The sequence below is a fragment of the Gasterosteus aculeatus genome, chromosome 9, assembly GCF_964276395.1.
Source record: "Gasterosteus aculeatus chromosome 9, fGasAcu3.hap1.1, whole genome shotgun sequence".
Lineage (NCBI taxonomy): Eukaryota > Metazoa > Chordata > Actinopteri > Perciformes > Gasterosteidae > Gasterosteus > Gasterosteus aculeatus.
The window spans coordinates 17,381,236-17,915,004 of record NC_135696.1 but is presented as its reverse complement, the minus strand read 5'-3'; the positions used below and the strand labels follow the sequence as shown (position 1 = coordinate 17,915,004).

The 533,769-nt window shown below is 44.1% G+C and overlaps 26 protein-coding genes and 4 long non-coding RNA genes across 130 annotated transcripts; 17 read left to right on the top strand and 13 right to left on the bottom strand.

The window, feature by feature from the left end:
• The first annotated feature begins 131,737 nt into the window (after positions 1 to 131,737).
• frg1 (FSHD region gene 1) lies at positions 131,738 to 139,482 on the top strand. Its single transcript, XM_040186181.2, has 9 exons — positions 131,738 to 131,896; positions 132,927 to 132,994; positions 133,163 to 133,285; positions 135,346 to 135,403; positions 135,723 to 135,837; positions 136,674 to 136,778; positions 136,956 to 137,047; positions 138,915 to 139,025; positions 139,329 to 139,482. Exons 1-9 carry the CDS (start codon positions 131,838 to 131,840, stop codon positions 139,363 to 139,365), a joined length of 768 nt encoding a protein of 255 aa, XP_040042115.2. The 5' UTR covers positions 131,738 to 131,837; the 3' UTR covers positions 139,366 to 139,482.
• Positions 139,483 to 141,513: 2,031 nt separating this feature from the next.
• On the top strand, positions 141,514 to 145,433 carry asah1b (N-acylsphingosine amidohydrolase (acid ceramidase) 1b). Its single transcript, XM_040186179.2, has 14 exons — positions 141,514 to 141,673; positions 141,793 to 141,839; positions 142,578 to 142,668; positions 142,768 to 142,854; positions 142,963 to 143,041; positions 143,129 to 143,203; positions 143,286 to 143,331; positions 143,418 to 143,562; positions 143,661 to 143,715; positions 143,801 to 143,882; positions 144,206 to 144,337; positions 144,613 to 144,736; positions 144,912 to 144,968; positions 145,058 to 145,433. The coding sequence occupies exons 1-14, from the start codon at positions 141,605 to 141,607 to the stop codon at positions 145,145 to 145,147; spliced, it is 1,179 nt and encodes a 392-aa protein (XP_040042113.1). The 5' UTR covers positions 141,514 to 141,604; the 3' UTR covers positions 145,148 to 145,433.
• A 326-nt stretch (positions 145,434 to 145,759) lies between these two features.
• pcm1 (pericentriolar material 1) lies at positions 145,760 to 167,545 on the bottom strand. 25 transcript variants are annotated; one of them, XM_078109205.1, is made up of 40 exons: positions 167,405 to 167,545; positions 161,896 to 162,006; positions 161,383 to 161,631; positions 160,101 to 160,427; positions 159,132 to 159,302; positions 158,450 to 158,569; positions 158,092 to 158,278; positions 157,680 to 157,789; positions 157,235 to 157,508; positions 156,992 to 157,142; positions 156,595 to 156,810; positions 156,149 to 156,315; positions 155,576 to 155,799; positions 155,192 to 155,334; positions 154,964 to 155,093; positions 154,602 to 154,772; positions 154,329 to 154,510; positions 153,697 to 153,906; positions 153,313 to 153,595; positions 152,997 to 153,142; positions 152,707 to 152,909; positions 152,073 to 152,250; positions 151,670 to 151,977; positions 151,425 to 151,586; positions 151,157 to 151,213; positions 150,819 to 150,991; positions 150,489 to 150,620; positions 149,656 to 149,803; positions 149,166 to 149,333; positions 148,969 to 149,066; positions 148,609 to 148,743; positions 148,322 to 148,522; positions 148,130 to 148,189; positions 147,889 to 148,024; positions 147,271 to 147,422; positions 147,074 to 147,164; positions 146,733 to 146,923; positions 146,510 to 146,602; positions 146,304 to 146,427; positions 145,760 to 146,183 (listed from the first exon to the last, which is right to left on the bottom strand). In XM_078109205.1, the coding sequence occupies exons 2-40, from the start codon at positions 161,989 to 161,991 to the stop codon at positions 146,158 to 146,160; spliced, it is 6,393 nt and encodes a 2,130-aa protein (XP_077965331.1). In that variant the 5' UTR covers positions 161,992 to 162,006; positions 167,405 to 167,545; the 3' UTR covers positions 145,760 to 146,157. The 25 variants fall into 25 exon arrangements, with proteins under 25 accessions (XP_077965331.1, XP_077965335.1, XP_040042086.2 ...); XM_078109209.1 differs by having other exon boundaries at positions 154,329 to 154,507; XM_040186152.2 differs by lacking the exon at positions 167,405 to 167,545 and adding an exon at positions 163,271 to 163,494.
• sart1 (spliceosome associated factor 1, recruiter of U4/U6.U5 tri-snRNP) lies at positions 163,537 to 166,308 on the top strand. Its single transcript, XM_040186178.2, has one exon. The coding sequence runs from the start codon at positions 163,849 to 163,851 to the stop codon at positions 166,162 to 166,164; it is 2,316 nt and encodes a 771-aa protein (XP_040042112.1). The 5' UTR covers positions 163,537 to 163,848; the 3' UTR covers positions 166,165 to 166,308.
• Positions 167,398 to 176,917, top strand: LOC120824956 (oxysterol-binding protein 1). 32 transcript variants are annotated; one of them, XM_078109238.1, is made up of 20 exons: positions 167,398 to 167,539; positions 168,503 to 168,676; positions 168,902 to 169,110; positions 169,275 to 169,437; positions 169,530 to 169,641; positions 169,734 to 169,932; positions 170,069 to 170,183; positions 170,312 to 170,372; positions 170,478 to 170,645; positions 170,744 to 170,989; positions 171,065 to 171,185; positions 171,291 to 171,394; positions 171,511 to 171,606; positions 171,969 to 172,153; positions 172,249 to 172,478; positions 172,590 to 172,628; positions 172,797 to 172,844; positions 173,188 to 173,226; positions 173,343 to 173,366; positions 173,978 to 176,917. In XM_078109238.1, the coding sequence occupies exons 2-20, from the start codon at positions 168,540 to 168,542 to the stop codon at positions 174,118 to 174,120; spliced, it is 2,439 nt and encodes an 812-aa protein (XP_077965364.1). In that variant the 5' UTR covers positions 167,398 to 167,539; positions 168,503 to 168,539; the 3' UTR covers positions 174,121 to 176,917. The 32 variants fall into 32 exon arrangements, with proteins under 32 accessions (XP_077965364.1, XP_077965360.1, XP_077965356.1 ...); XM_078109234.1 differs by having other exon boundaries at positions 170,309 to 170,372; XM_078109230.1 differs by having other exon boundaries at positions 170,288 to 170,372.
• Positions 176,918 to 177,321: 404 nt separating this feature from the next.
• casp3a (caspase 3, apoptosis-related cysteine peptidase a) lies at positions 177,322 to 182,000 on the top strand. Of its 2 annotated transcripts, none has more exons than XM_040186180.2 (6): positions 177,322 to 177,687; positions 178,028 to 178,167; positions 180,081 to 180,209; positions 180,285 to 180,460; positions 180,549 to 180,660; positions 180,752 to 182,000. In XM_040186180.2, the coding sequence occupies exons 1-6, from the start codon at positions 177,638 to 177,640 to the stop codon at positions 180,979 to 180,981; spliced, it is 837 nt and encodes a 278-aa protein (XP_040042114.2). In that variant the 5' UTR covers positions 177,322 to 177,637; the 3' UTR covers positions 180,982 to 182,000. The 2 variants fall into 2 exon arrangements, with proteins under 2 accessions (XP_040042114.2, XP_077965378.1); XM_078109252.1 differs by lacking the exon at positions 177,322 to 177,687 and adding an exon at positions 177,796 to 177,871.
• A 116-nt stretch (positions 182,001 to 182,116) lies between these two features.
• Positions 182,117 to 198,570, top strand: stox2a (storkhead box 2a). Of its 3 annotated transcripts, none has more exons than XM_040186158.2 (4): positions 182,117 to 185,177; positions 191,547 to 191,699; positions 194,128 to 196,726; positions 197,735 to 198,570. In XM_040186158.2, exons 1-4 carry the CDS (start codon positions 184,823 to 184,825, stop codon positions 197,934 to 197,936), a joined length of 3,309 nt encoding a protein of 1,102 aa, XP_040042092.2. In that variant the 5' UTR covers positions 182,117 to 184,822; the 3' UTR covers positions 197,937 to 198,570. The 3 variants fall into 3 exon arrangements, with proteins under 3 accessions (XP_040042092.2, XP_040042093.2, XP_040042094.2); XM_040186159.2 differs by lacking the exon at positions 182,117 to 185,177 and adding an exon at positions 190,065 to 190,314; XM_040186160.2 differs by lacking the exon at positions 182,117 to 185,177 and adding an exon at positions 190,068 to 190,224.
• Positions 198,571 to 200,935: 2,365 nt separating this feature from the next.
• On the bottom strand, positions 200,936 to 231,537 carry tll1 (tolloid-like 1). Of its 2 annotated transcripts, none has more exons than XM_040186161.2 (22): positions 231,303 to 231,537; positions 229,416 to 229,894; positions 219,465 to 219,587; positions 219,228 to 219,308; positions 218,665 to 218,838; positions 218,451 to 218,568; positions 217,113 to 217,291; positions 216,553 to 216,658; positions 216,012 to 216,136; positions 214,706 to 214,821; positions 214,378 to 214,480; positions 213,271 to 213,387; positions 212,968 to 213,113; positions 212,353 to 212,548; positions 212,098 to 212,223; positions 211,170 to 211,330; positions 210,901 to 211,081; positions 208,424 to 208,549; positions 205,984 to 206,111; positions 203,617 to 203,830; positions 203,095 to 203,345; positions 200,936 to 202,843 (listed from the first exon to the last, which is right to left on the bottom strand). In XM_040186161.2, the coding sequence occupies exons 2-22, from the start codon at positions 229,594 to 229,596 to the stop codon at positions 202,709 to 202,711; spliced, it is 3,087 nt and encodes a 1,028-aa protein (XP_040042095.1). In that variant the 5' UTR covers positions 229,597 to 229,894; positions 231,303 to 231,537; the 3' UTR covers positions 200,936 to 202,708. The 2 variants fall into 2 exon arrangements, with proteins under 2 accessions (XP_040042095.1, XP_077965352.1); XM_078109226.1 differs by having other exon boundaries at positions 231,316 to 231,527.
• Positions 231,538 to 236,409: 4,872 nt separating this feature from the next.
• cpe (carboxypeptidase E) lies at positions 236,410 to 248,688 on the bottom strand. Its single transcript, XM_040186250.2, has 9 exons — positions 248,249 to 248,688; positions 240,713 to 240,909; positions 240,427 to 240,594; positions 239,378 to 239,495; positions 238,891 to 239,073; positions 238,586 to 238,725; positions 238,330 to 238,429; positions 237,942 to 238,060; positions 236,410 to 237,549 (listed from the first exon to the last, which is right to left on the bottom strand). Exons 1-9 carry the CDS (start codon positions 248,490 to 248,492, stop codon positions 237,451 to 237,453), a joined length of 1,368 nt encoding a protein of 455 aa, XP_040042184.1. The 5' UTR covers positions 248,493 to 248,688; the 3' UTR covers positions 236,410 to 237,450.
• A 945-nt stretch (positions 248,689 to 249,633) lies between these two features.
• Positions 249,634 to 254,204, bottom strand: msmo1 (methylsterol monooxygenase 1). Its single transcript, XM_040186248.2, has 6 exons — positions 253,785 to 254,204; positions 252,204 to 252,497; positions 251,967 to 252,115; positions 251,461 to 251,587; positions 251,203 to 251,357; positions 249,634 to 250,336 (listed from the first exon to the last, which is right to left on the bottom strand). Exons 2-6 carry the CDS (start codon positions 252,456 to 252,458, stop codon positions 250,147 to 250,149), a joined length of 876 nt encoding a protein of 291 aa, XP_040042182.2. The 5' UTR covers positions 252,459 to 252,497; positions 253,785 to 254,204; the 3' UTR covers positions 249,634 to 250,146.
• Positions 254,205 to 254,581: 377 nt separating this feature from the next.
• klhl2 (kelch-like family member 2) lies at positions 254,582 to 262,906 on the bottom strand. Of its 2 annotated transcripts, none has more exons than XM_040186247.2 (15): positions 262,384 to 262,906; positions 261,076 to 261,195; positions 260,838 to 260,944; positions 260,619 to 260,740; positions 260,125 to 260,287; positions 259,881 to 259,990; positions 259,665 to 259,781; positions 258,551 to 258,700; positions 258,332 to 258,449; positions 257,561 to 257,758; positions 257,371 to 257,472; positions 257,017 to 257,145; positions 256,787 to 256,927; positions 256,551 to 256,694; positions 254,582 to 256,253 (listed from the first exon to the last, which is right to left on the bottom strand). In XM_040186247.2, exons 1-15 carry the CDS (start codon positions 262,449 to 262,451, stop codon positions 256,225 to 256,227), a joined length of 1,818 nt encoding a protein of 605 aa, XP_040042181.2. In that variant the 5' UTR covers positions 262,452 to 262,906; the 3' UTR covers positions 254,582 to 256,224. The 2 variants fall into 2 exon arrangements, with proteins under 2 accessions (XP_040042181.2, XP_077965327.1); XM_078109201.1 differs by lacking the exon at positions 262,384 to 262,906 and adding an exon at positions 261,871 to 261,890.
• Positions 262,907 to 264,365: 1,459 nt separating this feature from the next.
• On the bottom strand, positions 264,366 to 267,127 carry med28 (mediator complex subunit 28). The gene is made up of 4 exons (XM_040187180.2): positions 265,870 to 267,127; positions 265,196 to 265,262; positions 264,988 to 265,100; positions 264,366 to 264,890 (listed from the first exon to the last, which is right to left on the bottom strand). Exons 1-4 carry the CDS (start codon positions 266,026 to 266,028, stop codon positions 264,687 to 264,689), a joined length of 543 nt encoding a protein of 180 aa, XP_040043114.1. The 5' UTR covers positions 266,029 to 267,127; the 3' UTR covers positions 264,366 to 264,686.
• lap3 (leucine aminopeptidase 3) lies at positions 266,637 to 272,466 on the bottom strand. The gene is made up of 13 exons (XM_040187178.2): positions 272,253 to 272,466; positions 271,288 to 271,403; positions 270,717 to 270,771; positions 270,531 to 270,636; positions 270,264 to 270,423; positions 269,770 to 269,934; positions 269,406 to 269,564; positions 268,681 to 268,805; positions 268,475 to 268,563; positions 268,284 to 268,386; positions 267,484 to 267,563; positions 267,291 to 267,403; positions 266,637 to 267,127 (listed from the first exon to the last, which is right to left on the bottom strand). The coding sequence occupies exons 1-13, from the start codon at positions 272,364 to 272,366 to the stop codon at positions 266,941 to 266,943; spliced, it is 1,572 nt and encodes a 523-aa protein (XP_040043112.1). The 5' UTR covers positions 272,367 to 272,466; the 3' UTR covers positions 266,637 to 266,940.
• LOC144411609 (uncharacterized) lies at positions 268,917 to 269,385 on the bottom strand. Its single transcript, XR_013468826.1, has 2 exons — positions 269,351 to 269,385; positions 268,917 to 268,968 (listed from the first exon to the last, which is right to left on the bottom strand). It is a non-coding gene; the product is annotated as an uncharacterized LOC144411609 (long non-coding RNA).
• A 114-nt stretch (positions 272,467 to 272,580) lies between the features above and the next one.
• clrn2 (clarin 2) lies at positions 272,581 to 274,786 on the bottom strand. The gene is made up of 3 exons (XM_040187179.2): positions 274,114 to 274,786; positions 273,395 to 273,574; positions 272,581 to 273,294 (listed from the first exon to the last, which is right to left on the bottom strand). The coding sequence occupies exons 1-3, from the start codon at positions 274,364 to 274,366 to the stop codon at positions 273,026 to 273,028; spliced, it is 702 nt and encodes a 233-aa protein (XP_040043113.1). The 5' UTR covers positions 274,367 to 274,786; the 3' UTR covers positions 272,581 to 273,025.
• Positions 274,787 to 277,456: 2,670 nt separating this feature from the next.
• On the top strand, positions 277,457 to 285,674 carry tapt1b (transmembrane anterior posterior transformation 1b). Its single transcript, XM_040187170.2, has 14 exons — positions 277,457 to 277,720; positions 278,676 to 278,806; positions 278,876 to 278,994; positions 279,551 to 279,713; positions 279,817 to 279,952; positions 280,251 to 280,348; positions 280,432 to 280,501; positions 280,687 to 280,767; positions 280,932 to 281,041; positions 281,551 to 281,610; positions 282,335 to 282,403; positions 282,520 to 282,596; positions 282,696 to 282,868; positions 283,227 to 285,674. The coding sequence occupies exons 1-14, from the start codon at positions 277,543 to 277,545 to the stop codon at positions 283,478 to 283,480; spliced, it is 1,719 nt and encodes a 572-aa protein (XP_040043104.1). The 5' UTR covers positions 277,457 to 277,542; the 3' UTR covers positions 283,481 to 285,674.
• Positions 285,675 to 286,599: 925 nt separating this feature from the next.
• Positions 286,600 to 304,601, top strand: prom1b (prominin 1 b). 16 transcript variants are annotated; one of them, XR_013468814.1, is made up of 29 exons: positions 286,650 to 287,309; positions 291,794 to 291,855; positions 292,398 to 292,424; positions 292,526 to 292,731; positions 294,043 to 294,163; positions 294,237 to 294,300; positions 294,425 to 294,514; positions 294,866 to 294,889; positions 295,078 to 295,295; positions 295,392 to 295,466; positions 295,586 to 295,649; positions 295,809 to 295,817; positions 295,922 to 296,081; positions 296,292 to 296,444; positions 296,559 to 296,682; positions 296,799 to 296,902; positions 297,199 to 297,283; positions 297,442 to 297,588; positions 297,830 to 297,901; positions 298,307 to 298,399; positions 298,646 to 298,663; positions 298,803 to 298,856; positions 299,097 to 299,177; positions 299,558 to 299,626; positions 300,680 to 300,769; positions 301,563 to 301,678; positions 302,395 to 302,504; positions 302,995 to 303,029; positions 303,111 to 304,601. XR_013468814.1 is itself a non-coding variant. In XM_078109194.1 (28 exons), exons 1-27 carry the CDS (start codon positions 287,036 to 287,038, stop codon positions 303,014 to 303,016), a joined length of 2,622 nt encoding a protein of 873 aa, XP_077965320.1. In that variant the 5' UTR covers positions 286,650 to 287,035; the 3' UTR covers positions 303,017 to 303,029; positions 303,111 to 304,601. The 16 variants fall into 16 exon arrangements, 8 of the variants coding, with proteins under 8 accessions (XP_077965325.1, XP_077965326.1, XP_077965322.1 ...); XR_013468817.1 differs by lacking the exon at positions 294,866 to 294,889; XR_013468815.1 differs by lacking the exon at positions 295,809 to 295,817.
• Positions 304,602 to 305,767: 1,166 nt separating this feature from the next.
• Positions 305,768 to 307,188, top strand: fgfbp2b (fibroblast growth factor binding protein 2b). Its single transcript, XM_040187496.2, has 2 exons — positions 305,768 to 306,625; positions 306,828 to 307,188. The coding sequence occupies exon 1, from the start codon at positions 305,884 to 305,886 to the stop codon at positions 306,604 to 306,606; it is 723 nt and encodes a 240-aa protein (XP_040043430.2). The 5' UTR covers positions 305,768 to 305,883; the 3' UTR covers positions 306,607 to 306,625; positions 306,828 to 307,188.
• Positions 307,189 to 309,530: 2,342 nt separating this feature from the next.
• Positions 309,531 to 311,438, top strand: LOC120825838 (fibroblast growth factor-binding protein 1). Its single transcript, XM_040187683.2, has 2 exons — positions 309,531 to 309,897; positions 310,094 to 311,438. The coding sequence occupies exons 1-2, from the start codon at positions 309,826 to 309,828 to the stop codon at positions 310,760 to 310,762; spliced, it is 741 nt and encodes a 246-aa protein (XP_040043617.1). The 5' UTR covers positions 309,531 to 309,825; the 3' UTR covers positions 310,763 to 311,438.
• A 4,446-nt stretch (positions 311,439 to 315,884) lies between these two features.
• anxa5b (annexin A5b) lies at positions 315,885 to 322,928 on the bottom strand. 3 transcript variants are annotated; one of them, XM_040186764.2, is made up of 13 exons: positions 322,720 to 322,928; positions 322,427 to 322,469; positions 319,466 to 319,550; positions 319,056 to 319,150; positions 318,819 to 318,932; positions 318,617 to 318,707; positions 318,104 to 318,183; positions 317,875 to 317,925; positions 317,259 to 317,352; positions 317,072 to 317,167; positions 316,929 to 316,987; positions 316,401 to 316,523; positions 315,885 to 316,297 (listed from the first exon to the last, which is right to left on the bottom strand). In XM_040186764.2, the coding sequence occupies exons 2-13, from the start codon at positions 322,427 to 322,429 to the stop codon at positions 316,235 to 316,237; spliced, it is 954 nt and encodes a 317-aa protein (XP_040042698.1). In that variant the 5' UTR covers positions 322,430 to 322,469; positions 322,720 to 322,928; the 3' UTR covers positions 315,885 to 316,234. The 3 variants fall into 3 exon arrangements, with proteins under 3 accessions (XP_040042698.1, XP_077965318.1, XP_040042697.1); XM_078109192.1 differs by having other exon boundaries at positions 318,819 to 319,150; positions 322,720 to 322,868; XM_040186763.2 differs by lacking the exons at positions 322,427 to 322,469; positions 322,720 to 322,928 and having other exon boundaries at positions 319,466 to 319,574.
• A 2,388-nt stretch (positions 322,929 to 325,316) lies between these two features.
• Positions 325,317 to 329,887, top strand: uchl1 (ubiquitin carboxyl-terminal esterase L1 (ubiquitin thiolesterase)). Of its 3 annotated transcripts, none has more exons than XM_040186766.2 (9): positions 325,386 to 325,528; positions 325,620 to 325,631; positions 326,094 to 326,222; positions 326,714 to 326,855; positions 327,135 to 327,220; positions 327,687 to 327,734; positions 328,020 to 328,089; positions 328,163 to 328,221; positions 328,901 to 329,887. In XM_040186766.2, exons 1-9 carry the CDS (start codon positions 325,496 to 325,498, stop codon positions 328,982 to 328,984), a joined length of 663 nt encoding a protein of 220 aa, XP_040042700.1. In that variant the 5' UTR covers positions 325,386 to 325,495; the 3' UTR covers positions 328,985 to 329,887. The 3 variants fall into 3 exon arrangements, with proteins under 3 accessions (XP_077965316.1, XP_040042700.1, XP_077965317.1); XM_078109191.1 differs by having other exon boundaries at positions 325,434 to 325,528; positions 325,620 to 325,702; XM_078109190.1 differs by lacking the exon at positions 325,620 to 325,631 and having other exon boundaries at positions 325,317 to 325,528.
• Positions 329,888 to 331,024: 1,137 nt separating this feature from the next.
• On the top strand, positions 331,025 to 354,428 carry LOC120825416 (LIM and calponin homology domains-containing protein 1-like). Of its 15 annotated transcripts, none has more exons than XM_040187023.2 (31): positions 331,025 to 331,468; positions 337,472 to 337,542; positions 337,656 to 337,725; positions 337,830 to 337,936; positions 338,026 to 338,056; positions 338,158 to 338,268; positions 338,584 to 338,711; positions 338,900 to 338,970; positions 340,099 to 340,300; positions 340,443 to 340,649; positions 341,084 to 341,389; positions 341,595 to 341,864; positions 342,996 to 343,253; positions 343,948 to 344,304; positions 344,432 to 344,752; positions 345,682 to 345,990; positions 346,122 to 346,160; positions 346,842 to 346,971; positions 347,083 to 347,240; positions 347,386 to 347,986; positions 348,190 to 349,197; positions 350,093 to 350,195; positions 350,449 to 350,480; positions 350,691 to 350,804; positions 351,041 to 351,133; positions 351,245 to 351,437; positions 351,551 to 351,650; positions 352,188 to 352,262; positions 352,384 to 352,492; positions 352,772 to 352,874; positions 353,057 to 354,428. In XM_040187023.2, the coding sequence occupies exons 1-31, from the start codon at positions 331,358 to 331,360 to the stop codon at positions 353,080 to 353,082; spliced, it is 5,814 nt and encodes a 1,937-aa protein (XP_040042957.2). In that variant the 5' UTR covers positions 331,025 to 331,357; the 3' UTR covers positions 353,083 to 354,428. The 15 variants fall into 15 exon arrangements, with proteins under 15 accessions (XP_040042957.2, XP_077965301.1, XP_077965306.1 ...); XM_078109175.1 differs by having other exon boundaries at positions 344,417 to 344,752; XM_078109180.1 differs by lacking the exon at positions 340,443 to 340,649 and having other exon boundaries at positions 344,417 to 344,752.
• Positions 354,429 to 355,030: 602 nt separating this feature from the next.
• Positions 355,031 to 362,921, top strand: tmem192 (transmembrane protein 192). Its single transcript, XM_040187368.2, has 6 exons — positions 355,031 to 355,216; positions 355,838 to 355,993; positions 356,337 to 356,598; positions 356,717 to 356,839; positions 361,900 to 362,005; positions 362,181 to 362,921. Exons 1-6 carry the CDS (start codon positions 355,169 to 355,171, stop codon positions 362,293 to 362,295), a joined length of 810 nt encoding a protein of 269 aa, XP_040043302.1. The 5' UTR covers positions 355,031 to 355,168; the 3' UTR covers positions 362,296 to 362,921.
• Positions 362,922 to 370,468: 7,547 nt separating this feature from the next.
• On the top strand, positions 370,469 to 373,771 carry LOC120824695 (uncharacterized). Its single transcript, XR_005713035.2, has 3 exons — positions 370,469 to 370,621; positions 372,249 to 372,308; positions 373,410 to 373,771. It is a non-coding gene; the product is annotated as an uncharacterized LOC120824695 (long non-coding RNA).
• On the bottom strand, positions 372,191 to 373,745 carry LOC120824694 (uncharacterized). Its single transcript, XR_005713034.2, has 3 exons — positions 373,621 to 373,745; positions 373,416 to 373,541; positions 372,191 to 372,518 (listed from the first exon to the last, which is right to left on the bottom strand). It is a non-coding gene; the product is annotated as an uncharacterized LOC120824694 (long non-coding RNA).
• Positions 373,772 to 374,802: 1,031 nt separating the features above from the next.
• Positions 374,803 to 386,936, top strand: marchf1 (membrane-associated ring finger (C3HC4) 1). Of its 4 annotated transcripts, none has more exons than XM_040185615.2 (8): positions 374,834 to 375,407; positions 379,952 to 379,999; positions 380,552 to 380,625; positions 382,250 to 383,062; positions 383,201 to 383,381; positions 383,502 to 383,646; positions 385,145 to 385,189; positions 385,282 to 386,936. In XM_040185615.2, the coding sequence occupies exons 1-8, from the start codon at positions 375,321 to 375,323 to the stop codon at positions 385,605 to 385,607; spliced, it is 1,719 nt and encodes a 572-aa protein (XP_040041549.2). In that variant the 5' UTR covers positions 374,834 to 375,320; the 3' UTR covers positions 385,608 to 386,936. The 4 variants fall into 4 exon arrangements, with proteins under 4 accessions (XP_040041551.2, XP_040041549.2, XP_040041552.2 ...); XM_040185616.2 differs by having other exon boundaries at positions 375,035 to 375,407; positions 385,291 to 386,936; XM_040185617.2 differs by lacking the exon at positions 385,145 to 385,189 and having other exon boundaries at positions 374,803 to 375,407.
• tma16 (translation machinery associated 16 homolog) lies at positions 386,527 to 388,979 on the bottom strand. Its single transcript, XM_040185619.2, has 7 exons — positions 388,866 to 388,979; positions 388,649 to 388,758; positions 388,209 to 388,246; positions 388,026 to 388,110; positions 387,786 to 387,934; positions 387,643 to 387,685; positions 386,527 to 387,344 (listed from the first exon to the last, which is right to left on the bottom strand). The coding sequence occupies exons 1-7, from the start codon at positions 388,866 to 388,868 to the stop codon at positions 387,152 to 387,154; spliced, it is 621 nt and encodes a 206-aa protein (XP_040041553.2). The 5' UTR covers positions 388,869 to 388,979; the 3' UTR covers positions 386,527 to 387,151.
• A 1,879-nt stretch (positions 388,980 to 390,858) lies between these two features.
• tmem154 (transmembrane protein 154) lies at positions 390,859 to 396,589 on the top strand. Of its 4 annotated transcripts, none has more exons than XM_040185613.2 (8): positions 390,859 to 391,199; positions 392,331 to 392,390; positions 392,511 to 392,564; positions 392,652 to 392,873; positions 393,121 to 393,175; positions 393,823 to 393,899; positions 394,388 to 394,430; positions 395,445 to 396,589. In XM_040185613.2, exons 1-7 carry the CDS (start codon positions 391,109 to 391,111, stop codon positions 394,417 to 394,419), a joined length of 591 nt encoding a protein of 196 aa, XP_040041547.2. In that variant the 5' UTR covers positions 390,859 to 391,108; the 3' UTR covers positions 394,420 to 394,430; positions 395,445 to 396,589. The 4 variants fall into 4 exon arrangements, with proteins under 4 accessions (XP_040041547.2, XP_040041548.2, XP_077965299.1 ...); XM_040185614.2 differs by having other exon boundaries at positions 390,860 to 391,199; positions 392,334 to 392,390; XM_078109173.1 differs by lacking the exon at positions 392,511 to 392,564 and having other exon boundaries at positions 390,868 to 391,199; positions 392,334 to 392,390.
• A 2,603-nt stretch (positions 396,590 to 399,192) lies between these two features.
• fbxw7 (F-box and WD repeat domain containing 7) lies at positions 399,193 to 477,684 on the top strand. 2 transcript variants are annotated; one of them, XM_078109169.1, is made up of 14 exons: positions 399,193 to 399,693; positions 410,819 to 410,895; positions 422,025 to 422,273; positions 422,524 to 423,105; positions 459,935 to 460,017; positions 461,360 to 461,495; positions 464,417 to 464,551; positions 466,006 to 466,129; positions 466,316 to 466,452; positions 466,947 to 467,060; positions 471,316 to 471,497; positions 472,674 to 472,899; positions 473,719 to 473,929; positions 475,236 to 477,684. In XM_078109169.1, the coding sequence occupies exons 3-14, from the start codon at positions 422,094 to 422,096 to the stop codon at positions 475,502 to 475,504; spliced, it is 2,379 nt and encodes a 792-aa protein (XP_077965295.1). In that variant the 5' UTR covers positions 399,193 to 399,693; positions 410,819 to 410,895; positions 422,025 to 422,093; the 3' UTR covers positions 475,505 to 477,684. The 2 variants fall into 2 exon arrangements, with proteins under 2 accessions (XP_077965295.1, XP_077965296.1); XM_078109170.1 differs by lacking the exon at positions 410,819 to 410,895 and having other exon boundaries at positions 399,553 to 399,693.
• On the bottom strand, positions 453,625 to 455,606 carry LOC120824690 (uncharacterized). The gene is made up of 2 exons (XR_005713033.2): positions 455,442 to 455,606; positions 453,625 to 454,319 (listed from the first exon to the last, which is right to left on the bottom strand). It is a non-coding gene; the product is annotated as an uncharacterized LOC120824690 (long non-coding RNA).
• Positions 477,685 to 533,769: the final 56,085 nt, after the last annotated feature.

Below are 533,769 nucleotides of genomic sequence, written 5' to 3'. Positions count from 1 at the left end.
ATTTTGCTTCAACAGTTACTAAAAAAAACAATAATTTATTCATACTCAATTATCAGCTGCAGCAAACATAATTGTGTGCTCTGTTCAGGACTATAGTTTAGATTATAAATTCTACATTCATGCACAACACTGGAGGCAAAGGCACCGTGTAAAGTACGGTAATTATTAATGCTTCGGCAACGGGCATTTGTATGCTCTGAATAACTTAAACAGGCGTTTGATGCCTCAGATTCAAGCAGACACATTAGTTGTTTGCTGGAACATTTACCCCCTGAAAGACCTCCTCAAAACTACCCATGCAATATTCGTCACATCCTCCTAAATGGCTCTGTGGGATGTGCTAGTTTCATGTCCAGACACGGGGATCATGCAAATAATGGCGCAGGGACCTCATTAAGGTCCCACTATATTTCAGTCTGAACCGATCAATGCAGTGGAGCTGCCTTCAGCGGTTCCGACACACTATACCTCCCGTGCTCTGGCTGAGAAAGAGAACAAACAAGGAAGGAGACCCCCGGTGTGGGTGATGAATGGAAGTTGCTGAACTTCTTATTGACTCACCCTCCGGTTTTTCACAGCAGGTTTGTTCGCGGTGTTCCTGTGGTTTTCAGGTGAGTGAGTTTAACAGTTCTTCCCCTGTTCGAGCAAACCGGAGCCCCTCTTTACTTCAATGTGAAACTGTGTAGATCCAGTAATCACAACCCAAGAGGTCATGGAGGTTTCACCCTCCTGCTTTGTGAAGGCTTATTATCCACATATTGATTGTTTGAAAAGCAGTAGCCATCTTTTTTCTGGAAGAGCTCTGGAAAGGAAATGCTAGCTATGGAAGACATTTTCATTCAAACAGTAACGTCAGTTAAAAAGGGCAGACTTTTTTTAGGTGGAAGTATCAATACGATGGCGTAAACATACTTAATTTGCTTTGAGGAGGCTGCAAAATGTTTTGCCCGAGATGCACCTTTCCCATTAGCATTGTCATGTTTAGTTATTGATAAAATGGGTTGAGTAGTCAAACCAATGAAACTGGTTTTAATTTGCTCCAATCACTGAAATAAACGTAATTTTGCTATGAAATAACAAAACCAAATATTGAATTGCTTCTGGCTCCGAGACTGTTAACCCGGGAAACTTTATGGCACCCGGCACTGAAAAGGAAAAAATAAGAAGAAGATAAACGATTGTTTGTCTGTTAGCGTACAATCTTCACTTGAACTGGAACTGAACTGGACAAATACCAACTTTTATAAACAAGCATGTTTCTTCTACGTCATTTGATGAAATGTCGGAAATTTGTCAAACTAAAGATCAGTGTCTAGAAATAACATGTTGATAAAGATAATTAAAATGAAAACATGCGATTGATCAGCGGAGCGCTGTGTACTTTCTGTGAGACGTGTTTAATGGAAGAATTGAACGGAAGGGAAAAACTGATTGTGTCGCCGTTTTCTAGGTCGGCCATATTTCAGCGGCGGCCAATATCTGATTTTCCCACCGACAATTAAGAACACAGCGTCTACGTAATAGACGAACGTGTGACTCCATCCGCAGCGAGTATTTGCACAGGTGACACACAGTCATGGATTGCAGACCAGCTTGTTGGTGATGAGTGATGATGATGAGACCATCTCAGCAACATGCTTCACCTCCGCTGAGCGTGAATAGATCACCGCAGCCCCTCGACAGTTTACCAGGAAGAGATGTTCGGGTCACAAAAGTTCCGTCCCACCAAGAACCATTGGATCACCATCACCCTGCACGGAGCTCAGGGACACAACCTTGTTTGAACTTCTTCTTATAATAGAACCATTTGTATTATAGTCCAAACTGCCAGCTGATCTTCCTTTTTGGTCCATTATGAAATGTCCCAACAACTATTGGATGTGATGCAGTGAAATGTCGTGTGAGACTTAAAGTTCATGTTTCTGAGTGAACTATTGAATGTCGCCTGAACTTTTTCTTGCACAAAGTGAGATTGATTAGAAAACAATTTTTTTTTAACATTGTTGAATACATTTATGCATGAAAATTTCATTAACCCACGTATGGGCACAGATTTCCCTTCACGTCTATTCAGATTGAGAATAATCCCACCCTGAGGTAAAGGTAAGCCTACTTGACACTTAAATATTAAACGTGAAATGATGGGCTTGAAAGTTCACTCATTGCCGGAAACAGCAGTTGACCGAACAACCTCACCGGAAACAGTTAAAAAACAAAGTTGTGTTAGTTTGTTCCTCTGCTGAGAGGAGCGTTTGCTACGATCAGTTTCAGTTGCACGTTTGCTGCTTTCAAGAGAGTGATTAATAGTTTACTGTGTAAAGCTTGAAAAACAGTACAGTGGTCATTTTTGTGCAGCATAATAGAATACAGGATTTGAAAAAACACAGTCATTAACATTGATGTTGCAGTTGCTGCAGTTGTCTTAATCAATTCAACATTATTTTTTTAACCAATTTTCATGCTGCATAATGAAGCTCCCTCGTGTTTGTCAAATTACAGGTGAATGGCTTTAGAAATCCATCTGAATGGTTTAATTCATCTGAATGCAGATGGTGGGAAATACAGAGAGAGACACAGATTTTATCTTTCCCTGCAAAACCTCCTTCTTGAATTTCTCTATTTAAGCTCTTGGCCACGGCTCAGTGTGAAGAGAAAAGCACAGCATCCAGCCGTGGAACAGGCCCAGGGCCTCGCACCAGGGGAGGCGAAAAGGAACAACAATGCTTGTCTTTCTCCATCTAAAGCGCAGGAGGCAATTTGGCTCCGTGTCCATTTGGCTTCTGCACTGCCGGTCCTCCGTCCCTTCCAGAGTACACGGTCCCCATCTAAGGAGGGTATAATGGGGAACATAACGGTTCAGATGCAGAGCCCCTGGAGAAGGAGTTCAGCATTCTGGTTCCTCGTTTGTGTGCGGGCAGCCGGCCAAACCAGGTGCGCGGCGCGGCTGCGATCGAAAGTCGAAATGCGGGGCGATTTGTGTTTTCCATTGTGACGTCTGACAAAAGGGAAAGAAGAATGTGAACAATGATGATCAATTGAAGCCGCTCTCCGCTCGTGCTGCTCGGTTCCAGGTTTACTCAGAGCTGCGCGAGACCTCTGAACCGACAGTTTGCAATCGAAATAATTTCCTTATTAATTTCATACTGTGGCACGTACCTCATGCTAGGGTCTAAGATTCTACCGATGAACTCTTCAAAAATCTATTGGCAGGCTTTCATGATTTTTGCATTCATTTGCTAAATGTCACCTCTTTTCTAAGGTTATGTGAGAAGAACTTAAAGTTCTGGAGCGGTTTTATTTCCTCTGAACGAGACCTTATCGTCCTTTTGAGGAGATGTGTAAGAAGTGGTTTATGGTGCAATAAAGCCTGTGAATGTCATCATCTCCGTCCCACGCAAAAGGTAGAAGCCCTCGCATCACGGGGGCCGTAAACCCAAAGGGAGTCTGGAAAACATTCCTGGGTGGCGTAAGGTCAGACAGACAGACAGACAGACAGACAGACAGACAGACAGAGGTTTCATTATAACTGAAAGATTCATCCTCATACAGCGAATGCTGTCATCGCTGTTCACTTCAAACTGATACGAACTGTCCGTAGTTAGAAAATGAAAATAATTCGGAATAATTGAACCAAACTTTTTGACAAAAAACATTCTTGGAACATAAAATACTGATCAGTAACTCACTTTATAAACATGTCTATTCTGTCAGAATTAAATGAATACTTCAAAAGTTCTTGTTCTACTTTTATTCTTAAGTTAGATCAGATCAGCGGTTACATCATTCCGAGAGCATGAATGGCAACCGGATGAACCGAACCGTAACCTGCCTGCAAACCGTAAATGTAAGGTAATAGGAACTTTGCCTTCAGCGACGAAAACGTCTCTCGCCAGCAGCCCATCAAATGTCCTCGTCTTCCCGACACCCTGGTGGGTGGTTGTTACGTCGTTAGAAAGAAAAACCATTGTCCCCAAAAGCTGCGGCTCCACCGTCCTCAGCTGCATTAGCTGCAGGGATTCAGTGTGTCCTCCTCCTCTTTTGTCCCACCTGGATCATGTTCCGTCTGCAGGGAAACACCGGAGCTCATCGCCAGTAAACGATCTGAAAAGGTAACAGGACTCAGGAAATAACAGGTTTTGTGTATAAATGTATACGAGACATCCAACCGTTTAACCTTAGGACATGTTTATGGGATTATTGAATATCAGCATCTAGCTTTGAAATAGAAATAATAGAACATCTTACCACAAAAGAAGTATCTTAAAAAGGTTCTAGCATCTATCAAGCTACAAAACTACCACAATGTCGTATAGAAAAAGTTATCCTACAATATATAGACACACAGAGAGCCATAACCCAGAATTACAAACAAAGCAAATCTTGAATGAAGCAATTTGGTTTTATGTCCTAAACATATAAATAATAGAGATTCTTTTTTTCCTCAGATTTGCATTTCATGTCTAAATGACAACAGTGTTGAAAGTTATTCTCAAACACGACGGCACATAACCTCAGGGAGTTCCTGTCCTTGAGTGCGTTGACATCTGAAGGATTTATTCAGTGCCGGTGAAGATGCGGCTCCGGACATCCATCTCTAAAATGTTGGTTTGAAGAGGTGAGTCTAACAGTCTCTGACACATTTAAACACCGTGTTCCTGTTGGCGTGATGATGTTTTGGAGTCGTTGATGAGCTGTAGGGGTCATTCTGTTTCTCCTGGGAAGGTTCACCGTTGTTCCTAATCGTCTCCATTTGTGGATAATGGCTCTTAAACGCCTTAGAAACGGCGTTGTAACCCTTTGCAGGCTGATGAGTGTCAATTACGGTTTCACCTCTGCTCTTAAAATTCTTTATTATCAACCAATGGCTTGATGTCTTTCTTTCTGATATGTTCACTTGCTCACACAGCTTCTATTTAAGTGACGTCTTTGTGGGGCTTGTGAAATTAAACCCAGCTTTCCAGAAAATGTGGCAATTACTCTTTTTTGAATAGCTTTTGTTGTCTTGATAATTAAATAATTTAAAAACTGTATTTTCTATTTACTGGGGGTTATCTTTCTCTTTTAAACATTACACTTTGTCTGATGATCTGACACAAATAGAAGAAACCAGGAAGTGTGGGGGGGGGGGTGTACTTTTTCACAGCACTGCACACACACACACACACGGCCCATTGGGTCCATTGGGCAGACGTGAGGGGAAAATGAAGTTGAAGGAGAGTTTGCCAGCTGAGAGCGGGCCGACTATAATGAGGAGGACGAGGAGGCCGAGGAGGCCGAGCGGCTCTGAACCGCAGAGAGGAGCCGCATCCATCCAACTGCTCCTCGCCGACGAGACACATGCACTGCAGTTTTATGGCTTATCCTGCTAAGCCGGAACATCAGAATGTGCTGGAGGTTTTTCAGAGAGCCAATTGATAGGAATCATGGTGAGGGGGAATGGCTTGTAGGGAACTAATAAAAAAAACAACTAAAACCCAAAGAAACTTGGAACTAAATGGACGATTAAAAGGTCTCTTGATTAGAAAATAGTCAATTCTTTCACTGAGATGTTCGATCGTCACAGATAATATTCAGTAGGTTATTGACTCAAAGTCAGCTAACAAAGTTAACATTAACTTCACAACAAAATGAATTACTGGAGGTTTGCAATGAAACTCCAAAACCTTCCTGCCTTTAATATCATTGTTTTCCTCCCACATTAGGACATCTCCATAACAATAACTCTGTAATAATCTGTAGTAATCTGAGTTAATTTTTGAAATGGTCTCAAAAGAAAATGAAATCTTGCTTGCTGCTGTCTGTTTGGTTTATTTCAAGCAACAAGCAGAGGGTCCCCTACAATGCAAACATCGTTCACATATCATTTATTGGCTTGTGGTATAAAAAGTTCCATAACTTCATAATTCTTTGATGGAACTTTTAATCGCGACAAACTCCCGAAGCAATTTCTGGAATGTGTTTGAGTGTGTGTGTGTGTGTCCACGGTGCGATAACACCGGATGAGTGCCGAGGGTAAATGTTTGTAGAGGTGCTGCTAAATGCACACCTGCAGAGTGCAGATTAGAGCTGAATTATCTGAGGAGCGAGCCTCCGCTGCCGCCTCTGCTTCCTCAATCTCGCTTTTCATCCGAGGCTTTTTTATTGCTGTTTTTCCTCCAATTGAAGGACGACTTCAGGACTCGCAGTCCTCCCCGAACACTTGCATCTAGATAGCGTGTTAACCGTACGAACGTTCCTATTACAACCTGAGCGACTGCATGTCACTTGAATGCTACATTCATGACCGTGCACATCCAGATAATACGCTGTTTTTCCAATTGGGGGCTCTGGAAATACACGGATATCATGAATTCTACGTTATACGCTGAATTCCTGTGTGTAAAAAAATAAAATAAAAATCCATCATATCCAGGTGCATGCATTACACATGACAATAGTAAAAAACTCAAAGCAAAAAGCTAACAAAAATGTAAATTGATTGAGGACAATGCGTTTCCATGGTATCCGGTCGCCTGTTCTGGTCCACAATCCCCGCAATTTATCTTCTCTGCACAAAGATGTTGCACTGCTGAAATTTCAATTGTGTGTGAAAGAAACATCCGTTTGCCGCCATGCAGCTTGTTTACGGCCGGCGCCGCGTACCTGCACCTGTTGGGAGGTCGGAGGTTATGTCAAGTGGTAAAAAAGTTTTTTCTCGAAAGCAGCATGAAATGTTTCCTACAGAATCTAAATCAGAGAACACATTTAGGAAAAGTACCACCTTAAATGTTTTTAACCATCAAAAATCCAACTTGCTGGCTGTACATAATTTTTGGGGTTTGACCGTGAAACACACACACACACACACACACACATGACGTTTGCCTCAGTTTTTTTGCAGCGTTTCGACATTTTAATGAGGAGTGACGGTTGTGGCAGTGTCCTCTGTCTGCTGCAAGACCTGAAACCCCCAATGACCCCCCAGGAGAGAACACAAAATGTATGGAAAACTCCAGGCCTGCACAGACTTGGGTTCCGCGTGTGGAAGGCAGTGCGGTTTGGGATGCGTCTTTGAACTGCTAGTGTGCAATCTACCGGATCCCCGCGCTGTTTACCAGGTGGAGCCGAAGAAACCCCAAAAAAAAAAAAAAACCCCACAACAATCACATCTTGTTTCAGAACGCCGCCGTAATTGGACCCGCAGGTGGACTTTCGGACTCGGGCCGGGCAGGTGTGCCGCTGGTACAAAGTTCAGGGCCTTCAGCTGGCAACCGGCGGGGGCAGGTCGAAATCAAGCAAATGCCGACTCAGCTGTCAGGCGGTAGAGTAAAACTGAGCAATGGGAATTCGAGGCAGAGAAAGAAAAAAAGCAAGAAGAAAGCAAAGAAACAGGCAGGTGGAGGCAAACCTTGAGCACCACACGGCGCACCGGCGCTCGCGGCTAATTGGGAGCAGCCGGGCCGGTCGGCGGAGGACGGGGTCAGGTGGTGCAGAGGAGCAGCGGACAGGTGTGGGGAAAGAGGAGGGCGGCGCTCTCCCCTGTCCCGGTGGAGCAACCGGTGAAGGCGAGGCCGCGTGGAAGGACCCAAGGACGGTGCGATTCGTCACTCGTATCCCCCGGCCTCTCACACAGTCTCCTGTGACAATTCTCTGCTCTTTGGTCACTTCGTTTTCTCCCGCAGAAGATCCGATGTCGTTCAAAAACCCGTCAATCCGGAATTTTGAAAAATGAGTTTGCACGGCGCGTCGCGAGCGCACGCGGTCGGTTTCTCCAACGCCCCGAGACGATGTCGCCGTTGTCTACAAAGACGGCTGATTGCATTCTGCGAATAACCCACCACGCGCGCGTGCGTGCGTGCGTGTGCGTGTGCGTGCGTGTGCGTGTGCGTGCGTGTGCGTGCATGTGTGTGTGTGTGTTTTGAAGTCATTTAACCGCATCAGCATTGATTGATCGAAGGCGCGCGGCCCGGTGAAACCACGTGTTTCACTGAAGCGCTGCCACTCGCTCCGGTGGGCTGGGAAATAAAATCAACAGATGGAAACATGGGGGAAAAAAAATGGAGCCGAGGTGGGAAAGGTGGGCCGACTGGACACGTGGTCAGATTAAAGCGAGAGCCATGATTATTATTGCTCTTAACGGTTATTTGTGTTGTCTTTTTTTCCCACGTATGCTTTTCCGCATCACGCAGTGGGATTAAGAACGGAGGCCCGTGAGATGCTAAAGAGGCCATCTGGCCTGATAATCGGACTGAGTAGAATTTAGTTGTCTATGTTTGTTGTTTCCTCTTCGTTCTCATCGTGTGCCTTCAACTCAGATCCGGTTTCTGCGAGAAATCCTAGCAGCTGCTTTGCACATCTAACGTGATAAATGTTTGATTGTGACAAGAGTTGGAACAGTGAAACAAATTAACTAACGTGCTTTTGATGTGGTTTGTTTTGTTCCCTTGATCTTTATTAAGAGAGAGAAGGAGAAGTGTTTCACAAAATGAAGTATGAAATGCCGAATGGATACGGGCATCACTAGATACGGTCTGATATCCAGTTTTTCATCCTCCACAAATGCTACACGGCATTAAATGGAGCTCGGAAATGTTGCTCATGGTTTATTACGAGTTTACAGCACTGCATTCCATGATGGATATTTCATCTGTTTAAGACGCGGCACATCGCCTTCCCTACATTTGACATTCAGAAGGAAGAAATCACCTTCCTCGAGGGTCATGCATGACGCAAGTTGGGTTTTGACAACAATAGCCCCCTGCAGGTTTACCCAGAACCAGTCTAGTCTTCTTCTTATTTAAGCCCCCCCCCGGGGGGCATTAGGAGGCACAGCAGGGAGCCGCCGGCCGTTTTACGGGGATTTCAGCGCAGCAGTCAGGTGTGATGTTCACGCTGGACTGAGGGGTCATATGAAACTGCCGGGAACCAATGTCCCTCCTCAGAGGTCCACTAACCACCACAGACCACAGGGGGCACAGCTGCAAACCAACGGAGGGGGGCAAAGCCGGGGTGATTTGGGAAATGAAGTTCAAGATAAACAGATATAACGGATTTTATTTTTGCTATCCAGCAGCATCAATAGTAGAACGGAATTTATTGTGTATTCGTGCAAACTGTAAATATAAGAAGAAGAGAGGAGAACATGCATAGTGCAGGATATTCTGCTTCGTTTCATCATCTAAATATTGCCCAGAGTTCTATTGCAATAAACACACTCATTAAATCTCTTCAACCCATAACCCCCCCCCCCCCTTCCCCCGCCCCACTCTTGGCTCACCACAGCTGGTATCAACGTTTGCAGCAATATATATATATTCACTGCATTGTGTATATTCAATACCTGCGGAGATCTTTGAAGTCAGTGTGTCACAACATGGACAGTGTGAACAGCGGGTATGAAGCGCAGGGTGTGTTTGTGAAGTAGAGGCACTAATGAGTGCAACGCATTTGAAAAGGAGGAGTCTTGACTCCTCAGACAATGATGTGATTTCGGGGGCCCCGCCGACACAAACGGCTCCTCGCAGACTTTTCTCTGCACGGCGAGACGAAGCTCAGCCTCTGTTCTCTGCTCCTCTTTTCACACAGGAAGTGGAGGGCTTGTATTCTCCTCCTAATTAGAAGGCAGAGAGGATGAGATGGATGGCAGACACAGCATCTTTCCCCCCAACGGTTAACAAGCTTCAGAATCAACCATGTTCACCCGAAGCTGTGAGCATAGAATGGGAGGACGAATATTTTTGTTTTGGAGAGAGAGTATTCAATGTTTGTACTGAAATTATGATTGGATTTTAATGTATTTAATTCAAATGCAAGGCAGCAAAAGGTTTTGGTGTAATTTGTGCAGGTGGTATTTCAGTCCCGCCCTCCTTGTGAGACATCGTGTCTTTTGCTTTGACGATGCTGGTAAACGTAATTAGTTGAAGCGACGGATCCTTGATTTCAGACTTCCGAGCTGCAGCGGACTTTGTGTCCAAACCAAAAGTTCCGTGAGTTCTTTGAAAACGTGTTGATGGCTTTTGCGTTTGCATTTTTCTCAAAACCCTATTTAAAAACAGAGGAGCTGAAATATGCGCGCGGATGAGTTCTACATCGACATCGTGCTAATGGGCTTCTTGCTGTGCAGGTCCCAGGCAGCATGATAACCAGGTAATGATCCCTGTAGAAGATGGCAATAAAGGAGCTGCATTGTTCTCCAATCGCAGCGCACAGCCAATTAGTCCTTGTCTCACGAGTACGATCCTACAGAGAGAGACAAAAAAGTAGGTTTGTGCGGCATTGTTTGCTTTTTCAGAATAGCTTTTGTTTCACCAAGTTACACAATAGGCTGAGGGCTAAACAATGTGTTTGGAGAATGTAACTGTTTCTCAGATCCACAACTAAATGTGGCACAAAAAGGTGCACGTTGTACCACAAAGCACACGGTGTGAAAAGGGAAGCGTGTGCATATTTAGTATACAGCTTTATTATTCTGTATCATTTTGTCGGCCAATATTGATACACTTAAAATTAAATGATGAAAGAAGTCAGATTGGGACATTTAAAAAAAAAGAGGAACATCGTAACTCGTTGGGTTGACATCCTCCAGCTACACACAAAGACACAAACACACACAAAGACCAAGCAGAAAGGACTTTGTCGCCAAAGCTGATTTTTAGTTACTTCTTTACCGGCTGGAACAAAGTAGTCGGGAGGACAGAAAGAAATTGCTGATACTGACTCAAACTTTATGAACTTTACTCAGTAATATTTATTTTATTAACATTTGACAAAAACAAGGATTGGGTGAAGACAAATCATCTAGAACAGGGGTCTCAAACTCAAATCAGCTGCGGGCCAGATGCAGCCCACTTCAACCGAACGCGGGCCAGACTAGCGTCCGAACGGCATGGTCGACAATAACACAACTTAACACTCACTTTCAAAAGCAGTCATTGAACCCCACCCTGGGGGATCGGTCCGAATGAGACTACAACACTAGTCCTCCTTTAACTCAGCGGGGGAGACCTAAGGTCATGTGACCGTGGAATTCCTTTATAGCCAAACGTGAAGTTACGTGAATCGAAGCTGCGTAGTAATGGACGGAGACGCTCGTCGGTGACGTCAGATGCTTCATGTGTTGTTAGTGTGAGTCGTAAAGGAAAACTTTATTAAACGAGCGATGCTAACGGTTAGTCACATGATCACCTGCGCGAAAGAGGGCAGGAAACTGAATTTCACCCTCCTGCTCTCTGCACCTCGGCCGACACACACGACCCGCCCCCCATGTCAGTCACATGCATGCCACGTTCACTGGACAAGCACACAGTAGGAAACCAGAACATCATAACATGTCCCACACAGCAGCTGACAGTGGGGTTACAGTATAAAACTTGCGGGCCGCACTAACATTACACTTTCATATTAAGTATGGGGCCACAAAATATCGTCCCGAGGGCCGCAATTGGCCCACGGGCCGCGAGTTTGAGACCCCTGATCTAGAATATCCTGCAAGGTCTTTGGTCCTGGAGCAACCATTGTTATCATCTCAGCTTCCATCTTCTTCCCAACATTTGAGAATACCCGGATATCGTTTGCACCCTTTAGGGTGTCCCTCCTTTGGGGAAACATGCTGATCTCATTCTCACCTCTGTGTACAATTTGAGAATTTTCCAAACGCATGAAAGTCACTCTTCAGAGTTCAAAAAGTAGGGAGGACTTTGAAAAGCAAGGTTGTTCACCCTGAGGATATGCAACAGAATCATCTGCTCCTCTGGTGTAAACTTGCGTTCATCTCTGACATGAACTCATGTTCAAAAATCCATATTAATTCAGTAAGTTCATTCATGCTTTATCTCGTTCTGTGCTCGGGTTTTTCCTCCTCTTTGTGCTTTCCTTTTCCTCCCTCTGCCTCTCGCTCCCTGAAAGGCCTTTCACGACGCCCACCGCTTGCCTCCGAAACTCATCACCTCCAACGTCTCGCTCGGCTTCGTGGCCACTTTCCACCGCGTCGGCCGGTGAGCGCCGGGCGCAGCTCCCCCACTGCGTTTGCTTGTAATCAAATCGATCAAAATGGAAAATGTAAATGAATACAAAGACCCCCCACCCCCTTTACAAAGATATGTAGTGATTCATGAAGGCTGCGATTGGAGGATCTTGAGCCGGAGAGAGCTGCTCTCTTGGATTTGGAGAGACGAGTCAGTTGAAGTTGAATATTATTAAGAGGCCGTTATCTGATGATTAAGTCTTTGGCGCTTGTGTAGATTTTGCAGAGAGATTTGTAGATCCAGGTCCCGTCTGCCGGTGGTGGATGAAGAGGCGGATGAAGCAGCGATACACGTGAGCTGTAAAAGTTCTGATAAATACCGAGGACAACAGGATTGGCCCAAAATACTCCGGAGCTCTTCCCGCAGTGTTTCAGCTCTAATCCGATCTCGTATTTTTCTTCCTGTGACCGCGTTGGGGATCAAACTCCCGACAGGGTGGGGGGGGGGAGGACGCCGTGACCCCTGCTGTATTGGACGCTGTCCCACTTCTCTGAGGAGCAGCTCCAGCACAGCGTGACCTTTCTAGTAATAGTTTTATGCTCCGCCAGGCAGATTTAAATCACAAACTGACTTTTTTTTTTCACACCAGATGCGAGTTTTTGCAAATGTCATGAAATGCGCTGTAGTTGAGCCGCCGCGCGGTTTGTTTCATGAGGCTTCACGGTGCTGCTGTGCATGTCAGAGGCTGCTTCGGTTGAGCCGTGGACCACTTCCCCAATTAAATAAACCTCGCTTTGTGGATGCTTTTCTAAAGTCAACGTCAGGGATTCATTGAGGATGGCCTTGAAATAAGAACGGATCCAGTTATTCAGTGCATTTCTGAAGTACACATGAATGTTGACCTGCAGATCCACTCCTTTAATTATTTCAACGATATGCTCGGGACGAATCCACCGCTCGCTGACAGGTGATCGGCTAATGTCTTTGACGTACCTGTGACTAGATTAACCCAAACGAAAGCCTAATAAATCCTCTTTGTACCCCCCACTTTGTGGATTTGCCCATGAAGAACAGCGGAAATGTGCCTCGGAGGCATCAGCTGATCGGGCTTATTGGAGGTAATCAGGGCTGAGCCCACCACTGAGCTCCCAATCCATTTGATTAGCCGTGTTTGCACCTGTTGCCCCGTCGTCTATTACGGCGTGGAGACAAACGGCGTTCAAACGAATGCTCCTACTACTACTACCACTACTAAAAATGCATTTGGAGGGTTGAATTCGGATGGATCCCCCCAAAAGAATCCCAATCAAAAGATTTGTTAAAGTCGTAGCCACAATGTTTGGTTATAAATATTTTCATTCTGATGTGCTGGAAAATGGAAAGTAAAAACGGATTTAGAGGGGAGGGGAATTGTTACATGAAGGCAAAGCAAACAAAAAGATGTGATAGTAGGAGGCACGACAAGCTAGGAAACAAGGTGATAAGCAAGGTGATGAGGGTAATTGATTTCCTAACTGCTAAAGTTGCTCTCAAAAGATGGAAGTGATGCTCATTACCAATATAAAATCCAGAAACGGTAAGAAGCAGTGAGGAGGGAAAGAATTTTGTGAACCTCTTGTTTTAAACAAAGAAATGAATGTCGACTGTCCATTTTTGCAGCTGCATTGGAAACGCACTCCATCACGCTGCCCCTTGTTGTTATTTGAGCGTGTTGACAGCCACCGCCTTCATGCAGGGCGGCTTCAATCAGCGTCTCCATCTGTGCGTGAGACTGAACCGCCAGCATTTAGCCAAACATTCATTGTTGGCCTGTTTGTGGTGGAAAACTGACTTTACACTCATTGCTCTCAGTTCCTCTGGGTGCTTCCAACAGTGGGTCCGTTTGCATTAATTGTCCTTTAAAAAAAAAGTAGTCTGCCGTTTTAGTAAATCCACCATGACTAACGTGTTTTATTGAGAATGAAATGCTTCCCTAAGCTAAAGTAAGCACTTATTTCAATGCAAACATACCTAAAGCATATTTGGAAGCCACTGACGAAGTACATTTTGTGTTATTCTGGAGGGTAATTAAATGTACTTATATTTTTATCGGGAGGACTTCTCCATTCATTATAAATTAGGCCTAAACTTTTTATGTGTCACCCACTCTTATAAAGATATCTCTTTTTAGTAAACTTTCATGAATCATCTTTTTCTTTTGTATACTCACAGTAAAGATCTCGAGCTTTGCAGTGAAAAACACATTTTTTCAGTGGGCGAGGGTTTTAAAATGTTTTTTTTTTGTTATTGTTGTACAATGAAATCTATTTCCCTAATTCACTTTGTCAGTTCAGAGGGATTTAACAGTCGGTTGCTGTTATGATTCCGTTGGCAAGTCAATTTAAATGTCTGAATAATTAGCACTGTTTTGACAATTGTACTTCTTTAAGTAACACAAAAGACCTTTTAATTTACCCAGCAGGTACATTCGGCGGATTAATTGGAGTCTTTTTGTCCATTTTGCTGTAGACTTCTGGCCTCAGCTAAGGAGTATTTCATCGAGTCACAGAAGGAGAGATAATTACCTTTCTTAAAATTGTGATATGACAAAATGAACTGGGGGATCGAGACTAAATGGGAGTTTGGTGCCAATAATGAGATGACCACTAGCTGTGAAAATATAGAGCTTATTAAAGCCTACGCGTCTTCAATACTTAAGGCGGTGTTCGTGACACTTTTGAGGACGCTTCAATGAGCCTTAGAAGACAAAAGAATGAAAAGAAACGACTGATTAGAAGAAAAGACCCAAGACTTTTTCTCCGTGGATCCTCTTTTGATCGCTGTGCTGATAATAAGTTCACTAATGCAAAGACTGCTGGAGAAAAATATAAATGAACCTCTCTGTGACGCCCTGCTGCTTTCTCCGTGATTGGATGGTCTCTGTTCGGCGCTGAGAACACTTCTAAAGCCCGATTATCTATTGACAGGCCCGGGGAGTCACTGATTGGCTTGAATGGGATTGTAGTCGTCGGGGATGTACGAAAACATCGAAACACGCAGACTTGAATGATAAAAAGAAAACATTTGTGAAAACAGAAAGGTGGTTTAGCAATTAGACTACTAGCTCCACACATACATAAAGACCTAAACAGCCCTGAACTCTAAATATTGACGAGTGTACCGAAAAGGAACAATGTTTTCGCCTGGCGTATTGACTCAAACAGAAATTGATCATCTGCCTAAAGTCCTGTTCCCCTTTAGGAAACTTTCTAGATAAATTGCAGGTATATTTCCCTTCAAAATGCTGTGGTTCGAACACGCCTCGGTTTGATGCTTTCACCAACACAGTTTTGTTCAGGAGGAAAAACGGAGACGACTCAGTTCGACGGTGCTTAAAGACCTTGGATTACCAGAGCGCTAGTATGTCAAAAGGACCAGTAAAGTACTGGACACAGTCAGAAATAAGCATTGAAAGCCACTAAGCCACACGGCGAGCTCCCGGAGGCCAAGATTAGTCACATAATCACAGGCTAATGATGCCGCGATCTACAAGATTAGCCTCGCCATGATCTGTTCACCAGCAACGCCTCTTTGCTTTGCCTTTTTTCGGTGTTAAGACGTCAGCCGAAGTGTCATATTTACTCCCGCCTTAATGACTTTGGAAGCACTCGCCAAGAGAAAGTTTCGCAGCCGCTTTAATCTAATTTGTAAACTACCTCCGGCAGAGTGACGGGATGATAAAACGAGGATAGAGATCAGCGGTCTTTCTCTTTAAGACGGCTCGACGATTCTCACTGACATTCCATCTCCAAGTGAGAGATGAACAGATTAAAAAACAATCATCGCTCAAAAGTATTGATGTTTTTGCAATTATTATTTTTTCATCTGAGTTTCAGTTTTTATTTGTTTTGCCAATAAAAGATAAATTATCAGAGCTTTCATCGACTTTCTTTGGGGGCGGAATCAACACACATATCACCATTAGCGGCCCGATTTATATCAACGCAGTCATCACTTGGGGACTAAACAGTCCTTTTAACACCACACAAGTATCGATTTCAATCAGCTGCCGCACCGCCAGCGTTAATTAATGATTATCCTTTGACTCTATTCTTCTTAAGCTGTGGTTGTTGTGCTCTCCTTGGAGTGCGAATACACTCCAGTTTACAAGAAACAGCGGTGGATTAATACGACCACTGACGAGGAGCTGAAGTCGCTTCTTGCACCACGTGCATCTTGTTTTGTCAAACATGTCCTTGAACTTTTTTGAATGCCAAAGACCCCAAATACAGTGATAGCTCAGCTCGATGTGTAATCAAGTCAGCACCACGCCAGTAAATAATGGTAGCGGCCTTGTGCCCTTATACAACGCATGCATTATCTACCTGTGTGTGTGTGTGTGCAGGAAAAAGAAAGTGACACGGAGACGTTGCTTTGCTCCCTTTTCAGCTCCTTTTGTAACTATTTTTTTTATTCCTGTGCACGTTTAACCTCGTCGATGATGCAAAAATCAGTTAGCTGTGATTCTTGAAGCTAAACACACATTTGTTACCATGGAGGGGGAGGAATCGACTGGAAGTGTTAAACCCCTGCATTCCTTTTGATTTATTATTATAGGCATGAATTAATATCCGACACATTCATCCTCCAGGGTGTAAAAGCTAATTATTATTTGAGTAACTAATGTGTGAATGAACTCTTGCAGTGGTTAAGTCGAGATGAGCGGCGTGTGCGTCTGAATGTGGGGGAGGGTCGCTAGAGTTTGTCTAGAGACTAGAACTGCAAACCAGGGAGGTGGACGAGTCCAACATACAGCCATACATGTTGGACATGATACATACATTGTTGGCTACCCTTGATCGCTGTTTATTTGTGCAATCATTCTCTTTTATTAGACAGACGAATTGCACCTAATTGCTGATATGGTTTATTACGCGTTGGTTCTGTCTCTTCCGTTCCACAAATGTGTGACGGCGTTTGCACATGCAAATGCAACTTCTATTCTATCTAATTCAACCACTGATACTCAAACAAATAAAAGATGCATTCCCTCAGAAATAAAAGAGCTGTGGAAAAGGTGGTGCTGGTTTTTGGAGTGAATTGAACAATGTGTGAGATGGAACAGACGACAGTAGGATTAAATCAAGAACTATTTTAAGGGGATTTGTGAACAGCTCACTTTGGACTCGAATGAGGAATGAATAAATATTGGTCCTAAGTGGAGACCTCATGAGTGTTCCAGGATCAAATACGCTAAAGAGTTTTACTTCAAAGTGTCAAAATCTGGCAAAAGCTCAAACACATTTCTAAATGAATTAAACAGCGATGGAGCTAGAATCGATAACCCGGGAGAGACGCGGGAACTAACCAGCCGCATAAATATTAATGACAACTTAGCTGTTTTATAATTAATGGAAAAGCCCATGAATCAGAAACACCTATAAACTGCCGGGACATTAAACATATAATTGCCATTATAAAGAGTGACAATTTGATTGAAATGAGCTATTAGCATTATCAAAAACCTAATTGACTATGCAAATGAGCCGCATATGTGAAAGGATACTTGGGAGCATTAATAAAAGTCTTTAATCTAATTTTCTTAAAATGCAAAAGGCATGGGGCCCCACTTCATGGTTAATTAAACACTGCAGGTTTGGAGGACCAGCCCACACATGGCTTCTGCCACCGAACGGGGATTTTAATGCGGATTACCAAAGTTACACTAGTGAGTTAATGCATGAAATCCTCAAACATTACTCTTCCGTAACTAACAAGTCCCTGGTTGTTTCTTTTCTGTGTTTTGATTTTGAGGCAGTTAAGGTCCATCACACAACCATCAACGTGTTCATCAGTGTTCTGATGCTGTCAATGTATATGTTCTCCCGCAGCTGTGTTCACTGTGTCATACATACACAAGCATATTGTGATTATTTATTTATTTTGACCTCTATTGTGGTACGAATTGTTCATCTTCATCTGAGAATTTGGGTAAACGTGTCAGTTGGATCTTTAGAAACAACAGAGGAATCATCTGTACGGGACAAACCACAGCAGCGCAGCTTCTCCACCTGCAGAGAGACTCCACGGTGGGTCATCCATCACTCCGTAGACGACAAGCTGCCAGAAGACTTTTGGGAACCACGTGTCCCTCTGTGTTTTGAGTGTTTACTGGCTGCTGCAGGTGATCTGTTCTGCTTTCATTGAACTGGACGTGTGGTACCCAGACGCATCGGGGAGGAGTACCAGCATCCCTAATGAGTCTTGTAAAAGTTAAAAATGTCAAATGCAAACCCAATTGGAAGAGATGGGGTTTATGTGTAGCAGAATTAATAATATGGTTTTGGACCAGATCTTGCATGAAACATAAGCAGACGTGTAACGTTTGTACTGAAGCTGCTTTGAGCTAAAAGCTAAAAAACGTGAGGATCATCTGAGCTCAGCTCGCCCTCTGGGGGACTACCCATAGAAATGTTATATTCATAGGTTTAAGTCAGGATCAAAGATGTGCACACATTCTCAAACTATGTTCTAGGATACCTCAGTAGTTAATGGGTTTTGGACTATTTAAACTCTTGCAGGAAAGCCTCAGGGCCCTTTTAATGAAGCAGAAGATTGAATGCTAGTAGTTGTATCAGCCCGGGAAACAGCCTATTGGACTCTTCTACAATCCATTTCAGCCCGATGGACAATCCCATGAACTGAATATGCTAATCGAGAACACGGTTTCCTAATATAATGAGAAATAAAGGAATCATGTAGGATGGAGAGTATATGGATTAGTCTTGTGTCTCCATTTTCATTAGAGACAATTGAGACAATGGAAGCAAACTAAACCGTAATGTGCGTCAATGGCCGGGCTGATTCTTCCATCTTCATTTAGATCATTACTCAGTTCCATTAGGAAGTAAATGCCACATTGATCCCCGACAAACTCCCCGAATAACACAACGCAAATCAGTGTGGAGAGGGAGGAAACTCCCTGATTACAGACAAAGCTGCATTGATCCCCTTCCCCCCCCGCAAACGGAAAGTTGGTTTTATACTTTACTGTGTAAATAAATTGATGGGGAAATCATGGGTGTGGTTGACAACTTCCGGATGCTCTTTGATGTAACTTTAAAAAGTGTGGTTATGCTCCCAACTAACTGTAAAGAGCCTCATTATCATATGAGACGCGATAATTGTTGATACGGGGGTAATGGTGCGCACTTTCAAAGCCGTCCATAGCACCGAAAGTTGTTAAAGTATAAAATTATGCGAAGAATAAAGCGTGCTAATTTCCACACAACTGCCAAGCAAATCTTTGTGGGGTTTGTGGGTAGAACAACATTCACTTAAATAATGTAAAGTTTAAAAACCACGTGTTTGAAACGGCAAAGCTGGGAGAAAAATACCTTCGCTTGGCAACAGTGGTCTCATGTGTCAGATCTCCTGTTTCTTGTGTTTCACTGTCCCCTGTGGCTCCGGCGCCTCCCTGTCCTCCTCTACCTTTTGTGTGCCTGTTGCTCTCATCCGGGCTCCTCGTTCTACACTCGGCCGCCTCGATCAATCAGCTCATCTGCTCTTCGTTATTTCAAACTGGAGTGGTAAATTCTTGCCTTCCGGCACATACGTAGAATCATTCCTGGAGAAATGTATCCGTGCCTTTTTTATCCCACTGCTGTGCCAGGGGGATCAGCACATCTGCCTCGCTCCAATCCCTCCAGCATCATCACCCCTCCGCCGGTACCTCCAGGACATCCCCCCCCGTCCCCACTGACCCATTAGATTGAAACCCATTCCATTAAAAACATGTGTGTGTTCCCACTGGTCACAACAGTATGGCAACATGGATTCAGAGGAAAGAGGGTTGGATGTTTTGTTCATTTTTAACAGTTAATCCGTTTGTTTTTTGGGTTCTTGGATTTGTATTACACCCCCCCCACCCCCATGTGGTAAAGAGATTATTATTGATCTAATTTGAAACAGACAAAGGGGTTAGACTGGAGCTATGTATCAATGCACAGGCAGCTATCGTGAGGGGGCACAGATTCAAGTCTTTGCTCTGGATAATAGGACCATCTAAATTAAAGTGTGAATACTAAAGTATAAACAGCCCACTTAGCTTCTAGATCAAATAACTGGAAAAAATGTTAAATACTGTAGACTGCCCTCACTGAGCAGTTTAAAGGATTTTTTTTTGAATAATTTAAAAATATTACCCTGTTTGATGTTCATAGTCGACAATAATTAACTGTAAGGTGTGAGTACACATCATAATTTGAAATGGAGTCTTCAGTAGAGGAAAAGTTACATGTACATTTTAGAAAGTGCCAAAATCCATCAACAAAGCGTCTCACTTATAAGACTCGCTTCTCCCCTTCCTCTCCCTCGTGGCTTTAAGATGCCAAAAAAATGTAGCAAATTCATCACTATGAATAAGCCTAGCGCTGGTTGGAAGTGGTTCGTGCATTAAGGGGAAAATCCGACCTACTGTGTGACGATACTTTAAAGAAATCGGTGTGCCTGGAGCGAATCAAGTGGAGTAATTACAATCACATGCTTCTCATACATCCTGAGGATTACGCTGCGTCTGGCAGATTCCTCTTGGAGGGGGAAAGGTCACAGTCTCAAGGTGAATATTTATCCTGTGCTGAAACATCCATGTGTGGCATACTGTACATACATATACCTCAACATTGTGCACGGGGGTTGCAGTAAAGCTTTTTTAACACATGGTGTTCATTGTGAATGATCAAATTAATGCAACAATTTTTCAATCAACCGGTAACTAACATACAATTATTTCATTACCAATGATTGGCCTCACTTTGATTAGTTAAGAGTCTTTGGTTGCAACTTCTTTTTCATTTCTTTTTTAAGAGTTATAGAACAGGTTCTCATTGAAAATTAAAAATGATTGTTTATGCATTATTAAATGTGTTCCGTTTATCATCTTTGTAAAATGCTCTTCTGCTTTATCTAGCTTGTAGTATAAACTCAGCTTGGAAGTGACATCTCTCTCTATGCTGATGACACTCTGCTTTGCCTCCCTTCAACCCCAAACAACTTCAACAACAAAAAATACAATAAAATGTGTTTCTGTCATTATCCCCCATTTCCTCTTCTATATTTAGTTGTATTTAAAATGCAGAACTACAACTTGTTTTGTCAGTGTGAGAAATCACACCTCATAAATTCATTTTTCAGTCCTCTCTGTCCCCATCTGTGGGGACAGTATGAATCTTTACTAAAGAAACTAACCATAAAACTTTTAAAACTACATGTCTGCTCGCCATTTAAGATTGACACGTTGTCACATGGCTGCACTTCATATGAGTGACATGAACTTACTTAGTATTCCTGCTTCTATTCAATGGAACATACCTATGGGCTGAGACTCACACAATAGAGGGACGTGACATTGTCCTGAACATTAAGTCACAGTTTTTCCAGTCATTATAATAATTGGTGGCAGGTCCATTACTCCTAATTATATCAATCATCTCCTGAAGATCTGGAATGGCCGATAACGCCCTGCTGGGAGCATTTATGGCCCTGGATTCATCAGAGGAATTGAAATTCGAATCACACCTGCCGCATCACTTTGGAATGTCTTTCATTTTGCAGTGTGTCTGTCTGTCTCACTCGGTGACGACGGCGTGAGTCCGCACTGAAGGAACGAATCAGGAAACTTCACAGTCTGCTGAAATGTGTCAGCCGACTATATGAGTTTGACATGGTTGTTATCATATTCCCCTGCCCACACATGTCCTTTTACACCACCTATTTTTGTAAGTCATTTCGTCATCATTGGCAGCGTGAAATTTATCCAAGAGCCTTTTGGGAAATATGTGGTTGAAGATTAGTAATGTTGGGAGAATTTCCAACGAATTTCCACCGTTCCACCAAGATAATAGTCACATTAGCATTAAGCCTATTGTCCGATAACAGAAATCTCCTCATACATATTCACATTTATTATTTCTTTAAACAAGTTGTGATTATATCCTTGCACCGTTACATTTGGGCTATGCATACTCTTTAGCAGTGCTCTAAGACTAATAATATTCCAAATTTATTCTTTCTGTAAATCAGAAGGCACTGTGTATATTTCATTCTCTATTAGATGAATGTCTTTTACTCCGCCGTGTAATCACAGCATTTAGATAGAGGCTTTAACACTCTCTGTTTAAGGTTCTGTGCTGTAACATTGTGCTCACATTCCACATTTCACTTCATATTACGGAATAGAGAAAATAAAATATATCGACAGCAAATAGCATCATTTTTTCTCAGTCATCCAACTGAACTCTGCCATCTGCTGAACTCTGCCTCTGCTTCCGCCCACTGGCAGTCCTCAAACACACTGACACACCGTGACGCACACACCGCGTTCCTACGCGACCCACGTCTGCCTTCTGATTATTCCCTCTTATTGTGGTTCATATGCAACTTTTGGTGTGTAATTCTGTGTATTCCTTTCTCAACACTGGCTCAGGTTATTGTGTTGGCTGTTCTCAGTTCACCAAATAGTGACTTTCAAAATGATGGAGAGCAAACTATAATTAAAAATAGTATCGGACATCTTACTACTGATGGACCTGAAATGCCTCCAGTCGCATTTCAGAGTCAACATGACTTCTGCTTAGGAAACGGCATCAAAATCAAAATAATGTCTTCCTATGCTACCTTTACTCTAGGGTTGTGATTCAGTGTTAAGCTCTATGTTTGAAGTCACAAAGTTGAACTGAAATGGGAATTAATAGGGAATTAACAGGTAATGATGATGCATGTGACTCTTCTAATATTTTGCATATAATGGATCTGGCTAGAATTAACTGAAAACCATCTAATGTTGGGCTGCTGAGTGTCTTTAATTGTCTTTAACCCGCCCAACTCACACACACACACACACACACACACACACACACACATCCACGTTGGCTTAAGTACATGCATGCCTGTGTGTGCCGCCACTTCCATCCCTCGGTTTCGGGTTACCAGAGCTCCCTCTCTGGTCTCTCTTGTATTTCAGTCCGTCTTATTCTCTGCCGGCTCCTGGAGTCTGACTGTCTGCGCTCTAAATAGCGTTGACCTCAGTGCAGACTTGCTGCTGCTGCTGCTGCTGCTGTCTTGAACGCTGCATAAAAGGCGACGCATGAGTATTTCTTCTGCGTGTGAAGTGTTATCTGTTTCATTATATTTATTGCACTTGTTCAATATGTGTAGAGTGAAATAGGCGCAAAACTCTTTGCCTTAGTTGTGAAATGTGATCTGCCGAGGTTTTTTGAGTTTTTTTCAGCGACGACCTCTCCTTAAATCGTACATCCTTCCTGCTATTCACATCAAGTTAATCCGGAGAAGCAGCCAGAGGTTCTTAAACCAAAAGACAAAATACATACAAATCCTATTTGGCAGTATTTGAACAGGAAGGGTTGATACAGAACACAATGGAGGACGACACAGAGAGACGATTCGGTCTTAATAACGCGATGGTGTGAACAACCTTCAATGGCTCAAGGGATTTTCTGACTCATAAGAGGAAGACGATGCACTTTTCTTGCCGGAGGAAATGGCAGAAGGAGACAGGAGGACCAAACCATTAAGGGATCTACACGGACACAAGCTTTTCTTCAACGCTTCAATGAACTCACAAGCCGTTCTGTGCGGCGGAACAAGGAGTATGACCATATGACGCGGGATGAAAAGCTTCCTCAGTTTTCTAAAGCTAACAGACGTTTGTTGAGGTTACAGGTCTAATATAAAAAAAGACGGAACTTATGGCGCTTATAAGGTAACTGTGCATCCACGATTGCAGCCTTTGTGTCCCTGGACCTCCGATCGTGATTACAGGCCACACTATAAACTCAAATGCAGTTTTCAGAGCATAAAATGGACCCAAGCCTCCACCATTATCACCATGGTGATGCTTGATCATCCAAGGCTTTCCTCTAATCTTCACAGCTGAGGTTTGTAGGGCAAATGAAACAAGAAAGCTTTGCCAACGCAAGTTCAGGGAAAAAAGGGTCAATTAGGTTTGCGTGAGCGTGTTATTCACTTGGTACCTCTGGAGGTCCTTATTCAGCAAAACAAAAGAATAGAGGTGACTTTAGAACAGTACCTTGAAGGTGGCGGCTTTAACTACTGAAGGCTGACAACGGATCGGCTTCCTTTGGATCAGACTACATGACTTTTAGAAGACAGACAGACGCGCGTATGGAGCAGACATGAAAGAGGGCGTCCGTCTGGGAAGATCCGTCCGTGGATTTCCAGGTGTAGTGACTCTTTTGGAAGTGTGCCACGTTTACCAAGTGTCCCTGTGCCATTTAGTCCATCCAACCTGTCAAAATGCCCTGGGCTGGGAAAGAATGACACGCCGTCAAAAAATCAATATTACCCGACACGCTTTGCTATATACAGTAGGGACCCTGACCCCTACAAAAGGGCTGCACAGGAACAACAGCTGGTGCGGCGAAGAGGTCACGGAAAGAGATCGGCCTCCCGGGGCTCGTGGACTTCATAATTAACACGTTCCTCCATCCTTTGGAAGCTCTGCGGAGCTTTGGCAGATCAAAGCTGGGGAAACGGGCTCCCTCACACTGGAAGGTATTGACCCAATTACGTTTTAAGACGTTAACTTTGCTCCAGGTGAATTAATTAAGGAAACGGAGGATGTTAAAACTCTCTATATTAGTGGATGCTTACATAGAGCTTATACGATGTACATGTCTTTTATGATGAGTCATTCAGTCAAAGCTAGTAAGCGCGTTTCCTCAAAACGTTGCATTCATTCCTCAAAACGTTGCATTCATTTAAGTCGCATAGTTTGATTTGTTCTAATACGCATATTAGCAAAGATAACAGATTGGACTAAATTAGTATTGTAGAAAAGATAGAGAGTTAATATTTCACCATGACTAAAGAACGTCTGCACTTTTGTGTTTTTTCCGTCATCCAACAGTTTTCCATCTCCACATCCGCCCAAAGAACCACACGCCACAAATGACAATGTATGTGTGGGTGTATGAATGTTAACAAAGAGCGAAGCAGCTAAAGACGACGGGGAGACACAGACAACTCGGTGGAAAGTATTGCTGCCGTTGCATGTTTGACACTCTGTCTCTGATGGTGGATGATTCGCGGGAATCTGTCCCCCGGGGAGCTGAACCCACATAAAGCCCGTCTCCCTCACTCCTCCCTCCTGCACAGAGCCTCTCGGGCAGCAGAAGCCACTCGGTGTGCCAGAGACGTGCCAGCGTGCGATCGCTGTGTGAGAAATGGATTTGGAATATTTGGAATCAGAAGAGGCTTCTAGGCGGAGTAATGCCCGATAACACTGTCACTAAAAGGTAATCACCCGTGACAAATTCTCCCTCAGCAGAGGAGGCTACAGCCGCGGTGACGGAGGAAAAGAAACGTTCTCTCTGGCTGATTCTGGGAAAACCTGTCAAACCGGTTGTTACTGGTGGTGAGTTCGGATGCAGTGAGACGCAGAGCGAGCAGACAGGCTGTCTCCGGAACCTTCTGCTGCCAATTGGTCAATGTCAAAGCAGAAAACAAAGCCGTGTCCGTGTCTTCCTCTTGGTTGTTCTTTGCCTTATTCAGGCATTTACTGTTCTTTTCTATTGTCCCCAAAATGCACATGAAGCTTTGATTGATACCTTTATTTCCTGCAGATTCATAGTGATTCGTTTACCTTAAATTCAACGATTAAGAGAGCCTACTGGTGGCTTTGTGAGGCTGTAGTCCCACAATGCACACATCTGAGGCAAATACCATTTGTTTTGCAGGTATCGTACTTAAATGAAACACAGGGATGCTCACGACGCTGTATCTCCAAAATGTCATGTGCTTATTCAAGCATTTACTACCTGATTTTCTATTCCTCTCAAAAAAGATGCACCTTTTTAAAGTAATTATCCCGCGGGGGAAGAGATGATTCACAGCATTTCATATCATTTAATTTAACGGGTTTCTCTTCAGAGCGTGAATAGAACAGCAAAGAAATATATTTTCCATGCAAAATATGATATTGGAACAGAAGCTACCTGAGCAGAAAACGACGTCCCTCTCCATCTGTGCGTGATATCACCCGAGCATCTGTGCGCTTTGTTTACGTGGCGGCGCCGACCCCGCACGCCTGTTAGTGACTGTTGGAGCATGTGAGCGCGATGTGACAACGCGGATGGTTTCTGCTCACAGCCGCCGCGAAGCTAAAAGCAGACGGGCAAAGGATTTGAAATTAGCGGTTAGTCTTGTAATACTCATCAAGGAGACCTTTGTTAAGCTTTTCGCGTTGTACACGGCCCTCGACCCTCGACGGAGGAGTAACATTCTTTAGATTCACGATTCGATGAGTGAAAGCTGGCATTTGATTCGAAACCGTCTTTCACAGGCGGCTGAGACATGTAATCTGTGGAGTATTTGGGTTATCGTGCTATTCGAGACCCGCCTACATCACTGTTTGTCAGCGAGTGAAGCTATTGGTATCACATAAATCCACTTGACCACAGGAATATTAGTATTGACCTTGTCATGCTATAGCTTTAGTGGGAAGGGGCACTGAAAAAAAAAAAAAAAAACGCTACAAAAAAGGTTTCAGAGGGAAAAATCCCATCAACCAATCACTTTTTTCCTCAGACAGCAACTCCAGGCGGGTCATGCCAAGAAATGCAGCGGAGTTCATGATTACACGCTGTTCATACTGAGACACTTTGCCCGCCAGCCGTCTGTGGTTTGCCGGGCTCCGAGTGCAGCCGGGATATCAGATTCGAACAAAGGGGGGGAAAAAAATCAAAACGTTGAGTCTTTCTGTGTTTCTCAAAAGAAAAATGAAACTCTGCATCCGGCTTTGTTGACGCGGGTTCTAACTGCTCACTGTTTGAAGGCACGATTTCTTTTTGGACAAGAGAAAAAACAACTTCCCTAGATGTCAGACCTGCTGTCAAGGTCGGAGCAACGTGTAGATATAAAAACTTCAGTCGTAGTGGAAAATGTCAGGTCATTCAGAGCATCCCAGATGAGAGAAACTCTTCGTGCTCAAACCATTACTTCAACTCCAATATCCTCACTTTTCACTGGGCGGTTTGAAAACCGAACAGCTGTTGTTTCTTTACGCAACTCTCTATTCTCAAGCGACATGAAAAGGTCTCTGACCTTCTTAAATAAACTGGAAATTGCAAAGCAGTTAGTCACAGAAGGAAGACTATTGGGGTACGTGTCACGAACCTTGAATTCACAGCGAGTAATATTTGGTTAATCCTCCGGTTGGTGAATAGATGCTTTGCCCACACGGTCATGAAGTCACCCTCTAAAGCCAAATACAGTATGTGCAAAATAATACGGCACTAATTACTCCAGAAGCTAGAGACACGTGCAAATGGGAAGGAACTGATTGGGAAAACAGTACTTAGAGTTAATCACAGCAGCAGAGCAATATCTGATTGCACAAGACATTATGCAGGTTTGAAAGAAACTCGTTGGGTAGATGACATGATAAATAAAATTCAAATAAGTGCTTAGTTTAGGTCTAATCAACCAAACTACCACTTGTGTTTATTCAATAAACGTTAACAGCAGTTGCAGAGGGGAAAATGTGGTGTTTTACGACCCGAAATATTCTCCAAATGCATTTCCATGGTTTATTTTGTGCGGGAAGATTTTAACTTGATTGACGCAGAATGAGTCTTCTCTCATCATCTCTCAGGTGTTTTCAGACACATTGTACCCTCTGGTTTACCATGAGATAATATTCTGTTTTCTTCCAACGCTGCACCTTCCATCCAGTGAAGAAAATAACCATCTATTGGGCAGGAAGAGCCTCCATTTCATTAACTGACACTCTTCCATTACTTTTAGATCTTTTCCAGTCACATTGCTCACTTTTACCACAAACCTCCTTCTTTACTTTTTCAAGCAGGTAAAATTAGACATTTATATTTGTGTTATAGCAAATACTTCACTCTGTGACTGTAGATAATATAGTTGATGACTACAGGAATATATTATATATTTTCTAATACGGCTAATTTAAATTTTGCAATTGGAAAAGTAACAATCAATCTATGTTATTGGGCAGTGGAGCAGAGCTGTCACCGACATGGAATATGATAAATATTAGTCATGACCCAAGTTCATTTTGGCTGTTCAATCAGGAATTTACATGATGTGAAAATACAGCAAAAAATGTTAATTTGCTTGTGATAAAACGCTAGTAAACGATCAGCGAACCCGTTGTCTTCTGCAGTCCCTCTCCACTCCGTCGAGTCTCCTCCTCGCTGCTGCAGGTGTATTAACTCAAGGTCACTTACTTCAACCCCCCCGAGTCAACTCATTTATCCATTTCAAGCTCGCTGTTACACCTCCTTTGGGCCACAGAATCCCATCGAGCAAACTGGCAGCACCTCCCTTTCTAATTTTGTTCAATTTGAACTGGTATGTTGCCCTGGAAAATGTGTTCAATTTAAGGATATTGCACTTTTATTAGAGATGCTGGGAGCATACAGAATTGAGAGATGGTGAGATAGTGGCGGTCCAGAGGGAACTCTAGTGCGGTGATTTCTTTTCAGCAAACACTTTCATTTATCGGGATCTTTTGCCCTTGAAAAGATGTTTAACATCATGCAGCTTCGACTTGAACATGTTGAGCTTCCACTTAATGCTGTCATGCAAGGATTCTTTAAATATCCCAGAACAACCTTTTAAATTGAAGTCACGAGAAACACTTGCTCTGGTAATGATCCTCACTTTGCAACACTTTACCGGAGTAAATTGAAACATTTTTTTGATGTTTTTGTATTAAGAAAAAAAAGCCTTCTTCACTCTTGTACAGAGTTGGATTAGAAGATCAAAACCACTCTCCTATTAAAAAACAAGCGCTGCCTTTCTCTACTAACTCGCTTCAAGCATAAACATCATTCTTTCTTGATTCAAGAACATATCATCTTTGTGGCGTTGCACCAGAACACTGACCCAGTGTGCAGCATCACGCTCACGCGTACATGAGCTCACCATGGAACCGCACATTCGCGGACTCGTTTTTGGTGCATTCGCGATGGAACTGAGCACAAGGGAGAACTGCGGATTGCGCCGCAGGAACGGTTTTGAGAAGTTCCTATCAATACTTTTTCCCATCACGACAGTCAACCTTTCAAGTCCTGTTGGTGTGAGTGACGAGAGGTTCCGGATGGAGTAGGCTGCCACTTCAAACGCGCCATGTGCAGCCCATATTTCACTGGCTTTGTGCAGCCACCAAGGCAATTAAAAAAAAAAAAAAGAGCGATAAAAAGAGCTTTGCTGGCAAGTGGAGATAAGCTTTCATATCACTGCTATCGTACACTCATACATGTTTTTTACTTTCTTGTGTGATACCAGCCAGCTTTCTAAGATTCAGTGTTGAAAGATCCAAAAAAGGTTTGAAGATGTGATTTTCTTTGCCACGCTGAGTTTGGAGAAGCATCACTAAATTCATATTCTCTTTATATCGTCTCCTATATAATACAAATAACAAGAAACCAAGAAAAATGATTCCAAAACCGTCACACAATGTGAAAAATATTGGTGACAATTAAAGGAAATGTAGTTTTTTTTTCCATCTGAGAACACTGACTTCAGCCAAATTATCCTCCCAATATGCACATTTTTTGGCAATGTCTCTCAATGGGGCAAATCATTATCATTCTCGGTGGCGAATGAATGAATGTTAATCAGTGAGGAGCAGGTGTGTACGGGAGCTCCTGTCATCACCGTGTGAACGATGACACGGACACAATTGGCCTGCACCCCGTTTCCATGCGATTCACTGGTCAGGCTGCAAACATACACTTCCACGGTCCCTTTGCACAGGATATTTATCTCCCACGTGGTTTCATTTGTTTTTCAAAGTCCGTACACTTGCTCAGTGCTGTCAGCTCCCTGCAGCTTTGCTCCTTTGTGGGTGAAGCACGTATAGCAGCACTCTGCTGCAGCACGGCGATCAAACAAGTTATTAGTAATGGAAGGCAGCAGGACACAGAAAGGGCTGAAAAAACGAAACAACCTGGGTACAATGGAGATGTTTTTGCCACCAACACTGTGGATACGAGAATTGTCTCTAAAAGGAAAAACCATGTTTGTGATGTTCCACTATTCTCAGTGGGAGAGACTTTCACAAACACCCTGAGGTGCACGTGGCTGATCTGACTTTAACGTCTGGGTTAGAAGGCACGTTTATTAAAAGGTGGATTCAAGGAGAATGTGAGAAACAGTTTTTGGAGATAATTGAAGTTTTGCATGATTGTGTAGCAAACATTTTGCATATTTAGTTGAATGCTGGTGTTGGAACCTTTTATCATTTCCCGTGCAACGAAGGCTATTAGATGAATAGCCCACTAGGCCCACAGGGGGACAGCACATAAACCATCAAATAACTGTGCCTTGAGCAGTGTTTATCTAGACTGATTTGGCCAGAGGCTCAATCGAGGAGGCCGTTTGCTCCGTGTTCATTAGCATTTTATGAACGTCAATGTAATTACTAATCAATCCAGCGTGTTCAAAGATTAGAGTGAGGAAATGATAGATTTCTCCATGGTTTCTTGTTCGTTAAATCATTGCTTAAGCATCACATTAGGAGAATTACAGCCTGGTGTTTGGACTGCAGCTCGATTTATTAGCTAACATTCCCCAAAATTCACAATTGCATTGCTTTCAGGCATGATCAGTCGGTTGCACCATTTATGTAGTGATGCTTTAAACAAGCATCAAGGTGTCCCACAGCCCACAAGGCCTCTGCGTGTTATAGGTGACAACTAATCATCCTCGGGGGCATTATTGTCTGCATAATAACAACATGTTTATCTCTCCTCTGAGATCGGGATTAAACACCCCCCCTCTTCCCCCCCTCCATATAAACTCTTATTGTTATTCTGTCAGAGCCCTGGGACAATGATGCCTTGACGAGAAGCCCTAAAGATAATAATTCAGTTCTATTGTAACTCCAGGTAACAGGGATCAGGGGAAAGGATTGACATTTTAAAGAACACACATAAATAAAAAGGTTGTTTTGATGATTACTGCTGCACCTGGCAACCAGTGTTTGAACATGTTGCATAAAAGGTCAGAACTGCAGAAGGAGTTTGCTCTTAGCTTGTGTCTAGGAGTAATACGTTTATAAGGAAAATATCAAGAGAATTTGTAATATTTGATCAGATCATTATTATGAACAGTTGAGGCATTGACTCCGTCGGGCTCGTGTCGGGTTCGGACAAAATAGTTTAAAGGCTGTCGGACGCGGGCCGGGCTCGGACAGAAAACGTCGGCCCGATCCATGCTCTAGTACGAGGGACACTTCAGCGGTCAGGTTGTTGTTCTGTTATGATCATTATGGCTGCTTGCATTGTATCTGTCGTGTTCAGATCTCTTGCATGGCGACCGGACCGGGGGGCGATAAGGCCGAAATTTCAGAAGGAACGTGGCTCCGGCCCCCCAACCTGCACTACCTCTGGTTGGTTGCAGGTGTGAGAAGCCCTTTATTGTGCGTCTTGTCTTCACTTTTGTATCTCTTAGAGAATCACGGATTATGACACACACACACACACACACACACACACACACACTAGCTTTACGTAGAAAATCATTTTTGCTGCGAAATCGATCACTCCAAATTTTGAATTCAGCACCTGTCAATCAGAGGAGCAGCATCGGCTCAATGAACGCTCTGACTCAGCTGCTCAGCTGTGGTATGGTGAAGTAAATATGCAGGTTACTACCAGCGTGTGTCTCCTCAGACGGAAATACAGCCAAATAACACAACTAAAAATATCCATGCACTGAGGTCAAAGGTGTGCCTGAGGTCAAGGCTTCTGTTTTTTTCCACTACAGAACAGCCTGCGTCCCTTTAGGACATTTTATGATCCCAATCGTGTCTGGGAATTGTCCTTAAGGCAATTGTGGCTGTGACAGATAATGCAACGTAATAGAGGTACGTTTCTGATTTCCTGGCAAGCTTCATCAATATTATTTAAGAATTACAGTTTGTATTTTATCAACATTTTCTCGTTCAATGTTAAGACTGACTTGGCTTAAAAAAAGTAATTAAACTGTAATTAATTAAGCTGGTTTAACTGAAGCAAAGCCATACATCACTTTTCAAACTGCAAGGTATTCAACATATATGCGGATATTCACACCATACTCAACAAAAATATATAAATATTTATTAAAAGGTTTAGCTCACTATGTAGGTGGTCTGTTTTCCACCTGGATCTCCGATCCCAATATTAAATTCTCTATTAATTTAGAAAAGGCAACATTGTCTCTTCAGACAAAGGCTGATATTCCGCTCTCTTTTTCTCTCTTTCTTTCAGCCGACACAACTCACTTACAAATTAGGTTAAACGGGGAGCCATGGGACAGAACTTAATAAGAATTGGGTTTGTTTTGTTCTGCCAGTAATTAGTTTGCCAAAGCAGAACAAAGTGAGCGCATCTGAGGAAATGTGAGATTGAATGTTATTTAAATCACAAATGGCAACACTGCCTGAATGCTAAGCGCAGCCATCAGACTGTCACTCATCTGTTGACATGTTTTTAAATGGAAACCGTCTTATTTGTGGTTGCGCAGAGATACGCCGGTTCTCTTTTCTCATTTTGTTCATTTTTTTAACCGGTAAGTAGCTGCACATTGCGCCCATGTTGCTTATATTCAGGCCCTCCACACCAAATCCAAGCCCCCGCGTGTTTCCGCCCCCAGCTGGCGGGCACCTCTGAAGCGACGGCACGCCGCATTAACGTCGACCAGCCGTCAATCAACAGGAGGTGGAAGCGTTGAGACAGAGTCCGGGCAGAACGCGAGGGCGGGAGGGTAACTGGAAAGCTGGGGGGGGGAAAAAAAAAAATATCAACCAAAATAAACACAGGCACTGAAACACTGACCGCAAAGGAGAGGTTGAAAGAGCATCACGCAGAAGTGTAGTGAAATGTGTGCGTAGTCAAAGCGTGTGAACTGTGGTTGCTGCTGATACGTGTGGACAGGAAGTCAGTATTGTGTAATCAGAGAGCGGCAGAGGATGAATAATTCAGTATCCTCACTCCGTGGTCTCCTCTGTCCAACATGGGCCACCTGTTGCATTGCAGTGTGTGTGTGTGTGTGTGTGTTTGTGCTGCAGGGAAAACCAACTTCATGCTTTAATTGCTACATATGTGAAATAGGATACAACACAAAAAGGCAGCATAACAATAAAAGTACATGTTAGCCCTTCAGATGTATTCTTGTTCAAACTTTTTCCACAGTCGAAAATGTCCCGCTGGGGGAGAAGCTGATCTCCTGTGTGGAGGGTACGAGATGGCGTCGCTTCAGGAGTTCTCCGCACGGGAAAATATCCTCTTGCCTTTTTCCAAGTGGTGCACAGCGCGTGGACGGGAACCTCTGGGTGTGTATCGTAGCGTCGCTCTATGATCACACAAGGAGCCCTGTGGAACTGTACCTCCTCGCTCCCTCACAGTGAGATGGTGCTGGGTTTGATCCCACCAGCCTGTTGGGAGATACACTATATGAATGTGCATATACAATAAGCTCTGTACACCAGATACTCCACTTTGAACACGTGTGGATTAACACTTCTGTTTTCACTGCTCGGACAGTGTTTGCACATCAAATGTTTTATGAAAAGTGCATGTGTGCTGTGGAATATAAGAACATATCAATAGTGTAGCAGCAGTGTAGAAACCTATGCCCCCCCCCCCCCCCCCCTGCCCCCCGTCCTCCTCCAGGAGATTACTGTTCCTGTCCTGTATTGCACTAATAACTGAAGTCATTTGTCGGTCACATCAAACAATCTTTTGCTGGACCAGATAAATGTTTTATTGGCTTCAAGACATTTATTTTGAAAAGACAAGATATGTGTAACAGGTGGACACGGTGGTGCACCTAACCACCGGGAGGTGCAAGGTCGGCGGTTTGCTCCCCGGCTGCTCCACGTCCCATGTTGAAGTGTCCCTGAGCAAGACACCTAACGCCTAATTGTCCCCCGGGAAAAAATGTAAAAAGCCATGGATTAAAAATGCAATATTGGATAAAAGCGTCAGCTAAATGACCTGTAGTATAATGGACACAGGCTGCGTGACTGCAATGTACCTGAAAGGGTTCACTTTAGATGCAAAGTTGGAGATCACGCTTCAGCTTTTAATTGGGCTGGATAAGTGCAACTCCCTGCAGCGATACAGACTGTACTGAATAATGGGTCAGACCAGAAGAAAGCGCTGCACACCCCTGGCTTAAAGGTGGGCTGAACCCCACTCTGGGACAAAAAGACCCAGCGGGTCCTGCTGTTTGGCTCAGCAGAGAATTACAGAACCGCTATGGAGAATGTTCACAAATAAATGCTAATTAGGTCTGTGCCCAAAATGAAAAGGTTGAAAATAAAGCTGGGAGAAGAGTGGGGAACAGGGGAATAAATCGTCCATCCGGGCAGCTGAGCAGAAGTTGGGTCCACAGTGGTGTCCCACACCAGCAGATGCCAAGGGGAGACGTATAGAGAGACCAAGAGAGTCTGGGCACAGAAAACACTTTTGTATCATCAAATCACACACAAGGCATTCCTTTTCCTTTTATATCCATTTTTGTGTTTTTCTTTACTTTTTGCGCCAAAAATAAAAAAGTCCAAAAAGCTAAAAATTGATACTTATTGAATTATTTACGCAGCCTTTATTGAAACTTGATTTTTTATTTATTTGCCCTTTAAAAATCTTAATGTGAAAATAAAAAACAAGGATCATAATACAGAATTTGTTGGCTTACCGGATGGGCGCGAGAACAATGGAGCTGCAAGAAGACGTCCCGGTATGACGAAGAGCAGAACGTAGAGATGCTGAGGCCCACTTCCCACGCTGCGGTAACGATATGGACAGGAAGTATATTTCTGTGTACTAGTGCTATGAATGCAGGTTACATGTGGCACGTCATTGCCTCTATTCCAGAACGGAAGTGGAAACTCAAATCTTCATGCAGCTCAATAAATACACTTTATATAATAAAGTGTATCTCTTGTCAGTGAGACTAACCCTATACGGGCTGTTGTTTCTGACATCTTTGTTCCACATGTGTCCTCAGGACTGCATATTCCACCGGGCATCTCTCTGTTCACGCTGAAAAACAGACCAAACATTGTTGAGAGATGTGTGTGTGCATTGATTCGGCTCTAACCTGCTCCGTCTTCCCAGCAGGCTTCTTAGAAGCTACACACGATAGCTGCAGCTTTATATTATAGAGAGATTCATCGGGCGATTCCTCAGCGAGCAACAGGAACGCCAGCTGAACCACGAGAGAAATCGCACACTAAAACTTGTTTTGTTTTAGTTGTTTGTTTTTCTCAACACTACAATTTTGTTTTGTTCAGCAAAGCTCTTGGAAAAAGTTGCTACATATAAAGCGATCAACGCAATATCACCGACAAAAGCTCTTGTTTTGATGTCATGTGTTCTCAAAAGAAAAAAATAATATAAAAATATATATATAGAAAAACACTATGTATATATATATATATATATATATATATATATATATATATATATATTTTTTAGGAATCACTTTGGGCTTCTATGCATCGGGCTAACGGACTCTAGAACAAATCAGCTGACCAGAACGTCATTCTGCAGCTACAAAGGGGCTCCGATGGGCCTTCGTGGCTGGAACGGACAAGGTGAGGTTATATATATATATATATATATATATATATATATTTGGACAGAGTGAAGTGGAGACGCCGCGATGAGCCACATTCTCGGCCTTCTCAGCGTCTAATTGATGATCAGTTTCAATCGCGCAGAGAGATTCAGGGTTTTCAGGAAAATAATCACCAGGGTCCACGGCAAAGATGTCATTTCAGAGGTTTTCTCAAATATTGGTACATAAACTGGACTATCTTTAAAACAGTGTGGATCCATTCGGTTATTCCACTGCAGCACAATCATATCGGAGGATAAAAGATAAGACAAAAAAACAATAAAAATAAAGAAATAAGTTCTTTCTTTTTTTCAGAGACGGGAAATATTGCACAACAAAAGGGGTCGCAGGGAGGTGTCCCTTGTGAGGTTTTGTGATGCGAGCTAGATGCCATCTGAGGGAGGGAGATAATTCCAGAAGTGAGGTGACGGTAGCAGAGTGACCACGCGGGGACAGATGACTTCAGTGCATTTTGAAGAGCAGCAGACCGGTAGCAGTGAGATTAAGGCTACATGCACGCTCATACAACGACAATCTACGTCCACGCGCACGTTTTCAGCGTCGTATTAGGCCTGAAAACAAATATGACGTGACTCTTAACGTAATCTGGGCATGCAGGAGCTGGGCGAACATCAAGTAGAGGCTTTGTTTGTTACAGAAAATCAAATGTTTTGCAGCTTGCTTTAATAATAAGAGGTTGTGCATCCCAGCTTGATCTCACTGACCCTTTTCCAATTTGCAGGCCAATGTATGATGTTGACGTGAGTCACACTTGTATAACAAGAGTAAGACGCAAATAACAATCACACCCTGGGGGGCTTTTCAGAGTTTTTTCCTCTTCTGGATGATTTTTCAGGGATTCTGAGCGCTTTTGCTGTTCAATGCGCTTCACATTCGAAGCCCTCAGAGCAGAAGAAAACCCCAAGTTGATTAGTTCTATTTTCTTATGACATTACCAACCAGGGAGACACCAGCAGCAGGAGGCAAACTGGTACTTGATATTTTGTGCAATTTGTTTTCTTTAAATGAAACCCTGCTATTAAAATATTAGATACAGCTCATGGATTCTGTTAAGCTAAAGTGAACATTAATCTAAGTGGTTGTCTAGCAACTATTTAAAAAAAAGAGGAAGCAAACTGCAAGGAAATGTTCATTGAGACTTTTGTACTTTCAATGTTTTTTCTTCTATTATATTACACACTATATTATATATACTATACTATTCAGAAAGCGCAGTACATCCACACATTCGTATTTGTCAGCAGCCAGTTATCCCGTATCTAATATATGTTTTCACAATAGCAGCCGCAGCCTGAACACCCGCAAATATCCATCAGTGTCAATATCTTTAATTGGTTTGCAGACTGATTCAATTGTCTGGACGTCTGTCTGAGCGGATATGGCTCTAACTCTGGTTACTGCATCTCCTGCTCGCTGGAATATATTCGCATCACCACAATATTTCACTGGAATTTCATCAGTTCATCCGCATTCACCCTTGTTTTTATACTATTTAATTGGATATCATCCATCCCATCCTCCGTAGTGAGGCTTCATGATGGAACATACACCTCAAGACTCACTGCCAATTTAATTTACCGGTAACTTAGTGTGAAAGAGAGTGAAAGTTAAGTTTCTCATTAACAAGTTCCCAATGGAATCTCCCACTAATGATTTAATGTGGACTTTGATGTACCTCCTCCCTGGCATGTTTATACAGGAAATGATGTAGAGAATGAAGGTTACATGTGCAGTGTTACTGTACACTAATGTGTTAATGTGCTTTAATAAACTTATTTGGCCTAGATTTGTAAGATTAGAGGTGGGATGCATTGTAACAAGAGAATGGAGGTAGAGGAATGAATTCACAAATTATTGAAGGTTGATGGACACACATTACATTTTTATTTTCATTTAACAGTCAATCAGTAATACAATACCAATCGTTTACAATTTGAAACGCGACCCTTTTGCATCAATATGAGGTGTAGGGAAGAAGCCATGTTGTCTGTTCGGCTCTCAAGTACAGTGTTATTAACCAAACACCCGATATTTAGTAGCTCCTAATCCATCCGTCCATTCAGCAATTTCCATTTTCTCGTCCCTTAGAGGTCCATTGCAGCTCACATTAAGGCAGGAGACTCAACACGTGGAGAAACATTCACCCTCACGTGCACATCTACGGGAAAGTAAATCCCACGACACACAAGGGGAACATGCAAAGGTCCACATCAGACGAGGATGAAGGTACAACAACCACAGCTAAACGTTTGTATTAACACACAAAGCGTGTTGCTATTATTTGTGCTGCTGCAGATGTACCACACGATGTACGGCACTGCCAACATTAGACACTGGGAGTTCTCTGTCGTAAATGTATTCAGTATTCAATGTGCAACCACGGGGCCTTATCGTTCCCTGCAGAGTCGCTGCAACAAAAGAATGTCACTGCATATTTATTCCAGATGAGAATAGCGTCTGTGCCCCGGCGATATCAACCCTTGTGCAATGTACTGGAAGTCATGCAGCAATCACAACTGATGATACACTAAAGTTCACGTGTAAATGTTACCTTATTGAAAGGAAGTGAAAAATATTAATCAATCCACAGAATTTAAAATGTGAAAGAAATTGATATGAGAGCGCTGGCATCATCAACTGAACGAATGTGACACAAGAAACAATGTGAATGTTTTGTTTAATTTAATTAATATTTTATCAGGCCATATTGATTCTATACTTTTGACAAAGGCCTAACTAGCCAAATTAACAAAAGAAAAGGCTTTGCTAAAGTATTAAATACTTCTGAAAGCATGTTTTGTGTTTTTTATTTGAACTAAATCACGAGTCACTTTGTGCCGGATAACAAGGTTTTTGTTTGCGGCAATTGTTGTTTTTCAAGAAAATAAATGAAAAAAATAACTTTCCGCTGCATATCAAGCACACAGATAAGGTAAACGCGCCCCACGATGTATTGGAGTGAGAAATCATTTTTTCATGTGCTTTGACAGCTACAGAAACATTGAGCTTCACTTTTTAATTCACCACGGCGAGGAGGCGCTGATGCTTGCATCGGTAATGGGAAGGAGACACGCAGATGTGGAAACAAGATTGAAATCTAAAATCCAAAAAGGCTTTGGTGTCGGCTTATTGCAGAATGGGACCAGAGGAACTGCAAAAGACAGCAATCCATCAGGTTTGTCAGCCGTGAAATGTAATGTTAGAGAAAAGCTCCATGAGCACGCACGCACGCTCACAGAGGTATCCCTGTTTGCATCAACGGAAACATTCGCTCAGCGATACGCTTCCAGATCAGAGGTAATGTGGAAAGAACCTTTTTAAATTTCCTAAAACAAATCCGCTTCTGCGGTGGCACACGAGTGAGATGTGCTGCGCCCACGTTCTTGTGTTACGCCGATGTTTCACCGTGAGGAACATATGATGCGATGCAAAATCCCACAGACTTGGAGTCTTTAGTTTATTTTCATTTACAGACAATTAGAAATACAGTAGATTCATTTTGAAATTCGGAGTAAACATAACAAAATTCATTTCAGATGAAACAAAAAGTAAAAGTGGCTCATTAGTTCAAGGCTCAATGATAAGCTTTTCTTTGCTTTGTTGGGAAATGGAAGCCTCGGCCAAATAAGCGTCGCGGACGCTGACCATTGACCAGCTGTCGGTGTCTTCTGAAAGATTCTCATAGAGTGCAAATACTTGAAAAAAACATATTCCTGAAGCACTTTTGTCTCTTTGGGTTTGATGCCTTTAGATGAAATTGAAACCGGACGTCTCTTCCACTCTCTTCTGTTCTGAGTTCACGAAACGTTACCCAGCTTTTCCTTCGACATTGAAATAGTGCACTAAACACTGTAAGCTGCACGGCCAAAGCCACTGATCTGGAGTCCCCTTTGAAGTTAAAAGTAAATGTACTTCCACATGATGCACATCCTTCTTCTTGCATCAACTGCCGGAGCAAATTAACCCACAGTTAATTAGAAATGTTCCTCTCCTGTAATTCAGTGGGATGAGACTTGGGCGCAGGGTGGTACAGTGAGTGATTCACGGCTCACTGGTAATCACACGAGAGCAGGAACCAGGATACTTGAATTAATCACGTCTTTGTTTACTTCACAAAAATGGCCCATCACGGCTTCATGATTTAACTGTGTTTACCCCCCGAATACATATATATATATCTTCCAAACACATCCTTCCACAGCTATTCAGTATGCTTGCAGAGTCTTATAGTTTAAACAGCTGTGGAGCACTTTTCTTTTTAATGCCGTGTTCAGAGGCTCTGCAGAGTGGGACATGCGTTGCAATGACCAAAGTTCTCTAATCCTTTTTCTTCAACGAGGGAATTTGGGCTTTTAACTGCTGTTTGAAGAAATGTTAACAAACAAAAAAAAGAGACCTTCCCCCTCACTTGTCCTTGCGATCTGGTACTGAAACATGGACCCATCTTAAGGCCGTTGTCATGACGCCCGGTCGGTGCTTTTGGCAACTTCAAAACACAAATTTAAATCCAATTACTGAACAGAATTTTTTTAGTTTTAGTTTTTTTTAGTTTTTGGGCATTGAGGTTAAAACGATGCACGGCTCTGCTTGTTGTGCGTGTTGTGTTGTGGCTGCAGTTTTAAAACTAGTAACCTTTGCCTGCAGAGACGATTCTATTTACATATTTAAGCCTACCCAGCTGGTCACGCCAGGGATGCGTTTGAACCGGCAACTCTAAAACTGGCATCAGCTCAATGCTCCCAAGTGGTGGAGATGTTAAAGTAAAGTAAATACTGCGGTAAAAAAGGTTCTTGCACTTAAGCCACAAGCGGAACTATAAAACACACCTTCCTCACGTCACCAGCGATTGCAGTGAGGACTCACAATGGACCTGAAGGCTTTTGAGATGTTTCTCTCTCTCTTTTTTTTGAGTTGGATGTCTGTTGGCAGCTCGCTCACCACACAACCACGCGGACGGTGTTTGAGCGACTCATCGGCCAATTATCTATTTCAATAACCACAAAAAACCTGCCCCAGTATGACACCAGGGAACATGTAATGGATAGAAATGATTAATTTGCCCTTTCTCAACATACAGGGGGGGGGACTTACGATACAGAAAAAGAGGCAACAATGGATTTATTAATGCTTTTAATGAGTATTTTTAATATGTGCTGGTGGTGTTGCGAGGATAAGGCTAGCGTGGAGTAACTTTGGGATGAAGCTTGTCCCCTTTGATGACAAGAGGCAATGGTGTATCATATCAGCGCCCTATATAAGCACTTTGGTGTTATTTTTAGGACTCGTATTGCTTAAATCCTCTCTTCCGTATCACGGGATTAAAGGATTCCCAAGGTGTGAGTGAAGTCGGATTTCTACCAATATCCTCAAGGAAATACTTGACATGCATTCAACACTTGTGTTTTTGAAGGTATCAGCATCTACTCAGAGTTAAACACGATCAGCATTGACAGCATTTGGTATTTAGCCAGTGACTCGGATGCAGCACATGGTTCTCTCCATGACTCCTCAATTGAGAAACGCTGACTCACATGAATAATGTAATGTCTTTGGTTAAAAAGATCAATTAGAACCATCACTAACGCACAGTGTGAATTTATTTAAATACTGTATGTTGATTTACTTTTTCATTATACGATGGACATTATGTAGCGAACCTCAAAGTAACCACTGCTTCTCTTTTACTTTTTTAAGGGGATAACTGATCTCCCAACACACACACAGAACAGTTGACAGCTTCCTTCCAGTTGCACGGAGGTGACCCGCTTGTCCTCCAGAGAAAACCACAACACAGCAGTGCTCAGCTGGGTGCTCATGTGCATCCCCCACGGGGGAACAACTCAGTCCGTGCTTTGGACTGGCTGACTGCAAATCTGCAATCTGCATTCGATTTATTATATAAATACCATCAAAGTGGTCTGTTTATTTAATGCACATTGTAAGGATGTTATTCCAAGACGGAGAGCCTTCACAATTTATCACTTAGTTGATAAAATAGCCACAAAGGATTTGATGACAGGACAGGCTTGACTTCCACATGATCAAGGCTCCAAACACAATGTCTTCTCAGCGCGTTTAAATCAACTCTGCTATGCCGTCCGCTTTAATGACCCACAACAAACATAAACATAGGGGTGCAAATCTTCAGCTACGTTGCATAACATCCGATTGCTCGGACCGCTGTCCTAATTATTCACAGCCCAATGAACAATGTGTTAAGCTCTCGTTATTGTATAAACAGAATCTGTGTTGATTATTAAAAGTAACTATTGGCTGACGTATATCTCTTTTAAATGAATGTCCAATATATGTGAATTCATATAGATTTAATTCAAAAGTTGACCTGCATGCTTCGGTCACAATTTATTACTTGAGCTTGTACTTGACTATAGTAAAAACAATAGGTCCTTGGAATCATCAAATAAAGACACACATCGTGTCAAAATCTTCTTTTATAGGACTTTGAATATTCATTATTTAATGAGCAGTAATCAAAGTTAAGTAGCTAAGTTAAGAAAAACATAAGATTCGCAAGAACAGTGCGGCTGTCAAAATAAGATGTTTCTAAATTAAACAAATTGCTGATAAAAGAATAAGAAGCTGATGACAGCTTACAGAAATAAAGCTTTAAGAAATGATACATTTTCAAGCTTCATCCGTGGTGCAGATGGATTATTGAGAGATACTTTAGTGTCATGACTGTAAATTGCCTCTGAGTGCTGCTTTGCCACTGAACACAAGCGAAAACAACGTCTAATGTCTTGCAGGTGGTTATTCCTTTTTTTTTGTAACAATTCAATTCACATAAACCAAGATCTAATTGTAAGTGGAGCTTATTTGCCACACGATGAAGGTATTTTCAATATTGATATTACATTACAATTGCTGGTGGTACAATGTTTGCCTTTTGTTGAAGGCGTATTACAAAATAAGCAGGTCTAATATAGATATATGAACAGCAGGGGGGGAAAAAGGATGATTAGAGATTACAAACTTCTCTGAAGCCAGTCGGAGGACGTGATTTGTGTGCTTCAGATGATAGAGGGCAGTTGAACGCAGCCCACTGATTGACATGTGGAGTTCAAACAAACACGATGCAAGCCTTCAATAAATTGGTCGAGATTTGGGTTCAGATTGGATGTGGATGAATTAATAAATAAATAAAGGCTTCTTAGGTGAATGGAAATGTAATTATTTCTCATGCTACTGTTGCAGATGTAATGTATTGAAGAGAGCAAAACCATTTGGGTCAGCTGGTAGCTTTAATCGGATAAGAAGAAATCACCATTATGTTTCAAAGCAGGTCAATCCTAATCTGGCAAACGGCATGTATTCTTCTTCTTCATCATTCCGCCCGCCCGTTTTCAGTTGTTTCCAAAGTAGCGGTCAAAAGGAAAGTGCTCCAAGGTGGGTCACCTTGCAAAGTCTAAACAGGAAATTTATTTTACTTCCACAACCAGCGGCATCTTAAATAGATACTCCTACTTTTTAGTAGCTGCGCTATTTCGAATTGTTTGAAAGGTTTGGAAATGTCGGTGATTTATTTTGCCGTTTCTATTTCCGTTCCAATTTGATTCCTGTGTTCCGCTTCCAAAGCCTGTTAGAATAATAATACTTATTTTTTCCTTGCCGTTGTTCCAAAGCTGAAAATAAATAATGAAATAGTTTACTGTGAACAGATGAGGCCCATGACTTCACGCTCACTCTGCAATCTGGGATCTTTCTCCACACCGTAGATCCCGTGGGAACCTCGAATCTCAGGTAAACGTGGTCTGAAGGAAAACTGCAAAAAAGGTTTCAGTTGTCCAAAACCAGGAACTCATTGGTCACATCGCAGATGTGAGGGGAAGAGCGCCAAATAGCTGCAGAGGGGAAGTAGATTATACAGACTCAATTTCAAACCCATCCAATAAGGATGTTTGTGACACATGCGGCTGCCAACGCAGGTGTTTCACAGCTTCATCTGATGCTTTGAGCCTCTTTAGAAAGTGAGCGTTTGAGTACATGTTTTTTTTCATTTTCAGATAATGTTGAAAATCTATTATTTTCATAAATTGATCATTTGAAGGGACGGCTTGAATATATTCAAAGATACCTAACGGGTCGTTAATTTTCCAACAACAAATCCCTTTCACATATATTTATTATTGGAGGGATAAAGGGACACATCTGGGAAAAACATTGTATTTATATTAGATAATCAAAGAAATGAAGTTGTGTGTACAACTTGTATACGCGCATTCATTACTTGCCATGGGATATGGTTTACTACTGTAGCCAGTATGTAATCTGTCAATAATAATAGAAAACCTAAATGTTGACGTAGTCAATAAGAGTATTTTCAGGATGTGAAAGAAAGTCTGACCATCGTCAGCAGTCATTTAACACCGATTTGTTTCATATTGTGCACATTTTGGAAGCAAATTGATCAAGAGGAATTCTAATTTGAATATGTCTAATTTACAATATTCCTGCAGCTGGTCACTATTTAAGATATTTTTGTCATCACACATTTGGCATCACGCACGGTGTAAATGAAACATGTGTTGGAACCCGGGTCGATATGCTGCACTTCCACCAAGGATTTGAATGGAGGAGAAGAGGATAATCCCTTTCTCTTGGAATCCAGAGGTCCTTGCACATATCCAAAATGATGTAATTCTCTTTCACTGGGCTCCCATGCAAAACGGAGCACAGCCAGGGAGAGCCCGACGTAAGAGCCCATGAAAGCATGAATATAAATCACTTCAAATGGTTCGTAAAAGGCTTGCATCACATTTATAACCTTTATCTCTGTGAGACGCTGCAACAGATCAGGGAGAACAGAGGGGCTCTTTCACAAATGGCGGACAAACAGTAAAAATGGCAGAAATGTTTAATAATGATACGTCGGAATATAGCAGTTTTTGTCAGAGTGACTGAGAGGAAGCCCGGAGGACATGAATGAGAAAAACAGGGTACAGATCAGTCCGTCAATCCATTTGAAAAAAACATGAAACTAAGACCTTTCACTGCTGTTGGTTGTAAAAGCTAAATTGGTATGTTTCAAAAAAGTTTAAGGATTTTCTATTGGAACTTCCAGCAGTAACTTTTCTTTCAGCATTTAATTCCGCAAACAACAAATAAAACACATATGTAATTAATCTGAAACAAAATCATTTTACTCTACCAGGATTTCAAGTGTATTGGATAATGTATTGTAAGGGGGGAGTTGTTACAGCCGATGTCCGAAGTGCTGCACCCCACGACGGGCACTTTTAAATGAACCTTGAAAATACATCCCAATTTTTATGCTCACAGTTTAAACTTTCGAAGGGAAAACCAATGGAAAAATGATTGCAAAAGATTGTAAATGCCAGCTGTGACTGTCTACATGCTCACACATGTTACTTTAAGGAACGTGTCATCTTTTTTTAAGTGACACATATTACTTTCTAATGGAATATTTAAATTTTACAGCAAAAAGACGTGACGGAGATGGAAAATAAGTCCCGGGTAGGTCCATAATGAGATTATCTAGTTGTGATGGCATAACAGCACATAGATATATTTGAATCAGATTTAATCTGATGCATTCTAAGTAAAGATAGAAGCCAGAATTACAGCTGCCATTATCATTTATTAACACACTATTCCGGTCAGGAGACTGTGTTAATTGCCTTACAGGATTACATTTAGGTATTAGGCACAAAGCGCAAAAGCTCAATTTAAAGCTAAATAAATAAAGGAAGTAACTTTGTATTCTATCCACCTGTCTGACCGTTCAAAACACATCTTTACTTTGTATTTTATGAGTGGAGTGTCTCCTTTCATACGGAGATAGATGTGTGAAAGGGAAGTGACACGACGTTAGAATTGTACATGGTTCTTTAATCCACCCACAAGGATTAACGTCAATCATACTTTTTCCGTCGTGGTCAACCTTCCCTTCAAATCTTCAGAATGTGCCTTTGATTAGCCGTCCTGGTCGTGTTGGATAATCCCTCCATCATCCTTGCTATCTTGAGGTTTATAACATGACCCATTTGAACTTGACTTAATCTCCGCTTCTTTCTTCCTCAACATCACATCTGCTCGATCTCCTCGCGCTGCGTCACGTGCTGCAACAGCAAAAAAACATCCTTCATCAAACTAATCAATTTGATTGATATGTTGTTGCTACTCGTTCCTGGAGAAAGTCTGAGAGTTAATTCATTCATTGTGTTCGCATTGCATTGTGCTGCGTGCTGAAAGGTCAGATCCAGACAGTAATTGCCAGCACAAAATAACATGCCTGCATGCATGTAGACCTCCCACGATTCATTACCTTTCACTGGCATCCCCCGCTGGCACTTTATAAACACCGAAATATGCAAATACAGTACAGCTAAAATCTTGTTTCACTAAAAGGCGAAAAGACAAAGCGTCCACTAACCACGGAAACAAAAAAAAGAAACTCAGTTCGCCATGTTTCTGCTTCTCCTCACTAATGTAGAAATTAATGACTGCGTTTTAGATCAATCATGAAATGCAGGTGAGCATGCAGCTGGGATGGAAACGGTCATAGAATCCACACAAACAGCCACGCTGCTCTCGACTTTTGTTTCCTACGTGACGGAGCCAAAGCAATTACTGCCTTTCTGCTTTAATCCCACCTCGTGACATCTGTGCGCGGGTTTCGTGAGGTTTATTTAGCAAAGCACTGAAATTGTGGCCGTGCTTCCTTCTTGTCTTTTCTTGAGACACGCAGGAGGACAAGGAGAGAATGCCATTTGGATCGGGTGGCCTGCAGGTGTGTAATTAATGATTGGAGCGATGCTACGACCTGCACTCTCACACGCAGTGTTTGGGAATCTACTTGGAACGGATAGCTTGCAGAGCAGCTAATTACTTCCCACTGAAAAAAAGTTAATTTTTTTCTTAGAGTTGCTTGGCTCTTCAAGAGTACGTCCAACTTTAAATTAAAAAGAAACAATTGAAAGATGGTTGTTTTACTCTCCGCTTGCAAAGCTCACATTTAAAAAGTGTGGGTGTTGTCAGTGGAGTTATTCGTAGTCTTGCTTAACAACACGAGCCTGTTCAGTCTCCTCAGGCTGAGATTCGGGAGGTTTATACATGATGACCCTTTGCACATGCAGGCACGAGATGTAGGTGAAAGGTCAAGTGTGCACCAGCACAGATGAATTAATTGAAAGAAAAAGGAGGATACGGCTGATAAAAAGGGGGCTCACTTACGGGCAATTGTACAATTTAAATAAAAAGTAACTATTTTACTTTCACATCCTCTTTTCTTTATTTTCTGTGATCTTAGACGGTGGATCTCTTTGGAAAGCCCTTAAGCGTGATTAATAGCAACTTTACTGCATGATCATGCTCAATCAAGGAATACGTTTGCATGCCATTTTTAAAAAAGTAAAGTGCACGCCATGGCTGTTCACTGTTAGACCTCAATCAAGGTCACGGACTAAACGCGCAGTCGCAGCTACGAAGTCCTCTCTGACCAGCAGGCGGCTCCCATCAGATTGATCGTGTCAAGACCTCTAATGGGCTGAAAATGACGATTCTTATCTCAACGCTGGCAGATGTGGATAAGGAACACTGATAAGGAAGAGATCATCAACACAACGCTGCTTCTGGATTTGGTGTTAAAAAAAATATATTTTTTATATTCTTTTTATTTATTTTTTAGTCTTTTTTTTAGTCTTTAGTCTTTTACAGTAACACAAATTAAAGAAGCTGCAACCTGGGATTTTTGTATTTCAAATCAAAAACATTACTTTATTGCTCAATGGATGGAATTATTAATCTAAATTGTACACGTTCAACTTCATAATTCAATCCTTTCTTGTTTAATTGCTGAAAAATGCGAAAAGGAGATCCATTTAAAAACATTTACACATTTCTTGGCTTGTTTCTCCTCCCAGTCGTGATGAAAAAAGGTCTGCAGAGCACATGCTGCAGGCTTCCTTCGGAGGTGGAGGAGATGGTGTCTGTGGTGCAGAGTTTGGGTGGCAGAGAACTTTTGTGGGACATGAGCTGCTTTTCATTCGGTTCTTCTAGATTAAAGAGTGTTAATGTTTCAACAGGAAAGAGAGACGTTAGATGTGGGGAGCAGGTTGAGATTAATGACCCAACGCTTGTAAAACTTTCCTTTCAGGCGCGTTTCTCACCCTCTCATTTTGCTCTCTGCTCGTTGTTTCAGCCTGGCATAATGAGAGTGATAAATCAACGCTGTCTGTTATGTACACGCTGTTGTGTGAGATACTGTGTCAGAGGATTGGTTCACTTTGGTTGGTGCAGAGAAGAACTTCAAGCGCACGGCTACAATACAGACTGTTGTTGTAAATGCACAATCTAAAAATAAAAGCCTGTTAGCAATGAAGACGTGTGCAAAATGAAATAATCTGATGCTGATAAAGCGGATCTATCTTTTGAGTGGGAGTCTGTATTTGAGCAACATCTCAGCACGAGGGCGAACCTCCATCAACAGTAAAGAGGAAGTACATCATTTCCACGCTTGTCATTAAAAAGGGTGCAATGTGCCAGATTTGTTGGCATCTAGCAGCTAGTTTGAAGATTGAAAGGAGTCGTGTGGGAGTAGTGCCACACACACACACACACAAACACACACACACAAAAAGACGTGTTGTCCCATTTGCAGCACGGCTTTCATTTTTGTTGGAGTGGAAAGTAATGAATGCGTATGGAAGTGGTCCATGTGCCACACGGGTTTTTCAAAATTGCAGCCCACTCACGACCAGCACTCTGTGCCCTTTGAGTTACAGCGGCCTGTAATTTACACAAACTCACATTCGAGTAAACTATTTCATTAAAGTCCAGATCCGGCTTTTCAACGGCGCCATTAAAACAGATGCTCTTACACAGAGTGACTCGTAATGAGTAATCAGTGGAGGCGGGCTCCTACATACAGTCAACAAGTAGCCACATGACAGAAATGTATATTTTGCTTCAGTCCAGCCTCTTCTAACTTCCCTCACGTCCCACTTCTGGAGAAATTTCCAGATTTATTTTCCACCGGTAGACCAGATTCCCCCCCCACCAATTCCGCTCACCTGACTCCCACAACATCCTCATCCGGACGCGTCTTGCATTCTCTCCTCAGGTCTTCAGCGTCTGCAACCAGCTCACCAGTTCCCCCCTTTTTTTTTTTTTTTTAAGCATTTGCACTGCACCTCTGCGCCTGGTTTTCCACCTGACACGGCTCCTTGTGTTCTCACCTGCTGTCTATTTATCACCTGCCTACCTTACTCGCCCCTGTGGATTCTTGACTGTCGGCCTGTTCATTTCATCGCTGATTTAGAAAAAGTCCATTTTATTCTCCCTCCGTTGCCTCGGGGTCTACATTTGGGTCCTCCATCCCGTAGCGAGGCGCACACATCCAAGACAAACAGTCTAGCGACAGACTCGACTAATGGAGGAAAAAGATAAATAAATCGCCCCTCGGCCACAAGAGGCCTGTTCTGCCAAGTAAATTTGGGGTTAGGAAAGAAACTGCTGGTTTCTCCACCACGATTCACAGTGGAACTCTGTCTGAAGAGCACAATTGTAACAAGAACCAAACTAGACGCTTCGTTGCTACATAATTAGGGCTCAGACAACAACGCGTTTGCGTTGAAGTGATTTTCACCATCAACATCTTGGCCCTTTCATTGCTTTAAAAAGTGCCTCTAATGAAATAATGCTGCACTTCAAGTACCGTGATACAACGTAATAAACGCCGTGTGAGACAAAATTCACAGCTTTTTCTTTGTTGTGTTGTCAAGATCCAGTGATCCTCGAGCTGCAGAGTAGAACACAGAAACAAGCCCCTCAGGTGTTTTTGCATACGGGTCAATGTGCTCATGCATCCTGGGACTGAGAGAGAGAGTTTCTCTGTTTGTTTGACAGACATTGGGGTATTCCTCATTCCCTATGAGTAAAAGAGTAAAAATAGATTTACGGTTGTCTCCCCTCCACTTGCTCTGCCTATGAATAATACATGTCCAGCTAACACCAACCTGACTTCCAGTGTTGCGTCATGTGGATTGTTTCGACTGGGGGGGGGGGGGGGTGCGGCCTTTCCTTTGAACGCTGCTGCTCTCTGATTTCACGTGGCGGCTGGGGAAGCGTCGGAGAGGCAAAGCCTCTCAAAGCGGGACGCGTCGAGGGACGAGCGCGCAGGTTGTCATTTCCAACCAACACTTCTGCGGATGATAAAAAAACAAAAAAGCATCAACCACGGTGGAGATCTGCTGAAACGATTGGTTGGAGAAATTTAAACGACATGTTGGGCCATGACGTACAGGGCAACTAACAAAATGTGCATTTATTTTGCCAAATTACTAAAAGATATGGTGGAATTAAATTTTGCAAAATGTTTTATTCTTAGGCATACTGTAAATACATGAGTTGTATTATTATTATTATTATTATTATGTACTGAAATACCAATCTTGATGTTATGTTTTCCATTTGCAATGAAAACAGCATCATTCAGCTTTTTTCATGGAAATGTCGAGGCACTGGAAGGTCTTTGGTTAAGATTGGAGAACGATCACAGTCTCGGTTCATGAGAAGAAGTCCACATTAACTGAAATCACAAACACACAATGTGATTAATATTTCCCAAATATTATGCTTTGGATGCCATAACCTAAGCACCGGCAACCCACAGTGCTGTTCTGGTAAATTGAGTGTAATTCAGGCCGTAATTACATTTGTCTGGACAGCATAATTCGGAAAACCATTTGGTGGTAAAAAACATAATTACTAGGAGACATGGTCGGTTGTGGTTTTTGCTGGATTGACCACAATAAGGAGATCAAAAATCACAGTTTGAAGCAACCCGCATATGACGGACATAAACATTCCTTAAGGGATTGCATGTATGATTCATTTACGGGGGTGACACGGCCCACTAAATGTATATTGATTTGGCCATCAAATCCAGATGAGGGGCGGCCTCGCCAGCAGCAGAGTTGACATTCATGCAGTTTGGATGAAAATCACATCGGGAGCATTTTCTGTTGTGCTTCCAAACTATGATATCAGGGAATGGGACGTATTGATTTGCACGCTGAGCAACTTCAACTTGAACGTGCCCCAACTTCAAGCCACACTGCACATCGTATCCATTCGAGCCCTTGGTGGATTGGAGCGACTGCACCACCACATTTACTCAGATTTCACCTTTTTGTTTCATACTTTTCTTACACTTTCCATGTACCTCAGTTAAACCACTCGAGCTTATTCTGGATTCCCACCTGTCGGCAAAGTGAACACCTGCAATCCTTGTGCAATAAAGGAGAACGCAATCACACAAGGGTAACACGAGCTAATGAAATTCAGTTTTTCTGTAATTTTCAAGTCTCGATGAATGTGAGGTCATGTCATTAGGGGTTAGGGTTACGTGCCTACTGTTGTACACCTATGTTTGTGTTTGACATGCCATGTGCACCAACAGTCTTTTTCATAAAATGCTATTTTGCGGAATGCAAGTTGGTACTTTTTTGATCAATCTGAACAAACTCATCTAAGTGACCTACTAGTTGAATGTACATCAATAGAGACCCGGCCCCAATTCTGCCTGTAGGTCTTCACATATACAGTATTTGCAGTCTGAGGCCCTGAACAAGTTTGAAATTATATACTGACTAATTACTAATTGCCCAGATTGTTATTGAGAATACGCTAAAGACTATCTGGACAGTCCCCATGGGGAGGAATCTCATTTAAAACCCCTCATATATATATATATATATATATATATATATATATATATATTCTTAAATGCAGTGCTAAATGCAACACTGAACTCATGGAGGCTGAAATAGTTCAGCCTCCATGAGTGTTCAGATCTCACAGAGATGAGCTCATTTAATAATAAAAATAAAATCTCCATTTTAAGGGCTTACCAACGAAGGGAGACGGGTAGGGGATCATTATCAGGAGTTAGATTAAAGAGATGTAAGAAAATAGGAAAAAAAGATCCAAAAGCTCTTTTTTTAATCTTCCTTTGCGAGTCATTTGAGGATGTATTACTATAAATGATCCTACGGAATCAGGCTACGTGCTGGAATGCCAGACTTCACAGTCTGGATAGTTGGCATACCCATAGTAATATTTTCATCTGAGAAATATTATATCCTATTATTCAAAAATATTATACAGCAAGGGCCTCTGGGCCTGCAAAAGGTTGTTTTTCTTCAAATCTTCATACGTCCATCATAATTTCAGTGCTTGGGGATGTGGAGATGAGGGGCCTTCAGAGAGTGTGAAACCTGCGTAAAATAAAAGAGTAAAGGTCAACCTCGAGGTCAAATCTTCATCAAGAGCTTTTAAATGCTTTGCTCAAGGGCATTTGTTGGCACGCTGTCTGCTTCCTTCATCCCTTCACAGGTGATTTGAAACAACAGCATTCTCACGATGTCTTACATGCAGCTTAGTGTGCGGCTGTTGATACGGGATCCACATGCAAATCAGTCCTCGCGCAGAATGTTTCTATTTCTTGAGGGTGGAGGACCAGAGAGAACACTGACGCACCGTAGCAACTGTTTATGCCTTCTGTACACGTACCTCTGCATGAACATCAGGCTTCATTAAAAGTTACAGTAATGGGGAGAAAGTTGGAGGAAAAAGGCGGTCAATTCATTTGAATGAGCTGCAATCTTATTATAGTAAATTAGATAAACAACACGTTCAGTGAAGAGCCTTTTCATATATAATAAGACATCTTCAGGTAAATTACTGTAAACAGATGGGGATGCTTGGCTGAAATCAAACACCGGGCAGAAATCGCATAATTGAATAACTGTTTGAACTGCAGGACAAACAAGTCCCGGCTGCCAAAAGCTCCGAGGAGGCATTTTCGCGGCAGCTAACTTTTTCCGCTGGCGCCGGCCTGTGACGCGGCCACCTCGCACAAACGCCAATGACACGGCGAAAGGCAAGGTCAAGTGCTTCTCAAACAAATCCATCGCCTGACGTAAACTCAGAGAGGTCGGCGTGGCCTGTGTGAGCATTCATTATTCATGAGTGGGTGGCAGGAAGCACGTACACGTCTCACCGAGTAGAGGACAAACGAACACAAACACCCCTGTCTCCGCTGCTCTTCTTACCTCTGCCCCGGGGGGATTTTACCCTTGGATCAGTCTCAAACATGCATCAATATATTGACTGGAACAATGCATCGAACTCCCGGAGGAACCCGGTTCCCTCCGTCCCTCTCTTGGCGGCGCGTGGAAGATTGAAGCCCATCGTCTTTCTCGTTCGTGGGAAACGGCGGCGGCATTAAGACGCCTCAATCAGCTCGCTTTGCAGACGAGTGGCGCGCGGAGAGAGCGTGCAGTTAATGATGATTGGCTGAAAGATCAAAACCGACACTCTTTAAAAAGTATTATGAATCAAATGAATACACTCTCTGAGAATAAATAGGTTTGCATGGACCAAAATGTGCCTCGTGCACGCTGGGGCCCAAACCCGAAGGGAATTGAGACGCAGTGTGTGAATTCTGCTTCCCATTCTTTATCTCGACTCCCAGTGTGGCTTTTTCCATTACCAAGAGGAAGTGGGGGCAGTCAACCCCAAACAGCCTCCCAATGGCTCGGCTCACTTGACTAGACAGATTTTGGCGTCCCGCACTTCTTCCAGTAAAAACACGGGAACAAACAGCGCCTCTGCTTCATTTGGGTCTCACCAAGCCACAAGATGTGACTGATGTCGAGTTGGAGGGAAGGTGGTGATCTCACTGGGGATTTCTAAATAGATAAATCTTCAATTTTGCTTTTATTTTTAAATGACGGGTTTATTTAATTTTTCCACTTTTCACTTATTGTCGTTTCTTCTCAAAGAATTATGAGGATGTTTTGGGAAAATGTTTTTTTTTTTGCGAAAGGTTAGTGGAAGAGATCAATACATAAGATCAATACAACAACGTTGTCAGTATTCACTGTCTAGCACACTTCACTAACGAGTCAGTGTGTAGATCTTTGTCTCACACCATGCCTCTAGCCTCTAGACGTTCAGGTGTTTTTTCCACCTGCTTGGTTGTTTGCAGAGGCTTTCAATTATATATTTATTAATTCTGCCTTCGATGGAAGTGGTTTTACTTCAAGCGACGTACAACAAGCTTTCAAAAACGGTAAAGTACTGTTTTTTACATTAGAATAAAGCTGAGCATAGAGGCATAAAAATGATTGAAGATGTCTACGTAGTAAAATAACGATTATTTTAATAACTAGCAACCAATTGAAACAAGTGGATATAATATGTTTATCATGGTTGAATTTTAAAGTGCAAAGTCAAACCAAAGCTCGTACGTTTTTTTACAGATGATGAGCTGACGACACAAATGGGAGGTTCGTATTCTGTTTGATTTACCTGAAGCTGTGAGAAGAGCATACTTGTTTTGTTCGTAATTTGCCAGGTGTCAAGAACGACAGTGTGAGACAAGTGGACGGGCCCACTTGCTGAAGATGACAATGAGTTGTCGTTAAAAGTTTCTAATTATCTAGATTTAGATTTTTTTATTTCACATACTGTGCTGTTCTAAAAGATAGAATATGAACGTCCACGCTCACATTTGAACAATCACTCATTTTAACGCCATCCTAAATGAGAGAACGGAAAAAGCCCTGCAGGTAACCATAGCAACAATACCCCGGTTACACATTCAAAATCAGACTTTGTGAACATTGTCTATTAAAACCATTCCACACCGTGTCCTGATAGCAACGTCCATTTCAAAGATATATGCAAATGACTACTTAGACAAGGTTGAGGTTAGCAATTAAAGAATGTTAAAAAGACAACTTTCTGTGGGAATGAAACAAACTGGATCTAACATGTTAAATCAAATAGCTTAAAATGTGCAGTTAGTGATATTATTAGTTTCAATTTTGATGCAAAGCGAAACTAAACTATTTTAAATGGTGGCTGCTGCCTCATATCAACTGTACAGGTTTGAGGTATCAATCTTCTCATGTTGCCCTCGGGGAAGGGGGGAGGGGGGGGTTATTTCCAGATGTACATTTTGGCTGAAAAGGGAAGGTCAACTGTAGGCCCTTTACAGGTGGTGAGCGATAATTTGCTTCCTTTACTGCATATAATAACTTACTTTCAAAAGAAGAGTAAGATAAGTAAGCTAAAGAATTATTCAGGAAACCAACCCGAAAGAATGACACTGTCCTCCGAAGGAAGACAACATAATTTGGTTCAGCAAATTACCTCTAGTTCATATTTTAAAGTGGAGTGACTATTCCAACCCATTGCGCAGGGTCTGTAAATGGGAAACCAACAAAGATCCACTCAATACTATTTTAGCAAGTCAGCAACAAGTGTCGTCCATGCTCGTACACAGGACGGGGAAAGGCCATTTCCTAATTTCCCTAACAATGTCTGTGGTCATTTGAAGAATTCCTTCTGCTCGAGCTAATTGTTTACAAGTGCTGGTTCCACAAAGCCCCTGAGAAACCTACAGAGGACGTGACCTTCCCAACTGATAACCTCATATAAAAGAGAAAGCCTCTAATCCGTCACTAATCCAGTTGTATTTCCTCGTACAGTTGAGGATGAAATGGTCTTTAGCGAGTGTCATTTCAGTGTCTAGAGTACTTTTAAAAGATATAGTAGAGTGATGTACATCTGAGCGGAGCACAGAGCGACGGCGCCTGCTTTGCAATGATCTAATATGGCAGGAACCGTTACATTATACGCCTGGTTCCCCCTCAGGTAAACACTGTTACCTCTCCCAGGACCGTTGACGCGGATCGCTCTGCATTGATGGCTCTGTTGGCCGCGAGACGCCGGCCATGTTGAGCGGTAACTGGAACGCTGCCAATCTTGGATCCAGCACCATCGGCTTCACGGGTACCAATCTTGGATCTAGCACCTTCAGCTTCACGGGGGAGAGTTGAGAGTAGATTGGTGGCAGTAGAATAATCAGCTAGGAACTGTGAAAGAGTCCCACAGAACCCGAGCGGTTGTGACGGTGATGCTGAACTGTAATCAGTTGAGCCTGTCAAGTGGCCACTGTTACATTAATGTCTTAAGTCGAGTAGGATGTGTGAACACTTGGTGTAAATGAGCAGGCACTTGATAAGGATACAGTGGAGGGTGTCATTTAAAGTTTTGAGTAAACTTGATTTATGCATGAAGAGGAAAATGCTTCCAAGAGTATGAATGTTTTATTCTTAATAGGCATGAGGGGCCCAAAACATTACTGCAGTTCTAATAACATCCCAGTTATCTGGTCTATTAGGATTCATTCACAAGTTTTGTAAGATTGGTCTACATTTACACGCATTAATATTAATCGGTTAGACCTTTTTACCTCTTCTGTGCAACATTTGTGAGCTTCAGCATTTGTACAGGCCACATTTCATTTATTGATTGCTTTTGCAAGAAGGTAACAATCGTTAATAAGTTAATAAGACAGTAAAAAAGGATGATGATTTCACTGTGTGCTGTGTGTTAATTTCATCTTAAGTCTTTCACATAAATATTTTAGTAGTATTCTTTGGTATAGATCGTCAAAATAAAAGTTTCTACCTAAACACCCTCTTAAGCAATATCCAAGCCTGCCCGAGATTTCCTAAAATGAAATGAATGAAAATGCCAACAAAGACCAAAGACTTTGTAAGACTGTTTAAAATCCCAAATACTCTTTTTGTAAAGCATGATAAAAGTGCTGTTGAAAAGAGAAAGAATGTGAGTCACACCAAAGGAATATAAACTAATGCCCAGTTGGCCGTTTATCTCCCGGACACGTGGATATAATTCATGTGACATTTCTTATCTTTGCCTGATTTACTGCTGGTGGAAAGAAATAGTGTAACTTACATTGACTTCCTTGGAAATTGTGTGTATTTTGTAAACAATTTGTGGTGTTATTTGTATTTAAGAAAGGGCCTCGTTCTGTTCAGTATGTATACAGCATCACACCTCACCATCTCCAAAATAATCAGCTGCACCAGGATCAAGATTGTTAATCAGAATTGAGGATTTTATGTTGCTGACAGATTACTGCAGTCATCCTTTTAATTGGACCCCCAGATGAACCGAGATTTAATCCCAAACCAGTTCCGCCGGATTAATTAATATCACTTTTGGACCCTAAAACCAGTGTGGTTCACCGGCACGCTGAACGCCCCGTGTCCGTCTGAGCTCGGGCTCATTTCACGAGTTCAGGATGGAAGACGGCTACAATTCACAAGGCAGGAAAACAAGCCAGCATATCTCCCAAAGTGACAAGCGTCTTTTATTCATTCAGCATCACTAATCGTCTGATTGACAATCACAGATGAAGCTGGTATTTGTGGTTACATCTAATTTAGGACAATCAATCCAGCCGTGTGTGTTGACAAGGAAGACACGCGACCTGTTTAATCAGAGTTTATTAGCAAGAGGCTCTGAACGGTTTCTCTCCACATAATGACTGGATATGCCAGCGTGTGTAGTTCAGGGTCCACAGTGGAGTCTGTGTGTGTGTGTGTGTGAGACGTGATGGTGATCCGACCTCCTGGAGCCCTCCCTGCCGTTCATCTGCAGCGCCGGCTTCTGCTTCACTGCCAGAGAAAAAAAATAGCGTGATGAGGTGGTGTGACAGAGACTAGAGCCGAAGAATTTCTCATATGGGGGGAGAAGCAGATCATGAAGTGGATTGATATAGAGAGACAGAAGGTTAACAATTCTAGGTTAAGGGAAGAACAGAGAGGACCAGATTCTCTAACCCCACCTCACGCCGTAGCAGATGGATTCTGCACCTAGAATCTCACTTATCAAATGATAGAAACAATCTGAGTGGCGGTTAATCTGATGTGCACCTTGCATCAGGGTATTGAAGTGTATCTCTTTACTCTCTGCATTTAAGACAAATTGGTGCAAGAAATATTAGTGTATTAGGGAGTGTTGGGAGCACATTTATCCCTTTAATGTTCTTCTTACACCTTGTTTGGAATCCACCTGTTAAGTGTTCAATTGGCTGGAGATGATTTGGAAAAGCGAAAGCTGAATGCACATCAGAGCAGAAACCAAACCAACAGGGAGAAGAAACATAGAAATGGGAATATATTGAGCCACAAATCGGAGGGGGGGGGGGGGGGGGGGGATTAAAGTTGCTGCATTGAAGCTCCCGAGATTGAAGTTGATCTTAAATTTGGACAAAACAGGACTATAAAAAGATGTTTGCTCTTCTGGCCAGCAGTTTTTCTTTTTTCTTTAATGTGCATTGAAAAAGCAGCTTAAATGCACAAAATATTGACCCAGACTTGAGTCCTCAGAGGCTTCAGGCTTCGTTACCAAAGCAGAAAAATCTGGTCAGGTCACTGTGGACACGATTATAGTCACTGACTCCTGCACTAATGGAGCGTCAGTGATGTTGGTTTAAATAGGACTGGTTTGACCTGCGGTAATGACATTGGACATATTACAGACCATGACAGAGACGACCACATTTTTACCAGCTTAAATACACACTGGCTACTTTTTGGTTAGAGAGGCGAGTAATATTTCTTAATTCGTTTTAACTGGAGTAGTTCGGAGACTCTGTCCAAAAACCTACTGCGAATACGTCTGGGTGAGTAAAAATCCTTCTACAGTAATGCAGACTCTATCAATGTTAATGCTTAAGATATATTTTGCTAAGTTATTCATTGTTCTTTCCAGTCTGTCCGATTATAAAGCCAGCGTGATTCATCCTCTGCTGTGCCTTATTAGCTCTGGTCCTCTCCATTGAGAGGTGTGTTATAATTAACATGAGGTTAATTGCACTGAGTCTATGGGTGATATATTGTGGTCTGAGTCACATGACCGCCTACCAGCCCCTGAGAACATGTGTTTGTACAACAATTAATGAGAGGAGAAAATACATTACAAAAATTAATGAGTTATTAACTAGTGTCATGTCATTTAATTAATCACGTACCAATTAAAAATAGTTTACCAAAGTTTGGCTCTGCCTGTTGAGCAATAGATGTTGTGTTAATTAATGCGGTGCTTATTTTGTTCACCAAGGCCTGTGGAGGATCACTTGTCGCAATTTGGAGGCCAGAAGGCAAAATACAGGCCTGTCCGACCCTTCACGCCAACAGGACCAATATTAACGGTTTGTGTGGGCGGCGACCTGCATCTCGTTAAGTGAAACGTTTCCAACTCAAACAGGCAAAAACAAATGAGTAAAAACCAGCGATATCAAATATTCACAGCCGCTAAACTAACTAACTTCCCTGGGACAAGTCAATAAATACACATCATTTATTTTCATCTGTGCCTCGTGATTTTGATAGGCTGTCCAGGCTGCTTATATGATCCATAAAGAATAAACTGAGGTCATATTACACATGCAGCATTAAGGGTTACAGATGAAGATATCATACATTCCGTTATTATCTGGCCAACTAGTGATGACAGCATTGTTTTATTTTTTATGTGTGTGGGTGTACGATCATATTACATTATTATGAAATACATCAAATCAGATTATTCCATAATTGTATGGTTCTGGCTTGGGCCCTTTTTTAATTGCCGGACACAATAAGACACCTTGAGATTTAGCTTTAAATCTTTTATGCTGATTTATGCTGTTTTTTACACATTTTTAAAATCTTGCACTTCCAAATCTATTTACAGCCTGCAAATGTGTCACTTATCGCTTCCAAGGCGATAATGGCTTTCTAAGCAAAGTGTTCACTTTACTTGATAATCATTATTTGTTAGTCACTGCCTCATTTTACTTTTTCCTAATTCATTTGCATCTTGTTTTTTGAATGAATGAGAATCTCCCAATGGCCAGTTTTATGACATCTATCACACAAGATCGCACAAAAGTTTTTTTTATTTCCTCCATTTTACATCAAATTGATGCTTTCTTCATTTCCTTCCATATTTTATTTCTTTGCTTTTCTCCTCTGTTCCTGACTCTTGACTGGGTAATAAATCATTCAGTCCAGTTGAAGCACACTCGCATGGTGTCTGTGACCTAGAAATGCTGGAAGCCTTCTGCTCCGCGCTTCGCTCTCTGACGGAGCGCCTTCACGTCAGCTCCGGCCCTGTGAGGGCCGTCCTTATCTTCAAGGCACACTCGCGCTGTCCTGTCTACTTGGGTCCTCAGCAGAAACAGTTTGCATGCTGAGGGCTTTGTGTCTCCGGCTATGATAAGAGTTGATTTCTGAAACAATGGTCTTCACGAGGGCTTCGAATACAATCTTTACAAAAAATAATAAATAGGTTTACATTTTGTCTTTAGGTCATCATACATCATGCTTTTTACTCACACAGAGATGACATTTTAAAAATTTAAAGCCACAAACATGCAGTGTTTCCAACATATGGACTTTATTTGTCATTACTTTAATTTCACCTGGGATTGAGATACTGGAGTGGAGTACTGAGGGAAGGGTGTCGCCTCGGCGCCTACGCCGTCTGTGCTGGACCCTTCGGCGAGGAATATCTTTGATGCTTTACAGTATCAATATTGCAGCAGAGTTATTACGCCCATGTGTCTAGCTGATGCTCAACTCCGTCGTGTACATAAAATACTCTGACCACAGCCCTAATGAAGGTAAAAATAAATGACTACAGCACGCCGGCTATAGCAAGTTTAATGAAGCAAATAAAAGATGATTTGAATTATAGAACTCGTTCCCAAACTATGGGGGTTTGGTCATAAATTCATGAGCGCCCGGGCTGTACTTTGCAGAGTTCTCTTGGGGTGGTGTAAGCGTAGAAGAGGGGGGGCCTTCGTATCAGAGAGTAACACCAGCAGGTGGACTGAGCCAGACGGACGGAGGAGGGTTTCGCTCTGATTGGGGCACCGAGTTGCTCATGCAGGCACCCTGGAACGTTGAGGAAGTAACAACGGCTTGCTGGTGCATTGTCTACCAGCTGCGTGTTAGCTTTATTAACGTGTTAATGTCTCCTAATGTGTTTACTTGCTACTTGGTAGCGGTTGCGTTGTCTTCAGCGTAACTGGCTGAAAGGACACGATAACAGCAGAGGTTTAAAATGAGCCAATCGATGTTTCCGCTGAGATAAACAGCAGACGCACAGTGTTTGTCGGGTGTTGGTGAAATGATCTCTTGATATAATGCGTTTTCTGAGATAGCAGATGTTTTTAGTCTATTGCTGTTCAGGGGTGTAGTTTTGGAATGCGGGAACACGCTCTTCTGAACTCGATCAATGCATGTGTGTAGGTGCACAGCTATGCAGCTAAGACGTTCCCAAAAAGATGCTTTTCCCAAAAAGGTTTTTGCTGGAGGAAATGGTTGAACAGTTGAAACACAGTCGGACACCCGCGACCGTGAGAGTTAAGCCAACGATATGAAAAATAAATATCAGCTGAGCGACATGCAAAACTGTACGGCAATCCAGGCAGGACATTTCTGTCTGGTCTGCAGTGATGCTGGCCACGGCTAGGATCAAATGAATTACTACAATGAGGGAAGTGAATTCCACATTCGGTCTACAGCAAATGTGAATTCATCTACATTGTCCCTCGTAGCTGTGAAGATTAACAAGTCCCCACATTTCAAAAAAATAATGCATCTGGTGCAGATGCACTAGACTATGTCACAACTAGTAGTTTTGTTAATTAGACAGCAAACAGCTAGTTTACCCTAATAAGTTGATCCTGCAATTAACCATGTTACATTCTAGGGATAGCACGAGCGGCATCAGAATCCAGTGGTGACTAATAATGCAAATATATAGCACTGTGTAGTAGATGTTATAGTGTACAATATGACTATAGTTTTACACAAAAGTTGTCGATCTGGTATTTCTCAAAATTCACCAATAATTTAAGTTTCAGAAATTACAATGATGGTATTTTGTAATTATGCTTTGTGTCAGTAAATAGTGAATCCCCCTTATTTTCAGCTCAAGGTTTCAGTTTGTGAAAGTCATTTATATAAAGCTATCAATGAATTAGAAGGTACCTTTTCATTTTGAAAATAAGAAAGCTGCTCAACACAGGTAATTATAAAAAAGAAGAACCTTGGTTTAAATCCGTACACCTGCTGTGAAATCCTTTTTTATTACTTGTGTATTGATTTAGTTTACATTATAATCTTGAAACACATGGTTACCTTAATCTGCACTCATTTCAAACTTTCTGTGGCTTGTGGACAGAAACAAAGGGTATTGCGGTATATTGTGAGAGAAAGTAAGACATGTAGCTGTACATCAGTACAGAAAGCTACATTTTGTATGTTTAATTTCACCAGTGTCGTGTTCACTGCAGCTTGTCAAGTGTTGTCATGTAACCACATTTTTTTTTATAAGGTCACATGAGTAAGCCTGACCAAATAAATCGAGTAGCCGCATGTTGCGAACACGGATTCTCTTATTGTGTGTGTTTGCTTTGCGTTCAGCATGAAACACACTAAAGAAAATGGGTAAGCAGCTATCTGCATGCTTCTGTGAACCTTCAAAGTCGCTGTTTACTATTCACGGATTTGTAAACCGAGCAACAAGGCGCCGAGCTGTCATTCTGAAACCAAAGCGCCCACGGAGGAACACAGCGGATGACAACGTGATCCCACAAAAACATCCCGAGGGGAGACAAGCGGAGAGCAAGAAAGACTTTTGTGGTGTTATAGCTACCATGATGCCACTTTTCTTTGCAATTAAATTGTAAGCAGACACGAATGGGGAGTAAACTGACTCCAACGGTAACAAGAGCACAGTAGCAACAATCCAACAAAAAAAGCGGTGAGAGAATGTGCAGCATCTGTATAAAAAATGAGAGAGCTGTTAAAAAGGACTCGGCCTCTCTGAGAGGCAGCGTCCACATTGGTTTTGGTCAACATGTGCAATTATGGCCCAGTCAAACAGGACACAGGATGAATGGCGGCATTAAGTGCCAGTGCACGAGTAGTGTGACATTAACGTAATGTGGTGAACGTTTCGTTTGCAAGCGAACCCGAAGTGGATGAGTTTTTATTATTGATTCCTCCATTTCCCTGCATGTGATTTTTTCTATTTATGGATTAAAACATTTCAGCCAGATTGAATGTTTTCTACAGATGGTCACTACCTCTATTGATGAAGTGTTTCCCCTGTCATTATATAGCGTGGGGGGGCGGTCAGAAAGTTAAACAAATTACTTTTTTTTCTTTCTTCAAATGTATCTAATCTAATAACTTTTTGTCTGGTCATTGATCTGACAATGCGTTTCACGACTAGTATAGAACCATGGGATCTCTAACATGAAGTGATCATAATAATTAAGTTACTGTGCCTCCCTTTTAGTTCCAGTGGGAAACTACCCATGAAATAGACAAGTGATCTCCAGAGACTGTCTGCACCGTGGAGAAGATTAACACATTATCTGGATGGAGATGTACATGACTGGGGGCAAATTGCAGACAGGGTGTGATGGAAACTGCAAACTGTGAAATGATTTTTAGCGAAGTCTCATCAATGTTTATGGTTGCTGGGAGATGTGAGCGATGACATTCAGACACGTTGCTTTGTTCAAAAAAGGGACGTAATACGTATGCATTTTCCTTCATTGTTGGAACAACAAATACATTTGAACTTTCGGTCACGTTGCTTCTCGCCTTCACACTTTTCCTGTTCGCACGCTGTCTAGTGAGCAGATGGATCAGGGCTTGTTCTCTTTTAGTCATCAGAAGCTTATATATGATACATTACAATGAGCACAAAGAGTCTGGAATCTGATATTGGAGTATCATCACGGTCACACTGACAACAATGTGACAATATGCCGAATAGTCACTAATTGCCTTTTGTCTGAATCTGAATGTATCGTTGTGTCATGAACCGTGTGAACGTTACTTCAAATCATATCGTGAACACTCAAAAGGAGAAAACGATTTGTTGGCCTGAACCGGCACCCAGGCAACGTCTACTAAATGTCGGCCTTTTTAAATTACATTTTCTTTTCCTGCACATGTGTTATTTGCCTTGTTGTCCATTGTCTCATTGTCCTACTGTCCAATGTTATGCACCAACCGACATGTCAAATTCTTTGAATGTCTAAATGTCTAATGGCTGGTTGCTTGGTTCCAATGCCGTCGCTGGGAAAGGAGGCGTTTTTGGTGGAAGGAGGATTGTTTTGGTGGGAGGACGGCCGTCACACAACACTGTTAAAGTTAATGCAGCAGCCGTTCCTCCGTCCACGAAGGCTTTCTGGAGCAAATCAGTCTTTTGTCACCGTCTGATGAAAACGTCCTTGCAGCGGGCCGGGGGCACACATCACCGGGTGTTAAGTCTCCCACCCCCCCCCCCCTCCGCAGTGGGGACCGCCATTAGTGCCTGAGGCCTGGGTGAAAAAGGTTCCCTTCGAGCCGCTGGAGCGCTCCTCGCTGAGTGGCGTCGTCAGTTTTAAGCCAGCTTTGGACTCGCTTAGCCGCACACTGAGCTCGGCTCGTTGCTTTGCAGAGACCGTAGCGGCACCGCGGACGCTAAAATCCCTCCCATGTTGCCAAGAACTCGAGGAGTTCCTTTTTTTCAGATGAAGAGTTTTAAAGCCGGCTGCCGGCGAGAGGCAGGGTGGTAAAGTGACGTCTGCTTCGCCCAGTGGGTGCAGCATGTTATGTTGAAGTTTGGTGCAGAAGCTGTATTCATTCGTCACAGGGGCATTAACTATTCTGCTCTTTGGAGACGCCTAAATCCCCTTTTTAGAGCTGAGAATGGCAATTACTTTTTTTTTTTTCCTTCGTCTTTGGCTTTACTGCCTATATTTTCCCTGGAAGGCAGGATAAGGAATTCCCTGGACGAACGTGCAGTCCGCAGGCACTTTGCGATTTTGTGATGAATCTTTTGCACGGCCACTAAAAAAAATGGACGTTAGAGAAAAGGCAGGAAATATTTCTTTGGATGGAAAATGGAATGACATGTCGGACTTACAGACAGACAGAACAAAATGCCCCCCCCCCGGTGACAACGGGGAAGCATTTTTTTGGAGAGAGTGAGGTGTTTAATAAATCCGCCCTTCCATTCATCCATTTTCAGCCGGTTATCTGGCTGGTACTAAATAGAGTCGTCCAGATGAGCTACTCCCCTATTTGAGAGACAAAAGGTGGAAAATACAAAGTGTATGATGTGAATTGAGAGGCTGACAAATTCTCTGTATAACTGAATTCACGTGGAAGAATGTGACATTTGTAACACTGTCATTGAATGCAGCACCTGAATGCGGCACGGCGATTAGACAGGATTATTAGTTTTGCTTATCATTATTCTGGCAATCCTCTCTGGAAGTGACGTTTAGAGTAAAACACTGCGTCCAAGCTGTTGCACCATCATAGAGTCAAGAGTCAGCCAATGTGTCATAACTTCATCTTCTAACCCTTGTGTCCAGGCCTCAGACGTAATGCAATCGGGATCAACACACACATGACTCGGGTGTTCGGGGGAGTTGCGAAAAAAAAAAAAAAAGTAACATGGCCGGAATTTTTCCAAACATCTGCTGGGATATTATTAGCCACCGTTTAAACCCAAAAGCAATGCAAATATAGACATTTTCTTCTGCACTCCACCACCATGGAGGTCCTCAGGAGAATAGCAAATGCCAGCCTGTTACTAACGCTTTTTTATTCGGCTCTAATAACACGGCTGACAACTAAAAGTGGCACCAAAATATACCCTGCAGATTCACAGAGGAATCTTTTTAGACCGGCGTACGTGTGTGTGCTGCCAAGGATACGGGCATCTAGCGCGTGAGCAATTCCCACAGGTCCTGTCCCATTAACCTCCCCCATCATGGCCGAGTCTGCAGCACTGTTAATGTGTATTTAGCTCCGGGCTGTTTGAAATAAACATATGCTACTGCTATATTTGTATTTTTCTCCCCGAGAAGGGGGGAGAGAAAAAAAAGTAATTAAGTAAAGGAAATAGTTGACATATGTACATTGAGCTGAGATGATGCAGCGCAGCTGCTTGTGGTAACTACCAGGAACGTGAGTACAGGCTGCACAGCATACCTGTCTTCATCATTTTGATTCTCAGGATTTTATAAATGAGGGACATTAGCAGAAGTATCCGGTGGAGCACCCGTTCAGCTGCACTATAATTACCAAATGTGACTTTTCTACATCTCATTTATGTAACCAAAAAGAGCTGGTAGTGAATAACGAAGGCTTCGCTCAACACATCCAGCCATGACGATGGCTCCTATCCTCTGTTCAGATCTGACCAATTAGTTGCTTTTTAATAATCAAAGGGGACGCCATTCTGCATCGTTATTGCATGGCTTTACATCAGACAGTGATTTGGAGCACTTGATAGCATCCAGGGATACTTTGTGGGATTGCTTTCGATGGCTCATTCAAAAAAAAAGGAAAGGCCGTCACTGCGCTCATTATGGAGTCAATGGATGAGTTCATAATTAACATTATCATTACATGAAATGGATCTGGAGTAACACAAAGTAAATCAATAACACATGTAGCACTGACGCAATAAAAACCCTGCATTACAAAAACATTCTGATGGACTTAAAGATGTGCGTCTCTCTCTAACTGTACCATTGAATAAAAGTTGATGTGGTCAATGGTCTTGTAGTGTAGATATATTTAGTTTGATTCTGGATGGAAGTTGTTCAATCCGCTTTTTTCACAAGTGGATGTACAGAGAGAACACAGAGATCAAATAGGTTTCATCTAATGTAGTTTACTCCTGCATTGGCTTTATGAAGAAAACACCCCAGTCAAATCCCTGCCAGGAATTAGGAAAACACCTTTTAATTGCCTCTCATCAGCATACAGGAAATTGGCCCCGGCTGATCCCTGTCGATGGCCCCCGGCCCCCCGCCGGTAAACTCTCCTATCCCAGAATGAGCCCCCACCCTCCTGGCGTAACAGCCAATAAATCGCTCCCCGCGGACCAGCAGCTCAGTGCTTTTCACACTGCGGCTCTCAGGGTCACGGGGTCACCGGGATAAGATGGCAATTTCAGGTCGAAGGGTTATATCATTTTTATTTATTTTTTGTAAATCCCTTGAATTTTTCTGCCCTTCATGTGGAAAAAGGGGGTTGAGCTGAAGCGGGGGAAGCTGTTGGAGATCCAAATCTTGTTTTCTTGGTGATTTTATATAACCTGGTTTGACCCGGATCAGGGGAATATGATGATGTAAGAAAGGTGCTCTGTTTGCTCAGGAAGGGTGACTGGAGTAAAACTAAAATTATTTTGACTTTGAAAACTTCCTAAAACCTCTTTAAACCAAAGATATTCTACCATTGTGTGTACTGTGGAACCAATATCTTAAATTATTCTACCTGGTATGTGGATGTGCAACCCAGCACCCTGTAAGTGATCCTCTTATAATCAAATCTATTTAATAAACAAATTATATGATAATGATATAAAAAGCTAGTTATTTATTTACCTCCAAGGTAGAAAACACTTCCGTATAATCATGCAAATATGGGAATTCACCAACAAGACAGAAGAGTGCTTTGAGGAAATACATAACATTAAAGTTGACATATTTTTCTCCTCTGACTGCACATCAAATTGGTCAAAATGTGCTGACAAGCAGTTTAATTTTGACTCAACGTCTCTTTTCACACTTGTGCAAGAATGAATGAAGTCCTGTGTTTGGGAGGTTGAGAGATTAGAGATTTCCTCTCATTGCAAAAGTTGCCTCTGATCCTGTTAACGCCCCCCCCCGCAATTTGCCCACACCACTGCCAGAAGAAGTGGGTCAAAGAGCCGATGAGACAATGACAACGGGTCCTACTAAAAGAAGACTAACCACCCTGCTCTCCTCACCTGTGAACCTAAACGTGCTGCAACGAAAATTTACAAAGGTTCTGTTTTGGTGGACCAATCCGCATCGTCTGTATCCGTGTTCATTCCCCGTGTTGTTTGACTGTGAAGGTTAACAGCTCCGAAATCGCACCGAAGCTGAGCGTGAAACAAAAACCGCCTGGATAACACAACGCTTGGTTTCCAGCGCCACTGCTGTGTAGTAAATACAGCCTTAACCCCCAATGGGATCTACGTGATGCAAGACAATGTTATCAGTACACAGTGCATGGCTGACATCATAGGCACTTTACTTCATGTATTTGCTGATTGTAGCCATGCATTTCCTGCACTCTTACGCTTTCAAAATGTCCTTTTAATAACTGAGGTGTTAATCAAGAATATAGAGCAAATGACTCGGTATGTGATGTTCAAAACATCGGTGGCATTCATCCTGTGGAAACATACACATACAACCTTAATTCCTAGGTCTCATTATTTAATTCTTCTAACTTTTGATGCCTGCAATTACACCGTAAGGGAATGATAACCAATCTAATGTGGTACAGTTTCAATAAGGTTGGTAATGGCACTATGATAAATAAAATCCAAAGTAATTACTGACCCTGCGCATTCAGTAAGTTATCGAACCGCATTGGGCATTACAAGGCATTTTTGGGATGTTATAATGGATTATATTATATTAAATTACCATACACACAGTGCACATGCTGCACTATATTAGAGGGGAAAAGAGAAATAACTGGGATCCACAAAACCTTTCAAAAAGGAAATACCCACAACATATGGCTTCAGCATATTCTTTACAGTTGGCTGTCAATTGTGAAATTGTTGAAGCAGATGCCTGTGTTAAACACAGCGTCCTCCATTGTTATCAGTGGCAAGTCTTTTCTGCATTGATTCTACCGTTAATTAATATGAATTCAAAAAAGAAAGAAGTTACGGAGCGTACATGTAATCTATAGTGACTGTTAAATAGTGACAATCACCAGTCTGTGTTTTCGACCTTATTCCCTCCCCAGGTATGTGACCCACCTAGACCCTGAGCATCCAGTGCCCCCCGCATAGACCCCCAGCCACTCAACTGACATCACCTGGTGGAGTGTGAGAGGCTGAAAACTTGAAATGGTGTAAATATGAATGAAACAGCCCTTTGCTGCCACATGTCCTGTCACCGTGACAACGTCAAAAATGATCATTTACAGTCCTGTGTATTTTTTTCATAATTTTCTCTCTCTGATTTGAACAATGCTTGAAATGAAATGTTTGCATGAATAAATTAGTACACATTTTTTAACGTCACATTGCGATGACTCGTGGGTAATTCCTTTGGGTAACGTCAGCGTTGGCTGCAGAAATGTTTCATAAAAGGGCTCAAAATGTCTGCCAGAGAGCCTCAAACGCTCGGCAGAGCGACAGGACTAAACCCTGGTGGAGTTAGAGGACTCAAAGTGTGTGAGTCAACAAGAGATGACAATGGGACCGGGCCTAACAGGCTGGCTGCAGGACTGAGGACCAAAACAGACAAAGTACTGCAGACATAAAAAGATCTTCTGTCTCTCCTCTGATAAACTTTGCATCGAAACTCTGCATTTTAACACATAATGTATAACGGCCACATTCTGATTCATGTATTTCCAAAATGGCTTAATCAGACATTTCAGGTTATTGGTGGTTATTAGTGCAGCAATCCAAGAGGGAGACAGAGAGATAGACAGGGTGACCAGATGCAACCAGGCGGGCTGTGCGATCGCACGTCTAATTGGTATTTCAGGAAGGACTCGCTTGACAGTGTGTGCCGAGTGCAAGAAGAGAGCGTCAGCGTATCGTACGGCTGCTGTCAATAGTCTCAAGACGAGGAGAGAAGAGGAGACAGCAACGATTAAGCAATATTTTAAAATGATGACTTTCTGTGATTTTGAAAAGGTTTCTGCCCAACTGCATAATGTGTGCAGAGGCAATCAGGAGGTTTTCTGTTAGTGAATTACACTTAACGCTAATTAAATGTGTTCGAGCATCGGCAGTAAAGTGCTGATGGAATCACAGCATCTTTTTGTCACGGTGATGCAAAAAAGGATACAAGGGATGGGCTGTAAAGCACGATGGGGATTTTATTAATAAATACACTAAACAAAAATCATTAAATTAAAAATTCAACAAGCAGCCAGTATGCACATGAAAAAACAGGATCAGGTAATTCAAAAATGTGCACAAGGGTTACTAACAAAGCAAGTGGGCCAACAACCAGCAGACAGAGTAAATAAACAAGAAACCAATAACTCACCCAGACACAAGGGCAGCCTGAAGGCTGATTGGTGGAAGACGAGACGAGACGAACGCAACACAACACGGGGGATCACAGAAAGAAGGGAGGAAAAAACCACAAACACAAGTCAAACAACCAGGAGAAGAAAGAAAGGAATCTCAGATATAAAACAAGACACAAAATCCAAACCGAGATTTGTGACGGTTTTAATTCTTGTTTAGGATTAACGAGAACAATGAAGTAATATTTGTCGTGCTTTAAGTGCCATCTCTAGTGTTAAAACGCCCTCATGTAGTTGCTACTTTGTCATTCTAAACACAGCGGGCGAGTTGGAGCAGGGTGGCTGATCTCAGAGCTGCAGCGTACAAACCCTTTTGTTGTAATTTTCTTCCTAACTTGTTTTGATCCTCAACTACCGCTTCCTCTTTTTTGAAGTCTCATATCAGAGTGTGTGAAATACTGGAATTACACATACAACATTAAAAAAAAAGAAGGTTTAGGAGATTTGAGCTCAACGGTAAACAGATGTTGTTTTTGGAACTCGATTAAATAATTAATTGTCTGGGTAAACTTGTGGCTGCCAACGGTATTGTTGCTGCAGGAAATGAGGTTCCAAAATGTTTTCTACATCCAATTTAAACCAAACACTCAACGCAAGTGTTTTCTCCCTGAAGGGTAATAGAAATAGATGCATTCTCTTTTGTGCCGTTTCTTTCCTTAGTTGGCCTCCACTCCTGCAAAATAAAACATCCTTTGAATAAAAAATAATGAATGCACACAAACACACCCACACAGGCCTCACCAAACGGTTGCGAATATTACCTCTTCTGTGATTACTGGGACAAATTTTAGTGAAATACTGACTGAATAATCCCCCCAACCTGCCAGCCCGTATGTATGTCAAAATGTAACGGAATCACGACTTCGGCAGTGTCTCCTTGTTTCCTCCGAGGACGACTCATCACTTTGTACTTTGCTCTCAGAATCTGAGGCGGAAGGCTGCAACAGTAAAAACGCATCGTCAAAGGTTGTGTGAACAGGTAAAGAAATAGCCCGCTTTGGGTCTTGCTTATTGAAGGGGATGGTTACTGCTTTAGGCTTCACTTCCCAATTATCCCTATTAACGAGTCATCGTTTTTCTTTTAAACTGTTTGGTGTAAAATAGTACAACAGTCCAGAATCCAAAGTTAATCATAAAACAGAGAAAACAGTAAATCCTCCTATTGAAAAAAAAAAGCTTCAATAGATCTTTTAATTAAATGACTAATAGATTAAAGCTCAAATCTTCACTACCATGTTGTGACAAAGGTAAGATAATAGAAAAAATGAACTTGATTTCAGATATACGACACCCAACTCTTGCTCCACATCTATCAATAAGTCCCGGGAACAAACTCTCCTCAATGAAATTTCTCCAACAAGCGTGTGCTGTTGAGATGTTATGATGGATGCGCGTGCTCATGTGGTTTTATCTACACCCTCTGTCTTATCAGCCTCAAACAGCAGGAACTGCAGGGGCGAGAGCCGCCATGTTCCATCATCCTGGTATTCCTGCTCTCCATTCCGATGCAAACTGAATTTCTTTTGCTCGTATTTCTCCTGGAAAGTGACGGTGTGAGGTCATTGCCAGGAGAACAACACGTTGTGTCTTTTTATAATGATGCAGCATTGTCAATTAAATGTGTGTATCTGTATCTGGGGCACCTTGGAACACCGGACTGCTGAAACCTTTCCGCAAATCCTGACCCACGCAAACCTTTCACGTGCGCTTTAAAGCTGCTGTCTGTAACCTTAAGTGGTCGTGTTGATGCAGCGACAGGGAGCGATTTTAATATCGCACCTCGTCCTGTGAACCTGCAGACGTATAGTCAAGAGTGCTGATGAGTACTTTTCGGTGCTCAAACATCTGCTTTTTTTCTCACAACCAAGTAGTTGTGAGAAAAGTGTGCATGAAATCAAATGGACTGAAATTAAGAGTGAAACCGATCTAAAGTAAATCCCAATGTGTAATAACCTAAACGCAATATGTGAACGGTTGGGTCAATTGAGCTGTGTTAATTATTGACAGCTCAGATTGTGGGCAGAAGGGGAGATGGATGCATTCTGGTCAAACAGGTGCTGTTCTGTATTGGTGAACTGGAAATGTCTCCACTGGGTTCTTGTTTCATATTATGAACTCAAACGAACCTCACAGCAGCAAAGGAAAGCTTCTAGAAATGATCCCTGAGAGGATTAGATAGACGTGTCCTTCTAGTTGTGCGAGTACTTTCCCATGATTTCTTTTAGAGGAGCAACTCTTTTTCATCATTAAATCATTTTGTGTATCAAATTTAAAAAGGAAGGAGCAGCTTGCCTTGACACAGTTTCTTGGAGGTGCGTGTAGGTGTTTTTTCTCTACCGTTTAGAGAGAAACAGGCAAAAAAAGTGAAGAATGATATTTTATTCGGTTAGATCAGCTGCGTGTAGAGTGCAATTGGTCAGTAAATGAAATGTGGAGATTTTTTTGGGTCCATTTTAGGGATTTACCAACAACAAGCAGCTTTGCTTCAAAGGCATTTCTAAGACTTACAGGAAATCAGTGAAAGGGCTTCAGTAACGTTTGATTATTCTCTGTGTAAAAGCTTATGGCTCAGGAAGTCTTCATATCTCAGCTGATTAAGAAGTAGGTTATACAACAGAGAGCTTCTGGGTTTGGATAAGGTTTAAATTTCATTTCTCTATGAGCTTTGAAGTTTAACAGTGCAGAGAGTCGGTGCTGGACTCAAAGAGAATGGCGCAAATATAAAAATTCATGCCATGAAATCCATGGAAGAGAAATGCGTTGCTCATTTGATAAAATAGCAAAATATGTAAAGCAAGACAATCTTTTTTTGTCCAGGATCAACTTTAGAAATATGATACAAGAAGTTAACTGACCCACCTTTTAAATTGAGCCCTATCATATGATTACTGTAAAGTGTGTGTGTGTGCTCGTCGTAGAGTTGAGCATGTTAGCAGTTTGCTAAGAGCACAAACAAAAACTGGGAATGTTATTAGTTTTTAATTTATTTATAGCGCTGGGAAAATGTACTCATGATGAACATCAGCAAAGTTACAATTCATCTTGAGAAGAACTGTTTTATGAGACACTTCACTCAAACAACAAATAATTACTTTCAGTGGGACTCGAGGAAACAGCGCTGCACCACTGAAGCCACGGCAACATTATCTGCGGACCTTTAATACGTAAACCAGATTTCATGGCCCATCTTCTGATCTTGGTTCTAAAATGCTGTGGCAGAAGATTACCTCGTCACAGCAGCTCTCGCTTTTATTTTTACACTATTACATGTAATTTAGCCGACGCTTTTATCCAAAGTGACTTACATTAAGTGCATTTCAACCATAACAATACAAACCCAAGAAGAACCAGAAATAAGAAAGTGCAATTTCATCAAATGGGCAGATTTACAACTTGCTATAGATAAGAACCATTATAAGACCAATTTAAGTGCTACAATTCGTTTAGTGCTTTCACGCCTTTGTACCGATACGAACGATATTTGGCTGTTCTGACTTTCTTCTGGTGTCAGCGCTTTATTTTAGTCCTAAGTTTCGTTAATTCTGAACCAAAGTGTTGCCTTGCCGACCACACAATGGATGGCAGCCATCCACACAGCTTTGTCTGTGGCGCGGCTGAGAAAAAGAATATTGTATGGTGGCGACGGCCCAAAACACAAATTACTTTACCAGTAAGTCGCTTTGGTCGCATGTTTAGAGGCAATTACGCAAATTGCAGCCGGCTGGCAGTTTGTGTCACAATGGCTTCTGATAATAACTTCACCTGCTCCTTCGCATTAACATCAGCTTTGGTGTTCTAAAAAGACTTTACTCTTATCCGTTTCAGACTTTCAGCATTCCAAGGCTCCGTAGCTTGTTGGGAATCCAACACATACTGTAGGAAACGTCCCGTATACTCTTCCTATTTCAGCACCCAGAAATAGAAACACCCGTCAACCCGATGCACAATGTAACCTTGTCTCTCCCTGCAGGTCAGGTAACGCATTTCTAGTTTGTGTGTTGGTACATCCCACAAAAATGTCAGTGTAAAAAAAAAAAAAAAAAAGCGAAAGAGAGAGCACATGAATTATTTATCATCTCCTTCCTGCTACATTCTGATTGCACACCGCTGAACTCCTATTTCCAGCCATTTACAGGAGCCCACAGTTCACGGGCTCTGACCAAAGCGTTTGGTGAGCATTTACCTGGCTCATTACCCGTCGCCCCGCCGATCCTGTTCTCTGGCTCTCCGTGTCCCGAACAGAGAGGCTTTTTTTTTTTTTACATTCTTTTCATTCATTTCCACCTCTGAGATGAATAAAACAGAAGACGGATGTGGGACACTGTTGTACTACGACGGGGTGCATTCAAATCTGGGATGTAATTGTGAATCTCGGACATTCCCTGCCGTAAATTTGGGTGCATCTTCAAATGCACAACTTTTTCTCAGCATCCTGAAGAGCTTGCATGAAGATGTAAGGGTGCAAAATGTAATTACTGCGTCTTCCTGCATTTGTATCCCATGTGGGACAAAAGGTGCTGTGGTGGAGGCGATGAGATTCTTCTGGGTGATCGCTTTGAATTCAAGAGGCATTTAGCAGATAAAGCTATTTAATACGTGGCTATAGATAATTATGTAATTGTATCAGGAAATAGGTTGACATGTGATAGTATAGAAATATGGAGGAGAAACTGGTGTTTTAGGCAGCATGGTGGAGCATAGAAAAGGAAAGTTTGATGCAGGCCATCGACATGAAACATAAAGGCCATAAAGTTGGCATAGCAAGGCATTAATAATTCATCGACCCGCACAGCCGTATTCTACGGTTTCTTGCTCTGTGGCTGAACCGACTTTGTGTCAATACCGGATGCCAGTACACACTATTCATTCATGCATAGTGCATTTCCTGCTTTGTTAAGGAATAATGAACACACAAAAACCTGCAGCAACCTTATAACAGGTATTTGCATTAGGTATGTGCATTAGTTCAACATCATTTATTGATTATTCTTTAAAAAGAACAAATCAGATAAGAATCCAGTAAGTCAAAAACAACTATTTCCTTTAGAATCTAGAAATATAATTAAGCAACAATCTTAACATAAAGAGGCCCATCAACATTTTTGGCAAAACTGACCTACTTTTTATCTTTCTTTTTTTTCCCCAAGAGTCCCACCCTGTTGCAAATGTTCTTGTTTCACACCTCGCTGGGAAAACAGTTTTTCACACCTCGATAAAGGTGCCGGTGTACTTCATCCAAAGTACTCGACAGATGATTTGAACACTGGCTGGCACCTGTCTGTTTTTTTTTTTTTTTTCAGAAATAGCTTTTTTAAAATAATTTCTCAAGGAAATCTTCAAAAGTTTCACATACAACTAAACTGCATTCTAAAGTACTTTAAAGAAAGTAAGGTCATTCCAGGATTACAGTCTTCATTTTAGACACATATGTACCTAATGTTGTAAGTTTAAACAGAAGACGAACCCAACAGAAATAGCACGGTTCACTAAAACTGTTGTGGTTATGGACGTAAATTAAACCATTGACTCCAAAAGCGAGTCCCACTGGACCAAACTTTAACTGTGGCCATTTGAAATACCTTCAAACCTTTAGTTATTCTCCCCATCCATCATCCTCAGAAATAACAAAATATAACTTTGTTGGAGTATTCTACTAGTATTTCATGATTGACAGCCAATGAATTGCTTAAATTCTTAGTGCTTGTCATTCAAGACTGTGATTTTTGATCAAAACAATCACGACAAAATTAAAGTTGCAGGATGGAATAATCAGCCTAAATTGTACACTTAGACTGTTTGATTACAAAGGTTTGCACTACTCACCAGGATGTGAGGTGGCTGATGGTGTTTTCATTAGCTTTTATGCACGTGGGGGTTTGTTATTACTTGTCTTAGTTGGAGAGAAGATCATTGCCAGAAATTAAATTACTTTTGCCATCAGCGACGGCCGCAGGTTTGAGGGATTATGGAAATAACTTTCTCTCGGAAACCCAAAATATTAGAAGTCATTTAGGCCTCTTTCAAGATGAATGGCTGTGCAGAGAAAAGAGCATCCGCTCGTACCACGCGGGGCCATTCAGATTTAGTAGATGGAAGCGTGTGTGGGATCAGCAACACCGCACAGCACATTAAACTGGCTTTAATCATTTCAGCAACAATCTGTAAACACAACACTGCTAAATCCTTCCCCCATACAGATTTCTGGCAAAGTAAACAGTCTACACTATTTAGGATCCACATCAAGCAGACTGGTGCTTTGGGCCACCTCATTAATGCGAGGCCCAAAATTCCCCTTTAGCTCGGTTTTTAGCTCCGCCGGCTCCTGGGAAAACTCAGTGACCTTTATTCACCAGTTTGGCACAATGTGGATCTTTTTTTAAAGTTGATCCTCAGTAATTTGTCCAAAACAGTGTGTGTTCAACAAACAAGTGTTCAATACAAAACAGTTAAAAGGAAATAACGGGCTAATGTTTCTAAAATGTTTCTAAATAAGTGTGGAAGTAATGGAGTAATGGTGGAAAGAAACTTAGCTCAACAAACAGACTGGGAGTAGGCTGAAGCTAATCCAACCATCTCCAAATAACCATCTTGATACCAGTGGTTATTGATCTTTAATGAAAACCCTCAGCAATAAAACACGTTTTCTGAAATATCAAGCTATTAATCTCCAGCGCGGCCAACGAAGGTAAAGCGTGTTTCTCAAGTGAAGCCACAGACCCAAATTGTAACGCAGCCGTTCTTAAGATCAGAGATCTTTGCATGGTTATTCGACATTAAGCTCCTGATCAGCTAAAAGTCCAATGTTGTATTTTCCGAGCCGGTGTCGGAGAGAAGCGGTAATTCAGTGTGATGAAGTCGCCGTCCCCCAACCAAAAGGAGCAGATTCTCTGGAATGAATATTATATCTCCATTGACATTATGCACAAGATGAATCGTGTCTTTGTCCTGAGAAAATGAAAAGGATGCAGCATGCAAGACGTCCGATGTATTTGTTTATGTAAAATGTCAAATTTCCTTCATCTGCTCGCAGTCTCACAGCAGGAAGCAACGGATTGTAGTTTCCTTTCATGAATTTAAGTGTGCTTCATCTCAGAGATGCGATAACTATTTTTTATTAAAAGGACATTTTGACCTGACAAGTGCATTTCAAAAGGCTGAGGACAGGATCATTCATTGTATTCATCTCGCTGCATCTCGAGTCTGGGTGTTAAACCATCATGCTGATGCTATGATATTGATGTACTGATTGATTGTGTTTCTGTGAGAAAATGTTGGTTTCAATGTGTGTTCTCTTTAAATTAAAGCAAATTTAAGATTGGCAGCACATTTGTCTGCTATCAATATGATTATGCATATTGATCAAATGGATTTGCTGTGATTGGTTGCTGCCAATCTTCTCTTCTCCACGCTGTTTTATTTCACCGTCACTTCCCAATGTCACCTATTTTGAATGTTTTGAGTGCTTTTCACCTCCTTTACTTGTTTAATTGGACAGTATAAGTCTTCCATTTATATTATTAAGTAAAAACACTGTTAATGGTCTCTGAAGGTGTGCTGTTTAATTCATTAATTTGCTAAATGTTAAATATTTATGGTAAAATCCTTGAGAGGACATGGCTAATTTCTTGTTATGGTGCTGCCTGCATTCTACTTCGCTGTACTCACACAAATACATTATTGTGATCATTACCATTGTCAATACAAAAGAATATTGATTATCGTTGATTCAAGTGGATGTTAAGTACCTGTTCAAATAGAATGTAAATGTTACCGTTTTTTGTGCAATGTAAACATAGCAGGGAGAAAACCCAAAGTGGATCTCTTCTTTCCCCAAATGAAAAGGTTAAAACTGTTTATACGCCACTACGTCACTAACTAAGATGAGCTGAGCCAGTGAGCGGCAGATTGGAGTTCAGTTGGACGCGGCCTCGTCGCCCTCCCTTTTTCTCTTCTTCAATCATCACTTGCACATTGGCTTCATCATTTCACTCATGAATACCTGATCTCCGATGTATCAGCCCTCATGGCTTAATCATGGCCGACATTAAGCTCTTCTGTCGGTGCCGAAGGTTAATATTGCCATTAAGAAGCTGTTATTCACCAGCAGGACCCTGAGCTCCTCCCAGTTCGCGCAGAAATCAACAAGTCTCCCCTGCTCTTCAAGGATAATTAGTCAAAGTTGTCTTTTATGCAGTAACCAGACCTTTTCATGGTGCAGAATGCTGGAAACAAGGTGGAGGACAGCAGGGAAAACAGTGAAGTTGCATGTGGAAACAACGAGCTGATGGAGGCTTGGAAGCTCCGGATTGAAAGATAAACCGTGCACATCGGGCCTTCTTTCTCCAGTAAAACTTCTCCAGCTTGGTGGGGTTTAGTGGCTCAGCTGTATGTTTGTAAAAGGTCACCCACAGGGAAAAAGAAGAGAGGCACAAATTACACAGTTAGTGCAAAATATAGTGAGTGGTTTAGCTTGAAATCCTCATATGAAAATGCTTTTGGTTCTGATTCCAATTAAATGAGTGAAGATTAATAATTGACAACTATATGCCATTTAAGTGTCTGCTAAACACCAGGCCTGTATGAGCTGTGTATTTATTCTTGCCATTGTAAATAAACAACCTTACATTGTTTGGTTGCATCTTTATTTTGTTGCTGATAAACATGGAACGAGTAATTGGTAAGAGCTCAACCGTAGAAACGGATGCTTCCTTTTAATCCCCTTGTGATTGGTAATTTCCTCAAGGCTTGCAGCAAGAACTATATAATTACAGTTAGGCAAAGTTATTCAGTTTAATATATTGAGTTAATATTCTTTATATATAATATCACATTTTCTTAAAAAGAGGAGTTCCATTCGAAGCCAATTTAATAATAAAAACTCCAATAATGTATTATTGGATATTGCCTCATTTTCAAATATTCAATTTACTTTACTCACATAAAGTATAAGTTACACCTGGTCAGGAACCGACTCATGGTTTTCAGCACTTGAATGCATAATGTCACTTTTGTCATATCTTATTAGTGTAATTGCTTTGTGCACGAGTTCCCTCCTCCTCACACGTTGAAGATCTTTGGCTCGATGACAACTTGTTAATTTGGCCGTCCTCTCAGCCTTCAGAGATGTCTCTCCCAGTGTAAATTACCAAAAGGAGCAGATGTTCTTTGTTAGCACTCATTTCAGCACCTTGTCCTTGAAACAAATCCCATCTGAATAAAGGGATTTAATCTGCTCAACCGCTGGCACTCGGCTTGTTGCCACACCACTGCCTATATGGGTCATTACGTTGCACACGTTCATTGTGATTATATAGAACATTGTGCCGGGTCAAAGAAGAAAAAAAAAGATGATGATACTTCAAGCTGTGATCAAGAAGCATTTTAGTCACCTTGAAACCTGCATTCACATGTGAAACTAATGTTGAAACTACTGAGAGTAGTTTACATCTCTTTCCGTTTCCTCAGTGGTTTAATCTGTTGTCCCCCCCAAAACGCAGTCTAAATTTCGGAAGATATCTTTAAGGATCCCCACGGAGGACAGAAAGAAGGAACCCGTCAAATGAAACATTTAAGCCTCCCAGTGATTTTAAGTTGCACACAAACAAACAAGAACGAGATCGAGCAGCGACTTCAGCCTCGCAGCTGCTCTGTGTGCCCGTACAAGTCACAGCACTACAGTGAGGGAGAAATCCAGACGGGGCTCCGCATGCCTCAAATCCTAAAGGGTTTCCATCACGGTTGATGCTGTTTTTGATCAAATACAAACTAGTCTAAAAGGCAGCTGAGGGATGTCAGCTTTTAAACTCTGCAGGCCGTCTGTGTCCTGCAGCGCTGCCGGCACTGCAGGTCCTGTGGTGTGTAAAAACTGTCAATAGTTACTGCGTTGTACTATTTGAGATATTAATGGTCAGTTTCACACAAATTTAATTGGAACGAGTAAGAAAGGATCACGTTCAGTGTTATTTTTGTCAACAACTGCATTAATGCATAAAAATAAAAAATCTTGCACTATTTTCATTGCAGTATTTGTGTAATCATATTTACATTCATATCAGTGACAAAAATGAAATTTTCTGCAGATATACATTATGAATGTGAATTTATTAAAATGTTTAAGTCAATTGTGTGGCTTGGATGGGATTGCATGACATCATAAGCACAATTCATGTAGCTCATAATGTCACAGAAAGACGCAAGTATTCATATTAAAATGACAACAAAACAAAATGCAGAGGCCTCAGTCACAATCGTAAAAGAAGATGAAAAGATCTGCCCTGATGAAGAGAAACTGTCTCGGTTTTATATTTTACGCCTCGTAGATCCTAAATCACACCCAGTGTTCCTAGTCAAGCCATTGACTCCACAATGAAACAACTTCTACCCTGCATGCTGGCAATGTCAGTGGGCTGACAGAGGCGCACAAACATCGAGTGGCCGCTGCTTTTAGAAGTCCTTCGGCCGCCACTGGCAGCTCAGAGCTGGCCTCTCACGGGAGCTCTGCAGCCGCTGTGGCCGACGTGTGAAATTCTCCCACTTCAAGAGCAATCATACCGAAGACACCGCGTGGCCGACGGACACAGCAGCAACGCGTCATTCGATGGCCCTTACTGCTAATGTTTTTTTCAAAAATGTCGAGTAAAACCGCCGATCGGAGAGTAATGCAACGCTTTTCATTTGTGCACCATTATTCTTGCTTGCTGACAAACGAGCGCAGGCGCATTGCATGAACACGAGGCGTCGACGTTGGCTGGCGGGCACAGTCTCGCTCACTGGTGGCGTGCGCCGCTGACAGCGTCAGGAGTGAGAGCTGGTTACTCGGGTTCCATTACCACCTTGCCGTTCCTGTTCTCACTCCCCCTGACAAGGAGGAGGGAAAGCTCCAGCACTCGGCGCTGCAGGGCCGGGCGGGGAAGGAGAGTGACAGCGGGGCCCTCTGAGCACCGCAGGAGATATGGAGCTGGGAGGAAGGTGTGGGTGTGTGTGTGTGTGTGAGTGCTTGTGGCACCAAAGTAGCACCAAGACTATATGTGCCACCTTTATAGCACACCAGAGGTGGTGTTTTGACAATGGGAGGGGAGGGGAGGGGGGAGAGAGCACCATTGTTTGCAGATTTGTGTAATAATCAGAAACATGCGTCTGTCAACTTTCTTCATTTCTGTATTACATGCTGCACATTATGGATAAATTGTCACAATTTAAATACAATATCAACAGTCAGTGCAGAAAGTAATGTTGATTTCATGTTGCAGGGCAGGTAGTAAGTGTGTGGCGGTTACTGGAGGATGCAGCTCGTCCCACTTTGATGCATGAGATTATGCATGTAACTAAAACAAAATGAAGTTGGATTTTGAGTTGACTTTGAATTACTTGAGTGTATGTGATGGTGTGGATAAAATCTATGTACTGAGAGTGTGAATTATCAGGATCCTATATCATATTGTCAAAGTAATAAACAAAGCTTTGTCCCCTGAAGGCTAACATTAGGTTAAGATAAAAAAAAACATCATCATAATTGTTGTTAGAATCATATAAACCAAGGAACAACATAAATGATATTGCTCTTTTATACTAACACAAACTCCACAAATTCTTCCATTGGTTCGACTCCGGCCTTGGATCTAAACCTGGATGACTGCACTGAATAATCTACGGGAGGGACACACGGTGTCTTTGGTGGCTAAATTAAAAACACACCTCGCTTCACTGGAGGCACAAATGGATCGAGAGTCGAGAATGCCAACGCTGACCCTGCAATCTCCTTAAATCAAGCGCAGAGAGCACCGGTCAGGGCCGAGGAATCCACTCTAACTGTTTTAACCAACGCCACCACCGAGCTTGAACCTAGACGTGCGGAGCAATAAAGTACGATATCAAATCTGCAGCGTCAGTGGAAATCCTTTCAGTTTGTGTGGGTACGAGTTGAGGATCAGTGACCTCGGGCTGACGGTGCAAAGGTCTTTTTACAAGTCATTCAATGTGTGATTGGGTTCAACGTTGTTACAATAGGAAAAGGCGATACCAATCATCACTGAACAGCTGTAGATATTTCAGAGTTACCTCCGGTTTCGGGCCCCCGGTGTCGTGTGAGAACACGTGTGCTGCTCACATCAACCTCATCTGTTGGAGAAAGGTTATCTGCGCCCCTGTTCAGCAGACACGGGTGACGTGCGATGGGCTCGGGGAGCCCCGACGCCGGCGTGTGGTCAAGTCAGTCAACCCGTTTCCATCAACAGGATGATTAAACGTGTCAGAGGCGGGCCCAACAGCGCTGTCGACCGGTGTGTTCCGCTAATCAGCCGCCGTGAGCTCGAAGCAGTGACGCGGGAAAGGTCACAACATCACTGCGAACCACACGCAGTCAGGTGCTTCTTCGAAAAGTGTCGGTCGGGAGCACAACGTGGTCGCGTGTACGAATTAAATTAAATGCAATGTGGAGATGATTCCCTCTGCGACTGAATTTGACGCCTTGTTTTCTGAGTCCCGACCTCGTTGAAAGAGTTCACTCCTTCTTCTAGTTTGTTGTAGAAAGACCTTACAATAGGGTTTATATTCAAAAAACCTTCAGCAAAGATGTGATAAACAGAAATGTTATTATGTACGAAATTGTCCCTTTCAACACACGCTTGCATAGACATTTTATTTATTATGTGCTGTCCCAACTTACTGATATGCGTATGGCAGATAAATTCTTGCATGAGTAAGATGGATTTCATTACAATTCCTCTTACCTGTACAATATAATTGGGATATTTGTGCAGCCAAATGTTGCCTAAACAGCCTGTGTGAACATTTCCATCTGTTGTCTGTTAAAACACCTGCACTTGTTAAAGGAGATACGGTTGTTTGTGTTGCGGAAATAGAAGATGAATAAATCGCAATATACATTTTAATTAGAGAGCTGCCTGTGAACACCATATGTTCCTGGGTTATTGACATTACGGTGGTGGATGTGGATTATACGCACCTCTGTGACTCAAATCAGTGCAATGGAGTTGGTGGTGGTCTGTTCATACTTAATTAGCTGACCGTTTCATGATGGTATGAATGCGAGGGTGACAATGAGTCTGCCTCCTTCCCTGTGTGCGTGGGGGTCAGGCAGGGCTGTGTACTAACTCTTTAACATCTTCCTCCTATGCGTCACCCAGCTCCTCCGGTAGTCTGTCTGTGGAGCACCAACATCCCACCCACTCCACCCATCTTCAGCATCTCCGCTAAGCATCTGTCTCTAGCACCATCTTTTAAATACCTGAGGACAATAGCATCGACAGCGAGGTCCAAAACAGAATCCAAGCAAGCATCAGTTGCCTTTAGGAGACTCAGACGCCGATGATGACGTCCACATCTGGTGACTGTATGCTTTGGCCTTTCCAAACAAAAACTTCTATCTCCACATAAAAATCTCGGTCTGCATCACCACCCTCCTCTACAGCCGTGAAGCCGGGGTCACTTACAGCCGTCACGTGAAATCTCTGGAGCATTTTCACATCCGCTGTCTCCAGCGCACGCTGGGAATCACCCGGCGTGACCAAGTGCCACACACTGAGATCCTCGGGGGAGCAGGTTGCAAGAGCATGGGGGGGCACCATCACCAGCTACGATGGCGGGGGCACCTTTATAAGGATGCCCCTAAAATCGGCTGCCTCACAAAGTGCTGTATGGCCAGCTCGCCCAAGGCCAACGCCACGAAGGCCAAATCAAAGCAGCGCTAAAAATAAGACTTCTTAAGCGTCTTGGTTTTCTGACCGTGACACCTGGCGTCAGATTTGTGGGACAAAGGCAGGAAAAAATGAAGGAAAAAAAAGGAAAATAACCAAGATTGCCAGTACCACCACTATGGCATAGCCGTGTCGCCCCTGTGGATCCAGGATAGGAGCACACAGTCACCAGATGTGGACGTCATCATCGGCTTCGATGGACAACTGAAAGCGAAGCAATTACACGTTTTTTTCATGCTATTTAGTGGAGAGGACTTGATTGAAGAAACAATATTCAGAGCATTCACATTTGAAATCTCATGAATAATCCATGTTGATGTTACGTAGAAAAGTCTGCATGTCATGTGATGTGTTTGGGAGGTTGTTTCAAATGTCATAGACCCGGCAGGTCTATTAAGAACAAAGACAAACTCAATAAAAAACTGCTCAGTAGCAGAGTCGGTGGTTGCCATGGACACTAAGGTGTAAGCCAACACGACACACCCTCAGGCATCAAAGGATCAAATAGAAACTTGATATTGAACAATATTAAAATACATATTAGCCATCAATTTAAATGTATTACATTGTGCTTTGTGTAAAATAGGCATTGAGAGAAAGAATTAAAGTTTTTTGGGGGCTTTCCAGGGAATTTTTACAAATGACCTGAATAATGTGAATTCGCCTTTCAGCGGTATTTTCCAGCACGTATTTGGCTAAAAAATTGCTGTCTTGTATAAATAGGACCCGACAGTGTTTTTATAATCAAGTCAAAAATGATTTGCAAAAACGATCCAGATTCCAACCCGAAGTGAAACGGGCGAGCACACAGCTCTAACTCTCTCTGGAGGGGCCGAGCCGTATCGCTGGGCCCGCCGGAGGGGCCGGAGAACCAGAACCAGGACGGTTCTTCTTTGTCTCTCTCCTCCTCTCTCCTCTCTCCTCCTCTGAGGGTGCAAAGGGAGAGGCAGGGGTGAGACAGAGTCAACAGCATCTGCAGCTTGCGTTACTGTGGCGCTGCTAATTAGTTGATGCGGACGGTTGTCATTAATCTGCTACTGGTATCGTTTACAGTCAGCATGCCGCATTGCTGCAGACGGGCAGTGACTGCTGGCTGCACCACACACCCGACACTCTAAATGTAAATTTCCCAAAGGAATGCTGCGCCGGGAGCCACAGCATAACTGAGCGTGTTTGTGTGCAGGGCTTTGCTTTCCTGTTTGGCTCTGAGGGTCATTGTATTTTTCCTTTTTACGGCCGTGCGGTGCAGTCAGGAAATATGAGAACAGTGACACATTTTTTTATGTTTTTGCTCTGTACTTTCAAGCAAAGCAACTACCGTGGAGGTTAAAGTGCTGACTCCCCATTTGAGTTTGAGGGTGTTTACAGCCAAGATGATATAAGTGGGTGAATTGTAGGGGGGGCTGTTTTATCCACGGTAACTTCATTTTAGTTGACTTTTAGTGTGACACCTGGGAGGCACATTAAAACATGACAAGTACAATACGGCCATTTTCATTTGTTTGACTTAATAAAGACATCCACATACTTAATTAACATAGCATGAGATTATATTATGTGTTGTCAATCAAACCGCAATCTTTAAACGGCAAAAGCAACTTCATAACCACAGATGCCTTTCTAAATGTGTGCTACTTATTTTTTTTCTTCTCTCTGAAGCTGTCTCATTTGAAATTTATTCAACATTTAATAAGTGAATATTAATTATTGACCTTTCAAACAGCACTTCACTTTCCCCACCAGATCCAATTAGTAGCTGTTTTGAGGCTTTGATCCTGTCATATATTATCTGCAGGAGAGGAAAGCACATAGACGGACGGACAGCGTAAATAGAGTTGATTGAGTTTTTCGTTTAGTTTATCATGCTTCATTACGTAAAAGGCTAACGTTCTGTATCTCATCCTAGCTGAACACCTTCGGAGTTTTTATGTGCAATATCCTACTTGCTTTGCTTAAAGTTTCATCACACTTTTGTCCCTTTCAGCCGATTGTGCTTTGCAAGGATTACATTTTCAAAACTTATACATTTTAATTTGCAACATGTCCTCATTATGTTAGTAAAACCCATAATCCGGTTGGCATTACTGCAGAATTCATTTTATTTAGCAAATTAGTTGTCATTTCTTGGAGTCACGGTTTGTAAATCAGATCCAAATATATGTATACAGATACAAAATGTTTAAAGCTGAATTGTCAACGGTTTTATTTCAAATACAAGGCAGCAAATCCTCTGAAACGTTTGCAGATGCAACTTTGCCGTTGACTATTCGGTAGCAGCTGGTGGAGACGCGATGCCTGTGTCGACCTTGTCAACACTGACGACGGTTAAGGTTGACAAGGTCCCAGAATCAGCCTGAAAGAGTAACAGCATCCGTGACTCCCCGTGTCTGTGGAGAGTTGTTCATGGGACTGACTTAGTGGCAGCATTAACAGACATCAATGCACCTTCGATGCAAATATTCACTGCCAAGGTAAAAGGGAAAAATCCAGTTTCCTCTCTCACGCGCTCCCCATACTGACATATCCTAAAAACCTGCAGAGACGCGCTCCTCCCAGGAGACAGACGTGACCTTCTTCTTCGGCTTCACTTTGCCGAAGCCCCGAGATCCTGTCAACGTGAAATATAGAGAACATAATGGAAGCTTCAATCCCACGGCTTTTTGTTCCTACACTGAAAAATATGCACATCACATGGGGACGGTTCAAGTGAAACGGCCGTGAATGTAGATTCTGTGTTTTCATTAATCATAAATCCTTCTGGACGTTGATCTCTTAGTGGTGACTGGAGCTGTCAAGAAATTACCCCAAGAGAAAACAGAAACACACAAGCAAATGTTGCGTGGCATTTTAGATTTAACTCACTTGTCGGATTGGCTTTTAGAGCAGCTCTGTGGAAGAACAACGTTCACAGCAGCCGTTTTTAAAAAGTGTCACAAGAATGGCTCAAGGCCCAAAACATGATTAAAATGTTTCTTGTTAGCTGACTTCAACATTAAATCAATTCATATTCGACGTCGACATGAAAACAAATGTTTAACATTTTGAGTAATATGCTTCTGATTGATACCACCTTCATACCTTTTATACCCCCCACTGGATATTTCTGTATTCAAACTGATTTACTCTTTATTACACCATCTATTTATTCAATATCCCATTCGATATTACTTTTCCTCTTATTTTGTTGTCAAAGTAACAAGGATGTTGAATGTAATTCATGTAAACAACCAGCTACCAGTCAGCTTGGCTTGGTTTAGTTTAATATCATTTATTGTAAATATCTATCTCAATTAACTTTACTCAAAAACCAGGAGTAATCTTCCTGAGGCGACTGCCTCTTGATAAAGATGCAACTTCCACAAAGTGCCTTCGTGTTTTACTTAGAATTGGGGACATGGAAGACAACAAGTTACATTTCCGCAGTGTGACAGGAAAAAGGGAGCAGGAGATGCTGACTTTAATTGTTTCCCATGAGTTGGAAGGGCTTCTGCACACAGATTCTGGGCTCCTGGGGCCAGATGCGTAAAGCTGCATGTACACATGGCTGGTGTTTTTTCATCAAATGTCAATCATTGTGCACAAAGCCTTGTTTCACCTCCAAGAGTTACACACACGTCGCTGCTCATTAGGACAATCGGAGAAAAGAACAGAAAAGAAGTGCAGCCGTCATTACAAATGACCCTTACACTCGACTGTGGCTATTTGTAGCAGCTGTGCAATTATTTTATCTGGTGTCATAGTAAACCTTTATCAACGCTAGTATCTCATTAGCCACATTAACAGTAGATTTTATTGCTCATAAGAGACAACATTAAAAAAAAAAAATTTAAAAAAAGAGCAACTACCACGACGTTAACAAATGAGAATCAAAGAATGTGATGCGGACTGAACTTCTACTATAGAAGTCGCACACTGTGCGTTACAGAAGGTGTCACCAGCACCACATTTTTATTTGCCACCCAAAGACTAACATGAAAATAATACAGTATTGCTGCGATGACTGCACAATATAACCGCTTTTTTTGTGTGTAGTTAAAGGTTTAAGCTTTCTTGCCAACAACAAAAAACCTCAATCATGTATTTTGGCGCCATTTTCAGACAATGCAGTAAAGCAAGAAGATGATTATAATTAGGCTACAGTCTACTGGATTTCCCTGTTGTTTCAGTTTCAGTTCGTTGAGTTTATTGTCACCTAAAAAATGTGCAAACCGCTCCTTTTGAACCCGCGAGAACCCCCTTTCTTCATTTAAAAACACAACCGCTCGCGGTTCATAAAGCCCCCTCGGATGCCCTTGAGCTTCATCGGTACCTTTTGATAGCTCCACTGGTTTGAGGACATCGCGATCACACAAATCACACGCAGCCATGTGGTGAGACAAAGCCCGACGCCATTTCATTTCAGCGGCTTCGCTAATGCTACCTTTCAGGGCCCGTGTTCCATCTCAGAGCGCCGCCTGCGCTCGGGGGGGGGTGGGGGGGACGCAAAGTCACCTCTGCTTGCGGTTTCCACAGAGCGAACGTCTCCCCGGATGGCGAGCAACACCGTGGAAACTTAATTAGCCATCAAGAAGACTGAACGGGAAATTACTCGTGAGAACTCTGCTGTCGGCTCGATTGCGTGAGTGCAAATCCTGAATTTTTAATTAATTCCACACTGTGAAAGCTATGGGAAGTGAAAGTGAATGCATTGTGAACTCCAATACACTTTGGAGGAAACTTCCGAATCGCTGCCAAGATTCCACGTTCACCGGCGACATGTTCTTGTTCTCGTTTTCCAGGGGCCGCTTCAGGCGTTGGTAGTTCTCCCCTCACTGTGCTTAACCGAGAAGCACATTTTTCTGAAAAGTTACAGGTGTTCACTGCTAACACCTGAGGGTGTGGTGGGAATAGGGGGGCAGGGGCGGTCGGGGGGGCCTGAGGGTTGGAGCTACACTTCCCAGAGACGCCGCGGGTCGGAGCAGCTCAATCAGCGGTAACAGGACGTGTGAGCGCCATCAAGAGGAATGCTTGTTCAGCCAGTGGACTCGCGTGCATTAACATGCACAGCTGCATGAACAAAACGGCGCAAACTCTATATTCTTACATTACAAATAGTACTTTACTGCTATGTTGATGATTAAAATGAATATAGCACTTTGAACAAAAGTGCTTTTTAAGCTCTAGAGAGTTTTATTTGACATGAGCAGATATGGTAGTGAAAACAAATGAGATGTGAGTCAGTGAATGTTTTCACAGACGGATTAAGTATGAACCCACTCAGCAGATAAAGAAAACAACTCATCCAAAAACGAGGTCTCTGGTTCATATACTGCTGGAGGCCTTTTTGCATATTGTTTCAATATTGATCTCTGGCTGTCCAAACAAATCGGTGTAATCGTTTTATTGAAGAAACTGTTTGCTTCTTCTTTGGAAAACGGTTTTCCTGTTAGAAATCAATATTTAGGAGCAGCAACAAAGTACAGTATATTTACTAAAATGAACATTTGACACTTTTACTCTACATATTTGCCACAGATTTATACAATGGAGTTTGTGAAGTGGTTAAATATAGCAACACCATTAACTGTTCTAAAATGCTGCCAGTAAAAACATGAATCCTAAACTATCCCAGTGTTCGTTTCATATACTGCATAGTTTTTCTAACAATATTTCTTATTTACTTATTCTTCAAAAAAAACATAAAGCCAGGATTTGACTTAACTTGCAATGGAGTCATTTTATTTTGAAACATTTTCTACTTTTACTCAAATGAATTATCTAAATGAACTTTTATACACAAGTCTCATTCGGAGGGTAATTTGCTCCAATATTCAAGAATCTGTCTGAACTACCACAATTATCTGCAGAAACTTGTGAGCTTTATGTTACGGCCTCACTATCTGACACATACATATTTTATTACGCCTCATTATTATACAGTGCAATCACTCAGCTCCTCCTCGGCCGCCGGGTTCGGCTCAAGAGCTTTGTTCTGCCTCATTTTTAATGGTAGTCCTGGACTGCAGTCCTCCTTTTTTTTTTTTCTTTTCTCCACCCGGACCGCTGCTCTCTCCTGAGGTTTTAGTTTTCTCTCCACTGCTCGCACCCTCCGCCTTATCAATGGGACACAGCCGAAGTAAACATTGCGTCTTGCATATAATTCCGTGGCAATCCCCCGCAGCAGTGAAAAGCTTAGGGAGCAGATGTAGCTCATGAGCTAACTTGCTGATTCACTTCAGTGGAGGATGCCTAACGGGATACGTCTCAGCCAAGCTTTGCTGTCTGTCCGGTTATTTTCGAAGCATTCATAATTCATCAAGTAAACACGTTTTATTTCAACATTTGCCGCTCCGTCCCATGCGTCTAGCTGCCTGGTTCGCCTCGCAAAATGAAAAAAAATCAGAGTTTAGCTGTAATGCATTTGAGGAAAGAGGAGGGGGGGAGGGGGGGGGGGCGAAAGAGCTCCGTGTTGTTGTTGTTGTCTGTGCAAACTTATTTACCTTGCAAACTAAAAGTGGGCGGAGGGGGAAGGTAAAACAGTCCCTGCAGGTGGGACTTTTTGCTCTTTCCTGGCTTTGTTTGAGTTAAAAGTAACGATTAGACGTTAGAAAGGTAATTCGTTCCTGCTTATTTGGCCTAAGTTATTTTTTATTCGTTAGGCCTACTCCACAAAAGAGACCACTTGGTGTCTGTTTCCTCCGCGGTCTCATGTAATGTGTGTGTGTGTGTGTGTGTGTGTGTGTGTGTGTGTGTGTGTGTGTGTGTGTGTGTGTGTGTGTGTGTGTGGATGTGCTGCAGCAAATTTAGTTGACAATAGGAAAAGAATCGCCTCAAGTATGATCTAATCTGACACCGGACATTGCAGTGCTCAAATTTCTCTTTTCAAGATGAACAACAGCCCTGGCAGCGGGTACGTTGTCGCCGATAACGTTCCTGTTGGAGGGTTGTTCAGTAAATAACAAGATCAGCCGGGAAAAAGACGGGATCTTGGAGTTGGACATGGCAAAGTTATCATGCTTAAGTTAATGAGTTGGCTATTTGCATTACTGCTGAATGTAAGTAGCTATACCTCCGTCACAAGTGACGTGTGACTTTAGACACTTTATTTGTGACTATTGTAGATGTATTTCCCCTTCATTGATTTCAGGGCTTCAGAAATAAGTCTAAAAAGTCTTTTGAAGTTTTCAGTCAGCAATATAAATCTGGCTGACGGCTTGTGAATAAAACTTTGTTATTGAGTTGGACTAAAGGTCAGGCTTTTTTTATATGTTTCATTTTATTTCTCCATCATACTTTGTCTGGATGCTGATGTCCACCTCAGTGCAAGCTCCATCATCAACACATTTATAGCACATGTATTGTAAAGGGTTATTATTCTATTATCGCTTTTTTCATTGATGGCAATTTTGGTCTGCCAGGCTAAAAAAAAGTTTGCTTTGCCCAATACTTTAGTTGTGCAGAAGATGATGGCCCTCAAACCTTTAAACAGGAATGCTTTGCTGTGCACTGTGCAGTGGTGAGATTATTATCCTTTAAAAACAGGCACATAAAAACAGCTTGAGTGGAGGATTGTTACGTATTGAATGAGCTGTATAAATTATTCATTCCACGCACAACCGAGCCACTATCCTTCCTAACAGATGTGTGTCTTTACATACTGATCATACCCTGTGTAGCATACCATGGGGTATTACTGCTTGTAATGAAGAATCAGCAATTGCAGTCAAGGACCAGTCCCTGATTTCTTATCACGGTTTGTTTATTATTATTCATGTGTTGTTTTTTTATTCCCGTCTTATTTAATTTTCCCCGGGCTGCGATGTTAGAGTGATTTGTTGTCGAGCGGGCCTGGTCTGGTCTCTGAACTCGGGATTGAACGCTACAGGATCACTTACGCATGGAGAAAGAACGGATTTGAAATTTGTAAAAAAAAGTAAGGAGGCATTAAAGATCAACGCGGCCAGGACGTGTGGCTCCGGGCAGAGACGCCTGCGAGCGAACCCAACGCCCCCACTCAACCGCTCACCAAATGTAAACGGAGAAGCATGTGCGCAGTCAAAGACTGAAGCAGCCCCACAGGCTGAACTGAGGTCAGGCCTATTTAAAGAGCAGACAGCCTGACTCCTGCAGAGGAAACACGCGCTGCAAGGATCCCAGGAGTTGGTTTGAGGAGAACTCTTCTTCACCCCCCCCAACCAGACCCTCTGTGAACACGGGTGTCCACGCCGTCTTCCTGAGTACACGCACACGCATCTGGATGTGAGCACAGATGTCAGCATGTGTCTGGGGGTCTGAGTGAGAGACAGCGGGTGCAAAATTGGAGTGAAGGCGAACTGCGTGTGAGTCATAGTTTACGCAGGTCAAACCTAAAGTCAGTAGTAATTTGTTCCCAGACATTGGAGTGCCCCTTGTTGCATTTCTCTCGAGGAAAATACGAGCAATGCTACTACCAGACCAGCCCGAGATAACGCAGGGTTAAACAGCGGCGGTGACTTTTGCTGGATTTGGCGTGGATGCAGTCTAACGAGCTGACAAACTATCCAACAAGCGCGCCGGCTTTCACACAAAATAAACCCAAGAGCACCGAGAGGCAATCTGCCCAAAAAGGTCATCCATCATCAGCAGGGACGCTTCACGAATACGTTATGAAATTTGCCAGCGGAAGTCATTTTTACCTTGAACTCTTCCACAGCCCGGATGGGAGAAGCATCGAGTTCCTTTTGCAGGATGAACCTGATTTTTACAGCAATGTCAAATCCCGTCCTTAGAGGGTTGGAGCCAATCCCACTGGTCATGGGGTTGACAGACATACGGATAATCATTCACTATATCCCCCCCCCACACACACACACACACCTACTAGAAAATTTACTTGAACAATTAACCTAACATGCATGTCTTTGAGGGAGGAAGACAGAAGGTATACGGGGAGAACATGCAAACTCCATAAAATGACATAAAAGGGCATTTCAATTGCAGCTCTTATTTTGGAATTGCATGGTTTTCTATTTCATTTTTCTTTGCATTTTCGTCAGAAGACAGTGTATTAATGCAGTGCCACGTGTAAGTGCATCAGCATGGAACCCAACTGACAGTGAGAGGACATGAATAGTGAGGGACTAATGGGCGAAATGAGGGACAAGTCCGTTAAAGAACAGGTAGAGAGGATGACAAACTGCAGTATGCTGAAGTGGAAGCTTTCATCCTACTATTGCATTTTCTTTGTCGTTTTGATCCATTAGATTTAAGACATTTTACGCTGTCAAGTTTCCAAAAGCATTAACACTGTGTGACAGCTAAAACGCTGTTAGTTGTTTCTTTGGGAAGGACCTCTGCTGTGATTTATAGTCTGTCAAAACCAAGCAGGTCTGCAGGAATCCATGCAAGTCGTTTTTGGGGCAATTTGCATTTGAGAAAAGAAAAAAAAAGATATAGTATTTGACGTCAGCAGCCAGACAGCAATGAAGACTTTGGCTCTTCCGCTCCTTTGAGAGATCACCAGTATAGAAACAAGGGGGGCTGATGTGTAAAAAAAAATTCAAGTCTTCCATCTGTAACACTTTACTCACAGCTGTTTGCGTTTCTCAGGAGGTTTGAAGGTGCGGAAAACAGACACTTTCTAAGATGAAGTTTTGAAATTCCTCTGAAGCGCCTGCTGTACTTTGGTGCTCGCAGCCAGTTGACACCTCTGCTTGCAGAGGAGAGGAACACTGACAAAAGTACAGATGAAAACGGTGAGCAGAGAAACACATCATTCGCCCTGCTGTGTTTATTCAATGGTTATATGGTTTATCCAACCCTTAAAATATCTGGTGAAATCTATTGCACGGACATATGTGGATTTGTTTTTCTACTTTAAAGCACAATAATCATTTTTTTGTCGCCTTAACTCTTTTTTAACTGCAGGGATGTTAAAAAAAGTGTTTTATTTGTATTTCATGAATATTTTTTTGAATCAGTAGTTTATTTTACATATTAGCTATAAAAAGTAAAAAGGTTTCCAATAATAATAATAAAACCACAATAAAATAATTTTTATTCATTGTATTGATTGTAAATCACTGAATAAGGCCCAGCAAATAAGAGAAATGTTGGTTTGTGATCCTCATTCCTTCTTTCACTCGTTAGTGCCACAACGACCCTCCAGCTTCGAGCCCCAATAAGCATTAAAAAGCTCTGCGGATTCACTCTGGCTTCAAACGTGGACTCCTGTGTACGACAGTGAATTATGTGGGAGCATCGTTGTTCGGTGAGCTCTCCCCTTTTCTCTGAAGTATCATGGAGAGCTGTGGAAACGAAAGCGGAGACGTGGAGTCTTCTTGTCGGAGAGGCCTTGCTCACTAACGCAGTTTGAAGCCCGGATGAGTAAAGCTCCAGTAAATTGCAGCCTTCATTCCTCTCCGAAATAATAAACGCCATTTCCATCAATGTCTACAATATTTTGCATTCCTCTCTGTGGAGGCTGTTGTTAAAGATCATTGTGACTCCTAATGGAGTTTCACAGGAATCACAGCGTGTAATATATGCGCATTATATTTGTTGTTCAGATAAGTGGCCCATGTGGCTTAAACAAAAGCACTTCTGTCTTCCTGCCGGTTCAGCACAAAGTGGCGAACTGTGTATTTATTTTTCCAATGTGATATTGTTAAAGATAGCTATTGCGTAAATGAATCTCCTGCATGTCTTTATTTTCAAGCCTCTATTATGATGACAAAGGGGGGGTTTAAATGCTCTTTGCCCATTGTGTCTCTGCCTGGATTCCTCTTGCAACCAAAACTCCACTTTAAAGCAAAACCTAAAACACACATTGAGGCAGAATCGTGTCTACACGCCGAACCAAACATCTTACTCAACCACCGGGCAGGCGACCATTTAAGTTCATCTCACTTAACCCCCTCTAAAGCACTGAGACTACTACTTCAAAGTTTTAGCTTTCATTCAAACAAATAAAAGAGCTGCGGCAACGGTTAAATCTGCGACAGGAAGTATATTTACAGTTGAAATAATTCAAGTTGGAAAGATTTGCTCATGTGAAAATTTTGCTGATTGAGATTTTCTGTTTAATGGACATTTTCCGCCCTCGCGTATCAGACGAATGGTCTCGTCGCCAAAAGTTAACCATTTGCACTGAGGGAGAAACGTTTTGTACTGCTCGGTGTGTAAATAGGAGACACTTAGTGCCGTCTCTGCGATAAAGCCGCGCAATCAATTCCGTTTCTGATCACTTTTCCCTCGGCCTATCACGCAGTCTCTCACGAGCACATACAAACCGAAGCACTTGGCGTGTAAAACGATAATCAATTCCTAATACATCAACTTAAATGAGCCTCAGTGCTGATAATTGTGACAATCCAAGTAATGCATCCTGACCGGCGGTCCGCTGCTTTAATCAAAGCATATTTTTGTGTGGATTGCCTCGTATAACAGGGTGCGATATCAAGGAGCCCTGACTGGAGCATCACTACCTGTCAGGCTTTCGGAATTAGCAGCTCTGGAGGCTTGTTCCATTTTGGTTGAAATCACATAACAAAAAAGGCAGGTGTGCACTGGTCTGCTTTGAGCCTCTCATCATTTTAAGTATGAATATAATGTAATATCAGGCTGCAGGCTCTTTATGTTCAGTCATTTAGGCTACCTGCTTGTGCCCTGCCATTTCCCGCTCATGCAATGGAAAACAATGCAAAAAAGGACACTTAGAATAATGCCTATTCCCTGAAGTTGGGTGTAGTTTGCTTCGCTCTTCTCCACAGCCTCCGGCTGCTTGGTTCTCCAAAGCGTCGGATAAAGACCGATGTTAGAGGGCCGAGCGTTCCCCCTGCGGACAGAAAGCCACGCGTTTAGTGCAGAGCAGCTCCTCCTGGGATGCCTACTTCTTATTTGACCCAGAGGCATGGCATCTCAGGGGTCTGTGAAGGAGATCAAGGCAATACCGTCAGTCTTCGCAGGGAGTAAATGGAGGCAGCACATTAGGCCGTTAGGCCTTAAAAAGGTTCAGACCGTGAGCTCGGACCACTGCATCTGCTGCCCAGCGTCGCTGGTGCTCTGCATTCACCACGGGCAGCAGCAGGGCACAGGTCTGCCACGATTAATGGCTTCATAGTGTGATCCAACAGCCAGCGATACCAGGATATTTATCAACCTATAGATATAAATTAGATTTATTGTCATCCGTCAGTGGTGCGTTTTTAATTTCAAGTGTGATCAATATATTTATTAATATAGTGCTTTTTTTTTGCCGCTTTAGTTTTCATGCTCACTTTCTGCTTTGTCTGTGCCGGTTCAGAGAGGTTCATCTAATGATTTTGGCTTTAAAACAGGTGAAATAATTGGCAATACTGCATGATTGCTACTGTCATAGCTGGATAGGTTAAATAATATGAATGTTGTTTATTGATCCACAATGGCTTATCAACCGTTGACGCTTATGCTGCTCCAGAGCGTCTATTTCCAATAATATTGTTGTTCAAAGCTGTTGTCGGCTATAATTAAGAACTAAATTGGCTCCTGCATCATCTCCCCTGGTTCTGTTGTTGCCAAGGTAACACCATAGTCCGTATATAGAGTTTATGATTTTTTTTCATCATCCTCTTGACTTTTTGCCATCAGAAGTGACAAATGGAACTAAGAACAACTCAACTCGCCACAAAAAAAAAGGCTCCAATTAAAGCGCTTAACGGAAAAGAAAATGATTGTGTTGTATCAACGAATACTCAAAACCTAGAGAGATTGAGACCATAAACATGTTTACAATGCTGACACACGTTACAAACTAAGTGAGAAGTAGTCCCCTATCAGCCAATAGAAGAAATGCAAACGTTTAAAGCACTTCCACGCAGGCGCCCCTCTTCAGGCCCTATGATGCCTCGACCACAGAGCGTGAGAAGGTTCAACCAGTCAGACAACATTGAGGGCATTTCATCTCTAGCCTTTATTAGGTACAGGTATTTCTCTCCTCCATCACGAGCCCGGCACACAGAACCGACACACTTCTGGTTTGACGGTGTGAGACCCACTGTCCCCCGACCCCCTGCTCTTTTATTCGCTACAACTCTATTTTTGTTGTGTCTGTCGCGCTCAGTGAGGCATAAGCTCCACAAACGGCTAAATCTCTCGCTGTCCGTATACGGATGTTTGTATCATCACCGTACATGCACATTTTTCGTGCCGGTGGAATAGATGCACACAGTTTGGGGATCCGCACAATATAGAGCCTTGCACTGAAGCGCCGCAAGTAGTCCCAAGAATCCACCCGGTTAGGGTCACAATTGTCATCGGAAAATACGAGTTGCACAAAATGTTTTCCTGACAGCGATTGAAGTTGAAGGTATTAATTGGGTTAAATTCCAATTGCAAAAGAGTCAATTGTGAAGCTGATTCAGTTCAGAGTAAACTTTTTTTTCCTGTCCCTCAAGAGGCATAAAGCAGTGTCAAGCCTCTACATTTCACTCTGCCGGGATTTGGCGGTTGGCCATCTGGCGTGAGCGTTACGACATTCCCTCCCTCATTTTAACTAACAACCAAAAAATGATTTCTGTCACATAAACTGCAAAACTGTGAAGTCAGGGAAAAGTAGCACGTCCTCCTCGGGCTGACTGACAGTGCGGCTCGTCATTCTGGTCCTGCACGTCAGATAAATTATGGAAGAAGGGATTACAATCCGAGTCAGAGCTCGTCATGAACATAAGCGGTCTTCGCCATTTCTTCCTCTGTGTAAATATGCTTAAGCAGAAACCACACAAAGATGGTGAAAATGAGCAGAGAACAGGAAGCAGAGCAAATACATCTTACTGCCAAACAGATTTGCTTTGTCCGCTTTGTCTGACAGAACGCTGTCCTCCTTTTTTCCTCCCCAACGTGCTTAAATGCTGAGTGCAGTAATATTAACCTGCTATTATGCGGCCTAATTAGGGCTGAGCAAACCAAGTAGTTTGTAGGTTAATAGAAAACAGCAGGTTGCTTTTATGTTTACAGATTATTATTTCCTCCGTTTTCTACTTTATTATCTTTGATCATAATCGGTGCCAACAAGAGCAGCTTTGTTGTCATGTAGCTTTAAAGGATTTAAAGATTTTTCTCATTTTGTACATTAAAGAGCTATAGTTTATCATTTTGGACAAATGCTTCTGATTCGAAGAGCAATGCTGGAAATATTAAGCTATTCCTGTCTCTTAGGACATTTTGAAAGACGTCGGCTTCTACTTCAACTGATCAACTGATTAACAAATAATGAAGATTCTGATTATTTTCGGCACGTCCTCAGTCAATGCCTTCTCATGCGTGAGTATGAAACGTTAGCGTCGCTTGTGTGTTCCCATACGGATGCGGAGCCCGTGCGAGCCCCCGCAGTGGACAACGTGCTCGGGGCAACAACGTCGCTTGCTTAGGAGTAAATAGGGCTGTATGCGATTTACAGCGCAGGGCGTTTCCATGGGTTGAAGAACAAACCATGAATGAGAACAGGTACGATGTCTGTTTTCGAACGTGTTCACTACACCTGGAGACACTTAGAATAAAAAAATAAAAAAAAGAGTCTGCTGCGTGAGATAGCTCCCCGAATGCTCCAGGGGTGAAAATACTTCCGAGCAAGCCGTTTTGCAATCATGGACTGGCTCACGCAGCCGAGGGCAAAGAGTGGGGAGAGATTAGGGACTTGACGGGTCAAAAAAAATCTTTTTCATTCCTCTAAAAAGCGCTGACACAACACACCCAGAATAATACGCGTAGACTGATTTGGACACGAGGACCTAACGTACACAATGACAGCGCTAAAGCCAAACTAATATTAGGTATGATCTTGTGGCAACTGTATGTTGTTGGGATCAAACCCAATTACTTTCCTCTTTGTCTCACACTGATGAGACGCAGTACAAAAAAGGAAATATCATAAAGTGTGGTGTTTAGTACTCTTGATTTACCACAACTGCTGAAATATCTTGCTGCAGCACGACAGAGCACAATGACATCTTCTCGTGCCTTTCTCCCCGTTTGTTGATCCACTGAGCGAAATTCAACCAATTTTCCCTCAATAAATAGCATAAGACAGATGGAGTGCTTTCATGCGGTCAGCAAATCATGTTGGGAGGAAGATTGATGTTCCCTCGCTTTCTTTCTCTCACACACACACATTCCCTCTTAGATTGTGTGTGTTCTTGTGGGGAGCAGCAGGTGCTTCAAAAATTGGTAATCCCGTGAGAACTGCCCGAGTCCACTCGCGTCTTTTAATCACAACGTTAAAGACGTAAGAAAGGATCACATTTTGTCATGTTGGTTGTGGCGCCGGACCCAGAGAGAAGAACACAGAGCAGAAACGGTTCAACGGTCTTTATTAGCAAGCCGAGTCCACAACGCAGGTTGCGGCGAACCCGGAAGGGCCGAGAACCTGAGGCAGACAAACAGCGTTATCGAGGCGGAAACAGTTCCTGAGCGTTTTTAGCCGCAGCAGTAGTTCCTGGTTTGCGAACCGACGGTCTGGCACAGAGTGCGTGGAGTGCTGGAGATATGAAGCCTGGAGCTTGATTGGGGAATGAATTAGTGGGAGGAGCACGGCCCAGATCCAGACTAATTTAGGGCGTAATGTCGTGGAAAACGAAATTGAAAATATATTTGGTTTACGAATATTATAGATAGAAAGTCGAAAAAATGATTTGAATTTAAAGTCAAAATATGTTGCGTTGATAAATATATAAAAAGTCAATTGGATTCAATCACTAGGAGGAGTTTGTTAGTTAGGAGTACGGCGCTTTGGAGCGGTCGAAAAACGACATAAAACACCAAACAGCTGCCTTCCTGTTGGGTTTAGATCTTTTCTCCAAGAGGAGTTTCTGGCATGTCCCATCATGTTACATAAACATACCAAACTGCCCAACACTGACGCTAAGCATTAGGGGTTCGCTGACGAGCCGATTTTTCATTCCGCAACTCGACATCCATCGTACGCTACAATTTTTCCAGAGACATCCTCGCATGCCAAATTTCACGACCTTGCTCGTATCTCAAGAACCGTGTTTTCGTGAAGAATGACGCATTGAGAATTAGAATAAAATATCTAACACTAGAAAGCCAACCGGTCCTCCGTTCCGACTACGTCAACGCTCGGGCCCTAAATTCCGCAGCATGTTTCTGGTTCATTGGTTCACAGGTTCTCTGGTAATTGGTGTAAAATCCTTCTTCTTCTGTTGTATTTTGGCGACAGCTTGTCGATGATCCCCGAGCCTTCCTCGTTTAGCTGCAGGCCCTTGGGATCCACGTTGGTCTTCCACAACGTGGGTTCGGCAGTGAATTCCGTACAGGTCAAAAAAAAAACCTTCAGCTGTCGGTTGTGGACTCGCAGTATTTTTACAGTCATCATAAGACTTCATTCCCTACAGAGAGCTTTGGACTCAACGCGGGAACATCCGCAGACGGAGGAAAAGAGCGGCGGTTCTGCGGTGAGCGTCGATGTAAAACGTGTGCGCCGTTTCTTCCTTTGATCTGAACGGGCCTCAGATGCCTTCGGATAAGGATTAGTGAAGAGGGGGATTTCATGTCATTTCAATACACTAGCCTGTAAAAACACAAAAGTGTTGTTGTTGTTGTTGTTGTGTTGTACTGTCTCCCACAACTTCTCCCGCAGCTGAATCTAAATAATTAAGCCAGCTATTTACTGACCACTGTTAAGATTCTGGGTCCATTACAGGGTCCCTAGATGGTAGATAGCTGGTCATTATAATTTAAATGGGACAAGAGGTGTTGTTTTCTAGATATGTGCAATAGAATGTTTTATATCAATATGGCGTCATTAGCAAAACTAAAGTTTGAGCGACAAAGTGAAGCGATTTGTTATTTGGCAAGACATCATCCGTCACTTTCAAATACAAACAGAGAGTGACACGAATTCTACCATTTAAAAACAAGAAGAAAACTGAATCTTTCCCTGAGGGAGACAATTAGCAGAAGCACGATCCTCGGTTTTATCTCAGAAGAATCTTCACTTAATCTCTGCAGTGTTTTCCACTAGATCCTCTGCTCGGGTTTAATTCACATTCTGAGCAGTGCAGCTATATCGCTGGCTGGCTTTCTTGTGAAAACTTCAATATGGATCTGGGTTTTTGACTGACTTTGTACTTTGGAAGGTCACCTGCAGGTTGAGACCCACCGTAAGTAACCCGTGGTTAACTTACTTTCATTATTGCACTGCCTTGCCCTCAATTGAAATCCCTCTGGGAGTTTTAACATGAGGGCATTTTTAAGTACACAAAAAGGACTGTGAGACTAGAATTTGGTGGAGCGTCGTTTTAACGTGTAACTGCAGAGTTACGATGGACCTTTTAAAATTAAGTTAAGCACATTTTGTCTCCCTTTGGTCACTGGGAACCGGATGATAAATGTATTTGGTGCAAATGAATCAAAGCTACGTAACCAAATTTAGAAATGTAACCATTCTAAACAGGGAGTAAACAAATGGATTATGAGGTCATCCATGAGAACTTTCAATAATCCAATGAAACATCAACCCTAACACTTGTATCTAACTGTTTTATACCAATTTAGATGATCCAAAGGGGCTTTGCCTAGAATTTGGTCTTGATTCAGGCAAATCTACGGGCAGAAAAGCCAATACGTCTTTGATGCGAATCTCTGAGGAGAGAGATTGCAAATAGGGGCAACACAGGATATACTCCCAAATTAGAACAACCAAAGAAAAGTGCTGCAACCACACAAATGATACTAGTGCCACGCTGGGAATAGCACCAGTGCTCAATTCCCCCAAGCTTAGGGGAAACGGATAAAGCCGGCGAAAAAGGCTTTGTGTCAAGCTCTATTAATCCATGGCTGCGCTTTAAAGAGCCGGCGGTTAAATCATCTGTGAGTGTGCAGTAAGGTGGCTTAGTGCTGATGTTGCACCTCATCCCACTGATGGGAAAACTCCAAAACACTGCAAGTGAAGCATCACTTCCCAAACAGAAACTCCTCAGCTCTTTACGCCGTAGAGTTGACAGAATCTCAGCCGTTACAGTGAGATTCCAGCGTGCGCAGCACCAGCACCTCCCCTCAGTCTGGCCAATTCACAGCTACCGTTAGTTTTCTTAAAGGATTTGTTAAAATCTTTGTTTATATGATATGTCAAAATAGCTATTCTAATAGAACTTTTATAAACAAATCAATGACTAACACCGTTTTAACTATTCTAACTATACTATTCCCAATTTCGGGGTACTTGTGCTTTAGTTAAGTATACTTAAGTCTGTCTTTACTGTTATACTACAGATTGGTGCGCACAGGCAGTTCCCCGGGACTCAGTTTAATTTAATGGCATGCGGTGTAAATCATATCAAATGATTATAAGTTATTTGACCTTTATTTCGCATGCTCTTAAAGGAGAAAAGTGCACAGCGAGACCAGAGCCGTTAAATAAGAACAGACGGGCTTGTGTTAGTGTTCATTCTGCCCAGTTCAAAACCAGTAATATAAGTACTGTAAATAAATTTAATTTTTTTTATTTGATGTGACAGTCGGTTTTTGACCGCATACAGATGTTAGTACAGCTGCTAGACAAAATCAATATATATGGCACTAAATCAAGTTTGGGATTCATCTGTGTTTGTAGATTTAGGATTTTCAATGTTATAACCTTAATTCTGTCATGGTCATGAACATAGACACTGTAAGTACCACACAAAGCCATATTTTAAAGTTTAAACAGTTTTAAGATTTTAAGATTTTGTCGAAACCAATGGGATCGAGGATAAGAACCACTGACCAAACACGCCAAAATAGTCTCTAAAGGTATAATAACAAGAATATTAGCACATTCCCAGCCATACACAGATTAGCATAATTGCTTTCACACCTTAACTGGATGATGCATGATTTCTATGTCAGAGAACATAGGATTGAACGGGAAAGTTCCTGTCCGGATTTTGTCCTTGCTGACGTTCCAGATGTCAAAAGGGAATTCTCCATCTGAGGAACCCTCAGGGCTGATAAATTACTCCAGTGAGAGTTTTGCATCTTAATGGTCAAGGTACATTGCGATTGTTAAGAGATAGACTTGCCTCCAGGCACAACAGAGAGGCCTTATTTGAAGGTGAAGAATGCTGATTAGAATGTGTAACCACCCGTCCTTCAACAGAGAACTCACGTTCCGCTCCAAATGATGCTAAATGAATAAATTTCAAAATCAATACAAAATTCTCTCAGGTTCCAATATTCTGCTCTATGAATCTATGAATATGTGCTTGGACAAGTTATGAGACGAATGGTTGTATTACAATTATTGTATCAAGTTTGTGTGGTTAGAGAAAAGAAACTGTCGATATTTTTCTGTCAGAAAAAAGACAATTTATGTCTCTAGTAAAAGCTCTGTGGGCCGCTATGAATAATTCATGGCTACAAACAATACATTTTTGGCCCAAATGACAACATGCTCATTCTCTGGCAGTTACCATCTCACAGTGTCAGGATCCGGGTCTCTCTCTCTCTCTTCCCCTCTGCCATATACATTCAGTGACACACTCATTTGCCCATTAGTCTCACCTCTGCACACACACCCACTTCTCACATAGCCTTCCCATCCACCTGCCGCTCATTTCAATCAGTGGCCGCGCCGTTTGCTGTTACACCTGTTTCTCGTCATGTCTAATCACCCTGTCTATATCTTGCATGTGTTCCCTTTGTGTCTTGTCGGATTATTCTTGTGAGTCAACCCTTCCCCTGTCCAGCAGCCTCAAGACCTTCTCTCTTTGCGCACAGCCAAGTCTTGCTCGTCCGGCCTCCAGCGTCGTGCCTCAGGGGCTGCATCCTGCGGGCTCCTGTCGAGCTTCGTTCTCCAAGGAGGAGATTCCCCTGTCCCGAGGATTACCTTTCGTTTTTCCTTTTGCCTAGCTGGTCTCCTAGAGAATACATTTTTGTTCTATGTTTTGCCGTCGAGCTCGGCTCGCTGTTTCTGTTGAACATTAAAACCCTTATTTTGTGACCTCCCTCTGCGCGTGGATCTTTGCCGCCCGTTACCGTGACCGAACGTGACAGAATAATCCGACCACACACTATGGATCCAGCGAGGGAGGAATCCTTTGCCACTGCCGTTGAGTTCCAGGGAGCTATGCTGGGTCGACACCAAGAGGAATTGTCGGCAGCCAGGCAGGCCGTTGAGAGCCTGGCCGCTCAGGTGAACGACCTCTCTATGCGCCTCACCCAGACCCGTTCCGAGTCTCCATTAACACTCTCTCACTCGTCGTCTTCGGAGCCTCGCATCAATAACCCCCCGTGTTACGCTGGAGAGCCGGCGGAATGCAGAGCATTCCTGACGCAGTGTGAGGTGGCCTTCTCTCTGCAACCGCGAACATATGCTGAAGACCAAGCCCGCATTGCCTACGTGATTTCCTTACTAACTGGGCGCGCCCGTGAATGGGGAACCTCAGTTTGGGAGGCTGGAGGTCCCTGCTGCAGACGCTTCCCCCTCTTCAAGGAGGAGATGATAAAGGTATTTGACCAGTCAGTCTTTGGACGCGAGGCATCGCGTCTCTTGACCACCATTCGTCAGGGGAAGAGGTCCGTTGCAGACTTCGCTATCGAGTTCCGAACTCTTTCCACTACCAGCGAATGGAACGAACCCGCCTTGGTGGCCCGTTTTTTAGAGGGGTTGAACATCGAACTCAAGGAGGAGATTTACGCTCGTGGGTCACCAGCCGACCTCGACACGCTGATCGAGCTGGCAATCCGCCTCGATCGGTGCTTTCAACAACGGCGACGAGCCCGCACTGCTGCCCCGACACCTCGAGAGTCATTTCCCCCTTTTGCTCCCGAACCTGAGCCCATGCAGCTGGGTGGCATCCACCTCCGGCCGGAGGAGAAACAACGCCGCCTCTCTAACAGACTCTGCCTTTACTGCGGTGCGGCGGGCCACTTTGCCGCTTCCTGTCCGGCAAAAGACAGAGCTCGCCAGTAGACAGAGGAGTACTGGCGAGCGCGGCGGTGTCTTCATCCTCACCCAGATCCCGCACCACTCTCCCCGCTGTTCTTCGGTGGGCTGGCTCATCTGCCTCCTGTCCGGCGCTGATTGACTCGGGGGCGGAGGGAAACTTCCTAGACGAGAGATGGGCGCAGGAACACAACATTCCCCTGGTGGATTTAGAAGAACGCACCACCATATTTTCTCTGGATGGTGGAACTCTAGCTGAGGTCCATCAGGTCACCAGTCCGGTGAGTCTGACTGTCTCCGGGAACCACCAAGAGACTATTTCTTTTTTTGTTTTTTGTTCCCCCTCTTCCCCCATGGTCTTAGGGCACCCCTGGCTTGTCCAGCACAATCCCCATATTAACTGGGTCAGGAGTACTATTTTGTCTTGGAGTCTTTCGTGTCATGGTAACTGCCTAGTGTCTGCCATCCCTGCCGTGTCTTCTGTCTCTGTGTTTCAGGAGGAGCCCGGTGATCTGACTGGCGTACCGGAGGAGTACCATGACTTGCGGGCGGTTTTCAGCCGTTCCCGGGCCGTCTCCCTGCCGCCTCACCGCCCTTATGACTGTAGTATTGACCTCCTCCCTGGCACCACGCCTCCCCGCGGTAGGCTATACTCCCTCTCACCACCCGAACGAGAAGCGTTAGAGAAATATCTCTCCGAGTCGCTGGAGGCTGGGATTATTGTTCCATCCTCTTCTCCTGCCGGTGCGGGGTTCTTCTTCGTGGAGAAGAAGGACGGGTCGTTGCGTCCTTGTATTGATTATCGGGGGTTAAACGACATAACGGTCAAGAATCGCTACCCCTTGCCCCTTATGTCATCAGGGTTCGAGATCCTACAGGGCGCTAGATTCTTCACTAAATTGGATCTGCGTAATGCGTACCATCTAGTTCGTATCAAACCGGGGGATGAGTGGAAGACCGCGTTCAATACCCATATTGGTCACTTTGAATACCGGGTCCTTCCCTTCGGATTGGCCAACGCCCCCGCCGTGTTTCAGGCACTGGTGAATGACGTCCTGCGCGACATGTTAAACATCTTCGTATTTGTTTATCTGGATGACATTCTAATCTTCTCACCCTCTCTCGAGTTACACGTCCAACACGTCCGTCGAGTCTTACAACGCCTACTCGAGAACCGCCTTTTCGTTAAGTCCGAGAAATGTGTCTTTCACTCGCGCTCGGTTACTTTCCTTGGGTCCGTGATCTCCGCTGGGGGAATCAGCATGGACCCCCAGAAGGTACGGGCGGTTCTCAATTGGCCAGCCCCGGAGTCTCGCGTTGCTCTCCAGCGGTTTTTAGGATTCGCTAATTTCTACAGGCGATTCATTCGCAATTTTAGTCAGGTGGCTGCCCCCCTGTCCGCACTCACGTCGACCAAGTCAAGGTTTTGTTGGTCAGAACCGGCACAGGAGGCTTTCAACCGTCTTAAAGGTTTATTCACCTCCGCGCCCATTTTAGTCACTCCGGACCCCGCAAGACAGTTTATTGTTGAGGTTGACGCCTCTGACGTAGGGGTTGGGGCTATTTTGTCGCAACGCTCCTCCCGTGACGATAAGATTCACCCGTGCGCCTTTTTTTCGCACCGGCTCTCACCCGCGGAGCGAAACTATGACGTCGGCAACCGGGAGCTCCTGGCTATCCGGTTGGCTCTGGGGGAGTGGCGGCATTGGCTAGAGGGGGCCAGCGTGCCATTCATTGTTTGGACCGACCACCGGAACCTCGAATACATTCGCTCCGCTAAAAGACTGAATGCACGGCAGGCCCGCTGGGCTTTATTTTTTGGCCGCTTCGACTTCTCCATCTCGTTTAGACCAGGTTCAAAGAATGTTAAGCCTGATGCCCTCTCCCGTCAGTTCGGCTCCACGGAGGATGCCTCAATCCAGGAGGGAATTGTTCCCCAACACTGTGTGGTCGGAGCGGTGGTCTGGGGAGTTGAACAGACCGTTAAGAGGGCCCTTGCGCACGCCATCAGACCTCCTACTGCCCCCGAGGGGAGGTTGTTCGTTCCCGAGAGCGCGCGAAAGTCCGTACTCGAGTGGGGCCATGCCTCTAAACTATTCGCGCACCCCGGCGTAAAGGGCACTTTAGCCGCTATCCGTCAAAGATTCTGGTGGCCCACCAGAGAGCGTGACATACGTAGTTTCGTTGCCTCTTGCCCTGTCTGCGCGCAAACTAAATCAAGCAACGCTCCGCCGGCGGGTCTCCTCAGACCCCTTCCCATCCCATCGCGCCCGTGGTCACACATCGCGTTAGACTTCGTTACCGGTCTCCCTCCATCCGCCGGCAACACAGTTATCCTGACGGTTGTCGATCGTTTTTCTAAGGCGGCCCATTTTATTCCACTTCCCAAATTACCGTCCGCCCGTGAGACCGCGCAGCTTATGGTCGATCATGTGTTTAAGATTCACGGCCTTCCCTCGGACATTGTGTCTGACAGAGGTCCCCAATTTGCCTCACTGTTTTGGAGGGAGTTCTGTCGACTGATTGGGGCTTCCCCCAGTCTGTCGTCCGGATTCCACCCGCAGACCAATGGGCAAGCCGAGCGGACCAACCAGATTCTCGGGCGCATGTTACGCAGTTTGATCTCTCAGACCCCGGCGTCCTGGGTAGATCAGATCTCCTGGGCCGAGTTCGCCCATAATTCTTTACCCTCCTCCGCAACCGGTCTGTCTCCTTTTGAGAGTTGCCTCGGCTATCAACCTCCACTCTTTTCGTCACAGGAGTCTGAGACTTCTGTCCCCTCCGTTCAAGCTTTTATTCAGAGATGCAAGCGCACTTGGAGGAGAGTGAGATCCGCTTTATGTCGCACCAGAACGCGCACTTGTAAGGCTGCCAACCGCCGCCGTGTAAAGGCACCCAGATACGTTTGTGGGCAGAAGGTGTGGCTCTCCACTCGCAATCTGCCCACACGCGAAGGCTCTCGGAAACTCATGTCTCGCTTTGTCGGTCCTTTTTCCATTGTTAAGGTTTTTAACCCGGTAACCGTCAAATTAAAGATGCTCGGTTCGTTACGTCGGATACACCCAGTATTTCACGTTTCGTGTCTCAAACCTGTCATTCGTGCACCCACCCGCCCCGCTCCCCCCCCCCCACCCATTGACGAGGTGGACTCTATTTATAGGGTTCGCAAACTTCTGGATGTTCGTCCCCGAGGGCGGGGCCGCCAGTTCTTGGTGGATTGGGAGGGGTACGGTCCTGAGGAGCGGCAGTGGATTCCGGCCCGGGACGTCCTGGACCGCTCGCTCATTGAGGACTTCTACCGGTCTCGCCAGACTCCTTCCTCGGAAGCGCCTGGGGGCGCTCGTTGAGGGAGGGGTACTGTCAGGATCCGGGTCTCTCTCTCTCTCTTCCCCTCTGCCATATACATTCAGTGACACACTCATTTGCCCATTAGTCTCACCTCTGCACACACACCCACTTCTCACATAGCCTTCCCATCCACCTGCCGCTCATTTCAATCAGTGGCCGCGCCGTTTGCTGTTACACCTGTTTCTCGTCATGTCTAATCACCCTGTCTATATCTTGCATGTGTTCCCTTTGTGTCTTGTCGGATTATTCTTGTGAGTCAACCCTTCCCCTGTCCAGCAGCCTCAAGACCTTCTCTCTTTGCGCACAGCCAAGTCTTGCTCGTCCGGCCTCCAGCGTCGTGCCTCAGGGGCTGCATCCTGCGGGCTCCTGTCGAGCTTCGTTCTCCAAGGAGGAGATTCCCCTGTCCCGAGGATTACCTTTCGTTTTTCCTTTTGCCTAGCTGGTCTCCTAGAGAATACATTTTTGTTCTATGTTTTGCCGTCGAGCTCGGCTCGCTGTTTCTGTTGAACATTAAAACCCTTATTTTGTGACCTCCCTCTGCGCGTGGATCTTTGCCGCCCGTTACCGTGACCGAACGTGACACACAGGGCTTTATAGTGTGCTAAGTGAAAAGAAGATCATTATTGTACTGATGCATATAATACACAAATGAATTTCACCTACATAGGCAGCATGTATGTGTGTTTATATATATATATATAAATAATCAGGGCTGTCAAGATAAACGCATTAATCTATGCGATTAATGTGGCCAAATTAATGCAACAAAATATTTTAACGTACGTTTGTTTATTTACCTCACTTACTTGCTTGTTAAGTTACCTGTCATCTCAATCCATACATGATAGGTCATTGCCTTTCTGATCTCAGACATGTGCAGTTTGATATTTTCTCGAGAGAAATGATCAGCGTTTTTGTCTTTTACAGCCTTAAGTAGCCTTTCGAAAGATTCATCATCATTTTTCCTAGACTACAGCGAGTCGTTATTATGCCAAAAACCAGCTTTTTTTAAGGCTTTTAGCCCCTTTCAAGGCTTTCCAAAAGTGTTATTCACCACGTACCGCGGGAACAACCAGAGAGCCGGACCTAGGGCTTCACAGCTCCATCTCTGAAGCTCACCAAAACCACAGAACAACTTTCGGTCAAAAGTGCTGAACTCACGGTCAACAACGAGACCTGGCAGCAGAACTATCACGATCTGGAGGAAAAGACATTTAAAGAACTGGATTACAAAAAACAGTCCTTGGAGTCTAAAGTAACAAGGTTACTTGATACCAAAATGTGAGACGGAAAGGATGTATTTAGCAGACCAATCGCAGCCTTGCTGGCTGTGTGAGGCTTGCGTAGCTTTAAGTGTCTCACTAGTGTGCGCGAGAGCTTTTCAATAGTGAACGTAAGAGTGTTTCATTAGTGCGTGTGATGCTTAATTAATGCTTCCCGAGTGTCTCAGTAGTTAAGTCCTAAATGGCCCCTCAAACATTCCTTTAATACTTAGACAAACTATAGAAGGGGACATGTGTGTCTACGGCGCACGCTGTATAACTTGAAAAATGTAACTTGAGAACCCATTTTCCGGTGACGGTTTAATGAAACTGACGCATTACGTTCACATGTTGTAACCGTTGATTCGTCTGTGGTAGGTTAGCCGAACATCGGCCAAATGGCCGGCTTCAGGGTAAATGTGCAATCACAGAAATCCCTTTGTCTTCATTTTTCAAAGCCTTGCATTTCGCCAGAGAAGGAAATGGATGAGATGAACAAGATACATTCCCAAGACGCTGTGTTGTGCTACTCTCCAGATGCCAATTTTTCAATAACGATAGGGGAAAAAAAAACACTTTTGCCTCCAAGATGATAAAATGTTTGTTTGTTAATCTATTGACAGCCCCAATTATCATTTGTACGAAGGAACAGCAATTTATTGTGAGCTACAAAGGCAGAAGGAATTGATATGAAGGCTCTGTGGTCCGTCTCTCGGTGAGTCACTTAAGACTGGTCTCATGATATTGGATCCTTTCTCTCAGTGCGTAAGCAATGTCCTGTTTCTTTTTTTAGTTCGAGACAACGAGCAGCGTAGCCCATTCTGGTTAATATCCAGCCACAGTCAGTGCCGTGCTGCATCAGCTCGGATGCAGGCTCCCTGTGGTTGACATCCTGTTCTCAGTCCTCCGGGAGGGCATCAACAGCCGAGGGCAGATCACCTCTAAACTAGACTCAATACTTATCAAATATTCACAAGAGGCTGGATACATAATGCAACTAACACGCCTTACGCACAGTCGGATGGAAATATCATGCATGAGAGCAAATGAATGTCTATGAATGGCCCACAGGTGACTGCAGAGCAAGTGCAGGAAAAACCTCATGCTAATGACTGAGCATTGGTCGTCGCTGTGTGGAAAAAACTAGCTTTAAATACACGTGTCGTTCAGGTGTCCTTTAAGGTGTTTTTTTTTCCCTTCTCTTCATTTCTTGCCTCCTGTCACTCGTCACAGACCTCCACCCGTAGTATGTGGACATGAACTAAGAAGCTGAGGCTTAGAGAGTCCGGCGCGGTCGGATTCAGTTCGTTATGCACGTTACCTCCGCCATAAGCACATGTGGCATTAGAAAAAAAAAACAGTTCAAAAACACAGCAGAGAAAAAAAAAGACTAGTATTGTTTTTATGGGGGTGATAAAAAACAGCACGCTTGTCAAGATAGTTCGAAACGTATCAACTTCACCAACTAAAGCTACTTGCCGATACATTCATGAAATCTGGTCCCTGGTGTCAAATCTCATAAGATATTTGTAGTTCATTATGTCAGCTGTGAAAAACAGTAGAATGAGGTGCCAATCAAACAGGCGAGGATGTGGAACGGTGGCCACTGATGCTATAGCTCTGGTGAGCAGCATAAAAGCTCCGTAATGAACAATTTCTACATCCTCTAACTCCAAAATATCTTTAGGACATATCCAGTTTGTCGTTTTTTAGACATGATTTAGACTTATTGCGTTAGGAATAAGTAAACAAAGCCCCCCCCCCCCCCCCCCCCCATCTGTAGTCACATTTCTGCCGGTGAGAAGAGGCTTAGAAACGACAATTAGACATTCATGCGGGATGTAAAAACTTGTGGAAAGTTTAAATCTTAATTACCTGAGTAAATACGCAGAAACCTCAATGTTTTCTGTGCCAATAGAATTGGGACTCATGACCTCACTAATTACCAAAATCCCAGCTATGGCCCTGTTTATTTTCCTGTGTACAAAGCGCACATGGATGAGACTGATGCGGCTGCTTAGGAATGTGGAATTCAACGTCCACTCACAACGTTTGGGGAGAAATTCATAGGTTACCTACACACACCCAATAAAATAATCTGTTGATAACGCTGATGTCATTTTTAAGTTTTTAACTTTAAGTCATTTTAAAATAGCGAGTCATTATGGGTCCAACGTTTTTTAACTATCTTCCTTCCGAAACTTAAAATGTCAAAATTTTGAATCCTGGTTGAATTCATTTGCCATAAAACACTGGATTTATTTTAATCACTAGTTTTACCAGTAGGAAAAAAACACACGTGTGACTAAAATCACTACAAATTAAATCAACGAAAAAATAGGAAAATACATAATTAAATTAGAAGAGCATGTCATTGTAATTATGCACCAAATTTACACCACTTTCTTAGCCTGAAAGGATCACAATTTTCTCATTGTGCAGTTAAAAAAAAAAAATATATATATATATATATATATATATATATATATATATATATATATATATATATATACAGACATCCCTTTTAGAACCACCTTTAGATATCTGCAATTCCCAAGTCAAAATGTCATGCAGACGGCAGAGAGTGGCTATGAGGTTCATATTCTTTCACAAATAAAATCACATTCTCACGGTGAGTCCTGTGATAGCTCAGCTGCAGATATGGAAACCTCCACGAGGGTCAAACTACAATTCAATGAATAAGCAAAAGAGTACAACGGCTGACATCCGTTGAGTGAGAGACGAATCTCAGGTGTCCAGGGAAACGCGGTGGACTGCCGCAGCTCCTTTTCTACAGAGTGAAAACAGCAATAACCGCCAAGAGATGAACCCGTGTGATTGAGGGGGAGCCAGCAGCAGGAAGTCCCTACGCCGATAATTCAAGTTTAATCTGCGCTCTGCAGGAGCGCACGCAAAGAGCGAGACGTGCACCACCACGGATTTATTCCCAGTACACTGTAATGTTATCAAACCAACACACACACACACACACGCGCGGCTATGAGAGACATCTGGATACAACCCGAATTACCCTGATGGTCGAAGAAGTTGTCCGTGATACGGAAGGAATTGCAAGAAAATTGTGTTTACATGCTGGGAGCTGATAGAGGGGCCTCCTGCAACAGCGAGCACGATAGGAATCGCGATGGGCTGTATAGCGGCGTGTTTGAAAGACCTTCCGTGGTCCTAAAAAAACGTCCACACGTTATCACGGAAACATTGAAAGAACTGACTGCAAACTGAGCGACATGTCCAGGCGCCACCAGAGAGATAAAAACTACAGATGAGAGGTTTGGGAAAAGGCTTTTAAATAATGCCAGTTAGGAAGTTTGATGACAACTGTTGTTTTATTTAATGTATTTTATATCAAGATCTTGTCCTTGTCATCTAACAGCAACAGCTTTTATAATTGGCAGAAAAGTAACCTCTTCTGGGAGGCACTTCTACAAATTTAAAGAGCTCTTAATTAGGTTTTAATGAAAATATATTCTACAAAATGGAAACAAAACAAGCATGAAACCAAAATAATTGAAAGCTGGAGACCCGTCAATCAGTAAAACTATATTTATGCTCAGTCCATTAATTTACGTTTTCTGTCACTGAGGTCGTTCACCATCCAACAGATTAGATTTAGCCGTGACCTCTGTGGGCCGATCACCTCCTGCTGTCAAACCATAAAAGTGCTCCTTTCCCTGCAGCGATCGGCTGTCATGTCAGCGTCAGATCGATAAGACCTGCCCGCACTCCTTTCACCTTCACTTTTCCTCAAAATCGACGCCTATTAGGTATTCTTCAACTGAGCTCAGCCGAAGTCCCCGAGCTTTGAGAAAGTGAGACGTGTTTGCGACGGCCTTTTAAATGTCATCCCCGCCGTCAGAATAAAAGGCACTGAGCCGCAATGTCTCCCGTTTGCTTTCAGCTTTCACGTCTTAATTGGATGGATGGGTTTGCTCTCAGACCTGATGTCGCTCTGTTTTGGCACTCGGGTCTTTCGGCCAACGCCAGTTGATGCACCTTGAGTTATGCTCTGTTGTGCTGATGTGTCACATTTGGCAAGATGAATGATCACAGCAATATATTCATCCTCACTGTAGCGATCCATCAGGTGTCAACGGGCAGCAGCTTGCTTCTGGCAGTAAATCTAAGAAAGAAAACAGCATATGGACGAGGCGTCAACAGGAGGAATTAAAAGCAATGCAGACAAGACGTCAACAGCACATGACAACTGAAAAACTGGCGTTCAATGTCCAGTGAGTTTTTGTCTTTTGCTTTGAAAAATAAATCGGTATAAACAAATAATATTAAAATGTGCTCATAATATCTATGTGAAAAAATATAATAGAATTACTGTAAATAATAATCAGCGCAACAATTCGCAAAAATTATTTAATTTGGCTGGCTACAATATTTTAAAAAACCACCAGAATTGGAAAACAGAGCCCTCATCAGCCTGCGTAACTTTGGCTCCAGAAAGCTAAACTCTTGGAAAAAAATTTCTCCATCAAATGCCAATGTTGCCAGACGGTCTTTTTTACAAGTCTGTCTTTGATTTTCTTTGATGCAGAGGCAGCTGTCGGCAGTGCTGGAAATAGCAGCGATAATTGTTTCCTCTCGGACCACTTACATTAAGATTTAATGAGATTTCGGCCAATGATGTGGCATGTAAAACACCGCGGCTGTAAGGTTCGCTCATCACGCGGCTGAAGGGAAGATTCATCCCTTCTTCTCCTCTTAAGGTACACAAGGCCACATAATTCAATCAGCCATGTTGTGTGGAAACTCCCCGTCAAGCCACTCAAGTTTCTCTGCTGGTTCTACCCGAAAGTGCTCCGCTTTTATTACTATTTATTTCACAAAAGGTGTCTGCAAGTATTGGGGAGAGTGCTGAAACTAACAAGTGGCATATTTTCTGCGTTGAAGGAAAACAGTGGGAGGCGGCACGGTGTTTTTCACTGGAATCAAACACGCGGCTTCTGGGTCATGACGGAGCCTGAAGTCGGCTGCTGATTATATGTAGTGTGATATATATTAGGTTGCTTTGGAAGGGATTTTGCTTAAAAAATAAACCCTTTATTAAAAGATGCTTATGTTGGAATAGAAATGTGCTGCTTTTTAACTGCTATATTCTGCAAAATATCAAAGAGGCCCAAGTTATTAGTGGATCGAGTCACTCAGACTGACTAATGTTGCAAATATTGGGGTGTTTCACACGTAAACAATGTCTAGACACACTATTTGTTGGTGGTACGCATGTATTTCCTAAAAAGAGAGGGCGGAATGAAGGCTGTTTATTTTATTGCATTCAAATGGAAATGTCGATCAATCCACCAAATCCCCCACTTAATTAGATTGATTTGAGCTAAATTGCACTTTTCTTTTTAATGAGCAGAAATTAAACAAATAGACACTCAATCCATCTCATCTTCCCCAACAGATGGGGGTCCTGGAGACTTTTACACCACCTTAACTACACTGCAGTAACTTCTGAAATTTGGGTTGTATTTTAGTTCAGTTACCTGTCTGTTCTTAGACCATGTTAAATGTCTACATTAAGAGTTCTGACTTCAGTCCCATTAAGCCTTGAGTTCCATTTATTTGCTAACAATCCAGAGTATTAGTATCTTAAATATTTAGATATTCACAGCTCCTCCGATTACCTCCCAATCCATCTGCCAAAATTACATTTCAAAGTTATTTAAATCGTCATTCTATCTTCAGGTTAACATCATTTGGAGTGTGAAAAGATGCATTTGTGTTTTTAGGTTATTGTGTATTTTGTCATCTGCATCTGTAAATGACGGATTTACCAACCACAAACTGGACATTCGCATCTCCGCGGCACATACTGCACAGAGCACGGGACTTAATGGACAAGTAGTTCCAGGCAAATAAACGTTCCTAGGCAACATTCATTATCTCTGCCACCTACACAGGAGGACTGTAGCCTTTCTGAAGTGCAGGGAACACGAGGAGGTCAAGATGACCTGCACCGGCAACGAGTCAAAATGGACCAAACTCTAAAGAAACACGTTGAGTTTTAACAAAATGAGTGAGTGTTATACAAGGATGTCCTTTGAGAACTTCTATGACAGGGTATTAGTCTAAAACTTCTTAAATCCCATGACAGGCAGCCCTGTGAGCACTCTAATAGGCGGCATACTTCACACAATGTCGGGCTTACTCTGTTCCAAAGTGTAGCTGATCACTTCACAGCTCCAACTGCGAAGCCGAAAAGTGTTACTTTACTTCAGAGAGATGGTTTTTTTTAAAGACATATTAAGAACTACACATCATTTTGATGTGTTTAATTTGATGTCAGCGCCTGGTAATGTTCCTCAAATAAATGCTGTGTTATTGTTATTATGATTATTATCTTCACACAGTGGCTTTTTCTCAGTTGTTTAATCCTTTACTCAATCCAACAGTGGGGAGGTGTGAATGATTTGCATGCATGTGGCTCACAGCTCCAATTAATTTAAGCAACAGACAACTGTATAAAAAAAGTGCACAGGGAATAAGATGATCTGTAGCCGTTTACTTCTGGAAAACAATGTAATTAGACAGCTGACACTCACCTTTTAGACTGTGGGCAACGCGGCACGTCGTCAATTTAAGATGTGGCAGATGCTTAGTTGTGTATCGTGTCGTCATGGCGACAAAGGGGAGTTTGTCCTTGTCCGCGAATCGAGGTTCTGAAGACGGTGGCATCATTTGCAAAGCAGTGTCTGGATCACGGGGGGCGGACGCCCCTCGATTTCAACCCTCTCTGTAGTCGTCATGACGTATCTGTCTGTCAGTAATAAACTGCTATCTTTGCTTTATCCGACTTGCCTCTCCTCACTAAGATATATTCAAGGGACCCAAAGCACAGCGGGAGTCATTCAACTGTATTCTCTGATACAGACGACTGAAGCTCACTTCTCTGAAACTCTTTGGTTTGACTTTGGTGGCAGTTTAGGGACAATAAGCGTCGCTCCTCACCCGTTTTGCAAAAAACTGCCGCAGTCACGGAGCTCACTGAAGAATAAAGAATTTTAGATCTTGAGGATCATCATTTTTTGAGCTTACGTCAGCAGTCGCCTACACCAGGCCAAAGGTGCAAAACATCGTCATATCTTGCTGTGTGGTATCAGTTTTAGGTGTATATTTTGGCTAATTGCATTCAATGCCTTTTAAAAAAGCCAAATACCAAACAGTGTTACTCTCTGATTAATGAAGGTCCGACTGATGGATGTTCACATGGCAGTTCTGTACATACAAGGACATCCGACTCCCCTCTAGACTCATTTATGAGGCACAATCAGAACTGCTTTTTAGTTAAGTACTTTGGATTTTATAGGGAGGAGAAAGCTTTGATTTCATTGGTAACAACTTGCGTAAAAGGAGGCGGTTTTGGCGTTTCTCCTAATCCATCCGTCCAGCAATGACGACCAACATCGCACAAGGACACTGGGAAGAATAAACTGAGTGGTGACTTAATCACTTTCACAAACACCTTCGGACTTTTGCTCTGCCAAATATTTAGAGAGAGATTTCAGTATTTTTATCTGAATTTGTGACACAGCGCATTATACCTTCAAGTAGACACATTTTGTTTTTGTCTTTTCAGAATCACTTTCTGTTCCAACCTTCATGAAAATAAATGAAATAAATGATTGAAATAAAATTGTTTTAGGACAGACTGCAAGGTTGCTATTCATGGGATGAGTGCAGTGAGGTTGGTGGCTGGGAGGCACTGACTCTTTCAAAGTCACATTCACAAATATATGAATTAAACAAAGTAGCACAAATTCACCATTAAACTGGCTGCTTGCATAGTATATTATTTTATAATACGGGGCAGATGAAATCCAGCGTTCTGATTGGTTCACGGGGTGTACTGAATTGAGCCATAATATAATGTTACCTGGGCGTTCACATCAGTGCGGTGATCAAAATAACGGTTAGATTTTCCGTGACCGTTGGCTTCATTCATTTCAGTCTTTAGCTCGGTGGCGCATAAAAACAGGCCGGAAACGGTGCAACTGAGCAGTTTGGGGAAATGCGACTTTTCGCAACCGATTTAGGGCACTTTTTAGCCAAAGAGGAACATTCAGGTGGACTCATGAGCGAAGTGAATGAATGAGACGCACAAATTAACGTCGGTCTCCTTGCTAATCATCAACCAACTTCTGGTGCTAAGCTAACAAACGTTTCCCAATGTTGTTTGTCTGTTGCTAATTACTAATAATGTCACGTACAACCCAAAGCAATATGAACAGTGCATTATTGACGATAAAGTACAGCCTCTCTAATTACACGTGCTCAAATGGAGCATGTGCAATTAATGCCCGTATTTGAACAGGAAAATACACAAATCATCGGATTGATTGGAATCTAATAATTACACTTATTACAGATCAGTGGACATATATATATATATATATATATATATATATATATAATTTTTTTTTTTTTTTTTTTTTCTTCACATTTCATGATAACACAAGGCCTCCCCTAACACTCAGAGAGTCACTCGCCTCCTTGAAGTTATTATAATTCCAGTCTCCAGTTGTAAAAAAAGAAATACGGAACATTTAACAGCCTATAAAATAAATCTCCCTTAAGGAAAATCTGCTGATTTTTCTTCCATCCAATCATGACTGGTTTTGGACATCAAAGCAAAATCCAATTAAAACTGTTGGGTGAATTAAATACCACTGCTCTCCTCCTGTGCCCCCCCACCCCCCATACCTAAATTCACACCTCCTGAGCGCCGTTATTGGAGCCTGACGTCTCCTATGACGTACCGAACTTATCAACGCCATTTGTACGCCTGACTTTAAGAGACTGACTTTGAAAGCACTTTAATTATTACCTTTTCCTAGAAACTGCAACAAACTCTATGAAAAAGCACACTTAACACTAACATCCATACTTAAATAATTGAGTTTTGGGATTTGTCATTTTTAAATAAATAAGAAATAAACGTAAGTATATTTTTGCTTTTTGGAGTTGTCTCTTTGAAATTGAAACTACCACCGGCGCTTTGGAAAATATGTCTAAAAGACACCAAGAAGGCGTGACGCACAAGCCTCGCCGTTTCGTTCCGTTTTCTGACCTTGGCGTCTAGTTAGTACCCTGTTACTCTTCTCTGAGAGCTTTACAGCCTTAATAATGGGAAAGAATGACATTATCAAAGCTTTCTTTCGCCATAAACAGCCCCCGGTTTCCAGCTCATCTGCCCCTGGTTAACGGCACAAGAGACAGGTTTATAAAGATGGGATTAAGAAATGCATACAGCTGCTCCAGCATTTTTATCCACTAAGGGATCTTACAAAAACAAATCCATATCCGACAACGATTTCTTGTGCAGAAATCACTTTTTTACAGTTTTATTCCATGTACATTTTAAATGTATAAAATACTGGTTGACATTGACTCAAAGAGTTGCATATTCACTCGAATATTCATGTTGAAGTATTTGTTTTGCCGGGCCTAACTTAGAGAATGAACATGGCAATGATATTGCATCTGATATCCATATAAACAATGTTTAAATCTTAACTTCATGTATAACATGAGCTTATGCACTCAGCTGACGGATTCTGTCTTCGGGTTTCACACACTGAAAGTCATATTTATTTGTGGAGACGGTGGGTTTCCACATTGACGGGTCTGCACGACTCTCCTGGGAATCTCGTGAATATATTTGAGACTATTAAAGCATTTTTAAAGAGCTATTTTGCATGCATACAGTCTAATCATTACAATGCAAATGAGATTGGTGGGATGGCAAATCAGGTGTGAATGAGAAAATGGAAAATGGATGAGTAAAACCACTTGGATGCACATCTGTGAGGGCAGCCATATTAGTTTGGATGCCCATTACAGTCAAGTTTTATTACGCTATTGTTATTTTAATATGAAGCAGCATATACAAAGGCCCTTATCTCAAGGAATAGTAGTAATGTATAATAATCCAACTTAGTTTTGAATATATTTCTGTCACACACAGGGCAGTGTGGCCTGCCGTTCTCTGCATTAACTCTATTTGAGTATGTCACTTAGATATATTCCAGTGATTTCATCTACAAAAATCAACAACTGTGGAAATGAGTAGCAATCTTTTAGACATCCGTGCCGTAGCGGTCTGTGACAGCTCCCCACTGGGAGATAAGACGAGTCTGTGAAGCGACACCTGAACTTGTCATCCTTATAAACCATCAGCGGTCCTGCCACACGACCAAGACTCAGACATGACGCGGAGCTTTGAGCTAATCTCCTAATCCATCAGATTTCAACAAGCACGACACACGTTGTGCCGGAGAGCTGTGGGAATATGCAGTGAAGTCTATGCTAATACATTTGAATTATAGACCTATAAAACTCACGAGAAAACATCCCGCAAAATATGTTTGCCATTAAAACTCAAGGGCTTTGGTATAAATTTAATGATTGCAGCGTCCCGGCGGCACAGCTGGCTGAGAGACGAGTAACTGAGATGTACGGCGTGCGGCTCAAATCCAACAGCCAACACATGCGCTCATCACCGGACACGTCCTCTGTGTTTGTTCAGGGAATCAGGGAGAGGTTTCATTTCTAAATTTAAAAACGGGCCATGTGGTATTTCACAGGCTCTAATCTTTATTCTTATGGTCACAATAGATTGCGACCAACCATCACGCAATTGTGCAGCTGCCTCAGTTTAATGGAACTTTTCATCATGTTTTTCGTTTGAAGATTTTTTTGGTTCACGTTTACTCTTCTCACGAGTGATGTTCACAGATTTGTAACCTAACTAAGTATTTCAAAAAATTATTATTAAACCTAACCAATAATTTTGTTCTCTAAGCTGTTGTTTGCTGTTAAAATGGAAGTTTAGTTAGAAAAGACAAGAACATTTATTGAATTAAGCTTGACAGGCTTTCATGAAAAAAGCACTTTTTAGATGCAAACCGTTGTATTTGGATACATTGCACTGTTCAGAATGTTCAATTTCAGAATATATATTACCTTTAACATACCAAACTCTTTGCATCCAAATCCAGAAATATTTAATCAACTAACGACAAACTATAACTAACCCACATAAACTTTTTATACATTTAGTTCAACACTCATTGCTATGAATTGCTTTTCCTGCTTGCTTGGGAGAAGTTAAGTTTCCAATTCAAAGAAGTTCTTGAAACAACAGCATTTAGTGTAACAATGTGTCTCTGTTGCGCAGGTTTTAATCAAACAGCGAAGCCATCAAAATAATCTGATGACTAAATACCGTCAACTAGATACTCAACAGAATGGGTGGATGCGTGTTAATCAATTTACATCCATACAGAACGCATTTCTGTTAAATCTATTATGTATTGTGTCCAGAGTGCACACAGATTCTGGTGATAAATCAAAGTGGCTCCACACACCCAGAACATCTTTAATCAACACTCGTTTGCATTACATCCCGCCCATAAATGATTTCTTTCCCTTCCGTCTACATCCACAGGATTCTGCATTGGCGTTGAATTGAATTGAAGTTTGGTTGGATGAGCAGGTGCAACAGATGGGACTTTCAGTCAGGAGACCGCTGATTGTGTCCTTTGAGAAACCACACGTCAATGTTCATTTATTCTAATGAATCCTCGGTGAATTAAATTAGGTAACACAATTTGACTAAGTAGATGTTTAGCCAGAATATGACAAAGGATGGAAGAAGGCTACTTTTTTGCATGTTTTATTGGGGAGGAAGGAGTTAGCTTCAGCCTGATTTCTTGAGTGCTTGCCCTGTTAGCCAATCTCAACACACCACGCTATGGAGAAAATACAAATTGGACATTTGCACGCTCCTCCACAGACAGCACGTGCCCAAACTCAGAGATGATTCTTTGTCCTTTTCCTTAAGATTTGGCCCCACTGAGCATCCTCAGGCCTGACAGGCCGTCAGATGAATCAGCCTGATCGAAGACTCTCAATTATTCACTTGAGATTCTTCTGCATTATACGCAACCTGATTGAATTCTCCGTCTGCACACTTCACTAAAGCAACACTGTCATAGTCTATTAGCCCGCTCAATATTCCACTATTGGCTTTTTCTTTTCTGTCTGGATCAGGAGTTTGAAAAAAAAAAAAAAAAACAAGACTATGGGAATAATCTCCTTGTTGTTTTCAGCCAGCCGGGAGGTAAAACAACAAAGAAGGGTTTTGCCTTGTTTTGTTGACAGAAGTAGTGGCTGGCCTTTCTCAGCAGGGAGTCGACTCTCGTAGCATTTTGACACAGGTGGAGTCGCATTACAGAGCACCACAAAGAGCTGTTAGCAATCATCAATTATGTTGCATCTCTCAACAACACCAGAGGCCCGTTCGCTCCCCTGGGAACACTCCGAAGTGCTTGTTCATTTGGTGCTTTTCCCTAATGGCTTTACCTGCAACTCTCCGACTGTGGAGTGTGTTAAAGTGTGTGTGTGTCTGTGTTTGTCTGCGTGGGAGGGGGTAAGTCAAGCTAAACGTTGTCAAAAGATTAAAGTTCACGTAATTTATTTCACTTTCTGCTTTTGCACCGTATTCATCGGGCGGGGGCGAGCTGAGGGGGAAGCAAAGCTTTCAAAACGTAATAATCTATATGAACTCTTAAAAAAAAGAAGCGTGCACATGGCAGGTTTTTGTTTGCAGAATTCTTTTGGTATTCAACATGATGCAGCTGGATCTTTTGAATAAAAGATTGCCATGTGACTTGAATTGGCCTCACCAGCTTGTGACATTTTGATAATGATGTTGGCCTGCTTGACTTACAGAGAGCACGGGGTTCTCTAAAAAGCTTTTAGAGCCTGTTTGGGTCACTGTTTTGGGTTTTTTGCAATCTGATTTTTGCAATCTGTTCAGGTCTATATTAATAATGACATACATCGTTTACATTGCATTTTAATAGCAATTATATCATTTGTCATTTTTTTGTAGATTTTTTTTTTACCATAATTTTTGCATGGAGCAATTAATTAATTTAATTAAAAGAGGATGTAGATGCAATGCTTCCCTTGTCTACAGGGCTGGACCTAAATCTGGACCTTGTCATGACCGGTGAGGGAAGCCTTTGCAGATCTCAAGGGGCAAGGCGAGACCCGGTGCAGGAGCTAATAATTCCCCAAAAGGCCTTTTTCGTAGAAGCTATTTTCAGATACCAATATTTGTCAAATGCGGGTATAATCAACAACATTCTCAACAGATTCCCCTCAGAGGGCTTTTACAAACTGTCCAGAATGATTCCGGCCCTGTTCCGTTGAGGTGGGCCAAGTACACGCTCACAGCAATGACTGTAACCCTCTTGTGGTAAGTCAAAATGACAGCTTTGAACGCGCCTATGAAGCTCGGTGCCGGGCTCACGCCGCGCGGCACACCGGTCAAACATCCCGACAAACACAGGCGTTTGTTTGCTGATCATCAAGACGAAGACAGAGTTGAGGATGTTCTGCCACACACCAAAAGGTATACGCGCAAATAAGCAACCTGCTTGTTAGAGAAGTAAAATACATACAAAGGAAAGCTAAAGGAACCATGTGTGTGCTATTGTTATTATTATTTCTGTTTTAATGAACAAGCACTTTGGTGCAGCTTGAATCTGTGGAGAAGCGTAGAACCTCAGTAGTTCAGTAGACATCTCCCCTTTAGAGGTTTTCCAGTAGCATACACAGGAGACCTGAAGACGGCCGCAGAACATGCCGGAGGGATTACATGTCCCATCTGGCCTATAAACACCTTGAGCCCCCCCCCCAGGAGTAGCTGGAAGGCTTGCATAGGGAGAAGGAGGACTTTTCTTCCTCTGCTGCCACCGCAATAGGCACCCATGATATTTTATTTTGGAGTGCCGGGGGGCCGAATCAATCGTCAAAAACAAATCTGTGTTAGGACATTTTTTTTAATAAGATGGGGCTTCAGCAAATGGTTAGAAATCAGAGCCTCCTTTAGGCCCAAAGAGTGGACTCAGTGTTATCGTTGACCTAAAGCGTGGCCGTTGGGCTTTGCACCTGCACGTTCATCACACCTTCAAGAGGAAGGTGCAGCGCTGCCTTGCGCTGATAAAATACCGGCTCGAGTCAAACGGGCTCTTGGAGGGATAATGCCAAGTGAAGGGGAAGGCAGAGGAGATATTTCTTCCACACACGAGTGCCCATGCACTTACTCTTTCAGTTACCTGCGAAAACGTACTTTTTTCTACGACTCTCCGCCCTCTCTCCGTCCTCGACCGTCCGCCTGGTGCTTCAGTACAAACACATTTATACTTTATCTCTGTCCTCTTTACTTACTCTCACTGTCACGGTATGTTCTTCTCCCTCTCTCATCCGTGTCCGTCTTAATGCGCTTGCAATCAGCGCGGCGCCGTCGGCACACCGAGAGCCCTTTCGGGAGGGACGGGAAGGAGACAAGAGAAGACAGGTCCGGGGAGACGCGAAGAAGACACGAGAAGGCAGAGGACATCTGGTGGCTGGTTGCTAATTCATCCACGGATGATAAATGAGTCATTTTGTGACTGCTAATGGATGAGAGAAGTGGAGGCAAACAATAAATGGGTTTGCTGAAATACATTTCTCCCCCATTCGAGCACTTTAAAACATCGGTAAGTGATTGAGGTGAATCGGAGGGAAGTTATGGGTTGGATATAACAATTTGGGAACTTCACTCAGTGAGTGTGTTGTATTGGCCAAGTGCATTTATCAAGACCAATTACATTTTTGCTTGTTAGGTGTCTTTCACTCCAAAGACAGGAGAGTGGATCTTCATATCTAAATGTCAGAAAGGCTCATTTAATTTTTCATAAAATTACAGCACCTGGCTTCCTGTTAAATGCTCCTCTGTTCATAACGTTTCGATTGTGTCTCAGCTCTCCAGCACAACCGTCTTTTTTTTATTGTTCTTCATTTGAATGCACCGCCTCGCTACGTTCCTCCACATGGTGAAATCTTCCACTTGCAAGTGCAAGAAACTGTAAGGAACGAGCGACCGACCTGCGGCCCCGCGTCACGCTGCCTCGCCCCAGCGGATGGTAATGAAAAATATGCCCTGCATCGTAATCACCGGTGACCCTCGTGAAAAAAAAGGGCTTGATTGGCTCCTCTCCGGCCCCACGGGTGTCCTCTGAGCGAGGTCCTGACCGGCCACCGGTCCGCACGCCTGATGAGAATATTCATGACCCTGTGTGTCTGAATGCAGGGCGGCCTCGCATCGATCCGTCTAAAACAAGCCAGCGGCCTGCCGCGGTCGGGCGTAGAAGACGAGACGTCTGATGAATGAGACAGAGAGTGCAAATTACGTTTCATTTCGACCTGTTTTCAGGCTGTAAATCTGCGATGATGTGTGAACTACAGCTTTGGTGTAAGCTATTTTGACAGGGATAACATTCGAAGCCTCCTGATTCTGATAATATCAGGAGACAACGCTTTCTGACAGTATGTCGATCCCCCCGCTAACCATTTCATAAGTTTCCCATTGTTCTGTTAGTTGGCCGTGCCGGCATGGCAACGTCCCACCACTTGTGTGATGGAAAGGTTAATTGTGTGAAGGAAACGCACTCTGAGCTCATTTCATTCCCTTTGTTAGCATTGTGTTCATTGGATAATTTGAATGTGGTCGTGCTGTTTATGTGTGCTAATAGGATTTATGCTGAAAATATCAGTGCGTGCGCATGTGTGTCTGAAAATAGTGAGCGATAATATTCACACTTTCCAGAGGTAAGATGGAACTTCTGCTCTGTGTCCTTGTTGTCAATATCACATTTAAGTTCACTCCAACTGTATTTTTAAATTGGAAATCTCGATGGCTCAGCCTCACCCTCAGGGTTCCGTCACCTACGGTGGAAATTAAGAACCAGCAGTTATGTGTTGATTAGTGTGAAAAAGACAAATACCGGATTTTGTTTTCTGCTTTTTTTGGTCGAGCAACAGGGTTCGTGCCTAGTTGAAGCATTCAGCAACTAATGAGCCCTATTTTTGTTTTTCCAGGCGTTACAGGGACTGTATTTGTGGGACAGCAAAAGTCCAAATCTCAGGAGAACAGAGTGATTCACACAACATTTTAAATTATGGCTGATTATCACTTTCTCATATAATCCTGTAAAATTGTGTAGGAGCTTTTATTAAAAGCTGGTTTGGTGTTGCTAAGGGGTATGGACACATCAAATACTATCCTCTGGACGCCTCTGGAGCAAACGAGTGTATATGATCCAGCGGCTGTTGTTCAGATGGCATTCGAGAGGCGAGGACGTCGCCTTCTGAGTTTGAGCTACACAACAAATTGAGCTGGCAGACAGACGGATGAGTGATGTTTGGTAGTTAAAAGGGAATGAAGCCATGCTTCGGGTTCAATGTGGTGGCTGTCTGCAAGCCTCCATTACAGGGCTTTACTAATCCAAACATGCAAATCAGTGTCTGAAAAGTGTCCTTTGTGCATAATCCTAACACAATGGGGGCTAAAAGAAAAGGACCGGTTGCCAATACGGTATCAGTAACATTCTGTAGCACAAAGCTAAGCACGCTTTAACAGATTACAATTCATCTTTTAAGTGTGCGATGTTGATATTAACTCAAAAATATGACCGGAGAAAACATTTTCTTAAACTCTGCCAAACCGATACTAATTCAAAAGACACAGAGCAATTTGTCATGTTTTTATTTTCACAAGGTTTGCACCCATTAGCATAGTAAGTCCCTCGTTTGCAGGGATGCGAAATGGCGGTTAATAAGTTCAGGAATTCGCCGAGGCCATTTGCATCGATTTTCCACTTGAACTGTGTCAGTGATGCTGACTGTTTTCCCACAGCGGTGCATCTGATTCCTGGCAACTGAAAAACGGTCAGTTTTTAATGTTCAACCGTAACCACAAACTCAAGCCACAAGGTTTTCACTCGCCCAAGCAACCGTGAACCAAGCGTCTGTGGCGTTCAAACACCCGGCCGCTGTCTCGCCGCGTCATTCACTTCTGATTGGGATATACAGGTCCAGTCTTTCGAAGGTTGTTAGCAAATCATGCTTCGTTTATAACAATCTTTGGCTTCCAGAAGAGACTATGAACAATCGGGGAAAATGTGTCGGCTAAAATGATTGCTTGGTCAACATGTTGAGGAAACGAGATAAGCTGTACAACACGTTTTCCATTATTTAATATTCTTTGTCATTGACAAATGTGTTTAATACCACAGGCGTTTCTAAAGAGAAACGTAACGACAACAAACAACACTCCTGTGGGCGTTGTAGAAAAGGTGTGTGTGTGTCTGTGTGTATTTCTGCGTGCATGTGTCGGAGAGAGGGCCAATGCCACAGCGGTGTGAACAGACATATTGCAATATGTTCGGGAGAACACCTTGCAGAGAGCGCAGCAGACAACGGTTCATTATTGCATGATTACCATATGCTTGTGAGACTGTGGGTTCAAACCTGGTTCACATCCAGCTGGTTGATTCACGTCCCACCTCGTTCCCTCTTCACTCCACTGTGTGCCGTGTACAGTACGCCGCCTGTTAATCAGAGGCGTCTTCAAAGCCTCTCGGCTGTTGGGAGGGTGTGGGGGGGAGGGGGGGGGTTGAATGATGATGAGAAACGTCTTTTCTCTCCGCTGGTCAAGATTCAGGGCGGCGATCGGCTCGTATTAGGTGACGTCAGATGGATTGACGCCATTCTTGCAGAACGGGGAGAGGAAAACGAGAGGCCATCTGTGCTCAGAAGGGAGAGAACACGAGTTTACAATTCTGACTTATGTATGTGTGCGTGGGGGGGTTGTGTGTGTGTGTGTGTGTGTGTGTGCATCTTGTGCATTTTGCTAACTGCCAGTGATTCGCAGATAAAAGCCTGCACAAATGTGCGGCTCCTAAAAGATTAACGGTGTGTCAGTGTCATACGGTTCAATTTTTCTGCATTATGAATGCAAGGATGAGTTTAAAAATATACAAGATTGTGAATTATTCAGCCACTCCCTTCACATTGAGAGGCTTTTTGACGTGACGCGCTGCCAAAGTGAGTAACGTGGCAAATGCGCAAAGAGACCATCAGTGACGGTGGATGTTGAGGGTGAAATGTCGAATGTAAAACTGCATCTACGTTTGAAAAAATAAAAGGTTGCCATTTATTGGTTAGGAGAGGAGGCATAGTTAGAGGGAAGGGGGGGATACAACACCCTTGGAGTGTGTAAATAGGCAATTAATTTGTCTCCATGTAGTCAAACTCGCTCTTGTGTGCTGCTCTCCCAAATCCCCTTTCAAAATTGAGAATGTCTCTTGGAATGTTCCAAGTCTCCTATATATAAAACTGAATGAAATACCATTGTATATTCATCTGTTTTGAGGATTAGATGCACTTCTTCACCAAGGAATGTCTCCTCCGTTCATCCGAATCATACATATATGCATGACCCAAAGATATCTAATCTCAATTCATTATAGGATGCTGTCGAAAAATTCACAGTGCCAAATGACATACTGAGCTTTAGGTGGCCTGTGCGCGGCGGACGGAGCCGTGCGTGTATACTCCCACCCAGTGGAAACGTGCAAAACTATTCGCCTGGGTGAGTCATTCTTGCAGCCCGACTGCCTTCCCTGGCCCTTCTGCAGAGGGACCCGCACTGGTTAATAAATTAGTCTCTTTTAACATTCACAGCTGATGGAAGGCAATCTCCAGGTCTGTGAAGATGGGGTTGAAAGGGCCGTGTAGGATGGAGTGGCAGGAGGGTGACAGGAGGAGTGCAGCCGCCATTTGGGGTTTTCTAAAGCAAGAACTAGACTGCGTGAGCTCAGAGAGCCAAAGACAGCAAGCACATACCGTTCAGAGCAAAAACGCTCAGCGCTTCACAATTGAAGAGGGAGGGAGGGAGAGCGAGAGGTCATTTATAACTTGGACAAACAACAATCTTCCACGAATGGAAAAATTGTACCAAAATAAGTTATTTTTAAACAATCTCACAAAAGGACTGGGTTCGCAAAGTCTATAATTAGACCGAAGTCAGTGCACTTTTTTTTTATAAAACCTGGCATTTGAACATGGTTCTCAAGGGCAGCGGGCAGCTTGCAGGCTGTGAAAGTTTTCAACAACTCTCATTTCCTCCGTCTAACCTTGACTTCTGTTCTGTCCAAGGTCAGCGGTAGAATCACAGACTACATGTTTAAATTACTACAGGAAGCCTATACGAAGCCAATGTCAAAAAACAACATGTGATTTGTGGATCCCCCAAAAAATATCCAGTGTGTGGTTTTTCGCCGCAAAGAGGCATTACAAATATAGCCGGAGGGAAAAAAAATAAAAGTGGTGTGCAAATTGTTACCTTGAGCAGAGTCCTGAAAGGAAATGCCGCAGGTGTTTATCCAATCTCTGATTTCCTCTCTTCCACAACACGGGGCAGAATTGCCATGTGACCTCTAAATGACTGTAGACTTTAGTCAATTTGCAAACCCAAAGATCCATGAAGTAACAACGCGGTCCCGTCCACCATGAAAGGTATTAACGTAGCACTCTATTCATCCGGGGATAAATAGCTCTCCTTGCATCTCTCAAGTTAATCTTACTTTATGCTTTTTTGTTGAGAAATGGGGGGTTTTTGGTGCTCTTCATTTAATAACACAAGAATATAAATGCATATTGGGCCCTTTCTTTGCCAAAGAGCCTTCCTTTTCACTCTGCGGCCAATCACAACCTGAGATTTGATTCCCACGTGACAGGTAATTCTACACAAGTGAATCCTGAATACATTGCAGAAATTGTAACAGTGTTATTAAATTAACTGTCATTAAGATGTAATAAATAAGAAGTAACAGCTTTTACATGGATCTTTATGAACTGGGATTTATTTGCCGCAATACCGAAATATTCAATCAATTCACGCAAAATCTAAATAAACACATTAGGAATAGTAAAAAGCCTTGAATAGGCCATCAATTAAAATTTTCCAGCTGTCATCTCACTCTCCTCCCTCGTGTCTCTCTCAGGAAACGACATCATTACGCCATTTTTAACCGAGCGTCCCTCAGGTCACCGTGTAGCTTCATCCGTCTGCCTGTCCCGGATGCAGTCCACATCATAAACGCTGTCAGTCCGCAACAACGCACGCCGCACAGAGCCGCGGTGAACCCACCGAGGAGGAGCGGTGACATTGACAAAGTGAGAGTGTGGCCAAAGTGCAATGTAACAGCACGCCGCCACTTATGAAAACACCTGCTCCACACTGTCAGCGACTTAACCTTCCATCCCCCAAATCCCCAGCGGAGGATTATATGTGACAGATGTAGGACAGGTGGGGGTCAGGTGGGGGGGACATGGTGAAGTGGAGGATGACAGGAGCGACTTCCCAAAGCAAAAGTTTGTTTGGAGAGAGATGGGGTAAAAAAACAGCCGAAAGGGGGAGGAAGGAAGGAGGTGAAAAGGCACAACGAACAAGTCCGAGGGAGAAGCTATTAGAAAAGGTACGAGGAGGAGAGGGTGGAAATGCGCTACTAATATAACGACGTGTCGGAGCTGTTTCTTGTCCATCCATTCGTTGTCAGAAGGTTTTCTGGGGCCATGTAGTCCAGACGTACCTTTTGAGAGCACATTTTTAAGGGAACCACCAAGTTCTTTGCTGAATATGCGCTGTCGACCACGAATGTCGATATTGCATTTGGAGCAAATGTTTCCAGAAGATATTGGTGTTCATTGTGCTGGATGATTGGAAGTGTGGACCTGCAAGGTGCACAAGATTAAAAAAAAGGCAAGGAATCACAGAAATCATTTGAATTAGAGATTGAAAGATAAATCGTTGTGGTCGGTCAATAGGAAAAAACCGATGATACGCTTTGAGCATAATGAGAAACCGTATTTTTCATGTTTTGTCCCCTGAAAGTCTTGAAAGTTTTCACCTGTAAAATGCCTTATTCAGTATACAGTTGTTTTCTGTTTTTTTTACCAAATAACAAACGTAATGTATGTTTATGTTTTACGTTACAGCATTGCCTCGGATTGTTTCTTTATCTGAGCGGATCAGTCGAGCGATCGAATGTCTGTACACATATTTCACGTCAAAACATTTCAGTTTAGGTCAACGTGGTGCAGATGTTCGTCTCGCCTCACAGTTCAGGCGTTACCGAGTTCATTCCTTGTCAGCGCTACTGTGTTTTTTTACCGTTTATGTCGAGGATGAAAAATGCTTTTTCGCCGCTAATGGAGCAGACAGACCTGTTAGACCAAACGGCCCTTTAAGAAAGGGCACGAAAGGCACGAAGGACATTGTGAGACGCTGAATTAACTCATCCTTTCCAAAATGGCAGTTTAGCCCGTGAGAGTGTGGTACTGTTACATTACCTTCCTACATGTTGCCTTTGTCTTTGTTAAAATTATGACCACTGACATTGTGATATTCAGTGAAGACACGAATATTCAGATGGCAGAAGGTTGAGGTTATAGTTGTAGATTATGTTGTTGTTTTGTTCCCAATTTTGGCTGGATTTGATACAAGTATAGTACTTCACATGATTGTCATTCCTCCATTTGCCCCACAACGTAAATGCCCCCTCTTCCTGTGGGTCTTAGTATCCGTTATAATTATAATGTTTGGGTATAGTAAAATGGCTACACGCTAAGAAATGGCTTTCCTTTTTCAGGATTATGGCAACACTGTGTTTGGACAGTTGAATGTGCTGCTGTTAACTACCACCAAAGGGCTATAAGGCGTTATTAATAAGGCATTCATGTATGAACAATAAACAGTGAGGTGGAAATTGATGAGGAATAAAAAAAATAGTACTACTGATTTACATGTCTCCTGTGGCTGCTGGCAAAAAACAGTAACAATGAAAACAGCTAGAATATGCAGAGTTAATCACAGAATATAAATACACAATGCTATTCCTGAAAGTATATGATAATAATGTTTGATGGTGATTATAGGATTTATAGGATTACAACTTTATGCATAACTACAGATTTTATGGCTTATTGTAAAGTAAAGTATAAATATATATCATTTAAGAAATGGGATGAAAATTAACTGTCAAAATTAATTTTTCATAACCTAACAACCCATATGTTGTGTATATTGAGAACCCAATAACTAATGAGCGCTGAATTGATTATTCATTAAGTATTCAGGCAGTAGTTAAGGTACTTGAGTGATAGAGGGCGGCACCTCTGCATCACCCTGCAGAGGCAGGTGGTGTAGCATCGTGTCACCATGTTTTGCTTGACACTGTCTTCTGTCAGCTCGTTTTAAGTACTTTTGGGCTTAACCACTCAACTCTAGTACAAGTTATGACTGTTTAATCCCATCAATAACAGGGATTGCAGTCAAAGTATCATTGAATTTGACAAATGACAGAGTGAGCACAAATGGGATTCAGTTGAGGCCGGGTAAAATGTTGATTCATTACTTCTGAAAACCCCACTGGCTGACTTTCTCAAAGCTTACAAGAGTTTCCTGACCAAATTAATCTTCTGTACTTTGAACCAACTTTTCCTGAGGCAAAGCAAGGCAAGGAGTCTCACTAGGCATTACAGCTTCTCCCCTGCATTCATTCACGTGTATTTTGAGTTAGTATGGTTAGTCTGGCTGTGTTTTGGGCAGCTGTGATCTGTTCCACTGAGCAGAGAGCCAAAGCCACTGTCTAATTTCTGTCTAATTTTCTTTCACATATATATGTGTATATATACATATATATATATATATATATATATATATATATATATATATATATATATATATATATATATATATGTGAAAGAAAATTAGACAGAAATTAGACATGTGTGTGTGTGTGTGTGTGTGTGTATATATATATATATATATATATATATATATATATATATATATATATATATATATGTGTGTGTGTATATATATATACACGCATATATATACGCCTCCGGATTGAGGCTAGTTGATGCATAGACTGATGATTGAGTGATATTTGGATAAGACTCTAAATGTGCCTCCGCGGCCGCCGTAATTGTGCCTGAAAGTACTCGCTAGTAGCCGTGCTAACGACAAGCTAGCTCAAACAATGGCTGAATACTCTCACGTAAAATCAACCAAACTGGTTTTGAAAGGTCTTAACAAAGGGTAAGTGTCTATTCTGCGTATTACCACTTATATATAACGTTACGGTATTTTCTTTTATGTACCACAACTATACCGAGGTTTTGTAGCCTATGCTACAGCTAGCTGAAGCTAAAACGCAGCGTTAGCTTGGTGAAACACGAACGTAATTAACTGTAACTTAGCTAAGTTGTTCTTAAACGTTTTATCAGTGTAGTGACGAATTCTGTTTTTGGCAAACACCTTGAACTAGCTAAGTGACATTAACTTCTCGTTAGCTCAACACCAACTGTGGGTCAGTAACCATTGAACGCTTAAAAGGTTGACGTGAAGATGCCTGAGTACAGGCACAAAAACAATACTTTACGTTGCGTTAATCTGTTTGTATCATGCTGACTGGAGCAAACAAACATAAATTTGCATTTCCGAAGAAAAATCCATCCCTAGTAAAGCCTCGATGTGACTTCACGTTCTGTCACCTGCAGCCTTGCATCAAACTCCCACCTAAAAGCCCTGACATGGATCATCCAAAAACTCTCAACAACAGTCCAATTAATGTGGCATCCACAATTATTTAAATGCAGTTAGGCTACGGCAAACCTTTGATTTCAAGTAGACCATAGTAGACGTATTGGAGCTTAAAATGATGCATAAAAAAGAGGGCTACTTTCTTTCCTGAGCAACCTGAGAATAAAAACCTGATAGTCAGGGTGAGGAAATCCAACCAGTCAAACAGAGAACATACGTCTTAACGTTAGACATTTCTGTGTCTTAGTTATGAGAACCAGATAGAAAGCATGTTCACGTTGAATACTTAAATAGGGTCCTGCAGCTCATGTACTACGAATGCATTTTTAAAGCAATGGTGACTCAATGACGTGTTATTGACTTTTAAGAGTCTTTTTTTTGCATTTTCCAAATGTGATAACTTTGACAAACGAATATGTCAGCTGACGAGTTCAAATGTTATGGAATGCTGGCGAGGAAATCAGACATTTGGCCGGCTAAACACTGATGAAGACATTTTTTATTTTGTAATATGTTTTGTTTACAGGAAAAAGAGGAAGCACAAAGATAACAAGAAGAAAGCAGGAGATGATGCAGAAAAAGCTGATATTGTTGGTATGCTCATGTTCTTTTTTAATAATAGTTTCTCTTTCTTTTTGTCTAGTATGTTTTTTTTTTACTAAAGTTCATAAATTGTACTCTGGATGCTGCACCTTAAGGCTGTTGTGTCCGTGTGTGCCGTGTATTCTTACACTGTGTGGCGCGCGTCTTTATGCTCTCCAGATGGTTGGTGGGCCATCAGCAACTTTGGAGAAATATCTGGAAGTGTTGCCATAGAGATGCAGAACAACGCTTACATCCATGCCATGGATAGTGGCCTATTCACACTCGGTGCACCACACAAAGGTGAGAACACGCAGTGGAGGGCTTCAGAATTTCTTTTTTTGAGAGATAGGACATTCGTACTTCTGGTCATTTAAAGTATTTGCTAAAGAATCATTGATAACAGTCCAGGTAGTTCTTTCTAAACGTGAGCAGAATGAGAATGTTACAGTGTGGAACATTGAATAATGCTCTAAAGTTCCAAGGTGTATGGCTGCTCAATAATCCACTATATTATGGTGTTTTACGTTGAATTGGATACTGAGGATAGGATTTCAATAATCCATTAATAATGTTGATTATTTATTATCTCCCCGCTTCCCAAATGTAAGGATTTGATATTATCTTAGTCAATTTTAGAAGGTTGGATGAATAAATCATCTATGCTGCTGTGGCAGGGATCACATTTGATTTGAAAAATGGGCTCTGCTTATAAAACTCATTGATTTTGATGATTTATTATTAAGTTGCTTGGATCTAGAGTGGGGAAGTTAAACGGGTCATAGCTCCATGTCCAATATCCATTTCATATGGCCATCTTAAAAAACGATTTATTTATTCAAGTTTCTTGCCAGCAACAACATTTGACAATAACGTTTTTCTTTTTCCATAATTACATTTGAACATCATGGAAACACTACAATATACATTTTGCTCAATACTCATTTCCAAAGAATAAAGCTTGAATGCATTTTGTATAATTTGGATCCGTATCACCTGGCCGTACCCAGGAGTGTATATTGATGTAGCGCAGAAGAAGCCAGTGGGACTTTACTTGAGGATTACAATAGAAAAACAGCACCATGTGGAGCGTAAGCTGTTATGTAATTCATTTTGTGTGCAGTTTAGAGTGAGATGCCAATTATACATCTGCTTGCTTAGACCACAGTTGTACCAACTTCCAAGTACTCGTAACTAAATTTTCAGGTTACATTGACTGTAGGCTGCAGGTGCTGTGGGGATGACGGGGGTCTTTCCTTCAAACCACAAAGCAGCAGCCTAAGTATTTAAGTAGTAAATCCAGACACCAGACTCCGGAAGGCTGAACCAGGGTTGAGTTCAGGGTAAGGGCTTAGCTAGCTCTGAGTTCTCCCTCACTTCTGCCTCCACGCTCCTCTTAGGGAATGTCTCCCTTTGAAAAAGTCGGCTCGGAAAGAGACACCGCCAACACTGAAGTCAGCCCACGTTTTGTGAGAGCCAGTGAATGTGGCGGGTAGATTGAAAGATCCCTAATCCACGAGTGGTCCCTCATCCTCTGCATGCACATAAGCTCATTTCTAGGAGATGAAAGAGGAGACGTGAGCCCGCAGTATAGAAAGAGACGTTTCCCCCCCTCTCTTACTTTATTTTCTGCAGAAGCGCCACTGTCTGGATGACACAGCGTTTTAGAGGACCGCGAAATGAGTGTTCACATTCACCCTCAGGTCAGAGGAAACACGTCGATGTTCCCTTCGCCGACTCCGAAGGTCACCATCTGACATATTCCAGAGATAATCAGCCTTTTGAAAGAGGCAGCTTGTGTCACATTTTGTACCTCTTCCTTTATAAACGCGTTCCTCATTAATGTCCCGCAGGGCTCCGCTCTCCCTCGACCTGATGCACAAGAAATTGTTTGAAACTTTTCATTAATTGTAAAGCTCAAGAAGAGACCCAATGGCGAGCGGGTCACTTAATGAAATCACGGAGAACCCAGGAGACCTCAGTTGAGAATGAAAGATTTAAAATCCAACACAACGGTTTCCTTTTCCATCTTATTTCTAATGGCTCAGTGGTGGTAAAAGGGATCCAGATGAGCACAGCGCTGCAGAGCCGCAGGGTTTGCAATATTAAACACAAAGCAGGTCTCAAGTATAAAATTGCCATAAGAAAATAACTAAACATTTTAATGATAAACATATTTTTTTTCTAAATGGTTGCTTTTGTTTGGCAAAACCCTCTTCAGACTAAACCATACATTTCTTTAGGTGTATAGAAGGCCTGTTATCTGGGGGGGGGGAAATCCAGTTTATAGATCCATTTAAATAATAGAATACCACTCGACGTGTAAGATCTGTTAAAGGGTAAATGTTTTGTGTGTGTTCCAGCCGATGAAGGACCCGACCCCCCAGAACAGTTCACTGCCGTCAAGCTCTCAGACACAAGGTGAGTAAACAAAGACAAACTACGACAGTACAACAGTAGTGCCTTTCTTCTGCACTTTTCACACAATTTTATAGTCTTAACAGTAATTTGATCCTTTCCGCGTGGAGGTGCAGCCTATTCTAGAATATCTTTTTAAATTGCGAATCTTCGATTAACTCTTAACTAATATCGTCAAGCGTTTCCTTTTAGGAATACCGGATACTCTGTAATTCATTTGTTTTGGGAATTAACATCAGACCAGCCTGTCCTGCATTTTTGAGGCATTGAAAGTGTCCATTTCAGCGTTCTGTCACCGTAGAAACTTACCCCCTCTTTGCAGGATAGCTTTGAAGTCCGGATATGGAAAGTACCTGGGCATCACCTCGGAGGGTTTGGTAGTCGGCCGCTCTGATGCCATCGGCTCCAGGGAACAATGGGAAACCGTCTTTGAGAATGTGAGTGTGTCTTCTATTGTCTTTGGTTCTACAACATGTCTCTAGGAATCATTGTAAAATACATTATTCTAACTGGGGAATACTGTGTGGCCATCTTCGCTCCCATTTATTGATAAATAACTTGATTAATAGAATTATTCAACAGAAGTAATCACTAATGATTAACTAAAAGTCCAAAAATATTTAGCACCCAACTCATTTTTGTGACCATATGAGGCTATTGTCGGTTTTGTATCAAAGTAAACAAATAATTTGATTTTTGGTTGAATAAATCAAGAAAACGCATTTTAATACAACACAATTGTCAGTTGAGAAATAATTTCCAGATTGATTGATAATGAAAATAGTCATTTGGTTCAGCTGTATAAACACATTTTGCAACACTGCATGAATGCTATAATGCACTTTGTATTAATGATGTATGTCATTTCTATTCATGCGCCTTTGAACACCATTTAGTATTTGAAATAAAAACACAGTCTTTCCTGTGGCGGCACATCATGTAAAAAGGGACATGTTTCGTATCTCCGCCTTCCGCCGTCTCGCCTCATGGCTGATTGCAGTTAAGCACACGAGAGCACTCGGCTGTAAGTAACTGTGTAAAAAAACAAAACACCAAATCATCATGCGGAATGCGTCCTCCTTATCGCTGTGGCACACTGCTCGCCCCGATGCTCTGTCGAACCCGTAAACAACCTGCCCGGCACAACCTTGAGACTCTTTCACGTCAAACGTGAGCCAACCTTTTCATGTCTGTTGCAACAACCAGTCCCGCTCCAAATCTATCTAATCAACTGCCCCTTCCTCTGTGTTTTTTTCTTCCTGTTCCGCCTCAGGGCAAAATGGCTCTCATGGCAGCGAATAGTTGTTTCATCTCCTACAGTGAAAGTGGGGACATCGTGGCCAAGAGCAAGACAGCAGGGGAGGGCGAGATGGTGAAGGTGATGTATAAATTGTGTTCTTGCACAAGGTCGCATGTTAATCCTCTCACTTTCACTCCGTGGGGTCCTGACTGTTGAGTTGGGAGGGGAAAGTGTTTGTGACCTCACCGCAGGGGGTTCACGGTATTGATATTTAATGATTTAGATTCTCTATTTTTTTGTATTTTCTTTGTACAGATCAGATCGAGTGTGGAACAAGAGGTGAAGCATAAAGACGACATCGCAGAAGAAGACCGGGGCAACGTGAAGTCCTGTGAGGTCAATTATGTGTACGTAACCTCCGTTCCGTGTGCGCACAAGCGTTCCAGTCAACAACAAATCGAGGCTTCTCTCTGCATTTTACTTTCAATTTTACGGCCTACCATTTTCTGCAAGGTTCAGTTGCCCCTTTTGTGCTTCATTTAATATGAAATTCCAGTCAGTCAGAAGGCGGGGTTTGATTAGGTTTGATAGGAAAGCACAAAACAGACATTTCTGCTTCATGAATACATTTTTTTGCAAATTCACATCTTCAGACCTCTAAAAAATAGTCCGTACAGTCAAATATTGAAGGTGGTTTACAAGCAAAATAAAGGTTCACAACGACACGGCCTCACAGATGATCTGCGTGTAATCACCTCCTCTGAGGGAGAGCCAACCGGCTCTTGTGAGACTTGTGTGCTACCTGCTCTATCATACACTGCGTTGAATACATGCAGATAGAAACAATCACACATGCAAACAACAGTAATAAAACTGAAATGAATGAAGTCTGAATTGAATTGTGACCTGACCCACATGACTAATTATGGTCAGTAGATAATTATATGGATAAATGGGCTAAAATAGACTAAATTGAACCCATGCCCATGGTCTTGTGACCATTTAATACACAAAGTACTTTTAGTTAATGTCTTGAAGAAGAATGACACAGAATGATTTCAGTGTCGCTTTAGCTTAAACTCTTCCCTCTTGCTGTTGTTGGAAGTGACTCCCGGAAGTCTCTTCTTTTAAAGTGGTATTTGTCTTTAAGCCGTTGTCACTTTGTATCAATAACTATACTTGTATTTCCCAGCAGCCTGAAGTTGTGTGGTTTACCTTTCAGCCTCCTTGGAAATGAGCGCTGAAGCACTTTATCTTGATTGAGGGGTACTTAGAGTGATTCCCTTCCCATTATCTTCACATTCTGTCAGTCTGCGCCGACAGGATTTTGACAACAAAATCACCGGATGTGAGACGAGGCGTTTGAGTGACCGTCTCCTCGGTCCGCCGCCTTTTTAGAGACGCGATTGATGGTCTGCCGCTGGAGTTGGAAGAGAAAGCGAGTAGGGGCACACACGAGCATCCGATGCTGCGAGGGTTTTTATATACGGCGCTCGTCCGCAGCTTATTAAGTTCGGGGCAATATGTCTGAAACCGTTTTCTTGCTCGGCGTGCTTTGGCTGCCGTTGCAGCTCTGTTATTTGTTTTAGATGAATGCTGGGGAAATGGAGCCATCACGTTGACGTGTTGATAATGGCTGCCCTTGAGCCTGTGTCTTGATGTAGTGTTTAGCGTCTAAAATGCCTCTCAGGATGGAGTGCAGCTCGGGCTTCATAAAACACGGGCAGAGCAAAGAGAGACTAAACGTCAGGCGAGTTTCTGACCAGATGCACTGGTAGCTGTTTGAACTACTTATTTTCTGTCATTACTGACTAATGTTACCGTGTGGACAGTTAGTTGTCGTATTTAGCCACTTGTTAGCAACCGCAAGATAACAAAAAGCGTAGATATTTACAAGGGGGATATTGGTCTTTTGAGGCATTAAACCAAAAAGCGTTTTAAAACCCCACCAATTTCATGGTTTTTGGTCTCATTGTTGCTTCAGATTTACATACGAACTGATGTCTCACTGTGATTAATAAATTCCACTTCAAGCCTTAGCTGATTATTTAACCGCATTAGTATATGTTGGTTTGACTGTCAGCCTTTTGATGTACTGCTTTAGTTAATACTCGGCCTCATTGTTTGGAATTCTTCCCTTGAGATTTAGCTTCTCAGCAGCTCGGTGCCAAGTTCTCCAAAGAAGAGGATTGTGAAAATGTGAAATGCGGGGATTGGATGGTGTGTCATTTTCCTTTCGTGAGAGTCTGATCAACTCTTCTTTGTGAATCACAGGAAGAAGTTTCAGAGTTTTCAGGACCGTCGGCTGCGGGTGAATGAGGGAGACTCGTCCTCGCTAAAGAGAGCCAGGACGGACGGGAAGTTTCACGAAACTTTGCTGGACAGGTTTGGAAATAAGCTCATTGGATATTTATTTGAAAACGCCTCATGTATTTATTTTGCCTCTCTCCCTTTATTGTTCCTTCATAAATAAAGGAAATGTACATGATTTATATAAGTGTAAACAAAGTATCTGCCTTCTACTGTCATCATAACACAGTGACAGAGATTAAAAGAGAGACTAAAATATATTTCTATTTAAGAAAGCCCATTGTTCATAATGGATTTTTAATTCAAAGTCATTTGATTTTGGGTGTAGACATTTCATTAATAAAAACTGAATATGTCTCTGTCTGTTTTTTATTACAGGAGAAGCAAAATGAAAGCAGACCGGTACTGCAAGTGAAGAATCAACCTTTTAGGCGACTGTGATATCATTGTAAATGTCTTTTATTTTAAAGATTTGGCCATTTGATCTGACATTGTTTTTAATCTTTTTAATAAAATGACACGGTCAAATCTGTTTTATGGTCTACGTGTATTTTTAGCAGCCAGTTGAAATAATATTAATTGGAACATCTATAGTATTCAGAAGTCTTATCTTATTTTGTGTAAATAATTACATACATGCACTTTGCTTTATGATACACAAATCCTTTAGTAAAGAATAGTGATACTGAACTCTAATATAGAAAGTAGAAATCTAGAATTATCTCCTAGACTTGCAGAACATTTGGGTGTAAAATAGGGTTTTGTTCATCAAACAAACTGACAAAATTAAAGTGGATGTTATGTTACCATCCGGCTCAAAGGCTGCAATATTAATGAATCAAATGAATATTAAAATAATACAAGCATTTATTTAAACAAAACAAACATGGAGATGTCTGAAACAAACTAAACAGCAGGCGAGGAACGAGTCTGGAAGACGTTCAAATCAGAGAGTAGAAATAATAACACTCATTTGTAAGTCATATCGTTTGTCATTGTCATGGTGACACGTGGCAGCAAAGAACTCCCATTCATATTTCCTTTCAAGCGCTCAACGAATGTCGCACTCAACCACACAGCAGGCGTCAGCCAGTTACGTCCCTGAGGGTTTGCGGTTAAGGGGGAGGGGTCATTGGGATTGGGGCCTAGTTGGGTTGAGTTTGTGTGTAACCGAGAGACGCACCGATCCGACACAACAGGTCATCAGACCGGCTTGCTGGTCCGCCTGAAGCAGCGCTGGAAGCCGCAGTCATCCAGGCGCGCCTCCTGGAGGAGTCGCTGAAGTTCAACCCGTGTGCGGCGACGGATGATGTCATGAACCCGAACACAACGCCGTTTGCGGTTCCGACGTTTGTGTAATTCACACAACAAAGACCAGAAATAGTGTTTTTTTATTGCCACGGTGGATAGCGTAAATTATTATAACCGTCTTTAGGGAGGCAAGAAACGCCCCCTTCCAGGTGCGATCGAGGCGAAATAACCCGCAGGCAGGAAACACCACCTCAGGCTCATCAGCTCATGATCATCATCCTGAAGGATAGAAAAGAGATACCAGACGGGACACTGACCCCCCCCCCCAGTGGAAGGGAGGGGTTGTAACAATCCGATGAAATAAACCAGTCAGGTGGTCGACAAAATAATTATATATACTCATGATGAATTGTGCTGTATCATTAGAAAGTGTAGACGTACAAATGGGGGACATTGTGTTTATTACTCTCACCAACCTATGCAATGGAACATCTCATGTGACTGTGACGCACAGCAATAAAAAAGTTCCTCTTTTTTAAGTTGAAGAATTGAATGAATGTCAGCTTGGCTGGTACATTTTATTGCAAACATTTTGTATTGTTGGATTTATGAGGGCTGTGCCAGCCTTGCTGCTGATCATGTCCTAACATATTTTTGAAGTTCAATAACAAACTACAAATGCTGTCAAGTCCATTCCATTTAATAAAACACGGGACATCCCCTCACATGAGAGGGCTCCCTAGCTCTATAACGTATATATCTGTATGCTCATAAACCCAACATTTTGGTCGTGACTTATTTGAAATTGTTTTCAAGACTGCATTTAATTGTATTACTATGTTGTTTAATAAATGCATGGGAATAAAAGGTCAATGTTTTCCTCTGTCTGAAATGTAGTGCAGTAGTTAAATGAAGCACACATGAAAATAAGCAGACTGCCACACAATTGTACAGCTCTTCATTAAATGTACTTGGTTTGCACGTTGTTCATGTATAGACATAATCCAACTTGCTTTCTTCATAGGTCACATGGTTGACTTTATGGGCTCCCTTTACATCACAGTTTGTCACGCTATTTATTTTCACTTCCGCATGGAAACTACCACTAGTGATCTTTTTGGAGGGGTGTTTTGGATCACTTCCTTAATTTTTTATCCGATGTTCCCGCTTTTAAAGCAAATACAAAAATATGATTTTCAAACATTTTCTTTATTTTATAACAAATTTAAATTATCAGTTACGTTTATAGTCCCCTTTGTTTGTTTTTCTATTTTTACAAAGACATTTTATGTCGCGTAAGAACTTCCGGTTCCCCCCGCGGTATATTAAGCGGGTCGGTGTCACGCTGTAAACAACGACAGCAGCTTCTCGGACCAACAACACTTTGACTGCGAGCCTCCGAAATGGGGCTCTGTGATTTAATAGTTGTAGCGGCTTTAATTTCTGTTACATCGACGCAGTTCATCCCTCCGGTAACGTTTCTGCGTTTAACACGTTTATACGCGCAGACCCGCGACGCTGAGCCGTGGTGCGCTGTATCACTCCGACGACACAAACCGGTCATGTAACGTTACTTTTTTTCTGTTCACAGTACACAGAAGAATGTCGGACGGAGATGTATCCTCCGGCGGGCCCCACGTAAGTATAAAGTGTTTTCCGTCTTTAGATTAATATTATTTAAGTCTTTGGTGGGTTTTGTAACTGCTGCCTTCACTTGCTGCTCGTTAATTTTTACCTGATGGAGGAAGGTGCGCAGCTAATGAGAATATTTGTGTAATATAATGTGGGCTGTGATCACTTAATGTTTGGTTTTTAAATGTTGAATGGTTCCATGTGGCCTTTTTTCCCCTAATATTAAAAAAAATGGTTTGGGCCAGTTCTGCAAAAAGAGAAGCAATTGTTTTGTGATCAACAAAATCAAATCAATTTGCTTGGTCTTAAAGAAGGTTCTGGAAGTGTCAAATAAGCTCAAACAGACTAGATCTCTGCAAACGTTCTGCAGAGAGAACGTTCGGATATAAACCAATTTAAACCTGCTTGGCACATTTCTCCTTGTTAACATAATTTACAGATTAATGGTAGTTTTAGTTACATTGCACTTCAAGACGACAGATCTGCAACCGAAACATTTCAAACCGTTTGCCTGGAACTTCAAAGCTTTTTGCGCTGTAAAGTTTACTAAGAATTTGCTTAAACTAGGATTTAATTTGTGGAATCAGCCAGTGTGGCCTCCGCTGTTGCATTGTGGTAAAACCTCAGGGGAATTCAATCTGAAAGTGATTTTCAAAGCGCTGCATTAAAAATAAGTGACTTTTTTTTCAAACCGGATGCTCTAATTTGCGTAGTTGAGTTCTGAAGGATTTCCTTTATGGTCAGGTTCAGAAGCGCGGTCAGCTGGTACACTGTGGACCTGGACTCGCCGCCTAGCGACAGATGGACGGCTCTGATCACTGACAAGAAAAATGATGTATGGATGAACAAGCACTTGTAACTAGTCAAACAGAAATATACTTTTTTCTTTTTTTACTTGTAATTACTAAATATCATTTTTTGTTGTTGTTTAAAGCTGCTCGTCGTGATCAAGGCCATTCGAGACTTTGCCAACGCTTTAGTTCCAAGTGGAAGGCTGGTTGAGCTCGTTGACATTTCACTGGTGACTTATTCACTTTTCTCTCAAACATGTCCTCCTCGGAGCAACTACTAGATAGTTGGATTATCAATGACGGCATCTTGCTTGCGTTTGTTTTTGAATGTCCTGCAGCCGTTGATGGTGGAAACTCTCCCAAAGCCTTACGGGGAGGAAATCAAAGCGATTGCGGCCGTTGCAGGACTTCCTCTTGGTGAGAGAACGCTCTTTGGTAACTGTTTTTTATTTAAAAAAAATGTGACCTTGATTTACATTGTCCGCTGTCGTTTTTATAATTTAGGTGAAGTCGTCCTGTACAACATCTTCTACGAGGTGTTCACTGTGTGCACATCAGTTGTTGCAGAGGACGATGAGGGTGAGTCTCTGTCCGGCGCCACATGGTTAATTCACTTTAAAATAATGCTACAGTTATATTGAACCGCTTTGTTTTCTTACAGGTAATCTATTCCATGCTAGAAATCTGGATTTTGGAATATTTATGGGGTAAAATCTTGGCAAAACTTCTTTTAAAAAATATATATTTCTTAAAATGGGAGTATTTCGGCCTAACTATTCTGAATTTTTCTTAGCTGGGATGTAAAAAACAAATCCTGGATCATTAGTGAGAAGCTGAAGCCTCTGGTGATAAACCTCAACTTCAAGAGAAATAACCAGACTCTGTTCAAGTCTACTAACTTCGCTGGCTATGTCGGCCTGCTGACGGGCGTCAAGCCGGTGAGTCGACGTTGTTAAAATCCACATCAGCCGTGGACTTGTCCGTATCGCTCGTGCAGTTCTGGATACAAGAGACTTTTCCCTTTTTTATTTCCTAGAACCTGTTCACTCTGACTATGAATGAGCGTTTCAACCTTGATGGCGGATTCGTTGGTGAGTGAATTGCAGTTTTTCTCGCAGCCATTTGAGAGGTCTGCTTTATTTTTTTTTTAAACCACTCTAATTATTTCACTTGCAGGAATCCTGGAGTGGATCTTTGGGAAGAGGGATGGGATGTGGATGGGCTTCCTCATGCGCTCCGTTCTAGAAAACGCAAACAGGTACTCGTTCCTTTTGAGAGAAAGTCCTTTAATCTGTGTCTTGCGGTTTGGCACCCATGTGCTGTAAAATGTTACTGCGGTGGATGGCTCTCTACCCTCTTATGTTGTGCAATACTGATTCAAAAAAGGCTTAACTTGTTTTGACTGCTCCCAAAGGCATTCATTTAATTTTGGATGACTCAAAGGTACCATTTGAGGAAAAATGCTAGTCGTATATTTAAAGGCTTGTTATCTGGATTGTGAAGCGTTTAATGCTTAACTTAAGCTGCCGCTGTCAAGCGACCACGTCTCCGTACCACTAACTCTTCTCCCCTTGTCACCAGCTACAAGGAGGCCCAGACTCTCCTGGTTCAGACCAAGCTGCTGGCTCCAGCCTACTTCATCCTCGGAGGAAACCAGACGGGCCAAGGCTGCATCATCACCAGGTCCAGACTGCACAGTATTGATGTCTTGGAGTAAGTACTGGAGCTTGTGCTTCTATAGAGTTTTAGATTAGCGAAAATTACACCAACTTGCGAAAAGACTGTGGTTGTGCCCGACTGGCTCAGAGCCACGGCCGGCTCTTCAGTGCTGACTTCGCAGTGACTCTGCTTATCTCGTGGTCTTTCTTGTGAAACAATACTGTGTGCACTTGTGACTGCTTTTGGTTTCCCATCACCTGATTAAACTATTTATCCATGTTTGCATAGTGTAGAAGCAAAGTCACGTTTTGTTTTCCTGTCCTTTTTAGGCTTGACTTGAAATTGGGCCGGTGGTACGTCCTGGAGACCAACTACGATCACTGGAATGAGCCTTTGTTCCTGGATGACCGCAGAACCAGTGCCATGAAGTGCATGAACCAGACCACCCAGACGGTGAGTGCTAATCACTGTGCATTCAGACATTTACTCAACGTGACTGCGCCCTATACTTGTTATGCAGAACAGGCCATTTTAGAACAATGTATATTAGTGGTATTGTATATTAGTGGTGTATTGTCCTAGAATATGTAACCAGGTGCTGAGTAGTAAATTTCCTTTATTTTAATAGAACATTACTCCAAAGACCATGTATGATGTCCTTTCAACCAAACCAGTGCTAAACAAGGTGAGCCTTTCCATGTCTCATTGTATTCGATCATTTAAACTTGAACGTTGTTTGTGTCTAAATCACTTTATTGATTTACCCCCCCACAGTTGACTGTATACACGACACTGATGCAAGTGTCAGGGGGAAAACTGGAGTCGTTTATCCGCGACTGCCCGAACCCCTGCATGCCGTGGTAACGCCTCAGCGCCTGGCCAGCTTGTAAATGTCTGTGTGATGGAGACCTCACGCCACAGAAGTGAGGGCGTTGCCTTTAATTGTTTGCACAGCGACCAAATCCCCTGAGCCAGTTTGTCTTGACATGTTCAGATTTCTTTTGTTAATTCCTACTTTCTCACATGAACTGGCACAGGAGTCCATTCAACTGTAAATAAAAAAATGTTTATTCTACTGGAATGTTTGCGTGTCTGTTCAAATGTCCCTGAGAAATGCTTTACTGACTCCATTAAATCTTCCCACTCACCATTTTGTGCCTCCAGTTTTTTTTTCTTTTTTTTTCCCCCATCCAGGTGGCATTAACTGAACCACTACCAGGTTCCATCACTTTATCTGCCTCACAGCGACCACTTCCTCTTTGAACATTGACTGAAATTCCCAAGCTACTGAATTGTTTTACTTAAACCTGTGGAGGGTAGTGGTCGCCAAGGTTAAACTTTAAGTGTATAGCCAGTATAACAAACCCAACAGACTTCTCTTCCAGCAATGTACATGTTTAGTAAATATTTTAGTCCTTAGCTATGACATCTTATCTGAAATTTCTGACAAAGTATTAACCACATGACACTAAACCATAAAGTTCAAGCATTTCATTTATTAAACATTTTAATTACATGAGAATCAATGGAAACTAAACATTAACCGAATAGTGTAGAAAGTGTCTGGATAAAAGCTAAATCTCAGCTTTGAGCTCAAAACATTAGCCAAAGTCTGAGGCTGCACTGAACATACTGCTGCATAACAAGGCCAACACAAATAAAACAATCAGAACTCTTGTTTAACCGTCGATCAGCACAAGGACAAAACTTTCACATTAAACAATCAGGAATAAAATTAACGTTTAATTGTATTGTTTCGAGTCACAGCTAACTTGTGACCAATGAGAGCCTTTAAACTAGCAGATTGAAGGTGCAGTTATGTGTTGCTATAAACTTGTCCAGACATTGTTTAAAAAAAAAAAAAAAAAAAATCTTTATACGTTCTGTGCACCAACAGTGTCTGGAAAAACAAAAGGAAAAACCATAAATGACTAAAGGGGGATTGAATAGTAGTTAATGTACAGGCAAATGATAAACAAGGGGCCACCTATTTGGCAACCACACAAAGTGTCTCCCATACCTGGTTCCTTCAGGTCCTCTGCATCTCCCACCAGCCCGGTCAGCGATTCAGTGTTTCCATTGAGGATCTCTACAGACAGGTTGTTGTTCTGCTGCTCCTCCACTATTCTCATCTGTAGTTCCTCCTAATGTCAAAACACAGGATATTTTTAAACCCTCTACTTCTGATTAACGGTTTATAAAAAGAGCGTTGTAACTGTTACACACCTCACACATGACTGTTAGCTGCAATGGCAAATCTTCCACCTTCACAAAGTCTTCCTCGTCAGATTTCTGGCTAGTGTTACCTGAGCCAATCTCCTGCATCAATAATATCGATAGAATCAGTTAACGGTCAAAAAAACAAACGTAAATGGCAACGTTGGTAGTTTGATAAAATAGTGAGTGATGCGGCATCCTTCCATCTGAGCATCTTCAGCCTCAAACTTACATCTACATTGATCATGACGGGGGAGTCTGTGTCCGGGCTGCTGGTGGTGGTCGGCTCCTTCAGGACGTCCTGATCATGGGAGCTTCCGTCTGAGGCAGCACCTGCCCCCACGTTCCGGTCCTCTTCCGGGCTCTGCGTCACATCGCGGTCTTCTGCTGTGGAGCACACGCTCACAACTTGCTGGTGGAATTCTAAAAACATGAGAAAAGAAAAGCAATTTACACGTTATAAAATATAACAAATGTTATGAGATTTAATTGTTCTAATCCAATTACAAAATTTCTATAAAACAGAAGCCTGCTTTAAAGAAAATCCACACTGGAAATATCGGAAAGCCTCACCTCCACACTGGAAATATCGGAAAGCCTCACCGCCATGATCTGAGCTCCTCTTTTCGCCTTGGGTCTCCTGGGCGTCGCCGTGTGTCGTCTCCTGAAGCACGAAACAATTCCACGTGTCAGACTAGGAACAGTGTCTTGACAAATACGAACTAGGTTTGTTTAGCAAAATAATATCTCTGCGAGACAATAAGGCCGACCTCCTGCTCCACCGGTCTATCAGCAGAAACCGGCTGCAAGGATGTTTGGACATCAACAGGTCCAGCTTCAAACTCCATTTCCTCCTCCTCATCATTCTCATCTTCTCCACTGCCGTAGTTTGTCAGGGACGGAGTCTCGGCTTTAGACAGACCTGAGAGAAGGAAAACACACGAGGAGGACATGAACCAGGACATGTGCTACATTATTTATATACACACACATGAAATTGCCTTCAGGCAGAAAAAAATTAAAGCTTTTAGCGTGAATTGTTGACAATTTCCTACAGAACTGTTTTATTGCCCTGCTAATATTACATCCAGATGCATCTTTGAAAAGAAAGAAAAAACTTTATTGTTAACTTCTCATTGACAGTGATGGATTACCACATAATCAAAAGTGCCAATTTTATTATGGCATTTAAAATGCAGGCCGTAAATTAGCTTACAGTAGTTTTTCAGGCAGTTTTGGCACAACTAATATTGCAATGTTGTCCCTACTTATACACAAGAGAAATGTTGAATTTAATGTAAAAAGATATACATTGCAATTGGCATTTCTTTTGCGGGTAGATTCCTACTAAATGATACATAGGGACCCCTTTAAATATTTGAACGTACTGATTGCCAGAGGGATTCCCTGTCCATCTTCTTCAGGCTTGTCTTCCTCCTGCACCTCTGAAGCTTCACTGCTCCTGCTGTTCTTCATCGCGGTTTGCTCCTGGAGAACATCTTCCTGCTCAGCTTCATCTTGGTCCTGGAAGAAGAAGAAGAAGAGGGAGATTATGGTGACTGATTACTTGTGATCTAAGAGGTATTGACCATTTCATTAGGGTTATGGGTTAGTGTTCAAACGACTGACCTTGTCTTCATCTGTGTAGGCTGGAGAAGTGGATTTATCACCACCCACTCCTGTATCTTCCTAATTGGGGAAATTAATTAACGTGAAGGGTTAAATTAGTCTCGATCAAACAACCTTATGTGGCACAGTCTTAATTCATAACACAAAAAAATGTGAATAGAATTTAAAAAAAAAAAAAAAAAAAAAACTTACCGTAGGACCGTGTGTCGAGCTACTGGGCTGCTCAGACTTCTTATTTTTGTTTTTGGCTGCCAAGGCGATGCTGTTTGTGTTGTCCAAATCTTGCATGAGCCTGAAGAAGGCGAGTTCATTGAAGAGGATCTCGGAGATCTCCACCAGAAGATCCTCCCCGCAGTCCTTCAGAGTACGGCCCATGAATTTACTAAGAGAGTCCTGGAGAGGCGAAAGGCATCATCATTCTCCATTTCAAACAATTCAACTTGTGTCACCCGCCCAAGCTGGTGTTGCCACCGTCATACCTGCAGCATGCCTCCCAACTGTCGGTGGAAAAAGCGCACAAACTCCTTGCTTTCGTCATTCTGTTGGGTGAGAGTGAGCACCATGCGCCGCACAGAGGTCAACAGCTGGAGGGAGCACACCTCATCCATGTTCTCCTAATAGAAGAAACAGTCAACATTATGGAGGGATTTACCTCATAAACACCTGTTCCTACTCAGTGGTAAACCCAGTGTCGATGATATTCAATTTGAGCTTTTAATTGTTCAGTGACTAATGAATAAAAGGCCCCATTTTTGCATTTAATAGGTCAGTTCAGCGATAGAATATTCATACATTTTAATTTCTAATCCATTTTCTGCAGCTGGCTGTGCGGTACCTACCTTCAGGAAAGGAATGACTTTGGTCATTATGGCTTTAATCTGGCGGTCCAACTGATGGGTGTCAATCTGAGGACAGTGCACATAAGCAGCGGCACCTCCTGCACACAGACACGAATAATTGTATTCAAACAGCAACGAGAAAGACAAACGTAGCGTTGCCACATGGCGCACTCGGGCGAGCGTATCGGATTGGGTACCTTGCATTGGGTCAGCGGGGTTAGCAGAAGGCTGTTCAGCAAAAGAAACTTCAGAGCCACCAGCAGCTGCAGAGCCGGCGTTGCAGGGGTTAAACTCGGCTTTAAGCTTCATGCGCTCGTACTCCCTAATCCTGGCCAGAGCCTTGTCTAAATGAATCACCGTGTTGCCTACCGGAGCAGCAAAGAAAGGAGAACGAAGAAAAGTGGAAAGATCAAAAAAGTGTAATGGATATTAATGCCTTTATAACCAAGTTGACACTACAGGTCCAAACTAAGTAGGCCTGCTAATAGTCTTTAGCTTGACCGTGTAGTGTGGATCAGTACAGAAGCCCTGAAGAAGTACAGAAGTTGACATGTATAAAGATTTCAATAAAGGTAATAAGCAAAGCACTTCAGCTGAATACCAGGAGGGGAAAACGGTTTCAGATAAACAGTTTAACAAGCTTCAGTCTCCCTGGAAATAGTTTCCCCATGCACACAGTGACTGTACCCAGGTCATCGTTTGCAAACGGCTCCAGGTTGGAGGAGGTTGACATGCTGCTGTCGTTTCCCACAGATTCTGCATCCTCCCTCTTCTTCATCATCATCATCATCATCGTCGTGCCCTGTGTGAGTCTCAGGTTTTTCTCCACGACTTCCTGAAAAAGGGTCAAGATCCCGTTACTAGGCACCGTGTCTGTGCACACATCTGATATTTCATGAATTAAAAAAGGGTTTTACCCCCGATGGAAGTATTGATAATTCCTCAAAAGATCCACTTTAAAAATACCCCAACATCCAGCAAGAATTTCAAACATTTAGAATTAGTGCTTGCTTCTTTCCTAGTTTGGAGAATTATACATTTCATCCATCATTCGTGAACAAAGGCATTATTTAGACAGAAAAAAAGCCTGGCATCCAATTAGTGGAACTCTGGGGACCTTGGCTCAGAACAAAGAACACATGTCTGATCTGGCAAAAGAGACGAGGACAGATGATGGTCTTTTTTTTTTTTTTTTTTACAGAATGGTTTCTGAGGTCTTGCTGTCAAGTTGAATTCAAAGACAATGAAGATGGTTGGAGGGGAAATTAAAGTCATAAAAGAAAGACAGACATGGAAGAATGAAAGGAGACAAGGCAGGGAAGGATGAAAGGAGACGAGGCTGAAAGAGAAACTAATGAAAGATGTATTGAAATGAAGAGCAAGCAAGTGAAAGATTTAAAAGAAGAGTAGGGGGAAGTTTGACAAAGATTGAGATAAATACTTCAGCACAGGCAGACACCTCACTATGGAGGGACACAAATGCAGAGAAGATAACAAACATTAGAAAAACTGTCTCTTACTGCATCACTGGTTGCCAAACTCTCGCTGGGAGTGAGCTCAGACTGGGAGCCAGCAGCCCAAACCGCAGGGCCGAGGGGGGGCAACTGGTCCTCAGCCGCACTCTTCTCTATCAGGTGTCTGGTCACTATATCCTGAAAGAAACACGGGGGGGGGGGACAGAACTAATTATATCTAAAAATAGCAACCGGTCACATGATCAGATAATCTGCCAAACAAATATCCTGATCTCAAGACAAGACAAGAACTTCCGCTTGAATATCTTGTAATCGGAGCGGCAGACGATGGATCTGTACACGCCTCATGCAGCAGTTACACGTCTCCTTACATACCTGCAGGGAATACAGTGCCCTTTGCCGCAAGTAGTCCGTGTTGAGCAATTGCAGCTCATGGAAGACCTCAATTAGAAAGTGGGGGCGGGACTCATTCTGGGATATCAAAGTAGCCACCTCAGAGTAGATGGTCTCCCTCAGTGCCTCGAACAGTGAGAAGTCGCTGCTCGCATCTACAGGTTCAAGATATGCCAGCGTGAGACTTGAGCGGAATACTTGCATAACGTTATTGATAATAGTCTGCTCTCAAACGGGAGAACATTTGGTATAGGTTAAGCCAAAGAAAGATGGAATGATTTATTAACCACGTGATGCTTTGGGTCGCATTGTGAGTTTACCTGGTGCTTCTGTGCATGCAATTCTGTTAGAGAGGAAGGGTGTTCTCCAAGCATATGCTGTGAGTAAGATAAATTAAAGTGACACATAGTAAATTAAGCCAAACAACAAATGTGCAAAGAAATAGTGAAGAACAAAATGTACTGAGAAAACAAATAAAATGACGTAAAAGAAGCCTAATTAATATGAATAACTCAAACCCCAAAACACAGACAAAAAAAAGAGGTGAAGTGGGTGTAAAAAAGTCATGGCAACCAGCTCGACCCGCACCAGAAGAGATGTCGTTCCGTTTGCTTCCGAGCTTAGTTTTGCTGTCAAGTTTCTCTCGAGTCAGCTTGTCCAACAGACTCTTGTTCTGGTCCTTCTGATGAGGCACGGCTGCCCTCTTCAGGACAAAGTCTGCAGTGCTGCTAACACTGTCGCTCTCATGGCCTGAAAGAAAATACATTCATTCAACATTAAGTGCTAATTTGGTCGCAGCGGGTAATACGGAAGATGTAGCTCCATTTAAATACCGTCGGCGCTCTTGTTGTGCCCTTTGCTCCTCCTGCGCCGACTCTTGGAGGTGGGTGCCTTGCTTCGTGAGGCCAGGTTGGCTTGTGCGGAGGCCTTGCGCCCGGCCTTGAAGGTCTTTGTGATGGTGGCGGGATCAACAGGATCGGGCATGCTGCTGAAGCTGTCCTGCGATGCCCTGTCAAATTCTTGAGGTCTCTGGTGGCGGCTGGCGCAAGCGGAGGAAGAGGGAGGCTCCTGGGGCTCCGTTTTGGAACGGACATGCTGGACGGAGTTGTCGGTATAGGAGGCTTTAAGCCAGTCAGATGGCCTACAGGGGTCAGGTGGGAAATAAATACATGTACATACAATAACGTCTACATGAATAAATACGAATGCCCCGTCAGGCAAAGATGATGGACGTACCCTCGGCCTGTGGTGGTGTTAAGTGGAGAGCGTTGCAGTGGAGGAGGGAAACTCATGTACTCGGTTTTAATAGACATGTTGGGGTCCAACTGCTTCGGGTGGTCGGGGGTTGCCTGACTTGCTGCACCCTGAGGGAACTCGCCCATAGCAGCAGGAAAGAGTGGATATAAATTAAAGCCTGCGGAGGGGAAAAAAGGGAAGAAAGCATATTTTTCAATGTTAATGGTCATAAGAATCAATTAAATTATGACAGCGGGACCTTTGGCCTTTCAGGTCTGCACAAATGAATCGAGTAATCAAGTAAGCTAAAATTGAAATGTACTAACTAAAAAAATATGTCACACCCTACCAGTAACGAGAACAAACAATTTTAAGATATATCTCAATTTGATTTGTTGAAAATTCTGATTTTAAGATTTATAACATAATGCAATAACCTGTTGAAGTTCAAACCTTTATTGATTATAAAACAGCAAATGTGCTTTTTTAAGCACATAAGAAGTTGGTCTCGAAGACAATCACTACAAACCCTTTAGTTTGATTCTCATGAAGATGATTTACAGTTCATTTTGAAATGTTTTGTGGGAGAAATAAGAATTTAAAACTCAAGAGATAATAAATATCCATTTTGTACCAGGAGGGAATTGGGATAAGGCAGCAGTTGACATGTTGTTGGTTGAGGGATGCAGGGTAGAAGAGAAGGGGAGGAAAACACCAGGGGAGGGTGAGGTGCCGGATCCGGATTCCTGGGATGAGCCGTGCTTCTGTGTCTGCCACGCAGCCGCTGAAGAGGAAGCCTGCTGCTGGCGAAGGAGGTCATTGAGGACCTGTTTGAGTCTGAAGGAAAAGCACAACAGATTTTAGAAAACATAAACATTTGATTGAAATCAAGAGGGGCACAGTTGTATACTTTTTTTTGTTCACCTTTGTACGTTGTTTTGCTGCCAAGCCAGCTGGGTGTAACACTGGTTGAGCTGGTGCATGACCAGGTGGACCTGTGGTGATGACAGGTTGTTGGGTAACGCACTGTACTGACCGGTCAGCAGGGTTTGCAACATATAAGAGAGTGTCTGTGGAAGGAGGCGGGAGAACGTTTTGTTTGTGTGGGTTTCATCATGTTCAAAAAGATAAATCACAAAGATAGTAATGAATGCTACGAGTCTAAGTCCCTGTACTTAACAGAGGCGACCAATGCAGTGCAAGCTTGTGTCCATCATTAATGTCGGTGCACGTAACAAACCTGCTGGTCCTGCAGGAGTGTCTGACACATGCTGGTGCTGAAGTCCAGCTGTTTCTGCAGCTGGCTGACCTGTTCCGGCCACTGACCGGAGCCCTCGGCGAAGGAGAGCTCGGAGGCCCAGCGCAGGTTCTCTTGTCGCCGTGTCGCTCCGTGCTGGCTCGTCGCGGTGTGGTCCAAACCTCTGGACTGATGCTGCTGCTGCTGCTGCTTGGCCTGAGTTTTGTTATGATGAGATTGATCCCCGCTGCTTTCACCGGAGAAGGCTGGTGGAGGCTTCAGGTTGCTAAAAACATAAGAATGAAGTGTTTAATATATATATATATATATATATTTTTTTTTTTAAATCAGCGCAATAGAATGAATTTAGTTTCCACTTTGTCGGACCTTCCTTGATTCTTCCTGTTACTGTAGGAGCACTGGTTCCTGTTTGAGGCGTAGATGGGAATGTCGTCCTCAGAGCTGCTTTCTACACAGTCATCCTGCTCCTCTTCCTCCTCTGCACCAGTCTCTGATTGGTATTCCTCATCATCATCGTCGTCGTCGTCATCTTCATCGTCAAGGTGGCAGGGAGTGGAACCCCAGGTAGCCATTGTCCTAAAGACACATTGGCAAAGTGGTATATGCTGAATTGTCTATGAAATAAATCAACCATTTTAATCCCTCAAAAAAACCCACAGTAATCTCATTTTTCATTGAATTATTTTTATGACTACGCGTGTCACAATTTCTCTTTTGCCGGACCTGCAATGCTCCCTCTCGTTTTTTCTCCTTCTGCTGCCTACTTAAGTGTATCCGAAGGAAAGAAAAGGTAGAACACCTCAAAAACAACAGTGCAGTAGTCGGTAGCCTGCCCTGCATTTGCACTTTGTGAGACGCCATCGCAGGGGCATGAAAACCAATGATCTGGTCTTTGCAAATGGCACAGCAGTCAGTGCTGAGAACAAAGATCAAATGGAACCGCGACCATACATTCAAAAGTCCCGTTCCCGTCCCCCTGAGAGCAGCATGCGTCTTACCTTTCATCCCTACTGACTGGCTGTGAGGGTGTAGCAAGGCCTTCTGGGTCATCAGCCCGCCTCGGAGAGTCACCGAGACCACTACGCCTCTGGTGTTCAGCCATCAGGGACTCGAGGTGCTTTCTGCGCTGACGCAGTTCTTCCCGACAGATCTGGTGGCGACGCATCTCCGACCACAGCTGCTGACAGGACAGGAACAGAGGCCAACAGTCAACTGTACGGGTCTCCATGGTTGTAGTTGTGGGTCTTGGTATGCAGGGTGGAGTCTGGTACCTCGTTGTCAGCGACGGAAGGAGAAGCTGGTTCTGGAGCAGTGGGCTTCAACCCAGTGGAGTTAATTTGGGGTCCAGAGGACGAGGAGGCCAGGACAGGAGCCGGAGTGGAAACTGCAACCGGAACCTTTCTCAGCAAGCCCTGCTGACTCACTGTGCTGGACACGGATGACTAGAAAGGAGAAAGCAAAAAGAAATATGTAACTAGTTACAAGGTGCCAAATAATTAATTTGTTCAACCCTTATTTGTTCTGTATAGGGTGGATCATATATGGAACACTTTTTATTTTCCAAAATCGGATTTCAAGTCTACCTGCTGATATCACTTCATAGCAAAACATAGTGAATACGTGTGTAAAATACCTGGAGGTCAGGGCAAGCCCACTGCAGATCCTGAATCTTGCCCTGGATGTCAATGAGCCTCTGGCGCTCCTCGTGGAGCTGCATGAGCTCCTGCTTCTGCTGACGCAGCTTCTCCTCATACAACTTCTCCCTGGGTCCAGAATAGTTTGGATGCAATGAAAATGACTTTCAAAATCAATATTTTTGTAAACATCTGCAATCCCGTCTTCTCAAGACGTTGTACTGTACCTGGCCTTGCTGGAGAGTGCGAGTTCTCTGGAATTCTGTTTGGAGTCGGCCCCCAACGCCCCCAGCACAGGAGCTCTGGTATTATTCGGCTGTTGGTGTAGAGCTTCGTCCTCATTGGCTGTCGTGCCATCAGTGTCGTCACTCTAGGTGCAGACAGAAGAGCACAATTTACACTGTGCTCAGCTTAAGATAACGGAGACCTGAGGAGAACTGGCCTTCCATTTGAGGTCCTATTAAATGTGTGATGTGAATACATTTGCTAAACTCGGGGGTCATATCAAACGCTAATGTATTATTTGACCGCCCAAATGCAAAGGGAGGCCATCGAGAAATATATACTTCCTTCCTATGGAATCCGTGACATCGTACCATCGCCTGCCTCACCTGAACCATGGCCACCAGCTCCTGGAGCTGCCGGAGTTTCTGCTTCGCTGTTTGCCGGTGAACCTTCTGGGAAAAGCCGCCGTTGTTTCCCAGACTGCTCCTTCGGCTGGATCCGGATGCGTCACTGTCTGCAGCCGCGGCCTGTGCCCCTTCCTCGTTATCCAGGCCGTCTTCATCCTCATCTTTCACCTGATTAAAGGACGTGTCCCGGTTGTACTGGCACTCTAAATGAAAGCAAATATTCAATCAAATGGAGTGAGTTTTTAAAAATGATGTCATTTGAAAGTGTCCAAAATCCATGCAGTTAATTCTAGTTACATTTTAGAGTTTTAATCTTGCAAAGTTTGAAAAGCATGTTTATCAATGATAATGACTTAGCAACACACTATTCTATAATATGATACAACATATCGTTGCATATATTCCATTTTATAATTGTATTATATATATGCCATCAAATCTGTATGCCAGCGTCATATCTTTCAATTAATTTTTTTTTATGAATATTACAATGAATACAGAAAAGGAAGATTTCCATCAGCTGGAGCTGCGTACGCATGTGCGTGAATGTACCTATGGCTGAGGGGATGTTGAGGCTGCGGACGTTGGCTCCAGACCGGTTGTTGATTTCACACTGCGTGTTGAGTCTCCCATCACGGTTGTTAGTGGCGCTGCTCCTCACACTGTGCCGGTTAGTCAGGCTGTTCAAATCGGTCCAGTTCCCACTGTGATGTGGGTTTCTAAAGACAATAGTGCAGCAACCGTTATAGAGATACATCCTCCCATTGGCGGCGTTTAAGTATAATTTAACTATTTTGATACAGGTAAACCTGTGAAATAATGTGACAATAATTCAATTCAATAATAATTCAATTCAAAACAATCAATAAAACTGTTTTTACAGAAGATGAAAAAAAGTATTTTTCCAAAATCCAAACCAAAAGTATTTGGCACATAACGAGGGTTTGACATTAATTGACATTAGGTACACAGGACAGTGGATGTTTAAACAAACACACCGGATGTTGGTTACAGGCTGGCGGTTCTCCTGCTCAGAGTCAAACATGGCCTCAAACATGGAACCGTCCTCAGTCTCATCTTCCTCATCCTCTTCCTCGTCATCCTCCTCTTTCACATTCTCATTGACCGCATCCACCATCATATCGGAGGTCTGCTCGTAGTACTGAACCAATTCCCGTAGCTCATTCAAACGCTTGTGGACCTCTTTCAGCTTTCTGTAGGGAGTAAAAAATAATAATAATGTGCGAATTAAATGTAACTGTATACGAGGCTAAATAATTAAATAATAATAATTAGAGACACGGTCAGAAAAGCACCACTATAAAAGGGGACGGGGGCGGAGTCTCTTGGCCCTGTTGCTGATATCTAACGTCCCTATTCAGCACCTATGCGCACCTGAGCTTGTCCGTGGAATTGGAGCTGTTCTGGTGTTGAGTGCGTGAAGGATGAAAGGGAGTGGAAGCTGATGCCGCATTAGAGCAGAGAACAGATGCGCATTCAGGAGAATCTAGCGCACTCACACTGCACCGTGTTGACAAGCCACGACCTGAGGGGAACCAGATACAGTTCATCACCATTTTTATAGCGGGGGATAAGCCACAGAATTACTGCAAAAAAAGGCTTCGCAAATACTCTTACACGAGTTGTTGTTAAGGGTTTGGTCTCTGAGGGAATGCAGCTCCCGCAGGATCTTGTCCATGGTTTGCTTTTTGTCCTGGAGCTCCTGAAGCTTTGTGAGTTTGACATTGGCAGCTGTGGCCCCCGTGTCTAGGCCAGTGTGGGGCCCGGATGCAGAATGAAGGAGAGGCCGGTGTTGAGGTGGACCAACAGCATGGGGAGCCCTAGACCAGCACACTTCTCTAGAGAGGGAAAGGCTCTCTGCCTGGCGACGGTTGTCTGGCACCGCTTTGGTCTACAAGGCAGAAGTAACAGAACAATTGAAAAATATTGATTAGAAATATGGTTCTTGATGATGGACATGCCAACATTACAGATTATGATTATTACAACTTTCATAAAGGAATTATTCCCACAAGACAGTTCCGTATAGTAAGCTTTTCTAAATGGAATACCTCTACTGTACCTGAGAATCATGCAGCTGGTTGTGAAACCGCTGGATCAAATCATTCAACTCATCATTCAGTTCGGATGTGATGCTCAAGCCTGAAACACTGCCTGTGGTTTCTGTGACAACTAAACACAACAAAATGCAAAGATTAATTCTACATGGGGATATATTTGTTGTAAACTGTGACCTCAAGTCATAGAAACTGTTAAAATAGGTTCATTTGAATAATGATATACAAATATGGCAAAATGTGGTTAGTTCAGGCATTTGCATGATTACAAAGGTTTACAAAAGGTGTTTAATTGCTATTGACACATCAGAGTCTGGACGAAAGGTAACATATACATATTTTTGGGGGGAAACAAAAAAACGATGGGTCTGCTATTGAATGCGAATGGGCCCGTGACTGCGTTAGTGTAAATCTAACCAGTGTCTTCAATCACAGCAAGCGTCTGCTCCGCGCTGTCCTGCATGGCCATTAGTGCTTCCTGTCGACCCTGCAGCGCTCGGAGCTGCTCCTGCTGCTCCAGCATCTTCTTCAGCAGCTCGTGCTGCTTACGCAGATTCTCCAGCTCTTCCTTCTGGTCAGCTCGCACCGTTTCTGGTCTGCTGCCCTACAAAAGTCAACAGGAAGCATTACTGACAACAACTTTACTGTAAGAACAGTGCGGCAGGTCTCATTTTCACGTCTGAATTTAAGGACCAAACACAATGACCTCCCAATAATTGTAATGGCTAAATGTAATGCAACGAAGACCTGCTTCCATTTTGGGGAAAGTACACACCGTTGCAGTCGAGGCATCGGAGGAACGGACCTCAACGTTGAGAGAAGTGCTCTCAGCCAGTGAACCTGAGCCCATTGCAGAATCCAGGGTCCTCACATCATCCTCGTCGTCCTCCCGCGTCTATAGAGATGGTGGAAGGAGCGGCGAGAGAATCTTACGTCTCAATCATTGAAAAGTTAAAAAAAAAGAAAAGGGTGCACTGCTATCTTTTGTCCAAAAATTGCACATCATTGTTTAAGTAAGCCACTTAGAATTTGGGCAACAACTAAAACCTGCTGTGAATAGAATTGTACTGTGCATTAGAAATTGTATTGTTTCTTTGCAAATACTACTTTACAGCTTAGAACATGTCTCCATTGAATTCAAAAGTGAGATGAAACACAAAACAAGCCATCCTGCAATAGAAAGTAGAAAACTACCTAATGCCCTAATTTTATCCCCACATGAGACATGGCGGTTTGCAACATAGGAAGACAGGAATTAAAATGAGTAACAAGCTGCCAAGATAACAACAAAAGGGAATTCCATTTCAACCGCATTTTAGCTAAAAAAAAAACAAGCTTTCAACTAAAGACAACTGTTCTTGTAACGACATACCTTGGTCAGGCAGCCTGAGAAAAACAAAGAGCGAGGCTATCTCTGAAAATGACCCAAAGGAAGAAAAAAAAAATGACAAACTAACCAGCATTTTCTGCAGGAACCGTAGATAGGACCTCTCCTGCTCCTTGAGGTGGTCAATGAGATTGGAGAGACGTTCCACGTTGGCCGGCACATCATTCTTCTCCACCAGGTCGTCCCTCATAGAGCTGGCCTTACTGATGTACTCGCGGATCTGTACCAGTTTACTCACCACCTGACACCGTGCAGAGAGAGGAGGGTGGTGTGTGGGTGTGGATTTCAGACGAGTAAATGAAAGCAAGTCGGAGGAAAAAAGAAAAAAGTAAAGAAAGGTTAGCGAGCGTTCTCAGCTGCGCTTCAGATGTGGCTAAATAAGGCCAGAAGGGGGTTGGGCACAAAACTCACTGGGCACCAGTGGTGGCATATTTATAAAGTGCCCTAAATACAGCTTTGTTTCAGCTGCACTTGCTCTCCCTCATTTTAACCTAGTTCTGGTTTCACAGACGTTACGTTCAAACGGGGACAGATTGAAATGAAATCTTTCTAACCAGGATTAGTACAATTAAACTTAAAAAAAAAAAAAAGATATGGACAAGATAACAAAGCAATATACTGAAACTGACTACAGCGCTTCCTTTAGTCAAGGGGAGCAGCAGAATCAAGTAGTAAGCATTCCTTGTTAGTTCATCGCTCCCTTTCACATTGTCCCAGGGTTTAAGCATCATTTGATATACTGCTACAGCATCAAGCATCAATTACAGCCGCTCTCACTAAAACGCTACACCACTCCATCATCAGGCACTTGCTTTAGAAACTCCGAAACTGAAACCAACGCAAACATCAGCGTAGCACTGAAAGGTGAAGAGAGCGTGTGGAGATATTTATGCTCCCCGGAGAATGTCAACAATCTTGGCGATCACGGGACTTTTCCCCACACTTCATCCCATTCCCTCAGACTACAAAGTTATAAAGTGGCAGCCAGACGAGAGTAAGAGCAGAGCAAAACCCCGGCATCAACGAAACCAAACGTTACCTGGCTGCTGTCGATCCTCTGTTCTCCTCTGCCATATTCTCTGTGTCCTAAAGGTCCTCTCTCAGGGCCGCCGCGGCCGGGCCTCGGAGTCCCCTTGGCAGGAGCAACAGGGGTTAGCATATCCCTGCGTCCGGGGCTCTGTTTCTTCGTTTCCTTGGTGATCGCAGGTGTCGCTGGTGCAGATGAGGAGGGAGGGAGCAGCGCCTTGCTTTTGTTAGTGTTCACATGCAGGGGTAGGAAGTTGTAGGGCTTTTTGTTCTCTCCAGCCAACTGCCGCTGGTTGTTGGCCGCAGTGGCCCGGCCCTGGGAGTCACTGCCGATGCTCCTCTGTGTAGGAAAAGGAGATACAAGTCAGACAAATCCACAGTGAAGCCTCTGGGGTTGTATTTTACAATATCATGCACTGTAGGTGTTAAACAATGGTGTACGTAATTGTTTTCTGTCAGTGAGCAGAGACAGTGCATTGATACAGAATTCTCTATCTGACTTCGTCCACTATGGAAGAGCATGACAAAAGATCTATGTTGGCACGTAGTGCTCTGCCATTCTGCGACCTTCAACTGCAAAGCAGAACACGGTCAACTAAACAACCTTGTATCAAAATATGAGAAATACCCTAGAATCCTTTCGTCTGCATCAAGGCCAAAAATTGGCCCTTTGTCACTGAATAGGGGCTGCAACTTTTTAATATAGTTTGCCAGTGTGATAAGCTGTAAGATTTAAATTCCATATTGTAGAGTCACTAACAGGCATGTATAAAAAAACCTAAGACCAGAAATGATTAGTAACTTATAATCACTGGAAATCAGCCCTAAATGACCTGTATGCATTTGCCATGCATGCTTTTGTTGGACCAAGACATCAATCAGTTCAATGACCTGTTCCCCAACCATCTGGCGCGCGGACCGGTACCGGTCCGTGTGCCATTTGGTACCGGGCCGCACCACAGAAAGATTTTTTTTTTTCTTTTCTGCAAAATGTTTTTTATTCTGAAAAATGACCGGATTCTCTCCTGATTATGTGCGCTCGTGCCTCTTGACATATTTCCCAAGCGCCACAGAGCGTTTTTCTTCACGTTTACAATCGTCCTCTTACCGTGCACGGCAGTTTCGACAACTAGCGAACAGAGAGCGCACAACTACTAACCGTGAGGTAAAAAAAGGTTGGGGACTACTGATCTACAGCACAAGTTAGTCCTCATGTGAAAAAAAATGTGTGTATTAACAATAACATGTGGACCCACTGAACAGAAACAAGTAATGACGGTAGAGAAGCTCCTCACCTCATCCAAGTCTGTGAAATTGATTCTTTGACGCAGCTTCTCCAGCTCGGCCTGGTCGGGGACAGACATCTGGGTAGTGTATTTGATGTGTGGAAAGGAATGAGGAGTCCGTGCTCTCCTGCGACCGGCCCCGGGGGTCGACTCAGGCGAAATATCATTAGTCAGGCGGCTCTCCACCACTGAAGTGGACAGCTTCTTCTTGTTCTTCTCTGAAGATCGGTTGGCTTTCTTCTGCTGAACACCCCAATCCTAAGCGGCAAATATATATTTTTAATGATTATACATGTTTACTTTAATACGGTGTGATATACATTATCTAAAAGATCCATATGACATGGCATTAATAAACAGGAAGGTATGATGCATATAACAAATCATATTGTGTTTAAGAGTTAAAGATTTTCAGTTGATTATTGGCTGCACAACAACGGCAGAAAGTGTTAAACGTAGCACAATGTGCAGATGAAACAACTAGTCAATCTTCTTCTAGAAAAGGTCCTGATGAGCACATACCAGATTGTTGAGTCTGTCCTCCAGGCTGCCATTGGTTACAGTCCAGTTGTGCAGCTCTTCTGCGCCGTCATCAAAAGGAGTCCCTCCGGTTGCCATGTCTCCCAGTTACAGCTGGAGGAAACGCACAAACAATGCACACAAGTCACAATGCAGAATTAACAATGAAGGTAATTCAAGCCTACATTCAAAATAGTGAACGAAAGGGGCAGATCATATTCAAGCAAACGGCTTGCTGGAACTCACAAAAAATGAGACACTGATCCCGGACCTGGACCACAGAGGAACAAGCTCGCTTACACTTACTTATTTAGAATAATACCTAACTGTAATTAACTGTATGAAAAAGCGGATTCTGATCTGAAATGGGTTACTTAGCTAACCCTAGTCAGCTAGCTAGCCTAGTTAAAATAAGCTATTACTCGCCATAACTTAACAGTTATATAACGTTACATGTCTGTTAATGATACGGTTGGTAACGACAAGAGCTCACATTTATATTAAAGCATAACATGCGTCATGTCTTACCAACAGCCGTTAACTTGAACCACCCGAGCCTTACGAACACATTTTAAATCGTTTATTTGTACGTTGACGATAAAACGTTAGCTGTTTTGTGACCCGTCCGTTGTCGTTAGCAGCCGTTGGTGGGGGTCAGTGCGTGCGCTCGTGCGTGCGGCCCGCTCGGATTCCCGGGGAACAACAATGAGCGAGTTTGCGCGATGTTGCCGTTACTGCTCCGCAGAGGAACACACGCAACCGTTAGCGTAACGGGCAGCGATCACCGATGTCGCGCTTGTAGTTGGCTTAAACACATGATGGTATAGCTAGCGCAGTTAACGTTAACTTATTTTAGGTAGAAACTTTACTAGCTTAACATATGCGACCCGATTAGGTCCTACAATCGCCATGGCAACACGCAATACCACCGCACATCTAACGCCAACCCGCTGTTTGATGCTTCTTAGATGATCTAACGTTACCCAACAACACAACTCTAACGCTATCCGTGTCAACAAACAATGCCTCGTGCTAATGAGCGGCGAAAGTTGCCCCCAAAATGGCTAAGGTGACGTTAGCTTGCTAATGCTAACAATACCTAGCTTGCGAACAGCTGCTCACCACGGAGCTAACTTTAAACGTCACGATTAAAGTTTAAGCAAACAGGCGCCTCAACATTGAATCTGACCTGCAGCCTCTGACTCACCTGCAGTGATCAGGCTATTCTCGGGGTTGAAAAGTGTCGTGACAAACATTAGCTAACGACGAACGCAGCGGGTTTAACGTTAACGTCACCTCAAATGCAGTCTTCCATGTTATTTAAAAAATCCACTTGCTAACTTAGCTTAGGATGTAAGATAGGGAACGTGGGTATTACCATGCAGAGGGAAAGGAAATCTCGTTCCCTATCCCAGTTTACTTCATACGCTGCGGGAGAGGTTTCAGAAATGTTCTCCGAGTCTGGTTAAAGCCATTTGATAACAAATAACGTCTTATAAATGCTCCAAGACGCAGTAACTCTCGGACGGGATCCCGGGCCGTCATAAACACTCCCATCCAGCGGGGGGCAGCACACGTCGGCTCGTATTCCACGGAAAGGAAGCGTCTCTCTGCAGGAAACTGCACTATTGTCGTTCGGTGTTCGTCCGACGACGTCGAAAGTAGGAACGTTTGTATACCTGCGCGTGGAGTCCGGTTGCGACCCGGGTGGGAAGAAAAACAAATAACGTTAGCTAAGTATTTCTTTTTGACATCCTCGCTCGTCGTCGTCGTATAACATCGGACTGTGGCCGCGAGGTTCCATTTTGCCTTCGCACCTAGTGAGCTGTGTCGTCGGTTAGCCGCTTAGCATCTAGAGCTAACGTGCGCTAGGCAACGAAGGACATTTTTGTTTTGCCCCCGTCAACAAACATTTCAATTACAGTTGTAAAACTGTTCTAACCGGCCGAGGAAATAATGGGGTCGTCCAAGAAACACAAGGAAAAAACTCGCGAAAAGGACGCAGAAGACCGCCGCCGCGAGCATAAGAAACATCGCCACAAGGACCGCGAGAGAGACGCTTCGGACCGCGATGCGACGCGCGATAAAGACAAACGAAAACGCTCCAGGTCCCGGGACAGAAGCGCGCGGGACCGCGGCAAAGGCGAGCGCAGCGCCGGCGAGCCGCGGGTGAAGAAGGAGAAAGTCGACGTCGGCTATGAAGAAGGCAAAAGCGACGTGGCGCCCCAGTCCGCGAGCGGAGACGCGTCCCTCAGCGTCGAGGAGACGAACAAACTCCGGGCCAAGCTGGGCCTGAAGCCCCTGGAGGTAAACGAGACCAAGAAGGAGCTTGGCACCAAGGAGGACCCGCTGGTGGCGGAGACCATCAACCCCGTTCTTATCAAAAAGCAGAAGGATATGAGGGAGAAGCTCGCGGCTATGAAGGAAAAACGCATCCAGAACCAGAAGCTGGGAAAAGTCAAGACCATAGCCGAGGAAGACTGGCTGGATGATACGGCCGCTTGGGTCGAGAGGAGCAGAAAGATGGCCAAGGAAAAGGAAATGGCGGATAAACGAGCCAAACTTCTGGAGGAGATGGATGAGGAATTTGGCGTGAGCAGTCTGGTAGAGGAGGAGTTTGCCCATAAGAAAAAGGAGTCGTACACGGCTCAAGATCTAAAGGGACTCAAAGTGCAGCACAAGGTGGCCTCCTTCAACGAGGGCCAGACTGTCATCCTGACCCTCCAAGACAAAGGGGTTCTTGAGGAGGAGGAAGACGTGCTCGTGAACGTGGGACTGGTGGACAAGGAGAAGGCCGATAAGAACGTCGAGTTAAAGAAGAAAAAGCCTGACTACAAGCCCTACGACGAGGAGGAGAACGTGGACGACATGGTTACCGTGAAGCCCCACGGTGTACTCTCAAAGTACGACGAGGAAATCGAGGGAGAAAAGAAAAAGAGCTTCCGGTTGAACACGGGAGGCTTCGCCGACGGCGAGCGAGAGCGAGAGATTCAAGCCATGAGGGAGGCGCTGCGAAACCAGGCGCAGTCCCTGGAAATGCCCGCTCTCGCCATCGCCTCGGAGTACTACACGTCTCAGGAGATGGTGGGCTTTAAAAAGACCAAACACCGCGTGAGGAAAATCAGGAAGAAGGAGAAGCAGACCGCCGTGGACGAGCTCAAGATCGACGACACCCGCAGCACGGATTTCGGCTCCAGGACACGCGGTCGAGGCCGCAAGCGGTTGGAGGAGGAAGGCGAGGCCGTGCAGGTGGACAGCGCCACGCCCAGCGATGCCCCCCAAACGTCCGATGATGTGCGGATGGCCGAAATGGAGATGAGCGACGAGGAGGACTTTACTCCCCCTGAGCCAACTGTGTTGGAGGAGGACGAGGCCGAGCAGGAGCTGCAGAAACAGCTGGAGAAGCAGAGGAAGCTGAGGCAAAAGCAGCTGCTCAAGGACTCCGGGGAGAAGGTGGCGGAGAAGATTAAAGAGCTCGATCAAAGCGCCAATGAAAATGATCCCGACCGGAAGAACAACATTGTTTTCAACGCCACCTCTGAGTTTTGCAGAACCCTGGGTGACATCCCGACGTACGGGCTGTCGGGCAACAGAGAGGACCAAGAAGACATTATGGACTTTGAGGAGAAGGCAGAGAAGGACGACGCCGGGGATTCCGACTCGGAAATGGACGAGAATGTCGGATGGAGCACAGTCAACCTGGATGAAGAGGTGAAACCGCCGGATTTTGCTACGGCCTGCGCCACCATTTTGGACGAAGAGCCCATCGTCAAGTCCGGCCTCGCTGCCGCTTTGCTGCTGTGCAAAAACAAAGGTCTGTTGGACACTGAAATGCAAAAGATATCCCGCGTGAGAGCAACTAAAGGCGCCCTGCCCAACGACAACTACTGCATCGAGGACAAGATGGGCTTCGATGACAAGTACAGTCGCAGAGAAGAGTACAGGGGCTTCACTCAAGATTTCAAGGACAAGGAAAGCTACAAGCCCGAGGTCAAGATCGAGTACGTGGATGAATCCGGACGAAGGCTCACCCCCAAAGAAGCTTTCCGCCAGCTTTCCCATCGATTCCACGGCAAAGGTTCTGGAAAGATGAAGACTGAGAGGAGGATGAAGAAGCTGGAGGAAGAGGCGCTGCTGAAGAAGATGAGCAGCAGTGACACTCCTCTGGGGACGGTGGCGTTGCTTCAAGAAAAACAGAAATCTCAGAAAACCCCATATATCGTGCTTAGTGGGAGTGGGAAAAGTATGAATGCAAATACCATTACCAAATAAGTCTGCAGCAAGAGTGAATTATCTTGAACACATACACTGACACAATAATTGATATACACACAGGATGTTTTAAGTAAAGTAAATGCCTACTTCATACAAGTTCTGTTGTAGTAAAGAATTGCCTATTAAAACTTACAGAAATCAGTCGAATGTTTTATAGTTTTCTGTGTTGCTAATGGAGACGTTGAAGGGAAACTTTTCAGGATTAAAATGTTCTGAATGTGCTATTGTAACAAATTGAAATGACTGTGGTCAGTTTAATGGCAGCGTTGCACATTCTGTGGCATGACTTAAATAACATAAGGCATTTGGGTTATTTATACCAAAAGTATAGTCAATATATTCAGCTGTTTCAAGTAAATAAAATGGAAATACTCACAATGCTCTGTAGGACAGCATTGTATAATTGTTTTAAAACCCAGGAGAGTAATAATTACACTGCCGTAGTCGCTCAATGTTAAAATTATACGTTGTACAGAATGTGTAAATAATTTACCACAGAAACTGGGCTGATGGCCGTGCAGTCGGGGTGGGGTAGATTTTTCCAATTTGAATAAGCCTAGTTAGTCACATGGGAGGGCTGGGTGATAAAGTAAACATGGTCCCTCCAGTCCTACCAGACGTCTTTAACTATGACACGGCCTATTGGGACGTGTCCTGGTATTCCTACTTTAATGTATAGATCTGGACCCGCTAAAGATCAAGGAACATAATAAAACCACCATTGGTGAATACCACAATAGGGACTTTAAGTTGGACTCAAAACGTGTTGATACAGAGGAATCCACAGATGTGACGGGGTCTTCGTTTGTGGATTCCTGGTCACGCGGTGGGTGCAGCCAGGATCTGATTTTTTAAGTATTGTTCACAACAAAACTAGTTAGTCAAAGAAGAAAATTTTCATTCGAGTCCCACGCATTCAGGAGACACATTGTGAGAAGATGGCAAGTTGTTTTTTTGTAATTCGCATGGGAAAACTAAATCTGTTGTGGCAGCAGTGCTGGGGTAATTAAGCATAGTAGGTGATAAAGTAGAATTAATTAAATAAGCAACTTGATAAACATGAAAAAGATACATATAGAAACATGCAGAAATATTAAATATATTATACTTTATAGTATAAATGCTATTTTGGGTTTATGAGAGTAAGTTAACTGTTAAAAAACGGGCACCAATGAAGACTACAACCAGAGGGAGGCAGTAATGCAAAGTCATGGCCGCCAAATAGAAGAAGAAGAACCTGTAGCCGAGTAGCCGTTGACCGACGTCCTTAATAACACGTCCATGAAAGTGGATAGCCAAGCTAACATCGGCGAGCTAACATCGCCTTCGCCCCACACGACATGCCCGGCCTTAACAGCTGAAGTCTCGCACGGTAAGGACCCGCCGCCGCTGAATCACGTCTCGGTGTCCCAAAGACAAGGACAGGCGGGGACAGTAGAAGGGACCTGTTTGCGGGACGTGTCGTGGGGGCTGTTTTGACAGCTTCCTGTTGTGTGGCTACTAGCTAGCTAGCTAGCAGCGCGTTTAGTGACGGACATTCTTTTTTTTCTTTTTTTTCTCTCAAATATCCCGGAAGTGGGGGTTTGTCTCCTTCCTCGAACCCGCTCGCCGTGTTTACCGGACTGTCCTACGCCACCTTGGCGAGGATCCGGTGGGTATCACTTGACTGTTGTCGGTAGGAACGCCTCAGCGAGATGACAGACGTGTGCTAACGGCTAATCCCGAGCCATATTTCGAGGGATTCCATGGATTTACCCGACGTTCGTTGTTGTAGCTCTTGTGACTTTTAACCTTGTCAAGATCAGCCGGCGTCCGTCGGTATCAACGTTACGCCGTGACGTGGGTGTGCAGCAGGAGGCTTACAGGTTTAGGATCTACGTGTCGATTTAATGCTTGCTCAAGGTTTAATATTCAGGAAACTTGAGCAGCAGGCTGGCGTGTAATGGTAAGGTAGGGAGGGATAAGTGGCCTATTTGTCAACTTCCAACAAGCTGTCCTCATAATTACTCCTTTCGTATCACTAATGACAACTATTATTGAGCTGTCACACTACGATGACTCGGTGAACAAACACCTCTTCAGTTGTTTACATTAACAAGCTAAATTACACTGATGTGTGTTGATTTTGTCTTGATATTTCGATATGAGACTGGATATTTTTTTTATATTCACATTACCACATTTTAGTATTTTGTGAATGCAATACAATCCCAAAAGTATTGAGCCGAAATAGAGTGATATTAGCTTTTCTCCATAGAGCCCAGCCATACTTATATGATTAGTAGCACTGTCAGACCATTATTAGCAATATTGATCTTTTTTTTTGCCTTAACAGGCCAGATCTTCGCCCAGTGAAACTACAGTCTGTCGTGATGTCGGAGTCTAAGCCCCCCACTCCAACTCCCCCTGGAGACATGTACAAGGGTTGGCTCTTCAAATGGACCAACTACATCAAAGGTTACCAGAGACGCTGGTTTGTTCTCAGCAATGGACTGTTGTCTTACTACAGGTGAGTTACACATGTACGTGACTAAAGATTGAATTTTAGAGTTTTCCCTAGCTTAAAAGCATCCAGAGAGGGGGTGGGAAACACAAATGAAGTGTATTGAGTATTGCATACTGTATGCGCCGTTTTAAACACGTGCAGTTGCTTTAAAATACATCTAAAAAAAATGTATCTTAAAAAAAAAAAATTGATCTTTTTTTTGACCTCTCTTAATTGGGTTGTCTGCAGGACTCAGGCAGAGATGGGGCACACATGTCGCGGCACCATCAACTTGGCCACCGCCAACATTGCTGTGGAGGACTCGTGCAATTTTGTCATTTCCAACGGCGGCGCGCAGACCTACCACCTGAAAGCCAGCTCGGAAGTAGAGCGGCAGCGATGGATCACTGCTCTGGAGCTCGCCAAGGCAAAGGCCGTCCACATGCAGGCAGAATCTGGTGAGAGGGGAAAACTAATACGTTGGAGAATATGAAAATGCGTTGCAGTCCATGACAGGCAGAACTGTGCAGGGGGGGTTTGTTTGTTTTTGTGTGTAAAGCATTTCCCCCCCATGTATTAATTTGGTTTTGGTCATATTCTCTAACCCATTCTCTTCCCCCAGACGACTCTGGGGACGACTGTCCCGCAGTGCCCCCCTCCTCTGGACAGGGTGGAGGCTGCCGTAACTTAGAAATCCAGTCCACACTTCGCACACTTGGCAGTAAGGTGGAGGACCTCAACACCTGCAATGATCTCATTGTAAAGCATGGGTCTGCCCTCCAGAGGTATTGATTATCAGACGATATACGCCCCATTCCTTTTGTTTGGCTATTCCTTTTCTTCTTCGTTCATCCATTCCTTGATTCCAAACACACAGGTCTTTGTCAGAACTGGAGGGGATTCGTGTTGTAGGAGACATGGGGGAAAAGATGAGACAAGTTACAGAAAGAGCCACACTGTTCAGAATCACCTCTAATGCCATGATCAACGTAAGCTAACCAAGTGTTTGTTTGCTGCTAAACATTGTCGTTGATTCCTTGGGTCGAAACGTTGCTCTTGTTTTTGTGTGTCTCTCCCAAAGGCATGTAGGGACTTCCTCTCACTGGCCCAGAACCACAGTAAGCGTTGGCAGAAGGCCTTACAGGCGGAAAGAGACCAGAGGATACGGCTGGAGGAGACTCTGGAGCAGCTGGCCAAACAGCACAATCACTTGGAAAGAGCTTTCAGGGGAGCTACAGTTCTGCCCTCTTCATTCAGCAACCCCGCCTTAGCTAACAAAGGTATGGCTCTTGTCTCCAACTGCACTTTTTACTTGGCGCCCTCAATGTCACTCAAAGTGGGCTCGCTATGCTGCTTAATCCACGCCAATCATGGGAGGCCAGTTCATCCATTGAGGCATTTATTTCTTCAACTCAGGTGGTGCTTCAGTAAAAGGGGATGCCAGCGACGAGGATGACGACAACGAGTTCTTTGACGCTATGGAAGACCCAGCAGGGTTCATCACGGTCCCCGCTGACCCCAAGTATCACAGGTCATTAACCGTCGGCCCTTTCTCAAATGTCGCAGACTTTATTTATCCATATATCCACCTTGATTTTATTATTCTGCTTCCCTTTGCACTGCTTTTGTTTTTAGTGTTGCTTGTCTGTCCATCAGGAGGTCGGGCAGCAACGTCAGTGGGCTCAGCAGTGAGATCGGAATGGACGAGCAGTCAGTAAACGTGTGTTGAGTTACTAGCAAGTTTGGATTCGTGTGGTCTCCCCTTGCCTGTCGACACGCCACAGTCGCTTGACACACGAAAAATATTTTCCTCCTCTTCTCCCAGTTTGATGAACAGTCTATGGTGTCCAACCCAGAGTCCCCACCGCCCCTTGAGCTAGAGCCTGTTCGACAGAGACGGACTCGCATCCCGGACAAGCCCAACTATTACCTCAATCTGTGGAGCATCATGAAGAATTGTATCGGAAAGGAGCTCTCAAAGATACCAATGCCTGTAAGAAACATGTACCCCTGTTGGCGTCCAAGTGGCCCTTTGCTTGTGAGAGTACTCCGAGGTAATCTGACTTCTCTCTGCGACCATGTGCCCACTAGGTGAATTTCAATGAGCCCCTCTCAATGCTGCAACGTCTGTCCGAAGACCTGGAGTACTACGAGCTGCTGGACAAGGCTGCCAAATGCCAGAGCTCTCTAGAGCAGATGTGCTATGTGGCCGCTTTCACCGTCTCCTCCTACTCCACCACTGTCCACCGCACAGGGAAACCCTTCAATCCTCTGCTGGGAGAAACCTTTGAGCTTGATCGGCTAAAAGATTGTGGCTACCGCTCTCTCTGTGAACAGGTATGTCGAAGGATGCTTCTGCAAGCATCTCTTAATTGTAGTGGTGTAAACGTGATTTGCAACCCCTCTTCTTAGGTGAGTCACCACCCACCTGCTGCAGCTCACCACGCCAGCTCTGAAAAGGGCTGGACCCTCAGACAAGAAATTACCCTGGCAAGCAAGTTTAGAGGAAAATATCTCTCAATCATGCCTCTGGGTGAGTGTGTTTAGTGTAAAGAACAAAAATGCCATTTCTATTCTTGGTGTGGGGGGTAAAAACGGACACTGGCAGGTTTTAAGACGAAGCTCTTTCCGTCCTCAGGTTCTATCCAGTGTTTATTTGACAAGAGCGACAATCACTACTCTTGGAAGAAAGTGACTACAACCGTACACAACATCATTGTTGGAAAGTTGTGGATTGACCAGGTAAATTTAAATCCTAACAAACTATTAACTGCATTACGTACCGCTTGTGTAAGGGACGTGCATGTTTTATGTCCTCGGGAGCAGAACATTTGCCTTTTTTACTTGTTTCCTTCTAGTCAGGGGAGATAGATGTTGTGAACCACAAGACGGGAGATCGCTGCCACCTCAAGTTTGCCCCCTACAGTTACTTCTCCAGAGATGTACCAAGAAAGGTGAGCTCTTCTTTAAACGGCTGTTTTGATTCTTCTTCACAGAATGATGTATCTTAAAAGAAGTTAATTATAATTCCCTTTATGAGGTGTTGTGATATATTTTAGCATTGAAAACTATTTGCTGTCCTTCTCCCTCTTTAATGGGAAATGGGACGGACAAATTATTTGGAATGTCTTTTATGTGATGCAGTCCAGCACACTAGACGTCCTTTTAGCTCCGGGATATATAACGTAATTAACACACTTCAGCAACATTATAAACTCAGTAGAACGGAATGAATGGCAGAGCTGTAGTGTTTAATCGCGTCCCATGTGAGTCTCTGGGAGGACATTCTTGCATGTGATCCGTGTTTGTTCCTCAGGTAACTGGAGTGGTAACGGACAAGGAAGGGAAGGCCCACTACGTGCTCTCGGGAACCTGGGATGAGAAGATGGAGTTCTCCAGGATAATGCAGAGCAGCAAAGGCGAGAACGGCACCGAAGGCAAACAGAGGACCGTCTATCAGACCCTCAAAGCCAAAGAGATCTGGAGGAAGAACCCGTTACCGTGAGTGGAAGGTCAACGTGCTCGTAAAACTGAACGCCGCGGCGTAAGAATGGTCGCGCCTCTGACCTTTTTGGTTTATGTTGACGACTTGCCAGGGAGGGAGCAGAAAACATGTATTTCTTCTCCTCGCTGGCCTTGACGCTCAACGACCCCGAGGAGGGAGTGGCGCCGACGGACTGTCGCCGGCGTCCCGACCAAAGGCTAATGGAGGACGGCCGCTGGGACGAGGCCAACGCCGAGAAGCAGCGGCTAGAAGAGAAGCAGCGCACCGTCCGCCGGGAACGGGAGAGGGAGGCTGTTAAAGCAGCCTCTTCACCCGAGGAAGGTAATAAAAAAAAAAAAAGGACATATTTCAGTTTTGGGGTTTATCTACTTGTCTTGCCTCTTTTTGTCCACTTTGTGTCTTGAAAAACTTTGTATTTGTCTTAACCCTAAGCTGTCACTGAGGATTCAATCACTGATTCACCCTCAAAAAGCAAGTACTCTTCTTTCGCTCTTTTCCCACCCTTGATCATCACTATATTTTAGCGCAGCCACTTGTGGTCTCGATGTCTGCGCATGTAACGAGTACGTGCTTAATTCCTTCTTCTTCTTCACCGTCTTTCAAATACTTTCCCTGTTCATCCATTTCTGTTCCATTTAGCCGATGCAGTGGAGACTGGCACAGAAGCAAATGAGGTTTTTGATGAAAGCAAGTACCACTTCATTGCTTAACCTAAAATGTACTCTTAAGGTGCTTTGTGTAGCATCTGAAGGGATAGTGGGGGTGTTTTCAAAGTGGGGGTTTATGGGTGATGTGCTGCTGAGGATGGAGGCAGCAGTGATGGGTGTTTGTCACCTAAAAGAAAGATCCACTAAAATAACATTTATATGTGTTTAAAAATACATATACATATTTAGCCCTCAGGGTTTTCTTTTTGTTGCTTGAAGTCCTACACACAGCACCTAAAGTAATGAACACAGTATTTGTGTGGATTTGGATGCTGACTTGAGTTGTAGATTCACATCTTTCTTGTTTTTGTGCTGGTGTTAAGCTGACACAGAGGACTCTCCTCCCCTTACACCTGTTGCATGCAAGTAGCCTCTTTCATTTAATTTTATTTTTATTTTTTATCCGTCATCTTCACATTACACCCGACCTTTCATGTCTGAACTCTCGAAGATTCATCCTTAATTCTTTTATTTTCAGCCCCTTATGGACCATCACCTCTAAGCAAGTATTCTGATGATAACATAACACATACTTATGCAAATATCTCACAATTCCTAGCAACTTGATTAGATCTAGATTCAGACGCCTTCTGTTAATCGTATCCCCTTTACATCCACCTTGGTCTCTCTTAGTCGAAGGCAATGAAGGTCCTTATGGAGCTCAAATCAAATGCAAGTAACATCAGTTTGCTCTCCATTATGCCTGGTTCTATTTCATTTAGATGTGTGTTGGTAGCTTTTAGAACCCCGTAGAAGACTGTAGCTTAGTGTAGAATGGACACAAACCTAGTTTGTCGATATTTTAAAAATCGCATTCTGTCCGTGATTGCTCAGTTTACTGTGGTCGCGGGCCTTCGGGGCATTAGTGGTGAGCCTGGTCCTCTGCGGATGTAGTAGCGTCGGAGGAAATGAGTGATTTCATCGAGTAGAGCGCTCGTCATCTTTTGTTTCTGGCGGCGGTCGACCATCTTGAGGGCGCGTCGGCTTGCTTTTAAGCACGGTGTTTTCGTCATGGCTCAGTGGCTCCAACACCCTCACCTCAGGTCCAGTCAAAGCTTCCTCTTTGTGAAAGATTGTGTCTTTTTTTTATTTTATTTTTTTATTTTTTCTTAGGCACCCATCCAGACAGCTACCAAGCCTTGTGGTTCGAGAAGTTGGACGACCCCGTGTCCGGAGAGACCTTGCACGTGTACAAGGGCGGCTACTGGGAGGCTAAGGAGCAAGGCAGCTGGGACATGTGCCCGGAAATCTTCTGATCAGCTGAGTCTCCCTCCGTGGTGTACAAACCTTACATCCGCTGAAACGGGGGATTCAAGCCTGACGTCGAGCCGTCTTCGATCGCCGTAGCTTCAACTGATCGCCCCACTTGGTTTCCCCCCCCCCCCGCTCCTTGTCCAGCAGTGATTTGCTCAGGGTTAAAGGGCAAAATCAGACAAGGTGACTAATTGTAGCATTCCGAATTCCCTCTCACTGCCTCTCAAACGCTGGTGTTTATCTTGATCCATGGCTTTTTTTTTCCTCAGTCCTTTCTTCTTTGGTACAGCCTTTGATTTGCTATTGGCCTCAAGTTGTTCTACTAATGTCATCATGCATTTTCTTTAAACGCACTACTATCAAAAGCATAATTCATACAGATGACCTCTTACAACATACAGAGTTTGTTTGGATAGAGCAACTACAGGATATGTCACTTATGTTTGTGTGTGTTGTGCACTCTTGAGTATGGATACTTTTGCAATGAATGAGTTTGATCCTGGCCTAATATTTAAAAAAAATCTCTACCAGGTTCAGACAGCATCAAATTAATAAATGCATCGGTTTAGTGTGTCTTGACACGAGAGAGAGAAATGTTGTTTCTTAAAGTAATTAATGATGTACTGTTATTGTCTAAATGGTTTGGCTTGAAGTGTCACCAACACAAAACCATGATACAACATTTGCCTTTGAATTAATGGTATTTTGTGGCTTTACTTACCTGGGGTATGCTATACACACACATATTAGCCTTTATAAGTTCTACAATTAATTAATCCATTCAAAAATTTGTTTGATTTTGTTTTTCGACATCATCCCAAATCCCCTGTAAAGAACTTGGTAGATGTGAAAGTAGCTCCTTTATGATTATTCCTGTCTTAATAAGGCTGCGTTAAATCCGGTTTGGTCATTTAAAAAAAAAAAAGTTTGTTGGTGATATCTCTCTATGTTTATAGAGATGTGTGTGTGTGTGCGTGTGTGTATATATCTATCTATATATATATATATATAAAGATACTTATATACGCAAAGTTTTTTTAACCTTTCTTTTCACTATATAAGAATCAATTCTAATGTTTTTTTATTCAGAAAGAATAATTACCATTTTCTATGTAGCACATTAAGTTGAATAAAATATATGTTCTTTATTTTATATGATACAATTTTGAACACTATATTAATTAAAATAGTGGTAGAAATGTATAAGTACCAATGAAAATATGAAGTAAAAAATTACCGATGGCACTATTTATTTCTTGTACTTTGTCTTTCATCCATTATTTTAAAGAGTTACTAAATCTTGTTTTTGAGTTTGTAAATTATTCCATCACTACATTACACTAAAAGTAGACTTTGTTCCCATTCTAAAGTCTTCATTCCAACAAAAATTATTTCCATTTCTTACAGATACAAAATCCGATAATTATGTCCTGTAAACCTCACGAGACGGTGAAAAAGCTCGAGGTCGCGTTGACCTGTTGGATAGACGACAGATAAAATGCTGGAAACTTGTAAAGGATAAAAAAGGGATTTTAAATCTATGTTGAACAGATTATTGAGAGTATGGGCGTCGTACAATTGCATTATAAGGTTTGTGAGATTTACTAATCGTTGTGTTTAAGATAAAAGTATTTTGATTCTCCACCAAGTACAGACGTGTATTTTCATACCTAAACTTTGTGCCCTCACTTCAATCATCAAAATTCTGCTCTTAAAGTTAATGCTTTACATCTGATTTCTACTTTCCTGATGATTAGTGAAGTAAAGGGACACATGAGGCAAGTTTGTATTTGTTTTTCCGGTTTCCCTCAAACATTTAAATAACAGCTTTAATCGTGGTGTTTTGCGAGTAGTTTTTTTTAACAGACAGCAATAACAGTGCCTCAAAATGAAATGTGTGAAGAGAGATTGCTAAAATGGCAAAAACTGAAATGTATCATTGTACTAGTCAGTGTTTGTCATATGAATGGAAGGACTGTGTGGTTGTTGCAAAATCTAAATTTCATTTTCTATTCAAGTGTACTTAAAACACTTAAAATGAGGATCTTAATACATGTTGTATTTCTGCAAACATATTAAACAGTAATGTAATCGTGATATTAACTGGTTGTATTGATAGATAATTTAATGGCTTTATGTTTTGTTGCTTTGTTCATTCATTCAGTCACCGTCTAGATGTCTTTATTTGAATATTCATTTGTTTGGTTCTGAATCATTCCCTCGTTTGATTTACGCTTTCTTCATACAACATTTAAGTAGATGCTGAAGACTGTGTTTGAGGAATGTACTGCTCGATACAACTCCATGTCTCTCAGATTTCAGATTTGACAGCTTTCCGGCTCTTCTGTCCCTTTCATTTGTATAATCTGGATTTTTAATCATGGCTCGTAATTTCTGAAGTTTCCTCCCTCGTTGTTCCCAGCTGTGTTTGCCTTGCAAAGTGGAGACGATCCCGATCCCACAACTCACCAAAATTGACTCACGGTGTACGAACGTACTATACATTATTCATCGTGCCCTAGTCGATGTTTGCTACCTGAGCCGTGTTACGTAATTGCAAACATACATACGTGTTAGAATTTACATATTGACTCACTGTTCTACAAAGTACTTTTGTATGCTTTAATGCAGTTTATTTTAGCAGGATGGGAGGGGTTAGTAACATTAAAGTATGAATTAAAATGCATATTGGTGTTTTTTGATTTTCCAAAATAATGCTCCACAAAGATGCTTACACTTGTTTGGAAGTGTTTTGAAAAGCTTTTGTGAACAAAAATAAAATAATTTTCTTCTATTGTACTTATGTGGTATTGGTGATACTTTACGTAGTTGAGAGGTAGTTGTTAAATTGTTAAATCTCTAAAGATGTATTATATTTATCTGTTACTAAATTAGCGTAAATTGGAGAACCTTAGAGGTACCATTTTAAATTAAAACCTTTTTCAAATTTTAAGCATTTTTAAGTGCTATATAAATACTGTGAAAGTATCGAAAACAATCACTGGGTGATTTTGTGGGAGAGCGTAACTATAAAAGTCCATTTTGTCCTCCAGAATATTTATGAGAAGAAATAACTACTGACTTCTACTGAAATCTACACATAAAGAAAGAAGACGTATCAGCCTCAGAAAGAGTGACTGGGTGACTTTTTACTGGGAATTTGGGGGATTTAGTCACCATGGTGAATTTAGTCTGAATTCGACACAGTAGAAATTTCACAAATTCCTGTGTTTTGGAAAAAAAGATGTTGGTGCCGGAAATACAGTCATACAAGACGTTAAGTTTCTGTATAGTTCTATGGAACATGGCTCCGCCCCTCCCTTGGAGAACCCACAGTAAGAACCCGCCCCTCCCTCAGGGGGGGCGTTAGGTATTAAAAGGAGCGCATCTCCGCCGCTGCGCGTCACGTCAACATCTGCTGGTCTCCACCGTTAGCTAACTCGCGTTAGCATCTATCCGTCTGCCGGGTTTCACAGGGTGTGTACTTTAGCTGTGAGGTTACTTCTCCGAATCCGAAACATGTCGGTAAACGGACCCGGAGAAGACCGCACGGACGCGAAGAGTGAGCAGTGAGTACCGGTTTATGTGTTTTATCTGTTAGCTAGTCGGCGATGTTTAACGTTGGTTACCAGCGCGCTCATTGTTGTACTCCGCTAGACGACGGACATGCGCAGATGAGCGAGCTGTTCTTCCGTAACATTTTAAAGCCCGTTAGCAGCACATTACCCGCTTATTGTTAAATGTTGTGTTCAGGTGTGTACAGCCGGACTGTTAATAGCTTTGAATCACGCGCGATGCATTCGGCACTGAGGCCTTTGGCCCTAATAAAGGATCCCTCCTTCCTTTCTGTCGAGCACTGCGTATAACGTGTTGTCTTACTGGTGTTCATGTGTTTTCGTTCTCCCTCAGGTCGGAGGTGTCTTCGTCAGCTTCTGCCCCAGAGGAAGTGGACGCTAAACCCAACGTCCACAGCTTCAGATACAGCCTGAGTTTCCCCAGCATCGGCCAGTGCATCATCATCAACAACAAGAACTTTGACCGAGGAACAGGTGTTTATATTTTACCTTTTTTTTCTGGTCAAAGCAGTTGTAAATTAATGTGAATAAAACCGCTGCGAGTTTTTAAAAAGCATCTGGAGGTAATATTTACGTACTTTTTGTCAAATTAATCTTTTAACACAATAACTAATAATTATCCCAACAGGCACTTTTATACACAGATGTACAGCTAAAGAATTTCAGAATGTTTTATTATGACTGGCTCCGTAGATGTAAACCAAAGCAGCCGGCGGATCCAATGTTTAATAAGCGTTGTTAGATATTTCATTGGGCGCAGGGGGAGCGCTAGCTGTGGTCGGGGAGGCTGATGGATCCTTCATTGTTTACAGCAGTTTACCGTCCAAACTTCACTGTGGCCAGACCGCAGGTCTGACGATAATGTGGCCTGGTGTTGACAGCACCATGACGGGGGTTAATCACCTCGCAGACACACCTCGTGAGAAGACACGAGTGTGCTCAGGGGACCCAATTTCCTCTTGTTGCTGTGGATCCCATTTAACCGCATCCCAAGCCAGTTTGTTGGGCAAAGAAAGCTGTCCAGCTGTTTGCTTTGGTGAAAATGAGAACAAGCAGGCGGTTGTACTATTCCCGGTGTGTATCATCATTTAATTTCATTAGACCGTTCATGCAGCAAACTGTCAGCGGCTATTCAGGAAGTTCAGGTATGCACATGATTCGCAGCGACTCGGCGTGCGTCTCATGCAAGCTCATGCTTCGATTAGTTCCTCTTTTCGCTTGGGTGGTTGTCGTGTGAGACTTTGCGTGTGTTCATCACCTTCTGCCCGTAAGGCACTAAAATGAATTTGACTTCCTTTTGGATAGAAATGCCCGATGTCCACAGTAGTTGGAGAATCAGATGTGTGAAAACTTTTATTCATTGTGAATAAAAAGCTGAATTGTACAAAATGTTTCTTAGAAGACTGCATATCAGTGAATACAGTTTGATCTGCATCAGAGTTACTGATCTCTTTTCCCGTCAGAATTGTGTTTCACAAACCCGTCTAGCAGGATTAAGTACACATGACATCTGAGACAACAATGTACACATGACATCTGAGACAACAATGTTCCAAGCGCACATCATATATTACACGGGTCAAACAAATATTCCTGTTGTGGTGAATGCGTGTTTACTGTAAATCCCCAGGCACTTTTCTGACTTGGGGCATTCTGTCAAAGAGCCAGATTTGCGTAACCGCTGTTTGTGAAACAAAGCCGGTGACACGTTTTACTAGCTAACAAACTACAGCCGTGTTCAATCCAGTGAGCGACTGTTGGCCTGGGGGCTGGACGAGGTCGTCTAATGGCACGCAACATGGCTGTCTGCTCTATACTTAGTTTAACTCTGTATAGTTCTATTAATACTCTCACGATCCACCAAACACCGTAGGAAAGCACCAAACCTCACTGGGTAAAGAAGGTCGGAGTTGAACACAAAGTGTTTCTACATCTGTGAACGGCAAGAGATTCCAAAACAATGTTTAAAATTGAATTAAAGCTTAACCGCAATGGTTTTATTAATTATTCATTTAAGGCATCTTTTGTATTTAACTACCTGTTGCATAACACAGGCGTTAATAACAACGTTAACAACGGTTCTGTTTTGTGTCCCACTCGTCCATGACTGCACGACGTTGAATGGTATTCAGCCAGCAGTCAGTGTGTCATCAGCTGTGCACGTGTTCCTTTTCTGGCTGATTAAGTTGCCGATATGTTTTAGCAAATGTGAGGTCACCAGATGTCGATACCAATAAGAAAAGGTGCACCGTACAAGTTTGTGCAGGTTGAGTCAAACAAAAAAGTCCTCCAGCGTCCCTGGCTCTGAACAACAAACAGAAGGTGCTACCAAATAGTAAAAAATAATGCTTAACACATCAATGAACTGGATTCTTTTGTTTTTGTAGGGATGAATCAACGAAACGGCACCGATGTAGACGCTGCCAACGCGATGAAAGTGTTTGGAAATTTGGGCTATAAAGTGAAGGTTTACAATGACCAGTCGGTCGCGCAGATACAACACGTTTTAACATCTGGTAAGTCTGTTGCAGAAGAGACAATGTATGTCTTTACTGTCATTGTGTATTAAACCCTTCTTTTGTTTTTTTTAGTGTCGAAGCAAGATCACAGCTGCTCTGCTTCGTTTGTCTGCGTTCTGCTGAGTCATGGAGATGGGGACTTGTTCTTTGGTACGGACGGCCCTGTGCCGCTTAAGAGTCTGACCTCCCTTTATCGAGGTGATCGCTGCAAGTCATTGGTGGGAAAACCCAAACTCTTCTTTATCCAGGTATTGTACGGGTTCTTTTAGGTTTTTCTTGTCTTGGGCCCTGATCAAATGTTTACACTGGTCTTGTTTTTGTTTACACGTCGAGTAGGCTTGCAGAGGCACAGAGCTAGATCCGGGCATTGAAGCAGACAGTGTAAAAGATGAAACTACCAGGATCCCCGTGGAAGCAGACTTCCTCTATGCCTTCTCCACCGCGCCAGGTTAATGAGCGCACACGCACACAGTCTTCTAGACTACTTGTTACGCTTTTTCACTTAACATTCACTTATTCCATTACTTATCTGCCTACAGGATACTACTCATGGAGGAACACTACAACTGGGTCCTGGTTCATGCAGTCGCTGTGTGACATGATCAGCAAATATGGAAAAGAATTGGAGCTCCAGCACATCATGGTTCGAGTCAACCACAAGGTGGCGGTGGCGTTTGAGTCTGTCTCCAATTCCCCCGACTTTAATGCAAGGAAACAAATCCCATGCGTTGTGTCAATGCTGACCAAAGAGATGTATTTCTCCCCTTGATGTTGCGAGAGAAAGGCCATTTTTAGTTTAAAGTTCAGCTCACATATTTGTGAGATGTGACAGGCACATTTCAAAAGCTTGACATTATAAGGTTCCTTCTGTGGTGAGTCCTGCTCTGAGCTGTGAAGCGTTGAGTCTGCATTTTTTTTCCCTTTTTTTTATTTTTTTATAACCATTTTGAATTCACTTGTAAAGATTCAACCTAAAATAATAGGTTACTTAATGGGAGTAAATATACCATGAATCTAAATTATCGAATGTAATTGAGCCTTATAATTAATGCCTCTTTGTATCAAACACCTTTCAGGGAAATGTATTGGGAGCCAGTTTGACGATCTTTTTATATTTGTTTGATTATGAAAACATGGATGGGTTTGACTCAAGTTTCTAAACTATTGTACTATGACAGGATCATGTCATTTCTTTTTTGTTTTTAAAAGTGACAAGACTTAAAGGTTAAGACTAAACTAATCAATCATTCACTGAAATATTAGGCTTCATGAATGGTGCACTTGGTAAGTAAATTAAAGGATAATGTTGTCTAGTGAATTCAGTAACACCTAGAAAGCTATTGTGAATTATGTTTTTGGGTTTTTTCCTACGGTTTCATAGAATGGATGAGAAAAGCCAGCCTACTTGCACGATGCTTTCATTTGCGCAGATCCATACTTGAATACATGTTTACATTTCATCTGAGGAAAAGATGTTTTTTTTTTTTTTTTTTAAACGTTAAAACCACAAACTGGGTTCTTTTTCACTTTGCAACAATGATTGCCCATCACAAATCTTTGTAAGAATCCAGGTGCTGGTCATTAGTGAGTAAATATTAACATTTACGGCAAACTAGCCGAAAATCACTTTTAGTGTAGACAAATCACTGTTTTTATGTCATAGCAATACACAACTTTGCTATGGGAATTGCCACTGGCTGTTTTTATATCACTATTTTGTAACCAGTGATACTTTGAGGTTTGTGGAATGTTTTTTTTTCTTTTCTGATAAATAAACACTTTTCCTTCTCTGTTGTACAGCTGTCACTGATTTAGTATCAATCCCCTGCAAAGCCGCCGGTTTGATCTACAAAAGTACTTTATTAAAGCTTCCTAAATGTGATGTCATTATATGCAGAACATCATTGCACCGTATCATTCATGACATACTGCCAATGACCAATCGCAACCGATCAGTTCATGCCAAGAAAAGTAGGATTTTTGGGGATTTTTTTAATCCCAGCTGGACACTCAGAGGTGTAACATGTCTTTGAGCGTCATGGACGACTCTTCTCACAGAACGGAGATTAAGGGGACATTTTTAGCATTTAGGGAGCATACATCGGGACGGCAATATTAAAATAGGCGTCTTTTTGTGGCTTCTGGAATGAGCCGTTTTATTATTTACTCACTGGCGTGTAGGTGTCCTTCGTCCTCCTGCAGCTCTACTACAAACCGCCACCTCAGCGCCAAAGTTCAGTTACTAAATCCTCAATGTCCTTCTGCAGCCTGATGGCATCTGCCTCAGCAGCTCCAGAGGGACGTCAACTTTGAAAGACACTTTGGTTTTGTCTTGCTTTTTGTTTTAAGGAGTCTCTTAAATGTCCGTTACCAACAGGGAAGCACGATAACATTTTACAATCTTATCAGACTATTATAGCTACAGCAAAAGAATCCTCCGATGACAAAAGACCAACATGGAGCTCCGACCTAAATGAAGAAATCACTGTAGAAGAGTGGAGGGACATGTCTACAGTCTTAACAACTTCCATTATGTTCAAAACTCTGTCATTTCGGTTGTTTCCCAGCAAATGGTACTAGCAAAAATAAGAGATGGGCTTACTTTGCCTTCTTGAAGCTAAGTATAAAATCGCAATGGCTTAGAAATCCGTTATGTGTGTGTGTTTGTGTCTGACATGTTCTGTACGCCCCAGTGTGACAGTGTTCTCTGTCAGTCATCATGCAGAGTGAGCAGGAATTCTCTGAGCGGATATTTCTTGGCTGAATGGGACGTGGCCGGTGAGTGTGTCTGTCTGTCTGTGTGTGTGTGTGTGGGAGTGTGTGTGTCTCGTGATCTGCTCTGTAAATTCTCACATTTTATGAAAGAGCTGATCTGCAAATAGCTTTGAGATGATTATAGCTTATTTCTTGGGTTACACCCGAAAGAGTTAGACAAAATATATATTAATCTTGTGTACCTGAAGTGTAACGTGTGGAAAATATTCCTTTTTGTTTGTGATAAAGAACAAAAAGAAGCGATGCCTGCTCAGGGTTTGGTGAGTCTGTTCATGAGTTCTTAGCAACTCCTCTAATGTCCTCATGGGGTTTATTTAAATAACAGTTTGTGACACAAACATGGTGGAAGAAAAAAAAGGAATCAAAAAATATCCAAATGTGAAAAAGTTATTTTACTTTTGATACATGAAGTGCCTTTTAGTTAAGCTTATGCAGGATTTAACTTATTGTTAAATTGTGACTTGTGACCTAAAATGTCTCCCTCATGTGCTCAGATTGGAGCATCTCTCTTTGCCAGTTCAGAAGGCCCAGGTCTGTTTATATTGGTTCGGTCGGTACCGGAGCTGCAGGAGGCATCACTGTCACTGGTTTTAAATGGAACGTGAGTAGACAAACACCACATGTCCCACTCATCCATGACTCATCCATGACATCCATGGCTGCCCGACGTTGAATGGTATTCAGCCAGCAATCAGTATGACATCAACTGTGCAGGTGTTCCTTTTCTGGCTCATTAGGTTTGTGAGGTCACCAGATGTCGATTTTTTTTATATCACTATTTTGTAAGCGGTGGATCTTTGAGGGTTTTTTTCCTGAAAAAATAAACACTTTATATGTTTGCAATGTTTACTGAGGAAATAAAGCAAGTGAGGAGTAGGGATCGTCTTCATTGACATCCATATTTCACCCCCTTTATAAAACCATATGAGTCGCCCCCTGCTGGTCAGAGAGAGAATGCAATGATGAGCCACATCCGCATTGGCTCCACGGGATAACTCTTGTCTCATTTGTGGTCTGATCAACAGTAAATGAATCAGTTGAGTGCTCTATGCCATATATTTATAAAGGCTTTCATCATTTTGAAGTCTGCATGGTTTCATCACCACTTAACCACTTGTTTTGCATTTTATCCACATAACGCAATGGATGGACTATAATTTGAAATTTTATATTTCAAGGTACTTCCCTATGAGAATCTTATTTGATGGTATTGATTCAGAAATATTTTATATATTTTTATTTTACTTAGTACTATGATTATGAATATGATTTATATGTAAATGTGTGTTCTGTGTGACAGTAATTTACATTTGGTGAAAATAAAGATAAAATCCATTGTAAACTAAATTGTGCAGGTGTTTCACTGTTACTAGCCACTTTTTTGTCACAATTTAGTCTTGTTGAGACTTGATGAAATTCGTAACGTGTTTTACTTCATACGTCAAACATCAGCATAATAAAGGCGCACATTGAGGGTCCTTTAAAGTGTAAAGTGGGAGTTTACGCGTGTCCCCTGAACGCAGCACAAGTCCTCGCCTCTTTAGTCGCTGAAAATAGGCCCGAGTTAATACTCTTTGACATTGGGTTATTTGGATACCGCGCACGGCGCGTCAGGTGGCTCATTTACCTGATTTTTCATGCAGCACCTGTGTTTGGACTTTTCCAACGTCGTGCTGCAAAACTCCGGATCCGCCCAAACCCCATAGTCCATCTTTTGAACCCCTGTCAAAACCGGTCTTTTGGACAGAAACGTAAGAGTCGCGCGGTCCAAAAGACGTCATACAGCGACACTAGTTGTTTGTTTTTGTAGTTAACTTTGCGCGGGGGGGGGGGGAATGGAGAAGTCCCTTCCCGTCGCTCCGCACTGCCTGGCCCTGGTGCTGTCGCAGGTTCGCGGAGAAGATGAAGAGCGCTCCCAACTACCACCACCCACATTATCATCACCACCACCACCACCACCGGTGCTCCATCACTCCGGCTACCAGGTGTTCGCCGACTTCAAATCCGTCAACATGCGGCACTTCTGGAACAAGGCGCTGACGCACGCGCTCGCCGAGGTCTTCTTCCTCGGCTGGATCGACGAGCACGTGCTGCTGATTCGGGGCGGGGAGGTTCACCTGCAGGTCCTGAGGAACGGATGGAGCCGGCGGACCCTGCAGCCCCCGCGGGGCTTCGCCATCCAGTGCATAGGTGCGTCTGTTAGGGTCAATGCTATTACGCTGTACTTATCTTAAAGCTGCACAGGCTGGCGCGACGGAGAAATGGCTTTAGGGACACGCTGAAGTCCCTCTGGGCTCTGGACACAAAGGTCGCCTTGTTGGGTTTCAATGGGAAATGTGCCCTGCGGGCATGGCTCCAGAAACCGCACATCATTGCAGAAGACGGGGAATATTTTAAATAAGTCGCACACATTAGGGATAAATGCGGGTTTGGAAAGTTTGGAGTGTTTTTTTAAGAAGTAAAGTTTGCATTGGTAATAACATGTCATTAAATCTAACAACTCGTGAGCACGGTCTGTCAGGAGACCAGTAGCGCCACTTCAATCTGAACTCTGGTTGACCATATTAACTAGGTCATTCCAAAGCAGCAGATGTGAGACTTTAGTCAGAAGTAACAAAAATGAGGACATGGACTCAGACTCCCCAAACCTGAGACTTGACCCGTCTTGAATAATGTTGAACTGGGGAAGTCTGGTTCCAGATGTTGAGCTACTGCAAAACAAACTTAAGAAATCAGCAACCTTTATAAGAGATGGAGATTTGTCTTGAGGTGTGAACTTTTCTCAGACTTGATTCAGTCAACACGGTCCGACAAGGGACATAAAAACGACTTTGTGTGTTATCGGTTTTAATTTGCGGCTGCTGTTTGTCCCTGCAGTTACCTTTTGATTATCCCAATATCTTTCAGATGGATTTAGCTGCAGTTGGAGGCTCCCATGTTTACTCTCATGCTGATTTCCACACCTCTTTTTAGGGCTGGCCAATGCTGCTGGCTGGTATTCTGCCTCACAGGACTCTCTTTATTTATGATTGTGAGAGAAATTCATTTCCCTCAAGGTTTTTACACAACATTGTTTACTCCCTCTGTGAGTCCAGACAGGTTGCATGAAACCAGTCGTAGTCCGGTGCATTCAGGCGGCATCTCACCTTCTAACCTCAGCTGCTTGATTGTCGGGCAGTTTGCTCCGTCAGGATGAGGAGACAACGTTCCCGCACCGGCTTTCAGCGTGCGTCGTGTGTTCTGACTCCCACATCACAGCTCCTTTTTATATCTTATTGGATTTCTATTCTGCGCTGCCAGGCGTTGATGGTGTTGAATTAAAAAGGCAGGTTATAGTCCAAAAGGTCAGCCTTAAGACGATTACGATCTTGTGCCACTACTTATTTTCGGAGTCTCTGTCGAGTGTAAGTGACGTAGCGTCAGTGACACTGCTGGAGCAAACACAGATAAGCTGTGGAATGTTTGTCTTATAGCTAATAACTCACCAGACTCTTTAACGGCAAAGCCAACGGAGCTTATGGGCTGTTGCTTTTACACGCAGATGAGGCGGCGATACATTTTTCATCACTAAACCCGTAATCTACGGGATAAATGAACCCAGAACGCGACCAATTGTGTAAATTCACATGGGGACATGTGGCCCTCACAGTACTGGGCAGCGTCATCAAGCTTCAGTTTAAAAGTGAGCTCATTTCTCAGGTGCAAAATGTACAAAGTTTAGGACAAATGATGCTTTTAATGACGCTGTGAGCGTAGCCATCGTGGAGATGCTTTTTTTTTTACTCACAGCTGACTGCTCCATGTTTATAAAGTGCAGATTATTCACCAAACTGCCTCAGAGTTTGATTACAACCAGGAGCCAGAAAAGTAGCCGGATTACAACATTTAGACTAAAGTTGTGGATTTTCAGCTGTGTGAAAACAAGTCGTTTGTTCTCAATACCGACAATTCAATCTGATTATCCGAGGGACTTTGTATCCGTTAGCAGGATGCAAACAATGGGGCTGGGAGGAGCGCGTGCTGTTAGGGAAGGAAAAGTGGAGCGTTGGTTCAGGAGAACACCGGGGCACCACCAGAGAGGTCTCCCCTGGAAGGAAAGGGAGGGTCCGGGCGGAGAATCGGGGGGAAATGTTTCACGCAGCAGAGGCATTTGTTGCCGTATATCATGATGTCAGATGTGTAATGTAGACTTGTGGGCTGCGGCAAACGGCTATTGTGACTCTTTATTCGGTGTGTGTGGCTGTGGGAGAGCGGTGTGTTGTCCCTAATGTTCCACCGGAGGGCAGACCGCCGGCAAAAATGGTCCCGTTTGCAGGGAAGGTGGATGAATTTGTAGCAGGCCACAAACCCTTGAAAGTGTTTCACATCAGGATAGTGCTTTCCCACTAGTGATATGTGACTCTGGACACTATTCAACGCAGGGTTACATTTGATTGATCGTTCATCGGCGACACGCATCTTGAGACAAAAATCCAGTTTCACTCTGTTGATCTCATCTGACACACAGATTTCAACACAATGCAACATTTTTAGCGACTTTAGCAAACTTTGTTTGCTAACCCTAACCCCTAACCCTTTGTTTGCTAAATTGTTGGCGAATGTCAACATCCATAGAACATCAACATCATATCCTAAACATGACAACGTGAGCATGGTAACATCTCAATAATAATGCGACACATTAATGACGTTTATTAGCTAACGTCCAATTTAGCGGCATCAAGTCCATCATTGATACGTGTTCTGATATTTATTGAGTTACATATTTTCGTCTTTCTCTTACGTCTTTAAGATGTAAGAAAAGAGTGAAGAATGTCCATAAACCAACTGTCCCAAAAGACATTCAGTGTACTGTGCACCACGAAAAAGTATTCAATTGTCACGTATGACCAGTGGACGTTGACAAGATTGTTTCCAATCATTTTTCTGTGAAGCCAATCAATTAAATTGACTAAACGACTCTAAGTCCCTAACATTTGCAGTCGTTGGGATCTTGCATAGGACATCTTGCTTGTACTTGTTGTCGTGACACTGGAGGACCTCGGCGTTCTCCGTCCACGGGCCGCTCGGTCCCCGTCTCTGTGGAGTCCGTCTGCGTCTATCTTGAGTGACTGTCTCTTTAAGGGAGCGGGCGCTCAAAAGGTAACAGCTATGAGATCATCGGCTTGCGTCGTCATAGCAACAAAGGCTGTTGCAGTACTACTGAGAAATAAAATGGCTGGCGAGTGTCGCTCTCCCTCCTCCTTCCCCTCACCCCTCCTGCGCTCCGTCTCCTCTTTCTCTGTGGTATCAGTGAACTGGAGCAGATTGGTTGTGACACCACCTCCTCCTCCTCCTCCTCCTCCACCCGTGGCCCGTGCTGCCCTCTCACTTTGCTCCTATATTCAGTGCCTCAAAGCCGTCCCTTCACACTCCCCACATGTGAGTCAGCAGGAGTGTGCAGCTAGCAGGAGCTGCCATTCTGCTTGTTATTAAGGGGGTGCTGCTCCACGCCGCGTCGGTGACTGAATCAACCGGTGGGAAGCGCTGAAAAAGACACAAATCGGGACATTGTCAAACGGTTGTGGCCCCTTTGGTTGTGGCCCTCTAAAGTCTCCAGCTTCAGTGGGAGTCACAAAGAGGAAACGGATGGAGGTTTGAGAGTCCCCTCATCCTTCAAGAGCAGAGGGTGAGGATGGAAAACATATAGCTAAATATCCAGACCATCCGAGGGCTGAATCTCTCCCTCCCTCTCCCCCTCCCCCCCCCCCCTCTCTCTCTCTCTCTCTCTCTCTGAGACGCATGCTCACGCAGAATCGCGCGCAGCAGGCGGATGCGCGCATACACACTTTCTCTCACACACTGAGACACACACACACACACACACACATACTCACACACCCTTCCTGGAGGTGCTGGGAGCAGCTGCAGCATTAGCGTTGAAAGAGATTTGCCGTGGACTGGAGTTTGCCCCCCCTCCCCTCCTCCTCCTCCTCCCCTGCCCCCCTCTTAATGAATGGATGCTACGGCGATAGAATCGGGAGCTTCTTCCGTTGGATTGCGGGAAACGGTGGATTTCTATTCTTGAAATTTATTTATTTATTATCTATGCTCTCCATTTTTTTCTCCCCACCCTCTCCTGGTGTGCTGTTGTCGAAAGGACGATGGGGTCTCGTGCTTGATCGGATAAAGATGGAGGTGAACGCGTCGTCTCCGGTGCTTTGCATACTATTGAGGTTTTGTTGCCCATTCGGGTGACTGGAGCTTTTATTTCATTTTTTTTAAGTGGGCTCTTTTGTTTTCCGGGGATCAGCCGAGCACTCCTGTGGTGAATTGAGCTGTTGTCGGAGACCGGGCCTCTTCAGCTTTGAATATTTGACCGTCCATCCATCGCCGTCCCTCCCCCCCCCCCCCCCCGTTGCCCCCTTCCTCAAAAAGGAACGAGCGGATCCCAAAGCCTCCTCCGAAATCCCTCCTCACCGTCCTCCTCGCTTCCAATGCCCCATTTCCCTCATCTCTACCCCGGCCCCCCCCACCACCACCACCACCACCACCACCTCTCTCCTGCTCCCTCCTCCCACATCAGAGCGGCTACGTAATGTGCCTCCCTACGCATGCAAATGGGGATGCTACAAATGGTGGCTGGGACTGATGCCGATGAAAGGGTGATGCCTCGCGCAATCACCTGCACCGCCACCGCCACCACCACCACCACCACCACCTCCTCCACCTCCTCCTCCTCCTCCACCACCTCCTCCGCCGCCGCTGCTGCCGTCGCTCCGGATCAGCCTGGGAGAGCCCAGCAGCCCGCCTCAGCCGCCCACAGTGCGCACACAGCCGCCCGTCGCCTGCCCGTGGATGTAAATGAGACGCGCGTATGTGTGTAGAAGGCGCACACTGGCTCCTGCCATGTCTGGTGTGTGATCGCTCTAGCGGGACGTTCCTACTGATGCGGGGGAGGCACTGAGCCTGAGGTTGGTCGACCTCCCCCTGCACCCCCCCCCTCCCCTCCCCTCCCCTCCCCCTTCCCTCCCCCCCTTTCCCCTTTACCCATCTCCCTTCCTCCTCATTCCACCGGCCAACCCCCTGCCCCCCCCCCCATCCCCCTCCCTCCCTCCCTTCCTATCCCAGCCCCGCGGGGGGTGAAGGCCACCTGGCAACGGGGTCACGATGAAGAAGAACCGCAGCAGCAATCTGCGGCGGGCCTGGCCCAGCTCGGAGCACCCGGAGCGCCCGGCGGAGCACAATCCCTCCCGTGGTGAGAAAGACATCCGTTTGCAGAAGCAGCACCTCCCCCCCCCTCCCGCTCCTCATTTCTCTCCGTCCCCACCAGGTTATCGTGCGCCAGGTGAGTCTTTGTGTCACTTCCTACCAAACGCAGGCTCCGCCCCCTCCTTTCTCCACGCGGCGCAGAGAGCAGTTTGATTTGGGGGGCAGAAAAGAAGTGCAGGTCGAAATGTTGGTACTATGAAGTGGGAAATGATGACAACTTGCCTTTTTCGTTACTTGTAATGTCTAATGGATGAAGTGAGGTCCAATAGTAATTTTGTGGGTCCCAAAAAACATTTTACGTCCCGACATTATTTTATTATATATATATATATATATATATATCGTGTACTACTATTACTTTCATCACCTCTGTCTTCCTTGCTTCATTGTAAGGTGTGAAATGTAAATTCTCGTGCCATTGTATCGTACACAAGCACCAGACGGGGGTTGAGCTTCTCTCGTGCTTACAAAAAAAAAAAAAAGAAACGAGTAAAGCCTCTCAAAGCCACGTAAAGCTTAAGGGGCTGTGATACTAGGCAGAGATAACGTCATCGTGTTGCTTCACTGACCGTTCAGTTGAGTGTGGTGAGGAGGCAGCGCCCTGCACATATCTCAGCTCAGGTGAAAGAAGGGTACTAAAAATGAGCACAGGACTTAAAACGGCCGAGGCAACATTAACTAGTCCGTTTATCCGTCCACATCAGAAGACATAAAGTACAGCGTATTATTTTCTCATTTCCTCGCACAACTCTCCATTGATCACCAGATTTAGGTCAGAGGACGGCCACAGCGATGGGTGCACTGTGCTGCTGTGCAACCGTTAAGCAGGGCAGATGTTTGCTCTCGGAGGGGCTTGAAGCCGGGCCGTCTGGTTGTAGGATGATCTCACCACTCACTACTGCTGACAGCGAAAGCCAGCTTAATTCAAACACGGGCGACAGAGAAGGTCTGCGCCATCGCCAGTTGGGGGTTTGTTCCATTTGAAAGGCGTCGGGTTTTGGCTTCTTCCGTTCGCGAGCTCGCGTGAAACGAACCGCGACGCAGGTGATCTCACGCCACGGCTGCAGCTGCTGCTGCCTCGTTATGCTAACCCACGAGAAACGGGAGGAACGAGAGGCGGGAGGAAGCACTGAGGGGAGGGGTGGAGCTGTTGGAGGCGGCGTGCAAACCTGCTGCCGTTTGACCATTACATCATAGCTCCACACGCTGCGCCTGCTGTTCATTCATCATCTAACGGTTGTGCCTCCTCCTCCTCCTCCTCCTCCTCCTCTCCTCGTTCCTCCTCCATCAACCCCCACCCTGCTGCAGGTGACGTGTCTCCGATCAGCATGTCACCTATCAGCCAGTCACAGTTCATCCCGCTGGGGGAGATCTTGTGCCTGGCCATCTCCGCTATGAACTCGGCCCACAAGCCCGTCAACCAGGAGGCTCTGGTGGAGCACCTCACTGCCACCTTCCCAGGTACGCTCCTCTGACCTCATGTACAAAGCAGGAAATATCTATTGTGTGGCACGTTCTTGGTCGGAAATGAGCATTTGGTGCAAATGGCAAGGTGAAAAATGGTGTTAAAAATGTGTTCTACCTGGTTTATTATCTCTCTGTTGTTATTCATTAGTTTCATTTTATACACGCCAGGTTCAAACAGCAAAGTAAGGATGCATGTAGGCTTTAAACATCTATTGATCTCCCCTCAGGCCTCTGACACATTTCAGTGATTGAGCGTCGAGATATTTTATCCTGTAAAATATTGCATAACGGAGATGGATATAAAACAATTAGTCATTGAAGCGATGAATAAATTGGGACTTCTGTGTTGGAAGAATAATACATGGGAAGACATCCCATTGAGAAAAGATGAGCGCGCAATACATTTCATAGTAAACATAACACGCAGCTCTGAACTAAAATAATAAATACTGTAAAATGTAGATGAACAATTTAGCTCCGGACGATTTTTCTCTATCCATATAGTGTGTTTGGTTTAATTCTCAAGTAACTCATTTTTTCTATGAACAAAGTCCCAATAAGTTGTTGAAGTAAGTTGAAGGACCTCAACCAGACAAGTATCATCAGAGTAGCACATTGCAAATTCTAATCTGATCATATTTGTTATCATCTCTCCAGAACGGCAGAGTTTGAATAATGTGAAGCGTGTACTTATCCATGGTCAGTGTGTTATTTACAATAGATGACGGTCATTTGGGAAATAAGACTTGAGTAACTAATGCACTGCTGTGGATGATGGCAGCAGCAAAACAAATTAACCTAAAATAATAATAATAATAAGAATCAATATCCATTAAAGTATAATATGCCATATTTACAATATTATCTCATCGTTATCTGGCCGTCAGACGGCCGCATGTGACGGGGAACTGAACGTCAAACCCAAAAGACTTTTCTCTTTCAGTTCAGTTTCCTGAAATGATTCTAAATATGGCGTAGACTCAATCTGATATCATTGCTTTTTATGGGGCCTTTTCTTTTAAAAAGCTAAAATATGTTTTAGCAGTTCATTGCTCTGCTGCCTTGCTGGTGCTCTTGTATGCTTCTACCAACGTATTCCACTGTAGGTAGTGAAGCGACTATGGAAGAGTCCCTCACACAACCCCACTACAAAAAATCCAAACAATCTTTTGGCAGTTTTACATTTAAAAAAGGTTTTAAAAACTATTAACATCTGTGTTTCTTAGCGACTCCGGCCCGTGGCCTCGTTAAAAAATGTTGTTTTTTTTGTTATTAAATGAAATGTCTTCACGTTATAATCATTTTCTCCTCGATGTATGAAACGTATGAAACCATAAAATCCTAAAATATGTCAAATCACTGTCGAAAAGCACAGGTTGTCCATCCAATTTGGGAAATGGGAAGCGTGTCCCTCGAATCGATCTCGATACTGATGGGATGCCTTGATGAAAAGCAGTTGATCTTGCAGGTTGCATCATTGCTGTGTATAAGCTCACAGGGATGATGTAATGCCAGGCAACACGAGACCATGCTGGTAATGAACCATGTTTACAATTGACTACTTTTAAAGTTGACTTGTTCATTTACACAAACTAAGCTCTTGGGGTGACTGATCAAATTATCCATAGGAGTTCTCTGTGAATGGGGGTTAAGTTTATTAACTTTATTTTTACATTTACAATCAGGTTATGGTCCCAGTTTTAAAATGGGTATGGAGGTCATTACGTTACTTCAAATGCCGTCTTACATGTAAAACTCCCCTACAGGTTTTTTAAAGCGATGCAGAACATACCTGCAATCATTTATATGATTTTTGAGAGAATAATAAAAGAAATTCAATTTATTATTATTCTTTTTGTTAAGAAAATAATTGTTTAAAATTCAATGTTCAAACAATTCTGATAAATGAGTAGGTCTGTCTGTACACAATTTATATTCATGAAAGAGATTACACATTATACTGTATAACATAGGAACGTAAAATACATTTTTCAAATAAGATGCTAATTGTATTTTTTCAATAAGACAACACAATTGAAGGCAAATAGTTCAGGTTAGTTGGATCTTCAAAACAAATCCTAATAAGAAATCATATCCTTCTGCCCCATTCACATCGTTCCCTCCAATTGTGTCTTATATTCAACATGCCTCTTGTGAGATTGCATCATTTCAATTTAGATTTGAATGGATCTTAACACGTCCAATTAGTTGACGGAGACATGAAAGTTCCACATTATGTTCATATTAAAAGCTTAATAAACTTCAAAATCTTATTTTCAACTATAATTTGTTTATTTAATTATTTATACATCTCCAAATGGCCTCCACGTTCACACAAAATGTCCCTTGTTTGAATAACTTCAATGTAAATAAAAAATTTAATCTGAAATGCATTTGTGCTTCAACTCCGTGTCTCCCACAGGCGTGCCTACACCCAGCTCAGAGGTCCTGCGACATACCCTGAACATGCTGGTGCGAGAGAGGAAGATCTACCCAACTCCAGAGGGCTACTTCATTGTCACCCCACAGACCTACTTTATCACTCCTTCCCTCATCAGAACCAACAACAAGTGGTATCACCTGGATGATCGGCTGCAGGAGCGCCAGACGCCACAGTCACAGCAGCAGCAGCAGCAGCAGCAGCCGCCGCCGCCATCTCAGCAATGCACTTCGCCTCAGTCTGGCAACGTAACACCGTCCGCACCCGGCTGCCTGAGGGAGAGGCCTCCTCGCAAGAACCACAGCGACTCATACAACTCCTACCGCGACGACTTGTCCAGACTTCACAGCAGCAAGTCCCCGAAGGAGCACAGGGGAGATTCTTACCAAAGTAAGCCCCCCAAGGATCACAATGGCGGGGAGCCTCCGCCAAGCACGTCAGCCAAGGAGCACCGGGGAGAACCTCCGTCATACCCGTATTCCCCTCTCCCCACTTCCCCTCCTGCCCAGCAACCGCCGCCTCAAGAGCCCGCGGAGAAGAGCAAAAGCATCACTTCTTTCCCTTATAAAAGTGACACTCTGACCAAAAAGAAAGAAGGAGGTGGCGGCGGAGGCGGAAGCGGCGAGAAGCAATCCAAAAGGTTTGGCCTCCGGCTATTCCGGCTGAGTTTCAAGAAGGACAAAATGAGACAGCTGGCCACCTTCTCAGCGCAGTTCCCCCCCGAGGAGTGGCCTCTGCGCGACGAGGAAGTGCCGACTACACCCATTCCCCGCGAGGTGGAGATGGAGATAATCCGCCGAATCAACCCCGACCTATCAGTGGAGAACGTGGCGAGGCACACGGCGGTGATGAAGAGGCTGGAGGAGGAGCGCGCGCAAAAGAACAAGGCCGGGTCCTCGGCCCAGCACAGTGCACGGAGCAGGAGGGCGAGGGGCCACAGGAGGGCCCTGCACGGGAAGTCCCGCTCACACAGCAAGCCCCGGACCTCCAGGGGAGACCCCTCTGAGGGTTCGAACTGGGACCTTCTGTTCATGGAACGGGATTACCGCTTCTTCAGCCACTCGTTGGTTCGCTCGCCTCGGGAGGCCATGTACACCCTTGAGCGCAGACGGAGCGGCGGGGCAACGTACCTGGTCCACAGCAACCCCAACATCACAGAATCGAACTGCCCGGTCGCCCCCGAGTGGGACGTGTCGGGGGAGCTGGCCAAGAGACGGACCGAGATGCCCTTCCCGGAGCCGTCGCGCGGGACCTGCCAGTCCAGAGTGCAGAGGAGCCACAGTCACAATCAGGACAGGAAGTCGCGTCACGACAGGTCAGATCAAGCCAAGGAGCGCTCCCGGTCCATGGACAACTCGCTCAAGGGCCCTTCGCTGGGGGCGCCGGAAGACTTTGAACCCACTCTGGAGGAGCGCAGTCATTACTACACCGATGACGGCACCCTGCGCGCCAAGCAGAAGTCCTCCCACTACTCAAGGATCATGTTCTCTGCTGCTAAGTTCCACTCTGATTTTAATGTGCCTGATTTGGGGAAAGGGAGTTTGGACGAGTCGAGGATCCGGAGTACGATGGAGAGGAACAAAAGCAGAGACAGCTTGCCATCGTACAATGAGCTAATGGGACTTTCTCCTAAGCCCTCAGCAGATGAGTACTTCCAGTGCAATACGTCAAATGAAACAATCCTAACTGCCCCTTCGCCTCAGGCAAAATCAGAATATGACACATTAACCTCATCAGGGGGACTCCGAAAGGGCTCTCCGGCTGACCGCCAAACGCCTCACCTCACGTCTCCTCACACGATGGAGTACAAAGAGGACTTGTCGGCAGCAAAGGGACAGAGCGGCTCGGCGCGACTGACGCCGAGCCAGACGCCGGAGCCGCTGCAAAATGCCCGTTTGACGCCGCACCAACACAACGTGGACCCGGGAGGGGGCGGAGGCAGCATGGTGATCAAGAGGAAAGAGATCTTCAGCAAGGACACTTTGTTCAAACCTCCACACAATGCCTTGTCCACGGGCTACGTGGACAGCAGCTACACCAAGTCCGGCACATTGCGGAAAGCCTCACATGCCAAATCAACAGAGGCCCTAGACAATCCTGAGCCCCAGCAGCCTTCCAATTCAGCCACTTCCTCAGCATCACCGGCAGTTTTACAGGTCTGCTTAGAGCCAACAGTCCCCTCCGCCTCCTTTGACTATTATAATGTATCAGATGATGAGGAAGAGGAAGAGGCGGAGGAGGACTCGCACAAAGAGTTGGCGACGGCAGAGGACAGCAAGGAGCACGGGGAAGTGGGTGGTAACGGTGGAGGCGGTGGCGGCGGCGGTGGTGGTGGGGGTGGTGGCGGGGGTGGCGGTGGTGGCGGTGGTGGCGGCGGCGGCGGTGGTGGGGAGGGAACCATGCAGTGGTTACTGGAGCGGGAGAAGGAGCATGATCTGCAGCGGAAACTGGAGACCAACCTGACCTTGCTCAGCCCCAAGGAGACGGAGAACAGCAGCAGCCAGAAGTCGGCCCACTCGGCCCGTTTGGACAGCATGGACAGCAGCAGTGTGACGGTGGACAGCGGATTCAACTCCCCCAGGTACGTACGTGCTGCAAGCAACTGGAATTCATTCATCATCATCTGAGTCTCCCTTTAAAATGTCCTCTATAAAAACGTTCATTCAGCAGTATTGGCTGTGTGTGGGAGTGTGGGAGGTAAACTCAAGTAGAACACAGTGGGAACTACAATATCCCCAAACATCTGGATCGCTGTCTAACCGTATGGTAATATATGGAGGTAAAGAAAAGAAAAAGGTTTTCCAGGGTACATAACCTTATTATTTTTGATAAAACCCCCAAAACTTTAGGTATTGAGGTTAATGCATGTCCATACTAATTTCGTGGCCACTTTATTAGGTACAACTGTTAAATATAATTGTATCCAATATAATCTTGAAAAGTTTGTAATGTTCATAATGTTTTGGGTGAAATAATACACTTGCTATGTTAATAGCGTGTATATCTGTATTCTGCACTTACTTACTATTGTGGAGCAGTGATGTGTCCTAATGCTGCTGTCTAAAATCAAATAAAAGGGTGAACGGACACTTTTCTGCTTTAACAAGATTTGAAGAAATGTTCTCAGTCCGAGTTAAGGGGAAATAACCCAGATGACATAATCTGTTTGAGAAATGGCAACGGAAGATGTACAGCTCTTTTCTCAAGATGATCCTAATGTGGAAACTTTTTGTGGAAATATTACTCTTCAAACTTAAACATTGGGCTAAAGATGGCTAATAATAATGTATAATATAAGGAATAAATAATGAAAAATGGGTGTTACTTTTACTGAGGCTCAAAGATACCTTTTGGATTGTTTTTTGTATTTTCCTGTGAATGACAACTTTTTTCATCGTAGTATTCTCAGTAACTGCATTTTATCTGCGTTTTTCTTCAGTCTGCAAAATATTCAGCAATTTTTTTCCGTTTATTTGAGGGGTATTGTTTTTCCTTACACCTTATGAGACACACAACGACAGCTTCTTTAATGTTTTTTTTTATTATTTTTAAAAAACGAAAACACTCTCTCCTGTTGTCTCCTGTGCAGAACGCGTGAAAGCCTTGCGTCCAACACATCCAGCATAGTGGAAAGCAATAGACGGCAGAATCCGGCGCTGAGCCCCGGCCACATCGGCACGAGTAGTATCGGACTGCCGTTCAGCTTTCGCGCCATCCCAGAACCCGCCACCACACAGCCTGAGAAACTCCAGAAGTCATCGAACTGCCTGGCCTCCATCACCAGCGTCTGACAGGCAGCGCAGACTGAGACTGAGACCGGGGAGGGTGGTGGAGGAGGAGGAAGTGAGGGGTTTCACCATTTTGACCCTCACAGACACACACACACACACATATATTCAGACTCCTGAGAATCCATTTACTGGGACTGTTACATAAACAGGCATGGCTTCAAGAGACTGTTCCCACAGCTTCAAGAACTTTACTGCAAAAAAAAGAGAAGAAGAACTACAGAATATCAAGACCAACGTAGGCAAAGAACCCTACCTGAAGTACTCTGATTTTTGGTGACATGGACTCTAGTTTGGCTTATATCAAGATTATTGACTATTGGTATTGGAAAGTAGTAGACTATAGGATTCAAGTTACATTTGGAAATATCAAAAAAAACTTTTTATATTACTTAACAATACATGTCCAATTAAATGTTCTCCTTCCTGAAATAGCGTCAAGTTCTTCAGGACAATTCAATGTCAGCACAATGTCGTGAGATCAACCAAGTTGATCGTGAGAACAACGAATGAAATATATAAAAACATAAATCAGCTAAAGATTTGTGTACCGCAATGCAAATGATGTATGTATACTCGATACTTTTGATATCCTAATTATTATAATGGTGGTATTAAAGATGCTATGTGACCAAAAGTGATGTCTGGACAAAATGAGCTGCACGCCGACACTCACGTGTACGTCCCAGACGTCTCACAAAACAACCCCGCCCCCCGCCTCATTCAGTTCTGTTAAATTGTCAGAAGAATATTAACATTACGATTCACTGAGCACTTTAAGAACGTATTTAGTCCTATTTTAGGTACAATAGTTGAGATATGCATTAAAGAAAGCACAAAAAAACAGCATTGACTGACTTGTTTCAGCTTCTCAAAAAGTGAATATTTTCAGCTCTTCTCAGTTGTCAATGAGAGTAAACTGGTCTGTAAGGCATCACCATGCGCTTTGGTGACGTGTTGAGTATATAGACCACATGGTTAATGGAGAAAATAATCCGTAGATTAATTAGGAACCGTAGGCAAAATGAGTAAAATGTGTGACTGCAGTTGCTACAACTGCTGCAGGCGCAGCCAGCTCCATCTGTGCATCATTCATAATAACCGGAATGTTGTTTCTAGCAAGTAATGTTTTTAGATCTGAAATGATCGGTAACTAATTCCATAATCATGGCATTTTTTCAGCCCTTTTTTCAAACAAAAATTACAACAAATTCTCAGTTTTGGCTTTTGAAATGTGAACATTTGCTGCTTTTCTTTGTCTTGTAAGTAAACTGAACATCTTTATTTTTTTTTAATAGACAAAGAGAGATATCTGAAGATGTAATCTTGGGATAAGGGGAATTTGGATTTTTCACTATTGTCTTATAGAACAATAGTGAAACGAACGACAAGCAAAATAATGAAAATGATTGTTGGCTGCAGCAATTTTCAGCAAAAGTCCAGAAAGTCTTACGATGCACCCAATTACCTTTACATGATTCCATGGTTTTCTTTAGAGAAATAACTTCACAGCGTCACTTCGACCCGAGCAGAAACAACCAATGTGGATTTTCCAACAAAACACCTTCCATGAGTAACAAAATAAAAATGGCTACGTCCTGCTCCTATATGCGTTGGTAACTAAAGTTTGCTTTTGGGTCGTGTTTCAATGCCTTGAGTAATGCAATCAAAAGTAATTCAAACTTAATTGTGATGAGATGTTAGGAGTCAAAGTCGTGTCGATCCCTCAGCGATCACAGCTGACACCGGGGAGCAAAAGGTGGAGCCCACGAACCGCTCCAGCCGCCTGCTGGTGGACCGGCTGTATTACACCGGCACCAAACCGCCATGTGTGTGTGTTACGACTCCAGCCAGTTATAGCACACGATTAATTATAATTATTAATTAGAAAAGATTCATTATAATTATTTATTAATTATTGGCAGAGCTGCACGGTCGATTTATTCAAAATTTCCCAATAATTTAACAATTTAACAAAAGTGTGAGAGCAGGTACCTGTCGTCCAGTCAGTTTGGGTGAACTTCACGCGTTATCCTGCTGCCTCCATGCTTGGTCGCTCTCCTCCACAGGAAGCGTCTTCTCCGATAAGTTAGCAGTTAGCCTTGTTGTTTTCCCCCCCAGAACCGCTCCACTTTGAATTTGATTGTTTTAATCGGTTTGGTTTGTGAAACTATCACCTGACACGTTCAGTGTTTAATCTAAAATTTCACTTTAAAGCACACACTTTAAAATATGTACTGTAGTAGACGCTTGTGGTGAGTGCAGTTAAACATATTACAAACATGTAACGTTACATCAATATTCGACGACCGTTACTTGTCAAGTTACAAATCTTGCGAGAGTTTTAATCCTCTTTTACTTTCCGGACATTTGCACCAATTTCACTCGATACACTCAGGTTTCTTTATTGGGTGTAGTGAACAAGCATATTTAAAACATCGTTGTCTATTTTATCGGCGACTGCCTTAAATTGCATAAAATGCAATCGAGTATTTTTTCGACGTGCATTAAACCAGATAAATTACATTAATTCAAATATCACCAGGTAGCGTTCCAACCACACTTCCTTCTGCTGCCAGCAGGTGGTGCTGGAACACTATGGACTTGTATGTGGAGTCTGACGGTACCACACTGATTATAAAACCTTCAATTGTTAATTGCACTCAGTTTCTAAATGGATATATACTACAGCAGTTCTGCATATTGTCCGTGAGATGTAACTTTTGATACATAAATAAATAAAACATGTTATGAATTTATAAATTGATTGTAGTTCAACATCGAAGAGTATTTACTGTAGTTGTGAACCACCGACTCCACAGCAAACACGTAATGTGGCTGGTGAGGTAGAATAAGTGAGTAGAAACAACAGGAAATGCAGTCCAACAAAAACTCAAAACGGGTTTACAGATTATTTTAGCGAGTTTTCATTTACTAAACCAATGGACTGATAGTGGAAAACAGAGTAATAGATTACAACAGACCTAATCTGAGCCATTAAACACTTTTAAATGTATTTTATAAGTATAGGATAATATATATCAAGACATAAATTCATTCACCAAAGACAGCTGCTTGTAGTTTTTACCTGTGTGTATTTTAATGACTGATGCGGGGGACGTCATGTCAGCGCCCCTTAACTACAGACACACAGGTGGGACGATAAAACAAAAACTACTGTGGATCAGGGTCACCTGGAGCTTGGCACGTACAGCGATGAATGATTCAACTTAGAAACGCACAGTTCACAGACATACACGCGCATTATTTTCTCTACAATCACCTATAACACACACTTGCACGTTTTCTTTTAACAAAACACACAATGCATCGTTTGTGCACCTCGATGTTCCTTCATCTTTACACCACTCTGCTCGGCACGCTCCAAATATACAGAAAGGGGAAAAGTCTGTGCTGAGAGTGTTGGGAAAACGCACAACAGTGAGTTTTTGTGGATGTGTAAGCATGAACCTCCGAGAGCAGCCCTCAACAAAAAGGGGCACACAAAACACACACATGCATCATTGACACTCCATCTCATGTACGGACTACAATTCCCTTGTTTGTTTTTTTGACAATAAAACCATTCAAGCTCTCGAAACCAATGAAATGCACGGACACAGGAGCGTAGGAGCGACCATCTACAGCATACATCTTGGTTCTAAGGCAACATTGTAGTTCCACAGGACTCGTGCTGTCGATGCAGTGTGCTGTTTGCACGCTGACTGTGTCTCCAAAAACCGGATCTTACAGTGTATTTATATTTTTAGCACCGTGGGAATCTCTCCTTCCATCAGAATGGTGTCGTTCCGAGAGACAGCTATGGAAATATTCCCTTTTCCGATATTCACTTTTTTATTTTTGGGTGAGGTGGAGACCGGAAACATCCATGAAAGTTTGTTACAAGACGGTGCAAACTTAAAAACAGCATGGACACACACGCGCACGCACACGCACACTCACACACACACACACACACACACACACACACAATGCAAGGCTTAACATTAACATCACAAATAATTTGGAAATTCCCCATTAGCATTTTTTCCATTTCTTTTCCCATACAACAATGGTCGTCTGCATAAGCTTTAAGCAAAAAGGGCAAATGACAGACTTTTGTCTGTTCTTTTTCTCTGTACACACACACACACACACACACACACACACACACACAGTAAACACAATGAGTTTTACAATAAGACATGAAATAAAATCATCTGCAGCCGTTTTGAGCTGGGCTGAAGAGGCCAGTTCCCGGGCGTCAAAGGCAATAAAAATGTCTATTTAAAGTTCCCTCTCAGTTACCGTGGGTCCGAGAAGCCGTCCGACCACGGTAAGCCGCAGTCAAAGGAGTCGTAAAAGTCTCCAAACTCCCTGGTTGGATGCATGTTGTTCCTCACCCATCCGTAGTTTATGATAGTTTATATGAATCTCTTATATGTTTGCTTTGCCACAGCTAGAATCCACACTGAAAACCATCTCCTCCACAGAAACGTCTCAGTCGTGTCGTCACATTTGTCGAAGCGTGTGTGTGTTTTTTTATTTTAACCTCGACGTCTCGTCGTTTTTACCCGTTTGGTTTCGAATGTTCACGTTAAAGCGTCGCCTTCCTCCCGCCGCTGGCGAGCGTCCACAGACGTCACCACGAACGCGTCTGCGGGGTCAGAGAAGAGCGGACGGGCTGTACTTTTTTTCTCATTGCCGCGGTGAAGGTCGGGGTGACGGTGGCGTGGGGCTGCGCAAAGGTCAGAGGTCGCAGGCTTGGTCTGAGGTCATTTCCTGGTGTGAAGGGTCTCCTGGAACTTGGTGCTCGTGTAGCGGATGTGGAAGCCCTTCTTGCTGATTGTGTCGTCGCTATGGAAACGGATCAGCATGGCACTTCCGGGTGAGTAGATTCCCTCCCTCGGCTGAGGAAGCGAAGACCCATGAAGCATATAAAAACATTGTCAGTCATTTAGGGGTCCTGAACTTTTTAATATAATCATATTTTCTAATATCCATAATATACTTTGGATCACATGTCACATGTTTGGTCAACATGACGTGCTTTCAAAAAGTTGTGGTAGAAGATATTTCTCTGATTATGTATGATGTGTTTAGATCATGTTACTCCAAACATCCACTAAAACAGTTCTTCACATCAAAGATCGAGTCTTACCCCTGAACCGCAGAAGCGGCCGAGCCGGTGTGAGTTGGCGTCGTACCCGTTGTACAGCTCGATGTAGTCGTAACCACAGTCCGCCTCCTCCTCTACCTCAAACGTGATGAAGCTCAGCTCGATGCCGTAGCCCTGCTCGGCCGTCAGCAGCCACTCACAGTCGGTGTGGCCCGGATAGTTGTTGTCCCCGAACTGGGAGTGAGAGTAAAGGTTCTTCAGGCGAGCTTCCGCTTTCAGCCGACCGCCGCACTCTGCAGAGACGCGGGATCGAGAAGGAGTGACAGGTTAATCTGATCCAGCCAATCCAGCCAATAAACTCTTGTCAGATGTAATGAACGCTTTTAATCTGGCGAGGGCTGCTGTTAACCACAGGAGGGAGGTATTACCCTTCGAAAATCCATTCAAACTTGACAAATCAATGCTGGTTACTCCAAGTGATGCTCTTTGCAGACGGCAAAAACTGCAGAGTAAGCGTGACAGCATCCCCGTCGCACATAAACACCTAAATACGCCTCCACGCACCTGTGGAATGTGTCGCTTGGAAGCCCTTTCTCTGCACCGAGGCGTCGGAAATGAAGCGGAGGTACATCTTGTTGCCGGTGGAGACCAGCTGCTCCGGGATCTTGCTGCCGCACAACCGACCCAAGATGGTTGCCGTGTCGCCGTCCCCGTCGAAGGCCTCCAGATGGTCGTACGCACATTCCTGATGCTGCTCGATCTCAAACTCATTGAAGGCCTGGAAAGGCAGGAGGAGAGATCGCCGGGTGTGATGTGAGACGGCGGTTTCGGGGGCAACTTGGAGGCAACTTAGCACAACGCTGACAACTGCTTTCAAGCTGATGTATTGGTGAAGTTACTTTTATTTAGAGTTGTGTTTCAGGCCACCTGATGAATGAAAGTTCAACATTAGCAACATAATCAACACCTGAGAGATATCTGTCCTTTTTATGCAATACTATAAGCAGTTATTTGCTCGGTGATTTTCTATCTCAGCATTTCATCCAAAACATCGTCCCTCCAATATATGTTTATCGTCCAATTGTTATTATATAAAGCAACTTCAAGCAAAATAACCCAAATTTAAAGTACTGGTTTGCTATAAAGTCAGAAGCCTCAGATAAAGATTTTGAGAGCGCTTTAAATATATTCTACGGTTCTTCTGCCAGTGTTAGATTCCTTTAAATCTGTTTCACGTCAATATAAACGCATATTTGCATTTCAAATCCTTTGACACATCTTCAGAGCAGGCTGCCTGCCTCTTTGCGCCGTCTAATCCAAGTCGCCGTGAGCTGAGTCATGGCACCTTGAAGGCCTCACTCCCACGCGGAGGCACGCGCGTCTCTGATTGTCTCCTGAGCCGCGCTCTCCATCACAACCACCACAGCGCATTGGCGCTCGACCCGCCGGGTCGGGAAGAGAGACAGACGGGCAAAGGTGGGCCGACGCGAGGGCGGCGTTACGTTACGGAGAATGTTTCATTCTGGGGGTCGCGATGGCTTCCAGATGTTTCTGGCTGTAGCGCCGGGGGGGGCACCGGTTGGTGGATCTGTTTTGAATTGTCAATTTTTGCGTGTGTTTGTGTGTCCATAATTGTGACTAAAGAGGCAAGAAGAGAATGACCTTCACGTCAGTGCTCATATTTCTGTTATTAAATATACCTCCCTGAGATGTCGTTCTGATGGAAACAGAGATAACGTACCTGCATACAGGACTGTTACAGTAAATGGGTCATCACAGCAGGGTCTTCAGTTACGAAAAAAGTGATTATGAAAACTAAATTGCAGTTAATGACAATTTTGCAGTGCAGAAGCGAGATCAGGAATGCGTGTGCACATTGTAAAGATTGCACATTCTTTGTGTGCAACACTGAGGAACACGAGTGGATTTTAAGAGGATTATCTGTGTGAATGTGGGCACGTGAGCTCCTCCATTTGTTTCTTTGTGGGGACCAATTTGCAATTTTTAGTATCACGATAACAAGCATTTTAGTAGTATGATTTGCATATGTTCCTTTGTGTTATGTGATAATCAACTAAATATTGTTTGTGTTTTGGACTCTTGATCGAACAAAATGTGATTTCCTGTTTCCATAAAGCCTCAGAAATTAATGTTGGCAAGTATCCCATTACGCACATAAACCGTGGAAGCGATGTACTTGCTGAAGTAGGGTTAGAATGTTGCCATGGATTCATTTGCTTTCCCTATTTAAAGTCCCGATGTTTTAGATACGATTACGTCAAGGTAATGAAAACGACTATAAAGCATTTTCTGTGAGACTTGAATCAAAAAGCTAACACTGTCTTCTGTCATCATATTTATCATTCATCATATTCTCTCTCTCTGTCTCTCTCCGGATAAAATAACCACTTGCACGTCACCCTTTCAACGTTCAGCATCAACCATCTTCAATCCAACATGCACACGGTAATAAAAACGTTGGTTTATTCCCAAATATTTAGCCGCAGTAACTCGGAAAATGTGAAGATGACTATTTGTGGTGACACGTCGATGCTTAAATGCACAAATGCATGTGTGTTTACGTGCAGGCATGCACAAACACACACACACACACACACACACGCAGAAAGCCACAAGGACACAGATGGCCACTGCCCAAGGCCTCTTTCTAACGCATGAGCACACGCTTGCAGTTAGCCCGAATATACAAACGTGCACTTTCTCCGCCGTTCACATTTGGGTTTCATAAGTGGAACGTGGGATGGGAGACCATAGAGAGAGAGAGACAGGGGGGAGGACGGCCTGGGGCCTTCACATTAGATGGGACCCCACAGACAGAATAAAGCGATGTTCTGAGGGAGGAAAGACGGACAATAATGCTAAAGTAAAGGGCTCAAAGAGGCCGCACGCTCCTTATTCCAAAACACTTACTATCTTGACTCGGTGTCCCGGCGTGGCGGTGATGTCCCAGGTGCACTCCTTGCGGCTGGGATACTTGTCTGGCCAGTTAGGGCTGCTCAGGGTCCCACTGGGGCTGTGGATCTTATGCTCACACTCAGCTGAAGACACACACACACACACACACACATGCGCACAAAGAGGAAGTTAAAATCATAGCTGCACAGGAAAAGGTCAGAGGAAATGGAAAGGGAACAGGAAGGAGAGAAACAAGAGAAGCAAAAGAGAGAGAGAGGATTTCAAAGGAACACATCCTGATGACGAGTTGAGTGTGGGTTTCACATGGACGCACGCACGCATGCTTTCAATAAACACACTGCTACAGTGAGCACTTTGTCTGGATGGAGTATCTCTATCAGTATGTAGGACAAGTCCCACGTTACCTACTGAGGGAAAACTACGGTTATTATGCTGGCATTGGAACCTTGAATTTGTATTAGATAATTTTCCAATGCAGAGAAAATTATATTTTTTTAGACTTTTCATAACCAAAGCAAAGTTGTTGATTGGATGTAAGCGATTGGATGCCGAACATCTAATTACTGAGCTTTAAATTGTGTTCCTCACACACACAATACTTAATAAATTGTTATTACATTAACCCGTTCTGAAATAAGGGAATAAAGAAAAGGAAGAGATGTGGCGATGGAGACACGGAATTAATGCAGATGCTTTAATTGATTGTACGAGGGAACAATTTGAGTACAAATTGTCATTTTTATTTCTGTATTTATTATCAGGGGGAGTTCACATTAATAAATATTGCTGTAAATATGCCAGAGCCCACAGTCTTTTATTGCTGTGTTACTTCATCTTAAACTCTGTACTGTCCAAAAAATAGCAGCATCATTTGCCAAAAAAACTGACCAACTATGGCTCTTTACACTTTACATGAACCCTGTTAGCCGCGAGCAAATATTGCAGCGTAGAATAACTGGCTGCTTTCTGTGTCTACTGTGAGTTAAAAGAATGACTTTGTGTGCTTTCCGGAGGGACATTTTTTATTTAGTCAGATAAAAACTGAACCCATTTAGAGAATGAGATGGATGAAGTCTCCCAATGGGCAAAGTATTGAATACGGACGTCATACTCACACACTCACGCACTATTGTTACAGAAGATCCTCAAACAATTCAGCTACTTACGATTTACAAATTGTAAATTTGTCATGAATACCTGTGTTGCCTGACATTATCACTTATCATTATTGTTCACAACACTGCGGCAATGTAGTATTCAGATAAATAATACGTTTATTTTGTTTTTCACACACACGCTCTAATGCACACGCAAACACACTCACGTCCACGCACAGCAAGTCGGCGTTACAAACACAGCTTTCAAGCTCCCAGATGTTTGAAACATGAGTGTTTTTATGAGCAGCACAGGGAGCCTTTAGTGAGGTGTGTGTGTGTGTGTGTGTGTTGATGTGGTGCGTGTGTGTGTGCACACGTTCAAAAGTTCAACTTCAAAGAGTCGAGTATAATGTGTCAATTCAACAGTGATGTCTTTTGTGTGTGCGTTTGTGTGTGTGATTGAAGGGGAATTTGCTGATTTAGCTTCTAATAAATAATGTTCGCTGTTGAAACTTCTTCCCTTTCTGTGTTTCTCACACACACAAACAGCTTTGGTGAGTTGGAAGCAGAGGCGTTTCTAAGTTATTCTCCAGTCATTCAAGACCGCGCGAGTCTTTCAGTCATGTCCTTCAGTCCAAGTCCGTTCTCAGTGGGCAGAGTTGTACATGAGTAGCAACCCGCTTGTCAATGTACCACTCAAGTCTTCTATTCGGCACAACCCTGAAACCCGGGACGTCACATTTTCGACCTCTTGTGCATTTTTGGTTTACAGCAATCGATGTGCAGTTATGGGTCATATATCAGAAGCCATAGCTTCCTGTTGCTTTAAACATTTGACAGGTCAAGTTCAAAGAAAATCCCATGTCTTATGTCCGAACCAAGCTCAAGTGTATTAGAGCAAGTCACAAGTCTTCATAGACAAACGAATCAATCCAATATTTTTTTATCCCAATGCTGAGCATGAACATTTGACAGAATCCTTTCTTAAAACCTGCTACTAGCTGATAGCATGTGCTTTTAATGCACACAAATAAACATAGAATAAGAATGGAATGTCTTTGTAGGCAAGTATGTTAAGCCTCCCTTGCATCATTACTTTTGTTGGTCAAGTCAAAGTCTCACGTCCCCTCTCTTCACTTGTGACACACGCCGACGTCTACAGCAAAGAAAACCCGGGCTCTTTATTCTCTAACGTGGCTTTGCTTAAGGGAAGGGCTGTGTGATCGAAGGCGACCGCTGTGCACAACGATGCATGTGCACGCCGTTGGCCCTCGTGGCCCGTGTGTGTGTGTGTGTGTGTGTGTGTGTGTGCCGATGTGAATGGACGTGAAACCCACCTTCCTTACAGTCATGTTTGTTCTCATGCAGCACAAAGCCATGGCGACACTGACAAACGTACGAGCCCACTGTGTTGATGCACTCGTGCTGGCAGCCGCCGTTGTCCTTGCTGCATTCGTCTTTGTCTGTGAGAGACACAAACGCAACACGTCATTCTTGTGGGAACAGCGAAAAAAAAGACGGGGTGGACGGAAGCGAGGGGTCGAGCGCGCGGGGGGGTGGGGGGTTGGAACGATGAGAGCTTAAGGAAGGGGGAGGAGGGTTTTTTAGAGAGGAAAGAAAAGCAGCAGGGGTGGAGAAACAGTTACGTAAAGAGAAACTAGAACTTAAACAAAGGGTTTGAAAAGGTCCACTTTTAAGATAAAGTGACAAATAATGCATGAACATCCAGCAATCACAGTAGGCAAACACGATTTCCCAAATATACTGTAAAACTGCAATATGCTGTTCAAAATCCACCTGTAGAGAGTCAAAGCCAAGAGAAATGGTCAATGGAAAATTTGACTTTGACACTTGAACCAAGTGCCGGAGCAAGAAAAGAGTGAGTTTGTTGAGTATTGTTTCCATTTCACACAAGGGGATTATGTTTAAAAGAAGAAGAGTTCATAACCGACCCGACCACTGTTTAACGTAACCCATTAACAGACTGTGCACCTGAGCTCTGTCCTGCACACAATTACGCTCCCTCATGTAACACTGAGTTACTTTTGCCAAACTCATTGGCTAAAAAGTTGTCAGTAAACTTAAACGATGTTTGGTTTTCAGCATGAAGGGTACGCTGACTGGAAGGAGAGGAGGCATCCTGTGTGTGTGTGTGTGTGTGTGTGTGTGTGTGTGTGTGTGTGTGTGTGTGTGTGTGTGCGGCTGACAGCTGCAGTGATGAGACGGAAGACGTGGATCCGCAGGTGGCCGCACGGGAAGAAGGAGCGTGGGAGAAGGAGCGGAGAGCGTGATTTGTGACTGTGGAGCGAGAAGCCAGATTCCTATAAAGAGATGTGAGATTAGACACAAGCGGCGAGCCTCACCTCGAGTCGAGACCTGGGCGAATCAAACTAGATCTGCTTTTAATGAAAGCTCTAAATCCTCGTCTCCCGGTGTGTTCTGTCTGTGTCTGATGTGGTATTACGGCGCTATTGTGGGCTCAGTCTCACCCGACCGCGGGGGCTAAGAAGCTTTGCGGTCGATGTTGCACAGTGTGCATTGTGGTATTCTTCAGGTTAAGCACACAATTTCCCCCACGTGCACACGTGCGCGCTCACGTGGATTAGTAGTGTGTGGGAGGCCGGAGGGACCTCCCCAAAGCCGCTGGACCTCTGCCAACCAAGAGCTTCTGACAATAGGGAAGACACTCACACACACACACACACACACACTCACACAATATACAGTTCATCTCAGTAAGTAGTTTCCATGTGAAGCAACTTTATACTTTGACTTCCAGGTGTTCTGCACGTAGTTTGATTTTGTCATCCAGATGACAGTTTGACGCTGAAATGTCGGACTAAAGTCGCTTTTTGGGATCGGTTCAGCCATTTCGGGTTTAAGTTATCATAAATGTGAGAATAAGAAAAGAGATTTTTATTCAGGGGAATTTTCCTAAAATGGAATTAAAATCCAACAAAGGCATCCCAGTAACAGCGGGTATGGGATATTTGTTTTGGTTTTTACTGAGGAATCACAGCGGTGTCCCAATTCCATATTATGTCCAAACTCTGCCCGGCATGTGGTGTCCTCACACTTGGAAAGTAACATAATCAAGACATACATATTTATTCGTTTGAGTGTGGCGCTGATGATGAAGGTTTCCTATGACGCAATAGAAAAGAAAAACCTTTTCACGGCTCCAAACTAATTAAAACTAAATTCAATTTGTAATATAAATAAGTAGTGGACAGTTTCCAGACATTTCTGGAACACATCAGACAAGTAAAAATGATTTAATTTGAGGCATACAGCTGCAGTTTGATCAAAATATATATCTAATCACTATATATATGTATATATATATATATGTATATACACACACCTATATACCTTACACTTGCAAAGTCAAATAAAACAAGACATAACTATTTATGAGCTGCAATAACAAACAGATTGTTTTTACTTGAATGGCCGCAGAGGACCCTTCATTTTAACTGGATAAATGTTAAGATTGTATTGTTTTATTCTAATATTAAATTGGGACAGAGCACACGTTTCCCTCTGGAGGAGAATAGAAAGACGGGATCCGTCCATTCCCTCGACGCGCCGGAGACCAGAGCCAATCAAAGACTCCAATCGCGAGGTCGCGTTACCTCTGACCTTTGACGGGGTCGCCACCTTTTGTTGAAATGAAATAAAAACGTTTGAAAAACGTTTTGGGGGAATTTTTCAAGCTTCAAATGAGGGAGATGGAGGCACTGCTGCGACCTACACACACACACACACACACACACATATGCACACGCTCACAGGTGTAACACATGTGCCTTACCTGAGAAGAAGTGAGCCTTAAAGCCTTTTTTGGAGACGGTGTTGTCGGATTTAAACTCAATCCTCATGTTGTTGTACTGAGAGGTGATGACCTCGGGGACCTCAGTGCCGCAGTATTTACCATGCAGCTTAGAGTCGGATGAGAGGCCGCTGCGCACCTCCACGAAGTCGTATTTACACACCTAAACACACACACAAGGCTCTTGTGACACGCACCTCCGACCACCGCGCTTAGCGCCGCCGCGTCACTATCAGGCAACGCGCGCTCACCTCGTTTCCCTCCAGCTCGAAGGCCTCAAACTGCATGGAGATGCGGTACTGAGTGGGAGCGACCACCTGCCACACACAGTTCTTGTTGGGCGGGTACTCTTTGGGCCAGCCGGGAGTGCTGATGGTCCCGTTCAGCTTGGACAGGAGGCCGCCGCATGCCGCTGCAGGCACACGCACAGACCATGATTTAGACACAAACGCGCACGTCGAGGGGAATTATACCCGTGTTGCATGTTTCACCGGCCACGAGGACGGAGGTGCATGGCAAAAGAAGGACTTCTCTTTTACCTTCTGGTGGCAGTAGAAATCCCCTGATCATGCCAATGATTTTGAGTTTGAGTGGCTTGTATGCTGCTTTCTATTTAGTCCCAGAAGGGTTTTGTTTTGTTTATATGATGCAGTTAAGAATGCAGTCTCTGCTTCAACTTATGAAGCCGGATGAAAAGTGCTACAATACCTGCACAGTTTCCCTGCAGCGTTTTGCTCACAACACAACTCAGTTCTTGCTTTGCCTGCTCTTATATTTGATGAAATGAGCCTAAACGTCACTGAGAATACATATATCACAGATTCTTTTTTCCACACGACGGCTCTCTAAAGAAATTACTAATAGAAAAAACTATTTGGATATTTTTCCAGTGTGGCTTTCTTTTCCTGCTGGGAAGTGTGTTTGTTTCAGCATGTGGGTCAATGGTAGTTAATCTATTTTGTGTGATTAAAGCACCGTCAGAGCAGCGAGGAATGCGGCTTTGTGTTCAGATACATGTTTTTTCCTGTTGATGGAGGCAGTTCGGATGTTTTTATTTTGAGGAGCAACCCTCGTATCCTAAAGAACAGCACTCGGGGGCATACAAAGGAATGCACACGCAAACATTAATTTGGCATCTCACACACACACACACACACACACACACACAGTCACAGTTACCTTCACAGCTCTTCTTGTCGGGAGCGAGCTCGTAGCCCGGGTCACAGGCGCACTTGAAGCTGCCGAGAGTGTTTACACACCTCTGTTCACATCCTCCATTGTCTGGCTTGGCACACTCGTCCTCCTCTGAAAAACACACACGTCAACGGCGCATATATTTTCACACACACACACACACACACACACACACAAGAAAATGCTCTGGCTTGAAACGCCACGTCACAAAAAACGCAATCACCTCACGCACACACGCACCTTTGAAGAAGTTGGCGGCGAAGCCGGCCTTGTTGACCGTGCCGTCTGAGACGAACTTCATCCACAGCGTGTGCGAGGTTGAGCGCACGTCTTCAGGTTTGTCGTAGCCGCAGAATCGACCAATCAGAGGGCTCGTCTCCAGGGGGCCGTCTCGAACCTCCAGGTAGTCGTAAGCGCAGCTGTCGTGCCTCTCAATCTGCAACAAAAACCCAGAAACGCCGTGCAGGTTTCACACGTGCACAAACTGCTGTGAATTTTAGATCAAATATCTAAAAAAAAAAAACTATAAAGGAAAGACAGAGTTTGTAAGAATATTAAACCATCCTTAATGTGTGGAGCGGTTTGAAATGAGGTTGACCTTTGCTCCTGTGTGACCTTACAAGAGCAAAGTGAGGTTCGGAGCGGATTGAGTCCTTCAGCGCCGGGACATTTTTACAGCGCTTCACTAATCCTCAACGGCTCTGTGGCTCTTTGCACCGACACACCAACATACACCGCTGACATTATTACCTTACCAGCAGCTATACGAGCGTGAAATCTGACCCAGACATTCCAGAGCCAGCGCACACACACACACACACACACACGCACGCACGCACACGCAGGGTGACTCACCTCGAAGGCCTGGAAGCTGAGCCCGACGTTGTATCCCTCGGACACAGTGATCCTCCACACACACTCTTTGGACGGCCTGTAGTCATCGGGGTAGTTGGGGGACTGAATCTGTCCTGAGTCTTTGCTTATTTCCCCTCCACAGATCGCTGCACAGGAGAGAGCGATTAAGCGCACCGAGCAACCGCACCCGAGCACGTGTAGGAATGAACAAGGACACCTTTCACTAAAGTCAGACATTTAACGCACGTCGGTTTGCGATTTTATCATCCAAGCACTTTTAATTCTACGGTGGAAATGAGTTACCTTCATAAATGGCGGCGAAGCCTTTTCCCACCCAGTTGCTGCTGCTGCGAAACTCAATCCACATCCTGCTGTCCGTGGAGATCAAGACTTCAGGAACTTTGTCTCCACAAAACCTCCCTGTTAAAAACAGACGCACGCAAAAACAACCCATGTGAGAATCAGAACTTGTGCTGTCCAGTGATTGTTGATGAAACGTAGCCTTTTGAAATATGATGGGAAACTCCAGGAATATGTCTTTGGCGTGCTGGAGACCGTTTTACTCAATGAAGGTGAATCATTCTCATATATTTTGGAAGCCTCAAACTGTATTCAAGACTCAAATATTCCTAAACTTGGTGCCTCTTTATGTGGCCCATGTTTAGTTCTTTTGAAACAGAAGAAGGATACAAAGCTGCTGCAGGCCCTTATAAATGACTAGAAAGTGGGTAGATCTATTATTGGCTCAAATGGGGGGGGTTGGTATGGAATAATTATAATGGAAATGTCTACATAGTCTGTAAGGATCCCAAAAAATAAATGAAGATGCAAATGCAAAGCAGACTTTGTATGACTTTACTAACGTTTCCTGTTTCTTTTCTCTGTATACTTGACGGGAATAATACACTGCGGTCCGGGCGTACGTCTGAAAGTTAACCAAAGCAATTGCTCACAGATTAAAAGGAGAAGGACACACGTGTATGAATGCAGGCTGTGTACATGTGGAGAAGCTGGAGGTTAATGCTGTGTGTTTGTCTATAAACGAGTGTAGACGTGCATGTAAAGATGGATGTATTCTACTGGAAGAGAAGACTGAAATATATACTGAAGATTTTTACATGCCCTTTTTCTGTGTATATGCATTTTATAATGCTTATAAATAAAACTGGGAAAAAAGGGTTCATGTCAAAGCATGGAAAATCTTTTGTACAGTTTTCAAAATAATAAAAAAAAAATGATGGCAACGCATAAAACATTTTTGATTTAGTGCTACAGTCACAACATCAATCATGTGAGGGGATTTCGGTTTGTTATTTCAGCAGAATTGAAAAGCTAATGAAAGAGCAAGCGAATAAGAAAAGCCACTTTATTACAACGGGACCAACGCTCCTCCGGCTGACTGTCCCTTACCGAGCAGGGGGGCTTTCCTCCAGTATCCATCCCGGACCTCGATGTAGTCGTACCAACACAGACTGCTTTTATACAAATCCATGGTGGTGAAGTTAAGGACAATCTGAAGGAGCAAAATCAAGTATTTATAACATATTTGGTACAGATGTTTGCACCTCTGAGGCCAGAAGAGGAGAGTTGGAAGAGATGAAATGCTCCTTTGTGGTGAGGATTTCATCGATGGACGGGATTCCTAATGTATTGTTAGTGCATCCAAATTCACTGCAGGGTGCTACTGTGTGTGTCTGTGTATGTGTGGGTTTGTGTGTGTGTGTGTGTGTGCGTGCACCTTTTCTCCGGGGGTAACAGATATTCTCCAGACACAGTGTGTGTACGAAGGGTATCCGTTCGGGTAACCAGGAGACGAAAAGTTGCCCGTTGACTCTTGGAGAGTCTCTCCGCACGCTGCAACACACACACACACACACACACACACACACACACACACACACACACACACACACACACACACACACACACATGAATACAACAGATTCTTTTTAACTCTCTGATTGAGAGCACTTACCCACTATTTATCCACGTGGGGGTCCGACCACAGTGGTTAAGCCTCTTTATCGTGTAGCATAATTAACCACAGTCACTTACTGTCAGACCGGAGATCGCAGATCTTTTAATTCACCAAAATGAAAACAACAAAAACTATTACTAAACTACAAAAACTATTACAGCTGAATTTGGATTCGGGGAAAATAGTCGGGACAATAATGCTCGCTTCATCCTTCATTCTCGCAAAAGGAGGTTAGCCAAATGCGCCCCTCCTATCCCATCATGCATGCTGTTTTCCCCCACAATGCCCTGGGGCTCTGTTCATCCGTCAGTGAATATGGTATCACTTATGACCTTACACGGTTGAAGTTGTTCCTATTTCCAGCTGGGACACAGCGTTGTTCTCGCCCCAGTATCAAAATTAATTTAGTTGAACGACAATGTCCCGTAATATGTGGGGAGTTAACATCGACAATAAAAATAAACGTCATCCTGCATGTTGTCAGATGAATTGGATTTTCCAAGGACCAAATTAGTAATAATACAGACACAAAAACAGAGACATTGGTAAATTCAATTAAGAGAACAAATATCATTTAATCTGTTTGTCTCAGACATTGTGCGTGACCTGGAGCATGAACCTGTCTTGGGGATCTGATGTGTGTGTGTGTGTGTGTGTGTGTGTGTGTGTGTGTGTGTGTGTGTGTGTGTGTGTGTGTGTGTGGGGGCCAAAAAGGGACGGCAGAATTTGCAATCGTCAATCGTTGCGAAATTACCGCACAGCTCGGAGCCACAACAGGGACCGAGGAGGACGTCCCAAACAACACAGTTGTTTGCGACTGATAGGAAGAGTGTGTTTGGGACCCCAAATCAGAGAGTCTGACATTGATTGAACAAATGACTCAACTTCGCCTCTGTGCCTCGGAGAATCGAGGGCCGGGTCCATCTTCACACCAAAGATGCGAGCGGATAAACAGAGGTCATGTTTTGTTTCCTGGTTAGAATGACTAACGTCCCCCTCTACACACACATACACACACACAGACCCACACACACAGACCGTGGTCTTATAGTAGATCTGTCAGTACCTGGACATCTATACAGCTTCCTTGCCTGTGCAATGTCTCCTTTACTGAGCCTGGTTCGCTGGCCAATAGCTGGCCGGACCCCGTTTTCATCTCTGGACGGCAGGATGGTGTCGAGGAACATCCCTCTACAAGGAAGGAGAAGGGAGAGTTATCCCACATCATGTTCTGATTTCTAGGAAATCAAATCAAAGATGTAAACAATATACTACGTAACTTATGGTCCAGACAGCATATCTTCATCATGTTGATCAAAGATGATGATAAATACAGTTAATGTTGAACATGTTTGTGGGTTGTAATACACCTATAATAAGTAATTCCCTGCACATGCTGCTGTGATACCAAAATTTCCCTGGTCACTAATATCTAGTGACCAGGAAAAGGAAGAGTGGCCTATTTTCTGTATTCCTTTCTCTCATGTTGTGTTGAGCCATCACTTCCACTACACAACACTAAACAACATCTACATAGAAAAAACTCCTTTTAACTTAAGGGAAAAACCTCTGAAAAGCACAAGTCAGGAGATGGTGCGTCTGGTTACCGTGAGAAGGTGTTCCTGGCGTAGTGCATGATGCTATCAAAATCATATGGCTCCCCGAGGGAGTTGACCTCGCCTGGCTCCATCTTGAGGAAGTTGTACTCCTGGCCTGCGAAGCAACACGTACAAAACACACAAATGCAAGGAGAGCGGCGGTTGAAGGTTTTGGTTCGGTCAACAATACAGAGTGCAAACAATACAAGAACGCACACAGCTCCGGACTCACACGGTTTAATGATTTCAGTGCTGACGTCTGAGTGGGTTTGGCTGCGTAGTGCAGAGCTGCGGTATGTGAAACAAGAACTTGTGTCGGGTCTGATTCATAGCTGCGTAATGCGATTCAACACCTGTCAGATTGTGTCGTGGTGCACAGGAGTGTGTGGGAGGAAAAGGTGTCAGGGGGGGTTGAGGTCACTTCACAGTCATTAAAAATCTCATTCACACCCACGCAGGGTTGGAAACTTAAACACACACACATGCACACGTTGTCTTCCCCTGGTCCCCGGCAAGGAACAACCCTGAGGGACCCTCAACCCAGGTGCATCGTGGGTCCTTAGTCTCACCTGGTTGGATGTTGTCGCGGATGATGGTCACGTGGTCGTCCCGGTCGGGCCGCGTGTGCTCGTGCCAGAAGCCGATGACGTGGCCCAGCTCGTGCACCACTATGCCAAACTTGTCGCAGTTCTTGCCAATGGAGATGGCCTGGGGCCCGTTGCCGCGACGACCGACGTAGGAGCAACACCTAATACGGATCAGTGAGAAGTCAATGGCGGGGAGGCAGGCAGGTGACATTCACAAGAATTTTGAGAAAGTTCAAAAAAAGCATCAGCAGTCCCGTTTGGACGCACGCACACAAAGGTACACGCACACACAGTCTTTTCAGGATTTCCTGCCCTGCACTTCGTCCACCCGAGGGAAATTTATTTATTTATTTACATGCAGTGCTGCGATAAAGCTTCACTTTCATAACCCCATGTGAATAAGCTGTAATTCACAAATCGCTGCTCACACACACACACACACACACACACACAAACAAAAGGCAAACACACATTTTTCTGGTTAGCCGAGACATCTGTGCCAGGCAAACAAATCTGATTAAAGTTGTCTATAGATCTAATTGCAGGGTAGGGATAAGCAGTCGGTGGAATAGATATCGTCCTTTCTTATAGCATTTGCAGCTCCAGTATCAGCACTTCACCCAAAACAGGTGCACCAAATACACTGTGGTTCTCTTATAAAATAAAAGCCTTTTGTTTATGCATTACACTCTGTCTTTGTCAGTTTCTGTCACGTATCCAAGCGGCGGGGTATTTTTACATCAGATTAAAGTGTCTAATCTCTGATGCAGCCAACCAATCACAAAGCAGGAGCCGACTACCATCATCTGTTAACATGCAGATCTTTCATTTTATATCTAATATGCCGGAAAGCCTTTTGCTGGATGAATCACAATAATTCAACTGCTGTCGGTTCAATCACTCTTGGTCAACTAATCAATTAATAGATGTACCATATTAACACTTTAAAGGTCATACTCTGTTTATTTTACTATGTTTCTTCAGCTCGGAGAAACAAACCCAAATGTTCCGATTTCAGCCTCTTCTAAAACCTTCCAATTCACAAGCCCCTCTGTACAAACACACTATGACCCCACCGCGCTGCCACTCGACAGAACAATGCACTTCTGCAGCGTACGAACAAAAAAGACTGCACAAACATACAAAAAGCGTGGAGCGAGCGGCGTGATTGGTGGGATTGGGGAAACAGCAGCAGGACAGGAAGGAAAGTGGAGCCATTGTTGAGTGACCGTATCGTCTCTCGCTGTGACAAGGTCACCGCTGCACTCTAGGTACACACACTCACGCACAACCGCACACACGCGGGTTCAGCCTACCCACCCGCAGGGCCTGTAGGTGAACACGATGTAGCTCTCCTCATCCGTCTTTTCAATGAAAGTTACGCACGTCTGTTTCTCCCAGTGACGCATGGCCTGCTTGAACATGGCCCTCTGGCTACCTGGAACACACGCGTTTCACATCCTACTGTTTTTATGCAAGATCCCAACGTTTCGTGTGTAAATTTACTGCCAACCCGTACGGTACAGTTGCTTACCGGTGAAGTTTCCCCCGATGACGTAGGGAATGACTCCCCCGGGCCAAATCCTCTCCGCGCGGGATGTGGCCGCTCGACGGATGCGGCTTTTCACAACGTTCCCGGTCTTCCCACCTTTCTCAGTTTGGCTCTTGGGATTGGCAGCTCCCTCGCTGGAGTTCTTGGGGAGAAAGTCTAAGCGGCAGGAAATAGGAGTTAACTCTCCCTTTGGCAGAGGTCCTTGCTATGTGTGTTCAAACTACATGACTGGTTTATTCATATAAATTATTTCAAATTCATACATTTTTAGCTTGATATTCACTTTTTTACTGTATTGATGCCTTCCTGAATATTGATTTGTCCCACATCCCAGATTACTGTTCTTAAGATTAACATACTTAAACTTGCTTGGCATTGTCGTCAATTGCGGTTTTCATGCTGTATGGAAATAATTGAAAACCTGTGGCTTCCCAGAAGATCTAGGATGCCATTATTGTATGTCTGCAGTAAAGTAAAAGACATATGATTTGTACTTTCTTGACTAAAACGTCATAAGAGGGAGAAGTGAAATTTAGGTTCCTTACCGAAGCCGAACCTGCGTATTCTATCAAGCAGCAGATATAAGGATCCGCTTTTCTTAGAAACGGCGTGTTCCTCCAGCCCACCTGACACGCAAGAGCCAAGAATGAAAACACTGACAACGCACGATAGGTGCTTTTATCTGCTTTACGACCAATGAGAGAAGGAGTTTCAGACGAAAACACGGGGGACATCATTAAATGATGACTGCCGAGTGAGGGCGACGGGTCGAGTCCACTCACCAGACGTGTGTCCCTGCCGGGAGTGTGTGTTTGTGTGCGTGTGCTGTGTGAGGTCTATGGTCCGGTCAATCTGGAACATGCGCAGGTCCTCTTCGTCTAAAGCGATGTCGCCCCAGAATGCAGCTGGAAGGTCAGAGAAGAACACGTGTGACAATCACGACCAGCAGCAGAATCACAGGCATAATATACTGCATGTATAATATGGGGGGAAAAAACAAAGAGGAAGAGGCTCGTAACCGTGGAGCTACTCTTTGGTCAGCAAATCGATAAATAAATTGAATCCTCTGGTTATTGATTCTGTGAGTGACAACACTGTCATACCAGTGAGCGCAGTTTCATTCACTCCAATTACACACCCGATACTACAATCAGAGATCTGTTTGGCATTTTATTTACACACTGATCTGTGTGTTTGCAAGGCTCAAAATGAAAAAGTCCCGACCGGCCCCAATAGGCTCAGCCTTTGGAAACACAGATTTTCTTAAATATTCCCTCGTTTTGCCACCAACACTCCACTGCAAACTTTGGGAGACGATTTCCAAAAGAATAATTTAGATGGTTGGATGGATGAGTGGACGTACGGTTGGATGGATAGATGGATGCATAGAATTCTGTCTTCTCTTCCTCTCCTTCGATATCTACTAAACAGCCTCCAACAAGAATCAGCTGAGTGAAAGTGGCCTCCACAGGGACTCTAAGACACTAATACATTAACAATGGCGTGGGAGAAACTTGTCACTTAGCTAATCAGGATTGCCACTAAAGGAAACGGGGGGTCAGGGTGCCATTGTGCTCGACTCCGGGCTATTGTTGAAGACAGGAGCAAACCACAAAGACCACAGATTGTTGACAAATCGTATCAGAAACAACCTGGGAGTGTGTGCTGTTGATATAGCTATTTAACTTAAGGATGACATTTACAGGAATAGAGCTGCTGTGAATGTATTATTATTTCTCATAAATCTCTCATGTCGACAACTCCAGTATAACTCTAACTCTTGCTATAAATATTCAGTTTGCTGTAATAAAATAAAATACAAACATAAAATCTTTGCATCTGAGAAAGTGGAACCGGCAAATGGTAAAATGCACTTTATTTACTTTAGTTACTGGTTGTTTTGTCATCCTATAAATCAGCTGATTCAAATGTTACTAATAACGATGGGTTGTTATTATTGATTAATCATACTGTGTCTATAGCGCTTTGTAAGGTGGGTTCAGCTGTAAAGAATCTCTTAAAGAATGAAATGTGCAGATGTAATGAACTTTGTAAAATGTAGATGTCTTCTGCTTGTGCATTTTTTCTTTTCTTATATTTACAGAAAATGTTGAACTTGTTAAGAAACGTAAAAAAGTAAAGCACTCAAACTCAACATCCATAAAATTAAAGGTTTATTTGATTCCGTAGAGCGTGTTGGTGGTGTGACTCCATATAAAGCCACAAAAATAACCCAATTACACCATTCCTGGTACTAAGATGTGGTCTGAACAGGCGCTGAACAAAATGCATTCTGGGCAACACTCCCGCCCAGCCAGGAAAACCACCACAAGGGTGCAAAAGGGATCCACCCTCCACCTAAAGAAACTCACACTTCCCCAGCAAAAGATCATCATCCGTGTGCGTTTTCCTTTGAGATAGAATCAGATGGCCGATGCATCTGAAAGGATATTCCCCAGGCATCCCTCTCTATTTGTGGGACGGCGTGTTTGTGACACTACATAGCTTCAGATATTTCAGGAAAACAAGAGAAACCACAAGGACTAAAAAGTTTTTCCTCGGAGAAAAGGAGCCGCCACAAGCAGGCGAAGCGAGACGGGAGGAGGGAGAGTACAGTGATAGTTTGGGCCCATTGATTGTCGGGGTCTTGTTAATCCATAGAGATACCATAAATAGCCCAAAGTCAAGCCAGTGGGCGGTCGAGGGGTGAGAACGGCGAGGCGGGGAGATGCAGAGGGAAAGGTATTGATCCAAAAAAAAAAAACAGGACGTCCCAGGAGACTTACATCATGCTGACCAGGGCCTTGCTGTTCGCCCTTCAGCAGGGGCACTGCAGCAAACACACACACACACACGAGCGAGAATAATGCACCAAACACAAACTGAGAGGCCGACTTCCCTCACGCGCATCCGGCAGCTCACACCGTGGCGTCGGCCCCGGAGAGCGAGCGGATCGTTTCTTTGGTGCATTGATCAACTTCTCGGCTGTCGGCTTTGTGCGTGTTTACTCCGCCGCCTGCTAGGATTTGTCAGACGCAGAATAGTGGCTCTGTGTGACACTTAGTCAAATACTTAGTGCCTCGGTGAAGCTGCGACTGTGACACATTTGTGGCTTGTACGAAATACAGCAGCTATGATCTCAACTGGCCGCAGATCTGAAATCCCTCCTGTTTTCACTTTTTTCACTAAAAAAGTAAATTACTCAAAGGTGGGTTATGCTTTTTATTTATTTAAGCAGACATTTCTACGGGAAATGTATTTAATCTGTTGTTATAGCGCCTTCAATATTCTAATGATTGATGGTTTGATTATAATGCTGAAGAATCTGTTGATTCCATTTACAAGTCGCTGCTTTAATGAGTGTTGTTAAGGGATCAATAGCTTACTTCTACAGAAACTACAGTATAATACAGTATAGAGAATGATGCACCCATGCTGCTGTGTGTCTAACACACACACACACACACACTGCTAAGCTCCTCATTAAGCGATTATAAGGTCACACTGTCGGGGCCCTAAGAAGTGTGCGTGTGCTGGAACATGTGCATGCGTGATATCATTATACTGTATATGACTGACTGTGAATGTGCTGCAATATTAAAAAGAGATCACCTCTGGAAGATTCTCTCCAAACACAATTGTTGTGCGAGCTGCTTGAACCACATCAGGTCAGTGTGTTGAAAGTGTGACAAGGTTACAAAAGGGTTGAAAACGGATTCATCGTTTAAAACGTTTTGGACTGTTGAGTGGACAAAACAAGAGGTTTTTAAAACTGATATTTTGCAATTTTATTTCCTTTTAAAATGCATTGATTGACAAATTAGCAAATTAGCTTATCTTCATTATGTGCATGACGTTAAATGAGTCTTAAACTCCGTAGGGTTGTCATGCTTTGGCAAAACAGAGAAATGGATAGCACAAACCAAGACTTTTTCTCAATTTTTCCCTTCCTATAAAACCCACACATGGAAACTACTAAAACTGCGTTTAAGACTTGGTTGGGGTTTGGGAGAAACTTCGGTCTCTTGTGTGAAAGTCTAAACGGGCTTGAAAAAAAATGAAACATCCTCCTGTAAGAATGTGTGTTAGACAGAGACAGAAAAAGAGGAACAACCAGACGGTCCTGCCCTCTGGGACATTAAAGCAAATGATCATGAATAAAACTAGGCAGTGTGTGTCTCTGTGTGTGTGACCATTTAGGACTGAAGGGGTAAATGTCGTTTTTCATTACAAATTTTTCAATTTGCCAGAAATTCAGGCCAGCAAAGAATTGAGTTTGACCACCATTCCTCTTTTGTAAAGTCATAGTTTAACCCGGAGAAACAAACACTGACACAGACACACACTAGTATGTTTTCGCTGGCTTACACACGATCCCAAGTGGTGAGTAAGAGCCAATCATACAACCCTATTACTTTGTTTACTACCAGCACAGTGCACGCGTGTACGTGTGTTTGTGTGTGTGTGTGCGCATTTGTATGAAAAAAAACGACTAAAAGTGCTGCGGTTGAGATTTTACCAAAATATTATTGCGAAGTCACAGTAGAATTAAAATAAATGAGGTAAAAATCTAAATAATCTCAAAATTGTTAGTTTCAAAGAACTGTAGATATTTAAAATGTTAAGTAAAACATCTGTGTCTGCGACTTCAAATGAGTACACACTTAAAGGGTACTTATAAACCGAAGGGGAAAACTGGCAAATAAAGGTCCGGTATGAGACCAGATAACATGATATCATATGACACACACACGCGGACAGAACATGGCGTTAATCACATTACTGTGATCATGGGTTCGGCGAGACTCTGTGACGGGACGAGTTCGTGGCTCGGTTAAACCATCAGGGCGTCCCGGGTCGGTCTACAACCAGAGAGCTGGCAGACAACAGGCTCCTACATGAAGCATGATCAATATATATATATAGAATTGAATATTTTAATACATTATTTAATGAGCTGTTTAAACAGAGTAAATGACTGAATACAATAAAACACAGCTGGCTAATTAGAAGAATTATTTGTTAAAGTAGTCAGGTTCCATTGTTTGGATGAACCTACACAGGGTTATCACACAAAATAGAACCAAAAACTGGTCAGTGTAGCAGATTATTAAGCGATTATGAAGCGTATCGGGGAGCTGTAATGACTTGCAATTTTGGGACCAACCGTGTAACAACATGTGGCCACCATTTCCCCCCCAGCTGATGCCACGGCTTGGTTAATGTGCAACCAGAAACAGGTGTATGCGAATTCCTTTGCTGCTATAAATACCATCAGGAAAAGCCAGGTGACATAAAAGCATTTAATAATTGAGCAACGTGTGGCAGGTGGGCAGCGCCGCGGCGGTGCTGACTCATGGCTTCTGCAGCTTAACAATGACGGCCAGAAAACAAAAAACGGCCGGCTCTCAGTTTAATGCTGAGCTCGGGGTCCTGAAGAAGACTTCTGAAGCTCGGTGGCATGAGCACTCTGCTCGGGAAAATCCTGTTTAATATAATACGAGCGAGGCCGCCGGTCCCCTCATTCCCACACACACAAACACACACACACACACACACACACACACACACACACACACACACACACACACACAATGCAGTGTCAGTGTCAAACGCACACATTGCTTTAGCTTCCTTCCTACTGAAAAATGAGGGAAGGGGTGAACAGTAGCCGCAGCTCACTGTCACGACATGGTGGGCTTCATTCTCTGACCGAAAAACTGTGAAGGACACATTCAGTACACGTTGGCAAGAAAGCTCCCATTTAGCTGATTAATGTAGCCAAATTTTTATTGTTGTATTTGGCTATTACTACTTTTACATCATCTTGGTGTCATATGCAATTTTAACAGTAAAATTCAATACAAATAATACACATTAACAAAAAAAATATAATACACCGCAACAGTATCAAGGGAGCAGCCAAGGGTGGAGCCTAACTGGCTCCACTGTTGCTGGTTTAAGATGACATGCATGCAACATAAAAGAAACCCCATAATAATGGCAAGGGTAATTCCCAGGTGACATCATCCGTAATATTAAGTTAGGGACCGCCTCTGGCTAAATGCAGTGCGATTTTATTTGTAGGACTCTACAACTGTTGTTAGAATGAGATGACGGACACAGATCCTCTCTGGGTGGCTTGAACAAACGGTGAAGATGAGTTCATGTAAGCTTAAGACTTAAGTGAAGTCTTAAGAAGTATTAGCGAAAAGGTCTGGAGAAAAAGCCCCAAATGTCCGTCCCTTCTTTCAGCCACAGAAACATCTACATGCACTGGACTTTTTCATGGGCCTGTATTCCTCCACCAAGACGCGCGCAGCAGCCGGCCTCTATCTGACCAACGGAGTCTCGTGTACTGCAGAGAGCAGTGGTGCAGACCTTCCCTCGCGCAGAGAAGGTCCTGCTTCATGCTCCACATGGAAACGGGTGTGATTTTGCTGCAGTCTGACAGAATCAGATGGCGCACAATAAAAACCACTATTCTACTCCACGTGTTGTGCTGTACGGCTGCACACTCCTGCAACACAAGCACCATTGCAGTTGAAGAACAGGCAGTTGGTCTCTCGGGTCGCTCCTGAAGAAATGACCCCACAGCTTCACTCCGACATTGTGGTCTGTTTGTCTTTCACTCCGTTTGTGGGAGTATTTTATGAGAACAGGGATTTGGAAGGAAGCATGAATGACTCTTGAGAGCGCGCGTAGGGGCTTGTGCACGTCCGAGTGCTGGTGTGCACGCGTGTGCACGCGCGCGTGTGTGTGTGTGTCATCTCCAGCTGAGTAGCAGGATGCAGACAACCAGGAAGAGATAAGCGCGGGTGAATGAAGGGAGCTTTGCGTGTGCGCGTGTATGTGTGTGCGCGTGGGGAAATCACTTCACAAAGGCCTGGAAGTGTGTGTTCTCCCGTCTACCAGCGCGGGACTCGGAGGAGATAAGCAGACAGCCACATTCTCCCCTTGTGTTTTCCCAGCAAAAACAGGAGGCGGAATACCAACCACTCAGACCGATGCCACAGGGTCAGGCCTGCAACACACAGAAGGACACGGCCGCTCACTCCTCGCACACGCACGCCTACACGGGTCACCTCCACGGGTATCGATACTGCTGAGTTTTTTTGATGGATGCCTTCAGAAAAGACACTCGAGAATGCGCGTGCATGGAGGCACGTTTGCAGACTCACGCTGCTAAAGAAGCAACCGCAACATTGTAATTTTAATATGTAAATAATCCAAAGGAAATAACCGATTAACACTCATCACACACATTTGTACTGTAACAGTAGCATGTATTGTTAGTCTATATAGGAATTTTAGCATGTTGTTGTGCATGCGTGTGAATCATATAAATATATTAATCGAAAAAGTTACTGGAGAGAATGATGTAAAAAATCCTAAAACAGTATAAACTTTTAAAATATTTATTCAACAATGATATAAAACATAGAAATAAGCATATCCTCATGAGTCAGACCAGAGTCAGTGACTGTTTTTTTCTCAATATTCCTAAATAGCTTGAGTGAAGATGAATGCTTCTTCATAAGACAGCAAGAATGAGAAGTGTTACAGCATCTATTGTTCCAGTAACCTACTTACTATTTCAGCACTGTTGATTATCTATAATTAACGTTAAGCTGATAAGCGGGAAAGTGTAAGGGCGTAAACATTAAGTGAATGTTAATCGTAAATTCACAAAACAAATATTTGAGTCTCTGATTAAAAGTTCATGTAAGGATGCAAAAAGATGGAGTTTTTATCTAGTTGTTTTTAATTGGCAGAAAGGGGGAAAAGAACTTCAGTCCAAAACAATAAAGCCAGGCTGGGTTTTGTAATCGTGACGTTCTCTGGCAGGGTTCTCCGGTTGCTCTCTGCTGTCAAATATTTAATGACAGCTAAGAAAACGCCTTACGAATGCACTAGGGGTGTAACGATTCATCCTCTGAATCGATTAATCGATTTATATTCCTGCGATCCAACTGAATCGATCTGTGCTCCGCAAATCGGCATTCCGGACGACATATATCGATTACAAATCGATTGAAATGGTACATAATCGATTTGTATCGATACTTGGAAACTGCACATTGGATTTAAGTACAAAAACGGTATGGATGTTTGTTTGTTTGTTTTTTAGCACTTTAGACACGTTAAACGTTACTCGATTCAGTCTGCCTGTCTGTGACGTCATCAGTACGTAGCGGCAGCCGCGCGAAACTCGGAACAACAACAAAACACAGCGTGGAGGAGACGACTGCGAGCAAGACATTTACAAACCAACTTATCGATCCAGCGTGTGGAAACATTTTGGCTTTTGCAAACACGGAGGGGTTCTAAATAAGTCGGTCGCTGTTCGTAGAATATGTAGAAGACAAATAACACCACGGAAACATGACGAATCTTTCCGGCCATCTACTAAGGCGCCGTGGGATTAAACAACGCCGACAGTCAGGCGCCTCTAGCAGCGTCACCGCTGCAGCAGCAGCAGGTAACTCCAGCTCTGCAGACACCTCAGGCCTCGCCAGCACCAAACTCAACATCACAGTAACAATTGCCAAGTTTATCTGTAAAGACGTGCGACCCTACAATGTGGTTGAAAATCCAGGGTTCTGTGGATTGATCCAAACATTGTGTAATTATTGTGTAATGTTTAGATTGAAAATGGCACTTGATTCAAATAAAAGGTTAATACATTTGCCATTAATTGTGGTTTTCTTGTTTGTAATATCCATAATTAATTTAAACCTGATTTCCTTACAAGAAACAACAGGGATCTCAGAAACTTTGCCTCCACTGTCCAGTAGAGTTACTGAATCGATTTCAAGTCACTGAATCGAATCAAATCGAATCGTTCTAAATTAACCCAGATCGTCCATGAATCGAATCGGCAACCATGAATCGCGATTCGAATCGAATCGTTGTTAAAATGAATCGTTACACCACTAAAATGCACACAAAGATATAAGAAGAAACAGGTATCAGTCGAGGTCCATAGGAAAAACGGGATGCTCGTGTGTCCGATTGCTGTGTATAAGTATGAATGCATTCTTTATGTTCATTGATATTTCAAGCAAATAAAAACATAGCCTGAAAAACACAAAGTCATGTGATTGCAATATCAACATAACATCACACAACAGTGTAACATGCCCGAAGTACACACACACACACACACACACACACACACACAAACTGGCCGGTGTCCAGGGTTGTCAGGTTTGTGTATTTGGTATGTGAGGAATGTGTGCTGGTCAGCGTGTGGACACTCCGTGTTCTGGGTGGAGTCCTTATCGGCCCAACGTGTCATCACAGACAACATGGGGCCCTCAAAAGAGCCAAGAAACACATTCAAACATATTTGTGTGCGTAAGCCCGCCTGCGCATACACACAGAGTGAGACAGGTGTAACCGAAGCAAACGTCTGGATAAAGAAAAAGAAAGAACGCAGCAACATCTCTTCAGATTCTTCCACCGGCCCGGATGATGTGAGCGCTGACGTGTTAACATGCAAAAATAATCCTTACTAGTCATGGAGCTTTGCTTGGTGGTCGTAAACAGACTAGAAGAAGACTGACACAGAAAAACATCAGTGCACGACTAAGGCAGATTTAGGACTGACAATTGAGCCTTGATACTTGCTTGTTGAGTTTGATAATAAATCTCCTGGGAAGTAATACGACTGCTTGCGTGTTTTGTAGCATAAATTAATATATGGGGAAAGAAATGTTGATATGAAGGCAAATATGTTAATATAAATGCAACAAACTTACTCATGATAATGGGAAGAAGCAGCGCAATCATCATTTATGAAGCAAATCCGTTGAATACGCTATTTTAAATCATGAAGATGCACCAACACATAAACGCAATATGTGGTCGCAGTGAGAAGGAAAGAAATGAGCTTGGTTCATAAGTCAAACTGCATGAAAGCTTAAGTGAATCTCCAGTTTGAGTTAATTTAGGTGGACCGCACAAAGATACCGTGCATGACACACCATTGCACTATTAGGTTCCCATGAAATAACAAGGATTTTTTATGCACGTTGCTTCATATCAGTGACAAAAATATGGTGATAAAATGTTTAAAAGAATGCAAGATTGCATACACACATGTACTGCCTTATGAGAACAGATAGCTCTAGGACCATGTGTGTGTGTGTGTGTGTGTGTGTGTGTGTGTGTGTGTGTGTGTGTGTGTGTGTGTGTGTGTGTGTGTGTGTGTGTGTGTGTGCGCGCGCTGTGTGCAAAGCAGCGAGAGAGAGAGAGAGTGCATCAGCACTGTTTTGGTACAAATGAGTCCAGCTGTTTCTCATCTTCCTTAATGGCTGATTTAACATCTGGATCCACGCGCAAACACACATACACACACACAGAAGTGTACTTGGTGAACATGCATAGAGTACAGCAACAACATTTTGGCCTCAATCAGAACAACAATTCAGCCAACAGATAATGCTCGCGCTAAACGTGCGCGCGCGCGCGCGCTTCTCCGGAGGACGCCGGCTTAGCAGGACTGTCAATGGGCTGCACGTGGCACCACCGAGGGTTCATAACGATGAATCGTTGGTAAAGAACAAAAATAAACGGGCATCTATCATTTCTCATACACGTGCAACCTCTGAGGCAGCGCGCCCGAGGCGTCGGATCAACGCAACCGAGATGCGTAAAATGACTTTTATCTCCAAGAATATTCAAGGATATGATTCCAAACTAAAAACGTGAGTGAAGACAGGACTCACCAGCTTTGCACGGGTCTTTGTAGTCAATGGTCTCCGCTCGCTCTTCCTCATAATAATCATAGTCTGGCTCCTCGTAGTCGAAACAGTTGCAAATAGTCACTTTGCCCCAGAAAGTCAAGCCCGCGAGCACCAGCGTGATCCAGCGCATCTTAGCGGCCAGTGCCGGGGGCACTCGGTCCATCTGAGGACTGAAATAAAGGAACAAAAGGCCTCTCTGCTCGTCCCCTCTTGTTCTGTTAGGAGATGGTCTAACCACTCTCCAAAGGAAGCAGGAATGTCAGCGGATCATGGTGAAGACAGCTCTCCCTTTCTCCGGATACTATAAGCCGCTGCAAGTTAATCTCCTCGGCTCTCCTCCATGGTAAAAGTGCACCGAGTTGTCCGTCCGTACGTCTCTCCCGGCGTCTGTCAGTCAGCAAAGTGTCCGCCGAGGAGCTCCGCTGTCCTCCGCTGTAGCTTCGCAGGTGAGGCTGCTGAGACTAAAATAAAAAAAACAGCCATACACACACACACACACACACACACACACACACACACACACACACACGCACACACAAGACAGAGACGCGGTGAATGGATGTCGACATCTGATCCCTGAGCGCAAAGACGCACGGCCGGGTGCCTGCTGCTCACGAGCGCCACTGAGTGTCTCACACTCTCTATACCCTACAGTGCCCCCCCCCCCCCCTCTCTCTCTCTCTGTCTCTCTCTCTCTCTCTCTCTCTCTCTCTCTCTCTCTCCCTTCTCCCGAGTCAGCGCACCGCCCACCCACAAAACGCGCGCGCGCGCACACACCGCCAAATACCTGCACTGGGGTGCCTAACCCAAACTTTCTTTGTGCCTTTCCTCCCTACTGAGAGCGTGTTTGCTGATATGCGCCCCCCCCCCCACCGCCCCCTCCCCATCCTCCTTTGCACAAACACCCGCATATACGGATAACCCACTGTGATAAATGCATCCTCATCACAACGTGGTGACACCGGAGGAAACGCGCACCGATCTTCACAGGGTTTTTTGGACCCTCACAGCGATCCGTAAAGGGGGCCTCCCAGGGGGCTTCCAGGAGAAAACCGGTAGCGGTAAAAGTAACGCTGCGGTTACAAATGGGCCTGTGGGTTTTAGTATTCATCATCCCTCACACCCAGTTACTAATGGGTGTTATCTGGTGATTTAGAGAAAGGTGCTAAGTAGGTGACAACCACACCATAAATGCCCAGAGGTAGTGAGCAACAGACGACTTTATGGCAGTCATTATACTTCCTCTGCTACCTCCTTTTTCTGTCTTTGAAAGAGAGAAATGTAAAAATAAAAAAAGATCAAAGGTTATATGAATTGCGCTATTTGGATCTTGTGCGTAAAGTAGACTCGATCTATGGCGCTAAAGATTCCATCTTTCCTCTACATAAGACGTAAACAGTGAGTTGGTCAATAGAGACCCTCAGAGGGTGATCACCAAAAGACGAATAAGTCTCCTGCTTCATAATGTGTAGCACACAGCTGGGGTGTTGGGTTATGTTCTCCAACCACAAATGATTGATTTAGTTATTGTACATTTGGCAGAATGATATCCATCCGTCAGTAGATCGGTCGACAACAGAGGAACCGACTTTCCGTGGGTTAACAATGCTCCACTGCATCACTGGCCCCTAAGTAGCCAACTCTCTGTGGCGTTTGGGTGAGACCAAACCAAAGTACATTTACCACCAATTAAACTCGGCGCCTTGGCGCAGACAAAAAAAAAATCTTCCACTGTCTATAAAAAGTTGTCAACAAATACCCCACAATCCTCGGGAATGCACGCACTGCTGACACAAGCAGTAAACACAAAAACACCCCGCCGAGGTAAATCCTCCTGAGACCGGTTCGCCCCGCGTCTCCGCAGCTTACCTGCTGCGTTTACCTGCCCGGGCCGCGTCGGTTTGCTGCGGCGTCACGAAGCGACCCATCGTGCCTCCGACGCAGCCGAGTCCACTCTCCCGGGGGCGTCAGGGGGCCCGCGGTGCCACTCGGTACCGGCGGTTCCGAACGTGCCCGTCTCCCCCCATTCTTGTGACACGGGAGATTACCGGAGCGCTGTCTCTCTCTCTCTCTCTCTCTCTCTCTGCTGCTCCCGACTAATCCTGCCCCTCCCGGGAGGGGCAGCGGCGCGCTGACGTCACTCTATCAATCCAGCCGCAAGCTGTCCACTCCGCACGCCCCCGAGGCACGGACACAAATCCCCTGGAGGCTGCGCGCACACGCACTAACACAGTTTAGTTGCAGTGGAGGTCAACGCACCCCTGATCCTGAAGGACGGGGGATGACCTGAACCAACAGAGGAAGGAGGAAGTTGATTGTCGGCCTTTTAAAGATGGAGAGAGGCTCACCAAATGTCCCTTTGTACCAAACTGTTTAGTATGAAAGATTTAGAAACACGCAATACATACACGATGTTTGCGTTTTGCAGTGTGCAAACCGGCACGCCTTTCTAGAGCTAAAGCTTTAGGGTTTAACGTGCTATGCTACTTTTAAAGGACCACTTAACTGTATTTACTACACAGTTTAATGAGTGATGTGTGATCTGTGCGTTTGTGGTCTGGATTTATCTCCTGAAGAATTGCTGATTAACGCCGAGGGAGGCATTGAGTGGCGTTTGGGCCTCTCTAACCACTTACCTGCGTGCGGTTGCCGCCCCAAGTAATTTATTCAGCAAAATGCTTCCTTCTTAAGAACGATCCAGCTTCAGAGATTAATGCTGTGTGCAGGTATTTGAGTCTCTATTTAAAGCATTTATTGATCAGTGCGACTCTGAAACTCTGTAAAAGTACCTCGCCAGCATTCTGGCCCAGCACAACCGCCGCCACCAACCTCCCTGACACACACACACACACACACACACACACACGCACACTCACAGACACACACATCAGGACAAGCCCTCCATCTGAGCAGCAGCCCCTCGAGACTCTCGCAAGTGCTTTGGTCTGCAGGTATTGGAGCACTATTATTACCATTGTTTTGCTCAAAGAGACTCTCCAATCAATTTGATACGGGGCAGCACAACTCCACAAGGTTTGCATTGTGCTCGTTTAACTTTAAAGGCGAATACTTGACGTTGAATGGAAGTCCATATGGGAAAGATTACTATCTGTAAGGTGTAGGCGCATCGAGCGCTGCAGTTCCACTCGGCTCTACAAAATGTTTCGCTTTTTTTAGTAGTCAACCTGGTTTCCAGTGGTAGAAAACCATTCAGAGGGCCAGAAACAAAAATCTGCAATGCCATGTTCTGGATGTTTGTCCTGATTGCCAAAGATAGTTACAGCTACAAGGTGCGTTGTGTAAAATATTGAGGAGAGAAATAAGAGGTGAGAAGAAATAACTAATCTGACTGCGTTAGTGTCAAGTGTTCTTTGAATTCCCCCTGAGGGAGCTAAGAGGTGGCCAGAGACATCCATCACCTTTTGGAGGTAAACCGTCTGCTGACACTACAGCAGAGTACTTGAGAAGATGAAAATACGTAGATACCGTTAAAAAGCTCCACAATTGCCTAAACGGTTTAATTTCTTCATCACTTCATTTATTTGATTTCTAGTTTTTCTCTTCAAAACAGCCACATGGAACGTTTATTGTGAACTCAAAACGTTGGGATACAGAATGAAAATGTTGTTACCTAAATAACTTACAGTATGTGTGTTACTGTCCTGTGTAGTCGACCTTTATGTAAACAGAGAGAGCGGATGGGAAGATGAGGTTCAGAGGAAATCCTCTGGTTAAATGCCAAGATGTTCATCGCATTCTCTCTCCCTCTCTCTCCTGATCTTATTTCCTCTTTTCTTCTCCACTCGAGGCTCAGATTCTCCACCGTCGTGTCCTCTCTTGTGTGTTCCGTGCACGTGGGCGTGACCGCGTGGGTGTGCACGTGCTCACGCTCACGATCGCGGTCGTGTGTTTCGGAGAGATGACACAGGCCGCTTATGACTGGCAGGAAGGAAGAGGAATGACTGCAGGATGCATGTTGGAGTAAAAAAAATAATAATACGTATTAAAAAAAACATCTGCAGCTGTAAAGAGGAAAAGATGCGAAAACCGAGAAATGAATAGCGGAAAGGACGCGGCTTAGCTTAGCATAAAGTCGAGGGGAAACGGCTGTCGTTGCACTGTCCGAACTCAAAAACTACCCCAATACAATTTTCATTTGTGCGGGTCTGGAGAAAGAGAAACGGTCTAGAGTCTATTTCTTGATGTTCATCAAACATGGTACAAAGTGTTCGCACGTGCACGTTGGTACCACACCTGGCAACTGTGACCACACAACGCGAGGAGTCACTGTGCAGCAACGGCATGAAAGGCGGCAAATAACAACAAGAACTGCGAATGTGGCTTTAACATTTTTGTTAAATCACTCAGCTGTTTCTTTTTAGTCGTAATGCTAACTAAGCACGCTCAGGAAATACAGCTGGATGGGCAGATTTTACAAAATGCTGAACTGTTCCTTCATTACATGTAAGTAAGTGTTTCATTATAGTACATGCACGCATTGAAATATGTCTGAAACTATTCATATTTGATGTAGCTGCCCAGTGAAATCTTTCCGGAACAAACAAGTATCGCGTGGAGAAATTCCACTTGGAACGAGATGGTCAGAAGACCCCTGAGGCAGAGTTGGGTTGTGGGGAGAGAAAGAAGTGTACTGAGCAAGCGAAAGCAGAACAAATCTCCCTCTCCTCATCACCTCCCTGCTTTGAAAGCCCAAGATGCCCGAGTGTGCGTGTGCCTGCGTGTGTGTGTGTGTGTAAATGTAAACAGTGGTCCTTTGCTGACACGGCACATCTTCAGGAACTTGGATTGTGTGTGTGAGCGCCTTGGCCTCTGCTCCGAGCAGATATGCTTCCTTTCAGAAAGACGGAAAGAAATAAGCAGCAAAGACCTTAGACTCTGTGCGTGTGTGTGTGTGTGTGTGTGTGTGTGTGTTTGTGCGTGCGTGCGTGTGTGGTACACTGTAAAATTGCAGTCCTCTCCAGCTTTAAGGGGAAACCACTCTTAAATGAAGAACAGTTGTAGAGTCCACAATAACCACAACAAACAACAACCCGTCTGTATGATGCACAAGCTACAATCCACATGCTAATAATGATCCGTGACCCCTCCTGTGAATCACTGCATTAGCTCTGTGAGCAGACCGTCCCTCCCTGCACGAGCGTCGGGTCATCAGGATACTGCTGTCATCTGCAGGATTAAAGCAGTAGTGACAAACGGAGATGGACAGCTCTGACACCGGGCAGGAGGGTAAAAGACAAATGAGCTTATTTCTTTATGTTATCAAAAGTCAAACTGTCTGTGTTGTGCTGCTAAAATGTTTTCAGCAGTGACAATGAACAATTATGGGAATTAATAAAAATTGTTGCAAGGATATTAAAGTTATATTGAAATAGTTTCTTTAAAAATGAAATGCAACATGTTCAATGTCAATTCGTCTTCATGAACAGTCCTCTTAAAAGAATAAAGTTACAGGATGCCATCGGAAAACGTAAACTTCTCGCTCTCTCTCGCCAGGTCTCCTCCGTGTCCCGCTCTGCCCGGAAGTCAGAGGAGCTTGATCAATGGTATCGATGAGGAGATGCTAATAGCTGATGCTAATAGGGCCGATATGACTAATATGCAGAGGGGGCCATTGATCTGCAGAGTTAGCACCTCATGCTGAAACAGCTGATTCAACTACATAGTTGGACTAAAAGTGCCACCCTTGCTATGTGTGTGTGTGTGTGTGTGTGTGTGTGTGTGTGTGTGTGAGTGTGTGTGTGTGTGTGCACTTGAGTAACAATGCATTCCTGCTGAAGTATAAAGTATACAAATGCAAGCACAGACGCAGGACGACACAATAATACATTCCGTATCCTTGTAAACCTGAATTTACAGTTAAAAAGTCAAGCTTGTATTCACTTGTATTCGCTTATACAAGATTGGACCATTGTGCAACAGGTCTGACATTCACCCTCAACCAAACCCAAACCAGTTTTATTCAGGCCTTTTTACAGTTTCCGAGTAATAATGACAACATTTAGTGGCCACACACTGTATATTTGTGTATTTGGTCTCTACAGAATGTTAAACCAGTAAGAAAGGCTTTTGTGGAATTTTGAAATGGTCTCACAGCTCATATATTCGCCTAATGACACTGCAGATAAACAGTATTAGACTTGGTCGGCAGCTTATATATGGTACACAGCATATTTCAGGTCTTCCAACTACTCAAAGGGCTTTAACATTCAATTGTACAACCGAAGCAGTGATTTTTAGTTCTGCAGTTATTCGTCTCAACAGTTGGCAAGGACCAAACAAGAGCAAAACAATACAATATTAGTATTTAGTATTTTTTTCATCCATGTCACTAAATTTGAGACAGTCATACACTAATTGAAGTACCACACAGTTCATGGTACTTTATGTGTAATACCTGCCTGACTATGCATTTGAGTTTAATTACTCATGGTTGTCTTTATTTTAAATCTTATTTTATTCTATATAATTTTTACTAGTTCATTTGTTTTTACTTTCCTCTGCTTGTCTGCACTCATTTATTTCTTTATGCTGTTACAACAACTGAATGTCTCCTCTGAAGCGCAATAACGGCTTATCCTAATTTAGCGTAGCTCTTATAACTTTTCTGATCTTTCCTGAACGAGGGTTTTTATGTATAAGGGAATATATCTTGACACTAACATCATGTGGTTATTGTTTTGTTACCCCTTCCTCCTACAAGTAAGTAAGACATTTTAATGTATATAAATATGCCCTTTGAATCCCTAGTGAAAAGCCTCATTAATGTGCCTCGTTAGTTGTTCATCTGTACTTATGACGGCTCTTATCTACAGCAAGTTGTAAATCGGCTCATTTAATGAAATTGCGCTTTCTTGTTTCTTGTTCTTTTGAGTTTGTATCCTTATGGTTGAAATGCGTTTATCGTAAGTCGCTTTGGATGAAAGCAAACGTAATGCAAACAAAGACAAGACTGCAGTTTGACAACATAAAGGGGGGAGTTTTATTGATCCGTTCCTTTATTTTTATTTGCACTTGTTTCTATAGATGTACATTCAATATTCTTTCTGCGGTCCTGAACCAGTGGAGCTGCGACCACGTAGTCGGCTAAACACAAGATTAGTGTTAATTCATCCTTGAAAAAACAGCTGGAGCCACAGTTCTCTGTGTCACAGTGTGTGTCTGTGTCACCTGTGTACCTGTGGACGGGGGAATGGCTTCGGGCCGTCAGAGGTGGACAGATTTATTAGGTGTAATAACCGCTTTGATTCTTTTTTGTTTTACCAATAGTTCATAAATACAGTATATGTTATAACCATTCATCTTGTGCTAAAATCAAAGCTGTGCTCCATTCAGTTAAAAAATATCTGGACATTAATAACACAGTGGGGAAGAGGCTCCCCTGTATAGATTGTTAACATGTATGTTTACAGTGACTTTACTGCCGGATGTGCTCAAACTTATAGGGTTGTATTTCTATTTCATTTTTTACAGAGACAGAAACAGAGCAAGTACGTGCAGGTTTACAGTTTCCCAGAAGTGTGTGTGTGTGTGTGTGTGTGTGTGTGTGTGTTTTTTGTTATGTTGCACTTTTTTATTTGTACTAAAGCCTGGAGAAACAGAGACATTTAAAATATGAACAAATGATGAATTATTTCGGACAGGGCCGCGTGGTAACGATGTAAACAGCTCTTTTACATACATAAGTACTGAGTCATTGGTTATATAGATGGGTGCCATGGTTACCAAATCACGTGTACGATAAAGAACACAACACCACAGAAATTAACACCGACCTCATTGCCATCAAACTACCTGTAAATTCCTTCTCTGTAAGTTAGTAATTGTTCCTAACTACAGGCGTATGAGGCAAACTGTTATAGTAATAAACATTAATGACCGATTCAAATAATGATCCGAGTAGAACAAAACAAAGAACGAGACAAAACATCCCGGCGTCGGTCACACAGAGTGTTGAATATATTACATCGATGTGCAGGCGGTCCGTTCGTCAAACGATTTAGAAGTTCAGTGTCTCTGACATCATCTTCCACCAGTCCATCAGCTCCTCCCGCTCCTCCTCCTTCCTCTCCATCAGAGACTCCAGCTCAAAGTCCACCTGAGACACGGGAACACGCAGACGCATTAGAAGGAGTAAAAGATGACGTTGAATTATTGAGTTGTTCTTCTTACTTTACAGTTCACATTTTTAAAAAATGTACTTTTATGTTTTAAATATAATGTATCTTATCTAATGGAGGTCCCTGATTAGAGTATTAATCAACTTACAGTTTTACATTACAAAAATGAAACTGAATGTGTTTGTAAGGGGCTGAAGGCCCGAATAGGGGACGGAGTCTACGTTGCAGCCAGATGGCCTCCACCCACTCCATCAAGGGACGTCTCCTCATCCGAAGCAGGTATCTACAAGTTACCCTTTTGGAATTATGAAGTGAGCACAAGGTGACTGAGAGGCTATTTTTGATTGGTCAATATGTCAGTGAGTCTTACTCTGGCTGCAGGGCTGTAGGGAACAGCCACCTTCTTGATGACCGTCAGGTACCCCGGGGCGGAGGCCCCCACTTTGTAGTTTCCTGGTGCCAGGAGACGCCAGTAGTCTCCATCTTTGGCTACAAAACACATGTTTTCCCATTGATACATACATATGTAAAGAACAAACACAAGCGCCAACGGATCCTCTCAACCTCCTGTTATTGTCGCTAAATTAAAAGTAAAGCAGGTGCAAATTAAAACAGCCGCTGAAAAAGAGACGCAGCACCAGCTTTGTCCACCGGGCGGCTTCACTCCATCTTACTCCAACTCCATCTCCATTTCTCAAACACAACCCATGTGGGTGCTCTTTTCAGGGTTGTGTGAAATTGCAACACAATGCGGATACCTGTGGTGATGTCATGGTCAATGCCCTCCACGGAGATGGAGGCGTTAGATATGGCGTTTCCCTGGAGGTCGCGCACGAAGCCCTTTACGCCACGGTGAACCTGCAGACACAAACAAAGAGGCCTGCTCAAGGCTTGGTTCAGGGAGAGAGGAATCTAGGATTCGGGGGAAAAGACGCTGTGTATTTTGAGACTCGGCTTTTTTGAACCAAACATATTTAAGACGCATCCCTTTTGGTGCCGGTGGCGTTTGAATACCTGCTCGATGTAGTTGACCAGCGAGTTGCGGTTCTGCTCCCAGTAGGTCTTCAGCGTGTCCTCATTGGGGAACTTGTCACAACTGAGCTCCAGGGTGATCTCAAAGCAGTTGCTGCTGAGGTAGTTGAAATCCTGCATCCCTGTAGCGAAAGAAGAAGCAATAGTGATATTAATGAGTATTAATCCCAAACCCCTTAAACCAGACTACCCCACATTGTCCCGTAAATATCAAACCATCAATATCAACCAATCGTTGACCTTTAAGGTCTTAACTTCAATTAAATCCCAGCAGGGTGGTGTCTTACCTCCTGGCACGCTGTACCAGGCTCCTCCGTTGGTGATGCCATCTTTGAAGCTGGAGTCATCGTCGTTCTTGCGGCAGGGAGGTCGGTTAGCGTCGGACATGACTGGGTTGTACATGGAGTAGGACCTCGCCAGAGACTTGAACATCACATCATCTGGACTGGAGCTGTATTCGTGGGTAGAGCCTGAGAGGAGGAACGCGAGGGAGCCAAACAAGGAGGAGTAATTATCTGAACACCTGCATCTGCGGCCCATTAAGCGGGTGACCTGCTCACAACATGTTTTGTTTATGTTGAGCTGTAAGGCACAGGGAGCAGACTGGAAATATTTACCATCTGATCTAAATTAGCATCTAGATTCTTGTCTTGTTAAATGAGTGGAAACATTCACATGTGGAGGCACGGGGCGTTTCTACACCATTAAACGGTCCGAAAAAAAAGGAAAACAAGGGTGTGTTTGAGATTTGTTCCCACACGTGTGTTCATGTACCAGTGCGAGTCTCATCATACGGGTAGTTGGCCACCACATCTCCTCCGTGGAGGTTAGCTGAGAGGACGAAGGGGATATCCATGATCCAGTGGATCACTGCTTTGGTCTCTGGAGCCAGCTGCAAAGGCAAAAAAAAACACAGATTATATACACTTAAAAATGCATAATGCAGCTAAAATATTACCACCTCCAACCGACACACAGCAGGTTTCTTATAAAGCAATAAATGAGAAGCCTGGTGATAAGTGAACACATTTCTTCAAACAAAATTCACTTATGTGCAATATGTGGTATATTATTATCTGTTAGGATCATGCGTCATATACTTTCTGATGAAGGTGAAATATTATAAGCTGTGCAATATCCACACATAACTTCCCTCCACCTCTTAAAATGTGCAATATTCCCCTCCTTTCACAATTCAGGAACAGCACTCATGACTGGCCTATTTATTAACGTTTGCCCTCTCCGAACTTGTTTATTTAAAAAACTGTATTTAATAGTGTACATATCAGCACCTTTCTGTACATATTGCCACCTTATGTATATTCAGTCTATATACTTATTTTTAATTTGTTTTTAAAACTGTTGCCCTGAGCCCTGGACAGGAATTGTCGACTGTCACTTTGCACTAATGGCAAATAACATGCTTAAATCCGATAAGTGACTTGATTTGGCCACCAGGGGGCAGCAGACACAGGCCATTTTAAAGTTGAGTGGTGAACTCGTGCTCAGCAAATTCATCATTCATTTCTGGTTGTGTTTCTATCTAAATTCAATATTCACTGTCACCAAGTCCTCTTTGTGGTTTTTGTAATAAATCCTCTTACACTTCATATCATATTATTATTATTCTGTTATATGTATATTATGCATATTTGTGACCCATTTATAAAGACCTTTGTGCTCAGTGCGGCTAAATGCCCCAGACAGGGTGGATTAGTTCTTGTAAGGCAAGACCATGGTTTTGGTCTTTCCATGAGATTTTTTGACGACAAGCAATAACAGCAGCCCTGTCCTTTAATCCGTTACGGTGTCTGTTTGCGTACCTTGGTGTTTTCATCCACTGCCTTCTTCATGTTCTGCAGCAGGTGGTTGTTGGCTCCACCCTCCCGCTCGTTGATGTAGATGATGCGGTCCAGATCGGGGAAGTTGCGGTTTAGATCCACCCCCTGTGCGTTGCTGCGGCCTACGAACCAGTCCTTGATCTCTCCCGGCTGAGCAGGAAAACAAGAGATGGCGCTCAGACGGATACAACAGTGGGAACGCGGGTTATAAATTCAAGAGCTGTGCTTGGCGAGACGATGTTTGTTTGGCTCCGGTTCGACGGGTCACCTGCGAAGCCGCCTTCTCGAAGCCGTCCGGGTTCATGGAGGGCATGAAGTGGATGCGGGTGTTGTGGACGAGGTCGATGATGGTCTCGTTGCCTTGCTGGTATTGGTTGCACAGGTACTGAGCCAGGTAGATGAGCAGCTCTCGGCCCACGGCCTCGTTGCCGTGCATGTTGGCGATGTACTTGAACTCGGGCTCACCTGCAGGAAGGAGACACGGGCCGGAGCTGTAATTCTACCTTCCTGTAGTCCGCCTCCACCTGCGGAGCGTCGTTCCAGCGGGAACATTTTTACAAAACATGAGGACTTCCGCGAGATTGTCCACGAACGTACCTTTTACCATTTATTGGGTGACGCAATCACGTCCGCCCATTGTGAGAAGAACCAATTTCAGTCTTCAGTCATGGAATAATAAACCTGTATCTCTTTTAAACCAAGAGAAGGTCACTGACATTGTAATTTGTTAGGAAGGTTACTGTAGACGCACGCACACCATTAGACTAAAAGGCTGGCTGCTCACTCCCCAGCAGTGACAAACACACTGACTCATCGGCTAAAAGGCTAAACACAATTGAACTTTGCAGTCCAGGACTCCATTTGGACAATAATGGCCGAGGGACGGCGGCTTATTGAGTCACGCTGACACATTTGTTGTTGCCTGAATAGCCGGAGTGACAGTGCCGGGGTCAGATTCGACACCATCGAAGGCTTTGACTTACGGACATGTTACGAAACGAGGGATTTCTGGAACATTTCAACCTTAAGCTTAAGATAGCGATCCCTGAGTCACCCCTCATGCCGCCTACACAAAGAAGAGCACAGTAAATAACACGTTTTCACGTGTGTAATAGGATATTTTAGCAGTGAAATATTTGCAGTATTTCAGCTGTGAAAATACTTAAATCGGCACAGTGGTTTTCAGCCATTTACAAAATGCGTGGGTTTATTTTCAAGTGAAGACAAAGAATAAAACATGATAAAGCAGCAACTAATCACATAAAAAAAATCAGTTTGCAGGCATAAACAAAACTTGATTAATTTTCCTTTGCTTTCTTTCATCAAAGGAAATATTGGTTTTATATTTGAGATATATTTGTATCAGCATCGTGATTCTAAGGACCATCTGTTTGACATACTAATTAGCTGCTCCTACTCTTCTCTGGCTCTCTTCATGCATGCAAATACAAACACGCACACGTACACAACAGAGAGGGCTACGGAGCAACACAAAGCCCTTTAACTAAACGACACAGAGCATGGCAACGCACGAGCTCTGGTGTGCTGTGCACACTCTTTTGATCAACTACAAACCACACAGCGGCTTTCTGTGGTCTGTACGGGGAAAAAGGCCATTCATCCGAGCTCTGCGAAAATAAAAAGGAATTTTCTTCAGATCAGCTACGAGTTGTGAAATGCAGCCGAGAGCTGCAGATGGTGAGGAGTGTGTGCGCGGATGTGTGGGTGTATGTGTGTTCATGTGTGTGTGTGTTTCAAGCCAAATCACAGCAGGGATCCATTTTTTATTTGGTGGACTTCTTCTGTGTATTTTATTGTTTTTTCTTTTTAACCTCTACTCTGATTTGACCAATTATTAGGGATTCATTCTCACCCATTTTAAACTTTTCACTTTGTTAAATTGCATTTGTTTGCCTGTAACAATGCTTTCGAGATGCAAGTGTAAATGCGTGTCAATAGTTTAACATTTGCATCTTTTTGATCCACTTTATTGAGTGTTTGATGAATCCCAGTGGCTACACACACCAGCGAGCACACATCTGGCAGTCGCGCTATTTTTATACTAACTACTAACGATCTCAAGACTACAATTAGCTCTTTCTGTTCCGACATTGGTGAATGTTTTTTAAAGGCTTCAGAGGCCCGAAGGAGCCTAATACATGCGCTCACACATCCGTGCACACGCATGCCCACTTTGAAGTTGGACAAAATGAGCTACTACGATTCAAGCTATTACGCAGATGCTCGGTTTGAGTCCTTTGCTTTCTCCTACACATGTAGGGATTGATGAGTTTAGGATGCGGTGCGGGCAGGACGGGGGTCACAGATGATTCAATAGATACATTATTTTGTATCAATACCCTAACATCGTTTTTGTTTACTCCTTTTGCAGATTTACACACATAGCGTCAACATGTTGATCATCCTCTGGGGCCAAATGCCTCTTCTCCCTTTTTGTCAAATTGCATCCCTTTGTCTGTACCTCGCTGAACTTTTATTCTCTTGTGCAAACACGGAACGTTTATGTACATTCATAGAAGGTGGACAAAGGAAAGAGAGGCGTAGTCGGCACATTAGACTTCAAATATGTTAGCAAATGCAGCATTTTGACCTTTGAGGATATTTATAAGACAAATACAATGAATGTGGGTTTGATGTTATTTTGACTAATGAGTTGTCCAAATATAGCTGAATATTTCATTTTAATTGCAACCGGCGATGAATTACCTTATTGTGTATGGTAAATAACAAATCAGAGAGAATGTCTGGCTTTGTCAAGACAAAGCATCTGCTAATTAGTATCATTCACACAACTAATGAACTATTTCAGTGTTTCTGCTTGAGCAGCCAATAGGCGGCCTTTTGTTAACATGTATGTTTGCTTGAAGAAAATCTTTATATCTATATTGTACCCGCAATATTCAGTAAGTGATCTCGTTTTCTTTGGTTTTCAAACGTTTTACATGGGAAAACATATGAGAGAGATCATCTAAAAAAGTCAGCGAAGATCTCCTGTGAGTGTTTGTAAAAGCCTGACGTGACGCTGCGGCTCACCTAAACCGCAGGTCGCTTGGACTCCTCGCAGGTCGATACAACACATCTGAGGGTGACGATACCCGCGGCATCATCTTTCACTCGCTCGGGATTAGTGCGAGGATTCTGAAAGGTGATCGATGCGGTCTCCTAGGTGATCACATGATAACGACAGCCGCTGCGGCGACATCGGGGAAGCACCGCGGTATGGTGCTCTTAGTCGCCGTGGCAACACTGACACGGGCAGGTGCTTAGGGAGCCAAATCAAACTGGGAGGTTGAGTACACACACCCTCACTCTTGTGTACACACACACAGTCATATAGATGAGAACAGTTTGTTAGCTCAAATATTACGCATATAAAAGAGCACCTGATGTTATAGAAAATGATCTTGTAATAAATTGTAATACTAGTAAGTCCCTAACATGCTGTACCACAACCGCATATTTAACAAAACACCATGCTGTTCCACGCTGTTTTAAAATATACTCCAGCTACATTTATTTTTATTGTCAATCCCTCTGCTGATGACTTTCTTCAATTGCAATTTACACCGTGATGCCTTTACATGTCACCACAAATCCAAAGGATATTCATTTATTTTCTGTCAGTCGACTAATGCAGAGGAACATTAATGGTTTCACCTTTAACATTTATAACTGTGGCATCTATATTCTACATGATTGCTACAAAGTGGCAACGTTAAAAGCCAACAGATGAAACATTGAAGTTTTGGTTAGCCCTGAAATAGCCCTGAAAGCCACAAGTGCACCGCCCTTGTTGGAGATGAAGTTGCTTTTGTTAAGGGAGCTTAAAAAATAAAATAATGGAAAACCCCAACGACATGTTTTAGCTTTCTGAAAAGGGTAAATATGAAAGGAACCCTGTGGAAGGAGCTCACAGGGGATCGTCTACCCGATGCGAAAGGAAGTGATGGCACGTAACATGTTGGGATGCAGCTTATGAAGATAAATAGCAGGAAACCAAAGACCACAGGGTCAAAGGAATGGTGGAAAAATACACATGGGAAAAAGACAGAAGCAAGAAGGCGACGGAGGAAGCAAAGCGACAGAAAGAAAAAGACAAAGAAGAAGGGGAGAAAGGTAGAGGGGAAAAAAAGAGGTAGTTGGAACGCAGTGAAAGCAGCAAAGAGGAAGACGCATGTCGGTGTCTGATGTATAATAAATGACCTCTGGCTGGTGCCATGGTCTTTCTCTCATCTTCTTTCCGTTTCTGCCTCCTCCCTTAATCCCTCTACGTGCCTCTTCCTCTCCCTCGTCACATTTATCTTCCCGTTTTCTCAATCATCATTCCCTTCTTTTTTCTGTCGTTCCGTTCTTCATCCCCACGTCCTTCCTTTCAGCTCGAGGAGATTCCTCACGGCAAAAATGGTCCAAGCAACGTACCGGGTTTACATGATATTCTCCACCACTGAAATGTGCACTATTAAATACATGTCTGCCTGTTTCGCCTCAATATGTCACTTGCCGTGACCGTAACCTGCCGGCCGATGAAACAATCCACAGGAGATGCTCTACAGCATATTGGAAGCTTTTCTTTTCGTTATTATCCTTCACACAAAGCCTAACCCCGTTGCACAATAGGGTTCCTCGGAGAACCGACGAGACACGTGTTTTTTAAATTGGTCCATACGTCAGAAACAAAAGAGTTTAGCCAGATTCTCTTTGCGCTGGAGAGAAAAACCTCTCATGCACTTAAACATGATCCGGCTGCAAGATGAAAACACCTCCTTCTATTGAGAAAACATGTTGCCCATGGAGTTTCAGTGTTGGAGGATTTTCTTCCACTGGGTGATTGTGATTCCATTGTGATCGTTTTTTGGTTTACCTGTGACCCTGATGAGGAGCTCTGATGTTCCTGGTCAACTCAGTCTCACAGGAAGACGTGTAATAGCTACGATGTGGACCAACGTGGTATTGTCACGCTTTTGGGGAGAAAGCGTGACAATACAACGTTTTAGTTGCAACTAGGTCACGTGACTATTAATTTCCCCTCAGCTAAAAACAGAAAATGGCGGACTGTCGGCCTATTATCTGTAAAAAACACAATATTTTAAGAAAGCACCAGCATTTGTATGCATTTCGATGGCATTTCTAGCGAGAAGTATGAGTTATATTTTCATAATCTTCTATCAGAGAATGTAGAAGACCTTCCGTTTATTAGTTTCTAGTGATGTACTTGCAAGGCAATGTAAATGAATGTGCCAAAATAAAACGTAGTATTGTCACGATTTTGGGGAGAAAGCGTGAGAATACCACGTGTATTTCACGTTTTGCTGTGAGACTGGGTTGTCCTGGTTCCGGCTTGCCCGATGGCATCTATCTCAGTTATTAAAAAGTTATTTGGTTGGAAACCCCCGGTCTGCATTTGAGTCCTCCATCTGCTGCTGACACCTGACACATGGTCTGTATGATAAACAGCACAAAGACAGGGAACAGCTAATGTGGAATTGGAGGCAACATCACATGACCATGTTCAAACAACCGCAGCTTTGGACGCTTTCTCAGTTACCCACGTTCATATTGTGCATGCGTACGCACATTAACATGAGGCCGGTGTTTCTGCACTCTCGGCTATGGCTACTTCCTGCGCCGCAGTGTGTGACAGATGGCTGCTCACTGACAGATGCATGAGCTCAGGACCGTCCGTCCGTCCTCCGGAGCCGGCCGGCCCGCCAGCCAGCCAGCCAGCCAACCAAAGGGCCGCGAGTCAGCTCAGCGCACTAAGCCGATCTGTTGCCCCGGCAACAGCTATTTCGGCTCCACCTTACACATTGGCGGGGTCAGATGAAATATTGGTAGCTTTTAAAGGGGAAGCTTTGCAACGTTTCCGGTGTTTGCGGATCTCACAGGCACAGACAAGTTATTCTTTTCCAATAGATACTCTGAAACTGTCATGTTTTTCATGTCGTCGGCCTCTGGGGCGCTTCTCAGTTTCACCCCTCCTCCTTCTAGCTCTGGATGTTTTGCTCTGCAGAGGTGGAAGGAGAGGAGAGGAGGGGAGAAGAGGGGGTGTTGCCTCCTTTGGTGAAGCAGCAGCTTGGAAACTCATCTGGTAGTAATAAGGTCCCCACAAGGCTACTGTGACTCACTCGCACACACCCACCAAACTATTACGGGATTATTTAGTACGCACGTACGGTCATTACACTCTGTGACCATGCAAGCAGCTAAACACACACAACCTGGGGTGCACCACCTTATTTCACCCAGAAAAGAAAATACACCTTTATCCTATATTAGATAGTTGAAACCTCACTGTAAACCATATATATACTTTAATTACAGGCAATGAGAGAGGGTTGGACAGGAAACGTTGACGCGAACCCAGACGTGCATTAAAGCCAAACGGAGTCCCTTATTTTAACACTTACGCATTCTTATGGTGATGTAACGAGCGGCTGGTTGGTTCGTTTTAAGGGGCTCATTATTTTTGGAATATGCATGATAAAATGTCAAATTTAGGGATTGAGTGGTAAAGTTCTGGATTCATTTCCATCACCAACCCCGCATGATGTTTTCGCGGCCGAAACCTTTTGAAAAGGTGAGTATCCAACGAATGGCAGTTTCTGACATCTAAACAGCTAGAACATCATTATGCCGTGATTCATTTCTGTCCACATAAAACATACGTAAAGTGAGAGGAACATACAGAGATGTTTGTGTTTGTCTCCATCACAGACAGCTGGAGATGATTCAGGCCTTCCCTCCATTTCCAGACTTTGAGTTGCAGGTCCATCCAGCTTCCTTTAAAGCCGTTTATGTTGTCTGGAGATTTCTTTCAGATTTTTTCATTTCATTTTTTCCTGTCGTCATTATCGTTTAAATTTCATGGAAATCCGCTAAAAGGGTATTTTTCCTCTATTTGGGTCACGACTGTAGAAAAAGGCAAAGGTGCATTAAATATAAAACAGCTGGCGGAGGTGGTGGTGTAAAAACCTTCAAATTTAAGAAAAGTCTCCCATTTGCTTTCTTCTTCTACGGTTTCAACCGACATGCGGTCCAGTCCTGACAGTATGAAGCAGTGCGATGGAGGTGATGGAAAGTCATAACCTACATGAGGTCTACTGAGCAGCGTGGAAAATCAAGACTTCATTTGATATTCAGTCAAAGACTTCCTCTCCGGAATGCTGTGTTTGGAATATTTTCTCTCTCACATCTTGCAGCCAACGCTGCTGACACACCGCCTGGACAGATTGGAAGCGGTGATCATTCAAAAACGCATCCCAATAATCTGCGTCCTCATCCGACGCGTTCTGGATGTCTTTTTTTTCTTCCCTTTCCAGCATCACGAATCGGAATATGCGTGAACAGATCTTTATCAACCAGCAAAATGGCCGCTTTGCACGGCTGATCCCGCAATCTATCATCTGTGTTTCCTCAGAAGTGATGCAGCAGCATCACCCCCCCCCCCCCCACCCCCCCCACCTCCCTCCATCCCACCGTGCGCACAACACCTGCGCTCCTCCTCCACTATCGTCCTCGGGTCATTTACAGTCACACACAAGGGTCGTGTCTGAAAACAAGCCTCACATGCAAAACAAGCTCATCAGCAGGCTGCGATGCGCAATAGTGCGTAATGTTTTTGTGTTATCACAGCGTGAGGCGATGGGCTCCTATAGTGAAGGAAAGGGGAGTGCAGGGTGTGTGTGTGTGGGGGGGGGGGGGGGGGGGGGGGCAGATTCACCGCAGTATTAAACAGACTTTTCTTTTCCTTTTTTTCGTTGGTAATTCTATGCGTAAAACTGACCAGGCTCATGCGTCCCGGGGTTGTCGGACATCTCCAGCACCAGCAGCTCGCGGCCCTCGAAGCTCTCCCCGATGGTGTAGATGCGGCTGATGGTCGGACACTGCAGCCAAACCGACACCAGCGCCTTGCGCAGCTCCTCGTAGCGGTGGTACTCGAAGGAGATCTCCCCGTCGGCACCGGCCGCGCCACCGGCCAGGGCGACCGCCGCCGCCCCGAGGAAAACCACCGATGTGAACAGTTTCATCTCGAAGTGTCCTCTGTGTACTCGCCGAGCAGAGTCTGTCCTCGCAGCCTGCAGCTTGATAACACGCCTTATCTCTGAGGTGCTGCCTCGCTTTGGGCTATAAATATCTCTCACCCTGCTGCTGCTGCTGCTGCGTCTCTCTCTCCGTCTCTCCGTCTGTGATGCTGCTCCACCTGAGCGCAGACTCCCTCCAGAGAGAGCGAGGACACATCCGGTCACAATTTTCACAATACATGCTAAGAAGAACAATAAATTGTTGGAAAGTAGTGAAGAGAGTATGAATGTGAAATATACCAGTGAACAAAGTACACTAAGTGTTTCAAATTAATTAAATAATTAAACAAACAGACAAAATGTGTGCACTTTGATGAAAATGTTCAAATTAAGCTTAATATTAAGGGAATTATTATTATTTATTATTATTATTATTACGGGAGTTATTTCTACCTGCTTCTGTCACAATAACGAGAGCACATAAGGAACTTATGAAAGAAAGAGTTAATACATTCAATCGGTTGTTTATGAAGTCAAAAATATTATTTTCTATCTTCTGTTTGCGTCATTGACCTTTTATTCCATCTCACTGAACAGCCTTGACTGACAAAAATAACCAACCGATTACACAATAATGACAAATGTGTTTCGGAGCGCGTGGGATGTTGTCTGTTCATTTAGTCCTCCGTGGATATAAAGGCGTCGCTTCCTGTCTGGGAGCTGCTGCTGGGCGGCTTGACGCAGCAGCAGCAGCAGGGGCGTGTCCACAGTGCAGCAGAGAGAGGAGAGGAACCATCAGTATCGCCTTACTTCCATCATCGACTCCACACTTATGCACAAAAAGAGTCTGCAGAGAAGATGCGGAGATCTGTGGTGGGAATCTCAGACACGCCTGTGCATATGTCGATGGTCCACAGTGTCTTGTTTAAAGGGACACTAGAGGTGAATATGGTTTGAAAAATAAGAATAACTGAGAGAGATAGCAATGCATTATTTACGATAATGCATTTTTTCCCCTCCAATTTAAAGCGAGTATTCAATTGATTAAACGGAACTTTTTGTATCAAATTCAAACAAAACAAAACAGATCTTGTTCTAATCAGTCGATACGTGCATGATAACAACAACAAAAAAAACATATTCAATGTTTATTTGTGTAAAAATCAAGACAGCATTTATTTATTTGTACAATTTAAAACAAAACCCTTAACCCTTTCGCATCAAAATGTTTACATGGATTTACATCAAACTCGACTTGAGTCCAGACAATTCTAACTGAACAGCAGCTGTGACACCGAGTTACTCTCTGACTCAGTTAAACTCAAGAGGAAGCGGTAAAGTGCTCAGACATTCGGAGGTAAAACAAGCATTTCACAAGAAAGACGTTTGTTCTCGAAGCGTGCAATGACCAAGCAGAGCGACAGATCAAAATGAGGATGTTGACGTTTTTTTATTCAATCGGCAGCCGTTACCAGAAGCAGACAGAAATAGTAAGGCACAGAAGAACGAAGCCAACACACTGACTGGCTTGTGTGTGTGTGTGTGTGTGTGTGTGTGTGTGTGTTTGTGTGTGTGTGTGTGTGCGCGTCCGTCCTAGTCGCTGCCTCTCCCCTGCTCCCGACGAAACAGGCCGCTGTAAGAACAAAGGCCCGTGATGGGTTCACTGCTCCTTCTTCTCTCCCTGTTTCTCCATGTACTTGTTGTACTGGTTGTCCGTCTTCAGCAGCTTGTCCCACCAGGTGAAGGTGGAGGAGTAGTTCCCGACGAAGTTCATGTGGTGAAAGTCGTGGAAACGTGTGCCGCCGTAGAACGGGATGAGGTGCAGCGGGTTCAGAGGGATGTCGTAACCGCTGCGAGTGGGAAGGGGGTGGGGGGGGGGGGGGGGGGGAGAAAGTCTGTCATTAAAAGAAAAACCACTAATCTTTTGCTCCTTCGCGGATATTAAGAATCAACATTTTTATCCTTGCAACAAGACAAATGCTTTTCGTATGAGGCTCTCGAAATGAAGAAGATATGATTCATTTCTGTTGGTTTGGTGCTTGTGGTCAGATTTCTCATGATGGCTCATTTTATGTTCTTATTGCACTGCACATGGTTCTACTGACAATGATTATTTGTGACTTTGTCCTCTTTTATTTAATACTGCTGCATCGTTGGCTTTTTAAAAAAGAAAAAAAATAACAATATGAAAACGGTGTCGAGGCGGCCTGGAAAAATAATCCCGGAATTATTTATACTTACTCTTCTATGTATTTCTTTTTTTAAATATTTTTCTTAACCCGTCCCACCCTTTGTGTTGCTGTGCTATGTTGGTTGGTTACTTGTGTGATTACATTATTATAGCGTTATTTACAATGACAGAAATTACAAAAAAAGAATGATTAAACTATAATGAGCATATTTTTCAGCATAAAATGACAATTAATCAATTTGCTTGTTTCCAAAAGCAAGTTTCAAAACTAGTTAAGAAAAAATAAAAACATCATATAAATGTGTAAGGAGTTCTGTGTGACCTGATAATGTGAAAACAACATCTGGCGCCCTGTGTGGCCCTCTAGTGGTCAACCTACTGAGTCACGGATGATCATCAGTGACGTAACTGCTGCTCTATCTCCAACACGGAAATATGCATCAGGAGTCACACTAATGAACACTAACAACGCCCTCCTGCAGAAGGACCTGCGGAAGACAAAACCGATTGGAAGATGAGTCCCACCTGTGGACGTCGATGGTCTCCAGCAGACGGAAGGACACCCAGGCCCACAGGAAGAACACGTGGTTACAGAAGATCATGATGCCGATGAAGAAACCGGCTCCCAGGATGAGAGTCTCGGCGGGATGAGCGTATTCCGCCTGCATGCCGAACGGAGCCTGAAGGACGGCGGACACGATGTGACGAGGACGTTTGTGTGTGTGTGTGTAGTTTTTTTGTTTGTGTTTATCTATTTAACCAGCATGTGTGTGATGTACTCACGGTGAACTCGTGGTGGACCTTGTGGATGTATTTGTAGATCCTGCGGTGATGCAGCAGACGATGGAGGAAGTAGTGCCAGGTGTCTTCAACGACGGCGCAGCCGAAGCACTGAGCGAGCACCAGCGGCCTGGAGGAGACGAGGAGAGGAGACAGGAGGAGATCAGTTACCTCAGATCCCACAACAACAGTAATATTGCTGAAGACAGAGGCAGTGATTAATTCATCTTGTGAAGAATTTATGGCATCGGTGGAGTTATTTTATGTTCAGGTTAAAATACATAATCTAAAAATACACTATAGGGTTTGTGAAAAATTAAGAGTGCCCTTATTCGGTTTGGCAAAATGTATTTAAAATGAGTAACAGGGTTTATCAGAGTCATAGTCAGAGTAAAGCTTCCACACCCTGTTTTTGACATTTGCAAATACGCTCGCGGAGCAGTTATTGAAGTATCCAAGGTGGTTTGAATACGACGCCTTCAGGTATGATTAATTGTGCTTCGACTGACCAGCGAGGCATTGAGTCCCAGTCGTAAGGGATGTTGAAGAATTCCGTGAAGTAGTAAGTCCCGCAGATCAACGGCAGCTGGATACAGAAATGGTTGAATAGCAGCATCTTGAAACATGTCCACTGCTTCTCCCAGGTCTCTGGCTTGTCCTGCGCACACAAATACACGAAACAGGAGGTCCGTTAACGGGAATGTCGCCTCGCATTCATCACACGGAAGCCTAACAACCAAACGCACCGGTTGGATCTTGTATTTCTGCATGAAGGGCATGAACTGGAACAGGAACCCGGGCAGGCAGAACAGGAAGTAGATGACCTCGTGGACGATGAGCGACCCCCATGTGGCAATCTGGAACTTGGTGTAGTTGTCCAGCATGTAGTCCCAGGCATGTTTCAGTGAGGGCTGGAAGGGGTTCTCCGGCAAAACTGCATCTACGTACTCCGCCGCCAGGTAAGCGGAGCTCAGGATGTCCGACGTGCCGTTCACCTCCATGGTGGACAACGCAGGGTGAGTGTAGGTGAGGAGAGAAGACTGAAAGACAGGAAACACGATGATGCATGAGCAGCTCGACTTGACAAAGGATATTCTCATTTTAGTTTTCACAACATCAAGCAGCATTTCTATTCATTTTATAGATTACAATGCGCGCACACACACATGCTATGGAATATCTATATGGAGTCAAAATAAAACCAAACACTACCAAGCCAATACATGAATATGGTTTATTCTAATAAACGTTATTTCAACTTTCTGCCAAACAGAATGGAAGAAAAAATACTTGTGGGCCATGTAATAATTTCCACCACATGTCAACTCATTTGTATTCATACACTTGTAAAAATTGAAATAATTATCAACAAACTGCATTTAGTTCACTAAACACTATTTGAAGCTATACATGCATATGCATATATATACATATATATATACATATATATATATGTATATATATATATATATATATATATATATATATATATTCACAAGCAACCAGAGACACATAGACTGTAATGTAAGAAGTAAGAGTAGTTATAATACCATTTTACAAAAATATTTTTTCAGAACAATACTAAATTAAAGATTGTAACGTAGGTGAACCAAAATTAGAATTATTTAAAGTACTAATAATGCAAAATGTCATTTTTGACTATGTTGTCTTTATACATGATTAGATCATGTGGATAATTAATCTATAATTATGCATTACATTTTATAAATAAACTGTTGCTTCTGCTCTTACAATGTGAATGCAAATGAACTAGCAAGTGTTATGAACTGTTTCTAGTAAAATATACAACAGAAATGTAAATGATTTGAGTAAAAGAATGATATGAGTAAATATAATACTCCACCACTGCAGGACTTAAATATATTTCACTATTAAAAAACACTACTTCATTGTATTGCTTTATAGCAACATACGGTGTTTAAACAATGTTTCCCAAGACCAGGTTCCCAAGGCAACAATAAATAATGTAAGAATCGATCAATTCTGCACAGAAGCATTCAGTACTTCCGCTAACAGACAGTAGGTGCGACAACTTATACACCTCAATGTAACAAGACGACAAACATATCCGAAGATATATAACGAACTTATATAACGTCACTAATACTCGGGACACTATTTCAGGATTATGATTGAACTGGTTCATATTACTAAACTGGCTGACATGTTGCTCCGTAGATGTAAAAAAGAAAAACAATCTGCCTCGACTCTTCATTCAAAGACATTAACAACAGATGTCGATTATTTCTGCAAAATTAAACACATTGAAACATCTCGTTTGCGGCTAACGACGCAGGTTCTCTCACCTTTCGGCCGAACGTCCCGTCTACCTTCGCCGAGGCGTGCAGGCGGGTGAAGTACACTCACGTCGAACCATCCGATTGGCCACGAGGAGAGGCGACTGACGTCGAGGGGGGAAGCGGCCTCGCTGATTGGTCCGCGGGATGGAGCGATGATAGTCAGACGCGGTGTTTCCAGAGCGTCGACCAATTAGAGGCGAGCTGCGCTTTTCGTAACCTCTGCCGTGCTGAACGAGGAACGAGGTTTTGGGCGGTGCGGAGAACTTTGAGTCATACGTGAAAGTCTTCCGTGTTTAATTTACATCAAGAGAGGCTGTGACTTCGATCAAAGAAGAGAGAATTTTCATTTAGATAAAACTATATCTCCTGTTCGTACTGTGGGTTCCTCAGTCAACGCGCTTCCTTGTTTTGTTACGTCGTCACATTAATTTGTTACGTAACATTTCATTGGATTTTTAAAATATCAATACTGAATACTTTTTCACTAAACAAATTAAAAGTTAATTCCAGTACCGTGGTAGTAACAAACTACCAAAAAACAATTCGATAAAAATTACTTCTTTCAAATCTGCACAATGAGATGTAGTATCTCTTTGAACATTATGTATCTGATATATTACATCAATTTTACTGAAGCATTAACATGTGAGCAGAATTTTAAAAATAGATCAGTTTAATTACTTGATTTAATGTAAGTTACTTATATCAGATCAACATACAATGAGTTTTTGACCAGCCATCAAGTAGTGAAGTAGAAAAATTAAGTGGCGTACCCAAATAAAAACTACAAGTAAGTGTACCTAGTTATTCACCAGAATGCTTTTTTTATTTCATAGAGGAGGCCAAAATATTGAATGTTGTCTAAAATAATGTCACTGAATGAATGCAAACTGGCAGAGAGGTTAAGAAGAGGATGAAACCGAGCAGGGGAATGGTAGCAGCACGACGCTAATGCTAAAATGTGAAATTTTAACAAATAAATCGTTGTAATGTCATCAAAATATCACAGACAGCGTAACACATTTCAACATTTTACTGATTTGGCAAAGTTTTAAAAACAGATTATGTCATTTCACAGCTTTAAATACAAGAAGCATATTTATTAATGATAATATAAAACAAGTAATGAAACATTTTTAAAGTCAATAGCCTACATGACATTCCTCAATACACTGACAAGAAAACAGCAATACCAGTTACTATTATAGCATTATTTTTTTGCAATATAGGAGGAGAGGAAAGAGGAACAGAACATAAAGAGTAGGTTTGGTCACTTTCCAGAAAGAGAGAACAGATTAATAAAGAAGTCAAGAGAGACAGAAATGAAGACACATTTTAAAATTGGCATATTCATAGCACGGGGTGTGCAGTAGTTAGCAGGGATGCTACACCGAAGGAGGATGAGGGAACCGCTGAAGGATCGGAGACTCGAGTTTCGGGACCATGCGGTGAGTTCTGCCTGTTGCTGTTGTTGTTGTTGTTGTTGTTGTTGTCATCCTCAACGGTTTCAACCACAACAAAGATGGCTGCCTTTATGACAGTAAAGCACTGATACATCCAGCTGTTCAGCTTCTCCTATTGTCCTTCACTGTTTTTGGCAACACCTATGACTCCTCTCCTTCACCAAAGGGAAGGGTGTTGGTTTAAAACAATTTTAAAAGTACATTTCTTCTGCAAACGCTTCTCAGGGGGGTCGCGGTTCATGCGGGGCCGACTCAACGGATCTGGAGTCACTTCTCCAATGTATCCCGGCACAGCCGCGCTCCCTCCAGTAACAGTCCTTGAGGCGTAACAAAGGGGGAAGAAGGACGCAATTTGACATCCAGGCACTCTTGAACAGCCACACTGCAACACCGTAAAAAAAAAAAAAAAAGGTCGGACAGAGCGCGTTCATGCGGCGTCGGACCGGGCGTCACCACACGGAGACTTCAGGTGCTCACAAACGCACATGCCCAAGCAAAGGAGCACCTTTTATATGCAAGCGCACACTCACAAACTCAGACACATACCGTTTCACAATACAAACCATAGGAAAAGCAAAGATTTCAGTGCCGAATCTTGTCTTCCACGCTCATGGATCTGACCAGTGGTCTCTCTCAGAGCTGCTTCCTGTTTAACACCTCTACTGGTAAAGTAGCGTTGCAGTTAATCAAGCTTCAAATCAGTTGCGCTGCAATGACACCGCAGTGGCGCTTCAAACTAGTTTGTCCGTTCGCCAGCGGCAGTCCTTTCAGGTGGGGATTAAAACACGGGTTTTCCATTCAGTGCAAAAAAAAAAAAAAATCTTCATCCCCGACAGCAATCTTGTCATTTTTCTCCCTCGTCGTCGTTGCCTGTGCCGACGCTGCCCAGCATCATCCGAGCATCGGCGTCATCGACAGATCCGAGATCAGTGTTCTCAGCAGAATGCGTTCCGCTTCAAGTCGGCGGCGAGTGTCGAGAGCAGTCACAAGGGTTTGTCGATCACAGTCACACCTGCGGTCGAAAGCGGCAAAGTGAGATGTTTGCGTCGCTAATCGCCACATGTGGTACACTTGCAATGCTGCATGTTGTAAATGTGAAGTATAAATGTGAAGAAATAACGTCAAAATGGCTTTCATGTCAACTAGAAGTAGTGTTGGTACTAGGAATTTGTTATGATTTTGATACGATTCTCCAAAAGCAGAGCCGCTTCCCAAACTTCAACCTTTTTGAAAACTTGCCTCTCATGGCATTTTGCATACAAAATGTTCAGTTTAGCACAGTGTTCATTGCGCGTCTCTCATCACACACCTGCATAACTGCGTCCCGTGCTCATGCAGGCCGGCAGCAGTGTCCACTTGTCCGAGTTTGGATTGTAGAACTCGACGGACGCCAAGTTGCAGCTGCCGTCGTCTCCTCCCACCACATACAGTACGTTGTTTACGGCACACACACCTGAACACACACACACACACACACAGAATGATTAACGGGCGTCCAGTGACTCACACTCGAGGACCTCTGCTGGACGAGAGTGTCAGCGTTACCTGCGTTGCGTCGACACATGTTCATGTCGGCTATCTGCCGCCAGCTGTTCGAGGCCGGGTCGTAAACTTCACAGCTCTTCCTCACCAGCGGACCATCGTGACCCCCCACCGCATACAGCAGACCTTTTAGCACACCCACACCTGAGGGAGGACGCCACACACAATCATGTGGTCACCATTTCTGTCTGAGTATAGCAACACAATGATCTAATGAAACACACAACACACACCTGCTCCGCTGCGTCTCGTGCCCATCTCTGCGATGTAGCTCCACGCGTTGCTTTTAGGGTTGTAAGATTCTACCGTGCTGAGACATTGTCTTGTTGCACCATCGTAGCCTCCAATTGCATACAGGATCCCTGAGGAAGAAAAAAAAAAAAAACACAGTCACACAAAAGGTCCTAACTTAGAATCATAGAAACACATTAAAATATATTACGGAAGCCTTGCCGGAAATACAGGTTGGTGAAGCTCAACATTTCAAACACGTTACGTGCTGGCAAAAATAGGAATTCATTGCTGGAACATCGCTTGGTTTTTACTGAATAGTGACTTTTACAGTGACCTGGGAGAGTTGTACTCACCGTTGACCACACCCACTCCTACGCTGCTCCGTCGGGTACTCATGGGCAACACATGGAACCACTCGTCCGTCTTTGCGTTGTACGCCTCGATTGTCGACAGACCTGCAAAAGCACACGAATCCCAAAACACCGTTCACGATCACATACGACATAATTGCCTGCGTGCCTCTCACTGGGCACTGTCCCGTACCTGTGCTGCCGTCAAAGCCCCCCACGGCGTACAGGAGCCCGTTGAGCACGGCGGCCCCGAGCGTCGAGCGGCGGTCCTGCATGCTGCTCACGCTCGTCCAGCGGTCCGCCGTCGGGTCGTAACAGTCGACCGTGCGCACGCGCAGAGAGCCGTTGAAGCCGCCGACCGCGTACACGCATCCGCCGACGTACACCACGCCTGGAAGGGCAACGACACACGCGAAATACAAACACGCAAACGGCCTGGTTCAGAGAGGCCAAATGTTGAAGCAACCTCAAAAACGTAGCCAGCAGAGATTATGACGAACGATCGTTTGCCCGAGTCACTTTTAAGTAAAAACGGAAAGAAGGCCGAAAAATATGGATTTTATATCAAATGTGGTGCCAAATTGTTTTCGGGTGAACTGTGTCTACTAATAAAACCAGGAGGTTTCACGTTCTTAATCAATTGCTGAAAAAGATGGAAAATAGACAGATTACAAACCCACCAGATTTATTAAAAGTTATTCAGATACAGTATATTAAATATTAAGCATGTAGGCTTTGTGCTAATAATACAGGTGTCTAAACCTGTAAAACAGAATATACACTTTATCATCAGTTTGAGAAACAAGTCCTGCTGATTTTGTTAATCATATAATCTAGAAGGAGATGAGGACCACCTGAATGCAACACCACTTTGGTGACTTTGGGTGGCCGCGGGGCGTTCAGGTGCTCTAACGGAACCGCGACGCTGTTCACCTCGTCGTCTCTGCCATTGATGCGTTCCTACCTGCTCTGCACCTCCTGGTCGGGAGTTCGGCGACCTGGTACCACCTCTGCCCCTCAAAATCATAACATTCAACGCTGCGGATGGCCTTGGGAGCCTGGCCTCCGACCACAACCATCACCTGCGCAGAACGTGACAAACTGCACATCAACTGCTGTCGCTTTGTTATTAGTGAGGAGCAGCACAGTGTGTGTGTGTGTGTGTGTGTGTGTGTGTGGATACCTTAGGACAGCAGGCCGGAGTCCGCATGCGTGTGCGCGCGGTTTTCATCAGAGCCCTCTGGTCGGCCGGCAGCAGGTGGTACTTCATGGCCTCGATGAGGTAGTCTTTGCACGCACTGCTGTTCTTGATCAGAGACTCCTCCTCCACCCGCTAACACAACCAGAACAGTGAGGAACGGAGCCAGTCAGCCGGGTGCATTAACAAAAAGCTGCATTGACACAACAACAGCTGACAAAAAGAAGTACCTGTGGAATAAGGGTTACATGAACTGAAGTCAAAGCAAAAGACACAAATATAAATCCAGAACAAAGACGAGTTGGGGTTCCAATGACAAATCTGACGTGTATTGGTACTTAACATAGTTATCTTTAGATTTTACCTGAACAATTTTAATAGTACCAAGAGACAAATTGTTAGATACCATGGAGCATTGGGGGAAGTGCATTGAAGTGAAGTGTTTTTCCTTTGCAGGATGGAGACTGCGTGAATTTCCACATAATAAAAAAATAATGTATAATGATCAAATCAATAGAAGCTGCTGTATCTGAAGCTTAACTTCAACCAGCTGGTTGAAAGTCATAAAGCTCTGTAAAAAAAAGGATGGATCATACTGCCAAGATCATTTTAATAATGTCAAAATGTTCAAAATGACACTTGGCAGAAGTCGATTCAAGAAGACTCACTTTAAACTCATAAATATCAGCTGATTGTGAGCTGGTTCGGCCACGGCTGCCCGAAGCGCGAATCACACAATTGCTTTCAAAATGTTTTCAACTGCTCTCGTCTCACAGTGCACATTGCAGTATGAACCGGCGCCGCCCTCCTCCACCTCATTCGCCTCAAGCCTCCATCATATCCAGTGTCCAGGCCCGTTACTCCTCCCATCTTCAGCAACTCCCTTCGTCACCACCATTATCATCATCATCATCATCATCATCATCATCCTCACCACCAGCGTCCAGACTTCAGGGTGGAATATTCCTGATCCAACCACAGCATCACTACCCCTCTTTTAATATGCTACGTCATCCAATCAAAGTGGAAATGTGGAAGGCGTAAACGGAGGTCAGTCAGTTTGACGGCACAACAAACTGTCCCGCGGGGACGCTCATACCTGCACCAGGTACTCTCTGGACAGCAGCGGCAGGCGGACGTGTTCCATCAGGTGAGCCAAGTGCTCCTGCCGGACATCCTTGTCATGGTTGACCCAAGCTATCACCGCCTCAAACACCTGCAGAGGGAATCACACGGAGAACACTTGAGGCCCATCCGGTACGGCCGTCTTGTTGTGCTGTCCTACCTGCGTGCATTGAACAAAGTGAGTACGTACCTTCTCCTCCGTGGGGATGGTGAGCTTGTCGCTGGCGATCAGGCTCGACACTTGCTCCATGCCCAAATTGAGGAACTCTTCACTCCCAACCACCTCGGTGAAATGTTGCTCTGTCAGGCAAAGCATGGAATGAAAATAAGTAGTACAATGACTTCTCTCAACATCGTCTTGTTGCCACATGCTCAAGGATACGGAACAACGCACTCAACGCGCAGTCAACAAGTGGAGATTTGCACACGCGAACCTGCGTAGCTGTTGGCCTGTGTGAGGAGCTGAGAGCAGGCATGAAGATCAGCGAAAGCTCGAATCCCCAGACAGTTGGATGGGTGAAGCTGAGAGCTCAGGAACTCACAACAAGCCTTTTTCACCTCGTTCAGCTGAAGCAGGCCGGCTGCAGGCAGCAACGCCTGTCAAAAAACAACCCTTTACTTCAGAGGATCGCAGGGTCACTCAAAATGACCAACAGGTCGAGCCTAAAAATAAAAAGATAAAATGCATGTGTGTAGATTACAGTAAAGGGTCTGAGCTGCCAAACTAAAGTGTAAATTACAGCAGCAAGAATGCCTCGTCCTTTTATTTGACTTTGCACTTTCCAAAAGGAGCGAATTACCCCAAAGGCAAGGCAGGACTTTTTAGTCAATAGGCTCAACATATGATGAAGTGAAACAACTTGATGCTTATATTGTACACTTTCCTAATCTCAGCAGAAGCGCCGCGAATGGATCTGTGTGCGTTTACCTGCACATTATCCTCCGTGACTTGTATCTCGGCTGTGTAGATGTAGTCGACGAGAAGGCCCAGAGTCCAACCGTCCATCTCCTTGATCCTCACTCGCTTCGCCCGACTCTCTGCCATCTCACCTGTTGGCAGGCACCCATTACCGCAGGAGGACATAATAAACAACAGAAAAGTGATTAAAACAATGTCCAGCAGGCACAAATGGCAGCAAGTCCTCACCTGTGAACATAGCGTGGAAGTACGGGCTCCCGGCAGCCAGAACCACCCTGTGAGCAGCGATCTCTACGTCCTCCGCCACTATGGTCACATCGCACAACAAGCTCTGGCTGTCATTTAGGAGACGGAGAGGCGAGAGATTACAATTATTATTTACTTATTTTTACAAACATAAAAAAAAAAAAAAAGAAAGGGTGGCCAGAGTACAACATAAGACCGGAAAGAGACAACCGTGCATCACCTGCGCAGCTCGTTCATGACTTTGAACGCCTTCCTCATGTGACGAGGGTTCAGCGTGACAGGACCGTGTCTCTCGACGCCGTCTTCTTTGTCCAGAGCGTGTGGACAAAGTCTGGTTCCCCTGAGAGGGACGGCACGGACGGACAACATTGCTGACATCAGACCTCTACATACAGGAAGTACGTTGAGTGGTAATGCACAAGATGTGTGTGTTATTTTCTATAGCCGGACATTCGGTAATGTGTTAACCTTTTTATATATGGTGTAAAAACTATATCCACTTACATACTTGAGTAGGAGACGTATTATCAGTCAAATGTATTCTATTAAAGTAGTAAAATTACCATCATCAATGACGATGTTATGTATAGTATAATTAAATTGCCTATACTGATGCATTAAGGTGCCAGTACGGATGTAGCTGGTCAAGTTCTATTTTAAATACTCCGTTTAGGGGTTCCCAAACAAGGGTTGGCACCCCTCTAGAGGGTCACGTAATAAATCTTAGGCGTCACGAAAATGAAAAATAACGTTACACTAATTTGTAGGAAAAGTTTGAACTTCCTTGTAATCTAAGCAAATTGTTGGAAGCCACAGCTAGTTTTGTATAAACATCATAACTTGTGTGTAAATGTAAATCATTGTAAGTCGCTTTGGATAAAAGCGTCAGCTAAATGACATAGCTGCTGGTTCAATGTCAATCTGAAAATGGAAACTTTAACTGTAAAAGTACAAAAAAATGTGAAATAGAAGAAAAACATAAAAAAGCAGAACTATTGAAGTGAAGTACAAGTACCTCAAAACTGTAAATGTGGGCCACTTTCCACCACTAACACAGCGAACACCGGTGGCCTTTCGCTTTCACAATAAAACACCCAACACATATGGCCTACAAATAATCACGCTGCTCGTGGCAAAATCACGTGGCCCTTGTTTTTTGTCACAAACACACACACACACACACACACACACACGACTACGTAGCAGTTGACACACGTCCCCTCTGTCATAAACAAAAGAAAACACCCCCAACAAAGCATCGGATTATAAGACCCCCCCCCCTCTGTCTCTCCACACTCTCAGCCGGCCGGGCTCGGTATCGGTCCCCGGCTCTCGGTGACCCGGTTCCTCCCCGGTTCCTCCCCGGTCCTCCCCGCACAGTGAGCGGCCACACCGGCTGGCCGCTGTGGCCGCTCAATGCGGCACCATCAGTCAAAGCCTGTCAGTGGGAAACGTCAGCACACACACACAAACACACAAACACACACGCGCGCGCGCGCGCACACACGGCGATTGTTGTTGCACTCACAGCGGATGGCTGTCCATGATTCCGGTGTTTTTCAGAGGCTGAAAACGTGGCCCAGCGGCGCGCACCATTCCATATCCACGCTGCGCGCCCCGCTGGCTCTAAACTACAGCGCGAGCCGCGGCGGTCAGCTGTCCGGAGGCGGCGAGGCGGGCTGACGGCAGCCCCCTAAAATCAGCCCGTCTCATTGAAGCACACGGCTCCGACTGCAGGGGGGGGGTGCTCTGGAGGAGAGAGGGAGGGAGGTGGGGGAGGCACACGCTCAGTAACAAACACGTTGCTGTCGAACCCGGCTGTTGTCTGTGCTGTCGGTCCGCCGCAGCGAAGAAGAAGGAACTAACCCCACAAATAAAAATAAAAAACAGCAGCGTCAATGGGGGTTAATTGTGTGTGTGTGTGTGTGTGTGGGGGGGGGAGGGGGTATTTTATTATATCCTCTCTTCCCCTCCTGGGGGGTGCGAGGGGCGCGCGGTCAAGGCTACCTGTTATGTTCCAATCGCTGATTAGAAAACGCACAAACAAGGACAATGTCGGCAAAGACGGTCCTCCGAGCAGCTAAGGTGTCCCACAAGAACGCGCTGTCTCCCTCTAGCTGTGGGAGACCGACCGGGTGGAGGGAGGGAGGGGTGTGTGTGGGGGGGTGAACTAAAGCCAAAGCTCTAGAGAAATAAATTAGAATGGTGCGTTGGCAGTTCAGTACTTTGACACTAAATCAAGAGCAAATCCAAAAAGACAATGATCTAAAATATCTTAAATATGTATTAAATACGCATTGTACTGGGATTGTGTCCCATAAAGTAATTCAGCACAGTGAGCTGCAAGACTGCCCCAGGAGAATAAGAACTTTTGGGTAAAAATCTAGAATTAGAAATGTAATTATAGGTTTTAATTAACATAACAATTTGATGATCAATTAAATTAGATTTACCATCTCTCGTGTTTTACTTCTTACCTCTTAATTTTCTATTACCTTATCATCTTGATTTATTCTCATGTCTGATTTGATTAGCGTTACTTACACATTTGATTACATTTCATTGTTTTGTCATATCTTTTACATGGTAGTTCAAAACGTTGACATATCATAGCATTAAGTTACAATGTCCTAATGTTACATTTCCTAGTTCTAATTTACAGTAACTGAAAATATGTAATTATTTTGACTGAATCAACAATTTGATTCTAGAGAATCGTTCCAAACAGGTGATTTAGTTATTCAGACGTTAACTTAAGAGAATGTATGAAGCGAGGAAGTTCTGAAATGCAATAATAAATGATCACGTCAAGACCACAAACCCATCTTCTGCAAGAAGTTCTGAGCTTGGAGTCCATCTGTGAGGATTTGTGCTGTACTGTCCGTGGATGAGCAATAGCTGTGAAGCTGCGGAGAACAAGTCTGTTGTGGTGTGAAGACGCTGAATGCATTAGAGAACCCGCTGTCAGGGGGCTCAGGCACGGCTTGTTCGAAGTATTCTGTTATGATTTCATACAGAAGTCACATTGTTCACTCCAATTTTATAAAATTATGGGATTTCAAATTATAGGTCAAACTTTGGTAATGAATGAGTAATTCACAAATTCGGTTGCATGTCCATTAAGTCTGCGAGACAGATGAAACAGGTTCAACTGAAGCAGCAGAAGGCGGGATCTTGACTTCTAGTCTGGAGTAATGCTCGCAGAACGCTGGATTCCACAATTCCCATGATGCCTTCATCTCCATGCCACTGCTTTTTCAGATCTTCTCTGCTCGGTAAATGCTGTGTCATTTGAACTCAGTTTGCAACACCATCGGTTTAGTTTTTTTCAGATCTAACAATTTTTAAAATCTGAATAATAAAGAAAGTCATCACACTACGGTTTGTGCCACGTACAACGCTCCATGACACGGGAACTCATCTGCATGTGGAAAACTGGTGGAATCCCCCCCCCCCTCCAAAACACAAAAATGATTTGCAAATGGAAAAATGCTTAAAAATAAACTTTGGTCCGGAGTCAAAAAAACAACTTTATTTTACAGTAAAAAAAGCTAGCAGGAGAAATATTTACATAAAACAAAATACAGACATAAAATAATGCATGTCATGATGTCCCAACTGCTGGACAGCGACCAAAAACTGTTCTTCAGTGTTCTTATAGGTTGACACTTGACAGCGGGCATCACGCAATGAACACTGCTGTATAAGGTAAGGTACAAAATCACATAACGCATGAACCTTTGTGATTGATGAGAGGATTCCTGTATCGATGTCTCTTGCAGGTCAAGGTTCAACATCACACAACAAGATATTGTGACTGACTTCGGTGTGTTAATTTGGTTTTAATGGGGCCGGCGGCAGGCTGGCAGATGCCTGCTCCAGAAAGGCTAGCGGTCCACTAGGAGGAAGGTCCGTGGGTTTGCGGTGCTGAACGCTCACGTCCTCGAGAACTTGTTGCCAGTGGTGCAGTTTGGACAAGTGTTTCTGAACCAGCAATTCTTTCCTCTGTAGCTCATTACGTAACTCTGACACATCCTGTAGTGAGACAAAAAAATATACGTGAGACAAATGGAGAAAATCCCTTAAAAAAAAACGTATATATGAATAAGCATATGTCAATATAACAATGTACCTCTTTCACCACCTGTTCTGGTTTCTGCACAGACAACTGAAGCCTTTTCTGTAAGAAGAAGCACTCGGTCTGCCGAGCTACATCCAGAAACTTCTGTATGCACTGGTCAACACCTATAATAAAACAGACAAAAAGGATTAACTGCAATATACTGACTGCAATATTAAGTAAATCTAAAACAACTACCATGAACAGAAAAAAAAATTACCAGTCCGGATCTCCTCCTGATCCGTTCCATTAACGTAATCCTGACTTACCAGGGATGCAAAACACGCCTGAAGAAAGAAAACAGCACGGGTGAATAAATCAAATCGCCTTCACTTACCCCCAGACTAATGTCATAAAGAGACAATAAGGTATATTTTCCTTAATTCCACCGAAAAGTGAAGTAGCCCAGAATAAAACCAACCCAAATATAAATGTGGCCAAAATCAATGTTTCTCAAAGTGCCTTATGAAATAGGTTTTTCCAGTAGTCATAGGGTGAAGAATATCAAAGATACAGCTGTGATGTATTTGCGATTAATTGAGGAGGATGAATTGAGTGTATCTGGGAGGCGTTGGCAGATGCCTGTCACTTATATTACGATGCATGGGATGTGAAGCCAGTCAACCTGAAAGTCACAATTAGCTCCCTGGCATTAGCTAATGTAGTTTAATGATGTATTCAACAAAGACGTGGAACAAAATACACAGCCATTTAGTTGAATGCTGTATTCAACAAAGACGTGGTAAAATGCCACAGCCATAGCACATGAGAGTGCAGTACCTTAGCAACACCGGCCAATGCTAAACATTAAAACATAACTTACGTTAACGTTAGCTAGCTAAATAAGCTAACAACACTTAGCATTCTCAGCTAACCTCTTGCGGTTAGCTTTACCTCAAAGGAAGCCTCGAGTTCGTCCACCAGCGTGTTGTTTACAGGACCTCTTGCAGCTGTACCGGGGAAGCCTGGCTGGCCCGGTACACCGGGACCCCCGACGGGATGGACGCCGGGCGGCTGCTGACCGGAGAACATTCCACTCATGGACGACGCCATCTTGCTTTCCTCTTACCCAGTTCGCGCATGCGCAGACGGAGAGACGCGCCTCTGCGGACAACTGGGATGAACTCAGTTCTCCTTTTTCATGGTTAAAAATATTTTGATGCAACAGCACACAAAGTGGTTCCAAAGCTGGAGGTCAGGACCCCCTGTATACGATTACAGGAATAAGAATGACAGCATATGCCTTCTACTTTAAATCTGAGAAAATTCTAGAAGGAAAAAACTGCTCACAACTCATGATGGGTGTTCAAGCTGCTTAGTTTGAACTGGTCCTGAGCAGACTATGCCACCAACTGAGTGGCAACAGTTTGGGGAAGGCACTGACTTGCCCCCTTTCACAATGAAACTTGACTTTAGGATGGATGCCATATCTGATGGACTCTGAACTAATGCTCTTGTGGCTGAATTGGGGCAAATCACTGCAGCCAATTTCCAAAATCTAAGCCTTCTCAGAAGAGTGAACGCTGCACATTAATGCCCGTGATTCTGCAACGGGGTGTTCAAAAATCACATACGGGTGTAATGTTTGGGTGTGAGGCAGTGTGCGTCGGTGTAGTGTCGACTAAAGAGTGACAGGGATTAGAAATGTGTCACACACATAATTAATGGTAAGACTTTATTTTGTACAACATATAAATTTAAGGTTTGAAAGTTCCGACTGAGCGTCCGTTGCTGAAATTACAAGATGTAGGGATCCACTGAACCAGTATTGAATTGTGGTCTCTTACACTGATTAGCAGTTTGTGAACATTAACGGCGCCTAGTTGGTTTAACAAATACAGCAGTGAATCTAAACGGATTCAATTTCTGACTTCTAACCCTGGCCATTGCTGAGGAATCATGGTCGAATCTTTTCATAAAAGAGGCTCACACGCAGAGTCTTGTGTTGCTATTCGTGTCACTCCCTCAGCCACTGTTGGCCAATCCGGCAGCAAACTCCACCAGCGTACGCGTAGGTCTACCAGACATGCCTTTCCTAAGGTACGGAACCTCATCTTTGTTGCTCATCACACCTGCGATGTCCAGATGTGCCCAATGAGGAGCTGAGACAAACTCTCTGAGGAATGCAGCTGCTGTGCATGCACCGCCGGAACTGGAAAGAGGACCAAGGGATTGTCAGACTCAGGGAGACAGAGCCACGGCTGTGCTCAGCCTCAATCTTATTCTCATCATTAATCCTGGATGAAGTTATCTTGCGCGAGGATGCGCCCTCAGCTTGAAATGAAGGCACAGAGGAGTAGTAGCGGGATACGTACCGACTGTACTTGCCAATGTTGTTGAGGTCAGCCAGCTGGCTGTCAGTCACCTGTCTGGTGTAATGCTGGAACAGAGGCATCCGCCACACTCTGTCACCTGTCACAACACTAGCCTGCACACACACAGCATTAGTCAACACGGGAGGTGATAGACAGAGAGGTTGGCGGTATGTTCATTGTGCATACACAGAACCTTGTGCAGCTGCTCCCACAGCCAGTCAGAGTTTGTAAACACTCCAGTTGCCGCCGATCCAAGAGCAACATCCATCGCACCTTGGAGACAAAAGAAATCCCATTTTTAAAACGTACCATTTATATTTGCATATGTTATTATCACAACGTTAAGTTCACTTCAGTTGGTCCGTAACGACTCTGGCCTTATAGTTCTGCTCCATCTCGTGCTCAAACTGACTTTCTGTTACCAAGCTGTAAGCCTGAACTCGCATGGCTGGGTGTTTCTGTCATTGGACAGTTTTGTCATCCTGCATCATGAGACACGGTGACCACACGGTGGTCGCGTGTTGAAATCTAATTCCAGTGAGTGCAGCACTTTCTGACACCTCATGTGTTAATTCATCACTGTCCTTTGGTGTCACAAAGAATGAGCGGATTATGAGCACTAATGCTTGAGTCTACAACTGGACCTCATGTGTCATGAATGAGAACACAGTGACAGGTTGAAACAGGATTAAAAAAACACTTTTTTATTGATATAAAGGGGATAAGGAGAGAGGGGAGGGTATATTATGCATCAAAGGTCCCTAATACTGCTGCTGCTTTATCAGCATCTTGGCCTGTAGGAGTAAACCCCTCTCACACACCTATGTTTTTAACTTCTTTCTACTTTCTGATTGAGCACAGAATATTCATACATTCACTTCTTCACATAACTGTATAATCATTTTGCATATTACACACATTCCTTAAAAGCTTCTTCCCTGAGAACCAGCTTGAGTCAATATCTAAATAGCTCCAATTAAAAAAAAAACTCACCTGTCAGCGTAGCGACGTTGACGATGGCTCTGGGGTTGAAGGTGTGTCCGTAACACAGTGCGTCAGCGAGAACCAGTCGGCCCTCTGCATCTGTATTATCGACCTGTACAAAACAACAGTACAAACTCGTGTCTCTACACATACATTTACAATTACATCACACTGACTTCACAGGGATTTTTGGAACACACCTGGATTGTCTTTCCATTTTTGGCCGTGACGACATCCCCTGGTTTCGTAGCTTTTCCACTGGGCATGTTCTCACACAGGGGAGCCAGACCTGATTGATTGTAACCAGTGGAAACAGATAGGTTAGGAGTTTGTTTTACTTTACAAGAATAATTACAAGATGAATGTGATCTCTGGACATTTATAGATTCTCTAAACCCACGATTACCAATAATGTTGATTGGTAGTTTAAGAGCCGCTGCCGTGACGATGGATGCGCAGACTGTGGCCGCTCCCCCCATATCAGCTCTCATCGCATCCATGGAAGGAGATGGCTTCAGAGAAATACCACCACTACCAAGGAGGAGTGAAAACGACTTTAACGAGAGCTTTCGTAACATCGTTTCATGCGAGTTAATGGGCTTGAGAGTGTAATGGGAAAATGATATGTGACCCTTTTAAATGCTTCATTTGTATAACCAGTTTATTAGTTGCAAGTGCTTAGGTCACAAAGGCCCTGACATAAAAACTGATGTCTCCCTCTTGGATTAGATGTTTCCAGCGTCATAGCTGTAGAGATTGAACAAAGTGTTTGTTATGTCTATGACCACCTTTGTTTAAGCATGTTGGGAGAGCAAGGATACGGTCAAAGAACTGACGTGTCTCACATGGACGAGGTGTTCCCAGTACCCTGGCTGTAGAGACTCAACAAGATGGTTAACGGTCTCTGTTGACGCCACCGATATCTAAGTTTAGGTATAAGAACTGCCTCGATGTGTTGAGAGGAAAAAAGGAGGTTCTTGACAGTCTACTGACCACGTAGCTGTTGTGACCCTTTTTCCCTTGCAAGGAAATAAACGGAGAAAAGACATACTTGACTCAGAGCCTTTGATTCTTACTTAACGATTGTCTGTGCAAAATCTTCCACCACAAGAGCAAGTTATCATGGTTCACCTGTCAAAGGTGATGCCCTTGCCCACTAAGAGCAGTGGGGGCTGCTTGCTGTCAGGAGAACCGTTGTAATGTAGCTCCAGGAAGACAGGGGGCTCTTCTGAGCCTCTGGACACACTGAGAAACGCTCCCATTTGTTGCTGCTCTATCCAGGCCTGAGATCTGCAGAAACACATGCAGACATCAAAACACTCTGCCTTCGTCGGATTTTCAGGGTGCCAAAAAAGGAGGAAGTTATACAATATTTTGATGGAACTCTTGAACGAACATCTCCTGCAGTCAAATGTTGTTCCACAACTGGCAACACATAAGACTGATTTTTTTACCTGTAACAAAAATACACATACAATTCACAAAATTCACATACCTCTTGTTTACTGTGACTCTTTCAGAAAGCACCGCCAATCGCTCTTCGATTGTGTTGGCAAAAGCAGTAGGAGTGACGTGATTGGCGGGAGCTTCCATGAGTAGCCGTGCCAGATTCTGGCCATCTGCATACTTGACTCCTTTCTGCCACCCGGCCGAGTCAGAACTAGGAACAAACGCACACACACACATTAGTGTGACGGTGTGTATATCTGTAATAGCCCTCTAGTGTGAAACGCTTCGGCCTCGCACTACAGCTCAGTTGTTAAGAGTACGGCCTTGAACCCTGAAACCCTCAGTGACCCACTGATGTCGCCTGGTAAATGTTTGAGTGTTGGAGTCTGTAAGGACTTGAAATGGCGTAAATACAAATGCGTTAGCATAGCGTCACCTTGTCGACATTAAAAACACTAAACAATTTGACAGTGGGAAAGCCGTGAATCCTCACAGAGTTTGCGGGAGCACGCCTCAAAGTCTGGTTGTTATTCGGCCTACCTTCCGTGGAGCTGTGTGGTTACTTTAGTCTTCTTCTTAGATTTGAGTTGGTCGTACTGGAACAAACCCAGAGCGGCGCCTTCTGCTGCCGATTGGGCATCGCCGCAGCCGTCCACCTCCACATGGTTGACCTCCAGGTCCTGGAGCAGGCGGCAGCCAGCTGAACACACACAGAGAAATACTAAAGATCAGCCGGGTGACGACTCCAGTGAGATAAGATAATTGATCAGAACATTACATGAAATGTTTCAAACACATGTATCTTACCTGATGCCGCCTGTCTGATGTTCTCTTTGCTGGTGTCCCAGTTTTCTGAAGCACACACACCTGCACTGGTCTTACCCAGCCCGACTACTGCCACACACGGGAAGTCCTGGAGAAGACACAAGGAAGAGTTACTTTGACGCTGTCGACAGACCGGGTTTTTCTTGTTCTTATGTCACTCCCAGTTACCTCGTGGATTCCATAAAATATTCTGCTTCTGCCTTTCTTGAGAGTCGGCCCAGAGCTGGAGAGAGCAAAACCAAAAGCAGCTTATTAACCATCTCTGCAACTAATCAGACAGAGGCACAGCTTGGTATCCATGGATACAGCAGTATGGGTTTTGTCCTTCTTGTTTACATTATAATGCCAATATATTTCAACCATTTGGCCTGCATTTTATGTGTGTACTCATACCTTGTTTTCTAAAACTTACAAGGTTGCAAAACAAACGGCAGGTTTTGATTGACAATGACTAAGAAACAGTGATGAATGTAGATCTTTTACATCTGCTTGAATACTATCGGTTTGATTAGACGCCTTCAGACAGTTCAGATTATGATCTGATCTTTGCGAGATCAGCACAGATGTTCACACCACATTAGTAACTTGAATTAGCAGTCAAATACTTTCTATCAATAAAATGTTTATCTATGACAATATACAGTGTAACACAACAGCCCTTTTCTTGAAATGGAATCAAAATCTATAGTCATCGTCACATGAGTTGGGTGCTGACCGCTCACAAACATCCCAGACTCACATTTTCAGCAGTTCAGAGAGTTTTCCAGAAATGTTTTTATCAAAACTAGCAGCTGCTTCAGTAAGATGAAGGCCAGCCTCGTCTCCCTCCTTCTCAAAAGCTCCCAGCACCAGACCCTGCAGTTACACATAGACAAAGGGGGAGGAAAACCAATCAATCCATAATTATGTCCTTAAACATCAAGATCACCAGTCGTCATAAGTGCAATTAACCACAGTGCTTACTTGTTACCCATTGGTATTTGTTAAATCATGTGAGCAATACACCTATTTTATTTTTTGGGGTTATGAGGCTGTTTTAGCTCATTGTTTGTGAAAGTTTCACCACAAACGTCACCTATTATACAGAGTAAGTGCGCTACTGTTCTGAAAGCCCCTTGAATATCTGAACCTTTGTACATGTATACAATGTAGGTCACAAATAAAATCAGTCAACCTACGTTAGCGGAAAACTGCTACTTTTATCTACTATGCTGATCTCCAACTTCAGCAACTTTAAAATCTATATGAAAAACTCTGCTGTACGAATGCAGCTTTGATTGGTTAGTGTATGTTATTTGTTACATTTGGGGCAACCCACTAAAAATATGAATTACAATTCAGTTTCTGGTCAAGATAATTCTTTTAACCTTATTTCATTTCGGGTGGATTTTGCACTTTGTTTCAAACTCAATTAATTTCCCTCTATTTTAAAAAAATATTTAAATATGAAACAATTTAATTGGGTTTGAAACAATTAATAATAATAAATCAGTGAAAAACATCCATAATTAAAGCTGATTAAAGAAAGCCTGTGTGACTGGTATATAAACCAAGTTAGTTGACACCTAAACACGAACACACAGCGCACAGAAAATAAACAATAATAATAAATGAAAACGTCTGAGATCCCATGTGAAGCATTGATGTCACTGATATAACAAACTATCGCTCCTGTAATGCTTGACAGGCTTAACGGCCACTTACTTTTCTGTCGTTCAGGTGAGTCCGTGACGCAGAAAATAACCGGCAGTATTTCGTCCGCGCCGCCGTCGGCCCGGTTTTCCTCAAAAGAAGCATCGTCATCTGCTGTACATACATAAAACCCCCAAACAGACTAACTAACTCAAAGATGCAGAGGTCGCATGCGAGTGACAAGAGTCGATCGCCCTGACGCCGTCGCGTTGTTTCTACGTCACCAAAGCGCGACCAGGGAAGTCATTTGTCGCCGCGTGGCGGCAGCGGCGAGCAGCTGCACGAAGCTTTGAATCACCTGCGGCCTCAAACTAATGACACGAATAGTGACACAAACCCTAGTTAACCACGCATGGAAAGTACATTTAGTCAAGTATATTACAGATACAGAATAGTGTAGGTTGCTTTTTCAGAAACTTCAGAATGCAATTAATAATACAAAATATCATCAGTGATGGAGACGTCTTAGATATTAGTACTTATTCCACAAATAAATCAGGAATCATTCATGCATATAGCTGCACATTCTATCAGGGATCAATAGTCTAAAACTGGAGACAGGAGACCCACAAAGTGACAAAGATCCGTTAATTACATTACATATAATGAAAACATAGTCATGTATTTACATGTGCAGCTATAGACAGAATATATCCAGCACAAGATGTCCAGAATACAAAGGGCAAATCTGTGATGCAGGACCCTTGGCACTGGCACAGTGCTGGTTTCACACTGCTGTCAGTCATTGTGGCTTCATAGTGGTGAAGTAAGCGCTCCTTGGTCCTTCAGTAGAGGAGGTCCAAAGCAGAAATGGTGGGTTCTTCAGGTTTCTTGATCTCCGGTTTGGGCAGTTTGATCCGGCTCATGGCGGCCACTCCGCAGGCGGCACAGTGAGTCGCAATGCTGCCCACACCCAGCCAGAAGGACCAGTCCAGGCTGTCGTCCAGGACAACCAGCACAAAGAGGTCCTCCTGATGATTGGCTATCCGCTCGGTCAGACTGTGGTGTCTCAGGGCCGCCAGGAAACACAGCACGCCCAGGGCTCCGAAAAGGGCTGGGAAAAATTGTGAGAGGTGAAGCTCAGAAAATGAAGCAAGAAAAAACCCACGAATATTTTAAGGGAAAGAGTGAATATGAAACGTGGCTTTACACACCAGCAATGAAGTTCCATAGGTACAATCCTTTGAGCCCTTTGATGCTCTGGTAGGGAACTTTGCGTGCGTTGTATATGCAGAAAGACAGACTGACCAGCGCGAAACCCACGGCCACCAGCAGGAACAGGATCACCATCACGTGAAGGCCGCCATTCAACGTCCGCACAAGCTTTGGGAAAACTGGACCAAAGCACAGATTTAAGAAAGCATAAAGGACACAGCATGATGTGTGGATGCAACTTTGGAGCTTGATTCAATATGAAAAAGTTAGTTAATGTGTCATATGTTATATCTAAGTCAACAAATGAACCTGAAGTGCTGTCTGCATTACATTTGCTTGTGTCTTGTGCTGTCTTTTTCTCTAAATTCAGCATTTGGAGTTTTCATTGCAAACAGGACCAAAATGCATTTTCTTTCAAATAAATATACATTTTAATTATTAATATATATATAAATTCTAATTGATTTATTAGCATCCATTTGCATCAATTCAGCCTGATTTGGCGTGTTTGAAAGCTCTGTGATCTTGGACTGCTTGCTTTTAAAATAGGTTCTCTGCTTTGTTGGTTAATAAAGGTGATGAGGGATTATGTGTAAATGGAGAATATATGATTATTATTTCGCAATGTCATGGTGATTTTACACACCTTTCAAGACCTAAATATCTTTATTCGGAGATACGTTTTATTGTTCTTGGGAGAGAAAGTGTTTGATCTTACTGTATATTTTGGAGCGCCTGTTGCCGAGCCCGCACCTCTTGGTCTTCCCTCCCTGGAACAAGCCGTAGTAAATGTCCCCGATGAACTGCTCCAGCTCCGGGTGGGACGCGTTCACTATCTCCGCCCCGGTTTTACACAGGATCCGTCCGGTGACCCACCGCTCCGTGGACAAGGCCACGACCAGGAGCCCCACGGAGCCGACACAGAGCACCGAGGCCACCGAGAAGGTGATCCGTTTCCACAGCGAAGGCATCTCACGAACCCATGGTGCCCGCAGGAAGGTAACACGACGCCGGGCAGCGACCGCGCAGCGCGCTCGGCGATCACCATGAGTTTATTCTACGGTTTGCGAAACAAAAATAACAACACGGGAAACGGATCATCGTTGGGTAAATACTAGATGTGTATCTCCGTTAAAGCGTCGCGTGCGTTTTGTTATGCGAGTCCGCAGCGGCGGAGAAACCGAATCTACGGTGGTCAAAGAGATCCGTTACCGGCAGAGATAGAAACTCTATCCCTGCACAGTGTCCCCGGTTCCCTCCCTCTGCTCTCTCCTCTTTATTCAGCGGACGAATTGACCTTTCAAGTCGGGAAATGCATCACGATTGGTGGTGATAAAACCACGCGAGCGTGTAGCTGATGGATGACTGATGTGGTGCTCTTTGACTCCCTAAAGGTCGGGCCAGGGGGGCCCATGAGTTCACATTCGATTTATAGTTGCACATGGATTTATAATCCAGTAGTTTCTTATTCATTAATGTTTATCTGCATTTCGTCGTGTAAAGGAAGTGGGCTTCGTTTACTCGAGCACTATGTGCTGGCCTAGTGCAGGCCTTCAGGGGGGTTTTATGGTTTATTCGTGACTCTATAAAAAATGTATCTCCAACGAAAGGGCAGCCTATAGACGGCACGTCATCACACACATATATGATATATATCTCATATATGTGACGACACGTCATCACACACATATATGAGATTTATAAATCTCATATATATGTGTGATGACGTGCCGTCTATAGTCTATATATATATATATATATATATATATATATATACAGTCCTGGTCCACAAGCTTCAGCATGTCTTTCTGCTCACGGTGTTTGTTGAGCAGCTGGTCGATAACTGCCAGCGACGGTGGACGTGGAGTTTCTACAGGAACAAAAGATGGAGTATAATAAGTCATTCTGACCTATAGAATCAAATACTTGTATAATAAATATAAACTTTCATTAAAAGCTCATGAATGACTGGTATTTGTATGTGAATGTTTATTCAATAACACCCTAAATATATTTTCACATCTTGTAAAAAAATGGAAAAGTGACACAAATGTATGGAGAAAACTGGAACAACCTTGATGGTGCCAGTGAGGATGACAGAGGAACCTCTGACTGGGTAGCGAGTGGATCACTTTGAGGAGGTGGATTCGGGGCCTGGGTGTGATCTGTCTTGCTGTTGTGCTTGTCCCAGTCCAGAGGAACTGAACAAAGGAACTGTACAGGGCGTGATGCTCCGACACACACTCACGGAGGAACCGCCTCATGCAGTGAAACAAGTCCAGCTTGATATTAATGTTTGCATTAAAATGTGATCTTGAAGCACATGTGTTTCGGAGGTTACCAGAAGTGACATCGGCAACAATTGCATCTGTTGTTCTCCAAGAATCCCATTTCAGATGCTCTCCTGCAAACGACTCTGCCACCTTGAATGCAACACAGCAATCCCTGAAAGAAAAAATAAAAGGAAAGACATCAATGTGACAGCAGTGAAATAGACCACCATGTGTGCTCCAGTGGATATGGTCATCAAAATAAAATTGAATGCAAAGGGCTTTTCTTTAATGAAACTGAAAAAATGAAAAGTAATCTAAGTTGTGACTATGAGCTGTTTGTGTCACCAATGATGGTCAAAAATATTGACATTATTTACCTGTCTACCCACTGTTATTGTGCCTTTTCTATGCCTGCAGCGCTGTAGCGCTGTGCCAGTCCCTCGTATGGGCTTCAGGGACTTAGCATCAAAATGAACTTGAAACTTGAAACTTAATGAAAGATTAAAATCTAGTCGTGATGCCAAATATATCATATATTATCCTAATCATTGAGGCATTAATGTGTTTACATTTGACTGACTTTAAACAATTCTGGTGGTTTAATCTATTACAAGATCCTCATTTATTAGTTGAGTAACATCTGTGATATGCAACTAGTAATTAATGCAGTCAAACACACGTGAACACAACTATAAACTAACATGTGGCGTGACACCAACATAAATGCATTTATAGACATGACACTTGTACTAAAGTACAGTATTTATGGCTAACAACGTTTATAGTTTACTATTCTCTCAGTACGTACATAATATGTATACAGAATATGATGTAATATACAATATATTATCAGCATAATAAATATACAGGGTATAGCGTAACATATACTATATTGTTAGTATTTACAGCTAAAGACATGTATAGCTGGCTGTTCTCTAAGTACGTTTACAGTATATAATGTTTAAACAGTATAAGATGAACAGCTAATGAGAATCTGTGTTAAATGATGTAGCAAATGCTGCATATTTATCTGAGTAATTATATCACATGGTTCACAAGGATATTTTTGTTCTTTTATTATTATTTGTAATGGAGTCATTTTATATGGATATTGTTATGTTGTGTATTTTACTTTATCAGGTTAATGTTATGATACATTGTGTATCCTTATAATGTACTTCATACCAATATGTAACTTGTATTTGTTGGTACTTTTTGTAGTTAATGTAATATCATTCATAATGGAGCCCTTTAATATTTATATTGTTATGTTGTATATTCAACTTTATCAAGGTGATGTTTGATTATTTTCAAGATCTTTGTACCTTTATCTAGTTATTCTAATCTAATCAGTAGAGTGCTTCTATATTTATATTGTTGTGAGATTTAAGGTTGTATACATTTAAAAAAAAGAATTGGTGAGAGATGCTCAGCTTGCCCATCGTCAGATCCCCCAAGGTTAGCATGGCAAAATATGTCATAATTTAAAGCAAACGAATAAACAAAAAATAGGTTTTTAAAATATGTTATGGATTTATGTTATTTGTACAAACACTCTTCCTGTTTTTTTTAAAAACACAAACTGGATTTCACCACATATCTATTTGTAGTATATGAATAAGTGAATCAATCAATGTATTGACGACTAATGATCAAAAAAACTAATTCTATCATAATCAGTTTCTACCAATGTCCATGCATTCAAATTGCCCGCCAGGACTTGAAGTCTACGCGGTGGCATTTCTTAACCCTCCCTCTACGCGACTGGCGTTTACTACGGCTCTGCTTGTAACCATGTCGACGTAATGACGTCACAGGGTGTGACGCAGATGTCAGTCGCTCTCTCAGGCATCGGATGAGACCGTTTGGCGAAGATGGCGGACTCGCTGTCGTCAGGCATAGGAGAGGAGCAGGAGAAGGAAAAGGAGGACACGGAGAAGGGCGGGAAGGCTTCGAAGACAGAAAAGAACGAGGAGAGAGACGGCGTTACGGAGACATTGGGGTTTCACGATAAAAATGCAGGCAGTAAGAGCAAGGAGCGCAACCTGTCAGGTGAGAGCTAGCCCCGTTGTCACAGCCCACAGTTTGACAGCGCTAGCTTAGTTAGCTGGTGATGGGATTGTTTTGGTTTCTATCCAACGTTACTGGCGGACCAGTGTTTGGTTTGATAGTATCACTACTCTCTGCTTGTGCCTGTCTGTTGCGTGAGTACGCAGTTACGATTAAAATCGGTTAACGTTAACAGCTAACATCACTGAGGTTGAGCCTCGGCAGGTTTTGGAGGGATGCTCCGAGTTTATAATTCGAGTGTCGAAGTGTCGATATGTGGCCAGTTTATGTTTCAAATTACTGCCTGTGACAGAACTGCTGCAATAAACACGCAGGAGTCCAATGTATCTGTCAAAGTAAGACAATCAGAAGTGCTGCTGAGTTGTTTACGATAAATACGACAGCTGACGGCTGTTTGTTATGGTCGACCAGGCTTCTTGGCTCTAATTAAAGCCCCTCAATGATTTAAGTTAGTCCTGCACTTTCTAGAAGTGTTAACGTAACTGCTGATTTAAAGAGACCCGGTCCGAATTTTTCATAGTAGGAAAAGCACAGCTTAATGTTGACACCTTTACTTTGCCTGGTTGCTTATTGATGCTTTAAAGGGGTAAACTACTTTCACAGTGATGGCTGTCATAGCTGCAGGTTTATGGTTTTTAAATGAGTTGTTCGCCAATGTCATTTGGTTGTAATGTTTGTCTTTCCACACCTGTTTGGTGATACGGTGACGTTGTTTCTTATCTATGCAGATTTCTGTAGTGTATCATTGTCGAAGGGCTCTTATTTGTTTACAGTGAAAATACAGGCACCTGCCGTTGACCTGTGAATGAACTCGTCCCAGCATTCTGGGGTTGTAGTTATTTGTTTACTCCTAAGTCTTATGGCAGGTGAATTCCCTGATATGGTCACAAGGTTATACGCGTTCTTTTTAATACTTCTTTTCCAATTCTTCCTTTAGACTTGTCTCTGGTCAGATTTATAACCACTGAGCTGACTAGAGGATACTTCCTGGAACACAATGAGGCCAAATACACCGAGCGCAGAGAGCGGGTCTACACCTGCCTCCGCATCCCCAAGGAGCTGGAGAAGGTAAACACACGCACACAGATATATGAATATTCTCCTTCTTTGGCTCTGACTCTCCATCTCTCTGTTTAGTTGATGACATTCGGCTTCTTCCTCTGTCTGGATGCCTTCCTCTATGTGTTCACCCTGCTGCCCCTCAGGGTCATTCTGGCCCTTCTACGACTCATCACGTTGCCTTGCTGTGGCCTCAGGTGAAGTATAGATGTAGTTATCGAGGATGCAAACTAAAATATATTTCCTAAATCAACCATTGCCCATAGCTAACCTCTAATAGAGTTTATTATACACCGTAATAAGGTATTTTAACAATCTAACCTAGTTTTGTTGGAATTCTTAAAAGACTTAGAGCTAATTTATTAAGTTGCTCATTAGGATGTTACACGGACATCTGTACAAACCAGTTATGCCAGTGAAAAATGATTGGTTGATATATTTTTTGTTGATCAATAGAAAATTGACCAGACATGTTGCTAATCAATTGAATTATTTCGAGTCATTTATCAAGTGAAGAGCTCAGGAATTACTCCTATTCCTGTTTTGAAAAAATGTAAATTGAATACCTTTTCTTTTTTGGACTGTTAATATTATTGACCCGTGCAACATTGTTTTCAACCTCCTGAGGGCAGTAGAGCTCTATTTGATATTGTTCAAACGGATGTCAAATTGTTCTGTATTTGTTTTTGTCTCAAGACTTCTTCCGTTTTCCTCCGTGTGTGATTTGTTTTTGTCTGAATATGTGTGCGTTAGTGGCTCCCGCCTGCTGCAGCCGGCTCAGGTGTGTGATGTGCTGAAGGGCTTCATCATGGTGCTGTGTTACTCCATGATGAGCTACGTGGATTACTCCATGATGTACCACCTTATCAGGGGACAGTCTGTCATCAAACTGTACATCATATACAACATGTTAGAGGTGCGCGCAGATGACACACACGACAATAACATGGTCTATTGCTCTACTGTACAGTGAGCCACCAATTCATTCGCTCTCTTGCACTCACCTGTTGTGTTGTCAGGTGGCGGACCGGCTGTTCTCCTCATTTGGTCAGGACATCCTGGACGCTCTGTACTGGACAGCCACCGAACCCAAAGAGAAGAAGAGAGCGCACATAGGCGTGATCCCTCACTTTCTCATGGCTGTGCTCTACGTCTGTATCCTTGCTGAGAGACGCGTCTACGCGTGTATTTGTCCACATGCATGCATGTTATTTTCTCAGTGTATTTGTAACAGTAAGCTGGTAGTTTATCTTCTTCGTTTCAGACTGTTGCTCAGACAACAGAAGCAACTTAAACATTTTGACTTGCCTTCCCTTCTGATTCAATGACGAAATTTTTTTTTCAATCTATTGAAAATAATCTAAAGTTGCACCCTCACAGAGCTTTACTTACTAGGATTTTCATTACTTTAGCCCTTGTAGTGTATTTTTTTCCTCAGCACGTTTGTGTCTAGTTCTTCATGCCATCCTCATCATGGTTCAGGCCACCACTCTAAACGTCGCCTTCAACTCCCACAACAAGTCCCTGCTTACTATTATGATGTCAAACAACGTGAGTACGGTGCAACATTTAACTACATCAAGAGACCTGCTGCATGAGCCAAGATGTGAGATTTCTTTTTATTTCTGTCGCAGTTTGTGGAAATCAAAGGAAGCGTGTTCAAGAAGTTTGAGAAGAACAACCTTTTCCAGATGTCCAACAGTGGTAAGTGTTGAATGATACCTAAAAAAAAAAATTGAATACGTGCCGCAAAACCAGCAGCCTGTGATTATTTTGGGACTCAGCCTTTGCACTTGGTTATTTGGTACAAGGTAAATTTATGGAATCGAGCTCAGTCGCAGTTCAAAGTAGGTTAATCCAGGATTGTCCCCCCCCCCTCCATCCCACAGACATAAAAGAGAGGTTCACCAACTACATCCTCCTGCTCATCGTCTGTCTGAGAAACATGGAGCAGTTCTCATGGAACCCTGGTAACTAACGCAGCGCAGATTTAATGTAACATTACTGAAATCCCCACAGCTGGTTTGGGACAGAAGTTACATCACACGTCTTAGTGCGGCTCAGCAGAGAACTGTCACTGTCAGTTAAAGCTAATGTTATATTGACTTTAATCACTTTTTATGGTTGTTTTTAGACCACTTGTGGGTGCTGTTTCCTGATGTAATCATGGTGATAGCCTCAGAGGTCACTGTGGACGTTGTGAAGCACGCCTTCATCACCAAATTCAACGACATCAGTGCTGACGTGAGTCCCTTTTTGCATAAATCCTTTCACAGTTCATCCCTTCGGGATGTGGTTGCATGTAAGTGTCTTAGATTAGATCACAAATAACTCATTAATCTCATCAAATGTGGGTTTTGTAGTCAGTTAATCGACTATATTCCATTTTGTACTCACAGGCTTTAAGCTTAGTCGCTACATCTGTTAACCAGGCATGCTATATATTGTTGTCATATGGTAACCCAAAAAAGTTAAGGCAAAGTGGCCCCATTAAGGGCACGCAGTGAGTGGTTAAGGTGCAGACTGACGTCTTCGTCACGACTTCGTCACGACGTCTTCTTCCCACCTCGTCCCCTTGTCGTGTTCCCTATTTGGTTTCCTTCAAGGAGTTGTAACTTTTGTTATGTAACGGAAACCATCACCACAGGAAGGGACTAACCCCTTTACCCCCAACGTGCCAAACTCATCCACACACATGTTTCGATGTATGTAGATGATGCTGATTAGTGACTACCGGTTTTGTCTTTTTCCAGGTCTACGGAGAATACAGAGCCAGCCTTGCCTTTGACCTGGTCAGCAGTCGACAGAAAAACGTGAGTAAAATATCAGATATGTCTCCAAATGCACTCCTTTTAAAAATAGTGTTTGTGGAGGGGGGAGTTATTGCTTTTTATACTTCTCGCCATTTCTCACTCTGCACTCTGGTGCTGCACTCTCCTGAAAGCAAATATGAAAGGACATAATATGTCAAATTTTAATTAATTAAAATGTTATAATCCGCACTTTCTCTAATTGCATCGGTCAAATTAAGTCACAGGTCCTAAAAGCTTTTTAAATTCTTGACTTTGCGTGAGCGTTATGGATCAAAACTTTTATCAGATTTTGAATTGTAATATGAGTGCTTATCTTGACTTTTTAATGTTTTGGACATGTTTTGCAAGAGGAAGAAAACATCTGTTTGGATTCCTTAACAATGTTCTTGTGATCCTTATGGGGCAGTGCCATGTGCTCCCAAAGACAACATACAATAGTTTATAGCTGCATTATGGGGACAGGAATGTCTCAAGGAGCTGAAAATTAAAGTAATTTTTCACATTATAGCAAAATGACCCATAATGTACAAATACAAGCAAAGAAACTAAGAGTACGATCACCACCGTCTAAGCAGTAAAATATTATTATCATTGGTTTGAGATATTTGCCGTACATTGAAGAGATTTTCTCTAATCTTTCCTACTTGGTCCTTATTGGCTGCGGAAGAAGAAGCATGTTGATTCTTTTTGATGCCTCATGACAAAAAGCTTTCTGTGTCTCCAGGCTTACACGGACTACAGTGACTCGGTATCCAGAAGAATGGGCTTCATCCCCCTTCCTCTAGCTCTGCTGGTCAGTCACTGCTTATGAAAATATCCAGTGATATTGATACTTGTGTGTGTTGTAGCTTTTATTGTAGATATACACTGATCACTAATCTGATCATTGGTTTGTGTTTCATTTTCCAGTTGATCAGAGTAGTAACCAGCTCAGTGAAGATCCAGGGTTCGCTCTCCTTTATGTGTGTGCTGCTGTTTTATCTGGGGTAAAGTGTTATTTTCTGAGTTTTGAACACAATTGCTGTTTTGGTTTTTTATGTTGTTTTTATCACATGCATGTGCATGTTTTGTGTGTTTGTGAGCAGGATGATCACTCTGAAGGTGCTCAACAGTATCGTTTTGCTCGGGACATCGTGTGCGTTTGTCAAAGCGGCCAACATGGAGGAGAAGCTCTTTGACCCTCCACCCTCAGTTGTCTCCAGCCGTGCAAACTCCAGAGCTCACCGGACCAAGCACGACTCCACTTCACCGCAGAAAGGTGCCCGTTTTTCCACCTCTATGTGGCTCAGCTGATAAATACACCATTTAGTCAAAAGGGGCTGTTTTTGTATGCTACATGTGCTCTGTACAATGATGACCGATTCTATTGGTGATGGTTTTTTTGGGGGGGGAACCAGTAACCCCATTACCTAGTTTGGCTGGTTAATGATGTGGCTCAGTTACTATAATTAAGAGGCTTAGTATCACTCAGTGTAAAGCGCTTCATTGTGCAGAGAAAATCAGAGCTTGTTAGACCGGCTGTGCTCAGTTACAGTTAGTAAGCTGTACTATGCTTATAGTACGGATGGGTGTTCCCCTGCTTCTTGTAATAATATTAAACACTTTCTCTTTATTAGAACCTTCAGCCGACAAAAGCAAGGTACCGCCGACGGCAGACAGTTCTCCACCCGCCAACATGGATGAGCGCTCCGCCCCGACACTCCCCATGAGCGACCCGGACACGTTCCTGACCACGCCGGACGAGGGGGACGAGGACAAAATCATCAACGCCAACACCGGACTGGAAGGGGACCGACTCGAACACAGAACGCCCAAGAAAGATTTGCTGGAAATAGACCGGTTCACCATCTGTGGCAACCGAATAGACTAGAAGGACACACGAACTGACCATTCGCCGTGTCCTGGCTCAACAGCCAGGTTCAGGGGTCGGACGCGGGTTGTGGCGCGCGCTAAGAGCCGGCATCGTTTTGTGCACCCGATCCCCCCCCCTGCGCCCCCCCGGAGTATTTATTTATTTATTTGTTACTGACAAAACCAGCCGAGGCATAAAGCTGTTACTACAAACGTCAGAGGTCCCTTTGGATGTTTCCATCGGGTACCGTCGGTACCTCGGGGGAACCAGGTAGACTCCACGGACGAGTCTCGCTTATTGCGACGTTTGTGAGAAAACCGGCATGCAGATCTGGGGCAGAAAACTGCACATTTTAAATTAGGGGTGGGAATCTCTTGGCACCTCACGATTCGATTCCGATTCAGAGGTCAACGATTCCATTCTAAACCGATTATCGATTCTAAACTGATAAAACGATTATCGATGCATCTTGATTTTCTAAATTTTCTCAAATCTGAGTTTGCTACTCAGAGGTTGCTAATCACTTCCGACTTTATTTGATAATCAAAGCAAATCAACAGATGAATTACCTTCTCTAATTTTTTTTTTTAATTCCGATTATTAACTTTTCTGAATCGAGACCGAATCGTTCTAGAGAGATTTCGAAAAATCTATTTTTTCCCCCACCCCTATTTTAAATAGTAGGAAAGTGGGTGGCTGCGTAAACGGCAGCTGGACTGGAGTATTCAAAAGGCAAGCTTATGTATGTACAGGGAAACGTTGTTTTTAAAAAGAACAAAAGTTGTCGAATTTCTTTTTTTACTTTTTTTATTTTACTTCAAAAGCCTAAAAGGTTCAGGTATTTAAAATGAAGTTTTTTAATGAAGAATCTTAAATCTTTTTGCTAAAATCGACGTGCAGGTAAACAACCGACATACTTGGAGCGCGGACGAGGCTCATCTCTATTTTTACACAACTGGTCCATTTTTTTCTTTTTGTAACATGGCTAAAAATACTACTTTAAACAAAAAAAAAAACACATTTGTTGTTTTTAAAAATCCACTCTGTGGCTGTTTTTAGATTTCACGTTATAAATAAATCAATTAAATCATTCCAGGCAATGCATTTAGGACCAGTTAATGTAGCGTAGACGCTCTCAAACCCTGAATAATCAACTGCATTTGTGCAAACAGTGCAGTTTGCGTGTGACGCGGCCGCGCTCCGTGTGTTTCGGCTAATAGAGAAGACGTTGCCTGTTTGTAAAGACGCAAGTATTTATTTTGAAGTGGACTCCCAAGACAGAAAGGTTTGGATGTTGTTTCTTTTTTTATGCAAATGTCTTTATTATATTGCTTCATCTCTTCGCTCAGCGTGTTCTCGATCTCATTTGAAATGCAGGGTGCGAGGCACCAGCATAGCAGCTTCAATGTCACTTCTTCTTTGTTTCCTTACCGCTATATTGACAGTGAAGTGAGAAATGATTCTGATTCGATGAAGAAAGGTAAAATGTTAAAGGATACCTGAAGACACAGTGATGACAAAGGCCACTAAATAACAGGAAGCTTAAAGGAGGGTCATACAACACTGTGTGAACCCAGAGTTTGTTGTTTGTCCCCCAGCGAGAGGCACAGAAAAGCAAAGTTTGTTCTTGAACAACAAGACCAACAAGTATGCTGGCATTGTTCACTGAGGCTGCTTTGGTTATCGGGAGAAGCTCTCTCCAGACCCTCGTGTACCCAACAGTCCTCTGATGCTGCAGCTGGAGGCGCTGTTTGACTAAAGTGTCTGGCCCGGAGAGCAAGGAGTCACATGACCTTGGAAAAAAGCCCAAATGATCCAAGTCCAACCTGCTCCCAAGTACTCTCTCGCCATTTCCCCATTTTGTCAGAAATTGAGTCATAGTGCTCGCAAAAATATTCTATTTTGTGAAAAAGAAATAGCCTGTGATCTTTGAAAATACCTGGAAGGATTTTTTTAATAACACTTCTGCTCTGAAGATGAGGAACGGCAACTTCAGCAATGGATTAAATAGGCATTTAAAAAAATAAAGTGTGTGTGTGTGTGTGTGTGTGTGTTTTGAGAGAGAGAATGTGCAGTGTATGAATGGATCTCACTACCTGAAGACGCATTATATGTATCAATGGGATATTTCATTGTTTCATGTACATCCCATTTATGTAACATATTTCCTACATGATAGCCTGAGAATAAACGAAAACAAGATTTTTTTTAATTCTGTGATGTGACTGTTTTACACAGTGTGTGTGTGTGTGTGTGTGTCACAGGAACAGTGGTGGGTGTTTCACTGCCGGGTCTGTTTGTGGGGAAATACACTGCAGTCCACTGTTCCCCCCTCCCCTGAATGTCCATGCAGGGGGGGCTCTGTCATCAGTCATTCAAACAAGGGGAGTGTTTTTTCTTCTTCAGGGTCCGACGCTGTTGAATTATCTACCTCTGCATTACGTCAACACACAGGTTTACATTAAACTGGTATTGTGCATCGCGTTAAGTGACTGAGGGGAGCGGATAGAAGAGACTGCTGATGTATCAGAGACTCAAACCAGGCTATAATGTTGCATTTTAGTTGAACTTTGGGGTTTTCCCTCTTTTGAACTGAACCGTGTGTGCTTGCCAAAATGTCACTAGCCTTGACTCTCTGTCTGATGAACTTCAAAGCTGAAGGTCAGCTGCTAAGTGTAGAGTCAATGACCTGACATCCTGGCGGACTCCATCTGAGATCACGATGTTGGATTGTCTCCTACAGTTACGCCTAATACCTGACAGTGACGCTATTAAAAACAGAAAATATGTGATCAACAATATGTAGAAATCATATTCGATTAAAATGGTTAGTTGAGAATGTATATGATGTACAGTGAATTAACCTCTACTGCCATGTACAATTACAGGAATGTGAGTTTTTTATAATAAACAACACAAACAAAAAATTATAAATGAATCAAATAAAGATAAAAAAGACCAGTGAGTCAAATTAATTTTACAAGTGCACAAAAAACAAGAGAAGATACAGTATTACATTTGCATTTACAATAATCCACACTATGACATGTTATATATAAACTGAAATACCCCAAACAGTACTTTGGTATACTTCTGTCTATTAGTTGTTTTCTATCGCTGCTTGCAGCTGACGTGCGACCGCGTCGCGCGCCTCGGGAAGCGCACCGCGAGCTCTCGGCGGGCACGTGCGTTCTAGGGTTTTACGTGCACGCGCGGCAGGATTAGGATCCCCGCAGCCGGTGAGCGCGAGGAGGACAGGACACCGGGATAACGACTGCGACGGGGGGGGGGAAAGAATAGAAAATGTCCAGCGTCGAGCCCGTACCGAGAAACCGGGAGATAACGGCCGCTCGAACCTCAACCGCTGAATGTTAAGTTTGAAAGTTTCATTTTTTCTTTTTTCTTTTTTAACTTTGGATGGTGTGTCGGTGAGCTCCGAGGAGAAACGTGAGCGACAGGTGAGGGACCGGTGAGGGACAGGTGTCCTGGACCGCAGAGGCAACCGGGAAGCTTTTCTTTTTTGTTTTTAAACTTTGTTAAGCTTCCTGCACGGGACCGACCCTTTGGGGAGCCATGTTGTGGAGGCGGTGGCTCGTGCTGCTGCTCTGCTGGGGGTCCACGAGGGGCGAACAGCAGCCGGCGGAGGAGAGGGACGGCACGGCGGCGGAGGCCCGTGTGGACCCCCGCAGGCAGCGGTCCCCTCCGCCGGTGGAGCCGTTGGATTTTGGGTTCGTTCCGGCCGCGGTTTATGACACCCACGCTTACTACGAGCCCGGGGCCGTGGGCGTCCTCTTCCACATGGTGCACGCGTACCTCTACGTTATTCAACCCAACTCCTTCCCCAAAGGTGAGATCATCCTCCCCGCGGCGCGCCCTTCCTTCCTTCCTTCCTTCCTTCCTTCCTTCCTTCGCATCTTCTCTCCGGGTCTAATTGCTCTCTCATGGGATCCGTTGATCCCTTCGTGTGTGTTTTCTATTAACCACACACCGTTATTGGAGTGACAGCTGCCGAAGTCAGAACTGTTCTATGCCACAAAAGCTCACCTGTCAGTCCAGCATCAGATACAGCCAGGTGGGTCCCAACCATCAGGATGAGACCCACCCAAGGGGCCCCAAGACAAAACTGAAAAATTACTGTAACATTATCTTCAGACTTTTTTCATATACTTTTCAATACTGGAACCAGACATCTGGTCTGCTGCAATAATACAATCAGCACCGTGGACATGTTGTTGTGTGATTAATCACCGGCAGTCGTGGCTGTGTTGTCATTGTAGATGTTGGCTCACTGCTTCCACAATCTAAAAACAATGTGGTAATAATACATTTCATTTTACACAGCAAACTGGCTGCCGTGAGAACTGAGAAAGAAATCTTAGTTCTTTGGATGTAAAACCTACCAAGCCATAACATGTGTTATGTATCGACCACTCGGCTATCGATGTAGCATCGTTGACCTCCTGACCGTCCTTTGTTTTACGTCATACACTAAACCACAAAGTCCAAAAAACACCGCAAACCTCAAAGAGACCACTGTTTACACCTCAATAGCTCTTTATTGTGATGACACTGAATTAAAATGCGAGGTGCATGCATGATGAAATATGCTGGTGGTGCTAATAAATTAGCAGATCAATTGGGCTCAATAGATGTCATAGCTTATGATTGATCCGCTTTAGGACACATGCTTTGATTATTAGGTTGATATCTGGTGTGTCACTTGATCAATACATACATAGTAAATGTTTTTACTCCCGCTGAGTGTAGTAAAATATAAGTATATATAGAGCTATAATCAACTTGTTTGTGTTCTCAGCTGGTGGATGATATACAGTGCAATAGGATTGCAGGTTTTAAGTTGCTGCCATTTTGGTGTCTAGGGTTAGTGCTGCTGGCTGGGTAATCAATTAGCAGATCAGCGATTAGAAGAGGCTTTCTCAGTCACCTGCATCACTGCGTAATACCTTAATCCACTGGACCATATGCTGCTACTGGCAGGGACTTTCCTCCATGAATTACTGTGGTACACACACAGGTAGAGAGCACCTGGACGTCATGCCACACACTACATGTTCATGCAAAGCCTTTTGATCCATTAAGTGCTTGTTCGTATCAAATAGGTCAGCATTATCTGTATTAATATATCTTTAAATATAGGGTTGCTTCCCCACAGGTTTGTATTTGTCCACTGAACTGAAAATATGTCTGATCTGAAAAGATTGCTGTCAAACACAAGCTTCTGGGCTATAAATACCAGTACAGGATTTACCTTTAAGAAAATACTGCAATGTTACATTGAGTTCTGTACGTGATTAATGTAAAGGCCTGAGTTTAAGGTTAGCAGAGCTGGCGGTTTGGGTCAGGCCTGAGGCGGGCTTGATGTTAAAATTGATTGATTGGTCTCGTCCAATCCTTTAGCTTGTCCATCGTTGAGCAATCTCACAATGACTCTGTGGCAAAATCTCCACAAATGCCAGTATTATTAATGTAATTGACGTTTCAGGTTTCCATCTCTCACTTTGCGACACTGCTAAAGGGTTCATTGCTGGTTTCCCGAGCGACTCTCCTCGCTCGCTCGTCCCTATTTTATCCATCTCTGCTGCCACGTTGGTTTTTTTTTTATGATGATGAAGAAGCATTTTGGACTCTTTCACTGTGTGAGGAGGCCGCGTCTTATCCCTCTGATACACACGGGGTAGATTAGAGGATTAGCATCTGCAGGGCTAATGCTAACACTGCTCCGCCAGCGCTGCTGCAGATGGCATTGTCGCACGCACAAGCGCACGTGCACACACCCACACACACACAATTGGGCAAGACAGTATGGGCATGCGCTAAATACTGAAAGTGGGTCATAGTCGCGGTATTTGTCTGTTTGCCTTAATTACTCGGGCTGATCAGGAATTAAATGTCTTAAATCAGATCACAAAACCAAATTAGTCGTCTGATAAGAATATGTGCAAGAAACAGAGGAATTAATCCCTCCAGCAGGTCAAGTGTATCATGTATTTTTGCTTTTGATCTGCATGCTACATTTCAGCTACAGTTTATCTGTTTGCGTCCTTCTGTGCACGATGGCTTTCCCGGGGGAAGCCCCGAGCGAAGCAAACAGGGAAAAAGATCACATAATCCTCTTAGATGTTTTTCTCCAGCTCACAGCAGGCTGCGTTACTTTCTATAGCCCCCGATGCCCCAAACATCCATACTGTACTTAGAGCCTTGTGTAATACAGTTAGTGGTATTTAAGGCAACTAACAGCACTGGCACTCTCAGAATATCACCCCGATGTTGAAACGTCTCAAAACCGTTTTGAATTTGTCTTGCGGTAACTTCAAAGCGTGTGGCTCTCCGCTTTGGGATCAGGGCCCTTTATGATAATTCACATTTTTTATGGCTTTTTTGTGCGTGCGTTTGCACGTGTGCATACTGTGGATCCAATGTATGCGTCAGCTTCAAATCCCAATAAAAATATATATTTTTTATTCAGAAAAATCAACAAAGGTACTTGTTAAAGCTGTGCAATCCTGAATCTGTCACGGCTGCTGCAGCAGACCCAATGGCGTTGATGTGGTGAGTTAAATCTTTCAGGTCGACACTCGGACGGTTGTTTATCTTCCTTTCGCTTGCAGTGGCGACATTTTATATTGGGTCACTGAACTAAGCTGCACGAGCTTAACTGCGCCCGGTGGCTAATGCTAACTAAGTACCCGATCAACAACAGGTGGCATCGACGTGACTCAGATGCGCTCACGTGTGCTTCACCTGCAGCGTTAGGAGAGGTGAACCACTTCCCCGCCGTCACGGCGCTCTGAGATTTCCAGGTGAACCGGTGTTTTTGGAGTTGAGGGGTTCGGAGAGAAGCGACACGAGCAGGCCGCTGCAAGAGAGGACGATGGTGTTGAGAGGATTATCCATATGGGCACAGAAGATAGCTGGAATCTCAGCTGCTTTTACTCACCAGAAAAGCTCATTCGACAAGAATTTTCACTTTTAAAGCGAGGGCTTAAAATCGTACACGATTTAGAAGCAGTTATTTTGACGGCAATCATTCAACAAAATAAGACACACAATGTCATTAAGCACTCTGAAGAGAGAGTTTCACACATTATAGCAAACTAAATATATTGTTGTGGACGTTATTTTCGTAGGATAATTAATTGACCTAATAAGGATATAGTTCAATTCATTGATCAGTTGAAAAGTAACACTTGTGATATTTACTTGAAGTTATTGTGACTCTATAACTGAAATTATAATGGAAATGTTTTCCTTCACTATTGACAATTTTCTGACATTTTAATGCCAACAGATATCAAATCAATTGGCAGATTACCCTGTGACAAAAACATAAATTGTAACCATGTGAAATGTGAGTGAGAGGATCAACAAAACAGCGTAGTTTTACAACGAGGCCACAATACCGCCTTAATTCCTTTAATGGAACATTATTAAAGAGAGGAAACCAATCTCGTCACATGTGCTTTCTCACCTCACCTGAGGGTCAGCACGTGAGCAAGCAGAAGGCAGAACAGCAAGTGTGTGTGTGTATAGATGTACATATGTGTGCATGTCTTTGGGACAGCTGGGTCAGCATGTACATGCTAAACTGGCCTCCATCTGCTGGCTGTCGTTCACAGTGGAAGTCACTGCTCCAACAGGAGAAGCTACACGACAACAGTACATTCTTAAAAGAAAAAAGCAGGACATTTCCGGCGGATGTCGGCACTTGATCATAATAATGTTCAAATGTGAAATAAAATAAAGTGTCCAGTGGATATAAATATTAAATAAAGTGCAGAGAAGATGTGCCAAAATGGTCCTTGTGGTCCCGGATGGGGGAGTGGGGGCCCGGGCTTTATTCATGAGCTTAACTGCTGACGGGAAGAAGCTGTTTTTGTGGCTGGCGGTCCTGGTGAGTTTGTGTTTGTGTGTGTGTGTGTGTGTGAGTCTCTCTCCATCCAGGTAGGCTTAGTGTCTCCTGACCCGTATAAGCACACGGACAGCTGGAGTCCCCGTTGGCAAACACAAAAGTTCAAACGGCTTCCGCCAAAACACGCAGCTGTCGGATACACGAGGAAATGCATTCGTTATAGCTTCCGCTGAAATTTAAAATATGAATCGTCATAATCTCCGTTGTGTGCTCATGAACAGATAAATGGATTTTTCACTCAAGTCAAGCTTCTCAAATGTTACGCAGGAAGTCTAGTTGATCCTGTGGGATGTTTGCAGATGAGTCGCGTACTTCCCGTAAATCACTGCAAGTGATTATGATTCCATTTCTGCTGAGTGAAAGACTTTAATGTCCACCTATCTGATTTATTTGTTTTTCAGATTTGATTGTCAAAGTCATTCAACAAAACATGGGAGGAATCAAAATAGACGAATGGAGAAAGGTACGTTTGATTTAAGAACTTAATGACAATAAGTTAAAGTGTTTGGATATTTGATTAATTGTTGATTTGATACTCGTTGAAGATCTAGCACTTTTTTGCACAATTTTAAAACGAGTGCTTCCTTGCATTGTTAAAACTTTACACGTAATTAACATTTGTAGATTGAAATGCCATGTAAAAGGAAAGAATTCACTACTGTGCTTACTGTTACCAAGCCTATTGGGATTCCCCTTGTTTGAGTCATTTTCCATCTTTCTTTCCCACCTTAACATGTGATGTTGCCTTCAATTCCGTCTTTGAAAATTTGAATTTTGCTGCCTCAAACTCACGCTGACCTTGTTTTGTTTGTCTTTATTTCCCCCTTGCAACGGCTTTGTTTTGGAATTTGTGTGTGTGTGTGTGTGTGTGTGTGTGTGTGTGTGTGTGTGTGTGTGTGTGTGTGTGTGTGTGTGTGTGTGTGTGTGTGTGTGTGTGTGTGTGTGTGTGTGTGTGTGTGTGTGTGTGTGTGTGTGTGTGTGTGTGTGTGTGTGTGTTGGTCACAGCCAGAAAATGTGGTCCTGTTACTACAGGTAAACTCCTCATGACGTTGTCTTCCTATATTACGTCTACAATGTCCCAGAAACACTTGTTTGTGAGGTGTAATGGTGATCGTACAACTCTTCTCCCGCAGTGGATCCACTACGAAGCCGGATTCCTCATATGTGCGACCGTCGGGGTCACCTTTTTGATCCTCACCCCCATCGTGGGCTTTTGTTTCTGCGTGTGTCGATGCTGCGAGAACTGCGGAGGGGAGATGCACCAGAGGCAGCGAAAGAACGTGGACTGCCAGAGAGGTTTCTACACCGCCTCGCTCATCGCCACCTCCATCTTCATCGTGTGAGTCGTTCATTTTCGGGCCTTCCGGTTTATCAACACGATGAGGATTCGGTTCATCTGTTCCCTCTTGTGTGCCTTCCGAACGTTTAGATGGAGATTAGTTGTTGGAAAGCGACGTTTGGATACGCTGAGCTCTGTTCTAGTTAAAGTGTTTGAATAAACACTTTCAACATGCGTATATTTTCGACCCAAATCTTCATGTCTTGCTAAACTTTTGAGTTTTAGATCCCAAAGCAACCAGTGCAAAATGATGGAAACACTCGAGGGGTACACACATCTTTTGGCTGCACAGTTTCTCGATTGCTTATTATATATTTATTTACACGTGCGTTCTTAAAAGAAATATTGTAACGTAGCTTCTGAGAAGCCAAACCCCGACCCAAGTCGCGTCACCTGACGCATTATCAGATTTCACAGCGCTCCCTTAGGAGGCTTTACGCAACTTTCCTCTCACGTATGTTTTAGCAGAACTTTGAAGCATAAAATCTTTGAAGCTTTCCTTTAACAAAACCGTTCACGTTGAGACTAAGGATCCGCCTGCCTCCACCTGTAGAGCAGAAGACAGGTGCGAAAGACTGAGAAATCCAATCCACACCGAGCAGGACAGTTAGCTGTCACTGATATCCCGAGAGCGTAGCGTGAGAGGCCTCTCTGAGGTCTGAATGAGAGCTTTCATATCACAAACATGGACATTTTGGAGTTTGTGGCCATTTGGAGATCTGATCAGGGTTTGTTGTTATGATTCTTTTATAATCTCTCACACAGAAGGTTCTTTCCGTTCCTCCTTCTGTCGACATTCACTCAGCAAAGAGACTTGTTTTCTGAAGGAAAAAAGGAAAGTAATAATTTCCACCTTCTGCAATGAAGCTCAACCAAAGCATCACTGCAATAATTCACCCAAAACGCAGGTTTGCACGTCATCAGCTCAGCTCCTTGATAGACTTCATCGCTGGTGGTTTAAAAACACCAAATGATTGCATCATTACCTTATCTACTATTATAATATGTAGATCCTGTATGTAGGTTAGGGATCAGGTTGTGCCCCCCCTCCCTCTGCTCCAATCTAATTGGACAGCAGGTTACATTTTTCAACTCTATACAACTATTTATGAAACGTCAATTACATTAATAATACTGGGATTTGTGGAGATTTTGCCACAGAGTCATTGTGAGATTGCTCAACGATGGAGAATATCACCCAAACGTGTCATGTGGATCTTTCACCCACATCCACCTTAATGTGGCGGCGCTGCCCCCTGCTGGTCAATTCTTCTCACTGTCTTTACTTTACTGATCCTGCATGTGTTCCAGCCTGGGAGTGCTCATCGCCTACGCTGCGAACCACAACGTCAGCACACAGATAAAGAGCACGCGGCGGCTCATCAACACCAACATCAGAGACCTGAAGACGTTTGCTAACAACACACCTGCGGTATGCACAAACACACACACACACGCACGCACACACACGATAACCCATGTTTGACACGTGTCTTCCGTTGCAGCAAATTGACTACCTGACGGCTCAGTACACCACAGCAAAGAACAAAGTCCTGTCGGACCTCGACAGTAAGTTGAATTCAGACTTATTTATTTAAAGTCTGTCACGTTGTTCCCATGTGTTTACCTACAGTAGCAACACACGACTGCAGTATTGTCATTAAACCGTCCGTCCGTCCCGTGTTTCCTGCAGACATTGGACCTTTGCTGGGAGGGAGGATCAACAGTCAGCTGGAGAAAGAGGTGGTTCCTTCACTGGACGCTGCGCTGCGCATGGCAGGAGGTAACAAACACAAATACACACACACACACTCTGCATGAGCTTTAAATTAAACTTCCTGCTCTGTTCATGCAGTCAAGACGTAGGACCAACACGTCTCATTCAAGATTTATTTTGAAACTCAAGTCAGAAAAAATGATATAAAATGGGTCAAACAAAACGTATTAAGCATTCCTTATATTGTGTAACTGAAAATCAAATTGAGCCGCCATTACAATAAATATCTATGTATGGATACGTCGCCTTTGTGAACTGTCACCACACTTGTTGTGTGATGCTACATGATTTGCTCTCATGTAGTTGTATGGCTAAAGGTAAATCCTCACCATGTTTCACTTTTCCTTTTTTCTAAAGCAAAAGTTGAGAATGCCATCAAAGGTAATCACAGCTGATCGGCTGATCCGATCCACTGTTGTGACCCGTGAAACGTCCCCTCTTGTGTTTTCTGTGGTACTTTGTCGTTGTGATTTGTGTAGCTCTGTGGCGGTTGTGTGTGCTGTGACTTGTGTATTAAACATAAATCCTATGAGGCCAACTTGTGATCCAGTTGCTCCACTGTCCTGCAGCCATGCGGGAGACCAAAGAGGCCCTGGAGAACGTCGGCTCCTCGTTGGAGGTTCTCCAGGAGGGGACGGGGAAACTTCTGACCAGTCTGTCGGGGGAGCGCTCCTCTCTCTCCAACACCTTATCAGACCCCGCCTGCACCAACGGCGCCGTGTCGCACACCTGCAACGCCATCCGCTCCACGCTGTCGCAGCTGGGAATCAGCGCCGACTTCTCCACGGTACCGAGCAACTGAAAATGAAGTGACGCGTGAGATTAGAAGTAGTAGTTGCCGTGTTTGCTCATCTTCAATCTTCACCTTTTTGTGTTCCGTCAGCTGCCGGATGTCACTCGTGCCTTGGAAAATATCAACACCGTCCTGAAGACGGACCTCAGCAACATTGTACAAAAGGTTCGCCTCTGTCTCCTGCTCATCATCATCCTGTTGTCACTTTCTTTTCACCGATCGTATTCTTAAGAAATACCTCCTGTTCCTTAAGTCATCCATTCTCTCCTCCTTTCCACCTCCAGGGTTACTCATCCTTTAATGATACACCGAATCTGGTAAAAGAACAGACTAAAAACATTGTCTCAGGTACGGAAGTGTGTGTATATGTATGTTTATTTAGTTTACCAAACAACGCATTACAATGGTTTTTTCCCTTCTTTTCAAATTAAATGAGATTAAGTCTGATTAGAGTATTTTACTTTCATACTTGTTTCTCTTGCGAACTTGTGAATGATGAAACCACAGCTCTACCTCGTAAGTCCTTCTCTGTCCCTTTTCACTTTCTCAATATGGTGACCTCTGCGCCGACGGGCCTTCTAATCTGTATTCTCTGTCATCCTGTTTGCACGTGTGTGAAGGAGTAAAAGGTATGCTGGACAAGATCGGCATAGAGATCAACGGCTTCTCAAAGATGTTCCCGGTGGAATCTTCTCTGGTCAATTTCACCATTTTCCTCACCCAAGGACAGAAAAACATAGAGTCCTATTACCCGCAGGTGGACCAGATGGATTTCTACAGGTTTGTGCGTTTCTCTGTGTACATCAATCAGGTTTTGAGAACAGAAACCACATTATCACATTATGGGAACAAACTTTCCATCTGGGAAAAATGTTGCCTCCTTCAATGTGTGTATTCGTGTTAATCAGTCTTTGTGTTAGTCGATGCAGCGTCCCCCCAGACGACAGCACTAAGTCTGCGTGTGTGTGTGTGTGTGTGTCTGTGCCGCAGGTGGATCGGCTGTGTGGCCGTGCTCTGTATGGTCGTCTTAGTCCTGGCCTTCAACTTCCTGGGGCTGCTGTGCGGCACATGTGGCTACGATAAGCAAGCCACGCCGACAACGCGAGGATGCCTCTCAAACACCGGCGGCAACCTGCTCATGGCGTATGCCACATTTTTTTTATTTCATAATTTTCCATTTTTAACCTTTGCCCTGAATGAAAGATGCATTCTGCCAGTGAATTATTGATTATGATTATGTTTCACATGCTCTTTCAGTGGGGTGGGCTTCTCCTTTATCTTCGTCTGGGTGCTGATGGGCATCGTGACCGCCCTGTTTGTCGTCGGTGGCAACGTGGAGAAGATGGTGTGCGAACCGCTCGCCAACAGACAGCTGTTCAAGGTGTTGAAAACAAACTCTTCTTTCCTGAATTGTGTCACTTTTGACTCTCCCCTTTCTCTGCGAGCGTTGTGTTTGATAACGAACTTAAATGTACGCGTCTCTGTTTGTGCTTTCAGATCATAGACACGCCATTCCTGGTCCACCCTGCCAAGAAGAACTTCCTCCCAGGGATGCTGTTCCAGAATCCAAACATCGACTTGACTTTGGGAAGCATGTACAGGTAACAGGCCAGCAGCTGATACTGTACATGATGTAAATAAAGCTCAGTGTTTGCTACAATTTAGTTTGTTGGGACTGAAAGTTAAGAAAAAAAAGCTATAAATAACATCAGCTTTATTTGCTGCATATTATGCCTCAAAGTAAAAGCAAGATAAATAATGTTAGTGCTGCTAATTACATTGGTCAATGTTTTTTTTACGTTTTTGTAATTAGCAGTTTTAAGATCGAGCTGAGCTGTGCAAAGGGACGCAAGTGAGGGGTTTCAGTGTGTGACCATTCTGTCTTTGTGTTTTGAAGGGACTGCTATGAGAACAACGGGCTGTACCATTCTCTGCAACTGGAGACAATGTTCAACATCAACACCTTCCTCAACAGAACTGTGGTAGGAAACACTGATAAGTCTGTGTCAAAGTCTGCGTGAACAGTTCAGGAAATCAGGAAATTAGGAAATCAGGAAACATTTATTAGCCAAAATATGTCAAACATACAAGGAATTTGTCTTGGCGGTTACTTATGAGCGCATATGTTTGTTTGAAACAGTACAACAGGGATCTGGCCAAAGTGTTTGAGAGTGTTCAGGTCGACCTGCAGGACATCACGCTGCTCGAGCAGGCCGGCAGAGACAGCCTCATCAACTTCGCCAACTCTGGAGTTGGACACATTGACTACGAGGCCTACCTGGCCGAGGTAATGTGTGTGTGTGTGTGTGTGTGTGTGTGTGTGTGTGTGTCTACTATACCGGTTCCACCAAATGGGGACAACAATCGGGTCCCCGCAGAGCAAAGCATTTATTTATCAGACGGTTGTCTTGTAGTCACTGTTGTTCACCTTTTGGATGTTTTTTTGTAACATGGTTATTTAATAAGCTAAATCATAGATAATTCCTATTCAGACAGCAGGAGGGAACCTACATGGTTTTTTGTCTTAGGTCAATAAGGGAGTCACTCTCGTGGATCTCCTCACCTTCTCAAGCGACCTGGAGGCTCAGGCCGACCAAATGGTGAGTGTCATCATCACCTTACCTGCAAACTACACCAACGCTGTGATGCTGCTTTTATCATTCGAATGATGAAATAATGATGTGCGATGACGCAAGGCTGCCAACCAACAGACCCAAATTTAGTGTTGGACAGCGTCTCTGGAAACTAATTCTGCTTCATGCCCTGAACGGTCTGAACAAGCGGCCCATTCACCCTGAACACACACATTAAGCCACATGTATCGTACATAGTACAAGAACTGTGCCATTTAAAGGCACACGGGACTTTCCACGGAAGGATTAGCGTTTGTATTTCTACACAAAGAAGGAATTGATTGCTTGTCCTCAAGATTTAACTGCAACAAATCGCTTCAATCCTCTGCGCATTGTGTGTTTGTTTGCTTGTTTGTGACTGTTTGTTTACAGCCTCGTGGTGCTCTGGAGAATGCACTGAAGGGGCACGCCAGCAGCATCAGACAGATTCACAGAGAACAGGTGGTTCCCATGGAGCAAGCAATGGTAATCACCTCCCATCAAATATCGTCGCTTCTATTTATTGCATCCATGGTTGCGCACACACAAGCAAATACACACAGATATGCTGCTATGTCCGAAAAAACAAACCAAAGTAAAGACCTCCTAATAGCAGGTTGTGCTCCCACACAAGGAAAAAATAAAATATATATATATATATATATTCTTTTAGTTTTTTGCTCCTCTTTACTTATTCTCTCTCTTCTTCCTCGGTTCGGTAAATGATGACAGAAATATGTCAAAGCGCGGGTAAGCCACCGTTTTGTGAGTGTCGTTGATGTCGTGACGGCGGTGATGTGACGTGGTGGCGTTTTTGTTAATGGGTCATTTAGAGACGCAGTCAATGGTTTGTTTGATAAAACCTTCCTGTTTTCGTCTCTTCAAACAGAGCACGTTGAGCCAGAGCATCAAGCAGCTGCAGAGGATGTCCAGCGACCTGCCGGTCAGGAAGCCACACGTGCACTCAACAACTTAATGGAAGCATCACATGCTTTAAATGACATAAACTCATTTGCCGCATTGCTGTTGTGTGTTAGCACACAGCCAATGACGTCTTCTTATCAAACCATGCATAAAACAGCCATTTAACTTCTGTAACTGAACACAAACAAACCGTTTCCGCTCACTTACTTAAGTGTCTCATTTGTGAAGATTAATTTCTTGCCTTGTCTGTCTCCTACAGGTCAAGGTCACAAATATCCTGAGTGCCATCGACGCAGCCGAGTACCTCATCACTCACAACGCCTCCTATGTGGTGAAACAGGTATGAAAAAGATAAATACTACACGTTGTGTCATATGAGTGATGTGGAACAATGCACACGTGGATACGTCTTCATTTTATTTCTTGCCACATTTGTGGCATCAAATGAATCACATATTGTTAATCTAAAAACTTGTTTCAATCAATTCCATAGCACTATTTTGTTTTTTAACAAGCACACAACAGCAACAACCTCTTGTATTACAAATCCAGTTGTAATTGATTTAAGCAGAAACGGCACAAAAAGAGCATTTTTTAAGTTACTCTTTTCTTTACTGTATGAAATGACTCCATATTTTATCGTACTGTAGGAATCCACACTAACCCTCCACAGGCTGCAGTCTCACGTTTGCTGACACGTTTTCCTCTGTTGGCGTCTAGGAAACAAAAGGCTACACACAGAGCTTGGTGGGATACTTCACACAGTATACGGAATGGGTAAAGAACTCTGTGAGTAAACCACCAGTTTTCTATGATATACGGTGGAGACGTCTGCTTTTAAAGTGTATGGGGCGATAACATGTGGTGAAAATTAGAGGAAAATGTCAGTAGAGACTTTGTAGGCAGAAAGGAAGAGTTTGGTTGATGAGTGCAAATTGAAAACCGAAGTCAAGGTGTTCCTTCAGTGTTGGATTTATACTTTTTTCTGATTATGGTAATTGAGCAGTAAGAGGTCACCTGCACACATAAGAGTCAACAGTTTAACGGCAATAAGTGGTGTAAAAAGGGTTTAAACCATTTGTTCAAAAGTCTTAAAGATGCGGAAAGTAGGATTTTATTTGTTTATTTTGACATTGTGGTCGGAACCCATTGGACCAGGTCTCTTCTGTAAGCCGCGTTCCAGATCGTATACCTTTTACTTTAAGTACGTACTGCTGTTGCCCCTACAAAGGAGCCTCCGTTGCACATAACATGGCACCTTGAACTTTGACCCTCTTGCTCGTATATCTGCTGCACAGAGGATTGTGGGTCAGAATACCTAGAAAAGCATGCTGGCTTGTGTGCTGATGTGGTCAAACACCCTGATATTTTTGATATACTCTGTTGACATTCTATGTGTTTGGATACACAAAATACTTTCAGGGAAACTAACTAGTTTGGGAGTAACTGTATTGTAACGCACAGTCTATACACGGCCTAAAGCTCATGCACTGGGGTGGCTCCCAACAGGAAAATACGTCATGATCGCCGCTTTGTCTGAATATTTTAAGAAGCTCACAGAGACTCTGTCTGTGCATGACGAGTGCTTCAGACATATTGTCAGTGTGATTGGATCAGACGCACGTTAATGTTTTAACGTAATGTTTTAACGTATTAACAGGGCCAGGATCTCTGATTTCAACCAGATTATTTAAACAGTTCAAGGAGCCACTTTGATTTCAGTTTACAGTCTACAATAGAAAAGGTTGAGGGGAGGTCGTCTTCCACCTGCTCAAAGTAATGGTTTCACGTTTTACATCATCCATACGATTTGTTTGTGTGTGTGTGTTTTTTCCCCCACAGCTGACTTCAGAGGTGGCCCAGTGTAAACCCATCAGCAACATCGTGGACAGCATGGAGATCGTAGCGTGCAGCTTCATAGTCGATTCAGTGGTGAGACACCCCAACACTGTGTGCGTGTGCTTGTGCGTGTGTGTGTGTGTGTGTGTGTGTTTGGTCGTGCGCTCGCGCTGAGGTGCACTGATTCATCTCACCGCCGTGTGTACAGTACATTTGGGTGAAAACCTTTGATTCGTAAACAGCTCTTTGACTGTGAGGGCGCTCTGGGTTTGTGGGAGTAATGAAGACTGTGGAGCGGTTCGGGGCCACGCGTACTGGAACAGTTTGTTTTCGAGTCGCCGACACACTCGCTCACATGCTGAGATGAGTTAGTGTCTGTTCTGAGGAGCGGGGTTACGCACACATAGATCTTCTTACTGTTTTCACTCCTGACCTGAGGAGTTGCATAGTGTTGTATTTACATATCAGCTAAATATTGTGTGTGTTTTAAAATGAGAGCACTATTTGTGCCTGGTGATGTGTAGATTTGTTGTGCATCCATATGCCTGTGTATGAAATCTTTAGGATTATCTATTAATGGGCATTATTAACACTTTGAAGACATTGGGAATAGTGCCAGATGAGTCCTGGGGACAATCCTTACATTTTTAGATTTTTGAGACCAATAGTAAACTAAAATTACCACTTTATATTTACATTATGGCTGTTCTACTTACTACTATAAAGAATCTGAAAACATCTTCTACCACTTGAATAATGAATTAATTCATCGAATGATCTTTGAAACTATTTTAGCATTAAAAATCAATTTCAGTTTAATCGACTGCAAATAGGAATATATCCAAATGTTAATTGGAGAAAACTGACCGGTCGACGTGTTTTTCAGAACACGTTCTGGTTTGGACTGGGAGGCTGCTGCATCCTTCTGATTCCCAGTATAATCTTCTCCACCAAACTGGCCAAGTACTACAGAAGGATGGACACAGAGGACGTCTTTGAGGAGTGAGTCCAAACACACGCACACGTTCTTGCAGACACGTGTGATGTTAGTTTTTTTTTTCTGGATCTTTTCCGTTGATCGAAACTAAATTAATGAATACTTTTCTTTCCTTCTCTGTCATATTCCTTTCCATGGCCCTTTGATTCTCCTCGTGTTGTATCCGCTGTCTCTCCAGCACCTCTTACCCGTGGCTCGTTGCACTTTGATGTTTGTCTGCCATTCACGCGTCCTTTCGCCCCTCTTCCCCCGCACCCCGTTTGATACGGGACACTTCGGTTTTGGATCCCTTCACTTCTTTCTTGCATCCTTTTTCGCCTAAAATCACAAGCGTGGCCTTCTTCTCCTTGCATGGATCTTCATCTCGTCGTCTTGTCCTGCGTCTTCCTGCTCGCTTTCCACTTGTATGCCAAGGATCACTCCGTCCTTGTTGCTTTGAGCTTTCTCTCTCTCTCTCTCTCACCCGCCGACCCTCGCTCTTGTGTTGCACTATGGGTAATGCAGGTAATCATGGGGTGCAAGCGTGCCGTATCCACGGTGACCTCGCTGCGGTCGGGTACGAGCGGCGTCTCTGCTTGCCGCGCTGGTAATTGGTGGAGGGACATTTTGTAGAGTCTGCAGACATTTGCTACATTTCCCAACAGATTTTTACTTTTTTAAGAACTCCCCATCTGTGTGTGTGTGTGTGTGTGTGTGTGTGTGTGTGTGTGTGTACATATAGGTGTGTGCGTGCATGTAGCTCTCCCTATTGTGACACTCTGGCCCGGTTCCCTCGGGCCTCTGCTCCACCGAGCTGCTCCGACTGGTGACCCAAAGGAACTCGTCGATGAGGTATAACTTTGCACTAACCCTCATGCAACAACGTGGTCGAACAACTAAAACCGCCATGAGAATCATTCCAACGACATCAGTCCCATTTCACCCAGGAGACCGACGCCTTCTTCCTGCTTGCTCCTGTTTTCTTCATCCTTCATCAATCATCGTCGTCTCTTTTAAGAGACGAGGTTCATTCAAAGACCGGGACTCAAAAAGAAAAAGTTACTCATGATGGAGTTAAGAGGAAGCCGACACTGTCTGCGAAATTGTATGTAGCTGTGGACCGATGAAGCATAGGTCATAGAATACACACACAGACACTTTATTTTCTTTAAGATGCGTACTCAAAGATGGCGTTAAGTAATGATACACTCCTCCTTGGTGGATTATAAATTAACCAAATATTTTTTCCGCAGGATTTTAAGGAGATATTTTGCAAAGAAAACGATTGAATAAAAGATACCATCTTGATTCTGAAACTAAGTCAATGTTTATTTTTCCACAGTGGACAGGAGACGTGGAACTGATACTTCCCCTGTGGTAAGTGCCACTCCTCACCTCAGCGACAACAGATAATATAAAGCACACTGTTTGACAACAAACAAGGCCTCTCTTTTCTAGGGTCACTGAACTTCACAGCTTTCCCGTTCAGATCTTGTAACACGTTCAAGGACTGACGGGAAGAGCGACAACAACCGGGGACTGTGTGGTGAGGGAGTCCCGCTCCCCGTTGCCCCTGCAAGCCATTTTGGCGAGGAACTCAAATGCCCGCCAACTATAATATATCAATAATATTCTCACACGCGTCCGAACGAGCACCAGCAGTCCTCCTAGTGTGTGATACTGTGCATCAGCAACTACCAGAGCAACTTTCCAGAATAGCTACTTTTACCTGTAGAGAATACATTTGTTTGTACTTAAGTTATCAATTTCTAACATGGTGACACAAGTGTACATTTTTTACGCTTTCAACCTTTTTGAAAGTTTTCTATATTTTTGTTAATGTTTGTTTTATAACACATGAGTAGTTTTTTGTCGAAGTAGGTCTTTTCTTTTCTCCGTCAAAATTTGTAATAGCTCACATAATTTTCGCTCTACAAATTTGATCGACAAGGAAATTAGGGAATAGTCTGACATTTTGGGAAACGTGTTTATTTGCAGAGAATATTGCTCAATTGTGTTTTCGTTGAATAACAAACTGTTGTTACGTTGCTACGTTTATCACGAAGACCCAAATGAAATGTAGCGACATTTTTTAGCATCTAATGCAAAGCAGCAGTCGTCCCTGGTCCTAAATGCTAACAAGTATTTTGTACTAAGGGCGACATTGTGAATAAATTACTATTTTAAGGTGATAACGTCACTAGACGAACAGGCAGGTGATCACCAAAGTCGATGCACTTCAAGCCAAGGACACCGTAAATCTGCAGTAAATCCATCCAATAGTAGTTTGGACATCAATAAAACCTCAAGGAATCCGTCAAAATCCTTAAGACTCTGTAGCAAACGTCATAGAAGACATTTCCATCCATAGAGCCAGTTTACGAACAACCACCATTTACAAGGGTGTTATACGCTGGAATATCTTTATTATCTGGATTTCTTAGAATTGTTTTTAAACTCTTTTTAACAAATAAATAAAACAAGTAAAGTTTTTACCAGAAACCGGCTAACTCTCTTCCTGTTTGCAGACTTTGTGCTAAGCTAACTGTTGCTGCAAAGCTGCAGCTAAATTGTTAGACCGCAATCTGTGTGTATGCTATCTTTTTAGCAAACTTTCAACAACAAAATGAATATTGCCCAGAATGTCAAACAAATACTTTAAACATTGAGGGATTATTACGACCTTTTCAAAACACACAAACGCAAAAACAAATATCCAAACCAGATATTGTGTCTTGGGCATTTCTCGCCAGACCCTTAGTGACCACTAGTTGCTTGAGCTGTCAGGGTTTTTTGTTTTTGTTTTTTTTCACCGTCCTTGGATCAGAAAAATAACTTCCAGAGGCCTCTGTGGTGGCAGACGCACGTACACCATTAAATAAATGATAATTCACAACTAAAGTTTGGGGTGAGGATGCAAATCAATGAATAAAAACTTCAGTCCGATAAGTCTGCTGTGTATTTCTTCCCTAAACACAAGAGACGGATATATCAGTGCCGTGTGTCATAAAAAAAAAAAGTTATCTTTTTAACTATCGTGTCAAGTGTTTCATGCTGTACAGAAACTCAAAGCCACACTGCTGTGAATGAAAAAGAACACCTGATGATATTACTGAACACACAGCAACGGGAACTGAACAACGCAGAGAACATTCATGTACCATGTGCAGATTGGAGTACATGCCGACACAGCAGCTGAGAAGAACGGTTTCAGGAAGGTCTGCAGGGAGGGAGGGAAGGGGAAGGGGGAGGGGGGGGGGGGTTGAGATGGTGTGACCTTCTACTGCATCCTATCAGAAGAGGACTACACTAGTTCTATTCAGGGACACGTCTGGTTCCGACCACATACACTTCACGTGTTTAGTTTGTCTCCCAAAGGGGAACTTTTTCCTCTCCCCCACCAGATTGATGGCTGTAAAAACAAAACTCGCCGAAAGTACTGAGGTATATTTTCTACACGCGTGTGCGACTCTATGCAGCAGCAGACTACATTGGACTTTCTCCTCAAAGGGAAGTGTTTCGTTTCTTACCCACCATTTCCCACCCATAGAGACAAAATCTATGGTTAATAATAAACAACATTGACCCTTGGTTTTTGAAAGTCCTCTTTTCAATAGTAGTCTGCCATCAGATCGCTTTGCAGCTGAGCTCCAAAGACTCGTGGATTTCTTATTTCTTTCAGCCTAAAAACATGTTGAGCTTTTTTAAGCCCTTTCCAAATAACTTCAGGCAGCACCTCTTACGGGACGTCCTCGGTCCTCTCCTCCCCCTCTCCCCATCATCAATAGTCAAAGGACCTCCTGTGTGAAATGATATAATGACTCACAACTGTGTTTCACAGTATTTGGCTTCATGTGTGAGCCCCCCATCCCCGTCCCCCCCCTCCACAGCTCCCACAAACCTGCTGACCGCATCCCCTCACCCCTCTTCCTCCTCCCTTAGTTCATGCCCACCCTCTCATCCATCACTTTTTTGGGGGGGTCTTGAACATGCCACAAAGGCTTCATGTGGTCGTTGTGTGTGTGTGTGTGTGTGCGTGTGTGTGTTGTGAGGGAGGGGGAGGGCTCAGTGGTGGAGGAGGAGGAGGAGTTTGAGGCCTCCAGCTCACCTGAATAATACCTTCTTTGTGAGCTTCAACCATATAAAGTCCCGCTCAGATGCGTTCCACCCTTGCTCACCTCAACCTTCCGAGCGGATACATACCCATCGTCCCGCACGCCCTCCCGCCGCCATGACATCCAGTTTGACAGTGGGGCTGCTGTTTCTGGCAGCAGCTGTGTGTGCGTCGAGCGCTCAGACCAACAACAGCAGCAATGACAACCGACAGCAGCAGCAACGCAGCGTCTGGGACGAGCCCATCAGATTCAGCACCAAAACCAAAGACTCCTGCACCATGGTGGTGTCTGCAGCCGGGGACTATACTCGCCTGCGTGTCTCCTGCAAAGGTCCGAGCCAGGGCCAGACGCCGGCACGCTCCTACTACTGCGACTTCCAGGGCAAGCCCAACTCGTGCCGCGCCTACAACCTCAACCCTCGCCACTACTTCACCCAGACGATGTGGGACATGAGGAAGCTGAGCCACGCCTGCCAGGGACCCAAAGTCTACCGCCCAGCCATGTGCAAGAAGTACCCAGACGAGGCCCAGATGACCTTCCTCTCCTCCTGGCCCAAGACCGCCGGCTCCAAGCCCTCTAAGACCGCCCAGGAGGCCGGCAAGCCGGTCGTGCCGGCCAAGAACAAGCCCGCCACCACGCCCAAATCCGTCAAGCCCCAGCCGGTCAAGCCCCAGCCAGGCAAGGGCCCCCAGACCAAGAGAACTACCCCCAAGCCTGTGAAGACCACTACGAGTGCCACGGAGCAGCCGGACTCCGAAGCCTCCCGCGTCGCCTCCGAGTACTGCTGGGAGAGCTTCCACGGCGTCTGCACCTACTTCATCGGCTGGTTCCAGAACTGAGGCGATGCTGCAGACACGGGTGGGTGGAAAATTAAGAAGTGAAAAGTCCGATAGAAAGTTTAGAGAGAGGTTGGCTGGAAAGGTTAGACGATGCGAGTGAAAGCCCAAAAGCATGGTGGTTAACGGTTAAGAGATCTTGATCTTGGTGCATCTTCCACAAGATGAACAAACTTTTTTCGCAAATGAGTGACAAAAAAACACTAATCTTCCCTTTGTTTCAGGCTGGCGACACCAGCGGCAGAACTCGCCTCGTCCATCTTCGACCTCCAGGATCTGTGCTGAAGTGACTCTAACACCTCGTTGGGCCTGACTCCCGACACCGCGGCATCTTCTACGAGCCGAGCCAAAATCACTCAACCTACTTGCGTACGGTTCGTTCATGATTGCTGGTGCTGTCATGATGTGTATATGTCTTTTTTTTTTTTTAATAATCTGTAACAACACACAGCAAGGCAAAATGGAAAATATGGCAGGCATTTGATTGTGTTTGTATATGATGTAAAAAAAAAAAATGCCTTCCTTGTGTCACATCAATGTTCCAACAACAAGTAAAGAGAATAAAGTCAGAGCGGAGAGATCTCATCTTCCACCTTTTTCTTTTTCGTCTCTGTGTCTGCTCTGTTTCTCGTCCCCCGCGTTTTCTTTCACACTCGCTCGTTTCAAAAGAAGGCCTTGTCCCTCTGCGTCGACCGGCTGCAACAACACGTCTGCAGGGCGGCGCCCTCTGGGACTCGTTAATGCAGTGATGATGGCGCACGGGCCGTCTGGGAGCAGCTAAGCACCTCTTTGTACGGGCCGATGAATCGGGTCTTAAGAGCTGCCGCGTGCTGGAACAGAGGGGGGGGTCTGTGCCGGAGGCCACGAGTGTGGCCTCACAGCGAGAGCGGAGCCCAGACCCATTCAAGCTTTCAAGTTCTAGTGCGGCAGGAGGAACGACAACGTGCTGAGGGGCCCGCCGACGACCTCACACAGGAGTGTGTGCGCAGTGAAGCAGTGAAGTGTATTAAAAGTGCATTTTTCTGATGCATTTATGCAGAAGCTAATTAGTGTTCAGCTAGTTTTTAAACTCGGAGGTCGAGTCTCCTCCGAAGGGTCGATTCGCAGGAGTCTTTTCTCTAATTTTTGCTTCTTTTTTTTAATAAAATAACAGATTTAGTTTATTTTACATCTCGTTCCTAAACAGTTATTTAAATGAATCCTTTTCGTTTCAAGTTTAGAGGGAAAATGCAAACTACTTATTGAGCTCCGAAACACACAGAAAACGTTAAAGCGCTAAAGACGGAATTATTAGGAATCACTATAGCACGTTAACAATCGCTTGTGTTTTAAAGTTGTACAATGTTTATTAATGAAACATCTGTCGGATAAAATGATTGGAAAAAAACATTTGAACTCTCTTAAACGTAACGGAGCAGAAGTATGAAGTAGTGCGAAAGGGGAAAGCTGAAATAAAGCCCTGAGTAAATGTAGTTCCTCTCCACCATTAATCACGTCTTCACTGTTATTCAGAGGCTGCTGGGATTCTAGTGACCACAAGATGGTGCTGCTGAGTCCACACACACACACACACACACACACACACACACACACACACACACACACACACACACACACACACACACACACACACACACAAGCCTTCATATGAGTGATGTGCTGTAATCTGATATGTAGATCAACCTCACATCAAGTACTGTTAGAAAAATTCTTAAAACAGGACATTTAATGTTTGCAAACAGGAGACGGTTATGTGCCAAGGCTACTCAAAGGTTTTCTTTTCCAGCACCAACATATGCCCCCTTCTTATCATGACATGACCAGGATCATTTGCGCTGGAAAGAGGGATAATTGCATGGGGAGGAGAGACATCAGAAGGGATGTTGTAATGAACGAGAGGCTGCACACTCCAGATGAAGACTTCCTCTAACTTCTGATTGAACCCATGAAGGAGCTCGGCGAGTTAATGTCAGGAGATCAAAGCAGGAACCAACAGAGCGTTTATGTGGAGAGGGGAAGCTGACATCTGGTGGATATGTTACTGTTTGATAGATAACTGTAAGACAGAACAAAGGAAAGTCAAATTAACAATCAAACTGTGACTAAAACAGTATATTTAACCAAACTAAATACTGCGGAAGGCTTTGAAATCAACCATTCCAGTTAGATCAAAGGGGCTTTTAACATCGTCCAGGGCCAACGCCGCAGCCTCGTCCCGTCTCCCCTGCATTTCCCCAAAGTCTGGCTTGAAAGGACACTGCCCAATATCCAAGTCCCTGTATCCTCGTCCACAACATTCTCTTTGCTCCTATTTGGATTGATTTCTCTGCTGCTGGACACAAAATTGGTTTTGCAATGCAAGCTAACGCAACATGAACGTTTTTTTGAGGGGCATCCTGGCAGCAATCTGAAGTGTCCTAAATGTGAGGCAACCCGCAGGAGACTTTGCCACCCGGGTTCATTTACGGCTTGTTGCTTCTTTCTTGTCTTCCCCCTGCGGCCCCCCTTTTCTGGTTCTCTGATGATGTAATGTCCATTGAAGGCCAAAAGCCCCAAAACAGATCTTAAAATGTAAAAAATAAGACCTTCACTGCTTTCTCTCTAGTGTGTGAGGGCAACTTGTCCAATGCAACATGATGTTTATTTAGTTAATCATGAGCACAGTTGAAGTAAAATGGACAATGAAGAAGGTCACTATCCGCGAATGACAGCAACTGAAATGCGTGTTTTACTTGTATCATCATATTTAGAATTACCTGTGTTTTTACTTGATCCTACATTGTAACCTATTTGTTACCTTGAGCCTTTGCACGGATGACACGAGCCAAGCCACATGGCCGGAAGTTGAAAGAGAGAATCTCCTTTGTGGTGAAGCGCGTCAGCGGATTGGTGGAAAGTCAGTCGAGCCTCCAAGAATGCGCGTGCGCGTGTTGGGGTTACAACGCGGTAACCATGCTCGTTACCGTTATTTAGAATCAATCCGCTGCGCGCATCCATCACCATTCGTTTATCTTTGATCTCGCGGTAAACTCAGTTAAAGGCGGGATTTGCGTTTGGACACGTCCGGTCGGGCAAGAACAAAACGCACTCTCTTCTCCCTAAACAAACTACTGTCTATAGAATTTCCTCAATGCATGTGTGCGTGTGTGTGCGTGCGTGCGTGTGCGTGTGTGTTTGTGATCGCGTTGGGCGGGAAGGCTGGGCGTGTCGAAGCATCTATCTATGAAAGCCATGTGCGAGATCCCGGAGAGCCAAAAGAAGCAGCTTTACGCACGGCAACCCTCGGAGTTTACGGTAAAGTGGAGTCCTTGTTTTGACTTTCTCGTGCGTTCTGTCCGTGAAGTAGTCCCTAATGTCCTCGACAGGTGTCTTTAGATTAACTGCTGGCACCGGAGTTACATTTTAATCGCACAGTTTCATTGCGTAATAGTTACCAGATTGGCACACGACATTTACGGTTTATTTACCGTAGGCTCTTTTTTCCTTTCAGACCAGAACACATTATCTGTTAAGAGAGAACATGCTGCTGCTGAGGACTGTCGCGCCCTGGATGCTGCTGGTCTTCCTCGGACAGCAGGTCTCTCTGTCCTGCGGCACGCGCTATACGAAGGGAGTGCAGATGAGTGGGTACATGCCCGCCGCGAGCGGCCGGGGAAAGTTCCTCGCCACGGACAAGATGCTCTGCTCGTGGGGGACGGAAGACGTCGGGGACACCGTCAGGCTCTCTGTGAGATGCAAGGACCAGAAGACGCGCGTCAAAGGCGCAGTCGCCGATCTGGAGTGCCAATACAACGCCAAACCGCAGAGCTGCCCGGGCTACCGGTCCGACGCCAGGGGCTTCTGGAAACAGGTGGCCCGCGCGCTCAAAAAGTTGCGGGGCAAGGTGTGCAAGGACGGCCGCGCGCTGGTGAGGGCCGGCATGTGCAAGCGCGCGCCTCGCGACGCGCACTTCAAGCTGGACGTCCCCAGCCCCGTCGCCTCCGTGGAGGCCGCGGACCAGGAGGATCGCGAGCCGCTGCCCACTCGCTCCGTCTCCGCCGCACCGACGGCCTGCGGCGCGCGCGCGGACCACTGGGAAACGGCTGAAGAGAAGTGCGGAAGCGCGTGGGCCAGCGTGTGCAACTTCCTCCTGTCCATCGTGCAAAGGGACGAATGTTGAGTCTCGGATCACAGGACGACGCGCAGGATCGTTCACAGACTCGTCCACGTGGGGATATTAGCGGGACTTTTTTTAAGTATCTTTTTTTTGGAAAGTAACTTTAATGCTGAGCAGCTTGTTCTTAACTCCTGTTTGTTTGCTCAAGTTGAATAAATACACGATAAATACAACATATAACATGCCATTACAGTTACTTTTAAGATTTCAATTTGTATAGATGTTATTGTTACAGATTAAAATTAATGTTAGACACGCAATTAAAAAGCTGCTCAAACTTCAATGCGCTAATAATGATGATATACGTTTTGTTTTTATATAGATTATTTTATTGCTTGAAGTAAAATCTGCTGATGAATCTGTTTCTTACTTATTTCGACTATTTTTTGGGCCTTTTCAACGACTAGAATCCTTCAGGTGACACAAACATGCACCAACCGCAGAGCATTGCTGACCTGATTTCAAAGTTTGGAGTGCTGGATCTTGAGAAAATTTCCTTAATTATAGTGTAGTGTGTTAATAGTGTATTTTTACAATGTGGTTTTGTTATATTCAACGTTTATATTATTATACTATTCAACTGGATTATTATAATATAGAGTGGTACATTTCTTCTACCTCTGGTCAACTTTATCAATCAACCATGTGAACAGCACAAAATAAAGTTTTTCTATTCATACAATGTGTCCTCTTGCCTTGTATGAATATGACTTTTAAAGGGGAGAAGCAGTGGGATATATGAAGTTGGTGTGTGGACAAAATGAGCAAAATAAAATACACATTTTATCTGTCATTTATTCTCTCAGTCCTAAATCTTACGACTCAATTTCTTGATTTGTTTTATTTGTAAATATTTTTTAAAAACAACAACAACAACCACTGTGCAACACGAGACTGCAGAGCACTTTTAGAGGTACTGAGTTTAAAAAATCGAATCAATTCCTTCCTAAGGACTTTTAAACAGAAGCGTCCAGTGCTTTTAATATCTTAAATGAGTCTTAAGGGCTTTGTGTCAGAACTCACTTGGCCGATTGAATCTCAGGTTCCTTTCACCTCCGGCGGGAGGAACACAAAAGCGGAGTGATTGTACATGACGTTCAGACAGAAGACTTGTTCCTCTGGTTTCCTGCAGAAGTCTTAACTACTTTCTCAGTGACAGCGGCCCGCTGAGCCACGGAGATTGTGAGGAGACTGCTGTGATCCAGCTGTGTGTGTGTGTGTGTGTAATCACAAGACAATAACAAGTGCAAGCCCAGATGTGGATTTTATGCTTTCCTGTCAGTTCCTGAACTTCTTCACCTCTGACCTACTGCTCCTTCTACCCTACGACAGACACTTAAAAAAAAAAAAACGAACTGGAGAGAGATTTCCACCTTTTAACGGAAGTCCGCTCTCTTTGATGGCACAAAAGGGATTTTGTTTCACCGATTCCTTCAACCAGAGCTCAAGGACACATTCCAGGAAGGAGGAAGTAGTTAGAGGTTAGAGGTCAAGGGCCAAAAAGGAAATGAGGATACCATCCCAAAAGCTGCCTCCTCCGCGGGTCCTCGTGTATTTTTTTCAACATTGGGCTCCTGATCAAGAGGAGATGATGAAGTGCTGCCGCGGCAGTAATGGAGCGTGGAGGAGCTGCAGGGCTGTAAATCAGACGGCTGGTGTGGTTTTAAACCTCACCTTTCTTTTGGAAATGTTAATTATCTACTGTTGATTTATTTCTAAACAGCCTTAAATCTAAGATCTGCCTGTTTCCTCTGTGTGTTTTCGGGTTTGGCCACCCGCCTCTCTGGTCTCATCCAGCAGTCGTAGCTACGAAAGATAATACAAGATAATGTCCTACAGAACCACGAGCGGGGGAAGTATCGACCTTTTGACCTCATTCACATTTCAGTCGCATACATCAGAAAACTCCAGCCGGCCTTATGTACTTCCTTCTTTTAGGTGACCGGAAGAACTTCTCGTCAATCCGCAGCTTGAAGATGAGCTCTAATATAAAAGATCCTGTGTTTGATTTGTTTCAATGAGACGAGAGAGGATGGGGGGGGGGGGTTACCTTTACTTTGTGGGAGAGAACTCAGCGAGTAAGATGTTCAAAGGAAAAATCAATCTTCCTTTTTCAGCCAACATAACATTTACCGAAAAAATAAATCATTCCCCCCCAAAAATCGAATCGTCTCGGCTCGTTTCCCAGAACACGATGTGCGATCACCAGACAGCGAAACAAATGATTACCTGTTACTCAACTGCCATTTGAGGAGAATTCTTTCTCATAGCCCCTACAAAGCCCCCAGAAACCTACTTCCTCATCACCCCCTGTTAACGTGAGGTTCTACAAACTAGAAGCCCAGTCAAGAACAAAAAAGAAACACTCCACTGGCCCCGATTAAATAAATATAATGAGGTGAAGAAATCCCTGAATGAAAACACATTATCCTCAATAACCAACTCACGTGAGTCACATCAAAGGTGTGCGACACCTTTTCCGGCTCAAAGCTTCGGCGGTTTGCGGCGTGTCTCGTCTTGCCCCTCGCCGGGCGGTGACGCCGATGCTTTACAAACTGAACAAACACCCCGAGAGAGCAGCCGCCTTTGACTCCTCAGCTCAAAGCATTAAAACAACTTCTTTTTGAAAGCCCTTTGAGCTTTCAGACCTCCAAAGCAAAAGAAGACAATGCTTTCTATCGGCTCTTCCATCCGTCCTGTCTCACAAAACGGAGAAAAAGGGGTTTATTTTCCTGATGAATGAAAACAGGTGCGAACATCCTTTACTTAGTGATGGTTGGTTGGGGCGACTCTTTTTGTTGAGCGATCTTCAAAGCAGTCAAATAAATCTGATTTGCTACGTTTAGTCCATCAAATAATATAAGACGTTGAAGCTCGGCTGGATTTTCAACAATCACAGAAAACGTGAAAAAAAGACAAGGCCCAATGTGATGTTTGGACACGATGGTTGTTCACTTGGTTGAAAAGGGCTTTTCATTTTTGGGCTTTAGATCCATTTCTTCTTCACGATGGTCCAACTTGTGACCCTTAAGGTTCACGTGACCCCTAATTGATCTGTTATGTCTCCTGGTTTGTGGAAACCGTCACTCGCAAACTTTAAAACTCTAAACTCAAGATCTGTGGACACCTTTAAAACTGATTCTCCAGCAAAGCGTCCCACTTTTCTGTTCTTTAATGTTGAGTGCATTGTCTATTCCGCTCTTCAGCAAAGCTCAGCTTTTGCTTTAAGCCGCTGTCCGATTATGTGACAGCTCATACGTTCATAACGACAAGAGGAAATGTTTTCTTTCTTTTTAACTAATCTGTTAATGAAGGTCATCAATTTATTCTTCACCATATTTCAGTTTTTTAAATATGCGGTCGATTGATTTGAAAAAAAATCAAAGGGTGTATTTAACCTGCTCGCATATCTACATCTATTTAAAATGTTCTCTCTTGTGCGAACATAACATTTCCAGCCAAATGTAGCACAGATTGCAACCTGTTAGAAGTTAGATAAAAGATCAAAACAATTTTAAAAACACCATTCAAACCTCAAATCCTTTTAGAAAACATGATTGCGTTACTTCATTCGCGTTTGACGGAAGGCTCCGGTCTCCTCGTGTCGTTGCACGGCTCCTCTCCTTCTCTTGCACGCTTTGTTTCCCCGCTGTCAGTTTAGATCCGGTCCCGCCCCCAACGTCGATCACCTGATGTTCTGCACCCACCTGCACACCTGTTCCCACTTCCCTGATTAGCCCCTTAGTTTAAACACCTGCCCATTTGTGGTCACGACTTCATGTCGGGTCATGAAAGCAGCAGTGAAAAGACATTCTTTTGTTCGGGAGGACCAAAAGTCATCCGCTGCTTTGGTTTTCTTTTGTGTTTCTTTATCGACTCTTGTGTCAAGATGCGAAGATAACGTTGGATTAAAAATGACTGGAAATGATTATAAAAACTAGAGCTTCAGTGCAACTTGACATATGTTCCACAGGTCCTCTGTTGGGTCACGGTCCGATGGCAGCAGCGTGTCGTAGCAGACCTGTCTCCTCATGTGGGGATAATTATAAATCCTAATGGTACACAAAAAGTAAAGTTTGACTTTCTGAAAAGAAACCGAAAAGAAATCCGTCTTTACGTCATGACCGTTCCCGCGTTCCTCGATGCTATTTAGCTCATTCTTTTGTTGTACGGCATGAATTAATCACCCGCATCAACACAGCGATGTGGCGCAGTGAATGCAAGAGAACGAAATACGGGGAACTACAGAGTTTTACTGCTTTTCAAGTCAAACTAATAAAAGTAAAGTGGTTCTCAACATGTGCTCATCTTTTAATAGTCCTTACAACCTTTAACATTCTATGTATGATGGTAGCTGCTCTGTGCTGTGAAACAAAACTACCCAGTCAACTTGATCTTGAACTGCAATGATGAAGAGGAGGGGCTCGCTATAAAAGATCATCACAACAGAACTTTATGCTTCAGTACTTCAAAGTTCATGTTCTCCTGCAGCTTCTACTGGCAGTGGACCAGAGCGCTCAGCTGGTCCTCCGACCCATGCGGATGTACCTTAACGTATGTCTTATCTGTAGTTTATGTAGTCTTCAACAGCAAAGTCTCAAAAACGTATAAAACTATGAACTGTTTTGAGGGAGTAGAAAGCTGTACAAATAGCTGTACTTAAGTAAAGCACACTGAAGTATATATCAGCTATCTTCTATGGCCCTCATTCACCAATATCTATTTTTAGTTATTTCTTACACTGTTCTCAAGAAAGCTCCTAAGAAAAGTCTGTCATTCATGACGTGTTCCTAAACAGCGGAATTATTCGCAGGTGCGGCCTTTGAATGAAGAATCCCAATATATCGTAAATTGGAGACTGTGGAGGCCTCGACTCCAAAAGAAAGAAAAACGTAATTCTGAAGTGGAGTTAGGCCTAGCACACTTCAGTCACCATGGCAATTCAAAGTGCTTTACAAGTGTTTCAATGAATTTCTCCCTTTTAAAAGCTGCTCTTTCTCCCTCTTGTGGCCATCAGGAGACAGTATAAACTCAATTGAAATCACATGGGTACTTTTTAAAACATGTACTTGTATATGTGTACTTAGGGACAGATGCCGCAGAGACAAGAAAAGAGGGGTCCTTGTACTTCATCAGTTAAAATATTTATTCATGCATTTATTGTTTCTGCCATACAACGAGCTAACAAAACAAACCTTCGTATTACAAATTAAAGATATATATTTTTTTATATTTAAGATATTAGTCGCCATAAGCTGTATTAAGTGTTAGCTACCTTCCAAAGAAATTATTTGGATTCATACTTCAAAAGGCCTGATGGGCCGTCGCTCACGTGCAAGAACGTTTTATTGTTTTGCACATTGTGTGTTAGCTTCTTGTTTCATTGAGCAGACGGCCCCAAAAAAAAAAAAAAAAGGCTGACTTGGACACGAGGCACTTCAGGTGTGATTCCTGTTTTATTGCTTGTTTCCCGGGTTACGCATCATCTCCACCACAGAGCAATAGCAGGGCCTTTCGGTAGTCGCCGCCGGTATCTCCCTTTAAGCGAACACACAGAAATATAGAAGAAATAAATAAACGATTCATAGGTGAATAGTAACATGTTCACCAAATGTGTGCAACAGTGAGTGTGTGTCTGTACCTTGATCATGGAAAACAGGGAGCAGGCAAACAATTTCCTGAACTCAGTTCTGACGTCGAACAGGTCCACCTCACTGCGCGTCACCATCACTCTGATCAGGGTGTCATCATCGGTTCCTGCCCCCTGCGACAGCAAACACACGGTCACTGCGCGCCTCATAAATGTTTAATGACCACCTGAGAGCACGCGCCTCCCTTAGTAATTAACACTAGTTCATGTGCGCCCGGGTACGGCTCCACGTTGTTTGCCGATCCCGCTGCGCGTGACTGTTTTGTGGCAGCGTGTGTGCAGAAGCCAAAAGCAATCGTGACGCATCATCACCATGAAGTTGTTTTTAGAGCTTTTTACCCAGAGATTGGGGTGTGCCTTCATTCATTTAAATCAAATTGGGAAAAAACGTAGCATATGGGTCGAAAGTGAGTCAAAAATTCAGACTATTCAATTCAGACTTTTTTTTTAAAACAACTAACGTTGTGGTGGTGAAACATATCATTGATTACACTCAATCTGCTGTCTTTGTAGTCTTACCTTCATTGCGTAGTACAGAGTCTCAGCAAAATAGGTTGGAACGCTCCTGGCACACTTCACTTTGAGGAAAAACAGAACAGACGGTCGTCATTTTTCCATTCAAAGCGGAACAACGGAAACCCAGCCGGCGGTAGTTTTCGTACCGACGGCCAGAAGCAGGTCCCTCAGGCCTCCGGATGTTTCTCTCTTGATGCTCTCCTCCATCTCGAATCCGGCCAACTTCATGTAGGCATCAAATACTGCAACACATGGGTGCAGAATCAGTTTAGATAAAAAACAGCCACAATTTGAAAGGCTCTACGAGTTTCACTGCAAAAAGGTCAGACGAACCTTTCCTAAGATGCTCCGCACTGCGGTTTCCCAGGATGGTGACAAACGTTTGCTCGTCGGTGCCGAACTTCTGCTCCCCGGCCTTGAAGAGGACCTGCGACCGCGGACACACAAGGACTCAACCTACAGGTAATGACCTTTTCCATTGGATGCTACTGCTTATACGGAGGTATTGCAGTTGTCATTAACAGTGAGAGCAATGATACAAACAGCTGAACAAAATAAAATAAAGTCCCGTCCGTACTGGGCCTGGATCCAGAACTTCAGGATGATTAGAAATCATTCGGCAAAGTGGCATCATGCTGGACCACTTTAAAGTGTAAATCTGTTTAAAATTCAAGTTTGAGGGGGGGAAATGTACCTACTCCCTCCACAAGGAGGCTCTATTACGTTACAGATCAACTGTACAAACTGCAAAACACACACACACACACACACGCACACACACACTAACGCATGCACGCACACACACACATGCACGCACGCTTGCTTCAAAGTCCAGCATTTAGATCAACAAACACATGTGACCGTCACACCCCCAGACAGGAAGACAAGGGGCCCATTGATGGCGATGAGCCGAAATATTTATTGATCAGCGATAAAAGAACCGACTCACCTGAGCGTCGGCCTCGACGTTTCCCCCCTGGACGCCACTCTGCCTGTTCCCCTAGGGAGGGACAACACATAGCTGTTTACAGCAGAGCAGTCTAGGATAGAGGAGGGGACAGGAGAGGAGACGAGACTAGGATCTAGCAAAGGAAAGAACATGAGAGTACACACGGATAGAGAAGACGAGAGGAAAGGAGAGGAGGACACAAGGAAAGGGCAGAGGAGAGGAGCTTTACCTGCAGCAGAATAACCAAGAGTCTCTTGAAGTGGCCTGAAGTGTCACCAGATATATCTTCCTCCAGGTCGTCATCATACTCTGAGAAATAAAAGAAATGCACATCTTTTTAGGGGCATCTTTAAAAATATTACCATCAGGTTCATCTTTTTCACATGCATCTTAAAACACAGAAATATATCTAATACTGACGGACACAAACCCATCTGCAGTTGTCCGCTATCAGAAACAAACCTCACTGCTTCACGTCTACTTTCGTTATTAACTTCCGATGCTCCTTCCCTTTTTAAACTGCCCCTCCTCCGCACGCCACGGACTCTTTGCTTGACACAAACTGAGCCCACAGTCTATAATTAAAGTTAAGCTACAATAAATAAAACGTGATCGCTAAAAGCATTTGCAGTTTGTTTGCTGTTCTGGATCCCTGCTTGTCGGCGCCATTCAGGAAAATCACGAATATGTAAATAAAGAACATTTAACAACCATAATAAAAAGACTTGTGTGCGGGTGGTACCTTTTCTATAAGCAGCAACGATTTCCTTCACCTGCTGAGGGGTTCTGGAGGCGAGGATCTCCACGAGGACCTTCTCGTCGGTTCCTGCTCCCTGCGGGTCAAAGAGGGGAAACGCTGCGGCGTGAAGTTTCCACAGGACTGAGAAACTCTCCGTCCACAGCGCTTAAGAGCGCCTCGCCCCCCCCCCTCCCACCGCACTTACCTTGATGGCGTTGCGGAGCGCCGACACGTCATAAGCGAGGGGCGCGGCCATCAGTCCCACGATCAGGGTCTCGAATTTACCGCCCAGCTCTCCCTTTAGGGTGTCTACCAGATCCTGTCGTGAGGACACAGCGGGTACTTTAATGAAACACTGTGTGTGTGTGTGTGTCTGTGTGTGTATGCAGCGTAACCTCCACTTGTAATGCGCGCGCTTTAACAGCTGTTGAGTTGGTCCAACCTTTCCAAACTGAGTTTTGTAGGCGACCTTGATCTGCTGCCTCTGGGCGTTGCTGCGAGCCACCAACAACTGCAAGATGGCGTCCTCATCGGTCCCTGCGTCGAGAGGCACCGTGGTTACCCGGGCGGACCCTTGAGGATAGTCCTTTCAACCACATAATTACTGAGTCGAGGTCGGTAGATGTTTATCCCCCCCCACCCCCACCGCGGTGACTCAAGTTGCACCTCTGCCGACGTGCTGATGACTCGCTGCTGTCCGGGCGGAGCTCCCTCCTGACAGCAGCGAGTCACAACAGAGAGGAACTCCCGAAGGACAATAAACGCCCTCTCATTGGTCCGTTGGAGGTTTACTGCCGACCGACCCCGCGTTGGATGACGGTGTGTAGCTGTGCACGCATGCGAGTGTCTTACCAATCCCTTTCATGGCCTTGTACAGAACCTCGGCATCTTGAGTGGCATTGAAGTTCTGACTGGGTTTAACGGTTCCTCTGGCGGCCTGCAGCATGGAAGAAATGCACAGAGGAGGATTATTCTGATGTCTTCTGTTACAAATGATTTCTTTTTCAAGCACAGCTCGTAGCCACGGACACTTGTGCTGATTTATGCACCAATAAAGTTTATGTCTAAATACATATGTATGTATACATATGTACATACATACATACGTACATATACATACAAATGTTCTTCCAACTGCAACATATTATTTGTCTTCGTTTGACCAATTATTTATATATTTTTTTATCATAAATGCACCTACACCCAGGTTTAATCGCAGCAGCAATAATATTTCAGAAGGGAAACTTATGCATCAAAAGAAGATCTTTGTGCTGTGTGAAGGCCACACTTTAATCGATATGTAGTTTCATGCATGTTATCTCAGATATGTAACTTATGTGCAGAACCTTGTCAAAGAATTGGCCCCTCTATATCATGGCAGAACATACTTAATAAATCTCCAAATGTATGCTTACAGCAGGCTCAACATTCAGGGTTTTTAATGTGCATGATGTCATCATAGAGTCTTCTCTCAATTAATAATTACAGAACGCACCTTATCGACATTCATGAGTACATCCTCTAAATCTAAAAACACAGTCTCTGATTTTAAAGTGCACACTGTAAGCTTTTGCAGGACTTTCAGATGCAGGTGATTGACTTAATGACCCACAGACGTCATACAAGTGCATGCAGGTGTGCACACAAGCTCTCACATCACCCTCTTTACACCAACAGCACGTGTTTTTATACGGCTCTTTGTATAACGTCTGTACCTCAGAATTCTCCAGCGGTTCATAGATGATGGATTATCAGGCTAATCATTTCTTTGAATGTGGAAACAGAGTTTCAGACCGATCGATACACGGACAGTGAGACTGTGATGTGGTGGAAAACATTAACAACAAGATTGAGTTGAGTAAAAGAGGCTTCTATCTGCAACAGAGCTGCACTCATCCAAGACACTCCCTAAAAACAGTTGAACATTGACAATTAGACAAATGGTTGCTTCTTTTTGCAGAGGGATGTTTGGAAAGGAAAAACACGGGAATGTCTGGAATTCGGAAAAGCTGTGGCACGTCCAAAGGAAAGCTGGTGTCAATAATCAGCATTCTGTGTTTCGCTACGAAGCGGAACGCCGAAAATGTCCACGAGCTCCCAGACTCCCAGACACACTCATCGGCACAAGCTAAACAAAATCTAATCAGCCCGCAGCCGAACAATGAGATACTCAGAACTGCAGCACAACATCTCCGGTGGAATGTTAGACGCAGTCTTATAGCTCCAGCGGCGAGCGCTGCGTCGGGCGGGGTGAGCTCAGATACGACGGGCCGATGGAGGTGTATTCAAGCGCCGTTCGTGGAAACCGAGGCTTTCGCAACTGCCGACTCGCTGGTATTTAAACCACATACGAGCAGACCTACTTTTACCACATTATCAAATAATGCAATATACTGGTAGCAATACAATTACTAGTTACTACATTTGGCTTGAATGTGAATAACATTACTCTTTTACAGATTAATGGCCGGCTTGATTTTATATCTTTTATACGTCAACAAATTAAAAAAGACGAAAAACTCTCTGGTGTGTTAGCTGGTCTCTCTTATTCTTTAAAAGATTATTTCATTTTAACAAAACCTCTCAGGAGAGGCTCTTTAAATGTTTGACTATAGGAAACTAAATGATCTTCTGGGTGGGGAGGCTTACATTATTGCTGCAGAGCCCATTTGTTTCTAGTGAAGACTTTAAAAAGCTTAACTAACACAACTTAGAAAAAAAGGCATAATGAGTTCCTTAAAGCTGTTATAAAAAAAGAAACTGTATTCTTTGGGCACGTGCACTGCATCTTTATGAGACGTTTACTTTGTTCATTCCTTAAAGTGGACATGAGTCTAAGATAGACACAATATGACGGTTTACAGTCGCAGACTAAACTGTTTGCAGAGAGCAGCTGTGCTACGTCATCCCCGACTCCTTCCCCGGAATATGATCTTGTTCTCTTCGAGCTCCACCCCTACAAACGCAAAGGAGTTTCCCCTTTAAGAAAGGAAGGTGGGCTTTAAACTTCAGGCTAGTGGTGGAAATGGGTGGATTTAAAAACAGAGAGAGAGCTGGAAAGACTCACCCAAATGGAATAGTGAGTCATATGATAAACTTCCCCAAATGAAACAGACCCCCACACACACACACTTAACACTTGATAAACTGCAAGTTTTAGTAAAAGTATTTTGATAACTTTTTCATAAAAAGAACGCATTAAAAGCCACAAGTTGCTCTTTGAAGTTCTTTAATAGTTGCTTATATACTTTTCTTTCTCTTTATAAACGAACGTACTGCCACATATTTCTTTTGCACAACATTTGCACAATTCTGCCATATTGGCACAACTTGCACCACCATGTCATTCATATCCACAACCGTGCTGCATATAATGTATATCGTGCTCCATGTGTATTTCACACTGTACATCTATATATATACTCTTTATCTGCTCCCTTGCACTTCTGGTTAGATGCTAAACTGCTTTTCGTTGTCTTAGTACCTGTACTCTGTGCATGATAGTAAAGTTGAATCTAATATTCACGAGTGGGCTTCTGCGTTTCCTGTAAACTTATTCTTATCTTACATCGTGTCAGTGAATTAACGTTCAAACCTCCTTTCAGATGAATCACTGTTAAGCGTTAGAATACGTTGATGAAAAGTGGGCGTGGTCTTAGATTTTACAGGGCAAAACCCTTTAGAGTCACATATTTAACAGATGTTCACAAAGACCTTTGGACGCTGTAAGCACCCGTTTAATAAAACCTTTCAAATATAAAGTTAATTTTGATTAGGCAGCTAAAACAAACATGTGAAGGGAGGATGACTCACCATTTTGTCGGTTCTGGGTATTTGTTGTGCGGAAGAAGAAGATCTGTTGGAGAGGGAAAAAAACCGTTATTTAGCATAGAAGCCAAACAAATAGCAAAAAGTTATTCTCTCTCTCTCTCCGAAAACCAGATGTTCTTACTACTGGGTCGTTATCGCGAGCGTATCTCGTCACGGTTTTTAGTTCGAACGATAACGCGCGTCTGTTCTCCGCAGGTGGCATCGCTTACCTGTATTCTCTAACTTTACATCAACATAACATGAAAAATAAAAAGAAGTTCTCCGGGGAAACTTACCGCCGAGTAACAGCCGTCAGGCGAAGAGGAGAAATACAACCGGCCGCTGGAGAAGAGAGGAGGGGAAGGACCGAATCAGGCGAGAAGAGGCGGAATCCCACTCGGATAAAACTCTGCTAGGCGCGTGACCGTGTGGGTGCGCGTGCCCAGGCCGCACCCCGGTGCACGCGACCTGGCGTACAAGTCAAGGAACCGAACGGCCCTGAAGCATTCTGGGAAATGGTGTCACAAATGTAGCAGCTGGTGACGTTGTTGGTGGCTTAATAACATTAAGTGATTTATAAATGGATCAAGTATTGATCTGCAGATTCACTAGTGACTAAATTTATAAAATGCATTCATTAAAGTAAACGTATAAAGCAACGAATACTAAGGTGAGGTACCTCAAACGTGTACTGAAGCACAGTGCTAAGTAAATACTTCTCCCACTGGCTGTATTATCAACAGAAGGCCCGTCCGACCAAATGTTACCTGACAGGTTTCCATGTAGAGATTGTTAATTTATTGACCTGTATAACAAAAGATTAAGCGACTTCTGCCTTTATGTCAATGTTTTAAGGTGCTAAACATATACACTGTCTCCCAATGCATTCACGCTCCAAAAATCAGACATTTGGAAGTGTTTAGTCTTTGTCATTAATTCTCTATTACTGCAAAGGGTTCTGCTGCATCTATCACCTGTACTGTTTAACTTTGTCTGTCAGTTGTTTGTGGTCTGCTAACAGATTGCAAAACTCTTATATAAAAAAAAAGACAAACTGCCAAGTTGAGCCATCACATCCGAGGTTTCACCTCTCTTGATTACACATAATAAATTCAGCCCATTGTTAATATTAAACTATGACTGTGGCTTTATGGTGAGTACACATAAGAGATAATTAACAAAACAAGCAATGGTAACTCACAGTTACTTCATGCAATCATTGATTTATGACCAAATAGCTGGAATCCAGCTACATATGTAACATTATTTCAGACCCGCGGCATATGCTCAGCCTCTCTGGAAGCAGAAGACTACATATTCTCACCGAAATATGGAGCTTTTTTTAAATATCAAAACTAATGTTCCAATTCTGCCAAAGATCTTATCCGAAAGAGATAAAAAAAAAAAACACACGCACACTCACATGCAAACTGCTTTTGACTTTGATTGCGAAAGGCTTATAGTTTTAATCTCATGCAAAGTTTTACAGTTCTTTTCCTCTGAACTATTATTAATTGTCCCCAACTGAATGTTGCCTCCTGTTTGTTTGAAAAATGCTACGGGTAAGCATTTATCATTCAAATGGAACTGGAAATATATTTAAATTTATAGTTTGGCTGATATCCAGCGGAGGCTCCGTCAGCTTCAGGGGGAGGTGCAGTTGGGAGGTTCTGCAGTCGGTGCAAAGCAGCTGGAATGAGGTGTAGCACAGATTCTAATCTGGAATGCTTGGAGTGCTCTGCTATAATTTAACGATCAGAGGCTATTCTGTTCTCAGTGTCTTTAGTCATAACCACAGATTATTATGGGACAGGGCATAGACATAGTTACTGTTGCCGGTGAGGGATGCCCAGATGATTAGCGGGCAAAGTGATGTTCTGCTACACAATATATTTAGTATATTTGTATACACAACTTTCCTCAGACAGCACTTTGTGCAGCGAGATCCACACAAGCAATGGACTGTTTATAATCACGTCTTTTTATCCGCTGTGCAGCAAAACATTGGATTTGATTCATTTTATTCAGTTGGAAGAGATGGGATTTCATTATCACGCTGATTATGATGCCCTGACAGTCTACGGTTCATAACATTCTGTGCATGTTTTTGTTAAACGCTCTTCAGCACACAAGCTCTGGGAAAATAAGGGTTGGGTTAAAACATTTGACATACATACTAAATTAATTCCAATATTTTTAATGTAATCACCACACATCTTCACACATCTTCTACAGGCCGCTACCTCATTTATGCTCATCCACATTTTTAACCACCCACAGGGACTTAAAATGCTCTTTTATCATTTGGAAACACTGTCATTCTTTTGTCAAGGTAAAATCCCATTGCAAACAGTGATGGAACAACAGATCAGCCTCTTTAGCTCCCTATCTTTATTACATTTTATTGAATATGATCAGCTTAAGTAGCCTAAAATAGAAACTCAACTACCTCAATACGGTATGAAAATACAGAACTCAAAAAAGGTACTTTGTGTTCACCTCTGGTAAGAATGTATTTACACAATTAGATTTCAGTTATTTTAACTAGGATTTGGACATTCACAACATCATAGATTATCATAGAATACAAACTGAATGATTTACATGTGATCCGTGTACTCCACACCACTACAATTATCGACGGGATGATTGAAAAATATGTCCCTTATTGAAATTGAACTTAGGCCAGAACCATTGTTGATAGAGTGATTAGGGTTGTACAACTTTGCTTCTAGAAAGATCTTGGATTGACGAGAGTGATCTCGTATTCAGCGGTGTGGTCTAACTTTTTAATTTTTTTTATTAAGGAAATATCTCTTTCTGGGAAGTTACTACATAAACATATTCGTAGCACAAAAAAACACCTACCATTTCAAATCCTTTGATATTTCTCAGAAGGGCAGTTAATTATGAACGCCACCGGTTATTTGACGTGAGACCACCCCCCCTGTCTGCCGGTAAGTGGTATGACCCGCAGCATAAAACATGGACAGGCTCTGTAAGTCCAACTGACGACTTCAAACCGACAACGAATACGAAGCAGACGCGCAGTCACCCCGAAAAAGTGCAAAAATGGAGTGGACCCCAATGGAAATCAACCCCGAGGTGGGCTTGAATGTCTTTGGATCAGTAACTGTTTTACCAGAATGTTTTCTAACCGCAAACTCACCTGCGGCCTCTGTTTATGTCGTTTCAGATGCTGAACAAGGTGAGTAACGGTTAAGCTAACCGAACAATGGCCATGCATTCACAACGTTTTATGTTTGCTTCGACTGTCAGGTATGTACGTTTTAAAGTAGCTAGCTAGCTATCGGGCCAGTTAAAACCGTTATACCGGTTAAAACAAGACGCGGGGGGAGAAAAGAAGCCACCATGTTGCTACTGCGCAGTTAATGTTATGGTATAAAATAAAAGCTGCGCCATTAAACAAAGGGAGTGACTATCTGCCTTTTAATGTGTGGAAGCATCCCTCCCCCCACCCCCCCCAACGGTGCGAGGCTAAAGGGTGTGGTCCTACTGGACCAACACAACGCAGCATCTTCACCCCCCCCCCCCCCCCCACACACACACTTCCCACATTTAACGTTACATATCCACAATCAATCCTGCAATCCTTAACTGATTCCCATTCATTTGGGTTGTTTTGGTTCTTGTCCTCGCTGTGCTTCAGATGATGATCAACCTCGGTGTGGGTGAAAGCTGGCGCTTCTCAGACGTGCTGGGATTTGAGAAGGACCAACTCTCTGCTGTCCCCAAACCTTGCTGTGCATTGATGCTGCTATTCCCACTTACCCAACAGGTAATTGCGGTTTGATGGCTGTGGCGACTTTTTCCTGGAAAGGGTGGGGATGAGTCACTTATACAGGCTGTCTGTGGGGGGGCAGCCTGCGGTGCAGGCAGGGCACGGTTGCAGACAGCGTGAGCATATGCAATAGTTTGAATATGTGTGGACTGGGCTGGCAGCTAGGATACCAACATGACTCGGTTATCCTGTTCGACGCCATTTGTTTTGTATAGCCAAACGTCTCACATTTTCAGCTTTGCAATCTGTACACGTGACAAAACTTGTCCCCACATCAGCACAGGGAAAAACTTTCCCCAACAAAACCCCTCCTAGGATGGCCAAGTGCAATATATTAAGGACATGAGGTATAAGTCAGCATTTCTATTCGGTTGACCGTGACCTTCACCTAAAGATTAGAAGTGACGTAGTTGACCTGTGTTCATGTGGGCAGTTGACCATGACAATGCTCTATGTGGTGTGTGTGTGTGTGTGTGTGTGTGTTGCAGCACGAGTCGTTCAGGCAGCAGCAGGCTGACAGTGTTACAGACGGCTCTGGGGTTTATTTCCTGAAGCAGACTGCTTCCAATTCCTGTGGCACGATCGCCATGCTGCATGCTGTGGCCAACAACAAAAGCAAAATGTCATTTGGTGAGTGCGGTTGGTTGGCAAAGGACACTGCAGTTACTTTTCACAGTGCAGAAATCTCTTGCTGCTGATTAATTTAATGTGCTCAGTTTCTTGTCTGGGATTAATTACGTAAGCAAAAGCGGAACGTTAAAATTGTTGGCGTTATTCTGGGTACTCTGTAATCCTGTCATCACTGGATGATTGGCAATACAGTTGATTAGTGCGGCAGGTTATGATTTTGTTATGTGAACTGGCATATTCATTTCTAATTGACCTTATTTTTCTTTTGGATCTTTTCAGAGGGTGGCTCTGCCCTGAAGAAGTTTCTAGATGAGACTGCTAACATGTCTGCTGATGACCGTGCCAAACATCTGGAGAAGAACAAGGTAAACGGTTGAAGCTGCATTCTCATTTCTATTAAATTTTAGAGCATGAAGATTCAGCTGTTGGATGGGAACACAATCTCCAAAATATCATATATGGTTTTGGTAAGACTTCATGTGACAATAATAAGTCTGCACATGGTTGCATTCTTGTATAGAAATGTGTGGATAAAATGACTAAGCTTAACATTTCCACCAAATGACTATGAACATTAAACTCTTGCTTTTAAAAAAGCCTCAATTGGTAACGACAAGCTACATATTTTGTCCACTTGGAGGCACTGCACACCAATAAGTCACTCTAAAGGATGCTCAATGGCTGTTAAATAGTTTACAAATACAAATATATTTCAATCCTGTGAAACAATACAATTGTAATATGCTAATAATTACAAAAACATTTGCATATGTACAGATTACTTTTTTTTTACCGTATTCTATTTACATTTTCTAAATTTCTCTTCTCCAGGCAATCTGGGAGGCTCACAATGAGGTTGCGGCGCAGGGCCAATGTAGGGTAAGATGGCTAACCTCATATTACCCTTTCAGAAAGTATGTGCACTTCTCTCAAGCTGCATTTGGACCCACATCTAACCCTGGTCTAGGGCAAAGGTCATGATGGTGGGCCGGGTTGATGTGCATCGACAAATTCGGATTAATTCCGCTGTGGGTCTAACCCACACACCTATTCTCAAAGGGGAATAACCGATTAGTTTTACCTTACTTTTTAGTGGATGTCTTTTCTGACGCTTTCATGAATTCTATTTACTCCTGATGTTAATTCAAACCTGAACTTTCGCAGCCGGAAGCCGACAAAGTCAACTTCCACTTTATCGCCTTTGTCAATGTAACTGGACAACTTTATGAATTTGGTAAGAACCTAGTCTCATTTTGTACGTCCTGTTATGTTAGTTTTGTGGATTCCTGACTGATTTTGTTTTTAAGATGGGAGAATGAATGGACCTGTGAAGCATGGCGCTACCAAGGATGACTCCTTCGTAATGGTAGGTTTAACTATTTTTTTTGTTATTTATTTTATTCTTATAGTAAGATATGGAATTGTTAAAGTTATTGGGTTTATAAACCCGGAATAGGGAGTGGCTGGTCCCAAGAGTCTTTCTTCAATCGATAAACTCTGCAAATGCACTCTCTCCAAAAGGGATGATACAACTGCAATGGAGCTTAAGCAATTATGTTTCACCATATATTGTGGGGGGGGAAAAAACCAAGCCATGAGAGACTACTAGTTTGTTAGAATTTCGATTGATAACTTGACCAGTCTAGGATTTAACTGGAAAACCAAATGCGTTTAGTTCCATTTTGCAGATACGCTGTTGACGTCATGGCGCGCAAGTCTATAAGATGTCCCGTCAAACTACCTCAAGAGGGCTCTGCATGCAATACTTATCTTGCAGAAATGTTAGAACTTGTCGACCCTGAAGTGGAATGAAAGCTCACATAGCGTGCTTCTCAAGTAGACTTAAATTCACGCTGCATACTGCAGTATTGCCATCAGCCCTACTGGGGCATATTTTAATACTAGCAGTAAAATATACAGATCTTTATGGACTCTTCTTAATGAAAGCTTTTCCTCCATGGTTAGCAAGTGTAATCTTTCTAGTTCATGTATCGCCGAGTAAAGATGTATCTAATTTATATTTTCCCCTTTTCATACCTGCCCAGGATGCAGCCAAAGTGTGCCGTGGCTTCATTGAGAGGGAGCAAGGCGAGGTCCGTTTCTCAGCGGTGGCTCTTAGTCACAGTTAGATATTCGGCAGGACATGCTTTAAAGTTGTAAACCCAAATGTTCTAAAGCATTCACATGACAAACACAATCAACAGGCACCTAGAACAACCTGTGAACCCACGCATCTGCAGGCACTATGCACTATAAAGCACATATTGTTGCCACATACGGTTCTTTCATCTCAAGAACAAAGAACACTAACTCACCATTAACCCTTTTGTTCTACTGAGATAAGCTTGTCCACACTGTTTTATGTGACTTCATTCAGCAATGGGACTTGTAAAACATGAGGTCAGATATCCCCACTACGTGTGTTTGTGTGTGCGCATTGGTCTTTCTTGCGAGTTTGTTTTTGTATGTGATTGTTGAAGCTTTTCAAAGTAAAAAAAAAAAAATTCTGATGCTTGAATACCTTTTTGTGCCAATACATATAAAATGGAGTGAGAAAGAAAAGGCAGAATTCTTTTCCCCAAATGCCTTCAGCTTATAAGCATCTGACATTCCTCAGAACAGCACACGTCGAAATAATTTAACCAGTGTTTGCGGATTAACAAAACCTTTTTTGCATTTTGGTCTTGGGTGACTGTAAAAAAAACAAAAAAACAAAAAACAAAATTGTTACTGGTGGAATGCAGTAGTTGTTTGAAAAAAAAAAAAAATACATTTGAGATGTTTGCACTTTTGAAAACTGATTTTCACTTAATCTGTAAATGTTCAAATACACTAGTGTGAAAGTTAAATGCAAAACTTCCAAAGGCGAACATAAAAAGCTGCTCTGCTGGGTAGTTGTTGTGCAGGGTGCTAGTTCTGTATTCTTATGCTGTTCCCTAACTGTACCTTTTTATGCACCTTCAAATACTATGTTGCTGTGGTTCTGTTTATGAAGCAGCTGTGGGTTTCAATAAAGCAACCATTATACCTGTCTATGTGGTCTCTTTCATTTTAAACCGGACCCCTTACTTCACTGACTTCCCCCCCGCTCCAAACATCCGTCTGCACTTGAGGCGATGAAGTGGTTCGTGTCCTGTGGCTTTCCATTTTGGCTGCAGTTAAACTGCAAAAGGATGAAACTGCAGGTGTGTTTTTGCTCGGCTCACCTCAGAACAATACTTTTTTTTTTTTTTTTTTTTTTTATCAGTTCCAAAATGGCAGGCAGTATGTTTACTTGGATGACAGGGCGCTGTTTCAATAGAGACTAAGCGATCGTGAGAAGGCACAGATGTATACTGCAGTCCTTATCCACGCAGACAGACCGGCTGATATCTTTGAGACAGGAACTGCGGATTTATTAGCCTGTGGTCGAGTCTTTGTCTCTCCGTTGTTTATAAATCTGTTTACGCCACACTAAGGAAAGACTAAACATCAGTTTGTATTCATGATCAACACTGATTACAACATGGCTAACTGCAAACCATTCTTTGTTCATTTTGTTAAATGCAGCTAATAGGGCTTCATGTTTTTGAGTCTTTTGCTCAATGACAAACACTTTTTCCACATTGGGCAACGTTTTGCAACTTGGAGGCAGGTTTGTAACTTATTAAAGATATCTTGGTGAGGGTCCGGACCCCAGAGGTAATCTAATGCGCTTAATATTTAAAATATGTGAAAATATTATCCACAAGAGTTAATAGGTATTGTGTTGCCTTAAGAACCCAGCAGGCACGCAAGTTTCATTACATATTTCCCGTGTTTATGTGGTTTGATTAAACACTATGTAGGAATACAATATTACTGGAGTAAAGGTATTAATACTAAAGATTGGAAGAGGCTCTCAAACGCACAGCCAGCATGGAGTTTCTGTGATTTTAGTGGTGCATATTTCTAAATGTATACAATTTATTTAATTTAATTCAGCCCCCTGAGGGTCTGAAGGCCTCATGCCTGCTCTCGTTTGCAGTCCAGTTGCAGTCGGATTCATTTCTACATCGAACTAACTGTTAAATGAAATTTAGATGTGAATCTTATGAATGTCATTTTCATGGAGAACAAAAAGACCTTACAGCCCCCCCAATCCCATCCCATCCTCTCTCTCTCTCTCTCTCTCTCTTGACCTCCCCCGCACAGATTCCTGCCTGCGCGGTCACGCTTAACAAAATGCGCGGCAGCGGCTTTCTGCGTACAAGAATCCTTATTTTTAGCGCCTGGCTCGTGTTGCAGTGACGAGCCCCCCCCCCCGCCGCCGCCTCCCCCCAGTACATCTCCGTCTGAGCAGGACTCGCGGGGGGGGGAGCTCGACAGAGCTCTGACCGGCGCGTGGAGTTGCGGGTCGGTCGACGGTAGCGAGCTAGGAGGAGCAGGAGGAGCAGGAGGAGGATAACGGACTAGCGGGGGGAACGCGTCTCATCACCGTCCGTCACGCGTCCACCTCTCCTCGTCGAGCGGTCTGTCCGGAGATGGCTAGCCCCGCGGCCGGCCCAGATGTCCCGAAGGCTCCGCGGAGGGACGAGTCGGGGACGAAGCACCCCGCCGAGCCCGCTTGTTTGGAGGCACAGAAATGGATAGAGGTGGGTGAAGTGACCGCTGTGGGTGGGGGTTGCTGCCGCCGCTTGCTGTTCCACCACCATAGCGGGGACAGTGAGGCACCACACTGGGGGAGGGAGAGGGGGATGGGGGGGTGTAAAAATACTCAGCGCGTGGGCCCCACCGACCGGTGCAGCGTCACCTGTTGTTGCGGGGCCGACGCGGGGCCGACGCGTAGCCGGGATACCGTGCGGGACGTCGGCTCTGCGGCGGGAGGACGGACGGACGTGTCAAAAGTTTTATCACATGTGTGGGCGGCTCACACACACACACACACACACACACACACACACACACACACACACACACACACACACACACACACAGGAGCACACCCACCGACCGACATAGTACAGAAAGTACACCTTAAAATACCGTTGTTTTGTGTGTGTGCGTGTGTGTAACGCCCCCTCCGTCGTGGAGGCCGGTTGCCATGGCAATGAGCAGTAAAGCAGCGGATGCTGTGCAGCGGCCCTGATGCCCGCCGCTGATCGCATCGAAGAAGATTATGCTTCGTGGTTCGCGTGCATCGCCCCCCCCCCCTCCCACTGCCCCCCCCCCCCCTCGGATAACAGAACGCCTCCCTACATATAAGCCGGAGTGATGAATCACGATTTCGCCCGCGGAGCTGCGTTATGACCTATTTATTTTTGGTCCTTTCTGTCCTCGCTTTAGCTTAGCTAGCTGCCAACATTTGGGTAAATAAAGGCTTGGATGTACAACACAGTAGAGTTTAATGTAAAAAGTTCTGGCTTTGGCTTCGCACACCTGGCTGTTTTCACAGGACTCCCAGGAGCCTGTTCCCCACAGGCCACGGTAGATAGAGAAGAGGATGGATGGATGACAGATTAATAATCCATAAAGTAATAAATAATAAGGTAAATGCTAGACTATAAAAACCCGACATGCCATTCAAATTGTTCAACAGAAACAGATGCAATGCTTTTTTTTGCATTGCAAGAGAAGATGTTCAAACATGCAAAACAAAAAGAACGATTTAAGATTGATTAATTAAGCAGATATGAGCTGATTCAGTCCAAACCGGTGAGACAGAAATCCAATTCAAGATTTAACCAACCAAGTGGATTTCAACCTGTGTAAGGACACAAAGAATTGACATATTATTTAAATGTTTTTTAGGAAAGCCTTTTACCTCTTTAGGCCACTAATACCAATCAATCGTATTGAGGAATTGAACACGTTCTGGCTGTACTGGTCTCAACCAGTAGACACGTGCATCCACTGGGGAGGGGAGGGGTGGCAACTAAAGATTGTTTTCTTTCATTCATCTTTCTGTCATCGTGAAATGCTTTGCCATCTCTCCTCCATGATTACTTTTAGAATTCCTGAGGCCACAAAAGTAGATCATTCTCTTCCCATCCACCCACTTGAGATCTGTCAGTGTCCCAAATGCAGTGCGCACAAATCTAAATGATCAGCATTTAGGAAAAATGCCTTTTCTGTCTGGAGACTAATGGCCTAGTTACGTGGCTCAGAGATATTAATATGCACAAATCCTTTTCCCATCAAGGAATAATGTTGAGCTTAGATGTCTCCTACTCATACTTCAATACGCCCTCAATCATATATTACAGTTTAAAGGATTCATCTATCATTTAGGCTTTAGATAATTCTCACACATCTGAAAGAAATAAAGCACCTTGCTAGTAGTTTAAAGCAGGAGTGTGCAGGGTTGTACTTTGCATATTTATTCACTAATTGCTTGTATTGTTGGAAAACAAATGTAAAGTAGCAAACTCCAACAATAAAAGCTGAATGTTTTAGTATAAACATCCATACAATAAGTCTTGAATCGGCAAAGGAATAGTTTAAATAGAATTATGTAACCATAGAATAAGTTAACAAGACAACGAATCTAACCCAACATTTAAATCTTCTTCTTTTGGCCTCGTTGTCCAAGCCTTCAAACATAATTATGTTATTTGGGAACTCAAAAGGTTATTGAGACCGTTTGATGCTGAGTGCAATGGACACATTTAGGTCTGTCCTTAAATACCACCATTTAACATCAGTAGTGAGCACAAATAGCTCAGTCTAGGTTAATGCTGGCCTCTAAATCCTAATCTCTCCTGCGGTGTCTCCGCTCTGTCGTCTTCCCGTCTCCTAATTCTCCAGTTATTTTCAGTCCGGTCAGGCGGACTCTATTTCTAGTGTTGTATTTATGCTCCCTCACAGGTGGGGACGATTCACTGTGCTCCACGCAGACTGCGTATGTGCGTTGCCATGTCTGCAAGAGTATGCAAAGCGTATGCATGGACACACCTAGACACACACACACACACGCTGATGCCAATCAGCTGTGCATGATACCGCTCACACACTCCTCAGACACGCCCCGGTTGGGTGACACTGGTCACTATGGGAACACAACACGGGCAGGTTCTCAAGTGTCGCTGTTTCCATGGGGGGCAGTGGAGGAGCAGGACTATATGTCACCGCGTGACCCGAGCAGGAAGCGCTATCTGCTTAAAAAAAACGAGACAAGGTGGGATCAGACCGCCCAGGACGCTCACACGCAAGCGTCAAAGGTGCTGCGGCACCTGTTGGATGGGACATTGAGCAGTTTAAAGATGCACAAGCTTAGAGAAACGCAAAAGTTAACTTTAGTGACAGCAATTAACCTCTGCTGTCACCGGAATACATCACGCAGCAAGAGTTAGACGTGCGTGTGTCTGTGTGTGTGTGTGTGTGTGTGTGTGTGTGTTTGTACCAGATGTCACAGCTGTCCGAGGCAGATTAACTCCGTGGTCGCAGACAGGCAGCTGTGTCTGCGCGAGAGAGTGTGAGAGCAGGACTCTGTGGGAGATTCCACGCATCCAATACTGTATGAAAGAAAGTGAAATAATGGCGGCAGAGACTCGCTGTTGGCAGAGACTGTCTTTCACGCCTCAGTGATTTCTTTGTGAAGCCAGAAAAGTTGCAGATTGCCTCTGACATCTAAACATGTTTTGTGTAGCGTCAGAAAGGTGATGTTATAATCGTTTGCTATCACGATGCATGTTGGATTCGCTCTAATTAGCATTGTGCAGCCTTTTCCAGTAGCATTAGATTGTGTTGTTTCAGCTTTGACTGTGAAAATAATGCAGTAAACTCTGTTTAGGATGCAAGTGAACACAAACGGTGAAATAATTTAGTTATTTGGTACTTTTTGCTGTTAAATTTACCTGAGTTGCAGAAAATCTCAAAAGGTATGATTTATACTCTATGGCATTTACAAATAGAAAAGCTAGGACTCCATTGCCATGCACAGTGCTGAGGGAAATACTTGATTAATGTCTTTAATTAAAAGTACTACAATATCTTAGTGATATGAGAACTCCTAATCGTTAGCATTAATTAAGTTTTAGTGTGCTTTTACCACTGATTTATTCAGCTATGATAACGATATCTAGCATAGTAAATGTTTTTGTTCCTCCAATTTCCAGCACATGAAGAGATGTTTCCCAGTGTCGAGTAACTGGTTAATTACTCTGACGCAGATTAAACTCATTCACGATCTGGATTATGACTTTAAATCTCTGCCTTTCAGTTTTTTTCCTCCTCAGTGTCCTCTTCTCTGTATGTCACATGCGTCCATTAGTGCCTACAGCGGGGACAACATTATAGAAAGACACTAATACTTCTGAAACTCCACCAATGAAAACACAAGCCTCCCTCAGCAGCATCACACTCCATCAACCGGCTCTTCTGGAAGTCCAACTTAGCCCTGTTTTTCATGCATCGCCGCCACGGAGCCAAGTAGCCTTTTAACAACACTTTGTTTATTTTCCTCAGCTCCTCAAACCTTTTCTATTTCCTTCCTTCACAGAAAATATGTTTTATTTGTTTAACAAGTGGCAACTCTCTTTTAACTCTTTTAAATCCAAACAAAGCTTTATGCTCTAAATTTGTAGACAAAAGTTGTATAGCTCCTCTCTTGTATTTGATACAAATTAAAGCATCCTTCTCTATTACAAAACCAGAGGAGAATTTATTTATATGCGGTCTCAGCGAGTCAATCCCAATTTCATGTGAAAGGTCACCTATAAATATCTTAACAGCAACTACTGTTAAACACATATTTCTAGATGTTTATTTCTGTCCAATAGTTACGGTAACACAAGCTTAAACTCAGGAGACCTAACAACTGTATCAGCGGCAGCAGCATGGCCCCACATTATTATTAACAGCATCCTGTCTTATCGCAATAGAATACAAACATTCAACCTCTGACTCTGACTCATATGTCTCAGCTGTGGTTCTAACTGAGCCGAGGAGTCCACCATAGGGACTGAGAGGAAGCGATGGAGGGTCAAATTACCACAGCTGGCGTCCAAATACTCCCCCACTGTTGTTTTTTTTAGCAGCCGTGGATGCTCACTCAACACACATATAAGCTCTGTCTCTTTTTTTTACAGTAACAAACACAATCTTTAGACCTCTGCTTATATTTTCTAGACTTGTTCATCCAAAACCCATAAACTCACATCAGTCCCTCTGTCTAATTACTGTATTTCAGCTTCAGCGTTTAACCCGGGACCGACCGTTATCCGCCTACACCCCTGACCCGGGGTCTGCGTCCTGTATCCCAAACCTGCACGCGCCACCTACACAAAACACAAACACATTTGTCCTGCTCTCCCTCAATACAGTTCTATTGCGATTAGACAGGATGCTGTTAATAATAATGTGGCCATGCTGCTGCCGCTGATACAGTTGTTAGGTCTCCTGAGTTTAAGCTTGTGTTACCGTAACTATAGTTCTCAATACAGTTCTCTGCTCTCCCCTCCATCCATCAATTATGCACCAGCACGCTGTAAATGTTTCAAAGAGCCAGAGTCAGACTTGATAAACATGTGCATGTGTGCGAAGACAGAATGATGAGGATGGGAAACATCTGGCCGTCACTTATGTAACAATAAAACAATGGGCTGTTTTCATAGCTGCAGATGTACTCTGTGTGTGTGTGTGTGCGTGTGTGTTAAGCATGTGGTACACGTACATCAGAACTCTACATAGACAAATGTCAATGAATCATAAGTTCTAGAAATAGAAGATGCAAAAGGACCCGTAATTTTTCCATCACAGGAATCTCAGAATATTGACAGTCGCAGGCAAATTCTGTCGTATTGGATCAGATTAAGTGAAGCTTGTTCATGGCTGGATGGTCAAGAGCAGAGTGTAGTAGGCTGTACGTGAGCGGTGAAGACGGACAGAGTGGCCGCCTGCGGTTAACAGTTCTGGTGCCAACTATAATCCACGCTGATCTGGATTAGAAGTCCAGCGAGTCAAATCTCTCTTTTTCTTGCATCCACCTTCGGCTGCTGGTTACACAACAGCTCTGGAAGGGGGCGTGCGTGCGTGTGGGTCGGTGTTGCGTTAGTGTGTCAACGTCAGCTCCCTCCTCCTCACCTGCCCGTACGGGATGGACAGCCAATGGGAGTCCAGGTTGGAGGCTCCAGGTTGTCGTTCGCTCGGGCTGTTAGTGAGTTCTTCTCAATCAGGGGAAGTGGAACGGGGGCACAGAGCAGTGCGTCAGTGGCTTGGCGTCGCTCTAATTTGGTTTCTACTGAAGCAGAAAATGTTGGGGGGGTGGGGGTGAACGGGGCAGAATCAGGCTCCTCTTTCAGGGGCTCAGTGGGACACAATTCAACAGAATTTCTACTTGATATTTATCTGTTAAATTATGATGTTACAGAACAGAGAGCAGTAGCAAATCTTTACACTAGAGGAGCTGCAACCAGAAGGTATTTTGTATTTCTGGTGGATAAATGAGTGAAATGATTATTAGTAGGGATTTTATAGTCTCCTTCTCAAGGTGAGAATTTGACTCTTTACGTGTAAACTGAACATCTTTAGCCATGTAAGCAATTTGAAGACATCCTGGTTTGTAGAAACTTGAACATTTATTGATTTGAAAATAACCTACGGATAAATGTTATATTAAAAAAATATCTCCTTTACATCCGTCTCCTGCTGTCCTCCAGGCTGTTACTGGGAAGAGCTTTGGAGACCAGGACTTCCGCAGCGGATTGGAGAACGGCATCCTGCTATGCGAGTAAGTCTCGGACATCAACGCCGCTCAGTTTTTCATGTCTTAAGTCGACAACGACATAACGCAACCTCCCCTAAGTCGCAATAAATCTCTGCTCCGCCCCTCCTCCAACTCAGGCTGCTGAGTGCAATCAAACCAGGACTGGTCAAGAAGATCAACAGACTGCCCACCCCCATCGCCGGACTGGTAAGAGGACACTCCAGAGTGACATTCGTCCCCCGTTTAATCTGCCGCTTTGTCAAAGCGATAAACCTCTGACCCGCCGCGGTCCCCTGCCGTCTGTCTCGTAGGACAACCTGTCAGTGTTTCTGCGCGGCTGCGAGGAGCTGGGCCTGAGGGGCTCCCAGCTGTTTGACCCCGGGGACCTGCAAGACACTTCCATTCGAGCTAACCTCAAGTAAATAGTGTGTCTGTTTTAGTCCTGTCTATACACATTCAAGTGGAGGACATTGTGACAGTAACATCTGTCTCTCTCTCTCTCGTCAGGGACTCTGACTGCAACCGCAAAATTAAAAACGTGAGTAATTATTGACCTTTCATTTAGCTTTCCTGCAAATTGAGATGCCGGCATGTATCTACGACCATACGTCCCCGTCCCACCCTGTGTCCCCCCCCCAGGTGCTGAACACCGTGTTCTGGCTCGGGAAGGCTGCCAGCGGCTGCGCCTCCTTCAGCGGCCCCACTCTCAACCTCAAGGAGTTTGAAGGGCTTCTCGCTCAAATGAAGGTGGTGAGTGGACCCGGTGAAGAGGACACGGGGGGGAGGGACAGACAGATAGCAGCGTGAAGGAGGTGCAGGGGGGGTTGTTGTTTCCTGTCTTTGTGTGTGTGTGGGAGGGGGGGGGGGACACACGCTAGACAGGACGCAAACACTGCTTTGTTTTTGTTACACCACCTTAAAAAGACACAGGAAATACGAGTTTATAAGAGGACATTTGATCAATTTGAAGTCTTTTCAAATGTTTCCTTTGCAACTTTCCAATCAATTGTCTCACATATTGCACATATTTCCCTGAGGCTTGTGTTGTTTGTGTGTGTTTTGCAGGAGTGTGAGGAAGGAGGCGACAGTTCACTGAAGCGCAGCGTCAGGGACAGCGGCTACGACTGCTGGGACTCTGAGAGGAGCGATTCTCTGTCTCCACCACGACACACTCGCGACAACTCCTTAGACAGGTGAGATACATCCTTAAGACACACACACACACCTTTTGGGGGTGTCAGTGTGCTGATGATAGGTTAAATAGGTTAAGTACAGCTGTTGAGGTTGTCTACATTATAGAATCTTAATTGAAATGCATTGATACAAACCCTCATATGATTTTACAATGTGAAACAGTGTGTTTTCCTTTTGTATTTTGCAGTCTGGACTCCTTTGGCTCTCGCTCACAGCACAGCCCTTCTCCTGATGTGGTGAATCGAGGCAGCGCCGATGGTTGGTTCTGTTAAAAGCTCAAATGTCAAGTAGGAAAAGAGAACACATGAGAGAGAGAGAGAGAGTCGGGCGGGCTGTTCCGTGCTTCCATTCGCTATGCTAAGCTAAGCTAGCGCTGTGATTTATGTACAAACACCAAAGTGGATATCAAACCAATTCCCCCAAAATGTAGAACTAGTCCTTTAAAGCAGCAGCACAAAGCCTTTGTCCATAAATAGTGTGACTGCTGATCTCTAACATGTTGGGGTTTTGACCTTGGTATATTATGGTCTGTCAGGCGGACTGCGGGCAACAGCTGAACGTTTCGGACACTTGTGCGTGTGTGTGTGTGTGTGTGTGTGTGTGTGTTTGCGGGTGTGCGCCCCAGATGCAGCAGCTGTTGGTCTGAGTAGCAATCACTAGAGATTTGGACCTGGGAAACACGAGCTGAGGTCAACATCCTGCCCGTCGTATGTCAGTCTGTGTGTGTGTGTGTTTGAGGGGAGTTTCACAGGCATCCTGTTTGTGTCTTTTATGCTGACAGTGTAATACGTGTGAGGCGCGGCGGCCAGACAAAATCTATTCCAAAGCCGGGAATAACTTTACTCCCCACATTCCCGGGAGGCTTTAGAGGAGGTGCACTACTTAATAAAGTAATATTTACTACTTTACATGAAAGAAATTCACGCGAGACAGTTTGTTTGATTTCTGTCTCTCTGTGTGTTTGCTGAATACTTTGATTTATGCACAATAACTTGTAACAGAGAAGAAGTGATCAATGTTTCTCACTGCCCATAAAGGAGTGTTGTATCAACAGTTAAAGAAGTGTTCTGGATTATTATAACAAGTTTTTAAGAGACGGAACTACGTTGTCTGTCCTTTAAAAGTGCACCAACATAAACAAAAAACAGAGCTGACGAAAATATCATGTCCCAATTCATGACTGATTTATTTGCTCTTACTGACATGTAACAAATTGGTAAAAGCATTGGAGATACTATAAACAAAATCGAGCCAATATGCCTTGAATATGGTTTGGTATTTTCAGTAGTTTTCATGAGATGATCCATTGAAAATAATTCCCGACGTACTTTCTAACCTTCATCACTCTCTTCCCTTCTCTGCGATGCTCCATTGCTCTTCGCCCAGGGCGAGGCAGCGACTCGGAAGCCGATGGTTCCAGCAGGAGGCCAGATGTGCGGAAGGACGACATGCTGGCCAGACGGACTGCCAGCGGTGATTCCAGAATCTCCGTCCCCTTTAACCAGTTTCTCCCCAACCGAACCAACGCCAGCTCCTACATCCCGACTGCGCGCCGAAGACCACACACGGAGGAAGGAGAGCAGCGCCGGTAATAAACCAATTCAATAACTCGCCTGCAAATTATGCATTTGATACTCGTGAAAGTCCAGACGTTGTGCTGAAGGATCGGTAAGTCACACACAAACTACCTCGTACATGATCTTTCCCCGCCGTTGCACACCGTCCTCCAGTCACCCTCGAGCCCCGTCAGAGCCGTTCAAGAGAACCGGACTTCTCCACAAAACTCCCAAGACTGTCACCTGGGCCGCTGACAGTACTGGAGAAGAAGTCAAACAGGAAGAGGAGAAGGGGAATCAGGAGGCGTTGCAGCAGAAGAGGCTGATGATGTTGGAGAAGGCAGGAGTCAAAGTTCTGCCTGCTGCCGTTTGCTACGGCAGGTCAGAGAGGAGGAGCATGAGAGCCGCTGCCGCTGTGGTTGGACAGTTTTTGGTCGTGTTCCCTAACGGATCATTCCGATGGTGATTTTGTTTGCGAGGTTGTCTGTGCCCGGCGCTCCATTCACACACGGGCACGGAGGGTTTTGTAACCGCTATCTGGTTGAAGCAATCTGGCTTATTAACGAGTGTGTTTGCAGATCTGACTAACAGCTCGCTGCCTTTCTGTGCTTGTTTGTTTAAATCATCTCAGCGGTTACTGCTAACCGGGTTTCGATGGCCATGAACTAATCCCAAATTGGTTTGGCATGTTCCTTTCTTATTAGAATATTTGTGGGCACATGTCAAATCAGAACCTCGCATGTCGCTACAAACAACGGATCGGTTCAAAAAATCTCTGACATTACTTTGCCGCCCCGTTCGCTCTCCAACCCCAGCCCTTCCACACCGGAGGGACAGGAAGTGAGGCCGCCGTCCCCGAACATCATCCTTCGCTGCGAAAATGACTTTTTAAGCTCCCAGAAATTGGCGTGGGACTCCTCCTCCTCGGATGTGGACGAGGAGGCCGAGGTGCGCAAAGTTCCGGATGTCCGTAGAGACGACCTGGCATCCAGGCGGGCCCACCGCGGCCCCGTTGCTCCCAAGGTGCATCAGTTTGTCCCTGCGCCCGCATGCAGCAGCAAAGACCGGGAGCGCTGGGAAGGCATTAGACGATCCTCGCAGCAAAAGGAGAAGGAGATCAGGTTAGCCGCCGGTGGTTTGAGTGTGTTGCCGCTTTTTTTTTTTTTTCTTCCTACCATTTGCTCTCAAACTTACGGCTAAATATTCTCTCACATTCTCCATTCTCTCTTTTTATTTCTTTTCTTTGGGTGTTGTGGTCACTTGTGGTTTGACGTGTGCTTGCTTCACTTCCACCACGTGGCGCGTACCGGCTCTGTGAATGGACAGTGGGAAAGACGCGGTGCCTGACATCACCACACGCAGGGACAACCCCTTCCTAAACTCGGCGTCTCGCCTTGAAGACGAGGAGGATGGGGAGGAAGAGGGAGGAGAGGGGAAAGCTAAGGCCACGCCGAACAAGCAGAAGGATGACTTGGCCCGTAGGCGGGGTCAGAGTAAGCCCCTCCCTCAAAGGGACGGGCCGGCGAGCTTGGTTTCTGCCTCCATGAGCGAGGCAGATATGCAGAAGTGGCAAAGACTCAAGATGACTGAACCAAGGTGCCCGACACGCTCACTCCGCTCCAGCACACACGCAGCACAGAGCTCCTGAATGCAGCAGTATGTCCAGTGCGTGGTTTCGTAACGTGTGTGTGCGCTTCCAGGCCGAGTTCCAGGCTTAAGCAGATCATTGGAGGCAGAAGAGGATCTTTAATCCGTAGAGACTTTTGTATGATGTCATAACAGCGAATTAAGCTCACTGGATGTTTTTTTAAGCCTTATCAAACCAGTGTTGAAAACGTGTAATTCAGGTAGAATTAACTCACACTTTATCTGTAAGTCATTGCTCTCTTGATGCTACCTGTGTCAGCTATTTAAAAACGCTTCATCGCCACAACCACAGTAGCTTATTTTGTTACAGGTGACCACAAAAAAAACAGTGTAACAAAAAACACATTGTTGACGTAATGTGAAAACAGAGATTTTCGCGCTTCAAAGTATATCAAGTTTAGTTTAGAGAGATATAAGACCTCCAAAGATACCTCCATTATGTATTTCTTTATTATTTCATCAGTTTTAGCGCTGTTAGTCTCTTGAATCCTTCTGTAATCGCCCGTATATTCCCTCAGTTCTTTACCCGCCCTTCTTTCCTCTTTTACTCCCGTGCTCTCATTTGCCTGTTTATTCCCCACACTATTGTGCACTTCAGGCCTTTTCAGTCTTCTATGACAGGCATTGAAACAGCAGGGAATTGGCCGGTGTGTGAGAAAGTGTGTGTGTGTGACCAAAAGAGAGGCCACTGTTGGCAGTGATCACTGCTTCTGCTTTGTTTCTCTCTCTCTCTCCGCGATGATGTCATTAGATAGTATAAAGAGTTTTTTGTGTTCCCAGAGTAGCCGCAGTGACCACAAAAATGTGGCTACCTAGAGTAGATAACAAGCTTGGTGTGTGTGTGTGTGTGTCTTAATGTACGTAGGTGTTTGAGGCACTTGACCACACAGCCGCATGCATTGTCCTCATCGGTCCATCCGCACTTCCTGTCTGAGTCATCGTTTCCACCTCATCCTTTGTCTTCACAGTTTGATCCTTTGTCTGCGTTCGCTCATGATTTTCCACCCTCTTTATTTCCCACTGCTCCGTTGCTGGCTGTTGTGTGTGCGTCTGTCTCCGTTTGTGAGATTGTATCTACAGCGAGGCTAGCCCGGCCTCTGTGTGTCAGGCTTGTCTGGAGAAAAGTTATGGGAGTCCCTTCAGCGGATCAGCAATGGCAGGACGAGGTCACTGCAAAGTTGTGACCTTTGGGGGCGTGACTGAGATCGAACAGCCAATAGACACGGTCACGTCAAGTGAAGGGGCGGAGACGGAGTTGCTAAGACGACTCCTTTCCAAGGCAACTGTAGCCATGCCTACCATTGGCCTGGGCGCCCAGCTTTCAGAGCGGGGACGCAGGTACGGATGAGGCCAAATACGAGACAAGTTAGGCTGCGATGGCTTGAATCCAAAGTTTGTTGCATAAGTGTGGACTGTATTGGGGAATAGGCAGCTCCCTTTCTGTTCCACAACTGTTTAAATAGTTTCATGTAATTGCTTGTCGATGTTGTTTGGTGAAATGTTTAACATTTCGGGGCTATTTGAATGAGTAAATACGGTTGACGCACCTCTTGGCATTTTGTCGATTTGCTTGTAGTTTTATTTGGAAACGAAGGTACACAGACACAGATACACACTGCATATGCTGCTGTGATGAGTAGAACTTGATAAAACATCAGCTGATATTGGCTCACTCTCGGAAAATACAGTAAATTAACATTAGTGGTAAATTTACAACTCAGTAATTCATGTCTGTGGAAACCTTTTTTTCTCTCGATATATATTACCTGTTCACTTCTGAATTTGAAGTTGCAGAAAATGTCCATGAAATCGAAACATTTAATAAATGGAGGTTGTCATGTGACACTTAAGGTATTTTTTTTTTTTTTTTTAATTGGGTTGCTTTTTCTTTTTCTAACCTTTTTATTTATTTGTTGCAAGAATAACTCCCGATCTGTTTCCTTTAAGCTTAGCCTTCTTCTCTGCACGTTTGTGCCTGGCTTTTAAGACTACAGTATCCATCACTGTTGAGCTTCATATGGTGCTCTCACAGCCAGGTAGATGGAGCTGACCTCACCCGAACCACACCTCCGTCGTCTGACCTCCCATTCTGCACCCCCGAAACCCCGTCTACTCTCGCTGAGCCGGACGCACGTCTGGGTCAATATGAGCTGAGAAGAGACGAGGAAGATGACGAGGAAGAGGACAAGTGTCCGGATCCTCAGAAAGACGACATGATGGCGAGGAGGACAGGAGTTTTCCATAAACAAAGCAGCGCCACAGCGACTTACAACCGCTTCCTGCCCCTGCCCAGCGCCAAGCGCTGCACGCCAGGGGAGGTCGCCACCGACGCTGCTCCCAGGAACAAAAGGGACGTGCAGGCAGACAGGAGCAAGAAGCTGAACGTCAGGTGGGCGGAGATTTGTGTGTGTCGACGGTTTGAGAAGGGCATTAACACGCTCGGAGTGACTTGCATCCTCAAAGAGATCCTACAGCTTGATGTTTAGTTATTTCAACTGCAGGAGTTTCTGCCATAGAGAGGAGCGACAGCCGGCCAGCGTTCCCATGGAAACGCGTCCACTTCAGCCTGACACGACTGTGACCCGAGCAACGTCTCGCGGCGGATTGGAAAGCGAAGATGAGGAGGACAAACATGATGAAAATGAGCCTGCGCCTGACCTGGAGAAGGACGACATGATGGCTCGGAGGACCGGGTCGTTCCAAAAAACAAGTTCAAATGTGCCCATCAACCGGTTCCTGCCGGTCCCTGGACAGGTTAAATATACCATCGCCCCAGTGTCGCCAATGAAGCCATTACACAACAGACCTAAATTCACAGAGAAGATGGCTAGTGGAAGGTATTTTACTGATTTTGAATGCTGAAGAGATTGTGGTGCAACTGCAACTAACAAAGCATTTTACTGGCAAAGATGAAGGCTTTATTATTTTTTACAGATCTAATGTCCTAAAGTACTGACACTATACAGCCTCTGAATGATTCATACTTGATCCTGATTCCATGCCAGCCTGTTCGAGAGCCTCCCGCTGGGCGCCTGGTGTGGTTTCATTTATATTTGAATACAAAATCTCTGGTTGAGTTTTGCTCGTATTCTTGGAGTTCTGCTTCTCATATGGTTCTCGAGGTCTGTGCTTGGTTTGGACTTATCTGGCCTTCTGGGCATTATTTTCTGCTGTTGAGATTCAACTTTGGCTTTGTTTGGCATGACTCTGGTTGTTTGGTTCTGGATGGAGTTCCTATCTTGGTATTTGAAGTGTAAATCCCTGCTTAATAATAACTGCACCAGTAATGTACAAACTGAGCATTTTTCTTAATTCTTTTCTATGAGTAATGGCAGATTAATTTAACAGGTTTTGAGATATTACAACTTTCAAAGCTTTCTTGAGACCAATACACACCAACTTAAAAGTTGGTCGTTAAAAGTAGTGATAATTGATGAATAGGCAAACTCTAGAAATGTATTACTGGTCGTACATAGCATTTAGAAATCTTATAAAAAATACTTCCAATAAAAACACATCACAGTAAGATCTACAGAAGATCCAAACTGACTGTTTGCTGTTTTAGAATATCATACATTTAGTTTTTCATGGTTTTGAGCACCACAAACACAATTCTATTCCCATTTATTGTTTTGTTTGTAGGGCAACACAGACCACATATACTGAGTCTTTTAGTAAACAGTCTTCTGTTGACTGCGAGGCGGTCCTGATTTATCCCCTGAGCTGTATTTCCTGGTAATCTCGGCCTTGTCAATGGATTTAACAGCATCGTTATCGTGGCGGCGGAACCTCAGGCTCCGCCCTCTGGAGCCCCAACCCTCCCTAAGGAGGAGGACGCAACGCACGAGGGAGGCATGACAACCCCTCACTGCTACGTCACAGACGTGACGGAGCCCCCTTCCTCTCCGCCGCTCAACCCTCCGTCACGGCCCGCGCCGGCCCGGATTTGTAAAGTGGCGGCGGAGCCGGAAAGGCCGAGTGTGCAGGAAAGGGTTGAGGGGAGAATGAAGGACGTAAACGGGGAGCCGCGAAGGAAAGCCTTCTGGCTGGATGACGATGATCTGCCTCCCATCATGTGAGATGCTCTTTTTGTGTCTTCATCAACCCCCTCCTCCTCTCAGAGTGTGACTTTGACGCGGTGAATGCTGCTGCTCATCGCCTCGCCTGCTGTCTCCTCTCATTCACTCTGTTCTGTTGTTGCTTTAGGATGAGTCGGCGTGTTGCTTTTATGTCTGAGGACACAGAGTGAGTCTTTCTGCGTGAACCTAGATGAGTTTCTGCATGACATCGATACACACACACGCGGTGCACATTTAAGTTCCAACAGTACGGACAAATAAAATGTTCATATACGACACACTAACAGCGTGCTCATTGTCACGTCTCATTACTAACTATCCTACTTTTTACTGTCACCTTTTTTTTAATGTTTGCATTCTTTTGCCTGTTTTAAATATATTTTATTGTGGTAATAATATAGTAATGTGTCCGTCTTGCCAAAATAAAAATATGTTTGTTTTGTTGGTTAAATTGCTTGTTTTTGTGTTGCTTTGTGATTGGTTTATTGAAACAGAAACATATTTTTGTTACTTTGTGGAGGTTTGGGGCAACACGTACACAGCTAATCCACTACTGAAATGGTTACTACTACTAATATCTACTAAACAAAAAGATCTGTGGTTAGTAGACTGATATTGGTTGTTTCTGTCTTACTTTTTGTTAATAATATTGTATCTTTTATCTCTAGAAATAGGCTGTAATTACTGTCAGAACATCTTTGTTTATGTCATCTATTCACTGAGGTGTCCAGAGTCAACAATGAATTCATTATAATTGATTATTTTCTGTCAAATTGGACAAAGTGAACGTGTTGGGTCTATTAATGCAGTAATCTTTTCACGGTCGTGTGTTTTTGTTCCTCTCTAGGAGCGTGAGCATGAGCGACATACTCAACGAGGAGGAGGTGGAACACTTACCGCCACTGAGCCAATCCCGAAATGAGCGAATGCACGAACCGTACAACAACTTTGAGGAGGATGACGACCACTGGCAAAACGTAAGAGGCGCATGTCATTTAAACGAAGGCTCCGTTTAGATCATATAAGAAGAAATATGTTGTGTGAAATAACAGAAACATCCGGATTTAACTCTATTGACACTATAAAAGGACTTGGCCCGTTGGAAGAATCGGCGTCGCAGCGCGTCGCAGGAACTGATTAAGAAAGAAGAAGAGAGGAAGAGGATTGAGAAGAGGATGAAGGAGGAGGGAGGTGACGGCAATAAGAGGAAAAGCATTAAGACCTACAAGGAGATCGTGGAGGAGAAGTAAGGACGACATTGAGGCCCTTTGTGGTTTTGTCGAATGACACATTCTCATGACTCATTTAAAGTTGGCCAATTTTAAACCCCGACAGTATAAAATGAAATATAGAGCCGACTTCCAAATACTTTACGTTTCTCTCCTCTGCAGGGAGCGCAGAGAGGCCGAGTTGTGCGACGCCTACAGGAACGCTGCGTCTCCGGAGGAGGCCGCCATGGTTCTGCAGCGCTACGCTCTCCGCTTCACCATCAGCGACGCGACACTGGACAGTCTGAAGCTGCCCAGATCCAAACAGGACCTTCACCGGGCGGACAAGGAGCACGGGACGTCCCCCACCGCCAGTGAGACCCGGAGACCTCCGCACACACCAGAACCGCCTGTCACAAAACCACAGAGGCACCGCAGGCCGGAAGCGAGTGAGACAAATGTGAGGGCCAAACAAGAGCCCTCCGCTCCCGTCTCCTGCGTCCCCCCAGCGGCCGGCGGCCCGCTCACAGACTCAGAGAGTTTGCCCGCGCAGTCACTAGAACCAACGGAACCTGGATCCAAGCCGCCGCCGCCGCCCACCACGCCTCAAACACAGCCGACAGCGGGAGACGCTCAAACCGGAGCCAGTGGGATTGCGCCTGCGCAGCTTTCCGGCACACAGCCAGGACACGGGCTCCCCTCCCCTCCGTCTGTAGCCAGCAGACCCGTCCCCCTGCTGGCAGCCAAGCCCTACTGCCCCCCTCCTGCACACAAAGCAGTCAAGGTGAGGGCCGTGATTCCCATCAGTCACAGCAGTCGGCGTCGCCTGATACTCAGCGTTTGTTGTATTTAGGAAGCAGAAATGCATCTGCTGGTTGCTGCTCTGTTGTGGATTTAAGCTCAAATCTTTTCTGCAGCCATAGAATTTGTCTCTGAACCAGAAAGAACGACTTGCCTTCTAATCCTAACTTCTACCGTCCCACTCAGATGGATGGTTTGGTGCGAGTGAATGGAGAGGTGACGGAGGATTTATCTGTTTCCACTCCACCCACCTCTGCTCGTCAGTCACCGCCGGAGGTCAAGGACAATCCATCAAAGACGACGGAGGAAGACGTTTCCTCTGAGGAGACAGTGAAGGACGTTCCCTTAGAGAAGACACAGAAAGACGTTCCCTTAGAGAAGACACTAAAAGACGTTCCCTTAGAGAAGACACAGGCAGACGTTCCCTTAGAGAAGACACAGGCAGACGTTCCCTTAGAGAAGACAGTGAAGGACGCTCCCTTAGAGAAGACACAGGCAGACGTTCCCTTACAGAAGACAGTAGAAGACGTTACCTTAGAGAAGACACAGGCAGACGTTCCCTTAGACAAGACAGTAAAAGACGTTCCCTTAGAGAAGACACAGGTAGGCGTTCCCTTAGAGAAGACAGTGAAGGACGCTCCCTTAGAGAGGACACAGAAAGACGTTCCCTTAGAGAAGACAGTAAAAGACGTTCCCTTAGAGAAGACACAGGTAGACGTTCCCTTAGAGAAGACAGTGAAGGACGCTCCCTTAGAGAAGACACAGAAAGACGTTCCCTTAGAGAAGACAAAGGCAGACGTTCCCTTAGACAAGACAGTAAAAGACGTTCCCTTAGAGAAGACAGTGAAAGACGTTCCCTTAGAGAAGACAGTGAAAGACGTTCCCTTAGAGAAGACACAGGCAGACGTTCCCTTAGAGAAGACACTTGAAAATCTTTCCTCGGAGCCATTAGAACAGACAGAGAAAGACTTTCCCGCCAAACATTCGGAGAAAGATGTCCTCTCCGAACATATTCCGGCCTATCGGGAGACACTGGAGCAGACGGCGCCTCCACAGACAGAGAGGCCGACCACGTCTCTCGGCTCTGCCATCAGCTCCCTGATCGGAGGACGAAACTGTACCATCACAACAACCATTGTGACGGAGCTCACCCACGTGGAGCCACATCAGCCGGACATCCAAATCGATGCACAGGTAACAAATGAACAGACATAAAACCCGGGTGTCTCCATTAAACAATGCACGCTTCACATTAGGGACCATTTTCAAAAGGATACAGGACGTCAGTTTAATATATTTTTCTTACCATCCAGGAAGCCGCGCTTTTTGGTCATTTTCAGTGATATGAAACCTGTAGAAATGTGAGAACATCCATCACAGTTATTGTTGTGTGATTGCCGCATGGAACAAGTGTAAACCGTTTTCAAGGATATTCCCTCCCGGTGCATCGAAGTGTTCACCTGAGACATGAGTGTCAATGGTCAGCTTGTACCACTCGAGAGCTGAGCACACGTGGGTTCTGTTAAAAAATGATGTTGTGAATTTAGCTACGCGTTGCATTAAAAAGATGCAGTTCAGCAGCTGACTCTGGACCGCTCTGCCCAATGTGTCCACTGGGAAATCTGTCTTAGACTCGGCACTGCATTATGAAACAATAAAAAGACATCAAATAAAAAATAATCACGAGAAATTCAACTTGCACACGAATGTAAATGGCCATTGCACAAGTTGTACTTTTTCCGTCCTTAGTTTAAAACGGAAAGCGGAATATTTCGACGCAGGTCTGTCTTCATCTAGGAATGTTGTTCCAAAGAGGGCGGATGTTGGACATCTCGGTGCTGAGACATGAGCTCAACCTGAAACGCTGTCCCGTAGGCAGAGACGGGTGTCCTATGTAAAGTTCACTCTCACCCGGTTGATTTAAATATTGTATTTACATAAAGTGAAGCGGGCGACTCCCTGAAGAACGAAGCCTCGGTAAACAAGCGGGATTCATCTCGGATAAATATTTATAAATGGGGACGAGTTAGTTATAGATCCACAAGTCAGTTAATGTTCCACTCATTTGGTCGATTAACTCTACTTTCAGGTCATCAGTACTTCTGGCTTATCTGAGAGTCGAGTGGAGGAAAAAAAGGCTCCGGCAGCTTCATCGCCGAGCAGCATGCAGGAGTGTTCTCCCACAATCACAGGTAAAACCGAATCACGTCGCTTCGTAGAGTTCACTGCGGGATTTCTGCTGCAGACATTCTGTGTCATTTATTTCTCTTGCACAGTTAAGTTTTGGTATATTTTGTTTCCGTGTTGTTGTCCATTTCCATCTTTCTGTAAATTGCTTTGTGCGTACGTAAAGCGTCTTTGTATTCGTACACACGCTTTGCCACTAAGCGTGTGTCTTATTCTGAAATGTTTATCAATCCGTGTGTGTGTGTGTTTCTCTCTCAGCCACAGAGGGACCGGAGGAGAGCAGCGGGACTGTGAGTAACTCGCAGGAGCTCCTGCTTGTTTTTGTTTTTTTCTGTTTCTCCTTCATTCTTAGATTTGACTCTGTCCTGACCCTTTGTCTCCTGTAGTCGTTGTGGTCAAACTTGTCCCTCTCACCTTTTCCTCCTCTTCTGTCCCTTTGGTCCGTATACATGTGTGTGGGTGTGCGTGTGTGTGTGTGCGTGTCCGTCGGGTCTGGGTAGATTGAGACCCCCATGTTGAACTTGGCTAAACGTGTTAATCACTGGGTCTGGGACCCCAATGAAGAACGTAAACGCCTGGAAAGTTGGCAACAGGAGCAGGAGCGCCTCCTACAGGTACACTGGTGGAATGCCGTTTATGTGCATGGCACCATGAAAGTTAAGTGAAAAAACAAAAGGCACAGGGTGTACTTAATGCGTGTATATATATATATATATATATATATATATATATATATATATATATATATATATATATATATATATGTGTGTGTGTGCATATATGTGTGTGTCATGGGGGTGTCTTGATTGCTGCAGTCAGCGTTTGACAATGCACAATGTTTTCTCTGCAGGAGCAATACCAGAGAGAACAGCAGAAGCTGAAGCAGGAGTGGGAGAAAGCCCAGGTAGAAGTGCAGGAGGAGGAGAGGAAACACAACGAAGAGGTACAATCCCACACAGACCGACAAGCACGTGGAAACAAAAGCATCGCCTTCTGCTTTTGTGTGTCTCATCAGTTGTGTCCTCTTTTTTTTATTTGCTTGTACAACTTACAGGAGAGGAGGATCCTAGAGGAGACCGGGACGCCCTTAAGTCCATCGGGTTTGTTAAGCCAGCAGACGGGGACGACTGCACCGCCTCCAGGAAACAACGAGACCGAAAAATGTAAAGTGACTCCGCAACAAAACGGCCAAAGAACCTCCGCAGGGAGCGAGGATCAGCATGCATCCAAGCTGCACTTTTTCCAGGGTGAGATCCCGTCCGAATACACACTGTTGTGGCCACGTTTGTAATTGCACGGCTCATTCAATCTCAATCCTCTGCTATGACGGTGTATTTTATTTTACGATGTATGTTTGCAGATTGTGCATTTGATGGTGAACCTCTAAAGAAACAAGAACTGTGGAAGACGGCCTCTCTGGACCGCAACCCTCAGCTGAACCCGGAACATGTTGCTAAAAGGTCAGCAATCTGGATTCCAGGATCGTCCCATATTGCTGTGAAAATCGTTCACTTTTCCAGTTAGCAAGTAATTGATTGATTTCAGAGGCTGATCAAGTGCTCGTGTCTGATGTGACATTTTCGTGGATTCCAGCTAATTTGGTAGCTAATCAGTAGCATTAATGCAAAACATGTTGAGCTACAATGCTAAGCTGATGTTAAAAATGGAGAATAGTCATTACTGTCAGTTTGTGACGCCGTAGTCGAGTGTATTTGATTAGGCAATGGTGCGTTTTTTATAATTAGCGATTCAACTTTCCAATTTAATTTGAAATGAATTAGTTGATTATTCATTTCTTAGTTTCTGACCCATTCTATCAAAGGGAAAATGTGTGTTTGCTCATAAACATTGTTTAATTGTTTCCATATGCTTGAAAAATATTTTTAAAATGTTCAACCCACCAGGCTTTACGTATGCAGGAATAAACACATACCCTACAAACATGTTTACCGAGGTTTTGGATGTGCATTTATTCATTTCCGTTATCTTCCCCAAAGATCTGAATCACACGACGCCGTGACTAACAAACAGCAGCCCTCTCCTTCCTCACCTCAGCCTCCCTCACCCAGCAGGTAATGACTCACACACACACAATCACACAACTACAAACGTGTTTTAAAGACGTTAAGCTTATTGATTAATTCAGGGAAGGTGCTTTAATGTCCACGTTCCTGTGTGTGTGTGTGTGTTTAGATGTGTTAGTGGGAAGAGACTATGTTCTGGATGTTCTCAACAACTGGAAAAGGGAGCTGCCATGATCATCGATACACTGGGACTGTTTTTCCACATACAGTGTTTCAAGGTACTGTATTATTGTAAGAAACAACCAAACACTATTCAGAAAACAATAGATTTTATACACAGACGCAGCACTTGACTTTGGCATGGCGGTATTAAAGCTGTAGAAAGTTTCCAAAAGCATGTTTAAGTGACAATTATCTCCAAGGTAGCATGAATACACACATAAGACGCAGTCATGATTCTCATCAAATCATTCTCATCCTTAGTGTTTGGGAGACATGTTTGAAGCAACCCTTTTACGTGTATAATGTCGATAGTGAACTGTACGCCTCTTCCCCAGTGTGGCGTGTGTCACGGGCAGCTCGGTGACGCCACCGCCGGGACTGATGTACGAATTCGAAATGGACTGCTGAGCTGCCATGAGTGCTACATTGCATCTCGGGGTGAGACCACATGCACACACACACACACTCATGTAGTCACGAGAGCCCCCATTGAACTGCATTACTATAGTTATTTTTCAATCACAAACACTGATGGACTAATAAACAGTTATTGAACAACCGCAATATACTGTAAGTGATGAGAGCGGACTTTTAACACCTTTCCATTTGTGTGTATGCAGGCAGAGGTCAGCCCACCACACTATGATGACCTGTGTTTGAACTGGACCCCCCCAGCCCCGCCCCCTATTGTCACTTGATTGGACGGAGAAGAATTTCTTTCCCTTCTGAAATGCACAAACAGCTCTATGGTTTAGAAAGCAAAAACTGGACTAATATGTGGACTGAGTGAGCATCATCACATGCGCATACAGTACAGTGTGTGTGCTTAGTAACTGTACACATGTATACACTTTAACATTTTAATATGTGTAGCATGGATTTAATCAATAAATCAGTGTGTTTAGATCTTAGCACACCCTTACATAGCCGGTTAAGACGCTAGAATAAGGCTCAGTTCTTTCACAGGCTTAACATCTTTTGCTAAAAGCTGAACCACCATCAGTCTCAAAATCTTGATCCACTATCCTCTGCTTCCACACTGATCACATGACTGGTTCGGGTTGGATAACCTGAAGTAGCTTGACCATCATAATGCCTTACACATCATCGTCATACCTTCTCACTCTTCTTTGTGTTTTGTGTTTACAGTTTTGCATGAAAGAAGACCATATATAAGTTATTGTGGGTATTGCTCGGATGCGGTAGTGTGAGTTTGACGTACGTCGTTGCTATGATCTCAACAGCTGAACTCTAACTTTACTCTTGTATGTTGTACATCGTCATCCTGATATTTCTGAATTGTTATGTGAATCTGGTTGACTCACACAAGCTTTTTTCTTTTCAATTAATTTTACCGGAATAAGGATGCATGTTAATAGTGATATACTTGTTGTTCTTTGGGCTTTGAATATTTTTCCTTTAGAAGGTTTTAGCCATTGTTTATTCCCATAGACTGACTGCATACGAATCAGTGCCTTATGTAAAGAATGCAAGGCTGGTGTATGTCGAGGAGTAATTTCAACCTCACACGGACCTCTGGGTCTCGGCACACGTGCGGTTGTGTGTGTGCGTGTGTGTGTGTGTGTGTGTGTAAGAAATCATGCATGTATAGGTTTGTCAGCAATGTGTAATTTGACTTGAAGCACAGTTCCATACCAGCAAATAACATTGGAAATGGATTTCCTTATCACCTGCTGTTCTCTTCCACCCCCTTCCATGAGCTAAACCAATGACACAAAGTGATTTGCTGCTTCCCCGGGTTAATTATTCCCCAGTGTAAGGACAGTTTCACAATGTCCTATAATCTCTCCTCGCCTGCCTCTATCACAAGTGTTGCCTCCCCAGAGTCTGAGCTGAATGTCTCTGTCCTTTGTGTGTCGTTGCCTCTATGTGAAAACCTGACAGCGTCTTCATCATTTAGAGGAATAGAGCGCTCAGTCCATTGTCTTTTATAGCAAGTGTATGTTTATCAATAAAATATTTTGAATGGGATTCTTTGTCTTTTTGTTTAATTAAAATGAAGCAACTGTCCAGAGAGATGTGCATAGATTTATGCACATCATCATTTACATTTAAATGTGTAAAAGTAATTTGGATTAGTCAGAAATAGTCTTATTACACAGAAAAGTCCTGCATCAAAAGTAATTTCAACAAAATATACTTGAAGTGTAAAACGTAAAAACACTTGTTTTACATGAGAATGTTCTCCGCCCTTGCTATATACTTTTAAAAAATTACCATGTTTTTGTAAATAAAAGCCTCTAAAAATATGTATATAGTACAATATAATAGTAGTGTGTAGTATTACTCTGTAACATTGTAGAGTATAGATATTTAGCCGCATTGTAATGTAACGTAGCCTATCAAACTTTTCAAGCCCGGTCTGAATTATGATAACTGTTTATGATAAAACCTTTGTCTTATTCAGGTTATGTTAAGTTATTATTAAGCAATTAAATTGTATAAATGATATGCCTGCCCATACAAATTCAATTAAAGAAATATCGTATTGTAGGGCTACTGCAGAATTTTTTTATTTTTTATTATTACAATTAAATTACTTGATTATGTGTCACTATGTTACACTAGGAACTAAAGATCAACTCAGATCGGAAGCATAACATAAGCGGACCGGAAATGCACCAATATTATGTTCCGTTTCGTACCCGCCCCTTTTAGAGCATGTAAGCTAATGGTTGTTTGCTGTTTATTTGTCATTTATCTTAAACAACATGGAGCATCAACACAACATGGACTCAAAGGAACCCTCTCTTTACGCAGTACGTACCTGTCATTCAACGTTCGCTGGTTTCTGTATCAACAGTGCAATGTAATGTAGCACGTTAGCCTGGGTTAGCTAACGTTAGCTAGCCAGTAGGCTAAAAACAGACTGCAGCATGTCGTGTGGCTTAACTATCATGTGTTTCAAATGATCCGATAAGCCAGAATCTGTTTAGTGCAGGGGTCTCACACTCGGATCAGGTGCCGGGCCAGATGCAGCCCACTTCGATGTGGCCCGCGGGCCGGAGTTTGACACCCCTGGTTTAGTGGTTTCTCGTCTGTTTCCTGTTTTGTGAGTTTCGTGTTTGTTGTGGTCCAGATTGGATGTTAATCTTATCTAAAAAGACGTTTCAGTTTCAGGCCCAAACAAATAAGCATACAAAGAAATCTAAAAAAATAAAATGACGAGGTCCATTAATTGAACTATGAGTTAACATTTCTCTCTCCAAATCTGCAAAGAAACTAAAGTTGTCAGAAAAATGTAGTGTAGTGGTTTCCCTTTTGGGAAATACACTATTAAAACAACATTAGAAACAGACCTAGCGGTAGGTAGGAACAGGATCAAATTATTAGTATTCAGAGGCCGTCTGTGTCTTTATAGTGTGTTGTCTGTTTTATAGCCGACCAGCTCCTTGGTAGATATGTCACGAAGCACAGAGGAGGACTCTTTGGTGGACGGACCTCTGATCTCTGCTGACGTCCTCCACTCTGCCATCAGCAGGGAGTTTCAGGCCGTACCAACACCCTGCCATGCCGCCCTGCTGTCTCTGCTGCATGTATGATATATACATATATTTATTTACACAGACACACACACACACGCACGAGTGGCATAACTTTGAAAAAAAACTGCTTTGATAATCAAGTCAGTAATTCAAGGAAAATGTTCTGAAATCATTTTTCATTGCAGCCCTGTACTTGTAAATTTAACCGTTAATTTCATCAAAGAAATTTCCAAACGAACTGAGTAATGCAAAACATTTCAGTACATTTATCTAATGCATCCTCTTAAGCTGTATGTGGGCAATGCACCTTTTATTTTCAACATGTACTTATATTGAGAGTATTTATTGATCTGTGCTGTCTATCATCTCCTGTGCTCTCTCTCCTTCGTCTCAGGTTGTGTACGTGGTGTTATCAATGTGTGTGGCGCTCTTGTGTGTGTTAGAATTTGGGGAAAAGGACGTGTGCGCGAGTATTCTAGGTAACGTGCGAGGCGACAGTGTCATTGTCTTTGGGAAGGTGTGTTTGTGGGTGCTGGTGCTGCTGTTCACTGGGTGCGTGCAGCACCACCACAGCCAGGCCAGACGCAGAGGGTACCTGCGGTTCTACAGACAGACGCAGGGGCTGAAGCACCTGACGCTTACCGTGCACTCTGCAGGTACGTCGGCCGCACACATGTTGTCGGGCAACTGTGAACCCCTGCTGAACATGTAGGTGTCAATTTTCTCCACAAGATGGCAGTAAGAATTTCTGTATTTCTGTATGTTTCTGTGCAGGAAACGTTATTCTGCTGGTTGTTCTGGCTTCGCAATTATCACCGACTCTGCAAACCCAAATGCTGATCGGCATCCTGGGGGCGGAGCTCTTGTTTGCGTTGCCGTGCCTCATCTATTACACAGGTAAACTGATCTCTATTTTGGTATTAATTCTCTCTGGTGTTGCAGATTAGGGTTAGACCTTCAATGCACGTAATGGCCGGTGTAAAGAATCCAACTTCAGTTAAAAGCAAAGAATATTTTTTGATTTCGATTTTGTGGCATGACTGAAATTTTAGCTTGACTGAAATTGATACACAAAAAAAAAAAAAAAAAAAAATGAACCTTGAAAGAAATAGAATTGAACTACTTAAATCACTGCGGATACATTTTTCATAGTCTAAAAACACTATTTAAGAAAATAATAAGAGTTAGAACAATAGTTTTGCTGCGCAAATGAACAGTGAATTAGCAGCAATGTCCAAAATCACAACTGAGAAAACCGCACTTCAATTAGTGATAAAGCCATCAATTCCCTTTATCCACATTTTCAATGAGGTATCTGCTGTATATTAAATTAAGTATTACATGCAAAAAGGCAACCAGGCAGGATTCTCTTCTTTATACAGACTCTCAAAGTCTGTATAAAATATTTAATGGATCAACATGGTGTGAAAATCTTCTCCAGTGTCACAGGAGCAGCATCATTTTTCTGTGGATGGTGGTAGTTATATATATATATAGAGAGAGCGAGAGAGAGAGACACACCTTGTAGATTACACACACACACACACACACACACTACCCCCCATTCTCTATTTGAGCACATTCGCATCACAATACCCGCCCTGCCCTTTTCAGACCCGACAGCATGACAATCAACCATTGAGCTCCCTGTCCTCCCTCTGTCTCTCTCCCTCTGTCTCTCTTCCTGTGTCTCTGTCTCTGTCTCTTTCTCTCAGACGATCAGCTGACTATTTATTTCTGATACAAACACCATGCAACCATATGATCATATCCATTGTGTTTTTATACGTCTTTTGAAGTCAGGAACAAATTGGTTAAGTTGAAGTTCTGACTCGACTGTGTCAGTGTCCTGCTTGAGTCGGCTTCGGCTGCAAAAACCTACCAGAGGGTTAGAGATGGAGATTTGGCTCCATTTGATGCCTTTCTTTTCTACTATTATAATACTCAACAACATTTCTTTCTAGTTGGTCTAAACATCCCTTGGTCCAACACTTTGGTCAGAAACGGTTGGATAAATTCCAATGACTTTGTGTTCAAATGCTTATAAGATGGAGAAAAAAAGATCCATTTGCTTCGGAAGTCAGAATTAATAAGACAGACGTGCTAATAATCGGCATATTACTGCAGATTTTTCACTACTCCAGTCACCTTGTAGACTGGAGTTCGATGCTTGTTTTAAAATCAACCTTCTCATGAGACGTACACGCTTTGTAGAATCTGGAGATTCCTCCAGGTCTTAGCAGGCGTACTAGTTACGTCAGCATCGTGGCCTTTAAAGACAAAAATGATTCATTTTGCAGCCGTATGTTGTTCTGTGATACGGTGTTTACTATTAAATGTTACATTTTGTGTGATTCATAGATGTGGGAAATCCTATTTACATCTCAGCTGTTTGTATCATGACTAAATAGACTAGTTCAATCATCTTGACGAGGGCTTGATTTCTGGCCGAATTTGTAATTGTTTCAACCGCTACAGACAATTTAACAAGTCATAATTAGATGAATATTATTAGATACCATTAGAGCCGCTTTATCAGAGGATATTGATATGGGAGAATGTCTAATGAAAGGAAATCCATATTAAAGGGCTGTTTGGCAGCCGAAGGGCGCAGATTTCGAGATAGCAGAGAGAAGATAAGAGGCATTAGGGTTTAGCCTAGCCACGGGGTAGCCCTCGACCCACTCCACCCAAACACAGGGCCACGCTCACACATTGTCCCCGTGTTTACAGTGTGTGTGTGATTCAGCCTGTGGAGGAGGGGGGGGTTGGGGGGGTTCTGTGTTCGCCCGCCACATTCCTGCTCAGATCAGTGCAGTCGGGCACGACGCGAGCCGAGCGACGCCTCGCAGCGCAAACACAAGCGCGCTCACACACACACACACACACACACACATTCTCCTGCTGATGCAGAGTCAAGGTGACATCAGAGAGTTCATTAGAGGGGGACGGGGGGGGACGGGGGGCTGCGAGGTGGCGACAGAGATGAAAAACCTAATTTCAGAAGAGAAGGAGAGATATAGGGCCTGCAGCAATGAAGTCCATACAGGAAGGCCTCGTTCCACTTCTCTTTGAAGTGCATGCTCATTGTGAGTGTGTGAGTGCGTTTGTGTGAGTGTGTGTGTGTGTGTGTGTGTGTGTGTCTTTGAGGTTTGCTGTATGTTTCTGCCTCTCTCATTTTAACATGAATACACTCTCCTCTATAGACCTCCATGCACATCAAAGCCACGTCTTGGCCTTCAAAGGCTAAACTTAGAAGACATCCCTCTCCGGACGTTAGTGTAAGCACTGCAGGGCGCGGGGTGAACACACACACACACACACACACACTGAAACACACACACTTACAGTATATGAAACTATCACAGACTCGGAAACACATACCGACAGTATATAGAACTATACCCGGTCGTTTTCTCTTTTTTATATCATGTTTTTCTTTTTCTTTTTATTGCACTCCTCGTTGTGTGAGTCCAGTTGTTGACCTCCTGCACCGTGTGCAGACTAGTAGATTGTCGCATCGTGCCGTGCACCGGGCTTTGTATAAGTCTCTTCCAAACCGGCATGCTTCCGATGTCTCGCCATCTTTCCAGCTGGTATAGATTCGTCTGCCCAAAACTTAAGTAACTTAAGTAATCTTCTAGTTATCTCAGAAACTTCTTCTTATATTGAGACAAATACACCGATTTCATGCGCAGGCCGACCTAATTGTTAACAGACAACCGACCTCAAGCAGTACTCTTCCTCTAAAAGCAACACTACTGTAGCTGTGGACGGCTTACTTATTTGGGATTTTCTCATTTCTGCATTCATAAATAACTAATAAATGTGCGTTGCTTCTTAACCCTCAGCTTTTCCTACAGCTGCTGCATGCGACACAGACCCACGAGCAGCACTCCCCATGCAAACCGGAGACTCGCACTCCTCCTTTTTGAACTCCTTTCAACGTGCCTCGCTGCCGCTGAGAGGCGTCCGATGAGGGAGCCCTCGCCTCGCGTCGCGCTCGTCAGGCGCCGCGCTCGTCGGGGTCCATTTCCTCCCCAATTTTCTTTTGATTGTGATTCAGGCGGTGCAGAGTTGCGACGGGTGTTTGTGGCACCATCAGCTGTTAGCACCTCCGCCGGCCCGCTGTTATCACCTGGAGAGAGGTCGGGGTCTGAGCACTTGTCTGTCCGGTCGCGTGAGGGCTCGAGAGCCCCCTGACGGGGACGCGTGAAATGCGCCACGTCCTTTACGGCGCCCGCGCTCTCCCATCTGTCTGTTTATGCGTCCATCCGCCAGAGAGTCTGTCTCTGGCGTTGGCCCCATGCTGTAATACAGAGGACTCCACAGGCCCGAGGGACGACCTGAATATTCTAAGTGACCTCGTCCTAGTGACCCTCTTGCAGTTTGTGCCTTTCGTTTAGGGCATTTACAGCTTTGTTAATGGTACAAGTGAAGCCAGCGCTCTGGTCCCTGCATTCACTCTGGAAAGTTAATAAAACCAGAGTAACAGATATACAATTCTCAGTCTTCTAATTTACCCTGGAACGTACACGCTTTCCTTTTTTGACAAAGTTAACAGAAACAACAAAAAAAAAAAGCCAGTGGAGCCAACAAAACTCATTCTATAAAATCTCTATACAATACATGCTTTTTACACGCATGATGCCCCAATGACTACACGTGCCCTGCTAACCAAGTCTCAACAAACAAACCTTTTAGAAATGGTTAAACTGATTATGCCTGGTTTTTAATTTATCTTTTTATAATACATTTATCTTGTGAATCAACTCACTAAATAATTGGGACGTTTATGCATTTTTAATGATATTTCTATGTAAGACATTTTCCACAGCACCTATTTTTTAAATAAATAAAAAAATTAATGGGATAGGATTGATACTATTTGATATCAACCTCCAGAAACGGTCGACATTTCTCAGAGAAAATACAACAATGAAGGAACAGCCCAAAAGTCCAAAATCTATTATCATAAAGTGTAAATACAAAACACGTCTAAGTAATATACGTTTCTCAAATATGTTCCTGTGAATGCTATCGTCAAAGTGTTGTCGTCCTCAGTAATGTGTGCATGCAGACATTTGTCACGTTACTTTACACGGTAAACTCTCCCAGCTTGTTATTTATTTGAGAAGCGTTTTTGTTTCTGCTTTGTCCTTTCTGGCACAAAGCTCTTCGTTTTTCTGCCTTTCTGGAATGTCTTTCTCTCTCTCACACACATACCTGCTTGCTATTGCTTTATTTACAGACAAAAACACACACACACACACACACATACAGATTTAGGACCTCATTATGCAGGAATGTGCAGCATTTCTTTAGATTGTGTGTGAGTGTGGCTGCTGAGATGCTGCACTGTAACAAAGTAAAGATAGGGCTCTTTAGAACCTCCCTGACAATTTCCTTTGGCTAATGACACTCGAGTCTTATCAACGCTCTTCTCTCTGCCCTCCCTCACACAGGCCCGTAACCACACACACACACACACACACACACACACACACACACACACACACACACACACATCACGGCCTTATCTGATTCAAGCAGCACTAACATCTGCCAACATATTTTCGCCGCGGCTCCTCTTGCAGCTACTGGAGACTCGACACCCACACCTTGCTGCCAACCCCGCCTCCTGTGTAAAGGTGTATGTTTAGGGTGTTAGAATTAGAGGTTTGAGTGCAGGATATGGCAGCTCATAAGGACTAAGTGCAGGATACAACAGTCCGTGTGTGTTTAGGGAGAGGGAGAGGGATGTAAAACTGTAAAAAAAAAAAGAAAAAAGAAATGCGTGCAGTTTCTCACCCGAGTGATTCCTGTTTGCAGAGCGGCTCTCGCGGGCCCAGTAACGTCTGCGTGTCTTTGTGTGCGGCCCGGACAAGAAAAAAAAGATGGTTCGAGGAATGTGGAAGAGAAAACTGAACAGAGCAATTTGTGTTTTGTGCTTTTAGTCCAAGTGATGCGGTTCAACCGCGAGCGAGCCGCACCAGATGTGAGCCAGGAGGAGGACTCGCTCAGCCACAGTGTCGGCAGCCTGCCGAGGGAGACCGGCTTCAGGTACGGCCGCCGAAGACGCGCTACGTTATCGGTTCTGAAAATCTCTTACTCTGGATTGACTCCAAGTAGAATTCCCATTCCGTCTTAGTGGTATTAAAGAAAGGTTTGCCCCCCTCAGTGGTGTGTTTTAAAAGTCTTCGGAGGTTAATTGAGCTGCGTGTTGTTTGTGTCACAGAGAGGGCTCCAACCTGCACGAGGTGGTGGAGAAACAGGCCGACCTGATCGAGTACTTGAAACAGCACAACACCCTGCTGAGCAAGAGGCTGCTCAACCTCTCCGCTCAGCACTGACCGCAGCCCGGCCTCCTCCTCCTCCTCCTCCTCCCTGTGGGCCGGAGCCAGATCCCCTAAACGCTCCACTCTCTGGACACAAAGGAGAAAGGATGGGGGGGGTCTGTGGGTTTGAGAGAGACGACGAGAAGCTGGAAGAAAAACACGGTATAAAAGACTAAAAGCACGGAAATCCTTGTGCACGCAAGCGAACGGGCACGAGGCGGGAGGGCTTCTCCGCGACGCACCTGAGACGGAAAGATAAAGCAACAGGAGGAGGAGGTGGGCCGTAAGTGGGGGGCAGTTAAAGAGGCAAAGTGGGAGGAGGAGCAGAGCAGTCATGGGTCACAGATCAGAGGTGAGGTTTCTTTTTTTACTTTTTTTTTTTTATAACTGTAGAAACCTCCAGTGACCCGTGTATGCCACCGCTTTTTAAGAGAAACAGGAGGCGAAACCGTTTTAGATCATCTGCAGTAAGAGATGCTGGAGAGAGGTTTTAAATCGTCACGGTAACGTAACGCTGTGATTGTTGTATTTTATCTGTCCGAATGTGTAAATGCTTTGTTTGGAAGCAACTTTTTTCTTTTCAATTGTTGAGTTTGTGTATTTGTGTGATATTTAATAAACACATTTTTGTGGAACTCCAAGCGAGTGTCAACATCGGCCGGTGTGTGTGTGTGTGTCTTTCACCGTGCCACCTGCTCCGTGTTCAAATTTACCAGCAACGGGATCTGCGTTAACGGAATATTGGAGTCGCACATTTGAAGATATTTCTTGTATCTCGAAGCCCGAATCCCCGTGAAGTCTGTCTTCAAGCCTGTTTCCAGATTACCATCAACCCTCAAAATGGCTTCGCTTTCGTTGTGGTTTCAACACGAAACTAAAAAGAAAACACTACAATGACTTTTTTAAATTTTTTTTTATTAAAAAGGTTTTAAATGTAACTCGATAAACATTTGAAGTGCATACATAAATTATAGACACTTTGTAGGAACACCGGCCGCGCTCACTGCGACGCTTCCAGCTCTTTGGTCCGTAGCTTTGAAGTCCAACGTCAAATATACACGATGAGGCTGTTGCTCCTCTTCACTCGCCGACGCAGATGGAAGGTGCTTGCAACTGGGATCCGTTTCCACCGGGATGCTAAAACACAGCATCTTTTTTCTTTTCTTTTTTTTTTCCAGTGGGGATGAAGGCAGTTCATCGTAGCTCTGTTGCAGCTACAGACATACTTGATAGTCTTTAAATTACATTTTCATTGCGTCTCCTCCACTTTGCAATCCATGCGTCGATGCTGGGACTCTCCTTAGGTCACCTCCATTCTTGTGCTTTGAACTGTGATGAAGAAAGAGGAAAAAAAATGGATTTAGCGTCCAGCGAAATATTTCAGGGTATGACAAAAACAGTTTTAAGTAGCTGTACCGGAGTCCCCCCCCTGTTTTCGAGCACTCCACGTCGCACTAAATCCTTCCTCTTCATCGTTAGTGAGATTTATGTCTGAGCCTTTCTCCCCCTTGCACGTCTGTCCAATGTGAACACACACCTCTGCCGCTAATCACACACACACACACACACACACACCTTCCTAACTGCCACCTGCAGGCTCTGTGACCTTGTTTTGTTCCGTGTATCACACAGCTCCGCTCGTAACCTTTTTATTTTCCTTTTCCACAGAAACACATGTACGGGTGCGCACGTCTCACCTTAAGGGAAGGGCACTCTGGAGTGGAGGGGCAGGCAGCGTCTGTACGGGCAGTGGTGCCTGTGGTATCTCCGGCGGAGGTTCAGCCAGTCTGCAAAAAACGCATTTTATTTTAAGTCCTTGTGTTTCATACAAGAAATACATTCTGTAACTGCTCATCAAATGTCATTTTCAATGTAGGATTCCTTCAAAAGTTAGAATTGTGTCTGCGTTTGGCCCCCGGCCTGCAAATCACCGGACAGGCCTAATTAATCCCAAGTGGGGGTTCTCAGCCCGAGCGTTTTAGCACCCAACGTGATAAAAACAACAGCGCCTCCAGTCACCATTTTCCATGCAAGTCAAATTTTTTGGAACTAACAAAAGCCTAATTATGTCCCCAAGTTTTCCCCTGTTGACCAAAGATAAGCCCCCTTTTCATAGGTATCATTGTTCGGACCCATTTACCATCTCAAGGCGACCCCCCTCTCACCCCCCATCTCCACCTCCCCCCTCTAATAAACTGGGACACACGTGGTTTTTTTTTTTTTTTTTAAACGTCCCTAATAAATCCACTTTGACTCCTGCGGTCAGCAGACTGCCAGCCAAGCCCAGGAAGAGATAAACTGCCAGATGACTTTATGACTCCCTCTTCCTCCCTCCCTCCCTCTGAAAGAAACTGCTCCCCACGCCCCGAAGGCAGGCTTCTTTACACTTGGCACTGCTCCTCCATGTCATGTTAATAAAGCCCGGGCTATTTGCATGGCGTTTTTTAACACCGCGATTAACAAAAGCGCGCCGGAGTGCCTCCGAGCGGCGGACAAAGGGGCTCCCCGAAGGCCGCCGCTGTGCGATCCCCGGCGGCGCTCCGCTCCCGTCCCCTCCCTCTTCCTCCCTTCATCCTCCTCCTCCTCCTCCTCCTCCTCGTAGGCACATGAACCCAATGATGACGACCCCCCAAACCCTCCGTAAAAAAAAAAAAAACATATGCTGTGGAACCGGGCCGCAGATAACCAGCGCTAAGTCTTGATTTTCTCCAGTTAGCAATGAAAACAATATTAAAAATTATAGAGTTAAAATTACGTTTAAAACCCGTAAACAAAATTAATTAATTAAATTAATTAAAAGTAATTTTATTTATTTTTTTACAGGTAAAAACTCATTTTCACCTTTTTTTAAATTCTTAAAATAAACGTTAAAAAAAGTAACTTGACTACAACTGGCGTCGCGCCGCATACGGAGTTCGTACGCTCGCTAACGACACGGTGATTTACGGCACATCGGGTTTTATTCCCACTTCGGCCCACGTTGTATCACTACAGCGGCAAAAGGAGCCGATGTTATTAGAGTATTATCATCATAATAGCGTTGTGGGTAATAGGTAATAAGTTCTAAGCTAAACCTTTTGACCCCGCGACAATTAAAGCAGTTAACCGTCACGATAATTTAGCTAGCAAGAAGCAATTTCTGTGGTTACAGTTCATCGCCCGGTGTGTGAACAAGACCGCTGTTTAAAACCTCTGACCCGGAGGGGGGGGGGGGGAGATTATTTAAACTGCCCCCGTGTTAACGGACACCTGCTGGAGCACCTGGACGGGTGGATGCTTACCTGGCCGGACGGAGGAGACCGACGCTACGAAGGCCACGAGCAGCAGCAGCAGGTAGAGCAGGTCGAAGATCCTCATGGCTGCGGTTGAAGAAGAAGAAGAAGAAGAAGAAGGTGGTGGTGTGTGGGTGTGTTTCACCCCCCCCCCACACACAAAAAAGCGCCTGGAGAGTGACCCGGTGACCCTGATCGGGACCGGCGGTGCTGAGCAGCGTGTTCCTGGTTCTCCTCCTGCTGTGTCTCAGTCCAGATGGCCCACCGAGGGAGGATCCAGAGTCCGGCGAGACCGCTTCTCCTGCAGGATGATAAGTAGGTTTCCCCCCGGAGGAATGCGCGGGTTCAACGTGTGTGTGTCCGTGCGTGCGTGTGGGTCCAGTGAGAGTGAGATTGTCTCTATGTTTCAGAGCAAAGTGGCAAAGATGTGTCTCCCCCCTCCGCCTTTATACTGCCCTTTTTTTTTTTCGGAGGGAGGTGGGGTATTGGGGAGGGGGTGTAGCCCCCACGTCAACCCCTGACACACACACCCACCCACACACACAGACCTCAGCATTGCACGTATTGACCCCACATGTAGAGGTTAATTTAAATGACAGGAAGCCCCCTCCGCACCCTCCGACTGCCCCCACCCCCCCCTCACCCTCCTGAACACAGACCCTCTTGCACGCAAGTCGTGCACGTGAGCGTTTCGGAACTTACTTTTATCACTCAGAAGTTTTAAAAGTAGCCGAGAGGAAAGGGCCAGGTCCCTCCCTCCTCAGCGGCCCCCCCGCGCTCACATCTGGGGCTTTTTGGGTGGATGCGTGGTATAGGTGGTGGAGAAAGGGGGTGTGGGGAGGGGGGTGTTTGCATCGAGCATTTCGGAGCCGGGGGTCCTGACTGAATGAAATGCAGCGCTGCATCGTACTAACGACACTCTAAAGGAGTCATGGCCGTCTTCTCAGGTTGCCATCTGCTGTCTCTCGGTCCGTCTGTCTGTCTGTCTGTCTGTCTGTCTGTCTGTCTGCCTGTGGGGGGGGGGGGTTGGCGTCTTCTCATTAGTACATGTATCAACAGTTTTGGCACTGACAGAAATACGTCTGTATCAAAAAATGATCAAATGCATGATGGGATTCTCGTCTGCATCCTTTTGTTTTTCGACCAACTGATTTCATCTGCAAAATGTATCCAAAAAAATGAACGGGTTCCAAAGCTGTGCACCGGGGATTGAACCCCTCCACGCCATTCGAGCCTCCTCTTCCTCCTCCTCCACCCGCGGGGCTGTCAGTGGGCCGGGGATTTTCCCTCAGGTGGACCACACGTCACTGGGCATTTAGCTCTGGGGTGACTTCTGCAAAGCTGCGGGGACTCATTAGCGTGTCTGCTCGCGGGCCGTCTCTGCGGACTGAGACTCCCCATTCAGCGGCGGGCTAATGAATTAACACATTAAGATGAAATGTCAGCCATTACATGTGAATGAGGATTAGAAGAAGCAGCAGGACGCTAATGGACCAGCGGCTCAAAATACTCCCAGAGACTTTGAACAAGCATCTGCACCCTCAGCTTTCTTCAGGCCTCAAAAACAGAAAATCACAAAAGAGGCCAAGAGTCTTGAGTTTGTGTTTTTCGTAGTCTGTGTGTGTGTGTTTGTCTGTCGTTACGTCTTTGGACATTTTGCCTTTTATTGCTTTATGGTGTTTGCAAAAATGTTGCTTGGGTTTGGTTAACGTACACACACACACACACACCCTCGCGTACGCACTCATTCATCCCGCTGCAGACAATCAGCGGAGGTATGTAGTTCGTTTCTGTGGGCGAGCTGCGCTTTGCATCGGCTGCCATTGTCTTTTAAAAAACTTTTATTTTCCCTGTTTGAATATGGTAATTTAGTTTCAATTGTCATTCAGAGCCGCCTGGCATCCACTTCACCAAACTGCAGCCACACTCGGCTTCTCCCGGCTTCGGCCCCCGGAGACAGAAAGCAGTGAATGGTCACCCCACTCTCTCCCCACCGGGTTTTCTGTCTGACCAAGGAAAGCGTGTTGTAATATTTGCTCTTCCTGGGGATTATACGTCTTTACATGGATTACCCGGCCTGCTCAAACACCCCCCTACGAGGGAAGCACGCACGCACACACACACACACACACACACGGAGGGCAACCCTGCGGCCTCGGTACCTTGGCAGGGCTGCACGGATGAACCACGTCCCCCCCCCGACAAAGGTTACTCTTTGGTGTGTGTGATTAGAAGCGTCGGGTACTGGACTTCAGTACCGACCCGAAGGTGTTCACTTAAATAACACATTTAATCTCATAACATCCACATTGTGCCAAATCGCACAAATTTATCAGAGCCCAAGACGTCTTCGGCCGTCGTGTTTTGTCCCGTAGGCTAAAATCAGAGTCTTGAGTACTGAAAGGTGTCCTTGTTAAAAGGTTGAATTTACATATTCTTGAGCTGTGTGGAAATTCATATATATTCAATGTTGGACAATTTCTTTTACCAACATTCATAAAATATAAAACCATATTGAGAACCTCTGAATATACAGTAGTTAAAAAGCGCCATCTTTAAATTTGCTTGAAAATTGAAACTATTACAACCATTTTATTTTTACCAATTTTCTGAACCTGTTTATTTAATTAATAATTAATTTATGGAGCTTTATAGAACTACTATTAATCCTCATTCAGATAAATAAACCCAAACTAAACTGTTGTACCAGCATTACAATGTTTCATCATACCCAATTATAGCCGCAGTATTAATCCGACACCTTTAGTGGTCAGTTAAAGTCAACAATGCATAGTGTGTAACTGGGGAAAGCGTCTGCAGAGTATCCGTCGTCGCTCCTGCTCAGTGACTGCCATCTTTACGACGTCGGAGGAAGCTCCAGCCTCTCCTCCCCTCCTCGAATTTCACTTTCCTCTTTCCTCTTCGCCCCGTCTCCTGTCCAGGTCACGCAGATAAAGAGCTTCCTCTCCGATAAAACACGGTTTCTCCGCCGCTGGGACGAGCGCTGCGCTTAAAGGTGACCGATTAAAGAGAGATAACTGCGTAAAGTGTCCTAGTGTGTGACCCCACGAGGCCCCCACACGGACTCCACAGGACACGGGATTTAATAAGCAGCATGTTGGGTTGAGCAATATTACAAGGCCATAAGGCACAGAATGATATTGTGGTCGTCTGTCCCCTTTGGACGCCACTGGTTTTATTAGACCTTTGCGGCGAGTAGAACCGCTCTATAAAAAGTACTATTGGGACATTTAAATGTTTCATCACTGTGATGAGGAATTTGAATTTGATTCGGTCACAAACAGACGTGTCCCTACAGTCCAGACAGCTTCTCCACTGTTTTTTGGGTTGGAAAGATAACTGCAACTCAAGGGAAAATTGCAAATATTTGCTGTTTTCATTTTCTCAATTATAATCATTTCTTGCCTGCTTTCCATTGCGGCCTACTGAAGTGAATATCTGCTCTTTACAGAAAGCTGGTTGGACGATACAAGACATCTGAATGGAAATTATGAGGATTCTCTCACATTATAGTGACAAAACCGTGAATCTAATAACTGAGTAAAACCTCATCAGTTTCTAATTGATATTGTTCTTCTCATCGTAACCAATTGAAATGGTTGCAAAAATGTTTCCCCAGCTGCGTTGGCCGCTCCCTCCTCTCGGGGGAAAGTGAGACAGCAGAAAGGTTGCGTGCCGCGATGTCTTAACTTTTCCTCTCGGGCTCGGCGCTGTGTGTGTGCGTGCGTGTGCGTGTGTTTGTGTGCGCCAGGGCGGTGATTGCGATCTAATGGCTCGGATGGGTGTCCATCGTTAGAGTGATAGCAGGTCCGTTGTCATGCCGCAGAGGTCATCAGTGTTAATGAGGGACGCGGCCGGCCACAGCTTAATGACTCTTAAAACCCTTTATCTGCAATGGCCTCCATACAAAACCCAATGGACGCATATACACATGAACAGCAACGAGCAGCAATACACACGCCGGGCGTTTGGACCATCAGCACACATCTCGCAAATGAGCCGGGCGGGTTTTTTCTTTCTCTCCCTTTTCTTTTTTTCTTTTTTATTCTTCTTTCTTTCTTCTCCTGCGACAATCAAAAAGATAGGATCTCACGACGGTTGATTAGCTCGCTCTTTATTCCGGAGCGCCCTCCTCCCCTCCGCCGGGCAGCTAGACGGCCGACTGCGGAGGAGTGACGGAGGGCTCAGGGGTCGAGGGGCAAACTCAACAGGGAGCAGCCTCTAAACCCCCCCCGCCCCCCAGGATGTCACCCCAATAGAGCTTCAGGGGCCAAAAGTCACTCGGTTTGTTAAATCCTCACCCAGACACGGCGGCTTCGCGGCCTCTGGAGACGTCCATGCCCTTCTCCTTCTCCTTCTCCTGTTGTTTTAATCTCAACATTCTGCAGTCGGTGCCCTCTTTCCTTCGTGTGTACCAACCGCTCGTGACGCGGCCCGTGGACTCACTGTTCTGTTACCGCCTTCGGGGGATGAATACGCTCTTTACAGACATTTATTAAAAGGCTCAACGTGACATCGCAGGAGCTCAGGGCAGCATCACGACCGTCCAGAGGCTGGTTTTATCTTGTAGATGTAGAGCGGACCAGTAGTCAGGAGGCAGGGTTTGGTTAACCCGCCCCCCCCCCCCCCCCCCCCCCTAAAAAATGGGTCATTTTCAGCTCATTTTGAGCCATTTGTGAGGAGTTGACATTCTGCAGCACAGCAGATCACGGTGGAGATCTCTGGCTTTTACTCTGTGGTTTCTGTCCGGCTTTCTTGGTGATCACTCTCTGCTTTCTGTTAAACTTCTTTGCTCCATAGACGCTTTCCTCTGAAACACAGAAGACACAATGAACATCATGCATCACTGGGGAGACCTGACACTGTGTGTGTGTGTGTGTTTGTCTGACACCAAGGGGAGGGGAGGTTGTACCTGGACGGGCTTCCGGTTCGATGCAGACCGAAGCCAGGCCGAATAGCGAGAAGATGACGAAGGCAACGATGATGAAGGTCAGCTCAAAGCCGGAGAAGGGCAGTTCCATCTACACAAGCAGCCGACACAGAGCAAGGTACCTCATGTTACGTCCTCACGTCACGATGCAGGACGCCAGGTCAGGCCGCGGCCTTAACCGTGAGAAACGCTCTTACAAACGTACACAATTTGGTGTGAGTTTATCCCGCACTGCTCAGGGTACATTTGTTTTCTGTGGAGCTCTTTGTGATAGTTACGAAGTAAAAGGTCTTGTCTGCTTTCTGTAATTCCCATTTTGTGAGGCCAGAACCTGGAAAGATCTACTTTTAATTAAACAACAGCACCTATTCTTTACAGATGAGATCCATCTTGTATATCAAAATATTTCCATTAAAACCAGAAATATATTCAAATACGAAATCAGGGTTATAGGATATAAATCTAAAAGATTGCATGTGAAGAGGATCGTTGTGCTGTTTTTTTATTTTACATCAGTTAACTGTTGGAACTGTTCACAAATCTAAGATGTGGCCAGTAAATCGGATGTTTTTCGAATAATGTACATAAATATGCCGTTAAAATGAGCAGAACTTGTAAATTCACAGTGAAACTACTAGTTACTGCTATCTTAAATATGCTGAAATGGGTTTGGTTGTCTTCACAAACGCCAGTGTTTGTGCATTAAAACAAATTTAAAGTATAATATTGTTTACGCAGAGCTCGAGGTGCAGTACTGCGTTGCCTCCACCGGAGGGCGCCAGAGCTTTATTAAAGGTCACTCAATCGGCTTATAATGTCTCATGCTCTTCAGTTCTACGGTGCTCTTCATTGTGATGATTTTCACTCTATTAACCATCAAAACATGTCACTGTTCACAATCAAAATTTCTTGTTGTTTGTTTGCCCAGGCCAGGCACATGTTATTGCTTGAATTTTTTATTCATGATTACTTTTAGCCTAAAATGAAGAAAATACCAAATAATGTGTTTAAGCATCACAACCATGAGAAATGCACTGAGCGGTGTAATTGGAGGCATACGTAAAACAATCAGTACAAAGAGACACAGATTTTCTTGGAAACTTTGTGAACTTTAGCAAAGTAAACAAACAAGAGTATGTGAGTGAATGCATGAGTAAACATTTGTCATGAACACCAGTAAATCGGAAAGACGGACAGTTCACTGGAATCCTTAGGAGGCATCAAGTAACACATTAGCGAGTGTAATTTACGTTGGCACAATTTGCTTTTATATGAATGAATCTTAATGGACTGTGATTCACTCTTTTCTTGCTGCTGTAAATCAGCTCATTCACACATGCGCCCCCCCCCCCTTTTAATCCCAGGCAAGAAATTCCTGTAGATTAATTTCCTCAAAACCTTTCTCCCTGACCCAGATTTAGAAAACAGGCCTTTCTGTAGCTGTAGACTATGAGCAGAGATGACCTTTGTTTCTTGTTGAGCAAATCCAACAAAGAGAAGGAACAAGAGACAAGTTGATAAAGCTTGTGCGACTTACCAGTAGGAAGAATTCGGAGGAAGCTATTTTCACATCTGAAGACCAAAACAAAAAGTGCTCCTCTGTGTTCTCTCTCTCACACACACACACACACACACACACACACACACACACACGCTCTCAAAGAGAAAAGAAAGCAGGCGTGGGATTCCGTCTTTAAACGGTCTGTCGAAGCAGCCGCTTATTTATTGACTTATTTATTTTACAGTACAATCTCGGCCGCTCCTTTGCGCCACATCCTGGAAGCCAGAGTGGATCGTATGACAAGGTACACACACACACACACACGTTCACAAGTCCCCCGTTCGACTTTGCCCTGGTGACTGATAACACACACACACACTCACACGGGGCTTTCAGCCGACTCGTCCTCATCGGGACTGACAGGAAGACGGAGGCCGCTGCGGCCCTGCGGATGTTTTTCATTTTGGTGAATCTCTTCAGACGACCACTTCCTTGTTCTGTGGTTGACTCTTCTCTGTTGGACAGAAAAGAATCTTTGCGTTTGCCCGCTCTATATTTTTGACACATTGAAAGTAGGAGGAAATGACTTTTTTTATACAGTATTTTGTTATGTGGTGTATGAGTAACGTATTGGACTATTCACTGAATCATGAACGTACGTGAAAGGCAGAGGAAAGCTTCAGTAAAAGCTACAGAGTGGAGCTTTGAGCTCTGATGATTTATATACATTTCTCCGTTTTATGCATAATCTATTTCATACATCGGCCTATTCTCATTGAGGCCATAGATGTTCAATGGACACTTTCAGGTGAACTTCCCTGATGTTTCTCCATCAAATTAACAGACAGAGTATGAATGCATGGCTAAACATTTGTCATCAACACTTCCAGTTCACTGGAAAGTAACACATTAGTGAGTATAATTGGCACCATTTGCTTTTATATGAACAATAGCAATCGCAAATTATTAAAAGGCGGTGAAATAGAACAGCGTAAAAGACAAGGACACACCCGTGAAATGTTCGTGAAATGTGAGATGAAAAACAAGTGTTACGGTTGTGGTGGTGAACTTGTGGTGCAGGCACATTTAGTGTAAAAGGAGTTTTAACATTCAAAAAGAGTTTGAAACAAACCACTGCCTCAGATCCTTTTTTAATTCATTTCCTTATGATCCTGGAGGCTGTAGTTTTTAGTGTGGCTACTACATTAATGTATTTGTTGTTTTTAAAGTATTTTCAGCATACTATACACAGTTTATTGGTTTCATTGGAGAAAACATTATCCAATAGTATTCCATCACAGTTATATCAATAAAGGTTGACAAAAGTCCATAGATTTTTTTCAATGCAAAGTAAGTTTTTGACACATTGAGTGAATAAGGTGTGTGTGTGTGTGTGTGTTTGCAGTCGTACCATCGCGGCGTGAATAATCCTCGGTGAGCATCCCAGTGAGCGTGAAGAGGGCGAACACCAGGAGAGAGAACATGATCGTCAACGCCTCCACCTCGGTCAACGTAGACAACATCTGCACCCCTGCCGCTGCGAACGTTTTTTAAAACCTTAAAACCGTCCGTTTCCCCTCAAAGGTGAATCCAAAATCCCGGGACGAGACACTTACCTTTGTAACTGCAGCAGATAGACGCCGACCAGCACACTGCAGCCTCGTGATGGCACGTGTGAAGAGCAGACCAGCACTTCCCCCCCTCTCAAGTTCAAGTGAGATGAAATAAACCCTAATTATCGATGGGCCTCATGTGTGGCGGCCCGCGTGAAATGTATTAATGTATTGATTTTAAGGTTTGGGGGGGGGGGGATTCGCACAGGGTGATTTGTTCTGAGAGATTAGAAGTGCGCCCACCACAGAGTGTTTGAAGCTCGTTGCAAGAAGCCATGGGAAGCAGATGGCGCACCAGTCATTTGTGTGTGTGAAAAAAAAGGTGAGGATAGGCTAAACCTTCGTGGCACATCTTTTAAAATAACCAGGGGGAAGTTAAGTCAAAACCATCACAGACACAGACAGGAAATGGCGCAGAGGTTAAGATGTAATAATGATGTGTAAACTACATCCGTATAATGTCAATAACTGTGATGGTAGTGAAGTAGTTATACTGTGTGCAGACCGGGGGCTGTGCAGGTATAAACAGGTACAAGTAGTATGTTGTATTGCATATTTACCGTGTAAACAAGTAGTGACATTATGATAAAATGTTAAGCAGAAAGGATAAATTAGTCTGCGAGGGACGAACTTCAAAACCTGGATGTTCCGGTTGCAGCGGGGATTCATTTGTCTTTGTAGTTCATTAAAAAAAAAACATCCCAATAATGCATCTCTCACCTTTTAATTAACATTAAAAACTGTCAAAGTGAAATCTCTTTCTGGAGGAATCACGGTTCTCTTGCCTCTTCGCCTCGTTCACCGGCTGCACTTTCTAGATCACCAATTGTCCAGTTATATCAAGTACAATCCTCATGACCTGAGACAGTTGCAAAGAGGATTACGCTCTCGCCACAAACACCCACACGCACGCACGCACACACACACACACAAACACCCACCCGCGCACACACACATTCTGTGAACTGGCCTCACTGTGAGGAGGTTTCTCACTTCATTTCCGTTTAGTGGGCCTTCATTTCTTTTCGCTCAACGTGACAAAAATGAGGCAGCTTAATTGTTTCTCAGCAGTGTGTGTGTGCGTGTGTGTGTGTGTTGCTGCTGTCCATGTGCACATTGTGTAAGCTTATTAGCAGCAGCACTGGTCAGAGGAGGAGATTGAGGTTAGTCTAAACCCTAATCCTTATGGACCGTGTGCCTATTAACCAGCAAGCACGACAGCATCCGTGCTACGCCCACCGAGACACACACACACACACACGCACACACACACACACACTAACACCTCCTTGTTTACTCCTTAGCTTCACCTCAACTCTTCTCTCTCTCTCTCTCTCTCTCTCTCTCTCTCTCTCGCTCTCTCTCTCTCTCTCTCTCTCTCTCTCTCTCTCTCTCTCTCTCTCTCTCTCTCTCTCTCAGCAGGAGGGGGAGGAGGAGGAGGAGGAGGTGGTGCACACTGTTGGTTAGTTACCCAGTTGTCATGACGACCTCACGCCCCTCCATCTCCGGAGCTGTTCTCGCGTTGCCACGGTGAGGCCGTCCCGTCCCGACCGCGCTCCCCTCGATGATCCGGATCGGGCCGTCAAAGGAGAGCGAGAGAAGCCCGCGGATGGGCGGAGAGCGGATCGCACGCGGAGCCGCGGACCGGACGGCAAAGCGCGGCGTGGCGGGAAAGCTGTAGGCCGTTGCCTGGAAACGGCGGCATGCCAACGCAACAGATAACGGTGGTTCCCGCCAAGGAGGCGGCCGGCGGCGGCAGGAGCGCAGCCCGCTCCAAAGACAAGACGGAGGTGAGTGTGTGAGCTCCTCGCTCGGTCCTCCAGCCTCTTTTGGTCGAAAAGAACGTCTACATTGTCCGACGTTGCTTTTTAATACGGTAACGTTTCGTCCTCTGCCTTGTGCTAACCTATATGTTTTATGTCCTTTAAAAAGAAACGACGTCCACGTTTGTAAGTTTACCACCGATATTATGAATCACGTTGAAAACGGGTCTAAACGTTGCGGCTGGAAACTTACTTAGTCACGTTAGCAACCCGTAACACATTATTTTCCTAATTTGTATTTATTAATATCAATATAAATACAACACAACACAAATAACACTTTTCCTAAACAAAAACAGAATACAAAAATAAAATATATTTCAGGGGAAATAAACTATGGAAGTGTAGAAACAACACGGATTTCTCTGAATCATTGGAACTTCATTTTCAGATGCTGTGAGTCGGAAATCAGCTCCACCTCCCTCATTGTCACTTGATGATTATTTGTGTAAAAGGAAGTCAGAATGTGCAGAACACCCCTCAATTGCACATTCCGCTGGTCAACATGTATATTACATCCAAATTATTTTATTTTGTTGTTGCTATTTCCTACGACAGAAATTATTAAAATATTGAGTAGTAGTGAGCCAGGTGCAAGGCAGGATCACTGCAGGGACAACCTCCATCAGATGGAACCTCCATCAGATGGAAGCACCATCCACAGAAACCTGTGAGGAGGGAAAGCGCAAAGTTGGTGATTTGGGTTTATGATGACAGTAATAGTAAAGTGACCAATAATAGTGATAACCGCAGGAGGTGTGTTAGAACCCTCATTTATAGACGTCTCAGTACCATTGTGTGTAAAATATCCCTCTGGTCATCATCAGTCGATTTGGGCTTTAAGCTCGCTCCATCTTTAAGTCTTAATATTGTTAAGTAAATATTGTTTACTCATGACATTATAAACAAGGGAAATTTGTCATCTGCAACGTATTGCATTTTTGGAGTAGCTTTTCCAGGTATGTTACACAGTATCATACCTTATAATGTTTGCTTTAAGTATGCAGTAACTTACAATGTTTTGGCCCTCTTGTTTACAGACCACAACCTGTTGAATTCAGCCCCCATTGCTTACTAAATGTAAAGTTGGTCAGATTACAGAGATTTAAGATTCCAGCTTTGTCTCGGCTTTCGGTCTTTTCTTTGTCACTCACTCACTTCAGCAGCCTTTCATCACCGTTCCCTCACTTGATGCTTTCACCTCCCTCTTCCATAGTGTCACATCTCAGAGCATCATGTGCAGGATCAAGAATGAATCTCGGTGGTCTGTTTTGGTCGGTCACTCATTAATTGCCCGACTAAGAATCAAATGGAAACGATCCTTTAGGGATTTATTGTGCGACGACTATGGTTCAACTTGCTCACATCTGGCACAATATTCCGGGGTCATTTATTCGATGCCGTACAGCGATCACAACATCTGCATCTAAGAGCCGTAGTCGTGGCCTCGCGTGGGAACTGACATCAAGCGAGCGTGGGCTGCATTCCTTTCGATTTGTACGCATAAGCCCGAAGACAGTTTTGCACAAAACAGGAACACCTGCTCACGTTCCGTGAAAGCCACAATAATGTAGACAGACTTTTGCACGGAAACAAACCGCAACAACAAAACCACGCTAACTCACTCACAAGCCAACAGCAAACACATCACCTTCTGTAAAACGCGGCTTCATACAGGGCAGAAATGTAGTCTTCGCTCCATGCTGCATCGCCTAATCCCCCCCCGGTGGAATCATGCGCACCGGTCACGGCGGAAGTTGTCTCTGATGCATCAATAATTACCCATGAACTGTTGCGTCGGTTAATCGAGGACTGGATGTGCCGGGTCTGGTTTTTGTTGCTTGTTTTGAGGAGTAAAACCTTTACATGCATGAAAACCCAGAGTTGTGACCATAGACTTTTATTATTAGACCGTGTATTAATGGTGGAAAATATTATTGGCTTTCCAAAGTATTTCTCATCTCTATCCGTGTTAATTGTATGTGAAGAGCTGGTCTATCTGAGTGTGATTATGATAGAGATGCATCCACTGTACAGATGCTACACACACACACACACACTAGTACTTTCTGAACAGACTCTTCTGGCTTTGTCAGACAGGGAAAGTAATTGCGTTCCAGATGTGTTTCACTCAGCTTGACACAAAGACTGGAAGGAGGAGGAAATGGCCAGCTTAGCTTCTTCCAGCAACAAGATCAATGCAGTTTTTCCACACAAAATCGAATCATATGCATACCGCATACACCAGAAGTCACTATGTACTGCATACAGGGGGAAAAGCTCCTCATCTCTCCATTCTGGAATTAATTAGAATATCTGTCTGATCTGTCCTACCAAACGTTCCCGCCATGTGCCCTGTACCTCGTACACGTCTCCATGTGGTGTAACACCCGGCGGAGGCCGCAGTGTTTGCTTTGACTCCACACAGGTCTGCTGGTTTAAACCAGGCTATCGGCAAATCCCTTGATCAGCTTACAAGATGCTGTCTTTTACTTGTCAGTGTCTCTCTTGTTTGACTGATTTGCACAGACTGTGTATGTGTATGGGTTGCTTTCTACACATACAGATACACATTTGTAGTTTCCACTGTTCTGTTTCTTCTAAGAAATGTTAAATGTCGAGGGTGACAGAAATTGACGTGGATCCTCGTGTCGCTGCCGTCGCTCTGCAGCCGCCGCTCTTATTGTCGTTGTAATCTCTGGTGCTGCCTGTCTGAATCTGAGCTGTAGTTCCCTTTTTGTCTTCTAGTTTCAGTTGTTCCCTTTTTTGTACGTATATAGCCAAAGAGTTATTACCTTATTATCCTGGGCCATAGACATTGAAATAAATGTATTTGAAAAGCCCAAAATCACCAATCACACATCTATATATCCGGACATTAATTAGTTTTTGTTCATTTGGGAAAGTTGTTTCTTACAGCTCATTTGAACACGTCTTGCCTCACTTGCATTTCAAGTTAACGCTAAAAAGAAAGTACAAAAAAAGAAAAGAATCAGCTGATAAAGTTTAGCTGCTGAATTTTGGGCACATAAAGAATCCAGCACAGCTGAGGCTGCAGGTGTTACTGAGACGAGAAATATTTAATCCCATAATGCACCTAGCCGCCAGCAGCATCACCAGTGCGGCTCGGAATGAAAGCCAACTGGAAGTGTTGTCGGAGGAAAGGTCGATTTAATTACTTGCTGCAAATACTTCTTGAGGTCTGTCTATTTTCTCGATAAATCTGATGCTTCCTAAATAGCTCTTTCCCAACAAAGTAAGAGTCAACATTCTCTGTTTAGACTCCTGCAAAGAGATTCTCCTCATTCCATTCATATGGACCGAATTATCATATTATTTAACTCACGTGAACAAGGAGACACAGCTCACAGCATTTGGGATTTCGTTATTTATATATAAAGGCAGATGACGTACATTCATTGTCTACTATAAGAAATGGTGTCTGACTTTTACGTCAATGTGACTAAATAATCAAGTATTTACTCTGTTGGGTTACCCCAAAACAGACATATCTTATGCAATAATAAATAATTCCTTAGTTAGTTTTGCACAAATGTTTTTATATCATGATTTCGATCAATAATATAACATCTATTTTGATAGAGTTTGCCATCTTGTTACTTGACCTAAAAAGAATTTGTGTGGGAAAATCATTTGGAAAGCAGATGATTCTGATTCCTGGGAAGGTTTTTTTTTATTTGCTGTTTATCAGAAACAATACTTGGTAAGTTGCTCCATTGCTCACTGAGACTTGTGTAAGACGCTGCAGGAATGAGTTCAAGGTCTCACGGTTTAGTTTGTGCAGCCCTAGAAAAAGTGCTATTAGTTTGCCTAAAATAGAGACGCAGTGCAGAGAGTCATCTTGGACACTTACAAGAGGACGACCAGGTAATAGGATTGAGTGGCTTTAGCTCGGGTCACGATGAAATAACACGCACACGTGGCCACGCATGATTCCTGATGCTGGATTGTAACCAATCAACAGCCGGCCAACAACGCATGACTCTGAATCAAGACGGTGACGTTTGAAGCTGCTCAGTTCAATTATTCGGTTTCAGTTGCTGAGTTAAAGCACTAGCTTGTCTTTAAATAGAAAATATTTAAAAGCAGGTTTTTATAGTCAAAACTAATAGTACATTTCCCAAATGTTGAAGATCTGAAGATTAGCAAAGAATAGCAAATTGTAAATTGGCTTATTTGAGGAAATTGCACTTTCTTGTTTCTTGTTCTTCTGAGTTTGTACCCTATGGTTGAATGCACTTATTGTACGTTGCTTTGGATAAAAGCCTCAGCTAAATGACATGTAAGGTAATGTAAAAAATGATTTCACAATGAAAATAATCTACAGCAGATCAAAGTCCAATGTTATGGATCAGATGTTCACGTGACTGCACTGGGATATTGTTTAAATGTTTCACATGGAGAGAAATCACTGCTGCTACTTCCTGTTAAAGCATCACGCACTTCTCTGTGGTCTCTAATGATTTTTTTGTGTGTGTGTCCCCCCCCAGCGGAAGAAGGCCCCCCGGTCGGGGAGTCGATCCAGCAACATTTCCAAGGTAACCGCTGAATAGCAGAGCTCTTAAAGGGCCAATATCAAGGTCACAGCTCCCGGCTTTTACTCAGGCAGAATCTATTGTGCAAGAAAGATGCGCTCACGCCAGAAGTCTTATTTAACGATCGCGCACAAGGTTGTTCTATCACACTCACTGTGTGACTCATGAGAAAATCAATTCTGCCTGCAGTGACTTTGTGTTAAATGGGAGTTGTCGTGGTGTCGTGTTAAACCCACAAAAAAGGTCACTTGATCATTTCTGCCTCTTTTAGCAAAGTCACATGTCAGCAAAAACACTGAAATAAACCAATATTAATTAAGATGACGTTAAAGGGTCAGGCGATAGCATGTTGATGGATCTACTAGCAGAAATTATAACAACTATCTAATGTACAAAACCTCTAATGTCTTCAAGAAATCCAATAATCAAGCTCACTTATTAATTAACAATACAAATCTTTATTTTGTTTTAGTCACTAGAGAGTGTGTGAAGATGTTGTGATGAACTTGCAAAGAAACTCTTGAATTGAGTCGTTTTTTTTTGGGTTTTTTTCAGGCCAGCAACTCTACAGCAGGAATAACAACAGCCTCAAGAACGTCCATCACCACGTCTTCTCAGGACATATGCAGGTGAGACAGCGGCCTCTTTCAGCCGTACCCGGAATCACATTAAAAGCTGAACAGCGTCCAGGGGTCTCTCTGTGATATTCACCTGCACAGCTCCATCGTGTGGGGGACTCATTCAGTACGGTCTGCATGGCCAAACGTAACGATGCTCCCACAGGCAATCAATGAGGGGGAGATGTCTGACTGCAGAAATGGGATCCTTCGTGTTATTTATTATACCTACTGGTGGCACAGTTGCAGCTGATGGACTCAAGGCTGAAAGGATGCTGGGTTTTATGGCAGTGTGAACACGCGTGGTGTGCTGTATGTGGGTGCTTGGACCGTCATTTGTCAAATAGCATGCTCAGATCGTTCCACCTTCACCTTTTTATTCTGATTAGTCAATTTGGACGTTTTGATTTCACAATTACATTGTTTTCCCGTAAACAAGGAAGCTCAATGAATATTTAATTTAATGCGTTTCACAATCATTAGTAAAATCATGCCGAATTGAATGGATTGTATATTTAATTATTTTAGTGCTGTTTTAATTATCTTGCAGAAAGCAATTAGGTGGTTCTTTTGTTTCGTCACTCTGCGTCTTCCGCCTCTGCCTCGTTTTAACATATTCTTTAAACCTTTTTGATATCTTAGGGGACAATGAATAAACAAGAGAAGACCCATCGGTTACGATGGCTTCACATTTTGGTTTGGCGGGAAGGACAAGTCATGTCACATTATATAGAGAGCTGATATTGCTCTGCAAGTTTTGAAAATATATAAAACACGAGTATGTAACATTTCATAAGGAGAAATGTAAAAATGCCGTCAGACCTCAGGTAGTTAATACATTTAATTTACATGAATAACTTGTATAACTTTATCCATCAGAAACATCACCTCTGATCAAAGAATGACAAAATGTACCAATTGGCACCATTGAATTTCTTGACTGACACAAACATTTTGATGTCTAGAGCAACAAAATGTGCCATTTAAGTTCTACGCTGGAAAAGCTTTTCTGAAAGCAGTGTTAAGGCATTGTTCATGCCAAATGTGAACGTTCCCCATGGAATATTGACTTAATCTGCTGTACTATGTGAATGGAGGCCTCTGGAGGACTGAGTGGGGGTCGTAAGGTCAGTGGCTGTGCATCATCATGGGTTCAAATTTATTGGCAAATATTGGCAAAATTTGGTCGAGGATGAAAAATAACGAATAACGACAATAACAACCCTGTACTGCTGTGATGTTGCTGCTCTTCCTCTTCTCCTTTTACAAATTATTATTATTGTCTCTTTTTGAAGGTTATTCTTTTGTTTCAGTTTATTTTATTTTATTTTATTTAATTATTTAATATTTCTATCTTATTATACTGTATATAATGTGTATCTTTTTATTCTATTTTCTTCCCTGTAAATACTGCTGTGATACCAAAATTTCCCTCTTGGGGGATCAATAAAGTATGAATCTATCTATCTAAAAAGACCCCCCAAAAAACCCCAAATCATTCCATAAATCTCAGTCGGATTTAGTTCAGATCTGTTTAGTCATCACATTCATGTCTTTTCCATCTTGTTTCACCTTATCATCTCTTTGTTTGTGTGTGTGTGTGTGCATGTGTGTGTGTGTGTGTGTGTGTGTTCAGTTTGAGCCAGCTGACCCCTCTAGAAGAGGATGTTTCTGAATCGCGAAAAAACATCAAGCTGGCGCCCGCCTCCGAGATGCCCGTCCCCGGCGCCGCTCCGGACTCGTCTGCTCAGGCGCAGAAGAAGCAGGTGAAGCGCCGCCACCGGCGCAAGAGGAGCGGCTGTGCCGCCGGCGCCGCCGCCTGCGTGGAGGCCAACGGCAAACAGGAGCAGAGCGACCGCAGCCTCAGCTCGGACCGCGGCGAGCCCGGGGAGAAGAAGGAGTGCTCCGCCAAGAACCGGAGGGATCAACCGCCTAACCTCCGCTGCGCGGGGGCGCCGCGGTCCGACTCCTCCTCTGACGACGAGGCGTGGCGCCAGGCCCGCAGCTGGAGCAAAGAGAAGGCCCGTAGAGTGCGCCGCCGCAGCGGCAGCAGCCGAGAAAGGGAGGTGGCTGGCGTGGGCAGAGGAGGGGAAGACAAGGTGGAGGTGATGGAGCTGCAGTCGCTGGGCTCGGACCAGGGGAAGGAGGACCGCCCTCTGGCGGAGGACGGCGCAGGCCTCAAGAAGCGCCACAGCGGCGGGGGATCCATCAAGAGGGAGGCCGCCACTCCGCAAAGGGAAAGCCCCCACGACCGGGACAAGGAGAAGAGTCACAAGTCCGGAGAAAGCTCCTCGGTGGCGGAGGACGGCGAGGCGCTCATCACCAAGAGCTACCAGGAAAGGGGGGCGGGGGGCGGGGACATGGCCGTTCCCACACCGCAGAAACACTGCGGGGCGAACGGAGGCGCGATACGGCAGTACTCTGATGACTCCGAGATGGAGGCCTGCAGGTCAGTGGGGGTCTGGGCGCCTCGTGGAGGGAGTGTGCGCTACACAGTAACTTCGTTGGCCAGAGGGGGAAACTCTCTCTGTAAACGATGCAGAATAATAATAATAATCCTTGTGATAATATGCTTTTGTGTGCGTAGGATCTGCCACTGTGAGGGGGACGACGAGTGCCCGCTGATAATGCCGTGCCGTTGCACTGGGAGCCTGATTTTCGTCCACCAAACGTGTCTCAACCAGTGGATCAAATCCTCGGACACCCGCTGCTGTGAGCTCTGCAAGTTCGACTTCATCATGGAGACGAAGCTCAAACCTTTACGCAACGTATGGCCCCCGCTCCTCAGTCGAATTCACAGGTGTGAGCTGCAAGGAACATTCAAAACAATGTTCTTCCCCCCTCCTCCCTGTCCCCCCTCCATGCATCCCCATCTCTCCGTCCTGCAGTGGGAGAAGCTAAACATGACGACGGCGGAGAGGAGGAAGATCTTCTGCTCGGTGTTGTTTCACCTGATAGCGTTGGTGTGTATGTCGTGTTCAGTCTACGTTCTGGCCAAGAGAACCGCGGAAGAGATCCGACTTGGGAAGAGCGGTGAGTATCTTCCCCCATCCTCTCTCCCTCGTTCTCGTTCTCATATACCAGAGACACACGGAGTAAAAGTGTGATGATCTGTGGCAAATTAAAGGCAATCAGAAAACAATATTCTTCACTTAAAGGTGTTGTAAGGATTAGCAAACATGTGCCAACCTTACTTTTTTTTTTTTGTTTACCTTTAAGAACAAAGCCTATGAAAAATGCTCACTTACTAGAGAGACTATACCTGAGCTTTGGTTACTGATGAACTGGTTTTTAATTAATAAGCGGTTTGCTTCATAAAATGAAGTGAAATAAACATCAATTCTTTTCAATTCTTATTTCATAAAATAATAGTATCTAATATCAGATCGGCCACAGTTTGCGTTGGACTGATATTTAATGCTGGTGTTTGTGCTTCTGCTTGTGTACAATAAAGAAGAAAAATAATTTGAATAAATGAAAAATAGAGCTGATGTTTGTTTAACACTCTTAAGTATATTGGTTGTGCAGTTCTTCTCTTATGTAATTACATCCATATGTACAGTATCACTGCCTTGCACACAGGTTTGTAACACATCCTGTCCCCTGATACGAACAGTTGGGAGCATTTAAGTGCAGCACTGTAGCGCCCCCTGTGGTCAAAAACTCCAGCGGGCACCTGTTCATCTTAACCGCCGTCTGACTCTGGTGTCGTGATGTTTGAGGATGCGTTTACTGTGTAGCCTCCCACGGTTTTCATCCTTTCTCCCCAACTAGAAAAGGGTATTTGCATATTGTTTAGTATAAACCGTCGTGTTCCACAGTTAGAGTTCCACATATTAGATTTCATTACGAGGAGCAGAATTCGACAGTTGTCCTGGTGACTTTGAGTTTAGAAACCTGTCAGTACTTTGGTTTGTTCGTTGTTGTGTTTGTTGATGGTGTGTTGTGCTGTGATCACAGCGTAGCTGTATTATTCACTTTTTGGAGGACCTCAGATATGATAAACGTAGTGAATAAAGAGAAGAAGACACTCTTTGATCATTTGGGGATGCACCGATCCGACTTTTCATTTCCAATACCTGAGCTTTGGGTACCGTTCGATGCAGAGGATCAATCTGATATCAGTGTCTAATTCATAAGGTGTGTGTCCTTAGCATCGACCTAGAATTCTAGAATCTAGAATACAATTAAACAACGCTTTGTGTTTTTGGAAGAAAATGTTAACATGACATGCATTGATAAACATTTACTGGTATTCATCCTCAACATAATAAACTGACACCAACAACTTTGTAAAACCCCTTCAAAATGAACAGGCATTAATACAAGTGTAAACCTTTTAATCCAGCAATCAATTCCAGTATGTAACACATAAAGTGTACGTCTGTGAAAATGAGTTGACTGGATCAATTGTCACGGATATCCAATCAAACTATTTGAGTGTCACATATTGAATATTGGCATCGGTACATCCCGAGTTCATTCAGAGGTCGTAGAATTTAAGGGACATTACACTCACTCTTGATTGCAGACGAGTTTCGGAGAGTTCCTCTACTGAAATACTATACGCATGAGGGTAAGCACAGTTCTGCACACGCCACCATCGTGATCCATCCCGCGCCCTGCAGTTTAAATTTAAATGTGTGCGTGTGTGTGTGTGTGCGTGAGTTTCCTCAGGTGTGCTCGAGTGGCCCTTCTGGACCAAGCTGGTCGTGGTGGCCATCAGCCTCACGGGCGGCCTCATCTTCATGTACATCCAGTGCAAAATCTACCTGCAGCTGTGGCGCCGCCTCAAGGCCTTCAACCGCATCATCACTGTGCAGAACTGCCCCGAGAAAGAACTGCACGTCCCTCAGGCCCGGAACAGCAGCCTGACCAACGGCAGGCACGAGACCGTGGAGGTCCCGGCCAGTCCGGCTCCCACCGCGGAGCCGCAGGCGGACTCGGACACGTCGGTGGAGGCCACCGTGGCGCCGGCGCAAAACCCCGTCTGAGCCTGATCTCTTCCCCCCCACCCCCAACTCGGAAAGAATCGTGAATGAGCGCGGTGTCGCTTGGACTCGTGCGACGGTCTAGTGTTTTTCCTCTCCGCTGTGGTTACTGATCCTGAGACGCGAGAGATGATCCGATGTCCTTCATACGTCTCGGGAAAGTAACGGCAGCAGCGAGAGAAGTTTGTAAAGACTGTAGTTATGTAATATATTACGTTTTATTCCTAATATGCACTTTCTCAAACTGCACTGACGTAAGTTAAACTTGTGTACACCCTCAAGGTGCTTTTCAAGGTCTCAGTATGCTTCAAACCAGAGATGCTAACAAATAACTGCTGCAGGTTTAACTGCTAAGATACAGAAGGTTTTAATGAGAAACGGCAGCAGTTAAAATAGATATTCAACATGCTGAAGAGGAGAGGCTTTTCAGTTGAAGGCTGATTCGACCTCACAGGCCAGACTAAGTAGCGCCGTTACGTTTGCACCACATTGTCTGATAGCTGAAGATAAAATTGTTTGATGCACCCAAATACTTACTAGCAACTACCAAGGAAGGTCTTTGGAGTCCTTCACCTCCCGGACCAGCTCACCATCAAGGAATTGATGGCTGCGTTTTGCCATCCACTCAGTAGCAGCTGTAGTCAGGAGGAACCTAAATGCAGACGCAGCTCCGTTGTCATAGAGACGTGCTTTCAGTCTGTTTGCAGGCATTCAGGGCGTCATTTGCACACTTGGTCAACCATTCTTTAAAGTTACCAAACACGGGGAAAGGTTGTTTTGGATGATGATCGGACAAACAAGCTCTTAGTTTGAATCATACTGAGCCTGAGCTCCGTTTCAGGTTTTCAGGCACCAAAGAGTAAACGTAAGTAGGGAAAGAGTTATTTATCTTAAGAGGAATTCTGAAAAATGTGGAGATTAATTTATTATTGTGAGTTTTTAATAATACTTCTTTTGAAATAGCAAATCTAAAATATCCCAAATATTTATGATGTTATAACAGTTTGCAGCTTCACACAGTTGTGTTATATAACATTTGCGTGACTTTGTTCATGGTTGCCATCCATTATTAGCGATAAATCCTTCGACAAACCGCACGGTCCGTCTAAAAAAAGGCAACTGTTGTTTACACTTGGTCACTTTTCTAAAGGCCAAATTTGGGTTCTTTATCGGTGTGACTGCCACGTCACAGTAAACGCCTGTGTCTTGTAGCCACCAGGACATTAAAGCACGCAACATCTTCAAAACCTGATTTGGTTATAGGGAGTGTTTCCATTACATACAATTCATATTTGTTTGTGCAATAAAAGAAATGAATGTAGAACCCCTTTACATGCTGGTGTGAAGTTACTGATGCAACAAGCAGACAAACTGATGGAAGTTTAGTTTCAGCATCACCTTCGGTACAATTGTGGAGCAGCAGCAGTTTCCCACAGAGACACAAAACACACTTATTTTCTTATAAAAGAGTATTTTCTCAATTGAGTAATCCAGTCTGCTGTGCTGAATCGACACACGGAGCTTTGGGCTACAGTCAAATTGCGACGTCACGCCGACAGCAGCACCTTTTCATCCAGCTGCTCATCATCTTCCGCATCATCTTCCTCATCATCTTCTGCATTTTCATCCTCTTCTGCGTCTTCACGTTCATCCTCCTCTTCATTCTTTGTTTCCAGACCTTTGTTAGACACCTTACGTAGCTTCAAATTTGGAAGTTTCTTCAGATCACCAGTCCACTCGCTGACGAAATAACAGACAGACAAATGTCAAACGTTAGCAGATGGAGGTTTTTCAATCACCGCGCCAGGTCGTGACACTGGGTAATCATATTTAATATTACAATTGAGCCCAAATCATTCAGATAGGTGTCACGTGTCAATCTTTTTAATTTCTTTGAAAAAATAAATATGAATATTTGTTTAACTACGTCATTTGCGTGGTCATGTTAGTCAGATCATGGAAGCTGAATATAACTGCTACTTCTCAAATAACATAATGATAATAAAACAGCTAAATAAAAGCCAAACGTTGTACTCACCTGAATGTTTTCAGATGCTTTCCATTGATGATGTCTGGAATCTCTGCAATAAGACAACAAAGGATTGGTAAGTTATTTTCCAACACACTGAATAGTTGCACGCACAGCATATGTGTGCATTTATATCATGGATGAGGCCTCACCGAACCCGATGCCCTCATACAGCGCTCGCTCTCGCTCGATGGTCTGCTTGATGACAGCCTCTCTGGCGCCGTGGAGACGACCCTGCCGACCTTTGATCCCGTTCATCAGTTCAATCTGCTCGAGTTCCGAATCAAACCTTTGGAGGTATCTACACACACACAAGTTCACAAGACAATAAAATCTCGATATTTTGATGGCTCTCAAATTTGAAATTGCGATTGTCAAATAATTGATTATACCTTTCAACAAGGTCACAGGCTTCTTTTCTGGAGTAAGTTTTCTTTTCTGGATCCAACTGTTCCTGAAACCACAACAGCTTCTCACCTGCGATTCAAGAGACACATGTAAAAAGGAAAGTGGCGGTGTTAATGGATTTGATGCTCGCAGCCAGCGAGTGAAGCGTGAACGACACAGTGACTTACCAATGCCGTTTAGACGCGTTGCTTTGTCACTCCTCTGCCTGCAGCATCACAAAAATACAATTAAATTAAAGGGATTGACAAATGACAATGATTAAATTCAAACAGTAACTAGGTATAAACGTGCTGTATATAATGTACTGTTCTTTCCCTGACAAATGTTACTTTATGCATATACAATATGTCAATATGTATATACATATATACATACACACACGAATCCGTCTGGTATGATCACTTTTCATACAAAATAAATACACAAACACATTATAAAACATTAAATTCCTTTATAGGCTTTGCAGAAACGTTTGTTATTATTAAGGCAACTGTCTGTGAAGCATTTACTGCCTATTTTCAGTGATTTTGACCGCACGGCGAAGTCAGCCGTGCTCAAACGTTGCTAATGTTCAGATTTGATATGTTTTTGTATTGTTTTTCCACACCTATCTTTCTTTTTCAGTCGGATTTCTTCCCGGGCGAGGTAAGCAGCTTTCCTGCTGTAAGGATGAACAACCTTGTCCGCGGCTTTTCCGTTCCCTTTCTGAGGCTTCGGCTGGAAAATGCAAATAATTATAAAAGTTAAACAATCGGTGAGCTGATGACTAACACAACGTATTAATAGTAATGTGACAGAAATACGTTACAGCACACTGGGCTCACCATTTTAAAGGATTGAAAACACGCGTGGTTCTGTTGACACCCGGAACGGAAGTGCACCGGTCCGTCGTCAAACCTTGTCCGTGTGGGTGTAGGAGAAAACAAAACCGTTCCGTATTTTTGACGCATCACAAATAAAAAATGACTAAACAGATAATTAAAGTGATCCAAAGTATTCGTTTGACTCGATGGCTAACGATTTAGTTATTTAAATGAAACCATGAACTCTGTGTGATGGAAGCGCTTCATTTGAACTCTGACATAATTAGAGATGAATCTTTCTGAGAGGACTCCGAGAGGGAAAGCAACATACTGTACATATAGCCACGGGTTTCAGTCTGATTATCACCTATTTGTTTTTAATTGTGTGATAAATATTCAATGGAACGCTATGACAAATATTTGTGTAACCTTTTCTTAATCTCTTTTCACAAACAAATTACGCTGCACTTGGTTGCTATACAGGAAAAAGTTTTACTTAAAAACCAGATCAGATTCATGAATAAATATTTCAAGATTAGAAAGTTAAATAAAGCATAGACATAATGAGGCCTACAATCCCGCTACCCGTCTAATGTATCAATGATACTGGTCAGTCCAGTTAAAGCTGATACAGGGAGATTGAGACCAGTCAGGTTCCTCCAGCACCGCCGGCTTTGCTTGTTTTCTATGTCCAAACGATCAGAAATGAATCAGATCCCTGGTTTGAGTTTCACTATAATGTTCAAATCAGGAGCAACGTACTAACAACACGAGAAATTAGTTCATGGGCCCGACATTTGTATTTGTCTATTGTAGTGGACACACACACACACTGACACACACTGACACACACCATCCACATGTAGTCTGATCAGGAGCTGTAATTCACAGTTTCAATATGCTCCTTGCAATTGTGTCTTCTCCTTTCTTTTGTTCAACAGGAAATGTCACAAGCATGTGTGGGGAACTCAGATTTCTTCACATTGCCAACAAAATAAAAACAATTTAATTCTTAAAAGGAAGCAAGGAAATGCATATGTATGAATATGCAAAGTCTCAAAATAAAAGGTGCTGCTTCTGCTGAAATATTTCGCTTATGACTGATATATTATTATATATATGACGTTATTAGATTATAATACTGATGCATCTTATGCGAGAAGGCCCTGACTAAATTTAATTGACTTATTTTAATCAAGCAGCTCTTTACCAAGGTTTACACCCCTCTAAAGATTCTGAGGGATGATTATGAGTGGAGGAAGTATGAAAAAACAACAATATGCTTTAATGTTGTTCTCTAAAAATGTGAGAGAGTACCACTATTTGGTGAAACTGCAAATAACTGGGAACAGGATGACAACGTTTGGTTTTGTCAATCTATAAGCTGTGAAATAAAGGCAGAGTCAAAAATACAATAATATTCCCTTGGTGGAAATACAGATTTCCATACACAATAATACTCAAGTAAATACAAATACCTCAATACTGTACTTTAGTAAAGTACTTTTCAACCACTAACAAAGCCGGTGTTTGTCCACTGAAGATAGTTAAACCCGGCTAAAATTGTATGACGCAGATAGATTGATAAATATTTCTCAAAGAGCAGCGGCAGCCATGGATACTGAAGTGACTCCTTTGTCACAGACGAGAATTACAACGCAAGAGATTCCTTTGAAAAGGATCGATCTGTCATGCGGAAACTTGCCACCACCACCACGTTCCTGCTCTCAGATGAAGTAACACACTGCAGTCTTCTCCAAGAAGCTCAACTGCCTTCATCCATAGAGAATGACCATCATATTCATTACTGTTTTTTTTTATTCTCTTTTATATCACAGAGACACTTATAACCCTAAACAAACAAGCATGCAGCACATTCACAGCTGCCTAATTGCTTAAAGCAGCAGCTCAACGCATTTTTAACTCTGTGAAGAGATAGCCGAACAGCCCCCCGCCCCCCCGTGAGCTCACACACAGACAGTCTGTTTTCCTTCCTTAAAGCTCTGCTCAGCTTCCCTCCCATAGGGCCGAATACCTAACCGGCAGGAATGCGTTTTCCACCGCAGCCGAGGAGCCCTCAGACTTGCGGTGACAAGCACACAGCCGATTGCATCACATCCGAGTGAGTCTCAGGGTGTGTTTGTGTGTGTGAGAGGGCCCTTTTTTTTCTTTTTTTTTTTCTTTCGTCCTTTTGAATATGTTAAGGCAGAGCAGGAAGTGTGATGCTGTGACAGTAGAGAAGGAAGTGGTGACACAATGGCACCATGTTTGCTTGTGGGACTGGTAACATGAGAGGGCCTCGGATGAAGACCCCCCTGCTGCTGCTGCTGCTGCTGACCACTCTGACTGGGACAGGTAGGACCTGCAGATTAGTCCAGATCACTGAGATTAGTTTCACCTGCGCTTTCCCGCCTACTGCCTGCTTTCTCTTTTTGTGCTTTACCTTCTGGGACTGTGAGAGGGCTGATTTATTAAATAGTAAGTGTCAAGTACTCGGCATAATTATCTTTGTACAATGTACACTGTTAGTATTTTTAAAAACATGTTCTTTTCCCATTCCTCTTATGTTTAAAGCAAAAGGAACTTTTTTTTTCTCACAAAGTGAAACCTTTAAGATCGTGAAAGAGCTCTGTCGGGAACTAATTGCTCAACATGTTGAATATCTCCACCTACTCTGCCGTCCAGTTGGTGCATTTTGCAACAGTTGAGATTTTTCTAGCCGCAGCTTGAAAGAATTTATCCACTAAGCTGATTAAATTCCCTCACCAGAAGCTGTCTCTTAATAGAAACTCTGCACATGTTTTCCTTTTAACTTTCACTATCTCTTTCAATGATACGCTGGTGCCGTAATGTCATGAGAGGCGTTGAATTATGCCAAAATAAACATGGTGGTGGGGACACAAAAACTAGGACAGCCAAAGAGGAAACAGTTTTTAACAGAATTCTCAGGTGAGACGAGACGAGTGGAAACTGGGGCGGGACCTCTTTGTCTCAATAGGGACTATTAGTCAAGAGAGCAGCCTTAAAAAACGCTGTTATTGTACAACAAGGACAAAATGAAACAGGACAAATTACTTTGAGGAAACAGAGTGCCTCCCCTGCACAAGGCCACGTTCACAGAGAAAACGCTTTTTTAAAATCAAATATACACACACACTTTTTCATGACTCCCATTGACACAAACACGAGGTAGTTTCCTGTTAAACGACTGGTTCATTTAATGCGACTTTTGCCCTTTTCACTGGTCTGCTCAAAACCTCTTGCTGAGGTTCAACGTCTTAAACGCATTTCAACCAAACTGGTCTCGTCTGCTCGAAACGACCGAGGGCTTTCTGCAAGTCAAAACTTGCGGAAAGCCTCTTTTCTTTTTCTTTTTGGAGGAGTGGAAGAAGGAGATCAGACCCTCAGATAACGCTCATACTTTCATCCGAGCGGAATGAATCTCTGTGGCATCGCGTTAACGTGCGTCTTTCTCTTTTTCTGTAGCAGCACCCCAGTCTGTTCCCAACGCCACTGTAGAACCGGACTACAACCTCGAAGAGCCCCGTAAGTCCACAACAGCGTTTCATCCTCCTGGTGTGGATTCTACCCGCCGGAAGGCTTTTAGGGAAAAGATTTCAATTGTTCAGAAGAATCATCTAATCTGTCAATACTGTCGTTTTCCAGATGAAAATACCAACGCAGAAGATACTGGCTTAGGAAGCCTTGCCTCCGTTAATGGTAACTTAGTACTCGTATCATTAGATTAAATGTCACACATTCCTGCGAGAAGTAAGAGATCTAAAGGCCGCTTCCTTGCTTCTGCAGAGAGCCTCGAACCAACAGAGGGCCTCAATGTCACGGGTCGAGCCGCTGTACCGGGGAAGGAGGAGGAGGAGGAGGAGGAGGAGGAGGAGGAGAACAAGGAGGACGAGGAGGGTTTGAGTCCCATCATCATCCTGATCCCTGTGGTGCTGGCTGTCATTATCATCAGCACCGTTTGTGGTATTTTCATCAGCCGCAGGTGGAATCAAAAAGGGAGGAGTCAAGGTATGTCCATCACGAGGGGGAGAACTTTCATCAAATTAACAGCAATGGAGGATTTCAAATGCAAAAAATGTAAATAATGTCCCGCAAGTCATAAATCCTGTCACATAATAATAACGGAACTATAATAAAGTAACTCAGCTACTTATCAGTGGTTGCTATCAATAAAACCGAAGAATACTTATTAAGTGTTCTCAGTAAAATATGTTGTTTTGTTATAATAAAGATGAGCTGTGTTCTCTTCTCGTAGAGCTGAGAAAAGAGGATCCATATTTGGATGGGTCCAGCACAGAGAAGGTGCCAATGTAAGTATAGATTTTCTTCTTTTCTACAGGTGCAAGTTTGAAAAACCCTCCTCAGCGGCGCAAAATGATTCATTAGGATGAAAGGCTCAGTAGGCGATCTCAATAGGGAATGCTTAGACATGGATTACCTTTAATCTGTAGTTTCCTGTTTGAGAAACATGACCTCAAAAGAGGTTCAGGTGTGGCGTGCATTCCACCGTCACAGTTATGTTGAAGTAATAGAGGGTTAACACAAGTCGTACCTTGTGAGTCTTCACTGCTACTAAGAACATCAACAAGATGTCAAACATTACAGATCGACGTCTCGATACATCGAGTTCACCAATCCGCTTTTGCCTTTACATTCGGGGTAAACAGGTTCTTCTTCTCTCGCTATGTTCTTATGTTCACGGCCCAAAAGCCCCTCAAATAAAGGTTAAAAATGGGTGTCGGCCTCAGAGGTGTTAATGGGAGCAATTGAGAAACAGTATTGCTCAAACAGTATCGGGGCAAAACGTAGTCAGTTCAACAAGAACAAAGGACACCAATTAACATTAACATACTGTATATATATATGGCAATTTAAAGAGACCTAATAGATATTTCTTTAAATAAAAATATTTGAGGTTGCCACTTTCTGAGTCTTTTTGCGTCTTTTAACCTTCCAGGCCCATGTTTGAAGAAGACGTGCCCTCTGTGCTTGAGCTGGACATGGAAGAGTTGGACCAATGGATGAAAAAGGATTGTAGGTATCTCTCTAAGAGTATAAAAAATATTTAAAATACAATTTAAAGGTTGTATTCACACAGAGATCTATTGAGCAATATCATAAACATGCATGTCTGGAAGCTGAATTGCACACTCCTAATCTGGACGCCATCGACCCCAGACATTTATTATTATTATTAACCTTTTTCATCAAATATATTTGTCTACACTTTTACTTTCTCAAAAGTTTATGGCTGTGCTATAGGCCTCGTTATCGTTGTTGTTGTGAAGACCTTTATTATATTATTTGTTGGACTGAAAGTGACATCGTTTGTCTCCGATGGTCCGCTCTGAGAGGAAAACTCAGCAACGGTCAGTTGTTGTAGTTTATCCAGCAGAGGTCACTGTAGCTTTGATTGTTGGCGTCAGTTGATCACACAGTGTATCTCGTAAACAGTGTATTTTAAAGTTTGAGGGAAGAGGATATTTGAATAATGTGTCTGTCCATTGTTTTCTTTGTTGCAGGTGACCCCTCAGACGACTCCAAACTTGCATGAATCTGTTTGTGGTGAGGACATTTTTGACATTTTTAGTTTATGAGCACATGCACTGCATTCAGTTTATTTTCATCATTGTCCCTCATGAGAGATATTCTTGTAAAATGCTTAAAACCCTCACTTTTTGTTGTAATATTCCTTTGACTTCTTATCCCTAAAATATATATTTATACATTTAAAAATTAGTTTCAATATTAGCTTTAATCCTGGTAATATTTTCTTTTCTTTGTTGTCTTGTAATGTTAACAACTGGTTCATTACATTCGCTATGAGCAATTATTTATCATGCAACCTCCTCCAGGTGTGAATGCAACTTGCTTCTTTATTAGAAATACACTCAAAACCGTCAAGTAAATATCTGTCACGCTATAATGCAAAAGATCCAAGGTCGACTTGGGCTGTTTCCAAAATGTGCTCTGTTATTCCCTGCCTGTGAACTGTTGTGGTTCACCAGCTGGTTTCGGTACATCAACATGAACTGTGACCCTGCGTCATGATACCGATTTACCGCACAAACGCCCATAACACCTGCAAGTGATTAAACCAGGCATGTATTGAAGTGTGGCGCAACTTAACCCCGCGTTGGTCTCCTTACTGGAAGCGCTGGTAAGGCAAGCTCAAGGTCCACTTGGGTGTAAAACATGTTGACTAACATCATCTATACACAGCTTCTTTTCCCCGGATTCTATTTCTGAAGCTGTGCAAGAGTTAGAGGGGACTTTCACTCAGTGGAGGCCCTCTGAACACATTGTGTACTCAGGTTACACAAGAGATGTCAGGACTAAATGGGATGTTCGCATTGCTGCGGGTGCACGCTGCTGCAGCTTCGACCTGTTTGTCACGGCTGTGATCTTCAGAGCAAATCTGCAAAAGCCTCCGACAAACAGGACCCCAATTAAGTCAAAGGGCAGGGGAAAAAAACACACTCTAAAATGACAAAACACTCCATCGCAGCTCATGATATTATTTAGGAGCAACCTCTCCGACTCAAACGTTCACCTCTCTCTCCCTTCTGATTTCTGCAGGTCAACAGAGGAAGCTCTCCAACACACAATCAACGACAACTTGGTTTTTCTAACCTTCTCCAGTATAATTGATGTGACGACCAGGGAACAGCATCACAACACTTAATAGACACTAGCAAACAAGAAATCATTATTGCAACCCATTCTCCCAGAAAGTATTTAGTGGACAACAATTGCAGTTACGGATGTTAGAAAGTGGCTCTTTGATCAGTGGCTTTCATGTATCGTTGTATATATCGTTTGCTTTTGTCTAAAGCTACTGAAAATAAGTGCAAGGATCAAGCTGTTACATTCACTTAAAATGCTCGTGTTGCATTTAGAGAAAATAAATAAAATAGAATATTTGTATTTTATTGGCCACAATGAAGTCCTGAAGAGAAGAGATTTCACTCGACGTTGGTCCTGCTTCCATTGTATGTCAAACCGTTGAGAAGTCACCAGTTGTGATCCACGAAAATGTGCCGTATTTTCCTGTGGAAATCAATCAGACTTGGTGAAAAGGATTAAACTTAAAGAAATCCCAGCGCTTCCCTTATCTGCCGTTAAAGGAGCACGTGGTCGCCTTAAAGCGCGTTGGGCCGACACTCCTCTCGCCTTCACCACAAAAAACGACCGCTGGTAGTTTCCGCTGATGGCTCCTCTTTCAGTTCAAAGCCTCTTTGTTGTATTACACTGTGTGACTCCCTCCAGCTGCAGGTTTTAATGGGGAAATATCCTGTTGAAGATTGCAGGCATGCATGACAGAGAAGGCCACTCCTTTTCATGGCTGTGCTGAGCCGGTTAGGAATTCTGGAGTGTGTTTTGCATGAAATTGTGTGGAAAAAGGTGTGGAGGCAAGATGCACTCATTTCTGAGTCTTTTCATGAATTATTACCCCGATGCTGAGGCAGCTTTCAGAATCACCGTAGAGTAGATAATAACTGACTGATTACTGTTTTTGTTTTCTGTTTCTGTTAGTCAGTATTTTGTCAGTATCTTGCACAATTGAGAATGCAGTATGATCAATATGAGGATACAGCATGCCAAAGGATATACTTTTCGATGAATGCCTTTTGTAAATATTTCATACGAGGCGTTTGTCTTCTTGTTCTGCTGATAAAGCTTTAAACAAAATTTCAGCAAATAAAATCTCTTGATAATCAAAATCGAAATGTTGCTTTATTTTTAGAATATCTCCTCATGTATTTGATGGATTGCCATCAAGTTTAGTAGAGACCTTCAATGGAGAATCCCATTGACATTGGTGACTCATTTATCTTTTGTATTTCGTCTCCACAAGGTGGACATTGGTGGGTTTTGAGTGCAATGACTCAACCGCTATTGGGCGGATTGACAAGAACATACAAGATACAAACATTGTAATATTAAAGTTGTATATTACATAAACGTTTGGTGATCCACATCTCAATAATTTACCTCGCTTCATAAGCAAACGCCTTCAGGAAAAACACGGTAAACATTTCACCTGCTGAACATTCCCTTCTCACTTTAGTCATCGTAAGCATGTTAGAATGTGCATGTTTTAATTTAAAGTGCCACCAAATAGCTTCTAGCAGTCGTGTCTAAAGTGTGTGTATATAAAATAACTTAGATGAATGGCACATTCCATCCAGGCACACGTGACAGTTGCTTCCTGTTTTCAGCAAGATTAGAATAAATACCTGTGCCTCACATCCGTCCCACATGTGTTTCTGTCCCGTTTCTCTGCTGCATTAAACCCCCTAATGAGTCTGCTCCTCTTTCCTCTTTGAGCTCTGTATGTGCGCTGGTTTTAAAACCAGCGGAAGGTCTGGGGGGGTAACGTCAAACAATCCATGTAGACCAATGAATACAAATGAGAAATGAGTCCCTCATTCCATTTTCTCTCCTCTCTCTCTCTCTCTACGTCTTGGATTATTCGATCTCCAGACAGCAGTTCTGTTCGCCATCGCTCAGAACCTGCTGAATGAACGTTGACATCTTCATAATCCTCAAATAACGCGGATGAGGAAATGCTGAATTGCCGTTTACACGGGTGGATCAACCAGCCCATCAATGATCATCTAAGTGTACGAGAGTCATGGCTAAAGAATTGACCCATCATCTTTGTCATCAACTCTGAAGTGAGACCCTAACTTCAGAAAAGAACACAGCACCTCACATTCATTCATGTTTTCACACACATTGGTTCTTGCAATTCTCCTCAACAAAGAGCTACTCACCAGAACAGTGTGACCACATCCCACCTATCATCCCCTCGTCGTACCGGCTCCCAGAAATTGATTTGTGATACTATTATTATATTTCAGGAGGAACTCCAGCAAGATTACTAGTTGTGGTAACTAGTAATCTCGCATAACCAGTAAAGATTACTAAAGGTGTTCCCCTTTGGTTTATATCGAACCTTTCAAGGTGCGTTGCTTGAGATGTTCGGGTAGAGGTTCTTTCTTAGTTATCCTGTAGTAAAAGTACTCATACTCAGGTCATGAATACAACATTCCCTTCAATGTTTAGTACAATCAGCATTGTTCCCACTGTGTCAGATCCTTGCTTGGCTGTTTATATTGGCAAATAAAACAGCGATGCTTCTTACTAAACATCGACGTGGAAAACAATACGCACATATAGTCTCTCACCAGGTACAATATATTACTTTCTGGTGTATGTGTGAAAGGGTGTGATGATTTATAACTTAGATTGAAGCCATGTCTTTAACGAGGAACATGGACGCGTTGCAATCCCCCAGACGGCACGTTCATAACATCATATTTTCAGTGACCTTTCGCTCTGAATTTTTTGTCGACTGAATCACACTAGAAGAGCCTGTCTCAATATATCAGTTCCATATCACAGCAGTGCTTGTTTGCTTTCAAGAGCTGTGATGTTACAGAGCATTGTCCGTCTGTCGCAATCACACGAGTGGAAAACACAGCGCACACCAAGGAATGTGTGTGTGTGTGTGTGTGTGAGAGGGAGTGTGTTTGTCATCATGGGGGACTCACTTCACAATAGATTTGTGGATGTAGATTCCTGATGAGCAGCTTAAAGTGTGTGAAACTTTCCTTTGCTTCTGCGACTTCTTTTTGAAAGAGAAATGTGAGGGGTCACAAAACTATTTTATTTATTATTTTTTATTTATTATTATTTATACACTATTGTGTATTTGTAGTATATATTCGTCGGGGTAGAGAGGGTGCGCTGGGAACCACAAGGTTGGTAGTTTGAGTCCCGGCTGCCCCATGTCCCAAGTGTCCCTGAGCAAGACACCTAAACCCCAATTGCTCCCCGGACAAAAATGTAAAAAGCCATTGGTTAAAAATGTAATGTAAGTCACTTTGGATAAAAGCGTCAGCTAAATGACCTGTAATGTAATATACATTTTTTATTTTTTATATACGTGTTATTTTCATTTGCTTTAAATGCATTTTTTGTTCACTTTTTTCATCATGTTCTATATATTATTATGCTTTTACTTAAATATATATTGTAAACTGATGTAACATCATTGTGCTTATAATTACCCCTTTTTATGTACATTTGTGTGTATCTAAATGCTTAACTGTATTACTTTTTTCTTTTAAATGTAATATTTATATATTCAAATGTAAATGTTTGTGAACCAAACATATTGCATGTGCATTGTACTTTCAATTAAGCAAGTCTTCACAAAAATATACACTTAAACATCACCCTCACATGGCTGTTATTCGGAGAGTATACCATTACGTCACTATCAAGCGCCCACGACCAAACAAAACCGCGGCATCATCACGTCGCGACAGCCATTCTCTCCAGTCGGTGGAGTCAGGAGACGAACAAACCTGGCGGTTGTCGAAGAGCCTGTGAACGGCTAATCACTCACAACTGACACGCTGTTTGGGCTCAGTGGATGTGTTTCCCCTCTCGCAATGGTCGGACGCCTTCACATGTCGCCCACTAAAAGAAGAGAGTCAAAGGGTCGACCAGCACTCGCCAGTTTGACACAGCAGCTAACGTTAGCGGTGTTTTACTAGCCAGCTAACACTACACGAACTTGGTCTGTGGAGGCTAGTTAGCCCCTCCAGCTAACGCGCTAGCGTCTGTTAGTTTGGTGCAGACACTTGACTTGCTTGCTGGTGGGAAACCAAGAAAAGACAGAAGGAGCGTTTCACCTCATCGGAGCCCGTCGTGTTCGCTCCACCGAGCTCCAGGGGATATTTCTGTTTGGATACTCCACCATAAGGAATGACCGAAGAGGCCTGCTGTCTTTATCCATCCCCACGTTTCTGAGGTAAACACATAATAAAATTACAAAGTGCAAGATCACAGCTGGGGAATCGCGTAGAAATGCACTAGTGAAGCTGGGCCCTAGCATTAGCCAGCTAACCCATAGCTCGTCCGTTAGCTGAGTTAGCATTGCTAATGCTACCCACCGTAACGCACTTCTGTTGATGTGGAGTTTGTGGGCAACTTGTGAGAAGTTAACGGTGACAGATTCGGATCACCGGGGATCGCCTCAACGCGTCGCAATAACTCACACATCCATTTAAACAATCGTACTCGTGTGTGCTCCCCCTGTCGCTTAAACTTTTGGCTGTTTGAAAACAAGCTAATAAAACTCTAGTCAAAGGCTGCAAAGTGTGATGAGTTCAAGCCGCATGCAACACGTTAACTATGCAAACTCCGGCACGATGTAATTTAGGAGCTCTGCGGTCGAGTTTTGTCTTGATAGTCAAGACTTTCTCTTAACGCCGGAGCATTTGCGCAGACCTCACTTAATAGCACAACTTTAGCAAAATCCAGATGTTCTCGTGGCCACTGGGACAATAACTGCAGTTTGGAGGCTCTTCAGAGATTTCTGCCGCTAACGTTTCGGGTCCTAATAACTAACTAATTTGACAATGCACGTGAGCAATTCCACTCTTGTGAGTAAGTGTGTGACTCATTGTTAAAACCGAGTTGTCACTCTTGGATGCTTGTGAAAACTAGTCAGTTCTTCAAAACAATGTTTTCTTGTAATAAAGTGTTGACATGTGTATGTACACATGTCAACACAGGAGATAGTGCTGGAGAGTTTGGCCCCAGTGCCTCATGTCTGAGGTTAGTGAAACATGTGGGCGTCTGTATTCGCACAGATTCAAGTCTGGAACTGTTCATTACACATTGCTGCTAAACTAGAACTTGCATAAATACCAAATAGTGTTTCGGTTTCATTCATGTTCACACCCCGATCCCCTTGTGTTTGACTGCGTGCTGTCTCTCTTTCGGGGTTTTTCTAAGCCAGTTAGGTTTTGATGTAAACATCCCTATGGTTAAGATGATTTACTTTCCGTAATAGGAAAAGGAATTTCACAAAAGCTTTTCAACCGTTGTTAAACCAAGGTTGGCCAATATATGAAGTCAGGTCTAATGTCACTCATTACCACAGCCAATACATTTAACCTACTACTTCCTTGTATTCGTTTTAAAGAGGATGTAGACAATTGGATTTTATTTCCTTATTTCCTTCAACAGAATAAAAAAAAAATCTGGCTTGTTTTGAGTTTGACACTGAAACGCTTCCATACTAAGAAAATTCTATGAATATATTTTAAACATATCTGTATATGACTTCAAAAAAGCTCATATACTGAGGACACTTCAACCACAGTCACCAAAAGTAAGTGCTTATTTAACTCAAAGCCAACCGAGAAGAACCATCAAATATTGATGAGTATTGAGCCCTTCAGTTCATTGCATGACGGTGTTGCTCCATCTCTGTGGTTAAGGCAATATAAAGTTAGAGCACTGATATGACAAAATCCTTTTTTTTGTGATTGTTGCTGCAAGGCCTTGGAGAGCAGGAGATGAGGGGTTTCCTAGACTTTGTTTGCGGAAAGCTTCACATTCCCACACACACACACATTCCCACACTGACTGTAGCTGACCTCAGGGCCTTCCTCAAACCATTCTCATATGGACAGTGAGATTTCCTGGCTTTGAAGCTTGTGTTGACCAAACATAAAGAGAGTATGCGTCAGATTGGTTGAGGATGTCAATAGAAGTGTGATATACGTTCCTGCAGACAGGACTGATCCAAGTTGCTACTCGCAGAACTTTTTATCATGCTTATGTCAAGCGAATGTTTCCTGTCGGCAACCACTCGACCCTGTGAATGTTAAGCCAATTATGAAATGTAGCATTGTCCTGGGGTATTGAGGAAACTGCATGTAAATGTTTTAAAGATCTGTCACTGCCATCTCTATACTTTACACTCAAGATTGGACACATTTTTTTTCTTCTTTCTTTCTTTCGAACTCTGGAAAACAGGGTAAATAAAGCGCTGGTAGCACTGTAGGCGTCCTAAATGGTCTTGGTTGAAGTAGAAAGGACCAGGAGGACAAGGACCGCAGAGAGGAGCATCTTGCTTTAGTAAAGCAGTGCGTGCAGGCAGGTTATAATGGGCCGTCCTCAGGGTCTTTTGGGACCCAGAACACTGTTTAGTGAACGAGACATGTGGCTAATGAGTGCATCGGGACATCAGCTGGATTGGGCCAGTTGATGGTGGTGGTTTTACGAGGACAAAGGGGGACAGATTGAGGACGCATCATGAATTTGAGGACTTGAAAGAGGACATTGCTGTGTAACTGTGTGCAGGGGGGGAAATAAGACAGTTTCACGTGGCAAAGGGATGTTTGTAGCTGTAAAGGGGAGACAGCGTTGATTTGGGTCAGTCTTGTGCCGCTTCTCATTTATTTTAGATGGTCGTAATGGCCCTCGATGCTGAAAAGACACTTAAAAAAGGAGCGAGTGTGTGTGTGGCACTTGAGAGAAAGTGAGATCAAGCCACCTTGAAGAGAAGATTCCCCAAGAAATCCCCCCAAAAAACATCAATAGTGACTTCAGAGCACCAATGGACAACAAATACAGGAGCGGGAAAATAACCGGGTGGGAGCGAGGGGGCTGCAAGTAGGTTAAATACTTGGATGTTATGGCAGTAAATGAATCGCCATCACTTACTGGCTATACCGACTGGAGTCATGTTGCTTTTGTTAGGCCTATGCAGATTAAACGGAACATGCTTTTTTACTTTTGGACACTCAAATACAATGGTTGAAATTGAAACCGTACGCTATATTGTGGTCATAGTGATAGTCTTGTTCTGTTTGGGATTTCCAGCCACATGGATGTGAGGCACGCTAACGTTAGCGTCCCAGCTCGGCCGCCGCTCAATCAATGTGAGCTAGTGGGAGATGTGGATGCTGATATGCGGTCTCTTGTGTTACCGTGGCAATACACTGTCCGTTGGTCTCTAGTTGGCGCTCAATAACCATTGCTGCCTGAATCATATGTCATGTAATGTTTGTCATTTTAGATGTCGTCCTTGTTAATGTTCCGTTTGAGTCCTCCAACTTCCGTTCAGATGTAGATGGAAAAATGTAATTTAATTAAGTTCTCGTGCCCCGCTGTTATCCAGCCGCCTTGGGAAGTACGCGCGTGGAAAAAAAATGTTACCACCCGTTGTTAAATTCACTCTATCTTTATTCATTTTGTTGCAAGCTTTGGCCGCCCATGCTGTGGTCCATCATATGTGGTCAATCATGTAGAGACCTCCTGGTCTTGATGTGCTTTAACGAGACGTACAGACCGCTGAGCGCGGGTTGCGAATGGTCCTCTGCTCTGTATCGGCGAGGCACAAGGAGCATTTTAATAATTCAGTGCTGTGCCATGCAGCTGAGTTGGTTAATGAACAGCGAGGAATCTCCCAGGCATATTGCTTTGATGTGGGCTCTGCTGTGAGACATAGTGGGGGGCGGATTGGGACAAAACAGGTCAATAATGGGTAAATTATATTTAAGAATTGTGCTGTGGCAGTCATTTCTTTAGCCCCCACCCGATGAGTTAAAATAGCAGAATGGAGATGAATCCCCCCATCCTTTCCTTGGAAAGACCCCCTTCTTTGTCTCTTGGTGCTGAAGAAGCACATTTTTAGCAGTTTGAGCATCCTTTCACTCGTCGTCGTATCTACAGGAACCTGGGATGGGACAGTGTTCTCACAGAGGGCAGATCTTACAGCGGTAGAGTTTTTCTTTTGACAATATTGTCTCTGAATACGGTTGACGCTCGGAGGCTTTTCTAAATCGCCACACATTTTAAAGACTAAATTGGGAACCAGTTTTTAAATTTATTCATTTTAAATGTATTTGTATCCATGTAGATGTGTCCTTAGGCAAAACACTTTGACACCCAAATTGATCCCGGAAGGTGTACCTGCGCTTTGTGAATGTCACTATTGCTGATGGGCAGGTGGCACCTTGCATTTTAAACCTGGTCGAATGGGTGAGAGGTGACATGTGGTGTAAAAGTGTTTTGAGTGGCAGGAAGACTATCTGTACACGTCGATTTACCGTTTATCATGCTGGAAACATCATCGCCGCCAAGGAGGGGTTTCTTTTGTAGTTATTTTGTTTGTTTGTCAGAAGGATTACGGAAACTCTACCGACCTACTTGTCAGGGTGCCGGGTGAGAGGGTGATGCCTGGTGGTGCCTGGTGAGAGGGTGATGCCTGGTGGTGCCTGGTGAGAGGGTGATGCCTGGTGGTGCCTGGTGAGAGGGTGATGCCTGGTGGTGCCTGGTGAGAGGGTGATGCCTGGTGGTGCCTGGTGAGAGGGTGATGCCTGGTGGTGCCTGGTGAGAGGATGATGCCTGGTGGTGCCTGGTGAGAGGATGATGCCTCGTGGTGCCTGGTGAGAGGGAGATGCCTGGTGGTGCCTGGTGAGAGGATGATGCCTGGTGGTGCCTGGTGAGAGGGAGATGCCCAGGGAATTTAGGAGCAGCTGCAAATCACTGACCGATCCACTGATTATTACGGTGGAGGTTCGCGCTCTGTTTGCCATTTGTACCGTGATATCTATTGTAATATATTTGCGCTTTTCGTTTCGAACCAAACATTTTTCAGATGAGCTGAATTGAAAACCTGAAAAAATCCCAAATACTTCCTCACTCTAAACACACAATAACAAACTATTTTGTTCTTTACACATCCAGCAGTTACAGAGCAACAATATAAATAATTTGGAGTTGTCTTTTTGGCCGCCTGATAAATTTTAGTTGATTATTTTACTCTCAGCTTCGTTTCGGTCCCCACAGACTCCTGAAGTTAAATGTGAGTGATGATTCTCTGTATATCCGTGAGTGCATGTAACCTCTTGCATAGTCCTGTCTTTTGATACACTATTGAGAATAAATAATATAGACTATATAAATAAATATTACATTATGAATATAGTTAATATATCTCTTGCGGTTGACATATGCGTATTGCCCTGACATATTTTGTCATGCAAGCTCTCGGCATACTAGTTTTTTATTAAAATTGGCCATTATTTGCAGTCCACATGCCTTCAGGCTGATGACTGGTGACCCTGTGGTTGTGTTAAGTAGCACCGAAACACACGGATCCAGCACCTCGCTCCGGTTGGGATTCACCGTCGGCGGCTCCTTCTTTCAGCACGGACCTCGTCCATCTCGCGTTAACACAATTGCGTCTCATCTCGCGCCACTCAGCCGCTCTCAAAGGCCGACCGGTCCTTCTCCGGTGCTGCAGCAGAGGTGCACGGCGAAACCCATTTGAAAGGAGGCCTCTCCCAGCAGAGGTCCCGTTGGCATGGTAACGCCCGTCTTTGTGAATGGAGGCTTCTTTTACTCGCCCGGTCGGAGGTTTCCCACTGTCTCGTGGTCCAAGAGGAAGCTGTCACTTTTCACAGAGAGACCGTTAAAGGTTCACCAGAACCTTTTCACTTTTCTCGGTAATGCCGTTTTTTGTTATTTGACTATTGATTCATAAAATTCTTTCTGCAGATGGTAAGCTTAGTCACCTGGTTATGTGAGTGCTGTCATTCATCTGCTGTTTACACTGTGTTGCAGGGGCAACGTGGAGCTAAAGTTTGGAGATTATTGATGATGATGATGATGATGATTACGGGATGAAGAGTCCTCCTTGTTTTTGCTGCATCTGTTCAACACATCCAGTACAAACTCGCAGGATTTCTCTGAATTGAATATCTAATCATTGTTTTCTTGTTGTCGACCAATATATTAACTGAGTAGTTAATCAGCTTGTATAGCTCTTACAAATCATAGTTGTTTTAACAAGTATACACTTTAAGAGGTCCGGTTGAATCGAAACGTTTGGCAGCTCTTTTTTTTTTTTTTGTTCACCTGATGATCCAAATATCATCGACCCAACAGTTGTCAAAAAAAACCCACAAACAAAATATAGAGAGAAGATTGAATACTCGGTCGTCTATGTCGTAAGGTTATTTGTCTCAACACGATTGGATGTCTTGAAGGGAAAGGAGCACATTTCTGAGCTCTGGAGCAGAACAGAGAACTACTGACCTGATTCTGAATTGCCTCGTTCACCTTAATCAACTAAAACGCCGAAGTCACTGCAGCGTCCCGTCCTTGTCTTTTCTGTGTCACACGGGGGTCTGCAGTTGGCACGCTCTCAATCGTCTGCCCTTCCAAGTTTGACATTCAAAGTGCAGTTGCACTGTTTGCAATAGTTAGAATGTCCCCCATGAATGTGCATTTAATGCTTGTTTTGCTCAGCTTTTAATGTGGCCAAAACCAACCTCACCGTCTGTGGTAATTAAGTGGAAAACATTGTTATTGGTCCGTCGACTCGCTGCAATTTATTACTTTATTCACGGCTCACTTTGCCAACCGAGAAACTGCAGCGAAATGTTTTTTCTCTTTGAATTTATGCAGATCACAGTTCAATGGCCTACATACCCTTTCTTCTGGATGAATTATTCACTGTTTATCAAAATTAAAGTAGGTTGAGCTGCGCTTACTGTAGCTCTAAAATGTATCGTGTGTGTGAATTGATCCTCGATTTGAGGAGACACAAATTAATCTGGTTCCGATTCGTCCTCCTGAATATAAACACAGCTTTGATAGCTCCATTCATAGGAAGTTGTTTTGGAGTCTTTATTCCATGAATGGCGTTGTGTCCTTCTCCCTCTTCAGATCAATAATTGACGGTTTTGGTGCCATTCAGAACTCCGGCTCTACGGGAATGTGTGGCATTGTCGTGGCAGGATTTCCTCCCTCAGACTTGACCCGGGTGGCTTTCCGTCGGGGACTCGGGCATCTGGCGGCTCAGTTAAAGTGCCTTTAAGTCCGTTAGAGAGGATAATCCTTGCGGGAGAGTTGCAGCGAACAGAAGGCGCAGACGAAACGCTCTGTCAATTCACTCTCCCCACTTTTTGGCCATCTGACTGTGTCCCGCGCTCGTCCCCTCCTCCCGACGCAGCCTATCGCTCCACAACACATGGCCGCCATATGCTTTCTTCATTACTACCTCAAAGGAAAGATGGCCTCCCCCAAAACAAGATGCAGAAGGCGAAAAACAAAAACCTGTTAGGCTTGTGCAACCTGGAGAATGTACCTTCGCTTCCTGTAAATGATCTGAGGCGCATTTTCCTGGCATCGCCTGACGAAAGTTAACCTCTTTAGCCTACAGTCGTTTTCTCACCGTTTCTTTTTTTTCTTGTTTCTTTTTATTTTTCCTCCTAGCCTTCTCCGTGCCCCCGTCCCCCCCACCCCCCCCAACCCGGCTCAGTCGGTGTTCAGCATCACTTTAAAGCGGCAGGTCTGTGGTGCTGCAGATAAGGCGCCGCACCCCCAAAGCACCGGCGAGCTCTCCCAGAGCCGCCCCACAGGTTGGGGCCCCTTCTGTCTCTCGTAGGAATCCGCTTCCCCCGTTTCTTTTGTTTCATTCATGTTTCATGTGTGGGTCGGCTCTTTTGTTTAGCCACCACTTTTTTGCGATTGCTTTCCTATTGCAGTAATTGTATGTGATTGATTGCATCTCCTCTCACCCTCTGCATGCCTTCGCACGTGATCACGTAGCAATTATGGAGATCAAATTTTTTTTCTCCCTGACCTTGTGTTTTGCGCTTTGAAAAGCAATTACTTTTTTTTCCTCTTGATGTTTGGGAAAAGATCTTAAAGCACTAAACAATGGGTGGGATATTGTTATGTATTATATCCTGTTTCGGTCAATTCAGATCTGTGACATTGACAACGTGTTGATGGATGAGCGTTTTGGTCTGCCGCTCCTGTTTCCAGCACTGAAGTATTTTGGTGATGGTCATCAAGTCGTGGCATCGGTTGGCTTATCTGTGTTGCCATGGCAGCAGCACGTTGCTGCTCAGGTTCCTCATGATTTCCTCTGGGATGAAACACCCTTTAATCTGCTCTCTAAGAACATCTTTGTCTGCCTGAGGATTTCTGTGGCGCCAACTCACTGGTGCAAAACGACTCGTTAACAAGCGTGTCTTCCATGTAATATGGAGCCAGGTAATATTAACAAACGTGTGTTTAGCAGCTAATTTAAAGAAGAGAAAATAGTAAACTAAGCCGGTAAAGTAAACGGTCCTCTGATGACATGCTCCACTCAACTGTTGCACTATTGTTGGCATAAACAGGAAGAACAAAAGATCAGATTATGTACCTATTTGTGATGTTTATTCTCCTAGGCACGCGCTTTCATATGTCCCTCTCAATATCGTGCAACTGTATCCTCCAGTGTAGGATTAGTATCTGATTAATATCTGAATCCTGAGCTATTTATTTATTTTTAGACTGGACACGCAAGACAAGTTTTATATTTCCAATTACTTGTCATTGCGTGTCAGTATATTTATAACCCTCTCCTATTTGTTAAACTTTAGGCAGCATCACATCTGCACACAGAGAGTTGATCAGGTTTGGTCAAAATACCAAACCTGATTTTCTGATAGTTTTGAATTGAAACGGATCTCAACGGAGCCGGTCTCACCCTTTTTTAAAGTCTGCAAAAGCGCCAAGGGATTTCTCTTCTCCTTCTGCAGTAATGATATTAATCAACACCCTGACACTTCTGACCTTGCTCTTCCATTAATCCTCCCTCCTCATCAGCGTTTATCTGCTTTGCATGACCATCATGTTCGGTAGAATGCTCTAGGGACATTCGGGGGGGGGGAAAGAAAAAGGTTTAACTGCTGCGATACAGCTGCAGACGTTGTCACGATCGCGATGGTTGGGTCTCGGCCTCTCGGTGTGGAGCGCTCCTGGAGTTGGAGGAAGAAGCTGTTGAGAAGGTGGGGTCAAAGGAAATGAGGCTGCATTCCTGCAGTGATTTATGAAGTGTCTCTCGTTTTCTCTCCGTGCTGTTGGCAACTCAGCAGCTGCTCCAGACAGTTGCCGGGCTCACCTCCGCATACTGAAAGGTGGTCATTAGTTGCCACGTGGGCGGAAGTAATAATGTGCAATAAGTGTAAGTGAGCTGCTAATTTGAAGTCACCTGTGGCTCTTGAGCTTTTCGTTTTGGGGGAAAAAATAGAAAGGTTAACATCGTGCTTGCATATTTTCCACCGAGAGAATATCCCTGAACAAAGTGCTCATGTGGACCGCAGACGGTGGAATTGAAAGGCTTAAAGAAAATCGAGTGAGTCACATCTTCAGCTCGGATACACCGTGACTGGATGAGGCTTGTTTTATTGTGAATCTGTTAGCGACTCACACTGCTGTGTGAGAACATGTCAACCAGACGGAGCTCGAAGTTCACACCTGCAGCAGGAATACAGGAAGACACTTGTCCAACAGCTCTCCAGGTTTGTCCAATTTGTCCAATTTAACAGGCAGTGAAAATGCCCTACATGTGGTTGGAAAGGGCAACATGCCCACTTGTTCCTCTTGACGAGGCTGCTGTACAAAGGGCCACGTCCACATCTGGATCTGACGGCACGGGCTTTTTTTGGAGCAAACAGTAGTACGAGACATTTTGTTGCATCTCAGAGTTATTGTGTTATGTAACTTTTATGCTTTAAAATGTAAATGTTTTTTCAGTCATGTAATGTAACAGTTCTGTATTTGTTACGCAAAAGAATGAAGAGTGAATTATGTCCACTAGGTTTACCCGTAGTCCTGTGTCCTCAAAAGTGCACATACGAGTTGCGCTACTTAAAACCTGTGCAGTGTTCAACGGCAAATCCTAAATTGGAGTGAGGCTTCTGCTCGCTGAAGGCGGTTGCATAACGTGTGCTTCTCACATTTTTACCAGAACTGAACCAGGGCCAGAAAACACGGCAGCTGCCTTTTTCCATGTAGACTCATTTTATTTGGCCCATCCAGGCGCAGTTGACCCAGATAGAAGTGGTGTGCATCTGTAACCTGTTTGTTTGCCTCTGGGAAACATTTAAGGACTTTTCCTAGAGAGCTCTGTCTTAACCTACGAGTGGGTTAAAATGGAGTTATTTCGTATCCGAACACCAGCGTTTGCGAACCGCTAACCCTTTTGTCTGCGTTAAGAACCGATACAGAGACTCGTGTTGTCCCAGGCTGACGATCCCAAACAGGCTGGCTGGGTACCGATGCCCCTGATTATCTTTTTAATTATCCGCGTCTTTGCAAATAGAAGCCAATCTAATAAAGTCTCACAATTTCCGGATTCTCCCGTCAACCCGATCTCAGCGTTATCGCATGTGAAACAGCTGGACGTCTGGACATCTGTCAGTTTCCCCAGAAGATCTTATCCATTTTTGTTTACGTCAAGCCCATTCTCCCGCCGTGAGCCGGCTCCTCGCCGCTGCCTGGTGGGTCTAATCATGTTCCCACGCAGGTGAAACCCGGCGCTCCATCACTCGTGTTAAAACACCCGTCTGTCTGCGTTTGGCCCGCTCATCAAGTTATACTCCAGGGTACAGAAGTAAAGCTATTGGACTTGTGTTGATGTAAGTTGAACATATGGATTGGATCAGAATGATGACGATCCGGTTCTGGGGGATGGGGGGGGGCGCGGCGGCTATGCTGGTGCAGAGCGACTCCCAGAGGGGGACAGGTGTTCGCAGCTTGAAGTCCCAGCGAACGTGACGTTGGAGCGGCATTAGCTGATGTATTGAGTTTGATATAAGAGTTTGAGCGGTGTCCATTTACAAGGAGGAGGGGGGTGGGGATTTATATAACATCCTGCCCATTTGATTGGGCTGTTTAAAAGGGGGGTCGGCACGAAAGATGATTTGACTGGAATTGCTATTTTGGTGTACATTACTGCGGATTCAACAGAATATTATGTCTTTTAAAAGGGCATTTTTTGTAGGCAGTTTGAAGGACTGAAATGTTTCATTGTTGACAAATTGTTTTCTTTATTCCCCGTTTCAGTTTTAAGCTTAAACTCACGACAGTACAAGGAGGTGGAAAAATGAGGCGTGTCAGAGAGCGTGTGTGTTTTGGAGAATAAACTGTGAAATGCCAGCATCCTCCCCTCCTTACTCTGGCCCCCCCGGTCCCTCCTCTCGTCTATCCCAGGCGGCCCCACGGCCCTATAACTCTGCGATGACCTCTGAGATTGCTGCGTTGACACCCCCCCCCCTCCGCTTTGTCCACAGAAAGAATCAACTCTTAGAGTCGGACCTGGAGTGGAGAAGACCCATTGTGTCCTGAGCGAACCCAGGCCGAGAGAACTGTAAGTAAACACAACTGTGTGAACCTCTGAGGGGCCCGGACCTGTGTGTGGCTAGTGCTCAACGTAGCGCTTATCGCTATTTACGCTATTTACACACAGGAATGGTGAGGTTTGTGGTTGTTTTGAACTCGTGTAGTGTTTATAGATTACAAAGACGCCGTATGACGTGCGCCTCGGTGGAGCAGTGAATGCGAGGCCTGGTTCGGATGTTGGGATCCGAAGGCAAAGTTTACATAACGGGCAATTATTTGGCTCCTCGCGACCATATTGGTGTTCTTCAGACTGTCTCTATACGTCTTGATCGCAGCGTGTTAAAATAGCAACTAAAACCTGGAAGGTGAACGGGGAGCAGGGAAAACGAGGCTGTGACACTTTTGAGAGACGCAATTAAAAAGGCTGCGATGAGGTCTGCTAACATATGGACCATTCTATATTCACAAACGGGCTCACGTTAATGCCATGTCTTTTCCGTTAGCTGATGGGATGTAAGCTTGAACAGTTGTTTCCTAGCAACACATTTCCCATGTAAAGGCTGTTATCAAGTAGACATTTCCTCTTCCCACTCCACTGGAATTGGCCACCACATACAAGTTCTTAACATGGGACACGTTGGTTACGTAAAAGAAAGGTGAGAAAGTTCCCGCACAAGCAATCAATTAATCTGCTAAATGTATTCCTAGTCTACTAAATGTAGAAGGAATCCGTAGAGGTCTTTAAAGCCCAAGTAGCTTTCTTCAAATACATGATTTGTCCCTGAAGCACTTTGCAGTGACGTAAAACAGAAAAGAGCAAGTTGATTGTCCCGTTAGTGCAGATTAAATTCCCTGCCACACGTCCACTTGGTTGTCAGTTTGCAACATCCTATAATCTAAGTATCTTGATCGAGGAGTTATTTTTTATTGCCTATCTGCCTTTTTCCTGCATGGTCCTTAACCATGTTGTTGTTGTTTGTAGATACTGGAACATGCCAAAAAAAAAAAGTCCAACATGACTCATGACCCCATTAGTGCGTCGTCTACTTCCACTCCCATTGTTTAAAGAATGTCTGAGCCATGTGTTATCTAATGAAATAGAAAGAAAAGGTGTCACAGGGATCAAGGAGGATCAGAAAGCGACCGCTGTGCGGAAGGCCCCTCCCGGGGTATCGTTGTCGGCAGGAAGCACAGCCTTCACACTCCAGCACGGGACGCTGTGGAAGTTGTTCTGAACAAATGGGAGATGAATTCACCCCCCGAGGCCGCACACGGGCCGGTTTGTAGGAACTGAACTACAGTTTGTTAACACATGGGCTCATTTAATGATCATTTAAAATCTTGTTTTTTTTACGCGGTTAGCTTCTGCTTTGATATGGAATTAATCTGCAATTTCTTGATTAATTCAAAATTTTTCATTTATCAAACTTAAAAACTACATTTTTTTAAAAGCCATTATTATTTAAAGAATATCAGTGGCTCTGTCTGCAGCTAGCTGCTAGCTCAGCAGTTGGTGCGTTGAGCAGTTTGAGGCGACAGGAATCCTTCCGCTATACTACACAGCAACATTTTCACACTTGTCACCTCTTCACACTCGGCACATGTCCACAGGAACATGGCTGCAGGGTCAATGGCGCGCAGGGGGGAGGAATGCGTTCATGGTGTATTCAGCGACTGTCTGCTAAGGATTCTTCCCTTTTCAAAGCCCTGAGTCTGCGGTGCAAGGCGTGAATTATTCATCCTCTGCGCGCACCTGTGAATTAAAGGTAAAGCGATGCCACAGAGCGGGCGCTCGCTAGTCCCGCGGCTGCATTTTTAAAACTGTGGGCCGGCACTCAAATGTCAAAATGTTAACATAGTCTCTCCCTAAAACTGTTACCACTCGTCTCGGGGACCGGATGAAGGAAATCTGATACGCTCGTTTTGAATAATTCAGCATGAGGGTTTGGGATTGAATGTGCAACTTCCCCATGTGAATCCCAGTGTCCTCTCCGTGTGCTCGAGAACAAAATGGATCAAATGCGTCAAAAACCATTCAAATGCTTGACAAATACTTGCAAAAAACAAAGGGTTTTTGAAACGGACTCCTTTTTAGATGTTTGTTTATTGAACTGAGCACGCTGTCACACTCGCCGGCAGGGATTTCTTTTTATTCATATTGAACATGAAGAACTGAAGCAACGTGCCTGCTGAACCCGTTTATAGGAAGAAGAGCAAGTGTTGTCGTTTGTATGAAAGGTCCGTTTTTTTAAAATGAGAATTTGAATCTACTTCCATCTAAGCAGATGGTGAAGGGCTGAGATTCAGCCGTCCTGCGTGTCGCTCCCTAATCAGTCCCACACCTCTCACCCCCTCGTTCTCTGTAAATAATTCAGAGCAGCCTTTTGCCTGCTTCTGAGAGGAGCAAACACAATTGATAATGGAGGATAGCTGCTGGGGACGGTACAAAAAGAGAGCGAGCAATAAAGCTGCTGACGCACATTTCAGAGGTCTAGAAAGTTTCAACAATTTTAACTGCAGTGGTTTTCTTTTTATTCAATGTTGCCAATATGAAAAAGTAAAGGATGTGCCGCCTGTATGTTGTGCAAACCTCTTCTCACTGGACACACTTGAGAAGCACACGTATCCTCACCGAGTCAAGCGGTGTCGTGGTTTACGAGGTGGATCCGTGTCATCCTTTTGAGGGGTGTGGTCAACACTTTCTCGGCCATTCATGCCTGTTGGAAACGGGACGTCCTGCTTTGTGTCCGTTGGGGAGACGGGAAGTTGTGACTCTACTGGAGCTCTTTGGGCGTCGCCGCGGTGCCCGGAGGTGAATTCTGACCATGGTCATTTTCTCATGTTACTATTAATATACATGTATTTTGGCTGGACTTCAACTGTCCTAAATCAACTATTACGATACGGGGAATAACTCGCTATGTATCTTTTGTTATTGAGGGCTTTCAGGACAATTATTTAAATAACGTCTGTATGAAATAACATGGCAAAGCACATTGTAAACCCGAACAAATGAACAGTGCTAGACATTCAGTGCAAAACTAACTGAACAGTTTAAGTGAATGCATAGTGAAAGAAAAACGTAAAGTATTTGTTAATCTCATTGAGTAATGTGGTGGTGTAAAACAAAATCCTTTCAGTGGTATTCCGTCAAATATCCAAATATCATGTTTTCTGAGGAATTTTAGTTGGTACATGCTGGCTATCCTCAATTTATGATCCCACTATGGATCCATCAAGAAACGATGAGGTGTTTTTACTATATTTAATTGTTTTACGAGTGATGGTTAAAACCATGGCACATGCTAGATTTAACCTTCGACCATCAACCCCTGCAGATGAACGAACACTGATGCTCTTACCAGCCTCGAGTGGTATGAGAGGAGCCACAATCCGCCTCTTCCCCACTAGAGAGCAGCCTGCTCGGAGAAACTGCTGTGTAGGCGCACCACACGTCCTGTGATGTGTTTGATATCTGCATTTTTGTTTAGTTAACCGTGATGCACAGATTCTTGGCTTTGATATTTAATTACTCCCCCTTTTCGCAAAAAAAGCCATCAGAGCTTTTGCTTTCAGTGTGTCAAAGTTTGGCCGCTTTGTGATAATTGAGGACTTAATTTGCAACCCCCACTTAAATGTATCAACCACTAATTGGCTTGAAGAGATTAATGGCATCATTTGCCACTTGATTATTAACCACTGAAGTCATTGGTTGTATTGCTCTGAGCGTGTTGCTCGTCACTTTGATATTCAAACGCTAAAGATTAGGTCACTGTTTGTTAATGTGTTACCTCTGCGAAGTTCTGCCAGCATTAAATGGGTCTGATGTTTTGCTGGTGGTTTGTAGACTATAAACATTAGACAGTGGTTGCTCACCTTAATATCTCGCTTGTGGCTTTGTCAGTTTTCTCCATGCAGAGAATGCTGACTAACAACTCGACAGGCGGCTTTGTACAAGGAAGAGCTTTGTAGCTTTAAACGTTGAATCCAGGATAGAGAGGCGGGTAAATCTTACCATGTCGCAGTGAAAAGGGGGCATATTTGGCTTCTTAATGGTTTACATTGCATGATGACAATAATATTTAAAAAAAACTGGATTGGCAAAATAAACGAGTATCATACTTTTTTTTCCTTTCGCTCGATGTCTCTTTTGCACAGGCTTTCAACATATGAATGAATATCAACTGTGACTTTGCAACACAAAGGCCAGAGGATAATCAGGAGGTCAAAGTATGTTGCTGTGACCCTTTGTATCCCGGGTGGATCCATATAGCTAAGTGTACACTGTCTTTGGCTCTACACCGGGATCTTAAAGGATCACCGGTGTCCAATCATCCCTACCGGTCCTTCACGAGGGGTTTACAATCTGAGTTTCTGTCAGCAGAAAGAAAAATGTTAATTTGTGCATCCGGGGGGGGGGGGGGGGGGGGGGGGGGGGGGGGGGGTGGTGTGTGTGTGTGTGTGTGTGTGTGTGTGTGTGTGTGTGTGTGTGTGTGTGTGTGTGTGTGTGTGTGTGTGTGTGTGTGTGTGTGTGTGTGTGTGTGTGTGTGTGCTGCCTGCTAAATGTCTTAAGGGCAGAATTTTATGGTTGAAAAGCGGTGAAATATCATCTCCCAGTAATGATGAATAATAGAAAGAGACCTCGCATTAACATTGATGAGGGTGATCTGCGGGAGTTTGAGTCCTGCACATATTGATATATTGTGCTATGGCTTCAGTATATCATTTGCTGAGAATGTGAATACATGTTAGCATTCTTTGAATTTGTTTTGTTCTTGGTCATTTTAAACATTTCTGAAAGTGTGTGTTTAGTAATAAAGGCATTTCTAAAATCAATTAATGCCTCAAAATCAAAATTTCCGGTTTTCTTTTTCGTCTGTTGTTGAGACTTTAGTTTAAAGTGAAATGAAGCACTGCGTTTTCATCAATTCTTGGCCTTTTAAACATATATTGGGATTTTTGTAGATATCTTTTAATAGTTTTACATGATCAAGCATTACAGGGAGGGTTAAATTGACTACATATTGCACTCATTGTAAACTCATCAACAGTTTTTGTGCCGTTCTCTCCTTTTGAGAACAAGGAACAACGTTTTTTATGAGCACAGTATTGATCCGGACTGCTTTTGTTCACTTAACACAGTGCTGTATCTTACTGGAGGAGGCACAATTACTCAAGATTGTAGAATTCATATAGTCTATTTATTTGTTTCTTCCACAGGAGAAGCAATAGAGCGATATTCATCCCGTGTTGGATGCCAGTCGAGCCGGCCCGCTGGGATTTGAGTCATTATGTCTTCCTCTGAAACCCTCAGAGTCTCCTTTTCGTGGATCAATACCACAGCGGTTTGCTGACGAGGCGAAAAGCCATATTTATAAATAATGAGCCAATCACCCTTCTGCCCCGTCTTTTAACTCCTGGCCGAGAAAGAGAACAAAACGTGATGCTTTGCTTTTGTTTCTTCTTCTGCAGCACTCTGATTTAAGACCAAACATTTGGAAAAAGACCTGGTTGACTTCTTATCTGCGTGGCCTTCAACAGTTTCTATGGTCTTTCTATTGGTGGCAGTAAACGGGAATCAAGCATCTAATGTTATTGTGTGTGTGCTATTTATAGCGAGCTGCCGTTGATCCTCTAACGGAGAATATTACCGCCCCTCCCTCTCGCCATCCGTCCCTCCGTGGGCCCCACGGCTCCATCAGCTCCACTCACCGTTGCCTACTGTGTCTACGTCGTCCCCGAGCGCCACTAAACCCGTCGGGGTTAAACGCCGCTGATGAGTTGAGCAGTGAGTATGCGGTCTCACTGAAGCCGGGGCAGATGTTTACTCCAAAGGGAATTAAAACGGATGCACTTTTACTGCTGCCGCTTGCACTTTATTGGCACTAATCCCAGACCCGCCGGCTGCGCGTGTCCTCTATTTGTATTAATAAACGCTTGAATATGTGCAGTAATTCAGTGTTCACTTTCCCAGCTTTATCAGTTAGTCATATTGTCAGTCTTTTTAAAGACGTCCATTTATTTCTGTAATCGTCACTGCGGACACCAGCCACGTCTTGACCGCACTGACAGATTATCGGCATTAAAAATCCCATCTGCTCTGTTATTGTCCCTTTTTAAAGGCTCTTTTCCCCTGGACCCCCCCCCCCCCCTCTGTGTCTCCGGCTGTATTGCGCTTATCACTCCTTCTGGTGCATGCAGAGTGGCTTGGATTTCTTCTGATATTCTCTCCATTGCTTCCTCAATTAATGGAGCAGCCAGGAGCTCGGATGTCATGGGAAGCACTTTAATCGGCAAGTTGGAGGAGCTCTGTCTGAGTGGTCTACCACTGGAGGGGGATGCAGGGATGTAGGGAGGGAGGGGGGGGGGGTGTTGCACAGTGGTTGTGGCGGCAGCAGTGGAGGCGATAGCATCCTCATTGCACAGCAGCCGACGGCTGTGGGAGGACATGCATGGAAATCGTAGCTGACAGAGGCGAGTCGCGGCAGACGTCGCATCCCAAGCGTTATTTGCCGTATCGGTGTTGTGTGTTTGTGGGGGGTGGGGGGGGGGGGGGGGTGCGTGCTGTTTAGAGATACAAGAAGTACAGCTGAGGGAGTAGAGTAAGTAGGGGAAATGCAAACGGCAAACTGGACTTCACAACTCTGGCGCGGCGACTGAGGATTAAGGGCAAGCGTCGGCCAACGCGTCCAGACGCACGGCAGGCGCCTCTCGCTGAGGGCGGGACCTGTGGATCAGCACCACTTGGAGCCATCACAGGGAAGGCATCAGCCGTGAAGACAGCTGGGGGGGGGGGGGGGGGGGGATTTCAACGAGGACCAGGAAGAGGCCGCGGCTTGCAGCCTCGTCCTGTCTTTTTCCGCACGTCTTCTTCCCCAACACCACCCGGCACCTGACCGCCCGCCCACCCACACCCCTCCGAGGAGCCCGGGCTACTAATGAGCAAGTCGATGTGTGGTTGCTGCTGCAGCATCATCTCCTCTTTGATGAAGAGATTGGGTCGCACGGCGTGCTGCTCAGATCTCTTCTCCAGCCACACTTCAGAGCAGCTGCAGCGACTGGCTGCCGGCTGCCCACCTCAACCAAAGGTAACGGTGCCCGCCGGGGTTCTGCGTCGCCCACAGCCTCCCGATCGGCCCGCTGTGCTCGTGCGCGCCTCGCGTGCAATGAAAGCATATTTGCAGAAATCTCCGAGCAAATCCGGCGTCCTTGTTCGTCTTCCTCGGCCGTCCGAAAACAAGCCGGCAGGTAGAAGTGTGCTGCCAGTAATTGATTCTTTAATGGAACCAGGTGATTTAAGTTCTCTCGCTGCCTTGACAACAGAGCGCTTGCTTTCAGCCGGCAGGGTCGTTTAAATGGATGCCTTCAGGCTGCCTGTGGTTTACAGGAGAAAAAGCTATTTTTTTCAACTGGAGCGAATAAAAGCCGAACGCTGAAAGACACAGCAGTGATCGAGTGTCTTGGTTTCCAACACGTGTCTCTGCTCTGAGCGATGACAGAAATCCACGAGGAAAATGCCGTGGTGTTTTTTGGCCGAAGAGCGAATACTTAATGATCATACCTTTTTTAGTTTCAATTCTAAAACCCCCAAAAAGTTACTGTTCTCCCCAGAAGGCACCGTCACACGTGAGTGTGAAAGAAATGTGGCAAATGTTATCCCTCCCGTCGAGCAGCTCGGGGATCGAGGTCTCACGTTCGCCCTCTGAGACGTCACAAGTCACCAGCCCCGAATAGCAACATCAATTAAAAGCTTCTGCATTGAATCGGAGACAATTTCCCCAAACCCCAAAGTATTCAGAGTTTCTAAACTTTTTAGGACTTTGTTGCAGTTGGTACAAGATCAAAATCCTGGTGTTGGGTACCGGAGCCGTATATGTCTCCTCTACCTCGTTCCATCCATATAAATGACAACTGTGGTTCCCTGGTTGCAAAATTCAAAAATGGCGAGGGCCTGGTCTAGGCCGAACCCGAGGCTTCAAAGCGGCAGTCCAGGAACCCAAGAGAGGACGTCTTAATTGCCCTCAATGGCCTCTTCGGCCAAAAATGTTAGACATACAAGGAATTTGACATGGCCCTTGGTGCATAACATAAGACAGTGGGTCAATGGATGAGACCAATAACATAGGGAAGCTATGCAGCATTGTACTGTGCCTTTAATGTCCTCTTATAGGAAAACTGTCATGTCACGGAATATAAAATGTAAACCCCAGAAACTATTCATATTTAACTATTGATTAAAGAATGAGAGCGTATGACACCACCATTGCCCCTCTGCTATTAGGCCTTTTGAATCAGCTGCTCGATCAATATCTGTTACCATGCGCTTTGTGAACAGACAATAAGCGCTGTCCTCTCTCCTGCTGCTCTATTGACGTTGTATTGGACCTCGCGAGCCCCTCGCAATCTGAGTGTAAGTCCAGTTTCATCTTTTCACCTCCCTCAGGACATCATCAGCACATGAAGATTTGAGAAGGATATTTTCATAGATGCAGCATCGTTTTTACATAATCAAACACCATCAGACATCAATGATTGATGTGTCAGTAGAACAATGATCATTTGGGCCAAAATGATGCGAGTGGATGAAGTTAATGAAGACACTTGGGTTCAAACGGTCTCTTTTCACTTAACCTTGACAACATTGTTTCCTTCCCCACCTTCATTTATTGGGCAATCCACTTAAAGGTGGAGCAATCACATGGTTGAAGGCTGTGCCGTGAAATAAAAGAACTCCCTTCTGTGCGCTGATCTGTACGTAAAAGTCTGGCACCAGACCCCCATTTTCTCTGTTTAATCTCCGTGACTCACCCTCTCGTGTGCACCTGTGTCACCTGTTTACTTCAGGAGACACACATTCACACCTGCCCGCCCCCCGTCCTCCAGCTTCCCAAAGCACTGTTTTCCTCCACTGCGTTGCTCTTGCGTGCACGCGCTTCATTCATCAGCCTCTATTCCTGATCCGGCACCACTAAAGGCCACGTGCCAAGTCTTTGTCCGCTGCTGGTGTTCCTGGAGTCTTTGTTTGTGTCCCACCCGGCTGTGAAGGTCAGCAGAGGAGCAGCTTCATAAGTGTGCGTTCCATTCTCGTCCGTACAAATCACGCGGCTGTCTCTTCACGTCTACTCGAAGGTGAACGATAATGTTTTAAACCCTTTTATGCAAAAGTGTTGGCCAACAAGTGAATCAAAACTGCACTGTGCGTCACCGCCGCTTGCTGTTCCCACTACACACAATTGTTTTGAACAGCAGCAGCGAGCTGATTTCATGCCGCGCTTAGGAAACTAATAACGGAAACCTGGGCCGTTCCGGTAAGAGGCCGGGATGACTTCAGCTATTCATAGCCTTCCTCTCCTCTGCTCGCGGCAATGGACTGGCGGTCCCGAGAGGGCTCCGTGCAATCCGAGACGGGTCTAATGCTCCCCACCGCGGCGCAGCAGAGCCGGGGAGAAGCGTGCAAAGGGACCGGGGACGTCTCCTTCAAGGTCAAAGCCATGCGTTTTCACTGAGACGGAAGAGAGCGTGTCGAGCTTCCCATGGAAATGTTTCCGCTTCACATCTAGCTCATTGGAGGAGATTTAGGAACAGCGGTCCGCACAGGCGATTCTTGATTTGTCACAGTTGGGATTAGCGAAAGAGCCTTATTTGGGCTTTGAAAAGAAGGCCCATTTTTAAAGCTACATTAGCTACGATTTTGTACAATTAAACGTCTGCTCAAGGAAGTGAGGCACCAGTATTGGACCTTTTTGACCTCATGTGCCTGATAGGGAGCCGCCACACGTAACTATATAAATCAAGAATAAAGAGGGTATTCAAAATTATTTTAAAAGACTATGAATGGATCAGAAGAAAATCTGTTTTTCACATTAAAAACCGCTGTTTGCAAGCGGCTTCTTTGGTGTGGACTGCTTAAAGAAATCTCACATCTACATGTCGAGTGATCTGTGCTCAACTAGACAGATGTTCTTTGCCGCCATGTGATACGCTGTGATTTGTAATACTCGTATTGATTGATTTAAATCATTAAAAAATGACCCCAGCCCCCCCAGAGAAGACAAAGTAAACAACAGATCTTCCTTAACCTGAGGGAGCAAACTCTCCTTGTTCAGTTTTGTTACATAAAAAGCAGACTGTGGCAACGATTTATTCAAATGATTCAGCGACTGCTGAGATTTTGTGTCTTGTTTGGAGGCGTTGTCGGAAGGAGTGGCCTGTTTTTATAGCCTAATGTCAGTTTCTCTAAAATCTCTACCTCACATGACCGCGCTTTCCTCAGACCCTTTTTACGGAATGAGCGCTCCACTAAAGTAACCCCGGCTTCCTTGTAATGCTGCTTGATTTTTCAAGCTACACAGTGAGCCTGTAAAGAGACTGAAAGGATGCCACTGCAGATTGTGTGATGGAATATAGCAAATATATTGAACGGCTCCCAGTAGAAAAACCAGGGGACAAGATTTGGGATTGGAGCACATTTGGGATTTGGGAATCAAAACGGGTGCAGTGGCACAAATTTGCTGTAGGAACCTTGTTGACGCCTCAAGTGACCACACAGAGAATTGAGTTATCCAAGATGTAGTTGTTGTCCACGAGCCAGACGGAGATGAACGTGTTCTCCTTTTCTTAAGAAGCAGCGTGTAGACTAATCGAAGAGGACGGTCAACAGACCCGAATCCTAAGCGCAGTTGTTGGACCAGCTTCTGGTACATTTAAGCCACGCTTTGCTTTCGCATTTGACAGATTGGACTTTAGGAAGCCGGGACACGAGTAAGCTATTCTGCCCGGCCGTCTCCGTGCGAGACGCCGCTTCCAACGGCGTGTGATCTGAAGCCAAACACAATCACTCCCACCTTTTTTATCCTCGTCTGCTGCTGGGCAGCGATAGTGTGGCTCCAAAAGCGAATGTCCATTGTTTTGAATTAGGGGGCAAGAATAGAATGCGATGAAGGACACTCGCAGTTGTTGTTTTTTGGAGGAAACCAGCAGTTGAGCGTGTGTGTGTGTGTGTGTGTGTGTGTGTGGGTGTGCGCGCGCGCGCTAATGATTCTTTCTTTCTTAGCAGTCGTCTTGATTTTCGCCTCACAAACGCCGGCTGAGTGGAAAACAATTGCCATGTATTAACAATCGTTTGACTTTTTTTCCCCCCCTTGTGTGTCTTTGCAGAATGCCAAGCCCTTCTCCTCCTCAGACAGCCTAGCGAAGGTCCAGGAGGTAGCAAGCTGGCTTTTGGAAATGAACCAGGATCTGCTGTCGGGGGGCAGCAGCAGCAGACGGAGTCGGGGGCCGGGGGGTCCGGCAGTGCGAGGTAACGCTTCCTCCACGGCCCGGGCGCCCCAGCAGGCGGCCGAGGAGGGCGACGAGGATGAGCACATGAACCGGGTGGTTGAGGAGGAAGAGCAGCTGCAGCAACGGGTGAGGCCAAACGATGCTGTCGTCGTATAGGGAGTGGGGGGGGGGGGGGCTTTTAATCTTAAATCTTTAATCTGGTTGGCATCAGCGAGCAGCACGCTGAGGTGTGAATATGCATTTATTACGCCTAATGTATTCGTGGGAACTTTTTTGAGGAACTTTTATAAGTACAACTGGTTTAATTTAGCGCTGGACCTTTCCTCTGAGGCATGACTTAAAAAAAATGTTTTGTCTCCTTCCCGGCGCTTCACAGCCCGAGGCGTCGCAGGTCGATTGCGAGCGGGAACAACCGTGGGCGCCAAGCGAGTCGGGAGCGAGCAACGGCCCTCGGGGGGGGGAGGACGACGACGACGACGAGGAGGAGGAGGAGGGTCCGCCGAATGAGGTGAACGGAGGAGAGAAGGGGGCCCGATGGATGTGGGGGGCGGAGCAGAGGCGGCCGCGGGGCCAGCCGCTGGGCGAGGAGGACGAGGAGGACGAGGACGAGGAGGACGAGGAGGAAGAGAACAACAATAGCGGCTGTCACCAGGAAGAGGAGGAGGAGGCGGCGGCGGCTGAGGAGAGGACCGAGGGAGGGGGGGAGGGGCCGGGCAGGGAGGAAGAGGGCGAGGAGGACGAGGAGGACGAGGACGAGGAAGAGATGGACCAGGACAGCGATGACTTTGAGCATTCGGCGGAGAGCGGGCGGGAGGAGGAGGAGGAGGATGAGGAAGAGGAGGAGGAGGAAGGGGAGAGGGAGGAAGGGCTGCGGTCTCCTTCGCTCAAGAACAATGTGTCGGCGCCCAACAACCACCTGGACTCGGGTTGTACTCACCAAAGCTCCTCCAACAAGAAGGTAAGCACAGCTGTTTTCGCTTGGGAGGGGTTTTGTTGGAAGCCGCGGAGAAAGGGTTCGTCTGTAAACGGTTCACGGGGAGTTCTGGGAATCCTGCACAAGAGTCACGGCTTCCCGGAGAGAATTCTCTGTCCAGGGTATTTTGGCTGGCTTTTTAGCACCGCAGAAACTCCATTCTATTCTCCTCCTGTTGCATTTCAGAGCAGAGCACCATGAATGTTGAGCGTGTGAAACATGAAGAGGGTTTTGCGCACGCTTCACTTGTACTTTAAATGTATGTTTTGAGTGAACTGACTCTTTAAAAGATGCTGCTGCCAGCAGAAGTTTCTCTCAGGCCGTGTTTGGTTGTTGTTATCACACCACCGCTGTGAAAGAGTCCACACGCTGTGCCGCTCATGTTTAAAACCGCAGCGCCCTCTTGTGGCCTCAGTGTGTCGCTGCGCCTTAGTCCTCCCCATCAGTCTTCCCAGTGGAGTGGATATTTAAACAGTTATATTTTTAAGTTGTCCAAACTAATGATTAACTATTGAAAAGGACCGATCTGAAGAGATTGAACATAAACCTGGACTAAGGGGCGTTTTAAAGTGCCTTTTTTTCACATTTTTCATTTTTCAAACTCACCAAATCTTCATTTATTCACTGCTACCACTTCCGAATGAATGTTGAAAGTAACGTAGATACTTATTTCCCTTTGCGAATCAATAAAAAGTCCCTAGTATCTTTTGACAAACTTTTGCGATGGGTTCCTTTCACTTGTTCACCAACATCTACCCATTGGCCTTAAGGGTTTATTAAATGTAAGTAATGTAACTGAAGCCTTATGGTATATTATAGGCCGACATAGTGGATGATGGTCTGTAAACAATGATGATGATCTGTCCATTGCATTGCAGTCACTTTAATTCACAGTAAAATATGGCGGCTTTACAAGCAGTTCTTCCTCTCTCTCTGCTGTTTGCCTGCAGCAGTGACCCGCTCCTTCTTTAGCGGAAGATCATTAAATATGCTTAAAAAAATGAAATAAAAATGACCGGCCTGCAACACGGCGCATCGCCCGTGCCCAACCCTTCTTACTGATTTCCCCACATGCGTTACTCACTTCATTTCTGGGAGGAGAGCGGACGTACAGCACACGTTGATGCTGTCATCGAAGACCAAATCACAGAGGGAGGGGCTGGATAAACGCTGGATTACAACATTAATCTCCAGGCAAAAACCACAACAACAGATTAACATTGAGTCATCACACTTTTTAAAGTCAGATATTTATTTGCATCTCGTTTCACCTCCTTAATCGCATGCTGCCATTCCGTTATGCGGTTTGTGACAGAGGAGCGACGGCTCAGTAACTAAAGCGCAACACCCTCCCACGCTGGGGAAAAAAAGCCCTTTTGATTTGTTTTGGATTCCTTTTTCATTGGGAGCAGTGTATTACCTGGGCTCCAACCACACTTGTGTTAACAATGATTTTATTGTGTAGCTCTATTCCACTGGGGGAAACACAGAAGACGGCAGACAATGCCGATAATGTTGTTTCCGCTATTATTTGACATACACGTGTGTGTGTGTGTGTGTGTGTGAGCCTTTGACGGAGATGCGGCCCTTGCTTGTATCGGCCTAAATATAGCACTTATTGTGAATCCGCTCCGGAGGGCCTCTCACCATCTGACACAGCTGCCTGTCAGTCACCGCAGTGGGCCAGCTGGCTCCCATGTTGAACGTACACATTCTGTTCAGCTGTGCGGGTCTTGTATTGTTGGAATTGGGAGGGCTGCAGCTCAGATTGGCATTCATCCACAGTCTGCGTGGGATTCCTTGGTGGCGCCCGCCGTGTTTTTAGGTGAAAAATGATGATCGCTTCTCAATGCGACTGGAGGTTAAACAATCAATTTTTTTCCCAGACACTTCAACCCTTTAGGGGGTAATAAAGCAAGCTTTCAGAGGCGTACAAAACTAAAATAGAAACTCTTAGGAAACATCAAACCATTTCTTTAATTGTGAAATTTAATTGAGCGATTCTTTAAATGGAGCTGTGCAGGGGCAGCGGTGGTGGTGGTAGTGCTGGTGTTAGTAGTTGTAGTGGAAGATGCATTCCCTCATCAGTTTAAGGGATGTGTGCATGGTCCCATGCAGCAGTCTTCCAAACTAAGATACGTGCATTTTGACAGCTGCACCATCAACGAGCCAAACACGAGGCGACGGTGTTGTATTCGAGGATCAGTACCCATGTTTGGACCGGCAATGTGTCGGCCCCCGGGGAAGGGCGGGGGGGGTTAGGTGATATCCTCATGCACAGAGACCTATGTGAAATACAGGTCAGCACTATGGAAACTTGTGATGTATAGTTTTATGTCTCACATTGTGTTGCCAGGATGGCTCAGGTCACCTGATTCAGACACTTGTCCACCCCCCCCCCCCACCTCTTCTCACTTGCCCTGCGCGTCTTTTGACCCTGTGCCTTGCGGAGGGGTCATCGGCAAACCTTATTACAAATTCTTTAAGCACTTCATGAATAAATATCGAAGGCGTGATTTCACTCGTCTGCAGGTTTGATGTGCAAAGACGTCCTGGGGTTGAATCTGAACGTCATTTAGATTTCCACCTCGGATGCCGTTCTATTCGAGGGCTCCAAGAAGGGCGTCGTGTCACATTCGAACGCGTTGAATGGCAGAATACACGGTGTTGGGTGAACACGAGGGAGCATCTGAAGCGGGTGTTGAGTGCGTCGTATACGTTTGCCTTTGGGAGAGCAGATTACTTAACGATAGCAGATGGGGGGGGGGGGGGGGGGGCGGATTTAAGGTGTTACATTTTATATCTTCTTTCGAGTAGATGTTTACTTAAACGTGTTAATGATCCCACTGCTATAATGTAAAACACTCTCTCCTCAAAGGCTGACTTGGCTGATTTACAATCGGCTTCATGTCTTTGCCAGGTGGGTGGCATCGGCGATTTGGCAAAGCCATCCTTTAAGAACTGGAAGCATTCATTACGGCGCATACTGTGGCGTAATGTTCAGGGAGGAAACGGTAGCAGAATGAATCGGCCGTCGTTACAGAAGCCCCATGAGAACTTACAGCAATTGTGAAATCATTCTACCAAATCTACTTCGTGTAGCTCTGCTCCCCCGACCACACACACACGAAACATGTAAGCTGCTGTCTTATTTGTCCGTAAGCTGGAGATTTTTTGACCGTCTTCCACTCTCCGTTTCTACTGCATGAATTGTCTTTCTCTCCAAAACAGCAGATGTTCCCATTTTTGTGTTTAACTGTTCCACTGAAACAACTTTTAGATTTGCAATTTAGATATCAAATTATTTTACGCTGCACTGGGGAAAGTGTGCTCAGTTTCTTAATCAAAAACAAATAACTGATTCTTTTCAGACGTCTGAGTGTTGTTTTTAAATCTTCCCCTGTGTAGGATTCTTTGTCATCTCTTTTCAGAAAGGCCGTTAACCTTTTGAATATTGATGTAAGGAGGTTTAAAGGTCGGACTCTAATGCTTCTTGGTGAACGGCCATTGGTACGCGGTGACCTCCTGTAGACTTCTACTCCAGGCTGTTCAATATGTGGACAGGTTTATATATTCAAATATTCCAGTCTTAAGTCATCCGGCAAATTGTTTACTTCACCGTGGAAAACTTGGACAATTTGCTCCACTTTTCTTCACACACGTCTTTTTCTGAGGGAAAGACAGCCGGCTTATTGTAGGTGGCGTCTCCCACACGCTAGCCTCGTCACGCAGGCAGGAGTGAGCCACAAAGCACCAGTGTTCTTATCCTCCCACGTGAACGCAACTCCGTTGAGTCACCGCCAATACATATATTATATTGACCGAAAATACGAAGGGGGACATCGTTTACCACAGCTGCCTCTGCGTCATGTTGATTCAGTTTCATGTTACTAATGCATTCAGAAAAGCAATAAATTCAAAGATGATGCAAGTTTTGAAGTTTCCACGTCGACATCATGCTAATAACCCACCGATGTATATAAACCGCGGCCTCACAAGCAGAAGCCGACGGGAGGTAATCCCTCCCTGGCCCCCCACTTGCTGCCATGCGCTTTCTATTCCTGCGTCATCTAATTCTGCTGCAGATCGGCCGCTAATTGTCTTCCGTGCCGCCTGAGACGAAGTTTCCTAGTTTTCTGTTCAAATCCGAGTGTGCGAATTGTCGTCAACATCCCCCCGTCGCTGAGACTTGGATAATTGCCTCTGGTAGGCTTTGCTCAAATGATTCTTGGAATAACAAAAAGCGCTGTTCTGTTGTTACACACATGTGTGTGTGTGTGTGTGTGTGTGTCCACCGCTCCTGCAGGCTCAGCATGTTGGATTTTTTATTTTATTTTAGTCAGCTACTTTTTTCTGCGTTAGAAGGTCACAACAAAAGGATTTGCCCCTCCACAGCAGCGTACAGTCACATTAAACCTAGTTTGGTTGTAATGTGTTTGCATTTCTGACTCAAAGGGGGCGTTCAGGTGTGTGTTCGTGGCACCGCGCCCGTCAGATCCTGAAAAGCAGGCTTCCAGCAGGATGTTGTCATATACGGGGGGGGGGGATTCAGCAGCGTGGCGTCGTTGTCCCGGTCCGCAGCAGCAGAGGGCGCCGGTGGTCTGCGGAGTCGTGCACCTACAATGATCCGGGACACACAGGTTGTGGGTGCTTGTCCCAGCTGTGCTCAGTCTGCGCCAGAGGCTTCTTCCAGTACCGGACTGCAGTCCGGCTCATGTCGGAGCAGCAGGGGGGGGGCTAGGGAGGTTTCATGCATTCACTCGCTGCAGTTGATGTTTAGCACAGGTTTTTGAAAGGGACTCTTTCAAAAGTCATTATGAGCTAGAAAGCTTTACTCGTATCCATATATAGGAGTATTTAAATGTAATAAATAATACTTCACTGCACCTTTTTTAGGTTCATACCTAAATTAACGCATCGTTGATGTGCGCTATATATAATTTAGATTAATGTCATCGGAGTCCACTCGCAAAGGTCTGCTCATCCGGTGCACAAGTCGGAATAGTGTTTTAGAGCTTTTAATAAGCAGCTGTGACTCATTCGACCGGCAGTAAAAACGGGAAACTTGGAACACTGTTTTTACTTACTCGTGCTTGGAGAAGCCAAATGATCGTATCTCCATGTGTTTGGATTTGTTGCCTGAGCGACGATGCTTCTCAGTCTTTTAGTCTGCAGCCATTCTTTTAGTACCACAAGAGCTTTTATTTAGTTTGAACTTTAATAACTTTCAAGCAGCCCGGGGCGTCCTACAGTGCCCCCGCTCCCGCAGGGTCCCCACCACCAGCAAACTGACGCTGGCATCTCAATCGCGCTGAAAAGCAGGGGGAGATTTGTAAGTGTACCGCCGTACTGGAAGCCAAACATTCTTGACCTCTGGCACTGTATGGGCTGTAAACTCAATGACCAGCCAGTGATACTGTGGCCCAGAGAAAGCAGGCGAATGCACAGCAGACATGTAGCGCTTCAATAGCGTTGTTCATACCATAGTATGAAGACCATAAACAGAGCTGCTGACTTATTGGTGTCGGTTTGTAGCTCTGCACTATGGATCTTTTAACATGCTTATTCCGCAAAGTTTCTCCCATTTTGTCTCATCTTCTTGGTCATAGAAATGTTCAATTCCCTTGATCATCCCAGATCATCCTTCCATGCATTGCAAAGGTTCCACGGGTGAATATCATGGCTCCATTTAGCAAGTTGCTTTGTGCTGATCATGTTGTAGCAGACTGGACCGGCGAGTGTCACATGGCTTTAAGGCCTAAGATTAGTCCGAAAGCTCAAGTAACATCCACGATGGCCGGGTCAGTGAGATGCCGCCATTCACAGGCTGCGTGCGGACGGTCGTCCAAAATAAAAGAGGTTTGCAAACCTGAAAGAGAAAATGTGAAATGATTGTGAGTCAATCGGTTTAAGTGATTGAAATTCTAAAAGCTTTTTTATTTCCTCGTACAAGGAGAGACACGGGTCTCCGTATGTGTCGGAGTTGTTTTGAAAGAGTTTTGTATGTGAATCCACTGCAAACACTGCAGCCGGGTCACTGCTGACGTGCGTGGGCGCACAGTAGGCTGATGTACATTCTGCTCTCGTGCTACGGTCACATTACCTTTTTTAGTCCTACAAACATTCACCAAGTCTCCCATTAACTCTGCAGCAGCAGTTTTGTAAACTAATTTTATTATTTTTCTGGTTTTATCGCGGTTTTTAGTACATCATCAAACTACCAGACTGTAGCGTCCGTCTCTGAATCCAAAAATCCACGGCAAAAGTTAATTCCACACAATATTTTCACTACCACGAATCGATTGAGTCTCAATAGAAGCTTGTGAAACAAATGTTGCGATGTTGCAAATGCGATCTACTCATAAGAGCTTGTCCTCGCTCGCCACTTTGTCCTTGTGGAGGACTGGAAAGGGACCATAAGGAAAGGCTCCACTGAATGGGCCACGTCACTACTTATCTGTCCACGCTCGTGTTGAGTCAGACCTCTCGTCATCAGCCTCTGCCGTATGTTCAATTGGCCCGAGCAGCTGCCGGCGAGGCGCCAACCTTTTTCCAATTGTGCTGAACGCACCGTTAGAAGCTACGGCCGGTAGCGCTTCCACCACCCGGCGCTCTATTGGCGCTCCGGCGGCCCTCGGTCTGCTCTGATAGATGTTACGGCGCCTTAATCCTCTTCAAACAATGGTGGATGTGAGAATAGAAGAGCGGTTAAGCCGCTGTAGGTGCGCCTGTTGCCATGTGTTACCACTCGGGGGAAGGCCGTCTCTTGCCTCTCTGCGTAGATTGGTACGTAATCGCCGCTGTCAGCGGTTTTCTGCCGCGTCATTATTTTCTGTGGGAATCGGCATTAATCTGCATTCATAATTTTGCCGCCAGTAGACATTTATAGCCGCACTTCACTGGTGCCTCCTTTGTGGGTTAAGGTTTAAAGGGGGGGGGGACTGCGTATCGAACATACTCTGCCTAGAACTAATGTCAGAAGTCCATCCGTCTCGATACTTGGTCCAGTGAGTCGTTGTTTTAAATGCGTGCGTCCCACGTACTGACGTAGGACTTTGGTGGGGTCGTCTCCGGAAATACCCGCCGCCCCTCTGCTGACATGGACAGAGTTACTGACATTCCGGGTCGAGGGAGGGGGGTCGGAGAAGAGTGGCGTGAAACAAATCCCCGGCTTCAACACTTGGCCCCGACGGACGGGCCTCAAAGACACGAGGAGTTTCGTTGTATGCTGACATGCTTTCATGACCCGAAGTTTACCGGGCTCAGTGATGATGTGGTCCACCAAGTTAGGAGGTACAAGAGGAGGGGGGGGGGCATGAGGAAGCCCCCCCACCCCCTCGGACTCTCGGGCTGCGTCAGAACCCGGCTCGTTCACATTCCGCCCCCGAGGGGTCATGAGAGCAGATTCCCCAGTGCCCGTCTGAGGAAGCAGAGGGGGGGGGGACGAGAGAGAAAGGGGAGGGGCTTGTGCCTCCTCTTTTCGGGGCCTGACGGCAGCTGGCTCGGGCGCAGCGGTGACCTCACGCCTCAGAGATATTTTAAAGGGTGCCAGTCAGCGGGGAGGTGAGTTGCGAGTAGGTAGGAGCATTGAGACGTCGGAGGAAGGGTTCGCGTGAGAGAGGTTCTCCGCTCGCGGCGCTTGTCGGCCCGGTTTCAGGGGGAGCTCCCACCACGGTATGATCCGGTAGAAGGCCATTTATTTATTTTTTTACTTTGCAATGCTGAGGCATTGCCCCATTCCCCGTTTCTCGTCGGGTGCCCGGAAAAAGATGCCAAATGTCGCCTTCGGGAAAGAGAAGGCTTCGTCCCGAGAGCCGCCGGAGAAGCAGCCGCCTGCGGAGCCGCTACCCCCTCAGAAAGTACTCAAGATGTTTAGCATCAACATCATTGCACAGGGTTTGCCTTTCTGTCGCAGACGGGTGAGTATCGTCCGCATTCGGCCGGGTTGAGTCCGGCTGAGCAAGTGAACCTAAAAATGTCAAAGGTCATCTCTCGCCCTCTCTCCCCCTAGGTTGTTGCTTTGCGTAACGGCTGTTTTAACAAAGAGGTAATTCAAAGTTGAAGCTCATTGGCTACTTTTATTTCTTTTCGTTGTACACGTGTCATGTTGCACAGTGAAACATCACATTTTACGTGTTTACTACTGTTTTATGTTCTACTTGATATTTAATGACAATGTAAGGCCACACCCCCTGGAAACAAACAGGCTGAATATAAGCGGTTATACTTTTATAAGTTTTTACACCGCTAGGAATAAATATGAACAAATGAGACGCAGCTCCGCCCCTCACTGATGACCCTCACGATATAACCTTAAAAAGGCCGTTGTCCAATGAGCCTATTTTTAGGTCATATTTTAAAGAGATAAAAAAAAAACATGCTTGGATTAATTGTTGAGAAAATTAAACCTGTAAAATGCAACATTCCTCTGTTGCAGTTTATGGAATAAGTAACACAAAAACGTTTTCATGTTAGATCATTATCTTTAATAATCAGAAAAAAATAATTTAATCTTCCAATCCATTAGTCCTAAAATGTAAAATAAACACAAATATAATATTTATTTTCAATAGAAAATACTAAGTTAACCAACCCACTTATAATGTCTGTGAAATACCTTATGTTTTTAATTAAATATCACGCTGAGAACTACAACTGTTTTTCTACGGATGCACTTGACCTCTGAATTACGGCGGCGTTGACAGTTTCTTTAATGTCACTGAAGATAAAGAGGCAGTTAAATCACGACACTCCAGTCTGACAGAAAATAGAGCTGAATAGCGGCAGTGAAGAGAGGTTGTTAAAATATCAGACTAAAATAGAAATAAAGGAAGCTGTCCCAATGACGGAGACGTGTCGGCGTGTTCTTCTCATAGGATGCTGTGTTGACCCGCTTTATGAAACAAAGGGTCTCTAATAGAGATAGTTTAAATTAGTGCTGTTTATTCAGCAGTTAAACAGCAGTTTCAAAGGATAGCGGAGGACCAGGAGGTTTCTTTAAATAACGGTTCAGTCAAATCTTTGTTGATACAAGCAATAACATCAAATAAAACGCTGTTTGAGGGTGTTTGTTGCACCTCCCTTCTACGTTAAGAATAATCCCTGATATCTTTTCGGTACATATTTGGATACGGCCTGTATCCTTTTATATGTAGAAGTCGTATCAAGCATCAAAAGCTCTGGTCTTTACTGCCATGATTTGTTTGGTCTTCTTGGTTTATGGTTTTGGTTGGTGGGGTCCAAAACGATGGGGGGGGGGGGTTCAGTTTACCGGCCATCTTCTGGATGGTAAAATAAGAAAATTGACTGGACAGATTTTCTTTTCTACCAGCAAAAATTAATAAATGAATAATTTAATTCAATTTTAAAAATATATTCTTTTGATGGTTGAGAATACAATAATTATGGAAAAAACTAACCATAAAGGTAAAAAGAAGTAACCGCAAAGACAATGTATTTTTATTTGAAGCTGCAACTTCAGTCTCTCAGTGAATTCCTTGTTTCCTCCTTGTATGCGCTTATGGTACAGCCGCTGTCCCGCTGCTTTTTCCTCACAAATATACCTCATCTCATCTTTGAATATGTAAAACAATAAAATACATAAATATAGACTCTTGTCGACAGCCTTATTCCGCACCTGCCAAACGTTTTGCGTGGCGCGCTATCGGGAGCAGCGGTGACGAGATCTGTCAGGATGCTAATTGGTTCGAGTGTCGCAGAGAGAAGAACCGGGGAGAAGCTCGCTGGTGAGACGAAGGCATCCGTGTTTGTGCTCAGGAAACCTCTTGCGTTTTGATAATTTGCTTTTCATGCTTAAAAAGGAGGCACACCAGGAAGCTCCGCAGTGCGTGGTGGTGGTGGTGGGGGGGAGGGGGGAACCCGAGCTTTAAGGTTGTTTATGAAGTGTGTTGGCTGAATGGAGGAGGCTCTGCTAAACAGGCGTCAGCTGTCTGCAGTGAACTATAACGCTGGAATGTCCCTACAGTCTGAAGCCGAAGTTGCCCAAAACTACCACACATATTTTGATGCTTTCATTGTCTAATTTATCATTTCCCCATTTCCTTCCAAGTGTTTAAATTAGAAACATAAATTAAAAACATTCATTTGGACGTTGACATGTGAGCTTTCCGTGCGCTTCTCCCACTTCCACTAGACGCACCCGGGTTGAATTTCCCATCCCACTGTGACCCGGGGAGAAACCCAAACCGTATTTCCGGGAGCCAAAACGAGTATCCAGCTGTTTGCGGGATATAGCGATCAAGATATATAGGACATTTAACAGCGGGGACGTTTCAGCTGCGGTATTGCTTTTCCTCGCCCACCGCGCCCTGCTGTTGGGTAAGGCGATCTGGACCGGCCCATCGCAGCTATGTCTGCATCAACGGCCACCGGCAAGATGCATCTGCTGCCTGAGCAGGTGTTGAGGGTGTGTGGCAAACCTCCCTTTGGGGAGTTTGAAGTAAAGCCTCAGGGTTTCCTGTCATCTTGTCTGCACATTTGGTGTTTTATCTACTGTTTTATTCCTTTGTCTGTGTTGAGCAAATGTGAGTTTTTTTTTTTTCTTCTGTTAATTGGTACGTTTCCCAAGTGTTTTAGTCAAACACGCTATAAAATGTGCGGTTTGAATTGTATCTAAACGCTCTTACTCTTATGTTTTTTTTAATTCAGTTTATTTACCACTAATTTCCAAGATTATATTCCTGGTTCCACAGAGGACGTTCTTGTTCACTTTGAATGCAGCTTTTGTCTCTTGACGGCTACGTGACCACCAGGGAGATTTGATACGGCTCCTGATCCCGCTGCTACCGATTCGGATCATCTTATGGCGGCTCAGGTGTTGCTTGTCTTTCACTATTCGTAATTCAAAACCAACTCTTTCCCGTCCTCGAAACCTTGAAATCACCTCAGCCGCGTCAGTGTTTGGATTGTGCGTCGTTCAATTTTAGCATCATTGTCTCTGCTGCTAACTTTCCTTTTGTTTTATTTTGAAAAAAAGGGGCAAACGTTAATCTCATTTTGCAGTTCTACAATACTGAATTTGAGTGACAGGTGGGGTTCAGTCGCTTGTCAAACAGACCTAAAGTCAGATTTTTATGTGCTGTTTTTATTAAGTACCATTAATTGATTCTTCTTCTCTGTAACAGGATTTATTTATTACTATTGTATATATGTTTTTAGTTATTGGTTTTGAATATTGGATAAGTAGAAGTTAAAGCGGCGTGGATGCATCTCATTTTGGTGTTATGTTGGGAGAGTTTACTGAACTAAAGCAAGATGGAGTAGAAGAGACATTAGAGGAAAGAGGGGAGAGGGGGTGATATTAACTGGTGAATAAGTAGCCATGTTCAGTAATGCAGTAAACTGAGGATCCGATCCATCGTGAATCATGAACGAGTGAATCTCAATCAAAAAGGTGAAGCGTCTCAGGTATAAAGGTTCGAGCTTACATATGACCTCACCTATGATGTCGCATTAAAGACCTGATATAGAAAGAGAAATGCTTTGTTTTTTTCCCCGCGTGTTAACCAGAAGGGCTGCTGTTACCTTCATGCTCTAAAACCTTCTTTTCCTTTTTGAAGTTACCTTGACTCATTCAACCCCATTCGTTGAACACACACAGAAGGCTGATAACAGTTGATTTAAAAATATAAAATTAAAAAAACGTCTGATTTCGCACATTAAGCCCTCCTCTGAATTAAGGACCACTGTAGACGGCAGGAGGTTGGAATTCATTGTCCTTGGGCTCAGAGTAACACCGAGTTGGACGGCATCTGCCATCGGCTATTCTGAGAAGCGCTCTCATTCCAGCAAGCAAACGGACCCGGGCGGCTCGCTCGCCAGCACCCGGATCCGCCAAACGAGACCTCGCCATGGCACCGACCTAGGATTACTCTTGTAAAAAGGCTGCTCTCGCTTTGACGACATCAGCTTTAAAAAAAATTAAATAATTAAATGGTCTGATTTCGACAGTGTGGAAGCATTTTGACGTTGATCGGTGAACTTAGGGCCGCGTGGCTTTACGCCGCGGTCGCGCTCTACCTACAGAGCGGCGTGCTCCCGCTCGCCTCTGGGGCGCCCGAAGGCACTCGCGCTTCCTCATCGTTCTGAGGTGAAGCCGAGTGGAACCTCTCCAACACCTTCACACGTACAAACACTCATTACTCATCCAGATTATTAGTCTGTTGTGCTGCTTAGCACACGCATCTCCTCCGACGCTAGGATACTACATATAAACTGTTGTGCTATTTATTTTTTCCATTTGGAAAGGTCCATCCATCCATTGTCAAACCGCTTATCCTGCACACAGGGTCGCGGGGGGGCTGGAGTCCATCCCAGCCAACTTCGGGCCATAGACAGGGTACATCCTGGACTGGTCGCCAGCCAATCGCAGGGCTACACAGAGACACACAACCATTCACATTCACACATCTACGGGCAATTTAAAGTCCCCAATTAACCTGATCCCCAGAGCATGTCTTTGGATTTTGGTAAGGGGATATTTTGAAATGTCCTGATAGCATTTTCTTTTTATCAGCATCTCCCAACTGTGAAATGTATCAATGTTTGCACGTGGTGGGATGAACCGGCCAATCACATCTGATCAAGCCACAAGCACGGACCTGATGAAGCACAATAGTTGAGTTCTTGATGTTTAAACTAGATTTACACCAGATTCATTACCTTTATTACCAAGACCTTCAACTGACATCAAGGCTCCACTCCCCTGAAAAGTAATTTACCCAGTAGGTAAATGTAATTTATTTTGCTTTGTTATTGTCACCCATCATTTCTTAACACACAATTGAAATGATTAAGAAATAAATTATTGTTTTACATTTAAATACTTGCCTGGCATTTCTCATTTTAATGCTGTATTTTATTAAAAGCTGCCGGGAAAATATATTCTATATATAGTTGCCTAGAAATAATAAGGATGTGAGGTTCCTAGAAGTGATTTGAGTTTGTACTCAAAACAACTATTTGGATCGTTCGTGCCTGCATAACCTTCTGTGTTTAAGTTCCGTTTGCATGCGGGGGATCCAAACAACGCTTGTATTGGCACCATCAGCTTGACGTCGCTGTTACTGGAGCAATCTCCTGCGGCGCATTCGGCTGTGATTTCCGATCCCGAGCCGCGAATCCCCGTTTCCCTTTGAGCCCGTCCTTGTGTCCGCCGTCCTCTCTGCTGTCCTTCAGCGAGCCGCCCCTTGTCCCCGCCGCTCGCTGTGATCCGTCCACCGGGGAAGGCGGGATGGATTGTCTGAAGGGCTGTAACTGAAGCAGCCGTCTGCATAGTTTGTCTAATCTTCGTATGAACCCCGCTGTGTGGTCTCCCGGCTCTTTTGATGTGCACTTGTGTCCTGCTGCATCGCCGGCAGCGACGTGCAGGGGTCAGGATGGTGAGGTAGTTTTCCTTTTTTTTAAATTTTTTATTATAAGTTATTGGTAATGTGAATGCTGTTTACCAAAATCTTTAAAACGTTAAATGGCATTGTTGGTCAGGCTGGCAATCGAACATATTATTTATATATATATTATTTATATATATATATATATATATATATATATATATATATATATATATATATATATATATATATATATCTATCATTTTCACATCTAGTCTGACCCTGTTAAAACCCTGAGTCTTCGCATTGAACATTTGAAGAGAAAAAGGCCGTAGGGCAATAGATGCAAATATGAAGTGTGGGTTCTTGGCTTTTTCTTGTGTTTAATCGAAAGTTCTACAACAGTTTTTAATGTTTTCCATCCAGTCTTATCCAAAGCGTGAATTCTCTGAATGCCAGAAGAGAGAAGAACAACACTTGTGTTGTGTGAGAAGTGTTTGAGTATCAGATAAAAATATTATATCGGTTATGTGTAATAATACAATTTAGAAAATTATCTGGAAAAGTTATTGTGAGGCAATTAAAGAAAACCAGTGTTTGCATCTTTGATGACCGTTTTGACCACTTTTTCTTCTAAGTCCTCAAATTCGTTGGTCGGTCTGACTAATCACGACATCTCAAGATCTTAGACAACATTTTACAATCGAACCATTTTGACAAAAATAAGAAGTAGGCAAATCTTCTTAACATAACAAAACGTATTATCCTCTCTGAGGACAGCGAAGTCCCACCGTACCCGATCCATCATGTGACCTCGATTAGCAGCACGTACGGCGTGAGCGAGGATGGATGACTGCCATGTTGGACCCATGACATCCTTATTTATAATTTCTGCAGTTTTTCAAAATGACCTTGTCTCTGTGGCGCTCCACGGCTGACGACTAAGGCCGCGTCCACGACAAAAATAGCACTCTGTGTTTAAAAACCCCCGCAAGGGGCCCGCGTTGCTCCAGGTACCGGTGTGGAAATGAAATATGATCCGACAGGTTTAGTTTGAGGCCCACATCAATGACTGAAGGCTCATCACACACCCAAACAGGTGGTTCTAATACTTTGTATTTAACGTTGCAAACAAGCTACCAGGAACATACTTTCTTTTCTTATTTATTGTTTCTAGCCACATTACGTTAATGAGCCTGGTTTGTTAAATTAGTCTTGCTTCCCCTTTCGGTTGTATTATTCAGAACGTCAAGGCGCTGTTGCTGTGAGGAGGAGGAGGAGGCGGCGTCTATTGTAAATATTGTACTAAAGTAAATAGTGACGCGGATGAATACTAATACACTTGTCTGTGTACCGTATTCTCCTCTGAAACGCATCTAACGCCGGAGACTAGAGGTGTTAAGGACAACGCGTGAATGATTGCTGCCCTGTGGAATACTTTGGAGGCATTTTCATGCTTTTGAAAGTTTCATTCATTCTGAGCAGTAAAGAAAAATGTCTTTCAAGGACGTGTCTCCCCCCTTTGTGTTATTAACAGTATAAATTATAGCTCTCCTTTTCAGTCGTTCTATGTGCGTCTAGCAGAGAGAAGATGGCTCAGTGACTGGCAGTTTTCACTCATTCTTTATAAAAAAAAATGTTCTACTGCTAATATTTCACCAGTTCCTTCTGCTCACTCACTCATTCAAGAGATGACTCCTGGTCTTATCTCCGACGAGCAGAATGGACACCCGCCCTCTCGCTGGATGGGTGGCTGATTTGTCCCGACCACATTGAGTCCTTGGGGCTCCGTACAGCTCCCTCCCTTCAACTTTGTAAAAAGGTGGCGTTTTAAAAGTACACATTTCTTTATGACACTTTTTTTTGTCGACATTTTGTGAGTGACAGAAAGAGGTAAGAACATAATACTGTATCAAGAAAGCTTCTCCGAACTCTTGATGCTCCACCCTTCTGTCTACATGCTTAGTGTTTGGCATAAAACGTGTATTTCAAAGATGCATCATAGGTACAACTGTCTCTTTGAACATGTAGAAAAGTGTTCTTATGTAATTTCTCTAAAGTCTGGGAAACAGGCGAGGAAACGCGTTGTTTGCATTAGAAAAATATGTGAAATTCTGAAGAATAGATTTGTTGGTTGATTTTTTGAATCTGCAGGTTTTCCAAAGCCAACAAAATTGTTATTCCTATGAACATGAATATACCAAACTTTACTCTCTGAGCTGTCCAGCTTTACCCCATGTTATTAAAAAAGAAAAAAAAAAAGCACTGGCCCTCTTTTTTTGTGGTTAATTTACAATATTTTGCTTTGAGTAACTTATTTTAATCATTAAGTACAGAAAATCAAGTGTGATTGTGTTCCTGTGGCAGCATGTGGACCTCTGCGATCTGAGCGTGGGTGAGCTACTTGCTTTCAGACGAACACGACTTCAACTCTGGTTCGTTCCTTTTAAAGCCAAACACAGAAATTGCTTCAATTTTCATCCGTCCGCGCTCTAAAGACTCGGTGCTTCCTCCACTTTAGCCGACGTCGGCCCGTTCAGTTGCTCAGGAAACTTAAGGAACCGGAATGGAATTCTATGAACCAAAGGTGGATTTGCTTCAGACATTTGTCTCGGTATGATACTTGAAGGATTTTTATACAGTGCAGCAGTGCAATCCTGCTTTCTACCTTCATCACGTACCTCATTAGTAATTCCTTACACCTGATGTTAAGCTGCTTTAACATTCAGTTCACCGGGTGAATGATCAGGTGTATTTTTCTAGGTGAAAGTTGTTTTAATAATGAGCCCTTTCTGCCTGCTTATTATGATCTTATTTGCGTTTGAGTCTTTCATTAACATACATTTGTATTTTTTCTTCTCTCCTATGTCCTGGCCCCTGTGATGAAACAAACAGGTAAGACAAATCTTTTCTCACTAAGTGATCAGAACACTGTCTCCAACTCCAAATGCCCTGATACCACTAGGGGGCAGCATGAGCTAAAAGTTGCGTGACCACTGAGGAAGTAGAAAGCTCCGCGTGGCCCTGCACCTTCACCACGTTAGTATGCAAACGGGGTCCGTGCTTTGTGGCTCCGTCTGCACAACGTGTGTTTACTTTGGCCTGTTTGAGCCATCGTGGCCTTTTCGGGTTTAAAAGGAATCCGCCGTGCTGGTTCAGTATCTCGTTGCCACACTTTAGAGAAATCATGGACGCCGCCCAATCACTTTTTTCTTCTTTTTTTTTTCCACGGAAGTCTGTCTGACTCCTGCAGTGCACATCTTTGCCTCTCGCAGGAATTAGTATTTATAAGTGGTTCCCGTCTCCCTCGGATGCATGTCTGCCGTTTTTTTTCCAGCACCAACCCCTTCCCCTACTCATTTTCCACATGCAGACACTCTCGGCTAAGAGCTTTAATAAATGTTCAGGTTGTTATGACGACTGTGAGTGCGGCCTTCAATGCTACATTAAGAAGGAGAAGCGCTCTCAGTGCTGCACATCGCTTCAGGTTTAATGCAATGCTGATTGTACACACAATCCCTGCAAGGCAAATCCCGAAAGATCCAAAGGTCTCTGTGAAATGGCTTGAATTTGAACGCAGCAATCTACATAATAAAATCCCAGCCTCCTTCAAATATATCAAATGCACCCATACTTTGGTGGCTGTTTTTTTTTTAAAGCCATCTTGTAGATTCTTGTGATAGTTTGTCAAAGCCATAAACGGTCATGTAACAAATTCAGCAGTATTCAGCAGTGCTCCTTGGCAGATGTTTCTTGACATCCAAGGACACAAGTACCGTTGACTGATACACATCGCTCTTCAATCTAATCTAAACGTGTTTTCCCTGTGACCGTTTCTCTCTCTGGTAGAGGAAATGCTGTATTACAGTTTGTCCTTCAGTCACTTTGCACGCGGGTGTGGAGGTGGAATCTATCGGCCTCGGGTGTGGCAGAGTTTAAGGGGAAGCAAGTCAGCACATGCAAAGCAGCTCCGACCGCGCTCGGCGTGAAGATAATTGAGGACCTTGTGCTGCATCGCTGCACCCTGATTTTTGCGTGGCGGTGTGCGTTCAAAACTGGCCTCTTTGTTTTTTCACTGCTTCTGTTTCCCTGCAGGAGGGTGGGGGGGGGGCGCTGTAAGGCTAGTCTGCTACAGTTTGTCCAGCGTTTCATTTGTGTGGAGTGGAAAGGGTGTATACTTTATGGTCCGCTTAGAAAACGTCCAGGTAGTTTCTTGCACATTTTCAGTCTGTTGTTCAGTCTGAGAGATTCATCTCTCTAATTTAGTTGAAACAATCAATCGTCCACGGCCGTCGACTGGCAGCAGTGGTCCCCGTATGTATTCTCCCTCCTCGGGACAGTTTGGCCCTCCCGTCTTCCGCATAAGAGAGAATCTCATTTGAGCATCGCGTATTGATTCTTGCGTTCAACCGACTGCCCGAGGTCAAAGAACACAGACTTTTGGCTCGGCGTGAAGGAAAATAAGTTTCAGAGTGCACGAGGCCTGCGCAGTAGGCGGGAGCGTGGAATGGAAAAGTGCCGGACCACAACGAGGATGTCACCAGTGATCTTTCTGTTGCCGCAGAGACCAATTTAAATAAAAATTCAGTGACGTGCCTTTGTGTTCTAAGCCCACGCTTATTTTATGTAAGTATGCCGATTTGTGTCCGCAGGGCTTAGATGTGGTTTTGTCTCAAATGAAAGCGGTTAATACCTTGTTTTCTTGTATGAAAAAAGTAGAAAAATCTTTTTCATCATGTTTTTCGTTGAAAATGACCAAACGTCTGGTTTCAGCATCTCTCTCTTGTCTCAATCATGAACTGGATCGTATTAAAACCTTTTTAGTTTTTAGAAGTTTTTTCTTAAAGTAGAAAAAAAGAATTATGCCGGTCATAATATAAATACAAAAAAGTTGCCATTCCTGGATGTTCAAATGAGCAGGAACTAATTATCCAAGGTCATAACCAGTGAGAGTGCTCCATTTTCTCTCAGTCCCCCAACAGTTAAGCTCTGTTTGTTTCATATAACGATGAATTGAATATTTACCCCCATGCAGTTCCCTGCAGATTTTGTTTTTTGATTAGCAATTCATGGCCCCCTCAATGCATTTTAACCAGGCAATCAATATTCTCTCCTCGGATGAGGGGGAGGGGGTGCTGGCAACGCTGTTGGGATTAATTTACAGATACAAAATGGAAAAATCAATGATGGGATCCTCACACAAGATGCTCACATACGGGATCACTCAGGAGTTTTGTTTTTGTTACAGCTGCAGTGTGTCGGTAGTAGTTGTTATATTACTGTGATGGATGACAATGAAAGAGTTTCCGTGGCCACATTAGGTTTTCCTGTTTCTTCATCTGACTTGGCAGCAACATCCGCAGACTCCAATTCAAACGGAGCTCTGATGTAATTAGCTACACCTCATTACTCTGCCTTTTACCCCTCCCACTTGTTTACCATTAGTCCAGTGGGAAAAAAACAGCTATGTAGGGGACAGACTTCCTGTTCCGCCACATTAAAGTTTCCAGGGAAACTCTCAAATTAACGTCAAAACTTATTCTGACTCCTCTCTAATAGAATTTGTTTACTATCTTGTCCTTCCCTGCCGTTTTGCCTGGAAACCACTTATAAAAAATAAAATCACCTCCCACACCATCTGCATTTAAGAATCTCCTTCCAAAAAAACAAGAACGCCTTAAACTGACGTTTTCTATCTGATGACCGTATTTTTACAGGATCGGATGGAACAGACCGTTTCTACGTATTCTGTGATCATTCTCCAATATACTTCACAGTCCATTTCTGATGGGGTTCTTTTTAAAGTACCTTTTTAAAAGGATGTCTGATTTCATCGTGCATTCTTTTCGAGAGATTTTCATGCGCGTTCGACTTAACAAAGCCAGTGGAGGGGAAGTCACCCCGGAGCTGCTTCAGGCTCGCGGTACCCACATCTGCGCTTCGTGCTTCATCTCCTCTGATCTTCTCGGGGCCTCGCGTTACACCTCCGAACAACTCCAGCACGCTTCAGCGGCTGAGAGAAAGCGCTGATTTGGTCCGACTGGCCAGTTTAATTTGTGATGAGAGTGGGACTCCGGGGGGGGGGGGATGCGGTAGAGCCTTGTGGCTAGGTTGTGCTGCTGCACCTCCTCTCCTCACCAGCCGTAGATGCATCGGCTGAGACTGCACAGACTGCCCAGTACCAGAATTACCGGGGATTCTGTCGAGGAAGTCCTTGCACGGAGTTTACTTTATGTTAAAGAATAATTTGGTGTCCAAACCCCTTTTAAAGTTCATTTGAGTTCCCTCAAACAGCGTGTTAATTCCTGTTTTAATTATTGAAGGATATTTCAGTCCCTGTAGTGCTGTTGTAGCACTTCTAAATCATTTGTGGACCCTTGACAAACTGTAAGAGGGGAAACTATTTTGTAAAAACATTTCTGGAAGGTGAGCACTCAAGACTCAATTTCACAGTTTGTGATTTAATATCAAAGCGGTTACAAAGGACACGCGTGGTTACCTTCACTCATTAAAAAGGACACAAACTGATAGTTGTAGAGGGAATTTTACTCCAAATCTGTACAGATGTATTTATTCTGTGACCCAGAACATCCCACAAACAAACATTGCAGACACAAGCCCATCAACACGTGGCAGCGGTCAGTGATGTGGACGATCAGTTGAATGTCGCTTCCTCGCTCTTATTTATATCAGCGGTGATCAAATGGAGCTTTCAAGCAGGCAGTGTAACGGGTCCAGAAAGTTGTCTGTTTTAATGAATCTGTTTAATCAACCTGAAGCGTGAGAACTGAAAATAAGGAGACTTCTGCCTCACAAATCAGACAACGGCTCCACACACCTGGACATCGTCATATTCATGAGTACAAGTGTGACGTGAATAGTGTATTTATAAATGTTAAACGTGTGTATGTGGAAGGATGTGTCCGTATGAGCAGAGGTTTCATTCCTTTTCTCTAAACGGATCCCTTCCTAAAAGGATTTTGATGTAGCTGATTATGAGGAACAGGTTTTGTTTTTCTCAGACGGATTGAGTTCAATCTTTAAAAGTTGGGGCTTAAGTCTCTTTGCCACTATCTCTCCCCTGCAGCAATGGAAACCCTGTCGAGGGAAACAAGAAGAAGGCGAGTCGTGCTGAGGAAATAGTAAATGTGGAACTCATCCCTGTGATTTGTCAAACTCGTACTGCTGAAGGCTAATATTAGTTTCAGTCTTCATTTGGTCCTCCAGTGAAATTGCTTCAGGAAGGGTTCTCTTTACGGCCGGCAGAAACGAATGCGACAAGCGGAACCGGTCGTCTTGGAAGGCAGAGACCAACTGGCTCCAGCTGTAAAGAGAAATAGCACGCATCCTTTTCTGCTCGGGCCAATTAGTAACCAGTAGTGGTAAACATTTGCTTTGTGTTGATTGGCTTTGTTTGGTTGACAGGTTTACTCCCCTGCGTACTCCTGAGTTTCAGCACTTCTCCCAATGGAAACAGCGTTCTTTGATTAAGAAATGCGTGGATTGTTTTGATGCTAGGTAACGTTCCGCCCGTATGTCGATTTGGTATTGTGAGTAAAGCCTGCAAGCCAAAAGATGTGATCAATGACTTCCGTCAGGTTTCATTTTCCACAATGGAGGGGAAACACTGATGATTTGGCTGCCTGGATGCTTAGTAACTATCCATTTTTTTTTTTGTAAAAACATCTCCCCTGCATAACAATGAAGTGCCATCGTCACTGTGTGCATCAGAGACAGATGGCCAATGCAGGAGAGGGTGGGCGGGGGGGCAGGCAAAGGGAAAGTCGAGACGTGCTGGTTTCCATTGTTGGTGAGTGGTGGCTGCACTAACACACATGGCAGGAAATTCCCGGTGCATATCCCCCCCCCTCCTCCTTTATGATTTCTGTCACATTTGGAGACCGCATTTGCCTCCCTCTCGTGAAATTGAAAGCCTTCATTAGCGGCCTCCGCAGTAATCAGCACTGAATGGCAGGTCCTGCATGCACAGCCAGAATTGATTGACTCCCAGCGGCGAATAAGAGCCGTATCCCTGGATGAGGCCAGAGGCAGCACACTGCAGCCCGGAGGCCAGCGAGAGTGAATCCTGTTGCCAGGCAACAGTTTACAGATAGAGGGGCGGCGGTGGGGTGGGGTGGGGGGGGGGGGTAGTAGCAGGGTCCTCCGCTGCTGCCCACGCCCCTGCCCGGCCTTCGTCATTGTCGCTCCAGGATTAGATCTGCAACTTCCCCCGGCCTTGGATTATTGATTTGATTTTCAGCTGTCGGCTGACTGACCGCCGGTCTGCTGCGTCACGAGGCTCAGGAAAAAAAAAAATCAAATGAAACCAACGCAGTAAAGTAAATGTATTAAAGCGAGGACTCTCATGCTGCGGTTTCTCATAAGGACTCTTGAGGGTAGAGGACGACATTTCTATGACGTTGTCTTTCCCAATTACTGCATGTGTTGTGGTTTTCCTCCCGTTTGAAAACCAAAGGCGGCAGGACGAGTTCCTCCGCCTCATCACCGAAATGGAAATAGTCCTTTTTTTTTCTTTTCTCCGGCTTGCTCTGCAGCCTTGTATGTTCGGAGCCGTATTTGTTTCCTGAATGTCTAATCTGCCAAGTTCATTCCTTCGGCTACCCACTGAGAAGGGATTCCTTGTTCAGTGTCTGCCACGGCAATCCCGGGGAGCGCTGCCGTCCCCGGCCTCTTGTGCACATTAACATACAGCTGTCCCACAGGATGTAGTGAGACAGACGCCCATGAGCTTCAGAGGGAAGCTGGGCGCTCCCTCTCGTCTCCCAGATTCAACTGCCTCAGCAGATGGGCGGTGGAGATTAAACCGCGAGGCGCATGCCGGCTGTCGCGAGCGTCCCATTGTGAAATTTAAAGGTCATCCGTAGGGTCATGGCTGAATTGGTGTGGTGAGTCCCGCCTCCCTGTCCATGAACTGTGTGGGTGAAGGGTTTTGCTAATGATAGCTTTGTGGTTTGTCAGGAATATTGATCAATAAACCGGGTGCTCAGAGAAAGCAGGAGTCGCTGTGCAGGTTACCAGCGGGGTGAAATGCTTTATACGCACGTTCTTCTTGCCAGAGTCTTGTAATACTCAACTTTTGATGGCGTTTGTTTGAATAAAAAATAAACTAACGCCTATCCAACTGGTCAGTATTGCCTGTATTCATAAAATATCTGACCGCTTATTTATTACATTAACTTCTGAGTCGTGATCTCTCAAATCTACACCTGAAAATAGTCCCCAACAAATGTACCAATTACTCCTGTTTGAGTAATGGATGCCAAAAATGAGCTTCCAGCTGCTGTGGGAAATTACTCATGAAAATTTGTATTCATCACCTGCTTTTGGGATCGGCTGCTACAGTTGGAACAAGTGGGCTTGGCGGTAGATTCTGCTCCACGGAACGGCTTTAAAAGTCAGCTTCTGTTTGAGTTTGACTTAAAGGTTATGAAAGATAGCTGAGGAAAAAGAAAGCGACTTACGGGGAGGATACCCTTAAACAACCATTTGCTGGAGTCAAATATTGTACTAGTTTATTTATTTTTTTTGAAAATGCAGACTAACATCCCCAAAAGAAATTCAGTGTGGTTTCTTGATGGAAAACATAAAAGCCTCCCGTGCCACTGCGGTCTGAGAGTATGACGGTGTGGGCTGAGGAGAAGTCTATTTTTGGGAAGCTGGTCCAACCTCGCCTCCATTTTCCACTCTTGTGCTCATTTCATTAACTGGCCGGTTGGTTGGTTTGGGGAAATTGGGGGAAAAAGTGACAACATGACATGTTTTTATAAGTTCGCCTTGTTCAACATTTAAATTACACTTAAACGTAACCGGGACTCAGGACATTTGTTCTCCTTCTCAAGAGGCTCTGTGTTGAGTTATTGCTGATAAGTAACAAAAAGGCATGTTTCTCTTTTTTTTTGGGGGGGGGGGGGGGGGGGGGGTGGGGGGGGTCTGATGTCGTCGCAAAGTGGAAAGCTCATCGAGAAGCTGAGGCGGGACAATAGACCGCTTGAACAATGCACTTCCTGCCACAATGGAAATTAGCATGTTGCAGCGTGTTATAGGTTGACCTCCTGGTTAAACTGACTGATATATTGGAGTTGATACCACACCCCTGACCTTAAACTGAAAAGACTTGCCTACTACATTGTTCTGTGATATTTCAGGCAATCTGCAGTCTTACTTTTAACAAGTTACCAAGAGAGACCAGTAGCCTTTTATCGTCGGTCTTATTTCTCTCAGACCAAAACACTAATGTGTCATCAAACTCCACATATTCCTGTGTTTATTTGCATACTAAAATCTCTTAACATTTTACTTTGTAGCTCGTAAAAACGTGCGCCAGGGATATAAAAAACAACATAATGAAGCCAACAACCAACACAGTGACGTAATTTACTGTGAGATACCGCGTATCCTTTAATTGAATCAGATCGTCTCATTGAAATGACTGTTCTGTTTTGAAAGAGACCCGAGTTGAGCAAAGGGAAAGCGAAATAAACCAAGCCAGACAAACAAAGGCAGTAAAAGCATTCAAAGAACACGGACAAAATCACATTTAGAGTGCAGGACGATTACAGGCGTCACCGTGAAAGACAAAGAGCATTTCTCTTAGTGAGACACAATAGTGGAGAACAGACACACAAGCAGCTTTATTCCTGTACAAAACAACACGTATTTAACTCAAGCCAGTGGCAGTTGCTCCACATGCTTCAGAGGAAGACGTCTGCTGTGTCACTCGGGTCGCATTGGTGAACATTCAGCTTACAGACGATGTCTTTTAAATATTAAACAAGCTCGATCTGAATTTCCTCTTGAAGCGGTGACGTTCGCACAATGTCGTCAAAGCGAACTCTCTGGAATAGTATATTATCTTGTGCCAGAAGTCTCTGGGGGGAGGCGGGGGGACTTCAGGTACCTGTGACGCTCGGGCATAAAGCGCTTCACGTGAGCAAACGGATCAACAAGCGCACTCAAATGTGCTTTTCTAAATGACCACTTTTATCGCCGCATTCGTTCTCTGCGAGATACGAAGTGATGGAGCGGTGTCTTCGGCGCAGCTCTGTGTGTAGGAGTGCTTTCAGAGTGTGTGTCAGACGCTGTACGAGTTGGAGGCAGCGGGGGACGAGGGGAGAGACTGCAGCAGAGTCTCAATCGTATCAGTGACAACGCTGCTTTCAGTGTGTAGTATTAATACAACGTGTATTAATGGTGAAACCACCAACAGAACCTGGGAAATACTCACTAAAAACCAGCATCGTATGTATTAGATTTATAAGACGAGGTCTTGTAGCAAAGGTCTTTTGGGGAGTTTTGCAGAACATTTTTTTTTCCCCTACATAAAAATGATTTTTAAGCTATTCAAGATTTTCTTTTCAAAGCAGCCGAGGGTTTTTCCTCAGTTCTCCGCCTGTCTCCATGTTGCCCAGCATGCGATGTAACTCCTCAGAGACCCCCTGCTGCTGACCCTCACAGCCAGACACAATTCAGCCTAAAGATTCAATGGACATATGGCAGCCAAGCAGCACTGCAGACCTACATAGTGTTTTAATTGTTCTTCTGTGATCTGCTTCTTTTACTTTCAGCTTCTTAATAATCTTTAATGCACATATGGCACAATTAGCCAGTAGGTTATCTCATTCTCCCCGACCAGGTGTGAAGTTGACAGCCCGAAATCAAGAAGCCAGTTTTAAAACCGGAGTCATGGTTTATGGCTCATCCATCACAGTGAAAGTCAAACACAGACGGAGACGAGCCACGAACGGAATAAAGCCCAACCCAACAATAGCAGAACAGCGTCACAAAAACGCACAGAAATTGTGTTTTTGTGAGGAAGTATTTAAAGCCTCTCATTCGAATAGTACTTTATCAGTACCGGCACATTCTCTACTACTCTGCTGCTGTAGTAAGTATTTGTACGTCTATGTACCAGGCATCCGAGGTCAACCGCTCCTGTGCCCCTCCTGAAATGAAACCTTTATGCCCATCGACCTTTGTCGTTCCACATGGCTTTTTAAATCACAGCAGACTCATCTCCATGCATCAGTACTCTGTATTATCCCTTTTACTGTGTCTTAGCGTCGCCGGCATCCTTCAGAACAAAGACATCCACTCTTTTCCTCATATTGTACAGAAATTCCGGCCTAGATTGCATTCCTTATTAAGTTGCATTGCCTCAGCCAGAAAGTCTACTTGATCCTCAGTCCTACCTCTACGGCAGATTAAACATGGCGAAGCTGATCCCCACAGCACAGTACACTTCATGAGCCGAATCATTGCATTAATTCTGATCATCTTCTGGTGCATTCTTTCTCAACAAGCAATTTTCTCTTTGCCTCCGGCTGTTTTTTTTTTTTTTTTTTATATAAAAGAAACCCGCTCCACGCTTTGTGTTCACAGAGCACACCACTGGTGTCTGTTTGTTAATGTGGCGGGATACAATATACTTTTTATTGCCATTTCTGATTGACTCCACACCCCTGAGAGAAACTTTACGGTGGCAATAACAAATCATTTGAGACTTAAATGTCCGTTTATTTAGGCCATCAGAATGGATGCATTCACCACGGTTAATATATTCTACAGATTTTAATCATGAAAGCTTCATCCTAACCCAACCCGTATCAAATCAAAAAAATGTACTCTGCGTTTAAATTATGCATAGTTATTGATTTGCACGTTTAATGATTTGATCAACCAATCGATTATTCAATGAAATGAAACCGATAATCTGTTCAAGACTGATTCTTTAATTGGGTGTGCTTTGCACAAAATGCTTTAAAACCCAGTGGCTGTGCACCACATGTGACAGTTATTACCAACGAGGTGAGATTTAACAGCTGACTATCTGAGAGATCCAAAGATTAGCTGAATGATGCTGTCGTTTGAAACAAGTTCCTCATATTAACCGTCAGAGCGGCCTGCAGTTGGGCTGATGTGGCTTCATTGAGTGGTTCTTTACTTCAGTGAAATCTGGTCAATCGCAGCAGAGCAGATAGTTTCATTTCTGTTACGTTGCATCGCTCCTCTTAACCAACAAACAGACCAAATACAAAGATCTGTACGGTTTGTTTTTTCCCCCCCATCTTTCATTCGACGTACAGCCATTATAGGAGTCTCATTTTGTGCCATCAGACATGGCGGTTGATAGCAGTCAAGTCGGGCACTTAAAAGGGCCACTCTGTTGGTGGTGCATCAAAGATAACCATAATCCCCAACACTTGAGACAAGAGCCTTTGCTTTGAAAGCACGGCCAGTAGACTCGGCCAAACAACATCAAATGTGCCCTTCACTTTGTGGAAATTGGATTTCTGTGTCATGAGAGTATGTCACTTTTATCAAATGCTTTTCTTTTATTTTGGCCAATGTCTGTTTGCGTCACATCTCTTAACCTATTAGTTATCAAAAAACTGCTTTCTTTTAATCTTCAAGAGGCTCACAAACTTACGAGATGTTCTACATTCCGGAACATCTCATTCAGTAGGTTGTCTGTAGAACTTGTTTCCCTGGGGTCGATAATTAAAGGGAAATACTGGCCATAACCAGAGTATCGGGCAAAGTCCAAATGGTCAACTAATGTTGTTGTTATACTAGATGGGTGAACAATTTCACCCTGATGGTGGAGCTACAATGAAAGACCAAGGATCACCAAATTCAAGAGGTGACGTCCGTTTGCGATCATGAATTTTGCCACCAAATTTCCCAAGAATAGAATCCGAGTTGTTGAGATATTTCAACTTGAACCAACCTGGCAGATCCTGATAAGTATTTGCTTGACACTAACCGACTGTGTGAAACGGCATCCTCTGATCCACTTGGATTACGCTTAAGTCTCCCTTCAGAGGTTGCTCGGCCGTGTTTTCTTTTCAAATCCTTCATTTGGAACGGCAAATATGCAAATGGCTGCTTTGTTGGAGAGATAAAGGGCAGTATGGGAAGATGTGTTCCAGATGAGATCAGCATCACAGTGGGGATACGCTGGAGAAGTCCGGGTCAAGGCATGCGACCAAGTCACCGACACAATGTCCCCACGCGACTTCCCGCCTCCTCCTCCTCAAGCATATGTAGGGATCTGCATGCGACAGGCAGCATCCCAGCAGGCACCAATTTGCTCGCTCTGCTTCATCTCGGATGCAGAGTGGTAATTCTGCATGATTAAAGAGGTTTATACGTTGCTGTGTAGATGTTGATGCCAGCCCCAGCCAGGTTTCACCTGGCTCATCACACGCGTTTCCAGAACCCGCTTTCATTTCTGAATGAGATATGACGGCTCGGGCTGCATCCAAATGCAAAAAAAAACTAGAGAGGCCTCCTGTTGGAAAGGGATTAGCAAAGAAAATGTTAACACCTCTATGGTTAAAAAAAAAAAAAACACTCTTACAACTTGCCACTGGAGTGTTTAGTAAATTACCTCCTCCTGAGGTACTTATCGAAAAGTTTGAAAAATATTTGACTAAGAGCAAATCCAAGAGCTCAAATCTGTTTTAAAACTTTGAAACAGTTCTGACTAAATGTTGACTTTTGCCCATTTCAGAACTTAGTACATAACCTGAGGGCTTTGCTTGATACTCCTTAAATGTATTACACTGCATACTTTTATAATCGATTCGCTCTGCTGCTGCTGCTGCTGCCGTCTTCAGGGTACACGACACCCTTTGTTCAGTATGGAGGAGTGAAGCTCGCTCGTTTTTCAGATATCATTGTGCAGAATGTACAGTCCTCTGAGACACATTTGTCGGGAAAAACCTTGTCTTTGGACGAGGGAGGAGAGTGATGCAGGCCAGATCAGTCACTCGTTGAATGAAAGTGGACCGAACACGCCGGCCAGTTTCTCTTTGCCGCGTCGTAGGTCGAACGTGCCGAGGGGCCGGGTGAAGGAGGGTCGTGCTCTCCAGAAAGCGCGCGCGCGTTCCCGGTGGCCTCAGGACGTGGGTATGTTTGGGATTGGACAACATGTGGGCCGAGAGAATCAGTCGGGTCTTTAAAATGCAAAGAGACACACATTCAGCTATCGATTTGCTTGGACTTCACTTCCAAGGCAGCAACAACAACAAACAAAAAAAAATACTTTTGAGGACAAATCAGTAATGCAGCCCCACCACTACAAATTCTTCCCAGTGTAACCACAAGGACAACTGTCGTCCAAGTGTCCTTGTGGTCCTGCTGGGAGAACTAAAGGCCGGCGAGGAAGTGCATATTCTTATTATTAGTTCAGAGTTTTTAAGTATTGTGGCAAAACAAACTTGTCTTGTTTCATCCTCAGTTGGACACACGTATGCCTCCAACCAAAACTTTCCTGTTCTACTTTTCCCCACAGGAACCCGCGGATGGCTACAAAACATTAGCGCTATGTGACTATTGGCTTGACCATATATTGTTTTGATCATGAGCAAATATTATGCAGCAAGAAGGCGGCAGCTTGTTGTTCTCATTAACGTATGGAGTGGAGCACTCCAGCAGCCAGATGCTGCTCTTGGTCAGTGGGATTTCACTTGTTTTCTTCCTGCATAAACTATTCAAATCATTTTGTGAGTGTTGTAAATGGATAATCACAATATTCTATCCCAAATACTTTGGGTATCTTAACCTTTGGGCATCTGGCCACATAAATATTAAGTCGATATTGTGGTCTCAATTTACTGCATTGTCAATAAAAAAATAGATATATTTCCCAGCACTAGTTGCGTCTGTAGCACATTTTACATTGCTGTTGGTGTGAATAGATTTGATGTGAATTATTTGCAGCAGTTTTGTATATGTCCGTTTTCTGTTGACACATTTTTATTCAACTCAAGTCATAACGTCGTGGATCATGTGTTATGCCGTTCTTTAAGCCATTTGGAGCATTATTTTGGCTTACTCTGCAGTTTACAACAAGTACATATTGTGCTCGAAATGTCAATATCGGACTGCTATTCCCAAAAATGGTGTCTGACGACGACACATCCGGAGCTGAAGGTGTCGAGGCTCCGTAGTGGTTCTCGTTTTTTTTTTTTGTTTGTTCTCCTTGAGTCGTACTTTGCAGATCATAAGTCACTGCACTGATGGTAGATGGAGGAGGACACTCTGATAGATGGAGCAGGACATTCTGTTAGGAGGCCATACAGAAGCCTACAGCCACCTGTCCTGATTACAAACTTCCATTTCTGGGAAATGAAATTGATTTTCTGCTTCCTGCCCTGTGCTGATGGTTAAAGCAAACAAAAATGCGACTGACAGTCCCTGTGAAAATGTATTTGAACCAGTTTAATATTGCAATATTTTTTTAATCCTAAAATGATACACGCACATTCCACTTTGTCTAGCGAGTGATAAGCAACAAATATGACTCGGCATAAATGTTCCCAGCATTTTCCTGGCGGCTCGGGAACAACATCAACAACACAGCTCTTTTGAATTTTAATGTTCTGTCAGAGCTCGTGTAGACTATTGCCTTTTAATTACTTTCTCTGTGCTTGTATACATTTTAAAATGCCGCGTCTGTTTGAATCTCCATTTCCAACCAGTCAAAAACGTTTGCTAATACCGACCACTGCTTTTCACTCGCTTTCTAATCAACCGCGCCAACGTCTCTAGGGAGATACCAGTGGCTCCCGCTTTAATTTCTCGTTTGACCTGACCCCTTCCGACTCGAACGCTTCGGTCGCGTGGGTGGCTGCAGGATATGATAATTCCGCGCCTTGCAGATGATGCTATTATTATCCTTCGCAGAATGCCATGATCCACGGTTTCCGTATTCATCCCACCGCCCACCACACGCACTCAATCTGTCCAGCCCGGAATGGGGTTCAGCCTTCACCATTCCGGGGAGAATCTATTGAGAGGAGACCCCCACGTCCTCTTTTTTTTTTTTTCTCCCACAGAGGAGACAATCGCACAATGACACGGCGCCGTTTAGAGATGCATCACTGCCCAAGAAGTATTCGCCTCCAAGTTCACCACCTCACATTAAACATTTGCCAGAGAAAGGCCCTTTTTTTTCCTCCTGTAGATCTGAACTTTTTCCCACCAACATCTGTTGATTTGTGTTAGTAGGCCAGTCACGTTTCTCCAGTTGCACTAGACAGGTCCTTTTTAATACCACTTCTGATGCTTCAAAGATTATGGGGTGACTCAACATATTTCATCTGAAAATTAAAATTGATCAATTCAGGACTACAAGCAAATAGGTTTTATTTTATCTTTTAATCCGTTCAATATTTTACTCTTTAATACATTAATGATTTTGTCTATGAGGTCAAAGAAAAGCCCGGTTTTAACTTTTCATGGTAGCCATAACAGCCCTTGCTAGTGAGCATTTCTACAATTCATTAATTCATTGGTGCACATCAATTCTATGTCCATTGTTTGATCCACTAATCGTCATCTAATAATCAGTAAATATCTTAACCCATATGTCCGATCAAAGAATATTTATACTTGCTTGGAAAATGTGAGTATCTACTTGCTGTTAAACTACTGTTGGATAGTGAAGAGTAAAAACATTAACGTGTTAATAATTGTTTAATCTGTTGAATATTTAAAAAAAATCACTTGTTAAAGAAATGATCAACAAATTAACCTATCTGGAAAAGTAGCCAACATGTCCTCTGTTCAATAGAGGACATGTTGGCTGCAACAGGAGAGGCCTCCTCCTGTATGTCAACACGTCCGTGGACGCTCATCCGCAGGCTCGCACACTTTGTGTTGAGTCAGTGTGCTGGAACCTTGATATGGATGCTGTCTGATATTTGGGCAGAGGCAAATGAGACGACCCGTCTTCTGCACCGGGATGTAATCTGTACTTTTATACGTCCTCTGCTGGTCAAACACCGCAGGAAAGGGAGCGAATGTCTGATGGAGCACTGGTACCTGTGAAGAAAAAAACAAACTAAGATGTATTCAAAGTTAAAGTTTCTATGAAGGTTTTCATAAGCAGAAGGTCGGTATCGGTGGGGGGGGGGGGGGGGGAGCGGGGGGGTGTAATGCTTTACCAACCGCTAGAAGGAGAGCAACAAAGGGGACCACGGCCTATTCAAAGGCCACAGTGCAACCGCTCTCGCATGCCAAGCATTCCAATGTGCTGTGTAAAGGTTGAACCGGTGGAGAGCAACGGGAGGGCCACCGTAGACACACACACACACACACACAGAGCTCAACTAGCTCTGTCGGTGCACCCTAACTTTGTCAGTGTGTTTGCTGTGGTGAGAAAGTGCGACTGGAATGCCGGAATCAGCCCAATCCTTTGACACCTGTTGTCATCCAACCTGACTTTTTTTTTTTCTCCCCAGACTCTGTACGTGATTCGCTTTTGTCTGACTTGGTAAATAACCCTGCGAAAAGCTCTGATCGGTCTAATCCAAAATAACTCGTCTGTTGGGAGCTCCGGTTGCGGTGCATATATATTTTTTCTCACCAGAACAGTTTCTTTTCAGCAACAAGCCCTGCTATCCCCAGTTTGATGCATCGGTGTGAGTTGCAGCCCTTTGATGTAACATGGGGCCACTGTTTAACAGTCCGAATACAACTTGGGTTGTCAATGGAGATGTTCGTTAAGTTCACCTTCACCTTTGCCAGATGTTCTTTTCAAACTTCTTTCTGCTATCTCAGTGGCTGTACAGCAGTGCATATTTCTGTTAACAATGATATACCTGCTGAGATGCAAACATTATCTGTGTGTGGTGGGAAATAAGCAGGTACTGCGGATTCATTCACACTGTTGCATGACAAGATCGTAATGTCGTAATGTAAATGCCCCCCCCCCCCCCCCCCCCCCCCCCCCACACACACACACACTGCACGTATGCTTCACGCTTAGGCGAATGTTGCCATCTGCTGCAGAGCATTTCAGAAGTGAGTAAAAAAAAAGATTCAGGCCGAGTGGACTCGGGCGGGGTTTGGAGACGGATGAAGGAGTTTTTGGTCCAACAAGTGCGTGCGTGCGCGCGTGTGGATGAGGTGTCCACATTTTACGCATTAAAGACTGGCGCATACCCGGTCCCCGTGTCGCCGCCGCCGTCTGCGCGCGTATGTCCCCGGTCCCCGGCACGCTGAACGTTGGACTGCACCATTCCTGTCGTTTCCACCGGGGAGGCTGTGATCCGACCCCGCGCGGAGGAGCCGTAGTGCAGCCCGCGAGGAGGAAGCGGGCACTGCTCTGCCCCCCCCACCTCCCTCCCCCATCTACTCCTCCCACTTTCTGCCGAGTGTCACCCCTTCTTTCTCCCTCATCTGTTCACTCCCTGCTCGGCGAGGCTGCTCTCCGGCGCGCGCGCGCACACACGCCTCCGGGACCGTCGCATCGTTCGACCCACCGAGCGAGCTCCGTTTGAATCGGCGTGACGCGGCGGAGCTTCTCCCACACACCAACCAACCCCCTCACCCGCCGTTAGAAAAAAAAAATATATATATATATTTGACTGCCTACGCCGGGGGAATCTACGGCGCGCACGCCAGTCCGGTGACGTGCCCGAGCATGTTCACACCAGAGTCGGATCTACCTGAGAGAACGCTGCCCGCGCGCTGTCACCGCTTCCCCGCCGCCGCCGCCGCCGCGCACACGGAGCCGAGCTTCCGCCACCGTCTCTGAAGAGGAACAAACGGAAAAGAAAGGAAAGCAATCGGGGAGACCACCGGGATCACAAGGATGGGGTTCTACGGCACTTTAAAGATGATTTTCTACAAAGTGAGTAGGGTTTCCGCTCTTGTACCGACCCGCCCGCCACGTCACGCCGGCTCGTGTTCTTCGCGGTTTGGACCGTCGTTCTCTTTCGACGCGACTCTTTCGGCCACTGCGGGTGATGGTGATGATGAGGAGGAGGAGGAGGAGGAGGATGGGCAGCAGTAGTGTAGCGGAGCCCCGGGAGACTCCGCTTTAATTACCCGGGCCTGTTTGTCACGTTAGCGGCATTCACCAACCCCCCCAGAGCAACTTCATCCCTGAGAATAAACGTTCCACCGGAGCGCTTCCCGTCGTGGCGCTTCCACGGGCGTTTGACTCCGCAGTGCTGCATTAGATCTGTTCATAGTTGCCCACTAGGCTAGTTGATTTGCTGGGATCCCGCTGGCATTGGATCCAGTCTCGCCTCATTTGGCTCGAGACTCGCCGCACCTGCACCGCGGTGCGCTCCCCTGCAGATGCTTCAGTTGTAACGCATGCACTGCACGTGGATACCTCACCTACGTTTTTAACATGCCGATGTCCACTTTAGTAATCAGTTCCAGGAACAAGAACCCCTCCCCCCTCCTGTGATCCTCCCCAGTGCGAGGGGTTGTTATGATGGTACATCATGCAGCAGTGGTTACGTTGCGGTAACTGCTTGAGATGCGTGCGTGGTGATGGGTTCGCCCCGTCCCCTGACATCTTGCACCCACCCGCCTCTGGCTCCTGCCACAGATAATGGGTCACTGTGTCAGACTGCGTGAGGCGGCGGAATATCCTGGAGGGTGTTTGGTGTCTTATTGCTGGATGGCAGCCATGACGTGACGCTCCACGTATAGCTGGAAATGCAGAATACAGACATGCGTGTGAAAGAGGTCCGTTATGCAGTGTGTGTAATGTAAACACATTTTGTTAATCATTCCAAATCCCACCCTCCTATGGGGTGTGTGTGTGTGTGTGTGTGTGTGTGGTGGGGGGTTCTTTTGTGTGCGTTTGTGTAGCTGAGAGCACTTTGCCTGTGTAGTGCCAAAGTCGCTACTCGATTCATCCTAATAATTACGTGAAAATGTCCCTCAGAATCAACGGTTTATTGAACTGAACGGTGACCCTTTAGTGTTCATCCATTTTGTGGATGTGGTAGATAAGGCTTTTGAAGTCAGCCTCTAGAGCTCAATGTGTTTTTGCTGCTCTTTGATGGCACTGGGGAGGAGTGTGTGTGTGTGTGTGTGTGTGTGTGTGGGAGGGAGGGAGGGAGGGAGGGAGCAAGACTGATTTATTCAAGTCATATTCTAACACATTTTCTGGTCCGATTGCATCCTTATTAATGAATCAATTGTTTTCCGAAAGGGCCGGTTCTCTGATGTGTTGCGATGGCGATTGACGCGCTGAAACGTTTTCACGTCTGCTTGAAACCCAAATCTGAATAAATCAGATTCTTCTTTTAAGTGACTGATGCTGCAGGATGCAGTCCGCGCCGAAACGACCCAACGCGTTATGTAAGAGTGATTGCCGTCTTTAAAATGCCATTAACTCTCTCTGTGTATCCATCTGTCGTGCTTTTTGGTCAGATAGGGAAGCCAAGAAGCAGGAGGGGGGGAGGACTGATTAGTGGTGATTTACAAACACTGCGTGCTCTGGTTACCTTTTTTTCCCAGGCTGAAACACGAGAAGAGGCTGCTTACGCGCCGCTTTTTTTCACTCCCGCGTTTGATTTCTTGCTCGCGCGCACACACAGACACGCACTCTCAAAACCAGCCAGAACTCTCCTCTTGTTGTCCCCCACTTGGAAACACACACACACACACACACACACTACCATATTCATGCAGATCCACACCCAGGCTCTCCCTGCCTACTGAGCTGCCTTTCGAGTGAGATCACCGCTTGAGGAACAAGACAGTTGGGTTTGAGAAGCTGGATCTTTACACGTAGGAATATCTTATCAGCCCCCCGCCCCACACACACACGTTTATATTCCATCGCACTCAAACAGGATGTCAGCCGGATATTTTAAACGTAGACGAGTGGAACATCAGATGCAAACCTACCAAACGTCTGAAATGCAATTGGAATACGTTACATGTTGTTTTTTTCCTCCCCGGAACCTCTTTTTCTTCTCGTAATAAATCTCAAGATGTGTGTGGAAATTCCCTTCACACCCCCCCCCACCCCCTCAGCTCTATGTGAGGAGCAGATCACAAATCATTGGGCAGATTTTACAGTGTGATGTCCAGCGGGCATCTAACCTGCAGATCTAGTTCGTGTGCCGGTCATGTACACATGCCTCCGTTGGCCTCGCCCGCAGTTGTGCGAGTCGTTTTGGTGCATTGATCCATTCAGCACGGAGATAGGGAAGCCCGTGTTGCTACCTGATGCTGTGTGTGCAGCTGAGGATAAGCTGCTCGTCATTCAGCAGTTTGTGAATCGCTGGTTCTCGAAGATGCTGCTCGCGCTGCAAACAACTTGAAGTGCAAACACACAATCCCCAAATTTATAGCGATAAACAAAAAGCACACATCGGGGGGGGGGAAGAGATGTGTAACCGCAACACTGAGGAGCCAGACAATACGGAGTCGCGTGTCCAGTGTGTATTCTTGGCATCCAATACTATAATAACGTGCCAAAGATGCATCTGAACACAACATGTTATTTGCTTCAAAAGAAGGAGACTGTTTATTTTGAATGCGGTTTCTGAGGAGAAGCTATTATCAGGTTGTGTTTTCAGGCAGAACAGGCATGACTGTTTTTGTAAGAACAAAAAAAAAAAAGAAAAGATTGTGACGCCAAGGAATGTAAGAGATCCTTGTGAACAACGTGCTCTGTGCTAAAGTGCAGTTTTAAGTTGCATTTTAGTCCAGCTGAGAAAACGGCCTTATTTTGTTATTCGTGATGCTGAAATTGAACGATTACATTCACGCCGAATTTTTATTTATTTCTTTTTTCCTCAAACCAAACAGGACTTCTGCATCGCAACTCGTACCTTGGCCGGACACTCCAGGTCCATTATTCCGTTGAGATGGTGATCACTTGCGTGTGTAGCGAGAGGCCTCTCCAGTGAGAGGGAGGCATGAGATGAAGTAAATAGTCTTTGCCCGTGCTCACACACACAGAGGCTCCTTTGTTTGCACAGTTGTGTAGGTGATTGGGTGGTGTGTGTGTGTGTGCGCGCACAGACACGCAGGTGTCTCAAGTATCCGAGTGAATCAAACTTCAATTCCGGGAGGCCGCACCCCGTTGCGTCCTCCTGGCGACGAGCTTCTTTGTGGTTATCTTTTGGTGCACGGACACGCTGTACACTTGACGTGTCGGGTGTGAGCGCGTGTTACGGGGGGTCTCTTCTTCTGACGTAGAAGACAATCAAATAAAAGCGGAGCGGTTTTATACAAGCGCCTACACAGATGGGTCCTCACTGTGCTTCGTGGCTTTGCTATTGAACAAGTTGATACTTCTGAATGTCTAGCTGATACATTCAAGTTGGATTTCCTTATTCCATCAAGCTGTTGCAGGACCTTTGGTGTGTGTGTGTATATATATTATACTGATGGATTTAAAACAAACTAATCCTAACCCTTCTTAACATAGTCTGAGCAATTTTCTGCTTCCACCCCTGGTTTAAGGCACCTCCTGTGATGCGTGTCCTTTAAAAAGTAAAGTGACTTACACGCTGTTTTTATTAAGAAAAAGTCATTAAAAGGGAAGGCCGTTATGTTGGATTATAGGAAATGAGCCTGAACTGCCCCCTTTATTTAAATTCATTTGTTTTTTTGAACTGCTCGTGTCGATTGTGACATTTTTTCTGATGTTTTTCTTTGTTTTTCTCCCTCAGATGAAGAGAAAGTTGGACCATGGCCCCGAGGTCCGATCTTTCCCTTCAGGAAAAAAGCCCTGCAAAGGCCCCGAGTATCCAAGGTAAAGCATGCTACATTTCACAAGTCTCCCCGTCGCTCATCAGAGACACACCCTCTCCCAAGTGTCCTCACGCGGCAGCGTCCTGCGTTCATGTACCGCATTGGGGTCCACAGGATCTCGCTAGAAATACATATTCAAGAGTCTTATCTGCTTATTCTAGTGCTACTCTCGCATTCAATGAAGCTACCGTGACAGGCGATGATGAAAAGATATCACGCGGCACAAGGCTTTGTGTCTTCAAACGGAACGATGCTTCACATCATTTTGTATCTGCATGATCCAGCCAGCCTTCCCAGATGTTTCTCTAGCCCTGAATATTTAATGCCCGTGTTCACATGCAGCCACATTAAAATTCAGACCCAACACAGTCACTTAAGTGTAAGCGTTGCCATGTAGCTCGCTCCGGCTCGGTTTCCAAAATTCATTAAAAATGAATCGATAATGAAATGGAGCCCCAGCTGTCCATTTTTGCCGCGGGCACGATGAATGTGATGAAGGCCGCTGGATGCGTTCAGTCGCTGCCGTGACGTTACAGGGACACACGGGCGTCCTTTGATGCCACGTGATGCTTTGCACATCTGGGTTCTCACAACAGGAACATGTATGATAAGGAGTGAAAGATGTCCTCATTGTTCTGAGGCTGCAGCGTTTCGGTGTCTTGAGATTTAGTTGATGAAATTGCACTTTCTTGTTTCTTGTTCTTCTGAGTTTGTATCCTTATGGTTGCAATGCACTTATTGTAAGTCGCTTTGAATAAAAGCGTCAGCTAAATGACAAGTAATGTAATTTACATTTGTACATTTTGATTTCTTGGGGCTAAAACTGTATAACAAAAAAGTCCAACATACTTATTTCTAATTTTATATTCTTTAAAGAGATTTAATTCTTATAACACTTTGGTCGGTCACATATTGTATATAATGAAAAAAGGTTTAATTTGGCAAAACAAAACATTATTTTTTCAGCTGAGGGTTTGTATTGCTGAATCTAATATGTAAATGGCAAAAAAAGCTTTCAGTTTAATGTCCAGCTTTAAATATTTAATATTTTGTTTTTGCCATCGCTTTTCTCCATGTTTTCAAAATGTGCAGTGGAAATATCTGTTGCAGCAAAAGAAATCAAGGACTAAACACTGTCATGTTGAGGTTATTGTTGTCATCAATAGTGTATCCTGAATGTCTGTAATATTCCCTTAATGCTCCCATTTCTTTTCCTAATGCCTCCGGTTGAAAGCTGTGATTTCTCACCGTCTCTCTAATGTTCGCAGTCGGCTCTTTGCTTGCAAAGAAATCATTCTATTACTCGTTTTAAAGCGTTTTTGCCTTTCCTGTGTATATTGCAGCCCGACAGGAATTGTCCCGTGTCCGGCCACACCCACCACATTTGGCCACATTAGAACAGCCAATTGTCAGCAGAGGCGGCGCATCACCTCCATCCAGCCGCCGACGGGTTTCCAAGAATGGCTGCGAACATTTCAGGTGAGCGCAGCGGAGTCCTCCTCTTCTTCTTCTTCCCTTCCTCTTTTCCTCCCACCGGCAACTCCAAAGCCCTCGAGCAAAAGCTCATCACAAAGCAGATGTGGTGCCCAATCATTGTTCACTTAGTCTCAGAGATAATTGGTGCCTTGTTGTCCGGGCCCGCCATATTAACATAACCGCTGTAGCGTGGAATTGGAATTAGCCGTACCTGTAAGCGAAATGATAACATCCGTTGTTTCCACTGCAGACGTAAAGGCTGTGCGAAGAGTTGAACTATTGTTTTGTTTGGTCTTCTGTGCAAAAGTTGAGGTTTCATCGCGTGCTCGCTCAGCCCTTCTCCTAAAATACAGGCAAAGCTATTTAGGGCCTCGACATGGCTCGTCTCCATTGACGTGACTCGGGGAGGACATTTCATAGTTCTGCACACGTGTCTTTTGGTTGAATTTAAAACACCGAAATAGAAAAAAAAAAAAAGAACCGTCGAGACCCTGGACTTATGAAGACATGACATAATATAGTTTATCATGCTCCATATTCCATTTGACCCTATTTTCAAATTAATTTTAGTTTTCAAATGCAACATAATGGAGCCATTTCTTTCAGGTTAGACTTCTGCTCTAATGATTCCAGACCTCATGAGACTAGGACGTCATTTTACCATATCAGCAGTCATGTGCTCGCTCTGATTTCCTTTATAATAGGTTGGCGAGTAGTTCATTACCTGAGACGGCTTGAACTCATTTTCTTTGAACAGCCGGGCCAACCTGTGACACCTCCGTGTTTATTTTACACGTATTAGCCGTCACGCCCGACCTGCTGCCGCTTTTAATTTGACGTCCCAGGCTTCAAGCAGTTAAACCTCGTACCTCCCTCTGTACCTTCTGTCCTGTAACTACTTTGGTTATTTGGCGGGTTTTCCCTTTAAAAGACAAACACAAGGACAAACATGGTCATGGCAAAGTCACATGTTACATTAGAGGATTCTTTTGGGATATATAGTCGGTCGCCCTTGTAAGACCGATAACACTCCATGTTGTTGTCGTCCAATCGGTGATGATGGTTAATGTTGTCAATTGAAGTATTAAATTCCTCAGTGCACTGCCTACATGTACCAGGATGCATTGCGGGTAAGCTGCAGTTAGCGCTACGTCCTCGCTCTCAACCCGCTGGTATGTTTTTGGCCCGAGTAAATACGGCTGAATAGTCCAGCCGGGCCAAACACTATAAAAGATCCTCGCCCTTAACGGTCCGTTCTTATTTGGGGTTTTTCCCAGTTTGCGACACAAGCAAAGGGAATGTTTTTACCGGCGGGTCGCATTGCTCCTGGCCACCAAGGGAAAGCCAAGCTGAAGGTAGCTCTCCCGTACATCCATGTACATCACTGCGAGATTGAATCACTGCAAGCAGTAATAAAGATTTTGCAGCTGCAAGCAAAGATTTCTGGGTCAATACGGCACGCACGGGGATTTATCGCTTCAATCTATTTCACTTACCATCAACACTGGAAACAGCTGGCTGCGTCCTACAGTGCTAAATTAGCATACCGGCACCTCCAAAGCTGACTAATTAACACACTATATCTGGCGTGTTTCATAAGTACAGAGGTTTTATTGGGGATTGTGTGTGGGATTACTTGTTACTAAGTTATTTCCCCAAATCTCTCTGTGCCCGACCACATCTGGCTTGATCCAAACGAGAAACCACACGCTGTCATCGCGGGCATAAAGGATGCAATTATTGCCTCTCAGCAGTCGTGGCTCTCAACGAAATGAAGTGTTTTTCAGCCGGTACTTGAACACACCTTGAATGTCTGAACTGAGGTCTTTTTATCAGCAGCTCCTCAAAGTGATCAGGTGTGAACAAGTGGTTCACACCCGTGGAGCCTCTGCATGTTCAAGTGTCAGCACCGTGATCCCAGGTGTCAACTCCTGGTCTGTGTCACGGTCGCTCTCAATATTTAAAACAAATTTGGGGATTTTGGAAATGAGTAACTGGAGCAGGGAGAGGAATGGCACTTTGGGGGAGAAATCTTTGAGCAAAAATGATGAAGCTTAAATGGAGGACTGTATTTGATCCTGGAAGCTGCCGCATTTACAACACAGACAAATGCAGCATACCTAAAGTAAAGGAGCATATAAAAAAGAAAGTCCAAAGCAAACTAGAAACTGGCGGGTTTTCCGTTTTTTAACAAAGAAAATCACATCCAATTTTGTGAATCGTAAACTTGTCGTTGCTTAAACACTGTGAAGAAAATTGATAAGTAGCTGTTCCCAGCTCCTCTGGCTAAAGCTGCCAAATTACAGGTAGTCTACATGTGCCAGCAGCCAGACTCCCAGCCTGTAATCACTATCAGACCCCAGCGCTCCAAAACAACCGCGGCAGCCGGGTCCAACATCCAGCGAACGGCTGAATGTTTGAACCCTTGTAGGCCTTGTAATGTTGTTGGTGGGATCTGGTTTCTGGTGATTAAATGATCAACGGTTGTGTCGGCCGGTAGAAGTGGGCAGGTGCCTGCAGCAACGCGCAGCAGGAGGCCGTAAAGAGTTTAAGAAAAAAGTGCTGACGCGAGCACCCCAGGGCGTCAACTTTGACCGCGAGAAATTCAGTGAGCACTCCGCGTTTACAGCTGGTGCTGTAGAAATCCAGGTGGGAGTTCAATTAGTGAATTGCCACAAAAATGTTTTTCCGTTATTTAAAAATATTTTGAGGGGATATTGCACAGTAAAACAGTTAAATGAAGCAATAAAATCCAGCAGAATACAACCAGTAGTCAGTTAGCAGCAGTTGATGCCGCTCTCACTACCTCTGTTTTGCATTGATCCCCCTCAATGACAGCACTCAAGCAATTACCTTCCAGCGTTTGATGTCGTGTAGCTGTTGTTCCCCCCGCGGTTTGAACACGGTCCCTATTTGCGTTGCAGAGCTGGACCGGCCCGGAGAAGCTGCTGGCGCTGGATGAGCTGATTGACAGCTGTGAGCCCACACAAGTCAAGCATATGATGCAGGTGATCGAGCCGCAGTTTCAGCGAGACTTCATCTCCCTGCTGCCCAAAGAGGTGAGTTCCCCTGAATCCCCTTTTATCCGCCGCACAGCTTCATCTTAACTCTGCGTCCTCGGGCAGACATCGTTTTTAATGTTCAGTACGTGACGGAGACGAGGCTTCCGCTGCGGCCTTAATCCTGTCACTATCTTCCTTCAGATCATTCAAAGACATCCGTAGCGGGGTGTCTTTCTTTTTTTTTTTTGTTTTTTCCCCTCTGCATCAGAACTGAGAATACAAACACTCTGAAGTGGCACACCGACGATAAGATCGCATGGGGGGTTCTTACGAAACCGCCTCAATCCACCGTATCTGGTGCAGCTGATCAAATGCTAAACACTTGGACTCCCCCCTTGGCAGGTGTTGGGATGAAAGCGGGGGGCTGCTAGCGTGGAGAGTGAGGCAATGCCGGGCAAGAAGTCGAGCATCGCTCATTTGGCTTTAGCTCCCTGAAGCCAAACAGGAGCGCGACCGCGTCGCGTGCGTCCTCAGCCTCTTTTCATTTTGTTTTCTTTCTCTACTTTTTAAATGTATTTCTTTAGCCTGTTCCCTCTGCCTCCTCTTGATGATCCTGTCGGTTCTCTTCGACAGAGCAGCTGGAAATGTATCGCCGGGGTCCGTCAAGTAATTTTAACAGGACAATCCCTGCAGATGCAGTTGAAATTGAAACCTTGAAGAGAACCTTCAGGAGGCGATGTGTCGGGCTTTAAAAGCAATCAGTGGAAGCTCGAGGTCCATTCATTAAAGTTTTGAAATGTCCTGAATCCCAGTAACGACGACAGGCTTAGACTCAAGGTTTGTGGTTCTTGTCCCGGGCAAGTTATTTGAAATAACCCTAAAACTGAACTTTCTTAATAGCTAGAAGCCTTCAGCAGGTAGACAAAAGCATAAAATGCTCATGGTGACACTCAACCCTCTTTAAAATGTTTTTCAGAGGGTACGTTCTGAGCAGCGTGAAGTTGGATATTAAAAAAGAAAAACGTCTCAAATCTTTCGTCAAGGTGTATTGACCTTCACGTCGGGCAGACTTTGACTTCATGGCTTAATCCAATTAATACATTTGTGATTGACCTCTGAATTCATCTGTTGCAAATAGCTGTGTAGGTCCCAACTATCTTGATTCTACTCATTCATAATTATGATTAAATTGCAGTAAACTTGGTGGACAGAGTCAAACTTGCTTGCTTTGGCTTAACAAACTTTGGCCCCGACATTATTAAACGGCAGTGTGGCTCCTGTTGAGTGATTTAACAGAAACGCTGAGTCAGTTTTCTGGTGATACCGTTTTCCTTAATTCAGCCTGTTAATCTTTTTCACACAGTTTGTACCTCTTTGTCATCGTGTCATTCACTTACTTCAAACTTCTCGCCGCGTGAGGTGTTGGTACTGTTGCCCTCACCCGCTGCCGTGAACAATGTGTCCCGTCTCTTTTTCCATTCACACCTCTCGCATCCCCCGCCTTTCTACAGCTGGCTTTGTACGTGCTGTCGTTCCTGGAACCGAAGGACCTCCTTCAAGCAGCCCAGACGTGTCGCTACTGGCGCATCCTGGCAGAAGACAACCTGCTGTGGAGGGAGAAGTGCAGGGAAGAAGGTGAGTCGCGAGTCTTCGCCATCGGATGCCAGGCGGCGGAAGCGCGAGCTTTATGGAGCTGCGGCTGTGGGCAACGCTGTGCTTAAAAAGGCGGTTGTACCAGGTTTTAAGATAAACCTTTGGAGGACAATAAAAACAAACATGAGCCTTAAAATCCCATCTGCCTGCGTCTGTTTTTCCTCACAGGCATCGACGAGCCTCTGCCCCTCAAGAAGAGGAAAATCGTCAAGCCTGGCTTCACTCACAGCCCCTGGAAGAGTGCCTACATCAGGCAGCACCGAATAGACACCAACTGGAGGAGAGGGGACCTCAAATCGCCCAAGGTAGCTTCGCCTTCAAACGGAAATTCCACCGTGGGTGGATGATACGAAATGGCTTTTGAGTCTCAGAAAGTTGATGCAAAGTTAGTGCGAGCTCAGTTCTCCCAAGTGTTCACGTCGAATGATAATTAAGCTGCAGCACGGGGTGAACTAATTGTCCTCCAAGGTAAAGACTTTATGAAGAAGAAGTTCCCCCATAAAGCATTGAGCAGCATGCTAGAGCTGATCCCCGATGAGTCGCCACTGATGCTCCTCAGACTCCCCTGCAGCAGTCCTGTGGCCCAGTATCTCACACACACACACACACACACACACACGGTTAAAGAGCCAGGTACACCCGAGGCACTTGGTGACATTTCCCCCTTATCTCCCCTTTGATGTACAAAGCACCAGAGACGCCTCATTGTCAGTCTCAAGCCGTGCCGTGTCATGCTGCGTCCTCCCCGTCGTGTCCATCTCCTCCTCACTGCATCTCTCCTGCTCCGTCTCATCCGAAGGTGCTGAAAGGTCACGACGACCATGTGATCACCTGCCTCCAGTTTTGTGGCAACCGCATCGTCAGCGGCTCCGACGACAACACGCTCAAAGTCTGGTCGGCCATCACAGGAAAGGTACGGCTCCGCTGCGTCCTCCGTGTCCTCTTTTCTGCTTTTATCGTAATGGATTTTTCCTTTTCTTCTGAACTGTGGTCAGACCTTAATGGATTGGCGGCAAGATCAAGCAGAATTCACTGATTTGAATTGTTTATCGGGAGGTGGATAAGAGTCTTCGTAATTATTTAAAAACTTGGCTCTGTGTACCATCAACACAGTTAGTAACTGATAATAATATCCCCGTCAGGTAGAAACTGGTAAGACTCCATTGTGTCTATTTTCCCTCCGCTTACTTTGTGGATTTGCCGAGTTGTTACACAGCACATGTCTGCAAGAGGTGTTAGTATTCATCACCGAGGCTGCTGCAGCTACGCAGGACTCGGCTGCAGCTTAGCGCTGCAGTGTATTAGAAAGAAAAGCAGCGGTTGTTCTGTGGTGAAGGAGAGCGGGTCACAGATTGTTGTGAATCGCTGCTCTTTAATGCCTCTGTGTCAGACTCCATTTAGATATAGACGTATCCTCTGTAGTTTGTTGTTGCTTATTCCTTTTACTTGGCGAATAATGAGATTAGTGGAGCTGTGAACCCAAATTAAAATACATTTGTATAAAAGCCTTTTGGAGAAGTTGATATTCTTCACGATGACGAGGCCGTAGCTGTCTTTGCTACTCACCAATAGCAAAGTTGGCTGTCATCCATCTTGGTAAAGATAGATAGGCATGGAACGCGATTTTGGACCTCCTCCACCCGGCAGCATCGGGGTGACGGGCTGCCGAGTTACAGCTGCAGCGGATAAACACCGGCGGTGGAAGTCTGCGATGAGTCAGATCACCGCCGGCCGGCCGGCTCAAAGGCTTTCTGCGAAGCCTCCCCGCATTGGGATCGACGTCACAGCCGCGCGGTACGTCGCCTGTGGTTCCCGGCGGCGCTAATCCGCCTAAGATTCGTTTGTTTACATCAGTCGAGAGGAGGGGATGAACCGGAATCCGTCTCTGTTTGGGTGGTGTATCCAGAGCACAAACCTCTGTGGGTTTCATTTCTTTGCTCCCTCGGCTCTCGACACAAGGGAGAGCCTCTCCCACTGAGGACCAATGGCCACTTAAGCCCCGTCAGCAGAGTCTGTCGAAGCCGCTAAAACGTACAGGTAAAAATACTACACGCAACCGGTTTGTTGTTTCGCTGTCGACAGTCTTTATGGTCTCTGCCGCCGGTTTGAGGACTCTATTGCTACGCGTTCCTCGCCGACAGCCGTCTCCAGCGAGATCGACGGCCCGCAAAGTGGTGATTTGCACCTGTCGATATCCTTTCCTCTTGTCCTCCATTTTGCAAGCAACGGCTCCTCTGTAATCTTCTTTCATCAGTGACGGGTTGGACCTTCATTGGGCGTTGTTAGCTCTCGCACCAGCCCTCCAACTTCAGAGGCCGCTCAGGGAAACTTTGCACAGCTCGGCCGCTAACGCCAGACCTCGGGCCTCGGTCACGATTGGATCGATGAGAGATAGCCGCCCGCTAATCAACAGAGATGAGGAGCTCTGTTTGTTTGTCGAGGTTCTTCTTTTGAAACCTGGCGGCAGGTAACGAGAGACGGATTACGCGGGTAAATTGGTTCAGACGCTCTGTCGTTTTTAGTTTTTTTTCCCTGAGTGGAGAGACTTTCACTCCAGGAACACGATTTTAAAACGGGAGTGGACGGAGTAATAAATTGGTGTGGCAGAAGCAGAGCAGCTTCAACTCAACAGCTTCAATTTCTTCTCGGCCACTTTTGCTGCTGTTCCGTAGAAAGCTTTTGTTCAATTTGGAACGGTTCAAAAAGACGCTCCCGTGCTGGGACGATGCGGCGTGGATCAAGTGGTCTTATTTGGAGCAAATTGTCTCCTCATATTGACAGCGTTGTTTGCATGGACGCGGCTTGTTTTTAATACATTTCAATAAATACTCGGCGGTGCCGGATTGCCACATCTCCAAGACAAAGTTAATCGCTGATGTTTTCTCTTGATTTATCTCGTTGTATAAAACACGGGGCACTGGACCCCTGCTGTGAGGAAATTTGAATTATTAAATGAGCACTTTACATGTAAATGCCTCCGCACCTTCTTGAGGCACTGGGCCGTTGCTTAGCGATCAGTGGGACAATGGGGATTTGAGCGCGGTGAAAGTATTGCATCAGAGATTTAACAAACACCGGAGAGTGAAGATTAAAGGAGATTTATCAGATTTGCAGTCTGACGGGATTTTCAAAGGCCGGATTTCCTGCTGAAGCAGCGGATGCTCGTACGACACCTTAAGGCTTTCTTGTCTTTCTCTGATGGACCTTTGTCTCTGCGTGTCCCCCAGCGCCAGAGATAGATGATGTGATAGACGCGCACACAGCCGCACACATCTCGTTGCCCCTGTAGTGGCGGCCTGGTGCTTAACAGGGCCGACATCTGAGATGGCAGACCTGAGTGCTGCCTTTAAGCCAGGGAGAGGGTTCCTCTGCCAGATGCCCACTTTAACTTCTCCTCTTCGTTAACTAGAAGAGATGCCACGTTGCGTTTGGGATACCGTTACGGTACAGGTCATCCGCGCATATTTGACGTGATAACTGCTCGTGTTGGCAATCAGCCACTAAATACCATATCTTCAGACCATTCTTGCACGTAGCTTAGCTGTTATTTCAACGTTTACACAGCGCTTGCATTGGCAAAAAAACGGTTTCTACATTTAGACAATCTATTTTTGAGTCGTGTGATTAGAGCCGTGGGAGAAGCACAGGCACCGCCCAGGGACATCTGAGATCTTTCCCTTTGTAGTGCTTCTGTCGTTGCTGAGAAACTTTTGAAATCTGTGCTTTAAAATGATGGGAAAACACGTGACTCGTCCTTAAAGCAGCCTTTGCAATAGAGTCGCCCTCACCCCAGGTGACCTTCTAATCGTGCAGTGAGTCTATAAGGTGAGGTAGTTTATTTTAACCGTTGCAGATCATTCGCTCCGTCACCTTTAGTCCCGGTATTGCTCATTTTTCTGCTTTTTCCTGCTAATGCAAAGGATGCATTTTTTTTTCTTCTTCAAAACAAAGAAAACAGCAGCAGTATGTGACCAGACTTAAGTGTGCTGGAGCTGCTAAGCTGGAGCTTCTCCCACAGCTCCGACTTTAAATGGATGAAATCACAATGCAAATTGTAAGCGCAGCATAAAGACTCATGTTTGTAAGGATGGGTTTATTAAGAATGCACATCTTCTTTCTCTCTCAGGGACATTGTATGTTTGTTTCATAGACCGATAAAGAGGCTTAAGTCCTCCATTTCAGGTACTCTCTTCCCACGCAGTGTTTGACAACTCGCTGGGCTCTAATCACTGGGAATTTGTTTTGCAACACTTCGATTGACAAGGAAAATGGTTGAGAATTACAGAATGTGTGCAGATTAAGACGAATGGCGGGCAACAATAATGAAGCCTGTAAATAATCCTAATAATGTACCGCAATTTCCCTAGAAATCATCCCTGTCTAAATAAATACATTTTAATTTAGCTCCATTTGTTTTTGCAACTGCAGCGTTCTAGATCTCACTACGGCGGACAGCTTAGAAAACGGGGCCGTTGGGACAAAGCGGGAGACTTCTGACACTGCGGCGAGGTCGATTGTCGGGTCGCGCTACGTTGTCCCGCACGCAGTTAATGAAGTGATCCTCTTTATCGCGCCGACGGGCTCGTCCTGCTGCTCCTCGCTGCTATAAAGGCTCTCGCCCGGCGTCGCCACCAGCGGCTTATCGGCTGCGCTCAGGTTGTGTCACGCGTTAAACGCTCCATGAACGCGCCGAACTTGACGCGGCCACAGCATCCGCCACCGACCTCGTCCGCCTCCTTCGCTCCGCTGCCCAGATGATTTCCATTTGAAGCATTTAGGCCGATTAAAATCGAGGGGCGAGTTAGAGCTCGAGGAGACGCAAATTCAATTGATCAGAAGGATTTCCATAACCGCTTTAATCAATACTAATCTACCGTCCCTGATGAGGATGAATGGGTGCATTCTTTAATTGAAGGCCGTTGTGAATCGTCTGCTTTTCCAAGAAGATCCAGAAATGTTCTTTTCCCGGCCGCATGGATTTTAAAGACTGTTCGTCTTTCCCTGAAAAAGGACACATAAATAGGAGGATAATAGTGGGGGAAATGTGCAGATGTGATCTTACCAACTCCAATCTGATTCACGAGCGAAATGTCCGATAACTCTTATCTGACCCAGCGTCCGCGGCGGAAGCATGCTGACCGCTCCTTCCTCTTCTGCCACCTTTTCAGTGTCTGCGCACCTTGGTGGGCCACACGGGCGGCGTGTGGTCGTCCCAGATGCGGGACAACATCATCATCAGCGGCTCCACCGACCGCACACTCAAGGTCTGGAACGCAGAGACAGGCGAATGTATCCACACCCTCTATGGGCATACCTCAACAGTGCGCTGCATGCACCTACACGAGAAAAGGTAGGACGCCCACCTCACCGCCGAATCTACAGCCGAAAGACGGTTGATTAATACACGAGTCGTTCAGCGGAATATGAATCTTGTTCTGTTGAACTGGCATCTGCCTGAAAAGCCATTGGTAGCCTCTTTAAATAAAGCCATTAACAATGTTAATTGTAAAAAACCAGAGTGAAATTAATCTTATAGGCTTTTCCTAATAGATGTTAGCTTAGCTTAGAAACTTTTTACATACTTTTAATATCTTCTTGTTTCGTTGAAAACTATCCCCTTTTAATAACGGCCGACTTCACAGCGATCCCACCGAGCGAAAAGAGCCTCTCTGCCACGAAGAGGGCAGTGGCTCTTAAGAAAGTGAGCGTAGAGACTCTCAGAGACTAAGCAGACCCCGTGAGCCGCTGCTCACTCATTCACTTAGCGTTACACTCCGGAGACTCGTAGTGCTCTTTTCGCCCTAAGGCCCGCCAAGGTTTTTGTATAGCATCTGATTACTCACTCAGTGGAAACGCTCCCAGCTGCAGTCAGACGTGAACAAACATGCGCGCGATTCCCATCTACTTAGAGCCGTGAGGCGTTTTGTAGATGAAGAGTATGTTATGTGTGTTTAAAGCGTTTCATAGTGTGGAAGGATGTTCGTCTCGTTCTGTAGGGTCGGGCGTCTGGTGTCTGTTAAGGGGAAGCTAAATAACAACACACGACGTCCTCGGTATGAGAAGTTTTCAGTTAAAAACAAGTAACCTAGTAACCATTTCCGCCTAAAGGGAGTTTCCGTTCCTATTACCTGTAATGTATGTTTTTTCTCCACACTGCTGGAGGGCTGCTATTAAGAGTTAAATTGAAGTTTTCTGTGTTTTCAAGTAGAAACATGCATGTGGAGCTGTAGGTTTCTCAAAGAAAGAATAAAATGTTCATAACTATTCTGTGTATAATATATAATAATACTTTCATTTTTTATAGCGCTTTTCCAGGTACCGAAAGACGCTGTATAATGACAAAAAAAACAGAAACCAGAAACCCTACAATAAAAATAAATAAATAGAAATTAATAGAAAGTGCTGTGTCAGCATTTGAATGAATCCTACAGAATCTGTTACTCGTAAGAAGGAGTTTCGCCGGTGTGGGAAAGTGAAGCTCAACGTTCAGTTCGTGCTTCATTGAACGTCTGACTCCGCCCCGCAGGGTGGTGAGCGGGTCCCGCGACGCCACGCTGCGCGTCTGGGACATCGAGACGGGTCAGTGTCTACACGTCCTCATGGGCCACGTGGCGGCGGTGCGATGCGTCCAGTACGACGGGCGGCGGGTGGTCAGCGGTGCCTACGACTTCATGGTGAAGGTGTGGGACCCCGAGACGGAGACCTGCCTCCACACGCTGCAGGGCCACACCAACCGAGTGTACTCGTTACAGGTGAGCGCTCCGCTTCATCGACGGGGGTTCAACCGCGCTGGATGAGAGAAGCAGCAGGATGGGCTTGAGCCAGCTAATGGTTAAATTAAAATAAAGTATTTTCATTAAAATGGTTGCTCCATGAAAAGTATCTAGTTTAGTCTTTTGAACTGTCAAATATTGCAACACCAACATCAACTAGAGCTGGAAAAAATTCAACTTATGTTTACCAATGTAAATAAGTGATGTTTAATTCATATATCACATAATGCTAAGCTATGTGACGCACTTTGTTCATTTACTCTGACGCTGTTAAAAGGATGTATGGCGTATAACCCAGTTGACTTGGATCGAGCGTATTTTCTATTCAGTCCAAACTTGTTAGCTCACTACAGCGAGTTTTGTCGCTTGGTCAATATCTATTCTCTGTATGAACGTTTCTTTGCAAATGTAGCGAAGAAAAATCCATAAACAACTCAATGTGATTGCAGTAACATTTGTATCTGCCTGGCTGATCTTTATCTACCGTTTTTAAACGTTTTATGTAGCCTGTTTGATATGAAATGAATAGACCCGTGTCCTCTAAGGCGTCCTCTCGCCCACTCTGTGATTACGGTGCACTTTTAGCTAGTGCCATGCACCTGAGAGAGGAGGCTGTTTGGTGCATTAAAAGTATTGATGCTCTGACTACAATGCTAGTTTCCACAGGTTTAATCTTAAGTTTGTTAATAGAAAGAACGCGTGCTTCTCCTCGCCTGTCAAGTCAAACGTGTCGGTAAACCGTCACCCTGAGGTGACTTGATTTAAAAATCTATATATTTCATCCCCTCTGCCGTCTAGTTTGATGGGATCCACGTGGTGAGTGGCTCTCTGGACACGTCTATAAGGGTCTGGGACGTGGAGACGGGCAACTGCATCCACACGCTAACGGGGCATCAGTCCCTCACCAGCGGCATGGAGCTCAAAGACAACATCCTGGTCTCTGGCAACGCAGACTCCACCGTCAAGATCTGGGACATCAAGACGGGCCAGTGCCTGCAGACGCTGCAGGGTGAGTCCGAGTTTGGATATTGTAACATTTATGCATCTGAATTCCAAATTCAAAGCACATCCGTGGCCAACACCCTGCACTCAAAATAGAGTCGACTGAGCCGGCGGCTCGAAGCTGGAAGCAGAAACACGGCCTGTGTTCATTTCAGTTACAGTCCATTCAATGACTAAAATACCTACTTACATTTTCTTTTTAGTATATTTTAGTATGTCCAGAATGTCGCACCATATAAAAGACAATTAAAAGCACTCAGGATGGGACTCGAAAGTGAGCGTCTGTGCGTGTGTGTGTGTATGGGATGGGGGGGTACGGAGCTGACACCTTTCGGGCCCGCTGGTCCGCATTACGCTCATTTCTATAGATCCGAACCCGTTAGCAGCAGCAGCACTGGTGCCTCACAGGAAGATGGAAATCCTTTGCTGAATAGCAGCAGCAGCGCCCCCACCTAAATGCCCTCATTAGCAAACTGCCACCCCGCATGCTAGTTCAACAAATACCAACAACCCCCCGCCGCCAAACAAAGGGATGCCCCAGTGAGAGTCTGGAGACGGAGGGGAGGGACAGAGAGAGGGTCACTGCAGTGAAGGGATGAATTGGGTCAGCGGACAATTTCGTGGCGTTCATTAGCGTGTTTGGATAAGACAAAGCGCCGACAACAAGGTCGTCACTGTCATCTGAAGGCAGCAGAGGTAACGACGCAGCGGCCTTTGTTGTGCTAATGCCGGGTGGGGAGGAGAGGGGCGGGCATGTTGGGGGGGGGGTTGTCTACTCGAGAAAATAACACCGCCTTTGAACTAACCAGAGACGGAGAAATATGGGACAGCTTGTTGATGGTGAGATTTGAAAGCGGATTCTCTCCGAATGGGTTGTCAAAGCGGAGAGAAATGCAATTTGTCAGAATCAAAGAGCTGTTATAGCAACCTCCAGTAAAATAAATAAATAAATCAAAGCAGTTAATTTGCCAGCACTTGATTCTGCGCTTGTTGTGCTTTGTGTCGCCCTAATTGATATAATTAAGATATCGTTTTCAAGCCTGTAGGGAAATCTCAAGTCGGTGCACGCGTGGCGTCACAAATAAAGTCACCTCAATGAAGTGCTCTAGCCGCCGCCATCTTCACGTAGTGTGGCTTCCTGCCAGAGCTGCTGAGCCGCCGTGACAAACGGAGAGGGGGGGGGGGGGGTTCTCCCTTTGTCACACAGGCTTTGGTTCGGGTTTGTTATTCTGGATCCATGTCTCATTTTCTCATTTATTCCAAATGACTTGCTCCGAGTCCTTCTAAGGATCCGTGTCTCTGTCCCGCTCCAGGCCCCCACAAGCACCAGAGCGCCGTGACGTGCCTGCAGTTCAACAAGAACTTTGTTATCACCAGCTCGGACGACGGCACGGTCAAACTGTGGGACCTGAAGACGGGCGAGTTCATCCGAAACCTGGTGACGCTGGAGAGCGGCGGAAGCGGCGGCGTGGTGTGGCGCATCCGGGCCTCCAACACCAAGCTGGTGTGCGCCGTCGGCAGCCGCAACGGCACGGAGGAGACCAAGCTGCTGGTGCTGGACTTTGACGTGGACATGAAGTGAGGGGGGGGGGGGGGAGGAGGGGACAGCGAGAGGGGAAGAAACAGAGCGGGGACGGGAGACGAGGCGCCTAGAAACCGGAGAGCCAAAGCCCAGAGAACTCTGCACCATCCACCACCACCACCACCACCACCCGTCCTCCACCCATCAACTCCCGGGCCCCTTTGGGCTAAATGTTACTGACGGAGCCACAGACCCTCAACCCCCCCCCCCCTGCCCACCCACCCTCACTCTCTCTGCCACCAGTTAGCGGTGGAGCCGGAGGGGATCGAGGAAATGAGGCGGTGGTGGGGGTGGGGGTGGGAGGGGCCTGAGCGATCTGTCCCGATTGGCTGGGAGGAAGACGAGAGGAAGAACGGACTGACTGAGAACGACGGAGCTCTTCTGAAGGGACTCTCCGCCCCTTTGTTTTGGGGTCCGCTTTGCACAGAGACTTGGTTTCGCGCAAGCCTGACATATTTTGAGATGTACAGAGATATATTATTTTTTAACCCCCCCCCCCCCCCCCCCCTTCCCTCTCCCATCAACACAAACGCGCACACACACAGAACACAAAGGCCAACCGAGAGACATTCACTGTAGGAAAAGATTGCGGCAGGTGGGAGGCGTTTAAAGGTACATTTCCACACACAGACACACGGTTGCACCTGAGGAGCTGCGATTGTCATTCGGCTCCATTCACGTCACTGTTTCCGTTCTTATTGTTCTCCACTCGGTTTTCTTTACAATATCGCACACAAACACAACTGTGAATTTCAACATCTTCTTGGTTCATCACATGAAAGGTTTTTTTTTGTTTGTTTTTTTGTTTGTTTTTTGCGGTTGCCAACAGCAACAAATCCCAGTATTAATAACCTGTTTAGGTTTGCTGTCATTATGTCACAAGGGTTTTTCCTCCTCTTCTTTAATTTGAGTTGTTTGTTCTTCCTCCTTTTTCTAAATACCTGAGTTTAGAGCTCCGTCTCCTCGCAAACGTCAGTGCTGTCCAGAGAGTTGCAGTCTAGCCGGGGAGGGGGGGGCAGGGCAGTAGTGGGGGGAGCAGTAAAGGGTCTTCGCTCAACGTGCTGTAGACTAATGCCCCTGACCCCCCCCCCCCCCCCTCTCGCCCTCCCTCCCTCCCCCTCGACCGTTTTCCCCCAGTGGCCAAACTGTATTTATGCTGCTAGAAGAATGGAAACAAGAGAGAGATGGAACTTTTACTTGCTGCGACGTTTTAGTCCCAGGCAAAATTCCAAATTGAACTCTATATGTTTGGACTTTAAGGAACAAAAGATCACAAAAGATAACATCCAACTTTTCTGTTTTATTTTGTTTGTTTTTTGCCACTGAAACTTGAGCCAAACGTGCCTCTACGAGGCTGAGAGGAGGGAGCGCGTCCGACGGACACCGGCGGGATCGCCCGCTGTGAGGAAAGCGAGGGGGATGGGCGCTGTTGGCGTGTGCGTGCATGAGTGCGTGTGTTGGCGTGTTAACGGGCAACTTGCAAAACACATTCCTTTGGGGGAAACGTACAAATGCAACGGGCCGGCAAAAAAGAAGAAAACAAACTAGCAGATGTATCGATTTTTAACACGTGAATGAAAGAACTGTCCGTATTTTGTGTGCGCGTGTGGGTGTGTGTGTGTGTGTGTGTGTGTGATTGTTGTTCAATTCAAAGATGTCTGAAGCAACAGAGGAGGCCATCACGAGCATCGACCGACGGGAGTCTCAGTGTTACATGTGTCGCAGTCGGAGCCTCGAGGATCGTCAGTGGCAACAAACGTGAACAGAAACATTGTAGCCAAACGAAAAATGGTCTCAGTGTCCAAGCGTCACAACTCAAGCTGAACTGTGAAAGTGGTATAACACTGTATATTAAAAAAGAAAACAATCTTGCTCTATCTCCTCTCGTTGTTTTCTTCTTCTGTTTTAATTTATGATCTGGTTTGAGAAATCAGATTTGTTGCAGGTGTTTTATTTTTTTTTCAGTTAATGTAAACTGCCTGGCAAAAAAGAAAACAGACCTTTAAAGGGATTGTGTATTTGTTTGATTCACTTAGAATTTTATTTTCTTATAACTTAAGTGCAATAAAATGTGGGTTTTTCTTTTTTCATTTCAAGCATATCGGTTGTCTGTTTTTGTTACCTGTGTGAAGGCATCTTATATGTTCAATAAAGCAAATTATTTGGTTAATTACATCAAATTACATTGCAGGTTTTTTAGAGACCCAATTGAACATCCACCCTCACATTCAGAAAAACCTGGTAATGTTTATGGGGTAGAATTCTTTGTCAGTTCAACTCCCCCTGGTTTGATTTAAAAAAAAAAAAAAACATGGATCTCCTCAAATAGCAAAAGCTCACAACCTCCAGCAAGCTCAGTCTCATTGCAACGCTCCAATATACGACCTGGAGATGCAAATTTGGGCTTCGTGCAAAGAATTACATTACAGGTCATTAGTTAGTTAGCGTTAGCAAACGCTTTTATCCAAAGCGACTAACATTACATTTTTAAGACATGGCTTTTTTTTTTACATTTCTGGGCCAGGGAGCAATTAGGGGTGATGCGTCTTGCTCGGGGACACGTTTACTTGGGACATGGGGCAGCCGGGACTCGAACCACCAACCTTGCTTTGAAGGCATGTTCTAAAAACGTTGGCATCGGATCGTTGTGAGAGATGAATTCCCCGCATCAAATACCAAACCTTTTCTTAAAAGCGCCATTATGAGGATATACTTTAGGTAAACCGTTGTTTTCTTGGCACCAAATCTGAGTCCAGGTAACCTGAAGGGGAAGGAACATTGATCTCAGATATGCTCTTAATTCCCCAGAGAGCACATTGCTTTCGTGCTGCCCTACACCACGAAAGATGACCGAAGAGAATCACACCCTCTGGGGGGGGTTTCTTTCCCCCTTCCATCCACTCCGGTATCCGTCATGAGCCCATACAGCTCGCTGCAGCAGCGCTAACTGAGTCTGTGCCGCGGATTCCCTTTCTGCCTGTTGCCTAGCGATGGCTCGTCTCCGGCCGGGCCTCCGTGTGCCCTCGCAGCACAGGCGGCATTGTGAGGAAGCGGTGATGGCTGTACATCCTCACATGAATGGACGCGTGGGGGAGTTTCCACTTCGGTTGGCACGGTTACGCTGAGCGGCTGTTTGTTCCCAGGCCGGCGTTGGTGTGTGTAGGCAGCAGATCCGCTCCACTGGCTGCTCATGGAGGGTCTGCTTTACACGATCTTTGTGTTCTAGATGCGTTTTTTGATCTCGTAGATGGACACACAACGCTACAAATTCATGATTTTAGGGTTAAACCATTTAAATCGGCAACCACTTCAATGTAATAAATTCCTTGGTGGCAGCTTTTCTAATGTGCTGCTCGTTTTTGGACCATAATGGCTGTAAATGAAATACATTCCTACCTTTACATCCTTATACTATGAAGTTATGATTATTTCACAATTTGTATTACTGTGCATATGACACTGACCTTTATCACTTGGTTTTTAACTAATTAACTAATTTCTATACGTTTTTCACATTACAATAGCTTATGTCTTTGACATTTGAAAGTCATGGCTTTCTAAAATGCTGTAGACTTCATACACTACATCTACTTTTTGCAATACATTGTTTTATGACATACCAAGACAAGTACATGACTATAGAGGCACATTATGTCAAATCGTCATTAAAATAGCACAACATATATCTGGCATAGTCATAAAAGGGTGTTGTAAAGTAAATTGCAAGAAAACCCTAACAAGACAAAGTGTGATGGAAAAGGTTTGCTACATCTTTATTTGTTTTCATTTTTGTATAAATTATAAAACACTTATGGCATTGGACAGAATGCACATCGACATCGGGGAAGGAAGCGAGGGGATGCTTTCATCGACAGTCAGACAAACGCGTCTGAAAGTCTGGACGAGGTCGGATGGAAGCGGAGCTAAGCCTGCCCGGGCCCGAGGCTATTTCACCAGCCTGTTGACTCGTGGCTTTTGTCAACTGGCAGGAAATGTCAGGCTGCCCAGCAACTGTTGTGCCCACTTCTTTGAAGAGACCTGGCGCCATCCGTGCTTCCCAAATGAAGCAGCACTTGAAGAAAAAAAGTGTAAGTGGTTAGATGTCATAAGTCCCACAATTTCCTTCTTTTTTTTGAAAAAGTCATACCATAGTGTGTTGACTAATACCCACGAAAAGTCTATCCTATACTATACTACATATATGTACATTTATTTTAAAGTAATTGTATGGCAAGTCATGAAAAGCACATGCTAAGACATAATATGTAAAAAAAAAAGTATTTTCAAAATGTTTTTTGACCTCGCTTTTTCTGCCATTTTTTGACATTGACATATTTTTTTACATTTTTCCCATTTTTTAAAATCTTTTTTTGATAACATCTTTCCGACAAAACATTTTTTGTCCTAATATTTTTGGGACTTTTTTTTTTTTTACCTAAAATATTCGGAGATTTTTTGACTTGACAATTTGAACCTTTCAAAACATCTTGAATATTGAATAGTGTTTTTTACTTCTTTTTTTCCATGACATTTTTTGACCTAACGTATTTGAACTTTTATAAAATCTGTTTCTTACAGGTATGCTGTGACAAGATCATCTGGAGTAGGAGACACTGATGAATGCCCACTGGCAGGTCTTTAATGAACTTAATTCCAGGATGTGATGAATCATCTCCCTCCTTGAGGTTATTAGCCATTCATCTAACTTACGCTCACGGCCTCTATTGCTCTGCACTTTGCCTTGATGAATGAACGTCCCTCTCGCTGCTCTCGCCTCTTGAATGAACCGCGTGCGCCACCGAATCCTCCACCAACAAACGGCACGCCACGGACATGAGGGATCGAACAACGATGCTGCCCAGCAGAGCAGAATTTGATGGTACGGGAAGCATTTAAGGGGTTTGGCCGTCAAGATGAAAAAAGAGAGGAGGGAGGAGGGGTGGAGCTCCCAAACCTCATTCCATATCCCTCCATCTCTTTGTTCCGTAATCCTGCCCTGCAGCCTCGCGGCTCTTCTCATTGCCAGTAGATTCTCAAAGGGCCGTAGCATTAGCAGTGGTAGTGTTTCACGTCTCCGCTTAATCCTATTTTGGACCTTTTGTCGTAGCCCGAGAACTAAACAAAGGAGCACTTAATCTCCATAACCTCTTGTCAATGGAGGATGCCGAACGGACGTACAGTGCTGGAGCTCCCCATTGATCCACGCGGAAGCACAGGGGAGGTTCTAAAGCGCCTTTGTTTCCTTCAGGGAGCTGATGTTGACCATTCATCTTGACGGCCGCCCTCTAGGAGGTCAGCGTGTTCACTCAACTCAACTGAAAGTGTGTGAATTTGACAAGTCTGACCTTTTTGTCCTTTGCACGCGTCATGCTCCCGGAAAAATCTGTGCTGCTTCCAAACGCGGTTTGAAATGCCGGGTTCATCATTGTCAAAATTGGCATTTTGAATGAACTCCTCGGGTTTGCTCACAGCTCAACCAGCGCACCGGATCACGTTTCGAGTTTCATAACGAGACGTTTTCTCTCTCGCCGTTTTCTCTCTCGCTCTTCAAACCAGGCGAGCTTAATAACAGGCGGGTGACTAGGAGGCAGGCCGGGTCAGCTGGAGACTCTGATTGCCCTGATGGGATTTATGACACTTCTTCAGCATGGAGCAAGAGAAACCGCAGGGATCGTTCACTCGTATCACCCACAATCCCACGGACCACCAAACGCTAGACATTTATTTCAAATCCAAATGTCTGAATAAATTACCAACCGCGGGGGGGGGCTGAAACAAAAACATTCTGTTTTGACGAAGCGGGGCAGCAACACAAATATGGTATCTAGACTTTCAACACTGTAACCAGATAATATAGCTTTATTATTATCTAGACATACTTTAATCCTAAAGTCGTTTTGTTACTCACCCAAGAGGTGCTTCTCTTCTGTCGCATGCATTTGTTGTTCCCACATTACGGTGACCTGAGGGTCATCGGGGTCACCTGGATAAGTGGGTTATGTCGTGAATTGGTGTTAAGCTGCCTGAGGAAGGAAGATTTCAGGATGGTTTTATCTGTGAGTGAGTACTTCCAGCACCACGACCCCAGGAGCTGGATAATTTATCGCTTCTCCACAATGTCGTTTTGGGAGCAGTAATGACATTTCTGATAGAAACAAAAAGCGCCGCATAGTGGGAGATGCTCTGTGTCCACATGTGTACATTCTAGTGCTTCTCTGATAAAAGACAGAAATAAAGGGCCCAATTCTCACAATGTGGCTTTAGCCCCAACGTCTAAAATGGAACCAACTGCATTGTGTGTCACTTCATCTGCCAAACATGTCCCCTCACCGTGGCTGAATAACAGCTGAAAGATGGATGAGTTACAATCGCACACAGATTGCAACCTCGGGAGGTGCAACGCGACACTGTGTGCGAGGAGCAATTAACCTGCGAGGCTGCTGTTATCTCACATCGCAGTGCGTTGAGGCCTTAGGTCATTTACTCAGAGATGCACTTGAAAAAAAACACCTTTTTCCTCACTAGAAGTGGAAAGCTCGGCCTGTTTGGTTGGTTTTTGTTAGCTATTGGCACCGCGTACAAAAACAACGGAAGGAAGTTGCCCCGGCGCTTTGTCCCGCCAGCAAACCGTGTCGGCATCGTGACCTCGAGTTGGCGGGATTAGAAAGAGGAAGTGTGTTTTCACCGTGGAGGCAAAGGAGCATTCAGCTTCGCGCTAAACCGGAGCCCATCTGCAGCGGCCGCGTGCGTGGGCGGCGAGAGTATGGCGGCGGGAGGAAGCCAGCGCACACTGCTATGGAGAGGAGGGCACGCGCTCGCTCGCCGTCCAGCGCCACCTGTCTCACTCGGGTAACCGACGGGCGCCACGCTGCGTAGATGAGTAAGCAGCTCCACCCCGCCGCGTCGTCCTCAAGTGCTAATTAATGCGGTGAGTTATAATAATGGACATGGAGGACGTAATAAAGGACACATCTATTATGTTTGTCCTTAATCTGGAACAGAATTGTCTCATCTCCAGCTAATGTTTAATGCAACCGTCTCCCCTTTGAAGCAGTCGCGTGCTCCTGTTTGTCTGTGACAGACGGCCCGATGCCCGAAAAACCTCCGGCGATGTTCTCCCACGCCGAAATGTTTAAAGGTTATTTTAGTTTCAACTTGTGTCTAACTTTCATTTATCAGATTGTTTTAATCAATAATGAAAGCGCTGAACTCGCAGTTTGTTGGAAAACCTGCAAGCGCTGTATTTCTAAATGCCTTTTCACAAAAAAAACAAATCCGAAAAAGTTGGTGAGCTGGTAAGCAGTCCAGATTGCCAAATGTAAATTCACACGGTTGTATAGTGGTATAGAAGAGTAGTAGCTTGTAGTTTTTTATGATATGATCCCTTTAAACAACACGCCCTTCTTTAAATGCCTGTTTTCAGTGTGAGACGCTGCTGAAACTGTTCTTAATGTGTTTTGTCTGCATCCTTTGTATCTTTAATATCACGTGAGTCCCGACCGAGATGAACATCTGCTCGGCCAGTTGACTAACACAAGGAGAGCAAGAACGAGAGGTCCGTCCATTGGACTGCAGGGTATAGCCAGTTCCCCTTACCAGGGTTATCTAGGTTAAATATGATCCAGAGGTGGGGGGGGGGGGGGTGCAAAGGAGCCATTACTTATACCAGGACACTAATTATACTCACCATGTACAGTGATTCCCAAGACCGCCGAGATGATGCGCTTTCATCGGGATCACACTTCTCCCCACGAGGAAACGCTTGGGACCAGTACGAGTCTGCCAATGGCTCCTGTCGAGTGTAACAGGATGGTTATTATCCTGTTAGCGGTCACAGCAGCATTGAATTGCTTTTGTCAACATGTTCAGTTTAATTTGAAGAGGATAATCGCATAGAAGAGCAATTAAAAACGCTTTACGGGGCGATAGGAGTTTGTTGAAACATCGATACAGACAGACAAATCATATATTCACACAGAAGCAGATGAAGATTGTGAACCTCAAATCAACCGGCAGGTTCTAGGTGCATAAACACTGAGATCTCAGCCGCCAGATTTAGACTGAGCTCTGGGGATTCTGTCGGGTGACCTGAGAAATCTGTTCTGGTGGATAAATTGGAAGCATATCAGAGATACACCTCTGGAGCCAGACCGCTAAGAGCTCCGTGCACCAGGAGAGGGATCTTTAAATCAATTCTGTACGCAACAGGTAGCGAATTTGAGAATTGGAAGACCGAAATTAAGATGCAAGTGGCTACATTTTGAATTAAGCACTAATCCAGCGGTCTTAACGGTTACTCATCCATCTGTGTTGAGGGTGAGTTAGTTAGTAAGTTAGTGCAATAGTTTAACTTGGACTACAGTAGGAAATGCAGTGAGAATTCCCTCCAGTCATACGAGTAGCTAAACAACCACAAACCACCAGCATGTATGTAGAGATTTGGCTCGCTGTCGAAGCCCGAGACCCCCCCCTCCCCGAGCTAGCCTGTAGCTTCAAGGGTCGAGGGGAAGTGGGGGAGACTGGAAGGTTAAATTCTGCCCCTTTATACGACCACTTGTCACCATGTGACCGACGCTCCCCACTGCAGTCACCGGCGGCGACTCCTGAGCAGAGTGGATCCGCTGATTGCGACCCTGAGGTTGCGGTTTCATGCGCCGCTAAAGGCCGTGAGCTGCGATTGTTTTTGCCAAGGTCGAAAATGAACCTTCGCGCTCAGTTCAGAAGCTTGTTTTGATGGCGGCGTGATCTCAACTAGACCCGGAGCCCAGAGATGAAAGACGAGCGTCCGCGGGATGATAAATGAGCCTCGACCCCCCCGTCCTCCCCCCACGACCTCAGTGTGACCCGCAGTCACTGCCGTTCTCTTCTCCGCTACGTTATCCCCGCCACCACGTGGCTTCCCGTCGGCGCGGTACGATGCCACGCGCTCTCTCCGGCAGGCCGGTGAAGCTTCCAAGTCGAGTGATTTACGTCGCGTAATCATTATTGATTCTCATTGTTCTCCATTTGTCTAATCACCTTAATTGCTGAGATGCTATTTTGGAGAGAAGACGATCACAACCGTAATAACCACGGCGCGTCTGCTAATCCTTCACCAAAGCTACTGGAGAAATGTATTTTCCTTTTAGCGTTTTTAAATTTTTTTTAATCTCAATTAATTAGTTACATCAAAGGAGCAGTCTCACTCTATAAGCAGGGAATGTAATTAGGCAGTAATGAAGAAGAAGAAGAAGAAGAAGAAGAAGAATGCTGCTTTCACTTCTCTGTGACACTAAAGGTTTGCGTCACATCAATAATCGCACGTCTTTTCTTTTTTTTTTGTCTTTTTCTACCTCCTTTGGGGAGTTGATCAGCTAGTCGCTGGGTGAAGCTTCCCTCTCCCTTCCCTCCTCCCCCCTCGGGTGAGATGAGACATGCAGGGTAGCAGGAGGGGGGGGGGGGAAGTGCTGCTCCTAATGACAAGTGTAGCAGAGCTCCAGCTGTCAAGACGGCTCAACTTCAAAGGGGGCGAACGAGAGGAGAGGAACACGGCAAACACGGGCGTGAAGAACGCGCCGGAGCGGCGAGCGTCTGCAGGAGGAGAAGGATTCAAAGTAAGGCCACGTGTCCTCAAACACCCGAGTAATCGAGTCCCCTCATGAAGAGGGTACGTCGCAGCGCTCACCTTTTGACGGCTGCAGGTCTTTGCGTTGTTATAATGGTAATTAAGGAAAAAACTGAGGCTTTGCAAACGCTCCGGACCGTCTTTCGATTGATGATAACGACGGTAGCCCCCGGCTGCGTGAGGCGCCTCGCATGATGAACACAACTGATCAAAGCCCCCAAATATGAAATGTGAAGATTAATGTTTCAGATGAAAGCGAGAAATGAGAGAGCGAGAGAGAGAAAGATCCTGAAAAAGACTGCAGATGAGCAAATGTATCAGACATCTTAGGGGGGATCGGAGGAATCCGTGGCAGACTGTTGGCAGGCTCGTGTCGTCTGAGCCGGGGCTCTTACATCAACCGCACCGGAGGACGACTCCTTCAGATAGTACAAAAAAAAAAAAAAAGACACCCACGTGTAACAGCCAAACATTCGGCCTGAAAACATGATTCCCCCATGTGGCCCGCTGCTGCCGGAGACACAAGAAGGCGAATAGAAGGATGTCAGTCTGTCAGACGAGCTGACATCACCAAACATACAGCATCGTGTCTGCATCAGAGAGGAAACAAGAGGGCGTCCTGGTTCTTGACAGTTTTGCACACAAACCTGACTTAAATTGTTTGTGTGAGACTAAACTTTGCTTGGCTGTGCATTTGGGACATTATGAGTTCTAAAAAAAAAAAACAGTGCGTCTCTTTCTAGTCATTTTCCATGTTTTTATTCCTCCCTCTTCGTTATCGCTTTGCGTCTCATGTTGCATCGTTTTGTACTTTTGCTCCTCGCGTTGCATCATGTGCCGCCCGTCCACAGGAAGAGAGCGCTTTGCATGAGAGTGTGAATCACAATATTCCATCTTCTGTTGTTTTTCTTACCGAAAAAAATACACAAAAACCCGATTGAGCGTCCCATCCTTATGTTGGCGCAGCAGTTCACAGGGCCATTCATTGCCCTCTTTCATTCACAGCGTTCCCTTGAACCAAAGGGAATGATTAAAAAAAAAAGCCTCGACTGGTTTGGAGAGCTTCTGATTCTGCAGTCGTCCCAGACTTCAATCTGCCTGTAATTGAAAAGTTTTAATGAGGTTCAGCTGAGCTCAGCTAAAGCGCTCCAGCTTGACTCCGTGATTCCACGTCGGGCTCGTCTCATGGAACAGGACGAGGACGCGGACGTGTGAATTTCCATGCAAACAACCCCTGTGGAAGCAGCTCTTCAGAGAGGCTTTTTTCCCCCCCCATCTAGTTTACATGTTGTGACATTAAAGATTTAATGCAAATGGGCTGCACGAAAGCAGTTTAGATTTTACATTTCGCTATGTGTGTAATTAGTTGCAGCTCATTCAGAGTTAGAGAGCAAAGGAATGAAAAACAATGCATGCATATTGCATTAGGGAGCAGACGGTCGGGGAGGAGCGTCATTAATCAAGGATACATAAACACAGCTCATAATGTTAATCCAGTGCTCATTTTCAAAGCTGCGGCCACTTATAATGAGCCACATATTTCTGGAGAAAGATGCCAGAATATTTATTAAATGATCTATCCGTACATTTTTTCAATCCGGGAACATGGAACAAGAGTTCTACAACCCCCAATGCAGTGAGAGTAGTATGTCGACTCGCGTGCTTTTATCCCACATGCAGCCCGGTGGGATTCTCCGTTCCTCACACGTCCCCTCTCACTGCTTTGGCTTATAGGTGCATGTATGTTTTTCTTTTTTTTTTAATTGTACAGGTGCTTCAGATGAAGACCGGCTGCCTTCCTGGGTGCATCAATAGCCACTGGCCCGAAACGCCTTGAATTCATTTGCCAATGATTACCTCCAGGTATCCGCTTGCTGCTTGTTTTTCATCTGCAGATCTATAATGCAAACCCTCTGCAACAGCTCCACAATGTGTGTTTGAGTGTTGTTGTTGTTTTTTGTGCGTGATGCACATGCCGGCTATAGCTTGTTGAAAAATGAGCACCCCCGGGCGCTGAGGGGGGGAAAGCATGAGACGGTAAAGAAACCGGAGGAGAGAAGAGGAAATGAACAGTGACTGTGTGTCTGTGCATTTGTGTGTGTGTGTGTTTGTGTGTCCACACGGGCTCTTTTTCTTGGACAAAGGAAGCAAAGGACGAAATCTGCCAAAAATAATGAAGGCCTAACGAGAAGCACCGTTCAATGTGGAGAAAAGTGACAGTGTCCCACTGATCAATACTCGCTGGATCCTCTTCTGTTTGCACAATGCCCACATTAACTCAGTGGCAAGCCCCTTACTCTGCATCCAGTTAAAAGATCATTTTGTGCTTCAGTGCCACTCATTGTGCTTTTAAAAAAAGACAACAAGACATAGGCTGAATGAAGGAAAACCAGATTCAGGATGCTTGACTGGTACATTTGCTCGATCGCGTGGGAATCAACGCTCCAATATCCTGTTGCCGTTTTGCCTGAGAGAATGAAACAAAAAAAAAGACTATCATAAGTCTAAATGAATCTATTTCCATAATTCTCCACAGCTATTCAGTTTTCTTCACATTTCCGTGCTGGGGGAGCCACTCGGAGCCTTTCCTTACCCATCTCCATTACCCTCAGCCTGTCAGGAGGCGAGCCGAGCAGAACGAGGAGGAAGGAACAGCGGCTGTAATGAGACAGACGATAACAAAGCAGGGGACGGAGAGACGCCGATGACTGAGTGAAGATCCAAATAGCCTGAAACGAGGCCCCCCCCCCCGTCCTCCTCCGTCTCACCAGCGCAGCCTTCGTAGACTAATCTGGAACTTTTCCGGCTGAAATGACAATTAGCTGTTGTCCACGGCGATATCGAGCGCAGCACTACATCATTCGGCGAAAACTATGAATTAAACATGGCCACTTACCTCACTGGTGGCGATGTGATGAAATTCAGTCTTGTTTTTACATGTTATTTGATTAACATGGCGGCCGCAAGCATGGGAGATGTTGGAGTGATAAGTGGGTAACTGGGAGGTGAAATAAGCGTCAGTATTGCTAATTCTCTGCGGAACGCTGCTGCCTTTGGCGAGTGGAACACTTGAAATCATTCATTTTGCAGTACTGAAATAAAATGAAACAATTCCGGTGCTTCCAGCCGTTGCTCTTTTTGTCTCATTTAATGTCTGCTCCTTTGGGTTCATTTGTGTGGCACCGTTGAACCTTCCAGTCTGTTTTTCCTGCAGATGCATCCACAATGAGTGACAGGTCCTCGGCCCGCCCACCTGCTGTTTGAGCACCTGCACGACTGCAAACAGGAAGCTTGCACTTTCTGACAAAATAAGAGGTCCAATCCTACGAGAGTTCGGCCCGTTTTCCAGCGTCCACGCTAAGCAATTCAAATGACGCCGCATCCGTGATCGGCATAAGTCTGCTGTTGTGATGTGTGAGCTGATCACAAGGCGACAGCTCTGGATTGCGTCGACCACTCGGGGATCGGATCTTACTTCCAAGTTGTTGCTTTTAAGCAGCTAATGTCCCAAGAAACACTTGCAGTGCAGTCAAGCCTCCAAAGTTTACCCGACCTGTCAAGCACTTTTTGATCATTTCCCGAACATGAAGCGCCCTTGTTCGCTACAATGAGACACAATGCGACGTGACAAATTCAACCTCCCGAGCATCGAGGCAGGTGATGCCGTTTGTTCTTTCTCGAATGAAAGAAACTTCGTCACGTAATTCGACCATGTCGAGAGTTATTAGCTGTTCGGCGTACAATTAGGGATCAGTCAAGGTAATTGATTTAAGATCTAGACCAGGTGCACACTTTGGGAGAGTCTTTCCTCAAAGGAATTCAACATCTTAGTTTGACCCACGTTGAAAAAGTAAATCCGCACTCAAACAAGCTTTCTTTGTTTTGAGTCCTCATTGTGTTTTTGACTATTATGCACTATTGACTCTTCAATCCACCACCTGCAGCCATGAAAACTTGAGATAGACAAACTCCTGAAAGTCAAAGTTGCTGTCAGGATCAACAGCAGGAACTAGAGGAAATGTAATATTCATGTTCGGGCCTAAATAATAAATCCTACAGAAGAAGAGAACGTCTCGCTGCTTCCCATCAACGGGCCATCAAAGGAGGGAAACTGTCACTGTAAAAAATAAAGAAACATGTAATCAATTAACCATCAGTGCCAATTAATTACGTCCTCTTACATTTCCAAAAATAGTCCTCATCTAATGGCAAAATATCATTAAAAGATGAGGCTCGGTTTTCAGTCTTTGTTCCCGTTTCCTTTCTGATCGTCTGCAGCGAGCGCTGCTGTATCGTACAGTATCATCGCCCCAGAAGGGAGCACAATGGCGTCCCCGGCTAAAACTCCCCCACAATTGGCATCCATAGCTCAGTAACGTGAGTGTGTGTGTGTGTGCGTGTGTGTGTGTGTGTGTGTGGGTGTGTGTGCGTGTGTGTGCCCTGCCCGAGCGTCTCACTCTCTCTCAGCTGCTCTGACAGCTGATTCCGTCTCGTAGGCCTCATTACGAGCCCCTCTGTCTCTCCCCCTCTATCCTTCCGACCAAGCCTGATCTTTGACTGCCACCCAACATTTCCTTGCCGGTGCATCTGCCGCTGCCGATTGGCAGGTAATTACCAGACAGGTGACGGCAGCCGTTTTTCCAAGAGTTTTTTTTATTTTGGGTTTTTGCTGAAGTTCTTGGAGCGGGATGCTGGGGCTTGACAGTGCAGAGCATTTAGTTCCGTCTTTATGTGTGCAGAGTTGTTAGTGCCGCTCCACGTCCTCTCGAGCCATCTTTGATCCGGTAACTGGAAAGCGGGGGGGGGGGGGGGGGCTCGTTTTCCATCTTAACCACTGTTATTACATCGGGAGAGGCAAGTAATTGCTCAGATTCAACCGCATGTGAGGCTATGTGGGAACGTGGAGGAAGAAAAATGAAATAGCGGAATGAGGAGAGAAGATGAAACAAAGGCTGAAGAAAAAGTCTGCGAACAATGAGATACTGAATTAAAGTGACGGTTTAGAGTCAAACGCAAAGGGTATTTTGACGGCGTCTTTCTTGTGTTGGGAGGAAAAGCTCAAACGAAAGCGGGTTGGACTGCGAGAAACAAAGCGCCGTGGAAGAAGTGCCTGAGAGTGTTGTTATCTCGTGGATGCAGGACAACACATTTCACATTGAAACCAGTGATGCTGCAGGTTTTGCTTGGCGGACGCTTCAGATATCTGAGGAGTCTGTTGGTTGAAATATTTAACGTAAACCTTTAGAGCAGCAGTAATGGTGTGTTTGGGCACTTGAGGATGCCGGAATGAAATGTTAAGACAAAGAGGACATTAGCATATAAAGTTATTGTGATGACTGTTAGCAAACAGTAATACACAAAGTAAAACATCTGCATGCATTTGGAGTATAAGTGAGAGTGCGACAGTTCCTGTCTTTGAACAACAACTCCTGAGGACAATATGTGGATCTTTAGCAGCTAAATGCACCACTGTGCTCGCCACCAGCTGGTTTTATAACGTCGTGCGCCTGTTAGGTGCTCAGCATGAAGCTGCTGATGGACAACAATGAGACCGTAATGAGACTGAACCCAAACTGTGCAGCTGCAGGCAGTGACAAGCGAAACATTTAGCTGAAAGTTGCAAAAAAAAAGCTGAGGAAAATGTGTCATTTTATCCAACTATGAGGATTGTTTCAAACAAACACATTAAATGACCTCCAGCAATTAATCAGTGCAATATTCCCGGAGAATAAAAACGACATCTGGAAAAACAAGATGACACAATATTGTTTTCATTTGAACTCAAACCCTCCATAGTACAAAAACAGTACATCGTTGATAAGTCATGCCTCAGCGGGCCTTCATATCCATGATGTCAGCCAGCCTGTTCCGCCTCACCTTCTCCTTCCTGGCCCTTTGTCTTGCTAATTTGTTGTAATTGTTGTATGTGTGTGATCCGGTCGGGTTTCTGCAGGTCGCTCCACCTCATTTGTCTCATTCACAGAATTAACACATTGAACCAGCATTAGCTGCGACCCATTAGCTGCGCTCTTAGCATTAGCTCCTCAGCATTAATAGTGGCAGAGATGCTCACTAAGAGAAGGAGAACACGACAGAGCAGCATTTAGCATAATCATGTGCGCCGTAATCAGGAAACCGGCTACTCGTGTGAAATGTATTTCTTAACTTTTGAACTTTAAACACATATTTTAAGTAAGCTTGTGTAAGCAGATAAACTACTGCTAAAAGCGAGTCATCTGTTCCTGTGAAAAGGTCTGTGAGGCCCTCGAGATATTTTCTGAACAACACGAACAAGATGAGTCTCTTCTTTTCACTCGGCACACGCTTATTGCAGGCTTGGCCCTTCGGTTACGTAAGACTCTGTAGCCTTTATTTAGCCCGACAAGGCCCTCATTTGAGGTGCAGCATAAATGATGCATCGCTCCGAGTGACGCACGTAGACACAAAAGCGGCGGAAAGGTTTCCCGCCGCGGCCGCCGCTTTGGGCGCAAGCAGTCGCCACCAGGCTGAGTCACAGACTTGACCGCTCGAAGGACGTCCTCTACTTAAATTGTGTTGCTGGAGCCTCCTCCCGAGAGCTGGCAGGCCAGAAAGCAAGCTCTCGTTTTCAGGGGCTGTAATTCAAATATCAGGCATTCAAGCGTAAGAGCAGAGCTCAGACAAATGTGCTTCCGCTTCGCAAAGAAAGAAGTCTCTCTTTGAGTTAAACATTGATGCTCCTCGAAATGTTGAAAAGTCCCAGCGGACACACACACACACACACACACCGAGGCCGAGGCAAATCCACTTCAACAAACACCGCAGGAGGAGAACTGCTGACTGTTCTGTTTCCGGCCCGAAAACCACGCCGCCATCCAGACACGTCATCTACCAGCCAGACGGCGCCCCCGCTGACCCTGAACCTGATCCTGATCATGAACCTGATCCTGACCCTGACCCTCATCCTGCACCGTTATCATCTCCAAATGACAGCAGTCTCTCTGCTCCTCGCTCCATTCGGAAAAGCAACCGGCAGCATCCAGCGGTGCGTCTGAACACATCGACGGGGGTCGACAGACAGAAGGACGTGGTCTTCATCAGGAAGCACTCGGTGCCCTGATTGATATGCCCCAGTGGTCCTCATCCAGGCTGCAGCTTCTTCTCTACTGCTGCTGCTGCTGCACTGGAAGGGATGGTGGGGTGGTGGTAATTGGGGGGGGGGGGGCGCTTCTCTTTAAAGCTCTGAGAGAACAGAACGGAGCGGCCCCCCTGTGAGCTGAACACACCTGCAGATGGGAAACTGTTAATCTCACATTAACCGGCCTAAATGATTTTTTTCTTTGGGCTGCCACTCAGGAAACAAGTCTGTTTTTAGTTTTTTTTTTTTTTTTTTTGCACATCTTCCTGCCACGACATCTGAGAGGTCAAAAAGCCCCCGGTTGCGATTGCGTTCGACAGTCTGAGTCTTTGATCTGCGGCAGAGGAATGGCAGCTCCCTGGCATTGCATCCTTGGTGATGCAACCAAGAGAAAGACACCGTCACCCAGGTGTTTGTGTGCAGGCTTTCATCTGGTTGTCTATTTGCTTAAGGTCACACGCGTTCCCAATGAGCGGGGGGGCACAGTAATCAGGGACGTACTTGAGCGAGCAGACATCACGGGGGGGGAGGGGTTTGGATCCTGGCGGTTTACGTAGACCACAGCAGATATGTGCCCGGTGGGCCTAATCAACAACAACAAAACATCATATCTTATCTCGATTTGCTAACAGCCCCGATTAATTACGCAAAGAGCTCGTGTTTCGTATGTTTTGGAGAGCCGGGTAAACGGATGGAAGGGTAGATGCGCTCGCTGTAGCTCGAGAAGGAGAAGAACAGATGGGACGTCGCTTTCGCTTGTTTTTTTCGCTGCGTCGGTTCGTGTTCGGTGTCCCGCCAAGACCGCCAAATGGCCCTGCTGGGGTTCCGGTCACAGCGCTCGGGCAGTTGATGGCGGCAAACTTTGTTAAGGGGGAACAAATGAATCCGCCAAAGTGCCGCTTCGGCCACGCGTGGTCAGATCATTGAGGGCTATGAGGCCATTAAGCGTGTCCACTCTCACATCTGCATGTTGCTGTCGATGCGGGAGGAAGCGCTTCTGGGTCGGACGAGCACATGGTGGGGAAAAAAACAACAACAACAAAAAACACTAAGCCCCAATCTTTGTTGCTGGTGTGTGACCATTACGTTCCAGTCAGTGAGCTCAGCGATCCGTCCCCCCCCAAAAAACAAATGTGGCTATCTTTAAAAAAATACAAAAGGTTCAAAATATTTGCTGTTGTGAGGGTACGATGAAAAGCATCCAATGTTTCTCCCCGTCGTCTCTCTTTAACTACACACAACTTTGAACTACTATTTCCTCCATCACAGGTCAAAATATCCGCTATATTTAAGTACTCGCAAAACTAATGACCCTCTAATGACCCATTGCTTTTATTGGCCTTAATTTCATATTTTTTATGCAAATGTATAATCTTTGCAAAATCCTTCATCAGCTCCCTTCTCTCTTTTCTCACACACAGTAGATGCATTTTCTCTCTCACTGTCCGTGATCCTCTTCTGTTCCTCATCTATCGTCCCTCGCTCGTTACCCACTTGCCAAAAATGCCACTATTTCATATCTTTGAGTACATCTGGGGAAAAAAGGGCTCCCAAGGCTCCCATCTAAGTTGAAAGCGATTTTTTTGATATACCGCGGAACAATTTCATGCCCAATTCATTTGTTCCCTCGGTACTTTAATTGTAAACCATTTCCAAATCCACTTTAAATTCCCCACCATCTAATATCGTAAGAGTGGTGGTAGCGATTCTTTTCAAAGCTTAAGAGTCTGCAGGTAGAAACTTAGTATTTTATTACGCACCCTAAATTACAGCCATTCAAATCACTCTTTTTTTCTTATTAAGCGAGAGCTGAAACTATAAAATATGAATCGATTTAGAGAAACATCTCTCATATGAACTAATGATCCAAAAGCTAAACTTCTATCCTCGTCATTGTTGAAGTGAATTTCATAGACAGTGCAAGTGTTTCACTATCAGTTATTGAAGCATTAGAATTCCACATCTCTCGTCCCAAACCCCTTAAACCTCGCAGCCTGAGTGCAACCATGGAAGTTTTTATCCCATGAGCCGTCTTCGGAATTCGCAGGCACGTCCGGCCCGAACGGCCCGAACGGAACCCGGCCTCCGGAGAAGAGAAGAGCCGCGGCGACACAAAGTTTATCCGCGGATCTCGAGCTTCGACGTGGAACACCGCCGGGTTCCACTCATAGAGCGACTTTTTGTTCCCATCACGTTTGAAGAACGATTCAGCGATTCACCTGTACTTACATACCTAGAATGATTGGAGGGAACCTCCTTTTAAGGCAATGCATTCTAATTCCAATGCATTGCCCAAAGGCTGCTTCACTGTAATTCCTTTGAGATATCTCTGAATTGTTGCAAAGAAGTTGCTCTGAACCCGACCCGCACGCTGCACTGCACACGGTTCTCCTGCAGCTTGTTTTGAGTCCCAGGAAGGAAGAACAGCGCGGTCTGTGTCAGGCCTGAGAAACGCTCGCTCTGCGTGCATTTATGGCTCCGCTGCGGGGAAGGAGAGAAAAAACCAACACTGTGGCGTGTTTGTATTTCCCCAAACCAATTATGATGCTGTGGCGCTAAGGAGGCAGCGACAGTGCCCTTGTAAAATAGACACCAAGGGCAGAAGGGATGGGGGGGGGTGGAGTTCACATCTGCTGAGTCAGACTGGTTTGGTTTCAGGTTTCACATGTCCAACCGTTCATTCCAAATATCGATAACAATACATCTTGATTCAATGCAATGATCTACATTCATTTACAGCCCGCCAATATACTGTAATGTAAGAGTGTACCACAATATCTAGGTTCATTATTCAAAACATCTTGTCTTCCATGAAGAAATGCTTTTCACCTGATTCGCTGATTTTGTTGATGCCTTTGCAGCATCTGAGCTAAACTCAGGAGATGTTCACCTCTAAGAAAACTTTGTTTTCCTGTAGAGATCTTTAAAAAAAGGGTTGAAAACAGACGTTTATTGAAAGTTAAAAAAAGGGGCTGTAGTGGTGAACATCGCAGTGTTTGACAATAACCGTTAGAATGTGAGACGATATAAACTGGTGTCTTAGAAGTGACCATAAAAGTCAAACAGAAGTAGCTCTCCTTGAAATACCACCAGTGGTTCAGGACACTCAATGTTAAAGTCAATAAGCTGTAGATGGTAAGAGGACTGCTGCATACATTTTCAGCTACGTCATTTACTTGGGTGACCAAAAAAAACAGCTTCCAGTTATTTTTTAATGGCATTGCATTCATTCCTGAAAACCTTACAACAGTAAATTGACAGACCAACTAAATAAATAAATATTCCACAGTAGAGAACTATTTTTAATTACCACTCCTGAAATCAACTTAATAACTTTACTGACGTGTTGCTCCGTATTTGGTATCCAATCATCTTAGCCTCTTTCTGTTCGGCAAAGTGATTAGCTGATCAGAAGATGCACCGCGTTTCCCGTCTGCAGCAGATTACAGTATTCATCACCGTATTGAATCACTACTGATGGACTTTTTCCAAAATCAGGAGATGCTCATTCAGAGCCTCTCCAATCAGAAAAGCCCGTTAAATCCATGCTTTGCCCGGAATTGAACCATAATAGGACCCCTCTTATCCCCGCTAAACAAGGACACGCAGCTTTAGTCACCGACGCACACGGACACTCTGTAACGCCTGATATTAATGCACCTATCAGGTTTTAATTAAAAGATAAACCCGGGAGGGGTTTAACAAGAGGCTTAATTTCTCCAACAGACGAATGCACACCTGTTCCCTCGGGACGTGGGGGGGGGGGGGGGGTGGGGGGGGGATGTGGTGGGGGGTCGTCTTGATTAGATTCTATAGCTGATAAGGAAAAGTGAAGAGGCTCATTACAACAAGCTGCTCGAACCCGACCAGCAAAAACAACATCTCGTCTCCTTCCGTCAAACAAGTCCAAGCAGTTTAATGACTAATAACTGTGTAATAATTCTAGAGTAAGTAGTTCTGGGGGGAGGGGGAGGGGTGGCAAGTGAGTGATGGCGGCACCACAGCTGTTCGCACCACTGGAAAAATACCATGCGGGCATGAACAGCATGAACAGCATGCAGACAAGTGCTTTTGCAATTAGTAAATGCACCAATTTCTCTGATGGCAATGCTTTAGTAAAATGATTAAAATGGCAAAAGATTAGAAGATTAAAGGTAGACTTTTGATTCATCCGATATATTGACACACGGTATTTATGATATAACATTGTTAGAATGTTAGCATCTCTGCAGCACTTGTATTAAAACCACTTGTCCCTCACTGCAAAATGTAATGCTGTCTAAAACATTACTGTTTAAAACAGCCAGCCCTTCCTCTTCAAAATACAGCAGCTATCACGCATCTATCAGTGATATAAGTGCCTTAGAACATGTATTGCTTTAAACAGGATTTGTGTAGCCAGACACAGGAGGTCGACAGCTGCTTTTTTACATCGCGACAGAAATGCAAATTATTTAGATTTCCCAAACACATTTGCAAAAACTAATTCCAGTTGGTTAACTCCAACATCGCTTTTTTAATGGCAACAATAAACATATACGCTGCGAATGAAGCGTCCGTTCAGCTCTTTGCGGTCAGGCTTATACGCCTCGCGGGTGGAGAGTAAAAAGAGAAAGTTCCGATCCGCTATGCTAAAACACGCCAGAAAAAAAGAACGCACTCACATCATTTTTGTTCCTACCAACAGTTACTAACAGCCGGGCTTTGCAGTTACATCCCGGACAAGTTTTGACTAATTGCGTGATCTCAGTCGTCACTGTTCAAAAGGCCAAAATGTAAATTTGCTGAGGATGTGTGCTAGTTAGATAAAGCGGTGACGATAACGCAGCAACGTGCTTCGGGTTCTTTGCGTGCAGCTCGGCAGTGTTCTGAGCAGACTGGGTGGCGTGTAGCAGATGAAAGATTATTTGTCAGTCATGAGAGATTTGAGACTCGACTGTCAGAAAATGAGTTGTGAGCATCTCTTGTAATTAGCAGCAGAGGTTCATGCGTAGAATCCATGTGTTGCTGCTTCCTGCCTAATGGAAAAGCCGCTTGTCGGCGTTTTTCCTTTTTACCATCTAGAAAGACACATTAAGGCACGAGGCATCTCGGGATGAATGTCCTCCTCCGCATTCTGACAAATGACACTTTCAGACAAACTAAAACTTAATCCATTCGCACTCGCGTTATTATGACAGCCAGCGTATATTTCTGCATTAACAAAGAGGGAAAAACAAATTCCCCTCTTGTGCTAAACGGCACTAATGACTTCCTGGCTCTAGGTTTTCTCTCTGTTTTCCTCTCAGCAGCCAACGGTGACCCTCCTGCATTTTAAGCCATCGTTACGCATCGGAACGCCGCGTGGCGCTCTGCGGGAACCAGAGCCGCGGCAATCAATGGCCGCCACCAACGCAGGGCGGCGGCGTGTCCTCCCGTAGCCGTAGCTTGTCTGTCGCTATCCCAGCACCTTCTAAATAACCTTCTGGCGGGCCCGGGCCAGACGGATGACTTTCCCAAATGAGGCTCCCGCATGACGCCGGGCCTTAAATCAATGGCGGTGGCAGGCGTTGAAATGAAGCCCCTGAAGCGTGCGCTCACGGTTTTACCGTTCAGAGAGTTGGAAGCTGCACCTCCCCACATATGTTAATATTTTATCATTCCGCTGTGAGGTTTTTGTTGCTGTGGGCAAACCTACGATCCCGTCCTGACCAGGTTCTTGATGATTGATCGCGTCGTACTCGCCGGACCTGGTTTGAGGTACAAATTACTTTTCTGTTGTTTTGCATCACTTGGAATGTAAAACTGAATGAGTTTTGTTCCACAGTTTGGATTTAAATATTTGTTGGATGGCAGAACAGTTTTTATATCTCCCATGGATGAACACACACACACACACACACACATAGTTCCCTTACACTCTAAAACTACTGGCAGGAGTAATGTGTTTCAGAAGGAAGACTCCGGCCTTCACGTTTGGCCTTTTGTAATTTGTGCTGGCAACTGTTATTATTGTCCTGAAAACCACCACAGCAACTATGACAACATCTATTCTTGATATTTCACTATTTCAACATTGAAACTTGCCAAATAATACCTTGTCTCTCAAACTGTGGCAGCAGGAAAATCCATAGAACGTGAATAAAGAAAACAACAATTTACACATGCAGCATTCTGTGAAGCTCTTATAGGCATGTGTCTATAATTACTGCCCTGGTAAGCACATTGTTTGTCAACAATTTGTGAGCATTTGATGTCCTGCATGCTGGGATAGACAGAGGCTCTAACCCGCTATGTTGGGGCTTTTATTGAGATGCAAATGATGTCTCGGGGATTTTAGCTCCCAGTCAATGGTTCATTGTGTCTCCCTGCCTTCCTGGCCCTCTGCAAATTTATGATGTTATTTGTGATTCAAATGGATCCACCGGGGCACTGAGTACATGCAAGCTTTGTGTGCATTTTCTTATCTCAAACTTTGAGAGGAATATCGGGAGCTTTTCCGTACCTGAAAGAACACTTCAAGCGGCAATTCTCTCAAGTAGAATTCATTCACTCCATTAATGGCGAGTTATAAAATCTAATTTGGTGTAAAGAAAATAATGAGCAATGTGAAGAATGATCATAAATACATCATGAAGAATTTTCCAAATAGAGAGAATGATGGTGCGCTAATAATAATGAAAGTAATTTCCTTTTGACAGGTTGCAAATGACCTTGAGGTAATTATATCTGAGATGGATAGGGATGTATTTCTGCCTCGATCCGTCTATTTAGCATGTTTTCTTTTTTCCAGTCATTACAAAACCAAATACACAAGAGCAAAAGCAGAAGGAGCGAATGACACAGCGTGTTTATCTGCTCTAATAGAAGCTCTGGACATCAGGATGTTCACAGTTAGCAGCTAAGACACTTAAAAACAGTATTGAATAATCTTAGGCTCCGAAGCACTTCCTTGTGGAGAAAAAACTCTGTTCCAAATCGCATATCTTTCAGCTGAAGGTCCCTGCAAGTGTGAAGCCTGATTTAGTCTGATTCATCATAGACACATTATTTCATGAAGCACTCAAACTAAGTGGGATAGCCTGAGGAGCCTCAGTTATATTCACAGTTCAGGTCTCTGGATCCTCGTTGAGGGTCAAACTTGGATAAAGTCCAGAGGCTTCTGTACGACGTTGCCCTCATCACGTTTAGGTCATCTGACGTCACCTGAACGGGAAACGTGACATCGTCTCTGTGTGTTTTTCTGCAGCATTTAATGCGGTTCTGCACTGGCCAGAGAGTATTTTGCTCCGTATTGTGTTAAAAACATAATGGCCTGCATCAAAGCCACAGCAGCTAATACGGCCCGGTGCTCATATAATGGCTGCACATTTACCTTCATCTCTCTCCTCGGCCTCTTTTTGCTCATTCTCACGTGTCCTGTTCTGTCTCACAGACTGAATGCTGTAATGACCCCCTCACTTCAGGATTAACACACCGCCATTTTTCATAATTACAGCTGGATGTGATTTTCATAAAGCCTCATGGTTGACATTTTTGAATACACACGCACGCACGCACGCACGCACAGACACACAGACAGAACCAGGGAGGGAACACACCATTGTTAGAATCCGATGCTTTCAACCGAAAAAGATAGTGAGAGCTGAAGCTTTGAATTAAGGAATTTATAGCAAAAAATGATGAAATGAAATGAAATATTAAATATGTATGCTGATGTTTTATATTGGGCTGTTTTTAAGGTTTGCTGTTTTCCGTCACTATAAAAAAGTCACAAATTCTCAAAAGCCGACACGACATCTTAAAACAACCGAAAGCACAAAACCCAAAGATATTCAGCAGGAAACCCTCTCATGTTACAAGCCGATACCAAAAAGGTAGAAAAACATTTCATCAGCAAAGCAAAGAAAAGCTTTTGTGAGTTTACTGGGGAGGAACATGTGACGCTGGAACATGTGTGTGAACACAAGTCACACACGTGAGACACAATCTCTCTCACCCACCTACAAGCACACAAACATTATGGAAACCACATCAACCGAAGAGTCTTCGGCGCCTCGCAGGTCCTCGGGCAGAACGTCTTCAACTTGTTGCATAAATATGGAAGAAAGGCATCTTCCGCCTTAGAGTTACAAAGGAGGATGATTAGAAGACCTCTGCCTGTGAACCCGAGGCTATTCTGCTGGTTTGTAGCTTATTAACATATGTTCTACAGACAAAGGAGCAATGCTATTTCAGGCGTTTTATACAAGCAGCAGAATTTGACAAAATCAATTCTAGTTTAGAGAGTTGATGCACAGATGTACAAACAGGTGCAACTTACTCATGCTTTTTAGTTCAGGTATGACAGCAGAGTTCTGGATGAACTGTAGTTGCTGCACTGCGGCTTTTTGGGGAGCCAGTAAAAAGACAATAATCTGCTTGTTATCAATGCGTTTCGAAAAATTTCTCCAAGCCAGATTTTGATGGAAAGCCTTTAAGTTTTGAGTTGATTTATCTATTTTACAGGCTGCGATTCCCAACAGCTGGGTGTAATGCTCTGAAACTTCAAGCAGGGAACACTTTTCAAGTTTGAAACTTCTTGTTCCTCGACGAATGAAGGACGCGGAAATCTGTGTTCTGGTAGAAGAGACGCCACATATCAAGTCTCCACGGAGCTGTGTCAGTTTCCTGGAAAAGCTCGCATATTAAACTTGAATTAATGCTGTATGTGTTTCTGTTACTTAAGCTCAACCTTTGCTGCTAGAGGAGGAAACGAAGCCGTTAGCTGTGCTATGTCACTTACCCATCAATAAAGTTTCCTGACATTGAAATGCGAAGAAGTGAAAGTAGTTGTGGAGCAATAAGACCGGGCTTCTCCCTCCCCTCCCCTCCCCCCCCGCACCCTCCTCCGTCAGCCTTGGTTACCACTTGTAGTCCCAAAATGCTTTTGTCCTACATTTCAGCAGCCAGGTTCTTTCAAGCCAGCCTGACACCCCCTCCCTCCCCCCCCCCCCCCAACACACACTCCACTTCCCCTGTTTTCAGGTTTAAATGCAAAATGATGGAGCGACAAAACACTGTCAATCAAAATGTGTTTCATGACCACTTGAGATTCTCGGCTGGTCTCGTGGTGCGAAAACATCTGAGGCTCTGAAGCCAAGGACTCGTGGAGAAGCTGAGCAGCGAACCTGACTCGACTGCGAATTTGGCCGCGGGGGCCGTCCCCGTCCCCCCCCCTCCTCTCGACTTACGGCTCCTTTTCTAGAGAATAAAATACGTTTTTCGCAGTAAAGCTTCGGTCTTTTTCCCGCTCCTTCTCATTCAATGCAAAGCGTGTGAATGCGGCCAGCCCATTTTTCAAGTCTTTCAATTAAGGCCGTATAATGCCGCTGCGTTCCATGCCAAGAGTTTCTTTCTTTAAAGATGTTTAAATACACTGGTAAACGCTCCTATTTACCCCTGTGTTCACAAAGCTCGGCTCCACGCCATCCGCCCTGCGTGAAATTAGCTCGCTATTGATTTCTTAAGCATCTCGCCACAGCTCTCAGCGGCGCCGGCCTCCGATTGGCTTAACCGCAGCTTTGGTTTCACGCAACGAGAGCGAGTGTTCGTCTGCGGCGGGGAGGCAGATCGCTGTCGGAACACGACGACGCATCAGATCGTCCTATTTTACATCTGCAATGCAGAGGCCTTGATGTGACATTTGGTGACATTTAGCAGTGGAATGTGAACGACAGCGTCTCCACATGAAAGGTCACGCGGCGCGAGAGGGTTCGCCCATTAGATGTGGGCTTGGTGCGCTGAATGCAACAACATTGAATTATTTCGGATCCCTCCTGCTGTGTGTGATTGATTTTTTGTCCTTCGAGTCGTTGTTTCAAGGGCCGAGGCCGTAGTTTTCAAAAGATTTCTTTGAACGGAGGCGATGTGTATCCGTCGACACTTTCTGAAGCGCATGTAAGTTGGTACTTTTTATAAAAAGTCAAATTGGTTCACCCAGGTAGCATTGCCTTGCCTGACAGAATTCAACAAATCTAGGGAACAAAAGGGCTACTTGATTTTAAATTGATCTCCTTCAGTTCTTTATTACAGTCATCAAGATGCTCCTTTGCCAAACAATAACTCCTGATCCCCTCTGAATAACTAGATTATTCTTATTTATTCTTATACTAATTCTTATTCAAGAAAAGTATTTTTTCCCTTTTAACGATGCAAAAATGAATCACTTTGTAAAGTGTTTGCTGCAGAAGCTCCCTGAGTGTGGTTAAACGTGGCCTCTTTTTAATACATTTCCTCCTCCATCAACTGATGACAGCGTCACTGTTTGGGCCTTCGGTGGCTTCTAATTGTGGAGTGTGATGCGATGGCAATGACAAGAACATCGTCGCTGAGAGGCTGGCGGCCCGTGTGCCTCTCGCCACATGTTCTGACAGAATCGATGTGCATAAGCGGGCCCATCAGGGCCATGGGTGTGTGAGGGGCGGGGGTCCAGCAGAACTAATTACTGTTCCTTTAGAAGATCATTTGCTGGCGGTTTACTCCTGGTGTTTTCTTTTTTTCCTTTCCCGCCTTTCATTGAAGGAGCTGCTATTATTGCTGAAGTGTTTTATGGAAAAGCTTCAGACGACTCGAAAATCGTTGACTTGATGCGATTCAAAGAGGACGTCGGGGTAAATGACGCATGCAACATTTTCGTTGAGCTCTTCACTATTTAATTACTGAGTCGCCAAATTTGTATTTTCTCTGAGTGACAACATGCTTAATAGCTCACCTTAATATGCACTAAATGTTTTCAGTATTCAAACATGACAAAATCTATCGTATTTTTTTCCACCAAACAAACAGCGTAGCTGCGTCAAGGCCTTTGCTCTCACGTCAAGAGAAACGGCTCCACTTGACGTGTCGTTTACTGCCCGACACCTCCCTGATGGACGCACACACACACACACACACACACACACGCGCGCGCACAGCCTTCCTCTTACGCTTACTTAAACCTGGGGCTGAAGCCTTCAAGCTGGGACGCACAGCTCTGAGAAATCTCTGTAAGAAATCACTAAAACAATTGTTTTCAACACCGTGGACAGATGAGGCAACATAGATGAAGGTCGGCGGTTGTGCATTTTTTATTAACAGACTTTAAGACATGTACAACTCTGGCAATCCTTTTCATTTTAGGCACAAATGTTCCAGCTTCACGAGAGATTTGAGTAAACCAGAAGCTCCACAATTTAATTCACAACAGCTTTAAGAATTTTAACAGCTCTTCTACAGCAGCTGTGCCCGAGCTTCAAATATTCACAATGATGAAAGAGACGTTTCTGTCAGTTGGGAGGTACAAGAGATTAAATTCACATCATTTCTCGAAAGAAAATTTCCAAAAAGTAGCACCGTTTGGTTGATTAGTTTGTGAGAGAGACGTTAAACCTAAAGAGAGACAACGGATGCTGAAGCCATCGGCATCAACTGAACCGTCTATCGTTGCCAGCGGCTAGTGAATAAAATAACAATATAAACAACATTCTTAATGTATTCAGCTTATTAACAAAACAAATGTTTGCCATGTAAAGATAAAGTGTCTACTTGTGAAGTTCAGCAGAATTAATATGCATTTAAAATCTCATCACACTAAATACAAAACTGTAGCAGCAGTAAAACGCATAAATCATCGGAATGATGCTACAATTGATTTTCTTTTTCCTTTTGCCAAAATTACAATTGTCAGAGTAACAAAACGAATCGGTCCGATATCAGACCGAATCAGAGCAAAAGGTCACGACCCAGAGGAATAAAACCCTCTTCCAAACACATTGATTTCACAATTTATAAATACCGACGACTCAAATAGAAACATGTTCTGCGTGTGTGAACCGGTAACACATCACTCCCATTGTAACTTGGAAAAAAATGTAACAAATCAAACGGCAAAAGACCGACTGATCAAACGCAGAGTGGAGGTCACATGTCATTTCAAAGATTGATATTAAAATGTTCCCATGGGATCCAAAATAATCATTAGTTTGGGGCTTGGATTGCATTCAAGCCTATTTAATATCTCACGCTGAAACTGAGGCACAGCACTAACACGATTATTTAATTAATTTATTCGGTTATGAATCAATTCCTTTGTGTGAGGCTGTGCAAATGTCCGAGCTTTACTTTACTTGCCTCTTGAATGGCAAGCAGCCGGTGCCCTTTACAGTTGGATAAAACACTTAATGCCTTTTGGTGCTCTTTGATGCCACAAGTTAATTTATATCCTTTGTGTGTGTGTGTGTGTGTGTGTGTGTGCGAGTTTCCTCGCAGAACATTATATTTAAGGGACCACGGGAGACGTTTTATCTCAAGGGGGCCGAGTCCTCTGTGGTTTTGGCTTAATTAATGTCGTGCCATCTGACTTTCACCAGAGGAAGTAGACCACCAGCTGCTCAGGCTTTGATCCCACCCGTCAGTCGGTCTGTCTGTGAATACGTGTCTGTCTTTGTGTGTGTGTGTGTGTGTGTGTGTGTGTATGTGTGTGTGTGTGTGGAATTATGAATGTCTGCTTGTATAAACACGAGCGTGTCAGATGCCGCTTCCTCGTGGCATAGCTGCTTAAATGGAGCGACACCATAAACTAAGATTTTGAACCGCAATCCTCCGCACAACCATTGCCATTTTTCTCTGGAGGGCCAAATGCAGAGCACCCGTTTGATTTTGCTCGACCGTCGGGCGCCAGATGTTTCTGTGACCCCTGAACACCTTTTCCCCGGCGCCATCTTCCATCGGTTTTAAGAGCGAGTCAGTGCACAGCATCAGTAACCTGGTCGCTGGTCTGCAGCAGAGGAGGGGACGCTGTCACCGCCGGCTCGCACGTGCGTCCCATTGGAAAGTTGGGGCGACGCGTCAGTGTGTTGTGCCGGAGCAAACAGCCGAGGTAAAGCAGGCACGGATCCCACTTCTATCCCGCATCCCCTGAGACGGCTCAAGGAGGACGGTTCATGGATCAGTTTGGGGGGAAAAAATTAGTCACTGAACACAGAAGAGATTTAAACATAAAAGCATAACATAAAGCTTCAGAACACATTCTCAAAATCGTTCCCCATTTTGTTGTAAAATGCATTGAAGTGTGGACACTTAAATTGAGACTCGAGCCCATTCGGACACGGTGTGTATCTCTTTGGGAATATTAAGTTATTTCAGGATAATCTGCGCTGGTCATTGATTTGAATCTCTCTCAGCGCTTGTATGTCTGTGATTTTATCCCTCCTTGCTACAGAGAGACTTTTTGCATTTAAAAGGTATCATGAAAGTGAGTTTTCATAAATGCCGTTTATTGAAACTCATTGATTGAGTTACATCGGTTCATCTCAAAGTGAAACACGGGTGAAGTAAAAAAGGAACTGAGCTGATCGATTGTTTGCTTGTCATCAGTCAACTCACACATTGAGAGAAAGGTCAGGCTGTATTAACACTGTAAAATACTCATAGTTAACCTTTATTTGACATGTTGATGTTAAAATTGTTGTATTTCTTGCAAGATTTTTAAAATTAATTTTAATAAGCTACAAGTCATCATTTTTTTAGAATATTTGTTTAGTTTCTAATTAGACATTAGCGCGTGGTTTTGGTATGTGAGAGAAAACTAGAACATTTCTAACCTTGATTGTATCCTGTGCAGCTATTGTCACTGAGCCGCTGTCTTTCTCCCAGTGAACACAACTTGTTTTTTTTAAAGATGGATGTTTTAGAATTCAGATTTTCACCATCCACAAGCTGACAGATGAGATGTGCAATAATGTTACTGTAGAAAGATTTATTTTATTTCACAGTATATTACAGTAACTCTGCTAGCGAACGGAAGGTTCACAAATCAGTTAGTGAGCCTGTAGGTTGACAAACAACTGTGAGGCACCCAGAAAACGTATGTTTGTAATGTTTGTAAATTACAGGTCATGTAGCTGACGCTTTTATCCAAAGCGACTTACATTACATTTATAACCCATGGCTTTTTACATTTTTGTCCAGGTAGCAATTAGGGGTTAGGTGTCTTGCTCAGGGACACTTCGACTTGAGACATGTAGCCGCCGGGGCTCAAACCATCAACCTCTACCTCTACCCCTGTGCCACGTAAATACTACTAATACTGTAAAATCTAAAACTCTAAAAAGTGATTTTCTGAACAAAAAAAAGAGAAAACAAACCACAAATGATCCACGGTTGTGTTTTAAATGTCAAATAGATTTTTAAGTGCCCGTCACATGATCTCAGGGTCCGAGGTCATTCCCTCTAATTGGGTCTTTTGTCTAATCAACAGTCTGAATCACAAGTATATTCAATCCACAATAAGAAAGCAGCAAATTCTCACATTTGAGAAACAAAGACTACAAGAGGAGCAATAACAAAGTTTGGTGCAGCGTCTGTGCAGACCCAAAGTAACATTGAGCCGAGCTGCGGTCGGTAAATCAATCCGTAATAACACACCAAAGGAGAAAAGTGACTGCACCATCTAGGTGCATGTGCTGAATATCGGCAGAGTGCTGTTTGATTGCTATTGTTTATAATAGGTGTGTTCTTAGTGGTGTCCAGTGGGCCTTGAACAGTTTTGAAAATCGACAAGTGGAAAACAAATCAAGCTCAGCTCAGTGCTGGGGCACTCGCGTGTGTTCGCTTGTACTGGTCCTGAATCACTGCGTGGCAGCACGAATGACAGTTTACACCCAGTGGGCGTGAACAGCCAAGATATTGGACAACAAGTGCCCCTCTTGTAGGTCAACCGCCCCCCCCCCCCCACACATTGACACTACATCTGGGCCTTCATCAATTTACTCTTTTCATCTGTCCAATCAGACGTGCAGCAACGTCCGCCCTGGGCTTTTTCTGCAGCTTTAAAACAACCGCTCGCGGCCTTGTCCCGCGGTGGAGGATTATGTCTTAATCGCGCCAATGCAGACTTGTGATTGCATTATGATTGCAAATCACTCACTGCCATTGTTAGGCAGCCATTGACGACTACGCAAAGGTGTGAGCCGCCGGGAGAGTGACAAATGACACGAGTAATTGCACCACAGGCCGACTGCAGATTAGCTGCGGCCTTATAAGGTCAGGAGGAACTGCAGCAAAACTGACTCGCTCACAAACACACACACACACACACACACACACATCGACTACCGCAGATATCCAGGGGGGGTAATAGACGGAGGTCCGGCGTGCATTCTGTACATTGTGCTGGATGGGATTTTATTGTGCGTTTCTGAGGTCTCATTGGCACTCTGTGTGACCCGCTGCTGGCCCCAGCACAGTGATTGGACCCAACGCACTGACGGGGGGGGGGAAGTAATAGCTCCTCTATGGCCGCCAGCCTATACAATAATCCCCGCTATTGCCTCCCTTGATTTATTGAACGACGACAACCTTTGCTTCCACCGAGCTCGCTGCCCGGGCCCCCCGATGCACCGCATTGTCCCCCCCCCCCGCTTCGGGGGCCCCCCCCATATCGCCATAGGGGGACACGTCACCTGCGACGGCGTGTGCGTGTTTGATGTCGATGGAGTGCAAGCATCGCTGAGGTTTGATGAAACATTCCAGGAATTACTGCTCAGCGGTTTCTTTTTTAACGACACATTCACCGGGAAAGACAGTAATGTGCCAAAATGGTATTTGATCAATATTATAGTGAGGTGGATTTCCTTTTTTTTAATTAAATTACGTTTCAATTAGCTGAGATGATGGAGTGCTCCCATTTCCCGTATCACATTACTACTTTACTTTGTCAAGATAAAATGCTTCATGGAAAAGCAAATATTTCCACCTGAGCCAAAAGTTGTGCACAGATCCTCATCCATGGCTTCGTGGTGGGGGGGTGGATGGGAGGGGACAGCGGTTATCCAGCCTGGTCAGTAAGAGTCCTGCTCTTGTATCAACTTGTTTACAAGGTGAGGGTCGGGGAACACAGGGAATAAGGGAGAGGAAGAGGAAAACAACTGTGTATATGTGTATATGTGAATTCTGAGCTGTAGAGCTTTCTTATTATTATTCTTTCCTTATCCTTTTCTTATTATTAGTCTTTCCTTATCCTTTCAAGTCAAGGCATCCGGTGTTTTTTTTACAATACAAAAAAAGGTAATGATAGTAAATGTATTAATGCAACTCCAAATCGGACATTTTAAAAGCACTAGAAAAATGTATTTAATGTCAGAAAGCCGACTTTTAAGCAGAAGACCACCTTCTATCCTTCAGCTGAGATGATCTGTTGATCTTGTAGCAGTGTCAGAAAAAACTATAAATGGCTAAATAATAAACAACATTGTGATTTTGAGTGAGGACTTGTTATTGTCATCTTATAGTATTTCTATACATACATGTTAGTACCTTTGTCTTTTTCCAATACATTAACTTTCATACCGTTTCACTCGAACCTCCCGCACCTAACATTATGTATGCAATATAATGAATATAACTTTTACTTTGAGAACCTCATGCACCCAAAGTAACTCCTCCTCCTTTGCGCCGCTATATGGACATTATTGTTTGAGGTCTTATGATCCACCAAACATGGAATGAGAAAGAAGGAGAATATGGAGGAAGAAAGATGGAGTGAGAGTGAAAACCCTCCTTCATCTTACATACCGGGTTGTGTTCTCCATCAGTGGCTTTAAGTGATTGAGGAGGGGGAGGGGGAGAGAGAGAGAGAGAGAGAGAGAGAGAGAGAGAGAGAGAGAGAGAGAGAGAGAGAGCTGATGGGAACAAGAGCTCAGAGGGGTGACACAGAAGAGTGCACACAAACACACACAAACCAACACACACACACACACACCTCCTCTACCACCATCACCTCGCACCTGCAGCTTCTTGGAATATTCGGCCCCTTCGCACTTACTTTTCAGCCGTATTCCTTCACTGCTTCTTTTCACTTCACCTCTCGCTCGCTCGCCCGATGCACTCTGGGCTGACAACATATTTCCCTCCTGCTACTTCGTATTCCAGTGCTTCTCACGACCGGGGAGACCGACTCCGGCGGCATACGGAATGTGCTGCTGTTTGTCTGCAAACAAAACAACAACGCATCTCAACCCCGCATCTACTGAGCGCTGGTTTCGGTCTCTCCCCCCCTGGGTGAAAACGGGGGTGGGGGGGGGACTGGGTCACACAGGTGAGCGCGACGGTTGAGGTTGAACGCCTCGGGCCTCCTCATCGACATCCTGTCTCACCTCCTAAATAATAACAATAATACGACTTGTTAGAGCTCCACTGCGTAACAGAGAGAATTGGCCGAAGGTAAATTGTAACAAGGATTCACAGCAAGATAAAATGGACAAAAAAAAGCATAAGATTTATACATTTGGAGAGTTTACACACTGTTAATATTACTTTACTTTCATTCACCACTAAAAATGAATTGTCTCATGAACGCAGGCCGATGCGAATGATGTCAGCGCGGAATTAATCGGCCAATCAGCCGATGCGCTGCTAGTAAAACGTCGCAGCTGCTAAGCAGCAGAATCCTCACATTATGATATGATGGAAATACAAACATGAGAAACACAGAAATGTCCTGTCCATTTATGTAACACGGTGTAATCCTTTTAACTTTCCAGCACGATCTGACTTTCTTCTTATTGGACTTAATTTCAAGCTGTAATTAAGAGGGAGGCTTTCCAAAGGCTTAACTTCATAGTCAAAGTCTTTGAGAAGTCTCCCAGACTATTTCACTGCAGTACGAGTGTACTTTTCACTGTTATCTTTGGGAAGAAGAGGTGGGAGCAGGAAGTCACGCAATATCAGTCTGCAATATGTTTAGCGGAGGGCAAGAAATAGCCAAGCTTGTAATTGCTTTGGGACAAGCTAGGACGGTTCCTCTGGCAGGAGATTTCCTTTCGGTCCACCACGAGGGCAATAAGACAGATAAGGAAGAAGGGAGCGAGACGCAGGAAGGACACAGGGAGGGAGATTTTCAGATTTTTTCTGAAGTGTTCGGATGAAATAGAAGTCCTCAGTTGGTTGCCCTTCTAAAACTCTGAGGTTTAGGAGAGGAAACGGATACAACACTGCGAGACGTTGGGGGAGAGGGGTTAGACTAAGTGCATTTATCCATGAACGTCTTTCACAACTGTCCCCAGCTCGGGGCGACACATGTCGCAGTGTCGGCCTTTGGTGCAAATAATTCTATCAACAGCTTTTCTCTGAACGACTTCACTCCCGTTTCATTAACACGGCTCCACGAGATAAAACCTGCTAATGTGCGTCACCCACAGGTCTTCTTTATCTGTAAAGTGTGTCATTTAGTCACTGGCTTTAGGGTTCTAGGAGTTTAGTCGGAAGTTGAAGAGTAGAATATATTCCTAAACCCTGCACTAGGCAATGTGGGTTATAGCTAACTGTTATTATAAATCGATTCATTGATTTTTTTGTGCAAGCAAAAATGGTCAGTTTTGCTTTCACAGAGACAGAAACAAGCACTAAATACTTGTTTCATTGGAAACCGAATATCTTTCATTATTATTTTAATTATACCGTCAGATTAATTCTACAATCTGCCTGTTAACACATCATTCATATTACATTATGGTAATATTCTCCTCCGGTACACTGGGACACGTCGGGGGGCTTTCCATCATTCCGATTTCTCAAACTGTAAACAAATAAATTACAAACATGGATGCAGATAAAAATGAAGACATTTGACAAGCCTTATCCTGCTCCGCCGCGCCGGATAAAACCTGACTGAAGCTGAACAAGTGTTATTTTTACCCCCTGGTCTGATATTAAAGGCTGGCGCCTTACTTGAGATGCAGCGGAGAGAAACTGACGAGCTGAAGTCGGCCTTTAAAGGGCATGCGAATCATCCTGAGAGCTCTCAGGTCCCTTTCAATATTTTTACCCTTTTTTCCCTAAAAACCTTCAGCTAACTCATCCAGGACCTCCTCCAACTGCAAACAAATATATACCCCGATGACTTATCACATCCCTTTTAAAACAGCACAATGCTACATCATCAGCTGGGTGGGGTCATAAGTACCAAAACACTCCAGTCCAGGCCTTGCCCATGTCCGGCCCCCCCGGAGTGGATGCTGAAACAGACAGCGGCTGTAGATGGCAGAGAACATCTGGAGAGAGGCTCGTTGTGTGGCCCGTCTGGGGATTTGTTTGCGTGACTTCCAACGCTTTCTTTTTGCTCGCCAATATTCCTCGATGCACAACTCCTTTAATGGCGCCTGTTGCCAAACATTTACTACACTGCCCTCGGCTCCAGAACATCGTGACAAATGTGCAGGACCACATAATCTGTGCTAATGCTCCGTTTCTCTGCCTCCTTGTTCTGTGCTTCATTTCCCCAAACACTCATTTTCCCCGTTGGGAAGGAGGGCAGGAGGAAAAGTGTCTCCTTGAGGTCAGATCGACCAAAGCCGAGCTCGGGTGGAGGAACCGACGGTGCATAGACGCACCCACCGAGGATCTGATCCAGATGTGCTAAGCTACCGGCTATGCAGCGGGAGTGAATCAGCTGCTCTGCTCCACAAAAGGAAAGTGGAAATGTCATTACTCAGTGAGACGCTTGATCCGCTTCCGGCTACGGCGGGAGAGGATGGATACAGGCGGCACGTGCCGATGCTTGATTGTCTTAATACACCGAACGATCCTGCCGAGGAGACAATATGCCAGGGGACAAATTGTCCCTGAGTACGCGGCATCTTGAATAAAAAATAAGAAGCTCGCTATTATAGCCAGTATCATCATGTCTTTCTCTGCAGAGCACCACTTAAAACTTAAAAGTGGTTCGTTCCTGAAAGGCCCCCTTTCAACGCGGCACAGTCCCCCGTCAAATATGCATCTGTGTCCGTTTGATTTGTCGCCACCCGAGTGCACACGTGACACCACGGCGCAGCGGAGGGAACTCAAAGGAGGCCTTCTAGGTGTCAGCAGGCGAGGTGGGACGGCGCTGCACCCGAGGCCGGCCGTTCCCGTTAGTGGCTTTAAAAATAGCCCTCGGCTGTCTCACCCCCCCCACACCTCCACAACACGCCACTGTGAGCGAGTCCCACCTGCTGCGGTGAGACCGTTGCATAAGCATCTCTGCTCATGCAGAAGATCAGCGGTTCTCTCCGGCGTCACGCAGAGAGTGCAAGTCAGAGTCCGTATGCGTGTGTAAAGGACAATGAAGGTCAATGCACACATAAAACGGTAGAAAGAAATCCCTTTTTTTTCTATCCAAATATAACTGCATCACAACTGCGGTTTTTTATCATGCGTTTTTTTATCATGCTGCTTTATCACGTTTACAGATTTTGCTGTGCGACGTCCTTAACTAAAGGTCACGGGAGCGATCAGTACTGGTGCATTGTACGTTGTAAAAGTATTTGCGTTAACGTTTTGGGGTGAAATCCATTCACTTCATTTCTGGGAGATCCAGTAACTTCTAAAGCCAGAATTTGTTTGTTTAATGGGCTCTTAAAGGGCCGGTGTTTTGCATTTTTTAGGAATCTGTGAGTTGAAACAAGAGTTCTTTCATAACGGAACATTTCAGCTGAAATAAAAAAGCAGCTCAACGAATGACAGGGGAAATAATGCAATTTTATCAAATTCAATATCAAGCTTATTACCTTTGAGCGAAGAGAAGAAGCGTTTCTACACCGCAAGTTGCAGCCACACAATCAATACAAAAATTGATGAGGGGATTATTTTAACTTTCCTCTGGTAACACTGATAACAGGATGCGACACGTCAGGATTTGGCTCCATAGCAGTGCAAGGTGATGGTCAGTCATTAATTCACAGCGACACATTGCCGGTGTGGGAGGGAAACAGTCCTCACGGATCCGGAGGACAGAACCAGGGCCGGAAGTTTGATCTCCACCGGATGGACACACTGTGAATCCGGATTCAAGTGACAACACAACACAAAGCGCGCTGGTCAGAAGCAGATGTCTGATCAAATCATCAGACGTCTTTAAACTTCAGATGATCCGGCATGCGTGCAATTCCTTTAAATTTGCCATATAAAAAGGCGGCAGATAAGCACATATGAAACCATGATAATGAACAAAAGGCAGATCGAGAAAAGCAAACCGGAGCAAAGCATCAAGAGGTTAAACTATCAACGTGCAATTCAATGAGATCTACAAAGGGGGGGGGACTGTGATAAAAACAACACATTAAATAGCAAGTGTGCTTCAGTAGTTTTAACATCGACTTTAATGGCCCTGATTTACTGAGTTATCTCATCTATAAACTGTCCTAATGTGGCGTTCAGACCAACCGTTTGCTCCATTTTAATACGACTGTAAAACATTTAAACGCGGTTTCACGCTCTCTTACCAAGATGTGGAGAAACGTGATCAACTATTGACCAAAACTGTAGCCATATATATGTACATGTATATATATAGAAAAAGATTCTTGTATGTGTCTTTGTTTATGTTACATTCTGAAAGGTTTCAGCTTCAGAGTTTAATCCTCTTTATATATTCAAACATTTCTTTAATTATATTGTGTGTGTCTTTCAGCTACCCAACCCCTCCTCTCATTGCACAGTGAATAACGCCTTTCACAGGGTGATTCTCTTTCAGCGGCAAAGAGCTCTTTGGAGAGGATTTTGAATGCCGTCGGTGTAAACATAATACACTCACTGCTGTCTGACTGAAGGAAAGGAGATGGATTTGAAACTGCCATCCAAGACGTCTGATTCAAATCGTGTTTGCTGTGAGGTGTAGCCAGTCAATTATAGTGGGAGTGCTGGGCAACGCCGCACAATTTCAATTACTGTTATCACTTGCCTTTAACAGACGTGTGCATCGGGAGGGCAAACGCATCCTTCAACCAAACAAAATGGCTCTGCGGGCCGCAGCGCGGAGAGAAAAACGAATGGCTGCGATAGCGGATCGAGCTCTGAAGCGACGATAAGCGCGACGATGGAAGATTCCAAACCTTTTGTGATCCTTGGCTGCAAGGCTGCAAAACTGACTCAAAGTTCCGCTCAAACTTTTAGAAAGCACTCTCTTGAGTTCTGTTAAAAAAGGAGGTTACCTTTTGCTCCTTGCACACGTTGAACATTATTGTTGATGTCGCTGAGAGGAGGGCCTGCAGAGGCCTGGATGCTGTGGGGGGGGAGGTCATGATGTCGGGTGGGGCCAATAGTTGTGTGGATTTGTCCTGACCAAAGCCTCAGTACATCCACAGCGTGCATAAACAGAGAATAGCTAGCAAGGGGTTGAATAAATTAGATTTCTATATTTGTTATAACTACATGTTGAAACCATCAATTTGAATATTACTCACAGTCAGTGGCTTCCTTTTAACATACTCAATTAAGAGGAAACTCACTTTTATTTTAGGATTTTTGTTTAATATTGTACCTTGTCTATTTGCCCGGCTGATATAAACTTTTACTAAACTAATAACAGACAAAACTGAAAAGAAATGTAAAAGCATTTGAAGATGCAATCTGCGAAAAAACAGTTTTCTCCGAAACATTGTCTCGCGTAACGCTCTCATGACAGGTTTCATTGGAGTCAGATTTCGAAGTGGCTTGAGGACGTGATATTGGAGACAATGTGTTCTTTGCAGAGAGGCTGGACCACCTGCGGTAGCACGCAGCACCTGCTCTGAGACGTGGAGTGAGTAGGCGAAGGGAAAGTTTTGAAAACCACAGCTGCATTGCGCCAAGAAGTACAGTTCTTCAACGTGTTTTTGGTGACCTGTGAAATTGCGGGCAGACGAGAAAAAAGAAAAAAAAACGGTGAGAACAAAATAACCACAAGGGGAGTTTGTTTGCATCAACACAGAAAAACTGGACAATCTGTCTTTACCCGACTGCCCAGGTTGTAAATTCGCACATTAGGCATGAGGCATTCATAATGAAACAGTGCTGTTGTAGCTCTCCTTCTCCAAAGCCCCAACACCTCCAATTCAAAACAGGTAAAAAAAAGACCTTTGGGCACAATAACAATCAATATGCAAATACAGCTCCATGCCCACCAAACTGAGCTGGTAGCCTCATATCTCAGCTACACCGTGAATGTCACAAATACCTCCAACATTTTCATCATTTTTATAGTTGGGCTTGAGGAGAACCATGAAATGACAAGTACAAATACTTAATTTGCCCTGAGATGATGTATTTTCAATGAGATGGGGGGAGTGGGGGGTATATGTTGCGTTCTGAATGAAGGCTTTCGTGAACCTCTCCAGGAAAGGCTTGTCCAGACTCTGAAACAGATGTGTTAGACCTCCACATCTGCAGTGTAACGTGGACCTTGGATGTCTGAGTTAGGATAATTATTTACAAATGCATTTATTTATTCCACGATCTGTGTTTAAAATGTTATTTTTCGTGCATGAGCAATTGTATCTCGATGTGGCATTTTGTTACGGATTAAACGTTATCGTTAAAATAAAAAGGCCTCTGACAACAAGTTGCCGCATCAGACTTGAGGAACGTCAAAACAAACTCACGATAGGAATAGTGTTTGAGCAACATAATAATTGTGTTTGCGTGCAAAAGAAAGTGGGGATTATTTTTTCTTTGCTTAGTAAATATTACAGGGCTGTTCTGTTGCTAGTAGAAAGGCGCCGGGTTTGCAGCTATGCATGTATGCATAAAAACATCAAGATACTAGTTTGGATCTAATTATGCTGGAAGTTGAGGCAGGGAAGTATCCGTAGTCATGGTTTTGCTGACGTGGAAAGGACAAGGCCGCTGCTTCATTATCACACCGACGACCTCGAGGCGTCTGATTCACTGATTGGGTGACAAGGCTGCAGATAATGGGGAATAAATACAATTAGCAAAAATGGATTTGCTCATATTAATCATTTACACGAAAACAAAGCATTGATCCTCATCAAACCAATCTACTGCGGAGGCGTACTGGTTGGAATTCAATGGAACGGAAAAACTTGAATAGAGAGATTAGAATATTAATATCTGAATATATCAGTGCGGGTTTTTCCATTTCATCTACGGGAGGACTGATTATCTACAATGAGCACAAGTGTCATCGTTAAGCCAAATGCTCTGATCTCAAGTCATCGCCTTGGAGCCGAGTACCAGTTCAGTGGAAGACTTACAGACCTAGAGCTGGATTTACGACACACTTTCCTCCGATCTCAGACGGCACAACGGTGTCACGTGGGAAATCAGGAACACTGTTTAACTTGTTGCCACTCAATCTCCCAAACATTACAATTTTATACGGCCAACTTACATCAAGAAATTCATTTTAAAAGAAAAGCTCTGATGAAGATGTGGAACGACAAAATGTCCACACTGAACCGATGGCTTATGTCTTTCGTTGCACAATATCCGGTTTCTTCTCTGACCTCAAACTGATTATCCTTGTAGCCTCATCTGAACCACCTGTCGAGGCACAATCATCCCACAAGCAGATCAAATCAGATCACCTGCACTGGAAATTCTTTGACGCTCAACATATTTCCTTTCAGAAATATTTGGTGAGAAGGTTTTCAGGAGGCGGGGTTCCCCAGTGCGCCGTGTACTATCTTTCATAGTGTGCCTCTGGTCTCATATCTTAAACAAACCTGCAAAACAGAGCCCCACACCACATCTAACCATGTCAATCTCCCATAATGCAACTTTAATTGAACCCATCCCGGACTTGTCCCTCCTGACCTGGACGGTGACGTGTGGATTCTTCAGCACGTGGATCAATGGGACTGTTCGAACCACTGGGGAGTCCAAATGGGAATTTGATGGCCTGCGCTGGTGTACCATAAGTGACACCACCTGCCAATCACTGTCGGGGGCGTCGCTTTGGAGTCCTGCCGGTGGATCGGAGCAGGTGCCGACTGCTGTTTCATGGCAGCCGATGGGCTGAGGCGTCCACTTGGTGAACGAACGGATCATTACGTTTGGTTAGATATTAACTTGAAGTCTAAATAATGTGGACTTCCACGCCAGTGCAAATATCAACAAAATTAAGCAAACTGTAGTTCAATGAATTAAATGCGCTCTTTAAAGGTTATTGAGTACAAGCCGGCTATTATATTCTTAATATTATTTCCCACCTCATTTCCAACTAAGAAATTGGGGTTAAAATAAAAAGTCATAGCTATTATGAGAATATTTTGTGTGAATTTGTCTCCTTGTGCTGGTACTCCTCCATCGCAGCTCTGTCAGACTGGCAATACACAAAGAATTTATTAGCCTCCATAACACTTTCCTTGAACGATACCCACTTGATTTGCCGGAGATGATAGAAAATTTGTGCTGGGAGATATACTTGACCATTTTGACCAGGCTGTTTAACACCATCCATTACTGGTATTGTCTTTCATCTTCAGTCCATGAGGATATATCCCGTTTAGATTTGTGAGAATTTGATTTAGCGTAGCTCAATTATAGGGTTGTTAGCCTGAAGACACGAAAAGTCAGAATTTAAAGACACAAAGAGGAGTTTTACATTCAATGTTTTCCTAAACCTTTTAAACCAAATATTTTATTAGCTGCAACAGATGAAACAACATTGAAACCAAATTTATAAACTAAACACATGTATAGGAAATACTGCAAGCACCGAAGCAGAAGCTCGTCGGCTCGAATTCAGCCATGAGCCAGTCACAAATATATCAAACATGTGCAGGCTGACTTAGTTACCCCAACACGACCCCGAAATACAGCCCCTCTTCTTCTTCCTCACAAAGGAATCTCTTTCATGTCGACCGGCCACGACGTCACTAATGTGCACAGTCATGCAGCCAGTGTTGTTTTTGATTCAGGCGTTCGTGGACGGGGGAGCACATGCAGCAGATATCGCAGGAACAGTCGGAAAGCGGCAGTCGGTGAGATCCCATCGCCTCCCGTGAGGAAGACTCGCCGGACAGAGATCATCCCGTGACTCAGCGGTTTGGAGTGAAATAACAGGTGGATCTCACTCGTGTGTCCCTCCCTTTCCATTGCATCATACCCAATAGCTACTTTCTAGGGGTGTAACGATTCATTTTAGCAACGATTCGATTCAAATCGCGATTCATGGTTGCCGATTCGATTCATGGACGATCTGGTGTTGTTTCTTGTAAGGAAATCAGGTTTAAATTAATTATGGATATTACAAACGAGCAAACCACAATTAATGACAAATGTATTAGCCTTTTATTTGAATCAAGTGCCATTTTCAATGTAAACATTACACAATAACTACACAATGTTTGGATCAATTCCCTGGATTTTCAACCACATTGTAGGGTCACACGTCTTCACAGATAAACTTGGCAATTGTTACTGTGATGTTGAGTTTGGTGCTGGCGAGGCCTGAGGTGTCTGCAGAGCTGGAGTTACCTGCTACTGCTGCAGCGGTAACGCTGCTAGAGGCGCCTGACTGTCGGCGTTGTTTAATTCCACGGCGCCTTAGTAGATGACTGGAAAAATTCGTAGTGTTTCCGTGTTTTTTTATTTGGCATCTACATATTCTACAAACAGCGACCGACTTATTTAGAACACCTCCGTGTTTGCAAAAGCCCAAATGTTTCCACACGCTGGATCGATAAGTTGGTTTGTAAATGTCTTGCTCGCAGTCGTCTCCTCCACGCTGTGTTTTGTTGTTGTTCCGAGTTTCGCGCCGCTGCCGCTACGTACTGATGACGTCACAGACAGGCAGACTGGATCGAGTAACGTTTAACGTGTCTAAAGTGCTAAAAAACAAACACGTATCCATGCCGTTTTTGTACTTAAATCCAATGTGCAGTTTCCAAGTATCGATACAAATCGATTATGTACCATTTCAATTGATTTGTAATCGATATATGTCGTCCGGAATGCCGATTTGCGGAGCACAGATCGATTCAGTTGGATCGCAGGAATATAAATCGATTAATCGATTCAGTGGATGAATCATTACACCCCTACTACTTTCTAATAAGTCCCACTTTTCCTTTCAACGGTCATGTCGAGTGATTTATGGTGAGGCCTTTTCATTAAATATCCTTGTGGTGAAATATTGGTCGTGGATCAAAGTCGACTCAGAACAGAAGTTGCGAAGTTTAAGGACAAATTGTTTTTTTGGAGCAAACATGACGGGTCGGTAGCTGTTGGGCTGGACTCGGCCCTCATATCGCTCATAAGGGAGCTGTCGGAGCAAGACTTTTATTTGGAAAAGGAGCAGAGGTTATGTCCATGTGAGTCCAAACAGTACAGAATTCTAATGTACCTCTGGAAGGAAGTGAACTGAATCTTTGAAAACACCTACAGACAAAAGACAGAAGTAGAATTAATAAAAAAAATAGGTTCTAAATAATAAGATGGCATCCACATAACAGATGGGCGAGTGAAATGAGTTTGCACTGTCGTATATCGACAAAAAATAATTGACATAACCAATTCAATATCCTTTTGACATTTGTAATAATCCCATGATTGATTGTTGGATTGACTAAGAAATAAACAATCAACATGATAAAATGTCGTCGTGTTGTTAGTCTGTGGAATAAGATGGAGACTTCCAGTCCATCACTGAACAAGTCTGCTGTAGTTGTCACGGCTCCGGCGTCACCGTTCACCCACCTTCACACGATAGGCACCAGAGAGACACGTTGACCCAGGTGGCAACACAATCTTGAGCCTCCGTAGGGACATTCTGTAGGGAGAGTATGTTCATTCTCAGGAGGAATCAGTGCAGGCGTATCCGTGTGCATCGATACGAGTATCCTCATCACCGCCTTGCCCCTTCGCAACCTGGAGTACATCTTCAACAACTTGTAAAAATAAGTTGGACCAACTCATATTTTGAGTTTTGGTACCACTGTGCAGTACTTCACCCAACTGTATCTAGTTGCTACTAATCTGCATTAGCTGCAGCTCATTCCCTGCCAGAAGTGACAATTACTCTCCACAGACAATGTGTGTCGCCTTCTCCCACAGACTGATATTTGTATGTACTTTTATTTTTTAGAACATAATGACCCAAAAAACTGGTAACATCTCTGTTTTATCTTAGATTTGGTCTTAATGAGCGAATTTCTAATTGCGTCTTCCGAACGTTGTTGTTCAATTTAGAGGCTTTTATGCGGATCCAAAGGGGACTTAAATCGGACGGCAGTTTCACCCTGATCGCTTTGCCTATCGCATCGATCACGGCGATGGCCTCGCACTCGGGTCCTTTCAAATGAGCTTTTATTGGCTCCAAACAACTCACGTGATGGTGGCGATCGGTGGACCCAAACTCCAGGCTCCAAAGGGCCTCTTTAAAACACAGAGTGGTGTCTTTCTGTCAGCTGGTAAAACTAATTCCCAGTAATTGAGGTTTGTGAGTTTTGTGTCAACTCAGATCTCCAAGTAATGACGTGATCTTAATTTGTCAGATATTTAATTCACTTGAGTAACGGTAAAAAAATATATAAAAGATGATTCCAAGATGAAGGCGTAACAACTATTTAAAGGTCTAATTATGCTGGAAGCCGCCTAGTGGGCCACTTTTGGTAAGCAGAACTGGCGCTGCGGGATGAACCGACACATCACATCCTGATCATGATGGATAAAATAAATTTTGTAGATGAGGTCCTCAAGCTGTTTGCCTGCATTACCTCAGGTGTACAGAAGTCAAAGCTGTCACATCTACATAAGAAGGGGTTTTATTAGTCAAATGTTCACCAACCCTGTACGTACCTTAGTTCAACTAAGTTTGGGAATAGTGGTTTGTTCTTTGAAAAACAACAATTGGTAAAGGCCAAAATTTCAACATCTCTGTTTCAGAGCTCTTATACTAGCAGATCTCCATTAAACATTTAGAGGTCTCACAATAATGCATTAATTCCAACCCACAAAAGAGACACAGGGCGAGTTTGAAATAGCCTCCCCTTTTTTCGTCTGGACAAATGCAGTGTGAAGTAAAGTGAGTCACATTGACGTCAAAGGAAGAGATATGTTGAGACTGACCTTCACACGAGTACCCATCCAATCCATGAAAAGAGGTGATGCCTGCTGCACTGAATTGTGGTTTCCAAGGCAACCGAAGCATCACACTCTCGCATCTCTGCTGAACAGCTTACCATCCCTGTAATTCATATCCAATTATCTCCTTATTCTCAGGTCTATTGTAGGAGACGTTGTTCATAGTTTTAGGAAAAAGACAAATATATTACAACACGTATTGAAACTATGGCATGAAATAATGAAAAAACGCTTTTGAAACGTATTTAATGTTATACGTTATAGTACATATAGTCAACCATGAAGTGTTATTTTGAGGAGAAACAAGTCAGTTTCTCCTCTGCCCTCATTCAGCATCGCAGCAAGAGAACATTAAACACACTTCCAACAAACGACAGGAGTGGGTTTTTTCTCTAGTTTTTACTTTTTAATCAAGAAACTATTAAAACACTGTTTGACAAAAAATAACACAGACATAGTTGAAAAGAATTACAAATCAGTAGAAGTTAGACCAAAGTACTAAGTGAAAGAGAAAATTAGTGGTGCAGCACTACCGTGACAAAAGGATAGAGAGAAAAGGTTCCAACGTCAAAATAACAATATAAAACCCTTTTGACATTTGTATTATTGCTATTATTGATTGGTGTATTTAAGTGTAAGATAATAACTAAAACTTTAATCCATGCTACACTGTTCTGAGAACAGTACAGTTATTGCTTTGGTTTCACAATATATGGCAACACAAAATAATGTTTGATTAGCCAAATGAAGAAATCAATACAAAACTAATCCAAAATATGAATTAAATATAAGCTAGCTGTGAAAGTACGTTCCATAGCAACCGCCGTCCCATAGCAACCGCCATCCGATAGCAACCGCCTCATTATGTGCAGGCATTGAGCTCAGGGTGGCCGATTTATTCTGAGCAATATTACGTACAAATTAAAAAACTTGTCTGCGAGGAGAATATTCAATTGAATTCATTTTATTTTGTATAGCCCAAAATAGCAAATTACAAATTTGCCTCAGAGGGCTTCACGGTCTGTACACATGCGACATCCTCTGTCCCGAAACCCTCACATCGGCACAGGAAAACCCTTCCATGAGGAAAAAACGGAGAAGAAACTTTAGGGAGAACGTCAGAAGAGGGATCCTCCTCCCGGGACGGACAGACCACAATGGATGTCATGTGTACAGAATGAACCATGTAAAAGAACAAGTACAATACATTCAAATCCTATAACAGAAATGATTGAAATAATAATATCGCTACAGTCGTTTCGTGAAGGCTCACTTCACCCAGTGTATATTTGGATTATATCACAGCTGAGGCTGTGCAAAGTCAGGATGTTCCTGCCCTCACAATGTTCCAGCAATGTGCCGCAGAGGTTTTTTTTTCTTCTTTTTTCTCGCCATGTACTAAAAGTAATGATTGAACACCAACACTCATGTACTGCATTGACAGTGACAGCTGAGCACAAGGGCGTTTTCTTTTATGGTGATTCACAGAGCCTGGAGCTGGGCTGCTGAACACAGTCTGCGCCACACGGACAGAAGGGCACAAACATCTGTAGCGTCGAATGCCGATGGGTACGGTTGGCGCCCGGCCTGACCGCTGCAATGTCTTTATGACGCTGCCCGCCGGCTCGTTTAATCTGGTGTCGGATACACTCATGCCGTGACTCAGCTTTCCCTGTAGACGCTTAGCTTTCTAACCTCTCTCCCCTGGGGGAGGAGAAGAAGAAGAAGAAGTGAAAGCCAACCCTATAGTTTACAGCTGTGGGTTGAAGGGATATTATTTGGTTTTCCAGAAGAGAAGGATTTGGACTCTATGCTTCAACCTTTCTTTGGAAATACCGACTTCATCCCAGGGAGTAGCACTACACCACCCTGGCAGCTTTGAGGTTGTTGGATCAGAATATACCAATAAGCCTTCACAAACACCATGATCTACTTCAGGAGTGTTTCTTTGGGTATCCGACCAAATGCACAGTCTCACTTTGTCTTATGTTACCAAATACAGATCTCTTTCAATTTGATTACCCAAGACGGATAATCTGACAATGAGACGAAGGCTCAGCAGTTTTAACGAGGGAAACTTTAAATTTTCACTTCTACATTTAAAGTTAAGGATGTGTTTCTTCTTGGTTTCTCAAGATTTTACTCAATTTTTATTCTTGGGCTATATGTATTTATATTAAAAGTGAGCAGTGGTGTGCAACACCTATAATGGTACCAAATCTTGGAAAGCATTGAAAATGAAAGATGCTTTGAGATGCAGAGAAGAGCAGCAGCATGAAATGAATAAAGTTAATAAACTACAGGACTAAAAATAGACAGTCCCGCAAGAGATATATGTGACATCTTAGGTAATTTGGTTAGCTTTTAATTAAAAAAGTTTTTGATGATTTCATTAACGACGGGTGAACAGATGGAAATGGCCTTGAAAGCTCCGCAACAACTGTGTGGAACTGAAGCTCAAGACATTAAGGCATTAATTGAATAAAACTACACTACGCACTTTCTATGTCACTCAGATATCCCGAGAGGAGTATAGTACATGGTTAGTGGAGAAGAGAGATAGAAAGTTGTAAAAGGAAAGAAAAGAAGAAAAAAAAATAAACATATTCTTGTACATTCAGGAATTAAGTGTGGTAATTATTTCTGTGTTGGCCTTTTCACCCCACGTTAATAGCACCCGTGACAGACAGCTACGTACCAGAGTGTTGGGAATTTTATTTTCCATCTTATCTGCTAATGAGATAAAGAGGGACTTTGATCTCACACTGTAGATTCCTCGCAAAAGATTAAAATGCAAATCACCTAAAAGGGGAGCTGTCCGCTGTTCATAATGATCACACAGAGAAATTGGAGGGGGAAATCCGCAGCTAAAGTACCCCCATGGTGCGCTTAAAGAAAGGAGCAGATTGCGGTTTTTAAACCGTATTTCATCACGTCAGTCCTACAGGTCGCATATCTGTCCAAATGCTATTTGCCTCGCAACACTTTATGCCCATGTAGCAATTTACCTCCACCATCCACTGACGCACTGGGTGCCGGAGGGCGGCAGATAGTTTGAGGGCTGCTGCAGGGGGCGATTGGGCCTTTTTGTTCATTCTCCTCGCCGGAACTCGGGCTGCTATCGGAGTTGAAAAAGAAAAAAGCATTTCGGGCGGCCGTGCAATTTCCTGGCATGCGGCGGACACCACGAGCTCCTACACATTTTATAGAATGATGACAAAGTCAAAGCAGCTTGGCTTGCACTACAGTCTGGGAAAGAGGGCCTGAAACTGGGTGCAGCAGGAGAGGCTGGGGTTTTATAAGTGTGGTGGACCACAGTTCACTACAGATTATAAACCCCCCCAACAAAGGGATGCTGGGAAATACAGTTGTTAATTTACCGAAGCCTGTTTAATCCGTACACAGACCGAAATGTAAAAACCGCACTGTTTTTTTACGGGGAGTTAACATGCCGTCACTGTTTCTTGGAAAACAACAGTAGGGCGTAGAGACTCCCCTCTCTTGTTGTCAAGGTGAGGTTGCCAGGCAACCAGTGCTATAGAGTTGCTAAGTGAAAGGAGCTCTGATTTTCCATTTCTAAATCATCTCTTACTGGTGGTTTGGTTTCATTCTGTAACAACGTTCTCTGGAAAAATGTGTGCAAACAGACATGCATGCATTTAAATAAACATTAAGGTAGTGAAACGTAAATTGACCTTTGACCTCTGGAGGATGTTGCGGGTCGGACAGATGAACTGTCTGTTAAAAAGCCTCACGCAGTAAATCCTCCTAAACCTCAGACTGTTGTTTTTAAAAGAAACCCACTACATTGAGTTAATTAGTGAGCTTCAAAGAAGGGCTTTAAAGGCAAACTTTAGAACTTAGGAGAGGTTAGCCGCTTCCCCCTGCATCCAGTCTTCATGCAGAGCTACGTGGGCTAATTGCCTCCCCACTGAAGCTGCAGACTTAATGCTCAGACCTGAGAGAGGTGCTGATCTCCTCATCTAACTCTCAGAGAAGATTGTGCACGATAGCCGTGTTAATGACTGTTTTACTGCAACAAACACACTCATTTGAAAAGAGGAGGGGATCCAAAGTGCTACATTTCAGCCACAAACTCCCATCGTCCTTGAAACCTGGACTAACTTCAGAAAAGTCTCCTTTAGCAGAGCACCATTTCTTTTAGGCGATAGGGGATATTTGTCTAAAGTATAATGCTCTCTCTCAAAGGCGTGACTGTGCCCTTGACCGTGGGAGGCTTTATGCACCATTACTCCTGTTCGCTGGATCCTTCCGACTCTGTTTGGCAACGCCTCTGACCGCTTGTGGTCCTCCGACAAGACTGCCAGCTCTCTTGGATCGTAACCTGTGAATCACCATCTCCACATGACTCACTGACAGGAGAGCGAGGATACGAGTTGAATGCGTGTAGTTCCAGGTGATAAATGAGAGAGAAAGTTCCAACTCATTGTCAGCAACAATTGCAGAGCCGCATGTAATTTTCCCTTCCCGCAAAACTTCCTCCGAGGGGCTGCGGCACACGCCAGACTAGACGCACTTTCATCTCGCCACGTTTGCTCATTATTGGGGAGCGGCTCGCCAGCTGTGACTGGATTCTCCTTCCCGAGGCCGTTACCGACTCGCCAGCATCCACCCCCCCCCCCCCTCCTCAATCACGCAAAACAAATGAAGTACAGTCTCCTCACAAAAATGTATACATGTATATGTGGAGAGAGCGAGAGAAACAACTAAACCAAGAACACGGGGCGGCGGGGGAATGAATGATGTGGCCCTCGGGCTTGAAGCCGGTGAATACGACCGCTGGAGCAGATACTGCTCGTCCGACGTATTTCCTCCTGAGTGAGGGTGTTCGGCCAGGGTGCATCATGGGGGCCTCCGGGTACGTAGCATTCAGATTCAAGGAGGAAAAAAATCTCTGTATCTTAAGGTTTATAAATGGAGCATGTGCAGGGAAGAGAGTATCTTTCTCTTTTGTGATCAAGAAAATGAAATCAAAAAAGTTAGGTGGAGAAAATGATGTGCCTCAAATTGTTTTAGTTATACGAATTATACAAATACAGCTAGGAATTCAGCAGATGAAAAGACGTATTTCAGTTTAAGGGATATCTGCAATGACACATTTTGTTGGGCATATGTTTTCACTGGTTTCCTGACTGAGATGTGATTATTTCTCTGAAAAGTTAATTGGCAGATGAATCAATAATGAAAAATAGTTAGCACTAGCGGCAAAAGTAAAACAGAGGATTAAAGCGTTGATAAGAAAAGACAACTCCTCTCCGCTGGCTGCCAACCATTTACAGATTTTCAGTCGTGTAAAAGACGTGTTGTTATGTTTTAGTCTTTTTCATTCATTAGTCTTGTGTATGTCTCGGAAACACCTGCTGAATAGATGGCAGCAGTGATGGTTGGTTTTAATGAGACGAAACGTTTAACAGTGGTTCACATCATGTCTGATAGTAATTTCACTCACAGAATGATCAATCTAATATCCTCTTTATCATCAGTATACATACACTGTAAATGTCTTCATTGCATATATTATATAGAACTGACTGAACAGGAATCATGTTTCTATTCATGAATTACAAGAAACGGCAAACAGATGGTTTAACATGTTGGAGATTTCCATAAGATTAAATTAGATAAGATTTTCCATAACTTAATTCATATTTTTGTTATTTCTCACAGACTCCACGAGGCATGTTCAACATTTGAGATAAAATGTTTTTAACATGTAATATTGTATTGGTTTTAATAGACAGCAGTGTGGGGGGAAACTAAATTGCGGATGTCTCATCCATATTTGCATATAGTTGAGACATCTGCTCGAATAAGAAAAACAAGTACAAGTCTTGCCATATTTGACATGAACTTTTTTTCCGTGTCTGTTTGTTGCTGCTACACAATGAGTCGCTGTGTTGGTGCCGTTTCTCTGCGAGGGAGTAATGGATGACTCATCAGATTACCAACCATGTCCTTTCAACCGACAACAGACGTACACGAGTCCAGGAAACTCACTTCTCCATTTCAGCCATTGGGCCCGAAGCCCATTTCATCTTATTGTCTGATTAAAATATACACCTTCAAAAGACTCGCATATTTTTCCGTCGGGGGAGGAGCGGGGGTGAAAAAGAACCGTCCTCTTATGAGGGAAACGATGTCTCCACGAACTTCGCCCACATTGTGGTGTACGCAATGCCGCGTGTTCTCGAATGAAAGCTCGCACAAAAACATATCAGCTAGAAGCTATTCAATAAACGTGATGCCTGACGGAACCAAATTTAATCTGCCAAAGTGAACATAATCCAATTACACAAAGACAGCGTGCGTGCTGTATCTTTCTACTTATCTCCTCCCTATAAGTCTATGGGATTGCTCAAACGATACATACGGAGATAAGCTATTTTATTTAAATATCTTCAATGCTAGAAAGAGCGAGTTTTGCCTTTCGGCTGAGATGAAGTCAAATGTTTCCTATAGGGTTTCAACACAGTACGGCGCAAAGATGCCATATCTCGTCTCCTTGACGGAGCTGAGGGCGAAACAGACACTAATGGGCCGGGGTAATGCATTTGTGAGGTCATTCAATTAACATCCCGGGTTGATGTCTGCTGTTGATTCCAGCTCCTATTGTACACTGGGGGAAGACAAAAAAGATGTCTAATCTCCTTTCTTTCCCACCCAAGAGCGATTCTTAAGATTTCCTGCATGTTGTGCTTTTCAAATACTATTTTCTACTATATAATTTTCATGCATGCACATTTTGTACAGGATAGTAGACACAAGCAAAGTATGAGTAGGTTGGTAGAATTTACAGGCAACAGATTGCTGGATCTATACTTATCGGCACCTATAAAAAAACTGAATCTAAAATGGCAAATATGTTGGCAAATAATCTAAATGCAACGTTAGCTTTGATTTGGGGTCTTGTTACTAGCCACCAAATGAATCCATTTTCACTCACATAAGTTTTTATTAATCTGCATCGTGCCGTGTTTGCATTTGCATTAGAAGGCATGTCATTAATTGTTGGAGCGACGGTGTCCTAATGTCAGTAATCTACAGTAATGATGATGGACAGTACACTCGACCCTCTCATGCACAGAACCCTATAACTTACTTGGACCAAAGGCCGTTATTTTCAGGACCACTCCTGCAAAACGCAGGCTCTCAAACCTCCATAATGAGCAGCGTCTTGCTGAAATAACAGTGTGGAATTAAATCTGTCTGTGTCCATGTCTCGGGCTGAGCGGGCACGTTTTGTGCTGCCCGAGTGCGTGACGGGGGAGGGCGGGAGGCCCGATAAGAGTGCCCGGACCTCTCAGCTCGGAGAAAAGCCATCGCGGCCCGTCAATCCAGATGACTAGTGCGGACACTGAGGGAACGAGACTTTAATCAGCAGAGCGCTTTGTTGATCGTTCTCGTTCAGCGTTGCCCGGAGGAGCATCAGTGCGTTAATGAAGTCGGCGACCCGGCACACTGACGGCAGCATGGGCGCCAACACGCTCCGTTCTTCCGCTGCTCGTAATCCTCCTCCGTACATCCTTCAGGCTTTTCGTATAGCAGGTGGAAGCTTTCACCTGTGAATCCTGGGATTTATCTCAACACCTCGTTTGGCTATTCACGGTGCGCAGATGTGTAATAGTGAGTTCTGTCATACAGCCCCGTCTCCTCTATGCCACCGCGAGGGGAGGGGAGGGGGGGGGCGGTTGTGGTTGTGACCGCTGGATGGATTTCCATGACATTTGGTACAAATGTTTTGGTCATCGGGTCAAAATTCCAGCAAAATACTTTTGACTTACAACTGAAAAAGCATCACTCTCCTTTCAACCTTTCAGAGCTGGTAGCACAGCAGCAGCCAATTGGCCGTGGTCTGTTTTTACATGCAATGCCAATATCTTGGAAATGGCTTTTTCTTCAAAACCTGCATTTATGATTTCAATTCACTCATATTGTTACTTTGTAAAATAACCAAAAACGTGTTGAAATTGGACAGGAGGAGAGCTGGTGAAAGTTCAGATTGTGGATCTTTGATTACAGATGGAGGGAGAAACCAAGTCAACCTTTGAGAGGGACAACTCCAAGTTTGTTTGTTGGCAATAAACACAGAGCTTGTGGACAGGATGTGGTCGTGATGGCAGCTGTGTGCATCCGAGAGTGCCAAGCCATCACTCTCTTTTTTGAAGCCAAGTGTGAAATGGGCTTTAAATCACTTTTACCCCGAGCAGTCACATTATTGATGGCAGCCCTGTGAATCCCATGAAAGAGGGGAGCCTTATCGGTTAAGCGCAAATGCTGCAAATGAGTTAAGTCATTATTATGGCTTTAGCTCTATAAATGCAGAAAATCCCAAATCCTTCAAAGACACGCATGCATGGAAATTAAACGCATTAGGAATGCCTTGGTGAACGGAACGGACCAGAGGGCACCTTCCGCACCCGGTCTGATAGATCTCAAATGTACTTTGTTGGTATGGCACAAGAACAAACACTCTGAGCACACACCCCTCTCCATTCGTCATCACAGCCTGCTTCACTTATATTATTATACATATGATATTGTTGTTTTCCAAAAACACAAATGGAACGAGGAGGTTGCATGTGCACAGACTCTAAAGCCCTCAGAGGCAACTTTGTAAATTGCCATTTTTGGCGATACGAAATGAAATGAATTGAATTGAACTGAACGCTCCACCTATGTGTTGTTTACGCCTTAAGTCTTTATGTATGATTTATGATCCTAAGCTCTATTCACGGTGTTATATGGAGCAGCCCCCGCGGGACCGGGATGGTCCCCCCCCCCCTTCCGCCGAGCCTTACCACCGACCTTTAGTTTGTCCGAGCTGTGCAGAGGCTCCGTGCGGCCGAGAGGAGAGGGCAAACATCTCGGGTGAATCGCGCCTTTGATCACAGGTGCTGGACAAATGTCAGAGCACAATCGCACCTGTGGGGCGATGCCAGGGTCAGTGGCTGCCTAGGACGGCGTACTATCAGCCCCCCCCCCCATTCCCTCCGCCTCAGCAGCTACAATTCAACATCCCTTTGTGCTTCTCTCTGGGAGATACACAGTGACATCGTTCCCACTCTCATCTCATCTCCTTCTGCGGAAGCTGTCTCCGCTGTGATGAATCATTTCATCTTGCGTGGCTGGTCGGTGGGGAGAAGGAGCAGCAGGCGTATTCGAGCCAAATGCATTGCGTTCTTTTTTTTTTTTCTTTTTTTTACAGGGCTCTGAGAGTGAATCCAAACATCCAATATTAACATTTCCTGTCTGCACGAAAGATGATTATAGACACATGAACGCGGCGCGATACCCACATGCTGAACACCCATACTCGCTTTGCTTCCTTTTAAAAGGGATTCCTACCAGATCAAGAGCAAACGTGTAGGAAATGGATTAAACGACAGCATTGGTTTATCTGCTGCAATTGAAGTGTTGAGCTAACTAGCTAATTGGCGCCAGTAGTCGCAGAATGTCATACTTGCAAGCCGAAAAGGCTAGCGTATCATTGCCTGTCTTTCTTTCTTTTGTATTTTTGTATGATGTATACTAATTAATCCGTTAGTCTTCATCAAGGAGGGAAAGGAGAGAAGGCCGACTTTCTGCCTGGTAGATTTATCTTTAATCACAAGAATCAAACAACACACGTACTGCAGGCACTTCTCAATAAAAAAAACGAGCTTCAACATCATAGACTGCATAGCGAGGGGTACACTTGTCACTGTGACGTTAGCCATTGGTTCATTAATAGAGGCCTTGAGTTGGCAAGATGGCCGTCAACATAACATGAGAGCCGAGTACAAGACAAGAATAAGACAACTTCCATGAGTTAAAAACACGCTGTGAAAGGGTTAAAATCCACTGACTAGTCAATCACGGCGTAGCCATGCCCCAAAGCGTCTATTTTACATGGGACTATAATTTACCGAATGAGCATCATGCTGTATTGAAGAACACATTAAACCAGAAAATGAAACAATAAACAATACACTCAATGTTTACTCAGGTGATGAATGAAGTGAGAAGTAATTTTCTCGTAGTCTGCCACACAATCACACTTGTTTTTGCAACCAGAGGAGTCCCATTAAGAACATTAGCTTGATCAGGTAGATAGCAAGAGCTGGATGTCCTCTCAGCTGCAGAAAGAAAAACTCACAAATCATGCTAAACATTTACAGTGGCAAATCTGCAGAAACAGAATGCTTGATGGGCATAGCAACAGTAACTAAGGGGAGGGTCGCATTGTCACGGCATGATTTTACATTTTCAAAGTTACACATTTGCCTTTTAGATCTGTGCAGAGTGTCTCAGCTGCCAGCGCACCACCATCTTGCAATCTGTGGTTTAGCTGCAGCTCCTTGTCCTCCTCTGCCCTTTGCCTGACAAACACTGACACGATAAGCTCTTATTAGGAAATCTGTGCCGTGCAATGGCTTCAGCTCGCTCCATTACCGAAGAAGTGCTTCATTATACCGAGGACCAACAGAGACCTGGGCGAGGATGCACTTGGCTGTTAGCGCACAGCAATCACCAGCCCAACCAATTGTATTTTTTCACACACAAAACCTCTTCTTCCCTTCCACTTCAGAGGAAGAAAATTACCTACTATGGGTGGAGATTGTAAAATATGGATATGAATATCTAACGGTGCATGCAGCTGTATGCCATATATATATATATATATATATATATATATATATATATATATATATATATATATATATATATATATATATATAAAAATAGGTGATTGCAATTTCCCTCCGTCCCTCGAGTAAGCAGTTACTTTCAATCACAGCTTCCGATCAGCTCGCACTGACATGCCATGCAGTCACTGACGCTATTGTCCCGACTATATCTAAAAGTTGTGAAGTGAATCAACTTAGTCATCTTTAAAATACACATACATACATACATACATACACATACATATCCTAATGTTAAACCCGATGGTTGAGCTCCAGAGTCTGAGCGCCGCTCTTCTTCCTTTGCCTTCATCCTCTTTGATGGAAGCATTTAGCCTGTATCAATACACAGGGAGGACAGGGAACAGGTTGGACATTGGAGGACATAAGGTCACGTGTTCACTCGCTGGGATTAAAAGGCTTTGAAGAGGGTGAATCTTGTTTTGCATGACGTCTGCTGATACTTCAATAGTGCTGCAATTAACAAGTATAGTACCAGTAGGGTGTTAAGAATGTTGAACTAATTGATCATTAGTCATTTCAGCGCCACTACAGACACAAACTTGGATGTTCACGATCAGTAGGATTTCCATTATTGATTAATCTGCCAATTATTTTCTCCTTATCCCTGATCTTTTCTTTGTTCAAAATGTAAATTAACCATGTCCATTGTAATTTCACTGACAGACAAACCAACCTAAACCTTTAGTTTACCACAATATGACTAAAAAAAGATCGGTTTAAGGCCCCCCCACACATTTAAGTCACGTGATGTTGGCGGCACGCCGTGTTCACACGTCACGGAGCTGGTTCACTGCCAAGAAGTGAACGTACGACCGAAACAGCGGATTAGACGAGTCGCACGTTCATTTACCCGCCGCAGGTCGCTTCCTCCCGTCGAGCTCAGCACCAACACGACGTATCATTTACTGCAGCGTCCTCAACCGTACGGTTTGCCCCATCGCTTTCGGGGGGGGAGGGGAGGGGCAGTTTGGTGAATGGCGGCAGACGGAGGCCATTATGTGGGTCTGTGGCGTTTAATTAACTGAGAACCGGGATCAGCGGGTGAGAACACGCATCTGCACAATCTCGCGTGTCGGCTTCTCACTCTGACGAACACGAATGAAAAAAAAATAGAAAAAAGGAACCTCCCTCGTTATGTGAACGCGTGCAGAAGGAGAGCGTCGTCGCTGCCGTAACAAGACGGGTAATAAGGGAGTTCTGACTGCCGACTCATCACAGCTCAGAGGAAATTGCACCTGGAGGTGGATAAAGTCTTTATTCTCCTCTGTGAGGGAGAACCAAAGCTTTGTTGGAGAAACATGAATCTAAACCGAGCGGTTCACGAAAAGCGGCCGCACCTCGCCAGTAGACCGCGTTGGGGTCCGATTGTGATATTGGAAGCCAGCACGTCGCAAACCAAAGAGCGGGAGTCCTCTACTTTGTTTTGTTTTTTTAGATCGGTAGGGAAAACCAAAAGCTCATAAAAACGGCTGTAAATCTGCTGGGCTTCATGGCGGTACCAGCTTTTTCTAATGGGCGTAATGGACGAGGCCCGGGAAAACCACGGCATTGACTTTGACGCGTCGCGTTGACTTTGACGCGTTTTTAGAGGAAAACATTTTCAATATCAATCGATCTGCTTATTCCTTTTCTAGATGAGTTTATTAGTTGTTGGGTTGATAAACCACAAAAGGTATTCAAATTGCTACCATGCAGGCAGAAAGGCAGAAAGTATCATTTGTTGAATGGAAACGTGGAAACAATGTAGAGAGCGGTCCGTTGTGGGGGAGTAACCCCCCAAAAAATGTTCTTTGCAATGACGGATTACTTTGTGTGCAGGAAGCTGCTGCAGAAACAACCACTTTGTCTTCAACACTGTTGCTGTGCTTCTGTGGGGAAGGGGAGGTCACATGACTCTCGATCCTTGCGAGGGGGCCAGCGATCCGCTTTCTGATGCCAGATTACCGGTGTGTGGCCCTCCAACAGCAAGGTCGATACTCCCAGTAGTCACAGT

Bases quoted from the DNA above. Each gene is read 5' to 3' on its own strand.
- frg1 (XM_040186181.2), top strand. From the start codon at position 131,838: ATGGCTGAATACTCTCACGTAAAATCAACCAAACTGGTTTTGAAAGGT. The intron at 133,286-135,345 runs GTGAGAACACGC...TGTGTGTTCCAG, and splicing joins ACTCGGTGCACCACACAAAG to CCGATGAAGGACCCGACCCC. The intron at 135,404-135,722 runs GTGAGTAAACAA...CCCTCTTTGCAG, and splicing joins GTCAAGCTCTCAGACACAAG to GATAGCTTTGAAGTCCGGAT.
- asah1b (XM_040186179.2), top strand. From the start codon at position 141,605: ATGGGGCTCTGTGATTTAATAGTTGTAGCGGCTTTAATTTCTGTTACA. The intron at 141,840-142,577 runs GTAAGTATAAAG...CTTTATGGTCAG, and splicing joins TATCCTCCGGCGGGCCCCAC to GTTCAGAAGCGCGGTCAGCT. The intron at 143,883-144,205 runs GTACTCGTTCCT...CCTTGTCACCAG, and splicing joins GTTCTAGAAAACGCAAACAG to CTACAAGGAGGCCCAGACTC.
- pcm1 (XM_078109205.1), bottom strand. From the start codon at position 161,991: ATGGCAACCGGAGGGACTCCTTTTGATGACGGCGCAGAAGAGCTGCAC. The intron at 152,251-152,706 runs GTACAAAATGGA...TCCCCTCCGCAG, and splicing joins CTTATCCCAATTCCCTCCTG to GCTTTAATTTATATCCACTC. The intron at 147,165-147,270 runs GTCGGCCTTATT...TTCGTGCTTCAG, and splicing joins ATAGACCGGTGGAGCAGGAG to GAGACGACACACGGCGACGC.
- sart1 (XM_040186178.2), top strand. From the start codon at position 163,849: ATGGGGTCGTCCAAGAAACACAAGGAAAAAACTCGCGAAAAGGACGCA.
- LOC120824956 (XM_078109227.1), top strand. The intron at 171,395-171,510 runs GTAAATTTAAAT...GTTTCCTTCTAG, and splicing joins GAAAGTTGTGGATTGACCAG to TCAGGGGAGATAGATGTTGT. The intron at 172,479-172,589 runs GTAATAAAAAAA...CTTAACCCTAAG, and splicing joins AGCCTCTTCACCCGAGGAAG to CTGTCACTGAGGATTCAATC.
- casp3a (XM_040186180.2), top strand. From the start codon at position 177,638: ATGTCGGTAAACGGACCCGGAGAAGACCGCACGGACGCGAAGAGTGAG. The intron at 178,168-180,080 runs GTGTTTATATTT...TTGTTTTTGTAG, and splicing joins GAACTTTGACCGAGGAACAG to GGATGAATCAACGAAACGGC. The intron at 180,461-180,548 runs GTATTGTACGGG...CACGTCGAGTAG, and splicing joins CCAAACTCTTCTTTATCCAG to GCTTGCAGAGGCACAGAGCT.
- stox2a (XM_040186158.2), top strand. From the start codon at position 184,823: ATGGAGAAGTCCCTTCCCGTCGCTCCGCACTGCCTGGCCCTGGTGCTG. The intron at 185,178-191,546 runs GTGCGTCTGTTA...ACCCTGCTGCAG, and splicing joins CTTCGCCATCCAGTGCATAG to GTGACGTGTCTCCGATCAGC. The intron at 196,727-197,734 runs GTACGTACGTGC...TCTCCTGTGCAG, and splicing joins AGCGGATTCAACTCCCCCAG to AACGCGTGAAAGCCTTGCGT.
- tll1 (XM_040186161.2), bottom strand. From the start codon at position 229,596: ATGGACCGAGTGCCCCCGGCACTGGCCGCTAAGATGCGCTGGATCACG. The intron at 203,831-205,983 runs GTAAGTGTTTTG...CTGCCTTTCCAG, and splicing joins CGGGACACCGAGTCAAGATA to GCCTTCAATGAGTTTGAGAT. The intron at 203,346-203,616 runs GTGCGTGGAGGC...GCGTCTCTGCAG, and splicing joins CCAAGCGACACATTCCACAG to AGTGCGGCGGTCGGCTGAAA.
- cpe (XM_040186250.2), bottom strand. From the start codon at position 248,492: ATGAAACTGTTCACATCGGTGGTTTTCCTCGGGGCGGCGGCGGTCGCC. The intron at 239,074-239,377 runs GTACATGAACAC...TCCTCCTCTCAG, and splicing joins GTATGATGAGACTCGCACTG to GCTCTACCCACGAATACAGC. The intron at 238,430-238,585 runs GTATTCAAACGC...TTGTGTCTGCAG, and splicing joins TGGTCAACTACATCGAGCAG to GTTCACCGTGGCGTAAAGGG.
- msmo1 (XM_040186248.2), bottom strand. From the start codon at position 252,458: ATGGAGGTGAACGGCACGTCGGACATCCTGAGCTCCGCTTACCTGGCG. The intron at 251,358-251,460 runs GTGAGTACATCA...GCCGTCCTTCAG, and splicing joins AGGTCCACCACGAGTTCACC to GCTCCGTTCGGCATGCAGGC. The intron at 250,337-251,202 runs GTGGGACTCATC...TCCCACTCGCAG, and splicing joins GAGACCATCGACGTCCACAG to CGGTTACGACATCCCTCTGA.
- klhl2 (XM_040186247.2), bottom strand. From the start codon at position 262,451: ATGGTGCGCGCCGCTGGGCCACGTTTTCAGCCTCTGAAAAACACCGGA. The intron at 260,945-261,075 runs GTGATGCACGGT...CCTAAATGACAG, and splicing joins GTCATGAACGAGCTGCGCAG to CCAGAGCTTGTTGTGCGATG. The intron at 258,450-258,550 runs GTATCCACACAC...CGTTCTGCGCAG, and splicing joins CTCCGGCCTGCTGTCCTAAG to GTGATGGTTGTGGTCGGAGG.
- med28 (XM_040187180.2), bottom strand. From the start codon at position 266,028: ATGGCGTCGTCCATGAGTGGAATGTTCTCCGGTCAGCAGCCGCCCGGC. The intron at 265,263-265,869 runs GTAAAGCTAACC...TTCTTTCTTCAG, and splicing joins AACTCGAGGCTTCCTTTGAG to GCGTGTTTTGCATCCCTGGT. The intron at 264,891-264,987 runs GTACATTGTTAT...GTCTCACTACAG, and splicing joins CAGAACAGGTGGTGAAAGAG to GATGTGTCAGAGTTACGTAA.
- lap3 (XM_040187178.2), bottom strand. From the start codon at position 272,366: ATGTATGTACAGCAGATGACGATGCTTCTTTTGAGGAAAACCGGGCCG. The intron at 270,772-271,287 runs GTGAGTCTGGGA...TGCTCTCTCCAG, and splicing joins CTCTCTGAACTGCTGAAAAT to CTCTGGGCCGACTCTCAAGA. The intron at 270,424-270,530 runs GTAAGATACATG...GTGTGTGTTCAG, and splicing joins CATCAGACAGGCGGCATCAG to CTGGCTGCCGCCTGCTCCAG.
- clrn2 (XM_040187179.2), bottom strand. From the start codon at position 274,366: ATGCCTTCGCTGTGGAAACGGATCACCTTCTCGGTGGCCTCGGTGCTC. The intron at 273,575-274,113 runs GTAAGATCAAAC...GCTTTGGTCCAG, and splicing joins CAGGCGCTCCAAAATATACA to TTTTCCCAAAGCTTGTGCGG. The intron at 273,295-273,394 runs GTGTGTAAAGCC...AATTTTTCCCAG, and splicing joins CCTATGGAACTTCATTGCTG to CCCTTTTCGGAGCCCTGGGC.
- tapt1b (XM_040187170.2), top strand. From the start codon at position 277,543: ATGGCGGACTCGCTGTCGTCAGGCATAGGAGAGGAGCAGGAGAAGGAA. The intron at 279,953-280,250 runs GTATCCTTGCTG...GTTTGTGTCTAG, and splicing joins CATGGCTGTGCTCTACGTCT to TTCTTCATGCCATCCTCATC. The intron at 281,611-282,334 runs GTGAGTAAAATA...CTGTGTCTCCAG, and splicing joins TCAGCAGTCGACAGAAAAAC to GCTTACACGGACTACAGTGA.
- prom1b (XM_078109193.1), top strand. From the start codon at position 287,036: ATGTTGTGGAGGCGGTGGCTCGTGCTGCTGCTCTGCTGGGGGTCCACG. The intron at 294,890-295,077 runs GTAATCACAGCT...ACTGTCCTGCAG, and splicing joins AGTTGAGAATGCCATCAAAG to CCATGCGGGAGACCAAAGAG. The intron at 301,679-301,851 runs GTGAGTCCAAAC...CTGTCTCTCCAG, and splicing joins ACAGAGGACGTCTTTGAGGA to CACCTCTTACCCGTGGCTCG.
- fgfbp2b (XM_040187496.2), top strand. From the start codon at position 305,884: ATGACATCCAGTTTGACAGTGGGGCTGCTGTTTCTGGCAGCAGCTGTG.
- LOC120825838 (XM_040187683.2), top strand. From the start codon at position 309,826: ATGAAAGCCATGTGCGAGATCCCGGAGAGCCAAAAGAAGCAGCTTTAC. The intron at 309,898-310,093 runs GTAAAGTGGAGT...TTTTCCTTTCAG, and splicing joins GGCAACCCTCGGAGTTTACG to ACCAGAACACATTATCTGTT.
- anxa5b (XM_078109192.1), bottom strand. The intron at 317,926-318,103 runs GTAAAGCTCCTC...GTCCCTCCCTAG, and splicing joins TCTTGGTTATTCTGCTGCAG to GGGAACAGGCAGAGTGGCGT. The intron at 316,524-316,928 runs GTAAGACTACAA...TTGCTGTCGCAG, and splicing joins CTCTGTACTACGCAATGAAG to GGGGCAGGAACCGATGATGA.
- uchl1 (XM_040186766.2), top strand. From the start codon at position 325,496: ATGGAGTGGACCCCAATGGAAATCAACCCCGAG. The intron at 326,223-326,713 runs GTAATTGCGGTT...TGTGTGTTGCAG, and splicing joins TATTCCCACTTACCCAACAG to CACGAGTCGTTCAGGCAGCA. The intron at 328,090-328,162 runs GTAAGAACCTAG...TTTGTTTTTAAG, and splicing joins TGGACAACTTTATGAATTTG to ATGGGAGAATGAATGGACCT.
- LOC120825416 (XM_078109175.1), top strand. From the start codon at position 331,358: ATGGCTAGCCCCGCGGCCGGCCCAGATGTCCCGAAGGCTCCGCGGAGG. The intron at 341,390-341,594 runs GTTAGCCGCCGG...GTGAATGGACAG, and splicing joins CAAAAGGAGAAGGAGATCAG to TGGGAAAGACGCGGTGCCTG. The intron at 350,196-350,448 runs GTAAAACCGAAT...TTTCTCTCTCAG, and splicing joins GTGTTCTCCCACAATCACAG to CCACAGAGGGACCGGAGGAG.
- tmem192 (XM_040187368.2), top strand. From the start codon at position 355,169: ATGGAGCATCAACACAACATGGACTCAAAGGAACCCTCTCTTTACGCA. The intron at 355,994-356,336 runs GTATGATATATA...CCTTCGTCTCAG, and splicing joins CCCTGCTGTCTCTGCTGCAT to GTTGTGTACGTGGTGTTATC. The intron at 362,006-362,180 runs GTACGGCCGCCG...TTTGTGTCACAG, and splicing joins CCGAGGGAGACCGGCTTCAG to AGAGGGCTCCAACCTGCACG.
- marchf1 (XM_040185615.2), top strand. From the start codon at position 375,321: ATGCCAACGCAACAGATAACGGTGGTTCCCGCCAAGGAGGCGGCCGGC. The intron at 380,626-382,249 runs GTGAGACAGCGG...GTGTGTGTTCAG, and splicing joins TCTTCTCAGGACATATGCAG to TTTGAGCCAGCTGACCCCTC. The intron at 383,647-385,144 runs GTGAGTATCTTC...TCTTGATTGCAG, and splicing joins GATCCGACTTGGGAAGAGCG to ACGAGTTTCGGAGAGTTCCT.
- tma16 (XM_040185619.2), bottom strand. The intron at 388,247-388,648 runs GTGTGGAAAAAC...GTGATGCTGCAG, and splicing joins CGACTGAAAAAGAAAGATAG to GCAGAGGAGTGACAAAGCAA. The intron at 387,686-387,785 runs GTGAGGCCTCAT...GTCTTATTGCAG, and splicing joins GTATGAGGGCATCGGGTTCG to AGATTCCAGACATCATCAAT.
- tmem154 (XM_040185613.2), top strand. From the start codon at position 391,109: ATGTTTGCTTGTGGGACTGGTAACATGAGAGGGCCTCGGATGAAGACC. The intron at 392,874-393,120 runs GTATGTCCATCA...CTCTTCTCGTAG, and splicing joins TCAAAAAGGGAGGAGTCAAG to AGCTGAGAAAAGAGGATCCA. The intron at 393,900-394,387 runs GTAGGTATCTCT...TCTTTGTTGCAG, and splicing joins CCAATGGATGAAAAAGGATT to GTGACCCCTCAGACGACTCC.
- fbxw7 (XM_078109169.1), top strand. From the start codon at position 422,094: ATGAACCAGGATCTGCTGTCGGGGGGCAGCAGCAGCAGACGGAGTCGG. The intron at 464,552-466,005 runs GTGAGTTCCCCT...GCCTTTCTACAG, and splicing joins TCTCCCTGCTGCCCAAAGAG to CTGGCTTTGTACGTGCTGTC. The intron at 471,498-472,673 runs GTAGGACGCCCA...TCCGCCCCGCAG, and splicing joins ATGCACCTACACGAGAAAAG to GGTGGTGAGCGGGTCCCGCG.